The following is a 482,275-nucleotide window of genomic DNA, read 5'->3' on the forward strand; positions in this document are numbered from 1 at the left end:
GTGCTGCACTGTGAAACTAATTTGGTTGCTCATCTCACTCCTCGCTTGCGTAATCAGCTGATATAATCAATTTCACGGGACCACAGATGGATGAAATCTGGTATCGTCCTCCTCACCTCGACCGGCTTCCTCATGCAAATGGCTTTTCAGCGGCTCGGCAGGTATAGTTTGGTTTGGCACTGACTGAGCGTGTTCGGTTACACTCAAAGACGCAAGAAGAACTCTTACTCGTGTTGAAATCAGCCACGACGTGATGTCCTTTCACAAACACTTAACTGTACTCAGACAGATTCATGGTGACACAACAAAGCACTTTTGGCAGGACTGAAATAGTAACCTACTGCTCCACTGACGCTGGTGTGTGTGAGCCTCCCTGCTGGACTAACAACAGCCCAAAATGTCAACCCTTGGCCTCTTTCCCCTCCCCTGCTGACCTCACTGTTATCCCTGATTAATAATAAAGGGTTATAAACACATGCACAGTCTGCTCGCACACATTTGAGATTCTTGAACGCACAGCCTTTCCAACCTGTCACCCAACGACAGACGGAATTATCTGAAGCAGCAGGAAGCAAGTGTGCCAGAGCACAGTTACCTTCCATAGGGGATAATGGCACGGCAACAGGTTGTCACAAGGTAAGTGTGGCTGTGCAAATACAGAAACTCTTAGATGTATACACTCAATGAAAAGGAAAGCCTCTGCAACAGCATGGCAACTGGGCAAGAGGCTTCACAGGAAATGTGTTCTTTGTTTTTCTAAACGTAGATACACAGATGAATAGGATGACAAGAAGGCAAAAAATTTCAGATTAGCTTTTACTGGGAATAAATCTTGAAAATGCAATCTTTCAAGTTATTTCAGCATCCTTCATTCCTCCATCTTGTTTCTTAAACCACACACGCACAGACGGGGAGGTGTGTGTGCGTGTTTGTGTGTTCAACGGCTCTCTGAGGCCTGCGTGAAGAATCATTATCAAGGACGCTCATAAAAAACAGCCAACACACTGCTAATTCTCATCTCCGGATAGAAGCTAGAAATCTTGAAGAGAAGTTTATGATTTTACACATGAACGATTGGTGGCTGTCAATTTGTCATCCATCCACAATTATATAACCCTTCATTTCAATAACAATCGGCTCTTGTAGTGCCAATCAGCTCATAATCCAGTTATGAGGATTAAATTCTTACTGCAGCTTATTTGGATCAGGACTAACAAGAAATTAATTGAAAGGGGCTGACCCTATAGGAATAATGTTCTGCAGTTCAGCTGGCAGAACAGACTGAGAAAAGCTCTGAGTAAGTGACAATACTGGTGATATAATTGGGAACATAACACACACTCAGACTGGCTGTTTGCATTTTTCACGCAGTGTTGTCATCAATAGCTGGAGGGACAGGATTTTCATGTGCCGAAGCTTTGGATCCTAAAAAGTACAGGCGACTAGACCAAAATGCTTAAAATTAAAGCAAATAAAGCACTCTCTCTATCGCTGTCCCTTTCTCTCTCTCTCTCTCTTTCTCTCTCTCTCTCTCTCACACACACACACACACTGTTCATTTTCTTGATGTGCTAATTGCTGGAGGTGTGTTTCTGAAATCCAAAGTAGGACTCTTTTACCTACAGATGCACAAAATTTCACAAGAACCTGAAAAGCTGTAATTAAAGGGTGACACATTTCTGCTCCTCTCCCACTGTGTGTGGGATGGCCTGAAATAGAATTGCAGGGTTTCAACAGGCGAATCACACTCTACACCGCTGCACAGGCACCATCCGGCGACTCGGGGAATGGAAATGGATACTGCCCGCATCCTCGTATTTGTTGGAATTTTAACGAATGATCAGACAGACAGGTGCGATCGGGTACGATGACAAGCAGAGCTCTGAGGAGCGATGGGCTGCCACAGGCGCAGTGACTCTATCTGAAGTTGTGATATATATATATATACATGTAAACACACAAAGTGAATCAGTCTCCAGACCGAGCCTGTGACCTGTGCAAGTGGGGCAGCTGGGCGGGCAACGGCGCATGTTTTCCCTCAACAGCTGCTGGTGATTCATAAACTGAGGCTAATTCCTGTGTGTGATGCCATTTACATCATTTGCCTGAGGGTGTACTCTTTAATATGGGACCGTTATTATTCCACAGCGCCTTGTGTTGCTGGTGGGGTAGAGGGTACATGTGCGCTATATCTGTGCTGCCTTGTATTTGTTTGTCTGTGCATGTGTGTGTGTTAATGTGCCTGTGCGAGTATGTGAGAACGAGAGAGAGCGAGAGAACACGAGAGAAAGAGTCTGTTGCTATGCACTTTTACACATCCTCCCACTGGTCTCTTCACATGAAAAATCATGGCAGAGAGAAGATGAACACACATAGCTGGGCCATTTTCCTGTGATACAACAACATTTTAGCCACAAAAGCACGGAGAGCTTCAGCGGAGCATCAGAGGTCGGCCAGATCCCAGAGCCGTCTTGATGCTGTGAGGGAATAGGGCTCGAACCCCTTTAAATTGCTTGTTGTTTTGCCGGATTGCTCCATTACTACAAAGGATTCCAGGGTCAGAGCAATGAGGAAGTCACTGCTGTGTTTTATTGTTGAGTCAAGGCAGTATGTAATTTTGCGGTTAAACCTAAGGTGGGGAGTAATGTTATATTGGCTATTATGTAAGTTCTGATTTACGTAACGATTTACAAACTAGGTGCATGTATGACTGAAACAATTGTCCTTTCTCCCACTGACTGTAAACAAAGCGATGTGCAAAGTTTCCATGAAGAAAACAAATGTTGTTGCTTCTCAAATAAGCAAGTTTTCTTGGGTTTTTTTTGTTTAAATTAGAGTTCAGATAATTGGTTTGGTTACAATTAAGATAATGCAGTTAGGGCTGGTCACCTTTGTTAAACTTTTATTTTTTATTTTTTTTTATTTTTTTATTATTTTTTTTCTCCTTTTATTTTTTCTCTGCCAATCTCCTCTCCTCAACCCCTTCCCTTTGCAGAGTTTCACTCCTTTGCACCTGTCTCTATTCCTTCTAGAGTTCTTTTTCAGTTTTGGTTTTTGGTAATGTTTTTCTCCCTCAAATGACTGACGCTGTCATTTATTTTGTTGGGAGGGCAGTAAATGTGCCAGAGCTAAATGAAATGGGGCACATTTGGACAGCAGCTTTATTGGCTTTAACAATAAGTTCAGATAAAACGGTGCAACACTGCAGATTAAACACAACTCAGAGAGGAACTTGACATAGGGGTATACTGATTTAATTGTAGTTCCCTTAAAAAAAGCAATTTCATCGTGTTACTTCTTTCCTGTGTAATTACCCAGTGTTATTATACAACCTACAGCTATGCTCATTGGGTTACGACCGGCGCTGACAATTGCACACATATGAAACACCAGTATATGTGCACCCCTAAAGGGATGAATTATATAAGATGAAATATGTTTAAGGCCAAGAAAGAAAACCCTTTTCTTTTTCTGAAACTGGTTGGTTATGATGCTACGGCACTCTATGAATTTCACAATCTCATCGCTCCCTCCAGAAATAATGTTAAAAATCTCAATATATTTCCATAATCTCCCTTTTACTGGCAGCGAACTAGCCGCAATGTTTTTTTTTAAACCGACGCAGAAGGGCTGATGAATGTGTGGATGCTGCCATATGGGAAGGATTTACTTCTCACAGTGCATGTGTAAAGTGCTGTCCATACGAAGAGTCGTCTTTTCATGTTCAGACCAGGGCTTAGTTGTGTGAGTGCTTTGCAACGTTTTGGATCACCTTCCCAGTGCAGCCGTGATTAGTTAAGTATAAGTGGTACAACGGAGAATAAATCACATCTTTTCACACAGCTTTCTAGCAAATAGTTGGTGGTCCACTGAGGTAGTAGTAGATGCATCATTTTTGCTGTAAACAAAAAGCAAGCAACAGAGACCTCTGTGCAGATAGCAATGTGCACTAGCAACATTTGCTCCCCGCTGGACCCGGGTTTTACACAAAGGAAACACAGAACTGAATATATAAATTACCCAAAATCAAAAGATTGGAGAAAGTAGCCAATAGAGGCATGATTCATTTGACACCCTCTGTCATTGCTGTAGCACTTTCCCAAAACCCATGCTTTGTGGAGCGACTCAACAATGGACCTCATGTAATGACTCACGCCAGCAAACAAAAAATGCAAGTTGACTGTGACAGGACAAAAGAAGCACACAACAAGATGAGACAAATTTATTAGCTCTCAGTAGAGCCAGACAAAACCGGGGTGAGATGGTCTAACGGTGCTACAGGTGTTCCCAGTGAAAATGCAAATCTGTTAACCCTCGCATGAATGAAAAACTTGCTGAGAGAAAAAAAAAATATGACTACATATAGACCAGCAGTGGCTACCATTATTTCTGATAGAGCCTTTTTTTTTATTAACTTATGACCTTTAGTCACAAGCGATATGATGCAGCACAATAAGACCAACACCAGCTAGTCTGTGTGGCTAAATGAAGAATAAAAGATGGCTGTGACATTGCTTGAATAATAAAAAAGCAGGCCAATCTTGATCCGTGTACCGAGGCGATCAGTTACCATTAGCCTAAAAGCCATTCAGCTAGCAGCTCAAAGCTGTAGACATTATCACAAAACATAATTAACTAATGAGAAAAACCTGGTGGCCATTAGCCGGGATTCTGCAGCTGAAGGGCAGTGACAAGACGTCGGACTTAAATGGGTTATAGCACCGGGGACAAATATAGTGAGTGCGCGTGTTGGTGTGTGTGAGAGAGAGCAACCGTTGGGCTTACAAAGGGTGAAATAAGAGGAACAATTATGATACCTCATTTTGTGATAAGAGCGGCTTCCCAGACGGAAAGAAAAATAAATATATCAAGCACCTTAATAGAGGGTAGATAACTGAATAAGGTTTGGTGTAAGAAAAGGCAGACAGTGAGATGGAGATTATGCAGGGTAGGATAAAAAGGATAAAAATGATACCAACAGAGGTGAGGAGACAAGGGGTCCAAGGGGAGAAGTCTCCGTTCCTGACTGAACTACAAATGGAGCCCAATCAGCCTCGAAGTTGCCAAGTTTCAGATTTAAGAGCTTTAAATCTGTCAATCTGTCTGGTGAAAGAATGATGTCTAACAGAGTTTGTACTTAGACTACATTAAGATAAGATAAGATAAGATAAGATAACCTTTATTAGTCCCACACGTGGGAAATTTGTTACACTTATCTTGCCACTGATATACTCTTACAGATGTGAAAGCTGACTATTAATGTAACCTTGTAATCTGAGGTGTCAAAATGATAACTACAACTGCAAAGTTATACAAAGTGAGCAACTCACTCTTCTGCTAAAAGATCATTAGAAATCCATAGGTGTGGAGCAAAAGGTAGAAATTAGCAGACTGGTTAAACAAATTCCCTTACAGACACAACGATCCAAGCCAGAAAACAAACAAATTGAAATGCAAAGGTATAATAAAACATCCTGATCTGGTTGAGATTTTTACAGTCTAATTGGCTTTTAACAGTACTGCTCTTGTCCAAAGGCAATAAATCTACTACAACATCTGTTCAGCGAAGCCTATAAAGCGACGCAAAATGGAAAGCTCTGTATGTTGTTGGATTAACAAGTGCCATTAAATCATGTCTGTTAAAAGAGTAAGAGGTACTTAGCTTCTCTAAAGTCATTAATGGATGATTTAGGGCTTGCCTGAGCAACGCTCTGCGGAGACCATGCATGACGCTGCGAGCCCTGAGAATGGGGGAGCATCCTGCTGTTGGAAAAATCATTAGCCGAAACCTCAAATTCAATTACTTCCTCGTTACTGGATCTCCCCTGATGGTGCTCTGGAGGACTTTGCAGCCAAAATAACTCCCGTAACTCCTCCACCTTTGTGATCTCCCCTGCCAGATGAGAGGGCCAGCATTAGCAGCTGCCATCAGGGATCAACACAAGCAGAAGGAGTCAGAGAAACATTTGGGGGCGTTAGCGGGGGACAGCAAGTAAATAAATATAAATGAAGTCCAAAATGATGAGGTACGATTAGTTTTTGACCAAATAACACCAAATAAAGTTTGATTCAAAAATAGAAAGCGCTTGTTTTTTTGTTTTTTTACAGGTACTCTGACATTTACTTCGGTAAAAGTCATCAGTATTCAAAATCCTTCATTTCTCATTATAATGGCCAAATCAGAGATGCAATCATTGTTGTTCCAATATGGAAATACAGTTTCAGAAATTCTATTTAAGTTTTAGTATAGCATTATTGCATCTGTAGACCTGCTAACAAATAACACATTTAATTTAATGTAATTATTATTTTTAGCAAAAGCAAAAATATGCAAAATGCAAGGAAAACCTTAATTTAATCTTAAAAATGTATCATAGCCAAGTAGAAAATATAAATACTCAAATAAGGTAATATTTTAAGTACTTTTAAGTACTTCTACGTATTTTAAGTGAATACCACTTGTCCACTAACTGCATTAAGTTAAAAACCTAAATGAAGGCGTTAATAAAAAGATGGAAAAAGAAAGTGAGCGTGTAGGCTGTGAGCACCTTTCTATACTCTTCTTGGCTTCCAGGAGTCCCAGAGGGAATGGTTGAGCCTGCAGAGAAAGCACTGTTGGGCTGAGACAAGTGGATTAACAGTGATCTTATTTTGCTTGATGAGGGGGTTGATGAGAGGCAGGTGCTGCAGCTTTGGAGCAGATTTGTTGGTCAGAAGTATTTGAGTTTGAGTGGTTTTTACAAAGGGAGGCATAATAGCTAACAACTTTGCCCGCATTATGTTCTCGTGTTGTCAAAGCTGTCCACATTGATGCAGAGCTCATAGTAGGAAACCAAAGATTTTATCTGTGAAGTAATTATCCTGCAGCTTCACAAAAATGAAAGGTGTTTGATTTCAGTATAGTTTTACATTTACCTGCACAACATGATTTGTGGATATCCATTTAGTCTCTAAAAGGGCTTTCCCAATGCCTCTGATGAACCCCTGGGCTGCATAAAACATGTCTATTGGATGGATTGCCACGATATTTGATACAGACATGCCCTGTTCCGCTCAGGATGAATTTTATTCACTTCTAGCAACCATGGGGAAGTCAAAATTTCTTGGCATTATGCATGTGTTAGAATAGGACTGTGAACATGCTAAAAATGCTTTTACCTGACATTAGGATTTATCTCATAGCATCTCTATTAAAAAAAAAAAAACAGAAGTACAGCCTTGCAGAGCTGTGGTGTGACTATTGGGACAGTTTAGCTACCCTAAACTGGCAACTATAATCAAAACTCAGCTACAATATAATCACCTTCTCCTGGTTGAAATTGTCTGAATGAAACTGAATCCTAAACCTCCTGAGAAACCCTCCTTCAGCCAACAGAAGAGAGAAGAGATCACTTTATTGGCCAAACTTCCCAAATCATAGAGTGAAAATGCAAATATAAGAAGAAATATGGTTCACACTGTTTTTATACAATCTAAATCGTATTGGAGTTGAAGGGGGTATAATATGAGTTCATGAGATGAGATTTGAGGAGAGAAATGGGAAAGTGAAAAAGATAAAATAAGAGGAAAAGTCTGAATTTAGATATTTTCTTAAGACGACAGCTAAAATTCATGGAATGGGGAGGTGACATAGAATAGCAAAGGTCTCTGGATTTAGATCGAGGGTGTTTGGGTGATGGGATTTCTGTCTGCTTTTTATGCATTTTTCTCCCTTCTCTGCAACCTGGGTATCAAGTGAGAACTGCCAATCAGTAAAAAAAAATGCCTTTGGGTACTGACAAAGAGCACAGAAGACCTTGGAGCAAGAACCGCATCCTATGCATTTTTTAAAAATCTAGTATGCATTATTTAAAATGAAGTCAAGCAAAAGCAAAAAAAAACTAAGACTGAATTAATATCAAGATCCAAAAATTTAATGAAAATATTTTATATAATTTTATTTATTTCAGATAATTCACTGTTTATATATTAACATTTATTTAATGGTTCAATTTGTGAATGTAGAAATTATGTTTGAAGTTATCTTTCATCTTGCCATTACCAAGTTAGACAGAACTGCCTTAATTCCTAATGGCACAAATTTAACAAGGTGCCGGAAACATTCTTCAAAGATTTTGGTCCATAATTACATGAAAGGATTACACAGTGTTGTTGGCTGCACATTCATGATATGATTCTCCTGATGCACAACATCCCTAGAAAGGTGCTGTACTGGACTGCGATCAGGTGACTGTTCATGTTCAAGAAACCAGACTGAGATGATGTGAGCTTTGTGGCATGGCACATTGTCCTGTTGGAATTAGCCGTAGAAGATCTTAAAGGAATACTCATGAAGGCCGTGGCATTTAAACAATGTTCATTTGACATCAAGGGGGCTAAAGTGTGCCAAGAAAATATCCCTAACACTATTACACCACTTGAACCACTGTAGTGGTTGTAGTTGGAACCACTAATACAATGCAGGATGGGCCCATGCCTTTATGTTGTTTATGCTAAACTGTGAACCCACCATCTGAATTTCACATCATTAATCAAAAGTCATCAGACCAAGAAATAGCTTTGTGGCCTTCTGTTGTCTGATTTTAGTGAGTCTGTGCAAACTCTAGCCTCATTTTCCTGTTATTAGCTGTCAGAAATACAGCAAATTGCTGTAACCGATTTACTACAGCAGAAGACCATAGCAAATAGGCTACGGTCTTCTGCTGCAATAGCCAATTAGCTTTAAGGTTTGATGTGTTGTGCATTCAGAGATGCTCTTCTGCATACCTCGGTTGTAACAAGTGGTTATTGTGAGTTACTGTCTGACCATTCTCCCCTGATTTTTTATATCAAAAAGACATTTTCTCCAAGAAATCTGCTGCTCGTTGGATAATTTCTCTTTTGTCTACATTGAAATTCCTTTAAATCACCTTTATTTCCAATTTTTATGCTCAGTTCAAACTTCAGCATATTTTAAAACATGACTTCAGTGTCATACTGTAAAGCTGCAACGCTGGTCATTTTAAACCACTTCAAGGTCACATTAAATCATTCAACTGTAAATTGTACATTTAGACTGTTATTGATATTTTTTTTACCTTAATTTTAAAGTGTATATTTATTCCTTTTATATTTACCTTAGTCTTCAAGTATATATTTATTTCTTACTCTTCTTATATTTATTGTTGTTTTTTGCACTGAATGGAACTGGAGCCTCATCATCTCATCTCTCTATATACTGTACTGTATATAGCAGAGATGACAATATAGTTTACTTTGACTTTGACTAAATATCTCTGTTATATGGGCCCTGGCTCATCACATCATATCAACATATATTTTTATACTGTTCAACTCAATCAAATTACATTTCTAAGACACTTAAGTCATTTGTTGTGTATATAAGTCATGTTTAGTTCTTCAAATAGTGCTTAAAATAAAGATGTAATTTTGTGGCATTTGCGATATTCACTTTTAAATATCGTAAAATTAATTAACTTTAAGAAACTTTAAGCTAAGCATGAAGTACTTTAAATATCCATGTCGTTTACCATCATAGAGCCATGAGTGCATAGACTTCTCACCCAGGCTGATTGAATATGCTTTCACTGGCATTTTATGACCATTTGAGATATTTTGGATGTTAAAATGTGCTCCATGGGTCCGTGTGTGTTCAAAGGCATTTTCATAAACATAAAAATGCTATTTCAGAAGACCAATGATGATGCCATTAATATGAGTATAGAGTGAGTATTAAACCTCAGGCCACAGCATAACCACAGATGATTCCCCTCGAGTTAACGTTTCTCATATCCATCAGTTAGTCAGGTCAAACTTGCACCACCATCTACAACAGTAACACCGGCGGCAGCATTTACATCATGCTGTCACTCTCCCCGGGCAGTAATCCATACACCTGCACTACGACTGCAGCCTCTGTTTGTCCCTTATTCTCTCTGTAACTATTAATTTCAGGGAAACAGCCTTTCTCTGACTAAGCACAAACTGCGAGTTGTTCTCTTAGTGATCCCTATTGTATGCCAGTCAGCATTTTGCAGGATACACACTGACTGGATGGAAACTGCTGAGATGCAAAGTGGCGCCGCACTGAAGAAACACATAGTGGTGAATCGAGCTTAAACCCCAAGCTGTACAAATCTTTCTGCCTCTCTGTCCTCCTTGTCTGTTCCTTACTTCTTCCATCTTCTTACTTCTTTTCGTCCAGTAAAAGTATGCGGGGGCTGTTTGAACTAGAAGCATCACAAATGGCCAATAGCAAAACAGAAGAGCAGATGGCAGGAAGAGTGGGTCCAGATGGGAAGCTTTGGCCAGATGAGCGAAGCTGGTGCAGGAGCATACTGACACTAAGTGCTAAGGAATCTTTAAAGAACCAGTGAGTCAGGATGTTGGTGTTGAGTAACTAGGGCAAACAGGACCACGATGAAGCTTTGGGAACAATTACAGAAGTTTGGTCTGATCAATTCACAATGGTCTCAGCGCTACAATAAGCTTTAATGAGCAAGTTAATGATTGGTTTATTCAAACCAATTAAAGTGCTGTAATATGAAGCTTGGGAGAACATTAGTCATCAGACAGCAGGCAACCACAGGGAATCATCGAAGGTGCACTTGAAGAGGAGCTTGATTAACGACTAGTTTGAGGGTAAATATTCACCTTTCATTCCACATGGAAATAAAATCACTTTTTTCTCTAAGTCAGACATTATAAGGAACATGATTCACATGATTTCCTTACTGTGTATTCTCCTTTTAGCAGTCAGGTATTGAAACCTACCTTCTATTTTCTTTTTCTAAGATCATCTTTTGGATGTTCTACTACATTTTTATTAAGCTTCTTCTTTGGCTTTATTTGGCTACTCCCTTTAGGGGTCACCGCAGCAAATCATCTATCGCAATCTCACCCTATCCCTAGAATCCTCCTCTGTCACGCCAACCCTCTGTACGTCTTCTTTCTCTACACCCACCCACCCACCCACTTTCTCTGTGGTCTCCCAGCTCCACCTTCAACACCTTTTGTTCGGTATATTCACTATGCCTCCTCTGCATATGCTCATACCATCTCAGCCGTGCCTCTCTAACTTTGTTTCCAAACGGCTCAACCTAAGCTGTCCCTCTGACATACTAATTTCTAACCCTGTTTCCCTTTGTTCACTTCAAATGAAGATCTTAGCATCTTCCTCTCTTGCTGCTATCCTTCTGTCACAGATCAGGTGGGTCAGGTAGGGTGGAGTTGGTCCATGAACTTGCTTCTTTAACTCTTTTGTCTGTTGCTTTGGATGGTTGATCCCAAGTATTTAAACTATTTTCACTTCCTCTACTCCTGCATCTTCAGTGTTATGCCTCTCTTTCACATCCATGTATTCTCTCTTGCTTCTACTGACTTACTCCTTTCTCCAGAGCATACCTCCACTTTCCCCGGCTCTGTTCCACCCATTCCCTAATCTCACTGCAGACCACAATGTTTTCTGTGAACATCAACATCCACTGAGTCTCCTATCTCATCAGGCAGCCTGTCTTTCAAAAAGACAGACCAGGTAAAAAGGTGGTGGGAAACCTATCAAAAAATAAATAAGTCTTGGTAAAAGCTGTATGTAGTAAAAGTAAAGCTACTACAATTAAAAAAGCAACACTCATTTTAGGTTTGACAGCGTTTTAGTAGGTAAAAGTGACATGAAGTGAGCTGCGGTTTGGGGAAGGCCTTGAAGGGGACTGGCGACAGCTCCCAGGCCTGGCAGATCCCCATGTACTAAATAGAAGTGAAGAAGTTGAAGAATGGAGAACAAGGAGGGAGGGAGGGTGGGGCACGTAAACGAGAATGATCAGCTTGCAGAACTGGGGGAACTTATATAGATGACAGCCGAAAGGAGCGTGTTTGGAGGCGTGGTCCTGCTCCTGAAATTACAACACAGAATCTCCAATAATAGTTAACCTACTCATGAAAGCAAAGGAGTATAATCTTCCTACACGGACATATAGACTTACTAGACACTTCATTTGGTAAACGTTCCTCATACAAGTCGAAACCTCTTTTGGCTTCAGAACTGAGTTAATTTTTCTCATCATAGATTTAACGTGATGATGACATGATAGCATCATACAGTTGCACATCCATGATGAGAATCTCCGGTTCAACAACATCCCAAAAGTGCGTTCCTGGATCGAGATCTGGTGACTGTGCGGGTCATTTGAAATCAAGAAACCAGTTTGAGGTGATCTATGCTTTCTAACATGTTTTTTTATCCTGCTGGAAGCAGCCATCAGAAAATGGGCAGTCTGCAGTCATAAAGGATAGATATGGTCAGCATCAATACTTTGGTAAGCTGTGCTATTTAAGTAATCCTTATTTGGACTAATGGGCTCACAATGTGCCAAGAAAATATCTCCCACACCGTTACAACACCACCAGCCTGAACCACTGATACAAAGTAAAATGGATTCTGGTCCTACCATTGAATGTTGCTGCAAAAATTAAGACTCAGGTGTTTTTTATCCATCTGCTGTCCACCAGCATTGGTGAACCCGTGTGAACTGTAGCCTGGGTTTCTTGTTCTTAGCTGACAGGCTGTGTGATCTTCTGTGAGCCAATCTTGTTCAATGTTTGAAGTATTATGCATTGATAGATGCACTTCTGCATACCATAGCGGTGATCCGTTGCCTTCCTATTAGATTCAAGCAGTCTAGCCATTCTCCTCTGACGTCTAGCATCAACAAAACATTTTCACCCAGAGAATTGCAGCTCATTAAAACTCAGAGATGGTCTCAGCAGATCAGCAGTTTTTGAAATCCTTAGCCAGCCTGTCTGGCACCTACAACCATGCCACATTCAAATGTGTTCACAGATGTTCTTCTGTCACTTAAATCACCTTTCTTCCCCATTCTGATGTTTGGTTTGTACTCAAGCAAGTTGTCTTGGCTGTGGTGACTTTAAAAAGCCATGTGACCTTTGAAGTAAAACCAGCTTTTTAAGCTTTGCCTTCAGAAGGCATTCAGGACTCACTTCCTTCTCATGTTCACTCACTGGTTTTGTATGTTGTAGGGAACATTTGAAGCATCACTGTTATGTGTGGTAGTGGGTTCTTGGACTAAGTTGGTCCACATTTTTTGTGGTAATTCACTGTATTCATAAACTTGTCTGTACACAGCAAAAAACACCCCATAATAATCAATTTTACTGTACTTGTGTTTCTTTTCAAGATATTTGAGTTATTTGGTAATAAATATTTCCACGATTGTTTGCTTTTGCTTTTGCAAATCTGTAGCTATGCGCTTGGGGAATCAGGGTGGAGACACACATGATTAAAGTGCCTGGTACCACTGTTTCATCTGTGAACTTCTGCGTGCCCATTTGTTTTCATGTTTATGAGAATAAGGAAGAGCAATATATTCAACAGTGAACTAACAAGGTCCCACCTGAGACCTTTAGTGCCACAAGGTAGCCGAATGAGTCAGTTAGGTCTCAGCACATGGTGTCCTGCTGTATTGTATGTCACACTTTGGTGCCTCAACAGGCTGCTTCTGTGTTGAGTTCTTCTCTTAGATGACAGTGTGCGCTCTTTGTTCTGGCTGTGTCTCGTGACGGCTCTGCAGTGTGCTGTATGAGTCTCGGGCTGCGTCACCACTGACTGTAATAGCTGAACACTGCAGGGTGGAAAAAACACTTTAACCTGCATGAATTTTGTAGCTCTAAAAGAAGAAAATAAAAAACAGAACCCGACCAAATAGTGCTATAAATCACAAATTAATGACTAAATAGATGGCTACACTGTGCTCTTCTTGCATTTTGAAAAGCAAAATAAGATGAACGGCAAATAACTTTTTTTTCCCTCAGTAGCTACATCGTCAGCGATATGCCACAGAAAGGCTGTGACTCGGTAATCAATAATATGCTTGTACAGCGAACATAAAAGCATCAAAAGCTCGATTTTCACGAAGCTTCTCTCCACCATTATCTCCTAAGTGAATACAATTCCCATTTTAATTTAATCAGGCACAGCAGGATGAACTCATGGGGTCCTGCTTGGAATTGACTGCAGTAAAAACACTAGTTTCATTTCCTGTTTGGAAGCCTTTTCCAAAGGGTGGCGTTTTTAAGCTACTGTACAAATTATCACCATGGCAACCAGAGCTATCTGGAAAAATGCAACAAAAATGGTTAAAACCACAACACAAAACAAAAAAAACACTTCTGTTTAATACGCCTGCAATTACAGGAGCTAATCTTTTATTTGGTGTTTGAGTGGGAGGTCAACTGCAATACATGTGTAAATTAAATAAATAAGTAATTCATACCAAAAAATAAAAAGTCTGCAGATCTACCTACTCATGGCAATCCTTCACTCCATCACTCTTATTCTATTTTATCAACCTTATGTAAGAGAAAGGTCATAGAATATCTATTATTTAACGCCTCAGTCATGGTATATTACATTATTAATCACCTCAGTATAGTCTCTAAACACACACAGTGTGACTCTGATTCTGACCCAGGTGCCACATAAAACAGATCTGTTATCTCCCTGGATCACTTAATTAGAAGACCATAAAAAGACAGCCGCTCACTTCATAACCACAAATAATGTCTGCACAAATTTAAAAAACAAACCATTAAAAAAGAAATCTGCCACCACTAGTGATTTGTCAGCGGGCAATCAAGAGGCTTCCTTGTGATCCATTGTTAGAATAAAAACTGAACATGAATGGCAATGCAAGTCTAAATTCTGAACATGTCCTTTGAGGGAAGTGAACAAACAGGCTTTGTGTAGCTGATACAATTGTATAACATCTGACTGAGCCACCTGAACTGTCAGCATATCAGGGCCATAAAAGCAGCACAGAAGCAGAAATGTACTGTGAAAGCGCCGCATGGGGCAAAGCAGCAAGAGCTCTGAGACACCCGCCCACCCTTCCTGAATCAGCCGTTTCTGTGGCGACCAGAGCGGAGAGGGGTGGAGGGAGGCGCATGGTAAAAGTGAAGAGACAATTTCAAACCTGGTGGGAGAAACATGGATGGATGGATGGATGGATGGATGTCGGTACATATATACTGGAGGTTGGGTGAAAAAAGGAGGTGGCACAGTCAATGGGGAGCTTGGGCTGTTTTTTCAACATCACAGCAGTGACAGATTGACAGTTGGAGGCAAACAACAGCAGCAAACACCGAGGGGAATTTTCGCTGTCAATGGCAGCCCAGATCACGGTCATGGCTCAGGGGTTTAAACCATCTAAACACTGACAATGTGTCTCTGTGAAATCTCATTCAGCCATATGCTTTTATTCAAAGGATTGTATTTCTCTGTCCTCTCTTTAAGCAAATCATACAGGCTTGAAGTTGGTCAGATTCAGGCTTAGTTCAAAGACAAACTTCAAAAGAACTAAAGTCCATTCAGCAAGTTCTGCAGTGGAGAAAATAATTCTAGACCAACCTGCTGATTCCCTGCGGTAAACATTCATGAGCTGCCATTACACGTAATTACATCCCAGGATGCAGTACAAGTGACGAGTGTTACACACCAATATGGAGGAGAAGGTGCTAAAGAGGAATCCAGCTTTGCAACACAGTACAAATAATTACGTTTGGGCTCAATCAGGGCAAAACAAATAAAGAAATCAGCACTGATATGATACACTAACACAGACAGGAGAAAAGTGGACATGTGAGCCAAAAAAAAAACCTTATTCCAAATTAACAGCAGACTGTTTGCTGCATATAACGCCACAGAAAAAAGGCATGCATGATCTGGCCCATTAGAGAGATCTTTGATTTGATGTCAGCTCTATTTTTGAAACCAAGCCAGTATGCTGAGAACCTTATTATGTAACAGATTAGATGTTAAAGCGAGAATATTGCTACAGTCTTAGACTACAGCGATCGCATTCTACCAATGCTACAATAATTAGGGATGGATGCAGTCGTTCTCTTGCGCAGTTGAGACGAAAGGCTCACGCTAAGCTCAAGAAAAACAGCGTAAATCTGAAGTGTAAACTCCTGCAGATATTCCCGACAGTTGTTGATAAACTACTGTGTCCACACGGACAAATTGCGGGCTGGAACGGAGGCGCAATCTGCATTCCATCAAATACTGTAGTCCGCCTAAAGCACAGCTTCTGAGATGAAACTGTCTTCATCTTGTGTTGTTGTTGTTTTTTTTTTTGGGGGGGGGGGGGTATCTTGTTTTTTCTCCCCTGTTTCTAAACTACACTGAGAGAGCAGTGGCAGAAACAGTTTCCACTCCACCCACTCTCTCTAGCAGGGACACATGGACACATGGGGAAACAGGGATGAAATCAAATGCATTTACTCCTTCCAGAGGCAACGCTTTCCCCAAGTCCCAGCGGTCTTTCTCACCTGTCAGCGAGAAGGTAAACAAGCCTTCATACAAACTAACGTTTGCGCGAACATATATGTGAAAACACCCCCACCTGTCACATCGACGCGCACAAAACCAAAGGTGGATACACCTCATTTCTTAAGAAGAACTTTTGGCATTTGTGAAATCATTCCTGTATATACTACAATATTCAAATAGTAACATGCATACATTACAGTAAAATAAACACAGACTGGTGGAAATCATAATAATAATAATGATAATCACATGGATACATCCAGTGCAGTCTTTAGTGAGTCGAGTATTTTGTCATGATTCTGTTGACACTCACCTGTTTGTGTAGCTGGTTTCAGAGTCCTGGGGTGCGAGGCAGCTCAGACAGAAGTGCGCAGGGACTCGGCTGAGTTGCTCACACTGGACACATACCAGAAGACTGACTGGCTCTGCTCTGCACTGCACAGCTCACAGCGCTCTGCTCTTCCCTCCGAGTCTCAGAGTCAAACAGCAGATCTGCTTCTGCTGCCTCTCCCTCTTCCTTTCACACGTACTGTAGCAGCAACAGAGGGAAGGCTGGGGGGCTGCAGACTCTCTGATCAACACAAGTCTCCCTCCTCTCTCTCACTCTCTCTTTCTCCCTCCTCTCTCTCACTCTCTCTTTCTCCCTCCTCTCTCTCTCTCTCTCTCTCTCTCTCTCTCTCTTCCGGCTCTATGTCTCTCCTCAAGTATGGCTACAGGCAACCGCGGCTGAAGAGATGAGCAGAAAACACAGTGAGTAAGTGTATAGATGAAGTTGACTCCGTTTGCAAGTATTTATGTTGTGTGCTTTTGTGCGAAACGGCGCGCTGTACAACAGCACTGCACATAAGCGTACACGCAGTGGGAGAAAGCTTTACTCCCACCTCCTGCTCCCCCTTTTCACCACCACCTACCCTCCGCTCCTTTGCCAGCCCCACACCAGCCTGTTGAAATGAGTCATCAGCTATCAGCCAATCACACAGTGGCACACAGCCTCCGATAAGAATAACAGGAGTATTTATGCACTCCTGCTTTAAGAAGATGGAAATGACATGGAGAATTGTCTGGCATACTTTGCTCTCAGTGGGGATGATGACAGAAAATCGCTAAAGTTTATTTATTGATTTTTGTAATAATATATAATAATATATTTGTCCTTGTCATGTTATATATGCGCTAAACATGTGCAGTCCATCACCTCCTTTAGTAGCTTACAAAGAAATACGGCATGAATATAATATACGATTGGAAATATAATAAAAGGGTACAATGATCATAACTGCATCACTTGTGAGATGTGAGTCACTGTGGCATATGATTCATTCAATCAAGGCTGCAGACACATCTGAGTAAAAGAAGGTCTGACCCTGGTAACTTTCCTTGTAAAGTGAGGAAAAAAAGGCTAAAACCAAGCACAAAATTGCCGTTCTACTACTGCTTTGAACAGCCTCTGAACTGATCCAGCAGCCTTGTAAGCAGTGGGAGGAGATATTTTGGGCTTTCAAGGTTCCAGAAGTTAAATTACTGCTCCTGCATAGCCAAGGTTTTGTGACAATCAGTGGGAGAATGGCCTGGATTGACATGAAGTTATTCCGGTTGAATTATCATTCCCAACAAAGAGCTGAGAAGATGAAAAACCAGTTTAGAAGGCCACATACAAAAATCAAAAAACCAAACTCAAGGATAGATTGAGACTATGCCCTTTAAAAAACCCAAACTTTCACATGGAAGTTATTTCCTGTGTGAGTTATGACACTATTGTGACAGAAGCAAGCAGCACGGAAGTAAAGCAGACGTCAACAAAATATGCACCTTTGAACCTTTTTTTTTATCCCCCTACTACTCAAGATTAAAGGTACATCAGGGAGATTTTAATTTTAATTTGTTAAAATCGTGCAGCGCGGCGATTAGCACTGTGGCCTCACAGCAAGAAGGTCCTGAGTTTGACTCCACCATCTGGCCACCATCCACACAGAAAATGCCTTTCTGTGTGGAGTTTGCATGTTCTCCCCGTGTTGTGTGGGTTCTCTCCGGGTTCTCTTGCTTCCTAAAGACACGCAGTTAGTGGGGTTAGGTTAATTGGTCAAAACCGGTCAAAATAAATAAATTGCCAGGCAGAGCTAAGTTGAAATTTACAGTTAATATTTCAAAATTTTGACTTCAGAGTAAGATATCACTTTGGAGTGTGGAGTATTAAGTTAGTAATTACTGCTAGCCTACATAAACTGTGCAGGCCATGCACGGATAAGGGCACATGTTAGTTACTGTGCAGTAAAAGTTCAAATTCACCTACTAGAACTTTACTCACACAAACTGAAGCGCAAATAACTGGACCACATAGCAAGCTATGTTATTTGTGATACAATTCGATTAAAATAAATTCCCCAGCAGCACAATCAAGATGGAGAGATGAAGTTCCCTGACTGGAATTAATGCAGATGAGGCCAAGGAAACACCTAACAGCTGATGTAATAATATGAGGGAAGGGAGAAACCACTGGAGGAAATGCAGTTTTAGGCGCTCCACGACAACCCAAGCAGTTCCTGCTTCGGTCGGTACCTCAAAGTGTTTGTAAGATGGCTCCCTGCTGAAAAATAGTGGCTTGATCTCTTTGGATTGGGGGAAAGTTGTTGGAGTTTTGTTCCTAAGTGAAAGAAAAAGAAAGCGTGAGAATTAAAGGTTGACTGTCATCAGCAATAAAGCAAACCTGAGCCAGAGCAAAAGCTTTTATTTACCTGTCAGACATGTTCCAACCTATGGCTCTACTTTGGGAAGTGACAAAAAAATTGGGTGAAATTAGTTTTGTCTAAGGGTCACCCTTAGAGGAAGTTTAAAGAGCTCGAACACCGAGCTGCTGGAGCTGAAGCGATTTCACAAAATGCATAAAAACACAATTAAAAATTGATTCTCTGCTAATTTGTTTATTATGTGACACAACACTGGTCCATCCCTTGAGTAAGGCATATTTTATTGTGCTTTTAGGTCAGTGTTCAATGTTTAGGTCTCTCTTGCAAATGAGACACTAGGTCTCAATGGAACTACATGTATAAATAAAGGTTAAATGAAAAATAAATAAATAAAAAGCTAGGCTAAGTTCGATTATATTTTTCCTGCTGTTATTGCTCCTTTGCACAGTTGTGTCTAGGAATATAATTATTAACTAAAAAGCCATTGGCACTCAGTTTTCTGAGCTATAAACCTTTCATCGGCCCCCTATATATTATTAATTTCAATCAGCATCTTACTTGCTGAATGCATTTTTTAAGGTTTACACTGAAACTCATATGACAGCAGCACTTATGGCGAACACAAGATTCAATTTGCAGAAAATCTCATATTGGCCTGTAGCATGTGTTCAAATGAAGGTAACTCAATAACCGTCACCAAAATCTGTTTTTAAGACTGTAGATTCACAACTATAATGGTCTATTGGCATGGTCACACATCCAAAACACTTTCTGTAATCTCCAGTCTAGAAAGCAGAAATAATTTAAGCCAAAGGGTCTGATGGTGAGGAAACATAAAGGGTAAGGGGGCTGGTGATTCACATGCTTGTGTTCATTTGTCTGCATGGAATATTGTATTTGTTTTTTAATTGTTATATTGTTATGTGTTGTATTTGTTGTAACGTCTGCTATCCTCTTGGCCAGGTCTCTCTTGGAAAAGAGATTTTAATCTCAATGAGACCTTTACCTGGATAAATAAAGGATAATGTTAGTGACATAAACCGATCATCTAAGAGCAGAACAACAGGAAAATGAGAAGCATGTGAGGAGATCAAATGGAGGTTATTCCATATGACTCAAAGGGAAACCGTGGTGGAGCTGTTCAAGTCATTTCCGCTCCACAAACTTTCTGTCTGAAACTAGACCCTTTGGCTTTGTTCTCCTCAAATTACCATTATCTACACAAAAACCACTGATGCACAGCAAAATTGATCCGTTCCCCACTGTTGACCATTCAGTGCAGTGACGTTTTTCTACCTTTTGGATTCCTGTTTCTACTCCCCATCTCCATTTTATCTGTTCAGAAAATGGGACATCAAAAGTCTGCATATGCTAACTCCAAATCCACTACCTGCATTGAGACACATTTTCTTATATGTTGGTTCACTGGACTATAACACAAAAACTCTGAATCAATAATCAATAATTATAATTCTTTGATTTTAAAATGATTTATCCTTATTAGTGACATTAGTCGGGGTGGGGGGGGGGGGGGGGGGGGGGGATTACTTGATCCCCTGCTGAACTTGTAATTTTGGTCACTTACAAAGAAATGAACAGTCTCTCATTTTTATGGTGGTTTAATTTCCAGTTTCTTCCAGTTTCCAATCTCTCCACCACCATGAGCAAGAAAAAGAGCTGACAAAGGACAAGACTGCATATTTGCACAGGGCTGAAATGGGCTACAAGACCATCAGGAAGTTTGGTGAGTAGGTGACCACTATTGCTGCAATTATTTGAAAATGGGAGAAATATAACATGACCATCAATCCCTTGGATAGCCACCGTACAGAACTTAAGTTTGCCAGTAATCATCGAAATTCAGACAAGGGCTGCATTGGGGCAAGACACATGGACAGTAAATCCACTGACAATCCACCCACGTTCCGACTGGTAGGTGACTCGCTCTACAACACCAGCTTTCTCTTTCATCACATTGGAACAGATGATTTGTACAATTTGAGTTGTCCCATTGATGTCTATGGATGTCTAACCAGTGGCAGAGAATATCCTACTTAGTGTGTGTCAAATGGATGTCTTCTTTTATGAGTTACTTGATCCAAATACTTGGTTCATAACAATAAGGCTGATAACCTAAATTACCAGTAAAAATAAAAAATTAATTCAGAAATTGAGACTTGACTTTTAAAATGGCAAAAATGAGAACAGGCATTAGGAGAGGTTAGGAGAAAGAGGTTTAATTTTGGCCTGTCATTGAGCTAATCACGAAAATACCACTAACTAGCAACAGTTCCTTTACATGTTATTTTTGTCTGTGTGTCAGATTTAGATGATTATAGAGTAATAAGTTCTTGATGGTGTGACAAAATACAAGCCGATCACTTGACCAGTCTTAATACCTTTTCACACATGAATCTGGACATTGCTGTCACAGTCGGCCACATGAGCACGTTTTTACTTTCTCGTGTGTATCACACAGCAGGAGACAGTGAACATCAACCCCATTCTCGCTACCAGAAATACTTCACGGTTAACATTCTTCCACCACAGAGTTTAGACAGAATAAAGGTTGATTGTAAATTTGAAGGATTACCTCTCTATTTTCACATCGGCGCAAAGCGTTGCACTAGGGCATCATGCTGCACTAGAGTTGACTGCACTGGATATCCACATTCTCACTTGCACACCCATACTGCTGTAACAGGGGTTGTATAAAGGACAGCAGCTTTAAAAATGCATCTTACATCTGATAAAACAAGAAAGGACAAAATGTGTTTCTCAGATAAGACTTATTTAAATGTACCTTGGCTTTGGCATTTCTAGTTTAACTCTGAGAGGACAAGTCTGTTATCTTTCATTCCAGGGATGTATCAGAGAGTTGCAGAGAGTGCATAAGAATTAGAAAGAAAATGTTCACATCATGGCCTTATACAAAGCAGGAAACGGGTCTGTGCTTATCCTTACACAATACAGGACCTTGTAAAAGCAGCTGTATCCAACTGAGAGTGATAGATGGCATGACAACCACATAAAAGTGTGCTTGACATTTACATTGGAGACTTGAAAATATCAGCCGAGATGCGAAGACATTACTCATCCAGCTGGATTGCCTGTTATTAATGGAGTAATGTTTCCCAGATCTTTGACACGGAAATTTTTTTTAAGTGAAAGTGCTAGAAAGACGTCATGTAACACCAGATATTTCAATTTCTTCATGAGCAAAAAAAAAATATTATGCAAGAAAGACGCAAATTTTTTTAAATTTTTTTTTTGCAGCTCATGGTGCCATTCTAGTTTAAACCAGGGAGCCTTGGCATCTTTTCCATTAACAACATTATTTACAGTTACATGTTTTGCATCAATTGAGCAACTACAATAGTAAAATCACTGGCATGATATTTTTTCAAATTACTGTTGCCCTTTAAAACCAGTATTATGACCCTAACACAGTGATTTTTCATCATGCTTCTCTCTGCAAGGTGCGAGTCAAAGTAAACAAAGAAACACACACAAAAAAACAATAAAATCAGATTGATAAGAGAATATTCTGACCAGCACTCGCTGGTCAAGATCCTCACACCACATGTGAGATGTTTCTGTCTCTCTCATGCATTAACCCACAGGAGACTCCCTCAGCTCCCTTGAGGACCACTACATCTGATACCAGCATACTGATGTTAAAAGCTCTAAGTCGGGGGAACCTCCATCCTGCCATACTCCATGTCAGTTACTGAGGAATGTCTGCGTAGCTCTGGGGGACTGTGAGTAAGAAACATGGGGGTTTTTATCTCCATCACTGTGTGGTGTCATGGGATGACAAAGCTGTCAGCCTCCAACCCTTAAGCCTTTCTTTTGAAAGAGAGTGTGTGTTAAGATGTGCGTTCAGAAGGATAAAGCGCATACAGCTTGTGTGTCCATATCTGTGCCTATTTCCAGCACAAAATGTGTGGCACATACGCAGTACTCAGTACAGCTAGATGTAGGTGTGATTCAGCTCCACATTGAGAAAATTATTTACACTTTAATAGACTAATGGCCCATTGTGCTGGGTGAGCAGTGTTACTGAGGCAATGAGGTCAATGGAGAAGGGAGATAATGAGAATGACAGTGATGTGTTGCCTCCATTAGAGCCCGTGTCATCCTGCTTGCCCTTTGATTTGATCACACAAAAAGTTCCAGAGCTTGATAAGCGAGACCCTCATCCCTCACTGTCACTGTCAAAAGAAGTCCTAACACACCAACTCTCCCCAACATGGAGGCCTAAACAGAATAAACGGCGGCTAAATAGAAAATAATCATGTTGCTCTGCTTGAATTACAACAAAACTAAATTATTTCTTCCCAGCTGGAAAAACGATATATTTTTGGGTGAGTCCGTTCGCTTTCATCAACCCAGTTTTTCAAATGATAATTGATTACATACAGTAGAGGCATGTAGACCTAACTGTACGTAGGCGGCTTTATTGTTCACGGTGTAGCCTTTGCATTATTTCATATACATTTGGTGTGTTTGCTCTTTTATTTATAGTTATTGTTAAAATTAGAGTTTGGCCAATTATCAAACCATTTGTCAATCACTTCCCCACAAAATAAATTTAAATAAAAATGTCCATCTTTGGCTCTCATTTGGCTCTGTCTTCCTCTACTCCCCGCTCTCACGACAGACCCAAGTTCAACCAAGCCCCATACTCCCCACCATTCTCGTCCATCGGGAAATTTCAATGCAGACAGAAGTAGACAGACACTGTGCAACCCTACCCTTCAGATTTTGTATCAAATTTAGATGCCATATTCTCTCAAATATATGCCAATTCATTTAACCAGTGTGTTATTAATAAAGTTAGATGACATCTAATCCATCAGCAACCTAGATTTCGCAGCTGGTCCAAAAAATAGGAAGTCAAGAATGACAGCCAGCTGTAACTTTTATAATCAGATTGGGTCCAAATACACAAGCTGACATTACTCAGCTGAGACCCGATACAATTCACACTGCTGCTCAAAGGGTGAACAACTTGCCATCCCCTTCCGGAAAAGGCAGGAAAAAAACAAGATACACAAAGACTAGCATGAAAAACATGCATGTCCTCTGGGTGAAGACACATTTAGCTGTAGAGTGAAAGCACATGATGTTTTCATTTGTGTTGGGCTCTGCTTTTTATACTCCAGATGACCTTGTCTATCTGAACAAAACATCACCATTTCCAGGTAGCGCTGTTTTATGCCTAAAAAGTGTGAATATCTACAAGCCGTACGAGGACTGTGATAAGAGTGAGTGTGTCCCAGTGTCCCTTTTCCAATTACCGAGCCTCTTTTTAGCCGTCAAAGGACTGTTTATTTTTCCGGAAATATCAAACTATTTCAATGGAATTTGAAAACATACAACAATAACTCTTTTTATTTTCTATTTTAAACACATGGCTAAAAGGGATTATTTATCCAGTCTAGTAAATATTGTCCATATTATCTTACCATACATTTCGGTCTATGGCATACATGGAATGAGACATTCTATAAATCATACTGTACAATTCAAGATTAAGTAAAAACTATTGAATCAAAGCTATCTGACGTTTCACTTATGGCTACTAAGAACATGAATTTGAGTCAATAAGGGACTTACATTCAGTCATAACTAGGGATGGGTATCAAAAACCGGTTCTTGTTGAGAACCGGTTCCCACTGTTTCAATTCCTTGGAATTGTTTGCCATTTTTGCAAACGATTCCCTTATCAATACCAGTCGCCCCGAATGACGTCACCACGTTGCGGAGCGTCATTTACCTGGCAGGAAACACGGCGCCTAAGCGGCTCAAACGCTCAAAAGTTTGATTATACTTTACGAGAACGGATGACAACAGGGCAACTTGCAATACTTGCAAAGTAGATATTTCATTTAAGGGAGGAAACACTACGAATATGCAAAAGCATTTGCTCACAAAACACACAATAACCTTAAATGTCGTGATTTTAATTCCGCTCCGGACTCGTGAATCTCAACCCAGCAGCAGCGGTAACGTTTGCACGTCCTCTCCCGTTAACACGGCAGGTAAATAATCAACTAACAGTGCATATTATGTTAGCGCAATCTGCCTTATTACAAAACCTGCCATTACTGTGCATTTAGGTGACCATGATGAGACAGACAGAGTCTGGCTGGCGCTCGCCGGCAGTTGTCGCTGCAGTCTGCCGGTAGCGTCTCCTTTCAGGCCAGGATAGACGAATGTCACCGAGCAGAGACTCAGTTTGTGGTAAAAGGCTTGCACCCATTTGCCACAGCAGATGCCCCGATTTTCGGTAAGTGAATGTGTTTAATTGTAGGCAGGGACATTACTGGATATTCTTGTGTAATTGCTACAGAATAATTTATGTTATACTTTGTTATTGCTACAGAAGAATATTTATTTTATTATTTTACATTTACAATTTTTTTTCCCCGGGGACCCTGTGACACCCCATTGAAGAGCCGTAGGCTGTGGATCTCTTAAGATCTCACTGTTGGATATAAGGCCATGTTACTCCTAAATTTCTGTTTTGTTCAAAGAGACGATATAAAACAAAGTTCTAAGCTAATCGACCTTAGTGTTCTCCTTTTTAAAAAAAAGAATCGATTAAAGAATCGAATCGTTAAACAGAATCGAAAATGGAATCGGAATCGTGAAAATCTTATCAATACCCATCCCTAGTCATAACTACTCATGCTTATGACCAAGGAGAGTTTTCAGCAGAGCCACTGATTCTCTGCTGACTCAATGCACAACTTACTGTCACAATACTGGAGTAGGAGGGTTACACAGCAAAGATAATCCACTTTCATGGGCCAGAAAAAGCCTATGGATCACAGGATACAATTCAGACAGAAGATTAAGGTAGAATTGAATGGCTGTTTGTGCTGTAACCTAGCATTCACACTGCATCACTACAAGGAATAACTTGCTGAAATAAGCTTCCTTCTCCTAGCCTGACATCAAAACTCCCTACCTTTCCATTCCTGATCTTTTTATTCTATTCACATCTATCTCCTTCACATATTCCCATGTCCACCTGTTACTTTTAAAGCCACTGACTGATAAACAGCCCTCCCCCAGAGGTACCATGTGTTGTAGTATCATAGAGGGGAAGATGTCAAGCTGCAGACATATTTCTGTGATAATGTTCTTTATCACAACCCCCTGGGTTCTTGTGCTATCATTTTTCCCCTGAAAAAACACAAAGACTCAACCGAAACACAGACACACCCATGCTGTTCAACATACAAATGGATACAGTGCTCTGCAGGCACCCAAACTGGATTCAAATACCGCTAAACAACAGAATGAGGTACAGACGTGAAGTAAAACATATAATACGTCAAGCATGCAGTCTATACTTTACCTTGCTGTGAGTTCATTATCCATAGATTGAAAATGTAAATTCTATGAGACTTTATCCTCTGGTGCTAAAAAAAAAAAAAGCTTATGAAGAGGGCTCTTATTCAAGGATGTTGGAAGTGAAGTAAATGGAGGAATGATAGGCTGATGCTGATTTTCTTTCAAAAACTATCCTTGTTTGAACTATACTCTCCCTCTGTCCTATTTCAAATGAGGCAGTTTAACTGCAGCAATTAGATTTTTCCCATAAATTACAATGAAATTCAACAAAAGCAAACCAAAACAAACACACTAAAGTGCATTGCTGTTGCACTGGTTTATATGTTTGTTTTAGAAATCAGAAACAATTACTTTGCACCTAATAACTTTTACAACCAAACATCATATGGTTTGTGTACATGAATCTCTTTCCATTTAACACAACAGCATGACCTCAGTTGTTTGATTTTGCCACATTCAAGTAAGTAAGTAACTACATAAAACACTTAATGACAGCATGTTGAAAGGATGAGATGGAAGCCACATGGGCACTGTGTGCAGTCTGTTCTGTAATTCCACGTATCTGTTACCATTTTCACAGGATGCCACTATAACAAAAAATGCACAAGAGACTATTAAAAAGGCTCACCAGCCTCCCTCTCTCAACTGTGTCCATAAATGTCGTCTTAAACTGAACAAAGACCCATCTGCAAAGGCTCAACGTTAAACTAATAATTGTAAAAATTTGTCTAAGCATAACTATAAACCTGTATTCAGTTTTCACTCTGGTACCATTTGCTGTTCTGTGAGTGCAATAAAACACCTCTGATTGGTCTCATATGCAGCTTGTGAAGTGCTAACTGTGCTGTGGTTATCACCTCACAACAACAGGGTTCTGGATTTGAAATCAAAGCCTTTCAGTGAGGCGTTTGCATGCTGTCCTTGTGCCAGTCTCCTCTGGGTCATGTATTTCCTCCACCAGACTAAAGACACTCTAACTGCATTGGCACCCTGATAGACTGATGACCTGTCCAGGGTGTAATCTGCCTCTTGCACTATGACAGCTGGGATTAGCTCTGGGTCCCCCCACAACCCTAAATCGAATAAGCAGTTAAGAAAATGGACGGATAGCAACCACAAATCTTTATACATTTTGTACTCCATGAATAATGTGCCTATCACAATTGTTGAAAACAAAAACTTATTTGAATATATTCTCTACACTGCTCTGCCAAAAGGCTGCGGCACATAAAAGTAAAGAGATCAGGGTAATGATTTCTATATGAGAAGTTATGAAACTGTCACCATCTGCATTTCTATTTCTGTATGCTCTCAGGCTTGTCTCCATGACTGTTATAGATTTTCAGTTTCTGAAGGATGTTACTTTAACAAGCAGGTGGGCCAGGTCATCTTAACATTGTTAGATCCAGGGTTGAGAGTAGTCATACGGCAGGGGTAAGCCCAGTGCTACTCCCTGCCAAATCCAGGTATTCTGATCATATCTCTTTGATTACTGCCTACTCTTTTGAGAAAAATAAAAGCGCATCTCCTTCGGCACAAACCTGGTCAGTGCCTCGGTATCACATGGAAATGGGGTCAAAATTCTCAACCAAGAGTTAGGGTGAATTGTTTATCCTTTTTGCTTGCGGTCATTTGTCGTAGTTTGCAACAAGTTGCACACACTTTCCCTGAGTAATTCTTCTTTAGTACAGTTCTCATGCTTCTCCAGATTTGATAATCTTATGGGATGTACTTTGGTCATCAGGGAGCAATATATTTTTTTGGTCTTTGACAAGCTGAAAGACAAAGGGATGACCACAACGCTTGAGGTTTTCTTTCTTGACTCCTTCGTGGCCAAAGAGCTCTATGTTTTTCCCAGCATGCATACTGTAATCTTTCTCCAGGTTGTCCTTAGCATACTCCAATTAACGACTTGACTAAGTCATTCACTAGTGTCTTGGCGGTTGCTCTGGGGTCTTTTCGACTAGTTCGCCCACTAGTTTTATTTCACGAGTCTTTGAATTCTTTTGGTTTTTACCTCTGCCAGGGTTGTTCTACATTGTTTGGTCCTCTTTGAATATCCTGATGATGCTCTTTTCTCCAGTTCTTGACACTTGGAAATGCTCTGATAACTTTTTATATCCTCCTCCTGCTTTGTGAGCATCAAGAATTCTTTTCTGAAATCTAAAATAGTTTTTGGCTTGATTCTTTCTCAAGTAACAGCTCAAACAAATACAAAGATACGTTTTTCAGGGCTGGCAAGTTTTTGTTTTTAGTAAATAATTTTGTTATTGTGTGCAAATAGAAATAATTTATGATTGCAAAGAAGACTAGTAAGTTTAAAAATGCTCTGTTAATAATCCAAATAAAAAAGCACTTGGGAAGGGGGGAGGGAATTATCTGGTGAAATAGTGAAATACTGGCCATTAAAAAAAAGAAGTATATATTAATACATCAGGCATTAGCCAGTAAAAAGGTGGCACCTCTGCCACCTGAGACATCTCTTACAACAGACTGCAAGCTGTCCTTGATGTTGAAGGGTACATATAGACCCACTGAACAGTATTCTGATTCTTTCATAACTGCTTCAGTTCTTTGTCTAATAGATCATAGCATCACACAGCTGCTGCAGAAGATTTGTCACCTGTGACGCAAATCTCCAGTTTACTCAAATCCCAGAGATGCTCTATTTAATTGATATCTGGTAACTGTGGAGGCCATTTCAGTACAGCGAGCTTGTCATGTTCAAGAAATCCGTTTGAGAAGATTTGAGAAGCTTTGCAACATGGTGTATTGTCCTGCTGGAACAGCCATCACAAGTCAGCAACAATACTCAGGTAAGCTCTTATACACTGTTCTGCATACCTTGCTTATAATGAATGATTATTTCGGTTACTGTTACCTTCCTATCAGCTCGAAGCAGTCTGCCAATTCTCCTTTCACCTCTGGCATGAACAGATTACATTTTTTGTTAGACCATTCTCTGTAAACCCTAGAGATGGCTGTGCAGGATAAACCCAGCAAATCAGCAGTTTCTGAAATGCTGAACACCAGCATCTGGCACATTCAAAGTCATGTAAATCACCTTTTCCTCCCCATTTTAATGGACAGTTAGAAATTCAGTGAGCTGTCTTGACTATGTTTACATGCATAAATGAACTGAGTCACTGCCATGACATTGGGTGACTAGATATTTGCCTTAACAAACAGTTGAACATGTGTACCTAAGTGGCCAGTGAGTGCACAATGTTAAGAAAACCTTTTTCTCAGCATCTCACTATTTGCTTTATTTTTGTTGTAGTTATTGTCATCATCATCACTGCAATGCTTTACAGTTTAATTTGAATCCAGATAATTTGAAATGTTTTTCTTTCTTTCTTCCTGGCCACACTTGTGGCCTACACACCTTGCATCTCCCAGTGTAAACTTGAAAAATTTAACAGTCTGACATTTCCCCTACCTACCTAACAACAGTAAACTTTATACAATGGAGTATGAGGGTCGCATTAAGAAAATATATATACATTGTTGATCATTTTGAGAAAATAGTCAAAATTTTGAGAATGAAATTGAAAATTCAAAATACTATTTGGAGACAAAGGTCGAAACGGTATTTCAAGAAAAAAGTCAAAATGTGGAGATTTTTGTTGTTTCAACACAAACTGACACGCCTGCTATTCCCTCTACAGAATGTCCTGTTTAGGTGAGTTAATGAAACAAGCTGATCAGTTTTTTGTGACACAACCTACATCCTCTTTATTGCACGAGGGTGTAACCATCGGCAGCCTTGTATCTGTCCATTACAAGCCATTTCATGTTGTACAAATTGTTGCAAATCACTCTTGACCTCCGATCCTTTTGTCACCCAGCTGAAATCACAAACACTTGCAATGCTTTTATTTAAACCAAACCTCTGCGGAGAGGGAGATCATGCAATGTCACCAGCAGATCTGACGGGGAAAACCTTACATTTATACTCGGTGGCCACACCCCTAATGGTCATTTACAGCATCCAACACAGCTTTCCTAAATGACCATATGTGGATATACGTATGTGTGTCTGCGTGTGACACCAATGCTCAAGCCCCTATCAAACAGGATGTGTGGGGATATGCCGTACCCTCTCTGCACCTCAGGGAGAAGGGTAACAAACTTCCTCTCTCTTTCCTAGCTGTTCCATACATTCCTAGCATCCCCCAACTGTGGCTTCCTATTTCCTTTTATGACAGGCAGACCCCCACTGTCAATAAATTCCTCTCTCTCTACACGATTACACACACACTCAGGCCTATAGCTAAACCAACTTAAAACACACACACACATTCACAAATCCTTTCCTATTCCTCTGATCTACAGCTGGACCCCCTCATCTAAGCAAACTTAAGCACATTTTATTCTAATCATTGTTTTCTTGTGCTCACAAAATACAGTCTTGCAAGTTTGTGTGTTTTTCTGTCTGACCAGATACAGCATTCTGCACCTTTTCTCCATATTTTCAGCCTCCTTATACATTTGCCATTTGTCGAAATTTAGACTTTATTCTCAAAATAATCAAGATTATTTTTTAACGCGGCCCTAATACTCCATCGCACACACTTTCAGCACATATTGATGTGCTAAAACAGAAATTATTTCTGTCCTTGTTTTTAAAACCTAATCTGAACTCCGATGGTACAGCAACTGTGTTTGCCAGGTTGCCTTGAAATAACAACTGTAATCTTCACATTTTGACTTTTTTCTTAAAACCGTATTATGACAAATAATGTCGAAATTGTTTTTCTTAATATGGCTCTAACACTAATATTAAAACAGACTTTACATTGATATCCAGCAGATGGCATCAGGACCAGATCCGGGTAACATAGGCCATTCTAGCCATTCATTTGTCTAAATTAGGCAGTCATGTGGTCATTTGAAACTTACGGTTCCTCTGAGGACGTTTCGGGAATCCACAAACAGCCTTCTCTTCTAACTACATAGATAAAAATGTTTATGAGCAAAATATCAAAATGTTTTTTTTCATAATAGCATGATAACAGTTATATGGAATGATACATTTAGCCTACAATTAACGATGCACTACTAGACGGGGCACGCAGTGACACAAATTAAACAAAATTAAACAAACCCTGAATGGAGACACGTGACCAACAGCGAGGAATGGATGCTTTTATTCAGAAGAGAAACAAAGTGTGAATTATCAGTAAATCAAATCAAATCAAATAAATAAGAAAATGTGGAATAGGAATACTCAGCATTGTTATTATTTCCTTAACTGTTGTCAACAAGTATTGAAGAGCAGGCTGGGAAGCAACGAAGTACAAATACTTCCTTACTGTACTTAGGTAGAATTTTCAGGTATAAGTAGCCAACTTTACCTGGTAATTTACTTTTCTGACTAGTGATGGGATTTCCGGCTCTTTTTAGAGAACCGGCTCTTTCAGCTCGGCTCACTAAAAAGAGTCGTCACTTTCGGTTGTTTTGTTGCTTTAATTAATTTATTATTAACAATAATATAAAATTATGCACAAAAGGAATTACTAATGTAAAAAAAAAAAGAAGTGGTTTTATTTATATATGTTTTTATATAAATATATGCGGTGGCCCCTAGAGACAAAGCACGTACAAACTTCAAAACATGTACAAACTCCAAAACACATTTCTAGCGTTAACTGAACTTCAAAACACAGCTACTAGATCACTTAAATTACACAATTGAAAGCATGTGTGTATTGTTTGTGTATTTATACACAAGCACTCATATATATTCAAATAATTAAAAAAAAAAAAAAGTTAATTTACCTGTTACTACCACACACCAAATCCGGTTGTTGGTACTTGCTGGCTTGAGTAGCCACTAGGTAACAAAGCTCAACACTGCGCCCAGCATCCTGGAGCACTTCTGTTGTATTTTGTACGTGTTTTGAGTTTTTATGTGCTTCTGAGTTTTTACGTATTTTGGAGTTTGTACGTGCTTCGGAGTTTGTACGCGTTTTGGAGTTTTTACATGTTTTGCAGTTTTTACGTGTTTTGTCTCTAGGGGCCACCGTAAATATACTTTTATTTATTCACTCCACATAAAATGTAATAAATAAATCATATAATACAAAAACCAACTATTCACATTTCAATTTTTAACTATTTAAATTTTCAGCTTTTTCCTTTTAAACAAATTTAAAGTGAAACAACACAAAACACTGCAAACCACAACACAATTAAATATAAATTAAAATATGAAAACAAAAAGAACATGCATATTCTCTGTCATTTGGACCTGCATGAATAAACTTTCTGAATCCTTTATCAGCAACTGAAAATAGTTGTGGATGATTACTATACCTTTCTAATGTGATGTTGTTGTCCCTGGTTCTCTTTCCTCTCTTTCCCTCCTGCTCTGTTCCTGTGCTACTGCGAGTGTAACTACCGCCCCTCCCCCCTCTTCCCAGCTCAAAGCACAAGGCTCGCTGCGGAGTGACAGAAAAAAAGTGCGAGAGAGAGAGAGAGAGAGAGAGTGAGAGAAAGAAAAAAAAACATGGCTCCCAATAAGGAGCTGGCTTCTGTCATTCACGTCAAAGATTCGGCTCTAAAAGCCATTTCGTTCACAACCAACACATCACTATTTCTGACAGCTTTTTACTTTTACTCCCTACATTTTAACACAAATATCTGTATTTTCTACTCCTTACATTTTTAAAACAGGCTTGTTCAGCACTACATTTATGCCATTTATACTGTGGAGTTAAAGTGGGCAGGGACAAGTGAAGGTGTCCGTGTATTGTAGTCAGCATCTAGCTAGCGCTACAGAAGAGGAATGAGCATAAAGGGAGTAAACGTTTTGCAACAACATTTCTGTCAGCTCAACAAACATGAGCAAACATTTTTCTCAGAATTCTGAGCAAAACCTGTCTTAATGCATCCATTTCTGCACAGTGTGTTTGGGGTTTTTTGTCATATGTAGATCATAACGTCTTAGGATTCTTGATCTCCAGAAGAAGATTTCTCCATTATGCTTGTATTAGACCAATGTGGTCAATGTTGAAAAGTGCAGCAGGGTTGGCAGAATACATTTGTATGTACTCTGTCAATCTTCATGGCATAAACCTCAATACATATCTGGGACCTTTCTGAGTGGATCTTACACATTTTCTCTTTTCCTGCATGGGTGTGACACGCTGATACTGATTTATGCCAACTTTGATTTTCTTTCTATGGACGATAACTGACAACATATACAAACAAAAATACAGAGGTTCGGCTGGATTAAGGTGATTTTGTTGCTGAATGGTTTTTGCGCTTGTCCCCCCTTGGTTTACTCTAGTGAACTTTAAGTCACTCACACTGAGGTGCATCCATGCTAAAAATGTTACATGTCAATTGCACATGTTACTATAAGTGTGCATGCAATTATTTTCCTGCACCCCTGTACCCACGTTGTGGGTGCATGAAACAGATCAGCTTGTAACCTGAGATGCGTCAGGCTGACTGGCCAAGCACAGAGAAACCAGCCTGGTCAGTTGATGAATTCATCTCTTTTGAAATACCTTAAAAAAACATTTAAAAACTGGTAACTGTTGTTTCTACCAGTACTAGATGTAAGAATTGTACAAATGAATTTATTGGACACAAGATTAAATTGTTATCTCATTTGCCAATATGCCTGTCACAGTCATCAAGATGAAAAATAATTGATAGTCTTTGTAGAATATCATATTAATTAAGGTATATTTCATTTCAAAACTAGAGCTATATTTTTTCCTATGATTGTGGCTTTCACTGAACATTTCTTTTCATGCATATCAGACTCTCTTAATATCAGTTTAGAGAACTTGAAAAACAATTTTAATGGAGCTGAGTAAATGTTTTATTTCATGCTGGTTGACATCAAAAGACTATGCTACTACTGGCACCCAGGAGGCTGCCACCACAGGGAATGGTTTAAGTGGAGTTAAATGCTTTCAGATAAATTTGTAAAACATGCCTGCTCCAGAGACTTCCTCAAGTGTACAGTATAAAGAAGCATAAACATTTAACACAGGAGGATTTGTCATTTGGGGTTACCAAATTGCCAAAATTGCTGTTGAGTACGATTCCATTGAATATGTTAAACATTGTAGAGTGCTGTATAATCTAAATAAAAAGATAAACAGATGAAGGAACACGAGGATTGTTTGATTTATCACAGTGCCTCTGCTATGTTCTGCCAAACACTTTTAACCCACGTGGTCCAGACACAATCAGTTGCTCTTTATTTTGTATTTTGAAAGGGACTCATTGAACATGGAACATAACCCCACCGTTAGTGGCACAAAATCAGGCTGTGTTACTGGCAAGAGCTCCTGTTGTGGGTGTCTGGAATATTAAACTGGGCCGCCTGGTACTCTGTAAGACCATGAGCTCAGCAGACATGAGCACACTGTTTGGCCATGATTTGTTAGAGACTTCAGCAGACAGTGAGGAGCTCTGTCTCCTAGATGAACATAGAGCTTTGGAGCGGTGTTGTGCCAGTCGGTTCAAAGACGAGCAACAAACAAAGCTGAAAGTACGGAGATTAAACTGCATAGCAGCAGAGGGTGAATGACAGCTTTACTTAACCACTCTGTGTGTGAGAGTTCCAGCACTTACGCAACTGTGTACTGTATGATCACGTTAGCATTTTGGTTATTTAGTTCTGTTCCAAGCCTCACACGGATTAGTGATCATATTTTTGGCAACATCATTTAAGAGGAATTATCTAATATGGGCTTTGTCATTAAGTGTGCGAGTAGGAAGAGACAGAAGGAGCCCAATTATGTGTTTATATGTGAAGTTGTGAGGATGAGTGGATGTGCACAGCATATTACTTTATGTCTTGTCTAAAAAATAAGCAGGCTTAAAGGTTTCACTAGTAGTTAAACATAATCATGACGGACACTACAAGATGCTGTGCAGGTTTTATACATGACCTCTTTAATCTTACTCACAAACACACCCACATCGAGGCTCTGCAGGCACGTGGCCATTACCTACATGCATCTTGTTAACTGTCCACAATTTTGGAAGATTTTAGACATCCTGGACATTTGTGTGATAATCATGGTTACAGTGTAGGTTGGAAACCTCTGTTCATGAGGATAAAAATATATACTCCCTGACTGGATAACAATTGTTGATAGAGGTTGCTGGGAAAATGATTGCTAAGCCCTCGTCATTTAGGCCTACAGAACGTGCAGTGACCCCTGAGAACTAGGGACAAATGTTTGTCCCTCAGCTGATTGGCAGAAACCTCCTTGTGATTGCTTTGATTGTTAACATATTGCTGTGGTTTGAATGGAAGTGACAGACTTGCCTACAAACACTGTCCAGCTTATCTATGAGCTGTAATAAAACTGTGAAAAGTCTGACACATACAAATGGAGACCTTTTTCCTACAAAGTGAGAGTTGCACCTTTGCAAATATGTTGGCTGCAGTGCTGAGATACTTCTTTTACTTTGACGATGAACCTTCTTCAATTTTGGTTTGTGCAGCACTTTTTCAACTTGTACTACCGCTCAGCTAGTAGTTAGCAAGTGTTTGAAGACAAACATGAAAAACTGCAGGCAACCAGGCCACTCTGTCAGCAAACAAATCAATCACTAGGATGTTTTTGGTGCAGGACCTTCTTTGGAAGTGATTTCATCCAGTTTCATTACAGTCAGCATCCTCCAGGAACCACTGCCAGCATGTGTTGGTATGGTACACTTTTCTTCATAGCATGGAGGCCTGGATCAATTACATGTAAAAAAAAAAAACAAAACAAAACACTGCCACCATCATGCAAAAGACTTATATTGCATAAAGGTCAGGATCGTACGTATGTATATTGGATGTATATTGGATTGGTGCATCCCAAGCTCATGGTGGACTCAGTATCTGCAAGGTGCAGCAAGGACCTGTGGATCCACAAGCCCAAAACGTCACCCCTCCACCACCGTGCTTCACACTTGACATAAGGTGTTTGTGTCAAACATGGCACTGTGAATTATTAACAAATATTTCTACTTTGATCTTGTATCCAAAGGAACTTGTTCTTGTGCTTTAATCAACTTAGCAAACCTAAGCTATACTGCTATGTTTTTTAATGCATTTCTGGAGCTCATTAGATGGCAGAGTAAAGAGAGAAAGGAAAGCACGGAGCGAGAGTGTGGGGGAAGACGTGCAGCAAAAGATCAGATCAGAATTGAACCTGAGCCACTGGATTCAGCCTTGCGACATATGGTGTTACACCCCGGCCTAGGCAACCGGCGTGCAACGTATGAAAATAGAAATAAGAAAAAAAACACACGAGAAAAAAAACTAAAGCTCTCCACCAAAATCCCAAAACGAAGGTGTCTCAAACGAAAATATTAACAAACCCATTCACAGCTATTTACAACAGACTATTTATTTACAACAAAACACCAAACTATTTACAACACGGGGGGAGATCGCGACCATGACCAACTGACACACAGGGCTTAAATACATAGAAGGAGCAATCAGGGAATGGACCACAGGAGGTGAAGGAAATTGCCTTCCCGGGTTTCCTCCGTGGCGTGAGCGATAAGCAGAGTTCTGTCCTTTCCTTCTAAGATTCCTAATTATTTAAAGTAACACTCAGGTATGCCATTCAGCTGGGTTAGTTACGACGTCGGGAGCAGCTTGGGAGAACAAGGAAACACAGACTGCTTCAGGTTGTCTTCCCAATCGACTCAAAGGTTTATTTGATACACAGCAGTTTATATAGATGAAAAAAAAGGTTCGTGTGTCAGCTTTCCCAGTTCAAACCGGTACAGACCAAATAAGGAAACGTCTTCCTGCCTTGTGAACAAAGAAGTATCCTGTGTGTAGTTTATCAGCTCAGCTACAATTTATGATCATCCCAGCAAAATACACTCCTAGACATAAAATACAGAGTTCTTTCATTAGTGAATTCTGAAACAAACCACCTAGCCTTTAACGAGCCTTTTCCAGGAGATAAAGAAAAAGGGAGGATGGGAGTAAGGAAGTGGTCTCATCTCTGTGGTGTTTTCGACCTTGGGGTACCAGCTTGTGAGTCCTACACATTAATTCTTGGGTCACAGAGAAAGAGAAAAACAACTAGTAGTTGGGCCTTATTGAGTAACAGTTTTCCTGTATAAAACAATATCCTGTAAATGCTACTATGGTATCAAAATACCTAACAGTTCCCCTCTTTTATTATTTTTTTAAAAATAATAACTCAAATAGAAAGGAAAAATCACAAATGTAATAACATAATATAAAAAGCAAATCATAAAATGTAATAGTTCACAACCTAATGTTCAATATACACATCAGGAACATCATTGGTAACATCTGACACATCCTCAGGATCAATTTGTGCTAATTGCAAATACATTGAAGTGGCTGTACTGGTAGCTATACGGGTTATCATTGAACGTACACAGGGTACCACACAACAGACAATAATCATCAAAAACATGCTGCAACGGTTACAAAGGCTACAATTAGTTCCTTCCATCTTCCAAACGTGTCCTGTAGCCACTTATGTAGCCACTGACCGTGACCTGTATTGGCAATTAGTTCTATCTGCAATGCTTCAAGTTTATTCATAGCTTGTGTGAATGAACCGTTAGGAGCGGTATTATTGGGAATGAAAGTACAGCATACATCAACGGTTACTAGACCACAGGTACCGGTCCAATTAACAGGTAAAGCTAATCTAAGGGTATTATTGCACAACCAATAAGCATGTGGGATTGGTCTGGTCAGGCGCGTGACCATGTGTGATTTAACTAACTCCCCCCAGTCAGTGTCATTTAAGACACCCTCTGGGGGAACAATGATCGATTCTCTGCTCGAACTTGAACTGTGTGTGTGTTCCTCCAGATATGATACAACTTCAGCCACAGAGACAGCTAGCCATGTCTCATTACAGCGTGCACCTGGGGAGTCAGAGAAGAATGTATAGTTATCCTTTGTATAATCTATGTGTGTGTCTGGGCCAGTTAACTTTAGTCTGCGCAGACATATCATACTAGTATTAAAATGGAGAGGGATCTGCCCTAAGGGCAGTGAGGGCTTTAACCTATTCTTAGGGCGTTTCATTGGGGCGCAGGTCCCTGCGGTGTCATTAGATAACTTCAATAATTCGCCTAATGGAGTCTCAGGGTTAGTTGGTGTGTGTGTGTGTCTAAGTAGGCAGTCGAGAGGGCTCAGAGTCAACTGTAAAGCGTCTTTAAAGAGAGCATTATTTCCGCTGATTTTCTCTAGTCCCTCAGTGAGGGGGAAACCGGATATGGGGTATCCTACTATTACCTGTTCTGGATTAGCCTTTGAACAGACATAACAGTTACTGTTTCCTAAATCACGAGCGGCTGTTCTGGCATTTTCATACCAGGCGTTAGCTCCTGTTCTAGAGGGTGCATAAGATGGTTTATTAGTGGCGTCTATGTTGCTATTTACTGATTTTAGGGAGCGTGAGGAGTGCATTAAGTAGGTGTCTTGCAAAATGGAGCATGAGGTATAGTCAGCAAAATATGACCTGCAGAAATGTGAACATGGTTGCAGTCTACAATACAAAATAGCAAAGAGAAATCCTAAGGTTAATGCGATAGATATGATTAATAACCTAAATATATAAAAAAGACAGTTCTTCAGTCGTCTCCTGGCCTGGTCCCAGGTTCGAGAGACATTGAATAAGCGTCGTATGATGACAATGGGCATTTCATTCTCTCCATTATCAGGATGAAATGAGTCTAGCTTTATCAGGTTAGACATCATGTGGTACTTTTGGCTTTCTGTTCCTGCTGGATGTTTGAGTACCTTGTTGTTGTTCTTTCAGACGTTGTGTGTTAATCAGTGATTGCGTGTGTGCACTGGATCCGGGCGCTGGCTCGCCGGAGATGTCATCTACCCGTGTGTGTTTATTTGCTCTAGTTCCGGGCGCTGGCTCGCCGGAGATGTCATCTGCTTGATCCGACGCCTGAGATGGTCCGATTGGGCTGGTCTTAACCCTGCTGGCATGAATCCACTGAGGTTGTCCGTCTGTGAGGATGCTGGTTCTTCGTCACTGCCAGTAAAGCCTGGGGGCTGGAAAACGCGGCCTCCCAGAGTGTCCTTGGTTTTAGTGGCTTCTCCAACATGCGTCTCCTTGTCTCCACTGGTGGAACTGTGGAGGGGAAAGGCTGAGAGAGACAAACTTTCTGATAGTTATTATTCAGTTTTTCTATCAGGTTGTGAACATCAGTGGACAATGCAATATACATCACCTTCTACTAGCGGTGCCCCTCTGGAAGCTGACCATGGTCTTGGAAATAGTCTTATTTCAAATGGAAATAATTTGGTTACTGCAGATTGAGTCATTCCAATCTCACAGAGGACTTGAGGAAGTAATTTGACCCAGGTCATTAAAGTTTTAGCACACTTTTGAATTACTTCTAATGTGAATGAAGATCCTCTATCACTGTTAATCTGGTGAGGTATTCCGAATCTGGGTATTATTTCATTGCTCAACTTTTGACAGACTACTTCTGCAGTTTCTTTTGAGGTTGGATAAGCTTCTACCCATTTACTAAATTGATCCACTATTACCAGTAAGTACTTGATGCTTCCTTGCGCTGGCATATGTGTAAAATCAATTTGTAATGTATGAAATGGAAAATCTGGTTGTGGTAAATGCTGATGTTCTGCTTTTGAGCTACCTACATTAGTTCGCGCACATGTTAGACAGGTTGCTAATATGCTTTTTATTGCATGTGATGTTTTCTCAATTACAAATCTTGATTTTATTGCCCCTATTACCCCTCTTTGTCCGACATGACTCACACAGTGAAAATGTCGGGCAAGGACTGGCATCAGGGAATATGGGAGGGCAATCAAACCCTTAAGATTTTGTATAAGCCATCTCCGTCATCTAAGGTACAGTCATTATTCTCCCAATAGGTGTAATCACATGCAGAGGCTTGCTCTTGTATGAATTTTAAATCAACATTTGTTCCTAAATAGTCTGGGAGTTTAAGTGGCAGCTGTAGGGGCACAGATAATACTTCCTGCGGAGGTGGGAGCTGTGATGCAGCTGCAGCCTTGGCTGTCACGTCTGCTAAAGCATTACCTGTTGCTTCGTCTGTGTCAGCTGTACTGTGTCCTTTCGTTTTTTACAACTGCAACGGCCGATGGCAGCTGTATAGCCTGAAAAAGTCTTTGAACAAAATCACAATTTAGCAATTTATTTTCCATCAGCAGATCTAAATCCTCTCTGTCTCCACAATGTGCCAAAGTCATGTACAACGCCAAATGCATAGCGGCTGTGTGCGTAAATTGTCACATGCTTATCCAAATGTAGCTCACAGGCGCGTATTAAAGCCATGAGCTCTGCTTTTTGTGCTGAGTGAAATGGTAATGAGTGAGCCTCTAGTATGATGTCAGGCACTGTTACCACTGAATAGCCACAAAGAAATGAGTTGTCATTCGGCCTTGAACAGGACCCGTCCACATAAACCGTGGCTGAGTCTGAGATAGGTGTTTGCTCTAAATCTGGACGTGGTGCTGTGGATTCCTGTATACGTGTCATGCAGTCATGAACGTCAAGCCTGTCTGAGCCATCCTGTCGGTCAGAAGAACACAGCATAGGATCAATAAATGTGCTGGCGAATTGGGTGTGCTGCTCGCTTTTATGGTGAGATTTGCATATGTTGTGTAGTTATGTTTGCTAGAATGGTCGTGACCTGGTGATTGGTGTGTAGAATAGTGTCATGTGAGAGTGTAAGCTTCTCGCAGTCCCTTATCATGATAGAGCAAGCTGCTACTGCCCTCAGGCAGGCCGGCATTCCTGAACAATTCAGGCAGCACCTTTGAGTGGCGGAGGTCAGCACTCCCTTTAATGCATTGAAAGAGACAGTCATTTCTGTGGATCACAGTATTCGAGGAGGCTTGTCTTTTTTGCAGCATTCACGCAGAATGTGGTCATGAAAAGAACAGTCTGGTATCCACTGTCTGCAATAGTTCACCATGCCCAGGAAGGACAACATGTCCTTCTGTGTAGTGGGACGAGGGACGGAGGTCACAGCTTTGACCCTGTCTGCAGTCATGGAACGTTTTCCGTGAGACAGTGTGAATCCCAAATATTGAACAGAAGTCTGACAGTACTGCATTTTCTTTGCATATGCTTTGTGGCCAGTCTTTTGGAGGTGCTGGAGAAGCATGTGTGTAGCAGTTTGACATAGTTTTTCACTTTCAGCACAGAGGAGGAGGTCATCCACATGTGGATCAGGGTGCGGCCCTGGAGGAGTGAAGCACCATTGAGAAAGCAGCAGAGCTGTCTATCATGCCTTGGGGCAAACGAGTCCAAGTGTACTGCTTATTTCTATGTGTGAATGCAAATAACGGCTGTGTGTCTTCATGAGAAAAAGGAGCGGAGCATAAATCCACCACGGTAAAATGTGTATGCAATGCATGTCAATATGCTGTGAACATCTGAAACGAGAGGTGGCAGAGGAATGTTGACTGCATTAATTTGCCTTAAGTCTTGTATGAAACGCCATACGCCAGGTTTGTTAGGCTTTGGCACAGGATTGACAGGAGTGTGGGCTTTATTGCTCCTGTAGTCAATAAATCTCCTATCATGACATCTAGGGCTGCGGCTTTTTCCGTGGAAAGGGGACATTGCCTGACATATACTTGCTTTTTGTTTTTTAGCTGTGCGTGATAAGGTATGCAGTCAATAAATCCTATATCATTCTCACTTTTTGACCACAATGTCATATTCTGGTATTCAGCTGGCAACGTAAGTGCAGAAATAGTACAGTGGATAGGGTAGGTTAGATCTATGTGACGACATATTTCGTAACCTATGTCTGAGTTATGTAACAAAATCACTGTTTGACCTTCACTTGTGTGAGCAGTTATCATGTTGTTGAACAGTGTGAGAGAAACAAAAGTGTGGCTCCCAGTCATGGGATTACCTGTTAGTGGCGTCTGTACACGTTTTTTTTTGGCACAGTGTGTGACATAGAGTACCGGACAAAAAGGATGTTGAGTTCATTCTCTGCTGAGGGTCCAGCTGACACAGAGGATGTTCCTTCTCCATCATGTCGGTACATAGGGCAGAGAAAACATAAGCTGTTATCAGTGTCAGCAAACATTTCACCCTTTATGTTAAATTAAATACACAAATTCATTTTTGCTCTGGGTGTCTGCGGCTGCTGGAAAACTGAGCTAAATTTGCACCTCTAGCTTGTCCAACAGTGCATAAAGCGTTTTATGAATACTAGGATAGATTCATCAGGCTTCTGTTTACACATAGTTACTGCATTTAAGTCAATTTTGTCTCTGGACATTGTTAGCAGGAATTTCTTTAGATTCTTAAAGAAATCGGCGACTTTGTCATTATTTACCCTCCTTTTGTCCATAGCGGTAACATTTGATGCATCACGTCGCGGCATTCTATCATATATTTTCTACAGGACTTTTTAAGCAGACTACTTTTCTTATCACAAATGATATTCAACATTTCTACTGACCTGTTTTCTGGCGATAATCGTTCGGGATAAGGCTCCGGAAATAAATTAGAATGCATTGAACTTCTTAAGTTGTAAACAAAGTCAGTCACATAAGCACTCCCGCATGTTCTGGATACGTGATCATGGACGTCTTCACCGATTCGCGGACGTAGGTTACACGTAACCGGAAATGGGAGTTATACTGAGCCGTTATTTGAGACTTTATTTTGTATTTTATTAATTTTTGGTTTTACAGGTACTTTAGATTTTTTATCGGACCTGTCTGTGGTCTTTGAATAATTCTGACTCATGTTCAGTGATTTCCAGAGGGGTTTACACGCTAGGAGGATTTATGTTAGTATTTTCGCTGCGGCACAGCTGAGGTCACTTTAAATTTATTGCTAGCAATTTTTTGTTTGTGTGAGCAACTCTCACTTAGCGAGCAACTTCTCGCTTAACGAGCAACTTCTCGTAAAACAACAGGCAACTTCCTGTGTCTTTCTGCTTTTAATTTACTGCTTTTAACCCTTGTATGGTAATCGGGTCTGTGAGACCCGTTTTCAGTTTTCTTTCGTTTTTTTTTTTTTCAACAAAATTAAATTTAATTATTTACTAGCTTTCTGTGAGTGAGCAACTTCTCACTTTTTAACGTACGTTTCAAGATAACAGGCAACTCCCTGTGTCACTCTTTGATGAGCAACTTCTCACTTAACGAGAAGTATTTAAGACAACAGGCAACTTTCTGTGTCACTTTTTCTGAGTGAGCAACTTCTCACTTTTTAACGTACGTTTAATTAAACAATTAATTATTATTATTATTATTTTTTAAACAAAATTAAAATATTCAAGACAACAGGCAACTTCCTGTGTCCACCAACACCACACAAGGGTTAATTTACTTTATTCGGGGACTGAGGAAGTCAGTCAGTGTATCTCTCTGGATCACTAAGTGAAACTTCGTCAGCATATCCCGTTTTTTTATGGATTCGGGGACTGAGGAAGTCAGTCAGTGTATCTCTCTGGATCACTAAGTGAAACTTCGTCAGCATATCCCGTTTTTTTATGGATCGATCACTGAGAGAGGTATAATATGGTCTCTATATAAATATGAAAGACACATATTTACCTTCTGTCAGGATCCCACTTCTGACACCAAAATTGAAGGAAATTGCCTTCCCGGGTTTCCTCCGTGGCGTGAGCGATAAGCAGAGTTCTGTCCTTTCCTTCTAAGATTCCTAATTATTTAAAGTAACACTCAGGTATGCCATTCAGCTGGGTTAGTTACGACGTCGGGAGCAGCTTGGGAGAACAAGGAAACACAGACTGCTTCAGGTTGTCTTCCCAATCGACTCAAAGGTTTATTTGATACACAGCAGTTTATATAGATGAAAAAAAAGGTTCGTGTGTCAGCTTTCCCAGTTCAAACCGGTACAGACCAAATAAGGAAACGTCTTCCTGCCTTGTGAACAAAGAAGTATCCTGTGTGTAGTTTATCAGCTCAGCTACAATTTATGATCATCCCAGCAAAATACACTCCTAGACATAAAATACAGAGTTCTTTCATTAGTGAATTCTGAAACAAACCACCTAGCCTTTAACGAGCCTTTTCCAGGAGATAAAGAAAAAGGGAGGATGGGAGTAAGGAAGTGGTCTCATCTCTGTGGTGTTTTCGACCTTGGGGTACCAGCTTGTGAGTCCTACACATTAATTCTTGGGTCACAGAGAAAGAGAAAAACAACTAGTAGTTGGGCCTTATTGAGTAACAGTTTTCCTGTATAAAACAATATCCTGTAAATGCTACTATGGTATCAAAATACCTAACAGGAGGGAAACACAGCTGGGGCAAATTAGACCTGACGAGACAAGGAAACGTAAACTGAACACACTAAGATAACAACAGACCTTCAAAATAAAACAGGAAACACATGACAGTCACGCAAAAACAAAACACTGACAACACCGAAACGTAACATTTCCCCCCACCCAAAAATCAAACATGTAACCCCAAGTGAAATGTTTGATCAAAAGCGGATGAAGGCTGGTGGAGGCTGGAGCGGTCCCACGGACCCTCCAGCAGACGACGAAGGCTGGAGCGGTCCCTCGGACCCTCCAGCGAAGGCAGATGAAGGCTGACGAAGTTGATGAAGGCTGGAGCGGTCCCACTGACCCTCCAGCGACGACGATGAAGGCTGGAGCGGTCCCACGGACCCTCCAGCAGACGACGAAGGCTGGAGCGGTCCCTCGGACCCTCCAGCGAAGGCGGATGAAGGCCGGAGCGGTCCCTCGGACCCTCCAGCGAAGGCGAATGAAGGCCGGAGCGGTCCCTCGGACCCTCCAGCGAAGGCGAATGAAAGCTGGAGCGGTCCCACCGACCCTCCAGCGAAGGCGAATGAAGGCTGGAGCGGTCCCACGGACCCTCCAGCAGACGACAAAGGCTGGGGCGGTCCTCGGACCCCCCAGCAAAGGCAATCCCGGACGAGCCCCCATATGTTACACCCCGGCCTAGGCAACTGGCGTGCAATGTATGAAAATAGAAATAAGAAAAAAAAACACACGAGAAAAAAACTAAAGCTCTCCACCAAAATCCCAAAACGAAGGTGTCTCAAACGAAAATATTAACAAACCCATTCACAGCTATTTACAACAGACTATTTATTTACAACAAAACACCAAACTATTTACAACACGGGGGGAGATCGCGACCATGACCAACTGACACACAGGGCTTAAATACATAGAAGGAGCAATCAGGGAATGGACCACAGGAGGGAAACACAGCTGGGGCAAATTAGACCTGACGAGACAAGGAAACGTAAACTGAACACACTAAGATAACAACAGACCTTCAAAATAAAACAGGAAACACATGACAGTCACGCAAAAACAAAACACTGACAACACCGAAACGTAACAATGGTAACCTGCTTGTGAGCTAAATTGTTGCCCCTTCCTTTTTTTTCTTTCTCTCTCTCTTTTTTTTGCTCCTGGCAACCTTTTGTGGAAGCTTGTGGAACCTTTTTTTTTTTTTTTAAATCGTACTGTCATGAACTTTAATATTTAAAAAGCTAACTGAGGTCTGAGGAGTCTGAGATGTGAAATTGGGTTTTTTGCGACTTCTCTGAGCCTTGCACTGTCTGACCTTGAGGTGAATTTGCTGGTTAGTCCACTCTGGGGAAGACTGGCACTTATCTATATTATCATTTTTCACCTGTGAATAATCTTTCTCACTGTAGAGTGATGGACTTCAAACTGTTTGGAAACGGCCTCAAAACCCTTCCCAGATTGATAGGATTGCTTCTCTACAAGAATTCTCTCTACAATACTTCTTGATGTCTTTCCTCCTTGGGATTGTATCAACACACAACTGAATGCTCACCAGTGGTCACCAGAGGTGGGAAGAAAGTAAGGTAACAAAGCACAAATACTTTGTTACTGTACGTAAGTAGAATTTTCAGGTATCTGTACTTTACTTAACTTTCTACTTTTACTCCTTACATTTGTAAACAAATATCTGTACTTTCTACTCCTTACATGTTCAAAACTGGCTCTGCTTTATGTTTAATGGTATATTTTATAGTATTTATACTCAGGGGTTAAAGTAGTTCAGGTGCCCTTAAGTTATGTTTGCGGTACTTCAGCATCTAGCTATTGTTAAAAAAGAGGAAGAAGAAAGAAGGGAATGATGTTTTTTTTTAAGTGTCAGATAATTTCAAATGCAACATTTCCATCAGCTTAAATAATTATCAGCAAAACACACAAACTGTTTGTGTGGAGTTTGTAACACTGTGTGTTGTTAGCTACAGGTCTATCTGTTGTATTTCACAGAGAGAGAAAAGAAAGAGAACTTCACACTGAGACTGAGAAAGATATAGCAAGACAGGCAGTACAGGAGAGGAGGATATATTTAAAGGCAAGGACTAAGATAAGATAAGATAAGATAACCTTTATTAGTCCCACACGTGGGAAATTTGTTTTGTCACAGCAGGAAGTGGACAGTGCAAAAGTTATGAGGCAAAAATTAGAATACAATAAGAATAAATACAGTACACAACTGTACAGAATAGAATAAAATAAAATACTATATACAGTAGAATAAAATAAAATAAATATACAATAAGATAAAAATAGAATACAAATACAAATACTATATACAACTGAGTAAAAATACAACGATGACAGAAAGGATTATTGCACTTGGTATTATTGCATATGTATGGATGTGTGTGCTTGATCAGTTAAAGTCTTTATTATGGAGTCTGACAGCAGTGGGGAGGAAAGACCTGCGAAATCTCTCCGTCCCACACCGTGGGTGCCGCAGTCTCCCACTGAAGGAGCTGCTCAGTGCTGTCACAGTCTGCTGCATGGGGTGGGAGATGTTGTCCAACAGGGATGACAGCTTAGCCGCCGTTCTCCTGTCACTCACCACCTCCACTGGGTCCAGAGGGCATCCTAGAACAGAGCTGGCCCTTCGGATCACCCTGTTCAGTCTCTTCCTGTCCCCAGCAGAGATGCTGCCGCCCCAGCAGACTAGGGCTGAACGATATATCGCATTTGCGATAATATCGCGACATGATCAAGTGCAATTTTCTAACCGCAAAGGCTGCGATTATACTGCGATTATATTATACAATTCATGGGCTGCATCCTCCTGAGGCCGCATTTGTAGACCGATTACGTCACAGCGACGCGCCGAAGGCTGTCCAAATTACTACCATATCCCAGAATTCATAGCCAGTTTCCAGCAATGGCGGCCGCTACTAAGTTTTAAAATTACTCATACTAATCTTTCTGGGTCACAAAATAAACTTTTAACATATTTTCAGGCGAGAAAGTAGTTGTGTAAACATCAAATATCTGCTCGGTGTATCAAGATATCCCATATTTGCAAAAGTGCTTCGACGTTTTCAGAGGCGTCTGCTACCCACCAGCTCGACAGCTAGCCGGGAGCTCGAGGGTTACTGATGCGGCCGAGAACGGCACAACTCCCGGCACATCATTTTCAGATCACCGCGGAGTTTCGCTGCTCGGGTTAAACGTAATATATAAGTCACTTAGACAACCTAAAAATGTTATTGTTGGGCTTTTTTCAGTGTTTTGTTTGTTCGTGAGTAAATCGGTTTGGCTGAGATTAAAGTTATTAGATTAGATAAAATAAAACTTTATTAATCCCCCGGGTGGGTTCCTCCTTGGTTTTCACACAGCTGACTAAACGTCAAACAGAAAACTTATTAAACAGAAGTATGAGACAGTCGAGAATTTACACCAGTGTCTGGTTATATTTTAGATAGCAAGAAGCAGACGGCCGAGTTTATTAAACTCCACCGAGACAGCGGTGACGCTAATCAGAAGGCTAGACCGTCCAATTTCACGCCTTTAAACTTTAAAGGCGTGTTTGTGTGTGTGTTTATACAATTGCTATTATGTTTGCACTTTATGTGTAATGTTACTGACTGCAGAGATCAGTAAGATGTGTGTATTTTTTATTTATTAGTTTTATTTATTTAATATTATTTTTTAATTGAATGACTGTCTAGTAGTTCACAGATGTCGAAAAACTGAGTGTGGTAAAGCCACTGATTTTTTTTATGTATATTTCTGCAATCTGCACATTGTACTGACTTTCATTTTAATGTTTACACCAGGGTTCCTTGTCAGCACTTTATGCTCAGATGTTTGTAAGCTAAAAATAAACTATTGTGTATGTTCAAATATACTGTTGTGATTGAAGAAGTTAAATAAAAATGTCAGTCATCAATTCATGCATCACCTCATGTCATCATAACAGAGGTCTGTCTTCCAGGAAAGAACAGTTTAAAATTAATGTAATATAGTATTGGCCATACTATATGATGTATTGCTTGTCTTTGTTTAATAATACAGAAGACAAATACCTTAAAAAATAATCGCTGCTGCTGGCTACTGGATGGCTCTGAGCTCTGGGTAGCTTTATCTTTATCTTTTTTGCCGTCGTTAGCTTCTTTAAAATGTCTGTGTTCAGTTAAGTGAGGTGATTTTAGTGCCTTATAAGTTTGTTACAAACATTTTCGTGATTCCTGTGGAAGCAGTAAGGATGTACTTACTGTATAAAGTCCAGAAAAACATTAAATATGAATCTGATCCCACTTTGTAGTCAGTCAGCAGACGTAAATATGTGAAGCATTCTGTAAGCGCATTTGTCTTTAGAAGGCAGTCAGAGTGTAGTTTGAAATGAAAACTTCATCCATTCTTGTTAGAAATGATCTTCAAAGGCAGGGAGGATATTTTGAGCACATGTGTGTATGTGTCCATGCAGCTGCTTCCTTTTCATGTTTGAAAATGATTATTATGTGGCTAATCCAGGAAATACACGCCCCTTTTCCGCTTATAGTTTTCAATGCAAACTGCATACTGATTGGTTAACGAAATGTAAATGTCTATTATTTGTTCTCCTTCCATTTCATTATTCTTGATTTTACATTTCACTATGTCCTTTGTCAACAAGCACAAGGATTCAATAATTTAGAAACACTTGCATCGAAGAAGAGTGGGCCATTTGTAGTTACAAATGGCTTTATATTTGATGGAACAAAAAGGATGTTCCACTCTGCATTCAGACAGTAGAAAATGCACAGGGTAACAGAACAGCAGACACATTCACTGAGATATGGCATATACATAATGCAGAAGGCACAGAATACCAGAGAATGTATGATTAATAAGAAACCAGAATACGGGGCAGGAGGTTGGGCAGGAGGAGGCGTAAACAGCAGCAGCTGTGTGTAGCAGGTAGAAGCAAACTGCATAACCAGATCCCGGCCAACAGAAAAAAAGCTAGCACAGTGTGATAATCTTCCTGATAACATACGTAAGCCCCCAATTTATATGACTGCGCAACAAACAATGATTATCATCATGTTTGCGTTAGTTCATTAATCATAAAGTCCTGGAGCTGAAAGTGTTCTTTCTTAATTCCTTATTTTGTGAGGACTCAACGACATTCAGTATTAATTATCTGAAATACTGAAGAAGCTTTAGTTTGATAAATGATCTCAGTAATGAGTCTGTTTTATAACTAAAACTGCATTTATCTTAAGTTGAACACAGGGGATAATATGCTATTGAGGAACCTAAAATCATAGTTTAAATATCTATACTGAGGCTGTTTTTTAAGGCTGAGCAGGAATTAGTTTGATCATGTGTTTGAGTTTTGGAGCACTGTTGCTTTTCCTCACCTCCATTAGATCACCATGTGGGCGAAGCCACCTGATGTTTTTTTTTTTTTTTGCTTTCTCACAGTCATTTTCTCTGCAGGCCAAATGCTATGCCAATCATCAGACCCCCCCATGTAATTCAATAAACAGACCTGAGGCCTTCTGGTGCTGCTGCTTCTATGGGGAAGTCTGTCTAACTAGCGCACTTCAATCAACTCTCAGGCTGTAGCCGGAGCTCCTCAAATATAGCTGTCAGAATTTCCAGCCTTTAGAGATCTGCTGGAGTCTTTAGTAACAGCGAGTTAAAACACAAACTCCTCTTGACAAGAAACGCAAGTTTGATCATTTATAGTGTTTCCTCTGGTATTTAGAACAGTGAAATACTTAAAAAATTTCACAGTTACCTAAAGGAAAATACATCCCCAAAACATTAGATCCATAAATCAAGGTACTAGCTACAAGTCATTTTTTGTAGAGGAGTCAACTTCAGTTGCCAAAGAGATGAAGTGCAAAGCTTTTCTAGCCTTTCCCCACAGGGGTCCAATCCATCATCTGCTGATCTGCCTCTGAGTCTCTATTAGTCCCTCCCTCTCATTAGGGAAATAAAAGCCTTAATTGGAAATTGTGTTAATTCTCTGACATGTTTGAAACTGGATCTCCCCTTCTCTTTCTCTAAATTGGAGACACACTTGACAAATTTGGGGAGGCAGCTCCACTGATGCATATCCTGGTTTAAATGTTTTCAGCTTCGCCCACTTTCCCCTGTTCACGTCACATTATGAGCTCAATGATTAATGCCTTCAAAACTCACAAGCATGCTGGTTCACCAAAATTAATCGGCGGCGCATAAAAAGAATTTTGTTTTGAACAAAGAATAATCATGTTGATGACTAGTACAGCATAGGGGCTCATTGCTTTCGTCATGTAGGAAACACTCAGAAATAATAAATATATACTTAAAAAGATGTGGCTCGCAAAGGGCCTAGTTTATGGTTAGTATTGCTGTCAGGATTGGGGATGTTTCATCAGTCTCGAATGTGATCACTTGAAGCAATATTCTTTTTTAAAAAAAATGCTCAGGTGAAACTACAGACTCTAGTTTCTATCATATCACCGCAGCCTGATGAAAAACATGTTTTTATAATGCAGTGAGCAAAGGAGACGGGACCACATTTGAAATGTTGCTGAAATGTTATTCTGTGTTGAGACAGTGGGGACGTAATATTGTCTTTTTATGTTCATCAAGAGGTTATTGAGAACATAACGGTGTATGCGTGTAACAAACAAGAGCAATCCTGAAACAACAGAGGCCATTGAGAATTATATATTTATTTATTTCAAAAAGCCGTTGTAAAGCTCTGTTACAAGTTGTTATTGTCATCATTAATTGATCTTGCTGTCTTTTCAGACACTTATGTGTCTGTGGAATGTATGGCTGGTATAATACCAGATATTTAGCAGTCAGTACTACTGAATTTCTGCTACCTATTACTGGATGCTCTTGCTAACAGTAACAGAAGAATTACACGACTCAACAGAATATCCCAGATACTTTATGTAAACTCTTTTATTAAACATTTAAAATCACTGGCTTGGTGGTGGCAGACTATTTATTTAAAACTGAGTGAAATGTTAGGATGGTTGCCAAGTATCCTCATCAGTGGCGTGCACAGACATTTTGGGGGGCAAGTGCTCCAGGGGGAAAAAAGGGCACTTTTTGCATATGTGGAAAACCTTTTCTTTGTATAATAAAAAAATCGCACAGGTTAAATGCAATTTGACTTTTATTTTCTCCTTTCTCAGCCTCTCTTTCCTAGGCATTATGCTTGCTGAAATTAGTAAATAAATAGACCAAAATGTATGAGAACGAATAAGACTGACTGTGGTCATTACAAGAACAGGGCAGAATGGTCGTTTTCACAGGCAATTGGGAACTGCCTATTTTTCCTTTAGCAAATTAATGTGTTAATGTTGCCAATATGTTACACCAAAAAAAATTAACATGTCTAACCAGTGCTTCTCAAAACTTTTAACACCCCCAACACCGTACCCTTCAAACTACCAATAACAACGTCACTGTTCTGTCACAATCAGGTCACAACACAGTGCGTAAATGTCTGCGAGCATCGCTGAGTCAGTAACAACCAGTTAGGCTAAAGACTGCATCTTTAGACAGTTGGACGGTGTTCTAACTTTCTCACAGGAGACACCTACTAAAGACAGTCAAAGACATTAATTTCAATCTTACCAAAGTAGGACAGTAGTTGACGTTAGTTATGGAAAGGCTAATCCACAAAAACGGAGAAACGTCCATAATTCTATTATTCATAATCATGTCAAGGTTTTAGGTTTTTCTGCAGTTCCATCTCTAAAAAGTGTGATGTCTTCCCGTCACTGACTTCAGTTTGAAAACTTTGTATTTATTCACAGATTTCCGTGAGATCATCCTAAAATTTGTAACGAAAAATGGGCTCAAAAGAGCCCTCTGCCTAACGGCATGTAGCCTTAGCCTATAGCATAACGTGATATTTTCAATAGTGTATGCAAAAAGGTCGGAATTGATGGAGAGTGGGGTTGCCTAAATGGTTTAGGTTACATTTTAAATGTGTCGTTTTTTTGTTTATCCATATGGATGGATGGAGGGGTAAGCTGGCAAAGTTTGTCATGTGCAGTTTCTGACAGGCTACTTCACAACAAAACAATTGCAGGTTGGTCTTAGAGGGCAAACAGAATAATTTCACTCGATTCATGGGTTACCTGACTGGTTGGGAAGGGAAAGAGCTGCCGTGTTGTCCGCCGTGGCTCCCAGTCGCTATAGTCAGCCTACTATGCCTACTCCAAGTAGTCCTGTGTCATGCCGCTGCTACACGCCTCACAACAAATGAACTGCAAGCGTGTTCACGTGACACGGTGACAGTGAAAAAGCGACAGGGTTCGGGTGTCTTTGAAGAAGGGGCACAAATCAAGCCATTATTTTCACACCTTTTTAAATCGCGCAGCTTTAAAAAAAAAAAAAAAATCACGTCTTTCAAAAGGGCACTTTTTTGGACTGAGGGCAAAAGGGCAAGTGCTTCAGCACCACCTCGTCTCTATCTGTGCACGCCAGTGATCCTCATATGTTTTTGTATTATACAGTGTATGTATTATTTATTAATGTAATTTCACTACTCTCTTACTAGCACTACAAAAAGCAACAATTAACATTTTGCTTTAATAATTTGGGTTTCAAAAGGTTTCATGAGAGCTGGTTCTGCTGACATCCTTTGCGGCATTACAATGGTAAAATAAATATGTATGAATGCTTTTCAGGTAAAGCCTTCCTTTCATGTCTGACCTGGACTGGACTGGGTGTCTAAAATACTTGCTTTTGATCAAAAAGTGATTATAATAACACTGAATTGTGGTCAATTTTGTTTAAAAAATTTATTATAAAATCACTGAAACACTGATCTCTTGATTAATTAATCTAATAACTCTTTCAGTTCCATTTATTAGTAGTGTTTGTGTTGCTGCTGGTAATGATATTTGTATTGGCCTCAAAATCCAGTTCTGATGTGGCTACTGTTGCCAGACAAGGTAGGGGAAATTGCATTTAAATGCTGGCACATTTGAGTTGGAAGTGTCACAATTCTGGATATCAATTTTGATATTTGTATTCAGCTGCCAGCTTGGCTTACGCATTAGGGGCGTGTACTTTGGAAAATTTGGACAGAGGAACGTTTTTCATTTGTGTTTGGTTCTGTGATTGCCAATACTGGCTGATTCTGGCGCATTGTTCATGAGTAGTCTGGAATAAGTCCAGCAATCAGGCGTGTTTGATTAAGGTCCCTGTTTGACTACCTGGCGTCATGCGAAGTGCGAACACTAGAAAGATTCACCCATCAACAAAGTGGCCCTTTAACGGTGCACCAAAAGCAAAGGAGGAAAAAATAATAATAACAAAAAACAGCACAAGCAGGAATCAATCCTGACCAGGGCGTTTACCTATAGCTGCCACGGTTTAGTTCACAGCTCTAAATTTTGTGCGGCTGTTTAGCATATGAATGATGAGATATGATAAAAGGAGTTTAGAGAGGGCTGATGAATATGTGTGGTTTTGAAGCGGTTCTTGTGTGATCGTGTGCAGATGAGCGCGTGGGAGGTGTCGTGTGTGTGTGTGTGTGTGTGTGTGTGTGTGTGTCTGGAAGTGTTTGCTGATGAGGGTGACATTTGTGCTCACAGTGAGAGGTTTAACCACAAGCATCTGGGACTCTGAACCCTAAAACGTCAAGCCAGGAGAGGTAAGAACCAAGCTCAGCCTGGTAGTTTAGTCCTTTATCCTCCACATGTATGTGTGTCAAAGTGAAGATGCTGCTCTCCGCACACTCCACACAGGATTTCAGCACTCTGCACATACTCTGTGGATTCATCACCTTAGCAACCGGTCGATTGAAAGATGATGAATCATGCCAAAGACTGCTAATTTCTTTGCAGTTGTCAAACATGAACAATGGGTGGTAAGAAAGAGTCACAGAAACGTCACGGCAGACAGAATGGTGTGTGTGTGTGTGTGTGTGTGTGTGTGTGTGTGTGTGTGTGTGTGTGTGTGTGTGTGTGTAAACTTGAAGAACAATCGAAAGAAACAGAAAGGAAGAGTGGCAAAAAATGAGGCTAATCGGAGGATGGTGATAGAAGTACGAGTTGTGGTGGTGCTTACTGTTTATACTTTTCACTAACCAATAGGCACGTGCAGGATTGATAGCTATACACGAATGTAAATATAGATACAAGCCCCTGACAATTTCAGGTGAGAGCAGATGGTGTTGATGCTGTATGATTTGATTTCCTCCGTGGCTCCAGTGAATGAAGCTGCAACAACACCTCTGACCTCATCCTCTCGATGTTTTATTGAGCCTGGATGCTCTTCCTGACAAATAACAGTCTTTGTTGTCAAGAGGGAGGGTCTGAGAGGTTCATCTGAGAAACATTAGTGCCACACAATAATAGCAGTGATGGTATAAAAGACACCAATTGAACACAGACATGTGTCAGCTGTAATACACTAGGATTCTGGGAATAGCATATTAAAAAGAGGCAGCCCTCAGATACTGCCAGCCTGGTATGCTGCTACTAATTCAGCAACAAGATGCAAATGTGGCTTCAGTTGATTCCTGTAGAATCAATAATAATGCAGTGCATGAACAATTTATGTCGTGCAGTATACTGAAGGCAAACAGCTCCCACTGCTGGTAAAGATGCTGGAGGCTTGTGCTGCGACAGAGACTCGGCTGCTTTTTGTAACGCTTTGAGCTTCAGAGTCTGTTTTCCAGTGGGGTTGGAAATGTGCCACGATGGGTGGTTTACTGACCAAGATGCCGTCACTAAACCACTCACTGCCTAGAAGCAAAAGATGCTCAGACTTCTGGTACGCAAAGTAATCAGCCATGATTTTGACAAATAATTACCTCTTTAGGTTGTTTATCTGCTCTCTTTTCTCCTGCAGAAGATAAATAACATTATTTTATCCCGGCAGAGCGCTCATACATCACTGGTTGCAAATGGTCTTATAACGAATTTGTGGAGCAACCTTGAAAAAATGATCTCATGCAACAACCCTTTGTTTATTTCACTGTTCTGTGTATCGTTTACCACATAGATCTCCATGCCAAAAGAAAATGTAAAAATTAAACACTGATCAGGCAGCAGTCTTGGCAGCATTTACTGATTTTCTCTGTTTTATAAAATGTGTTTATGGTCAAAACTGTTACTCGAATAAAGGAGAAATATTATGTTTTATGCATGTTTTGTTTGTTTTCTGGTGATTTATAGATCTAAAGCAGAATTGCACACGAGAAAACAAAAGTCACTCCTCATTTTGTATCATTTGCTAGGGAAAAATAGACTTATATGGAAAGACAGTACAATTCTAACAAGCTTGACAGCCTGTGATTTTGTGTCCAGTTCTCGTGTAATTTGGCATACCTCAAACCCACTGAGACCATTTCTCATGAGATCTTTGTGAAGGGCCGTCTGCTTCTCTTGGGTGCTGCGTCAGGTCTCTGCTGGATGTTTTTAAAATATCTTAAGGACATGATTTTCAGACACAGTTCATCTGCTGTAAGTAGTTTTACGTCTTTTGTCCTCCATAGATTACTCAAATCTTTAAGGGATGCACTGCACACAGTGCTTTAAATATTCCAAGTTTTTTTCTAATGGATATTTGGGAATAAAATTGTTGGTTAAATTGTTGAATTCAGCTGAAGAAATGGGAATAAATGATGCATTTTTGTGACAGGACCTTTCCCATTTTTATTTAAAGAAAATACTTAATAATACTTTTTAACTGATTCTTGCAGCTCTGCAAGAGATTAATTAGTATTTAAGATGTTTCATCATTACTAAGTCACTAACTCAAAATGAATCTTGACATGCTTGACACCAGCTGATGTTATTTTTGCCGTTACGGGCCTGATGATGTGTAACCCTGTAGTGTGAATGTTTGTGGGAGCTGGAGGTGTGGAATGTGCCATGTCCTGGTCACAGTGTTCCCTCCTCTCTACCGGTCACTCAGCAAGAGAGTTCCTGTGGGCAGAGTGAGAGAGCATCACACTCAGCCCACACATTTGTCCTCCAAAAACCACAGTCATCTTCATAGGCAAAAAAGAAGCGAAACAAATAAGGCTGTGATGCTTTGGGGCATATAGTCAAAGATTTGTAAAAAGTATGTCAGATAAATGCTACTATCAGATGAGACTATAAATGACACTTGAGGGTGGCTCAACACGTCTAAATGCTTCCTTTCTTGAGTTTTAGCCAAGCCTTTTCTCAAAGAAAAAATACATGAGAAATTCATAAATGGACATGTGCAAGAGAACGAACTGGCTTTGTAAGAAATTATTTAGTAAATACTTGCTTACTAAGTAGTTGCGATGATTTTATTTTTCAATGTTGACCTTGACTTCATCCAAGCCATTTCCACTTTACAAATAAGCACAACCCAAGGCAGTAACAGTGCATGCTTCTGTTTCTGGAAGTCATACACTATTTATAAGGAGGCTGATCTTGTGTATTATTCATTAGAGAGGCCCTTGTCTAAGACGTCTGCTGCATAAATTCAAGTTGGATGCTTTTGAATTACCCAATGCTGTCTAGTTGCCCCCTGTCAGTTTAGCAGTTCAGTGAACAAATTGTCCTTTGCCCCTTTTTTTTGTACCTATCAATGTACCCTACAATAATACAACAAATAATGCCAAAAATAACCAAACATTTTAAATTTGGGCCTTTTGCTAATGATTTTCAAGCCAGTTCTTCTTACTTACCTTTGGCATTTTCCCTGTTTCCTTTCTGTAAGAAGCTAGCTGAAAACTTTGGACTACAAAATATGGCTTCTTGACAGGCTGGATAAGAGCCAGAGATTAATAACCAGAGTTGGCAAAAGTACAGACATTCTGTTCTTAAGTAGAAGTACAGGTACTACTGTTAAAAACTACTCCAGTAAAAAGTTCGACTTCAACAACTTCAAAAAGTACCAGCTCTGAAATGCATTCAAAGTAAGAAAGTTAAAGTAGCTCTTTGGAGGACGTTTCTATTTTTGTGCAAAGCTAACTGAACCTTGTGCAATTTTAACACAATGATAAAATAAGATTAGTAGATGGAAATACAAACTTTAGTTTAACTTTTTTATACTAATTATATACGGCTTGAATCTAAAGATTCTGAAAAAAGCTCTATTTTCTGTTGCCTACATTGTGGAGGGTGACTTTTCCTGTAACCAGATGTTTCATAAGTTGTCTTGTCTGATTTTCGTCCTCTACACTGACAGTGCACTGTTTATGCTGTCTTTTTTTTTTACAGTTTTTTCTGATTGCTTAAGCACATTTTTTGTAACCATTGGCTAATTTTGCAAAACTCTTCACACAAATAAGAAAACCTGTCACCCAATAATCAAAACATTGTAGTTCTCTTGCAAAAGCAAACACAGCTAGATTAACTCTTCACACCTTCGTAAAAATGGTGTTTCCGTATCAAACAGTACACACAAGCCATCATCTCCTAAGCACACAATGCGCCAACTGCACACTGATGGTATGAATACAAAACACATCTGGCTTTTGCTTTCTCTGTGCACAAGGTAGGCTATGTCAGTTTGAGCTCATACTTCTGTCATAGATCCATAAGCATAGAGGGATCCAAACTTCAAGTACTGGTGTTTATTCAAACACATCAAAACAAACACAAGTGTTTATTTCCAAGTATAGGATTATTTGCAATCGCCATAATGACTATATGGGTTACTTGGTCTGCAGTGAACATGCTTCCTCTGTCCCAGCATCTGGTCATCTAGCAATTCTGTAAAGTAACAATTTCAGTATTTTTACATCAATGGTATTGGTGTGTTTCTCATTGGCATATGGCAGTGCTACAAATCTTTGTGCGAAGTGACTGTACTAACCGATTCTCATTTCAAGATGTCCTTATGGTACTTGCTACAGTGTAGCGGCTCAGTTTAGGCTGGACCCGTTGGCCAGCTACCCTCAGGGTCATTCCACGGTTGATTACATGGTCCACTATTGTAGCTCTAATGTCATCAGCAATTCTATTTCTTACTCTTCCTACCCTTCCTCTCCCCCCTCCTCGTCTTCCTCTTGCTCCTCCTTGTCCTTGTCGTCCTCTTCATCCTATTTCTTCACCTCCACGTCCTCTTCCTCGGCCTCCTCTACTTCTCACTCTTTCTGCTCCCTCCATTGTACTCCGCACACACAGCTTACCTGTATTATAGTGCTTAGGCTGATTGCAAAGTGAACGAATTATCTAAGAAAGTTTTGACATGTGAAAGTGTGCCAGACAGTTGGCAAATTAGTGTTAATGATAGCCATACATGTGTATACTTTAGGAGTGTGTTGGAAATTTGGTAATTGAGTGTTGTGCAGTGAATTGTGCCTACAGTTTTGCAAAGTGTGTGTTACAAAATTGCAAACTGAGTGCAAAGCAGTTTTTGTGCTTTTAGTTTTGCAAACTCAGTGAGTGGTTTTGCTATAAGTCTGAATAGTTTTAGAGATTGTGCTACAGGAATCACAGTTAGGGTTTAAGCATTCAGAAAAAACTGTAAACGGTATAAAGTTGGTATGAAGGTGGAATTCAGTCAATGAATCTAAGCATATGAATCTGTGCTACACTTGATGTAACCTAACTCTGAGCATTAAACCACACATGAAACCTCCACTAAACTACAGAGTATTTTCATGTAACCTTCAAATAGCAGTTAGTCTACTGCAGTTTGTTTTACAGCATATTTCACAATATGAAAAAACATAGTGTTACATGTACAGGCCCACTATCTAATTTAAAAACACAAGGACTTGCATGTAAACTTTAAATTCCCAGTTTATGAAATCCCACTGAGCATCATAACATTTAAATCTAACCTCTCTTCTCCCTCTCCTCTCCTGTCTTTCTTATTTTTCTCCATCTCTGAATGAAGCTAGCTCTCTTTCTTTTCCTCCCTGTGAAATACAGCATCTGGACCTTTAGCTAGCAACAAACTGTAGACACAAACAGTTTGTGTGTTTGCTGATGTTTGCTGAGCTGATTGAAACATTGCATTTGAAATTACCTGACACTTAAAAAGCGTTACTCCTTTTGCGCTCGCTCTTCTTTTGTAGTGCTAGCTAGATGCTGAAGAACCACAACCGCAACTTATGGACACCTGCAGGAAAACCCCCCAAAACAAAACAACCCTGTCACACTTTTAACCCCTACATTTTGGCACATGTCATCTCTTTTTCTGTGACATTCTCTGGTGATTAATAAACTTTCCTTTCATGTGTTACTGTTTAGGTTTAAATTGGTTTGATATTTAGAGGCCCGCAGTGACGAAATAATAACTCTTCCCAAATGGGTTAAACAGAAAGTAAAAGGCTGTTTTTAAAATGTAAGGAGTAGAAAGTACAGATATTTGTTTAAAAATATAGGGAGTAAGTAAAAAGAAGTCAGAAACAAAACTACTCAAGTAAAGCCCAACTACGGGAGGGCTCAGGGTGATCCAGCTCTAACTATAAGCTTTATCAAAAATGTCATCCCCTGCTTGTCATTCAAAATAAAAACAGGTTTAAGGCTTCACTTTTCAGACCTGGCATCTGTGTCTGTCATTCATGCTGTCTGTGGTGTTGACCTGAAATACAAAATCCCCGTTGGTTTCCTGTTTAATCTATACCAAAGCCATTGCAGTTCAAGATGAAATATGAATAACTTTGAACCTCTACATTGTAACCCTTCCTGCAAATGTCCTCTATCAAAGTATTCTGTGGGCAATATTACAGCAGTCCAGTAAGTAAATACTCATTATACTCATAATGGTTCTTTTGAAAAAAATATCTCTGATGGGAATAATAAAAATAAATATAAGTTATAGAAAAATAATAATATATTTTCATGTATAATTTGAGTGTGAATAGTAACTAAGGTCTTTAGCTTCCAGATACACCAGGCAAACAAAGAAAGATATACATGTACTAGAAAGTGAAAGTTTCCTACTGAGTAAAAGTAATATTATAAGTACATTAACTGAATGGTTAAAGGCAAATTCAAACAAGAGTCAAACTTGGGGAAAAGAATTGTTGTTGGAAGGTTGAACCAGAGGGTTTTGGTTGTTTATCTGGTTCCCCACTGGCCACTAAGAAGTTAGCAGCCGTTCTTTCTGTTGTCCAGAGAGTTAGTCATTACATTATTACATAAAATGTCTGCATGGATATATGTATAAATACACCATAAGGCATGTCAAACAGGAAGCCTGATTTTGGTGACCATACATTTGTGTGCAATTGCATTTTCTTTGACTTCCTGAGGAGGGCAGCAAAACACCTGCATAGTTTAAAACAAGAGACCAGCTCTGCAGCTCTGTCTTGGTCTCCTGCAGGATCTGTGAGCCTTGTCGATAAACTCTAGCTTCTTAGCTCTTCCAACACGAATTCTGTGAAATGTTGGGGAAAAGGTCATGACATTTCTCATGTGTGGCACACAGTACAAAGTGTTACCATGAGTTGAGAGAAAATAGAAGCATTACTTCCTCAGGGGGGGACGATTTGAATACTTTTATTTAACAGAAAGTTGGGAGATTTTGAAGCTTTTTCTTTTAAATCTGATTTGAGTAGTGAAAAAATGTAAATGTATACATTGCTTTTGAATTGCTGCTTTTGGTTGCTCCCTTGTTCACAAGGGATCACCAGTAGGTAGTTCCACTTCCTGATGCCAAAGTCCAAAGTGATTCCCACCTCCTCCAGAGATCAAGTCAGGGGTCTTTTGATTATTAGGCACTAATAGGCCACTATATAACATTTTACAATAACTACTTTAAGTTACTACTGGAAATACTCCATGTGATTTAGGTGATGGAGCTGTCTCTGTAGAGTGTGTAGACACAGGATACTCACTAGCTCAGTTTAGCTGTTTATACAACAATATGTGATTTTTTTTTTTTTTAGTGTTGCAACTACACTTTTTTTACGCAATCATATTTAGATCACGAATATTCATGCCTCAAGTTTGTTTCATTGAGTCATTTCCTGTGGTATTCTCACATTGGCACTAATTGTGCCATCAAAGAGGTGGCAGGTTAAAGATTATTTAAAGTCCGGTACAAATGTGTCATGCATTTCATTCACACAGAACAGTGGGTAATGTGAAAAATTAGGGGCTACAGTGCATGGCAATGGCTTGTGTGGCTTGTTATTGAACAAACAATTCAAAACCAGAAGATGTATTGTTTGTTGTACACAGTGTGTAATGGTCCCTGGTCTTTGACCCAGTTTTGAGTTTGTTATGGTTTTGCAGTTTATTTTATCAGTTTATTCTGTGATTGGTACCGTTTAGTTTTGGGTCCAGCTTTCTAGAAAACGTGCTCTGATTTTTATCTAAGTCACAAGTGTTGAAAACATAATGCGCCCCAATGCTAATGAAGCGCAATCACTTACAATCAATCATTACCACCGTTATGGAACAAGGATTCACGGTACTGGGGAAAAGAGAGTGGATCCATTGGGTTGATCAGCTGGCCAAACTCATTTGGTATCATTGCCTTAAAAAATGTCTTCATATTAAACCTTCTCAACGTTTTGGAGATTCTATTTAATATTATTCCTCATAAACCTGCTTTGTTTAAGCCCACTGCACAGGTCTCATACTGTTACTGGTCATGAACACCATGCTTCCATCCTTTAAAACTGAATTATTGAGCTTAGGAGGTAATTTCCCATGACTAACTCACACTATGGATGTTTGGATGATGTGTTTTATATGGGACAGAACAACACCGTGTTTGTGGTGTAAGATGGATTTGTTTTAAGACACATGCATCATTCAGTAGAAATACTATCAGTTTTCATTTGATCTTGCTTGCCTTGTACGATGATAAATTTCAGCTCATGTTTGTGAACCTCAAACCTGCAAAAATATTTTTGCTTAAACATATATTATACTTGAGTCACTGAATACAGTTTCCACTGTGTCTTTTTGTCATCATCGAATGAAGAATCCACTTTTGTATCCACATAATAATTTCAGTTATCATCCACCAGAGAGCATAGTTTGCTAAGGAAGCAAAAATTCTGCTGACCATCCTTCAAGATTTGAAGATTCAGTTTCTATTTTTTTTTTTTACATTTTCCCTCAAACCATACTAGAATAAATATACTAGACTTGTTTTGAATCTTTGCTTAATTGGATAGATGTCCTTGTTATTTGTGTGTGTGTGTGTTTTGGAAAGATTACACATTTAACTGACTATTATCCACAGTCCTGCCACCCTAAACAGGATAGTAGAGTCTAGAAATAAGTATTTTATTCCAAAGACCAGCTCAGTATGAGAAGATCTGCAATCTTAATAGGCAAGCTCACAAATTTATATTATATAACACATATTTTCTGTTCTTGAATTTTTTTTGTTGAACAAAATAATTTCGTGTTTCTGTGGTAAACGTAATGAAATCACGTACGATCTGCATGAAATTCAACGCAGCTTAGATTCATTGGTGATTCTAAATTACCTAGAAGTGTGAATGTGAGTGCAAATGGTCGACTGTCTCTCTGTTTTAGCCCTGCCATAGACTGGCGACCTGTCCAGGGTGTATGCTGCTTCTCTCACTATGACAGCTGGGATAGGCTCCAATTGGAATACAGTACCAGAATCGCATAAAGCTAAAATAAAGCAATTTAATCACATGGAAATCCTTTTCTTCTTTTTTTAAATTTCCATTCAAGTAGTTTTTTGAGTGTAGTTGTATCTCCCAGGTCCTGTGTCAAGTCTTTGCTGGAGTTCTTCCTTTTTTTAAGGGCATGCTGCTGTAGCTAGTTTTTTAAGCCTGTGTTTTTTCCTCCTCTTGCCCAGTTTCCTGTTTTGTTTTGTTTTTAGGATGCGCTGCATACCATGTCAAGACATCAAGTTTTGGATTAAGAGTAACTAATAGTTCTTTGGGAATCACTTCACAGTGCAAAAATACAATTTTATGCCTCTCTTGTTACCTTTTATGTAGATTGAGACATTGGAAATGGGACATATTCTTGTTCGAGCCTACTTATTTATTGTTTGAATGAATCCTCAGTGTTTTAGAAATAAGCAAACAAAATTAAAAAAGAAAAGATTCCTCTGAAAATGGTCAAATACAAGAATAAACAGAAAATGAGTGTGAAAGCAGCCAATGTCCAAAGAAAAACTTTGAAAGAGCTGCAGAAAGCCTTGAGAACTATTGCCCTGAAGAACTGCTCAACACTTTTGCCCAGTGATTAATTATCTATGGATTATCTATGGGTTCATACATGTTAACTCTAGTTGTAACCAAGTGGATTTTTTTTACACAAAGCACTTTGTCTTTGCCTCATGTGCAAATTATTATTTATATCTTCTGACCAAGACAGCAGATGAAGAAAAAGGCTTTTTAATTTTCTCATAACGTATCCTTATCTCATATATTACTGTTTTCTAAGTTGTGCTTTTCTGTACTATACTGAATGTAGAGCAGAGGCAGTAATGTTGCTGAGTGGTGGACCATCTTAGCTGTTGGTAAAGAGCTCAGCACTTTCCTAATGGGTGTTGTATTAAAGAGATTTGGGGCTTATGGATGTGTTCCTCTCACAAGCCTGTAATGGATTTAATGTTGCGAGGGTCACTCTCACTCAGTAGGATACTGTGGGACTCAGATGTGATACTTTATTTTTCTTTCCTGGTCTTTTTTTTGTTTGCTTTGATTTTGGGTAGCACATGAAAATGAAACTGTATGAACTTTGAAGTTACTATTACTACTTTAGTGTAAGTTTTGGCATCATAGTAATGCTCTATTATTTTCTCTCTCCAGTGTTTAGCAGTTGTTGCAGGAAACTATGTTGGAAAAAGAAAAAACTATGAAATAAAACGAAATCAGCATCCAGTATTTAATAAAGAGTCTAAAATTAAGCATTCTGCAATGCCTATATTTGTCAATATTATTCAGGAATTTACTAGATGATGGAATTGAATTTGTAAATGGATGTGATTAATATAGAGAGATGCTATCCATTAGCAGCCCTATGCAAATTAATATTGAATGAAAGTTTAATATTTTGGCTAAACGTAAGCACCTTAAATTAACACAGTTAAAATAGATTGCTCCTAAAACTCACAGGAAAAGATGTCCATATTAGTGAAAATCCCCTAAAACTTCCAATTTAGAGCTTTATAACTTTGAGCCATGTGGAGGAGACTTGCAGAGATATTAAGAGACATCTGAACTGAACAGTTTCCCTCAGTTGTAGGTTTAAAGCTGACTGTGCACTAAAAGCTTATTTTCTCGCTAGACACGATGTTGTTAACATGCTTCAAAACATACAGTCACTGGATAGAGCCGTGTTAGACGTGAGCAGGTGTAACCTTAATATCTTGATGAGTGGTCATTAATGTTTGCAGTGGTGGCTGGATTAGTTATTAACTGTGGCCTAAATCAGTTTGTGCTGACAGATTGGGAAAGTGATAATCCAAGGTGTGCCTTTAAAAGCCAGACTGTAGCTACCTGGTTCCATTTGTAGCATTTGTACCATCACTCTCCCAAACAGCCAGAAGAAACACCTCTGAAGGGCTGATCGCAACCACAAGCCGCAACCATGAATGGCACAGAGGGACCCTTTTTCTATGTCCCTATGGTAAACACCACTGGTATTGTCCGGAGTCCTTATGAATACCCTCAGCACTACCTTGTCAGCCCAGCAGCTTATGCTGCTCTGGGTGCCTACATGTTCTTTCTCATCCTTGTTGGATTTCCCATCAACTTCCTTACTCTCTATGTCACCATTGAACACAAGAAGCTGCGAACCCCACTAAACTACATCCTTCTGAACCTTGCGGTGGCTGACCTCTTCATGGTGTTTGGAGGATTCACCACAACGGTTTACACCTCTATGCATGGCTACTTCGTCCTAGGTCGCCTTGGCTGCAATCTGGAAGGATTCTTTGCTACCCTCGGTGGTGAGATTGGTCTCTGGTCACTGGTTGTCCTTGCTATTGAAAGGTGGTTAGTCGTCTGCAAGCCTATTAGCAACTTCCGCTTTGGGGAGAACCACGCTATTATGGGCTTGGCCTTCACCTGGGTAGCGGCCCTTGCTTGCGCTGCACCCCCTCTTGTCGGCTGGTCTCGTTACATCCCTGAGGGCATGCAGTGCTCATGTGGAGTCGACTACTACACACGTGCAGAAGGCTTCAACAACGAGTCGTTTGTTATCTACATGTTTATCTGCCACTTCACAATTCCACTGACTGTTGTGTTTTTCTGCTACGGCCGCCTGCTCTGTGCTGTCAAGGAGGCTGCTGCTGCCCAGCAGGAGTCTGAAACCACCCAGAGGGCTGAAAGGGAAGTCACCCGCATGGTTATTATGATGGTTATTTCCTTCCTGGTATGTTGGCTGCCCTATGCCGGAGTGGCCTGGTATATCTTCACACATCAGGGATCTGAATTTGGACCAGTCTTCATGACCCTCCCAGCCTTCTTTGCCAAGGGCGCTGCCATCTACAACCCTATCATTTACATCTGCATGAACAAGCAGTTCCGCCACTGCATGATCACCACCTTGTGCTGCGGGAAAAATCCCTTTGAAGAAGAGGAGGGAGCATCTTCTACTGCCTCCAAGACCGAGGCTTCCTCTGTGTCCTCCAGCTCTGTGTCTCCTGCATAAAAGGGGCGTCAAGCAACGGCTCCGTGATCCGCCATCCAAGACGAAGACTTCTGCTCCCCCAGGGAAACTACTGAAGGCTAATGTCTACAGAAATAATTTCCTTTTTGTATTTTTACAAACGAATTGATTCAACCTAAAGACAGTTGCAGTAAAGGTCAGCCCATTACAGAGTTGTTCCTGTATGTACAGAATATCCAACTTAACAATCGGTGAGATTTTTTTTTCCTGAGAGGAAAAGGAAAAATGCTAATCTTTCACAGTTGGATCCTAAATGATACTGGCTTATTTTTGAATGTAGAGGCATGTAATCAAGGCAACGTAAAATAAAACGCACTTTGCAAATGACACATCCTGTTTATGTTTTACTTACAGTTTGGGTGGCAAAGTTCATATGATTGTAGTATATTTAATCAAATAAATAAATGTGAACGACCTATTCAGAATGCATTTATGTCTTGAGTCAGTTTAGACTTTAGAGCTGTTATTGCAGTTACTACTGCTCATCTACTGTTAAACTTGATGAAACAGTACACAAAAACTTAGTACTTAGTGTTTACAAGTGGCCTCTATAATCTCATTTCAGTCACAGGTCACCTTGGGCTTAGAACTTGGCCTAATAAAGAGATTACAACATTATAAGATCTTATTATCGGTGAGTATGCATGACACCAGACACAACTTTATCTGATAATAGATATTAATCACATTATGTAAAGGTTGACAAAGATTTATTAGATGACCAAATGAGTCTAACCAAGTGACACCTTCATGCAAATTCAATGGAAACATTACAGGTAGTGTGAAAGGACGAATCAATCAAGACTCTATTACACGTAAACCTAATTAGTATTAATAAGGAGTATTGATATTTAATGGTTTATAAAACTCTCTAATGTTTTAATAGCATAATAGTATATTACATAAACAATAGTATTACACACACACACACAGCGTGGTGCTTGTGCAGTGGAACTGCATGAGCACAATATGAGCACAGGTCTTTTTGCATCACAGATACGTTACTGAACAAGGTGAATTGTGATGCTTGTGCTCTTGGTAACTTGTAGTTGGAGTCCAGAGCAAATTTCCTTCCTCTTTGGGGAGAATGAAACATAAAATAAAGTAATATTAGTCATTATTATTATTATTATTATTAATAATAATAAAACTGAATTTACATTTTTAAAGCCAAATTTGAGCTGGCACACTGGACTTCTCTAAGAAATCAGAAATTACTCAAGCATTTAATTACCAACATTCAATCACTAAAAATATTTTTTCTGTTCAGGACTGCAAGTAATTAACTTTTTTTAAAAACATTGTAAATTCATTGATAACAGCAATGATATTTTAGTATTAAAAATAAAATGTAATTTTTTACAGAAACACTTAAAATATTATTTTGGTTATTTACTGTTACTGTTGTTAAGGGTAACTAAACTGTACACTACCTTGTGGTGTAATACATTTGCTAAACTGGTACACTCATTCCTATATGGCAATGAGTAATTATCCGTTTCACAGTTCCAAATTGTCCAAATGTATTAAAACAGCACCCATAACAGCATGTTAGCTCCTTGTATCCATGCTGCCATGTTATGTTTTTGTTTTGTTTTTTTCCAAGTTACCCATTTGAGTTACAAATTAAAACTAAGACATGAAACCTATGACTGTGGACCTGTTGGACAACTACTTGCCTTTTTCCTGCTTTTCTGCACAGTGTCCAGCATTTACGTAAGTAGACAACCTTCAGACACTGACAATCTGTGTAAACTTCAGTTTTTTACCCCTCAGCCATAAAAGGCTCATGTGGTGTTGTTGTTGTCACCCTCCCAGGCAGACAATGTGGACACCCGAGTTTGTTAATGCGATAACTCGAGAACGAAGTGACGTTTGAGATTCAGATTGATACCATCAGTGCCGCTTCTACGTTTGAATCACAGTGATCTTGATCTTAACGCCAGAGGTTAAGTTTTCTGAAAGTCTTGTGAATGGGATAAGTTGAAAAGGAAATCACCTATACTTTTCAAATTTATACTATAGGTGTTTGTACTAGGAGGCTGATGGGTACCACTGGGTACCCCCAGTATTTTTTACACAGATAAAACTGATCAGAAATTACTAGTGTAGTTGATAAAGAAGAATGAACTCTATGAAGCAATATAACTAACGGCCCACATCGATGACTACTATCTTACATGTTTTTTTTTTTGTGTGTGGGAGTCAGTAGACACATTCTCCTCCTCTGAAGAAGGTATTTAAATTTTTTTTAGAGATGTGTGTGATCAACAGATAAGCAGTTTTTAAAACAGTTTGAACTTCAGCAGGTTGTTTTGACCATGTGTGCATTCCTAAACCCATTGAGTTGCTCTCGTGTGTTCACATAAGCGAGCAGTTGTGCAGCTGCACCTAAAGAAGTGGCCAGTGACTGTACAATCACCATTGTTCTTTCTTCCAGTTGCCAGTCTCTACACTTGCACATCAAAACCACGACCAGCTCACCAGCGACGTGATCAAAAAACCTGAACAAACGCAAAAGCTTATCCTGAGATGTGCAGTCAGGCATAAAAAAAGAAATCCTTTTGAATTTGTATGGAAAACTTTATTTGATAATAAAAATAGCATTCACAGACTTCTTTTGATAGCTACATATACATTGTAATCCATCTCAAGGAAAGAAGCTGGATAAGTCCACATCTACTTGTACTTTGACTAATGTTATGTATAGCTTCATGGGTCAAATAAAGCTATGAACAATGTAGTATTTATATATGCATAGTTATATAAAAAAGATTGGCCCATATACATGTACTGCTTTTATCAACACAGAGACAGCATTATGTCTGGAGCACGTTGCAAGAAATAATGCTTGAAGAACACAGACTGCATACAAGTGCTTTATAATACAAAGGCAGGCTAACCATTGAGAGAGATTCAAACCATTAAACAGTTTCTGATTGACCACATACAGTCTTTCATTTTAAAATGTCTTTACATACCTGATCCAGAGTAAATCAACATATTTCCCCACAAATCATCAGGTCCACTTCAGAGATATAAACACAATGTCACATTCCTCACTACTGAGGGTTTTCATAAATTTCTCTTTTGTACAAGAAAAAGGCAACATTTTATTCCTCCACAGGTTCCTTGTAGTTACATTGGAGAAAAAAAAAAAATCTTTACAGACGATGGCCAACACTTCTCAGATTCGCTTCTTTTTTGTTAAATACAGTACCATGGTGACAATGGTGATTAAACAATGCATTTGTTGTGGTTCTCCCCCCTCCTCCCAATATATTTTTAGTTTGTAAATGAAACATAAAACAGAGAATACACACAAAACAACAGTAAAAAGCAGCAGTCAGATTCCAGTGGCATGACAGCATGGCTCAGCATGGCAGATCAGTTGTCCCCTGTACCGGGAATCTCCATGTTACCGACACACGTAACCACATGGGCTCTGCGCCTCTGTACCCAGGAGGTGGTCGGTGCACAAACGTGCTTGTAATAAACATGAGGACAGGGCTTAAAGTTACTGTGGGATTACAGTGCATGTTCCTTTATCAATTATTCTCACTCAGACCCATCAAATAAAGTGATCACACTACATTTTAATTTACACATGCATCTTGCACAGGGATAATTTACATATTTACTTTTTTTGGCATATCTCAAAAATCATATTTCATGGCAGCTTCGGCTGGTATTATGGCATAATGCAGACTTGTGTAAGGTGAAATTACATTTTTCCACAACAGAGAACATTGTTGCCTGTAGCTGAAAGCGAGTCGAGCTCCTTTCCCATCGCATCAGTACACACAGTTTTTTCCTCAATCCTTCTCCAGGGGGAAATCTAATAATAGCACTGCCAATTTTCACATAATTCGTTAGAGTTTTGGAAGCGTGTATTTAGGCAAAAGAGGTTACACTGCCTCAGCATGCATTTCCAAGTCCGTTGTATACTTTTACCTTGGTCCTTAATAAAAGATCGAATGACTCTTACTGGAGATATGTGCCGAATCAAAAATAAATAGTGAGCAAATGCAAAAATGTCATATATTAATTATCTAATTATCATTCTAGTTTCACCATCAAATCTTAACATTTAGATTTTTGCAAAGTCCATTTTCACAGTTCTCGTGAACCACCAGTGTCTTGTGCTATAGTTTTTTTTTTAAGCAATTCAGGAATGGATAAAGACATCTAAAAACAAGTTGAAAACAAGCTTAGTAGTTACCACAATTGGAAGCATGTTTCATACCTCTGAGGGAACAAATATTTAGAGTCAGCAATGCCTACAAAAAAGCAATATCACTGATTTCATATGCAGGCACATACAATACCTTTACTATAGTACAACAACCTTTGTTATGCTCAAAATAACCAAAACAATGACAAAAACAGTGTGAACTGATAGGATTGTACTCCTGCTGTTTTATGAATCTCTGGATGGGATCACAAGTAGTAAAGTTAATCAAATCAAACCATTCGACCAAATAAAGCACGAGAGTTAGTATCCTTAGAAGTCCAATTCCAGTGTATGGTACATAGTTTGCACAGATAGAGAGAGTGGTGAGGGGGATCTCTGCTCTGCTCTAGATGCTGAGGTCTTTCGGGCTTTCTTTGTACAGCCTTCTCTTGGGCTCAGGGAGCTGGTTCGGGCTGCGGCCTACTGCGTTATTGTTGTGGCCGGTGTTGTTGAAGGCAGCGTTACTGTGTGCAGCGTTGTTCTTCATCATGCTGTAGTAGTCTTTTAGTCTTGGTGCGGCTGCATAGTTCAGCTCATCCCGGCTGTAGGTGCTATCAGGGGAAGAGTCCCGCTCAACTCTGTACAGTCTCTCCATTTTCCCGTTTGTCCGATGTCTCTCCTCTCTCCTCTCCGATGAAGAGTCTCGCAGAAGGTTGCCGTTCTTTGTGGCTCTGTCGTATGTGCGGCCCCTAGCTTGAGAAAAGGAATCCCCTTTGTTGTTGGTGCGCTCCGGGGTGGTAAACTCCCTGACTTGCCCAGTCATCTGCGAGTCCTTGAGGAGCCTCCGCTCATTGTACTTCCGATCGGGGGTGACTGCGAGGAACCCTCCATCATCGTAATCCCTCTCAGGTGTACGGTCGCGATGTGCTCGCTCTGCCCTGCGGTCCATCGATTTGGCCCGCCGGTGATCAGGGGACGAGGCGCGCTTTCGGGTCGGTGAGCGGTCGAGGGAGCCGCGGCGCTGCGGACGAAATCTCCCGTCCAGAGTAGAACTGCTATTTGAGAGCTCTCGCTCCCTCAGTTTCTCGGCAGCTGCAGCTTTTTTCCCCGAGTTGTCCTTCCTCAGAGTCTTTAGGAGTTTAGAGATGCCGCTCTCCGACTCAGACTTCTTGACTTTGCGGCCCCGGCTCTTCTTGTTGCCATTGCTACTGCTGTTGCTGTTGTCAGGAGACTGCTGTCTGGGGGAACTTTGACTGTGATTGTTATTCCAGGTGTGATGATGATGGGGTTTAAATTGCCAGCCTTGGTAGTCCATCTGATTTGACCCATCCCTGTCCCTGTTCCTGTCCATGTCTCGGCCACACACAGCCTCCTCCTGGCGTGATGGTTTGTGAAGGTCTGGTGGATAACTGGACTCCAATGAGGTGTGATATCGGCTTTTGGGTGGCAGCGTTCTCACTTCCGGAGTGTTTTGTGCCCCGGGTGCGGAAGGGTGCCCGTCATTGCTGCCGTCTGCAGGAGGGAAGAAAGAACGGGAAATATCTTTTCAACAAGTATCGGAAAGAAACTTAAAAAAAAAAAGAAAAATCAAAAACGTGAAATTAATTGCGATCAGCAGACATGATTTTCCTTGTTGGCTGATTTGAGCTCTTGCATTGACATGATACAAACAAACAAAAAAAATCAAAGCAGATACTGATGGAAATCATGCATACTGGTATACTTCCATTTGCTGCATTTATTCTTAGAATAAATCCGGCTAATGTAAGCTGATGTGTAACACTTTAACACATCTGCACACAAAAAATGCATTGAAGTTATACATGATTTCAATATGGTTTCGCTATAAGGGCTGCAGGTTAAAACACAAGGTGACTTCGGCAACAACAGCAGGTGCAACACATCAGCAAGTGTAGGGCAGGGGGTTATCGATAACACAGCAGGCACCTAGGAAATCATTCAAAATAAAATGATGAGTTTAATGTACATTAATTGGAGGAACAAAGCAAAAAAAACTGTTTGGCTGAAAGTCTGCCAACCCCCCCCCCCCAAAACAGACAGGTTGCAGGTGGCAGCAGCGTGTGATGACGGGTTGAATTAAATTAGTCCCATTAATAAATGTCTGGTCTGAAGCTGGCACATGGGTAGGGATATCATATGCATACAGAAGTTGAATAACATGGGTTAAATGAGGCTGACAAAGCTTGTATACAATGTCAACAGGTCTTCACGCCAACACGCACACACAATGGGATGCAGGGTGGTATGGGCTGAAAGAAGGGGTGAATATAACTGAAAGGAAAACGGTGACAGGGAGAGTGGAGTGGGACAGACTTTTGGCTACAAACCGTTGTCTGATTTTGGCCCATTAGGTAGAAACAGGGCTCTCCCATCTTGTCATTTCTCATTGTACCAACAGCGAGATGAGGAGCCATCATCGCTGGAGAGAGGAGGAAGAGCCCAGCAACGAGAGACAATCAGAGAGAGAAAGGAGGAGGAGCAGAGAGGAGAAAACAAATAAAACAGACAGGAGGCTGTTTTACAGTACATCTTATTAAGAGAGAGGAAGTTATTTTTTGTCAAAGACAAAAGAATATTGACACAAACTCTTTATAAAGCATCAAAAGAAAACAATCTGAGGGTAAAAGAAAGTGTCAGAAAATTAAAATCCCAGTTGAACCAGCAAATAACAGTAAATTGACAATGAGAAAAAGAATCCTACACAGGAAATCTGTGCAATAGCTCTTTAAGATCAAATATATATTTGAAAGATCAGTTTTGTGGTTGTTACATATTAATCACACTTTGAACATGTCTTCCTGTTAAACATTTATCAGTTAGGTTAGCAGTGCAGCTGAAGATCATTTTTAAGGAATATAAAGTTTTTCTGGTGCACTACAAAGATATGAAACTTTAGTCTGCGGTTCAGCAGTGACAGTGATGAGTTTCAGCGCCACACCATAATGCATTACCTACCATATTCAGGTACAGATCCATCTCCCCGTTTGAGGACGAGCCGTGCCCTCCGACCACCATTCTTGATCAGTTCGATGGCACGTGAGTGCTTCATGTTCTTTGTGCTCTCACCATTAATCTCCAAAATCTCATCTCCCACCTGAAAACAGAGAGGCCATGTTACTGTGGCAACTGGCTAAAGGTAGGGTTTCATCGACACTGCAAAAAAGAAATTTAGTACATGAAAATGTATTTTGACAGAGAATCAAAATAAAACAACCCAGATTCTTACCCTTATCTTGCCATTTCTTACAGCAGCCCCGTCCTCTGCTAGTCTTAACACATATAGGTCCATGTTGTACTCCCGGCCGCCTCTCAAGCTAAAGCCAAAACCTTTACTGTCTCGCTCGAGGTCCACAGAGTAGAACTCTGCATCCTAAAAGATAGAAAAGGGTTGACAAAGAGAAAGTCACAGAGACACCAGAGTGACTAAGTTCAAAGAGTCGAAAGGTGATTTCAAACTTAAGGGCTAATCAAGCCCTGTCCCAGAAAAAACTCAAAGTGTCAATGGCAGTGCAATACCTTCAAATGCATGAATAATTAATGATGCATGAGCCTGTGAGCTGGGTACAGATCACTGAGGGAAGGGCACCGCAAGGGCTGGACCCAAAACTTACCTTACTCATGAAAAAGTTAAGAGTTATGGAATCTTCCAGCGCATGGTAGTGTGTGTATGAGGGGGTATCTGTATGTAATAAGGATTATTTGAATATTTGACACAAAAATATTTATGCCATCCACATGTGGTACATATCTCCCCATGTTTACTTGCGCTTTTCTTCCTCCCTCTTCTGGCCTGAAATGGAATATTGCAGCACATGCTGGCATGTTACTGCCATCTATTGATCAGAAAATAGCGTGGTACCACTGCCTGCTTTTTGTAATGCATCACACATGTGTAGGGGCTCTTCTCATTTTCTTTCTCGTGCAACCTTAAAACCACTATCCACTAATTTTACAGTATGACCTACTTTTCAGCTGACAAGTAGTGGAAATACATTAAGGTGACATTCCACAGAGGAGTGGAAGATTCTATTGCGGCCATAATGATCCTTTTATTTCCCTTTGATAATAACTGTAGCATATCTGCATGTTACTGATAGATTGAAGTAAAATGGTGATGACCTTTAACTATGGATGAAAAATCCATTCTTACCTGTGTGATCAGAGATTGTGTGGGAGGAGGAGGTGGAGCTCCTTTTGACTTTGGGTTATTCCTTGGGTTATAAAAAAAAAACAACAACAACAACAACAACAACAACAACCTGTTAATACATGTAATGCATAGATATTGTGCTGTATTTATGGCTTCATCATTCGCCACAACAGTGAAACCACTGTCAGGTGAAGTGAAACATTATCTCATCACAGTGCAATATTCTGCCACCTACATACTGTTACTGCACGCGTGACCCAGTAGATAACTTTCTCTTTACTCAGGGTCTAGGCCCTCTTAAGTCTAATTTTTGCTTCTTTTTTTTCTTTGTTTGCTTTGAATTTCATGATTTGGCTGTTTGGCTGTGCAAATGATTGGCTCTCGTTCACAGTGGGCGATCGTGGCTCAAGAGTTGGGAGTTCGCCTTGTAATCGGAAGGTTGCCGGTTCGAGCCCCGGCTTGGACAGTCCCGGTCGTTGTGTCCTTGGGCAAGACACTTCACCCGTTGCCTACTGGTGGTGGTCAGAGGGCCCGGTGGCGCCAGTGTCCGGCAGCCTCGCCTCTGTCAGTGTGCCCCAGGGTGGCTGTGGCTACAATGTAGCTCGCCATCACCAGTGTGTGAATGTGTGTGTGAATGGGTGGATGACTGGATATGTAAAGCGCTTTGGGGTCCTTAGGGACTAGTAAAGCGCTATATAAATACAGGCCATTTACCATTTACAGTCTGCCTTTTGTCCCGTGTCTCTGGCAACCCGGGCCCGAGTCTGAATCTGTCAGAGGTTTCTTCCTGTTAAAAGGTTGTTTTGTTTTTTCCTTCCCACTGTCTCCAAGTGCTTGCTGTTTGATTGTTGGGGTTTCTCTCTAATATTTTAGAGTCTTTGCCTTAAGGCAACTGTTGTTGTGATTTGGTGCTATATAAATAAATTTAAATTGAATCAGTAATGAGTTGTTTGCAAAAGTCCGCTTATTGACAATGTCATTTTTGCAGTTTAATTGCCACTGTGCAGAAACTATGTCAATCTTTGTGGAAGAACTTCTATTTTTTTTAGCCCCAAATCTACAAGACTCTGGCTTGACTGTGAATCTAAGTAGTTAATGTGAATGTCTCTGTAATCAGAGCTGCAACAGATGGCAACAGATTTTAAATCTTCAATGATTTATCACAGCTAACTGCTGTATTATCACAAAAGGATTGCTTGTAATTGCCAACTTAACTCCTTTTAACTGCAAACCAGTAGCAGAGTGAGACACTGACTTGTCTTAATATTGCTGTCTTTATGCTCCTAAGTCTGAAGACAGCAAGTAGTTGCAGGCCCAGTCTTTCAATCAACCATTTCAAACAAAGTAGGATCACATTTTGCGCATGTTTACATAAACTTTGGACATGCCACAATCTCCATCCGCTTTTCTTTAGTTTAACAGTAACATTCTAATGATGTTTTGGTGACATAAGACAAGTCTGATTGGTGTGCACTCTTTAAAGATGATTTTTATTCGTGGAAATTAAAAAACAAAACAAAAACAAAAAAACCCCCAAAAAAAACCACATCGTCACCTACCGGGAGTCTGCAGACTGAGGTGTGTGTGTGGTGGTGATAGTGGCGATCTTCTCAGCGTTTGTCAGCAGAGAAGCATTGGAAGATTCTGAAAAGAGAAAATACAATAAAGAGATAAACAATAGAAAACAAAGTGACTACTTTTGTTAAATGCATTTGCCTCTAGCTGCGTTTTAAAAAGATACTCTGGAGAACAAAATGTTAGTCTACAAGAGTCCCCTGAACCACCCACAGGCAGTTCTATTCAACCTGATGCTAACTGCCTGTGATGCTGTCATTTGCCATTTACTCATGTACAACACTGGCCCCACTGCACGAAAGAAAAATAGCATTAAAGGAAAAGAAAAAAAGTCAAAGTCAAAGTCAACTTTATTGTCAATTCTGCCACATGTACAGGACATGTATCATTTTGATTTAGTAGTTGTTCCAGGAGGGCAAAAAAAAAATTAATAAGAGCAAGAATGACCGTCTTTTCTTGCTTTTCTGTTGTATCACAAACAGGCAGCACATGTATAAGTTACCCGCACCACTGATAGGAGTACAGCTCTGTCTGCAAGAACATCAGCCTGACTCATTTGTCTTAGACTCCTTACTCACTCATGCCTACTTCCCTCATTACTTAAAGAAATACGACTTCCTTGCAGCCACCTCTCACTTTCTCTGAGGCACAGGGTTTTCTAAAGCCACACTACCAAACTTTGCCTTGTGATTCTTCATGAGTGAGTTGCTGAACATGTGCGCGTGGGAGTTTGTTCCCACCTCTGTCACCTCCCATCTTCATTAAGCTTAATTTTATGTCTCTACGGAGTATGTAGCTGCGTGGCTCTTTGCGATGTCTGCATGAGCTGACCAATGGCTCAGTCTTTAACATGCACTTTGTGTCAGCGCTTGACATATTTTTGCCAAAACGTGGAGCTTTGAGTCACAAACTGCTTGTGCTGCAATATTGTGCAGTTCCGTTTCTTTTTCTAGGCTAAGCTAAAGAGCTTAACACCATCAGGAAGCACTTGATTAAATGTGAGCAGTGTTTTTAATCCGTTAAAAGTGACAACAAATCCAGAAAATAAAATAAACCAGAAACTCGGGGGGGTGGAACGAAACTCGGGAAGTGTTATGGCAATTTCTGGGGGCAACTTCACCTTACTCCTACTCAGTGACTCACTTTCAGGAGACGAGGGTTCACACCCTCGTGAAAAGTGCTCTCGCCTGTGAACAGAGTCAGTGCCCTTTGCTTCCCACCACAACCATGAATAAGTCACATCACAATGCATTATGAAACAGCCATCGTGAGGCCGGAAGCCATTGCACGCCTTACCATCACCGGGGATGATCCTGAGCGAGACTGTGTTCCCGGCTTCCTTGATCAGGTTGACGATGTCAGAGTGCGACTTGTTGGTGATGGAGCAGCCGTTAACGGCCAGTATTCGGTCCCCGACTTTCAGCTTCCCGCAGCGGTCCGCCGGGCTGCCCTCAATGATGCGTCCTATTTTGTGGGGCATGGCCACACAAGCATTTCCAGCTTTTGTGTTAATAAACATGTTTGTTTTGTGTGTACATTTTGCACATCATGATGATTTTTTCGATTGTGTTGATTGGTTGTATCGATTTATAGGTTTGGAAAAAAAAGAAGAGAGAAAGAAAACAGGGAGAAAGAACGAAGAAAGGTTAATTATGCAAATCATTGCGTCCCAGTTCCCCCACAGAAAACCAATAAAGCTGAGGACCTGTTGAAAAATACATATGCACTGTAAAGTATGAGGAGAACAATATAATTTACAGGCTCTTTGGGACAATGCGGGCGATGTGGTAATCAATGCGCAGTGAAGCAGGTGGAGCACCACTCCTGTTAGATATTCAACTAAGTGAGCTTGACCAGCTCCGAAATCAGATGAATTTGGATATGTAGATGTTCAGACTATACTGCAGTTGGAGTTTAGTCAGTGCAAATGCTGCAAGAAATACTTGCAGCAGCAGATTGACAGTTTTCAACACTGCACGCCTCGTTTACACAGAAGCTTTGAACAGACCCAGGGGATCTCCAGCTCTTCTCACCCTCCCTCCATGTTTTTCCCTTTATCTCCGCTGCTCACGACACTTTTCCCTCCAGTATTTTTTGCGGCATCCATATTTATTACATCACCTTAGTTTACCCTTCTTGTGTCTCGATTTAAAAAAATGCAGTTGTATTCTGTCAGTCTATTTAAAAAAGGAAATATGGGACAGGGTGTGTCAAGGATTTAATACCCAATCTGTTAAGCACAACACCAACCCCCAGGTCATGTGGGTAGGAAATGGACTTGTGCAAAGTGATTTATGCATCACTGATGTATGGAAGACAGAATCAGCTGAAATTGCTCTATTTTCTCCACCAGGGCTTTAAAAAAACCCCATCTAGCCTCCTGGAAGAATCCTTGCAGCAATGTCATGCCATGTTTTTATTTTTGTTTGGGCTTTTTTTTAGTAATACACATTCCTCTTTCATATTTCAGCTCGTGTCCCACATGGTTAGAATCCATTAGAGCAGTGAGTGCAGGATGCTACAGCGTGATCCTAGATCAGTGAGTGAAAGTACAAAGTCAATTCATCTCATTCTCCCGAGAGGAATAGTGACAGAGCAGAGAAGGGGGGAGCACAGCGAGGAAGCAGCAAAAACAGGCACCTGAAAAGTAGAAGTAGTCTAGACGTGGTTGTTGACTAGCACCGTCACAGGTGTCATTATAAATAACTCATTAATTCTTGCATCGCATTTTGCAGAGCGACGCCCTCAGCCTGTGGGATCAATGAAATATTCCCCAGGCACTCAGCATGGGTAACGTGTCATCCATTCTTGTGTTATGCCTATGACAGACCACAGTACATCATCATAATGGCTACTACACAGGGGACCTTGCTATGACATTCATGTTTGAAATTCATCACTCAGAGGTTAATACCAAATTTGTTCAAGGACGTCTACAATTCCTCATCAGTGCCTGCCTCACGTTAATACATGTGATTCTGCTCTTTTGCTGCGATACATAAATGGTACGGACAGCTATGGACTGTGCCGAGTATATTTCAATTACATGCTGAATGAATTGGTGAGGGCACCTCCGAGGCATCAATGTGTGATGATGGCGTTTGTGATAAAGCTGCAGCCGGTTCGATCCTGACAGAGTGCACTCGCACACGAAGGGTTCCTTTATCCTTAAGCTTATGATAGTCTGTGACCTCAGTCTGTGGCATTAAGCACCCTCCTGTTAAACACCTCCCCCCTGCTGCGTATAAGCAGGGGAAACTCAGTGATGAAAATATAAAAAAATATGTTAATTCTGCCAGGAGATAGCGTCAATCATTTAACTTTGTAGTGCTTTCATACTTTGTATGGATGTGTTTTGCTGGAGGCAGTTTCATGTACCACCTGTCAGTTTCTTTGGGATGAACTGTTTTGGCTTTAGTTGTAATAAAGAAAACACACACACACACTCTAGAACGTACTAAAGTTTTTTAAAAGTGTTGATGTGTTTTTTTCTTGCCCTCAAAATGCAGTAATTCTGGGTATACACTGTTTTTGTCTCTGAAGCTGGTGATCAGGGGATAATCTATAAACTAAATTGAGCACAAGATGCGGTTCGGTGCTTTTTTTAATTACAGAAGTTTCCATTTATTCCGTCATTTACTCATTATAATCATTTCAGTACATTCTTAATAGTCACTGGCATACACACGTGTGCGTTTGTATATAATCATGACTGGAATTCTGCTTATTTTTGAATTTTTTGCCCATCCTGCTCACAGCCAGAAAGTGAATTAATGACAGAGACATGAGGATAGAAGAAGATGAAAACATCACTTGCACCAATTCAAATTACAAATGCCCGAACAATCAAACTGTTAAATCTGATTAATGTCTAAATTGAACTGTCTGTAGCTTTGAAGACAGAGCCAGGCTATAGTAAACAAAATAATTTCTCTTGTCAGACTGAATTGAAGTTGCTGTCAATCTCAACTAGCTTCAGCTCAGTCTGCCTCACTTACCAAAGGTGGTTCCAGCATCGGGCCTGGAAACTGATGACACGATGACAAAACCGAATCCTTCGTTCTCTCCTCGTTGGATCTCCACATCGTACGGTTGCAGGGAGGCCGGCACTACTGCGCTACCGCTGCCTCCTCCGCCACCACTGCCGATGCCGCTGGTAGATCCACTTCCAGAACTGACAGTGTTGAGTGAGTTCTGGCTCCCCTGGGGGGTCCGCTTGCCCTCTGTTAGACTCGGTGCCTGGGTGCTGCTGTGGTGGGAGGATGCTGGTGATGGAGGGACATCACCTTCCCCTTTTGAAACTTGGGATGAGGGGAGTGAGAATAGACTCTTTAGACTACATTTCAAGCAAGAAGCATGTGATATATTTGCATAAAATACATGTGACTGTGCGTGAGTCATGCATGAATGCACACGCTTAAGTTTTATCTAAAACTTTCCTCACCTCCGTATCCAGGGCTCTTGCGTCTGACAGTGAGATTGACATGACCCTGTTTGGCGGCCTGCTGCATCAGCTGCACCACCAGCTGGTGAGACTTGCCCACTACTGCTGTGCCGTCCACACAGATGAGCTCATCGCCCGACCGCAGGCGACCATCCTCATCTGCTGCCCCGTACTTTACTATATGCCCTATGTAGATCTGCCAAAGGGAAAGCACATTAAATGCATTGCTACAGAGTAATTGCATTAGCTTAGAAAACAAAAGATCATTCAAGACACACCGCACTGAATCCGTGTGATTTATACAGCAGCTTTTCAAAGTTTCCCGTTTCAGTACTTCAAAGTATTTGTGGCTGACACAGGAAAAACCAAAAAGGCCGGTGCAGCCTATTGGGGCGGTGGAGAAACTAGTGTGCTCTAGGCATTGTGTGGGAGAGTACACAGGCCTGCCAGAAACAAGTGCACAAATACCATGCAGCATGTTTGGCACAAACAACAAGTACTAACTCCTGTGGGGCAGACCTGAAACCTGCTGCCATTTTATTTCACTATCTGCCTTCCATTCGTCTTCTCGAAACCTTCTTTAAGACAAATATATGGCACACAACCAGAAGGAATGGTGGATAAGGCCTTTGCTGTTCTTAACAAGCTATCTATACAAATCTCCAGAGAGCAACAGCTCCAGTTAAAGAGAGAGAGTGATGCATTAGGTCTTTCTGCTATTTGGTTTAAAGGCAGACTGAAAGAGGCACAGGAAATGTAAAACACAGCGGAAACTAATGAAGCAAAGAAACTGTTAGGGAACAGAGCATTTAGTAATGGTTGTTGTGGATGGATGTATATGTAAACATAGTATTCACATTCACAAGCAATTATAATAAACTGATGAGACTTAAAGTGAAGGAAGACTTACAGGCTCCCCAGGCTCATTTCCTCCCAATATGCGAAAGCCAAAGCCTGTATCCTTCCGCCAAAGGAAAATGTCCTGCTCCTGGCAATCTGGCACTGAAACACAAGAGAAACAGTGAGGACTCCATGGACATCAACAACCAAACCCAAACCAAAGATTTGCAGGTTCTGCTCAATTTTTCCTGCTAGAATCTATTTAGACTGATCACTGGATCCTTTTTTCTCTGATCAAATGTTCGCTTGATTATGGCAAATCTGCTGATCAATAAGGCATTTGCATTTCTAACAGTGTCAGAATGAGAGCAGGCTGGATCAACAGCTGCTTGCTCCTGCCTCATGCTCATGTTCAGAGCGCAAACTAGGCTGCAAGGTCTCGGGCTGTCACCTCATCACACTTGCAGACCTGAAATCTAGAACTCAACGCAGAGCCCTATTATTAGCTCTCATTTACAGTCAAGTCTTTCTTGCATGCATTAATTCATAGCATCTGCCTCCCATGCACTATTTCTGTACACACACACACACACACACCTCCCCTCACAGTTGCATGCACGGACAGGGCAGACTGTGGAGGACGACACAGGCAATTTGGTGTCAGTCTGTTCAACCCACAGGGCCAGTATGTACAGAAGGCACAGGCCATTTCTTCCTGCTCTGCCTGCTGCCTACACGGCTGCCACGCAAGGCCAGCAGTGAACCCATTCGTTTCAGCTTTCTAGGTCCCTCGATAAATTGCCTGGTGTGAATTAAACTGCAGCTGTTGGACTTGTAATTAACCCTCTGCTGACCCGCAACTACAGAGTAGTGATCAAAGCTCGATGTAACTAACAGTGCAGCTTTGTGACGCTTCATCATGCAACAGGTAACATGAATTCCCAAAAGCTCACCTTTCAGCCACACTGCTCTGCCACTGAAACTGTGCTCTTCTGGTGGACGCATGAATGCACCTACTCAAAAATTCAAGTTGGGTTCACTCTTATGTGGCAGCATGCACATGAATAAACATGGAAACACACAGAATCTGGGCCTCTTTTTCATTCGGCGTCTCCCTCTCTTGTTTCATTGTGTCTCCTCTCCTCCCCCACTCAATGGAAAAAAGGCTAGAGCTCCTTCAGTGGTTATCAAACAGATATACCAATCAGCTACAGCTTAAAGCAGACCTCTCCAGGCCCAGTTAATATTTAATCAGCAGCAGTCCTAGATTCTACAGGCAGCCATGATTGTTAATGCACTGCAATACACAGGATGTGGGCAGCTTGCACATCTGGCTGGGAACAGTCACAAATGTGTGACAAGCTAATGCAACAGACTTGCCAGAGACATCACTCTCTCTATTACAATGCAATCTCTGGCAATACTGAGGTTTATTTCACAGCCCATACAAATCCATCCTCCTCTTAAGTATCACCAGTGGTCCAAGTACAGGAGGCGTGAACGATGTAATTCAGCCAGAACGGGCGAGTGGAGTGCTTCTTTTTGAGGATATCCAACACTCCTCTATTTCTTGCAGACTCTTCCATTAGAAACACATAAGTGGTTTGACACCCTTACAGTGTTACCCAATGAATTATGCAAGAGTGGGCCGTGACTGCAAATGATATTGTGGAATTTTATGTGGAGACTGCCCACTTTCTAGTGTTCCAGTTTTGAATTTTCTGTTTTCCCTTCAGTAAACATGGCACAGCACATAACTGTTTGCCTACTAATAACATAAACACTTTCTTTTATAAACTTTAGGGAAAGACTATGGTAGTTGCACATCATCCTTTGGAAAACCAAACCGAGTGCACTCGCATTTCACATCCCAGAGTCTGGGGATAATATCGTGTGTGTGCGACTGACATGCACAAGCGTCACAGCAGCACTCGTCAGCTGCTTTTGTGCGTTTTCAAGGACACTTCTCTCTTGGAGGCACCTTTTGTCACAGGATCAGCTGTGACTGGTAAGCACACAATTGTTGAGCAAACAAACTAAAGGCATTAATGGACACAAATGCGCAGGTAAATGCATTTGCTGATCTACTTTAAACAATCAGAGCCTTGTCCAGGGCGTTTTTTTGCTTCATATGGGTCAGCGTAGTGGGAATCTTTTCTCCTACCTACCTTTACACAGTAGAGCTTTTTACATACCACTAAACTGACATTGCTTACTTACCTTCAATTAAATAATGTTAAATATCATACCATAGAATTTATAGAATAGAAGCCCGCACACAAAGGAAGGAAAACATAAAAAAAATATGTAGCGAAAAGCCTCAGATCTTTAAGAAGATTATTTTTTCCTTTTCGTTTTCATCTTGAATCTAAGCCATCGCATCTATACTGACAGGCTGGTACTCATTCTTACAGACGGTAAAAAAAGAATAAAGAATAAGTCCTCCTGAATTTTTAAACTCTAAAGTCTGCAAAATTTTCATATTCTTCAATTAAAAATTAAAAAAAAAAAATACTCACGTCGACTCTCATACATGCTCCTGGACTGTGCCCAGATCTTAAAGGGGTCTGGCTTCTTCTGGAGGGTGAGGGTGCCATCTGCGGGATCCTGAGGGGGCAGACCTGGCAGGGGCTGGGTGGGGGCAGCAGGAGTGGGAACCACCGCCTCACTGGGCATGACAGAGGGTGGGTGGCTGGGAGAATCAGTGTGGGTGCTGCGATGACTGCACACACTGTGCTGGGAGCTGCTCTGGCTATCTTTTCTTTCTAGCTGGTGCTGGGTGGACAGAACAGAGAGAGGGAGAGAGAGAGAGAGAGAGATTGAGGTGTGTGTATATAAGCGATGGGGGCGGATATAAACATACATGCAGAAGACGGAGATAGAGGGCAGAGAGACGAGAAGAAAGGAAGAGTAGAAAGTGAGTCAATGTTAAGGGTGACATAGAGGACAAACAAGACGACTTAGAAAAAGAGTTGATGGAGGACAAAAAGAGAGAAAAGTATCCAAGGTCATCTTTTTTAGATGCAGCAGAACATCTCCCACTTTGACAAAAAAAAGAAAAATCTCGCCTTGGTTTCCATGGTTGCGAGACAAAGACAGACAGAAATATGAGGGAATTTTAATGAACAAAGATATTGCCTTTTATAAACCCTGTGATTCTTTGTTCATTGCAGAAGGTTCTCTGCATGAAAACAGAATCAAGGTTGGTCTGAGTTGAAACAGGAATGTGTGCCATCTGCTTTGAAAGCAAACTAAAATCTCAGCTGCAGAGAAAATAACCCACTGAAATTGGTGTACAGAGTCGGTCGTTTTAACGGAATTTTTTTTTTTTTTTTTGTTTACTTCACGGTCATAATCACATGACAAAATAAGATGAAACACAGCCATAGTTAATTCTATCTGTTTAAGCATCAATGAAAATAACACCCATAGCACTGAATGCTTGGTTTGAGATAAAGAGAACTACGTTTTTATGGTCTAATAATGCAGTTCTATACCTCAACCTTTTGTTCTGTTCCTGTAAACAGAAAACGTGCATAGATGTTATCATGTTATTATTTGCTGATGTTCTTTTTTAACAGGTTACAACTTTAAAAATGTTCCTACGGATAAAATTACTAATAATAATTCTAATACTGAAAAAGCACAAATGTGACTACTTAATCACTTTTTCTGATATGAATAACAAAAAAAGAAAAGATATAGAAGTCTCCCAGTCTCTCACTTATCACACTATATGAGATGAAGGGTCAAATTCCAGTAATGCACTGCATTACAGCCATGTGAAATTGACTTCTTGTTTGATCACTGCAGACTTGCTTAATGAGTTGAGACAGCACGGTCTCTCTTGCATATGGAAGTTTACTGTGAGCATCTATTTAGATGCTGAACTGGAGGCAAAGCGGTTGTTCTGGGCTGACATGAAGTCGCATGCAGCGTGACATTTCACTGACATAACACAGAGGGAGGGAAAACTGGCTTTTCCTCAGTGGAAAGCTAATCCAAAGTGACAGTCAGGCTAGGCCACTATTGGTCCCACTCAACCCCCTTACAGTGCCCACCCCCTCCTCCATCCGCCACACCATGTGATCTGAGTAGGTGACACCCACAGCTCTGACGAATGCCATTTTGAAACTAATCCTAATCCCAATATCCAGCAAGCTGAGGTGAGGCTTTTAATGTTGATGAAGAGAAACTGCTGCAAGGGTGCAAGGGTTTCTGCTTCTCAAGTGGGAGGAATTGAACCTGCAACTCAACTTGGTGGCTCTCAGGGGGTAAAACAGGGTGACAGTAATTTGAGACTGTACTGATTTGTTATCAGGCTGATGAGTTGCAAAAACAAAGAAACATTTGCTTTTTGGACTCTTGAATACCTGCACTGGCCCACAAAAGACCCCTCACATTGCCCATCCAGTTTTTCTAGTTTCTTTTCTCTTATAAATAACATCTACAAGACACATTACAATCTATCAAAGTCCCCCATCCAGCTTCCCCAGCTCCCTAATTGTTTGATTCCAGTGCACTTTGGAGACATTGCCCCGTTTTCTCTCCGAGTTAGCCTCAGTGCTCCCTTTTTTATCTGTGGGCCATCACAGGCATTCACTGCTGTGGGCCAATCCATTTTTCTCGTTCTCCTCCTTTTTCTCTATCTTTTCTTCATGCTTCTTTCTCCCATTCTCCCTCGTCTGAGGCTGTGTGCCCTCCCCAACAGCTGGTCAATGTTACACTGCTCTGCCTAGGCTATGCTTAATCAGTCACAGGATGGCAGCATGGCAGGAGCGGAGGGATGTAAGGAGAAAGCGAGACAAAAAAACAGATGACAAAAAAGCAGAAAAAAAAACCCTGAGAGAAGGATGTAGGGAGAGCCAAAGTGTCAGACTGGGAACGAAGTAGAGATATGATGGCAGTAGGAACAATGGGAAGAATTTCTGAAACTGTAAAAGCGGGAGTTAGCTATCATATGTCTGTCTTTTGTTCTTTAAATAGAACTCATTTCACTCAGTGGAAAGCGCAAGGAAATGCACAAACACGAAAGAGTTCATAGTACTCACCACCAGCTTTGGACTCCTCTTGGCTGGCACCACTCCTGCAAAACATCGGCAGAGAGACAGAGAGAGCATTAATGACCTGCGGTGCTCTTGACTTGTCCCCTCTTATTAAAAACTCCCCAGGACAAACGGATGAACCCTTGATTCCTGCTGCAGAGCAGAGCGCAACTGGCCCGGTTCTGTCTCCTCTTCCTCCTCCTCCTCTCTGTTGCGTTCTCTCTGAGCAACACACTGCGCTAGGCTGCTCGCTAATCTAAGTGATCTCCGCCCCCCTACGCTCCACTCCGCGCTCTCACCCGTGCTGCTAGAAGAAGAGCTACTGATCTATCCGCATTAGACAGGCTGACCGCCTGCCGCAGCCTTGTACTGCTGGTACAAGCTACAGGTCCTCATAAGCAGCCACAGTCCTGCCTCCACAGCCTGCACAGCAGCCGTCTCCGGCACGAGAGTAAGGGCTCAGCAGTTTACGAATCATGTCAAAGGAAAGCCCGAGTTTCTGCCTTACTATGCACATCCTCTTTGTAACTACAGAGCCGCTTTCTCTCTTCTCAACTCCACTGTTTAACTCAGTGCTTACAATGAGAAGGTTTCCCTCTCTGCCCTTCTTCTTGTTCCCTCCCCCGTCTCTTCATATGTGCACCATGACTTGTTGTGCCTCTATCCCTCTCTCTCCCTCTCTCTCTCATATATGTGCCAGTTAATACAGTGTTAAGAATCACCAAGACGATCAATCTCATTTGTGCTAATGAAATATTAATACATGGGGCCAGCTGTCAGGAGAGATGTTTCACAGCAGACTAATATACATTCCCACATAATAGCCTTTCCCCACATCCATCACAATCAAACAGTTATTCAGTGGGTATGTTCCTTTACCTCTAAGACCAACCTATCAGCTCAGACTCCACCTGACTGCTTTGACCTACACACAGCTTGTGAATCGCTTTCCAAGAACGCTATTTTCCTGTCTTAAATCACCTTTGCCCGTCTCTTACTACGGCACAGTGCGCCGAGACAAAAATAGACAAATGAATGCATGAACGACGTGAGGCGGGATCGGGACAAGGAGTTGCTGTTGCCACGGCAATCAAGTCCTTCCGTATACAACGATGGCAGTCCGTTTTGTTAAGCATAAGAATTGAGCAGCAGTGCAACATATCTATATTAATTGCAGACCTTTGATCTGTTGCAGACAACTCCTCCATCTATGCTGTCAAGACCAATACAAATATAAAGCAGCTAACGGACCGGCACATGCAGGGATTATTAATGGAAACTTCCAGTGACATGAAAACACGCAACAACATGCAAGCATCCATCTTAGGCTCTTTCTGCTGCATTGGCAAAAAAATCATTAAATGTTAAAACTCTGTTGCTGCAAAGCCCCTCTCTCTACGTGATTCATAATTTATCCCTATTTTCTCTCTCCCTCTCTCTCATATTATAGGGGGGCAGCTACTAGAGCAAGTAGAACATCTCACAACTGCTGACGTGCAGAGGGATGCTTGTTTTTTGGTTTTTTTCTTGAGCGAGAGAGAGCGTCAGAGTGAATGTGTGGGTGTGTCTAGCCCAGGATGGACATACACAACAAGGTCAGATGTCAATAATAATGGTTTCTTTTTACAGCACTGTGGAGCCAGTGTGGAAGGTTAGTGAAGATCCTTAACTTTTAAACAACCTCTGAAAATCTCCAAGCGGGCAACAACGTCACCATAATCAGCATTAAGGGTATAGAAATTGAACTCAACTATGGCCGTACGGTTGATAAATTTGAGCACGCAACTAAAGGGGAATAGAAATTAGAGGAACAAACTCATATTGACCCCTGCTCTAAATTCACCCACCGAAGTGTGTGCCAGCTAGAACGGTAGCTTTGCATCTTCATGCGTGATGCAGTCTTTAAATCTGCTTAACTTAATCTAGCATTGTGATGTTGATGTGTTGTATACATGGAATTCAAAGTTGATTGGATCTGTTCGAATGTAACATTTATGAGCAGCCGAGGCTCAGCGAAATAAGTATGCTGATTGCATGTTTGTGCACACACGCAGCTCACGAGAAGTATTAATAAATACGTAGAGCGATACACGCTATATGTGATGACGGCACACATTCAAGAAGGTGAGCGGTTATTTATGCAGAGAACACACACACACACACACACACACACACAATTTACATTAGGCACCTGTTCCATAATCCTGTTGTATTCCGGTAAAACCATGCTCAATATTCCATAAATAAACGTAGTTCTCTTTAAAAGACTCTGAAATGATGATTAAGAACAAAAGGCCAACTTAAAAGGTAAGCATTTATTAATACTGAGACGATCTTTAGACGGAAAGACTAAAATAGCATCCATTAGCATTCATATGGGAAAGGATGTAAACAATCTAGAAGTGGCTTTGAGTATCAGTGTCTAGAAGGCAGATTCCTCTCCTTTTACAGTAGAGAAGTATGCTTGTGACATCACACAGCATTACAGATAAAGACGTTAATGGCATAATTACTGAACGACTCTCAAGCTGCACACAAGTTTTTTTTACTCACTTGCTTTGGATTCCCAGACAGTTAGCTACTCTATTCTCACACTGGCGTAACTGGGCATCACATGCACGTTGTACTGGGAAGTCGACAGGTTAAAGACTGTTTAGTGTCCAATAGTACTTTTGTATTTTTCAATTTTATATTGTCTATGTATATGCGAGAAAATGTGAAAATGGCTTTTCACATTAGAAAGCTGCAATATTACAACAAACCAGTTGACATTTGTGTTCAGTAGACTGAAAGTATGCATGTGAAAGAAAATCCTCTGTATGATGGAGTAGGTTTGACCTGAGATAAGGTTTGCCCCCCCCCCCCATTGTCATGTAGGTAGAAAGTATGCATGCAGGGGGGAGCGTTCTTTTATCTTGGAGTGACAAGCAGTGAAACAGCTTGAGGGTTTTTTTAAACTGAATCTGCAGCACTGTGAGTGGCCCACTATTTCAATGTGCAACTGATGCTGTGGCCTTGGTGGGTCTATGCAGAGCCCACACAGCGTGAAGAGTGCGAATGGTCCTTCCTCCAGGTTTTCTATATACATGGTCAGAGGGTGTACAGCATGAGACAAATCTGTAAATATTTGTCCCTTCACTACATATAAGAATTGTCCCATTATCCAATGGGGTTCTCTCCATTCATCTACCCTAAATGATATTGCCTTCACTTCCTCTTCATCTCTTATTGCATTTTCCTTCTAATGCCTTTATTTCCTCTCCATTTTTATTTCTCCTTTCTTCCGGGTTTTCATTTTCTCTCGTCTTTCTCTCTGTCTCTCAGGGGACAGGAGCTCTGTGCACGATTGTCATGGCAACAACGATGGGAAGACAAGATGGAGTCATAGTTGGCCTGGCCTCCTTTACATAGAAGAATCATGCAGTTGAGAACACCAGATGTTATCTTTAAAGTTTTCTAAGAAAAAAAAAATTAAAATCTATTAAAATGCTAAAAGGTACATCTTGCAATCCACACTTCCTCATTGCACATTAGTCACATGAGAGTGGATTTATTTGTACAGTGGTTTTAGATCAGGGCAGGTAAAGTGATAAACTAGTAGAAATTAGACTCGATTTTAGAAAAATACCCACCTGGCTCGAGAACACTATCCACAACTATGTTTTGGATTTTTAATATCTTCTGCTATGCAGGAGTTTAACATGTACTTCCTTCACCTGTACAGGGTACTTTTGCACGTCTAATTTTAATTGCACACACATTCTGCCTTCCTCTAGATCTAGACTCTTCAAAGTGTAGCCCGTAAGGCCAATAGTGCAGCAAGAGTGTAGTGAGGAAAGAACATTTTAATCATCCATAGTTCATGTCATGTTACTATCTAGCAGCACAGGTGGTGACTAAAGGAGGGTTTTTACTTCACATCTGTTTTAATCTTCACAGCAAAGTGAACCTTCCCATCTCAGAAATACAGCAGACGTTAAAACACTGCAACAACCACATCCCTAATGTTAAAAAAAACAACAACCCTAAAACCTACAATGTCCAAAATAAACCACCATCCACCTACACCTAAAGTTTTTTTGTTTTACATGAAGCATTTTTATTCTGTGAAGCCATTCAGAATATGAAGGCTCTCTAAAAATCAGTCACCAGAACTTTGAAATCCTCTGCTCAAGATGTTCGATAACTACACATTTGGAGGAGCAGCGATTGCCAATGTGGCTCTGCTCATTTCACTGTTACGTCACTGCAGGGAGCATTACAGTTATTGCAAATGCACACCCAATGTGTTCTGTCACAGAGCTTCTGAACTCACTGTGCACATTATCTCACATTAACCACCACCAAACTGCCCTGACACAGTTCAGAGCAATGCTGCCTCAGAGCGACAGGGACAAACGAGTGTACGACTCCAGAAGATGTTTTCTCACTTTGTTGGGCATATGCGATAATAGAGACAACTCAATCTGACTCTTAGAAAAAAAAAAACAAAAAAAAACAAAAAAAACCCCCTTAAACTACGTTCGGTTTTGTTTTGCACATTTTCTCAACCTATGAAGATCTATTTCTAGTTTTGCCACAGAATATTTTGTATTAAAAGAAAAGCAGACTAAAAATTGCAGCCGGCGTGGGAAACAGAAAAATAGCTGTCATATTTGAATGGAAAACAATCCTGGTGATAAATCACTGTGATGTTCTGACCTTGTGATTTGCGCCTTCTCCTAAAACCGGACTCTGCTGACTGAGTCAGACGACGCAGATTGATGAGTCACAGATGAACCGATTAAACTTCTCTTCTAGCTGAAGTCCACCTTGTTCCTCCTCCTCCTCTCCATCTCAAAAACCAATCCCCTCATATATGCTCCCCTTGCTGAACTTTCAGTGCCGTTCAGCAAATCTCACACTCTCTCCTCTAATCCTCCACCTCCAGTTTCTCAAAACATGATCCCCAGTTCTCATATTTCTCATCCTCTGCTTTTCCTCTTATCTCACTCTTTTTACCTCCTATAACTGTTGTTTGGGAACAATTATGTGCTAGCTACTAGCGATCCTTGAAAGGTCACAGCATAAGTCTTAGAAAACAGAACACAAATCTCGATCAGAACAACAGTTACAACCATAAACTATTTTTCATATTTATTGGTTAATCTGTCACGTACACCTACTCATAATTTACCATAATGGCATTTTAAAATCACCTAATCGACAGTTAACGTGATCTAGTTATCGAACGGACAGCTTTTTGATAAATGCCTTCAAAGTTAATTTTCTTTTGATCAACTAAAGGTGGCTTTTTACACTCTTAAACACGTGCAAGCTATACCTGACAATACTGTACGATATCAACTTGGGCATCTCTCATGCTAGTACTAAGGAAAGACTCCTGCTATACTCTTGTCCAGCTTGGCATGGAGGGCAGAACCAGGACTGGTACTTGTTTGAGGCAGGTGTTTTTACATACAGTTCTGTGCAAAAGTCATCTCTCATTTTTATTTTTTTCATTTTGCTTCCAAATGTATCAGACTTTCTAATTTTTAAAGTGGTCTTGAGCAATAGCTCTCCAGGATTTCCCATCCTTGTACCTGACCATTTTCTGAGGAATTTCCTTTTTTTTGGGTAAGCCACTTAATACTGACCTATGAACTATTAAAATATAAAAAGGCACCTAATTGAGGATACTGGGATAAACCAGTATTCGTGTCAAACAACTTAGCAAAGAACCAATGTTAAATTGTGTCTTTAGGCGCGTTAACCTTTTTGCAAAAACACATCATTTGTTACCAATTTTGTATCTAAAATCAACAAACAATCCTTAAGTTAACAGGTCTGATTTTTTGCACAAGAAATTGAGTTATTCCCAAAGAGATATTAATGCAAAGCTTGGCACATGTCTTTAAAAAAAATTAAATACAATTTGAAAAAACAAACAAACACCTATCTACAGCAGATGAACACAATCAAGTATGTCTCTAAAAAACAGGGAAAAAAATTCAGCAAAGATGTGACTCATCATCTTTGCTGGATTTTTCGGCCCCTCACTTGATCCATCTACTGTTTACTCATCAAAAATGGTCTCGGGCTGTCAAGAAGCTTGACTTCTTTAGGAAGGGAAACTGGCTGAGAAGTGCCAAACTACAAATATCTGGACTGAAAAATCAGTGGCAACAGGTATTAATGGCAGGTTTTTTTCCCCACTTTGGTTCAAATCATTGTCAGTAATGGAAGGTCAGAAGCCATGTGTGACCATGTGTAGCCTTTATAGCCATCTGTAAAACATAAGGCAGATCGAACCATGGTTAGGGACTGGATTTCAGACAGTGGTGTCAGAATCTATGGAACTATGGATGCAGGAAAGTATCATCAGATCAGTGCTATCTATCTAAATGGCAACGGCTTAAGTTTCAAACATGATAATGATCCCAAACACACTGCTAATGCAGGAAAAGCATATCTGGGTAGAAGAAAAAACTGATAATGGAACACTATCAGTCATGGATTGGCCTCCTCAGAACCCAGACCTCATTATTTAAAGATTGTGGGATCATCTTGATAGAGAATGGAACAAAAGGCAGCCAACTAACTTCCTAAGAAGAGCTTTGAGTGTCCTTCAAGAAGCCTAGAGAACTATTCCTGAAGACTACTTGAAAGAAACATGCAAAGGCAGATTTATATAATGTGTGCTCAATAGTCACTTGAACAGCTACTCTGATAGTATCATAAGATGGTCTTTAGTGAAATTTGCATTAAACATACTTCAAAGATGTTGCATTGGTCAGCGCACACTGCATGCTTGCAGATGTAAGTCACATTGTAACAGTTTTGTCCTTCTCTCTGAATTTTGCTCGAGGTCATCTTTTGTCATCAAAGCTCTGAACTGGCAGTCTTTGTTTAGAGGCTTTTACGAGGTTTATCTCACAGTTATCAATGTTATTCTCAGACAGCAGCCCTGCGCTAGACTGGCAGCCTATTCAGGGTGTACCCCACCTTTCACCCTATGACAGCTGGGATAGGTTCCAGGTACCCCGTGACCTTGAACTGGATGTCAGCTGTTAATAAAAGGTATTATGCAGCAGCCTGTGGTTGTGTACTTTGTCCTTCATCACCTGGTCACTCACCTGATCCAACAGTAATGGCAGGTTGATATCAAACATAATGGAGATGATCTACGTTGCTGTCAGTCACCAGTGACTGCCTATGGCCTCCTCCTTCCTTTTGCACCTCTCCCTCTCTGCTCTGTCAGGGGGAAATACTGCTCTGCATCCATATTATTCTCTCTCCCACACTGGTCCATAATGATGCTGACATTTAACACAATACAGTGGTGTTATTCCAGCTGCAGTGCACAAGGTCAGCTCATTAGAGGACATAATTGATGTGGGGTGCAACCTGCCACTAATACAGATCTGGGTCAGCCAACATGAATGACAATTTAACAACAATAAGGACTCAACACAAACGAGGGACCTTGAATGTCATTCAGTAGCCACGTGAATACTCTAAACTCTGTCACGCAAAATGATTTGTTGACATTTCAGCGAGAGAAACGTTTAACTCCGGGTCGTTTCAGGTCAAAAGTGCAACATCTCGGAACAAGATTGGCTAGGGAGCAGATTGAGAAATGAAACGGCCACAATCACGTCAACACAACACCCTCCCCCCCCCCCCCTCAAAAAAAACAACCATTATAGCTGAAGCCAGAATCGAAATTGTTCAACAATGACTTTTCAGGATGCTTTCAGGACCAAAGTAATTTCCAGGGTAATTTGGAAATAAAACACATCAAAACAGAAGATGAGAAGTCACACCAATCGCTCAACATGTCAAATAACTAACATCAGGTAGTAAAAGTGAAGGCCGACTCTGATATACAAGTCCCTGACCTAACGTGCTCCTCCCCCCTCTCATTCATTCATCTCAGCTCTTACCCGTCCTCCCACTCCTTCCCACACTCATCTGCTCGTCCACAGTCATTCTAATTCATCCCATCGTCTCTTTACCTCTTCTCATTTCATCCGCTCTGGTCCGTCCAATTTTCATTCTGCCACCCACTCTCCTCCTCACTTGTCTCTGCTGCTTTTTTCCCCCCCTTATTACTCTTAGTGTGCCAACTGCTCAAGCTGTTGTCTGTTCAGCACTATATTCTTTTGTGTATTGATCTCATAGCCTTTCATGTCAAAACTTGACTACCTGCATCTGTTTCTCCGCCCCTGTTGATATACATTTATAAGACATGTAATACATACCTCTCTGCACCAGCATAGTGACCTCGCTGCCTCTGGGACATTTGCTCAGCAGGTCCACCACCTGGTTGTGACTCATATTTTGGACATTTCTTTTGTTGACCTCCATCAGAATATCTCCCTCCTTTAGGCCACGGCATCGCGGATAGTCCACTATTTGTTTGACCCGCTGACCCCCCCCTGTCAGGCTGTCAGCAATAGTGAAGCCAAAACCTTTGTCTCCCTTCTCCATGTGGATAGTGATGAGCTCGGGCTGGGTGGCTATGGACGAGGCCAAGGTGACCACATCGCTGGTGTAGCCGTGTGAGCCGTTAGACGCCACCTCGGCTGACGGGCTGTGCGGCCGTGGCTCGCGCAAGCCGTTAATGGGTCCGGCCTGGTTGGAAGGTGGGTCAAACGTTTCCTGTCCATTGACGATGATAGGCTCTTTGTCCAATATTGCGACCGAGGTCACCAGGCTAGTGTTGGGGTCATCAGGGTCAAAGGGCAGCGGGTACCCACGACATAAAGACAGATCGACCATGGAGCCGATTGGGATGGATTGGAAGATCTTCACAACCTGAGCATGGGTGTAGCCCAGCACAATGGTGTCATTCACACTGACTATGACATCACCTGCACAAAGAAAGATCACAATATTGGTAATGTTGCCGTTTACAGTTAAAACCCCTACCAGGCCAGATTCACATTACACTGTTAGTGATATCTGGCATTAATCACAGCTGTGTGGCGGTTAGACTCAAAGAATAAAGAGATGCATTCAGAAAACGACAACACAACGTTTTTAAAAAGAAAACAGTGCCCTCTGTGGATGGTGGTCATGTACTGCACCTGTCTCCATCTTGCCATCCAAAGCTGCAGGCCCATCCAGCACTAGACTTTTGATCTGTAGAAACTCATCTGGCTCGTCTCCTCCAACCACAGTAAAACCGAAGCCGCGGCAGCTTTTCTTCAGCTTTGTGTTGATAAAGGTTCCTTTCAGCTCTGCTGGGTTTCTTGTAAAGAAAGGTTTCCCCCCTGCAGAGTGGGGCAGAAAAAAACTCTTGTATCAATCTGCATAACATACATTACAGAACACAAATAACTTTTAGGTGGCATGTTGGGAATTTTGTCCTTCAGATTCAGAAGTCACATGAATTTCTGCAGTTAAATATGTGATGACTATAAAAATGAAAGAAAAGGCACAGTTGTAATTTTTAGTGGAAATGAAAACAAAAATGAATGTTTTTGAAATGACTTTCCTGTTTTCACTCAAACAACACTACTGGTCAAACCACACCCACTTCTCCAGTTGGTATTGAAATTTACACGATGCAGCTTTCATCATTTCTCGGTGTAAAATCATTTTACAACATGTATTCTGAATGAATATGCCCCTAATGTTACTGCAGAATTTTCCCAAAAGTGTTGCATTTATTAGGTTGCTTTGCTTTCACAGCTCTGTTCAGTTCATCCCAAACCAACTTGATGGGTTTTAAAACTGGACACTGTGTTCGTCTGGCATCCTTTGAATCCTACTTTCTTTACTTTATTATTTTCTTTGGTTTGTATTTGTTTGCAATATACAGTATGCCTTTTTGCAGTACTACTTCCCATCTCACAATAATGCATTGATGGTCGAGGTACACATTTTTCTTCAATGCTTTGTATAATAACAGAAGTTGGGAAATTGGCAAGATTTCTTAATCCCCGACAAAGGAGCTGTTTTCTCGGAAACTGACTGTTCTATGAAATGTACCATTTAAGGCTATTAGGTGGACTGCACAGTATTTTGTACAGGATGTAGTTTTGGGACTCTTAAGAACGCATAATGAAAAAAAAAAAAAAGTAGTAAAAGGCTATTTCTCAGCCAAAGCTAAAAATTCCCTAAACAAAGACACGAAATCAGTTCCAGAAAGCTTTCTGGATTGGTTTATGATCATATTTTTTCAGTTTGTTTTTCTGAAGATTGTGTGCAAAGTCCAATTTTGCTCTATTGTAAACTGTATAGAATCCTTCCAAAAATTCCTGGATTCACATCCAGATCCAAATGGACTCCAAAAATTACCTCCTGAGTAACGCCACCCACAAACAGACAAAGAAAAAGCAAGCTGAAACAACTCTTTTGAAAAAACAAAGAGTAATAATATATAAAGTCTATAAACATAATGATTTACGTTTGACTCCTGTAGGGACAGGAGGTAGAGCTGGTGGGACCTGTGGGTCCCTGTAGGTCTCCAGATGGTTTGGTGCGTAGTTTGCCAGTGGAGCTGCTGCAGAGGAGTGCTCCTCTATCCACTCTGCACAGACACATTTGTATCCAAACGTTAATCCACACACGCGCGACACAGAGGTGTATTTACATGCCACACATGCACACAGAAACACTTAACAGCAAAATACACACAAACACGGAGCTGAAAGGAAGTACTATTCATACTTATCTGTACTTCTACTAGTGTTTTTTTGTCGTGTATATCATACTGTTGATCTCAGCAAATGTTATGCAGCAAAATTATATCCGTTGTCGCAAAAGCGTCATATTACAAACACTTTACACAGTCTGAGTGTTAGTACTGTTAAAACAAATGAAAACAATTAATAGAAATGGATGTTGTTACTCTGTTATTCTTTGACTTACATCATGCAAACTGTGAAATGCAGTTATCACATTTTGTGGGTTGTGGAGCGTGTGAAGAGTAATGTTTTCATGCAGTCAGTGGCACTTTTAAAAATATGCTGAGTTACTTATGAGTGAGTCACTTCTGTTCTCCGATGTTCTTATGGACGTACAGGCAGCTTTTAAATCACAGCAGTTGTGTCTGTGTTGCGTTGCCATTAGACTAGACTGTCTGCCACTGTATTGAATTTTTTTGCGTACCTTGAACAGCAGTGACTTAAACTGAGTTGATCATATCTGAGTTTGAATGAATAAATAATAGACAAAGTTTACTTCTGAGATGAAAAAAAAAGAAGAGATACTGGAACCAATTGAATTTGCTCGTGGATTGGCACAGCTAAGAAATAAGAATAGAGCATATGGCTATAAAGGCAGAATACTGTTGCATTAGTATAGCAAGCAGGCCAGTTAATTTGCTGCTAATATACTGCGTTTCAATGCATTTTATTACTGTTAGTGCATCATCGTGAGCCCTTATCCTCATGCATGTATCTTTGCCTCACCTCTTTCAGTCTTTTCACCCTCGACTGCCAACTCAAAGTTTTTGAATCTCTAAAGCAAACATCATTCTTGCCTTTTCATGGTAATGCAGGATAAATGATCAAATACAAAATGGCACTTATGACTATAAATCACATAAATTAAAACCTAAACATCAAAGACAACCCCTGGCTTGGGCCAGTTCTACTTTTGTGAAACGTCCTTATGAGAATCCATTTTTAATCCTTTGGATTTCAGTAACAATAATATATATTTATATTGCCCCCCCCCCCGTTAAAGTCGAATTAATTCAGAGACAAGAAGTCTGGCCAAAGCCCTGGATAGCAGTGGACAAACTATAAGGACATGACACTGACAGACATGAAGAAAGAAAGAAATGGTGCCGTGCCAGGGCAGGAAACGAACCTCGAATATACCGCTCACCTTCTGGAGGCTGCGGCTGTTGCTGCTGCTCAAGGATTTTTCGACGCCGCGCCTCCCCCACCGGGTTCTCATATTGAGTCTTCCTGTTTATATGACTGAGACAGAGGGCGAGAGGGAGAGAGAACAAGATAATAACTTGGAGACTGATTAGTCTCAGATTCACTTAAGCAGAGAAGAGATTTGTAAAAGGGTGTTTCATCTGGAAAAACCCCGTTTGTCTTTGCAAGCTGCCAATAAGGAGATTCACTTACTCTACATAGTACACCCCATACACTGGGTCATCTATCCTCTCCCATCCTGGAGGCAGCTCTGAAATAGAGAAGGTACACAGCATTGAAGACAAAAATTACATTTTAGCAGAGCTCAGTGGGATAGTTTGGTTTGGGTAACACAGTCTTTCAGTCCCACAGTTATAGGAGAAAAACTATTTCACTAGAAAGGACATGCTGCCTTTATCCCAACAATGGATTTTAACATACATGCCAAAAGGGGATGAAATTGTAGTTTTGGTTTTGTCCTGCTGACCACTGAAAAACACTTTTCATCGTCCATGTTAAAACTTCAGCTTTATTACCAGGGGTGCACATAAGTGGTCGCAGGTGCACATTCGCTGTCAAAATAAAAGACACACACCAGATAAGAAGTTGCAACGCGCGTTTGCGTACATAAGATTTTCTGGAGGATGACAGACATTTGTTTCGAACTCTTAAAGATGTCAAAGAAGCAAGCTCCTTTAAGCAGTTACTTTGGTGTTCCTCCACCTCCAAAGAAATGTCAGAAGGAGTCCGAACAGCAAAAGAAGCGCGTATTCTTGGAAAAGTGGTTGCAGAAGGTGAGCTGGCTTCAAACAAATGATGAACGCACAGAGATGTGGTGCAGAATATGCTGTGAAAATCCGCAAACGCGCGTTGCAACTTCTTATCTGGTGCGCGTCTTTTATTTTGACAGCGAATGTGCAGCTGCGGACCACTTATGTGCACCCCTGGTTATTACTTTTTGTAAAACTGTGCTTGGAGCACAAACTCTTCTCTTTTCCCTTTACATCGTAAGGATTTCAATCCATGGGTAATAAAGTATTATTAAATAATAAGCTGGATCTCTCTCCAGCTGCCTGTAACCAATTTTAACATCCTCATTATGGCCAAAACACAATAACTGAGAAAATAACACCAAACAGCTTCAAACAAGACCGCAAAGACATGTGGCTACAAATGTAGTCTGACCATTTAATAAATAACTGAAAAGCATGATGCAGTTATTTTGCTAAGTATTACCATACATTACATCACTACCTCTGTGAACACACCCCTACACATTGTACACAGACCTAACCACATTTCATGACCACGCGCCTATTAAACTGACATGTTCCCATTAAGATGTTGGCATCTCAGATCTCCTATCTCGCTGTATTTGATTTCAGACAAAGACATTACCTCCTTGTGTTCCTGTGGGCTTCTCTGAAGTCCAGTAAACACTTTTATAAGAGTCTAGATTTCACAATCAATAATCACAGACCGTCTGCATCTGAGCAGCCTGGAATAATAAAGGCTCGAAGCCAGACATTCAGAGTCTTGTTTAAGACCGAGCTTGCGTTCCATTGCATGGCTGTTTGTGTTACTTGCAAATGGGATGAGAATCAGCAGCTGAGCAATTTGCCTGCTTGCGAGAAAACTCTGAGTGCATATATGTACCTGTGTCCCCAGTGAAACCTCAGTATAACGGATTACAAATGGTACTAGTGCACTTAGGGCTAATAACTCTTCTTGTTCATGCAGTAAAATATCACGTTTTATTGCATCCGATGCAGATTACATGAGTCAGATCTCCTAAAACAAACAAGAATCTTGGAAAAAAATTCAGGTCCAACAATAGCATACAGTATATTTCACTGTAATGCATGTGATGGATAAATACTGGGATTTCATTACAAGCCTAAAGCCTATAGAGATATATCTAGATAGAAGAGCAAGAAATATAAAACCCAACAGCCAAAAATCGACATGCACTAAGATGCAAGTTATGATGGTACACTGGACGGATTTATTTGCTATCCTTGAACTGACGCCATCTTCACTGCACTATTCTCACGTGGGTGAAATCAGACATTACACAGGCTTTGTAGTTTGGAGCGGGCAGATTAAAGATTGAACATCCATTCTGATGTATTCTTACTAATAGTTCTGCTTGATAATGTTGTGAGATATTCGAGAAAAAAAAACATATTTTTTTCCACAAAATCCAGTAGAATATATTATGGTCATCATCCCTCGCCACCCATGAGATGAAAATATAACTTTGCATTAGAGCAGGGGTGTCCAACTCCAGTCCTCGAGAGCTACTGTCCTGCACTTTTAGATGCATCCTTGTTCCGACACACCTGTATCAAATGAATAGCTTGTTATCAGGCCGTTGCCAAACTTGATGGCATGCTGAAGAGGTAATCCAACCATTTGATTTAGCTGTGCTGGAGCAGGGATGCATCTAAAAGCTGCAGGACAGTAGCTCTTGAGGACTGGAGTTGGACACCCCTGCACTAGAGCATCATGCATGCTTGTTTTTGCTTTTTTTTTTTTTTTTTAAAAACAACTCATTTAAACCCTTGTAGCTACCTTTGCTCTAAACTAAATTAATATATCTTCCTTACAGAATTCAGGGCCTTGCATTTGAAACCGATGCCCAATTAAATTTCCTCTTTGAGATGATCAGTTTTGAATGGCATCTTTGAAATAATATAATTTTAATATAGCAAAACATCCTCCATAAAACCTCCAAAAACCTTACCTAGATCACTCTCCAGGTCTTCTGTATGTATCCCTTCTTCTCCAAGGACAAAGCAGGATGAAACAAAGAAGAGAAAATGAAGAGGAAAAAAAAGGGATGATAGCAGATGGAAGGTGGATCATAGATGCAGGAATCCAAAGCAAATAAGGAATGACGTGACCAGTCAGAGAAAGACAAAGAAAAAGGGAAAACCCTTAGAAAAAGACTGACTTGGGCTATAACAACATCTCAAAATGCCCTGAGAAATCTAGTGAGACTTGGGGTGCCATTCTAGATTTCACCACTTGATGGGGTAATTATGCAATTTGTGTTTGGAGTGAGCTGTAAACAAAGTGTCATTTGGAATTAATCAAATGTTTTTTTCTGTTTATTTGAAAATTATGTCAGGTTTTGATGACAGTAGAGCTAACAACAAGACAAATGTAGCACATTCCAATTTCTAACAAATCTTTCAATCAAAACCAAATGAGTGTACTAAAAACAGCACCAGAAATTAACAACAGCATCACAACAATAAACAAGAGGAGCCTCACTTCTGAGACCCCGAGCATCCCCTGCTGTTCCTGAACCACTACACAGGAGTGTGGATGAACGCTTTGATTTAATAAATGAGGAATAGAAGCTTACCATCATCGTCACACTCTTCCAGCGGTCTGGAGGCTCTGTCTCTACACCGAGGATCCAGCCATGATGTGGTCTTTGTATTGTGGCTGAGAGGAAGCAAACAAGAGAACCGAATAATTCAACACAGGCCGTCAGACTGACACAGCAGGGGGACACGAATGCATCAATGAGAATTAGGAAAAACACGTCAGCAAGTTTACAGCGGACAGAAGGTGTGCTGCAAACACAAATGAAAAGAACAGAGAGGCACAGCAAGGAAATAAACAGTAAGCGACCTGACTTTTCCCTCAATTGTTAAACAAGAACATTCTGTAATTCAGTGATAGCAGAAATGAACATACAAGCTCTGAAAATACACAGCCATGTCCTGGTGTTGTGCCTTTGCCGTGCTGCAGAGAGGACAGAGAGGTGGAGGTAGTCAGGTGATCAGGATGTGATCTCCTTTTGAGATCGGGACATGCAGGGATTAACAGGAAAGCAGTAGCACCCAGGGGGCTGGGCAGGTTGGCTGGGAAGGCCTAAAAACCAAATCAAGTGGGAAGACAAGCAACTGGACGAACAAAAGGGATAATAGTGCAGGTAAAATGCAGAAAACACCGACTACAGCGTGAGCCATGGCCAAAAAAAAAAATGTATAAACAGGCGGCGTCGAGAGTCTGCTGATACATACTCTATGAAGTAAAGTTCCCCGTTCTCAGTATAAGCCATCTCCCAGTTTTCAGGCATTGGTCCCAGCGGGTCTTCTGGAGAGACCTGTGGTTCTGCAAGGGTTTGCTGCCCGCTTTCTGCAGTAGAGGTGGCCGCATTGTTCAGAACACAGGATAGAGCATTGTCACGTGCAGGGTACGGCCGGAGAATGCCGCTGCGGCTCTCATCCTGGTCGTTAGGGTTACCTGTGCACAGCAAAGGAGAGGGAAAGAGACTACGTACTAAGGATCCTGGGTGACGTAACAACAACACAGCACAACAACAGAAAACAAACAAAATAATAATCACATTTCATGCATGCAGGAAAGGAAGAGATTAAAAAAAGCAAACATGCTCAGTCTTTATTCTCTTTAGACCACATCAGGCAACTCTAGCCACACTAAAGTGCTAGCACTTCTCCCTTCTTCTGCTTGGTTCCCGCCCATTTCTAGTGTATTGAAAAGGGTCACAGGAATATGCTAATTTCCTCAGCAACTGTCTCTCAAACTCACTTTGACCCCCACCCGTTTTACCTCTCTGCCCACAGGCCTTTTTCTCCTAAAGCTAGTCAATCCCAACCCCCATTCCCATTCCTTCCCCAGTTTTGGCCAAATATCCTCCACCACTTCCGTGGGCTTTTCAGGGTTGATCAAATGCAAATTCAACACTCTGGCAGCCTAGCAGGGGGACACAGAGAGGGCATAGTTTCACAGGATCAAGTTAAAAAAAAACAAAAAAACAAGACACCATGTCTTGCACTCAAAACAGGATAAACCCCCTCAGAAGAAAGAAAATCGTGAAAAACTTTGGCTCATTCTTTAGTTTTTTTGTTTAGGAATTAGTTTATAACAGCAGCTAATCTCTTGACATATGCTGAGAATCAGCAGGCATAAACATGATTTCAATCAGCCACGGGACAAATATTCAGAATTGGTATGTGAGTAAATGTTAGGGGCAATTTAGTGAGAAAGCTTTAAAAAAAATAGTGTAGTTATTGAAACCAGAGCAAGGTGGTGGCAAGGAGAAAATTCTGAACACTGAGTGCAGTTTGTAATCTAAACCTTCCCCCACTACACCCCTCCTCACAGGCAGATGGCAGTGTTTGGAGGCTCACAGAAAAGGAATCAGCATCACAAAGACATGATGTAACCGCCAGACACCCATCACCGTACAGCAGAGGAGAGGATAATAAACATACACACATTATCTCTTTCCTTCTGTGTTCCTAATCTTGGGCACATACATGTTTACCGAGACACGCTTAAACAAACATCCAGTGGAGAAGAAGCAAAGCACACGCGGGGAATGCTACACATGCGGAAACCAAGGAAAGCTGGATTTCCAAACTTTGGGATCGGCAGCGTTGCCCTCACCTGTAAAACTGTTGTTCATTTCCGTGGCCTGGTCGTCATCGTCGTCGTCAGCAGGCACTACGCGGGCGTTTTGCATGTCATTGTAGGACTTCGTGCGTGTTGGGGTGGACTGATGGGAGCCTGCATCACTGAGAATCACTGTCCCAATGATGGGCTGCCTTGGCGGCTTGGGGGTCCCATAATAGTTACCTAGGCAACAAGGAGGACATTAGTATGCTTGAGAGAGACGCAGAAGGAGGGAGAGCGAGAAACAGAGAAAGGAAGACGGGGATAAAAATGAAAGAGTTGGGGACAGGAAGATAAGCAGGAAGAGCATCTATGAAACCTCCTAATCTTACGCTAGGTGGAAAAGACATAAAGCTGGATCACAATCTGACTAGAAATTGCAGAAATAAGAAGCTGGTTGGAAAGCTAAAAGATTTTAGTTTGGATTTGAGGCTTTAAAGCATAGCGATCAAAACTGTGGACCAGCTCAGCACACAGCTTGTTTTAGCCACTTTTTAGCTCCAAAAAATTGTTTTGGGGAAGTGGGAATCAATATTACATCCTTGAGTATGTTTTTAGTATCGTGTGACAAGCTACTTAGTGTTTGATTGTCAAAGATTAAGCAAAATCTAACACAAACAAAGAAACAGCTTGTTCAATATAACGCTGGTCTGATCACAAGGTCTGGGTTTTGTGGGAAACTGAGTCCTCAAAGTACTCTTCAAGTTAGTATATAATGTATATGCTGTATAGTGTTATGTACACCGCATAATGCCAGTGTGAACTCAATAGCCATACATTCAATCAATTAACTACTCTGCAGTTGAAACTGGCCAGGGGAACCAGTTAGCGCAGCTTTGCATTAGAAAAGAAAAACAACTAAACTAGCTCCGTCCATGGGTTACAAAAAAAAATAAAAATAAATCCCCCACCTACAAGCCTATCTGAGATGTAAAAGAAAAAAAAAAGCAACTGACCGTAAACAAGAACCACTTCCAGCTATTACCAGAAGCAGTGAATTATTGCTTGCCTGCCTGATAAAAATATACTCATTGTCTTTCTTGCAAAACTCAATAAATCAATACAGTATGTTACACCCCGCAGCCAGTTTGATGAGCTTTGACTTAAGACTGGAAGCAGGGAGAAAAGGGTAACCTGCCCTATCCAGAGACAAACTGCAATTCTGAATTTATGCTCAGCTGAGCTACCCATGTGGATTCTATAGCTTTACATTTTCATGCATGTGACCCGTATGACTCTTCTATCTTTAAACTTAAAAGGAAGACAAGAACATTTGGCAGATGGTCAAGCCATCATTTAAATTTGGTTATATCCCCTCCCTTCATTTCAACTCTTCCACTAAAATCAAATTTTAAAAAAGTGGCATTTTCTAAAGTTATTTCTATAGTTATATTTAGAGACATTTGAACATCTCAAACAGATTTTGCTGAGAATCAATCATCCAATCTTCATCTACTAGCATGGATGGCCACAGCCTCCTGTGGATAGGTATTTGACATTGTCTGCGTGAAAGGAAGAAACGTGCCAACACAGAGCAGAGTCGGTGCCAAGCAGATTAATGTCGTAACATTCCCTCCCAACCAAGCCCATGCACACGCACACACAAATCTGTGTGCATAACACACTGCCTTGTGAACAGGCACGCACGCGCCCACAACAACGCACACAAACACACAGGTTTGTGTTAGTATGAGACTTAGCGCTGCACAGCACCGTCCTAATCAGAGTGAGAGGGCCAGATGTGGAGTGACCTGCTGTCTCCTGATGCATCTCCTCCCATCATGCACTGTATAATCAGAATCAACTGAATGCATGCTTTTGTAGCCTGCCTACATGTAGGAAACACTGATGGCTGCTACGCTCATTGTATCTGTGGAGAATGAGGACACCTGCGCAATCATGAGTCACATGAAGTGCCAGTTATGATCATTATCATCATCATCACCCTCCTCCTCCTCACCTTCATATGTTCCTATTTCCAGTAGCGTGCCACTCTCCTCAAGTTCTAGGAACTCCTCCACAGACAGGAAATTGTAATCCACCCCTGGGACCTCTCCGTCTCTAGGGGGGCGGGTTGTACCTAGGGGTAGGAAAAAAAACAAAATAAGCTGCTGAAGTCAACCCTTATCTTTAGGATAGAATGACAGCAAAATAAGACTTTTCCTCCTTGCGCAACATGTTCAATATACTTCTCTCTCTCAACTGAAAAATCTGTCATTAATGTTAGAAATGCAGCCAGCGCTGCAAGATTCATTCAGCTTTTTGAGATGATGAGCAGCCACAGCAAAGTGTTCTGAAATGAAGAGGGTGTGATTGTAATTCAGAGCCATCACTGGCAGCGCAGTGTCTGTTGAGTGGCTGTGAATATTACGTCAGGAAATTAAATCAAGGCTTTGCATCTTGAGCCATCGCTTCGTCTCATGGGAAAGTGCTGCCCGCTAAGATGAAAAAAGGTCACCTTTAGCAATACACTAGTCCTGATAGTGTCATCAATCTCTCAATTTCTTCATGGTGAGTTTGAAATTGTAAAATGGACTGACATAATACTATTAGAGTCGTTTTGCCAAAGGGATCCTAACTAAATTATTATTGATTGTTAAAGCATGCATGCTCACTGCTTGGAAGCTACACTGCATTTTGAGGTGCCGTTCGGTTTAACCGTAGTACAACAAATGCCTTTTAATTTGAGACAAAATAAAGCTGGAGCTTATACCTGAAAGTCAGTATATTCAGAAAGAAATGCTCATTAGAAGTCTGATCATTGTCTTTCTTGCTGGCCCAACTGCCCTGAGCCTGATCTCCTGTTGGAGTTAATGATTAGCGGTTTGCTGTGTTTTGCTTTGTATTGAGAACACTTTATAGGAGGAAGCTGACACCAGACAATGGAGGCAGGGGCCATTGTGTCTTTGACTTTATTGAAGGGAGATGAGATGACGTGCCAGATGGTTGATGGAAGTTGCAACCCATCTGTGATCAGTACAGGAGCATTTACATACACACAGCAGGTACTGCAAAACCCGGCTTAAACAAGAGACTTGAATGTAACACGCAACCCTTGCACCAGTGTGAAGCACTGCAGGCCACATTCAGTTGAACCTCACTGAATTAAGCAGGAGTTCAAACCTGAAAAGAAATCGCTACCTTATAACACAACTGAAGCTATCAGTATAATCCTTCAGAACTGCTTGTTGGATGGTTGAATAGTTTCAGATTAATTAACATTAAAAACAAACTGAATATTCAATCTGATAATGCACTCACTACTAACATTACTACTTACATTTAATCAAGACTGGACATATAATATAGGTGTATGGGCAAAAATACAAATGTTAATCTCTGTCGTCAGGGGATCACTGAATTGCTTTTGAGTTGACGGGTGCAGCAATTGTGCTTCTCACATAGTTTAAAGTCACTGTTCTAGTCGAGCGAGGAGTACAAAAAGACTCTTTCATGTTTATTTTCCTCAGCCCATGCAGTATGCAAGCACGCATCCTATCCCTCAAGGTGCATCCAGCCCACAAACACCCTGTAATAAACAAGTCTTTACCAAGCACTGTTCAGTCCCACACCTGCCCCGCAAAGGAAACGCCGATTCTTTTTTGCTTTCCTTTCTGCCATTTTGAAAATGATACTCGAGATAAATAGATAAGGGAGGAGGAAATTTTATTACACAAGGCTGTCTAAGATTTAAACCATGAGTAAAAATACTCACACGAAGAAAACATGATAAATCATCAGCAGCAATGCACGAGCAAAGTGATGCTTTTTATTCCTCTTAGTGGATCACGATAAGATGAAAGTAACCGTCTCTGGGAGTTTGAGTCATACCACTGGGTGGTCCCATGGTGGAAGATGATGTTTCTGAGGCTCGGTGTGCTCTAATGACACTGTCTGCTGAGCTGGGAATGGAGCTGTTATTCAGGGCTATTCCCCACAGTAGAGAGAGCTCTGATAGGCTGACTAATTCTGATGTGCCCGCAGTATAAAATATTAAAGCTTTTGTTACATCAGCACACCATCATATATAAAACAACATTCTCTTAAAATATTTTTGTCTTTTAAACCCCATGAGTGGAACTGCATCAGTAAAGTAAGGACCACTCTTATTGCTTGCGAGCAATCCATTCCCAAAATGCCATCATATTTGGGTGCATTTAATAAAATCGCAAACATAAATCCCCATGCACCGGATCTCAATCCAAACAAAGTCACCGTGGCTCACTGCTTACTTACACTGTAGTCAATTAAAGCAGAAACTATAAGAAGAATTTTACTGGAAATTTATAGTTTACATTTTTCACACCTAAACTAATTCTGGAATGAAATAAATCAATTAAATAAACAACATCTAACATTTAAAGGATCTTTTTATGACCAGCATCATCACGCTTGGATCTTTTAGTAGCTGAATCACTGGTCAGTGTTATCAGCATTATAAATGAGCAGAATTAACAAGTGGAACGATCTGAGACGGCCGTGTCACAACCAATGTTGCTCCAGGACCATCACTGCAACTGAGGAATCGCAATGATGTGATGTCTTGTTTATAATGGCTCAGGATAAAAAGACTAGTCAAACACTACAGTACGGATGAAAAGCCTCATCCTTAAACTAGTTGAGTACTATCCCAAATTTTGGGATAAATAAAGTACTTATTACCTTAAAAATAATGTAAAAGTGTCATGTAGAACGCAATCATTTATATCATGTAGTAGGTGCACTGTAAAGGAATAGGTGTATGCAGATAAACCTATTTTTTGCAGAGAAGAAGGTTGTCTTTAAATGGTTAAAATAGCTTTTTAACATCAGATTTAACACGTGGTTAACATTGTGAAGAGGGTCCATTTTAATCCAAGCCACGATCTTTTTCTTTTGCAGTAAACGTCTCACACTACTGTATCTTCTTGTTCCCAAGAGTGAGCCCAACTTGATACTCTTGTAGTGGCTGTAGTTGATTTCTCTACACTACTGTGTACTGGACAGTGCACTACAGAGGGCAGCACAGTGGTTAGCACTGTTGCCACACAGCAAGAAGGTCCTGAGTTCAATTCCACCATCAGGCGGGGGTCTTTCTGAGTGGAGTTTGCATGTCTTCCCCGTGCTTGCGTGGGTTCTCCCCGGGTACTTCCTCCCACCGTCCAAAGACATGCAGTTAAGGATAGGTTAATTGATTAATCTAAATTGCCCATAGGTGTGAATCTGTGAGTACGAATGGTTGTCTGTGTCTTTATGTGTTAGCCCTGCGACAGACTGGCGAGCTGTCCAGGGCGTACCCCGCCTCTCGCACTATGACAGCTGGGATAGGCTCCAGCACGCCCTGCGACCCTGGAAAGGATAAGCGGAAGCGAATGGATGGATGGATGGATTATTAATCTAGTGACCAGGGAATGGGAGTCAAGTTAACAATTATCTAATGACACAGCTCCACAGTTATGCCTTACAAACTTACACCAGCTTAAGTTACCAGAAAAACAGTCACTTTGCCATTGTCCTTTAATCCTCTGCTCTGAAATTTATGATGATGATGTATTTTTTTATTATTTCCACAGCCATGTGAAAGTCTGTGTCCCTCTCAGTGAATAATAATCAACAAGAAGCAGTCAGTGCTTTGCATGTTTTAATAAAATAAACAAAGGTCGCATTGTTAACGAATACAGTGATGTTTGTTTTGTCAAAATCCAGCAATGAAAAACCTTACAGTACTGTAGTCTACTGTAAAAGTCATATTACAAAGGAAACATTTTATTAATTCCTAAAGGAAAAATGCCAAACATTTCCTGTTCCTGTAAATCCCGTTTCACTATAAAGGAGCTTTACTTATTAATTTCAGTGCCTAATACCTTGATACATTCAGAGATATCTAAATATGACAGTGAAATCCAGTTGACAGTTGACAAATTAATATTGTGTGTTCGTTTACATCGCCATGTTTCCCCTTTGCTATTCCACAGAACAAATTACTTTGCAAAGCTAAGATTTAAAAACTGAGCGTCTGACAGTCTACTTGATGAGGAGATTTGTGCTCTTAAGAATCACTGATGTCTTTCTAGAAAAGTCTATTCCGCCAGATCCATAAACAAAACTAAAGGCATTTTATCAAGTGTAGGAAATAATCCCTGTTGAATAAACAGCAGCACAGACAGCTTCAATGCTTTCACTGTAGGACAGTAGCAGTGATGTCAGACTCAACTCTGAATTATCAGTGTGGTCAGTGTCTATTTTCTCTGTCCAGTTAAACAATGACAGTGCCATGGTGAGTCCTGACCCCAACTCTGATTAACTAACTCTGTCGGCCATCAATGGACTTTGTTGTTTTACTGTGAGAAAACAGCCTGTACAAGCACGGATGGCAAATAAGAAACAAGCACATTTGGAAACGCCTTCACTTTTAACACTAACCTATACAAGTTGAGCCACTATTTGCTCAGAGAACATATGAAAAAGTGTAAATACTCTGTCTTCACCAAGTCTGGTACAGAGGGTGGACATAAACACTAACCCCTTATAAAAAATAAATAAATCAAGGCAGTACAGCAGCACAATCCAAAGCTTAAAACTAAACAAATGGATGGATGAGCTCTCTCGACAAACATTATAAGCTTCACAAACTCATTGCACTATTGCAAGACTATACAGTGGATTAAATTTTTGACTTCACTACTTTTTCCCGTTATCATCATTATTTGTTAATAGTGATACCATACTGGCAGTGCTTATATACATTTTCTAAGCTTTGCTTTTTGTGCTACATAATTATTGTAATTTGCAGCAATAAGCATTAAAAATGGCTTATGTAAAACCTAAATCTAGCACAATGCGTTTTGTGCTACTCATAAACAACACAGTCGTAGCATTATATAACAGTGACGGGCTGAGACTGTTTTTTAGACAGCTTGTTCCCGATAGAGAGGCTTCATGTCAGGCTACACAGGAGCTCCTTCAACAGTAACTCAAACATACTAATCTCACCCAGACTGAAGCTACCACAGGGACTTGCTGCTGACTGTGTGTTCACTACTGTTTGAACATTTGTCTTAAATCCACTCAATGTTAAAAAATATATATGATGACATAGGGTTGGTTTAGTAAATTGCTAACATTGTTAATTCAGTTTTCTTTACATAGCCAATTCACAATAACATTTAAGTCAAGGTGGTTTCTATTGTAAGGTAAAGATCTTACAATATTAGAAAGAAACTCCATCAATCAGTTCTCACTCTTAGTGTAACACAGGCTGCTATTCAGTAGCGAATATTAACTGACTAACAAAGTAAGGATATGCAACAATATTTTTTTTTCCCTTGCTCAGGTCAGACACACACACACAGACACGGGAGTTTTCTGCTGAACACACATTATTTCCCAGTATATAATATTATTTTGAGCTAATGTTGAGGGTTTTATGGGTTATGAGACTGTAAATACCTTTGGAATTATGATATATAACATATTTGCATTTCCTCTAATGTCAGTTTTTAATTACAACATTTAACAAAGAAAAAAAAACCTTGATATTTCTACTTTTGCAGGCTGGAGCGTGATAAGCAAGGGATTTTTACCCACTTTGAAATTTTTCACAATTCCTTGATTTTTTTTTAAAGAGCAATTCAATGTTAGATTTTTTTTTTTTTAAATAAAACAAAAAGCTTATAATTAATGAGAATATTTTTGATATGTTATTTAGAGCATATATGTATGAAAATCTCCAACATTATGTGTGGCGTTGTCGACTTTTTCAGAACTGTAATGTCTGTAACAGCGCATATCTTGAGTGATGCAACAGCAAATACAAATATTACTTTACCATACTTAATTATTCATAACTTCTGTATATCCCATGCATATGATATTACTGCAGGTACAACGTTAAATTATAGTACAGGCTCGTGGGACGAGTTGAGTAGCATGGTGCAGGCTGCAGTGTCTGTAACAGTAAATGATACACCTCATAGGGCTTATATGCAACACATATGTATAAATGAGATATAATTGGTTAAAACGTATCAAAATGTCTTTTCTATTATCCCCAATTATTGCTGGGTTACTTAATATTCATTCATGTATAAAAACAGAGACATTTTCAAAAACAAAAGAATTTTACATGGGTGAAACGCAACAGTCGTTAATCTTAACCATTCTGTGATTCTTTATTCATCATGAATACTACTTCACAAAATTTTACCGCCTCCTCCCAAAAGGTTTAAATGTCTACCTTGGTCACATATTAGCTGAAGGTGTCTTTGGCTATATCCTAAAGGTACAAAATAGTGAACTGAAGTACTTCAGATTCAGTTCAGCTCACGGGACAAACCCAAGATTTTAGCGGGAATAACAAACCTTTATCTAAAGCTGCACAGTGAGGGCTGAAATAACAATTATTGGAGGCGTATCCTGTGCAAATAAGCTGGGTATGCCTCGTACAACAAACAGGAACTCCATCAATTGTATTCCGTCACAGATCAGCTTTGTGTAATTTCATCTGCGTTTGAGTTCACAACTTCTGCAGCCTCCTAGCCACTGTTAATGACTTCTTTGAGGAGAGTTTTTCTATCAACACATATATGGGTTTAAATATGCAAATCTCAGCATGGTAGTAGATGCGAGAATATTGAGGTGTTTGAAAATAAATCAAGAGCGGGATACAGAGAAGTAGAAATTCATTGTGGATAAAATTTTTAAAAAAACTTCCAGGATGCTTTCCAGATAAGTATTTGCTTGGCTGGCATGTTTGCTCTGCAGTGAGCAGGAAATTGAGAATGTTGTCAATGTACTCAAACCATTGTAATTTTGCATCATCATTGTCTGCGGTTGAGTCATTGTCATTTTAACACCATTGCACTGTGGGGCTCTAGCAAAAATAGTCGTACTTACTTGCTGTGGGCACCCTTTTTTGGTTCTATTGTGCACTCATGGATAAATTTACACATTCAGAATTCAGGCTGCTAAATATAATAGTGCACATTAAATGAAGCAGACTATACATTCAGTAGGAAGTGATTTTGGACAGAGCACTAAGAGACTACTGCCAAGCAAGCAGCTGATGGTTTTAATGGTTTTTATGTTAACCATTATAGTAGATAAGCACAAAAGACAGCCAATGGGAATTAGAAATCAATGTTGCCACTATCTGGTCAAAAACCAAAACAACTAAATCAGCTGGAGATTTGATTTGATGCTGAAGCTGGATAAGAAGTGACAAGATTACCAAGATTCCAGTTCACGCTGATGGAGACTTGTATTTGTCATAAAAATTAATGCAACAGTTGTTGAAATATTTCACTAAAACCAGACATTTCATTATCATATCGGTGTCAAAGTAGTAGACCGTGCTATGCTACCGTGCAGGCCTGACTGCTGCTTTCTAAAGAAGATTCTGCACAAAATACAAAAGATCAGCCAGTTCACCAAGAGTCATGTGATGCAATGTGTTGTGGTTAACAAATCACTGTTTGACTTGCTAGAACAAAACCTTTAAAAAAAAAAAAATAATAAAAGTAAAAAAATCCACCACTAGATGTGGGTGGATTACAGATTGCAGTCAACTGAAGTCTGCTTCGCCATCCCTCCCAGTTCAAGTGCATAATCTTAGCTATGGTGGCCACTGTAGAACAAGCAAGTGGCCGCTATTCATCTGCAGCAACTGTAGGCTGTCAGTCTGCTATTTACCTGATGTATTTACTCTGGAGGAGGCTGTAAAACTTTGAAAAAATTCTAATATAAGCGGATGAGTCAGTAAAGGTAATTTCTGTCTGATGATAGTGATACTGAGGCTTGTTGAGGATACTGTGAACTTTTCTATCTGTTATTTTCCACCGTTAGTCAGTGTTAGTTATTTTACTTTAGTATACACTGAAATAAGGTATAGAGCAGAACATTTAAAGCATTAGGTTTCTGTACTGTTTAAAGTGAGGTTTGGATCTTTTTACATCTTTTTTTACATCATATCCATTAGTGATATGGAATAGAATCAAGAAAAATTTGTACCCATGTCACTCACCTATCCACTTCAGTGCACTTTACATTAGTTTGAAATGAATAATTGTAAATGTCACTCTCAGTTTGGAACTGTTTTTAAGAATCTTAGTATCTCACACATTTTCCTAATTCCTTATTTGTTAAACGTTTTTTGTTGCTGTGAATGGTCTGTGCCTAAAGATCAACTCCTCCACTCTTTTTTTATCTTGGTTTTTCACTTCACGTAAGGTTAATTTGTCTATTTCCCTTGATACTTTTGAAAACGTTTCTGGGTTTTAGTGGGCAGGCAATGGCAAATCACTTCTAGCTGAGGTGTCCACCACAAAAAGTGTATCTTTGCTAGCTCTTTGCAGAGTTTACAAACCAAACACATAACATCCAATCAGTACCTAGCTCTCACTTAATGTCAATCAGCCGCTCCGGTCTGTTCCCAGAGGGAGAGGACGTACAAGGCTGTTATGACAGAGAGCATCTGCCAAATGGTGGAACAGCACAGAAGAGAATGAGAGAGTGAAGGAGGATGAAGGCAGCACAGATACACAGCACACACACACACACACAACAAAAATAATCACCTAATGGCCACGTGACATCTCTTGCAGAACAAACAACTCACACTTTCTCACTCAAACATACAACCACGCCTCTGGTTTTCCTCACATCTCCACTGTCATGTTGTTTTGGTGTTGTGATGTTGAGTGAATTGCATCTCACTCTCTAAGAAGCTGGATGTGTGCATGTTTGAGTGTGTGACACGCAGAGCATTGCTAAAAGGATAAAAGAGTCCAGGCAAGCCTGTCCTCGCCTCTCCCACATCATTAACATTATCTCTGTGACTGTGCCACTGTAGTGCTGCAACACCTTTCTGTGCAATATCAATGAACTGATTAGATGACTGGCAAAAATGAATTGGTCAGTTCGGATAATCAGTTACAGGTCCTTTAACAAGCAAAATCACTTAATGCTCAGTCGTTTCTGCCTTTTTGAAGGGAAAAAAAATGCTTTATTTACATGTTGCTAAATAATATTTAATATGCTGTTATATGATGTATTTTTATTAACACAGCTGTCAGTTTTCCAGAGCCAAAGGTGATTTCTTTAATCCCAAACAATTAATTAACATTCATAAATCGACTGATAGATTTAATTTACAAATACACAAAACGAAAAGTTGCAAACCCACATTTGAGAGACTTAAGCCGGTAGATTGTTTTGACATTTTCACTTGATTAAATAACATTCTTGTATTTCATTAAAAAATAATTTTAAAAGTAATTTAAATAAATTATCTTAGACTTCAGTTTTTTTTTTTTTTTAATTTTGTAGATAAAGCACAACAAATTGTTCAGTAACACAAAAGTGGTCAGTTGCAGCACTTGAGCATTTAGGAAAGAGACCCACTGCTCACTTAACTCGAAGCAATCTAATGCAGTAATGCTGGATTTGTAAAGCAGATTTTTCCAGTTTGCAGAGTGATTAAATTATTGTGCAATAGACTGGATGGTATTGTTATGCGTTTGTGTTTTAATGACCTTCCTAAATAGGAAGTGAAGTACAACCATAAGAGTGTTGCGTGTCTGCCTACGTTTATCACTGCTGCACTTTGATCTAAATTTAGCTCCGATCTGTATAGGACACCAAATTAACAACAAGAACGCACATGCAGTTTTGAGCACCCACACTGACATATGCACAGAAGAAGCTGTTCTCACACATGCGCTGCAGCTATGAACTTTTCTTGACATTACCCAAGAGGGGAGCTTGGGAGAACTCAAATCAGTATGAAATGCAATCAGTAAGGACATTAAACAGTCTTTAGCTCCCTACTACAAAGTCTCTGTGAAGTCTGAGTGTGCTGATCTGTGCTGATGTGAGAATAAAGCAGGTAATACTCCAATGTATTAACAGCTAGAGTTGTCATCCGGTGCCCATTTTCTGCATGCTGAATCCAGTAGTGACAACCTGGCTGAACAAGTTATCACTTGCTATGAGCAGCTGTGAGCTGTATGTGGCCAGTGTCCCAACCTTTTTCAGCTACATAAGACAAAGATAGAGGGCAGAAGTAGCATGTAAATACATATATATAGTGTATTCAGAATATGGACTATAAATATCAAGCTAGCAAAGCCAGCTTCTGTCCTCACTGGCAGTTCATAAAAAGCTCTGGAGCAAGGGACATGTGTCCCTGAAGTGGCCTGTTTGAGTGCATGCTCTGACCCACATCCTCACTCCTAATACTGGGCCACTCACTCACTGCTACTGAACATGCACCATAAACTGCAGGAGCATCTGAGCTGTGCTATGAAATTAATTACAGACCTTGAAGTTGCACACCTTAGAGGAATGTCCTCACCTTAGAGTAGATGCTCTGAGTACTGGAATAGTTATGTTAAATGGACATCCTCGTGGAGATTCATTCACACGTATAGCAACTGTCTTTGTCTCGGAGCGTATGGTGGTTAAGAGGATGTATGCGATGAAGGCTCACAGCTCAGAAAGACTCAAAATTGTTCAAAAGAGAAACCTCTTCTCTCAGCTAGGTGCCACAAATAGAAGGAAATCGTATTATCAGCAACTATTGGAGTGACTGTGCTGGTCTTAGCATCTCTAGGCCTCTTCCTTGACATGTCTTGGCCACAAATATGATGACTGATTTATTTATATTCCATGACTTCAAGGATTACATTGGCCAAGATTATTATATTTAAGCTTTCTCATGAAGTCATACAGAGAATTGCTTTAGAGAACTTTATTTCTACATTTCACATCAACTTCCACTTCCATTTATCTTAAGTTTGACTTGGATATAATTCAGAGTTTACAGTCTCCAGATTTATTTGAACACTTCTGCACGCTGTAAATGAGCTCCCACCCGAGTGATGAGCGGCAAAACATTTAGAGGCCATTTTATCTAGCTTCAGAGAAAAGCAGATTCTAAGGCCATCTGGCTTCTGAATCTTTTACAATGCACAAGGCTTAACTTTCACCGTTTTGGCAGTGAAAAATCCATATTTTTCATCTTATATCGCTCTACATCATCAACACAAATACTGAGCTACCACCAAACCAGTGAGTGTTTGCACAAAGGTCACAGATAAACATAAAAAAGGTTTGACCAGTGTAAACAGTCTTTTTACGTTACACTGTTAAAAAAAAAAGAGAAAAAAAAAGAAGAAGAAACATTTTTTTTGCATGCAATTAAGTTGCACAGCAGCCTTTTCTGCTGGCCTGATGAAAGCTATGAGAGTTTGTGCTGCGGGAGAAGCTGTTGTCTGTGGAGGCTGACTAAATATTTCATTCATGTAGCTGAGTGAATGTTTGTATTGTATAAAAGTGGTTCAGGCCTACCAGGGATATCCACATTTAACATAATGCACTATACATGAGTAAAAGGAATAAAGGGGAGATCTGGTTCTAATGTTGCACTTACAAGCTAAAAATAAGGGGGAAAGGAAGTAGAGAATATCTGAAATGGACATTTTTCAAATATTTGATTTAAATTACATATTATAATTATAGTGTTTTATGGGTAGACTATGTCAGCAGCATGGTAAGGTTCTTGTGACCTGATCATCTTCCTTTGTCCAACCTGAAATATTACAAATATTGGATTTCTGACGATAAAAACTCCAAAATGATGATCTGCGATTTTTCCATTAGCATCACCATCTACTGCATAAAGAAATAAAGTATGTTCAGGTTTTCAATTAACTCACCTCAGTAATTGTTGAATGGATTTCTATGGCAACTCACTAATTAGCAAATATTAGCATGGAAGGCTAGTGTTTTAAATCAGTAGTTAACCTAGCAAGCATGTCTTTGGACTAAGGAAGGAATCAAGAGTATCCATGTGCTCACAGGGAGAACATGCTAACCATGCTAACCATTGGATTTAAACCTAGGACAAAAATCTTTTTTTCAGAGGTGACGAAAACGACTTGATGATGAACACTGTAAACACGATCTTGCTTTCACATTAGCATTTTACTCAAAAAACAGAAACAACCACTTGCATGAACTCTTGCTTATGGTGAATATATATGCCTTGGGAGGGGCAAGTTTGTGAAAGGCTATCCATCTCATGGACTGAAGAAAGACAGTTACTAAGATCTGCCTAATGAGGCCGAAGGATCGCATCATCACTGTGCTATTTTTTCAGACAACCCAGCTGGAGTCCGAACAAACAACTGAAGAAAGCCACTGGGGAGGTAATCACAGCAGCCAACATCAGCTCGAGATGGTTCTGGATGGTCGTAGCTAACCTCGTCAGGTATAGGGGTGAAATCCTGCTTACCCCAAGATACCAGGTGAAGATATGGGTGGGTTCCCAATAAAGAGAATAATCTAGTTGCTTCAGCAATTTGTAGGTATAGCAAATAAAATTTGAGGTTTACTTCACCTGTATTTTATATATGAACACAAATGCGTAGCAAAACAAAACACCAGCACAGTTTATAGATTACTGTAAATCTGCACTAAGTCTAGTAATCAATCAGTAGAAGACCCACCCAAACCCTGAATTTGTAGAATATTTTAGCTGTTTCACCTGAGACTTGGTTTGTGGTACATTACTGAAAGGGCTCCTGTGGGCCATTTGAAGAATTTTTCAAAAGCCGAAAAACAACAACATGTTTATTATTATAACAGTTTAGGATGGGCTGAGGCTGCCAAGCAAAAAAGTGCAGTTTGAAGAGTTTGTCTTCTGCTCATGTGAAGCCATCTGATAAGATTCTGCTTCTCACTGCAAAATCGTTCCTCTTTTGATGTTGTTATTTACATTGGAAGGTGAAATGCAGGATGTCAAGCAAAGTGCGAGAAGCCGACTACGTCCCGTGCTCACGTTGTCCTCTTCTGACCTTTGGGTCAGTATGGTTCAGTTACCTGGGGCCAAGATGACCTCTCTGACTGCAATTACATGACCTCAAACTCTGTTGACTTGCTGAGATCTTTTCTCCCATATATAAAATGTATATATCAGATATCAAAGACAAATGGCCAGTGACAGCGAAATCTTAATGAGTTTGTAAAATGACGCAAAAAAAAAAAAAAACATTCCTTGTGTGCGCACGCCACTGCCACCACAACAACAATCGCATCCGAACGCACACAAACACACAAATCCAGGTGAAAACCGTCCTGAGTATTAACAATAGGCCAACGGCACTTTGGTGACATCTGATACCCTCAATCGCCTTCCTGCTGTTGATGGTCTGAGGAGCTTCCACTCATTGTCTAGCAGACATAGGCAAACTTGTAGACACACACGGGGACACACGCACACCGTTTCAGCCAAACATCTGCTGTTTTTAACCCCTGCTGGTTGTGAGCGTGAGCATAGCAGGAGGGAGAACACAAAAGAACAGGCACTGACCTGAGAGCAAGATTAACCTGATGGCTGGATTTTAGCAAATTAATGTCAGACCATGCTCTGAGTGTTTCAGTAATGAAAACAGCAGCTGGATTATTTATTTAATTAGAGTCATAATAAAATAAAAGAACAAACTTTATATTCTTAAGAAACCCAATCTTATCATACGTGCTCGTAACAGTCCTGTGTACAGCATCTAAACCACAGCGAGAGCATATTTTGGGGCATTGTTTCCAGAATAAACACACATCTTTGTGTTGATGGGCAAGGTGTGTGTTATGAAAACAGAGGCTGAGAGGTGACGTTAGAAGAAATTACATGAACATCTCAGAGCAGACCGAGCAGAGGCGGGGCAGAGAAAGCAAACAGTCGCGCAGGGAGTTAGCATGGAACTGTCTTGGGCCTCTAAGCCAATTACTGGAGCTGCATTGATTGAGGGAGCACTTTAAGGCCTCATCCACACAAGTAGTCCCTTAATACACTGGTCAGATGATGGAAGCTTCTCAACCGCAAACTATGGTTAGGTGGCCATTTGCATCCATTATGGTGTGAGCTGGACAAGTCTTTAGCAAAGATAATAGGACAAATACATCATATTATAGGATATTTTTCTATTTTACGTTTTAGGAACATAATTTGAACATAAAATTAATTAAAGGATCCAGCCTCATTCTGATGCTTGAAGGCTAGAAGTCTGCTGCTGTTGCTGAGTTGGACAGGTTCTGGACCTGTTTTTTGTAGCCCTGATCAGGACCAAGACGATTTTTATGTCCCCAGTACCATGGCTGCGTTCAATCAGCACTTCTATCCCCCATTAAAGGAAATGCTGGCCCATAATGATTGATGAAGGGGAACAGGGAGAGAATCAATGTAGTGGAGGCCCTCAGATTAATGATTAAGCAAATAGCAATCCCACTCCAGATCCTATCAGCTGCTGGGAGCATGCCATGCTGTAGCAGGTTCGGTTAACTACCAGTGTGCTGGGGATGGTTCAGCAAGGTGCTGCAATGCCTCCTCCTGTCTTACACAAGAAAATAGAGGCAAAAAAGGCAAATTTGAAAAACTATCAAAAACAAATGCGTAGAGTATCTGTGTCACCATGTATGTCAGTACTATTTTTGTAGTAAAACTGTGTGAGTGTATGGATGGCTGTCAGCTAATGGGTCTATGAAATGCCAAAAAAACAAAACGCCCTCAGTAATAATGCAAAAGATTCTTCAGTCTCAGCTTCTCAAATTTGAATATTTCACTCTTCTCTGTTTTACACAACTAAATATGTTTGTGTTCTGGACTGTTTGTCAGACAGAATGCTTACTACAGGGCCTGGAGGACTTGGAAATGACATTTGTCATCTCTAGTTTTTAATATTTTATAAGCTAATATTTATTATGAAAATGGTATTAGGAAAATAACTTGGATAGCCCTGCTATTCAACCTGAACAGTTTCCGATTTATACCTTTGCTTATTTGATTTTTGATCAGATGGTAACATTTTAAATAAAATATGAAACCATCTTCACAACCGATGTGTTTTTCCTTACAACTATTAATGTTTAGATGAGGTTGAACATTTAAGACGTCAAAGACCTTAATGCTGCTTTCATGAAATATGGAAAAATCATGCTCTCACAAGAAAGTATTTTACCAGCACAGTGTGTAGCGCTTTTTATTTTATTGGGGCTACAATAGAAAGTTTTCAAACAATACCCGGCCCTTTACTTATGAAGAGGCCAGGTTGTGTATCAAAGAGCCTATTTATTTAATTATTATTAAACATAGAAAAGGTTTCTCGCTGTGATTGTTTCAATAAAGGAATGACGGAGTTGCCCATTAAAGAGAAGGAGGCCAGACACACAATGCTGCTGCTGCCCAGCACAACAGGGCATTCTTTCAGCTCGCGCCACAACAGTCCTCACTGCCGAGTCCAGCCACTGCTCTCCTGCTGCTTCCACAGCTCCCTCCTTTTCAATGTGGGGACGAAGAATAAGGACTGAAAATGAATAGTGGGCAAGCATATAAAATCTGAAGCGTTATTAGCTATAAATCTAATGAAGTTTCTAGTACAAGGTTTTTCGCCTTCTACTAGAAACCGGTGCAGAAATAAAACCCAAAATTGGAAAGGAAGAAAGGAGCTTTCATTTAAAAGGCAAAGCTGAGAGGAGAACAGATTAGCTAGTGCACAAGAAAGGGTGACTCAAAGAAGGGGAGAAATGGAAAGGTGGATGACAGAAAGAAAAAGATGTAGCTGCAGGAGCCAGGGGCAGGGCAAAATGTCCTCCTATGGTAGTGTGTCAACAGATCAGCGTTTAAAGTGAGCCGCTAATCAAACATCAGCTCAGACTGACAATAATGCATGTGTGTGCGATTAAGAGAGCCGCCGTCATCAAAGACGCACAGCACAACACATCACAGCTTATCAATATCACACCACAAATCTGCATAAGCACCGGTTCCCACAGTCTGTTAAAAATCCACCTGCCTGCATTTCTGCCTCTGTGTATCCATCTATTCTCCCCACCCACATCTCTTTCAACGTAATCCCGGAAGACACGGCATCATTCCCAGGAGAAGTAGTAAATGTCACAGATTACCTCTACGCCGCTGCTTCTGTGCCCGTTCCCTCTGGTTATTCCACAGAAATATTCAAAAAGATAAATCCAAGCAGGATGACTTTGACTAGGATGAATTCTGCTTTTCTTGCTCCATCCATGGATCATCCAGCTGTCTGTGAGCAAGTGCTAGCTCCCAGCTTGCAAACTCATTCAGGCAGGCAGCTAGTAGGCAGCTGCCGTTTTTCTTCAAAGCTCCACAAGCAGAGCAAATTAGAGGTCCAGCCCAGCTTAGAGGCTAAGCCAATGTGAGCTATTCACACTCCAGTTCCTGTCTGAGGCCAATGGCTGCAGCCCCACAGCCCCTTGCATACTCCCGCCCACTGCCTGCCTCTCTCTCTCTCTCTCTCTCTCTCTCTCTCTCTCTCTCATCTGCCTTTCTGTTCTACCCTTCTCCAGCTATCTTAGTCATAAATATAGACTCTTGGCATTACCTAACACATGGTCCCTCGTGATATACAGCCAGCTTTGTGCAGGTGCCTTGACTGAGAAAACCTCCCTAAGGTTGAACACTGGGTTAAAGAAGGGAATACAGCACAGAAAGATGAGAGGGGAATACAGTAGAAGAACAATACCACATATATTGCCACATATAGTCTACTAAATGCTTATGTACGGCGTTTGCTGGTTGGATCCGTTTACTATCCTTTGACCAGACTAGTCCGGAGAGGCTTGACTTAATTAGTAACTTTCAGGGATTAAGCTCCTAATGGCTGACCAAAGGAAACCTTTGTAAGCACAGGTCTGTACCTGTGCAGACATGGACTGCTGCCCAGGCATCCTGATCACAAAACCCCAGAGCATCCCTGAGGGAAGAGGACTGCAGCTTTTTGTTCGGATTCACTTGGTCCAACTTCAACATAAGCCCTCATTGTACCACAACTAGAAGTAAAAAAGTAACTTATAATAGCACTGCTGCAGTGAAAAATTAGTGAGAGTTAGAGAAGATCAAAAGCACTCTGATATATGCACACTGAAATGAAACTATAGCAAGCAGATTAGCCTAGTTTAGCTTAATGACTAGGAGCAGGAAGGCTCATTCTAAACAGAGATTATGTCTAACAGTACCATATACTCAGAATAATAAATAAATAAATAAATAAATAAATATTATATATATATATATATATATATATATATATATATATATATATATATATATATATATATATATATATATATATCCATAGGTCCCTCATCCTATTCATACATGGAACGCCATAACCAAGTGGCCGGCATAGTGTACAGGAACATCTGTGCCGAGTATAACCTGGAAGTCCCGAGGTCAAAATGGGAGATGCCCCCAAGGGTGGTGGAGAATGACCGAGCTAAGATCCTGTGGGACTTCCAGATACAGACGGACAAAATGGTGGTGGCTAACCAACCGGACATAGTGGTGGTAGACAAACAGAAGCAGACGGCCGTAGTGATCGATGTAGCGGTTCCGAATGACAGCAATATCAGGAAGAAGGAACACGAGAAGCTGGAGAAATACCAAGGGCTCAGAGAAGAGCTCGAGAGGATGTGGAGGGTGAAGGTAACGGTGGTCCCCGTGGTAATCGGAGCACTAGGTGCGGTGACTCCCAAGCTAGGCGAGTGGCTCCAGCAGATCCCGGGAACAACATCGGAGATCTCTGTCCAGAAGAGCGCAGTCCTGGGAACAGCTAAGATACTGCGCAGGACCCTCAAGCTCCCAGGCCTCTGGTAGAGGACCCGAGCTTGAAGGATAAACCGCCCGCAGGGGCGTGCTGGGTGTTTTTATATATATATATATATACATATATATATATATATATATGATGAATATAATCACATAAATAATATAAATAACTTGTTTATTGTGTACAAAAATCAATGATTTAAAGGATTTCAAGCCAACCTTGAAATGTAATGTTTTTAAAAATAGTTCTAAAAACACAACCAATTTGCCATATAAAACTGTGCTCATCACTTACATGATGGACAAAATGGACAAATGCACTACTCAATTAACCAGTTACGATATAAAAAAGAAAAGCCCTCAAGGACATTATGAGGTTTGGTCCATTTTTAATATGTCATGTAGTTAATGCACCAGTCGGGCAATAATCTGGGTGCAATTTGACAACAACTATGGCTTTATCATGAGTAAGGGAGTGTTGATCCAAACTCTGATACCGTAATCTGAAGATTGATTTTATCTGATTGTAGAGATTTTGAGCCACAGTCATGGTCACTGCTTGCAGGAACTGGCTAGCTAGAATGTAGACTAGCTGGCCACCACAGCAGATCCAAATCATCACGAGGCAGACAGACAGACAGACACAGACTAGTCTTCATGATCACAACAAAGAATCCTTGTTCAGCCAGTTTATTTACACAATTTAGTTCATTGAACTCAAAAAGTTCAAAAGAGGTGTCATTGTCACACACAACACTAACAGCTAACCAGCTAGCTTGACTGCCAGCTAGTCAAAAATATTCTCTAAACACACAAGCTTTTTTTTCCTTCATGTGAGGCAAAGGGCTCTACTTTTGCTGAAGTACGAGTCTAGTCTGAGCATGCAGGGAGTGCAATCACCCCGAGCTAAACTGAGAGAACTACAGTACATGAATACTTCTACAGTTAAAGAACAAGCTAGTGGTTCAATAATCAGGGCCTGATCACCTTAACTTGACCCGAGTGACTGAGACTAGCCTCTCAACGGTTTTCACATCCTTACTTGAGTATTCACACGATCAAAGCATGGCCGTCTTACATGGATGAGCTTGATGAGGAAAGCAGAATGAGGATTTTAAATAACAATAACATTACTGTGAGCCTCACTTTATATTCATGATCACAGTGGTTCTTCAGCAGTATTGATTAAGTTGATGTAAGACCAGGCTCAGAGTACAGTTTGTTCTTACCTCCAAGTGCAGAAATAAAAAGAGAAACAGAGGTTGTGCTTTGACAATGATAATTCTGAATAGTGTGCCATAAGAAAAGGGCCTGAAGGAAATTGTCAGTAACAAAACAACATAGGACCATAGCCTCCAGGGCTGACTTTCACCCACTTGCCAATCACAGTGACAAACAAGGAAGAAGATCTGCAGTTCTTTTGTAGATTTGAAAATTGGTTCTGTTATTTACTCTAATAGTAGGAAATGATAGTCTTTTGTGACTGTATCTGCAAAATGTACTAAAAACAAACACCACATGCATTAAACATAAACCTCACAAAGTCCTTGAACACAGAGGCTGCACCTGTCCTCATGCATCATTACTATGCAAAAACACATATTTGCCCAGCTTCCTCAGTGAGCTTAGAAGCCATCATTTTTCCTTCCTCTGCCTTTTCTAGAGAGAATTGTGTGTTAACGCAGCTGATATTTGGTCACGAAAGAAATATGAACCGTGTGTATGTGAAAAGAAGGCAAACAGAAGCTGGGGCCCACTCATCCGTTACAAGAATGAATGGCCATCATTAGCATGAGGCTCCCCAGCAGCACCCTGCAATGCAGCGACACACACAATGGCGAGTGCCACGCTTCCCCCTGCCGTTCCCCCAGAGAAGCCCTTTTGTTTGAGCAGCATCTGGACCTGACCTCCATGTATTCAAGGCTGATGACCCCCCTCTCCATTCCCTCTCAGCTCCTCATATCTTCTCTTCTCTCCTGTAGTAACCCCTTCTTAAAAACCTGCTCTGCCTCTAGAGCAGCCCCCTCCTCCTTCCTCTCGTATACCTTGTCCGTTCATCACATACAGATGCCCCCCCTCCTTCTTCTAGCTAAAGAGAGCAGCCATCTCTTGCTTCTTGAAGAGAAGGTCTGTGTATTAGTGGGCCTTATACAAAGCCTGCAGGGTGAATTAGAAAACCAAAGAGGAAAAAGCACCAGGGCTACTGGCCATCTGTCCCTCTGGGTTGGACGTGCCTGCTCCAAGTGTGCCTGCCCCCCCTCTTTCCCTCACATAATTCCCACCCCTACCCCCACCTTCCCTGATTCCCTTAGCCTATATACACAGCATCAACCACACACACACTACCATGCATACATCACAGGCTTTGGATTGTGGATGATGGTGAGAGCGAAAAAAAAGAAGGAGCGAATAAGGATAGAATAAGGAGCTGCCACTTGCCTGGATGCAGAGAGAGCCCGGAGCCAACAAATCAACCCGTAATCCCTTTCTTTGTGTGAACGGCAAACAGAGAAATTTGTCTCCCACAATGACTTCCCCAAGATCGGCAGTGGAGTGGAAAACAAGGAAGCGAGGGAGTGAAAGATAGCAAGGAGGGGAGGGAGAAAGAGAGAGAGAGAGCAGGAGATGGTGGGTGAGAGCAGTAGAGGCAGGGACACGGTGGGAGCAGCTAGAATGTGACAGAGAGAGACTGAGGAAGGCAGCAGCCACCGCCGAGCCACAGGAACGCTGACACTCACAGGAGGATTTGATGTGAAGAGAGGAGAACGACAGAGTGAGGGAGCAGAGAGAGAGAGCAACGGAGGGAGGGAGAGATCAGGTGGGGGAGGGAAGATTGGTTCACTCTGTTGCTCAAAACGCTGAGATAACCCTCATCCGCAAGCAGCAGCTGTAGATGTGAGAGAGAAATGAATCCCACGAGAGAGCAACTTGTCTATCAATTGTGACATTTGCTGCACATGATAACAATGGCCATCTGTATCAGCGGGGATATGCGGGAGAAGAGGGTGGGTTGAGGCAGAGGTGCTCTTACTATAAACACACAAACACACACACACAAGCCCAAAAGCAAAAAGAAATACCTCAGATAGTGTCAGCGCTAAAGGCACCTGTTCGAGTCAACCAAGTGGAGTGGGAGCAACACATGTACCCAGGAAAGGGGGAGGAGACACGAGAGACACAGACAAAGGAAGCACAGGGCTGAGAAGTGTGTCCTTTATTTGACTGCTTTTGTTATTCTGCCTTGTCATGCTAAGACTATATTTGCATGTGTGCGTCTGTTTGTGGTAGAGACACTATAAAGGAGGTGGCAGGGATAGTAAGTCACTAAAGAGTGAGCAGACGGAACAGGAAAAGGGAGAAAGGGGGTAAACAATATAAACGTTTCAATGTTATATACACACACACACACACACACACACACACACACACACACACACACACACACAGTGTTGTGCCCCAAAAAGGGCCACAAGACAATATGTCTGTGTGTCTTTGTGTGTCTTTCCAGCTGCTTACTATATAGCAGCGGGATAGTCTTTGGAACAATAGGTTGGGGTTCGAATCCTGGTCAAACCATGCATCCAGTAAGGAGCTCGAGGCTAGAACCCCAACCCTACCTTGGAAGATGATCAAGAGATGCAACTAAAGTCATACTGGTTCAGTTGTTACCCAGCTTAGCAAGGTATTGGAGAACCATCAAATACTGATGAGAGGTGGGCTAGTGGAACAAGTCACGGACAAGGAGTTAATGGAATGCTACTATCCAAGTCGAGCCAAGCCATATCATGTTACAATGCATGTACTATGGATAAGTGGAAGGCAAACATCCACATTGACCTGGTAGCTCAATGCTATAACGTCAGTGTAAGAAAGCTACTATTGAAGCTGAAGATCCAAAGTACAGAACAATATGAACAGTAGTGAGCAGTGTGGACATAATGAGCTGACCCTGATAGACTGGAGTAGTCTAGTTGAGCTACGTAATGCCCACCTAACTGCTGTAGCAGTAGCATCTGCTGAGCTGAGAATGAACGATGTGGCCAAGGTTGTCATGGTCCTGGGTCGAGCGACCCAGTGTTTGAGTTTTATGTATCTTTTGTATTTATTTGTGCCTTAGCTTAGTTCACCTAGTTAATTTCTAGATTGCTGTTTAGTCTTGTTCCTTAGTTGTTTATGTAATCTCCCCCTGTACTAAGTCTCCCTGGTTCATGCGTCATGTCTGCGTGGTTATGTTTAGTTCATGTCATGTCTAATCTCCATGTTTCCTGTTTTACTTTGAAAGTCTGTATTCAATGTCAGTGTTGTATTCATAGTTATGGTTTCCTGTGTCTTCATAGTTTTTTCCTAGTTTTACTTTCCCAGTTTAGTCATAGTTTAGTTTGTCACTGCATTTCTGCCTTGTCTGCACTCCTTGTCACCAGTCACAATAAAGGCTCGCTTTCAGTTAAGTTTACTCCAGTCTACTCTCGTGTGTTCGCACCTGGGTCCACCGCATGGTCTGCCTCCTCAGACCGTGACAAAGGTAGCCACAAAACCAAGGACAAGACTCCCTGAGCTCACTGACAAAGTCCCAACAGACAAGAATGCGTTCAGATGTGAAACCACCTCCAGCCCTACTATCAGAATCACTGAAACCAATGAGCTCATACACAGTACTATCACAGTAGTCCTACAAACACTGGGGTATAAAATCAATGCATGTAGAGAAAGCCACCATCCCCATCTGTGGAGAAGGTGGTTGGAAATAAAAAAAAAAATAGCTGGTTAACAAGGGAGCAGACGTCACAAGAAAAAGGTCCTGGATGGATAATATATACAAAACTATATACATATCTAAGGATACCAGCCAAAAACTACCAGCCAAAGGCTAACAGGTCTGGACACCGTTTCAATATTTTCTTCAAACCAAATAAAGGAATTGAAAGAACATCCAATATAAGCAGCGACTGATTAGTAGTGGAAAATATTTTTGAGTGTAAGTGTCACATTATAGTATTGTTTTAAAATGACAAATTAATGATATGCCCAGTGAACGAGCAGTAGGGGATTTTAATCTATAGTAAATGTGTGAAGATATTGACGTCATGTGTCAAAAATTAGTCTGTAACATACTCTGTAATACTCAAAAAATTCAGATAAATGACAGATGTTTATGTCCCCTCAACAACGTACCCAGACAATTCATGAGATATACCTTACCAGTTCTGGGTTTAACCCCCTTTGCTTTCCAAAGTGCCTTCTTTGTGGTATATAACTTGTTGAATATTCAACAATTTGCTAGAAACATTCCTTAGAGATTTTAGTCCATATTGACATGACAGCATCAAGTAGTTGCTGCAAACATGTTGGCTGCTCACCCATGATGCAAATTTCCTGTGCAAGATATCTGGTGACAGTGGAGGTCATTTGAGTACAGTGAAATCATTTTCATGTTGAAGAAACCAGTTTGATCTGTCTTGAGCTTTGTGACATTTTCTGCTGGAAGCAACCATTAGAAAATTGGCACACTGTGGCCATAAAGGGTTGGACGGGGTCAGTGACAATCGTCATCCAGGATGTGGTGTTTAAACAATGCTCAGCTGGTACTATGGGGCCCAAAATGTGCCAAGAAAATATCCCAAAACCATTACACCACTATCATCAGCCTGAATTTTTAATACAAGGCAGGTTGGATCCATACTTTCATGGTTAAATTCTGATCCTACCAGCTAGATGCAGAAGTAGAAGTAGACTCATACCAAGCAACATTTTCCAATTTTACATTTTCTTCTGCATACAGAAAGTGCAACAAGTGATTGTGCTACTGTTTGTTTTCCATCAGCTTAAAGCAGTCTGGCCATTCTCTTCTGAGGACAATACAAAATACTGTCGCCTTCTGGATATTTTTATGTTTTTCCAGTGTTTCTCTGCAAGCTCTATGGATGGTCCTGTGGGAAAATTCCAGTGGAGCGAAATATTCAGTCAAGCCCATCTGGCACCAACAATCTTTCAGAACTTAAAATCACCTTTCTTCCTCATTCAGATCTTTGCTTTGAACTACAACAGGTCATCTTGACCACGTCAAAATGCATTAGCTTGCTGCCATGTAATTGGCCGATTACATTATATTCAGCAAAGTGCCATGTCAGTATATATTATATTCGACTGCTATTATGACCGTTTCTCATATTTTTATCGGTCGTTTCAACAACCTTGACGCCAAACCAGCAAAACCAATAGCTTGGTTGATCAGTCTGTGTGTTTAGTAGAGGTGGGAATCACCATACATCCCACGATACGATATTATCACAATACTTAACGCACGATACGATATTATTGCAATTTTTAAAAATATTTTGCAATATTCAGATTCTGTACATAAAGGTAAACTTTATCAATATTCATTTTATCTAATATCAAAGTTTCACACTCAGTCTTTCTCTCATTTCAGTCAGTTTTATTGTTGACAAACTTGAACGGTTTGTATTACAGTCTAGTCCAACTTAACTGAATGCAACCATCTGGTACAATTATAGCTATTGTGAACTATGCAATTTATGAAAACTATGCAGCCCCTTCAGCAACTGAAGAATTTGAAAGTAAATTAAAACAAAATATAATTTTACATTAAATAAAAAAGTTTTAAACTTAATTAAAATAAAACATGTCTTAAATTAAAATAAGTAAACTGTCATGTTTATTGCTGCCAAAAAAAGAGTTAAACACATTTGGACAGTGAAGGAATGTCAGGATTCTTGCTCAGAAAAAGGAGCTGAACAACATGCTCTGAAGTCAGAGCATGTTCCATTCCACAAAAACTTTTTTTGTAACAAAATATCGATTTCTGCTGTCCCTGTATCGATACATTATTAGCAAACAAAATATCACGATACTACACAGTATCGATTTTTTTCCCCACCCCTAGTGTTTAGTGCTAATCACATGCTAAATTATTGTTGCAAATCTGGTAGATTACACCAGCTACATATCAGCATTACCAATGTGAACATGTTACTGGCTGTAGTGGCTCCACCAGGCACCCTTCAGTGTTCTTTTTTTTTTATTTATCTTTCACACAAACATAATTAAATAAAAAAATTGGCACATAATCTTGCTTTGATAATACCTTTATTCAAAGCATTTGTTTTCTAATCTGAGTACATAGTGACCAGTTCTGTCTTAGGCTTTTTTATTTATTTGCTAGTAACATTTACCCTAAGTGTTTCCACCATGCTCCAAAAAACTGACCAGCTGGGTTAGAGAGATTTTTATACAATATGAGCAGGAAATGGAAGAGTCCAACAGTGGACTGAAAACAGGGGATATGAAATTGGGAGGGAGACTTGAAAAAATCTATATAGATATATATTAGAAATATGATTATATCTGATATAAGTTAATCTTGATTTGTAAGAAATATTAGTTGACTGATGTTATTTTAAAGTTTTCTAAGTTTGTTCGTTGTTATTGTTTGGCTAAGTGCCCCACCCTTTTCTGTCTAACCTGTGTCTACATTAAATCCGTGTGCCTGAATTGTTAGGTGAAGTTAGATATATAAACCTAATCTCAGCTTGGGTTTTCTTTTGTTGAATTTATTTTGAGTTTTTGGATGTCTTTACACCATTTGGGATTTTGTGGACAGTGTTACAATTTTTCATTTAATTAAAAATGATTAAAAAAAAAATGCTTCTTACATATTTGCCCCATGTGCCTTACTGTTTGGTCCCTGACACTGATATTTAGTCCTGTTAACAGCTAAGTTTAGCTATGTAGAGGTTTGTTCTGTACACATTTGTTAGGAGAGTCTTTAAGGTCAATGACGGATCAGTTAAACACTGTATCACAAGTCATAAAAGCACAATATAAGAGCTCTAAAAACATTGAGAGTCTTTGAGAGAGAGCATACAAGGCACAGTCCTGCCTACATCTCACTCCTCACTGACCTTAGAGACTTAAACCAACCTTCATGATGACAATTCAGTTGCACTGGTACATTTCCTCTCTTGTGGATTTCATCAGTCAGCTATGATAAAAGTGCAGCCTCTTAATAAAAGCGCTCTTGCAAAAATAAAAACCAGTGTGCAATGACCCAAAGATTAATTTCTTGCAGTTAAAGACATCTTAAAAAGTTTTACTACATCTGCCGACAGTTATCTCTAAAAAGGAAGTGATCTTTGTATCTCTATTTGTATCCACAATTTCTTAGGGAAAAAAAGTTAAAAAAAATAGAAACAAATCCTTGCAATCATTTGGGTCTCTCTTACACCACCTTACAGTAGCATTCTTTTGAAAATCTCTTGTTGTTTAGTTTTCGTTTTGATGTTTATGTCAGCACTGTCCTAGCACACAGGGGCCTCTCCATCATACAATGAACTTCGTAAGAGTCCAACATGCTCATCACATAATCGGACAGGAATCTATTTTCAATATATCAGAACATCATAATCCCAGGGAGGGCACCGGGTGAGGCTCAGAGAGGCAGATTTACCAGTCACATGGCTGAGAGTAAGAGAAAGACACCCAGAGATGGGGAGCAAAGAGCGAAAAGGCAAAGAACAAGAGAGTGACCCAGGGAGAGAAAAAAATCCATTAGACTAGAAGCCACATTTTATTAGGAAGCACTGCAATGCAAACACATGCAAACCAACACCAAGTCCCATTTCAGAGAAACAGGAGCGAGTGGTCATGGTGATGCTGATCTCTGTTGTGCCTGTTTAATTAATGTCTGTACATATCATAATCAGATAAAGTTCTCAGGGGGAAACATTAACATACACTTGCAAGCTGAAAACATCTACTGTGCTGCTTTGCTGAAACACTTAAGGCCTCAAGCCTCGTGGCCGACACAATTCAAGCCAAATGCTTTGGAAACACAAACGTGACATGAGTACAGTAGGAAAATGAACTGAGTAAAGCTGGGCTGTGTTACCCAGCCGCACATCCAACTGTTTGTGACGTAAGTGAGCCCAGCTGTGGAGTCTGGCACAGCGCGGAGTGTTTGGCTTGAGCCATGTTTTTTGTATCTTTCACAGTGATGTGAGACAGCTGCAAAAATGGTACTCTGGCGTGGTCAACACAAGTGGCTTTAATGGGCAGTAATGAGAAAAATGACAGCGAGTGTGTTTGAAAAATACATGTTTCCCCTTTCGCTGATTAGAAGCAAAGCTTGTGCGAATTTTAAATGATGACAAGAACATAAAGACTAACAGAATAATTTATATAAAAAAGGAAAGGATTAAATAAAAAAAGATGGTAAACAAGCCATAAAATAAGCCAGTGATGAAGAAATTATGTAAAAAACAAAAACAAAACCCAAACAACAAAAAGTAATACTCACAAGGCACAGCATGACGATACAGGTTGGCTCGGATTGTCTTCTGCAGTTCGTGGTCAGGAGAAGACTTCTGAAACCTCAAGCTCAGATAGTGCTTCAGATCCTTGTTGAGCTTGTGACCTGGAAAACATGGCCAGACAAAAACAGCTCAAATAAATAAACCTAAAAAAAGGACATCTTTTCACCGCTGACATGCTTTCATTCACCCTCAAGTAATGTCATGAAAGGCCACGACATTTCCATTGTTCAAATAGTGACAGAGGACCAGACCTTTCTCAGACAGTAAATAAACAATAACTTGTTACACATACATCTGATTCATAGTGAAGAATACAGTAAATATGTGATAATATTATCACATATTATCACAAGAGAATTAGTGGTGCTTACTATGGGGCTAATGTAAAAAAAGAGTTGGGGCCTTATAAACAGTTTGACTACAGCAGGGAAACACACACATTATGTACTAGGATGGTCCGTTTATTTGGGAAAGGTAGAGACTGAGGGAGGTTTGGGTAATTGTTTATAAGGCTGTCTGATTGGCTGGAATATTCATGCACACTCATCAACCATCCAATCAGGCGTGAGGATGCTGCTGGCTGAGTTTGAACAGAGCTCCGGCGCTCACAATGGGGCCAGATGGTCAGAGCTCGCTCTCACGCCAGGGTCTCATTTAGGACCATTTAATGATCTCCAAATATATCATCCATGTCTGGGAGAGCTGGCACGCAGTTCTTGGGGGAGGTGCCATGGCCTCCTGTCGGGATCAGTTCATAGTAGAGGAGTCTCTCCTTGATCTGTGCTTCCTGATGCCAGGGTCAGTGCCCTTACTGAGGATGTATTGTTTACTTTACAACTGATGGGACTTGGAGGGAATTTAACATTACAGTAACATAAAAAGGGCCAATTGTTCTGTCAACTGGGATCCAGCTGATCCATGAAGTGACTAACTACTGCTGACCTAAGCGATCGGTGTCAGTAGGGTATCTCTAATCTATGAATAAGATCAGTATGATTGTTTCCTGAATTAGTACACCTCCAAGGAGCAGGTCATACAGCACATATTTTTAACCTTCGTTTGACAACGACTAAGCAAAATTTAAAAGATAAAAGTTTGTTCAAGTTAATAGAATGGTTAATGGTTTGAGTTCAAATAAGAACTTCATAATGGTAGAGAGCAGTTAGACCTGGAAATGCCATAGCCGTAGAGTTTCAGTGAAGTACTTTTACTAAAACCCTTTAGTTTCAGTAAAGGCTTTTCAGGGTGGAGAAGTCTAAGCCAGGAAGGAGGCAGGAAGGTTTTCCAGTTTTGGAAAAAATTCTATTCAGAAGTAGGAAAAACATTACAAAAAAAGAGACAAAGCAGAATCATCAGAAGGAAAAAAACCCCCAAAACTACTGGTCATCTATCCTGAGGTTTCGTGTAACGTGACATCATCATCTGCCCCTCGTCACATCCACCCGACCACCCTCTACTTGGACACGACCATAAACACTTGAACACTGAAGTAAAACCAATAATGCAAGGCGCAGAGAATTAACAAAAAACATCTAAATCAAACATGAATAAAGAATGAGATTACAGTTGCAAAACAGTTTGTTTACACACAAATTTGAAGCTCTGTGAAAACAATATTAAAATAGAAGTTGAGAATAAGTTTACAGCTAAGATTCAGAAAGAGTGCTGGGCTAATAATACCACAGTGATTCTGCTCCTGGGTGTTTTCTGCCCTAAAACTGGAGACAGTGGCTAAGATTCTATGTTGTTGTATATTTCAGTTTCTGTGCACACACGTACACACACACACATGCACACACATAGCCCACCGTGTAATTCAGTGCAAGCAAAGCACAGTCAGGTAATTGTTACCTAGCAACCAGCCAGTGCTGACGACCATCATTACGGTCCCTGCTAGGCAAGCAGAAGTCAGATTGTAAGAGGAAAAACAGATACAACAGCATACTCTCTCAGACATGCAGCACACACACACACACACACACACACACACACACATGCACACATCTTTTTGAATCACTGCATCCTTTGCTGTTTTCATGTCTGTAGCGATTTGATTTATACAAACAATGCTTCATCTAAAATAAGATGTGTTACACATACATTAGCGGGCGCCTTTACTGTCTTGTCAGTTTTGCTGGCTCAGATGCTTTCCCTGAGATTAGACCGCTGTCGGGAACAACCCCCCCTCCCACGGGTGTTACAGTTAGCAGAGGGTGGGCCGCCTAGGTGTCATGCTCCATCAATGAGAAAGTCATCAAATATTCAATATTTATGAGGATTATAGGCATGTGGATCACAGATTACCACTGCACCACTGTGGCATGCGTATGTGTGTGTGTGTGTGCATGCACTTTATATGCCATTTATTTATATTCTACCTGAATTTTGAATTACAAATGCTGTTGTGCAAAGCAAATGAGCAAATGGTTTGGTGGTGAAGATGCAGCCTTCTGCAAGTTAAACTGTAAAATTAAAAAATATTTCTACCATACCATACCATACCAACTTTATTTCTAAAGCACTTTAACATAAAACCAGAGTTTCACAAAGTGCTGTACATGTTAATAGCATACGTAAAGAAAATTAAAATGAGATACGATAAAATAAATAGATACAATAAATTGAAACATGTTAAAACAAATTGAGTCAACCCCTCTAATCAATGCCAAAGGCTTCAGCGAATAAATATGTTTTAAGAAGACTTTTAAATTCAGAGAGAGAAGAGGCCTGCCTAACATGCAAGGGCAGATCATTCCACAACTTTGGAGCAGCTACAGCAAAAGCACGATCACCTTTAAGTTTATACTTAGTTTTCGGTACCTTAAGGAGCTGCTGATTGGCGGACCTAAGGGAACGGGCAGGTGTATATGGTTGTAGTAGCTCCGAGAGGTAGGGGGGGGCCAGGCCATTAAGAGATTTAAAAGCAAATAAGAGAATTTTAAAAACAATCCTAAAATGTACAGGTAGCCAGTGGAGTGAAATTAAAATAGGGGTAATGTGCTCAAACTTTTTTGTTCCAGTTAAAAGACGTGCTGCAGCATTTTGCACAACCTGCAGGCGCCTAATGGACGCATCACTAACCCCAAAATAAAGTGCGTTACAATAATCCAGCCTAGAAGTAACAAAGGCATGGATTACTGTCTGAAAATGCTGTTTCGATAAGATAGGCTTTATTTTGGCTAATTCCCTCAAATGAAAAAAGCTAGATCTTACAACAGCTCTGACCTGGCTTTCAAGTTTAAGATTTGCCTCTATTTTAACTCCCAGATTAGTGATGACTGGTTTAACATACTGTGCCAGTGAACCAAGATCTATAATAGTGGCCTCAGAAGCGCCACCAAAAACCATCACTTCTGTTTTCTGTTCATTAAAATGTAAAAAGTTCAAAGCCATCCAAGTCCTTATTTCATCAAGGCATCTGAGCAGCGGGTCTACTGAGAAGCCATTTATCTTTTTAAGTGGGAAATAAATCTGGGAGTCATCGGCGTAGCAGTGGAAAGAAATCCCATGTTTCCTGAAAATAGACCCAAGGGGTAGGAGATATAGAGAGAAAAGAAGCGGGCCTAAAACTGAACCCTGTGGAACCCCACATTGAAGAGAAGCAGTAGAGGATACAAACTCCCCTAGTTTCACAGAGAAAGTTCGCTCTGCCAAATAGGATCTGAGCCACTGCAGTGCGGTACTCCGCATACCCACCAACTGCTCTAAACGGGAAATTAAAATATTATGATCCACTGTATCAAAAGCAGCAGTTAAATCTAACAGCACAATAATAACATAGTCACCTGAGTCATTTGCCAAAAACACATCATTAAAAACTCTTAAAAGGGCAGTTTCAGTACTATGTAAAGCTTTAAAACCAGATTGGAAAACTTCTAAAATACCGTGTTCTTCTAGGAAGGACATTAATTGCTTGTAAACTACCTTTTCAAGAATCTTTGAGATAAAAGGCAGTTTGGAAATAGGTCTGTAATTGGCAATAATATCAGGATCAAGAGCAGGTTTTTTGAGTAGAGGCTGAATCACTGCATGTTTGAGATTGACAGGTACAACACCAGAGGACAGACTACTATTTACAATGGATTGTACAGCTGATGCTATAGTGAGAAAAACCTCTTTGAAAAATCGAGGAGGGAGAGCATCATAAGGGGAACCTGAGGGCTTCATGTGAGCAACCAACTCCTGCAGGCAGAGCATGGAAACTGGCTCGAACCTGTCAAAGACAGCAGAACTAGGGACAGGGGTAGAAGGGTCGGGAACGGACTGGGAAGTCTGTGCTTTGACAGATAGCACTTTATCAATAAAAAAGTGTAGGAAGTTTTCACAAATTTCCTGAGAAGACTCGACAGAAGACTGTGGAGCATGAAGGACCATGTCAATAGTCTTAAATAAGACATGAGGCTTACGACAATTTGCCTGAATAATAGTAGCGAAATGTTTCCTCTTAGCATCTTTTACAGTTTTCTGGTAAGAATTCCAGTAATCTTGTAACATTTGGTATGACACCTGAAGTTGATCCTTCTTCCATTTACGTTCAGCTCTCCTGCACTTTCTTCTGGCAGCCCGGGTGTCTTCATTCAGCCAGGGTTCAGATTTGGCTTTAACTTGCTTAAGCTTAAAGGGGGCCACTGAATCTAAAGCAGTTTGGCAGACAGAATAAAACCACGTACTCAGCTCTTCTGTATCATTGCATATGAAATCAGGAAGGCCGCCGTTCTGATTAAAAACAATAGAGAACTGTCCAGCAGAGGAAGGGTTAAAAATACGACAGCTCCTAGCAGCAACAGGAGGAAGATTAACTTTAGTACAAGGAAGGAAAACCTCAAACAGGACAGGCCTATGGTCTGACCATACAACATCACAAACCTCTAAGTTAGAGACAGGTAAATTGTGAGTTAAAACAAGATCCAACGTGTGCCCATATTTTTGTGTAGGCACAGACACAGGTTGCACAAGATCAAAAGAGTCAATAAGATTTAAAAAGTCCTTTGCCATTGGCTTGTCATCTATAAAGATGTTGAACAAATAAGCACTCCTCTCATGGAAAATTCATGGTTTGATTTGATACATATTAGCCGTGTCACAATTTCTGATATATTTTTATTACAGCAAGAAAAAGGGGCCTTGGATTTTTTTTTTCAATTTCTTACCATGTTCAAGGACTTTAACTAAAACACAATTTTTTTCTTGACCTATTTAAAGCGGTTTTCCAGCAGCATGTGACACAAAGCTTTAAAATGCAACAAAAACAACCAGATGTGGTGTAAAAAGTGGAGATAATATCTCAGCGACGACGGCGCTGCAGTGTTCCACAGATTTTTTGAACAATGGACATGGTGAATTGTTCAATTCACCATGAGCTGAATGGAGATCCCTGTATTGTGTACGCTAAGAGCGCTGTATTGTTACTGGGAATGTACTGGACATTCTCATACAGCTACTGCTAATCCACAACTAATCTCTCCTAAACACAGTCTTTATAATGCTGTTGTTCTTTTTTTGTTTTGTTTTTTAAAAAGGCACATACTACTACTGCACTGAACATATACATTTTTGATTTGATACCTTATAACATGGGAAAATGTTAATATCTGTGATGTAATGTGAAAAATACATTTATAGTGTAAAGTCTACAGAGTCATTGAATTCTGCACAGTAATCTGTCATATCCACTTGCACAAGTTCCACTTTGGTGTTGTTTTGGCTGGTTGTGTACCTCTCAATGATTCATAGATAATACAGAGAGAGATCCTGCAGCAGATTGAACTTTCTGGAAGAAAATTATGTGATTAAAAAAATGTGCAGCTTCCTTGAATCTGTGTTTGGTTTCTTCTCCTCCTGTAATAGTGCTGTTATTGAGGTTTTGTCAAAGTGGTGACACCTATTGTTCAGGAGAATACTGCAGCAAGTACCAACACTCTCAGTACTGATGTAACTGGTACAGAGCTGGTTGTGTTGGTGTTTGTGCATAATGCATCCAGTGTGGTGGGTATGAATGGCCCATAAGGAATGGGTGTCTCTTAATCAGGTTAAGAAAAGAAGATATGTAAGCAAGTAAAAACTGCTCTGGTAAAAGAAGAAGTCTAAAAACAAGAACCAAGGGCTTATGGAAGTGGAAAGTCAGAAATCTCGAGTTGCAATTGGAATTTTCAAATGGAACTTCCCAGTCAGAAAGTTGGAGAAACCCTTCCAACCCTGATTTGTCCACAGATCCAGGATGGCAGCAGTGCTAATAAACAGTAGCAAAACTGTGATGCTTGTACTCTTTACTAGGCCTGGTGTGCATTTTTTAAATCTATACATAAGCCACACACAGAGCAGTGACACAGGCTCCATCCATGAATGTGTTGCAGCTGCTACAGGAAAAAAAAAATAGAGGATCACAAGAAATAGTGCGTTCATCCTCTAAATGTTTGTACCAAAGGACATATTTACTTTGTAGTAGTTAATGACTGACTGACTAACATTGCTATCCTTACAGCAAAACTGCTTGGATAGTTAGGAATTTGAGGCGAGACAATGAATTAGTTAAAAGACAATGGTTAAATGCTTTTCCTCAAAGATCATATTTACAATAGTCACAGTTTTATTATGTAAAATATGAATATTTTCTGATCTTATCTTCTGTAATATAAAGTTATTATGGCATATTATCAAATTAATTACATATTATGATGCCTGTCTTACTTTAATAATGAATATCAGACCTTAGTTTTGGTAAACACGGGCAATATAGTAAGTATAAATGTCTTTCACGAACACATGCAGCCCAAAAAATGCCATACCATTTTGTCAGTGAAAATGACAGAGAATCTGTGTCTAAATGATAAGATAGATCCTTTAAGAAGTTGAAGAAGATATTCTTGATTTTCATAACAATCAAATCACTCCATCAGGGAAAAATCTGAGACACCAGAGACATTGGCGCTTTGAGAGATGGTTCTTGGGAGTTAGGATGTTTGTGAAGCTGGCTGGTAAAAGACTGTGTGTGACAGAGATTGGTGCTTTTCAAGTCTGATGAGGCAGAAGAGAGATGTGTGAATATGTAAGGGCCCCTGTCCTTTTCCAGATTGACAGAGAGCGCTGGAGAGAGATGGATTTAACCCAAATAAGAGTGGATTATACACATCCTCCATGCCTCCAGTCAGCATTACATAACCTTAAATCTAGTTATGCATCCCTGTCTCAATTTGGAAATGGAGGTGGAGGCTGGGGGACGCAGCATGTGCACTTAAACATCTAAAGAGATAGAGATTTACACATTCTCACATTTATTGACTTGACTGCGAAAGCAGAGATAAATACACACAAAATGCATCCACGTCGTGATCATGTGATGTTAATTGGAGAGGCTATCATAAGAGCTTGTCTTTAGAAGAGACATTTGAAGAGGATAAAAAGAAAATCTCATGCATTAAAACATGCTGGCCAGATGACAAGAGCACACAAACATATGGCCGTGACTGGCTAAAACATCAGCAGAAGACTGTGCAAAGCAGCTGCAGACTATAGTACCACAGAGCAGCTGTCGTCACTACGAGTCACTGCTACTGCGTGTCAATCAAGCGTGTGGAAATAAACATGCCATTCAAACCACAGGCTTAGGCATCCAAACACCAGCGGTGTTGTGGAGGTGTTTGTGATTGTTTTTTATGTAAAAGTAGTCAGCAGCTTTTGCCATCAGTTTTTAGGAAATATCCACCATATCAGTGTGTTTGCTGTCTGCCTGTGAAGCTCTGCTCAGCTGCTGATTGGGATTCATCTCCCATCCTAAAGCTCAACACTGCCCTCTGTGTCTCCAATCCTCATAGCCTGCAAGCCTGATTCCAGCAGATCCGTTACCATGGCAACACAGAGCCAACCTGCAAATGACATGAGCCATGTGTGGTCATTAGAGGATGCTGCCCTCCAGTGGTGGATCTCAATTATGTGAGTTCTAATAAGAAAACATAAACAAAAAGAAACAAAAAGATGTGGAGATTTTAGACCAGAGTGCTTTCACTTCATTTGTAACTTTGTAATTTTGCTTTACCACATTTCACAGGAAAATGTAATAAAAAAAAAAATCCTTTAAAAATACTGTACTACTACTGCTGCTTTTACTTAGTGACCTTAGTTTTGCTTCCACCTCTGCCACAAAGGTGTTTGTAGTAGTAAAAAAAGAGTTGGACAGCACATAAAAACTGTCTGCAACCAAGGTCTGACAAATCATGTGTAACGAAAAAAAAAATCAACACAACTGTTTAATCCCAAGATAAAGACCACACAAGCAGGCGTAGTTTCATGCTGGCCATAGCAGAAAGAATCCCTAAATTACAGCTGCTCTCTGGGAGAATGCTGCACAGTTTATACTCTGCAAGTGGTAATTACCATAAGAAAAGTGTGTATTGTATGATAAGATGGTAATAATGGAAACTTTAAACACTTGTTTTCCACTTTATTTACATTAAAGTAGACTCAAAACAAACATAAACATCCCCAAAGATAACTCTGTAACACCAGCAAGCCTCTGGAGAAACCTCCCTTCTCCAGAGGAAGTTGCAGCTGGCACCGATTAGATGTTAAACGGTAGGCAAGTTGCCCTTATGTGTAAAGCAGGACAGTCAATCATGCAGACGGACACACACACACACACACACACACACACACACACACACACACACACACACACACACACACACACACACACACACACTTCTGCCTATTATAAAATGGCACCTGTGGTGATGACAGACGGATTATTGCTTAAGAAAAGGTTTACTTCCAAGCAGAGGGTGTTAGGCAAAGGTGACCGTGTTAAGATATTTGGGTATAAAAATTCCAGGTGCCACCAGTCATTCTTTCAAATTACCTAATATGTTGTCTTTTAAAGAAAGTTTTAATGGCTTTGTTGGCTGGCTGAGCTGCTGAGCATAGTGATTGGAAACAGAGGGAGGCTGGTATGAAACGCAGAGAGCTGCAGAACTGCTAGTGCAAACTTCTGTTGTGTTCAGTCAAAGCCGGCCTAACTGTTTCTAGTCCTAATGGTGCGCTAAGGGCCTGCTGCTGCAGGTTAGCAGTGACAGCACAGAGTAGCACTAACCTTCTCATCTCAGCTATAGTACTAACCAACTGTTTAAACAGTAACTTACAGAAGCTAGCAGACAGTTCATCTAGAGCTCTTCCCCATCATAACACGGTCTACATCAGGATGAGATGAACAAAGAGAAACGTCCTGCAAAACTGCGAAGGCCTCAATAGCTTTTTCGATCACAGCTTAACTGAGAAGGCTCCACTCTGGCTGCGTCCTTCTATCTGTGGCACAAAGTCACGCATGGACCGAAATGCTTTCTGTGAATGTTTCAAGCAATCTCAGGTTGATAACCCTGAGCTTAAACAAAGAAATGGTATTTCCTCCAGGTGACAAATAATATTGTATTTCCTCTGCTGATTCCAAATAATAGCCACAGAGAAGGAACTGGAAATGTTGGTTCTTAAACAGTAAATTCCATTGTTTAAGCAGCTTCCTGTGGGTCTCAGCACATCCCGTCAGTCAACATTAGACTCTCCAGTTACAGATGAGAGCATTTAACTCTACATTATCCAGTAATACAAGGAGGGGCTGTCTGAGAGAGGTTAACATCGGGTGGGATGCAAGAGACAAAACTAATCAAATACTCCTGCTCTCAGTGATGTGCTTCACTTGACTCTCTCGGTGTGATAAAGTAGCTGCAATCTCCAGCTATTACACATCCATTACCCTGCCCAGTTAATGACAGCTGATACAGAAGACTTGATAGTAGTGATATTAAACATGGATCTCACATTTTTGTTCTCATGGGAACTGAATGCATACACACGATTTCTGTCGCTCCTTTATAGCCATATGAACATACAGAGACAGAAAGGAAGTGCTTTTAGGGTCATCTGCACATGTTCACCACTAGCAGCCCTGCAATCAGAGTGCCAGGGATGGAGAGGAAAAAACAACAATCACAGATAGGTCTGCCATACAGCTATGGACTGGTCCTCTGCCATCTCCTCCTATAATTACCTCCATAACCAGCCACACCCAGAACTCCTTTTATGTTACTCCCACTGTAACATCCTGCTTTCAATGGGACCATGGAGAACCCGAGTGTCAGCATCATATTCAGCAAAATAACACCATCTGGGCAGTGACACAATGTTAAAGTGAGAAAACTCAGTCTGTCTTCCTTATATCTGTTTTCATATATATATATTTTGTTGGCCAATTAAAAAGCAAGAGTCACGACTGCACAAAAGTTAAAAGTTACACTAACTTTGCTAACAACAATAAGCAAAAACTGTGTTTGTGTTTTGCTGCATATTTTTTGAATAACACATTTTTTAAATGCAAAAAAAAAGGGGGGGGGGGGGAGGACAGAGCGGCTTGAATGGCAATGAAATCATTGTATTTATTAATCTGACAATTATTTTGTCAAACATGAAAAATGACAAACATTAAAAAATGCCTCTCAGAGGGGACTTGGTGCCTCCACAGTGTAGCGTTTACACATTGTTCAGTTCTGGGAGGAGACACGCAAGGATTGCATCAAGAAGGGCACCCAGCATGAAAATATGCCATAACATGTGGCAGCTCCTCGTGAATAAAGAAGCAGCCGAAAGTATTTATGACTTTTTTTCCCCTTTCTCTGCAAAATTTAAAAAAACATAACAAAAAAACCTTCTTATGAAAAGAACAATCAATCGGTACGGTCATCGCAAACAAACTCAACTCTCCTTAACCAAAGAAACACTGTCGCATAACTTGGTCACCTTACTTTGGTGTGGTATGGCAGGTCGTCACAGTTTAGTTAGCCACTCTTTACATGATTCATTTTCACAACTTGATGCCTTCTAACTGTATGCTGTCCTTCTCTGTAGTTCCTAAATGCTAGATTGGAGCATTTCAGGAAGCCAGTCAGACCCATCTGGGCTAAATGTTTGACACTTCTCCTCTATGCAGTATTATTTTGTATTTGTATTATATGAAAAAGTCATTTTTTAAAAAGTTAGCAGCACATAGTTAATAGTAAGCTTTGTTTTTTGTCAAGGTAGTTTAATATGCAGAACCCAGTCCTGACCCAGTTGTCCTGCGTTGTGCTGCTGAGTCAGAGTCAGCAGAGCATGATAGGAGAATGGGTTTGAAGGAAGAGTCACAGTCAAAGACACGCAAAAACACACAAGCGCACACAGCAAAGCGAACAGAGGCAGTATGTTCCACTCCAGTGCGCTGCATCTGTTCATTGCTAAATATAACCAGAGGAACCCAGGCCTACTCTTCCCTTTGCTCTGTGTTACAGGCTGAGCAGGACAAAGGATGAAGAAAGAATGAAAAAAAAAACATGCACAAGGAGGCGAATCAAAGGTTTATTCAGCTATGAAAACTAAAAGAAAGACTAGAAACCTGAGGTTTGAGACAAGGGTCGATCTTAAATGATGTGGGCACGATCCAAGATAAACAGCCAAAAATATTTTAACACAGACTAAACACGGACAGATTTTCCTGTCAAATACTGGAACACCAAACTCAACACACTCCAGATGGCAGGATCTCTATTCTTATCCCTCGAGTTCATGTGTAATGTGAAGGAAAAACATTTCTTTGTGCCACGTTTCTAAAAAAAAAAAAAAGAAAAGAAAATGCACACAAAGCAACTATTTTAATACACCATTGTATCTGTTTTCCTCCCATGGGCAACATATGTTAAAAAAAAGATGCTTTGGGCCAGTTGAATCCTCCCTGATGCTGATAGAGAGCATCAGGCTACAGCTGTCGGTATGCAAGCGTGCCATCAGTTCTAACTGGCTGCTTCTGTTAAATGTCATTGCCTGCCTGGTCATGACACACACAAAGGGCCCCTCTGTCATTAATGTCCCCTCTTTCACAGGAGCCAATGACCACGGGCAATGAGACAGGGAAGAGATACGTGTCCCACCTCCTCTTTTAATTCCCCCACCTGTCGACTGCTGCAGCAGTCTGGAGCACATCACACCAGAGGGATGAACATTTCATCACCAGCCAGTATATGATGAAACACAATAAAACACAAGACAAGAAATTACCACATTAGGCTTGAATTATGGTTTATATGTATTTAGATGAAGGAGTGGAAAATGGGAAGCTTCTCCGCCCAGTGTAATAACCACTAATTTGTACCTTGAGGGCTGTAATTGAAGGGACTGCTTGTGCTGTTGATCCAGCACACAAACAAACCAGTGAAGTTCGCTCGAAGGGGAGAAGAGGAGACGGGACATCCAAAAAACTCTCTGCTATGTTAAACTAAGTAATAATGAATTTACCATATATGAAGCCCTACTTTTACAAAGATACCCTTCCTAACTTAGGGGTTATCCATCAAATATACAGGGCTCTGTATAGCTGAAAAACATGAGGACCCACAGGGAGATTCATTAAATTATAACCGTCATGTGAATTTCCTCACTTTGTAATGCAATGGCTACCAGGATTTTGTGCTGAGAGGTGGCAGTATCTCAGAAATGCCAGCTGTGCAAGTTTGTCAGAGGATTTAGCTAATATACTGAAAAAACAGTACTCCCAACCAGAAAGTGAGCAGGAATTACAGGATATAAAGTGGGTTCAATAAACCTTCTTGCAGACCGATAAGGGACAACAAAAAAAAGCAAGAATGTTTCACTTACAGATGAACACACAAACACACATAACACACATCAGACTGATACCTGGGGATCAGCAGCTGAGATAAGATTAAAGCCTGAGTCAGATCTAAAGTCCTTAGATCTGAGCAGCCAGTGTGGTTATTATGATGCTGAAAACCTTCACAGGTGCATTTCAGTCCTGGCTATTCAAAGAGAATCATCCTCAACACACAACACAAGCTCTCTTTCCTTAAAAAGAAGACACAAGAAAACAACGGGAAGACAGACGGGACAGTATGAAAGCATTATGTTTAGAGAAAAGAACTCGAAGAGACAATCAGTCAATCAAACGGTGCAGCAGAGCGTGAACAGAAAAAAAATCGGATGATCTGTTGTAGGATGCTGCCTCCCAAACTCATGCACCGCTTCTGGCTTTTGGTGATGCAATGTGATTTATTGGTTGGTTAAATCTAAGCATCCCCATGGGTGACAATTTAACAGATGGTCCAGAGAACAGAAGAGCTTGTCCCGTTTTGTAAGCGCAGTGTAGAAAACATGCAAAAATGGACCGACTTCAACCCAAAAAGATAAAAAAGACTCTTACAAACAAGAGACAAAATAATGAAGACAAAAAAATTGGAAGATTTACCACATGATGCACAAAAAGATGGCATTTTAAGCAACACAAGAACCTACGTCAAGTAAGGTTTTCTCTGCACATAAACCATCGGTGCTGAACTGCTTCAGACTAAAAGTCAATATATGTCTGTGTATAATGGTAGACTGCAGTCCTTCATACATCACTGACCATCAAACCATCAATTCCCCGACCTTCAGACTATAAGAAATCACAGATTCTCCTTCACAGCTGGACAGCACAAAAAAGGCTGGATCAGAGGGCCTTTAAAGACATGAAGAGGCAGTGTTTGCGGGGTTCATCATGCTGCCGTACCAAGCGAGTGGCGATGTGGACCCGTGAGCCTAAAGATGGGAAGTCTTCTGCAATGGAAATTATTAATATAAAACTTAATATTTCAGCTATTTTTAAAGCTATTTGTTGCTTTTTTCAGTCATATAAGAGAGCAAATCAGTTTTGGACTCACATTAAATAAAACAAGATCTTAACAACATGTGAAAGCGATTAAAGTTGACTTAAAAGTAAGAAAGGGGGGGGTCAAAAAACACAATAAAATCATAAGTTTTTCATTTAGAAATTTAACCACATATTACATCAGTCTGTTGAGATCACTACAATGAGATTAAGCACTGCTTCCCAATCACTTCTGCTTCTGTTAAGTTTAACTGCGAATGCTTTAAGTGCTTTAATACGACGTAGTGTTTGATATGATATAATGTGTCAAGTACTTGTGCTATTGAGCTCTCTTTTAATGAGGCTGCTGGTAATGGGTGACTGCATATCAACACTTATAATATCAACCAAAAGTAGGAGCAGTATTCATGAAGGAATCTGTTTTTTTTTAAAATAGGTTTTCAGATGTTTTCAGATTATAGTGAAGAACATTCTTGGGTGTCTTTTGTCATTACTTCCATTGTGGGTGTATTGTAGTCAAGGCTATTGTCACATGAATGTTTAAACCTAATTTGTAATCCCTTCCTTCCCACATACTTTACGTTAATATGACAAGAAGGGCCATGACAATAAGACTGGACCATTTCCAGTGCTTACTCAGGCATATTCAAGTCAGTGGTGTGTTCAAGATATAATACAAGGAAGGATGTGTTTTAATTGTCGCCAAACATAGTTAAGACCTTGTGGCTTTTTAACAGCTTTTCCTGTTGAAAACATGCACGACAAGCTACATATGGATAATGAAGCTGTCATTTTGTGTGGCGTGTGATTGCACTGTGCGGTTATTGCTGACCAGTTTGTTCAGTGTTTCATTTTGAGTGCTGCTTTCATCATTTGCAATGTTTCCAGTTGCATCTTTGATTGTGCAACTCTTTCCTCTTTTCCATGCTTCTCCAAAGACTTTGAGGTTTCTTTTTATAGACAAAAGTTACAACTATTAACTTTGCTTATGTATCTTATGAAACTATGTTCCCAATTAAATCAAAAGATGAAAAAGACTTAAAAGGGAATTAAAGAAAGAACCCTCAGAGTTGAACAACCTGTCTGGTGGAAATCCTCTATGTAAATTGTTACATTTTATATATGTATTCTTATTTCACCATGACAGCTGTGCAAACTTCATCTGCCGCAAAGTCACGCTAGAGACATAGCCTTTGAGTTTGTCGAATTAAAATAAGAAATGTATATATTAACGTGTCAGACATCTTCAACTTACCTAAGAAAGTCTGTTTGTGTTCAGTTTGATAGCAAAGTTATTTTCTGTTTGAATGTCAGGCGACAGCTTTATCTGAGAAAGTCCAGGTTTCATTTTTGTCATAACTGCAGACAGAGAAGGATCTTTAATCACCGAAATCATAACTGTGACACACCCAAGTGCTTCTATTTTTATCGTAGGAATTAAATAAACTCTTCAGTTCAGCTTTGCTATTCTTCACTAAAACTGTTACATGGCATTAAAACAATTGTTAAAGGTAGGGCAAAGCTCGATTTAAACAAAAGTAACTTAAAAATCCATTTTAAATCCACCTGTACGACAAACACTTGATCATTTTTTTAAAAGGGTTGCAAAAAAACATCTGTAATAGCAGAAATAGAAAGGTTGAAACCCTGTATTCATTTAGTCATGCATGCAAACTTTAATAATCAGCACAGAAAATCCTTTGCTTACACCTTACACTACTGAGAGCCACAGTATTATACACTTATTAAACCATACATCTACAGGCCAGTGGACACTCTTTCAAGGATGAGGATGTACACATCCTGGACAGAGAGCAACGAGTGTGAGCAGCGAGTCAGGGAGGCCATTTACGTGAAAAGGGAAAGACCACGTCTGAATCGTGGAGGGGGCTTAAGGGTACATCTTTCGCCATCTTACAATGCTGCGATTGCAGCCATTCCCCAAGTCTCTGTGAATGGTACTCGTGTCCACTGATCAGTGGTCTTTGATCAATGGTCATGAGAATTTCCATGTTAATGATCAAGGAACTGACCTCCCAGCCCATTGTTCATTCAGTGGTGCTAGTTTCATTTATTGTGCAAATGTAATGTTTATAAGATTGGGGAAACCTGCAGTCAGCTGAAGAAGTCACGTGGATGAGTGACGAAATGTTTCCCCCACTGAAAACGCTACGTCTAGATGAACACAATCAACCTTTTGGGATTTAATCATGCAGTATTATATTATATTATACCATATTATATTATATTGTACTTAATTTAAAGACGTGCCAAACTTCTTTTTCTTCCGCCATTCTGCAAATGTACAAGAATTGCTAACTTTAGGACTGAAGAACTAAATGTTCAGTGTATTAAATGTACAATTGGAGGACAGAAATAGATCTTTCTAATCTAGAAAGCTATATGGATTATGCTTTAATTAGTCCTATCCTCTATGCAACCAGCTCAGAACAAAGTATTTCTACTCTCTGTATGCCCAGCTCCCCCATGGGCACACCTCACCCCTGAGCACAGCCAGATGCTGCCAAATTGTGATGAACAGCTGCAGCCCAAGGTCAGTCCTTCCCTTGTACAGGCAGAAGCATGCAAACAGTCCCAGAAGGTGTCATGGATCTGTTTTATCTTAAAAGAACAGCAGGAACCGATATTTAGCTTTTATCATCGTATAATGTCTTCTGCTGAGAGTTTTAAAAATATCCCCCCTCCGTGTCTGCTCCTTATTTTAAAACAGTTATCTGAGGATATTTTGGTCAGACTTGCAGTGATGTTCAACTGATTAAACGGACTAAGCTACCATATATAACCTCACACAGAAGCTCTATATTGAGAACAGAAGTAAACATAAAAGAGTACAACATTATTTTTCTCCTGCAAACTTAATAAGATTCGAGCCAGCTTCAGGTCAGGTTTATAAAGGCAGTGTAACAAAAGAAGAGACACAGAGTGAGTTACACAAGCTGATGTTCAAAGTAAGTTTAGCTGACAATGACAGCTGGTAAAAGTGCTTCCATCAATTAACTCACTTTGACAAGGAGTCTAAATTTACAATACAGTGCTTCAGAACAGCTGTAAGAAAAACAGCACGTGGTCTGATATCTGGACGCATGCGTCAGATTGTAGTAAATTTGTACAATATTCTCCCTCAGTCCTCTCAGGCCAGAGGACTGAGGGAGAATATTGTAGTGATCATGACCCAAAACATGGACCAATGAAACACTGTGCAAACAGAAACAAATAAAGACAGATAAGAAGCAGACTGACTTTGACCACGATGATTGCACATAAAACGTGTCACAAAGCAGAATGTCTGGTTAATATTTTGAAACCAAACAGTAATACCTGGAATTGACTGACCATTAGCAACTCTGAAGCATGGCTATGTCAAGAAAAACACTTGCCTAACTAATGCAGTCGGCCATATGTTTTTCTTTCATTATTTCTCTGTCACTCTTTCGTGAAGCTACCAAAGATGTGTCCCTGCAGCACAAATCAGATTTATTGTTGTGGCCTTCCTTTCCTTCCTACTGTGACTAACTCAGACCACCACAGACGGAACTGTCTTCAAGCATCACAACAGTAATGAGAATATCAGATGGAGGAAGCCAGTTCCTGCAAAGCTTTGATGTAGATAAGGTGTCCTTCCACCCGTTACAAGTCACAAATATATGACTGGGAATAGAGTGGAAAATGTGAACACTGGGACCCACACACAGATGCACAGAGTTCATAAAGGTGTTTGAACCTTCTTCTCCACCTGTTCAAAGCTGTCAGGGCAATGGTCTGACAGGGCAAAAAGTCAGGGAACAAGATCATGGGAAAAGCAGGCTGGGTCTTCTGCACTTCCAAGATCAAAGTCAGCTCTGCTTACTGACTCCAGTCATTGTGTATTAGGTTGGGTTTAGGTGTAACATCGAGAAGAGAAACCTTTCCTTTGAGTTTACACGCCTGTAAGCCACAACACCCGCGTGACTAAAAACAATGATTACACTTCTGTCTTGTGCTCCAGTGTGCGCTGTAAGCTTCAAATAATGATTAAAACTCAACTGTGTAACACAAAGCAGTATTACAGAGAAAATATTTTTTTTTAATTGAGTTTTGCAGCTGACATTTAATTCGAATTAGCAGCCCTAGGAATGTAAAAATAAGCACTACTATGTCCCTACTATGCCAATATGTATATGTATATGCCATGCATATATGCATTATTTTATTGCAATGTTTTGGATTCAGCGTTATCATAGATGAATTTAGCACTAAGGTGCCCTACTTGTGTCAATTTTATTTCTATAGCACATTTAAACGCAACAAATTTGAGAGAAAACCATAGAAACCAGTTGTTTTGTTTATATAAATATGTGTTATTTGAAATGATGCTGTTCAGAAATTATGCAAAAACAACAGCGAATAAGAAAATTCTCCAGAATAAATCCACATGGTGCCAGCGTGCTCACAAAGTCTTTATTTATGATCCAAATAAGGTAATGTCATTAAAAAAAAGATAACGCAATTTTGATTGTCACTTTAAGAGACTGAGGTTAGCACAAATGTTTGCTAAGCCAAACAAAAGCCTGGACTCTGTGTACCAAAGCAGAATTAACAAGCTCAGCTTGCTGATGATGTTCCAGGAAAAGTATTTCATGTCAAAATTACTCACATGTTACCCAGAAATGATATATCATTGTAATAAAAGTTTGTGCACTGGTGTCAATTAACACAAACTTTCTGTTTTAATTTGTTTCAATAAAACAGGTGTTGATTCTGTGATAGAGAAACAGACATTAGAGGGAATTTCCAAATCGGTTTCCAAGGCAAGTTAACCTCTTACAGCATGAACTCACCAACCCTGTAAATCATTACATTTCAACAAGCAGGGCGGCCAGAGGATGAGTTGTAGAACAACAGCTTAATGTGTGTTACATACAGGAACATGTGCCCTTTCAGATTAAATGTGAACATTAAAGCCAGGATATGAGATGATGGTATAACTTGTTTTATATGCTGCAAAAACCTTAAAAGGTTGGGTTAGCCTCTCAAGCACTCACAAGCAATCCGAGTCCCTGGTGACTGACACACTAGAAGTACTGAAAGGATAAGGAGCAGAACAAAAAGCCTCTCCCTCAGTTCACATAATAAAAATAATGGTACATTTGTAGCAGTGTCTTATTTTACAAACAATCAAATGAGCGCTTTACTGAAATATTTTCATCTCAGCATGATGTTCTGCCCAGCTGATATAGAAACCTAGCTGATGACAGAGGAGCTTGAAGAAAATTAGAATGCTTCACACAGTATATGCAATTTGTTTCTTATATAAGGTGTAATTACTGTGCCTGAAAAACCACAACAAAACCAAAGAAACTTGCTAAAAGTAGAACTGTGATTCACGTGTATAAAAAAAGAGCTCTAATCGTACTTGATTCACTCCAGATGTATGATTGAGGAGCGAAGCTTAAATGTCAATTAATATCCAGTGTATGAGACTCTTGCGGTGAACATGCAGATGTGTGCTTGATTGACTGTAGAGGATCGTGTATGAGCGCCACTGCATGTGCAGGGACTGCCTGAAAGGGAAAATCTAGTGGAAAGACCTTAAAACTTCATCAGTGTGTTTATTTCCCTGGATCACCTGCTTTCAAGCAGCCAATCAGAGCAAAGATAGACTACGTCAGTAGCATTGAGAGGAAAAACCTTTCAGTAGTAATGTAAAATAGGTTGTTCTGACTGGCTACTGCACCAGTTTATTAAAACACACAGTACATAAATCTAAGCACCTCCACTGAAACTGAATCCATCCTGCTCACAGCTTCAGAGCCGTTTGCTGAGTTTGCTGAGTCATAGTCACGTTCTTAACTCAATGAAGTGATGCCTAACAAGGGACTATTTCATACACATGTGCAGCACATAGTTTATTTACCAGTTGATCAGCGCTTTTCGCTCTAAATGAGTATTTTCTTGTGATACTATTTAAAATCTAAAAACCTCTTATTTTGCTACTTGTGTCACCAGGCTGAAAAAGTGAATATTTGTGTGCACTATAATGTTTGCAGGCTATGGCAGGACAAATCAAAGACATTCGTGTGCTGAGTATATTCTTCGGACAGCTCTTCTTCACGAAATTCCCAGAAGACGCACAGCCCTACAGGCAAACGTCAAGGAACAAAAGTTTCTGTAGAAACCAAAAACAATAGATTACTTAAAAGAGCGTATCCATATTACCAAATACCTGCACCACTTCCCTGTTTCAACCCAACTGTACTCAGGAAGAAAAAAGCAATATAAATCCAATCTATCTAAACAGGTCTTATAACACCCACTCTATTTATCAGTGATGATTCAAATTGCAAAATGTCCAGTGCAAACAAGGCTTATTTGGCTTTTTTACACATTTAGTGCATCTGGTATCATGTTTAGTGTATATAATACATTGCTTACACCTGAAGGCCTTTCAACCTTACACCGAATCATACTCTGCTTCCATGGAGCTCAAAAAAAATGACTAAGCACTCCAAGATGTTTATGTGTATCATAAAGAATTGCTGACACTGAAAACACTATTTAAATATTGTAGCTGAACACTACATGTTGATGTTTGCAGGTGCTTATTTAGCCACATGACCAAAAAGGGCCCGTATTTGCCATTTAGCTCTGTTTTTTGATGGTTTCACATACTAGTTATTGTGAAATAAGATTTTATATATATTCAGATAGATAATAGCATATGAGAGGTACTCCAGAAAACAGCACAGTAACAAAGGAGAAAAAAGACAGCAACACAGAGAGAAATAAATAACCTCAGCTGAGTTCAAACTCCTATACTGATCAAGTATTACTGGTAATGTGCATGTCTGTATGCAGATGAAGGTGAAATAATGATCTCAAAAAAGATAATGTCAGTTTTAGATTAAGTAAAACTATCAGAAGCACAGGCGTGGCCTCTAAATGGGGACAAACCACAAACATAGAGTCTGCAGTTGGTCCTGAAATATAAACCATTTGAAATTATGAAGAAATATGTCATTTCTAAGTAACAATAATAGATAAACCAATTTAAAAATAGATATTCAAAATTTGATTTATTTTTTCTGATTCCAAATTTACTTGCACATTTACATGTGTTCACCCTGGTGTTATCATTCGTGTTCTTTATTTTATGACTGGGTTTCATTTTTTCTTGTCTCGAAACTACTAAGACATTATATGTAAACATTTCTGCAACAAAAAACATTTTTCCTTTTAGTTTGGGCTGAAATTTGTCTCTCTTTTTTTTTTTTTTTCATAATTGTGACTAAAAAGCCTGTAAAAGATTTGCTTAGAGATCGTGGAGTAACACACTGGTGCAGAGAATTTCCATGTTGAAGCTTCAAGTTCACCATCTTGTTTTCTGAGGTCTGAAAAGACCACATTTTTGAGAAAATGAATTGTTAAGCTATCAGCCAGTGTGCTTGGTTCATGATCTATGGATGTATTGTCTGCTAATCAGTTCTAAGCAGCAAATAAAATAAAATGACCAACACTGGAGACGTTTGCTCTTTGTGCATTTGTCCACACTGCAAACCATTTTTCTTTAAACTTTTTTTGATCAGACGGATAAATTAAATTAAAAATCCTCCAAAAGTTGCCGATTTCTTCTTTGGAGTTAACCAACCTAACATGTGGTACTACATCTGACTCACTTTTTATAGCCAACCTCAATTGGCCATTTAATTTATTTATTTTATTGGCTTCATTTCTCAGTCTTTGAAGTTGCTGTTTGAAGAAACAGGAAAGTGATGAGTATTTTTTTTTTGTTAGACATTTAGCTGAATGCATTTTGCAAATCTACATACAGTAACACACTGCCCGCAATGCTTTTTCTGTGTGCAATGATAAGCAAGAGTAAATCAGTGAGCACTTTTTACACCCAGAAGGCTCTTCATGCTTGTTACAGCTTTGCTGTGGAGGAGTATCTCTTCATGAACCTAATGACATGAATTTACCCTTCTTTATCACCACGGCATTCCTTTCAAGCTGAGGTCATTGGAAACAAATGAAGCACATTTTTTATGATGAGAACTGCACAGTCTGAAAAGCTGTCACTTTATCAACCATACACTTGGATATGTTTTTTTCTACACAGCATTTTCTTATGAAAGCTGGTTGTAGATGTCAAAAAGCTCCTGTTATTCCAAGCACTGAAAATAAATTCAGTGATCACAGAAATCACCGAATGGATCTTCACTCAAATTACACTCAAGGTCATATTTGTCATTTTACAAGCACTTTTCAATTTTCAAAGCATAACCTTCATGCACACTACATAATTGTTGCTAATGATCAGCTGAATAGTATTCCCCTCAAACTTGGAAAGTCATTAACATAACAATTCTTGATGCTGATAAATTTTGCATGCTCAAAATGATCCACGAGAAGAACTTCATAAAATATCAAATGATATGATAACTTCAAATCTCACTTTGTCAAAGACTTTGCATATCACTTGCATCTCGCTAGACGGGGATGATCAGAATCTTATTGGTAATGACCATGGAGCGTGAGCCTGTTGGTTGACCCCCCTGTTGGTGGTTAGTACTGTAGGTACCATGCGAGCTTACCAAGCAGGACTGTCAAAATAACTGATACTCAGACACTAGTTTACATTTTACCACTGAGAAGGTTCACCTTCAAACACAAAAAATTTACTGATATGGTCCTGAGACTTATGAAGTGAAACAACATGGCCATACTTTAATATACTGACAGCAGTTCAGCTTAAAATACATTAAATGATTTTTTAAGAAAATATCTGGTTGATTCATTGATAGTGCGATAAGTATTAGTCCTCATGCCAAAATATAACACTAACATCAGTAAATTGCCTTCTGTAAAGTTAAATATCAAAACACAAGCAAAGAATAAGCAAAGCACGAATTATACATCTGACACTGTATGTCAGGTTTTGTATGGTTTGATATATGCAAAAATAATGTACACCCGACAAGCCACTTTTGCAAGGCTAAAGAGTACAAAGAATGAATGTCTTTGCCTGAGAGAGCATCACATGCACAGCACTGGTTTTTTCTTGTAACCCTTCTGGCCTGCACTCCATCCTAACCTCATTGTTACGACACCTGAGGCAAAGTCTGTGAATTGCACAGCCATTTGTTCAAGCTTGAATGACACAAGCTGCTTATGTGCTCCTTGTATAGTTCCTTCACTGGTGCGCTGCCTTTATTAACATTCATCAAGTAAAACTGCAGCATATAAACCATAAAAAAGCATACAGTATGAGTCACAAGAAAGTACGGCTATATTTACACTTATTTTGAAGACATCCACAGTAACATTTCTTATAATGTCAAAATCTTATTCTGTGCACACACAAAAAGCATAAGTGTGAAAAGACAGGAACACACAAAACATCTTAGAGGCCTCACTGCTGTCTAAAACAGCTGTCTAAAACAGAGCTCTTAAAGAGAAGGCGATTAAGGAAAGGAAAGGAAAAAGCAGAAGGAACAGAGCCCCTGACAAGCCTTTCAAGGATATACTTACATGCAGTCGGTTGCTTTTAATCAAGACTGACAAAGTCTTCGTCCTTAAAAAATGCAAGGAACTTGCATTCTGGAATAAGCCTGTAAGGGAAGAGCTCTGCGTCTGCAAACACTGTCATGATGCCTGTAAGCCTTTTTAACCACACATAAAAGATAGTGTAACCTTTAAATCCCAGTCAGTTTTAAACATAGAATTTAAAGGCAAGCTACAATTAAATCCAGTTTTGCTAAGTATACTTTCTATTTGTTTCCCCATATAATCTATTTATAACAGATGGATGCAGCCATATCACACATTTATTTGTGAATACAGTTTTGAAGCCAGTCTTCATTTTTAGAGCTAGAAGTAATTATTTGGATAAGAGGCGGGTTGATCCATCATAAGCTAATACTAGTGAGGTAAGTTGAATCCATAAACTGTATGGACTGCACAGACACATACATTTGCTTATTAATTAATTATAAATAGAATATTACACTTATTGTACCAGGTAAACCTAGAAACACACTATTGGTCTGTCTATGTGAGGACCATCAACAACACATCAAATGGCACCAACCGCTCTGAAATCATCACATACAAAAGGCAGGACCCATAGGCTTCACGCTGTACTACTTTACTGACATTTATCAGCATGCGCCTCAGTATGAGGTCCAGTAAAGGTCAATGGTTGTCCCTCAACATCTGAAATAGAAATGGCAAAAACAGCAAAAATGCTTTTTTTGGGACCGTCACAATCGGTCAATGTCAGAAAAGCTTGTTGCAAATGGGAGTTTTAATGCAGTGTTTGTTTAACATAGTGAAGACTAAATCTGACAAGGTAGGTTAGGTTTAGATCGGCAAAGGTATAGTCAAAAATGACTAAAGAAAACTGTCCCAGCAAGGAGTCAAATTCTTATCTTCTGTTTGAAGGTCATATGATCGCCTCTCGATGTTGACTTGTAGGTTATTCTTCTTCCCCGTGTTGAAAGGAGGTAACTTAACCGTGGTGAGAAAGGGTTCCTGACTATGCATCAGTTTAAAACTAGTCTGGAGAGAGAATGCGTTGTAACAACACAGTCAAGAGGTCGAGTCCAGTGACTCAACATAGCTGACGTGACATCCAGCAGAACCACGAATCATCCAAAGTGGTCACGCCCATCATCAGGCGACTTTTAACCCTTAGTACAAAAAGTTGTGAATTTTATAGAAACTCACAAACTTATGCACTTGAACAGGGGGTCTATTTCTGTACTATTGTGTGGACCCAAACTAAAGTTTGCATTTGAATAACTGCAATTTTCTTTTGAGCATCAAAAATCTGAGTGGAAGTAACAGAAATCTGACCAAAAAAGAATGAACTATATCAAATAAGTTTTCATCACTGTCTGAGTATATAATGTTATGAATAAATAAAGTGAATGTCCTCAACCATGTGATGTTTGACTGGCTTTTATCATTTGGTTGTGCCCACTTCTGCTGCAATGGTTTGAAAAGCACCCAGCTAGAAAAGTTGTGCCTGAAGCTATTTATCTAGATGTGCACAACTTCTAAAATTTGCATAACGCAACACTGGATTGGCTCATATTTCATTATAAGAACATTTAAATAAAGAACTGAACAACATATATCTTTAATAGTGTTTTATTGCCACTGAAGAAAATATGAAAATGGAAACATTATGTGTTTAGCATATAGAAATGAGTAAACTCAATCAAAGCAGCCAGGTGTGCTCCCAAATGGGAATTATGATTAACTGGTGAGTCTGGTGATACTAAATGTACACACAGGTAGCTGTTAGTGACTGTTTGTAAGGACAGATGCTTACTATCACAATCGTTTAAGGACTACACAGATAATCTTGTTAATAACTATACCACACTGCATCCAAGGACTGAGCAGGGTGATGACAGAAAGCAAGAGAAGGTCTAAAGGACTAACTAAAAAGGTAAAAAACTTAAAATTTTATGTGTAAAAGTCTAGCCAGTGTCATCAGAGTGTTCCATTAAGAGCTCATCTCCACCTCCCAGGAATGCCTGGCATCTAGCAGACTGGCCTGATTCCCCTCTGTCTGGCTAAGGTTCAACACAAGATCTAAGGGGAGTAAGGGCTACTTCAGATCAGACAGCCTGACACCTGGCCCAGACCCTCTCATGATCATAAACCCCCAGACTCTTGGCTGCTGGAGGGCATCGTGGTTCTCTTAAAAGACAAATAATTCAACTGTTGAGAAGACTGTTCACACCCACACAGTTTCATTCACTATCACTCTTGTTAGTCTAGTATTACTAAATGACCTGATATAGAACTGTTGCGCTTTTACAGACACTAAAAGATGTCAGGCTATTATAATTGCCTCTATTTAACCAGGAAGTCCCATTGAGAGCAAATCTCCTTTACAAGGGAGACCTGGCCAAGGTAGCAGCCATTCAAGCTCAAAACACAGTGACAACAAAACCTTTCATCACTGAGCTGGATTCAACCGATGATAACAGAGAAGAGCTGCGTAAGTAGGTCACAGTCATAAGATGTCTCGAAGAACTCCTTCTTTGGACTTTAACCTGAAAGTTATGCCACATCAGAAAACTATTTTATTCGCCTGACCTTTGTAAGTATCACTGTTGTTAAAACATCTGAAGTAACCACAGCCCTCTGGAAGGGCTAAAAAGGAAAGTATGGGCCAATTGCCTCGGAGTGTTTTCCTTTATGGTTTACTTTGTTTTTATTTCGGGTTGAATGAGCTGGAGGTTTTCAGAGGGGAGAGGTGCGGAGCAAACATTCAACATGAGGTGAAAGAGGCAGATGGATACAGTTGTTGTAAATACCAAAGGAGTAAAGTTATTGTGATCTGGCAGAGTTAGCAGCTGTAGCTGTGATACTAGACGCTTTGCAGTTTGGTTACTTTGAAGCCTGTTGTACTTATAAGCCACAATTTACATTTACTGGGCACACCCTCTCTGCCTTATAACCATAAAAAGAATTATCAATCCAAAGATAAAGTTTACAGTTATTTACTGTCAATAGTCATTAGACACATATGATAACTATCTTATTTTCCTTTTTAAAATTTTTTTTTTTACCACTTTGTTCTGGGTAAATAAAGTAAGTAAAAAACAAACTAACTAAAGAAAACCAAAACAAATCACCCTTTTTAAAAATCTTTCTGACCTCTATTGAACAGGTTTTTTAACATGTTATTTGCTGAGTATTCTACAGCTTTTTTTTTAAAGCGTCAGGCATCAAGATCTCACAAGTTTAATATTCCACACTCTCTGCAGGAATGCTCAGGTTTATTTCAGGTGTTTTTTTTGTGCATTCCTCTGAGGGAGCGACACACCTGTGGGCACCGTCTACTTGCACATGCTGATTGTGTTTCCACCTACAGTACCGAGGTGATGTGGTCTCGTGTAATACGACCCACAGCTTTCTGGAATGAAAAGCAGAGAGATCTGATCTGTCTCAACGGCCTGTCATCTGGTCTGGGACAACTTGGATCGCTATCCCTTACCGGTTCTGCATGGGAGCCCAGTGGACTGCCAGGCACAATGAAAGCCTTGTGAGCTACTCGGATAATCAAAGACTATCCCCCTCCTTTAATTAAGAGACAAGGAGAATCTGCTGACTAATGCAAGAAACTAATGACAGATGGGCCAAGATATCCTTTATGTCTATGCGTTGAGTGTTTCCATAGGAGTTAAGAATAATTAGAAAACTATTGGATCACTGTGGATATTAAAAATGTCCCATGATGCAAACATGCTCTGATTATGTGTCAAACAAATGCCAGTTCTGCAAACACAGAGCGGCATTAGTGCTGAGCTCTTGTCCCTGAGGTCGAGACTTCAGTTTCAGAGGTGAAACATTCACTGTGGAGCCACTAATGGACATACAGTACAAAGATGCTACACTGACACTACCCACAGTTATATAACACAGTTAATGATTTCCCCAGAGAGGAGGCACTGCAAGCTTTGTTAAACAGTGAATGTTTGGAAAGAGACGCTCGGAATAAAAATATCACAATAAAATCTGATTTATAAATAGTTTTGGGGGGTGGGGTGGGGGGGGGGGGGGGGGGGTGTTCCGAATATTGCAGCTTCCAAAATAACCTTATCCAATAACAAACAAAGAAACAAGTTCAAGTTTAACTTTGAGGCCTCAGGACTGTCTCACATGTTCTACTCCTTAGAAAATCTAAAATAAATAAACAAATAAAGAGACAAGATTTAGAATTAGTGGCAGCCCTAGAAACAGGAACATTTTAAAGTGTTGGAGTATTATAGGTGGTCTAATCTGTGACGCTCCAAGTCTGACCCAGAGTGGCTTTAGCAATATTAGACAAATGGGGGCAGGATGACTGTCAGGGCAGCTTCATGTCAAATCCAGTGAAGACTCCAGGCTGCTGAGGAGGGATGAGCAGCAGAAGCAGCAGCAGCATCAGCAGCTCTCCTCTGCCCTAATTCACTCACATCCCCATTTTGTTACTGTATATGAGCTTTTTGCACCACAGCTGTACAACAGCCACCACTGGCTTTCATCAGCTGCTTTGTATGTGTACATTAGTCACTATCCCACACACCTGTCATACGCACGCGCGTGCATGCATGTATGCAAACATGCATCACTTTTTTTAAATGGCTGACTTACCTTGGCGCACAGTTTTCAATCTTACGGGACCTTTGCAGCAACTGATCACAGTAAAAATGTCATACAGAGGTAATCCAGACACAGACAGCCCCTCGACTTCCAAGAGCAGTTCTCCTTCGCTAAGTTTGCCGTCCTGATAAACCACAGCATCCTCTTTAACTTGCCCGATGTATGGAAACTCTCCATTCTCAGCTCCGCCGCGCAGCTCTACATTCAGCTCCCCGTACGCGTCCCGGATGACCGCGCACTCGTTTACTTTGGTGATCCAGTGGTTCTTCCTCTGAATGACTTTTGACATGGTGATTCAGGTCCAAACCAAACCCGTTAGATCCGAGGAACGGTGCAAAAATCATCCGATTCACAGCCCTGAAACTGTCCCAGAAAGAAAACTTTAGTGTGTTTGCGTCCAATCTGGAGAATTTTCACTCTTCTCCTGAGCCAAGACATCCTCCTGCCAGTGCATGTAAATATCACAGTGTCTCAAAATCCAGATGGTTGTTGCTTCTGATGTTGTTTCCGCATCTTTCACAACAGCACACGCTCTGATTCCTCGCAGTGGGATCTAATCCGCTCTCAGATTGTCAGCTTTACATTCAAAGACTCTTCTCCTCATTCATCGTTTAATTCTGCCCCCTTCCTTTAACTATTTGGCACTTTTTAAACTTTCTACTAAGAATAAAAATGTTTATGTTCACCTATCCCGTGAGCAGGTTGAGCTTTTCACACAAACCAGCGGCGCCTTTAAGCAGGTATAACACGACAATTCATCTCATTTGCTCCTGGGGCTGGGGATCGACAACTAGTGGAAGGGGGCGCATGCGTCCAGCTGCTACTCCACGAGGAAAAATCCTACCCGGCCCACACCTACCGGGTCCTAAGCTCCTCCCCGCCTGCCGGCCCGCAAACGGATTACAACGATCTCTGCGTCTAATCCCCCGCGAGATCCAGCCTGTTGTCTTTATTCACAAATAAAGGAAACACACAGTGGGGGCCGATTCTCTCTGAACACGAAAGAGCTGCATGTTTATTAGCGCTCTTGGTTCAAAGTCCAAAACCGGAAGTTATGTAACACATCATGAACCATAAACGGGTAAATTCAGTCACACCTTGGCTGTTAACTGGTGTTTCAATGCAGTACAAACTCAAGTTAAAACTGTACTTTACATTCAGTGGTGTCGCCTTAAGTTGTTAAAGAGTTCTGAAACACGAAAGATCCGCGTATAGTTAAATAAAATCGCCGCAGGAAACCACAAACAAACAACAAAAAGATTAATAAACGGTAAGTAAATGCCTTGACTTAAGAAAAAAAACTACTTGAGTATAATGTTATAGAACAATTATAGTTGGCATAGACTGACATTAACGAGTCACAGAAAAGAAAACTGGAAAAATGTATGATCAGCACAATTCAGTAAAACTTTATACATAGTAAAGAATTTAATGTGTTTTAGCATGTAATATTTAATGTGTTAACCAAACATATAAATCACAATCTGTAAAGTTAAACTAGATTATTAGTGGAGAAAACCAAATCCAGTGTTATTCTACATTTTTTACTCTACTAAAAAAATACATACAAAATATATAATTTTCAGCACTTATGATCTCAGAGGTAGATACATGTATTACTTTATGTCCCAGACAGCAAGCAGTTGCTGCTTATTAAGAATGTTACCCTTTTGTTGAGTTGGTGGTATAAACACTGTGGCTTGCAGGAATGTGCGAACCTGTGGAGGATGCTGCTTGGTCACCATTTCCAAGAACAATTCATAACATGCATTTTGGAAGTAAAAACCTAAAGTAGCAGTTTCATGAAAATCCTTGAAACAGATTCACAAGAGAGTACCAGAGCAACTTCCACCATGTTCCTGTCAACTTCAAAGAGAGGAAGTCACTCAAAAGAATCAAAGAGAGTTTGGATCTCGCCACCAAACTCAGGCAGACTTAACTGTCTCACAAGCTTGTTGCCTAATCTTTGCAAGTGAAACAAGATATTTAAGTTAATGAGTCTTTTTTTTTTTATTAACCTCACAAATAATTTTGTCTTTACTGTTGGGGGGAAAGTTTTTTTTTTTCATTTTCTGCTTCCTTTGACCAAACAAAATGTGATTTTTGACATTTAAACAGAGTCCCAGTCAATGGACTGCAGTGTCCACATTCACATTACCTAGAGCAATGCTGTGGTTTCTGCAGTTTGGAAAAAAAGAGGAGGGATTAGGTGAGAAACACATGGCACAGCAAGGGAAAAACAGGCTCTCTGTGTTTCCTGCCTCTTCAGATAAAGTACAGTAACTGGCACTCTACCACTGTGAGGGCAGTGGCCTGGATAGCAGTGCATGAAAGGCAGCTTTCCATCCCATTTCATCTTACTGGTGAGTGCTGGGAGTCTTCATGGTGAGGCAACAGTGACACTTTTTACCTCTCCTGTTTATCTCATAAAGTGTTCGTTTCAAATGACCAGGAAATGGCATCAATCCTTTTCTTTTAAGATCTAAATTTACTTGATTTATAAATGTTTTTACGTGTTTTACTATCATTTCCTCTGTGTGTTGCAAAGTGGGCTCATTTGTGATGGTCACACATCACATGACGTCAGGGCCGGCCCGTGGCATAGGCCGTATAGGCAAATGCTAAGGGCGCCGTCCATCAGGGGGCGCCACGCCAGTGCCATAAATGTTGAAAAAAAAAAAAAGTTGGTACTATTAATTCTAAATACAAAAAATAATCCCACGTTAATTAAAATGCAAAGTAAAGCTTATTTAATAGAAACATTATTTGTTACAACATTACGCCCCCCCCTCCCCGTACGATGCGCCCCCTCCCTTCCCGTATCATGGTTCCTTTTGGACGTCACCACATCAAAAAATCAACACAAGATGTCAAAACGGCCAAAACTGTCAGGTGGCCAGGGAAGAAAAAAGAGAAAAGAAGAGGAGGAGAAACGAGAAAAAGACAGAGGTAGGTAACGTTAGCCTACATGAAATTATTTGTCTGAATGTGATAGTAACCTAAATTTTTAGCATTAAGCTAATGTTACATGATTCGCTAATTGCTAATCAATAAATAGCTAGTTAACTGTTTTAACGTCAGTTAATATTGTGGAGGGGGCTAAATTGTTATGGAAAATAATAATGTAACGTTAGGTAATTACAGTACTCCCACCTTTCCCACCATTCCTCATTTGTGTTCATCTTTTAAGCAGGTGTTTTTTGTTTACATTGTTATTGCCTTCTGGTTAGCTAACGTTTACCCTGCAGGTAATAGTCACTTTTCCACCCCTGTATATATTATAGTTGTAAGCCTAGTTGTTAAAGTGCACATCATTAATGTTAATTAAGCAATATCACATGAGAGGGAATGCTGTTTTTTAATATGAGCACTAGAGATGGCACGATACCACTTTTTTATGTCCGATACCGATACCGATATCATAGATTTGGATATCTGCCGATACCGATATGAATCCGATATAGTGTTTTTTAATCAACAAAACTGTTTTTTAAATATCTTGCTGCATTTTGTATAAGTTCATACTCAAGTTTAAAACAACAACTACACTAAAGCTATTCTGTTATACCTGTATGCAAAAAAAAAATATTTCATAGTTCAGCAATACTGATCAATCTAATAAAGTTAAACCTACACCATCCTCCCTATTCTGGTATTTTAAAGAGTACTTAGCATAAATATTAAGCAACCTAACTAATAGGGTTCCAACTCCCAGCAACAACAAAAATAAATAAATAAAAAATAGGGAACCACCCCTCACGCTCCACCTCATGATGCTTAATCGACGTAATCAACCTTAATGTGATGCAGTGTGAAAAAAAATGCACAGAAATCAATTATTTTTCAAGAAATATTAAATAGATTCAACATCTTTCTTCAACAAAATTGCAGACTGCACAGATGGTACCTTCCCAAAGGAAAAAGTACTATAGCTTACTAGGGTATATATATTAGACTTAATAGTTACTATATACAGTAATTGACTTCTATTCATTTTACATCAAATTAAAACTTTGGGTATCAGATAATTATTTATTAAAAGCTAGACATTTTAAATGAGAATAAGAAAGAAAAGTATGTCTTTGTGCCCCCTTTTCCCTGTTAATGCCCTATCGGCCCCCCTGGCTAAACTTTGCTAGATCCGCCCCTGCACAGTTACCAGCGTCAGCTACGTAGAAAAAGATCCTCGAGTAGAAAGTAATATTAAATAAATTCTAACAACAGCTGATCAAGCTTAAACGTGCTGCTGTTGTTCAGCCGCTGGTTTCCTCTTTCTGGTGCAAAGTGGGCCAAAAACAAAGAAGAGACACGGACTCGCGACAGAAAAGCCGATCAGCTGATCGTTAAGCAGTTTCATGATTGAAGTAGCAGCCGGAGAGGCAGTCGCTTGTTAAGCTTAACGCAGGAATGCTTTACAAACATTCAGAGATGGACTTACACACTTGCTTTACTTCTCTCGGGGATAACTTTGTCGGAGATGAAATGCCGGGTTGCTAGCGAAGCTCCAAATGCTATCCAGACCACCGACAGGTCCCGCATGCCACAGCCGCTCTATCACGTGATGCATACTGCTCCGACGTGCTAACGTTCTGAGGTGAGTTACGGGTGTTGCAAGTTTTGTGAGGTGCTTTCATGATATTTAATGGATCGGATTACATTTTTTTATTTTTCTCCGATATCCGATCCAGTAATTTAGGTCAGTATCGGACCGATACCGATACGTAATATCAGATCGGTCCATCTCTAATGAGCACTGCTGTGATTCGGTCAAAGATAATCATAACATAACATTCTCATATGATATTATACTGTTACTTTGCATTCTGCTATTCAGCATTTCACTGTAATGATGACAATAAATTGAATCTAATCTAATTTGCATAAGAGTTAACATCATACATATATCTCTTTGGTTTTTCATTTATATTATATCATTTCATTTTATTCCTGGAATCATATGTTTTTATTATTAGACTTTAATACTCAGTGGTGTCACATACTCCTCTCTTCAGACGCACTGTTGAAGTTTCTAAATCCCACCCCTGGGCCATCTACCACATCTACCGTTGCTGCCTCCACTTCAGCAGCACAACCCACCAGTGATGCAGCATCAGCAGCACAACCCAGCCATGATGCAGCAGCATCAAGCGGTCTTCCTGTTGCCTTATTTATATTGTATTTTTAATTTATTTTATCCAACTTGTTGACACGTTTTATTGTGTTTATGTATGTAAAATTTATTGTATTTCATATATTCATTTTTTATTTTTTGTATTCATTTATTTATTCATATCTTTTTTTATCTTGTTAATTATTCTGATTGTGAATTTGCTTTCTTTAAGTAAAAAAAAAAAAGGTCAAAGACAAAGCTATTCGGTTTCTTGTGAGTACATACACTACACTGCCGATGTAGGGGGGCGCCACCTAAAATCTTGCCTAGGGCGCCAGATTGGTTAGGGCCGGGCCTGCATGACGTTCTCAAAACAAGTGGGCGTGTGGTGGTGAAGTCAGCATAAATAGCTGCAAGTCATGGTGCATGGCACACATCCCTGGCACTGCTGTATTCTGAGTGGAGAGGTGAACTATTTCCTAGATGAAGAACTTCAGTTACATCACCATCTGAAACCTCCACTGCATATATATGTTTGTGGGCCTTGTCTGGAATGAAACAATGTACTGTACATGGTTCATTTGCTGTTTGATCACTTACAAGGTGAAAGAAAAATCAAAGAAATGCTGATTCAAGTTGCCAGTTTTCAAAAAATAAAATAAAGCTTAATGTTTCAGACACTTTTCATACACCCTCAAACCAGCAATCAAACCACATTTTACTGCATTTGTAAAATTTAAATGCCCTGAACACACACACGCAGATATTTTGAGTTATTTTAACTATTTCAACCTGTTCTGGGGGTAAAGTGGAGATTAGATTTAATGAGAGGTGTCAATAATTCATTTTCACACCAGACAATTTGACAGGCCAAAGATAATCAATTAAAAAAAAAATGTAAAGGGATTTTTTGGGACCATACCATTTTTTGTGTATACCATGATATACATATGACAGTCAAGTAAGTCAAATGGGAAACTCAATAAAATATATTGAGGTAGAATATGAAGTCAGGTGACAATGCCAAACCACTCCTGTCTTCCATGTAATGGCAGCTGTGGACATTAACCTTTTTGTTAAATGAAATATGCCAACATTTCAATTCTGGAGTTTTATTAAGGATATTACAAAACTTTATTTACTCTGTTGATTTTTCCCCACACAATTTATTGTTTATGTTGCAGATAAAGTTACCACATATCGTTCCTCACTCAATAAGTTTGTGACTGCATGTTGCAATATTATGCTGATTTATGTCCAACAAATGCATCTGATCCCCTTTCATAATGTTCTTTAATAAGGAGCATTTCTTGTGTAAAGAAACAAGTTCTTGCTTATGAAGGAGCATTATAGTAAGAAGACTTTTAGATTTACTATCTGTAATATTTTTCCAGTGTGACTGCATCTGCCTCTGTCACTCCAATCCTCTGCGTGTTCTCCTTCACTACATCCATGAACTCCATCTCTGTGCTCTTTCTCTTTTCTTTTTTTTCTTCTGTTCAAGATCCTCTGTCCAGTGTATCTTCTATTCTTCTATCCTCTCAAACTTTGCCTTAAAAATGCAAAACATGAGCTGTTCCTGTTCTATACTCATTTCTAACTCTGTCCATCCTGGTCATTCCAAATGAAACTCTGCCACCTCCAGCTCGTCCTCCTGTCTATTGAACAGTGTCACTGTCTCTCAACCATAAATCACACTGCAGCAGGTCTCACTACCTTCTTGTAAACATTTGCTTTCACTATTGATGCTGTATGCTTCTGTCACAAATCACCCCAGCCACTGTGCCCTGAATGCACTTGCTTCTTCACCTCTCTTGTGCACTATCTGCTATTTGGATGTTTAAGTCCAGGTATTTAAACATGTCCATCTTCACTGCCTCTACTCCTCACATCTTTCCTGTTATACCCACCAACAGAACACGCTAACACTTACACAGTTTACATCTCCAACTGCGTAACTATTTTGCTTTGAATCCTTAGTAGAGGGTAGCTTCAGGTCTCTGAATAACATAATCTGGTTACAAAGTACACAATACATTATTAAAGTCTGACTGATTGCTAACATAACAGGGTGCTTTTGAGGCAAACAGACTTTCAAATTCTGAAGAGGATCAAGTGTGTGCATGTGTGTGTGCATGTGTGCGTGCATGTGTGCGTGCATGTGTGTGTGCATGTGTGCGTGCATGTGTGTGTGTGCATGTGTGTGTGTGTGTGTGCGTGCATGTGTGCGTGCATGTGTGTGTGCATGTGTGCGTGCATGTGTGTGTGTGCATGTGTGTGTGTGTGTGTGCGTGCATGCGTGTGTGTGTGTTTGTGTCTGTATGCATGTGTGTGTGTGTGTGTGTGTGTGTGTGTGTGTGTGTGAGCATACTTTGAATTTGATTAAACTCTATAAAATCTTTGAACCCAAATTAAATAATGTACTTTTTGTAAGGCTTAAATCTGAAATAATGAGCAGTGTTACATAACTTTGCTGGGTTAAAGAATTCCAGCGCTACTGACAGAGAACATTTATCTTTCTTTTTACTGGTGTACTTATTTTATATAATTGTTAGAGACCAAAACATAAAACAAAGGAGAGGTAAGAAACCCTTGACATGTGTGCTTTTTTTTTTTTTTTTTTTTACCAGTTGTACTCGTGAACATTATATGACATGTTAAAAGATGTTAATGTCAAATGAAAGCAAAAGGAAGAAGTATGCATGCCCTAAAGACAGCAATGCATAAAACAAACTCTTCCACACACTCTTGGCAGATAATGGTAAATGGCCTGTATTTATATAGCGCTTTACTAGTCCCTAAGGACCCCAAAGCGCTTTACATATCCAGTCATCCACCCATTCACACACACACATTCACATTCACATTCACACACTGGTGATGGCAAGCTACATTGTAGCCACAGCCACCCTGGGGCGCACTGACAGAGGCGAGGCTGCCGGACACTGGCGCCACCGGGCCCTTTGACCATCACCAGTAGGCAACGGGTGAAGTGTCTTGCCCAAGGACACAACGACCAAGACTGTCCAAGCCGGGGCTCGAACCGGCAACCTTCCGATTACAAGGCGAACTCCCAACTCTTGAGGCACGATCGCCCCTAATAATAATAATTAGATAACTCAACTCACAACATTAAAAATTTGAACAAACAGTTTCTTTTATATGAAAAGAAAGTAAAGTAAATCTCTTTGTTAATGACAAAGGCTTGACTGTGAGTGGTACATAAAGTTCACAATCAATACACAGCTGCTAAATGTTAACCAGCAAGTCAAAGATTGTACAGATTTCTTGTGGCCGCCAGGGCGAAAAATCTATCGTATCAAGGAGAGCGCGGTGTGCTAATACGAGGTGTTTCATTGAACCCCCCCATTGTTCGCTTTGTAAAGAATTCTCTTTCTTTAGGTGATCTGTTCAAAGTGCTTTTATGCATTGCACCATAAACACAAGTCCTTCTGCAAGTACATCCTTATTGTGCGAGTGCATTCTTTTACACATTGAATTAAATGTCATTACTTTGAAACTTTACCAATAAAAATATAATATATGAGAGGTAAAAAACTTTTATAGCCAGAAAACATGAGACAAAAGTTTATCTTTAAGTCTTTGTGCAACTTTGCAGGGGGTTATAGCCTACACCAGGAAAGAGGTGGCATACACTGATCCATCACAGAGACAAAGACAATCATTCACACCTACACCCAAGGTCAACTCAGATTTAGCTCTTAACCCTTTCACACATGTGGACAGCTATTCAAAGGCTGTTTGCTTGTATTTGTCTCAGTGTTGACGGTATACTTGCACATAAACCACTACACTGGACACTGATGTGTCCCTCCATACCCTGCCACCCATTTAATGTTACTATAGATGCATGATGTGTTTCATTGAAATTATTGTTATTTAACCCTGTCACGCATGAATTATGACTACCTCAATCAGGATTTTTTAGTATTTTTAAAAAAGTATTTTATTTTATTCATCTTTTCATGCCTAAAGATGAATAAAATACTCAAGAAAAAAATCCTGATTGAGGTAGTCATAATGCATGAAAGTGTTAAGATAAAAGGCATGTCTTTGGTGTGTGTGGGAGGCAGCATTGTTACGGTTTTTTAAATTTGAGTTTATCGGTTTTATTTGAGTTCACTTAGTTTTCAAAGTGGACTTTCTGCTTTCAATGTAGTTTTTGTTATTATTATGAAATGTGTGGTATGGTAAGCCAAAATTTAATAAGATCAGAACAATTATTACAAAACAAAGACCTTAAATTATGTAGAAATCTCACTCTCAATAAAGAATCGTGGTAGCATAAGCCCTTCACAAGGTACTGCTGTCTAAACACAGATGAGAAAAAATCCCATCGACATAGATTTTACAAGTTGGGAGAGAGAAAGAGAGGAAAAAAATCAAATAGGCAGTGGAACTTTTCAAACATTTATATTTTAATCCTATCAGAATATTTTTTCTGTGTTAATTTTTAATTTTAGTTTAATTTGAGCTAACCTTGGTAGATCGAAATTGACATAGACACTAGCTAAACTGAGCAAGTGAAGGTTTAGGTGTTTAAATATCTACTGAAAAATGCTGAAAAACACTGACATACAGTACACTATGTAATAAAATTTTAGCTGATAGCATGCAGTTATCAATGAGTTGCCATTAAACAGTTTGGTTACTTTGCTTATAAGGTTGTTTTTGGTAAAATAAGCAACAAATCTTGTTTTACTCTTTTACTAACTGTCTTTTGTTGCGTAGTGATCTGGAACTCTTCCTAGGTGTCCAAACAATGACCCTTGGGTTTTCATTTCTCTTTGAAAAGGAGGGCAAAGCTTTTGATGTAGCTCTTGGAGCTGAATCTGGTAAGTGTGGTAGGTGTGTAGTTGTAATTATACTGCAGTTTAAAAATGTAACATTTTCAAATTATAGTAAGCAAGCAGAGTATTAAACCAACACCACAACATCCTTTGTGCTAAAAGTTCATAACAGAATAAGCTCATCTCTTGAAACTTACTTGACATGGTTTGTTTCTCCCAGAGGACAGTGAACTCTTTCAGAATGAAAACTGCTCATTCTGAACCTGTTAACAAAAATCCTTGCAAGCTTCAACATGGTGTTTTCTCTGCTCCATGAGCAAAAAAGGTCACAAAAAGGTCACTGCCGTTATCATCTGCATGTGCGTGACAGTGCAGTGCCATTGAAGTGGAACAGGATTAGTCTTGGAACTTTTTAACAGCAACATCCAGCAATTTGAAACACAGGAAAACTGGTGATTGGTCAAATATTCACTTTTTTCTTTTTAAACAAGGGAAATATCTGTCATGTTAGTTGCAAAACAAAAATCCAACTGATTCAAATCTAGTCTCCAACTGTTTGCTGCGGTTACTAGGCAGTGTTAACTTTTCTTCCCTTGCTTTTTTAAAGTAATAATTTCCTCTATGTAAATATACAGAGTTGTATTCATGTGTGTTATAAAGACACCAATTATAGCTGCTTTACATGTTACTGTGGAGGACAACAGTGTGAAATGTGGGCAAGCTGATGCCTTCTTGTGCATGTGAAAGAGATTAGAGCACAGATGAACAGCTGGTCATTGGACTTTGGTGAGATTTATTTCTGCTGCTCATGAAAAAAATGCCCACATGCCCTGGCTGTGCAATGCACACACTGTGCTTCATTTGTGTTGAGCTATATTGCTCTACATTTATGAGTATCTGAGAGCAAATGCATTTAAAAGCTGTATTTTAATGTTGTGAAAGTATTTTAAACAGACAACCTCTGAAAAAAAACTTGAAGTTTGAGCAAAGTCTTTGCTGAAAAGATGAAGTCTATGGTTATTTGAATTTCAAGGTTATATTTGAGGGGCATACTGTTTGTGAAGTGGGAGATCATGGGAAACAGACTCAGGTATACCTGCAAAAGATCAGAGGACCAGAGGGTTTGTTAAATAATGCAAATACCAATTGAATTCTCACATCACAGATGTCTCAGAGGAGACAAGGTTCAAGGTTCTTCCCTTTTAGAGAAGTTGGAGAAGTACATTCAATGTGTCACAGTTACATTTAAAACAAAAGTCTATATCTTATTTTAACATAGCAAAATTGCATGATCAGAACATAGAACACTGTTATTAAAATGCAATTTTCCTCGAGAAGTCTAAAATGGTTTTCATGTCCTGTCAGAACTCCTGCCTGTTTCACTCACTACAAGGTGGGTGTGGGGCCAGCGATGAAAGATGAAGAACTGAGGGCAGAACAACTTAGAATTTGTGATGAAAATGTTGACCTAACATTAAAAAGGTAGAGCATTACTAGGGTTGTACTATAGAAAGTGAGAGTAGGGCTGGAAAAAGACATGATGGCAAAGCGACATGAATTTTTATGCTGTGGATGTTGTACTTTGGCCATCCAACCCCCTCCCTTACATAAGATGCACGCTTGGCTGCGGGCGTAGAAAACAAGGCCTGTCCCCATGCATTGAGCCTTCCCCTTCACTGGCTCTTAACCATGCAGTACACAACAGCAGCAGACAGTGAGCAATATTGAATTATTCAGGCACAGAGAACATTGCAGCAGCGGAGGGAAGAAGCTCGTGTTGCCTTTAGTCTGGGAAACAGAGCAAAGAGATTTTAAAAAGACAAAGTTGGTTATTTATGCAAATTCTAATCTAGTGCACTGTTTGTTGTGAAATTGTTTATTCTGCACGTGTGGACACCTGTGACACAAGGTAAATGAATGTTGAATGTTAGAAAGCACTTAGGCATAGAAAAAAGCGCATGTATGAAAGTGTGTGTTTATTGGTGAATGAGTATAAAGCATTTTGAGTCCTCAAGCAGAGTAGAAAACCTCTATGTAGGAATCAGTTCAGTCCTTTTGTCCTGTAGCAGGCTATGTCTTCAAGGGTCTTTCATGTCATGAAATACAGTATATACCAGTTTGACTGTAAGGATAAAATGTTAGCTTCCAGGCAAAACAAATGTTTAAATCTAATATTTCCCAATCTCTTCATCTTGTTCCCTAGAAAGTACGGTATGTGGAAAGTAAGTCCACTGTGGAGTGCAGCAGTCAGTGGAAATATTAGATTTAAACTGGAGTTTCTCTCAGCAAAACACGTTATCCTTGTAGGAAAAGAGCAGACATCTGTGTGATCACAGAAAATATCTTTAATTGTAGAATCTGCTGCAGGATAAAAGATTGAAAAGTGAACTTTCAAATGTTGAAAGAAAAACTGTCACGGTTTGCCAAGGCAGGCCGTGTGGATTAATAACGGACCCAAGATGCAGACTGCTTAAGTGGAGGGTGAGCTTTATTTACAACCGGAGAAGTACAACAAAAAGGGGTGGCGAGAAACAGAACGGTAAAAACTCTAAACTGGGAAAACTAAACTAAACACAAAACCAGAGCACGAACGAGGGTACCTTGCAGGGAGAATGACCAGGAAGCCAGAGGAATAAACACAGAATGGCGGAGGGGAAATAATGCAGACGAACCAGCAACTACTAAGACAGAAAACACAACTTAAATACACTCAGAGAACACAGGGAGATTACACACTGGTGGGAAACACAGCTGGGAGTGATTAACATGACGAGACTAGGGAGGCAAACTGAAACACTCACATAAGACGCAGACCTTCACAATAAAACAGGAACTTACACATGAAAGGACACAAACTAAGAAACGCGGACTAGATACAGGAACACACGGGCAGAACAGAGTAAACACTAACCAGAGGAAGAACAGAACCAAAATCACGAAGAGAAAACACAAAACGCTGGGTCAAAAGGACCCAGGATCATGACAAAAACAGAGAATGCAGAAGTCACAAAATATTATAGTAAACACTGAAACTGGACTGATGGATTGACAAAATTATATGAATATTTTGTATTGTTTCTGCCCACATTGGTCTGAAAAAGTATCTTTTAATAATGCAAATGTTAATGCATCAATTTTAATAATGACTTTTTTTTATGTGATTTTAACTGTAGTAACATGTCAAATGCAGGTGTTTTAGCTTGTTTATGCACATAAAACATGACTTCACAAAAATAGCAAATCCACATAAGACAGGCAATCATTTTATTGAATCTAATTCTAACATTTTATAACAACGTCAGATACTGGATAAGTAAATATTGGATTTTTTTTGCTTGACCCACATACAGTTTTCATAGAGCTGTTAACTCTTTTTCCCCACTTTATTCCTTTTTCTATTCTTACCAGCCTCTAAATACTGTAGAGCCATGCTACGTCCATTTGCAGCTTCGGTGTCGTCGCTTATTTTTGTGATTTGCACTTCATGTCAAACAAACAAATGATGGATGCGTAACATGAAGGGGGATTTTTATGTGCACAGAAAGGTTAGATCCTGGTTTATTATTTATTTTATTTTTTCAAAACAACAGCTAAACATTTTACCTTTCTTGGAAAAGTTAATCAGAATCAGAATCAGAATCAGAATGGGTTTATTGCCAGATGTTGAGGTTTACAACATTAGGAATTTGCTGCGGTGCTTCAGTGCAAACAATAAGAATTAAAGTGCTATGTAGAAAGAAAGATATGTGCATGAGATATACATGAGATATATACATGAGAATAAGAATTAAGAGTGCTACGTAGAAAGATATATACATGAGTGCAGGTGGTGATCAGTGCCAGACATGAAATGATGCAGTGACACAGCGTAGGGTCATGTGTTCGTGGCGGGGACAGTCATGTGGTTATTGTTCATGTGTCCAACAGCAGAGGGGAAGAAACTGTTCTTGTGGCGAGAGGTTCTGGTGCGAATGGACCGGAGCCTCCTGCCTGAGGGGAGCAGGTCAAACAGACTGTGTCCAGGGTGAGAAGGGTCAGCTGAGATCCGGGCTGCACGCCGCAGTGTCCTGGAGGTGTACAGGTCCTGCAGAGATGGGAGTCTGCAGCCAATCACCTTCTCAGCAGAGCGCACAACACGCTGCAGTCTCTGTTTGTCCCTGATAGTGGCTCCAGCGTACCACATGGTGATGGAGGAGGTGAGGATGGACTCGATGATTGCAGTGTAGAACTGCATCATCGTCCGTGTTGGCAGGTTGAATTTCTTCAGCTGCCTCAGGAAGTACATCCTCTGCTGGGCTTTCTTGATGACGGAGGTGATGGTGGGCTCCCACTTCAGGTCCTGGGTGATGGTGGTACCCAGGAAGCGGAATGAGTCCACAGAGGTGATGGGGGTGTCAGTCAGGATGATGGGGGGGAGTGGGGCTGTGTGCTTCCTGAAGTCCACAATAATCTCCACTGTCTTCTGGGCATTCAGCACCAGGTTGTTGTGGCTGCACCAGGACACCAGACGTTCAACCTCCCTCCTGTAGGCAGACTCATCCCCGTCAGAGATGAGCCCAATGACGGTGGTGTCATCTGCGAACTTGATTAGCTTGACAGACTGGTGGGTGGAGGTGCAGCAGTTGGTGTACAGGGAGAAGAGCAGAGGAGAAAGAACACAGCCCTGAGGGGAGCCGGTGCTGATGGTCCGGGAGTCCGAGACATTCTTCCCCAGCCTCACGTGCTGCTTCCTGTCCGTCAGGAAGTCAGTGATCCACCGGCAGATGGGATCAGGCACATTCATCTGGGAAAGCTTGCCTCGGAGATGGTCTGGAAGGATGGTGTTGAAGGCAGAGCTGAAGTCCACAAACAGGATCCTGGCGTAGGTTCCTGGGGAGTCCAGATGCTGCAGGATGAAGTGTAGGGCCATGTTGATGGCGTCATCTACAGACCTGTTGGCTCTATATGCAAACTGCAGGGGGTCCAGGAGGGGGGCCGTGAGGGTCTTGAGATGGGAGAGAACTAGGCGCTCAAATGACTTCATGACCACAGATGTCAGAGCCACGGGTCTGTAGTCATTTAGTCCAGTGATCCTAGTTTTTTTTTTTTTTTTTTCAATACATCTGAGTAATCATTAAAATATAGCTATTGGCAAAATCTGATGCAGGATAAAAAAAATATGTATTTTGCACATTACCATAAAAACTGTGTAAGGACCATCAGTGTGTATGTGAGCAAACCATGGAGCTACATACAGCCTGCAAAGGTTACTCAATACAACATGTCAAAGCTGAGCAAATTCAGTAAATAGTGACCCTATTGTAGAAATAATATTTGCTAATAAGGTTGTCATAAAAGAAAACATACAGTTTCTGCTGCAGTCAAAGGAAAAAAACAAACTCCACACTTTTTAAGATCTTTTAAGGCTGTTTATCTGCCAGTGCGTCATTGTGTAATGATAATCTACTTTTATTGTTAACTTCAGCAAGATTCTGAATACAGGCCATGAGGTTTCCAAAGATAAGTTAACTTACATCACTGGCATGCTCACAGACACATTTCCTGCCTCCAGACTAACACGTAACCACATATCCCAGTCTAATGCACTTTATTACCAACCACGAGATTCTCATCCCCCTCAGATCTCATGCTTGACTTAAAAATATTTCACCAAACAAGATAATATGACTTTCTTCCACCTCTACTCACAGATCAAAATAGGCAGCAGACAATCCGACTCAGCTGCTGGCACAGACCACAAATTATGATGTATTTTTCAAGAACAGTGAGCAGTTTAGACCTGATATTCTTTCATAGAAGAATTCCAGTGTTTCACTTTGTCGGCTATTTTTATGGTGGCTAAGCTAATCGGGTATTAACTTGAGGTTGTTCTCCTTTGAAAAGAAAAGCAAGCTCTGGAGTTCTGGAAGGAGGAAGTTAGTGAAGCTGTTTAGGCAAAATCAGATTTACTGTTTGATCAGCTGTGTGACTGCCTGTCTCAAAGGAGTGTGACACAATCTTTGAAAGAGAGGAGGCCATGTTCAGCTCATGGCATACAATGAAGAATCAGTTGGTATGGATGTGTCTTTTTTATGTTAAATAACATTAGCTGTCTAGCTTGCTCTGTTTATGATGTATCTGTTAATCCTCCAAAGAATTTAAGCATAAGCTTTGTTTTAGGTATCGTAATCAAAGTTATGATTAAACAACAGTTTGTCTGATTTAAATAATATGGTAAGCTTCAGAGAAACCATAACATTTCATACTATGTTTTAATTTCCTGTGATTAATTATGTTGTGTGAAATATAAGTTAACAGTATTTTTTACTTTTATGGCACTGATAATCTACGTAATGAGAATAGCATTTTTTAAAGTAAAAGTCTTCCCAGGAGTTAACATCCAAGCAAATTCACTCCAAAGTCAGACTGTGCAGAGAAACTGCAAAAACTCAAGAGCAATAGACACCACAGGTGTTAGTTAGAGTGTTAAATTTAAAGGTTCACTGCAGTACAGTTAGAAAAAGACTGAACAAGCATGTCTTGTTTGGAAGAGGTGCCAGGAGAAAGCCTCTTCTCAATAAAAAGAACATGGCAGCACAGCTTGGATTTGCAAAGTTGCATCTGAATAAACTGCAAAACATCCGGAACAATGTCCCTGGGACAGACAGGACCAAAGTGGAGATATCTGGAAAAACCACACACTGTCATGATTTCTTCTCCCTTCTCCCTGCGTCTCTTTCTCTCTCACTCATTTTTTCTCCATAGCTTCTCTCTCTAGCCCCCTTCCTTTCGCTGCTTCTCTTTTTTTTTACACTGAGGTTGTGGGCTGGCTCTCCTCGATGGACAGCCTACAGGGAGAAGATCCTTTCTTCCTGGGCTCTCACCTTCACACCTGTTCTGTAGTCGTTCATCATGGTATTTAGGACCGGCTTATGCAGGTACTCCCCACCGGATCGTTAGCACCTTTGTGGATGGTAATTGTGTTTCACTGTGTCTTCATCTACAGTAGCCCTTGTGTTATGGACTTTTCAACCCTGTTTTCTTGTCTGTTCCATAGTAACCTGTCTGAAGTCCAAATTACTGCAGAGGTTCCATGAATTCCATGAAAACCCACTCATCAAAATAAAAACATAATAAATAATAAAATATAATACAATTGGAGCACCAGATAGAAATTTGAAAAAAAAGAAAAGAGAGAAAGTACAGAGATGAGCCACAATTTATGGACTGATTATATGAAAATTAATTTAAATCCACTCATCTGAACTTTCCAGTTTGCCTCCTTACCTGTAAGGAAAAATACTTACCTGTAACTCATCTGCATGCCTACCCTTGAATCCCTCTTCATCTTCATGGATTCCCGTCAGCCTGCCAGCTGCTCTTCTGAGTCACCTACTTTCCAACTTAGTCTTTATAGAACTGTAGTCTTTTAAGCCAATATATTCTATAAAATCATAAAAACCAAAAGTTGTTTCTGCATATAAAGAAATGTAATGTGAGCATTCTATAGTGAGTGTTGGTAGGCTGGGTTTATTACATTTGGGCAGAGCTAGGCCCTTGTCTTTGCTCCCAGTCTCTTTGCAAAGCTGAGCTGGCAGCTAGCTCCTAAGCCACCCCTCCCTTCTTTTTATTTTGCTCCCAAGAAGCCAGACTTTCTTCTAATACAATGAAGTGGCCTTGAGCAATAGTTCTCCTGTTTCTCCAGTTTTCTGAAGTTCTTTCAAAGTTTTTATTTGGATATTGGCTGCTTTTTCACTGATTTTCAGTCCAGTCTTTGTGTCTATAAAGTTTCATAAATGAGAGTAGCTACAATAATGGGTACAAAGCATTTGTTCCAACAAAGTGATTCCCTAATAGATAATTAGCTTAGGTTAGCTTAACTTATATCATATATCAGGATGCCGTGCCTAACTTCCATGTATTTTACAGAAAAAGAGACGCTACTTTTATGTAGACTCGCTACTTACAATGTAATTGTTTCTTCTTTTCTCTAAAATATATTAACTTATGCAGTACTAAAAATTATTTACAGAATAAATTTACTTACAGTATTAGTATTTATTTGCTTCCTGTAAAAACCAATGTAATTATATTTAATTAAAGGGAATTATGCCCTCAGTCACGGGCTGTATTAAAGGGAGTTACCAAATAAATTCTTGAACATAGTTGAAGGCATGTCAAAATGAACATATTAGTTTAGCCCAACTGATTGTTAAAAATGGAGCAAAGACTTAAGGCAGTCTGAGAGTGCTTTACTCTGGTCTGATGTCACAGTTTTATCTATCCAGCACTGTGTTTCTGGATGAGTAATGACAGTCACAGTAGCAGCAGAGGAAAAAAACAAAAAACAGGCACACAAGACAGATAACAACAATCAGACTGATACAATAAGAGATTTCCATTGTTCTCCTTCAGAGATGAGTCAGCCCATTATTGTTAACGCCACACAGAGGATGTTTGGTGAGTGCAAGGATATGTGTGCTTGTTGTCCAGGAAGTCACAAAGCTAAGCAATTAGAGGAGGATGTCTTTTTTAAATGAGGATATCCTGTACACACAATCCTGCTGTGATTGCAGTAACCACAACATCTTTCAGCTTGCTATTCTGTAAAAATGTAATGGATTTGACAGATACTGCATTTAATGCTTGTTATTATATTAAGAATTAAAAATGGCACTTATTTAAAAAGAGTGAAAGAGCATAAGAATTGGGGAACTTGTTAAACGTTTGTTTATGAGGTTTGTGCTCTGTCATTTACGATTTTGTTTTGAGTCTTTCAAGATTGTCTTCGTGTGGTCTGTATACTTTTACCTTTACATTTTTTGTATCCATGTTGCCATTTGTGAGTTTGTTTTCTACTTGATTACATGTTACTACTACTGATTGATGTAGAATGTAAGCCATACTATACAACCTATTAGTCAATCAGTGTATTTCCGGTGTGGTGGTTTAATAAAATATGTTTATCTGTTATGCCTCTATTTTACATCAAGCATATGATGTCTAAATGAAAACCTTTTGTATGGTGTTGAATGAGGATTTATTTGTTGAACTAGTTTTAGCATCCAGGCCTGCAGAGGGCCCTAACAATACAAAATGTGACATCATAAAGCATCACCGTGTGAAATCACACGTAGAAGCCAGTGAATTAAACATGTTGGATGAGTAACTTCTCACTAGTAGTAAGAGTTTCATTAGGAGATGTATTAGCAGTAGCTGTAGTGGTAGGAGTAGAGTGGTAGCAGTGGTGAGGAAGTATCTATCTATGCACTCCACTACCACCAATTAACATACGTTGGAGTAATTCAGATGTACAGTATGAGCCAAGCAAGTACCAACCAGAGCTGTTTAACTATAATTAAGGTACTGTGTGACTGCTGTTATTAAATATTCATTGATCCAGGTGGATGGGCACACTGTGTTGAGTCGCAAACGCTGAGCAGCAAAACAAGTGCAGTTGCCATGGTTTCTGGTGTGTTCTCCAGCTGTTTTATCCTAACAGTGCACCTGCTTCCTAATAGAGCTCTCTGGGAATTGCAGTTAATGTTGATAGAGCGCAAAACTTTTTTTTTCCCACAATATCTTTTCATATCTCGTCATCTAACTCCAGTGAGCTTGAAAATAACCTTTTTAGACAAGCCTTCTTTTAATTTATTTAAGTAGTTTTTGGGATTATTTTTCCCATTTACTGATGTACATTGTTAAGTTTGTTATGTTCTTCTCTTTGGGTTTCAGTTGTGATGATTTTCATTTCCTGCTTTACTTTGATAGTCATTTGTCTCTAGTCTCATGTTTAGTTTTGCTTCTTCCCTCCTGTCTTGATTGTCATCACCAGCTGTTTCCAGCTGTTTCCAGCTGTTTCCGCTTCCCTTGTTAGTGGGCACTGTCTTCCTGTGTATATATTGTCCTCTACTTCTCCCTTGTTGTGTTGTACTTTTCCTCTGTGTTTTCCCTGGGCTCCTTGTACTTTGGATGTTATACCTCAGTTTTGTTTTTGTTTTTGTCTTTTGGGTGTTTTGTTTCTTTGTTTGTTTGTTTGTTTGTTTGTTTTACTTTTCCAGACAAATAAATGTCTCACTTGTTGTTTTTTAACCTTGTTTTGCTGTATCTTGCATTCAAGTCCAAGCATTCTGCACTCCACATTTGTTTCTTGGGACAGGCTGCTAGTAATACTAGTTGTTTTTTTTCTAATAAGTCGTCTGTTAACACTGTGCATCCCTTGAGTTATACCATTCTATGCTTAAATTATAAATGTATTATAAATATTTTAGAATGGAAAAGCTTGAATATAAAGAACAGGGATTTTCAGACATCATGTCAATTCTTTTGGAGGTAGCTTGTCCCAGTGCAGCTTAAAGATGAGTCTGGACAGTCTTTATCTTGAAGTGTAAGGATGAAGACACACGTGCATATCCTACAAACAGTCTCACGGAGATTAATAAGTAATGTTTTTCTTCTGAGTTGCATGTGATCAAAGAACAGGAAGAACTCCTGAGAGTTGTCCTAGTGGATTTTTCAGTCAATTGCTGCCCTCTGCTGGTCGGAAATCAAGCAGCAAAAAGGTCTAAAAAAAAAAACCCCTGCTCCTTAGTGAAAATTCAAGCACCAATTCAGGACGATAACTCCAACTATCAATATATAAAATAAAAACAAAATGTGTAAGATCAAATGTAATCATACAACCAAGCTTTTGAGGATGGCTATCAATCTGTTGTACATAAAACATGATTTTACTGCCACCTTTGATCTCAATTTCGACACTTTTTACCTCCTGATGTGAAGACTGCCCCACATATTTTCATACATATTGTCTCCAGATGGAATCACAGACTCATCATTCCTAATTTGAAGTTCATGGATTTCAAATGATGAAAACATAACTGGGTATAAAATCTGTGAAACCAAATTGTTGTTCGCTGCTCTTTTGTAGCTAATTATATGAACTAACTAATTAGAAAAAGTGACATGTCGCATTTATATGCATGCCAGATGGGCAGAATGTTGCATTTTTGTGGCTTTGGCAGTCAGGCTTATTTGTTTGAGTGATAACTTCCTTGAGTCTCGTTTCCTGCTAACAACCACTGCTCTGCTTCTTATCATTCTTATTATGAGAGATAACACAGTCCCTACGCAACCCTGCTATAGCTTCTCGCACGAATTCTGCCTCTGATATGCATCTGTCAGCAGGAACACATTTGAGGTTTGCTCAGTTGCACCTTTTTCAACAGCTTTTATTATACGGTTCTGAGTAGTTCTGCATGACCAAAGTCTAAATTTTGGCTTGAAGTGAAGGCCTACAAGGAAATATTAATGACATACAAAAAACAAATATAAAACTGATATAAATTGTTATGCAGGAGATAATCTTACATTTCCCATGTGCACCAGTGGAGTAGCCTAAGTGAAGAGGTGGGAGGCCATGCAGCAGTGACGCATGGGTCTCCCTAGGCAGTGTGGGAAAGAAACTTATGGGTATCCATTTAACCTAGCAGGTCAAGAGTCAGGTGTCTGTGAGATTGCCAAAGTGCACTATCAAAACCTGCTTGTAAGGCCTAATGGTATTAAAGAATAAACAGGCATGGGCCTCCTAAGTAATATGTGTCTTAAAAATGTAAAAACTGATGGTAATACTTGTCCATATCCTCCTCTTTATTCATTTTTATTTTTTTAAAACAAGCCTCTGGTAAAACTGGTAAATGGATAATAGTTTGGTAATACTTTCACCACAGCAGCTCTATTAGACAATAATAATGTGTTTATGGCTTTTTGCACATGTGCCAAGAAGCCTAAAAAATCAATCATTAAAGCTTTGAACCTGCAATAACTTATTTTATTGGCCACTTGAAACAGTTGTAAACACAACAAGATGCATATAAGCCTGACACACTCCCCTTTCTCTTGCTTCTATTTGCTCTGATTTTGATCTCTATAGCAGCTGAATGCTGCTTTGTGTGGAATTGCTGGTGTCTAAATGTATCTGCATTTGCAGTAAGAGTGAACCAAAGCAGTAATGCTCGGCCGGATGTATAAACGATGGGCTTAAACTCCCCATAAAGCCCCGTAAAGCTGAGGAGATCTGCAGATTCAGCTGAAAAGTCTTTTTATGTTTTTATTATTGTAAATCATCCCTTTGTCACTTGTCATCACTATGAAAAAAAGCATTTATTTAGAAAGTATGCTGGTAATAGTGGCGGTAGAATCTTCCAGTGTTTATTAAGCAAACATAGTGCAATATAACTCTGCTGTAAATCATCTCTGCCTCTATAATCTGTATGAAAACATGGCATCATTCCCTGGAAGATCTGTCAACAGGGAGTATCTCAGCTGCTGACCTCTGGCCTCTGTTACGGTTGTCTGAGCTTGCGCCAGACATGGACCTCCACATATCTCCTGGCTTGACTTGGTGGTCAGCACAGTACCAACTCACCACACAGCTGTGACAGGCAAGATACCATGGGAATCCTCCCTGTGGTAAAACCCAGTAAACACTTGTGGAGCAGGGAAATTATTTTACTGCTATTGGTAAATAATCATCATCATTACCATTGCATTAATAATATAATCTGCAGCATTGATATTGTATTCAGAGGTTTAAACAGTGTGTGTGTCTTTCAGAAAGACTAACTGACTGTTTCACATAGAAGAAATTCAAAGGTGTGTTAAATGCAGACAAGCATCTTGTTTCTTTTATCATTATTCTTATCATTGTTTTTGTTATTTTCAAGAACAAAACCCCATCTAATGTTGACACAGCTGGCTTCCCAAAGGGTCATTCATCACTTGCCAGAAAATTAATATTAATATTATTTAATATTATTTTTTTAGCATTTGCCTTTATTAGATAGTGAGAGAGGAAGACATGCAGCAAAAAGCCACGGGTCAGACTCGAACCCAGGCCACTACTTTTGGGCCACGTGGCATATCAGTACCTGCTCACTCACTGAGTTACACAGGTGCTCAATTTCTCAATTTTGTCTTGACTGTCATGTGTTTTGACAAAAACATCACCTATGACCTATGTAAATGGTTGGTTCAATAAATGTGAACATTTTTCAAAAATGCACTTCTTTAATCCAAAGCGAAAGGGAACCATTTGTAGGTGTTTATGAGGGTTATTACGGATTAGATTTTCTGGTCTGGCCTGCTTCAGATCACACTGGGCCGGCTACCCATGATCAAAAACTAATTTTACACCCCTGATCTAATTAAATGAAATCATCAGCAGGTTAGAGAAATAATGTAAAAGTGCACAGCGAGATCTGGATTTAACGTGACTTTAGTAAACAAGCTAATCTGTCCTGACAACTCAAAGCATCATTTGGTTGCTTCGAATTTTCTCACAGCCCTTCACACAGGGTCTCCAGGTTACCTACGTCACTAATATGCAGACCTCTTCACCCCTGCTTTCTGTCATCAGTGTTTCTTAAGGGGTCAGAGTTCACATCTTTCACTGGGACCTGTTTATCACAGAAGAGGTTGTGTGATCAAGGCAGAGGGGTAGAGTGCAAGGTGGGGGGAGGGAAGAAGGGCTTGTTTTCCAGTGGTCACCTCCAGGAAAGCTCCCAACCAGAGCCAGGCCCATGGGTGAGAGCACTTAAAAGAGGGCATGGTATAAAAAGAGTTGAGGTGCACGACATCGGAGAGAGCGAGAGAGAAGAAGAGCCAGGAAAACCAACTTTTATATACAGAACCGACATCAGTGAAGTCCGAGAAGTCGCCATGGCACTACTGATGAATCAGTGGATATATTTGGTTGCTCTATCACTGACAGTGACCACGAGCCATGCTTTGAGAAGGTAAAAAAAAAAAAAGAATCATTTACATGCCTACCTGATTTGCTTAAAGGATCTAACTTGCTGGATTTCTGCACCAGCATTATAGATAACATTCTGGAGAAACGTAATGACAGTAAACCATAAATTATATAAGGACATGAAAACAAATGTGTTTTATTGATTCATTACAAAAGCTAATGATTTCAGCATTTGGGTTCACATGTGTTTTTGTTCATCTGATTGGCTGGGTGCTGAGAGCAAAGCGGTCTGTACTTTGTTAAAGGTTCATACTGAGATTATCCCCAGACATATGTAATAGATACATAGCACAGAAAATAAACTCCATGTACCTCTTTAACAATCAGAATCAGAATCAGAATCAGAATACTTTATTGATCCCTGGGGGAAATTATTTTTAACATGACCTTAGCTATCGAGTTTGCTCTTTGCATTCATTCAGAATGTTTCCTCTTTCCCGCTCTGGTTCCAGAATTGCCCTGAAAAAGATGCCATCTATCAGAGAGACTCTGCAGGAGCTGGGATTTTCTGTAGAGCAGGTGATGACTGAGCTGGCCCAGAAGAGCATAGCTGACACCAACAACGGAACTGTTCCCACGCCGCTAACCAACTATTTGGATGTGAGAAACCTTAATGTGATCCATTGATTAGAGCTACAGATGATACATGTGATAGAAAATGTAGCACTGAAACCACCTGCGTTTTCTATTTCAGTTCTGAAGATAGATACAGACTTTAACCTCTATGATTAAAGGTTTCATCTCTGCTCTTGGATGAGCATTGAGATGTCTTCACGACAACAGCAGATGAACTTCCTTTTGAATTAGCCTCTTGAAATATTCTCTTTTTATGAGTCAGACTTTCCACGTTTCTCTGTCATTGGCCTTAAAAGTGACATTTAACATGTGGGAAAACCTTTGAAAAACTATTCTTTTTTTTTTCTTTTTTTTTTGTTTTGTTTTTTTGGGGGGTTTTGTGTTTTTTTTTTGCTTTTTTAAAAATTATAAAACACTGGAATGAAAAACTATTCAAACAACAATGACGTGGGACATTTTTCCACTTCCAATAGACGCAGTACTTTGGAGAAATCAGTATTGGCTCTCCGGCCCAGATGTTCAATGTGGTGTTTGACACAGGCTCAGCCAACCTGTGGGTGCCTTCGCAAAGCTGCTCACCGTTCTCCACTGCCTGTTGTAAGTGTACATATTCAAACATTTTTTTCTGAACTTAGTGAACTTAATGAACTGACAATATGCCAACATTAGTTTATGCTCACTGGCCAAATAAAAAAAAAAATAGATGCAATATTTTAGGGAACATTGTTCATTAAAACTTCCCAGGTAAACATTCGCTGTTGGACTTAAATGCTTAAATACTTTCAGTTACTCACAACAGGTATGATGCTTCCAAATCCCGGACTTACATTGAGAATGGAACAGGATTTTCCATCCAGTATGCCTCTGGAAATGTCAGGGGATTCCTGAGCGAGGATGTGGTTGTGGTGAGTTTCAAGTCTGAAACCTACAAATTAAATGGGTTTTGTTTCTTTTTTAAACTTCCTCTTGCACACTACACTTTAAACTTTTGATTAGCAGTGTTTTATTGCTGCAGGTTGGTGGCATCCCAGTAGTGCAAGTGTTTGCTGAAGCCACAGCTCTGTCTGCCATGCCCTTCATCTTTGCCAAGTTTGATGGAGTGCTGGGGATGGGATACCCCAACGCGGCCATTGATGGCATAACCCCAGTGTTCGATCATATCATGTCTCAACACGTCCTCAAAGAAGAAGTTTTCTCCATCTACTACAGCAGGTGGGTATAAGTAAATCAACTGAACTGACATTTTATATGAAAGGCTTTTGCACGAGGAAAAAATAATAATGACAATAATTTAGATGCTGAAGAAAATGTATCAAGCTGTCAATGATATTTATGCTGCAGTGAAAAAATGAACTTGCTGCCAAGTGTTGAATCGATCAATCAGAGAGAAAAACACTATAACTATAAATAATGTCTCGTCAGGACATCTGTTAGATTTTAGGATCACGTTTTTTCAATTTCTGCTTGTTGAGCTGAAAAAGTTAGAATTAGAAGAAAAACCCAAACTTGAAGAAGATCATACGAAATGGATTTGGATCTGTGTGAGACACAAGGGTGTTGTGAGAAAATAGAGAAAAAAATTTATGTGTATTTTCTCATAGTTCTTTGTCATTTATTATACTTGGTTATATCCAGAATAAACCAGTTGAAAAAATATTATGATGTTTTCTTTTACTGTGGGAAGCGCCATACGAAAGAATCAATTTAAGCTAAAAGAACGTCCCATATGAAATGAAATAGTGAAAAGATATAATAAATGTTTTGTGTTTTATATGTGTTGGATGTCTCATGAAACATGCATCAACCCATGTTTTACTCATGAAATTTGCCTCTTGCATTTTTATGTAAGATTTAAGAAGTAGGTATAACTCAAATAAACATATTAAAAATTGAGGTGCCTTCATGATTAAGTTGTAAACGATCTTTATTTACTGTCAGAGGGAATTGGATTTTTTGTTATTATTTACAGAAGTTTGCAAAAATCTTGAGCCACTCCTCATCACTCTACATTTTGCCAGGAAAGTGGTAAATATTTGCAGCGTTTGATTGTAATATAAGACATGTGAAAACCAGTGAGTTTGAAAGTTAATACTGGTATCACCTGTCTTCGTTAAAACAGCCTAAACTCTCTTAGGCAGGATTTTTCTAAGTAGTCTTCAGAAATAGTTCTTCTGGCTTCTTGAAGGATATTTAACGCTCTTTGTAATGGGGCATGGCCTGTGATGCTGTGCAGGTGAGTTCATCTCACCTGCACGGCATCTACAATCACGCCTCGCCGGCATAAAAAGCGGTGCTTGTTGTCGGTAGTTATTGTTGTTATGTACATGTGGCTGGCAGCTGGGAAGCTGCAGCCAGGAAGTGTTAGAACAGCAACCGTGTAATAAGTAATAAAGTAAAGTATGCTGAGAAGCATGGAAATGTCATCAGGTCTGCTGTGGTTTGTTACACTCTTCTTTGGATGTTGGCTACCTTGGCTCCATTTTTGGTCAAAATGTGATTTTTCTGCAATAGCAGTGTGCTTGGGATCAGTGTGATGCTGAAAAATAAAGCCATTGCTAATTAATTTCCAGATGTTAGTGCAGCATACCTCAGTCTTTTCTCTGTGTTCCCCTTCTTGACAGCTGTGCAATGACACCATTTCTGATGAGGTTTCCGGGAACGTTAGATGGATCAGATGAAGGTTCAGATCCATCTGTCAGATCCTGTGACAGGTCCTTGGTGTATTTTTTCTTAACGACATGACTTTCAGATCCTGCTTATCTGCTATAGATGTTTTCTTCTTTATGCTTGTTTTTGTTTATGGTTTTGTTTTGTTTTTTAGGTGTGACACTTTTTCTTCTGTCCTCTACTTGTTCAGTTTTCTCACATTTTTTATGGACACACAACACAATACGCTGAGATATTCCAAGTTTTTGGCTACTAGCTCTTTGAGAATCACCTTGTTGCTGAAAAAAAAAAATACTACTTTATGCCTGTCAGACCATTCTGTCTCTGAAAATTTTCACAGATAATGAAATGGGAACAAACTGTGCTTTTGCAAGACGCTTAATAACACGGCCAAAGCTTTGATTGTGATTTGGGTGTGTTCTTTGTTCTGAGTTGTCGGTTATGTGTGTTCATCCCTTGAGTTAGATGCCATTTGTGTGCTTGAATGATTTATAGGTCAGTGTTAAATGGCTTAAAAAAAAAACAAATAAAAAAGCAACACAAAAAAACATTCACCTGGACTGAAGCACTGGACTGAAAGTGAGTGAGAAAGAAGCACATGTCCAAAGAAAATTTTTGAAAGATCTTCAGAAATCCTGGAACAATATTGCTCAATACCAATTTCAAAAGCTACAAGAAAGTCTGACTCCTTGGAAACAAAATATAAAGAAATGTGGGGTGGCTCAAGTCTTTTGCACAGTACTGTATTTTTAATATGTGATATAGCTCAGCAACCTGTGTGAACCAGCAAAATTACAATTTCTACTGTCAAAGAGAAAATGCACAACTTTAAGGGTATTTTGTTTATCATTTTCAGGGACCCAAAACGCTCCCCAGGCGGAGAGCTTGTCCTCGGTGGAACAGATCCAAATTACTACACTGGAAGTTTTAATTATATTAACACCAGACAGACAGGCAAATGGGAACTTACCATGAAAGGGTATGATCTTTATTTGCTATCATGTAATGTGTTTTCATGAGTACAAAGGTGCAGCCATTCAGAAAGTACATGTGTTTTCATTTCTACCTCCTCTTTCATTCTTTTAGTGTTTCTGTGGGGAGGGAGATGATGTTTTGCGCAGAGGGCTGCACAGCTGTGATCGACACGGGCTCCTCCTACATCACAGGCCCGGCCTCCTCTGTGTCCGTGCTGATGAAAACCATCGGAGCACAGCTGGATGAAAGTGGCGTAAGCTTTTACACACGCAACACAGTTTCCCACAAAAAAGCATGTTTGCAGAAATTCATGAGTTGTCACCAATTATTACTCTGTTGTTCGCCAGTACAAAGTCAACTGTGATACTGTGAAGACGCTACCCAGTGTCACGTTCCTCCTCGGTGGCCAGGAATACTCGCTCACACAGGAGGATTATATATTATGGGTGAGAGTGTTGATGGATGCTGAACTGTATTAACATAGGCATGCATTGTTCAAACGTAAATCAGTTCATTTACCCAAGTACTACAGCCAAGTACAATGTTGTGGTACTTGCACTTTAGTGACGTATTTCTATTTTTTTAAATAAATTTTTGCAGCACTACGTGTATTTTAATTCTGCTGTTGTGAATTGTAATATTAGGCTTATAAAATATGAAAATTAAGGACCACAACAGTAATCCCTTTATGCAGATAATACTTTTGAGTACAATTTTAATAGTAGACATTTACTTCTAGCACTTTGTTTGGTGTGTTATTGTGTTATAATACATCTGTTCTTTGTGGCTCCAGCAATCACAGATCGAAGGGGAAGTCTGCACCGTTACCTTCAGGGGCTTGGATGTGCCGCCTCCTACAGGTCCCATATGGATTTTGGGAGCCAACTTCATTGCACGCTACTACACAGAGTTTGATCGCCGCAATAATCGGATAGGGTTTGCCACAGCAGTCTGACAGGAATTTAAATATTCACCACATTCTTCTGTTTTCTTGTTGTTTTCGTCGCTGTCTCCCGATGTTTTTAATTTTAGTCCGGGTCTTCCCTTGCTTGTTTTTTACGTGAACACATGACCTGAATAAGTCGTATTAAAGAAATTGTAAGGAATGTCATCCTCACATTTCTTGCATGCATGCATGCATTTCTATTCTATATTTGGGAATCAGTTGCACTAAACCCCTTCTGAAATGCATTCACCAACAAATACAATGTTTCTTTCTGTGTGACTTGCTTCTTGTATTTGTCATACAGCCACAACCAAATTATATATATATTGTTCTGACGAAATAATAAAATTGAAGTTTCAACTTGAGTCTAAATTTGCTGCATTTTTTCCTTCTAGGTCTGGCTAATGCATTATATGACCATGTGGAAGTCAAGGCTGAACTTGGAAACAGATTGCTGTAGCAGATTTAATCAACCACACCGCATTCTTCACAGAAATATTTGTCATTGTCGCTTAATAATATAAGGATGCCTATTTTTAGGTGACTATTGGGTATACAATTAAATGTCAGCCATAGAGTATGCGCTAGAAAGTGTAATGTGAAACCTTGCTCTGTTTCATTCCAGTTATGTCGGCAAAGTGGGACTTTCATTTACGCAACTAAAAGTTACAATAGGAGTGAAACCCGGCTGGCGTCATGTCAGTTAGTTTTCAAACTCAAATCATGCTTTTTCAAGTTTTTCAGCAGTGTACGATCCCTGTCTTTGGGAGTTGCCTTTTTCTGCAGCAAAACAAGTTACTCTGCTTCAGCTGTTTTTACCAGAGTAAATCTCATTTATAAAACGCTCTGAATGACAAAACCTTTGGAGAAAAAAACAAAACAAAATGCCGACCTTTAAGGTCGTTCAACGAGTGAATAAAAAAGGAAGGCATTTCTGCTTGCTTAGCAGACAGAGGACACGCAGATTAAAAAAAAAACATAGATAACAATCTAAAAATGTAGATTTGTCATGTTCTCGGGTCAGATCTTTTTGTTCCACTTTCTCTGAACTGGTTAAGGAAGTCCTCTCATACTACAGCAGAGCGACAGTGGAGTTGTCATGCTTCCTCGCCCCTCACATCCATGAATTGTCTGCTTTGGATTTTATCTATTGATAGAGTGCAGAGAGGCGAGGGTTGATACTGGCACTCGATCAAGAGTCAAAAAACTGCAAAAATGTATCTTTTAGTGTGAGTCAACAACTATCTGAGCTGCAAACCTACTTAAACAACCAATGTTTTGTAAGATGCAATCTATGTTAATCCTACCAAATATTTTTCTAACCGTAAACTGTATAAAACTAAAAACTTAAAATTAACATGCAGGCAGCAATGTTGCTCAAAGAGATCCCATGCTATGGCCATTTACTGTTACGCAATGTTTTTTTGAACTTTCAAAATGAAGACAGGTCTTTGGTATTAGTAACATTAATAGTTTTGTCTAATGTGATACAATAAACATTTGAAAAACAGTTTATCACAAATTGAAATGTACACATTAAACTAAAAGACAGTAGTTTATACATCTGTACTTTTAAGCTAATTCAAGCTCTTTTAAGACACATTTTCTTTCAAGAACTAACCAAGTCTCCCTCGCACGACTTTTAAAGCACATTAGTTGGGACATTAGTATTTAGTGCCATCTTATTATCTGCAGAAAAGCAAAACCATGAAATGTTAGACTCCGGTGGTTATGTGCAGAATTTGTAACCAACAGAGCTGGGATAGCTGCTTCCCTTCATCTAGTTGTGTACAATTAACCAATAAGCATTTTCAAAAGGTCAGAGATTCCTGTTATAGCTTAAATTAAGTGATGGGTGATTACCCTTACACACTGGAATTTGTTTAAGACATCATCTTTTCTTTTCAGCAGTGGGAGTTTGTGTTCCAAAAGGGAATATCAGTTCAAAGTGAGCCTTTTAAATTTAAGAAATGTCTGCAGCTGGTGCAGTAATTATTGATGTAATTTTAGAATTGACAATAACCCAACCCACCCTTGAAGTTTCATCCTGGTGTGCATTTAAGAAAAGGAAAAAAATTAAATAAATTACATATGGTATAACCTTCGTAATTCTACTGTTGTATTTTTTCATGCAGGATCCTCCATATTTTATATTTACCATACACCAAACAACTCTCATTAAAAAAAACCTATTGATGTTGACAATATGGATAGTGTTGTGCAATGTCTTGCTCCTTCCCAGCTAATGAAATGTTATTGCTGACCAGACCTGCCCTTTTCAGCCTCCTCCCTAGCAGAATGCAGCCACACTGGAAAAAAAAGATGCTTCTCACGAGCTGGGCAAAGAGGTTAGACGCTATGGCCAAGCTCCCCAGATCTGAGCTACTGCTATGTGCACCAGAACAAGCCAGATGCACTAAGCTCATATCTGCAAGCATCTGCTACCACCTCCCAGTATCTGGACACTACTACCCACAGGACAACACTATAGAGAACCAGCGTCCACGTTCCAACAGGTGAGACTTCCCTTAAGTCTTGGTTTTAGCATTGTGGGTAATCAGTGTTTGGTGTTTACATGGTTAGTCCCAGTTTGCTTAGCAACAAAAGTTTCCCGGTGCTGCAAAAAGCAATGTACCCTTTAACACAAAGTGATTCAAGATAAGCACAAGAGGAAAGTCACTGAAATAGATTAAATAGAATTTTATGAAAATAAATTAACAAAAACATTTGGTGGGTGGAAGAGTGGAAGAGGGAGGCCAAGTGAACATATGGTACAGCTTTTATAGGCTGGAAAGGAGTTCAATCTCTGACATCCGCCCACCACTACAACAAATCAAAAAGTTGTTTCTTCATTACAACTCAAAAAACACACTGCCTGCAGTTGGAAAACAAACCACAGTCTGTTTTGCCAAAATTCCAGCAACCAAAACAAACTGGAGTTAATACATGAGCACTAAACTGAAATAACATACCCAAAGGTTTCTCTAAAACAAGCCTCACTAGCCAACCAAAAAGAAAACCAATGGAAAATCTTGCATAAAAATCTAAACCATGGGACTAACTGAAGTTCTTGAGACCCATTTTTGGTCAGAACTACAGGCCAACCAAAAACTGGCAACCTTCTGGAAATGCTCTCTAGACAGTAGGGTTGCCAGAAAAAGAAAAGATACTCATACAGACCATCAGATTAGACACTCATTTGCAACAGTATCAATACCAGTTGTGCTGTGTTCACCTCCTTTGGTTGAAAATCAAATTATTTTGAAATGTTTTTAGTGGTCTTTAATGGTCTTAAAACTGATGATGATTTACGTCATAAATAATGACACACTGCTATTTCATGTATAAACTGCCTTTATACTTTAAAAGTATCATTACTGGTATAAGCAGTTTGCAGTTTGTAGCATTGCACAGCTCTACTTCACACAGTACTACTTCAGATAGGCAAGTGCAAAGCCCCTCCCCCCACTAGCAGCCAAACACAGGAACAGTAGTGCAACAACACTAGCCAAGAATCTTAAAGAACCCCTGGGTTTTATGAAGAATTTCAAGAGGCCAATAAGGCTTCTTTTTCAACATTGAGCATTAAGCATTTATCATAAACATTAACCTGGCCAGTGCACATTAAAAATAGCCGTTAAACTCTTAGCAATTACCTTATGGCAGTTTTGGCCACATTAGCTGTCTGTTAAGATATCATAAACAAAGCAGCTAGATAACAATAATAAAACTGTAGGAGCTATTAATTTAACAGGATAACATAATTATTTATGTCTAAAAAATTTTTATTAAGCACCAGCATTATGGACAAGTCTTGGGGGTTCAGGCACATCATAAAAACACAACTAACTTATGTTACATTAAGTTAGGAGAAAAGATTAAAAAAAACCCAATGCTAATTAGTTACTGTAGCCCAAGCAAGAAATAATTATTGAGATATTCCACAATCAATTCTTTGTGGCAGAGAGGAAGCATTTAGGAACAATAACAACTCAGCTAAGAAGTGGTTGATCAAGCAAAGTGACAGAGCAGCAGAGACTGCTGAGGTGCACGTTGATTAAAAGTCGCCAGCCCTCTTCTAACTCGGTAACTTCTAAGGCTCAAATGTCCTCTGGCATTAACATCAGCTCAAAAACTGTGTGCTGGGAGCTTCATGGTGAAGCCACTCCAGTAGGTGTAATGTGAAGATACTCTAATCCATGTGGTGTAGTTTTAAAGCATGGACTTTCTTAAAAATTGCAAATGACAGCATGGATGCACTCTTTTTTTACTTTTGTTTGTATTTTTTATTTTATTTTTTGCAGAATAGTAAAGTGACTTGACCCAAATGCCCAACCCATCAAAGTTGTTTGCCTGTCAAGTTCAAATACTCTGTGCCAACAGTGGTGTTGTGTTCCTCTTGAACTCCCAGACTGAATCTGAGAAAGAAACCTACCCTTTCAACTCCATTTGCTAAGCAATGCAATATGGTCCGAATTTGCTGGAAGCATAGAAAGTAAATAGGGCTGTAGTGGTATACATTTGCACATAGCAGTGTTATTCTGTTCTTTTTCTTTTTTTAAATATGCACATCTTAATTTACTCATTTTTCCTCCTGTGATATTGAACATAGCATTAAGTATTGAGGATTTCCTGGAGATTGGTATCACCTTTGAAATTCTAGTATCATGAAAGCCCTACTCTAGAGACAATGCCATATTTTGAAATGAAAAACATCTTGTTTGGCCTCCTGTATATCAGCCACTTCAGCCTACAAAGAGTAGCTCATGTAAAGCATAATGTAGCCATAATCATTCAAAAAACCATACCAAAGAAATCTGGGACTTATACTGCATTCTTCCAAGATCAACCATAACTAAGTCAATAAAGATTAAAGTATCCACCCCCAGCGCCCAACAGTTCTGGGAACTGGCCCAATTTTTCTTTTTTTTCAAACCCTTGACTTAAAATCTGTAGATCGCTCCACAGAGGTCCTGTTTTGTCCCCTTGTACTCGTGCCTTGGCAATGCATGCTGGATCTTTTCCAGTAAGTCAAAACAGCTTCAACCTTCCAGTTGATTTTAATGTTCGGGAAGCAGATTAAATTTGAGTGAGGAAAATATAGCAAGTTGGCTGGTGGTGAGTGAAGACTGTCTGGCCTGCTGTGTTTTAACACACCACAGTTTAGATTATTACAGAAGAGGGCTGACAACATAACCATGGGGTGTGAATTCACAATTGGCAAACTTGATTGGTCTGAGGACAGTGAATGAACCTTTATTGGGTAGCTCAAGCTATCTCAGTTTTAATATTTGTTAATTTGGTAAAAAGGATTTTACTACTTGCCTGCTGAGGCTTTGGTGGACGTTTCTGCTGAGACTCTGGTTGTCTATAAGTGAGTGGCTTCCTCACTTCCAATACATGTACTGTTTTTCCAGAATTTTGCCTCTGGCATATGCTCTCCGTACATAATAATTATAAAACACTAAAACTGAAGCTAACATGATTTAGACTAAACATTTTTAAACAATAAAAATTAAACTGAAACAAGAAAATCTGGAAACTAACTGAAACTAATCTGAAAAGCTGAAAGTCAAAATTTAATAAAAAAAAAAAAAACTATTGAAAAAATACAAAACTATAATAACTCTGGCTAGGGCCACCTCCAAGACGATGGGGAGGGCGTCTCTTAATCTAAATGGTTTCTTTCCAATGCTGATTGAATTGTATAAAGTGACAGTACATTTCTCAGGCTGATAGCAGGAAGAGGAAGGCGTTTATGACATTAGATGTAAGAATGTGAGAAAAATGTAAAATCTTCCCGTGGCATTGAATTTCGAACCACTCTTTTTTCTTCTCCCTTTCTTCCTCGTTTTCCCTTCAAAATAGAGCTCATAAAAGCATTTATGTGAATGTGCTTCTCCCTTGGTTTAGGTTCGGGCTTGGAAAAATGTGACGTTATTTTAAAAAGGAGTTTTGGATTCCTCAAGCATCATGAAACATCACCTGCTTCTGACAACCTCTGCCCCAAATGATCGTCAGAAAAATTCTCCTTGAGTGCTCAGAACATCTTGTTTTTCTTTGCTCGCATTTGCTCAGTTGGGTCCACTCACTCACAGCCTGTATTTCCCGAGGAAAAACTATGATCACTTTTCAACCCGCTTCAAGCATTTCGACAAGAACAGATGTTAGTATGCACCTCAAGCTCACAGAATTTTCTTTGCCCGTTTAGTTTTAATATTTACATGTAATGTTTTAGTCAGATATGTTAAAATACAAAAAAATGAAATTGTTAAGAAACGTCAATTGATCTGTAGTCCCCAAAACATTGGTCTTCAGACTCAGGAATGTGTATCTTGTCCCACATAGTGAGGTGGGAGGTCTTTAAAAGGGCTGTCCATCAGCTGAAACAGTCTCAGTTTGAACTCACACTGTAGAGGGGGAACACATCAAGCAATGCTTTGAAGAACAGCGCCACATGACGAAGTGTCAAATTTACTTAATAACAGATTCCTTTCGGTGGAGTGGAGGTGAATTTTTGAAAAGGATCTCTTTGCTTCAATGTGTCTGACAGAGGAGTCTGGTGTTTTCCATTGTCAAACACGTACCAGATGACCATCCTTGTGTCCACGCTGATTCAGAGCAAAGCTAAGGTAGGTGAGAACATTTCTCTAATCAGAATTTTTTCAAAAACACCGCTACTACACTGAGCGCAATGCTTGCGTTAGTCTCTATATGAAGTTATCTGCTTGATCATGCGTTTGCTGACCTACATAGAGATATCTTGGACACCATGGAGAAAATGAATCATGTGATAGATGACATTTACATCATGTGCTCCTGCATTTGCCAAGTACCAGTCCCATTAATAGTTTTATTTAATATCATTAATTTAATCATTAAGTATTTATGCTGGTTACTATTATTAGTATGGCATGTTAGTCTTTAACGTACCATCCCACTTTACTGTAAAAGTAACTCTGTTATTATTATTCAGCATGTTGCTTTAAATCTACATCAAAGCATCAAACTTAAAACTTTGATGGCACGGAACTTATTTTTCCTCCTGGTCCTGGCAATAATTCTTTCCTGCCATGTGCACTGATTTAGTGCTTTGTAGTCCAGAAAACCAAGTAAGAGTTAAACTCAACAGCTCAAAATTGTATTAGGAACAGAAAACCAAATATAAAAAGATTATTTCTTGTCTCTGCGGCTTTCAAAGAATTGTCTTTTGTGTGTGAATGTGTGCGTGAATGGGTGGATGACTGGATATGTAAAGCGCTTTGGGGTCCTTAGGGACTAGAAAAGCGCTATATAAATACAGGCCATTTACCATTTACCATTTACCTTAATTCATCTCAGAAGTTGACTGGAGACAAATAAATCTTGTTTTATTGTTTCATTCACTTCCCTCTATCTTGACTATTTATTGCAAAAGCTGCATCAAACTTTAGGAGCCAAGTGAGTCAAAGAGGTACCTATGAAATGCCTTTCTGTGTAATCATTTAGCTTTTAGTGTGAAGAACATGTGCTTATCACCATGTTTTAATCCTTAGTGGAAGCATTAATTCCATCTGGAGCCCATTTGACTGTTACTGTTGCCAAAAGGTGCTTGGTAGCAGACATACATCAGCTACAGTTGGATCCTGTGCACATTGTTCTCCCTGCTTAGGCTTCCATGGTAGAGGGCAGTATTTGACCAAAAATTGAGGTTATCCACCCCCACGCCACAGTCCTCCACACTTACTTAAACATCAGTCACTAGTAGTGTTGCAGCAAGGAATCACTATGCATTCCTCTCAAACTCAATCTGAAACCTGATATTTTATCTGAGCTGAGATCCAGATGACGGCGTAGAGCAGTTAAACACAAACACTGTGTTTTCTGGAAAGAAAGTATTGCTGTTACGTTTCGAATGTAGATATTTTGGATGGAAAGAATTACTACTGTTAAATTTTTATAGCTCAATTAGGTGGAAATTCAACTTAGGTTTGCTTTGAACTTATTCTTTTCTTGGAAATAATTTTAGATTAGCACAACTTGGGAGGGGTCACTGAATTGGACTGCTACAGGGTGAGGAGTACATGCATGTTGAAATGTTAAGGAAAGGCTGCCCAGAATGTTGTTGTTCGAGTGTATTATTCAGTTTAGGTTTTTTTTTCACACTGTCTACAAGGACTGTCTGCTTGAGTGGGTTTTTTTAGTCTACAGATAGTACTTCTAATGGGTTTTTGTAGTTCTCATGAATACACTATGTGGTTGTGTTAGTTGCAGGCAAAGTGTCTGTGTATGATAATGTTCCTGAGCTTCCCTCTGACTATGGCTGAGGTCCCTGGCCCATGCAGACACTCCATCACTAGGGAACACCTGCTGACAGTTAGGCAACTGGTAGGTGTTGAAACAACATTAAAGCAATCACCCTGCACGTCCCAGGCTGAGATGTTGCAATTGTTGTTTCCGCAGATGGATAACCAGTTAAGAAGTGGGTGTTCAATAAACTACACATTCATAGAACGGAGGAGTTTGGTGGGTAATATAACCTTATGCAACTGTTTTTCCCCAAACACCTTTGATTTAGGTTTTCCATTAACTGGTTTGTGCTTTTCGTGTTTATTACCTTGTGTTCTGATTTCCAACAGAGCAAATGTTGCTTTGTAAAAGCTGCATTACCCTGGATACTGGAGCTCCTTACGACCCACTTCAAATACATTCGGGGTTCAGTAAATGATGGCTATGTTCAGTCCCTGAGGGCGCTCATCCTCAACATCTATTCTCAGAAATGTGTGCCTTGGATTAATGAAGAGATTGAGGTCAGCGTGAGTTTCCGAATGCTGAACTTGCAGCCTGTTTCTTTTATAATGTCATATGAAGATGACAAATCATATGAATAGTGTGAGCACATGAATCTGCAGTACCTTAAAGACATATGAAATACTTGTTTCTTCGAATCTGCTTCAGGATAAACCAGAGAGTTTTGAAGTGCTCTACAGAGGGTCTCCTTCGGATGCATTACAGAAGGTCTTAGAAGTCTTAATGGTTTACTGGGAGCTGGTAACGACGAGCGATGCACCGGTTGACTGGAGGTGCCAGCATGAATACACAGAAACCTTTGGCTCTACCACAGAGTTATACACAGAGTTATACACAGAGTCAATCACACAACACTTTACAGGTGAGAATCTCAATTTTTTGGGTAGTTTGTGATGAAACACTCAGATGTCTGCGGCAACTGCAGAGATCACAAATCGTGTGTCCTTTCCTACAGACAGTTATGACAGAGATTCTGTGCAGGGCTCTCAGAGAGAACCAGTCAGTGACCTGTACAAGCTGGGTTTCATCATCGCATCTATCTGTGGAGGACTGCTGTTCATTCTTACTCTCTACTGCCTCATCACACACAAGGTATCCGAGCTTCTGTTTTTGTTTTAATTTACAAGATCGCATGTGCCCTTGTCAAGTTAGCCAGGCATTCAAGTCATATTGCAAATGAGTAGACTTTGGCAGTCAGCTCTGTTCTCCGGGGCACTCCTTTTTTGCAGAAGCACCGGCCCTCTCTCACTAATAAATACCGTGTAGGCTGGCACCTACTTTGCAGCAGCACATGCACAAAAATACACAAATGCAAGCATTGCATTTATGGATTTGAGGGTATTTAGTGCAGTCAGCTATAGCTTGAGAAGCTGAATGATTTAGAGTACACTGATTTTTAGCTGGCTGAGGCTTACAATCTATAGTGACTTTATTCACAGACTCTAAGTCATGACTTTAACATAATGCTGGTTTTAACCTTCACTCATTCCTTCAAAATGCAACAAATGCATTTTGGAAAAGGCTGAATAGCTTATTAAAAACTCTCACACACACACAAAGTTTAATAAGAAATCCTATAAAGCAAAGCAATGAAATGGCATGCTAAGAACACTGAAAACAATAATATGCTAATAAGACCTCTAACAGAACAGCGTTTAAGTCAAAAGAGATAAAATACTTTACAGTGAAGGTTTATTGTCTCTCAAGTTACAAAAGCACAAAAGTGTGAAATACATAGGCTTTTCCCCCCCTAAGACTCGACATATTTTTCTGCATTTGGCCCAGAACTATAAATGTTTGGCCACCCATGCTCTATAGCTTTCTTGCAGTCGACATGCGTTTTGTTTTTACATTGATTCTGTGTGGAAATCAAACATGGTCACAAAGCACTCTGCTTCTTACAGGCAGCAGCTGTCAAGAATGTATACTCAAGGGAAAACCGTGAATGGTTTAGCTCTTGAGAAGAGTCTAAAACTGGAATGATAGTTGACAAAGATGTTTTTGCTTAGCGTCATGTGTCATGTTAGACAGACTCAATTTTATTAATCCTTGCAGAGAATTTTACAGTCACATTAGACCTCCACAGTGATAGGATAAAGGCAAACAAATGGTATTAATTTAAGTAACTCTTTCAAGTCCATATGTAATTCTTATCAGTATTTTGATTTGACAATTATTACTAAGAAGCTGATTCAGAATCAGATTGATTAATCCAACTTCAGATTTGATGTTTGATGTCCGATATCAAATCCAACATCAGACAGACACTGAGGTTTTTAGGCAGTGACACTCACCAGTAATTGCTAAACAAATAAGGAATGTGTACCAGAAATTACACTGAATGCTGCAGCTAATGCATTTAAAAGGAAAAAAAAAAGACAAATAGATGAAAAGAGACCAGACAGCATGAGAAAGTGGAACTGACTTCTGACTTCTCTTCCAGGAATTAATGATTTTGCATGGTTGTTTAGCTAATTACATGTGGTGACATGAGTACATGCAGCAGACTATTAGGGATCTTGCATGGCTGGCGGTGAGTGCAGAAACATTGACATTGACAACTGGTAACCTCAGTGAAGTGCTGTATGTGTTGGACAGTTGTGGAACGCTATTTTTAACCAACTAACCGCATTTTGGAGCTTGGACCTTGTTCAGCTTTTTTTTTTCTTTTTTGAACCTCTTTGATACATGGATGCAAAGTTATTTCACCTTGAATTGTAGATTAGTGAATATAAATCACCATGCCTCATTTTAAAGGTGCTTATACTGTTTGTAGTGTAGGCTGTTTAATTACAGTATGCAGCTTTTCTATAATGTTTTACTGGGGAAAAAACTGTCAAGGCAAATAAAGTGAAAATAAAGTCAGATGTTCAAGGATTTTATAGGCTGTCATAGCTTGCTGAGCCACATGGCTTAAACTATAGCTTTGTTGTAAACAGTAATATAAGCATGCTCTGTCCACTTTTTAGAAAGTATGGTAGTTCTGATGTAAAGCTTTGCTTGATTCAAACCTCCAACTGCATAAATAAAGATCCAAACAGGAGACAAACATACAGCTGTTTTTAGCAACCAAAGCTAAACAAAATGTCTCTCAAAAACAGTCTTCCTCAAGTTGATCAAAATCCAATGAAAATATGTTTGACTTCAAAAGATCATTTTGGCTACAATTCTGGTAAATATGATTTGTGACCTACCTTGGGCCACCACTCACCACTTGAGAACTAAGATCTACTGTAGCTTTGCTTTGTCTACAGGGATGAGATAGACAGTAACATAAACATTACATTCCCAAAGCCTTAAACCTAATAAATCGCTGTAAAAAGACTATAAGTTACTCAGCTGAGGAGCATGGAGGCTGCAGTGGCGTTTTTTAATTTATAGCAGTAAGATTGGATTTGAAAATGTAATAGTGGAAGTTTGGAAGGTGGAAAAGATATTGTATCACACATAGAAGCTTTGTGTAGCACTTGTATACTCAAATTTTTCTGCACAGTATCGTTCAACTTTATCAATTTAATGTAAAATACGTGAAAATACAGCTGTTGTATCTTTATGTGTATACAATCCTGTCCTGCATTATTGTTTGGGAGTCTCCTGTAGCCAATTTGCATAGAAAGTTTTTTGTAATAACATTTGCTGATAAATAGCCGTTTTTGCATAAGCCACTTCAATAATATAACCTGGAAGTATACATCTGTTTTCCAGCAATGTGGTGCTAGTAACCTAACAAGGATTTGTTTTACACACTTTTAGAAGCTAATGATAAAAGTATAGAGGGTGTCTCTCTCCAAGTGTTTGTGCTGTTTGCACTGGAGTGGAGACTGACAGGTTACAGCTCTGTCTTCCATTATACTTTTGGGAACCTCAAGTAAGACTGCATTCGGAGAACAATGTGCTCTCTTAGGATAATAGGGTACAAGAAGTTGTTAAGATGTGATGGCGCATGATCAAAGATTTAAATAGCATTTCTGGATTTTAAAAAGGGGTGGCAAGAGGGTTCCTGATTTGAACCCTTAGTCAGCTGTGGCCTTTGTGGCTTTTCCATGTTCTCTTTGTACCTTTGTGTGGGCTTCATCAATAGTTTGGTTTCCACCCACATTGCAATAACTGGTATCTAATAAAGATAAGTTAATATTAGGGAAAAATATCAGCTAGTTTTAAGTAAGAATTTTGGATTAGCTGAAGGCTTGTGAGAGAACTTTGAGGACATTTGATTGATGATTAGAACAACCCAGCCTATAGGTAAAATGTGATGTTTTCAGCTCTATTACTTAGTTTTCTCTAACACAGGATTTTCTTAATTTTTATATGATATAAATGAAAGAAGTGATTTATTTAATGGGTCTGTTTAGACACATTTTTAATCTGGTCTGGCTTTTCTGATTAACCTAACTGGGTAACAATTAGGCAGCAATTGATATGAATGCAGTGTTTTCTAATAGTGTTGCCTAACCCACATAGCGGAAATTGCAATGGCCCAGATCTGGGCCATTCATGTGCTTGAATGACGGCCCTTTGGTGGCCCAGATCTGGTTTGCCAGAGGTGGCCCACACATGGGCCAGCGCAAGGCCAGTTACAGACACACTGCTGGTCCTGTACTGGCCCAGAACAGTTTCAGCTCTGGTCCCAGATGTCAGCCTAATGTGTACCTTAATCAAGCCATGTAACAACAACATGTGCCAGAACATAATAGTGCAAAAGTAAGAAGCCGGAACTCTGTTGAGACAGTGAATGGATTGATTCTTATATAGCGTATTTGTACTTGCTCTATACAAGATGCCACATTCACCCAATCAAACACTTTCTGTAAAGCGAGTGTTTCCTAACTACATTCATACACATTCACATTTTCGACATGCAGACTGGCGAAACCAGGGATCAAACCGCTAACCTTCCGATTAGTAGGGTTACGTCCTGAGCTACAGCCACCTAGTGGTAAGCATGAGTAAACCCTCACTAGGTTTTGGATAAAGTGTACACTCACAAACCTGTCAAAACTGCATTTGAAACGTTGGCTACCATAGCAGTATAGTATTGCAACATTTGGGATTTGGGTCTTCTAACTAAAATAATAAAATAGGAACATAAATAGTGCCATCATTGCCAGACCTGGGCCACATCTGGTTGACATACACCCTGCCATGAGTCACCAGTCAGTCAGAAGTGCCAGGTCTATGACCCTGGGCCACATAAACCAAACCACAATTGGGCCAGATGTGGCATGCCATCACATAAACAGTGCCATCTAACCCAGGCCTGGCCCATAAGTGGATGACATAGCACTTAACATGCCAGAAGTCAGCCAGCAGTGCCACCTTGACACCCGAACCGGGGCAGACATATCTGCTATGTGGGAAGAATCCTGTAGAACTTCACGACTCTCCATTTGTATATACAAACTGTAATCTATCAGACAAATATGATCGCAACCAACACAGCACATTCAGTATCTTCTAGTATTTGTAGGAAAAAGTTTGTTCAACCATATTAAATGATGCACTGAAGTTAGGAAAGAGCCCAGACTTTTCCATTGTCTCAGCCCATCAGAATATCATTAGTAACCTTCGCTAGCATTTTTCCTGTGTTTTATAGACACATATCTTTGGGTTTGCATAAGGAAGAATGTATTTGTATAGTGCTTTACTAGTCCCTAAGGACACCAAAGCACTTTATACAACCAGTCATCCACCCATTCACACACTGGTGATGGCAAGCTACGTTGTAGCCCCAGCCACCCAGGGGCGCAACGAGGCTGCTGGACACTGCCGCCATCGGGCCCTCTTACCACCAACGGGTGAAGTGTCTTGCTGAAGAACACAACGACCGAGACTGTCCAAGCCGGGGCTTGAACCGGCAACCTTCCGATTACAAGGCGAACTCCCAACTCTTGAGCCACGATCGCATTTTATTCAGTGTAAAATGCAGTGCCGCCTGTTGCGGTAACCACATATGAAAAAGGGAGCAGCCAATAGTAGCTTCTTAATCAATGGTGTTGGGTCTAAGGGGACTGAAGTAAATATTTAGGTTATCTCACAGATATATACAGCAATTCATGAAAACATTATTTCTCAAAGTTTAAGGAGGTTTATGCCAAATTATGCCAGCAACACCACAAAAAATGGGCACAATCAGTCACACTAAAAGCAAAGCAGTTCAGTTGTAGACACAAAAAAGTTAGATGAATTCAGTAAAGGAAAGTTCAAAGACAGGTGCTTCAGTGCTTCCTTACTTGCCTTTTTTGCATAGGAGCTTCTGGGCTTTCCTTTACAAAATGAAAGAGCAGAAAAGCTGCCACAATTCAAAGCATTTGGGGCACTAAATGACACCTATCCCAGATGTCATTTGGTTGAGTTAAACCTTGGATCAACCAGTCCAGGACAGAAAAACAGATACAGCCAAGAATCACCTATTAACTGAGCAAGTCTTTGAACTGTGGGAAAAAGCTGGAGTACCTAATAAGGCACAGAGAGAGAATGCACACAGTAGTGTCAACCACTGCACCATGGTGCCACATATAATACCAAGTTTCAGAAAGGGAAGCATGAAATGTGGTATTTAACCATTAGGGAGCAAAATAACATTTTGGCTGTTTTCTTTTTGCTTTGAACAAATATTTGTTGTCTGTTGAAAAGTGGGAGGCTGAACTTCTAATGTTCTTCTAATTACCAAATTTGACTGTCACAGTGGATCACGATGAAATATCTAAAAATATTCCCAGGACAGTCATCTTGGAATGTGCTCCACAACTGGAACAGAACTTCTGGCCATACTTAGAAGGATGCCAAAAAGGAAGTGAGAGCTAATCTTCGCAACTGTTTTGCATACTGACAGGAACCTTGGTGTGTTTCATTACTTGGGGTTGTTAATCAAAAACGTATCTTTTTCTGTTAGTCTTTATTCTCCTCCTTCTAACAAGACCACTTCAAGCAGTGGAACTGATTTTATCTCTTATGACTTGACATTGTAGTTCCCAGAAAAAGCTCTGAACCCTTTGGAATTAGGAGAATTTCTGTGTTGACTACACACAAAAATGTGGTCTGATATTAGTTCATCTTAAAGGTAAACTAATAATGAACAAAGAGTTGTACTTTTCATGTCTTTATTGAACATAATGAGCAATCAAGCACAGTGAAGACTGAAAATACTCTGCTACAAACTGTTGAGCTTCAGTAACTTATATAAACTTCTTTTCTCCGTTACATGGTGCTCAAAGTGGTTTAAAAGACTTAAGACAACAGTGAATACATGTTGTTCTATTTCTCCTAAAAAAAGCTGTTTAAATGTTCCCACATGGAATTGTTCCCTCAATGGACGCAATGCCCTAAGGGAGCAAAGCAGCCCAAAACTACAACGGTGCCTCCACCATGTCTAACATCTGGGAGACATGGTGGAGGCTTTGTTGTGTGCTGTAGTGCCTTTAAAAAAAAAAAAAAAATAGCACTGTGTAAGTCCTATATTTGCTCACATAAGACATTTTTTCTCTTATTGTGAATTGATGAACATCAAGCTTTTCAGACACACTTCTGTAGCCTTACTAAGTGCATCTTCACAATATTTCTTCTAAAGTTCTGTGAAAGGTTCTACAATTGCGGCATGATTCACAATGCAATCCTTCTTGAAAAAAGTAGTGAACCATGAACAAGACTTTGCATGCCTCAAACAACCCACGCATCTCATCTTCTTGAAGAAGTTTTTGAATAAGTCACATTTTACAAGCTGGCAATGTGAGTGATTATGCAGTGTTTTCAATAAAGACAGGTCCAACTGTTTGTATTATGTGTTCAGATATGTTGATGTGTAAAAAATGTGCTTTTTTTTTCCCAATACAGAAAACTTACAACCCTTATGGATCAAGATTACAAACAAACGCAAGGTGAGAATATACAGATTAATTAAGCAAAAAGACTGACGTTGCGTTTTTTTACTGAAATGACGCTAAAGCATGCTTCTGTGGTCTTATTAAAGCACAGACCTGCAGGACATAGAAATTGAGGGACAGTAATGTGAGTATCCTACTGGCCTATAAAGCATTGCTAACAGTTAAGCATCTGGAGCTGTTTAAATGCGTTAAACAAATGCATTGTGTGCAGCAGTATAACTGCACATATGTCTTTATGTATTTTCAGTATTGTTTTCTCTCTCCAGGTAGTCACTGCAGCAGCAGACAGAGCACTTGTGAACCTGAGTTTTTGTGTCAGTATGTGTGTAATGTATCATGCACACCTTTTGGATAAGAAGCTTTGCTTGATCTGAGACCAAAGATGGAACTTATTGTTAATAATGTGGTATGTATATTATGTTTATGCATTTTCTATTGCAGATAACTTTTTAAGTTCACAAAAAAAGTGTTTTTTAAAGCAGTTATGTATGTTGAATTATGTGTTTCTATTTGCTACAAGTTAACATCATGTTTTTAATGTTATTTGCCAAACATTTCCAAGAATTATTTATTATCGTCACTTTATTCAATCACTGTATTGGTAATAAAAGTTAACCATCGATAACCAGCTGAAACTTTATTTAGCTAACCAGCTGTCCAGTTCATAACTGAACACAGTACATTCACATCTAAAGAGCGGGTCATGTTCTCATTAAAGGATTTATAGCCACTTCATAGTGTCCACTGTTGTACATTTTGTGTTGGAATTTTTTTTCTCTTGCAAAAACTTGCAAAGTTTATCAATCTAAAAAGTCTTTACATAGTTGCTCTTTTGTTAAGAGAATTCGATTTTTTATGTGATTGTTTTTTTTAAGTATTTCAAAACTGTACAAACAGTTTCAATATGACTTCTGTACAATAATGTGTTGTTGGTTACGAGACTAGTTAGGAAATTATTACAATAGATGCATATCACTGCTGCAGCTTCAAAGGAAATGTGTTTTATTACATATGGAGGTGACAGATTTTAGTGGGAATAATAACACAATTTATTCATACGCATCATACAATCATTACTGCATGGTAATGACAAATAACTGGTTATAATACTGAGAAAACAGAAAGGCTTTGTGCACGTGGGTTTCTCTAATGCTGTCAGTTGCTTGTATTGACTTGTATTTACTCCATGATGGTCAGGCCAAATGTTTTATTTGTGTTAATAAATACTTTAATGGTTTTCAGAAGAACTGGACAATTCCCCAAAAAGTGAAACATTTGCATGTGGCTTTGAGAGGACCAAATCAGTAAATCATGTCGAAGGATGTGCATATGCATGTGAGCTGGCCTCTGTTTTGTTTTCAATGAATTTTTGAAGAAAACAGAGACGGAAAACACAGCTCTTCGACCCATCGTCTGCAGTAACAACTGCAACCTGCAATACAGCATAATCTATAACACACTTAATTTCACATGCTACCGCTTATCAGAGTGCAAACCACCGTTGCATGGCAGTGATCCATTCTTTATCCCAAGACACTGCACCATTACAAAACAAGTAAAGCATTTCTCTAATTCAATTTAGTGCCTTTCTGCAAGGGATTAAAGGCAGCTGTTGAAGATGAAAAGGCAAGTTGTCTTCAACAATAAATATGTGGGAACTGCTTAAGATCAGTTAGAAGAAGTGGAGATACCTTTTGACAGTCCTCTTTCCCAGCTCATCTGCTTCTTACCTTCAAATTAGAGGAAACCAAATTAACTTGTTGTCAAAAACTCTGACGGGTCACGTGGCCCAATAGGGTCTTGAAAAGTCACTGTGTGAACTGAAGTAAACAATTAGATAACAGTGAGACATAACAGTCACGGCTCATTTGAAGTAGAATACATATTTAATTAGAGACACACTTAACCAGACAATTTCACATGTTAAATGTGAACAGGGAGAAAATCAAAATTGTCCTATGGACTGAATAACCAGAAGACAAAGTGTAAATGCTTTACTCAGTGTGCATCACTGATTATAATTTTAAAATGTTCACAAAAACATATTGATGATAATTACTGCTCCTTTCTACCAGGTGCCACATGATGGAGGCAAAAATCCAATGGCTGGCAGTTTCATATTATATTTTATATTATATTATATTATATTCCTATTATACTTGACCACTATTATTACTAACCATTTTACCAGACAACTGGAACCAATTAATTAGTTGAGCGGATGTAACTCGTTAGACCAGATCTCTTCACTCTTTGTCATCCACGTCTGCCACCCGGATATGTGATTGTAAAACTATGGTATTTCCTTTTGGTTAGTTTTATAATTTCAATAATGCTAACAGCTTTCATAACAGCTTAAACAAACATTATGCAATCATGTTTTAATGAAGAGGAGAGTGAGTAATATAAGGAAAATGCAATGAAGCATAATAGCATGGCATGTGTTACAGATAGAGACATTTCGGAAACCTCTACACATCAATGAAAGCAACATGTCGCAAACAGTAGGCGGCTTCAGCAGGAATGTCTTTGGCACTGATCTCATTAGCATCGAGACGGAGCATCTTCAGCCTGGAGAAGTTTGACATGTCAACAGCACTGCAGAAACTGCTCAGGGAGAACTCTGAAAGAGGAAAGGGGCGAGAAAATAGGTTACTCTCATCTTTTGAGATGTGAAGCAAAAAATGATGTCTTGATGATGTCTGTTCACCACAAGTGTTACCAAACCAAGCTCATTGCTACATATACCTATGCATATTAGTCCGTGCAAACTCCAAAATGTATGACTGTGTCAGAAGGGGCAGATCTTCTCTAAATCTTTCTTTAAATGGAGTCAGTAAAGAGTTATTTTCTGGAGTTTGTCAAAAAAAAAAAAACCTGCATTGTTTTCTGTTGAGAGCTCTAGTGTGAGGATATCTGGTGTTTCGTAAAGTTTCTACCATGACTGAGAGACAGTTCGTGGAAAATTCCTGCTTCAACGGAATAATTTAAATAACTGGTAAACAGTTTGAAAATCTTGCTTTTGCTGTCATCTAGTGGTTGAAATGTTCTCTTTGCTGCATGTGCAGCTCCGATCCCGAACATCACATGCAGGCATTACAGTTTTTTCTGATTGCTTAAGCACACTTTTTGTAACTATTGGCTAATTTTGCAAAACTCTTCACACAAATAAGAAAACCTGTCACCCAATAATCAAAACATTGTAGTTCTCTTGCAAAAGCGAACACAGCTAGATTAACTCTTCACACCTTCGTAAAAATGGTGTTTCCGTATCAAACAGTACACACAAGCCATCATCTCCTAAGCACACAATGCGCCAACTGCACACCGATGGTATGAATACAAAACACATCTGGCGTTTGCCTTCCCTGTGCACAAGGTAGGCTATGTCAGTTTGAGCTCATACTTCTGTCATAGATCCATAAGCATAGAGGGATCCAAACTTCAAGTACTGGTGTTTATTCAAACACATCAAAACAAACACAAGTGTTTATTTCCAAGTATAGGATTATTTGCAATCGCCATAATGACTATATGGGTTACGTGGTCTGCAGTGAACATGCTTCCTCTGCCCCCTCCTCGTCTTCCTCTCCCCCTCCTCGTCTTCCTCTTGCTCCTCCTTGTCCTTGTCGTCCTCTTCATCCTACTTCTTCACCTCCACGTCCTCTTCCTCGGCCTCCTCTACTTCTCACTCTTTCTGCTCCCACCATTGTACTCCGCACACACAGCTTACCTGTATTATAGTGCTTAGGCTGATTGCAAAGTAAGGTAAGGTAAGGTAAGGTAACTTTATTTATACCTAAAGGCAAGGTAAATTTGCTTTACAGAAAAATGACAGCATTTGACATCCCTTTAAAAACACACATACCTAGTAAATATATAAAACTCACTGTGACACATACTTTAATATTTCGAATCAAAAACAGTTCTTATTTAATTCAGTGACAGCAACGGGGACAAAGCTATTTTTATAACGCTTTGTCCTGCATCTCGGAAATAGAAACCTCCGTCCTGAGGGAAGAAGCTGAAATTCACCCCTTAGAGGATGGGAACCATTTTTAAGGATTGATAAAGCCATCCTCTGTACCTGCTTAGAGTACAGGGAGGCTAAACAAGACTGTGGCTCACCTATCAGACGACTGGACCATCTCACTATCTGATTTAGAGAGTTTTTCTCTGTGACAGAGGTCTGACCAAACCATGCCACCAAACAAAAGGATAAAACAGACTCAATAAAAGAACGATAAAACAAAGTTAAAATTTTTTGGTCAATGTGGAAATGAACAAGTTTCCTAAGGCAATAAAGGTGCTGGTGACCCTTTTTACAAACTGATTTGCAATTTTGATCAAAGTTCAGTTTTTCATTGATTATGGTCCCAAGATATTTATATGATTGTACTTGCTCTATTTTCTGACCTTTAATTAAAGTGACTCCGTGCCCATTTTGTTGTTTCCTAAAATCAACAACCATGTCTTTTGTTTTAGATATGTTCAGCTGGACATAAGACTCCTCACACCACTGAACAAAGTCATCAATGACTGGACCGTGGTTAATTTCACCCTCTTTCAGTAAGCTGACAATAACAGAGTCATCTGCATATTTAATAATGACCCTGTTTTCATGTCTGCCCTGACACATGTTTGTATAGAGAGTGAATAATAAGGGCGATAGGACGCAGCTTTGAGGAGAACCTGTGGAGGAGAACACTGGGTCAGACAGAACCCCATTTATTCTCACTCTTTGTGACCTGTCAGTTAGAAAATCTAAAATCCAGCCCACCAGGTTTTTCCTGATTTCAAACTGTTCTAAAAGTCTTTTAATTAAAATATGGGGCTGTATTGTATTAAAAGCCGAAGAAAAATCAATGAAAAGAAGTCTTGCAAAAGTCCCTTTACTCTCTACATGTTTAAGAATTAGATTTAGTAAAGTCAAAAGTGCGTCCTCCACTCCTCTGTTGGGCCTGTATGCAAACTGCATTGGATCCAGCTGACCTTCAGTCTCTTTCATAATCACATTTCTGATGATTTTTTCAAAGACTTTCATGACAACTGAAGTGAGGGCAACAGGCCTGAAGTCGTTTAGAATTTTTGGACGACTAGATTTAGGGACAGGAACCACGACTGCTTCTTTCCAAAGAGAGGGCACATGTTGTGTTTGCAAGGATTTGTTAAAAATAACCTGAAATATAGGACTGAGTTCATCAGCACAAGATTTAATTAGGCGGCCACTAATATTATCAGGACCCTGGCTCTTATTCACATTGACTGTATGAAAGGCCTTTTTAACATCGCTGAGTTCAATGATAAAGTGCTGAGTATCTCTCAGTTTCTGTTTCAGTTCCAAAATATCCTCGCTAAAATCAGAAGAACTAAAACGAGCATAAAACCTGTTTAAAGCATTTGCAAAATCTCTGTCTGAATTAAAACCATCTAAAATGACCTGACTGCTGCTCTGGGGATTTTGAAACCCTGCTATGGTTTTCATACAAGTCCAGGCAGACCCCAAATTTTTTGCAGCAAATTTGCTTTCAAGAAGGTTTTTGTAGCTCTGTTTTGCTTTCAAGATCTCGATTTTCATTTCCTTGGTGGCTGTCTGAAAATCGGTAACAGCCCCCTCTTTAAAGGCCTGTCTCTTTTTCCTTAAACAGGATTTGACACTTTTAGTGACCCATGGCTTATTGTTAGCGTAAATTTTAACGCGCTTACGGGGTATAATCATGTCTTTACAAAATACTGCATAAGAGCTAGTAACATCCACCAAAGCGTCGAGATCATCTCCACAAGACTGAATAAAAACTTCCCAATCTGTACACTTAAAACATTCCTGCAAGGTAAGCACAGATTCTTCTGACCATATGTCAACATCCTTAGTCTTTGTCTTCTCTCGTTTTAAGACAGTTTTATAGATGGGCAGAAGATGCACACAGTTATGGTCAGAAGATCCCAGAGGAGGAAGCGGGAGGGATTTATAAGCATTCTTCACCGATCCGTAACAGAGGTCCAACATTTTATCCCGTCTGGTAGGACAGGATACATATTGATACAGATTGCCCAAAGTTGATTTAAGGGAGACATGGTTAAAGTCCCCCATTATAAAGTTTGGTGCATCAGGAGAAAGCGCCTGCAGCTTCTGCACTACATCTGAAATGATGCTGCAAGTGGAGGCGGGGTGAGCCTTCGGGTGAATGTAAACTACGGTTATAAAAAGTTGTGGAAACTCACGAGGGAGATAAAAAGGGCGCAGTGACACAGATAAAAGTTCAACATCTGGTGTACAAATACATTCTCTAACAGTCACAGTATCTAAAAAAGTTTTCACATGTGAAAGTGTGCCAGACAGTTGGCAAATTAGTGTTAATGATAGCCATACATGTGTATACTTTTGCTAGGAGTGTGTTGGAAATTTGGAAATTGAGTGTTGTGCAGTGAATTGTGCCTACAGTCTTGCAAAGTGTGTGTTACAAAATTGCAAACTGAGTGCAAAGCAGTTTTTGTGCTTTTAGTTTTGCACACTCAGTGAGTGGTTTTGCTATAAGTCTGACTAGTTTTAGAAATTGTGCTACAGGATTCACAGTTAGTGTTTAGGCATTCGGTAAAAACTGTAAATGATTCTTATTTAAAGATTGGGGGAAAAAAATTAAATTTTAGGAAGTTGATAAGCCAAATAAACACATTTGTGGATATATACATACAAGCTGGATGACCTTTTGAATTAAGTTGAGTAATATAGCTAAGAAGCATACAGGATAACTAGCATGAGTCTTTATCAACCAAGCAATGGGAGAGGATTACACCACTGGAGGCATCCTGGAGCATAACAAATTGACTAACAAACCATATTTGGACAAAGCACAGTCCTTTTAAACATTACATCTAAAGTCTTCAAGATTTCTGTATTATCACTCGCTTTATATGCATGAGTGGCATCGTGTGTGTCTCGCTGAGTAAAATCACTAAACTACTGGAGAGCTCCGAGTCTTACATAAAGACAGCCTGCAACATTCAGGAAATCAGTTCTGCACTGAGGGTGTATGTAATCACATTACTCTTCTTTGCTTATTTTTAACCTTTTTGTCTTTCTGTGCCCATAAAATATTTCAAGGCATTATCTAATTTAAAGTAATAGAAGTCCTCATACCTTTAATCTTATTGCCTTGCAAGTAAAGGTTCTCCAGGTTCATGCTGACAACAGGAATCTTTTCCAGTTTATTGAAGGACAGGTCAAGCTCGACCAACGTGCTGATATTGAAGACATTGGAAGGAAGTCCTTTATTAGTCAGCTTGTTATGAGCTAAGCGGACAAACTGCAGTTTGGGATACATGGTGAGAAAATCTGCTGGAATGCTTTCTATATTATTAAATTCCAGGTATAGCTGCTGTACCCTCACAGGGAGGTTGTCAGGGATTTTCCTTAGCTTGTTTTTCCTGATATCCAGCATTGTCAGAGACTTGAACCCCTTGAACACACCTCCAACGTCTTCTATGGCATTTGCTTGGAGATGAAGGGTGGTGAGGTTGGTCATCCCCTTGAATGAGCTGGCAAGGACTTTTGATATCTTGTTGTGCCCAAGTCGCAGGTCTGTGATTGAAGTGGGCAAGTTAGGAGGCACGTGTGTTAGGTCATTGTGATCCAAGAGGAGCCGATCCAAGTTCTTGAGCTTGCTGAAGACGTTCTTGCCGATTTTGTCTGAGCTGAGCTTGTTGTGAAATAACACAATCCAGACCAAGTCGGTAGCGTTGTCAAACACCCCATCCTGGATGCCTGTGATCTGGTTATGCTGCAGGTAGACATATTTTATATGCGAGGGGACATAGGGAACATGCTGAAGGTTGCGGCTATGACAGTACATGGCTGTGGGGTAGACTGAGGGGCAATTACACTCCAGGGGGCAATTTGCATCCTCAGCCTGCAAACCAGCGTGCCATTGTCGCCTGCGCAGGTGGGACAGCCACTGGATCTGGCTGTAGTGTTGGCCAATACCCAAATCCACTATTCCTATTGTGAGGAGCACCAATGTCCACATGATCATTCTGAAAAACCCAGGAAAAACGGGGAGAAATTATGTAGTTGAAAAGGTAATAATAAGTCTTAACAACACTGATCGTTGTGGAAATGATTGGCAACTAACACTGACTTACGCTGCTGTATTAACTTCAGACAGATCTCATTCTTCCTGCTCCACTTTTTAAATGTAAGGTAGGTGCAGTATACCTACCAGTTGGCCGATCTGAGACGATGCTTCCTCCCTTGCTCACGCTGCCCGTGTGTTTCTCAGAATAAGTGGAAAATGTTGTCGGTATAGAGTAAATCCCCTCTCTCTGAGGCTGTAGCCCCTGTGGCCCCAGCCACTCTGTCTCATTAGTGCACATATATTTTCCACTATCTACACATCAACATATCACCTCCAGCTATGCAAATATCAATACCATGTGTGAACTAGTGTGGACATCTGCTTTTTAACAGCCTTGTTTTCCTTTACTGCGTCACGCCTTATCATTAGTACAGCCATGCAGTCTGGCTTGATGTTTACTATTGTGGTGTGGTGGTCATGGAAAAATTGGGGTGGAGGTTATGGTATGGAATTGCACTGTTGCCTTGATAATTAAATTAGCGCCATTATTTCTTGGAAATACTGGAAGAGTTAAGTATAATTTCAAGTACAGTTTTTAAATGGCAGTATGTTTTTGTCTAGTATATACTATGCAGTATGTTTCAACAAAGTATGTCAAACCCTGTCATTTTTTTACTATCTTTGCCTACAAGCACTACTTTTCTCAATTACTGTATTCAAGTGGTGAAGAAAGATAACATGTGTTTTTGCTGGCATCTGCAGACAGAAGTGCATCATTATCAGGCAGCGGATAGATTTCAGAATAGGCCTTTTCATTCATGTCCTCCTCCAAATTGGATGCAGAGTTTCAGGGATTATGTGTGTGTGTGTGTCTTTCCAGTCTTCTTTCTGCGCCTCTCTGAGACAGTGAGAGGCAATGTGCTGATTTAAGATGGAAGTGGTTCAAGACGTAACATACCTTAACCAAACTCTTAGATTTTAGATGAAAGATGAGGGAACCTGAGGATAACAGATGGGAAGCGTTCCAGGAAAGACTTGGAAGATTTTCCCCTTTTTTCTGAAACAACAAGACGCTCTATCCCTAAAGAACTCGTTTTCTAAACTATCAAACTAAGTAGCTACATTTTCTAAGACCCGATGATCAAATATCAAATCAAATCACTTTTTTTTTTTTATTGTCACATCACATGTGCAGGCACACTGGCACAGCACATGCGAGTGAAATTCTTGTGTGCGAGCCCCACAAGCAACAGAGATGTGCAAACACAACAACACAAACGAGCAAAATACAAGAATGGCCAACCTGAAACTAATAAATATATGTACAATATATAATAGTGTATGCATTTCTGGATGTGTATACTAAATATTTTCCTACGTGTGTGTGTGTGTGTGTGTGTGTGTGTGTGTGTGTGTGTGTGTGTGTGTGTGTGTGTGTGTGTGTGTGTATACACATTTTTACAAATTAAATAGTAAAAAAATAAAATAAAATAATAATAATAATAATAATAATAAAATATATAAAATATACAGAGTTGAATATGTGCAAAACAAGTGGCATTTATATACAGTGTGGAGTGCATAATGTTGAAGTTCCAGTAGTGAAGCTGAGGTGTCTATGACGTGTTCAGCAGTCTGATGGCCTGATGGAAAAAGCTGTCTCTCAGTCTGCTGGTACGGGACCGGATGCTGCAGAACCTCCTTCCTGATGGAAGCAGTCTGAACAGTTTATGGCTGGGGTGACTGGAGTCCTTGATGATCCTCCCCGCTTTCCTCAGGCACCGCTTCCTGTAGATGTCTTGGAGGGAGGGAAGCTCACCTCCAATTATCCGTTCAGAGCACCGCACTACTCATCATTCTGCTAAATCAATTAAAAATGGCTATGCTTCATCACAAAGTACCTCCAAAGTAGAAATATTGGTGAAAGAAATTAAAATCTTTCCAGTAGAACCATGTCCGTGTGAAAACTTTGGCCTTGATCAATCATTGTCACATAAAATCCAGATTTCACTTTAATCTTCTTTATACAACCCAGATTTTTAGATAGTATGAGATAAACAGCTTTGTTTTTTCTCTGTGTATCTTTGAGTACAAAACAAAGACAGTTTGACTTAAAACAGGATTTGAATAAAACCGAAGGTATTTTCTTATAATGTGAACGTCGTGTTTAATCCAAAACATCTGACTCAATGTTAACCGTGGCTTACACTCATGAGTACGTCACACCACACAATAAATGTTCAGCAGACCCATTCTCTGCTTCGTGACCTGACAACAACAGGTAAATATGATACTTCTTATTGTAAATGAATTTCAGTACTGAATACAAATAGTAGGAAGTAAGCATGCTAATTTGAAAATTTCTGAATAAGAATTCTTAAAAGAGTTAGAGGAAGAAAGAGTAGGCAAAGACCGCAGAACAGTTTTTAATTTTCATGTATATATGGACACACTAGTTTTTATACTGAGGGCAGTAAACTGTTGGATGTGGGGGAAGTTCATGTCATTAAGTTTAATCCTAACATAAAATGCTATGGTTCTAACATGGGCATGCTACCATTCCAAACAGTTTAGAGATGCAAGCTGGTTAGCGACCATAACAGTGACTTTGCAGCTATTTTGTTAAATCATGACCAGTGGCGCTGTGGTTGGCATTGTTGCCTACAGCAAGATAGTTCTAGGTCTGCCTGGCTGGGGCCTTTTGCACCCACAAACTCCAAACTCCACACATCTCCATAATAATAGTACAAACTCCAAAAATGTGTGTTAGGTTAATTAGTTATTCTAAATTAGCTGCTGGTGTGAATTCCTGCTCATAGTCCCTTTCGTTGAATGAATATCTGCCAGTTCCTCCGATTGAGCTCTATCACAGATATGACATTTGCGTGAAATCACAAAGCTCATCTAGACTTTTCCATCCCTGGATGTGTGGAGCCCGGAAAGCTTGCTAGCAAAGGTTCCACTCTACATCAGTGAAGTTCTGGTATTTCTCTGCAAGTTTAATCTTATAATGGTGATTAAAACAATCCTTAAACTAAGGTTTGCAAAACACAAACTATGAATAGGGCTTTACATCTGACTTTAATAAATAAATACTTTTAAGTGTTATGTCTAATTTAAAAACTCTTTTTTAATCTTTCAGGTCTTTCAGTTTCAATGCATTTACAGTAAAACTCCATTCACAGTGCTTATATAAATTCAAAAAATAAATGTTAAAAATCTGCATTTGGCTTCAAAATATAATTTTTTTTGTGATTTCCCACAAAACTGCAAAAATAAAACAGTAAACTATTCTCTGATAGGGAGTGTATCAAACTGGCTGAAAATTTGAACCTTATTTCTCAATGACATAACAGGGGTAATCAGAGGCAACCAACAGGCATGAAGTGGCCCAGGGGCCATTCAGTGCTGTGTCTAATTTAAGTCCTACCTTCAATATAAAGAAAACAGAAACAGAACATAGCATGGACATCCCTAAGAAAAGCTGGGGCAGAGCAAAGTTATAATTGCTTTGTCGTTTTATTGGCTCCAGTATTAGTTTTACTTTCTTTTTTTTATAATTTTAATGTGAATAATCTTTTTGTAAAGAGCTAAATATAAGAAGTTCTGTATAGATATTAATGTTGTCTGAGGTTAATTGGGTTGGTACATTTGGCCAAATTAATGAGAACTAAAGCACTTTTTCTCTATATTATTTTTGTTAGTGCACAATATTGTTTAAGTTGTCTTTTTAAAAAAAAATTTTTAGTTACCCATGGTTTAATTATTTTACAAGTTGCTTTACTTTAGTTTTTGTTAAATGCAATAACCTGGGGCGCGGGCATGTTTCCCACTGTGTTGCATTTCCTCTTCTTTTAACAACACTCTTAACAACGCTGTTGGGAACTGAGGAGAGCAACTGCTGTAGTTTTAAAAACATTCTTTGCTTGATATGAGATTCAGCTCCTCAAAGGCCTACTATGTTATATTACTCATTTCGTCATGCACTGAGTGTTTTCAGTGAGTGAGAAGTCTGGGTTGCAGGCATGTAAGCTAAGCACCTGGAGTCTTTTACAATGGAGCCATGCTGTTGTAGTACGTGCAGAATCTGGTTTGGCATCGTGTTCCTGAAATAAGCACAATCTTCGTTGAAAAATATGTCAGAATACCATCACAGATGTTTGCTTTTGAACTATCCAATATAACAATCATTCCCTCTCATCTTTACCCTGCATAGTGCTGTGTCCATGATTAAAAAAAAAATACAAAAATTCAAATTTTAATTGGCCAAACCACAGGACCGTTTTCTACTTTGCCTCATTCCATCATAAATGAGCTTGGGCCCAGAGAAGGCGCCAGCATTTCTGGATCTTGTTTATATATATTTTTTTCTTTGCTTGGTACAATTTTAACTTGCATTTGTGGATACTGCCACAAACTATATTTACTGGCAAAGCTTTTCAGAAGTTTATTGTGTCTGTTTTTAATGCAGAGTTCTTTCTCCCGAGGGCCTGTAGATCACGTCCATTCACAACTGGGTTTTGGCCAGGCCATATTTTGTAACTAAGTTAGTTTAAAAAGTAAAGAATTCCTGGAATTCGCTAAGAGAAATGCTATTTTAAAATTGCCTAATTATTGGCCTTTCACAAAGCTGGGAAACCCTCCCATGTTGACATTTGAAATGCTCAAAAACACTTTCTTCTCTGACTTGTTTCAATTAACCTAATTAGTTCCACAAGGTGTGACCTTTGAGTAATGTATTTACTGCACATTAGTGCAGTAAATACATTTACATTATGGGAAAAATCATTCACAAGTGGATACAATTACGAAAAATCATCTTTTGAATTTACTCAGAAGTTTTTTTTGTTTGTTAATATATAATTTGGTAACTGGGTATGTGGTACAATATTAAGTAATACTATTTCATTTTTACATTCCTCACTGTTTACCAAATCTTCACGTATGCCATGCCCCCCCTTCCCAAGAAATTCTTGTTGTTTGTGGTGGCTCAGGATTTATAGCAGGATGTCAACTATTCATTGGGTCAGTGGCAAAATCCCCCAGCTCCTGCATCCCAGTGTCCTTGTGCAAGACACACCTCAAATATCCATCTGGGTTTATGTGTGTGCAAGACTTTAAAATATGTCTGTGGATGCAATTTGCAGTGTAAAAGCGCAGTCGAGTAAAAAAGGACTAAATACATCGCAGACTATTTATGGACCGCGCAGAACACAGAACATCTGGATAGAAAATTTAATTTATGTCACGGCTGCCGAGGCGAGCCGTGTGGAGTTGGAAAAAGGACCCAAGAGCAAGCAGTGTATGAAAAGATTAGTGGAGTTTATTTACAAGGTGTCAGTGGCAGGAACAGAAAACGAATAATGAGACAAACTAACGGAAACCTAAACTGGGAAAACTAAAGAGCAACTAGAAATCCACAGGACACGGGGTGAAAGGCAGAGAGACGCAGACTGACAGAGGATACAAAAACGCAGAGAGACACAGCTGAATGCAGAAAAGCGCAGACTTACATGGAGTAATACAGACAAACCGGCAACAGGCAGGAGAACACACAGGGCTTAAATACACACACCAGTAATCAGGGGATAAGAGACAGGAGGGCAACACAGCTGGGAGAAATCAGAGCTGACGGGACAGGGGAAATGTAACTGAACACACTCACATCAGACATGAACCTTCAGAATAAAACAGGAAATTAACAGACAGAGAACCAGACAGGACACTGAACTTGACAGGCAGACTCATGAGCAGACACAAAAACACCATGGACAGACAGAGGGAACACAGAGAAGTGGGAGCAGGCAGGCAAAGAACAGAAACCTAACAAATGGCAAAATAACAACAGAATACACACTCGGAATGAACAAAAGCATAAGGAAACACAAAACACTGAGTCCTCAGACTCAGGACCATGACAATTTACAAGTTCCCACAGTAGATCAGCTGACACTAGTGACATCACAGGTGGGAGTCTTCTTAGGGTTTAGAGTTAGATAACTAACCTCATTAACTTGATTCACCAATATAATGTCTCTTACCCAATTTCCGGGATTCGTCAATTGAATAAGTGATTTAAAAAAAATTGGTTTGTGCAAGCATGAAAGAGCTGAGTGAAGAGTAAACGAGCCTTCATGCATCACATACATGACATTCTTTCAATCACACAGGAATAAATTGACACCAGATGCAAACCTAGAGATATCAAAGGAGTACAAGAGGAATTTCTCAATGCGCAGTGCACTGTGCAGCTGCACCTGTGAGTGGGCCACTGGAGCAGCCAATAACATATATGTCAATGCAATTACCTTGATTTACTTTACTACAGTTTAAAGCATTAAAAATCAAAATTCAAAAGGAAAGTATTTTTCCCTGCAAATTCTGGTGCTTTTATCCACTTTTGGATATTTTTTTAAGTTCTCTGTTGCGCTAACAACTTTTCGATTTACCAAATTTTTTCAATTGTGTTCTGGCATCAAATTAAAATTGAGAATTTTTACTTCCAATAGTTAAAAATTGTAAATTTAAATAGGCCTTAGTCTCATTATTTGACAGAAATAATGTTTTTATTTACATTTTACAAGACAAAAAAATTTATATAAAATACTACAAGTAAGCTGGAAGCCACTGATTTTAATACACAACATAAAAAAAACCTCAGAGGAAAACAAAGAAATTTCATAGCAAAAAATTGAGTGTATAATAGCGATGTCAAGCATTTCCTACCATATTCCAGCACTATTATCTTTATCTAAAGGTTTACTGTTGTTTTCCTTCATCTACTGCTTCCAATTTCTGCTATGGAGAAAAATAATCTAGAAACTTGAACAGCTTAGTTAGTACCGAATCATTAGCAGTTATTATTTTCCCATAATCAGAGAAAGCGAGCGTGATTAAAGCTATATACTGTACCACCGCTAGGAAACAAAAAAAATCCTTAAAGTAAGAAACTTTTTTTCTGGAACAGCTAATAATTTCATATTTAAAGAACATACAGTAATGTTACATAGTAAAAAGATGAATAATAATAAAGCTTAATGGATTTTTACCACAAAGTTTGATCATTTCAAAGACACAATAATAATGTTGTTACAAAAGAACGAAGGTTTATATTAAACTATCAGACTAAAGACTGATACTATAATTTACCTTCCTTAGAGTTAATGAAAACATTTGTTTCTAATACATGTTATTTAGGTAACGGTTGAAAAAATTATTCAGCCTGGATGCTACATGGTTGTGTATTTAGTTTTTATCCTTATTAGGACTGGTTGAGTCTTAATTCGTTGTAATCTTTCACTTACTTCTTGCTGGAGTATCATCATTCACTTTCAAATGCAACCAGTTAAAATACTACACACCATACATGAATTCAGATTTCATTGTTTGGAAATGATTTTCCTAAATAAAAAGCAATAAATGTACTGGAAAACATCAGCATTAAAGATGTAGTACTAAATATATACACGAGTGCCAACACTTACCTTTACCTTCACCCAGGCATCCTGCTCCTAGAACTAGTTTGAACATGCGTTTGAGGGACCTCCACTGACTCCTGCAGGAAACAAAATATTGAATAACTGTTCTCCAGATCTCAAAGACATCTTTTTAAAGCAGCAGTAACATAAACAGATTCAGGCTTACATTAATCCAGGGATGGTTTATGGACTCATTGATGCTAATTGTCTGGGTCGGCTCAGTTTTCATATGGCTGCAATAAGAAATAATCATCATTCAGTGTCCACATGTGTCTCCAACGTCATGCGCCATGTCTGTTTAAGACACAGAGCAACTGCAAATGTGTGTCAGTTTAAGCTTGTACATATTATCAATCGAGGTGAACATCAATATTGTCATATGAGTATGATCTGCATTGCTTTACTTGTTTTGTTTTTTTTGTTGTTTTTTTAAACTGAGGCTACAGAACGGATCATGTGTTTGCACTGCCCATATGGAAAAGAAATAGTAAAAACGTATATGATTTACTCATGAAAGTGGCCACTTCCTTATTACTTTCACATATTGTTTTAGTAAGCATCCAAAACATACAAGTTTCATTATATAATTTTTCAAGGGATCTTATATCTGTTTTCACTCTTGTATGCTTTTCATACAAGTTTCACACAAGACAGATACAAACTTTATAAGATTTATATATATCTTTTCCATATGGGTGGAAAAAGGAAGAATAAAAAAAAGTAAATCAAGTAAATAATTCACTGAAGTATGAACTACTTGTTTAAATTTCCAGTCTGCCTTCTTCTCATATTGCTCAGGCACATCAGAGTACTCATATTGTTTATTACAGACCCATCTTTGCATTCCTGTGGCAAAAAAGGGAAACGCGTGTCTGTGAGAAGACAGAGAAAAAAAATCCCTCATGACAAGATGGATCTTATTAGAAGCAACCAGAAAGCTGCAATGCAAAGGCACGTTACTCCATAATAGCAACAATAAAATCACTAAAAATACACAAAGTGACACCCAGACACCATATTTCACAGGAAATGTTGTACTCCACTGTACCAAGAAGGTCTGTAGCCAGCACACACAGTTTTAATTGGACTTATTACTTGGCTGGTGCTTGACATTTAATGACTGCAGCAGGAGGTCATTAAAGCAGCATATGAGGGATTTGAAGAAGTTACCAAATGTAATCTCTCATAACCACAGCAAATCCTCTACAGACTGTTAAAGTCTTGAAGCAAAAACAGTTGACTAGAAGTCCGGCTCAAGTTTTGGGGTTTCGTTAAAAAACAAATTCAAAGTGGGGATTATTTACAAGTCATGCTGTGTCAAGAAAATAGAAGCAGCTTGTTTAATGTCCTTTCACAAAACAATGCCTTGCAGCCACAAATATGTGTATAAGTGAGAATATCCTGGCTGTTTTTGCTTACATGTTACTATGACTAATATCAAAAAGTCTAATCTCTGAGGAAGTCATTCGATTGATTGTGACATTTATCAAAACAGAAGTACATGTTCACAGCTGTAATCAGCCCACAGAGATTACTCAGGAGTGCCGACTAGATGCGTCACGGTTGGTAAAAAAATGTTTGATATAAGCCACACATTTGACGCTGAATCTAAATCCATTTGTCCGAATGGAAAGATCCTCCAGCTCTTGTAATCATTTTCAAAATTACATGTACTTTAGTCTTACTCTCAATACGAGGGGTAAAAGATGACGCTGCCTGTAAAACCAAAAACAGCTTGACGAGGACATCTGGTCTTTTGGAGGCCTACAGCAGGTTTTTTTGGTGGTTGAAAGAGGAAGGAACCGCAATCCCGCATCTGGGTGACAGAATTCAGATAATGAGAAATAATTTAAACATACACTGCTCAATTTTTCCTAAACAAGATGCCTTTTATAAAATCATACTTTTGATGTGCTTCCATACAACAGCGGGAAATAAAGAATTGGCACACAAAAAAAAAAAATCATACAAGCATTCGGCGAAAAACTTTTGTTTGTTTGACAGTAAAGCGTCTGCAATCAGTCTTCTTCAGCGACCATTCACTGCATGTAAACGTACGCTGAGGCTACATATGTAAACAATTGAGCGTTCATTAAATGCAGACGTCTGGAAGAGTTTATTTTCATAACCCACTTCTATGTTTTTTGATTATATTACCTAACCTTAACTGAGTCTTTGACATGCACACTATAATAAATTATAATTTAAACAGCACAGCAATTCAATTAATTGTTTTTTTATTTAATAAAAATGATTTAATATTGAAAGTTTTTCTCAACAGAAAAAAAGAAGTGTAGTTAGAGACCATTCATAACAAAGGTCCTTACATATACAGCCCCATTCTGGGCCCTTGCACATCAGTGATTTCACTAAGGACATCAAACAGAGAGAAAATACTGTATTAAATTTCTGTGACAAATTGATCAGACAGTGTTGATGACGATCAGTAGTGAAGAGAGACATGTTTCCAGCTTTCTGTCTCTAGCAGAAGATCCATTGCTGGATCTTCTGCTAATAGCTTCCGTCTAATAGCTCACTAGTATAAAATAGGAGGGGAGCTATCAACAGTTCCCTGGTTATTGCACTGATTTTGTTTTTCACATTTGTTGACTGCAGTAATTACAGTGACTAGCTGGTTGCCCAGAGGTTGAGTACTTTTTTGGTGATTTCACAGATGTCCTGGTGGGACACAGCAATGACGGTCTGGCTCACACTGATCAGTGATCCTCAAATTTACATCTAATTTTTAAATGCAAACAGATTGCCAAGACATTGCAATCAGTCTGCGATGTCGACATCTCGGGCCTCACTGAGAGAAATGAAAGGAACATGGATTATTACAGAAATATTAAAATGAAACATCAGATTCAGGAGACATTAATGAAAAAAACTAATGTAACTCACTTCACGGTGCCCTGTTGAGTTGAAAACCTTTTACACAGTGAGAATTGCAAACTAGACAAAAAAGGATGGTTGTTTTTTAACCACACAAGTGGCTATTACATTACAACCACAGGGAGGACATACAAACTGAACACAGCTAGGCCCCAAACAAGATTCAAAGCCTTGACCTTCTTGCTGTGCGGCAATGGTGCTAACCACAACACAACCATGGTATCTTTGGGGTGATTAAGAAGATTCAGATTTCAGCTATGATGATCTTTTACTTTAGTATCTGTGTGTAAGAATATGCTGCAATTTACTGATATACTTCCTATAATAAAGGTCACCCAGGTCTTGGGTGTTTGCATAGAAGAAGCACCTGAAAGGGGGTTTCCAGTGCACCACCAGCTCTTTGCAACCACCAAAGGTTTTCTCTAGCAACTACTGATTACCAGAGGATTACTGACCGCACTCTAGACCTGTGCAACTGGGAAAAATTAGTCTCAAGTGTGAATGGGATGGCTGTGTACCATGGGCATAAGCTTTAAATTATGCTTCCTTCTGGCAAGTCTTCCTAAGCTAACAGGGAGGGGGCAGAGGATCGTGTTACCTGCTCTTGGGTCCGGGGAAACTAGTGCATTAAGTGATTTTTTTGTACACAGTGCAGAGCTGTGACATAAGAATAATAATAACTAAACATCTCTGAGACGTAATATTAAATGATCCAAGAAATCTACTAGCATCACAATAACAGTATGGCGTGACAACAGGGTATGACATCATATTCTGAAAACAGGAAATGACACATCTGTATCATATGTCAGAATTCTAAATCCTAGCTGAGACACAGCATCCATTAAAATGCTTCATCCAACAGCCCACATCCCTAAGATATTAAAATTATTACTGGAAATTTAAAAAATAAAATAAATTAAAAAGCAGTAAAAGCAGGGCATATTTTTACGTGTTTGTTTTCTCTTTGGCTGGCTGGGTGATGATAAGATTATGGCTGATAATATAAGCAGAGGGACATTTTTCTGGCTGATTCAATCTCAAATCAAACGAATGAAACCGAGCTGTTATCGATTCCACCTGTGTTCTCCGTACTTTTAAAGTAGGGAATTTATAGTCAAAATGTCTATAAATCAAAAACTACAATAGCTGGAAAACATTCCACATTTCCAACACAGTCAGGATCATTAAATGACATCACAACATCAATCTTTTCACGTTCAGCTTTCTTTTAAAACATGAGGTGACCACAGATATTAGGTATTCACCATTCCTATTATATTTTACAAAGCTCTCTTTCTCTTCTTTTTATTACTTTCTGCCCCAAAGTGTGCTGGAAAGTTCAGTATTTATCTCCACTTGTGTGAACAGAGAACATCTGGGTTCAGCACCACATGGACAATTAAATTCATTTTGTAAATTTTCTTTTTGAACACCACCACAGTAGGGCTGCCACGATTAGTCGACTAGTCACGATTACGTCGACTATTAAAATCGTCGATGACTAATTTAATAGTTGACGCGTCGTAAGATCCCAAAAGACGCAGGAATAAGTTGTAGGATTTAAGAGTGTAAAAACGCACTGAAACAGAAGATGGCAGCACTGTATGTACAAGGATGCCAGCTTCCCTTAAACCCTGAAGAAGAAGAAACTGTGTCCCAGAATTCATCAAGACACCACATATTTTCAAAAGCGCTCCGACGTTTTCGGAGATGTCTGATACCCACCGCTAGCTCGATAGCTAGCCGTGGTCAAGGCTCACAAGAGCCGGTGAGAACACCGGACTCCCGGCAAATTGTTTTCAAACCCACCGCCGTCTTCCGCTACTCAGGTTAAACATGATATATAAATATAAGTCACTTAGATAACTTAAAAATGTTATTGTTTGCCTTTTTTTTAGTATTTTATTGGTTCCTGATTAAATCGGTTTGGCTGAGATTAAAGTTAGTTTTTACACAGCTGAATAAACGTCAAGCAGATTAAACTCCATCGAGAACGGATGACAACAGGGCAACTTGCAATACTTGCAAAGTAGATATTTCATTTAAGGGAGGAAACACTACGAATATGCAAAAGCATTTGCTCACAAAACACACGATAACCTTAAATGTCGTGTTTTTAATTCCGCTCCGGACTCGTGAATCTCAACCCAACAGCAGCGGTAACGTTTGCGCGTCCTCTCCCGTTAATGCGGCAGGTAAATAATCAACTAACAGTGCATATTATGTTAGCGCAATCTGCCTTATTACAAAACCTGCCATTACTGTGCGTTTAGTGACCATGATGAGAGAGACAGACAGAGTCTAGCTCAGATGCTGGCAGTTCTCGCTGCAGTCTACCGGTAGCATCTCCTTTCAGGCATGGATAGACGAATGTCACCGAGCAGTGACCAAGTTTGTGGTAAAAGGCTGCCGCAGCAGATGCCCCCGATTTTCGGTAAGTGAATGTGTTTAATTGTAGGAAGGGACATTACTGGATATTCTTGTGTAATTGCCACAGAACAATTTATGTTATACTTTGTTATTGCTACAGAAGAATATTAATTTTATTATTTTACATTTACAATTTTTTTTCCTGGGGACCCTGTGACCAGGGGCGGAGCGGGGGGGTGGCTTACGGGGCTTAAGCCCGGGTTGTTTTGTCAGAAGCCCGGGGTATTTTGGAGTGTAATTTTTTCATAGTTAGATGCCTGGCTGACAACTGTATAAAACAAAAAGTACACACAATATTCGAAGCACATAGTGCACACTGTGGGAATTTACGACTGTGCGTGAATCCCCCCCTGATATTGGTATGATCCAAGCTCAGGCACTAAGCGACTGAGCGAGGGGGCGGGGCAGCTGCTGCCCGTGAGTGCGCTGTTGGAGAGACGGAGCCAGCCATACTAAGGAGAGCTTAAGTTTGACAAGGTACCAAAGCAAATCATTCATACCGTACAAATAATGTAAATATGACGGTGCATCACGAAAGATTGATATGAAACTGATCACTTGACCAATATTATTTTACTTGCTCTTCAAGTGAATCAACAAATGGCGAAATGAAAATCCGAACAAATGCTATTTTTTTTATAGTCTTAGCTTACGTGTGTTTATTTCATATTTTCAGTTCTTACCCTCCCCGACTAAATCGGTTTCAGTTATGTACTGAAACATAAGAATGGACATTCGAGGCTTCTTTCAAAGAAAAAACTCAGGTAAATGTTATTTTATATATTATGCTTTGTATGTTGTTCAGTATATTTCTATGCAAAACAAGAGGGATTTCAGTACACAGCAGGATATTCACATTTGTAACCAGATATTTACACTTTAGGGAGAAAACATAAAACATTTTTACTGTACAACATCAATTTAGAGTAAACTTTTGTTTTAGATAAATGTTGAAATATATTTTGAATTAGTTAAATGTCAGAATAAAGAGAGACAGAGCTGTCTATTTTTATCACTTTCATCAAATTTAGGAGTACATGTACACTAAGTTTATTGTTAAATAATAAGAAACTCCAGACGATTCCATTCTGAGCTGAAGAAGCTTCTGATAGGTTAGTAGAGTCCATGTGAGTAAACTGGTGGCACAGCTGTGGATGCAAATAAGGCAAAACACAGAGCCTGTTTCTGTGACATGGGAACATCAAGAGATGTCAACAAAACACCAGGAAAAGAACTGTGGAGCTCCATAAGTGTGGCTCAATTTTGAATACAATTTGGTGCCATTTGCAATTAAGAAATACAGATAGTTTCTCTCTTTACTCTGAAAGTTAACAAATATGTTTTTATATTAATCTAAAAAATAAACATTTAGTCTGATTTGATGTTACAATTAAAAAGTGTTTTTATCTGAAGAGTTTGTAAATATCTGTATATTTGATGATTGTCAGCACAAAGAGGGAGAGAGAGGAACAGAGAGGGAGGGAGAGAGAGGGAGATGGAGAATGAGGACAGAACAGAGATGAACAAGAGCAGGTGAGACACACATGTTAGTCAAATGGTTGTTTACCAAAAGTATAACTGTATCATAGGTCCTCATGTATCTCGTACCTAGTGTTTCTTTTTAGGTTTGCTATTTTTCAAATTCTATATTTATTAAGTTATGCAGCTTGTTTGCACAACAAGGCCAAAATAATTATATAAACTTTTCTCAATCTAAATATTGTACTTTGGTAAAATTAAAAAAATAAATATAGTGCAGGTCTATGATGATTTTTAGTGCTACTATCATCTAGTTCTGATTCTGGTTCTGTCTTGGTTACTGTTGTAGTCCTGTTTTAATTCCGGATCAGTTCTGGGTCTGGTTGAATTGGGGTTTAGTCCTCGTGTCTTGATACAGCCCTGACTTTGTTCTGCCTCGCTGCTTAATTAAAAAACTAGTTTAAGGTGTCCTGCACATGTGATAAATATTTTTCCCTATATGAAGTCATTCTTTTTTGAACAAAAGTCAAAACAGAGCCTATTAATCTTTCAGTCATTTCTACCCCCCCAAAAAAAAAAAAAAAAAAAAAATCCCACATGCATACTACCCTTTAGGGCTAAGCCCCGGGTGTTTCAAATGTCTGGCTCCGCCTCTGCCTGTGACACCCCATTGAAGAGCCGTAGGCTGTGGATCTCTTAAGATCTCACTGTTGGGTTTGTAAGGCCATGTTACTCCAAAATTTCTACCTTGTTCAAAGAGAAGATATAAAACAAAGTTCTAAGCTAATCGACCTTAGCGTTCTCCTTTTTTTTAAAAAAAGAATTGATAAGAGAATCAAATCGTTAAACAGAATCGAAAATGGAATCGGAATCGTGAAACTCTTATCAATACCCATCCCTAGCCATCAGAGAAAAAACAAAAACTTTAGGTTTGCCCAAATCAACAGTCTTTTGTGCAGAGGCCAGCTCAGCAACACCAAAGAGCCTGGAAAACCATAGAAGACACTTAAACAGGATAATCACAGAAATTATGTCACCTGATCTCAACTCAGTATAGCATGTTTTCAGTTACTTGAGCTAAAACTGAAGACAGAAACACCCACAAACAGACAGGAGCTGAAACTTGCTACAATAAAAGCTTTAACCCTCTCAGGCTCAAATTAAACTTTTTGTTGCTAATGCACAACCAAGTCCTGCAGTTGTACTTCTGAGTAAAAAAAAACCTCATAAAATATGTATGTGGGGTAATCAGGTTGTTAGTTTTTAACTGTTGCAAATCGGCAACGCCTGCCTTGAGAGGATTAAATCACCTTAAATTGTGTTAGTTTTTGTAATTACTTTACTTATCATCTGCTAGTATATGATGGCAAAATTTAAAAAAAAACTCTATAACTGTCCAAATGTCCAAATACTTGTTTACAACAAAACATCATCTTTAGCTCCAATTTAAAAAAAAAAAAAGGTAAAATCTTTGCTACATTTCTGTGCAATTTATTGCTCACGGAAGCATTGCATGTGTCTGGCTGTATGCATCAGGTTTTTGAGGAAAACTATTACACTGATGATGTAGAGGTCTCTAAAGCTCATGTATCTAATATCAAATCGCTTGGTGTTACAAGGTTAAACACTGTTTTAAGATGAGGAAGCACATAAAACATAAGACAACCTAGTGAATAAGATGGGTCAGTGCTCTTCTTTCAAAACAAATCCTTGAACATGATACAACAGAGGCTGGACCTCCTGGATAACAGAACTGAGTCTGAGCCTTTGAGAAAGCAGTGTAGTGAGTATAAGCTCCCAGAAACCAGAAAATCACAAGTTACAAAAATATATAAATCTCTTCTGATGTCAACAGTTGGCCAACTTTTTGAACTCTGGCCTTTCTCACCTCTAACATGAAATGCTACCTGTCATCCTAAGACTACAGATTACAACAGATACTCTGTAGTTAAGTGCCTTATGAGTGACTAATCAGTTCCCGAAGAATGTGGTAAAGGAACACATGGAGGGGATACCGGTGTTATTGAGATCTTACAGAGGTGTTGGTTTTTCTATGGCCACAATGAATAAAACACAGCTGTTGCCTCATTACCCTAGCATCTACTGTTACAACAGATAAGAATAGCAATGCATACAAGATATTATAATCAAAATCTTTTGCTTAACTAGAAGCTTCTCTTTTATTGAACGTCACTGTGGAAAATTTCTAGCACTTTGCCATTTATTTCCATGGTGAACACCTGAGTTTTTACACTATAATGGTCTATTATTGTGGTGGTATACAGCAGCTAAATTTAAAAAATGTTTTAAAAAAAACTGTACTCAGACATTATTCACTTTGATTTACTTACTTTACTGTATCAAGGTTCAAGGTTCCCATATTGCCTTTGATGTGTTTAAAAGTCTAGCGGCTCTAGTTTTTTTTTTAACATCTATAACCCCTAAAATCATCTGAAATCAGCACAAAATTTAATCTGTTCAATTTTAAAACCATAACCTGACAATTTTAGTTTTTGATTTTGTGTGTACTTTTCTATGTGTTGTTAAAAAATGGTTCATTTTATGTTATTCTGCTTTTGAATGACATTTATTTTATCCAGCCTGAAGTATTTTCAACCACACTAACATCCATGAAAAGCGCTACCCAAAACGATTTACTCTGATTTACTCTTACTACTTACTAGCTACTATCAATAAAAACATTTGTAAAAGAAGCCCCGTTATTTGGTCAAAATTAAAGATAATAGAGATTTTTGGACTCTCTAAAAATTGGAGAAAACTAGCTAACTTCTTATCTAAATCTAAGTAAAAACAGCAGACTGTAAAGAACCTTTGGGCACATTTTTGCTGATGAGCTCTGGAAAGAAATTGAGGTAAGATCTAGAATAACAATTGGGATTTATTAAATATATTAATGTCATTTATGTAAATATTAGCAAAGACCCTATATGTTGCTTTAATAATAATAATAATAATGCATTTTATTTGAGGGCACCTTTCAGAAACCCAAGGTCACCTTACAAAAAACAAAATTAATAAAAGGAACAGTAGTCATAACATACACAAAATAAGTTAAACTTACAAAACAGAGCTTGACAACAGATAAAATCAGCATTAAAGCGAATACACCAGTTTAAACAGATGTGTTTTGAGCTGTGTCTTAACCCTCCTGCCATCCTTTAAAAAACTCACACCCATCACCCTAGGGACCATTCTCAGCCACGCCATAAAAAGACCATATATCCATATTTTATTCCACTTTAAATTAGCCAACCTTGTAAAACTACTTCTCCCTGAAATATTCATGTAAAGTTTTAATTATATTTTCGTTGTTTTAACCCTTCAAATCCCAGTGTTATTACATGAGCGCCCTGTGTTATAAGCCCCAAAAACCAAAAAACGAAACTAAATATTTCCACAAAAAAACAGTTGAAGTAATATGTGATTGTCATTATAAGTAGGCCTTTAGATGGACCAAAGATTGGCACCAACATACATTTTGACCTGCCATTATTTTTTTTGCATTTTTTTTGCAATTTAAAAATTAAAACTTCAAGGCCCTGAGTCTTCATTGACATCCAAGAAAAGAAGAAAAAATAAAATCATATGATGATAATTTGGGGTTGAAAAATAGCGTTTATAATGGAAGTCAATGGGCAGAAAATGGTCCCCAGGGTGATGGGTGTGGGGATTTCTGCTGCTCAGCCATTTTAGGCTGATTTAAGGAATTCACACTGGAATATTAACATTGACAGGTAAAAACTATCCTGTGGCAAGTTTGGTTATATTCCACTGAACACAGTGGAAATGGCAGCCATTTAACACATAGCAGTGGCACAAAAAGGTCCCAAGAAGGCAGGAAGGTTAAATACGGAAAGGGAGTCAATATTTCTTAGTGCAGGAGGAAGAGAGTTCCAGAGCTGAGGAGCAGAGCGACTGAAAGCTCTGTTCCCTATAGTAATAAGGTGTGAGGACGGAACAGTAAGATGAATAGCAGATGATGATCTGAGAAGGCGGGAAACAGTGGTGATATGGAGCAGGTCACACAAATATGAAGGAGCAGATTTATGGATACACTTGTATGTAAGAAGTAAGCTTTTAAAATTTATCCTGGCTTCTACGGGCAACCAGTGAAGCTGCTGAAGAACTGGGGTAATATGAGCTCTTGATGGAGTGCAAGTTATGACCCGAGCTGCAGAATTTTGAAGAAGTTGGAGTTTATGAAGGGACCTTTTAGGGAGACCAAATAGGAGGGAATTGCAGTAATCAATACGGGACGTAATAAGACTATGGACAAGGATGGCAGAAGCATGGGGAGTAAGGAAGGGACGGAGTCGGTTAATATTACGTAAGTGGAAGTAAGCGGACCGGGTTATGTAATTAATGTGAGACTGGAATGAAAGAGTATTATCAAGTATGACACCCAAACTCTTAACCTGAGGGGAGGGAAGGGTGGGAGAATTTTCAATGTTAATGGAAAAACCGTGGGATTTGGTTATAATAGATGGTGTACCAACAAGTAAAACTTCAGCTTTATTACTGTTAAGTTTGAGAAAATTGGAGGAGAACCAGGATCTAATCTCAATAAGACAGTTTGAGAGGGAGGTAGGTGGGAGGGATGAATTGGGTTTAGAAGAAATGCAGAGCTGGGTGTCATCGGCATAACAGTGAAAATTGATATTATATTTTCAGAATATATGACCAAGAGTGAGCATGTAAGTAATGAATAAAAGAGGCCCTAATACTGAACCTTGGGGCACACCAGCAGAAACAGGATATGAAGAATGGGATTTAAATTGGATAAACTGAGTGCGGTCTGAGAGATAGGAGGTAAACCAGGTAAGTGGGGTATGATTAATACCAATGGAAGCTAACCGGTTCAGGAGAATATTGTGAGAAATGGTATCAAACGCCGCACTAAGATCAAGAAGGATGAGGATGGATAGGAGACAAGAATAAGCTGCCATCAGAAGGTCAGTGGTAATCCTTAACAGAGCAGTTTCTGTTTTATGATTGGGGCGGAAACCAGATTGAAATTGTTCATAGAGATTATGGTCATTGAGATGTAAATGAAGCTGGGCGGCGACAACTTAAGCCATTCACATGTGTCTGGGTTTCATACATAAATTTTTCTGCACCCTACATACATCTGGAAACCATAAGAGAGGCCCACGTGTCATGTTGCCATATCAACATCTTTGCATTTGTCTGAACTTGACATTATACTCCACTGCAGACAGAGACACAGCCAGCTGGAGACCTGAAAACCGAGTAGTCGTTCCCACTCTACTTCTTTGGAATCTGCGTTGTGGGGCACATGGACAGTTGGTGCTACGAGTGTAACAACTCTGTGATAAGCCCTGGGTCAGACACTGTTTTAGACGCTTACTGCCACATTTTACCGGACCAAGCACACCATCTCACATTCTCTCTGTCTATAAGCATGGAGCAAAGAAGATAAGCCATTAACTACAGGTCCTCACAGACTGACTGGATGAATCACTGTATAGCATCCAACTCACTTATGGAATTCCTCATTCAACAATCCTTACCAATTGAGCACTTTCTGGATGTATTGCACACGGTAGGAGTCCATACGTGGATTCAGTCCTTTACAAAAACACAAACAGTTCTCTTCCTCACTTGCCTAAAAACTGATTATTGCATAGCTGACGTCAACAGCTTCATGAGCATTTTGAATAAAACTACAAGAGACAAGGTCAGGAAGTTCAAGTCATATATCTCCCAGCATGCCCCTCTACCTATCAAAGCTTTCCAGAAAAGGTACCTATTTTAATCAGTGGAGAGTAAAATGCCTGAGTAAATATTTTCAGAGCTAAAATTTACTTTATAAAGGAAATGTATAGTTTTTTTTATTAGTTTCATTGTTTGTTTCAGAAGTATTATTATTATTATTATTATTATTATTATTACACAGCAAAGACAGAATAAAACTGTCTTTCTTTGCAACGACAATAAATTTTTCTCACTAGTTGAAATGCTTAATTGTCGACACTTTTAACAAGTCATTATTTTACATGGAGCACTGTTCATGTGAGTCAACATTAAACAGTTGCTTGGTTTAGCCTACAAGAAGTTTTACAATTACTGCCTATTCTGTCGATGGTAACGGAGATTCGATATACACACACGTTGGACTCCGCAGAAAAAAATATTACCGTACTGACACCTACGTGCTTAGTTTATCATGCGGAACAAAAGTTGCCTGTGCAGTTTCACATCGGTCATAAATATGTGTCGGACCATCCCACCAAACGAGGAGCAGCTGACTACTGAAAAGCATTGTAGAATCCGTTTATGTGTTGTAGATGAGTCGTTTTAGATGCTCTGTGCTGATGTACTGAAAAGGCGTACAATCAGAAGTGGTCATGCTGAATTCTTCTGACTAACGTTTTATGAAAATATGTTTGCCAAACCATTTCGTGTCAAATCCAACACCGCAATCAAAGGATCAGACAGGTGAGTCACTGCTGCTCACATCTTTAGCTGACGCTTGCTTCTTCTACATATTCACATTTATTATATGTGGTGGAGGACTCTAAACATTTTTTTAAACTGTCCAAGTATCAGACGCTGTCCTCCTCATATAACTGGAATAAATCAAAACGGAGTAGTTCTTCTCTTCAGCTTACAGTGAAGCTTCTGGTCAGTGAATGAATAGATTTAAATAGCGGCGATATATCAGTTTTTCCGTATATCTTCGTATTTGAGCTGAAAGCTCATTATTAGCTGGCACTGTCAATATCGATCAATATTTAACAAGGACAAATAATGACCATATTATTTTACTCTTATAATAATAACAATAATAATAACGCTTATTTGTATATCATTTATCACGTTTATCAAAACCAGTGTTACGAGGTGCTTCGCATAGGAACAGAATAAACGGACATACTGGGTGGAAATTATAATTTTTAAAAAAAAATCAATCAAAATGTGCCGGTGTCAAAATGTAAATCCAATACAATGTGATTCCAGTAAAATTAACATTAAAATCAAAAAGTTGAAAGAATAAGGTGAAGCTAATCTATGAATGTAAAAAATATATATATCTAAAATGTATGCTAAATGTTTTTTTAAAGGTTTTCAACGTAAATAAATATTTAGCAGTGATTTTAAAGTAAACACCAGCTGGATTTCCTCAGGCAGGTCATTTCCCTCCCACTGTCAGAAAAAGTCCTGATATTAATAATTGGCACGTGTGGGAGGATCGTCAGCCAATCAGATCGTCTGTCTCTTCAAGACTATAAAAGCAGGCCTGGACGAACTGCTCAGCCTCTCTCTTCCACTCCAACTGTTGATGTTTGTCTCTTAGTTAGGTTATGTTTATATATATATTCTTGGGCTGGGCTTTAAATATACTGTCAGTTCTAAAAGAAATGGGGAGCCTGTGTAGAGGCATTAAGACTCGTGGAATATGTTCAGTTTTCTTGGTTCTTTTAAAAGGTCTACCTGTTGTATTTTGTGATTTAGTGCTTTCTGATACCTGTGTAATTATTATTAAAATAATCCAACCCAGTGGAAATTAAAGTATGAATGATAGTCTGACACTGAATCATTTTTGTAAAGTACTGATCGTATCTTTACAAAATTCCTTAGGTGATAGTAGCAGGACTGGGAAATCTTGTTTATGTTTCTCACAACTGTGATTAGATTTGAATATCACACTCAGGTCTCGGACAGCAGATGTTACATGAATGGATAAAGAACCAAGGAGAGAACTTGATGCTTGGATGCAGCTTTTCTGAACCAATGATGACATTTTTTTATTTCATCAGTTACAGAATTAGACAGTTGAAGAGGTTGGCTAAAACGTGGATTTTTCTCTGACCCAGAGCTGTATGTCATCTCTTTTATAAGATTGCTGTTATGAGATGAATAGTACCTTTGGGACATTTTGGAGTTTGGAGCTCTTGAATCATATTTCCCTCCTGCATGCAGGTTGTAACTTGGGCCCTAGGAAAAACTGAGTTTCTTAATCCTGAGTTGAGGGTACTCTGAGGTTTCTGTTACAGAAAGAATGCTAACATAAACTCTGAATCTGTGTACCTATCATGCTTGCTGTCTGGTTTTCTTCTTCAATGAACTCCTAGTTTCTCTCGGACTCCTTCTGCTGCTCCTGAATCAACTGACAAGCATTTAGATTAATTTCCTCCCTCATGAGGTCCCTATCAAATCATGCAGTGGAGTGATTTAATATGAAGTTTATGTTTTTCCAAACACCAGAATTCAAGGTCAGTCTTTATTTTTTGTACTTAGCGGAGTCCTCAGTCATCAATGTGAGGACAGACGCAGCGATTACACTGCCGATTTATTTCCAGCTCAGAATAAAATCTGTACACTACATCTTTCACAATGACTCTGTGGAGGGTAATGCAGCTGTCACACCATCAGCCAACAATAACTGTTTAAATAAAGCTTTGCACACGTAAACACACAATCATTTATGAGGTTGTAGTCGGAAAAAATGTCTGACACTGTTAAGATCTTGAACTTTATGTGAATATTTGAATAAAGATGAGACAGAGATAACTTTGAGATGATAAAACAGAGCCAAATGTAGTTTAAAGTGGGCTTTTAAAAGCAGGCTGCAGACAGTCTGACTGAATTTCATGTTGAAATAAATCCATATGTTGAAATATAGCCATTAAATTATGTTGAGCAATATTTTAAAAAGTATAATGTTTGAAAGTTCACATTCTGAATCTGTTGGGCTCTCAGACAACACTTCTGATGACGGGACAGGTAAAAAAATAAATAAAGTTCAAATTCTGCACCATGACACATTTTCTAGAGAATTTAGGCTAAAGCAGTTACCTACCTTTTGTATTCAGTTTCTGTTCCCTGCGTTTTCTCAGTGTCACTTTAATCAGAATACTTTATTAATCCCGAAGGAAATTAGGGAAGATATCAAATGTAGATGTCGCAGTCGCATGCATCCCATCCTTATTGAATTAACTTCATCAGACACATCGTAACCATAGCCAGTATAAAAGATTTATATATTTTATGCATGCATTTGATGGCCAATTAGACCAAGCTGGTTAAAATAACTCCCCCATCCCCTTTTCTCTATCATCATGGTGCGCACTGACACTCATCCTCTCCTGATGATGACTTTCATTTACTAATCACACATGATTATCTCAGAGAGAACATGTATCTGAGATAACATTTATTTCCATTTATGAGCCAAGCGAAGAGGACCTTAATCCACTCAGTTTATTGAACTTGGCTCCTAAGTGGCGGTAAATAATAACCCGCTGAAAGGAGCAGATGACTATTTTTTGGCAAGGTGACAAATGAAACTAATGTTTTAGAGGAAAAGTATCGTTTTGACAAGCTATTATAGCTGATAGCTGAAAAAAAACAAATAAATAAAATATAAATTTGGATTCTAAAAAAAAAATCTTTTAACAAATAAATGGATCAATTTCCTTGAGTTGAGCATAAAAATAGTGTGGGTCATGGTGCAGTTAAGCCAAGCATAAACAGGGTAATCTGTTAAGATATTATCAGATAAATTGAAATGGTATATTTTTAAAACATCTGTTCGTGTGTATTTTATCTATTTCTGTGTTGTTGCCTTTAGGAGAAAGCTCAAAGCTGACTTATCCGCGGCCTTTCCTTTGCTGTCTGCTGATGAACTGTCTGAACTGGTCCCCAATAAAGAGGAACTAAATGTTCTCAAGAGTTATGCACACAAGGGAGATGCTGTGACAGTTTATGTTCTTCATAAAAATCCAGTGTTTTTTGAAGTGGATAAAAAACTTTTTCCTACCGGTAATTAAACTGCAATGAACGCACTAATATGGGATACAATGGGATGACTGATCTGCTCTTAAGTAACTTTTTTTTTTTTGTCATATTTATTAGTGTATGTTCTTTGGCGATACCCCGCTCTCCTCCCAGCCTTCAAGACATGGCCTCCTGTTCTTCAGAAATTGACTGGAGGGGCAGGTATGCTTTTTTTTTTGAGGTGGGGGATCAGTGAATCGTGTGCAAATGTTTTGTGCAAAGTTATGAGAGAATATTGTGCTTTTCCAAAGATCTCATGCTCCCAGGTGTGGTGGTGCCTTCATGTGGTCTCCCAGATGTGAAACAGGGAGACAGCTGTGCTGTTACATTAGTGAACAACAGGTATGTTATATTAAACACTTTTGGAAGACCTTTCCTAAAAAGTGTAAGTGTGACTGTGTCCTTCGGGTTGTTCCTAGAGCACCTGTTGCAGTTGGGACAGCTGCTGTGTCCACTGAACAGATGCACTGTTTGGGTATGAAAGGAAGAGGAGTCTGCATTCTTCACACGTACATGGATTATCTCTGGTGAGTCGCTTTCACCTTAAAGCATTGAATTGTTTTGAATTTAAGTTTAGTGGCATTATTGATTAGTGTCGTTTCACTCCATTAAATTGAAGGCTACAGTTGGCAGCTCCTTAGCTTAGCATGAAGACTCTAGCAGGTGGAGAATTTTTGGTGTGTTTTTTCTCAATAACTAGGGCAGTGAATGTTTGAAGTTGCGTGTCTCTCAGTGTTGGCCAAATTGGTGACCTGTGCTGGGTGTATCCTGGCTTGCACCTCTGACAGCTGGGTGTTGGTTCAAACCTGCTTCTCAGGCTTTCTCCAGGTTATTTAGTTTATTGGTGATTCTAAATTTGCCATTGGTTTGACAGATGATGCAAAAAGTGATGCAAAAATGGAAAAAAAAAAAAGTGATGAAAAAAAAAATGAAGCACTTACACAACAAGGACCACCTGTCTTCTTTTCCTTATGAGGATATTCCAAAAACAGTGAAGATGAAACTGATAACATTTGATCATTGTTTGTTAGTGATGCACATTATGTTTTTGCACATCATGTCTGCCCGTCCCACTCTCCTAAACACAGTGGCTTTGAAATTTATCAAGGCTTTTTCGGAAATGAACTCATGACATTTTGGCTATAAAAGGTCCTTTTGACCTCATGTCCATCCCATTCCTGTGACTATATCAGGAACGCTTGGTGAACTTCAGATTTGGCATGAATATTTATTTGGACTCAAACATCAACAAATTAGAGTTTGGTAAATTGGGAAAAAATTCCCGCAAATAAAATGACATTCTGAAATAATGACATTTCACATTTGATTAGATATTGCATTAGTGATGCTTATATTTAGTGCCCATCTATTAGTTTAATTTAATCTTCATTACACACAGTGCACTCACGGGACACTTCATTAGGTACACCTTGCTAGTACTGATTTGAACCCCCTGTTTTGCCTTCAGAACTGCCTCAATTCTTTATAGCAAGGACTCAACCAGGTTGTGGAAACATTCCTCAGAGATTTTGGTCCATATTAATTTGTTGGCAGCACATCCATGATACAAATCTACTGTTCCAGCACATTCCAGAGGTGCTTTATTGGATTGAGATCTGGTGACTGGAGGCCAACTGAGAACAGTAAACTGTTCAAGAGCACAGTTTGAGATGATTTGAGCTTTTTGACATTTATTTTCCTGGCAGCAGACGTAAAAAGGTGGATACCCTGTGGTGATAAATAGGCAGGCATGGTCACCATCAATAGCCAGATAAGCTGTGGCATTTCCATCACCAGCAGCCTGAACCAAGGCAAAAGTTATCCATGCTTTCATGTTGTTTATGCCAAACTCTGACCTTACATTTGAATGTTGCAGCAGAAATGGAGAGTCTCCAGACCAGGTGACACTTTTCCGTCCAATCTGGGCGAGCCCATGTGAATTCAGTTTCCTGTTCTTAGCTGACATGAGTCTCACTTTTTGTGGTCTCCTGCTGCTGTAGCACATCTGCTTCAAGGTTTGACGTGTTGTGCATTTAGAGATGCTCTTCTGCATTATAAGTGATTATTTGATTTGAAGTGTTCTCTTCATCAAAGGAGTCTGGCCTTTCTCCTCTGACCTCTGTAATAAAGAAGGCATTTTGTGTTACTGAATAGCTGAATAACTGTATCCAGTAAAGTGGCTACTCATTAGAACTGTTTAAAATAAAAGTACTGATGCAGGTAAAAAGGACTGTATTTTGTTTGTGGTGAGTTTGTCCGATTTGAGTTTGAACAAGCATTCGTTTAAACTGCAAGTTGATTGGCTGGTGGAGGCAAAAAGTCAAAATGCTCTAATGCCAGTTTCATATCCTTTTCAGGGCTTTTGGAGATAAGTCAGGTCCTCCTTCTTTACCAGATGCAGAAAGTGAAGCACATGGGGAGAACGGTGAGGAATGTGAAATCAGTGACAAAGAGGAGGAGGAAGTTGATAAGTGTGTGGAGGAGCAGCACAGTCCAGAGGAAACGGTCACAGATCAAGCCCAGTCTTGTTTTGAGGAGCTGAGCTTAGTTGAACAGGATGAAGAGAAGGGCGAAAAGAACAATGAGGAGGAGGAGGAGACCCAGGATGAGCAGAAAACACCACAAGGTACCAGATGTACAACAAAAGTCGCCTTGAGGCTTGAGGTGACTTTTGAATAGATGTAATCAAATTCTCTCACATATTTTCCTTGATGTAACAGGATGATGCAAGTGCAAGGATCAGAAGTGTTATTAATAAAAATGAAGTTATAGATTTACCATTAAATTACTTCCCACCAAAGTTGTTCTGAATCTGCTTTTAATAATACTTCGCCAAAACCTCATAAATACTTTAATCCCCAATTTAAATCTGATTGACGTAATGACTACTAAATGGTTGCAGGGCAGGCTCGATGACTTTGTTGGGTTTTTTTTGTGAACATGTGGTTTTGTTATGTTAATTCAGCTGTGGAATACTTTTTTTTTTTTTTTTTTTGCATGCTCAGAGAAAAGTATGTAATACAGGTCATGCCTTGTTTTCACAGAGGTAATGGACGCCATGCTGTTGCAGTGCTTTCTTCATGCCTTAAAGAGCAAGGTGAAGAAGTCAGAGCTCCCCCTACTGACGAGTACATTTCTCCGCAACCATATGTTTTCTTGCTGGTAATGTATAAATCACCTTTGTAGAAGTTTTAAGGGGAAAGAAAAATTATTGCTGAAAACACCTTGTATTTTTCAGCCCAAGTGGAAAGCAACTTGATATCAAGAAGTCGAGCTATAAGAAGGTATCATGTGTCCAGCTTGTGACATTGAACACATTTTAGTATGAAATGCATAACCTCATCAGTATGTGTGTCTTTTCTAACAGCTCTCCAAGTTTCTACAGACAATGGAGCAACGGTATAACATCGTGCGAGTAAAGGAACTCACCAAGGGTGTGGAGAGTATTGTGGAGGTGGACTGGAAGAATCCAGAGTGAGTCGAGGGCTTTTTCAAAATAAAGAAATTCTTCATAGGGATTGAAACTTGCAACCCACCCACATTCAGCAAGGCTAGCTCTGTGTTTGTACTTTGTATTACTGTTGCCTTGTTTTTTTGTAGACTGCGTTCCTTCAGCTTTCCCGAGGACACAGATGTTGAATCGACTCCACTGCCGGATGGAGAGGAAGGAGAAATTCCGTATCATCCTCCAGAGATCACAACTCTATACTCTGTGTCTGCTCGGCTGGAGCCTCTCTTTCTGAATGCAAACAAGAGGTCTGTATATTTTCCTAACCCTGCCTCTTCATACTTCCTCCTGTTCGCATGGGTCGGACAGCAGGGGGACATAGCAGGGAGAGTTGGAGCTTGTGTTTCTTTAAAAGAGACACTGAATCCCAAGCAACTCCGGGAGAGCTGCTGATAATTGGCCTCACCCTCTGACCAACCTGTGAACTGATAGGGCAATATTTGTCTTACACAAGCTGAAGAATTCCTGGTCTTTAGCTGCGTCTGAAATCACACGTTTGATTGCTAATTTATTGCTCCATCTATAGTTTTCAAGTAGTTTTCCCCATAGGGACCCATAAATTCTGGAATGGAAAAATGGTTTCCATTGTAAATTGGGGTTTTTGACAGAAGGCTTTTCATTTGCTTTTTTCCCATCTATGAAAAGCCATGTGTTACTAATAGTACATCATCAGTACTGTAGAGTTTTCTTAGATCAAACGTAGCAAATTGCGCTAAAACAGAAATAGTAGTTTTCTTGGAAGATTCAGTGAACTGCCAGTTGTCATGTTCTTTCTAAGAACTACAAGCAGCCTTTCTGTCATGCAATATATTATTTTCATAATAAAATTAATTTGTTAAACTTTACAATTTCCCTTCAAACTGCTATAAGTTCAAGGATCTTCTCTCACTGAAACAACTCTGAAAATAAAGCCAAACAATAGCAGGTGCAGCATCATTTTTATATGTGTAACATCATTTTTTTAGCATGTTTATCAAATCAACAAATACCAGGACATTGACCCTTTTCTCTTTTTCACTCATCTAAATGATTTTCCTCAGTTCTTTGTTCCTCCATACCGAGGTTTTTGTCAAAGCTGCTGGCTTGTGGCTCTGGATAGCTTTAGCTTTTAGCCACTTTGTCTGTGTTAGGTTCTTTAAAATGTCCGTGCAGCTGGGTGAGGGTGATTGAAGGGTCGCGTTAGGTTTACTTTGTGTCTTCATCACGCTATGGGCCACAGCCTCACACTAATAACATGTGGCTGTAAGATTGTGAGCAACTATTAGCCTGCGACGCCATGTGCATGTTGCACATGTTGCACATGTTGCACATGCATGAAATAGAGAGGCTCATAATCGAACATACATCAGGCTGACCAGCTGGTCACCAGTCCAGGTCAAGAACACAGAAAATTGTCCTGACTCTGCTCCCTAGCTCAGTGGATGGGTGCATCTCTGTAATTGTTGCCCAGCTGCCACATTGTAAAAAAATTGCAACTCATTCAGCCTCTTACCACACATCTGTCTTCTAAAGTGGAGATGGCAAGTTAACACGAATAAAGCAAAACGCATGACAATGCTTTCTAAAAAGAACTGCCCCCTGCTGAATAACTTGGTTTGATCTTCCTCCTAGTGTGCTTTGTATGGTGACCACTCATCGTGGGAATTGTAGGCGTTCCCAGCTTAGGTTTTAATATCCAGGAGCTTCTAGTACGGTGCGTGACCTGTTGTGACAGGTGAAATGTTTATACTGATTCTGAAAAGGGTTATTGTCTGAATTCTTGGAGGGCAGTGTAATTCATATAAAACAATCCCTTGAAATATCCAATGAAATGACTATATACTGAAACAATCTTGGACTGAGATTTTTTTAAATAAATTTAAATTAGCTTCAGAAGCTTCTGTGGAGAACCCACACTATTACTCCAAGGACCGTTTGTTTATATACTAATTAGCCAGAACATTAAAACCACCAGTGTAGGTCTACCAAAACAGCTCAGTTAGCCACAGGCGGTCAGGAGCATTTGTTTGGGTAAAATGCTCAAGTACCTCAAATAATCAACAACCCTGCATCTGTTTTCCTGAGCTTTAAATCTCTTAGCCTTAATTTAAATACTTTGAGTAAAACTGTCTTGGCAGCCGGGGATCGGTCCGCCAGGGCCCTCCGCTCCTGGCTGTCGCCTGGCACACAATGCACCCGACCCCTATGGCGCCTCCTGCGGGTGGTGGGCCCATGTCTCCTCTTCGGGCTGTGCTCGACCTCGGGCACCCTCCCCAGGCTTGGCTCCAGGGCGGGGCCCCGGTAACCCTATCCCGGGCAGGGTAAACTGTTCCCCTGATGTTTTCTTCATAAGGGTCTTCTGAATCGCTCTTTGTCTGGTCCCTCACCCAGGACCAATTTGCCATGGGAGACCCTACCAGGGGGCAAAAGCCCCCAGACAACATAGCCCCTGGGATCCCTGGGACACACAAACCCCTCCACCACGATAAGGTAGCGATTCACGGAGAGGACGAGTTCCTGCCCCAAGTGGAGGAGCTCAAGTATCTCGGGGTCTTAATAATAATAATAATAATAATAATAATGGATTGCATCTATATAGCGCTTTTCAGGATCCTTCAAAGCGCTTTACAATGCCACTATTCATTCACTCTCACATTCATACACTGGTGAAAGCAGCTACAGTTGTAGCCACAGCTGCCCTGGGGCAGACTGACAGAAGCGAGGCTGCCATATCGCACCATCGGCCCCTCTGGCCATCACCAGTAGGCGGTAGGTGAAGTGTATTGCCCAAGGACACAATGACCGAGACTGTCCGAGCCGGGGCTTGAACCAGCAACCTTCCGATTACAAGACGAACACCCAACTCTTGAGCCACGATCGCCCTTGTTCGTCTTGTTCGCGAGTGATGGGAGAAGGGAGCCGGAGATTGACAGACGGGTTGGTGCTGCGGCCGCAGTGATGCGGACGCTGCACCTGTCCGTCGTGGTGAAGAGAGAGCTGAGTGTAAAAGCGAAGCTCTCTATTTACCAGTCGATCTACGTCCCTACCCTCACCTATGGCCACGAACTGTGGGTAGTGACCGAAAGAACGAGATCGCGGATACAAGCGGCAGAAATGAGCTTCCTCCGAAGGGTGGCTGGCCTCTCCCTTAGAGATAGGGTGAGAAGTTCGGCCATCCAGGAGGGGCTCAGAGTAGAGCCGCTGCTCCTCCGCATCGGAAGGAGCCAGCTGAGGTGGTTTGGGCATCTGACAAGGATGCCTCCTGGGGAGAGGGAGGTCTGGGCTTCTCTGCTTAGGCTGCTGCCCCCGCGACCCGGCCCCGGATAAAGCGGATGAAGATGGATGGATGGATGGATGAGTAAAACTGCTGATTCAACTTTAAATCTGCAGTTTTTTTTCTAGCTGTGTTGCTTTATATAGATTAGTCTATTAGGAAATAAACTCATCAAAAGAAAGTAGATATTTTTATTAAAGCTTAGGTAGCCTTTATAAGTTTTTCTCATTTGTATTGATCGGTGATACTAATGTGTGCTTTGTTGCCTCTTTAGGAAAGGAGCTACACTGCATCCTGCTGAAGTAAGAAGTATTGTCACGGAGTATGTGAAGGACAATGAGCTGGTGGATGAAAATAATAAGAAGTAAGAGGCTGTTCAAAACTCTACTGTGATTCAGAGTGGATATTTGAAAAACCACAGACAGAAGAACACAGAACAACTAAACATTGAAAACCTGGAGACCACGCTGCTGAGTTGAACCGGGCATGGTGGTGAACAGCAGACTCACTGACTATTAAATACAGAACTGACCTTAATAACATTATAATGAGCTAAAATGTTTAAATGTGACTCTGAGACTCCAAAAAACATCTCATGTTTCCTTTTCTAATAATTTGTTCCTCATCTGATGTGAAACAAACTAGCAGTGATTTATGGGAGAAAATAAACTATCTGCCACAAAGCTGGCATGGCTTAACAGTGCAGCATGCTCCCTGTTTAGTGCCATCCCTCAAGCCTCACTATTTTTGTCCTCCTTACTAGTTACGTGACCATCAACCCAACTCTGTGTGACTGCTTACTGGAGAAATCAGAGTATCAGGAGGTAGTCTCTCTCAAATGGGATGACCTCTTTAGCAGGTAAAGACAAACTTTTTTTAAAGCGCTGTGTACAACATTGAACATGTTGCTTTTTGAAGTACTGTACACCACCCACACTTAAAAACAGCTGTACTAGAAATAGACAAAAATAGTTTGCATTTCTGTATAGGGCTGTGTGATGTGACCAAATTTCATATCCCGATATAAGACATCTATCCTCCCAACAACCCAACAACGGTATATATCACAAAAATGTTACAATTTCTGTAAATTCCGCGAATGTCAGGCAACTCGATTTGGGTAAAGGGTTGTTTTTTTTTTGTTTTTTTTTTGGGGGGGGGGGGGGTCTTCTTCTTAGCCGGTCGTGTACCTGGAGTCAAGTGTTTTAACCGATGCATGAAACTATACATTTTTAGACATTTTCTTTGTTAGTATTTTAATGTTTGATTCTAAGGTTTATTTTTTTGGCACCTGACAGTAGGGCTGCACGATTAATCGTTAGAAAATCGCGATCTCGATTCATACTTATGTGCGATCTCATTTCCAAATGACAACGATTTAAAGAAAAAAAAAAAAAAAAAAAGACAACGACGATTGTACCGCATTTTGATCCGGGACATAATCTGCATGAAAACAAGCGCTCACTCTTCCTGCTCAACAAATGACAAGGGCGGAGCCTTATACCACGTGATACAGAAGCTGTGCCATGTGATGCTAAAATTAGCAGGGAAAAAACAACGAAGAGCACGTCAGGGATGACGAGAAAGTGACAGGAGAAAATCCGTCCCGGACAACCACCCAAACATCAATAACGGGAACCTTATACAGCGCTTCCCTATACCCGTCGAACTTCCGCAGGCACAAAGAAATTACGGAGGCTATCACTTATCACCTGACCAAAGATATGGCTCCCATCAACACTGTGCAAAATGAGGGATTTAGGAAAATGATCAACACCCTAGACAAACGCTACACAGTGCTGTCCCGCAACTATTTTTCTATTGTAGCACTACCTGCTCTATACACGCAGTGTCGAGCAACGGTGGAGACGGAATTTCAAGCAGTACAACATTTTGCGGCAACAACAAAACGTGAGACATTTGTTGTTTTTATGTTTATTTATTGTTTTTATGTTCAGTCTCAACTGTTACGAAGTTGATGTGCAGTTAATAAGTGCAATAAATATTTATACTGGAAAAGAAAATCGTGAGAGAATCGTGATCTCAATTCTAAGCCAAAAAATCGTGATTCTCATTTTATGCAAAATCGTGCAGCCCTACCTGACAGCACTTTTTTGCTTCTCATCCGTAAACGCTCTGCGTACTCTTTCATGTGATTCAGTTTATTTTGAAAAGTCTCAACAGGATCTTTAGCTTTATTGTGAAAGGTTTATGTGGAAAATAAACAAGCGGACACGGGATGGTTTTACCGTGGTTGTTGCTAACATAAACGCATAAAAACAGTCGCTTGTCCGTCTGTAGTGTGGTTCTATTAAATATAAGAGAAACAAGAAATTCTACAGTGACCATCAAAACGATGAAAAAAATATCGCCATAAAAAGTTTATTCTGTGACATCACGAAACAAACTATAGAACAATTGACTTTTTCATATCGGCATCCGATATATATCGTTATATCGAACAGCCCTATTTCTGTAGTATTCAATAACGGAAACTGCATGTAAATTGTATATAATACATCAGTATTTTAGTAAATTAGACAGATTAACTGGTTAAAGTAGCCAATGCAAATCCACATTTAAATTGCCTCTAATTACTAAAGTGGGCCAACCTTGCCCATCAGAAAGATTAAATAATCGTACTAATGCATCATTTAATCCTGGTCTGATCTGTAAATCTTTAACGCATCACTGCTGCTGACATAGTTTGCAATGCAGTTAAAGTAATTTGGGGGTTGTTTGTTTGTTTGTTTTTTGCTAGGTTATGATTGGCTTAGATCTCAGGTATTTGATTTAAGAAAAGGTTAATTGAATGGATAGGGCAATGTTTTCCTCATTTTAAAGGTGACTTTTTATGTTTTTAAAATTTCAAAACATTAGACGAAAAGGCAAAACCAAAAAAGCAAGATTTTGTTCATCTATCCACATTTGTAGAACTGCTTGAAATAATTAAAGTTATCAAATTTCTCATAAGAGATCAGCAATTGATTCAAATCCACGAAACAATGTTGCCGCAGACCAAAGATTGGACAAGTCACCAGCATCATTAAGAGGGGCGGATTGTGATGGGTGGCTGCCCAGTCTGCTCTCAGTGGGGTTTTTCCTGTCATAGCCTGAAAGGTTTGCACAAATAGTGCATTGTGTGCAGTGAAATTAAAAGAACAACTACTGGGAAGGAGATTGTTGTGGACTTCAGGAGAATGCACACCCAACATGCTCTGACCATTGACGGAGCGTCTGTGGAGAGAGTGAGCAGCACCAAGTTCTTGGGTGTGCACATCACAGAGGATCTCTCCTGGACGTACAACACCACAGCACTGGCCAAGAAATCACAGCAGCGTCTCTTCTTTCTCCGCAAACTAAGAAGAGCAGGAGCTCCAGCCCCCATCATGTACACTTTCTACAGAGGCACCATCGAGAGCATCCTGTCGAGCTGCATCACTGTGTGGTTTGGAGCCTGCAATGCGTCCTGCCATAGAACCCTCCAACGCATAGTGAGAGCTGCAGAGAGGATCATTGGTGTCTCTCTCCCCTCCCTCCAGGACATTTACAACACCCGTCTCACTAAAAAAGCCCTTTGCATAGCGGCTGATCCCACGCACCCAATGCAAAGCTTCTTCAAGCTGCTGCCGTCAGGGAGGAGACTGCGGAGTCTCCAGGCCAGGACCAGCAGACTGAAGGACAGCTTCATCCATCAGGCTGTCAGGAAGCTAAACTCCCTCCCGATTCTGCCCCCCTCTCCCCTCTTCTCCACCACGGTCTCACTGAACTCTGTCTCACACACACACACACACACACACACACACACTCACTCTCTGACGCACTCACTGGCCTGCTCCAGTCACTTTGTGGAGCATTGGACTGCTTAAGCATTGGACCTCATAAGACTTTGTTGTTACACTATCTCTTACCGTACACTACTAAATCCCCATTTGCACTATTTGCCTATTTTGCACCACTATGCCTTCTTACTTGAATATTGTATATTGTATATTGCATAGCTTTTTTTTGTTATACTTAAAATTGTATTGTATTTATTTAAATTTTTACTTTTTAATTATTTTATTTGCATTTTTCTAATCACTAGGGTTTGAGAGTAACGCAATTTCTATTCTGTGTATGTCCTGTACATGTGGCAGAATTGACAAATAAAGTTGACTTGACTTGACTTTTGGAAAGTAAATTCTTCATTGCAATCTTTGCAGATTGTACTTTTATAGTATCCACACTATGTTTTGTTTTGTTTTTTCCATTTTGCTAATGCTAAAAGTTAACCTTGTTTTCCACAGAACACTGGGAAGAATGCAGGAGTGCTATCAAGCTGTGTTTCCAGGGCAACCACCTATAGTAAAGAAAGGCCATATTGAACCCATTGACATTACTGTGGCTTCTCGAGGGTCGAATAAGAAGGTGCCAATTTCTTTCTCCAGTTTGGCTATTTCTGGATGAATTTGTTTGTTTGTACTGATATAGATTAATGACCTTGGTGCTTTTTATGAATTCTTAAGCATATCCCATACACTAAAATATTTAACACTTATCATACAGAGTGTGGTAAAAAGCTTACATGCGCTCATTATGGGCATGAGTTTCATGGTACAGTCATCCACACATGGGAAAAAAAAAAAAAAAAAAAAACAGCAAAAAACAAACATAATACACACTGACAATTAGTATAGTATTAATAATAGTATTTCCAGTCTCTTTTATGAGCTGCCTTCTAAAAAAAAAAAACAGTGACCACGTCCTTAGCAGGCCTTCCTTCTTCCAGTAGTTGTGTGAAAATACTTAGTTAAGCTCTGGTTATATAACCCACCACCCATCATCCCACAGTAGTAATATACCTGTACTTTTTTTGCCACCCCCTCCCCCCCTCCGCGTCCATGTGCGTGTGCACGAGAACGGACTTTTTGCACGTGCATGTGGGTTTGGGGGTCATATGAGTTTACATGTGTTTAATAGCGTATTATTTAATGAAACCATTATGTGTTTTAATTAAACTCTTTTTAAAGGATTGTATAGGTCTCAGAGTTCTGTTATTTAGACATAGATGATTTAATTTAACTACTTTAGGGGTATTTTAACTAGTTAGGAGCATTTTGCTTTTTCTTTAGTGCTATTTAGGAGCAAATAGTTTTCAAACAGAGGGCCGCAAATAACAGCTATCCCTTTAGAAATAAATAGGGTAGTCTTAGAAATAAAGACTACCCTATTTATTTCTTAGAAATAAACAGTGATACTTCTAAAAACCGTGTATTCCCACACAGCATTTAATTTAGCTAGTTTAGGAAGATTTCACTTTTCTAATAGTTTCACAGGCTAATAGTTTTAAAATAGAGCACCACAAACAACATGTATCCCTTTAGAAATAAACTGTGATACTTCTAAAAGTACATATTCACACTAGCGCTGTATCAACCCCAATGTGGCTTTAATGCAACTAGTCTTATAATTATCTACTAGTCTGCAACAGTTAGACTCGATGATTACACATAGATGATTTAACTACTTTAGGGGCATTTCACTTTTCTAAAAGTTTCACAGGCCAATAGTTTTAAATAGTAGAGATGGCACGATACCACTTTTTTATGTCCGATACCGATATCATAAATTTGGTTATCTGCCGATACCGATATGAATCCGATATAGTGTTTTTTAATCAACAAAACTGTTTTTTAAATATCTTGCTGCATTTTGTATAAGTTCATACTCAAGTTTAAAACAACAACTACACTAAAGCTATTCTGTTATACCTGTATGCAAAAAAAATTATTTCATAGTTCAGCAATACTGATCAATCTAATAAACTTAAACCTACACCATCCTCCCTATTCTGGTATTTGAAAGAGTACTTAGCATAAATATTAAGCAACCTAACTAATAGGGTTCCAACTCCCAGCAACAACAAAAATAAATAAATAAAAAATGGGGAACCACCCCTCACGCTCCACCTCATGATGCTTAATCGACGTAATCAACCTTAATTTGATGCAGTGTGAAAAAAATGCACAGAAATCAATTATTTTTCAAGAAATATTAAATAGATTCAACATCTTTCTTCAACAGAATTGCAGACTGCACAGATGGTACCTTCCCAAAGGAAAAAGTACTATAGCTTACTAGGGTATATATATTAGACTTAATAGTTACTATATACAGTAATGGACTTCTATTCATTTTGCATCAAATTAAAACTTTGGGTGTCAGATAATTATTTATTAAAAGCTCGACATTTTAAATGAGAATAAGAAAGAAAAGTATGTCTTTGTGCCCCCTTTTCCCTGTTAATGCCCTATCAGCCCCCCTGGCTAAACTTTGCTAGATCCGCCCCTGCACAGTTACCAGCGTCAGCTACGTAGAAAAAGATCCTGGAGTAGAAATTAATATTAAATACATTCTAACAACAGCTGATCAAGCTTAAACGTGCTTCTGTTGTTCAGCCGCTGGTTTCCTCTTTCTGGTGCAAAGTGGGCCAAAAACAAACCAGAGAGACGGACTTGCGACAGAAAAGCCGATCAGCTGATCGTTAAGCAGTTTCATGATTGAAGTAGCAACAAGAAGAGGCAGTCGCTTGTTAAGCTTAACGCAGGAATGCTTTACAAACATTCAGAGATGGACTTACACACTTGCTTTACTTCTCTCGGGATAACTTTGTCGGAGATGAAATGCCGGGTTGCTAGCGAAGCTCCACATGCTATCCAGACCACCACAGGTCCCGCATGCCACAGCCGCTCTATCACGTGATGCATACTGCTCCGACGTGCTAACGTTCTGAGGTGAGTTACGGCGTGTTGCAAGTTTTGTGAGGTGCTTTCGTGATATTTAATGGATCGGATTACATTTTTTATTTTTCTCCGATATCCGATCCAGTAATTTAGGTCAGTATCGGACCGATACCGATACGTAATATCGGATCGGTCCATCTCTATTAAATAGAGGGGGGTAATGACACCTACTGGGCTAGTCTAACACATGTACATATAAAACGGACTCCTTCACCATTTGGAGCATCAACAGAGCGACTTAAGGAACGCAGACACCTCTAACTAAGGAGTGCAGGATGACATCTGTATCAACCATGACGAGCAGTCAGGACATCGCCCAAGCCACAGCCATACTAGGTACGTCTACAGGCACATGCCCCAGGGGCCCTCATCGCAAAAAGCAGCGCTGTGAAAACGCCGTAGATGGGACTGAATTTAAGCTAGAATATAGAGGCAGTAATGGGTATGTGTATACCGTTAAATATACCAACGGAGCAGTTATACTTCGTGTAGATTGTGGTGAGGGAGTGTTTTGGGGGGAGACAACGCATGTCTACTAGAAACTGGAAAGTCTTTCGCACAGTTGTTTGTGCGGACTTGGACAGTGTGGGATTCCCAGAGATGCTGTATGTTTCCCAGTGGAACAGTCCAACAGGCCCTGAACTTTACAGGGTCGAGGCTGATCACTTCAACCGTAGCCCCGATGACTTTATTTTTCTCAGTGTATGTGATGACAGGGAAAGTCTTATTGCTGTCAGAGGGGTTGAAAACTGGAGGTTAAATCCTTACCCTCTGAGCATAGAAGAGCACGCTACATGGTTTAAGGACATGTTTTTTTTTTTATACAGTGGTGCGACTGGAGACCTATGCTGCGTCTGTTTAGCCAGATTGACGACACCATCAAGAGGGTAGTCTCAACACTGCGTACGAGGGTATTAGAAAACGCCTTGTTTTTGATGATTTTGCGACTTGTCCGAAGACTGGTTTGCCTTCTACCCTGTGCAAACCTAAAATCATAAGGCCGTCTGACAACTAAATAAACAAAATGGTAGGTTTAGTTTGTGTGTGTGCACATCTATGCAACAAAATATAACATCTTTTTATCGTTCTCATTTTTCAGAGGGAGACATGCAAGCATGGGACCTCACAGACTCCCCACCTCCACCAGCATTGCTAATCCAGACCCCACCAACTCCACCCCCCTCTCCACAATTGCTGCCGCAGGACCCTACAGGATCCGGTCTGTGTCAGGAAACCATTATCGACATCAAGCTTGCAACCCACCACTTGCTGATGTTGGCGCTAAATGACTTTCTACAGGATACATGCTACAGATGTCAAACAGCTCATCCCAGTCAGGTGCAACACAGCTGCTTGCACGAATTGTCCGAGTATTTCTTTGACACCTACTATGACGATGTGATGATAAGGCTTATGACAGACCGATTCATCCCTGCCATTCGACTGTTTGTACACGCATACACAGTCGTTGGGACTGGAACACAATTCAGCAGGATTGCAGAACACACTGTTACGTCTCCCCGAGGGCAGGAGGGGATAACACAACTCCGGAAACTCAGTACAGGTGTTATGAAAAGAAGGTTTAATGGCAGCGCTCTCACAAAATAAACAACCCAGACTCAAACAACAAATGTGGGGGAAAAAGGGACAGTTAGGTTGTGCCAAAAAAAAAAAAAAAAAAAAAAAAAAACACCAAAAAGACAAAACCAAAACTTAGCTGAGCTGAGCTACTATCCTAGAAAAGCAACAAACAGGAGAGATAGACCCTAAACCTCAACTTAAAACAAGCTCAAAATTACATGGGTGGCACCAACCTACTTACCTAGTGTTTCTAACACAAAGACTCTACGTGAGTAAGTGTATGGGGTCCCCAAACTTACCTAGTCCACTTTACTCCCACCACAATCATCAAACAAAAGAAAGACAGCAGGAAAACGTCGCACATGTGTCAAACAATTCAAGGAGGGAAGAGAGCCGCGCCCAGCCACAGGTGAGTCTCCTTATCAAGGGTTTCACTCCTGGGTTGTCCAATCAGGGCCTCCCTCTAATTAGTTGGACGTCACACAGATTGACATCAGCCTGCAGTCTGCGACCTAAGGGAATGGCAAACAAAAGGGGAGGGAAAGAAAACATGCAGCCTGCAGACACGTAACACCCCCACCCTTACAAGTCCAAACAAACAGTTTGGATCCTTCAAACAAAAACAAAAACCCTAAACAGACTACAGGGTACGGGATAGTGCATCAGCCAGGACATTTTCTGTCCCCTTTTTATGGCAGATTTGAAGGTTGTACTCTTGAATGATTAAAGACCACCTCATAAGCCGACGATTGTTATTGTACATCCTTGAAAGGAAAACAAGCGGATTGTGGTCTGTAAAGACTTTTATGGGATCCCTGCTTAATCCGAGATAAACCTCAAAATGCTGCAGAGCCAGCAGAACGGCAAGGGTTTCTTGTTCGATGGTGGAATGCCTTCTCTGGGGAAGAGTGAACTTCTTTGAGAAGTAGCACACAGGGTGGTCGAGTCCATCCTGATCTTCCTGTAGAATGACAGCACCTGGACTGAGATCTAGTCACCCCACAAGCAGGAAGAATGTTAGTGTTTTCTTGCTGGCTAACTTTCAAGCCTGGGGGGCTTATCCAGCATCTCAGGGACAGGCATCACTTTTCCACCTGCTAAATCATTCCCTAGGATGAAATCAACCCCTTTTATTGGCAGCGAGGGGAGGACAGCGACCTTACCGACTCCACTGAACACAGAGGAAGTGACATGAACATGGTGCAAAGGCGCAGACACAAAAGTCATTCCAATACCCTGGGCCACAACACTTGACTGACAGGATGACTCAACAGAAAAAGGCAAAATACCCTCCCGAATGATGGACTGTGAACCACCCGTGTCTCGCAGCATTGTTACAGACTGGTCATTACCAGCACCACCCGTCAAAGAAACACATCCCTGTGTGATAAATGGTTTGAAACAAGGGTCTATTTCACTCTGAGATGTTTGGTTTCTGGGAGGCGACATGTTTTTAATCAAACCCACTCCCTTGGGTTGTGGCGGCGTGGTCTTATTTTTTAGTGCAAGGCAATCAGCAATGACATGACCTTTTTTGTGGCAATAGAAGCATTCACGTACCTCAAGAGAGAGAAATGGTTGCTTAGCTCTGGCTTCAGGCTGACCCCGATCAGGCTTCAGTGAGCGTGTGATCAACACTTTATCTGAACGAGGGGGTGATGCAAACACATTTCTGTGAGTCAAAGTGAACTCATCAGCCAGAACGGCAGCTTTTGACAGTGAGGCAACCTTTTGCTCATTTAAAAACATTACAAGCTTCTCTGGTAATAGATTTTTAAAATCTTCCAACAGGACTAACTGACGAAGCGCTTCAAACTCTTTCTTCACCTCACTTGCCGTGCACCACTTGTCAAAAAGAACTGCTTTCTCACGCGCGAACTCTACATATGTGTGACCATCTGACTTCTTGTGATTCCTGAACTTTTGCCGGTAGGCCTCAGGCACAAGCTCATAAGCACGAAGGATGGACTCCTTCAGTACATCATATTTCATGCTGTTTTCGATAGAGAGAGTTGATACAACCTCCTGTGCTTTGCCCATTAGCTTGCATTGCAACAGCACAGCCCACATTTCTTTTGGCCATTCTAATGCTGTTGCAATCCTTTCAAAAGCATTAAAGTAGGAATCGACTTCAGTCTCTCTAAATGTTGGCACCAAAGCAATATTTTTGCGCACATCAAACCTATAGGTGCTGCCAGATGAAGGCAAGGGTTCTGAAGTAACTGGTGAGCTGGGAGAAGACAGGCTTTGTGTAAGTCTCATAGCTTCCACCTCTAGCTGTTTCAACTTTACCTCCTTCTCAGCTTCAATTTCCAGCTGACGTATCCGAAGTTTGAAGTCAAGCTCGGCCTTACGTGTTTGCTCCCTTTCCTGCGCCTCCAGCCGAAGGCGAGCTAGACGCACCTTAAGTCTAGCATGTCCATTTGACCCACTGAAGTCTGGGGACAGAGGATCAAAGCGAGGTAGAGTGGGAGGAACCGTAGGCTCCACCTGGACTTTGGGGGGAGTAGCTATAGCACCATCCTCCGCCTTCAGAGGTACGACACCTTGCCCGACAGAGAGAACGTTACCATCACACACATCAGAACCGGGCAAGATCTTCAACTCAACCAGACGTTGTAAGATAATGCCCTTGATTTCCTTCTTCGCACTATATTTCTTTACTGGAATATCAAAGTGTGCCGCAATACTCAATAAGTCGTCTTTGTGACATAACTCAAACCTCTCAGGACTCTGAGCACGAATAAAATCTTCTAAGTCGAAAGCCATACTTAATTACAAGGCAGTAACACTGTACCAAGCACCAGCACTGTCTATAGCTCTGGGAAATATATCCCGGACGAGCCCCCACTTGTGTTACGTCTCCCCGAGGGCAGGAGGGGATAACACAACAACTCCGGAAACTCAGTACAGGTGTTATGAAAAGAAGGTTTAATGGCAGCGCTCTCACAAAATAAACAACCCAGACTCAAACAACAAATGTGGGGGAAAAAGGGACAGTTAGGTTGTGCCAAAAAAAAAAAAAAAAAAACACCAAAAAGACAAAACCAAAACTTAGCTGAGCTGAGCTACTATCCTAGAAAAGCAACAAACAGGAGAGATAGACCCTAAACCTCAACTTAAAACAAGCTCAAAATTACATGGGTGGCACCAACCTACTTACCTAGTGTTTCTAACACAAAGACTCTACGTGAGTAAGTGTATGGGGTCCCCAAACTTACCTAGTCCACTTTACTCCCACCACAATCATCAAACAAAAGCAAGACAGCAGGAAACCGTCACACATGTGTCAAACAATTCAAGGAGGGAAGAGAGCCGCGCCCAGCCACAGGTGAGTCTCCTTATCAAGGGTTTCACTCCTGGGTTGTCCAATCAGGGCCTCCCTCCTCTAATTAGTTGGACGTCATACAGATTGACATCAGCCTGCAGTCTGCGACCTAAGGGAATGGCAAACAAAAGGGGAGGGAAAGAAAACATGCAGCCTGCAGACACGTAACACACACCATGACTGAACTGAGATCATCACAACATATAGCATGCGCAATTAACGACAACATTGGGCTGCTGTTAGAATCAAGTCGTTATGCCCAGCTTGTTAAACCAGCCATGCTTTGCATGATTGGTAACTACTGGGCTGGGAGACACCTGGTTTAATGTATACTGTTCAGTATTCCTTGTCTGTGTGAATGAAATAAAAAGACGTGTTAACACCAGCATTTTAGTCATTTGTGTCTTGCATACATCATGGAAAACACCTTGTATAAAATTTATCATGATCCGGCCCATCCTGCTGGCTTGGCCAGTTTAAATAAGCTCCATTTAGCTACCGCCAAGGCAACAGGGGTAAAACCCTCATTATCACAGGTCAAACATTATTTAGAACAAGATGACACTTACACACTCCATAAACCAGCTAGGATCCACTTTCCCAGAAACAGAGTATTGGTTAATGGAATCAACAAACAGTTTCAAGCCGATCTGGTTGATATGTCTGAATACATGGCAGATAATGACAGTGTCAGATACCTGCTAACATGTATAGATGTATTCTCAAAATATGCATGGGTTAGATGTCTCACAACCAAGACGGGCCCGGCCATAACAGCCGCATTTGAGGATATACTTACCGAGGGCAGGATCCCCATGAAACTACAAACAGATGAAGGCAAAGAATTTTATAATACACCCTTTAAACAGCTAATGAAGCGATATAACATCAAACATTTCTCAACAGCTAGTGAGGTTAAATCTAGTATTGTTGAAAGATTCAACCGCAGCTTCAAGGGTAGAATGTGGAAGTATTTAACATCCGTCAACTCAAGGAGATATGTACAAGTCATCCCTGAGCTCACACAGGCATGTAACAATGCTTATCACAGGTCTATCCAAATGGCTCTGGCAGAGGTAAATAAGGATAATGAGAAGCTGGTCCTTATAACACCCTGTACAAAACCAAGCCTCAGAAGAAAGTGCATTTTAAATTTAATGTTGGCGACACCGTACGAATATCAAAACTGAGAGGAGTGTTTCGAAAAGGATACGAACAAACCTAAAAAGGATACGAACAAACACAACGACCGAGACTGTCCAAGCCGGGGCTCGAACCGGCAACCTTCCGATTACAAGGCGAACGCCTTGTAATCGGAAATCTAACCACTCGATAGGACCACCCTTTAATTTATTTTTTTTATTCTTTATTTTTTTCTTTAATGTACTATCACGCAGTGAAATGCCCGGTGTGTTCTTTTTAGGCGTGTGTTTTAAAAAACCAGAGTCTTCAGTCAGTGTGTGATCGGTTTTATACAAGGCAATGGTCTTACATACGCCGGTATTAGATATGGCCGATAACGGTATGTTTAAATCTGAAACAGCTTTTAAAAACTCTGTCCAGCCTATAGGTCTGAAACCTTCAGAAGGTGTGTGTGTGTGGTTGTGACTGCTTTAATCAGATCATAAATGTGTGAACCGGGTATCGTGTGTTTATCAACAACAATTTCGCCTTTGTCGTTGTAAGAAACCGTGTTTGGCGAACGGTTCAGAGCTGATAGAATGAGTTCTGCGTTCCTCCTACTCCTTTTAGGCATGTGTGTCAAAACACTCTGCAATAAAATCCTTCACCCCAGCATCGCTATAAACAGGAGGTGTGTCCGCAGGAGGGGTTTGCACATCTGTGTTAAGCTGTTCCAGTAGGGATAAAGACAATACACTCTTTTCACGGTCCCCTTGTCTCACAAGTGTTTGGAATCTTTGGAGAATATTGCCATATTTTTTAGCTTTCTCATATACATCTATGTCTGATTCATGTAACACATGAAGCATCTCCTTGTCCAAGTCATTCTGAGCCTGTTGTCTAATGTTGCCTGTGTACTGTTGCGGTTGTTTCAATAAGTCCAGCTGATGTTGAGGCACCAAAAACATCTTTTGCACATGCTCCATTTTCACCTGTTTGCTATCAGACTGGTTATGAAAGGGATTGCAGCCCCTAATAAGGGTAGTAAAAACCCTCCAGATTGGTTGATTGTCTTTCTCTTTTTCAAAGTGTTTATCTTTTTGTCAGCAATCAGTCTGATTAGAGATTTTTTCTTTTTTAGCTGTTTGTACTGCTGATTGGTCAGTGGAATGTTACCTTGCAATACGTTAAAGGCTATCTCACACAATGCATTGATGAAATCCAAGCCTGCATTGCTAATAATAACTCTGCGTAGAGCCGGTGGAGACTTATATATCAACTCCAACAGAGACAGATTCCTCCGCATGCGTGATGAAATCCTTTCACCTCTTCACTGTTTTTTGTTTTGGGATATAAACAACTGGACGGTCTGACAGTAAATTTGTTCTGAGTCTTAAATAGTCCGGGGTCTTGGCTTTATAGTCTATTAAAAGATACCCATATGTTGTTGATGTGGCATCATTAAACGCTTCTATAAAATAGTATTACCACACTGAAAAAAAAAGTTCTTTCAATTTACTTGATTTTATTGTGTACATCGGTCCCACATAATATGAATAAGTATGACTGACTTAATTTTCCACTTTCCAACAAGTAATAATTACTTGTAAAGCCAAAGTATTTCATTCACATTAGATTACTTAAAAAAATCATGTTCGATGTACATACTGTTTATCTGTTACCAAAATATCAATGTATTACATAATGTTGATATATTTTAAAGTTTAACACCAACGTATTTTTGATTGTCAGTGGTACTTAATGAAATTGTGTAACATAAAGGCATTATAATTATGTTCCTGCAACACAAATTATGGCTTTAAATCCTACTTAATTATTTTAAGTCAACTTCATAAAAATTCAGTCCTTGGTTTCTTGCCTATGTACAATATAATAATGTAAATATAAACTAAATGTTATTGACAAAAAAGGCAAAAAAAAAAATGTGAGTGCTGAAAAGTTCACCTTTATTTTAACAGCAGTGAAAACAGCAAGCATATAAACTTGTTACACAGTTTTAGCGATTGCCTGCAGATATAACTGAAAGAAAGATTTAAAACATTTGTAAATATTTCCCCTCAAAACTGACCTTAGCAGCAATACAAGAAAGCTACAAATAAGTGCTTATTAATGATCCTGTCATCTTACACATATTTGTATTTAATTTCACAATTAAAAGTTTGAAACTAAATTAAGCCTACTTGGAAAAAGAATCAAAAAGCATCCATGAACAAACAGGCTTACACAAATATAACTTTTTTTTGCATTTAACATTTCTACAACTCCTGTTACCTGGAGTTTAAGAGACAGAAACCAGCAAGCTGCTTTGAATGATCAAGTCTGTACATATATAGAACAATTTCAGCTTAAATTGGTCTTCCAAAACTCAAAGAGGCAGCAAGCTGCTATTAAGGATAAGATATATCTTCATACATGTCACATTTTGTATTTAGCTGTACAGAATTTTTTTACTAAATTGAAGCTTAAATGACACCGTCACATAATACCAAACACCTAAAGGAATCTTCCTTTTGAACATATAAGCAGGATGTAAAGGTTGACCCAGAGCACATTGCTAAAAAACCTCTGTAAACATTTCTCGCAATACAATACCACCAAAAGGAAGAAAAGAAAAAAAAAAGTGTCACCTCGAAGTGCAGTCACATGAGAAAAAACAACAACAACAGCAAAAAAAACCCAAACAAACAGTATCAGCAGTATAACATTGCAGTTCTTTGTTTTGTGTTCAGTAAAGAATTACTGAAGTGCAGTCTTTGACCCTTCAGTGAAACAGGCGGTTTTTGAGAGCAAGAACTTTGTTGGAGAGTTTAGCTCCATCCAGTTCCATGAAAACCTTCTGGAAAACCTCAAAGGTGTAGCGGAGGTCAGCAGGGTAGGCAAGGTTTAGTGCATACATGAGTCCAAATAGCATTACCACAGCAAATGCTACATTATCCAAATTCTTCACCACCCTGATGCCTTCAAGGACAACTCCAATGTCTTCTTGTTCATCTGCTGAAGCTTGTTCTTTAAGAAGATAAATTCCAACAGTGGTGTCTTCAATGGCCTCATTGATGGCGTCTTCATCCATGTCCTGTAAAAAATACATAAATAAATAAAATAAAAGTCATGTTACTCAATCCATGGCAAGTGAGCAATATGATGTACTGGTGAAAGTCACCCCCCCAAAAAATAAAATAAAATACCCCAAGTACTTACCACATACTCCCGGATAAGGTTGTCAGGATCTTCACCCATGTAGATACACACTCCCTTAATGACACACTCACGTCCAGCATCAACATCTTCACACTGAAATGAAATTTGTGTGATTAGTATCTTCAGTCAGCCCTTCTCATTGATTTTAGGTTTTAGTACTGTACTTTACATGAATGCTTTCAAAGTAAAGGCACACATACTAATAAAGTTGACTAAGTAGATTAAAACAAAAACAAGCAGATGTAAAAGTAGTACAAGATGACAGCATTTATCATTGGAAAAACATTTACAATTTTTAACCAATTAAAAGTTTTGTCCAAAGGGGGTCATAGTTGTGTTAAGGCTTTATCACTTACATTATCCATTTGTGCCACAACTTTTTTCAGTCTTTGTCCAAGCTGTCCTCCTCTTCTTTTGAACAGCTTCACCAGGTTGTCTAAGTGGAGATCCATCTGAGACAGGAACTTTGATTGAAGGGGGATTGTGGTAATTCTTTTAAACTCAGCATTGATCTGAAAACATCAGCACAAAAGAGTGAGCTTCAAATGTTTAACACCAGGAAGAAGGCCACAATCACCAATGCTGAAGAAATTGGCTGTTAAATGTGCCTAAAGTATTTTAGCTTAACACCTCTTCCAAGAACTCCCGGTGTGAGTCAAACTTTACCTCATGGACATCAAATAGAGCAGGCCATCTTGCCATGAAAGCCTCTACCATTGGTGCATCACGAACAACTTCATGTCTTCTGTAGGCAAAAGTCTTTTCCATCTTGAATTTCACCAACTCTCTGTTGTTCTTCTTCTTTATGTCCAAGAGTAAAGTTTTCCGCATTGCCTCCAGGCTCTCCTCAGTTTCTTCTGGTGGGTATGTTGGGCAAAAGTTAACTTCTGCCCTCTTTGCTTTTTTGACACCAAAGGCTGCACTGCATCTTCCAACAGGTTTGTTCTTTAGAGAGTTTACAGTCACCTCTGGGCAGCCCAGTTTTCGTAGCTGGGTGCGATAGTTTGAGAGTTTATATTTTAAACTGGTCTTCCATCCTCCAAATCCAGTGTTGGAGCCTGTCTCAGTTAGACAGGGATGCTTCTTGATCAGACTCTGAGCTACTTGATCCATTTCTTTATCACTGACATACACTTTATACTTCACAATTTCCTGCACCAAACCTTCAAGGATGGCTGACTTCAACTTGGGATCTGGAATAAGTGCAGTTCCATTCTGATTGTACGCAATTTTTGCCTGCTGAAGTTGTAATTCAGCATCATACGAAAACTTGGGCACATAAAAGACAGCAGGCCAAGAAGATCGTGAGCTTGTTGACTCACTTGATGACAACACATCCGTGTCCACAGATCCACCAGACAGGTACGAAGAATCGTTAACAGAGGAACAGCTGAGGGCTTCGGAGTCCTGGACAGGATCAAGAATGATATAATCCTCATGCTGCATAGTGGTGGGTCTTGACATGTCAATAACTTTAAGAGTCCCTCTGTCTGCCACTTCTGAAACTGAGGTAAGATTAAGGAACTCATTCCCAAACAAGGAATCCATAAACTGAAGTCTGAAATCGCCCTGAAGACCACACTGTCTCTTGACTTCAACAATGAGATCCTCAATTGATTCAGGTGGTCCATTGGAGAGAGTGAGCCTTTGACAGGTTCCATCAGTCAAGATGATCTTTAGGATCACAGGGGGTCCCCATTTCAAGCAGCTATTCTGTAGACGAAAAACAACAACAACAATACATCAGACACCCAGAAAGAATAACTTCAGTTTAGTCTTCATACAGTTACCCATACATATCAGTCAGTTATAAAAGGTCAGATATACAAAAATGGTGGGTATGTCATTTATATTAAAATCTGATAGACTGTACTCAAAAACATTGCTGAAATCACTAGGCAGACACTCACTCACTGGTATGTGTGGTCCTGTGATGAAGATTGCTTCCGAGTCACTGTTGTTGCCCAAAGGTTGTGGGTTTTCTGGTTGTTGTTGTTCTGGGAGTTCGATATCGCGTAAATATTCCAAAAACATCAAGGGGTCTTCATGGGGTTCATAGTGGTAAGGGGTTGTGTGATCACTGTGGAGATAGAAGGGTGTTAGAAACAAATATATATACATGGTGTATCATTTCAAAAACAGGATGTGTTTGGCTCTTTTGATTTATTTTTGCCTATACTCACACATTGTTCTGCGTTATTCCGGATGGCCCCGGTTCTTGACACGCTGCGTACTCTGTCTCAGGCCTGGTGTATTAGAACATTTGTAAATATTTAAAACCTTTCTTCCTTTAAATTGAGTGTCATGTATAGAGACTTGTATACATACCTAGCGTATGGCTTGGTCTTATTGCACCCGCTTCTGTAGGTTTTTCTGGACAACTTATTGACCCTGTGCCCAGGGGATAAGCCCAGTTAATACAAGGTTTAAACAAACACGCATATATTTAAAACATGTGTAACACCGTATTTACCTTGTGTTTTTTAGAGGTGTAGTTTGCCCAATATAGCTTTGTGATCCTGTAGAAACAAAGAGAAATATACATTTAAATGTTACTATGTGAGAAACAGGTAAGATTGCTTCTAAAACAATGAGGCACAGACCGTTTTGTGTGAACTGATGACTGTTTTTAAAAAAGAAGAAACACAGACCTTCTGTAAGTGACACGTGTGGTGCCCCGTTGTGCCAATCTCCTAAAAATCAGGCTTTTGTTTAGAAAAAGAAAACAGTTTGAATATTTTATGATATACTGGGGTATACATTTAAGAATCCATTAATAGTCTTGTTTTACTTACCATATATGTTGTCCATGTTAAAAAGAACGCTGTTAGGTTTGCTGACCGCGCTGATGAACGAAGTGTTATGCTCTCAAGGGCCCGTTGTGAAGTAGTGTGGAAGAATGCAGGGTGTCTGATTAGGGTGTTTTTATATAAGCGGGGCTACTTTCAGTTGACCTATGAGATGTAGAGATAAAAGAGCAGGATGTAAGGAAGAAAGGTGGAAAGTCTTTGGAGACTCTGTTGGACATGGCCTCTGACATGATAGGATAAGATAATGGAATTAACTGTTTGTTTGTTTGTAATTAAAAAATGTGGAAAGTATGGAACTACAGTTGGCCCCTAATGTAGTTAAATCATCTATGTGTAATCATCGAGTCTAACTGTTGCAGACTGGTAGATACTTGATGAGATAAGATAATGGAATTAACTGTTTGTGAAGAAACACCTTTGGGCTGGGATACTCTTGATAAGGGAGCCTCTTTTGTTTGCTTCATGACTTCTTTTGCAGACTGTTGGGAGGCTAACTGCAACCGCCTCTGTCTAACTGTTACAGAGTGTGGCTAGGTGTGAATATACAGGTATATTACTACTTCCCACATTACCACCTTCAACAAATCTCTCCCACTTCCTCCAGTTTTTATGAAATTGGTCCATTTTGAGGTTAAAAAAGTAAGTTTTTCCATTCTATATATGTCCTCCATTATTCCTATCCAATCTTTCTTTGTTGGGGGCTCTTTCTCCAGCCACCTCCTGTTAAGCGCTTTGTCCCTTAAGGAGGCTGCTGATGGGATATCGCCCAAATACACAGTACAGAAATCCAAATTTAATTTGAGACCAGTCACCAAGTAAATTGATTCGACCACTTCACTCCAGTATGGTTGGATTATTGGGCATTTCCAAAATATATGAAAATGATCTGCCATGTTTTCCCCACAGTTTCTCCAGCATTGTCCATCTGTCAGTTTACCTTTTTGTTTGTATTTTATTTTGGGTGTTATAAAAAACCTAATAAACCTAAACCTAAAATTTTACATGTGAATTCCCTCCAATAACCTGAACTAGTAGTTTCCATCTGTGTTCTACATATATTTAACCAACTGTCCTCTGATATGTTGATTTTAGCCTCCGTCTCCCATTTAATTTTAATATAATTGGTTGATTGATCCTGAAGTGATTGTAGGTTCCGATAGAGTTTAGCAATCAATTTATTTTTAATCTGACCTTTATAAGCTTCTTTTATAACGGGGACTAGGCCTTCACTATGTTCTTCTGTAGTTTTTATATTACTATTGAAATAGGACCTGACTTGGAGATATCTGAAAAAATCTTGGTTTTCCAAACCATAGGTGTCTCTTAATTTTTCTAAACTTTGTAATCCTTCTTTTCCTAACAATGAGCAAAATGGGAGCTATAAATCTTTGTGCAAAACTTCCAGTCAATCCAGCTAATAGATATTTCATTCTTAAAAAAAGTGGTATCCCCACACCCCAGCCAAGATCGCTGTCATTGGAGACACATCATGTATATGTTTTTGTTTTTTAATCTAGTAATGAATGATATATTATAGGTGCATCTTACGTTTTGAAAAATAAACTTGTCAGTGCCCTCCATTTATACAGATTGTATATAGTAATGACCTCACTAGTTAACATGAATGATTAAATATTTTAATTAGTTGTTTTATATATGCAACCTGTAGGTGACTTTGATGAAGAACCTGGAAGTGTACGGGTTGGATCCTGCAGTTGTCGCCAGTGTTTTGCAGCATAGAGTTCAGGCCAGCTCTGTCTTGCAGCCTGTCCCCGGAGCCAAGGACAAAGTCTTGGTCCAGATCCAAGGAAACCAGATTCAACAAGTTGGCAAATTGCTGCTGGGTATGGACCTTTAGGGAATTCAGTATTTTATCATAATTCCTTCATCTGCACAAATAAAGTCATTTTGTCTATTATTCTCCTTTCAGATCATTATCAAATTCCTCGGAAATACATTCAAGGATTAGAAAAAGCTCCAAAGGGTGGCAAGAAAAAATAGTATTTCAACAAATTGTACCAGCACTTTGAAGTGTTTAACTGTTTTATTGTGTGTAAACAGAATTACAATAAACTCTTCACTGTCCTTTAAATAAAGCTGATCTGGTGTCAAATGCTAAAGGTGGATGAATGAAGTTCTCATTATTGTTCTGCTGTGGCTCCCAAATGTATTTCAGGTTAAAGTTGATGATGGGGTCGGACAAAACGACCAATATGTTTTTCACTTGAAGGTAATTGGATTCTGATGGCAACAAAGAACATTGAGAGGAAACAATTTCCTTAGCTTTAGACGTACTGAGAAACATCTCTGTCGGCAAATGTGTCCTAACAGCTGACTGTATGCAGTTTTGTCAGCAGGCACACCATTAAAGTGTCATATATTCAGCTGGACTGTACAAAAGGAAACAAAAAACACCTGCTTTAAACTGATTTATTTCTAGTTTATTTGTAATTTAATATCACCCAAACTTAAAAGCACAGCATCAACAGTGATTATTCTTGCCATAGTCAAGGTTTTTGTTTATTAAAGTAATCTGCGCGAGACTCAGTCGCTTTTTTAATCTTGTGCATACAGGCATTGGAATTAAACACACTAATAAAGTAGGTTAAACTAGTTAAACACCTTTATTTAAATCCCTGCTGCTGCTTTCTGGACTAATCGATGGCAGACTAAGAGAGATGTGTTTGATTTTCTTTGTTAGATGAAAAGAGCAACGCTGGATGACTTTGGAGATCTTGATCAAAAGTAACACCATCATTTGAAGCAAAGAATTTTATATTGAATTGTACTAGCTGAGTAGAATCGTAGAGGCTCTTGTGGTTGTGGCTTAACGGGAAAGTACAGCTGTGAATCATCAACATAGCTGTTTCAAGAAATAACCTTGAAGCTGTTAAGCAGGTGGCCAAGGACTTACGTATGCAGGATTGTGCAAATGGGGAATAGGTGCAAGAATAGATAGAAATACTCTACAACATTTAAAGCAAAAACAAAGAATGAAGAATTCTAACACGCTTGACAGTCAATATTTGGTATGACTACCTTTATTCTTAAACACAGTCTGAGCTCTCAAGATTTCTTGTAATTTCTTAGGAAGCCTTCAGGAATATTTCCCCAGGATTCCTGAATAAGATTCAAAGCTTTTCTTTTGATGTTGGCTGCCATTTGTTCCATTCTCAGTCAAGATGATCGCACACTGCTTTAGTAATATTGAGGTCAAGGCTCTGGGGACTGTCACTATCTGTTTTTTCTATCCAGGCATGCTTTTACTGAACTTTCAGTGTGTTTGGGATCATTGTCATACTGAAAAATAAAGCTGTTGCCAATCAGATATACTTCCCCAGATGGTTTTGTATGGTGGATCAAATTCTGACTGTGCTTTTCTGCATTCATAATTCCATTAATTTTGACAAGCTCTCCAACACCACTGACGATGATTTGAATTAAAAATTTACCCCATAAGTCCAGTTGCCACTAATTTTTTCTCCTTCTCCTGTTTAGGCTTTCCTTCCACTTCTCAATTTTTGGTTTTGTTTTCTTTGTACGATGTGCCATGCTGAGAAATGCTTTTAAGTTTTTGGCTAACAATATTATTTTATATCATTATTTTTATGGAATGAACTAAAGAAATGGGAACAAATGATGTGTTTTTATGACAGGCTATTATGAAACAGTAGCTACAGATGCAATTTAAAAAGGGTTTGTCTCTAAGCTCTCTGTTATGTAAAGGCACAACACTGGTTCGTCCCTGCACCTGTGAAGTTAGGTATCTTTTTATGTTTGAATGATTCACAGGTCAAGGTTAAGTGGCTTAACAAAAGAAAAAAAAGTTTATTATGAAAATGATCAGGTAGAAGACCAATTTAGTGAAAGAAAAAAGAAGAATTGAATTTCCAAATAAAAACTTCAAAAAGTTTCAGAACTATTGCTCAAGACCTTTTTAAATGTTTACAAGTCTGGCTTCGGGACACAGAGTCATCCTGTTGGAGGCAGCCATTAGAAGGGGGATACACTGTGGTTATAAACAGATGGACATGCTTATCAACAACGCTCACTGGTAAGTACAAGGATCAGAAGTGTAATTAATAAAAATGAAGTTGTAGATATAGCATTAAATTACTTTCCACCAAAGTTATTCTGAATCTGCTTTTACAGTTTTTTCTGATTGCTTAAGCGCATTTTTTGTAACTATTGGCTAATTTTGCAAAACTCTTCACACAAATAAGAAAACCTGTCACCCAATCATCAAAACATTGTAGTTCTCTTGCAAAAGCAAACACAGCTAGATTAACTCTTCACACCTTCGTAAAAATGGTGTTTCCGTATCAAACAGTACACACAAGCCATCATCTACTAAGCACACAATGCGCCAACTGCACACTGATGGTATGAATACAAAACACATCTGGCTTTTGCTTTCTCTGTGCACAAGGTAGGCTATGTCAGTTTGAGCTCATACTTCTGTCATAGATCCATAAGCATAGAGGGATCCAAACTTCAAGTACTGGTGTTTATTCAAACACATCAAAACAAACACAAGTGTTTATTTCCAAGTATAGGATTATTTGCAATCGCCATAATGACTATATGGGTTACTTGGTCTGCAGTGAACATGCTTCCTCTGCCCCCAGCATCTGGTCATCTAGCAATTCTGTAAAGTAACAATTTCAGTATTTTTACATCAATGGTACTGGTGTGTTTCTCATTGGCATATGGCAGTGCTACAAATCTTTGTGCGAAGTGACTGTACTAACCGATTCTCATTTCAAGATGTCCTTATGGTACTTGCTACAGTGTAGCGGCTCGAGTTAGGCTGGACCCGTTGGCCAGCTACCCTCAGGGTCATTCCACGGTTGATTACATGGTCCACTATTGTAGCTCTGATGTCATCAGCAATTCTATTTCTTACTCTTCCTACCCTTCCTCTCCCCCCTCCTCATCTTCCTCTCCCCCCTCCTCGTCTTCCTCTTGCTCCTCCTTGTCCTTGTCGTCCTCTTCATCCTACTTCTTCACCTCCACGTCCTCTTCCTCGGCCTCCTCTACTTCTCACTCTTTCTGATCCCTCCATTGTACTCCGCACACACAGCTTACCTGTATTATAGTGCTTAGGCTGATTGCAAAGCGAACTAATTATCTAAAAAAGTTTTCACATGTGAAAGTGTGCCAGACAGTTGGCAAATTAGTGTTAATGATAGCCATACATGTGTATACTTTTGCTAGGAGTGTGTTGGAAATTTGGTAATTGAGTGTTGTGCAGTGAATTGTGCCTACAGTTTTGCAAAGTGTGTGTTACAAAATTGCAAACTGAGTGCAAAGCAGTTTTTGTGCTTTTAGTTTTGCAAACTCAGTGAGTGGTTTTGCTATAAGTCTGAATAGTTTTAGAGATTGTGCTACAGGAATCACAGTTAGGGTTTAAGCATTCAGAAAAAACTGTAATAATATCTTGCCAAAACCTCATAAATACCATTATCCCTAATTCAAGTTTAATAGTTGCAATTACCAAGAAATGGTTTCAAGGCAGGCTCGATGTCTTTGCTGGGGTTTTGTGTGACCATATGGGTTTTTTTCTATTAATCCAACTGTGGAATACCTTTTTTTAATGCCAAGAAAAAAACGTAAAAAAATCCAAGTCATGCCCTGATTTCACCTGTCAGAGTCAGAGCTCCCTCTACTGATGAGTCAGTTTCTCCACAACCACATGTTTTCCTGCTGGTACAATACAGTTCACATTAAAATTGATACTGAGGAAAGTCTTGCTATAGAAATGTATGTTTTTGTCCAAATTGTGACATTTAAAACGTTGTAATAAAAAATGTAGAACTCCGTCAGTATGAATGTTGTGTGTGCAGGTGAATGAACTCACTTAGGGTAAGGGTGTGGCGAGCACTGTGGAGGAAATTCTTGATAGAAATTCAAACTTGCAACCCACTCATCTTCACACCGAGTAGCCCTGTGCTTTTCCTTTGTATTACTCTAACATTTCCTGCCCAACAGATGTTCAATTGATTCCTCTGCTGGATTTATATGTATATAATACATATCCAGCAGCGAAGCCAATTCAACATCTGTTGCCTCCCTTGGAGAAGAAGGCTGGAAGCCTGGAATGATGTTAGTCGGTTAAGTGGGGTGCAAAAGGGCATCATGAGAGACAGCTCGAAAAAAGACGAAAAAGAGGTAGAACCAGATGTCTGTATGAGAGTCTAGAAACTGCCAAACAAAAGCTCACGGCTCTGGCCACTGTGCTGAAGAGATATATCAAAAAAGCAGAGGCCAGGGGCGCTTTTAGACCATTTTGGGGGCACTTCACCATTCTGGGGGTGTTCAAAATGAATCAAAGCACCCCCAAAGATTTCATACTTTTTTGACAATATTTGCTGTTTGTGTGACACACTACTAAAGATATAAAAACCTTACAGCACTTGGTTGGAGTAATATTTTAACAACAAAAGTATAGCCCCCCCCCCACCAAAAATGGTCTGTTCCAGCTCGCCGCTCCCCTACTCTAGCGCCCTTTCTGCCAGAGCGATGGTGGCCTAGACGCAGCAGAGCGGAGGTGTGAGTGCCTGGCTTAAAACAGGACATGTTAGCTGCATTTAACCTTCAGTTACTCTTTATATAGTTAGGTAGGAGTCAGACCATGTTTCTTTTTAGCTGAAAAACATTACACCAGGTAACCTGCAGTTTTGAAAACGTGTTTTCCGACAACATTTGAAGCTGGTTATTTTGTCATATGTGCATGTGTGCCGATATGAAACCCAAGGTACTATAGTACCTTGGGTTTCATATCAATAACTCCACTTTTCAGTTATTTATTTGTAAAAAAATGTTTGGAATCATGTATGATTTTCGTTCCACTTCTCACGTGTACACCACTTTGTATTGGTCTTTCACGTGGAATTCCAATAAAACTGATTCATGTTTGTGGCTGTAATGTGACAAAATGTGGGAAAGTTCAAGGGGGCCGAATACTTTTGCAAGCCACTGTAACTGTAAATTCAGAAAAAGGATGATACCAAACAAGGCAAAGTAAATAGTTTTTAAAGGTGAAATATAGAGGAATTAGGGATGGAGGGACTGACAGAGACAGGGAAGAAGTCTCATCGTGACAAGTAAAGTTTATCTTGCCTGGCTGGGCAGCTCTCTGGGTGCTCAGCACCCCCAAAGCTCTGATCCTAGAATCGCCCCTGGCAGAGGCCAAGAGAATAAATGGCCTGTTCTCCAAAGATCCAGCTTCAAAGACAGAATAGAACAAGGGCATACCTACCCAAAGAGGAATACTGGAAGTACATCCAGGAGAAAGAGGTATCACTCAAGACCAACACCAAGCAACAGCACCAGGACATTACATGATCTACGCTTACTGATCACCTTCCTGCACCAGGGACACAAAGTAACAGAATGTAAACATTTCCATCCTGGAAAGATGTAAATGTTTACATTAGGAAAAGAAAAATAGGACAACATTTTTTCTTCCTCAGTTCCCAGGTGATCAGATGTGTAAACAAATCCTAAATTACCTAATATTTTTTTCTTAACATGTGTCCTTGGGCAAGACACTTCACCTACCGCCTACTGGTTTTGGCCAGAGGGGCCGATGGCGCGATATGGCAGCCTCGCTTCTGTCAGTCTGCCCCAGGGCAGCTGTGGCTACAACTGTAGCTTGCCTCCACCAGTGTGTGAATGTGAGAGTGAATGAATAGTGGAATTGTAAAGCTCTTTGAGGGTCTCGAAAAGCGCTATATAAATGCAATCCATTATTATTATTATTATTATTAATCATTCGTACACGAGGGAAGGGGAGAGAGACTATAAGGCGGATAGATATTGAGATTGACATGTGCAAACTGCTTTAACCCATGTTTGAGGGTGCCTGCCTGGAAGTTGCAAAATAACATCTTAGCGATGGTTTGTCCACAGACACGCTGTTGTTAAGGATTTTGCAAAACAATCCAGAGCTTTGCTTATAAGGCTGGGGCAAATATTCCTCCCTGCTGGTTATATCAGGCGCTTTTAAGTCATAAATCTTTTGAACTGAACACTGGAACAGCACATTTTCATGATTCTAAGTCTTCTTTGCTGGTTTTCCCCCTTTTTGTACTTTGTGTGAAACTCTCAAGGAAACAAAAATGAATATGGATACAATAACTTTCAATTAAGTTGGTATTTTTGTGGTGAATTCAAGACCGTAGCTGTATTTCACTTCAGTGAATTTCCCACACCAAAGGAAAATGTATGTTTCCACAGTTTAAAAAAAACAGAAGCTCCTTTCAGAATTTCTGAAAAAAAAAATTCATCAGATTCAATTGGCGTTGGGTTTATTAAGTGATAACTGAAGCTGTGTCCAATTACACAGCCCCAGTTATGTTGAGGTCAGGTCTCTGTGGTGAGATCAGTTTAGCACTGGGAAATTTACTCTACAAGTCATTATCATGCTTGTAATGTTTTCTTTAAGATTCTGCTGTAGTACAGCAATCAAATTGTTCCAATTTGTTGTTTCCCTGTAGACGATCAAGATTTATTCATAGTTTCTTCCACATCCAGGACCCAAGGGGTCTGATTTTCCCCTCAGTATGTGGGGTCATGTCTCTGTCAGGTTTTACAACTTTCTCTTGGCACTCTCCCACTTGTAATAATGGCATACTCTTAATGCCTTTGAGTTCTTTTGTAGTTTGAAACGTGAACATGAATTTTAACATAAACAGTCAGTGAACGTGAGTTTGTAAGAAAAAGTCAATAAATACAGTTTTTTCTGATTGCTTAAGCACATTTTTTGTAACCATTGGCTAATTTTGCAAAACTCTTCACACAAATAAGAAAACCTGTCACCCAATAATCAAAACATTGTAGTTCTCTTGCAAAAGCGAACACAGCTAGATTAACTCTTCACACCTTCGTAAAAATGGTGTTTCCTTTTTTTTTTTTTTTTTTTTTTAAATGACATCAGAAACAGTAGTATGCGACATTACGTGATGGCAGAGCTTCAGTTCATCCTTTGTCATTTTTTTTTTTTTTTTTTTTTTTAAATAAATAGGACAGGGGGAATGAATGAGAGAAAGAGGGGGAGAGAAAGAAAGAAAACCAAAGGGGAGAAGAGACGGTGAGAAGGGGGGGAAGAGAGAGAAAAAAAAAAGAACTCCTGGGTCACCTGTATGGAGAAAAAAAAAAAAAAACAAACAAAAAAAACAAACAGAGAAGACAGCAAACAACAAAGAGCAACATAATAATAGAGAAAACAAAGCACCATCACAATAAACTAGCTAGTCATAGATATCAATATTTACTAAATAATAAACGATATTGTGCAGCACGCAAGATAGACAGCGCACAGTGTGCTTTGAGGCAGCAGCCAAGAAAGCTTTAGTCCGCGTCTGTGAATACCCATGTGTGCATACCTGTGTGGATCAGCATGCTTGCATTCCAAAGGTTTCTCCATGTAATGATCTGCTAGGGAGTGTGGGGGGGCCACAGCCCCGTCCTCCAGGGTGTGAAGTGGGTATGGAGGAGATCAAAACTCCAGACATCCAGAGGCCCCCAGAACACAAGAGACCATGGAAGACCAACAGAGGGGCAGCCGCGCCACTGTCCCAGTAAGAGCTGAGGAGAGTCCCAGATGAGGGCTCGCCCAGCAGCCGCGGAGCAGAAGTCAGGGGGAGTTGCAGTGACGCGCCCGTGAGCTCCGCCGGCCCCCAGCTGTGCCTGAGTGACCGAGCCCCAGGCCGAGAGGCCGGGGGCAACCCACCTCCAAAGGGGCCCGAGCGAGCCCCAGGCCCCAGGCCCCAACAAGCGGCCGCCAAGGAGTGAGCCGGTGTGTACCCGGACGCCCACCCCCAGACACAAAGAACCACCAACACACCGACACCTGAGGGAGTCCGCCACCGGCAGGGGAAGTGGTGGTGGGTGGAGATAGGCCTCCAAACCTTGGAGGGCCTGAGGTGTCCCCAGAGAGGTGGCGTCTGATACCCAACCTGACATATAGACACAGACATACGGGCACACACAGACACAAACATCCATTCCCACCCTCATGCTCTCATATGCACTCACTCCACACTCAACCAACGTGGAGACAGACATAAAGAGACGCTGTACACACAATCACACTCCCCAAGCGTACTCTACAGACCGGGTCTAGGTACCCTTGCCCCTGGAGGGGGGAATTGCACCCAGACCCAGGTGGTGTTACCTTTTTCCCTGCGGTGGGGAGAGGCAGACCACCCCGACTCGCAGCAGCAGGGAGGCCCCACACCCCAGACCGCAGTCGGACGGCCAACTCCTCCTCCTAGCCCTGCTTTCTCTGTGCACAAGGTAGGCTATGTCAGTTTGAGCTCATACTTCTGTCATAGATCCATAAGCATAGAGGGTTCCAAACTTCAAGTACTGGTGTTTATTCAAACACATCAAAACAAACACAAGTGTTTATTTCCAAGTATAGGATTATTTGCAATCGCCATAATGACTATATGGGTTACTTGGTCTGCAGTGAACATGCTTCCTCTGCCCCCAGCATCTGGTCATCTAGCAATTCTGTAAAGTAACAATTTCAGTATTGTTACATCAATGGTATTGGTGTGTTTCTCATTGGCATATGGCAGTGCTACAAATCTTTGTGCAAAGTGACTGTACTAACCGATTCTCATTTCAAGATGTCCTTATGGTACTTGCTACAGTGTAGCGCAGGGGTGCTCACACTTTTTCCGCATGTGAGCTACTTATAAAATGACCAAGTCAACATGATCTACCCACTACAAAAATCCAAAACATATACTTATTTATAAATATATTGAGGATTCTTTATATCTACAATGTATATACATGCATAACCGCAATATCCAATATTTCACAACACAATTAACAATGTAAATTTTTTGTCATTACCTGAGTTTACTCTGATGACTTGCACTGAATTGAATCAGCCAGGGATGCATAGTCCGGACAGTAGCTGCTGACGGCCAGCCTCAAACACACTTCCAAATGTTCATCAGTCATGGTGGAACGGTACTTGGACTTAATGATGTTCATGTGGGAAAATGATGACTCACATAAATAAGTGGAGCCGAATAAAGCAGTCAAAGAGGCAGCACATTTCCTCATGTTGGGGTACTTTACTTCTGTGAGTAAGTTCCAGAACTGTCCATGATCTCTGGACTTCAGCTCAATGTCGGCTTGTAGTGTCAAAATCTCATCTTCCACTCCAGAAGAGTTCAGGTGAAATAGTTTTGCAATTTTTGATGCGAGTGAATCGACATCAGCATCTTCCCGAAAAGGATAGCACATGAAGGTAGCGACTGGCTCGAGCAAAGAAAAGTCTTGAAAGCGTTTGTCAAACTCTGACAGACAATTGTCAATCTGCTCTGTGTAGCGTGCACTGTCAAGTTGCAAACAGGCCATCCCCTGCATCTCCAGCTCTGACGCCAGGTTTTGAAAGTTTATCAAATCATGGCGCTGCAGCTTTAAAGAGAGATGTTGCATCTTTCGTTTGAAAGCATTAACTGAGCTGATCATGTTGATCACTGTTTTGTCTTTTCCTTGCAGCTGTAGATTAAGGTCATTCAACATGTTTGTCAGATCGGTTAAAAATGCCAAGTCTAACAGCCACTGACCGTCATTAAGTTGCATGTATTCTGCTTGTCCAGCTACACGGAAAAACTCCTTAATCTCCGGACAGAGCTCTCGAAATCTTTGCAGGAATTTCCCTCGACTAAGCCACCTCACGTCAGTGTGTAGCAACAACTCAGAGTGGTCGCAGTCAGCCTTCTCCAGATGTGCACGAAATAACCGTCTTTGAAGAGATCTGGCGCGAATAGAACAGGCGATCTTCGTTGCAACATTCATGATCTCCTTCATGTTGAGCATTTTAGCGCATAACGCTTGTTGGTGGATTATGCAATGGTAATTTAGGAAGTCCGGGAAAGCATCGTCCTGCCTGCACTTGGCAATAAATCCATTCAAGCGGCCAACCATTGCGGGTGCTCCATCTGTGGTAATAGACACCAATTTGTACACTGGGAGCTGGGTTTTCTCGATAAAGTTTTTGAACGACTGAAATATGTCCTCTCCTCGCGTCTGTTCTTTCATGGGCAGGACTGTTAATAGCTCTTCTTTTGCAGTGATATCAGTAAACACCATACGAATGAAAATGCACACCTGGGCTGTGTCACTCACGTCCGTAGATTCGTCCAACTGCAGTGAGAAACACTGGCAATCTCCGATGTCCTTCCAAAGTTGCTGGGTTAAATCCTCCGCCATGGCTTCACAGCGCCGTGTAACTGTACTTCTTGACAGCTGGAGAGCTTTGATCGAAGATGTTATTTCTGCCTTATTTTTAAAGTCTCGGAACAATGAGTCAGCTGCTTCAACGAATGCCTCTTTTACCATCTCTCCATCTTGAAAAGACTTCTTGTTTTTAACGATGATGTGACTCACCCGGAACGATGCTTCGGTGGCGGCTTTCGCTTTTGAAGTTTGTTGTGTGAAAAATGACTGCTGTCCGGACAACTGGGATTTTAGTTCCTTCACCTTTTTCTTTCTTAGCTCGCTTTTCGGCGGGAATGTAGTGTCGTATTTTCCGTGAACAGTTCGAAAATGCCGCTCCACATTTCCCTTCTTTGGCATTGCGATGGCAGCCTGGCAGATGAGGCAAACGCACTTCGAAAATGACATCGTGAAAAAAAAAGTCTTCCTCCCATTCCGTATGAAAGTGATACGTTTTTGTCTTCTTACTTGGTCCAGCTCCCTCACTCATTTTTAACCCTTTCTTAGGTTTAGAAAAAACCGAGAGCTAAAAATTTGTAGTTAACTCGCTGGCTAGCTTGTCAGTTTTACTACACTTCGCGCCGCTGTTTGCACATGCGCAGCGACCTAAGCGTCAGAAAAAAATCCGATGTCATCTGACTGGCTTCCCTGTATCAATCAAGTGACGGGATGGATGATAGGCTGGCATCTATTTTTTTAATGCCATGCGATCTACCAATACTACCTTTGCGATCGACTGGTCGATCGCGATCGACGTATTGAGCACCCCTGGTGTAGCGGCTCGAGTTAGGCTGGACCCGTTGGCCAGCTACCCTCAGGGTCATTCCACGGTTGATTACATGGTCCACTATTGTAGCTCTGATGTCATCAGCAATTCTATTTCTTACTCTTCCTACCCTTCCTCTCCCCCCTCCTCATCTTCCTCTCCCCCCTCCTCGTCTTCCTCTTGCTCCTCCTTGTCCTTGTCGTCCTCTTCATCCTACTTCTTCACCTCCACGTCCTCTTCCTCGGCCTCCTCTACTTCTCACTCTTTCTGCTCCCTCCATTGTACTCCGCACACACAGCTTACCTGGATTATAGTGCTTAGGCTGATTGATTTTCTTTGTTAGATGAAAAGAGCAACGCTGGATGACTTTGGAGATCTTGATCAAAAGTAACACCATCATTTGAAGCAAAGAATTTTATATTGAATTGTACTAGCTGAGTAGAATCGTAGAGGCTCTTGTGGTTGTGGCTTAACGGGAAAGTACAGCTGTGAATCATCAACATAGCTGTTTCAAGAAATAACCTTGAAGCTGTTAAGCAGGTGGCCAAGGACTTACGTATGCAGGATTGTGCAAATGGGGAATAGGTGCAAGAATAGATAGAAATACTCTACAACATTTAAAGCAAAAACAAAGAATGAAGAATTCTAACACGCTTGACAGTCAATATTTGGTATGACTACCTTTATTCTTAAACACAGTCTGAGCTCTCAAGATTTCTTGTAATTTCTTAGGAAGCCTTCAGGAATATTTCCCCAGGATTCCTGAATAAGATTCAAAGCTTTTCTTTTGATGTTGGCTGCCATTTGTTCCATTCTCAGTCAAGATGATCGCACACTGCTTTAGTAATATTGAGGTCAAGGCTCTGGGGACTGTCACTATCTGTTTTTTCTATCCAGGCATGCTTTTACTGAACTTTCAGTGTGTTTGGGATCATAAGCATAGAGGGATCCAAACTTCAAGTACTGGTGTTTATTCAAACACATCAAAACAAACACAAGTGTTTATTTCCAAGTATAGGATTATTTGCAATCGCCATAGTGACTATATGGGTTACTTGGTCTGCAGTGAACATGCTTCCTCTGCCCCCAGCATCTGGTCATCTAGCAATTCTGTAAAGTAACAATTTCAGTATTTTTACATCAATGGTATTGGTGTGTTTCTCATTGGCATATGGCAGTGCTACAAATCTTTGTGCAAAGTGACTGTACTAACCGATTCTCATTTCAAGATGTCCTTATGGTACTTGCTACAGTGTAGCGGCTCAGTTTAGGCTGGACCCGTTGGCCAGCTACCCTCAGGGTCATTCCACGGTTGATTACATGGTCCACTATTGTAGCTCTGATGTCATCAGCAATTCTATTTCTTACTCTTCCTACCCTTCCTCTCCCCCCTCCTCATCTTCCTCTCCCCCCTCCTCGTCTTCCTCTTGCTCCTCCTTGTCCTTGTCGTCCTCTTCATCCTACTTCTTCACCTCCACGTCCTCTTCCTCGGCCTCCTCTACTTCTCACTCTTTCTGCTCCCTCCATTGTACTCCGCACACACAGCTTACCTGTATTATAGTGCTTAGGCTGATTGCAAAGTGAACTAATTATCTAAAAAAGTTTTCACATGTGAAAGTGTGCCAGACAGTTGGCAAATTAGTTTTAATGATAGCCATACATGTGTATACTTTTGCTAGGAGTGTGTTGGAAATTTGGTAATTGAGTGTTGTGCAGTGAATTGTGCCTACAGTTGTGCAAAGTGTGTGTTACAAAATTGCAAACTGAGTGCAAAGCAGTTTTTGTGCTTTTAGTTTTGCAAACTCAGTGAGTGGTTTTGCTATAAGTCTGAATAGTTTTAGAGATTGTGCTACAGGAATCACAGTTAGGGTTTAAGCATTCAGAAAAAACTGTAATAACATGTCAAAAAAGTTCATTTTTGTTTTATTGTAGAGAAAGCCTGAAGGTACCACCATGTATTCATAAAAAGTTTGAGAAGATCTGTGAACCAAATCTCCAGCAGAAAAGTGCCCCTTTTCACATCTCACACAGCATGCACAGCTTAAATTATTTATTTCGTTAAAGTTGGACAGATATGAAAAAGTTCTATTATATGTTTACGTTGTGGTTCCATTTTCTGAACAAAATATAACTTTATTAATGCAGTCCAGTGTTTTTTTAACTGAATTTTAACCCAAAATTCTATTTTTGTACATATTCACTGATGGTGGTAGTAGTCCATGATGATCAAAACCTGATATTTCTTTTGCATTTACAGTGTGTGTAAAATTGGTAAATAGTGGACTTGCTCAGGTATGAAGTGGTGGTAAGGGCCCCAAAATTACCTGCCCTGGAGTCTACAACAGAGTTGTTACATCTATACGGTCTGACATCATTAGCCGTGCCTAACTCTGCTGCAGGTCCCAAAGTCAAACGATTACTGCGGCATCACTGAGAGTTAAAAACTGTCTAAATCCCTTCATCTGTAATAAAATGATCAGTGCTGCTGCTCTACCTGGTTTAACAATTAAGTTTAACATCCAGGCATTCACGAAAACCAAATTTATGAAATTTAACAGAGTTAGAAGTTAGCAGGAAGTTAGCTCACTAGTCATAATATACCATGTTCTGACTGAGGGATTTATGAAACAAATTAAGACGTACAGCTCTGCTATCATTTCTGACATACATGAAGACAGGAAAGTAAACAGCAGGGACGTTTGTAGGGTTACTGAAGTTTGGCTAGCTGGTATACAATGATGTGCTACATGATCGCTAGCGACACAGCTATGTTAGCATAATATAAACAGTGAAGCTGGAGGATGAACGCTAACTTTTTTCTACTCTGTAAAAGTTAACATGAGGGTTCCCGATGGTTCGGGACAAATGCAATCGCATGGCAGGATGCTGTAAACGGACTGAACTTCAGCCAGGAGAACAACTGAGATAATCCATCCACAATATGAGGTTAATTATCAATATACTGCTGCATGGGCTGAGCTGTAGTGACATTGTAAGGTTTTAAAAACTGAGCTTTAAAATGATTAGCAGTAATAAAAACCAAGAGAGGCCGACAGTGATCACTGACTGTTTTAGGGGCTTGTTGAGATTAAATAGAACAAGATACAAAGCATTAAAACAAGTAAGAAACACAAAAGCCTTATTAAACGCAGAGTAGTTTGGGCCCGGAAGCAGGATTCATCACATCATCACTTAAAGACTGGATTGTGGCAACCATTAGCTTTGACCTAAAGCATAATATTTTAGGTCAAAACCTAATGACATATTTGCACGCAGTTACACTGCTGTGCATCTATTATTGCAGACTTGTAATTAAAGACCAGAAAGTTTGAAAGAAAACAAACAGATCCGTGTTTCTGCAGCATAATTTAAAATAAAGATTCCAAATGACAGGAGTAACAGTTCAGTAATATTTAAACATCATTTCTTTACACAGAGTGAATTTAAATTAAACGAAACTTTTATGTGACATGTTTGTTTTGTCATTAAAAAAAACCCATAAAAGCTATTCAGCACACCTAAATCATGATGGTTATCTGACTGAACTGATTGCTGGAGCGTGACTCTCCTTGTTTGTTTGCCAGCTTTGATTGTCCAGGTTTGGAAACGCAGGAAATTAATTCATTATTTTAAAGTGCAAGTCAAACAATGGAGCTGTGTGTCAAGATCGTTAATTTGGCAGGAAATCCATATATTTTGTTTAATGGGATGGGTGACATAAAGAGTAAAGCAAAGTAATAAAGAAAATTAAATTGTATTTTATGGAGTCTTAGTTCAGTTAAATGGTTTGTGGCCTTTTGAGAAAAACAAAGTCATTAACTTGTTATGGCTGCCCTAAGAACGCTTGCACCTGTAAAAGCTTTGCTGAGGATAATATCTCCATGATTGTGTTTTCTAATCACACCGAGAATTTTCTTTGACTTTCTGTAGTTTTGTTTTGCAATAGAAGGACGCCTGATAAATACAAGCCGAGAACTCCTGGCGAAACCTGGACTGGGTGCATACATACAGGTACATGTTTGCAGCAGCATTGCTCAGGCAGAGCATGGTCCCAGCATCAGCTGCTATATTTATTTGGTGATTATAATCATTACGATCCAAAGTGTACAACTCAGTTGTGCGAAGGATGATCTGAGTTATAGCGCGCGTGACAGACAGCAGCACAAAACTCATGGATACGGTCACTAAAAGAACCACTGATTTTCTTCTCCGGGAGCGAAGAAGGGGCCTGACTTTGCAAACCCCAGGAGCCAATCCTGCAGGGATGTGAACCCGGCTACTGAGAGAAATCAGTTGTAAGGTCAACCCGTTAACTGTGAGGATGATGAGAAAGGGGAACATGTAGGCTTGCAGTGTTTGAATCCAGACCAGGGCATGAATGAACCGAGTCGGTGCCTCTGGGTTGTAAATACACCTGGTCTGATTATTATCATGGACTGAGATATTAGACCAGTAGTGAGGAATGGCAAAAAGATGACTGAAAACAAACGTGGCTGCTATAGTCCATGCTGCACATCTCTGATTGCAGATTTTAGGTTTGATTTTCCACGTGTGAATGGCAATAAAACGCTCCACTGTAAACAGAACCACAAGCCAAGTAGAGGCATTATAGGCACCGTAATTAAAAATGTCCCTCAGGCTGCACCAAGGCTCATAGCTCCAAAATGGCTCCTGCTGGTGGTACTTCAAAGAAAGCTCGAGAATCACAATGAACATCAGGACAAAGTTGTCTGCCACTGAGATGGCCATCAGATACAAGGCACTGGATCTGGAGAGGGTGCAGTTCCTCTTCCAGATGATTAGAAAGGTGACGATGTTGGCTGAGAAAAGGTTAGTGTCAGTTAAGGTAACTTGTTACTCAGCAGGAAAGTTTCTAAATGGTCTAAAATAGTGAAATATTTTCATATGAAACCAGTTAGCTGCACTATCTTTTGAAATGTACTTACATGGGATGCCCACAGCTGCTAGAGCAGGATAAAAAACTTCTTGCAGTGTCACCATCCAGTGTTTCGTTTGAGAGCCCATGTCCTCTCCCATCACAGATAGTGTCATTAACTGCAGCTACAAACACCCAACTCGCAGTTATTGCCCGGACACCATGTAGTCACTCCCACCTCATCTCACTTTACAAATTGTGGCAGTATATCAACAGCTTGGTGATGTGATGAGTGGTGATTATTCATTTTATGATGGTTTAACAGCAGGTAACAGGCAGGAAAAGCTACAAATCCCAAGTGCATCATCTTTTTAAATCTGGGTTTTGATGAGGAAGAGGAGACAGAGCAAGAAAATAACCTGCTCTTTGGCCATAACAGTTGACCACTTTGATTCAGGCTGAAACCTCTCACCTGCTGTTAGATAGATTGACGATTTTTATTTGTTTTATATGTTTGTTTGTTTGGTTGGGTGGAGTTTTTTTGGTTTGTTTTTTTGTTGTTTTGTTTTTTTTGCTCCTTAACTGAAAAACTTAATGGATTCAGGCTGTTTTTCATAATACCGACTGCCAAGTGAACACACCAAACGCAGCAGCCTTTAACTCACTTATATTACCATGTTTGAACTGATGACATGAAAATGTTAGGGTTATAAAAGACAGTATGTACAGTAGCAAAGTTGGGTCAGCCATTAGTTTGTGGGGGTTTGTTTTGAAGCCTTAAGTCAGTTTGGCCCTCACCTCCTTGTTTTTTGGAGCCAGAAGTGACAAGAAAAACCTGAATAGGAAATTTGCAAAGAAAAGCGTCTGGACTTCTTTAAGTTGCTTGAAGACGTTTCACCTCTCATCCGAGAAGCTTCTTCAGTTCTAAGGTCAAATGGTGGAGAGTCCCAGATATAACCTAGTGGGAGTATCCCCCCACAGAGGGACAAAAGGACCCCCTGATGATCCTCTAATCGCCTGAGCCAAGGTGGAAAACTGGGCGTGGGTCCCAATCAGCCAGAGTTTCGGGTGAGTTCATTGTGAAACCTGGCCCCACCTTATCATGCGAATTCCTGAGGTCAGATGGCCCAGGATGTGAGTGGGCGTTAAGGCGTCTGGGAAGGGATCTCAAAACTGGATTATAGATGGCAGAGAGTTGGTGTCGTAAACCCCCGCCTCTGTTCAAAGATGGTCGCTCACAGTGGACATAGATGGCTTCTTTCACTCCTCTTTCAAACCATCTGTCCTCTCTGTCCAAAATGTGAACATTGGCATCCTCGAAAGAGTGTCCTTTATCCTTAAGATGCAGATGGACTGCTGAGTCTTGTCCTGTGGAGGTGGCTCTTCTGTGTTGTGCCATGCACTTGTGAAGTGGCTGTTTGGTCTCTCCAATGTAGAGGTCTGAGCATTCCTCGCTGCACTGTACAGCATACACCACATTGTTAAGTTTGTGTTTTGGCGTTTTGTCTTTCGGGTGAACCAGTTTCTGTCTGAGCTTGTTGCTGGGTCTGAAATACACTGGGATGTCATGCTTGGAGAAAACTCTCCTGAGTTTCTCTGATACACCGGCTACATAGGTGATGACAATGTTGTTGCGTCTGTCCTTCTTATCCTCCCTCGCTGGTGTCTGGTCTTCTTTTCTGTGCCTCTTTGCTGACTTTAAGAACGCCCATTTAGGATAGCCGCACGTTTTGAGTGCTTCCTTTACATGTGTGTGTTCCTTCTTTTTTCCTTCAGGCTTAGAGGGAACATGTTCACACCTTGCTTTCAAAAACACACACTCCTCATCCTGAACCTACACAACCCAGAGAAGAAAACACACCTGATGTCAGTCAGGAGAAATGGGTTAAGAACTTTTCAGACAGGATTCTCACTGAACCTGAAAAGAGAGTATTAGCCAAAGGACTCAATTTTGCCATTTCTCCACAACAGTTGCCCATAGTGGACCTCATCACAGCCACAGAATCTGCCATACGGATTAATAAATTATCACAGACAGAAGCAGAGCAAATCAGGATGAAAGTCTCAGCCACGCTCTCCAGTGCCAAAGTCCCTCCATCCAACCTCACAATACAGGAAAAGAAGGCCGTCACTTCCCTGAGCAAAGACCACAACATCACTGTTTTACCAGCTGATAAGGGAAAATGCACCATGGTCCTAAACACTACAGATTACCGTACAAAGATCACTACTCTCCTCAGTGACAACAATACCTACGAAGCCCTAAAGCGAGACCCCACAAGCAGCTACAAAAAGAAAGTTATAGCTTGCCTTCAAGACTTTGAAAAGGACAAAATTATTGACCGCCTTACATATCACTGCCTTTACGCAGGGGATGCCATACCCTGCATCTATGGACTTCCTAAGATCCACAAGGAAGCTGTCCCACTCAGACCCATAGTCAGTAGCATAAACTCAGCCACTTACAACATTGCTAAACACCTTGCTACCATCCTTGCGCCTCTCGTGGGGAACACCCCACACCACATCAAGAACTCCACCGACTTCACCGACAAGGTCCAGAAACTTACCCTGGATCCAGATGAAACCATGGTGTCCTTTGATGTAGTCTCTCTCTTCACTTGCATACCCACCACGGAGGCCGTGGAGACTGTCAGAAAACGACTACAAGAAGACAGCTCCTTGGAGGACAGGACCAACTTCACACCCGATCAGATTTGCACACTGTTAGACCTCTGCCTCACCACTACATATTTCAAGTACAACGAAGGCTTTTACAGACAAAAACATGGCTGTGCCATGGGCTCCCCAGTGTCACCTATTGTAGCCAACCTTTACATGGAGGAAGTGGAAAGGAAGGCTCTTGGCTCTTTCAAAGAAAGAGTACCCAGCCACTGGTACAGATATGTGGACGACACCTGGGTCAAAATCAAGACACAAGAAGTGGAATCCTTCACTGCGCACATTAATGCCGTGGATAAAAACATCAAGTTCACCAGGGACACAAAGGACAACTGTTTGCCTTTCCTGGACTGCGCCGTGCACATTGAAGAGAACGGCAAACTCAACATCGAAGTTTACCGGAAGCCCACACACACGGACCAGTACCTCCTCTTTGACTCCCATCACCCTTTGGAACACAAACTTGGAGTAATTAGGACCCTACACCACCGGGCAGAACATGTTCCCTCTAAGCCTGAAGGAAAAAAGAAGGAACACACACATGTAAAGGAAGCACTCAAAACGTGCGGCTATCCTAAATGGGCGTTCTTAAAGTCAGCAAAGAGGCACAGAAAAGAAGACCAGACACCAGCGAGGGAGGATAAGAAGGACAGACGCAACAACATTGTAATCACCTATGTAGCCGGTGTATCAGAGAAACTCAGGAGAGTTTTCTCCAAGCATGACATCCCGGTGTATTTCAGACCCAGCAACACGCTCAGACAGAAACTGGTTCACCCGAAAGACAAAACGCCAAAACACAAGCTTAACAATGTGGTGTATGCTGTACAGTGCAGCGAGGAATGCTCAGACCTCTACATTGGAGAGACCAAACAGCCACTTCACAAGCGCATGGCACAACACAGAAGAGCCACCTCCACAGGACAAGACTCAGCAGTCCATCTGCATCTTAAGGATAAAGGACACTCTTTCGAGGATGCCAATGTTCACATTTTGGACAGAGAGGACAGATGGTTTGAAAGAGGAGTGAAAGAAGCCATCTATGTCCACTGTGAGCGACCATCTTTGAACAGAGGCGGGGGTTTACGACACCAACTCTCTGCCATCTATAATCCAGTTTTGAGATCCCTTCCCAGACGCCTTAACACCCACTCACATCCTGGGCCATCTGACCTCAGGAATTCGCATGATAAGGTGGGGCCAGGTTTCACAATGAACACACCCGAAACTCTGGCTGATTGGGACCCACACCCAGTTACACACCTTGGCTCAGGCGATTAGAGGATCATCAGGGGGTCCTTTTGTCCCTCTGTGGGGGGATACTCCCACTAGGTTATATCTGGGACTCTCCACCATTTGACCTTAGAACTGAAGAAGCTTCTCGGATGAGAGGTGAAACGTCTTCAAGCAACTTAAAGAAGTCCAGATGCTTTTCTTTGCAAGCTCCTTTGACTACGATGACCTGGATGACTGAGAACCTTCACAGACTGAATAGGAAATATCTCTTTGAGGTCTAATATCTACTTACTCCTTGTTATATTTATATAAGCAAAATATATCACCATTATTGCACTTTCAAGCACCACCACAGGGCCTTCACCTTTAGAACAATGTGACTACATTAATCTGTCATGGAGCTGTTACGAAAGCCTCAATGGATGCAAATTCACAATAATGATGTTGTGACCCACTCTGATCCCTTTGTGGGTAGTTTGGATGTCCCGTGTCTGTGTGGGTTGCCTCCAGGCACTCATGCTTCCTCACAAAGTCCAAAGACATTCATGTTACGTTAACTGGGGATTCTAAATTGGCGGTTGGTGAGAATAGACTAGTGAACCTCCCGTGCTATTACAGCTTGGATAGGCTCCAGCCTATCCATCCATGCAGACAGATGGACACACTGAATTTATAATCCTACTTCCCAGATACAAAATTTTGGATGAGCAGACGTCAGATTTTAGGGAACTTTTAGATGTTATCCCAACAGAGCGCTTCTCCACTGCTTCTCCAGTGCTTTCAACACCATCCAACCCGCACTACTGAGAGGGAAGCTGGAGGGAGCCGGAGTAGGCAAACAGCTGACTGCATGGACCATCGACTACCTTACCAACAGACCACAGTATGTGAGGCTCCATGACTGTGTGTCCGAGGTGGTAATCTGCAGCACGAGGGCACCACAGGGCACGGTTCTCTCACCTTTCTTGTTCAGCCTTTACACTTCAGACTTCTGTTATAATTCGGACGATTGCCATATACAGAAGTTCTCAGATGATACAGCCATCATTGGATGCGTATCAGACGGGAATGATCAGGAATACAGGGGGGTCATCAGTGACTTTGTTGGCTGGTGTGAGACCAATGTACTTCAAATCAACGCCAGCAAGACAAAGGAGATGATCATAGACTTAAGGAGGAAGTCACCCCCTACAACACCGGTGAACATCCAAGGGAAAGACATTGAGATAGTGGACTCTTATAAGTACCTGGGTGTTCACCTCAACAATAAACTGGACTGGACTACAAATACAGACATCCTGTATAAGAAGGGCCAGAGTCGACTCCACCTGCTGAGGAGGTCCTTCGGAGTCTGCAGGACTCTGTTAAGGACATTCTATGACACTGTGGTAGCATCTGCCCTTTTCTATGCAGTGGCCTGCTGGGGGAGTGGATGCACGGACAGGGACAGAAGCAGGATTGACAAACTGGTGCGGAGGTCTAGCTCCGTGCTGGGATGTCCCCTGGAGTCTGTGGAGGTGGTTGGTGAGGGGAGGATGTTAGTAAAGCTGACATCCATCATGAACAACCCACATCACCCACTGCATGAGTATGTGAGTGGGCTGAGCAGCTCCTTTAATCAGAGACTGAAACACCCTCACTGCAGGAAGGAGCGCTTTCGCAGATCATTCATCCCAACAGCAGTTAGACTCTAACTCCTCAATCACGATGTCATAAGTCACTGGACACTGTGAACATCCATGGTCACCACTTCATGCATAATGGACCTTCCATGACCTTCCAAGCTATATAGTTTATGTCTTCCATATTTCCAACTATATCCATAATCACATACTGGGTATGCTACCATTGTATATAGTGTATTATCTTACTTTTTTCATTGATTGTACTTATTTGTATTTTTGTATTTCCTTCATATATCTGTACCTGAGCTGAGGTGACGCAAAAATTTCCCCGTTGTGGGATCAATAAAGTCTTATCTTATCTTATCTTATCTTATCTTATCTTACTCAGACTGCAGACTTTACACATCGGACACATAAAACCTGTTGTATTTTACATAAAATCCATGTGATTACTTTTCTTTTTTCTACCGATCACTGCATTTGGAAACAAATGTTACAGTTTCAACTTCTGGATCAAATCATGAAATTCTCCCTGCTGCTGCCTTCTCGTGATAACTGGATGAACCCAGAATATCAGTTTCTTCATTTTTCATGTTTACAAGCACCAGGGGCAGCTCATCATCGCTTGATATAGGCTTCAGTTTTTCACGCTGAGTTTTATGGGGATGAATTCTTCACAAAAATGCAATGAAATCAAATTCGCAAGCTTGTATTGCTTTTTTGCAATGGTGTGTAATGGACTTTACTTGTATGTCCTAGATTTTTTAAAAGTAAAATGGGAGACAGAGCCCTCCTCTACTATGGAACCAGCTCCCAGTTTGGGTTTATGATGCAGACACATTCCTGCATTAAAACATCATTTACAACAGGAACGTGAAGATAACAAATAATGAGTCATTTCAGTGACTCAGAATGACTTTCCTAATAGGTTTACCCTCCTTAAACAGATTCTTTGAGCCTGGATAAGAACATAAGCAGTAAAAATTAATTAAGGCTTGTTCAAAGAGTTTTTTCTGTTTGAAAGTAGTTCACCTGGCAAAGAAAATACATTTCTGACCAAGCTGCCAGATGACTCTTCTTTTTAGCTGAATTTCTACTTTATTGGGTTTACTCAGGCTATTGATGAGACAACATACTTGTGACAAAGCGCACTGAATGAATCCACCATGACTTATCCAATTTGGCTAGAATTCAGTGCATGAACCTGGAACACAGCATTGTTCTCATCATTCAATCCAAGTGATGTAGCCGCTGCTCCAGGACTGAGTCATTCTGAGTCAGATGTCCCATCATCAAACTCGTATATTTGGATGTTTGTGGATTTGAACTGCACCAGCGCTGCAATAACAGGTTGGTATTTGTGAAGTAACCTCCACTGCTACTGTTCTTTAAAGCATTTCCCATATTTCATGTTATTTGGTACTGGAAAGCCTTATGCTTTACACGGTATATGCATAGAAAATATTTAAAATAATCACTACCTTACAAATAATTTGACATTCAGCTACTTGCTATTTTCTTTGTGTGCCCTAAATCTACATCCCTATATGTCAAATGGCATTCTGTTACAGGTGGGTGCATTATGCATTGTTTTACAAACACTGCACGCTCCTTTGAGGAAAAGTGAACTGAGGTTCACAGTCAAACTGCATTTTCTCCAGATGCCTCATCTGTAGAGATGCTGATGAGACTGAAATGAAAATAAAATATGTTTAAATGTTTTGTGACTAATGGAAAAAACATGCAGGAAACATTAATGTGCTGTCTCCATACCAAACTTAAATAAAACACATGCACTGTATTAATCTGTTTTCAACAAGTTCCATCACTTTAATGACTAATATAGTACTAAATTTAAAAACAATTGAATTGTCTGCCTCATCTGATTTCAGGTTCATACACACACGATATTGGCTTCGTTCATTGGTGTAAAAATGCTCAGTGACAGTGGGTTGGGAAGTAAAGCTGTCCACTTAGATAAGAGGATCAACATTAAAATGAAATTTACTTCAATCCAAGAGGAACCTGCTTATTTCACTAGGAGACATCAGACAAATATGGACTCTACAGCCAAGTATTGACTCTATTATTTGTCCCATCAGGCAAATAACACAGCGTGTGCCGTCGCTATACCATAATAAAAAAAGATGCTTGTCACTGTCTGTCAAATTCACTGACACATAATATCCGTTTTTTGTTTGAACATGTGTACACCACATTTAGAGCAATGAAAGTCAGATTCTATGAACCTGTATGCATGCTTGGCCAAAAAGCTGATTCTGATTCTGAAATGGTGCAGCAGGAAGAGTTGGGGCTAATATTAATTATTTTATGATGCATCGTCGTGGGTGGCTTATGAATCTCCTTCTCGGGATTAATAAAGTCTAATCGCAACTTTATTTAAACACCCTACTATCTGCTGTTGATCTGATACAATCTCAAGAAAACAACCATATCTAAATGCAGCAGTGTCAACAGTTATAGAGAAGTAAAAAGTGGAATGAAATAGAAATTTTCTGAAATAGCTCAGTGCTGTACATTTGAAATATATTCTCCGCCACTGAAACCAGCCTAAATAAAGTACAGATGCAAGCCATCGTGACCACAAATTGTCTTATTTGTCTTTTGGGGAGATTTAGCACTTTGTTTTTACACTCTTTACAGATTAAGATAATTAGACATGTTGTTTGGTGAGCTCTAAAGTTGTTGGGCATTCGTCTATTTTCCCTCCTTTCGTGCTTTTTCTTTTGCAGAAGCTTTCCTTCCTTTCTCAGGGCATCACAGCGGAGGCATGTGTCTGACAGAAGATTAAAAAGTACGAAGAACCAGAGAGAAAGAAAAAAAAACACCTCAAAAAAACGTGTGCTGCTCAGACACGATTCCCTGTTGCCATAGAAACCAGGGTTCTGTGATCTGCTCTCTGCAGAGTAAGAAGGCTCATCTGGAGAGGATTTCATGTCTCTGGCTGTTCTGGAGGGTCATCTAATAATTCACACGTACTGTCTTCTTCCCATGCTGCTCACAGCAATCTGGCTCTACTTAGCTCAGCGAGCAGCAGGGGTCCCTGCTCCTCCTCGCAGCCACCCACTGAGGAGATATCTGAGTATACCGACGCTGTGGCAACAGCACTGCACAAAAAATATGACTGTGATTACTGTGTGGTGCCGAGGTTACATAAGGCTTTAAGCCAGTCATTAGGAAAGATGTTTTTAAACATTTGTGAAATCTGTAGTTGGCCCTGGACCTGCTCGTAAATGTTGATGTTTGCCGTGCCGGATTATTTCCGTTTCACCTTTGGTCTGACAGGAAAGCCTGCGGTTAATTCCAAACTCATGGTTAGACCGCAGACCTCCCTTCAGTCCCTAAAATTAATCAACTCTGAAACGAGTTAAATGATGCTGTACTTTTGGATCTTTGTTTTACCAGGCTTTCAGGAGTATTATAGTGTCACTATAAATTAACTATGAAATATTTCTTTTTAAACTTGATTTCCCCTCCCTTCCATTTGATAACAATTTAGATAACAGAGTTGCTGATCACGTAATCCATGTGCAGCAATGCTTCTTGCGTGCTTGCATCAGGTTCAAGCACCACAGCTGCTCCAGTTTACATCTGACAAAATAAGACCAAAAATGGTACGGTGCTGCAACAGAAAATATTGATCTTCTTCAGCATCATGGTTTATTTATATCCACTGAGGGATTTGACTTTCTAATGCAGATCATGAAAATAACCAAAAACCGTACATTGCGGATTAGTTATAATATTAATAATCGTAAATATTACTGCCTATGGTGATGAAATAAGGCTTTGTGGGTATCGGCCCTTTTGGTACGTCATGAAGCAGCACAACAATAAAATACTTCTCAGGAACATTTCTCACAGCATTATGCTAATATCAATTCCAAGAATCCTCCCAGACGAGATGTAATGAGAGCGAAACGGTAAGAACATCAAGTCAGAATCTCAAAGAAAGCAGATAAAAAAAAAACAATTTTTCGGATAGTTGGACAAAAATGCAGGAAGAGAAGCAACTGCTGCAGGTGACAAAGCAAAAGGCAACATTAAGTGTTGGGCGACAACTTTTCATCAGAACAGCTTCAACGGGCCTCAGCATAGACTCTCCAAACGTCTGGAAGTCTATGCTTTTACAAGATAATTCTTCATTTAGTGTTTTTTGTTGAAAAAGTGGAGATTGTTGTCTAATGCACTGGTACAAAATCTCCTAAAGGTATCCAGTTAGGTAGTGATCTGGTGACTGCAAAGGCTGTCACATGTGATTCATTTTATTTTCATACAGGCTCTTTCCTTTGGGGAGGTGACTACCCCTGGCTGTAAGAGTGGCTGGTCCTCGCACATTAAAGACAATGTGTGTGTTATCTTATTTGACACAATTTGGTACATTTTCTAGTTAGTTCTGCCAATTAGATAAACAGTGATCTCTTCTGTTCCATCGTATGCAATCGAATGACCAAATCCGGTCTATAACTGGATTTTCTTTTGGGGTGGCTTAAAACTTTTCGAGAACACCGAAACAAAATCCTTTATGCAGGAAAAACATGCATTCCGGGATCCCTGTAGTTGAAGCATGACTTCCATTGGGAAGGTCACAGGATTCATGTAGACAATCACCTAGATTGACTATATATTGATTTTCACTGACCCATTTCCTTTAGGGGACCAGTGCATCCAAGCCACAGCACCAGTTCTCACTGCTATAGGGATTAAGGGTTCGTATTTTATTAATTTAAATTGAATTAAATTTGTCACCTACACACTTACTGAGGACTTAGCACAATACCCGTGTACACAATAAACCCCTCTAATTACAAAATGTAAAAATTCAAAAGTCAAAGAACTGACAGACACAGTCTATGTCGCCATCTGTTGGTCAGTAGCCAGCACAGCAGGAATGCTTCAGTAAATACCTATAACAGAGCTGCAGGACGGACTGAGTCACACTTTACAGGCCCGAACAGTGTAATAAAATCCAGCCCAGGAAGAAATGCATTGAAATGCTTCCAACAACAATAATCTGATGGATGTGAATCAGAGAAATCACATTTCAGACCACTGGGATATCCACGTTGTGAGGCGTACACTGAAAGGTTTATTGCAGGGCTTTGTTTGCATAACAACTATACTTGAAAATAAATAATGAAACTACATTGAAAGTTTCATTTTACTTGATCTATTTTCATTTTAGATGCTGAAATGAAAACAGTCTGATATGTATTTGTGTTACTTAGCAGTCACCCAGGTCATTGTAAGGAGCAGGGAGGGAAAATAAAGAAAGCTCTTAAAATGTGGTTATCCCAACTGGGCCTTTAATCAAACCAGCAAAGATGCACAGGAAACAAGGTCAGACACCAACTAGGGAGAAACAGAATGACAAACAGAACAACATTGTCATCCATCACGTGGCATGTTTATCAGAGAAAGTCATGGGGACTTTTCTCCAAGCATGACAAAACAAAGCCACACCCTCAGACAAAGACTAGTTCATCCCAAGCGAGGAGTGCTCAGACCTCTACACAGGAGAAACCAAACGGCCGCTCCATAAATACATGTCACAGAAGAGACACCTGGATAGGACAAAACTCAGCTGTACATCCCCATCATAAATCAGGTGATCTCAGTAGGTCACATGATAAAGTGAGGCAAGTTCTCACAATGGTTTCACCTGAAACCTCTGGTGATAATGACCCATGCCTTTTTTTTCTTTGCTCATGTGTTGAGACACATGATTAGTAGTGGCTCAACAGCCCTCTGAAGGTACAACTCTTTAATTCAATTCAATTATTTTATTATTTTAATATTACTTTGCAAAACTTAAAGAAGTCCAGTCACTTTCTTTCCAAGCTCCTTGAACAATCTGATATGTAAGACACTTAACCTCTTAAGCCCCAACGCCCCCGATACAGGGGCAAAAGGCAGGAGATCAGTTAGGCTTGGGGCTGAAGAGGTTAGGTACGCTTTGGTAATATGAGGCTGGAAACACTTGCCGTCTTCCGGTCAGCTCGAAGCAGTCTGACCACTGACCTCTGGCATCAACAAGGCACAGGGAACTACTGCTCACTAGATATTTTCTTTTTTTGACTGTTCACTCGAAACCTTCGAGATGGCTGTCTGAGTAAATCCCAGTAGACCAAAAGTTACTGAAAGGCTGAGACCAGCCCATCTGGCAACAGCAACCATGCCACATGCTGTCATGTGACTGAGTAGATATTTGTGTTAACAGTCAGTTGATATACAACATGTCTGCATGTTTAATATTTATGCAAAGATGGGTCAGATGAATATTTGGGGTTTTTTGGAGCATGAAAATACCATTATACTTCCAGTCAAACTCTTCTTTCAAATATTATTTTAATTGCATTGCTGAAGTTTGTGGGCTTTATAAAGGTATGTAGCACCACTGGAAGAATAAAGGTTGTTGGGCTTTACTACTTAATACGATGGAAGCACAGGACTTCCACAGCTAATTTGTAGAAAATGCCTGTAGAGAGATAAATGCATGCAGATAAATCCCTGTTCATTAATGTTCTGCACGTCACATAACGCCTGCAAAGTTTAGAGTGACCTCAGGAGATGCCTGCCTCCGCTCCTCACTGATCCCTCAGACAATCTGCACAACACGTCACCATTCTGAGAGGATTGCACTGCTAGGATTACACCATTTGGCATTTTTCTGGTTGGGAAAAAAAAGCTTAACCACACTGATTAGAGAAAAAAATGACGAAAGCAGATCAATTCAGGATATTTTGGGGCTGATTATGTTGTTGTGGGATTGATGCTGCTGAATCATAAATAGACGAAAGATTATTTGAGGACAAAGATTTCTTGCAGCAACACACTGTGCAGACCAAATGTTAATGTTATTGCTCTCTATCTGTGGCAGATTTCCAAACAAAAAATAAACATATTTAGTTTATTTGTTCACTGAAATTATTAGCTAAAGACCGATGGGCTAACACCCTGGCAAGGCGTCCATTCTTCCACAAGACGCAAGAATCACTGCTTTTATTTATGGAAGCCCGTTTCCACCACTAAAGGGAAAAAAAGGATCCATAACTCGAAATTTCGAGTTATTTTCTCGAAATTTCGACTTATTAACTCAAAATTTTGAGAAAGGTAACTCGAAATTTCAAGTTAGCGCTGCCAATCAGTAATCTACATGAATGACGTCAGTTCCTTGTTACCCAGAAGCTGAAGTCCTCAGGTACAAATGCTACAGCTAAGCTACCAGTATTAGCTGAAAAAATGATGAAATCCTCGTGTCATTAGCTAAATCACATTGCGTTACTATCGGCAAACGTACTCGCGAAAGCGCCATTTTGTTGCAATCCCGTTTTGAGAGAGCGTTACTCTGCGCCATATGCTTCCGGGTAACAAGAAAGTGACCTCATTCACGTAGATTACTGATTGGCAGAGCTAACTCGAAATTTCGAGTAATTAACTCAAAATTTTGAGAAAAGTAACTCGAAATTTCTAGTTAATAAGTCAAAATTTTGAGTTATGGATACTTGTTTTGTTTTTTTTGTGGCGGAAACAGGCTTTCATACTTATTGCTCAGATTTCACTCAGAGCATTTCTCTGGATTGTAGTGTTCATTTAAAGAATGTTTACATTCCCCCTCTACTCATAAAGAGCCCCATCAGCTTCATTTATGATGTGTTAATGTCTCAAGCTAGTCAACAAACAGGTTATTAACATAAGATTCACAGTACTGATATTTATTTCAGATGTAAAATGATGTGATAGCTTGAAATAAACATACACTTGCATCCTGTTAGGTAGTTATGGTCATAACCATATTGGTTAGGATGATTGATCCTGTTGGTTGACTCCCACATACAGAAAGCATGGCTGTGGGCCTTTCTATGACTATTATCCTAATATCGGAATTTTAATCAGTGCTATGAAACTGCTTTGCTATGCTGATGCTTTTTACATTTTCATTGACGCAATTACTGCTGACCATGCAGTCCTTAGACTCCTGAACTACTTCTACTTGTTCATCTTTCAGTTGATCCTTCTAGAGGTTACAACAGCAGATCTCTAGCATCCTTGTCTGTCATACAAACATCATCATCATCCTTTTTGCATCCACATTGTTGCCCTTTCTGATGAAAGTCAGCAGCAGGAATACACTGGCGTGTAGTCTCATAACTGTCTCATGAAAATATTAGGAGAGCAAAAAAGAGATCCTTACTCATATCCTGAACATCATTTTAATTTATATTTATATGCAAAAAAAAAAAAGGATTTGTTGACCTGTTCCAGATTTACCATGCTAACTTCAGCTGTTTTTTGCCATCCAGCTCTTATTAGCTTTGCCTGTGGAGTGATAAATCATGATTGGATTGTTGCATCATCTACAATATACCAGCGTTACCAAAGAGAAATAGGATACTTTTTCTTCAGTGATATATCATATCATATCAACAATGCCTTCACATTCTTTTCCAGACAGCAGAGATAAAATATAAAAAGCAGAGAGTCTGTGCAGCCAAACATCTGACACCATTCAACTGTAAATCAACCACATAGTAGTTCTGTGTGAATTGTGCAAGTTCCTCTTACAGTGTGCTTCATGATCCTGTGTTGTCGTAAAATTAAAGCAACCGTACTGAGCAAATATTTTTGCAACTTGGAAGTTGTCAGATTTTTCTCTCAAGCTCATTTTCTACAAACATTTCATCCAGAGAGCACAGCAGAGAGAAACTCCTTTTACAAGTCACTTGATACTTGTGTGAAAATGTGAAAGCCATACTGTTCAATAGTGACCCCTCTTTTTTATTAAATCCCTTCAGGCATATTTTCTAGAATCCCATATGCAAGGATCTGAGGTCATCTGGGGGACAAGTCCATGAAAACAAAAAAACATACGGCTTATAGCCATAGGCATGAAGAAAATGAAAAAGGTTTGAAACCAAATGGCTAACTTATGTGGCATCGCAGAGCCTGATTTTAACGAACGTGGGAAACTGCTTGTACTGTGCTACAGCTGCTGCATTAAACAGCAGTGTGTGCCAGCAGCAGCTCTGGACGCACGTGAAATTTGGCCTCCCTTGGAGAGATGGAACATACACAATTACACTATTAGCTTGGCCTTGTGCATAATTCGTCAACTGGGCTTCTTTCTTGCCACTTCATCCCTCAGCCACTGTGAATAAATTCATTTTCAAAATCCCCCTTCATTCATTAAGATTCATTAAAGACTCTCAAGGACAAAGAAAAGGGGATGTTTTGCAGTCCCAGAGAGGCTGTATGTTCAGTAATTGCTCTCCCTTTGTTGAAATTGCGATTAGTACATCATGAAATTGGCAGCATATAATTTGTCATCAGTTACCACCATTAATAGAAAAAACACACAGTGATAAGAAATGAAATGGTCTAGATTATTTCCATATGCAGTCATTAGTGTAGTATCTAATAGTGGCAACAGCAGAAAGCCTTTACTCAGTAAGGAATAACAATAATTTCAAACAAGGGAAAACATGTTCACTTACTATATGGTAAATGGCCAGTATTTGTATAGTGCTTTTACTAGTCCTGCCTAGGGACCCCAAGGCGCTTTACACACCCAGTCATCCACCCATTCACACACTGGTGGAGGCAAGCCACAGTTGTAGCCACAGCTGCCCTGGGGGAGACTGACAGAAGCGAGGCTGCCATATTGCGCCATCGGCTCTTCTGGCCAACACCAGTAGGCGGTAGGTGAAGTGTCTTGCCCAAGGACACAACGACCGAGACTGTCCGAGCCGGGGGTCGAACCGGCAACCTTCCGATTACAAGGCGAACTCCCAACTCTTGACCCACGGTCGCCCCACATTTAGCATTTACTATATGTAGGAGCAGGTTTCTACTGAACTTTGCAGCTTTGATCAAGCCTGCTGCTCTTCCCTTCAAAAAGGTTTTTATACAACTGCCTTATGTGAGGTAAGGGCATAGGTTAGGTTACAATAAGGTAACTGCTTGTTGTGATACAATAGGATCGGACAGAGGGCAGGCATATAAGGAAAATACTGGTCAGGATATGGTTTGACCCCAGAATAACGCCAACCCACAGCTTTACCAGTTTGCTTTACTCTCACCACTCCTGTAGTTTTATTGACCCAGAGCAGGAAGCCAGGTCATATTATTGACGCAGGCCTCTTGAAGCTGTGTGGTGCTTTTAGGGTTAGGGTTAGGGTGATAAATTGTAGGTGATAGCAGGCAGATGGTTTGAAGAAAAGGTCTAAAGATATTTTCCACCTTTGAATGGCTCCAGGTTGCTGACAAATTCAAAACACCTCTGTCATATATCCATCCTACAAACTGCTCCCAGAGCACCATATTAGTCATAAATCTGTAACGTAGGGCCAGTGCAGCTGATAGTACCAAAGGTAGCCTGCAAGCAATGAAGGAATTTTTCTCTCTCTTCATGAGCTGAACATCCTACATCCCTCCAATAAATAAATAAGCTAATTAATAAGCAGTTCTTATCGAATTTCCCAGAGGAACCCACCCGAGGGATTAATAAAGTTCTACCTTATCTTATCTTATCTTATCTTATCTTATCTTATCTTATCTTATCTTATCTTATCTTATCTTATCTTATCTTATCTTATCTTATCTTATCTTATCTTGTGAACGCAGAATGAACATGAACTGTCCCCTAGCTTCTTAATCAAAGCTTGCTTTAAGTGGCACCTATGGCCCATCGTTCAGTCTGTTCTGGCATTGTGCTCCTACCATTTGTGGACCACATTAATTTCCCGTGGTTGTTTGGCTGTTTAATGGTGACCCTACCCTACTGCTGTCTTGCTTTGGCTTATTTAATTGTGTTTTAGCTTGACAAAATATTTTAAGTTGTTCATCACATCTGTGTTTTATATTTTTAACTGAGCTGCCCTCTCTTCATTTATTTATCTGTTTTTTTTTGTGAGTTTTTCTTTTAGAAGGTAGAGGGGCAAAGAGAGGCGAGGCTCTTAAATCTTTAAATCTTTCTGATGCTGTAGTTTTTTGTTTTTTTTTAATTAATTAGCCAAATAAATTATTAACTTTAATCTGCCATGCCTCGCTTCGCCAGTAATGAGCTTGTGTGCATTAATGATTGGTAACTACACTTATTAGGGTGATATTTCCTATGCTGAAATCCCTCAGGTGGTGTTGCTTGTCTCCTTTCTTCCAGTTTTTTTTATGCCAACCCCATCAGGTTCCCCCTCGTTCAGGTGCAAGACGATTTAGATGTCACCTCAGTACTTGGGTGACAGAGTTGACTGAAGCTAACAGTAGTAGGACAGGCCCTGTGCTTGATCAGGGAAAAAGTAAAAGTGGATTTCAACCCAGCTCTCTTTGGCCTTAATCTGCAGGATTAGGGCATCAGAAAGTTCACTACTACAGTGGGCTGAAGTCTGCATGCGTAGAAATGTGTTTGTATGTTTGCGTGAGAGTGTGTGTGCATACTTTCTTTGTAGAAAACATACGTTTAAATTGAATGTGCTTGCATGTTTTTGCACATCAACATAGGTGTGAAACAGTTGGTGAACTCTAGTATCCAGAGCCACATGTGAAGCAGCAGCAGCAGCAGGCAGAGGGACGGGAGGGGAGAGAGCTGCCCGTGGGTTAAGAGCTAAAGCCGCTTGGCCCAGATGAAGATGGCTCTCAGGCTCTCTGCCAGTCAAAGCCTAGCCAACAGCCCACTCTTACTGACAAGTCAGGGGAACGGCGGGACAGGTCACACGCACAATTTGTATATATTTACGGTATATAACAGGAAGTGCAAAGTACGATGCCTCAAGAATGATGCCTGTACTTGAAATGTAATTAAAGATTAAACATTTTATATGAAATATTGTTTAAATTACCTACTGGCTACCAAAAGGTGACAAACCCACAAAAAGTATCCCATGATTTCCATAGAAGCCTTTTTTTGCCTTGGGTTTTACACCCCACAACTTTACTGCTTTGATTCATTTTCACAGCTTTCATCTGATCATTTTCAGCCACAGCAGGCATCCATTTTCAAAGAACCACACGAAAAACACTCTGAACACCAGTTACTCTCACAGGGCCTGGCACCGAACAGCAGACAGGCGCTGTTAATGAATACAGCGACGCATTTAACGGCTAAGAAAAAAACGAATATCATCTCAAACCCCAATGGAGACCAAAACAGAGCTTAAAGAAAAGTAAATATTGGACCTAAACTCTACTTTGTTGCTCAAAGTGTAACTTAATCCAGGATGTTTCACTGCCATCTCTGATTGAAAGTTTTACTGTTTACTGCATTACTGATGGGAGTGGCTTTGTTCTCTCAGTACGCACAGCAGGAGTGACATCATAAAACCACTGGAGATCAGACTGGGCTGTCACAGTTTGAGTGCACCATTTATTTATCCACCTCCCCTTTCTGAAATGCTTTTGCACAAATATGTTATGCAAAGCTATTGCATAAATAGACAGTATAAAACATGTATATACAAAAGACACAAGATATAGCTACTGTGAGCCATTGGGCTTTATACTGCTTCAACCCCTTTGGATTGTAAAGTCCTGTTTTGAATCTTCAAGTTGAGTGTTGTCGTTGTCACCATCCTGGTCCAATTGTCGACTTTTTTCTAAGGAGAAGACTGCATGACATGTCTGACAGACACAGCAATGTCTGGTCAAATTCTCTAAATGCATTCATGAAACGAGCACTGCACCAAATACCTTCTTGCAAGTGCTTTGGCCTCTAGCAGACTGCTTTGGACACCCGTAGCTTGAATGGCCAACTTGTCTGGAGAATGTTCACCTTCAAAGTAAAACTTGCACCTTTTGAAATATGTTTGTTGCAGCAGTGAGGCACAGCTTTTACTCTGAAGGTAAATGTCTCCAGTGTGCAGAACCCTTTTTGAGGTTTTACTACCACAGATTAAATAGCGAGTCTTTTAGACAAGTTGGTGTCTTCTCTGAAAATGTGCCTGCGACAATCTGTTAGTAGCAAAAAGAGATCATAAAGATGGTTTTGCAAAGGATTTCATCTGGCAACAGTCAGCAACCTTCAGCAACGAGTCACCGACTGGGATCCACGTCTTTCCTTAGCGACCAGAAGACCTGTGTGGCTGAGGCCTAAGTGTTTACAGAGCAGAGGGCTTTTTTTCCATAGACTTCTATATGATCATTTATTGCAATCAGCAGTTTCAACTGCTGATGGCTGCAAGTCCAACGCACTTTCATGTTGGTTTCATTTTTTAGACATGAAAGTTTCATCCATCTTTTATCATTTCTGTGTTTATAATCTAATATAACCCCATGTGTTTTAAGCATGCTCTCTCTCATGCTTGCAACATTATTATTCACTCCACCACTTGATTTTTCCAACATTCAAATTTTCTTTTTCTCATCTTTTAGTCATGGTGGAGTTTGATTTTTTTTTTTTTTTTCATTTAAATATCAGATGAGCCAGAGTGAACATGATGTAATGTGTAGCTGTTTTCTGGATACTGTTGTCAGGATCAAGTCTCTCTGAACATCTGCCAAACCTCAGAGATCATCTTACCAGAGTTGAACACACAGTTCACAGTGACATAATGTCAAGAGTACTTTAAAAAAAAAAAAAGCCTTTCTCTCTTCATTTCATCCATTAAATGCCAGTTGTGTTTTTCGCCATGCCAGGCAGGTGGTATGGATTAGTGATGCTCTCTAAATTTCAGTACAGGATATTATACACAGTTCAGATTAGAATATATCATCAATGAAGCCACAGATTTGGATTTTCTTTTTTACTTTTAACCATCAACATCATGCATTTTTTTGTTAGTGTCTTCCTTAATTGCTTCATTTTCACTGTGATTCTTTACATCACTCACTTTATCATTTGTATATTTTCTTGATTAGCTGTCATCCTTTTTTCCTCCTCTGCCACAACCAAGCCGTTCTATTCTTAAATATTTCTGTCTGCGGCCGTGTTATTTTGCATTCCTCAAAAAATTGTCATTTCGCTGAAACATGGAGTGACCACAGCATGATAATAGCAAACTGAAATGTGATTCCTAACCAGAAGGGCCCAGACTTGGTAAAGTTGGAATACATTTAAATATAATTGACATAAATGGTCTATTAGAGGTTAAAACATAAGTAGATAAACCTCTTAAAAAAGGGTGTTTTTATTACTACCCATACATTTCCTTAGACCATTTTCAGCAGAACAAAATATATAGAAAAACTTTTGCAATAGTATATCTTCCACAGTTTTCTAGGAGACAAAAAGTCTTTTGGCACCCTAGGATAGTTCAGCCTGTGTGGAAACAGATTTAAGTTTAGAGATATGCAAGTGCAGCCTGTAGCTCCCATACAAATAATGGGCTACGACCACATAGGTAAATATTTCAAAACGTTGCAAGGGGAACTGTAACAAAAGAGCAACAAACAGACAGTAATGCAATCTTGACTTCTGTCTAAAAAGAACATCAAAAGCAATGCTTAATCTCAGGAGGCAATACTTTGTCATCTGATGTGCATCCTCTCTGTCTCTCAATCCCTCTCCGTCCGTCTCTCTCGTAATGAGATGGATGATGATGACTGTGGGTGAGGGAGAGAAAAGGGAGGGAGGGAGAGAAGGATAATACCTTCTGAATACATGATGAATGTATTCATCAGGCTTAAACTGACTTGGGGGGGGGGGGGGTGAGTGGTGTGCAGAGACAGAGAGAGCATGCATGTGAGTGACACCGAGCACTATCATCAGCTCTACCCTGCGGCCGCTCTCAGTCTCTCTATCCTCTTCCCAAAGAGAGACAGAGGAAGTCACGCAAGTTAAAAGAATACACATACACAGCTTTCCTTTCTCTCGTGCAGCCAGAGGCAGGAGGACAGGAGCTGCGAGACGCACGAGTAAAGCGCAACTTGTCTTTGGCTGCTGCCCACCCAGAGCTTTTTACTCAGCAACAAGCTCAAGAGCGGTGCCGCTCAGTGCGCTCAGCCTGAAGAGGACAGAGGATGCTAAACAATATGACGGACTGCGAGGAGGGAGAGGGGGGACCCAACAGCCAGGGTGAGTGACGAAACCTGCTGCCGAGTGATGAGAAGGGAGTGTGTATGTGTGTGTGAGTGCGTGGACCTCGATGCATCAGTCTCAGCGTGGGTGCTGGAAGGGAACGCGCACATGTCAGTTAATGAAAGTTAGAGAAACAAAATGATGTCAATGCAGAAACGCATAAATCGGAGTCATTTGTTGTATTTGCATGAGACCTTTCAGATAGTAACTGTAATCTGAATAGGACTAAATTAAGTCCAAGTGGAGGTGTCTGAGATCAGTCTGCTACACCTTCACTTTGCTCTGATGCGTTTCACCTCCTGAATTTCATATGTAAACCTTCATCTGCTTAAATAGTTCAGAAATTTGCTTCTTTTTAGCTGATTGGCTGCTGCTTTTCGAAAAAAATAAAAAGGCTGGTTTAGTCAGAAGCTCAGTGATATATGTGACTCAAATGTGGTCCAATTCATCCTGCAACTGTAGATATATACAAAAGGTTCTACAAAAAATAAATGGTCCCAGAAGACTTGAGTGCAGCCAGAAAAAACAGCCTTTCTTTTCCCATCAGGAACATCTTACCCAGGGGGCAATGTCAGCCTTTCATAAGCTTGCAAGTGTATGTCTCTGAGTGTTTAAATGCAGACTGGGTTTTTATTTTAACATTTTCTATTTGCTGAAATGATTCATTTCCTTTTTTTAAAAAAATATGTTACCGGTACAAACACTACAAGAATGCTGACCACTGGTCACAGTTGGTATTTTTCCCCATTTTTGGACATTAATTATTCATGGCAATAATTTTAAGTTGCAGCCTTGGTTGTAACAATTTTTTCCCACTGTGTTTGTGTTCACGTGTGCACCGTCATCAGGGAGCCATCCACCAATTATGTATTAAATTATCTTTTTAATTATGTGAGGGTTTTTTAAATATTTGACAATATGTTAAGACTGTATCTGCGCCATTTGAGTTTCAGTCATTTAGACCTAAATTATCTTAGTGTGTTTTGATTATTTCCTTTAAATATGACACCTGTCATTTATACAGAGCAATATCACTGTGGCTCCTTATTTTGATGAATTCTGTTAATTTAATTTGGTATGGCCCTATTCAGAGTCTTTGTCTTAAATATACTTGTTCTTTTAAAAGTCACATAATGGGTTTTGTTAAACGATTATAGACAACAACCCTGATGTGTAATAGGAAGAAAATAACCCACATGAGGATTTCATTCTGATTTATACATCTGGGCTGATTTGGCACTCCACTCAAGGCCTGTTGCTTCAAAAGATTAGGGGAGAAAATTGGATTACAAGAACAGTTTATTTCTATTCTCTATACACTATGACTGAGTGTAAACTCAGTTTGTTTCTCCATTTTCTAAGAGCTGAGCATCAAGATAATCTCTAAGCCATATTCACTGGCTACATGTTTTATACAAATACTATTATGTGTGTTTTTCGATACCTGGGAAGATATTTATGATGAGATTTGAGATTAATCTTAATTTTTTCCACATAATTAGAGGTGAACACAACAACAAGTGGGGGGAAATGATTTTTTGTTTTCAAATTAAAAAATATATATCATAGCTGTCATATTCTTCATTGGAAAAATAACAAAAAAAACCCCCTTTACATCGAAAACTGCTTCACACAAAAAATGGCTTTAGTCTTCAAAGATCTGTGTACACTGTCCAAAGTTACTTTCATCTGTTTTAATCTGTATTCATTCATCATTCACTGTTTAAAAGCAAAGGCTTATATCAGCATTCCACCCATTCATGCCATATCCACTTATATAAAAACGCAGTTTGACAGTAGAAGGTGAAGGTATATTCCCCAGAGCTGTGAATTGCTTGTTTTTCTCAACTTATTGTAAGACTCATGAATCCATATATATATATATATATATATATATATATATATATATATATATATATATATATATATATACAAATAAGCAAAGCAGATCCTGCCTTTGCTAGAATTTTAACTCCCTGTGCACTAGAGGGACGGTGACCTTTTGCTTTTTAAAGGTCATGATGTGAGCGACACCATCGCACCACAGGGGTAAATAATGAGGTGGCATTCAGGGTGCACACTGGACTTTTATGGAGCCACACTATATACAATAACGACTGTCCAAGCCAGGACATCACCTGGAAGTAAATAAATACCATCTCATTATAGTTGTGGCGAGTTTAAAGTGAGAACAAGTGGATGGATTGATGAGCTCCCTGGAGCCCTCATACTGACCACTGGCAATCAGAATTAATGCGTTCTAATCAATAAGCTCACCAGGGGGGCTGAGGTGAGATGAGGAAGCTATTTTTAGATGAATCGCTCCTGCTGCAGGTTTAAAAATACTTAATTTTCTTATATTGTGCAGAAATATTTGTAGATTTTGAGCTCATTACTGATGAACCCTCTTTTAGCTCTGTCTGTAACAAATGTAAATTACATTCATAACTCAAATTTTCATGTAAATAAATGCCTGTAAATGTGTTCCAAAGTAAATGTAATGAAATTATCTCAATTAAAGGAACTCAATATGGCTCCATTCAGAATTATAGTTATGACAGGTTTATTGTCACTGATGCTTTAACATGTATGTACTCCTTAAATTATAGCTGATAATAAATAAAAGTAGACTGAAAATATTCACTTACGTAACGAGGCAAAACTCACAGAAGGTCTAAGCAAATATAAACAGACATCAACTGTCTCTCAACATTAACCGTAACATGACAGAACGACTATATTATCATCGTGTCGCTTACATATCGTTAAATTCTGTGTGTACTGCAATTGTTATCAAACCAGTCAAATCTTACTGCACCAGCAGGGTTTATAGCTACAGCCACCAAAGTGCTGTTTGCATCATCTGTAGCAGATGGCACAGGAGATAAATGAAGGTCAGAGGTTAGCATCTTACCATGAAACTCATAGACGAAAACTAATATAGATTGTAAACCTTTTAAAAAATAAAGCAAAGCTACGTAAAGCCACCATATTGTATCTTTGGATGGAACACACCAAAACCAGCAACCACAGACATACTGTTTAGTTCAGCTTCTGAGGAATAGATGTGAGTGTTTATTTGGCACTTTTTAGTGTGTGTTATTGCAGCTGAATGCTTTTTGTCTGTCTTTTTGTTTTTAGCTAACTGAAAGCCGTTTAATTGATTTTAAAGTTTTCCATAAAAGCAAGACTGCTAATAATCTCTGCCTCTGTCACCAGAACTGTTGGTTCATATCAGCTCATGGTGACTTCTATGACATCAGAATGACATCAAAATTCATTATTTGAAGGCCCTAACTGCTGTATCTGTAAAAAACAAACAAAAAAAAACATCTGAAATAAATAATCAGGGCAGCATCAAAGTCAGTCGGACTTGTTATGTGTAAGAATGCCAAAAATGCATCTAAATGTTGTTGAAATTGTTGATTTTTTTCCCCACTTTACTTATCTTAGAAATCTTCTTCTTTTCTGCAACACTTAGATGAAGTGCCAACACCCCCAGGGTTGAAACAAGGGTCTCGCAGCCAGCTGGTGGCCCTTATATCAATCACTGCATGTTACTGGCATTTATCACTTCCAACGCGGTCGTTCTGACTAAATTGCTTCTCTGAGCTGCTCCCACTGTCACTCTCTCAGGTGACTGATTACCAGCTGACACAACAAACCACACAAGACACAAATCGGTTGATTGTACTTAAAGGTGTGCGCTCGCATTTTTGCTAAATATGCCAATGTACAGTCAGAGCAAGATATTATAAACTGGCTCTGCATGAGTGGGTTTGTTTGAGAGAGTTCACAGCAGCATAGTTTGAGCACTTGCTGAAACAGTTTTATACCAGAGTGAAACATCAGTCTGATTTCATCCACTGACAGTTAACCCCGGGCACTATCGGCTCTGTGTTCGCTGCAGCTTACATTGCATCAGATTATATTTTCATTCGGCTGAGCCTTTTTTGAATTTCCCCTGTACTCTCAGTGGTCTAGGAGTCTGGCGATCTCAGCAGGGGCACAGGGCTGCCAAGCCATCTCTGACTTATTGTTTGAAACTGTGTATCAGCATGTAAGTGGGCATCTTTCAGAAGGCAGACAAGCACCAAATTGTTATTGTGTTCCTTTGATATGTGTTATATTTGTTCTCCTGCACTAAGATTAATGCAAATCAGTCATGTCTGTAAGTGGTAGTCTTTGTTAACTAGCGATTTTTTATGTTTAGATGGGCATAAGTAATTTTGATCTGCTCCATTAGAGTGAATCTTAGCTACATATCTGCACTACAGTGCACTGATGGACTCAATCTGGTCACCTGGCACATTTGCACTGTTTCTCCCCTCCTTTATAGTGGACACAAGCAGCTATGAAATCGTATACATGGTATTATCTCATAGTGCTGCATTATATAAACCTGACCTCTTAATGCCATATGAAGGATTTTAATGTCGCTGCTTCCCTGAAATTTCACAGCTGCATCCTCAGCTGATTTACATTTTAATAAACAGAAAATAATCTCGGCATTTGGTTTGCCTTGTCAAACTTTGCAGATTAAAGCGGCTGTAATAACAAGGTGGTTACAAATGAAACAACTGAACAGTGAGCAACAGGTAGAAAGGCTATCTCGGGGATTTTCTGACATGCTGTCCTGCTCTGTTCTGTGACTGAGAAGAAGAAACAAAGGAGCACAGAAAAGTCCAAAAATCAGTTCTAGAGGTCTACCCGACCACAGGGCAAGACACAGTCAGGACATGACAACAAGATCTGGTGAGGTAGTAACTAACACAACGGAAGGACCGAAGGACAAGAGGGGAACACAAAAGGAACTAAACAATTAGTGATAATTTCGCAGATAAGTTACATTATTATTATGAATTATATTATTATGGCAATGATACAACATGCATGATTATGAAAAGTGACACATAATGAAAATGTTTGCCCTAGGTACTTTACATTTTGACTATAAAACATGCATAAGTAATTTTTTTCAACTATGCAAAACTATTATGCAACAAAATTGTGTTTTTTTGCAGAATAAATCAGCAATAAGATATAAGGCTGCAATTAAGCCTGAAAATCTCTCTCAATGTCTTCTACATTGTTATTATTACTATTAGAGAACCTTCACAGACATATTATTATTATTATTATTTAAGATTTTCCAATAATATAATTTTTTTATTATGTATTTTGATTTCCTAGAAACATCCCCACTTAAGTGTCCCGTGGCTGGATAGATTCATTTAGTTTTAAGCATTTGGAAAGACAAAGTTCTCTGTTGTCGTAAGAATATTTTCACTATTGTTAGGCCCTTCTGCTCAGTGACACCTACTTTCAACAACCACTGACTCACTGAAGCTTACTGAGACAACGACCTCAGAGGTCAACAGTAGGAGATCCAGAAACAGAGTGCCCGAAATGGAGAAAGCGAAGAGGCAATAGTGACACATCTCTTTTCTAATCCTCCCACTGAGCTACAACAACTTTCCCACCAAGTCATCTTAGATTGGAGATTATGAAATACAGAGTGGTCTAATCCTTTCTTCTCCATCATGTTCCTTCTCACAGCTCGCTCTCAGCAGTCCAGTCACATCACCCTGTCTGTGGAGGAATCTGAGAACATCCTTTACACAAACTCTCTATCACAATATATTATTGTAATGGTTTTGAGACAAAAAAAAACTGCTAGAAGTTAATTACATTTTATATATTCAATAATCTGCTGTTGGGTGGGGTGCCTTACAAATAAGATACTTACACGATACTTTAAAATGTAACAACAAGGGGGCCTTAACAAAGTATGGCATATGTGATGAGATACCAGTGAAAAATGTGTCTTAGAATTGCTACAAACTAGAGGTGCACCGGTTGACCATCACGGGATCTGAATCAGCGGATGATCAGCGTTTTTCACTGTGAGTGAAGACACAAAGTTTGTCAAGTAAACCGCAGGTGGTCCAGCAAGACTAATCAAACACTTAAAACCCGTCGTTGAGCTGAACATGGACATTTTAAAGAAGCTAACACAGGAAAAGTGGACGAAGCTAAAGCTATCAAGAGCTTTTGTCCCTGATACAAGTGAGCAGTCGAAGTGGTTACTAGGAAAATTTTGGAGATGAGTAAAAGAGAGAAGCGATCATTGTTCTGTTATCTGATGAACTTATAACTTTGTTTTGTTATATATACCTGTTGCACCTGCTTTTGTTTGGTAAGGTACAATATGTCAAGTAAAGCTGGGTGGACAGCAGCTCATTTTACGTTTATTACCTGTATTTCTTTCCAGTGGCAAAGAGCTTTCACTATCTTGTATGCATAAAAAAAAGAGTTTGTTGTCCTTGCATCTCTGAAAGAAACCAACTGCACCTTCTGTGTATTTTGAATATGGGGGTAACACTGGTGTTCGTGCATCACTGTGGCATTTCTCTGTCAGCCTACAGGTCACAGTGAGTGTCGTTTGTACATCACCTGGACAACTTGCATATTAGTGCAAGTGTGATAAAAATTAAACTCTATTCTTTTTTGTTTGACTTTGTCCAGAACAAAGTCTAATGGCTGAGATGCTACTTGCAGCTGTAAGATTATTATCCTCATTAACACTTTCCTGTTCTTCTTTAATCTGATTGAATTATTCATCTTTATTATTCGTTCTTGTCACTTATCAACTCCATTTGTTATAAAAAAAAATTATGCAGAAGTGCACTCTGACTCACACATTAGATCTCCTCATTTATCAACACCTGTTTTATGTCTGTGAACAGACATAAAGAAACGGGAGGGAAACAAATAAGACATCCTCCATGTAATATGATAAAATCATCCTCATTAACCTTCATACAAACTGAAGTGTTGTGGATGAATCATTTGATGTTCCCTTGCCGAGAAGAATAAACTAGCTGAGTGTTCAGATGAGTCATCCTTTTCTGGTTCAGCTTTTGATTTTCTTTTTCTGAAACTAGTAAGCTGAGGGCACAGTTAAGCAAAACTTTTCTTTAGAGCCTGTTCCACTGAGGTCATATGTGTGTTTTCCCACCTACCTTTACATCATTTTTTTCACCCTTTGTTTCTCAGCATTCTCATTGTCACGCTTTCAGCTTCTGTGTGTTGATCTGCGAAGAGGAGTGATATGTAACAAATGAGGCACCCAGCTTAGGTGGAAACCTCAGACAGAGCGAGAATCAGAGGGTACATTTTGACAGTACTTTATATAAACATGCATCGTTCTACCTTTCTAATAGACAAAAAATTAATGTGAAACAATAGCAAAGTTAATTTTATTTCTGCTACAGTTGTCATTACTGCCTGCCCTGACAAAGCAACCTAAGGGTAGAAAGACCTGAACTGGGATAAAGAAATAGAAACCAGTTCTTATAAGAATGAAAGCTGTAACTGTTTATTTAAATGTCTCAACTGGTTTAAGACTGTTCAGCAACATGGCTCAGCCCAATAATACCACACTGGTGGGACACAGTCACTTACCACAAAGGATAAAATGACCAGACTTAATGGCCAGAATTAATGAAGCAGTTCTAGCTTCCTAAAACCAAACCAAACTGTTTTCTTGAGAACTATCGGAAAATTTTACTCAAACTTAAAAGTTCCGTCTTTTGCAAAATGCACTTTTTTTTACAGTTTCTCTCAAGAAATACGAGGGGCGATTAATACCACTATCACATCTAAGTGTAAATAAACAACCAGTTAATAGACAGCTATAGGAGGTAGTTGACTAATGGCACAGTGACAGAAAGTAAAACTGGGACACCAACCTCCTTGTGACTGGGAAAAAAAATCAGTGGTTACCACTTTTGATGACAAGGCAATTGCGCAGGTCGTCTGGTGGGATGTAACCTGTTTAAAAATAATGGGAGCCTGACTGCAATCACTTTCAGACAGACTGCCAAAGAAATGCAGACAGATTCCCAACAAGATCACTCTGCATCAGTATAGAGCGATTAATGCAACTCGTCTGCGTGGCATCTCCAACCCTTCTGCTTTCCAGCTGATTTGCTATATCCTTATATAAAAGCCAAACTGCAGAGCACCTATAACTTTTTGCAGTTAAATTGCTGTCTTGCAGGGACAATGTTACTATTTGGTTCTGAAATTCTGTCTCAAATTTGAATCTCTTTGTTTACAGATGGCAAAAGATTTGCAGCAGAGAGCGACAGATTTGCAGTTTTTGCTGATTTATCACAGATAATGGCCATATTATCACAAACAGATTGTATGTAATTGCCAGCTTGACCCCATTTAACTGCAAACTGATAGCAGACTGATAGCAGACTGACTCCGTCCTACTCCAGTTCGATTGCTGTCTTGATGCAACAAAGTCACAGATCTGGGCCCCATCTTCAAAGTAATTGTTTACAAGGCAACAAGATAACAAGCTCCCTGCACACGGTTGTGATATTACACTTAAATTGTTTGCAAAGATGGCAAGTCAGGTTAACAGTGCTGGTGTCTGAATTTGTTCCCTGTTGTACAGAGCATTGATGCCGTTTCCCTCTTTTCCCTCTTTGTGCTACGTTAAGTTAAAATATCACCAAGAAAGCAAATAATTGCATTTCCCCAAATGGCAAACTTGCTTTAATAAACACAGTAATCGTGATCCAACGAGTATATGGCTGGCTAGATAGATTTATACAACATATATAATACAACACTTTAGCATGTAGTGTCTGTATTCCTGTGCACGTTCTCACCATATTCGAATCTCTGGTGGCTTACATAAGTGTCAACAACCACATGAACATGGTGGTCTCATTAGCTGCAGAGTTATACTTGTATGTGTTGGAGGAGGAGATGTGTAAATGGATTTCAAATGCAACGAGATTGGTTTGTTCAACACAAAAAAGTTTTACATCTGGAAATTCTCAAGCTGGTGTGAGTGTTCTGTTTATACCTCCCTTATTTCTGTCAAAGTGTTAAGATCTGTTGACAAGTTGATAGAAGTTTGTGTATTTACATATATGTATCTTAGGACTCTTGCTTCTGAATTTAAAGCCAAGCAAACAATTGAGCTTAATGTAAACACATGAGGGGTTTTATGAGTTCAAGTACTCACTGCATATACAAGCTTACAATAGGCTCAGATGATTATTTTGGTGTCTATGCTGCTTAACAAGCTTTTTGTGATTCATCCATCCATTTATCCATCCATCGTTTTGCCTCATCCATTTGCTGGAACCTATCCCAACGATCATGTGGTGAGAGGTGGTGTAAACCCTGGATAGGTCTCCAATCTGCAGAGCCGACACTTTCGCTTTCACCGAGGCGTCACATTCACGCCTACAGGAATTTTAGAATTGCCAGTTAACCTAACATGCATGTCTTTGAACTGTGGGAGGAAGCCAGTGTACCATGAGGGATCCCACACAGCCATGGGGAGAGCATTCAATCGCTGCACAGAAAGGCTCCAGCCAGCCAGTGCACTCAAACCTTCTAGATGTGAGGCAAAGTTATCAGTTTTGCCAATATTTTATCAAACGAAGTGTAAATGCACAGTTATTACATGCAGTGAAGCATGAGAACCTGTACCAGGCAAAATATAAGTCAAGAGGTGAAATGAAACCAATGCTGTCTGCCCCACAGACTACACTGGAGCCATACTTGCCTTGTATTGGAAATTAAGCATTCATTTTGATGCCTGGCTGCTTTTGAGAAGCCAAATTCATGTACCTTATCATTTCACATGTTTAAATCACACTCTGAAGATCCTCCTGATAGTCCCTGTAATATCTTATTTCACTGACTTCCATTGGAGTAAATTGGCAGCAGTCTTTAATAAAGAAATAATAAAATAAATAAAGCGGAATGTTATATTATATGTGTGTGTGCCAGACAATGTACTACAAATTAAAAGCACTGAGGCAAGACGGCGAATGATCTTGTCTCACTTAGTACATATGAAATGGCATTCGGTGCCCACCCAAGAGAAGACAGGAGAAGAAGGGAAAAGTTCACTGATGTTTAAAATAAAAGTACAGTGGAAGGTTAACCTTTAACTATTATAAATTTTTAATAGAAATAATTTAATTTAATTCTATGTGCAACACAGTGACAGAGGCTCTCGGTGAGGAAACAGAGTTAAATGACACAAATAACTTCATGGAATTAGCTTTAAGTCCTTGGTTATAGCATGCGAGGTGAAAACGATGGAGGAATGTGTGTGTGTCTCATGTAATTGTGAGGCTGCTGTGCAGCTGATTGGTGCAGTTCTCTCACATGCAGAAGTTAATTTCTGCTTTTCTCTTTGGCCTTCAGCAGCTGCTGGATAATCCCCTTGAGCCTGTGTCCTATTAAGCTTTTAAAAGCCGGTATAAACTGTTCATTTTTTAATAACCATGTCACATCAAGGGTACAAATCTGCACCACCCACTGCCTTTCATCTGCACACTGTGGTCAAATTTCATCACAGCTCTGCTTGCTGCTCTGTAAATATAAGCATCTTCGTCTCCAACAACGTCATCTTTCTGATCAGATTATTTCTCATCGGTTAATCATATGTGTGTCAAGTGTAGGCAGAAGGATTATAGAAAACATTCTGACTCCATTTGCCCTCAATGATTATAGATTGGTTGCATTAACATCTGAATGGAGGACAGAATGGAAGCGTGTCTGCAGTGATCAGGGCCCCTCAGGAGGCTGTGTAATTATTTCTTTCTCTTTACCCTGTACAGTGGCGACATCCAGTATAACTTTGATTTAAATTCTCAGGTGATGCTACAGTTTTTTGGTTTTTTCAGTGGTGAGAAGAAGATAAAGTACAGGGAACCAGTGGGCAGAGCACCAGATACCTGGCTGTTCACCACAAGTGTAACACTGAGCCGCTCTACAGGAAAAGACAGAGCATATTTTACTTCCCGATGAAGCTTAGATCATTTAATGTATACAGTAAAATGTTCACACCTGTTGTTAGACTGCTGGTGCAAGTTTCTTTGTAGCTATGGAAGCTTAACACACTGATTTTGAAGGCTGGCTCGCTGCTAGGGACTAACCTGAAGCTCCTACAGTTAGTTACTGAGCAAAAGATGTTGAACAAATCACTTGACATCCTGGACAACACCTCTTACCTCTTTCACAACCTTCTAGTCAACCAGAATGTCATTAGCGGGATTCTTCAACCCTGTAATAAGGACAGAGGAAATCTTTCATACCTCTCCAGTTTTGTTTTGTTTTTGTTTTGTTTTTTTTTTTGTGTCCCATTTGGATCTTTAGCCATCAGAATTGTTGTCTTAAGGCCAAGAAAGATGCCAAGCGGATTTATTTTACCAAGTGGATCATCATGGCCTTGCCATATTGGTCCATTTGATTGACCTTTATTATAACTATGAATTTATTTTATTTTCAGTTGCTACAAACGGGACAGACATGACTGGGGGATAGGACAGGGAGAAAGAATGAAAGAAAGAGAGGGAGAGAAAGAAAACCAAAGGGGAGAAGAGACGGTGAGAAGGGGGGGAAGAAAGAAAAACAAACAAACAAACAAACAAAACACCTGGGTCACCTGTATGGAGAAAAAAAACAGAAGAGAAAGCAAACAACAAAGAGCAACATAATAAAACAAACAGCACCATCACAATAAACTAGCTAGCAGTAGATATCAGTAGATACTAAATAATAAACGATATTGTGCAGCACGCAAGATAGACAGCGCACAATGTGCTTTGAGGCAGCAGCCAAGAAAGCTGTAGTCCGCGTCTGTGAATACCCGTGTGTACACCTGTGTGCATACCTGTGTGGATCAGCATGCTCGCATTCCAAAGGTTTCTCCATGTAACGATCTGCTAGGGAGTGTGGGGGAGCCACAGCCCCGTCCCCAGGGCATGAAGCAGGTATGGAGGAGATCAAAACTCCAGACATCCAGAGGCCCCCAGAACACAAGAGACCAAGGAAGACCAACAGAGGGGCAGCCGCGCCACTGTCCCAGTAAGAGCTGAGGAGAGTCCCAGATGAGGGCTCACTCAGCAGCCACTGAGCAGAAGCCAAGGGGAGTTGCAGTGACGCGCCCGTGAGCTCCGCCGGCAGCCAGCCGTGCCTGAGTGACCGAGCCCCAGGCCGAGAGGCCGGGGGCACCCCACCTCCGAAGTGGCCCGAGCGAGCCCCAGGCTCCAGGCCCCGATAAGCGGCTGCCAAGGAGTGAGCCGGTGTGTACCCGGACGCCCACCCCCAGACACAAAGAACCACCAACGCACCGATACCATACCTCTCCAGTTAACGTAATAACGACTCTCTGTGACCCTCTGTGCTCTGAAAGGATACTTTCCCTCAGTGTGGCAAAGCACAAGCTCATTCTACTTGTTAATTTGCATTCATAAACTATAGACATTTGCCAGCTGCACCCATTTCTTTTGCATAATTTAAAGTTTTAGAATAGTCAACATCTGAGATCTCAGAGTGCACGACTCCTAAATCACTGTTTAATATCAAGATTATTGTGAACATTCCCATACTTCCATAAAGAGTTGTCTTGACTGTCATCTCTGCATGAGACTGAAATATCGTGATAGAATATGGGTAAAACGTGCATGCGCAGTGCCTTTGTTTTCATACGCACATGGCAGAAAAAGCATGGCGACGACGGAGAATTAGAAGGACTGTCGCTACCCGATCCGTACCAGAAACCCGATCGGTACCCCGCATGCGCAAATCTTACGTCACTTCCTCTCTTTGCCAACATTGCGACATTCAATATATTATATATATATTATATATATTATATATTATATATTGACACGGTTAGCGCCCAGTTAGCTCTTAGCATTTCTCAACAGCTCTGCCTCCTTTTCGACTACCGGGACATTTAAACAATGGATAATCCGTATCCGCAACAAATTTTTGCTGTTCTCCTCAACAGAGAGCGTCCCCCGATTGATCAACAGCGCCATAAAATAAGAAGAATGGTGCCTAATGACAGAGTTAATAATACAGACTTTGTAATATGTCACGTGAAGATTCAGCAGCCAGATGAAGTGTTTACTGGCAATTGACAGTGATAGCAGACATCATCATAACTATTCCAACAATCCTCTCCACACAGACAAGCATAAACACACTCGACTATCACTAAATCAAATTCAATACACGTTTGTAATGACGCTAATTCAGTTTACAATAGGGTTCATTCGCTCAGTCACCAGGTGGCAGTATCCTCTTACACTGGGGAGTAAACTGCCATTAAACGAACAGAAGAAGAAGAAAACCCCTGCAGTCAAAGGAGCTTGCAAAGAAAAGCGTCTGGACTTCTTTAAGTTGCTTGAAGACGTTTCACCTCTCATCCGAGAAGCTTCCTCAGTTCCAAGGTCAAATGGTGGAGAGTCCCAGACATAAACCCAGTGGGAGCGACCCCCCACAGAGGGACAAAAGGACCCCCTGACGATCCTCTAATCGCCTGAGCCAAGGTGTGTAACTGGGTGTGGGTCCCAATCAGCCAGAGTTTCGGGTGTGTTCATTGTGAAACCTGGCCCCACCTTATCATGCGAATTCCTGAGGTCAGATGGCCCAGGATGTGAGTGGGCGTTAAGGCGTCTGGGAAGGGATCTCAAAACTGGATTATAGATGGCAGAGAGTTGGTGTCGTAAACCACCGCCTCTGTTCAAAGATGGTCGCTCACAGTGGACATAGATGGCTTCTTTCACTCCTCTTTCAAACCATCTGTCCTCTCTGTCCAAAATGTGAACATTGGCATCCTCGAAAGAGTGTCCTTTATCCTTAAGATGCAGATGGACTGCTGAGTCTTGTCCTGTGGAGGTGGCTCTTCTGTGTTGTGCCATGCGCTTGTGAAGTGGCTGTTTGGTCTCTCCAATGTAGAGGTCTGAGCATTCCTCGCTGCACTGTACAGCATACACCACATTGTTAAGTTTGTGTTTTGGTGTTTTGTCTTTCGGGTGAACCAGTTTGTGTCTGAGCGTGTTGCTGGGTCTGAAATACACTGGGATGTCATGCTTGGAGAAAACTCTCCTGAGTTTCTCTGATACGCCGGCTACATAGGGGATGACAATGTTGTTGCGTCTGTCCTCCCTCACTGGTGTCTGATCTTCTTTTCTGTGCCTCTTTGCTGACTTTAAGAACGCCCATTTAGGATAGCCGCACGTTTTGAGTGCTTCCTTTACATGTGTGTGTTCCTTCTTTTTCCCTTCAGGCTTAGAGGGAACATGTTCTGCCCGGTGGTTTAGGGTCCTGATTACTCCAAGTTTGTGTTCCAAAGGGTGATGGGAGTCAAAGAGGAGGTACTGGTCCGTGTGTGTGGGCTTCCGGTAAACTTCGATGTTGAGTTTGCCGTTCTCTTCAATGTGCACGGCGCAGTCCAGCGCAGTCCGTACCCTGCACATGCGCGGTACGGATCGGGTAGACCCGATTTGTACAGCCCGACTTTGCACATGCGCAGTAAGGATCGGGAGTTCCGATCTGTCACTATCTTTTTATTTTTTTGTTTTTGTCTACATTATATTAAATGTTTCATTATCGGAAACATTTTAAGAGATACTTGTTATTCTTAACATCTTAACAGATACTCTGACCTGTAACTATCGTAAAATGCTTCGACCGGAAGTAGACACCTTTCGCGCATGCGGGGTACCGATTGGGTTTCCGGTACGGATCGGGTAGTGACAAGGACGAAAGCAGATCGTTGAATGAAACAGATGAACCAGAATTGGTTTGTACAAAATGGCGCAACTAAAGTGGTGTGGAACTGGTTTGGCTTTCGCCCGTCAGATACACACCAAGGCACAACAAGAGCGTGCAAGCGGGCCGTCGTTATTACCGAACTGATTTTACATGATACACGGTGCTCAAAAATCTGTCAAATAAGTTTTAGTACAACTTCGGTAAGCTACCAAGCCACAACACTTGATGAATTGTCGGAGCATTATGGCGACCGTAATACGTACTGTGGTTCAATATAATATTACCATATTGTGTGTGTATAACCTCTTTTTAAGTTTTGTGGATATTTTACATGGTTATGCTGAGGATATGTCGGCCAATTTCAACTGGAAATGCCTTTTGGTTGAACTGTCAGCCAGGAATTTGCATTTGCACTGTTAAATTTTTATATATTAATGCACATAAAAAACAGCTGCTTGTTTAACTGAAAATACATTGATGGGGTTTTTTTGCACTAATAAACTTGTGGAGTTGTAAAGTATTTTGTCTCGCATTAATTATATCGGCAGTTATATCGTTATCGCAAATTTTCAAATATATATCGTGATAAATATTTTTGGCCATATTGCCCTGCCCTAGTGTCAAGCTTTAACTTGTAACCATTTTCAAGCTCAAACAAAAATCTTCAGACAGAGCGAGACCAAAAGGATTACTCAGTTGTCAGACTGACTGACTGAGGTCGCTTCTGAAAACAACTGATTCTTCTGAATCACGACTACGTGAACTGCAATCTGCAAATTTGTCCTGTGCCGTGTATCACTGAAATACAACGTGCAATGAAACATTAAAGAACTGAAACTAATTTCTACCAGACTGAATGATTGTAAACGGACTGGCGGTTTTGACCTAACCGCTGTCCACGCGCCTCCGGGTACCTAACAGCCTGCTCCTGCTCTACCTGAGCACCCTATACAATATGCTTTTTTTATGCTTATGGGATTTCTAGCCAACATTCACATTCCAGTGGATGAACTGAAGAGCAATACTTGGTATTAGTACCTTGCTCAATGACAATTGGCATGCAGACTGGAACAACCAAGGATGGAACCATCAACCTTCCACTTAGCAGAGGACCTGCTCTCCTCCTGAGCTACAGCCACTCAATTGTCCACCAATAAAACTGATGTGCACTGACATTTAGGATTAGTGAGGCTCACACTTTGTGCAAGCAGTTGTAGTACCATTAAAGGCTTTGTGAACCACGAGTAAAATCTGAAAATGAATGATATATTCCAAGGGATATTTGATGAAAGGGGCACTGTGATGAAAATGAAATAATGTGATCATCTCTCAGTGAAGAACGCCTGTTACACTATAGGTCAACATCCAATGTAGTAGAGGCTTAATCTTTCTATCCATTTGGAAGTTCCTAAGCCAGTCATAACATAAGAGGCCCTGAGCTCTCCTCCTATTTCGGCAATTCCAAGAACATCTCAGGTGTTAAACATGGCTGTTAATGGATTAGGAAGAAGCAGCTAATCCATCAAAAGAAAATTAATTTCAACAACTCTACTACCGAGTCAGAAATTTGTGTCAGTTACCACCATTTGTTAAAAGCTAGGGTTAGCTGCTTTTCTACAGAGCCCACACCATCACTGAGACACCAAGTACTGGTCTATCATCAGAATAAACATTGCAACTGATTGTATCTATCACCCATTAGGGAGTGTTTGCAATTACTGAAGTATTAGCATTACATGTCATTGACCAAATGACAGTGAATGTATGTCTGAAACATTTAGTGAAATTACGTCTGAGTTCTGCTTCTGCGTTTTACACAACTGAGTCCTCATATGGAAAGTGGAGCTTTGTCCTTTGGGTAGGAGGATTTTTCAAAAGAGGTAAAGAACAGTGTCCTACCTTTGCAGGATTACTGAGCAGACAGATAGTAATCCCCTAGTATGTGCACCCTCGGGCATAAGAGGCATACCTTGAAGTATTAAACAACTTTCTGTTGCTTAACAAATCTGAACCATCTGAACAGCTCTGAGTGAGTACTCAGAGCTGTTCAGCGCTAAATCACCATTGCAGCTAGTTAGCTTGCTAAAGAGCTGAAGTTAGCATCTTAGTGTAGCATGATAGCATGCTGACATTTTCTAAATTGCACAAAAGGCAAGCACACCTGGACTTAGTTTCCAAATATTTAAATTAACCAAAGTAGCTAAAAATTTCATCAGAATGGTATCAGAAAGAAAATTAAGGGATCATCAAAACAGCCAATAGTGCTCCATAAGAAAAGCAATCAAGATGTTTGAAAAGCTACAGAAACCTGTCCTCTGCTTAACCTTTGTGATATGTTCTATTCTGTGAGCATTTCAACAGCTCTCGTAAAATAACAGTGCTTGCAGAACTTAAAAGAAAAAGCTGCAGCATGTGCAAAAATAAAGAAACTTTGTGACAGAAAAACATGCTATAGATCAGTTTTTTAGCAGCCATGCATGACACAGTTGGTCGACGACAGGGGAAGGATTTGGAGGGAAATGTGACTAATCTGAGGACAGTAATATCAAAAGTTTAATTTCTGCGGCTTGCAAATGTATTTTAGTTGACTTTCGGATTTGTCACGCACTACAACGGTGGAAGAAGTTAAGCTGTATATATATGAAAATAGTTTTGGAAAAGAAAAGCAAAGACAAAAAGCAGAGTATCAAAATGAAAAGAAAACAAGCAAATTTAATAGCCCAAAAATGCAGTAAAGGATATTCATCCCATGGTCAGGGCATCCATCCCTTGTGCCCTTGCTGTTTCTGACATGTAGCTTGGAAATATTTTAGAGCTGTTCATTTAAGGACATGATACAGAACAAAGACCAAAGACCGTGACTCAAACGTGACACACTTTTAGTTCTTTAAGGTTTACCAGATGAGGCAAAGAGCAGAATGGCACACAAAGCAGCAGGAAATAGAAAAGTATAAAAAGATTTATGCAAAACACGTCACCCACACATTCTAACACACACAAAGGCCTTAAGTAAAACATTATTAAATAGATTTTTTTTTTCTAAGCCAAGAGCAGAAACAAGCTTTAAATGCAGATTTAAAAATCCTGGTGGATTACAGAATACTCAGGTCGTTGGATTTAACATAAACATAAACCACAACCATAAGTGGAAATAAACAGAATTGCAGCATGAAGCTTAACGTCACAACACCTGGTAACAAAGTCATCTTAATTAGACATCTGCACAGTCTGGGATAGTTCTCCGTGTTTAACCACAGTGGGGTTTTTTTACTGGAGTAGTCCACATTAAAGACGTCCAGAAGGAAGAATGGACTTGAACATGTTGTGTTTAGGCACAGAAAAAGACATATAAAAATTTAACAACTTACAACCAAAATGTTTTCTAATCCAGTGTGACAGGTAACACGTCTTTAGGACAGTGGCCCACTGTGCAAGGGATTATGTGCATTATGTGCTGGCATTTGACTCTTCACTTTGCTTTAACGATTGGTGTATCATACTGTTGCAGCTTGGGGAATCGGAAGAGTCGACTTGATTGTATTGCTTATTTAACTGTGCAGTTGCATGCTTTCACATCAAGTGGTTCTCCATGACTGAAACAGGCCTTAAAATGCCATCAACAGGCATTATGTGAAACATATGACTTGTTATGCAGGAGGTGTGGGATTCTGGAGTAGCGAAAAGCGTGTGCAAAAAACCAAAATTTAAGCGTAAATTTAAGTTTGTTCCAAAGGTCACTTATGTCCTTCTTTGTGACTATCAAGGGGAGGTTTTGTAAAAGATCTGACTGTACCTTCAGAGGCTTATAGCCATGATTATACGGTAATGAAATAACAACTATTAAAAGTCCCGTGCTTAAGGGCTTTTAGTTTGTTTTTTTCATAGTGTTTTTGATGACTATTACTCATTGTTAAATTAATCACAAATATAGGCAGACACAAAGGAATTAACAGCCAACACTGAAGTTCCTCTTAGTGTTACCAAAATTTATAGCCTCTTTGATTTGGTTTTTACAGCCTCCAATTTTAATTCTGTGGTTCATTCTCAGAGCTCAGCGCTGGTTACTTCCAGGCACAGGAAGCTCTTTCCAATGAAAAGGCTGTTAAAAACAGCAACAGACAAAAATACTGCACACCACTTACTCAGCACCATTCATAGACAAAGCAGTTTTTGAATCCAAATATGCAAATGTTTTCCTGCCCATTCATCATACTCCATAAGATGAAGTCTCCACTGCATTGGAAGGTTTTTTTCTAATTATATCCAACTTTATAAAAATGACTAAATGCAAGTTCCAATAAGGATTTTCTGTCATGGGAAACAGTTGCCCCAAATTGTGATTCATTTCTAAATCTAACCTGCTGTGAATAAAAAAATTAATAATATCAGCTGGAATGCATTCATGCATTACATTTCTACTTGCACAAACATGTATCGTACTGACTTGTGATATCACTGTACACTCTAACCCTGTCCATCTGTAGAGAGGTCTCGTGGGATTAACAGGGCACTCATGCTGCTGGCATTTTAGTTGATGTGTTCTTCTAACCTTCTGTGGAAAATACAACGTGCACATGTTGAACAGAAGATGTGTTTTTCATCTCATTATTAATATTGTTTCAGAATGCTAACATAACCGCTGGAGTTAGAAATAACAAAAAAGACCCATAATGATATGACTTTTTAGCGTGTTACTTGTGTAATGAAGTGACTTGTCAGTGTTCCTCTGCTATCACTCGAAGAATGTCTCTCCTGGGACTCGTGGGGCAAAAGCAGGCTCAGCCAATCTCCGCTGCTACAAAATGACACAATATTAACTGGCCTTGAAGCTGCATGACCGGCAGCATAACAACTCCAAGGATCAGACACAAATCATCAAAATCTGTGACTCAGTGGAAAACAAACAGGCCAAGGACTCCAACAAAGAGCTCAGTGGACAAAAGCAGATATTAGAGGGGTGTGTGTGTGTGTGTGTGTGTGTGTGTGTGTGTGTGTGCCAGCCACTTCATTATGTAAACGCTGTAAACACACCGGTTGGAACTCCTTTTGCCTCAAGAACTGATTTAATTCTGGAAGCTGGAAACATGCCTCTAAGATTTTGATCCATATTAAAACATAGACTAAAATCTCTTAGCTAACTAGCATCAGTGATGTGCAGATTTCTCAGCTGCACATCCATCATGCAAATCTCCTCCTTCACCACATCCAAAAGGTGCTCTGTTAGATTAAGATTTGGTGACTGGGGCTGTTTGAGTCCAGTGAAGTCACTGTCGTGTTTGAGATGATTTGAGCTTTGTGACATGATGTATCCTGTTGAAAAGAGTCATCAGAAGACTGTGGTCATAAAGAAATGGTCAGCAACAATACTCAGGTAGGTTGTTGTAACTGTGCTACCAGCATTCTTTCCTGGTCCTGTCATTTCAAGTATTGGAGCAGATATCAAGACTCACTTGGCCAGATAATGTTTTTCCGTTCTTCTGTTTTCCAAATTTGTGAAACAATACACAATGTAGCCTAAGTTTTGATCTGTTTCATGCTTAGATGTTGTTAGTGTTATTAAAGTTATTCGTTGCCTTCCTATCAGCTGAAAACAGCTCAAGCCCACTAAAATCACTCTTCACCCTTCTGATGCCCAGTTTAAACTTCAGTAGGTCATCTTGGCTGCATCTGCATGCCTAAGTGAACCGAGTTGCTGCCATCAGATGTGTTGATTAAATATTTGCATTAACAAGCAGTTGAGCAGGTGTACCGCATTGTCATCCTTTTTTATTATCTCTTCTTCTTTTATTCGCATTTAAAGAATTTAGTAATTTCTTTTCAGGAAGTGGTATGTTGGTACAGTTTGCTTGCAAATTTTCAAGCTTGGGAATTTAAAATTGAGTTTTAAAATTATTTTTATAACATTAAGAAAAACCTATACATGTTGTAAGTCATTTTCCTTCTATTTATAAATTATATTGCTGTTTGGGGTACATATGCACCCAAGCCTGAAGGGAACTTTGCATGATCATTATTATAATTTGATGATTCAATTAAAGTACTTCCCAGATTCAATGTGTTCTGAATTAAAGAAAGGATTGAAGGAATTATTTAAAATTATTAAAAAAGTAACCATGTCTGTTCTTATATTATGGGAAGACATGGAAAACTGGTTTGATACAAAGTGAGATTTCAGAGATGGACTTTGTTTGCTTTTGCTCTTTTGATCCATTACTATTCCTAGCTAAAGTCTACTTCATTGGTAACACTCAGTTTTCCTGAGATCCACTCTAGATAAGAATCACAAATTTTATTATTATTATTATTATTATTAAATATAAAATGCATGTTCTACAACACTTAGGTTGGTCCACATAAAGCTCACATTCTGCACCGAAGTAAAAACAAAAATTATAGTAATGTGATTCAGTTGATTAAACTAAATAAATCCAGATATAAAACCTAAATAATGAATCTTTTAATTTATTCTTGAATATATTTCTGAGCCTCACAGTGTTTGTTTTACAGCCCTGAAAGTGACAACTCAAAGGCAGTGTGGGAAATCCAAATAAAACATTTAAGACCAAAACTTGTTTTGGCGATGTGGCTTGCATGTACAACTCTGCCTAGTGGTTTGGCAGAACATTGGCTGCACATTAAAACATTGAAAACAAATGAATAAATAAGTCCTTGCCAAACTGGGATTTAATCTGCTGCTGTGAATCTTGGCATCGCATCTGTATTTTTTGGAGATTTGGCTGAGATTTGGATATTTTGCTGTGATTGCACATTTCCTATCAGTCGTTTAGCTTTCTTTTTCTCTTCACTGTCTCAAGCCTCTTTGGTCCTGTTTAAAAAAATCACTCCCATCTCTCATGAAGTTGTCAGCCTTTCTCTTTATCTCTCCTGTGCCCTTCTGTCTTAGCTAATTAGCATCAATGCAGGTGGTCACGTTTGTGCTGCCATTAATAAGGAGAAAACACAAAGCAGGTGGTGTCAGCTTAAACTAATCTGACATTTATTGGTCACAGGTGTATAAGTTACAACATACAGTTTGACTAATCAAGGATTTTTACGTGTAGCATCTTTTATGAATTAAGCAAAGCACACCATCAGGGAATGCTCTTGAGAGTAACTAAGCTTTTTTATAAATGAGGATCTGACGCTTTAACCCGAGGCCTCAGTTCAAAACATCACCACGTCAAAACCCACAGTGGTGCTATTAACATGACTTAAGATTCGACTTTGACTGTGCCAGTTGGTTTTTCTGTGTTTCAGGAGATGGGAACCCTAAAGAGAGCAGTCCTTTCATCAACAGCAGTGCAGCCACTAACATGGATAAGAGCCAGCAGTATGATGGCAATAACATGGCTCTGTTTGAGGTGGGCACACTCTTCACTGCCCTGTAATATAGGTTGCTGTCCTTAATTGTTATTATTAAGGAAATGTGACTGTATATGCTTTTAAGTTGAACTTTGCCTATATTTGTACTGCACTGCAGGAAGAGATGGATACCAGTCCCATGGTTTCCTCTCTGCTCAGCACTCTGGCTAACTACTCCAACCTGCCAACGGGCAGCAAAGAGCACGAAGAGGCTGAGAATAATGAGGAGGGGTCACGTCCATCTAAAAAACCTGTCAAGGTACAGTATGTTATATATGTGACCCATTTAACCTCACTCAAAACAACAAAAACAGGTGTAAAAGTGTCAAAATACTATCATATAATATGATTAGAAAATATCATAAAACAGGGAATTCTTTACTATTTATACCTATAATGTCAAACTCCCTACATGTAATTTGAAAATAATTAATATATGTCAAATCAAATGTATCTAATAATTTTATATTAAAAAATCCAAATCCTATAATATAGGACATAATAAAGGATATTTTTATTATGACCACACCTGTTTTTTCAGGTTGTCCAAATTTAAAAATGTAAAAACATAAAAAATTTAAAAATAAAAATGTTTAGAGAATTAAATACAGGCTGGTGAAATCACATGGTAAATGAAATTGGGAGTTCTCATAGTTTAACCATTTTTATTAATGTTTAGCAATGTTTAAATATAAGTGACTATAATTTATTAATTTAAATTATCAGTAAAAGTTCATAATAGAGTCAATATTTTTCTACTTTCTTAAATTTATTCCAAATCTGCTTCAAGTGTTGCGTCACTCAACACCTCATAAAAGAACTGTATTGTTTTGTTGCAGTTTGTACACAGGAAATAAGCTTTAAATTGCATCCAAACCTTTATCATCATTTTATGGAAGATTGGAAAAGAAAGCATCAAAGACAGTTTTTAACACCAGAGATGAAATTTACTACATTAAATTATAATGTAGTAAATTTATGTTTACCTACAAATGTTTAAAGGTACCCATATGGAAAAGAAATAGTAAAAACCTATATGATTTACTCTGACAATTATGGTGTAAGTAAATTTACGGACTGCATAAATCATTTTAGTTAGTGTGTAATTTCATAGCAATTTTGCAAAGACACAAACAGTATTTCCTCATCTTTTAAAAATGCTGCACTTTTTAGAACCATATTACGGAGTCGATTAACCTTGCCTTTTTACATCTTTATCTAATATTCATTATGCTGCAGTTGTTAGTCGATTGTCCTTTTATTGTACTTGCATAAATTTGATAAGGACTGTTCTCCTTACAAGGAAAAATAAATGCCATTAAACTTTGCAGGTCTATGTGACATTACAATGATGTAGCGAAGTCTACGTTCATATTTATTTATTTCACAATCACCGTTTAAACCTAACTTTCAAAAGAAGTATACAGGAAAGGAGTGTCTTCTCTTCCTAAGATCATATGGGCCAAAACGTACACTTACAATATAAGTCAGGGAAACATTGTTTGTTTTTCTTAAAATCACTTATGCAATACTTAAATTTACTTACATTATAATTATTTGTTTCCTGTTTAAACCTGACTTGTTGCCCTCTATTGTGGTGTAAGTTCAAATATTTGTAGGTAGATATAATTACAGGTGTGGGATGAATTATGGAGTGTTACTTTTTTCAAAAGCTGTTTTTCTTACAATAAATGCAATAACAGAATGACTGAACAACAAAGTAATAACTGACTTATTAGCCAGAAAAAAAGGAGTTAGTGCACTTTGTATCATAAAGTTTTTAATTTGTTATTTTGTTTTGTGTATTTTCCAGGCACCTCAGCTGGGCACTCTAATGGGAGTGTACTTGCCGTGTATCCAGAATATTTTTGGGGTAATCCTCTTCCTGCGGATGACATGGATGGTTGGGATTGGAGGCGTCTTTGGCTCGTTTATAATCGTCTTCATGTGTTGTTCTACAGTGAGTAAAACTGCAGGATTTCCTACTGTGGGGGCGCCCTGAGCCTCGCCGATCTGACTGCTGGCTGTTCAGCGTTCAAGATTAATCAGTCAACTAAAGGCACTCAGCCTATCAATCTGGAAAAAGAGTGGTTTTGCAAACATTTACAACTGATCACTGAGATATCACAACTCTAACATCAATGACAGGAAAATACCGAATACCTCCTTACTGTGAATCCAACTGTTGGGAACTATTCATGTGGATATTTGTCACATGCAACCTACCTAAACATTGTGGCAGACCTATAGATGGTATAGAAAAGATGAATGCAGCCACCGCCGGTTGTTATCATACTGTTTGTTTGGAGCCAAGCTAATTAGTAACAGTAACAAACTACAAATAGCAGAATTCAACTCACCAAAAGTTTAGTGCAGTGTCTGTACCAAAGAGAAAGCAATATTAGCCATAAAATAGTTCCACTCAAAAAGCTCTAGAAGGCACTAACACCACAAAAGTTGATGGCTACAACTGAAAAATCACACTAGTCAGATATTTTATATAATAATTCAGTCATTATAAGGAGGGAAACAATGTTTGGAGGCCCAAAACAATGTTTAAATGTTTAAAACAAAGTTTTAAACATTTTTTAATATGTAAGTCTGTGAGAACTGACTGGGACCCAGCCTCAAGTGGCCAATACTGGAACTGCAGATTCTGGTCTTTCAGGCGGAGATTCTGCTACTTGTGCAGACCAAGCAGATGCCATGTCTATGTCCAGGGGGGAGCTAGCAAAATATTAGGCAGGTGGCTTTAATATTGTTTCTGATCAGTGTACAACAGGCTGTGTGAATGTGATTTCCATTGTGCAGCTGCTGAAGGTGACATAGTAAATCCTGATAAACGGCATTCTGCCAGTAAACCCACTAACAGGCTTTCAGCACCATATTTCTCCCTGTATGTGGGCTTAATCAACAAAGGGGCTTAAAATGTATTACATGAAATGTTTTTCAAAAAATTAGAGAAAGAAAAAGGGAAACAAGTCTTTTAAGTAAGGGAAGACACTGACCGTTGGAATCTTACTATAATTAGTTTGTGTCTAAAAATAAGGTTTAACAAACCTAAATAGATAGCTTGTCTGATTTTTGCCAGCACTTTGTTGGAAGTTTCAGGGGCGTTAAAAGGACATGTCTGGATTTCATTGGATTTCACCCACACTGACATCACTAATAGATCATGTCTGGGCTTTATAAGTATAACCTCGGACTACTAGTTGCTGTAGTAGTATGCTGTTAAACTCAAATATTAAAGAGTTAAACTACAGACAAGTACCGTAAAAGTGTATCTAACTACCGTGCTCTGCTGTAACAGACTGTAGCTGAAGTGACAGCATGTGCCTAACCAGTCATTCATGTGAGGAATGGTTCGACATGACCAGATGAGTCAGACTTTTGTGCTGCTGGATGTTTTCTCTACCATCCCCTCATTTCATCAGTGCCTCCCTGTCAGCCTTCCTTAATTTGACTTGCCCACCTGCTGCCTTTCAGAATCCTGTAATCCCCCCCTGTTGTCTGCTGCTGTTTTCAGACCATGCTCACAGCCATCTCCATGAGTGCCATTGCGACAAATGGAGTCGTACCAGGTGAGTGGATATCAGAGGGCATGCATTAGTATGTTTGTGTGCAACAGAGCGGTGCGCTGAGCCCTGTGTGTGTTTGCGACTCACAGCTGGAGGTTCGTATTACATGATCTCTCGCTCTCTGGGGCCCGAGTTTGGCGGTGCTGTCGGAATCTGCTTCTACTTGGGCACCACTTTTGCGGGTGCTATGTACATTCTCGGCTGTATTGAAATTCTGCTGGTAAGTCGATTGAATTTTTAAATGACAGGTTTATATTGCTTTTCATGTTTTTCTTATATGCCTTCAATATAATAACAGGAAAAGCACATCTGGAGATAATAAAGGCTGAATTCCAGTTATGTTAGTTTTGGGGTCCTGTTACTGGTTCGGTCTTGTAGTTAATGTGTTAGTTAAGTGAAAGAGATCCATTATTATTTTTTATAGATGTATTTTGGCCTTTATTATTTTTATGACAGGACATGAGAGCAGACAGGTAAAGCAGGAAAGAGAACAGAGGAAATGACATCCAGGAAATTGTTCAGTGGGAAATCTGGGCCCCTGCAGAAGCGTTTCAGCATATGAGCTGCCCGCTCAACCCACTGAACTCTATCTGTACCCCACATGTTGTTATTTGGTTGTTTACACCTGTGATCTTCCGGCTAAATTGTCTTCAAACATTGGCTGTAAAACAGGAATCATTAGCGTACAGCATGTTCCAATAAATGATAATGAAAGGATAGCAGGCAAGAAGGGGACAGGGGGGGGAAAGCAAGGTTACTCTCCCACTTTAAACTAAATAACTCACATTCACATAGTACAGTAATTTTTAACCCAGTGAACTTTTTTTTAATGTGTTAATTTATTTTATTCTCATTGCTTTAGTGTGTTTTCTTTTCTTTATTTCCATTATTATGAAAATGATACAAATGTGCTTTGGCGAGGTAAATTGCATTATTGAAAAAATAATGCAATTGAGGAGATTTGGTGACATTTTCCTGTTTCTGCATAGTAGCTGACTGACGTTTTGCCAAACTGACAGATGATGTGGTTTCTCAGGAAAAAAAACATAAACCTATAAACACCGACTAGCCTCATGGCAAGGATTTAACAAGATGCTGTGAACATTTCTTTGAGATTTTGGTCCATATTGATATCACAGCATCGCACAGTTGCTGCTGATTTCTTAGCTGCACATCCAGGATCCAAATCCGTTCCACCACATCGCAAAGAGTCCAAACAGTTTGAGATTTAAGTCTTCTGAGATCCTGCTGGACACAGCAATCAGAAAATGGAAACACTATCATCATTTATGATGTGACACGGTCCATTCATTTACTAAAGTGTGTCAAAAAATACTTGCACTATTACAGCACCGCCAGCAGCGGCAGCAGCAGCCTGAACTTTAATACAGGGCAGGTTGGATTGATGTTTGCATGTTGCTTTCATGTTGCCCAATTCTGACCCTAAGATCTCAATGTTGCAGAATAAATCAAGACTCATCAGACCAAGTAGTGTTTTTCCAGTATTGTCCAAGTTTTCAGTTTCCTGTTCTTAGCCGACAGGAGGAGAAGAGACACCTGTTGTGAAGCAGTTCAAAAGTCACTTAAATCACCATATGTCCCCATTCCGATGCTTAGTTTGAGCTTCAGCAGCCCATCTTGGCCATACCTACATGTCTCAATGCACTGAGCTACTGTCATGTGATTGGCTGATAACATATTCGTGTTAATACACAGTCACCAGGTGTACGTAATCAAGTATTTATAACATTATAATGATAATGTTTTGCTTTTTTAGAACTAAAAGGATAAATAATAAAATGTGTTTTTATATATCGCATGACGTTGTTTTTTTATTAACAAAAAAATAATTTGCATAAACATATTTATATGTAGATTCTCTACAATACTTCTGCAAACTTTGTCTTATTCTTCTCACCCACTCTAACCCTGTCTTCCTCCACTAATTTGTCTCTTTCAGATTTATATTGTTCCCCAGGCAGCCATCTTTAAGATTGAGGGCCTGGAGGGCCCCGAGGCAGAAGCAGCATTGCTCAACAACATGCGAGTGTACGGCACTATTGTGCTGAGCTTGATGGCACTGGTGGTGTTTGTGGGGGTCAAATATGTCAATAAGTTGGCACTGGTCTTCCTGGCCTGTGTCATACTTTCTATTCTGTCTGTCTATGCTGGAGTCATCAAGACTGCCATTGACCCCCCTGTGTTTCCGTAAGTGACTCTTTATTCACTGGTACAAATCCATAATGATGTCGAATTATCCTACGTGACAGGTATGCCCTGGGCTGGTTGTCTTTGCAGCGTCTGTCTGCTGGGAAATCGAACTCTTCTTTCTAAAGGATATGATGTCTGCGCAAAGGTCATTGAGATAGACAACGAGACTGTCACCACCAAACTGTGGAGGAGCTTTTGTGATTCGGAGTACCTCAATGCCACTTGTGACGAATACTTCAACAATAACAATGTTACAGAGATACAAGGTATTCCAGGGGTCACTAGTGGCATCCTGGCAGGTACATTTTTCAGTGTAAACCACCTTCTGTTGGGTTCTTGGCCAACCACAGTTCAGTATGTATTAAAGATTAAATTCCTAAACTTGGTCTCTCTTTCTCTCAGAGAACCTGTTTGGTAACTATCTGGAGAAAGGGATGATTCTGGAAAAGCGTGGACTTGTATCCGACGTGGATCCAGACAGTCCCACAACGAGCTCAAACCGCTACGTTCTTGCAGATATCACCAGCTTCTTCACTCTGCTGGTGGGAATTTATTTCCCATCTGTCACAGGTTAGTCCCAGGAAGGCACACTAAAGAGGTCCATTATGCTTTGTTTTTTTGTTTGTTGTTTTGTTTGTTTGTGTGTGTTTTTTTTTATCATAGGTGTCTGGAAAACTCCTCTAACTCGGATCAAATAACTGCATGTAATATGCACCAGACCCTGCAGTTCTCTTAATGCCTGCTCGGAAATGTTAGAAATTGTTTTGGCTTTGTCTAACCACTTTAACCACTTTCCTGCTTAGCAGACAGCAGTTTCTACTTAGACAGTTTACTTTGTTTTCAGGTGTGAGAGATGGTGGTTGCAAATAAATGTTAATGGGGTTTTTTTTTATGCTCGCCGGATGTATAAATGGGAAAATATTTGCTTACAAGTTCTCCGTGCCAGTTTGTTGTTGTTTTTTGGTGACCTGTCAGTCTCGAGTTCACAGTTTGTTTTTGCTGCCCTCCAGTGGCCAAAGAAAACAGCACCTTTAACATGACTGAAGTCAGTAAAGTGCTTAGTATTCCATAAAGGTGGAAGTTAGTAATTACCCTTTATATCCTCTGAAAACCTGAGTCTGATTATTATAATATTATCAAGTCACAACTCTCCCGATTATTTAACCTTCTGCTCAAAGGTATCATGGCTGGCTCCAACCGCTCCGGAGATCTGCGTGACGCTCAGAAGTCAATCCCTATCGGCACCATCGCAGCCATTAGCACCACGTCAACTGTGTGTATCCTTCAGTGAACCAAGGCCGGTTAAAAATAAACATTAATATAACTTTTCACAAGTTATTGTTACCTTTTCTACCTTTTCGGTCGTGTGGTCCTTATCAGCTTTTTTTACCCAGACATGTCCTGTGTGGTGCTGTTTGGTGCTTGTATAGAAGGAGTCGTCCTAAGAGACAAGTAATTCTACTTCTATTAAATTAAATTTTGGACCGTTATACTCCGAAAATGTTTGTAGTTTGAGGTTTGTGCCTTAATATTATTGTAAACTGGGCACATGTGTGACAGCAAAATGTTTGACAGGCCCAATAAAAAGTCAGAAAGGAAGAATGTAGGGAATACAGACCTGCACAGGTTGCTAACAATTTTAACAAATGTGTAGCTTCAGTTTAATAATAGTGCATTTCACTATGTGCAGCAATAAGTGAGTACATTACACTTTACAAAATTAAACATTTAGCACAGCTTCAGACTGCTTGCAGTTGTGTTTATCTGAGGAGTTATTTTCAGTAAAAATCAGAAACACTGAATCACAGCTGAGTGTAAAACGATGCTCTCAGTCATCTGTTAGCAGAACTCAGCTGTTCACTGTTTGTACCTGACTGAGCACAGGTTGGTCGAACATTTGCATTCACTGTGTTAACGCAGGAGCTCTGTCTTCATGTTCCTGCAGGTTTGGCGAAGGGGTCAGTGGCAACCTTGTAATAGGTACGCTGGCATGGCCGTCCCCGTGGGTTATTGTATTTGGCTCCTTCTTCTCCACCTGCGGAGCGGGACTTCAGAGTCTGACAGGAGCTCCCCGTCTCCTCCAGGCCATCTCAAGGGATGGCATCATCCCCTTCCTTAGAGTGAGTACAGAAATCTATCTCTGTCTTAAATACAGACCTCTCAGAGCTTCCAACTGAGCCAGAAATGTTGTGGGGACTTGAAGATATTCTTGTCCCCACTCTAGGCTGTTATAGTTGACTAAAACTAAACAAAAAACTGAAACTAGATGTGAAAAACATTTTAGTTAACTAAAATAAAAAAAATTAAAACTAACTGACACTATTTTGTGAACTTGTGAAAACTGACAACTAGACATATTTATTGAAACCGAAACATATCCTCCATACAACAATAATTTATAACAACTAAAACTAAGACTTAATCTAAAAGAAACTAAACTCAAACTAAAACTGAAGACACAATTATTAATAATTGGTAAATATGACATTATTTATTTGTATGTCACTTGTGTTGTTGCAGATCTTTGGGCACGGTAAAGCCAACGGGGAACCCACGTGGGCGCTTCTACTGACAGCTAGCATCTGTGAGATTGGCATCATCATAGCCTCTCTGGATTCAGTCGCACCAATCCTCTCCATGTATTGCTCACCGATAAACACAACAACTAAAGCAAAGATTCTTTTTTGTGGTTTCTGTTCTTACTGTTTTCTCTCTTTCCCTTCATCTGTTTCTTTAGGTTCTTCTTGATGTGCTACATGTTCGTCAATCTCGCCTGCGCCCTGCAGACGTTGCTGAGGACCCCAAACTGGAGACCCAGATTTAAGTTCTACCACTGGTGAGTTTGTGGGTCAGAGTATGAAAGCTTTCTAAAAACTCTTGCATGTGTTTTATAATCTGAAATTTACATTACATTTACATTTACATGTATTTTAAATACTGGATCATTTGCAGTCATATTTAAGTTTGCAGTCTTTTTCCTCGGTGCTGTTGCTGACACATTGCTGCTTTTCTTTGCATATTGATATTGCCTGTTGATCATTTTAACACTGAAAACACTGGCAGAGATGTGTATCACATAATGTGTTTATACTTGCAGTAGATGTGATTCAAACATGCATAAAATTCTTTAACTATCCCAAAGATATCATAGATATTCATCACATATGGTGCGAGGATTTAAGCTCTGCTTAAAGACAGATTCTGGATTTGATGTAAAGAAACCACCCCTGTGAGAATCTCCATAAAAAGACCTGAAGTTTGTGTGTTTGTCTTCCACGATGAGCTTAAAAATTTCTTGTTTCCATTAATCAGCCAGTTGTGTGAAGCTGGCAGAACTCTGGGTTTGACTAAACATGACGTCCTGTCCCCTGCAGGGCTCTGTCTTTCCTGGGTATGAGCTTGTGCTTATCACTCATGTTCATGTGTTCCTGGTATTATGCAATTGTGGCTATGGGCATCGCCACCTGCATCTACAAATACATTGAGTTCTGTGGGTAAGAAATAATAATTTGTTCAATGATCATTTGAGAAAGGATTCTTTGATAAAAGTCACAGAGTAGTCTATTTTTTATGTATCTGGATGCTGTAGGTATGACCAGAGCTAATAATTTAATGTGCTTTGAGACAGAGCTGAGAAGGAGTGGGGTGATGGGATACGTGGGATCTCGCTCAGCGCTGCTCGCTTTGCTCTGATGAGGCTGGAGGAGGGACCACCACACACAAAGAACTGGAGGTCAGCTCATCTTTAATAGAGCTGGTTGGCTTTTGCCTGTGATTATCACTGACTGATTTTGTTTGTTATTAGGCCTCAGATCCTGGTCCTAGTGAGCATGGACGCTGAGCAAAACATCGAGCAGCCTCGTCTTCTATCTCTGACCAATCAGCTAAAAGCTGGGAAGGGTCTGACTATTGTTGGCACCTGTGTTCAAGGAACCTTCCTTGACAATTACACTGAAGCTCATAAGGCAGATCAGGTCTGTTACTCTTTAACACACACTTAAACTTCTGACACATGCACAGAAGAATCGCCACTTTCTCTAACAGCTGCGCCTGCCCTCTATCTGTGTCCCTGCAGTCGTTGCGTAAGTTGATGGAGACAGAGAAAGTAAAGGGCTTCACTCAGGTCGTCATCTCCTCCAACCTCAGAGATGGAACATCCCACTTGATTCAGGTTGGAGGACTTGGAGGTCTGAAGCACAACACGGTGATGGTCAGCTGGCCCCGTAACTGGAAACAGCCTGAGTGCCACCAGGAATTTAGGAACTTCATTGGTAAGTTATCAAGTGAAATAGAAGCTCTCTTAGTTGTTAATAAACATCAGCATCAAATATTATACCAAATACCAAATCAGGGGCATTGAAAAAGTTTGGTAAAAAAGATAGGTAATCCTTTGCTCTGCCCCCCATCGGGTTACTTTTCTCCTGTTCCTCTGTAGAGGTGGTTAGAGAGACAACTATAGCCAGTATAGCCTTGTTGGTTCCTAAGAATATTTCCAGCTATCCATCCAATGGAGAGCGTTTCACTGAAGGCCACATTGACGTGTGGTGGGTTGTCCACGATGGAGGCATGCTAATGCTTCTGCCTTTCCTCTTGCGCCAGCATAAGGTGAGGAACAAGAAACTGTGGATTCTTTTCACTTAAATGAGCACAAGTTAAGTGTGATAGTAGTGTGTTTGGAAAAAAAAAACACTGTCTTCGAGGCACATTGGTTACGTCGTTATCGTTTTTTTTCTTGCTATAGGTGTGGAGGAAGTGCAAGATGCGTATTTTCACTGTAGCTCAGATGGATGACAACAGCATCCAGATGAAGAAAGACCTCATCACCTTCCTCTATCACCTGCGCATTGACGCCGTAGTGGAAGTGGTTGAGATGGTGAGAGATTTGTCTGGCACATATTCTGTGCTCACAAACAAATCCTGCCAGGAGCGGCCTAAAAGAACAGTTTCTCGGAGGATCCCTTTTTTTGCCGTTATTCCAAAGTAACACATGGATTTCATGTGACGTGTGTTTTTCCTTTACAGCATGACGGTGACATCTCAGCCTATACCTATGAGAAGACACTGATAATGGAGCAGCGATCACAGATCCTCAAACAAATGCATCTGACCAAGAATGAAATGGAGAGAGAGGTAAGCCAGGAATCTTCATACTATCTGTAACCGGAAAAACAAATTTAATTTTAGCTACGTTGACAGCCAAAGCACTGTTTCATTATCACTATGGGCATTAAATATCCGCTCTGGGGAAAGGAACTGCTTCATGATGAGGTATCTGTGTCTGTACATGTTTACACTGATTTGCAGATAGAAAAAAATGAACTCCAGTGGGAATATAGGAATCAGATGATGTTTTTTGTTTGTTTGTTTTTCTCACAGATCCAGAGCATTACAGATTCATCCCGTGGGTCCATACGGCGTAAAAATCCATCTGCCTTGCGGTCACAGCGAAGCGCTGAGGAGGGAGCTGGTGCAGCAGAAAAACTAGAAGAGGAGGTAAAGCTGATCCAGTGTGTAATGTACAGTACTTCTGTCCTCACTTCCTTCAAACACCTGTTGCATTTTATGCCAGGTTTTAGTTTTTCTAGTTGCTGCTCAATTATTCCTTACAGTTCACTGATCAAAAATCCACCTTTTCTGACAAGCGTCTCTTTTCTCTGTATCACCCGCTCATGTGATGGTGTTTGTCTGTCAGCCTGGGGCCGTCTCCAACCCAAAACAGGTACAACTGAGCCACAGCAAGAATGTCTCCACACCAACCAGCCCCACGTCCCCTGCTGCACCTGCAGGTCGTGCTGTCGTCTGGCCCGACAACAAGGGTGCGGAAAAGGAGAAGAGCCTCCTAACAGCGACCTCGGAAGCGGGCAAAGACTTCTTCAACATGAAGCCGTGAGTGATCTGTCAGCTTATTTTAGCTCAGCAATCCTGCACAGGAAACGGGCATCGCACCCAGGATAGTAAGATCAGCCAGAGTTTTAAAAGTGACCGTCTAAACTTGTGCAAACATGCTGAGAAAAACAGCTGTGATCCATCAGGGCATGGATGTGTGGCCTCTGGGATGTCTGGCAGCAGGATGTTGGGCCCTCTGGGTCTTGTTGGTTGTGGTGTGGTGTTTCTGTGCAACAGGCTTGTTCTGGCACATCCTCTGAATGTTTAATAGGATCGAGTTTGGAAGAGTTAACGCCAGTATGAGTCACGTTACCAGTAACTGTAATGTTGTAGCTAATCCAAATGACCCACACAGTCATTTGTAAATATTTGTGCGTATCGACCCATGTCACAGGACTTAAAGCAACACTGTGGCAAACAAAACTTTGAACTTAACAGTGACATGAAAAAGAATTAGTTCTGCAGTTTATTCGTCTTCTGTCACATGATCGTCAATCGTGGTGTGAGAGCATTTCTTTCATTTCATCTAATTCATAATTGCACACCAAATTACTGTCATGTTTTGTGTATTTGTAGTTCAGTTAAATTTAATTTATACAGTGTCAGTTGACAACATCACCATTAGCCTAAGGTGCTTTATATTGTGAGGCATATTCCTTCAGCAATGCTCAGTCACACTAGGGAAAATAGGGGTAATCTTACTGTGAGAGGGTACAATGAAATTGCTATCTTGTTGCCTTTGAAACAGTTGCTTTGAAGAAGAGCACCAGATGTGGCAATCACTCGTAACTTCAGGGCCTCACTGATAAAACGGCAATAAGAATGAGTCAGCCTGCTATCAGTTTGCAGTTGACAGGGTTCAAATTTGGAAATACATGCAATATGTTTTATGGTAATACAACAATGAACTGTGATGTTGGCTACATACACAGAAATTCACATTACTTACATCAGAGTCCAGAAAGCATGTTGTGTTGGAAGCCTACATAAATGTATCCACAAATAGTGGCTATAATCTGCAGTGACATGCACGCAGAAACTTTGCATTTATGCGCCCCAGGGTGGCTGTGGCTACAATGTAGCTTGCCATCACCAGTGTGTGAATGGGTGGATGACTGGATATGTAAAGCGCTTTGGGGTCCTTAGGGACTAGTAAAGCGCTATATAAATACAGGCCATTTACCATTTATTTACCATATAAGAGTATAACCATAATGCAACTAGTTGTGTCGAGTCCCTTATTGCAAAGGGACATATTGTAGATGAGTGGCACTCATCTGCTCATCTCACAGACTCAGACTGACAATCTGTCTGTATTTATAAATGATGTGATATCCCATCCAGTCACCTTGATATTAAAAGTTGCAACAGGTGTTTATAGGTGTTACATGCTCAAAATCACAGTGTATATCCATATTAGGACATTAAAAACTACTACAGTCTTCTGTTCACTTCTAAAGATGCTCAGTCAATATAAAAGATTTAACCACCAATAAATGTAGCCTTCTGTGTGACCATATATTGTTTCCTTCTACACATGCTCCAGGGAATGGGAGAACTTGTAAGTATTTTCATTTTTAGACACCGTGAGTTGAGCTGAGCGATCGATTTAAAAATGAAACCTGCTGTGACCCAATGTTTCCTGCCTCAGGAACCAGACGGACGTGAGGCGTATGCATACAGCAATGAGGCTCAATGAGGTCATCACGAAGAAGTCCAAGGAGGCAAAACTTGTCCTGCTCAACATGCCGGGACCACCAAAGAACCGTGTGGGCGAAGAAAACTGTATCCTACATCTCACATACTGTTCGTCATATGTCTTAGTTCAGTTCACATCATCATTTTACTTAAGGATAAATTATTCATCTTGCAGTTTCAAAGAAAGTGCTTTATAGTAAAAGGAAATTATAATGGGCCGGGCTTTCTGCTTCAGGCTCACTCGTTGACTTTTCTTTAAGCAGAGGGTTGAAAGAGGCACAAACATCGTTACTTAGAACTGTAGAAGGAGAGTAATATTTGGTGCTGTCAGGAGATAAGGTGGAGGAGGTGCAGACTATAGATCAGGAAGGCCAAAGCTCAGAGCAGGACATACCAGCTTTCAATGATCCTAGGTAAGGGCAAAATGACAATGTCTGAAGTCCATTATGGAAAAGAAGTAACGGGTAAGCTACAACTCTGGAAGTAAGGGATTTGCTGCATGGCAGTTTATCCCAGGAAAACTAGGTCCCCTTCCAGTATTCTGAATAAAGTCTTTTCTGCCTATTTCAGCCCTCTGTTTCCTGTGATCTGCGTACAAAGAGAACCATATTTGTTACACTGAAAGCTCTAGGATTACCTCGCTAATCCATTAATCTCATTTCATAGTGCACCCCTCAGGAGACCACAGCTTTTGTCTTAGTGTTTTGCTCTTTGTTTAGGTTTGCTTTCAGTCAGTGTTTGGTTAATGTTTGGTATTAAAACTACTTGTCAAGATTTTTTTAAAGATCGTGGTTTGGATTAAAGGAAAGATTTTGCCCTGCACTATAAGAATTGACGCTTAGGAGCTCAGTCTGTCCAGTCAGTGATGCTGATTGGTACTGATAAAGGGTCTGTTGAGGTCCCAGTATCAAAGGACACTTAGGCATCTCTGACACTCAAGCAACAAAAATTCAGTATATGGTACCCTGGGAATGAGGACATACTGCTTATTTTAATTATTTCTCACTTGAAATAGGAGTCATGCTGCTCGCATCATCGAATCATCATCTTTCTCCCATCTATGTGACCCTTTGACAAGGCATCTGCATGATAAACAAATTATGTTGTAATAAATGAACGAAAGAACGAACGAAAGCATGAATCTTTGGACTCAAACTAGTAGAAATAAATATATTACTGTAAAAATTACAGAAAAAGTTCTGGTAGTTATTGTACAGGCTGTCATAATTATAAAATGGAAAGAAAGCATTTTTCTGTTAGCATGAAGTAAAAGGGTAGTAAAAGGGTAAGTGGGGTAAAACATCAAGTTAACTTGAAGAATTTTGTTTTTGCACAGCATTGGTGAAAATTGTAGTCTGAGTCCATGTAGTCTGAGCATGATGTAAGCTGCTGCACGTTCCTTAAATATGTACGGTAGTCCTTTCACTTCACTAAGATGAAAATGGACCTTTGCGTCACATAAAGTTAGCGAATGACCAGAAGAATATGGAAAGAAAAAAACTCCTTGACTGCGATTGTTTCCCAGACATGGAGTTTCTTGAGGTGCTCACTGAAGGTCTCAATCGGGTCCTCCTGGTGCGTGGAGGTGGACGCGAAGTCATCACCATCTACTCTTGAACTGCCTTCGTGAGCTCACAACAGCACATACATGGACTCTGCCCTCTCCTCCCTTCTCACACATCCATTCTGTCACCTGCCACCACACGTTGTACTCAGAGTTTTCAGGTGAAATACTATGTAGACTCAGCTGAATGAGGTTCCAGGTAACCTGTAGAGTACATAGTACACAGAATCGTGCACTCCAGTGATTAACTTGAGTACATAGTTGTTATCACCCAGGTCATTGTTCTCGACTCATCAGGTCAAGAACAGTTCAACAGTTTTAGAGATTTTAATTACAAACACAAGAGACAACTGTAAGTTTTCCTGATAAAGTAGAAGTTTGCCAAATATTAAAATCAGCTTTGTAGTCTAAGTGCTTTCCATTTGGCTTTATGTCATTGCTTTACCACTTCTATTTATTTTCTGTCATGTAGTATTGATGTTATTTATATATTTATTCACATGACAAGTTGTGTTTTTTCTGTTTTTTTTCTGTTTTTGTTCCTAGTGTGGTTATAAATATTTAAAAAAAACAGTGGGATCAAATTGATTTGTGACAGGTATGGACTCCTAAAATAGTGTGTTATCTGTGTTATCCTTTGTTTTGTGACATTAGAAGCACTAAAATAGATTATTAAATAAATCAACATTTTATACATTTTTATTTCAGTTTTTTTTTCATTGTGTGTTTGAGGGAAAAAAGATTTTTAAAGAAAATGTAAAGATTTTAGAGAAGACATATATTTAAAAAGAGCATCTCTAAATGCACACCACATCAAACCTTGAAGGCAGTAGCAGACCACTCCTGGCAGCTAAGAATAGGACACTGAGGCAACAATTTATACAGGGTCACAAAAATTGGACAATACTTGAAAAAAAATCATGTTCTGATGAATCTCAATTTCTGTTTCAACGTTCAAGTGGTAGAGTCAAAATTTGGCATATTTCTTTTCCAACTATTTATTTATGAGTGACTTATGTATGTATGTATGTATATATATGTATATATTGTACTATTCTTAGTTAGTGTATTGTCTGTCTTGTCTTAATGTTGGTTTAAAATGGAGCACTGTAACAAAAAATAATTTCCCCCAGGGATCAATAAAGTATTCTGATTCTGATTCTGATAAACAACAAGAAGGAATGGTTTCATCCTGCCTTGTCTTAATGGTTCAGGCAGCTGGTGGTGCTGTTATACATTTAGGGCCCTTAATATCATTGAACCCCACAGCCTACCTGAGTATTGTTGCTGACCATGTCCATCCCATTATGATCACAGGGTACCCATCCTCTGATGGCTGCTTCCAACGGGAAGTTTAGATCATCTTAAACTGGATTCTTGAATATGACAGTGAGCTCACTGCATTCAGAATCTCCTCACCATCACCAAATCTCAGAACACATTTGGGATTTGCTGGAGCAGAACATTCAAAATCTTTGAGGAACGTTCCCGGTGCCATGCTACATTTATGCCACAAAGAATTGTTACATTCACAGAAGGCTGTTTGCTAGTATTTACCAGACAACCAAGCCAGCAGACTAACTCTCTGTTGGCTTTAATAATTACCTGACAGAGAGGAGAACAGCATTGATCTTCTTGTATAGATCTCAGCAAGAGACAAAAAATAAGAGCAGCTCCCAAAATATTAAACATATGTTTATCAATTAAATTTGCTATTGTGCTTATGCAGGCCAAATGAAAATGTGAAGGAAATAGCTGTTATATTAAAAAGGCAGAAAATCTAGAGTGACGAATAGAAGATATATTGAAGAATTGGAGAAGGTACATGTTAAACTTTTAGTATGACTTAGGCATTAAATATCCTGACTATCAGAAGATGGGCATTTTGTGTGTGGCCATGTATATAAAATATATTTAAATCTCTTTGAGTATGCTTTAGTCATTTTAATTATTTAATGGCATAGACATGAAGTTTTTGGTAGAGCTTTTGACTTGTTAAACTCAAACAATTTTGTAAAACTTTAGTAAGATAGGGCCATTTCCCCAGAATGTGCATAGTTTATAATGTCAGTATTGAAACAGTGTTTTCAGCAATGATAGTTCTTTTCTCCAAGTATGTATGTAGGCTATACAGTACACAGAGAATTTGATATTAGTTGAGTTTTTCCTCTTGACCTAATGGTTTTGTACAGAAATTTATACACAAAGACATAAAGAAAATTAGCCTAAGGGTTTCAAAAAGTTGTTTTAGTTCTCCTCTGATTTATTGTAAATATGTTATTGATTCTGTAGCACATCCATAAAACCTCGTAATTACTTTCTGTTTGGTTAATATTGATGCAGTATGACACTAATAAAGTCAATTAAAGTTTGAAAGTGATTGCTTAGAGACAGGCCTGTGCAATCTTGTAATCAAAAGTGACAGTGACCACCCAGAAGTTGAGGGTTTTGCAAGTTCAACCTATACGCAGCCACTTGGTCACTACAACTATTTGCAATCAGTCGCTGAAAGTAAAAATTCAATGCAATCACTGGGCATCAAGCAACCAAATGGGTGATGTCCTAGTTTTACTTTAGTGCAACTGATCAGTTACAACTTAACATGCCCAGAGCCAGCACATAATGAAGACCACTCATCTAATTCAGTTTAGTTTCCCTGAGGAATACCATAATAGGAAATTCTTGCTGAGGACTGCATGCTGCACAGCCAGTGATTCTTGCTGATGACAATCCTCTCTGTGTGTAAGAGCAGCAATACATTGTAGCCAGTCTGAGGTTAAGCCTAAACTTCAATAGCTGCATTTTCTCCATGATAACTTTTTCATTTATCTTTGATTTAGCTAGTGGTTGTTTTCACTGTGTTATAGCAGTGCTTTTTGGCTCAACGAAAACTTGGAAGTGAACAGGATCCAGACAGTCCGCCCTTTTATCGGCCTTTAAGATGAAAATCAGCTTGTGATTTGATTATTGGTTGTTGTTGTTGTTGACTGTGTCAAGATGCAGTGCTAAAAATCTAAGGGTGCATATTTCCATTTCCACCATGGATAAAATTGCACTCTATTCCTGCTGACTAAGACTGAACATCAGATATTTTGGAGTAAATATCTAACTATCCAAATTTCAAGGGATGATTAATGCTTAACTTTCCTGACACCTATAATGTTTAACTCCCTAAATAACTTAGCATTTAATAATTACATTTCTGAGAATCTTTGAAACTTAACTTGATTCTCTCTGTCCTCTCTCTGTGCAAAAGCAGCAGTATATTCATTGAAGATATTTTGAGGTGAAACTTAAACTTGATTAGTTTCTCTCCATTATATGGTGGCTGTGTGCATCTTAGTCTAGTGTACACAAGATTTAAAAAAAGAAAGGTTTCAGCTTCAGGGGCTCTGTAGTACAGCCCTCAATGTTTCCAAAACTGAAAAGCGTGAGTGCAAAACTATATAATAACTAGCAAAAACAACAAAAACGGAAATTATTTTTGAGACATATTACGGTTGCAGGGCATTGTGGGTGACTACAGTATGCAGGAATTTAGAGTTACATTTTTAGAAGTTTCATGGATAGAGAGAGTGTGTAGCTGTGTGTGTGTTTGACACCTGTGTTTGTGTGTAGAGCATGTTGAAGTGTGACACAGCGACATGACGGGACATTTGTAATACACATCTGTGATTTTAGTTGTAGGGATAACAACTGTCATGTGTCTCAGTACAGGTTTTATAGATTTATAGGTTTAAGACACTTCGTTTTATCTACCATGTGCACAATCATATCGTGGTTTAAAGAAAAAATTTTGTATGTAAAAACAAAATCAAATGTTGGCACAAGATTAAAGTAATTTTAATAAAACAGTTGAAATATTTGTCATCTTTTCTAGTGCATCTCCTTTTGGCCAGAGTTCTTATAATTTGGGATTTTCTACATAGTTTTTAATCCAATTGCATTTTGACTTTTTTGTTTTTAATTCAGTTCAGTTTCGGTTCATTTTCAGTTTAGTTTTCATTGTTTGAAAATGTTTATTTTCGGTCTTTTTAATTAATAATGAGGAGGGCACATATCAAAGGCAAGATTTAATGTATATCTATAAATTTATGTGGATGCACTCAGACTCCTGGAACAAAAAATTGCAGAACATGAGTCACATCTGGAACATTTTGGCCGTGCACCAGCTGTTGTCCATCAGCTGGATCATGCAAGCAGAATTATCCTTTAATCCTGGAGGGCATGAAAATTTAATTACTTAAAAGAATATTTAATTTACAGAGTGTGACTAGAAGTTAAACATTCTGTGTGTTACACCCGTAACACCGAGACTCACTTTTTTTCAGAAATGGGACTTTCAAATAGATTTTTTTTTTTCATCTGTTACAGGGTACATGAAAGCTGTGGGAAAACAGAGGGTTTTCAACACACAGAAGAAAAGAGAATGCTGACTTTGCATGTCTTAATAACATGAGCAAAGTCCACATAGTGGCATTTCCCGGGGAGGAGAATATTGATGTGTTTCAGTGGGTTTACCAGTGCCTTTGACCTTCCTTATCTAAACAGAGTTAAACCAGGGTGCAAAACAAATGACTGTCACTCGCTCTAAAGAGCTGTCAGCATGAAGAAACAATCGACCAGTCTTCGAGTGCGGTTACCTGTGTTTGTGTTCATCGCAGAGGTGATTATTGTTGCCTTGTATTCAGCATTTGTTACATATGATGAAGAGGCTGATGCCAAATTTCAGACTAATCAGACCAACCCTATGCACAATGCAGTGTACAGGAACTACCCTTTCTTTATAGACATACACTTCATGATATTCGTGGGTTTCGGGTGCCTGCTGGCATTTTTCCGATTCTATGGTTTTGGGGGGATGGTTTTCAACTTCCTCACAGCTACTTTTGCCATCCAGTGGGCCATTCTGGTGCAGGGCTACTTCCAGTTTAGCCATGATGGTAAGATCCACCTCGGAGTGATCAATCTCATAAATGCAGAGTTTGCCTGTGCTGTGGTGCTGATATCGTATGGGGCAGTGCTGGGGAAGACCAGTCCTTTGCAGATACTGGTAATGGCTCTGCTGGAGGTTCCTGTGTTTGCCGTCACAGAATGGGTTGTGCTTAAGTATCTGAAGATCAATGATGCAGGAGGCTCCATTCTCATCCATCTCTTTGCCTGCTATTTTGGCTTGGGTGTCACTTTTGTGCTGTACAGGCCTAGTCTAAATGAAGGCCACGCAAAGGAGAACACAAGTTACCATTCTGACATCCTGTGTCTAATGGGGACCTTGTTCCTCTGGGTGTTCTGGCCCTCCTTTAACTCAGCTTTAGTCCTGAAAGGAGACGATCAGCACAGGGCTATCCTCCACACTTTCATTGGACTAAGTGCCTCTACACTTACAGCCTTTGCACTCTCTGCTATGCTGAATAAAAATGGCAAGCTTACCATGGCTGATATTCAGAACGTGACCCTGGCTGGAGGTGTGACAGTCGGGGCATCTGTGGATATGATGATATCACCTGTAGCTGCATACGCTCTGGGTGTAATAGGGTGTATTGCATGCATGTTGGGCTACAAGTATTTGAGCCCCATCTTGGCACGACGTTTGAGGATCCAAGATCAGTGTGGCATTCACAACTTGCATGGACTAACCGGACTTATATCCTGCACTGCAGGGATATGTGCCATACTGACAGCTAGTGAGGAGGTTTACGGCCCTAGTTTCTATGAGATCTTTGCCCACAGAGCACCAGTGGAAGGGGACCCCAAGCTACAAGAGCTACGGATGGTGATTCCCGGTTTAAAGGCAGGTTTGGGGAGGACTGCCCAAAAACAGGCTCTCTTCCAGGTTGCAGCTATATTCTCCACCATAGGACTGTCAGCGCTGGGAGGCATACTCACAGGCTTTCTCTTGAGGCTGCCATATTTTGCATCTCCGTCTGACGATTTCTGTTTTGATGACAAGCCATTTTTTGAAGTTCCTCCTGACTATGATTCACCAGTCAGACTTAAACACAGCAACACAAATAGTGTAGAAGACTCTACTGTGTGATGCTCAGCAGCCAAGGACTGTCAGTGCATTTAACTGGCATGATACAGGAAATATATATAAATGAGGCTATGTTATTGTTTGAGAGTAAAGAAAATTATTGCAATGATGGAAATATGTGTTATAGTAATTTTTTATTCTTTTTTTATATTAATTTCATTGTAAATGATATTTCACTAGTGATCACAGTGATGATACGGTCCAGCACAGCCTTATATTGATGGTCATTATGTTATTCGTTTCCATGTATGTAAACATTTGAGAAACTGTGTGTTAAAGAGCAAATTAGACATTGTTGTTTTTTCTACAAACCTTTGTAACCTTTGTAATATTACTAATTAATGGTCTACGGGGGAACAAGATAAACAGCTTAGAGCAGCAGTGTCTATATTTATTAACAGAAACTCACCTGGGGGCCAACATTTCTTCTTGCCTTTTTGAAACATAAATATTGTGCTTTTTTCAATAACAGAAGAGTTCTCATTACTGTGATCATGTGTGTTTAAGCCTTGACAAAATAAATCTACTTTTCATTCACATATGGAGAGAAAATAAGAAGATCAAGCTGTCTGGAATAACTAAAACTTCAGTGAAGCTGCTTAATTTCAGTATCTCAGGCTAAATTTAAAAGAGACTCACTATTCTGTGTATTGTCTGAGCGTATAAAACTTTATACATTCATTGGCTGCACTGCATGGTGCTGCCACTATTAGGTACAAATTAAAATAACACTTTATTAATTCTGTTTGTGATGACAGGCCATAAAGAATACATTTTAACAAAGGAGCGAGAGGCTGTATAAGAGCTGACCAAGGGCCGTGATTGGTCACCGGGACGGACTTTTGACATGTTCAGTTTAGAGAACTGAACATAAGCAACAGAATTGGTAGAAAATATTATATATACAGTACTATTCAAACAGGGCCTCTCGGTTCCAGTAGGTGGCAGCAAAGCAGCACCAAACGTTACCGCTGCAGTAAATGCCCATAGCAGAGGAAGAACACGAAGAAGAAGGAAGGAGATCGGCGAGGTACCAGGCCACGACCTGCAACGGGGACTTCCTTAAACGAGGTTATATAACTTCCGAAATTGTGACTTCATCTTGGCTTTGTGTAATCTACAAAGAGAAAGGCGTCGAAGAGGATTCTCTACACCAGAACGTTTTCCGCGATATTTTCACTTTGGCACAACATTTCCTTCAGTTTCACACGGTAACGTCAATGTTTGCTAATGAAGCTCGCTCGCTACCGCGGAAGCGCGGTTAGCTTTTTAGCCGTATTCGAACCTAAGCGTTTCTTTTTGGTTTCCACCATAAATATTATCTGGAATCGTGTAAAATACGTCAAAATGGTGGTTGGTTGATTATAGGTTTGCATATCTACAAGCCTGCTATTATTCATATTATCAAAATGGTCAGCATAGATTCAGTGCGGGCCTTTGAAAGCACGGCCGTGGTGGCTAGTTAGCATTAGCTACGTTTCGGGTAGACGCGTGCGCAACGTTGAGATTTTAGAAAGCTTTGTTGTTCTTCGGGTACAATTAAATATGTTTTTCTTATGTTGTCCGTATCAATCGATCATGTAACGGATTGTATGTTGAGCATGTGATACTAATAAGAAAATCTAGGACTCATCGTTACCACGCTGTGTGTATTTGTAGCGTTTACTCTGGGTATTACAGTTTCTCGTGCGCAAACGGATCACTGAAATGTTTTTCTTCCTTTTTCTTTCTTATTGCAGGATCAATATGGCTGATGACTTTGACGTTGAGGCCATGCTGGAGGCTCCATACAGAAAGGTGGGTTTAAAAGTCGGAGAAGTGAGGCCTGTGTTGCTGTTCGGCCTTTTTATTTTTAGACCTTTTATATTTGCTACTGTGACAAAGTTAACTTGAATGTTGTGTGGTGTGAATGAGTATTTAAGACGCAATACAGAATTATAAATAAATCCACATCTATCTCTCTTTATAGACTTCCCTAATGATATCTCACCTCTACTCCCATGAATTCATCTTTGATTCCACTGTGAACTGTGAAAAAAAGGAAGGTAGTTATTGCGCATATACTGATGTACTGTGGTTCACTTTAGGACTAAAAGAGATTCAACCCAGAACATCCAATCCCTATTCGGTTGCTACAAGGTGAATGCCAATGGTTGATAAGCCCATCTTTACTTGTCCAGCAAAGGAGGCAGTATTCAGATTTACAATCTGTATGTTGTCGCTGTTTATGAATGTGCAGGGTTTTTTCAATAAGAGCCTTTTTAAATGGAAAACTGTTTTGTATTGTTAAAAATCTCCTCCGTGTGTGTGTGTGTGATTTCAACATTATTTTTCTGTTATATAGCATTAACAAGTCTAGTCTTTAGCAAGAATCAGTATATAAAGTTGTGCTAAAGTATAATTTCCTCAGGCAGTTGTATTTGTATGTAGTTGTGTCTGTGTCAATCTGTGAGTGGCGTAATTCCTGAAGTTATAATGCAGCAAAATTCTTGAAAATCCAGCGATTGCATTTTTGTCATAGTTCTACAGCAGAATTATCGGTGACAAGTTATTTTTCTCTCGCTGGTAAATATGAATACTGCCTCTTTGCCTTAGCCAACTGTAATGTGAATCAGCATCTTGATTTTTGCATGCTACAGAACACCACAGATATTGATATATTTCTAGAATAACTGTAAAATAGCTACATCTGCCTTTTATTGTATAAGATGATTTACTTTCAGTAGTTAATAATTCCTTAAGTCAAAAGGTTGTAAGTATTACTGTAAACTGAAGATGATGGTAGTGTAACACGTGGATGAATTAATCTTTATTTATTTGCTTGGGCGTCAATATTACTAAGAAGTGTGAATCCCTGTTTGCTTCAGGGCAAGATGTGTGACAGAGGTGGCATCGAGCTCTTACAGTCCAAGAACGAAAATGGGTGAAGATCTCTGGACTGACACCAACCACACAGGATCTCTTTTAGTGGCCATGGGCCATGCGTGGTCACATGTTTAGGCACAAATAGTGGCATTGGTACGACCTATTAGAAGGGTATTGGTGGAGATGACCTGACTATTGTCAGCTTCCTGAACTGAGCTAATATGTTGGAAACTCTCCCTTATCTTTGCTTTGTTGCATTAACTATTGAGCAGCTTAGTAAAAGAGGGAGGGGGGGGGGAAACAAAGGATGGAGTGGGATGGGAAGCTATTGGGGTGGTGGAAGGACACTGTCCAGACATGACTGTAGGAAGTTTGTATTTTTATTAATTGAATATATTCTGCATTTTCTCTTGTCCCACCCCATCCCCTTTACCTTGACGACATGAAATGTTTCATCTACGTCCTCATGATGTTCTTCTATCGACCTTGCTTAGGATGAGAACAAGTCCTCTCATGCAAATGGACACGATGACCAGAGCAAGAAGTAAGTTTTGGTTATCCATCATGTTACCTAAATAGTGCTTAATCAGACAAAGTTCTGCTTTAAAGTGTGTGTACAACAACAGAACTGTTGTAACACTTTACAGGAAAAGGAGGAGTCGGAGCCGAAGCCCGGGCTCCAAAAAGAAGAGGAGCAGAAGCAAAAGCAAAGACAGAAAGAAGACTAAGAAGAGGAGCAAGAGCCGGGAAAGAAAAAGAAGCCGCAGCAGAGAGCGCCATCGCAGCCGCTCCCGAAGCAAAGATCGAGCTGGGCGGTACAGAGCACGCAGGAGTCCGATGTATGTGACCTTTTACGCTTGCTAGTCAGAAAAATATTACATTAACTTTATTGGGTACTGAAATTGTATGATTTTAGGTCTTTTTAATGTTGTTGTACTTAATTTATTTTTGTAATTTTAAGTTGGTTGCTTGTTTATGTGAAAAGAACATGATCCCCCCCCCCCCCCCCCCCCCAAATGTAAAATAATTCTTATTTGTTTTTTAGTCGCAAACGTTCCAGAAGTCGGAGCCCCTTCAAAAAAGAAAAGAGCCCCATTAGGTAAGATAAAACAGTCACGTGAGTGGTTTTATGTATGCACACATGTCCTGATTTTTCGTAGGCCTTGACTCACCAAACATTTGAAAATTCAAAATACTGTTACACTCAGCTAGAAAGACATGCATAGCATACAAGCAAAGGAGCAGGTAGCACAGTGCTGCAAATGCATCTTCCTTAACGACAGGCTTTGAATAGTCAAAGACGGACTGTTAAAAACACCAAAAAGAACACTCTTATGAGGTCCTTCAGTGACTTACATTGGTATAAGTATTGTCTGTCGGCTCTTCAGTTGCCTACCTTGACAGGCCTAGCAAGCAAAGCTGCCATACCGCTCAAGTTAAACCTTACCTGTCCCTGAGTGTTTGAGTTAAAAGTCCTCCCAGTTCAGCATCAGTTTCCCACATCAGCAGCAATATTAGTGGCCAGAAGTGGTCATCTTTACAGTCTGTCATCTCGAGGGGTACCAGAACAAAAAAAACATGTTCTCCAAATCTTCAAGTTATGGTTTTAGTTTTAGGTTTCTATACTATCACAGCTTTAAAGTTTTAAAATATTTTTAAGCATTTGTTATTGGTTTGTGATTAACATGCACATTTGGTTTTTGTCCTTTTCCTCCTAAGGGCACCAATTGACAATCTAACACCAGAGGAGAGAGATGCCCGCACTGTTTTCTGTATGCAGCTTGCTGCAAGAATCAGAGCTCGGGACCTGGAGGATTTCTTCTCAGCCGTTGGAAAAGTCAGTTGACTTTCAGTTTGTGTAAATTCCAAATGAATGCCATCCAGGAATTTGGCTCTGAAAATGTGACTGTTCTCTCGCTATAGGTTAGAGATGTGAGAATAATCTCTGACAGAAACTCCAGGAGATCGAAGGGGATTGCATACATAGAGTTTGTGGAGTCCTCCTCTGTACCTCTGGCAATTGGATTGACTGGCCAGAGGCTTTTAGGAGTGCCCATCATCGTCCAGGCATCTCAGGTTAGTGTCGTTTCTTTTTGTGGACTTGAATATAGAACAAGTCGATTAGTTCTACTCACTTTGACCAGACATATTAATAGTCAGCTGCCGTGTTGCGAACTCCATACCAAGAACTTTGAGGGGGAAAAAGAAGAAAAAAACCCCCATTTCTATCGATTAAAAAAAAAAAAAAAACAGAAAGTGGAAAATAACTTAAAATATTAACAGAACTTAAGTAATTCAGATTGCATTAAAGCAAATGCTGATTCTGCACTAAGGTCCATTATCATTTTGACATTACTTAATGTAATTACACTAAAATTCTTCAATCATGTCATCTCTATTTCTAATTACAGGCAGAGAAAAATAGAGCAGCAGCTGCTGCCAATAATCTGCAGAAGGGCAGTTCAGGTCCGATGCGCCTGTATGTGGGCTCACTGCACTTCAACATCACTGAAGAAATGCTTCGAGGGATTTTTGAGCCCTTTGGAAAGGTCAGGAGAACTCTGCAAATATTAATTTGTTTTAATCTATTTAAGTGAATGTAGTATAATCATCTGTACGTGTGTTTCTTCTTCATAGATTGAAGGAATCCAGCTTATGATGGACAGCGAGACTGGCCGATCCAAAGGATATGGCTTCATATCGGTAAACAAAGCCTTTTGTATGTCTTTGGTAGCTTTTTGTTTGCTGCTGGGTTCACTTTGTAACCTTTTAACTTTCTGAAGTTTGCAGATGCGGAATGTGCAAAAAAGGCATTGGAGCAGCTGAACGGCTTTGAGCTAGCCGGACGGCCAATGAAGGTGGGGCATGTTACAGAGCGCTCAGACTCTTCAACAGCCAGCTCGTTCCTGGATAATGACGAACTAGAGAGGACTGGTATTGACCTAGGGACTACGGGGCGTCTACAGCTGATGGCTCGACTAGCAGAAGGTTTGTAATGGCACTTGGCAGGCATATCCATACCTGGAAAAATTTCTGGTCGTAATAAAAGAGGAAGGAACAGCTTATTAGCAAAGTAATGAGTCAGACCACAGGCATACATGTAATATGTAACAGTGTCAGGGTCATTTATTATACTGGAATAAGCCAGAATGAGTGGTTAAGTATTTTTACTTTACACTGACCTAAATTTGGTTTTTCAAACACAATTTTTATAAATGTAAATCTCCAAAATAACATTAATCCTACTTACTGTATTAGCATATGGACAGAAAGCAGGGGGCACTAGTAGACCATTTTAGGCGGGAGCTTTAGCCTCCTCATCTTCTTTGCCTTTTTTCTCTACTACCCCAATGTTAAAGTACTGTATAACTACAATTATTTAAACATTATTAAATATATTTTAATGTCCTGCCATGATTCCACATTGTTTGCTTTCCAGAAACGTTAACACTGAGAAGTCCGATTTATTTATTTATTTATTTTAACACGTGAATTATGGTGTGCCATAACTCGCACCATAACTGGAACCAATTTTCACTGCAACGTTCTATGTAACCTGACATGCACCTCCAAGAAATGTAACTACCTGTTAGGTCTGCCCATACCACGATGATTTGAATGGCATGGTGCAGGGATAAAAGGAGTTTCCAGTTACAATATCAGTTAGGATGTAGATTTCCTACAGATGTGTAACTCAAGCTTTAAGCCTGGAAAGAAGGACACAACTTGAGTCACCACATGGCTGTGAAACCTGTTTTTGTTTGTTTTTCCCCCACCAACTACATGTCTTTGGTAGAGGGAAATGACCATGTGAATGAAAGTGATTGTTTCTCTGTCCTCATCAGGCCACACTACATGTCATGCTTCTGCTGCCTTTAAGTGTCTAAAATTAACCCTATGCAAAACAATTTCTTTCTCTCAACAGGGACTGGTCTGAAGATCCCACCTGCTGCTCAGCAGGCTCTACAGATGACTGGCTCCATACCCTTTGGGGGCATTGGCGCTCCAGCAGGTGAGCCTAGATGATGGAAGATATTTAGTATTTGATATGTTTTCTTGCCACAGGTTTAGTGACAACTTTTTTTTTTTTCTTTCTTCCAGCTGTTCCAACCCCAGCTCCAAGCCAAGCTTTGAACCTCCCATCTCAGCCACTGGCCACACACTGCCTTCAGCTGTCCAACCTGTTCAACCCACAAGCGTAAGGACATCCTTCAAATAAGTTCACTTTAAGTTTGTCTTAAGCCTTTGCATCCCTGGACTGAGAGCAAAGCATATTGTCAGATGGCTTGTTCAAGTTTTCACTATCAAAGAAGAATCTGACTGTTTTAAATGAGGCATTTAATGTAATTCATTTGTGTTGGAACCAATTTAGTAGAGGTCTGAGTTTTTAACATCAGTGTCCAGTGATTCTTAAGTCATCAATCCTTTAATTCATAATTTTTCTCTACTCTAAACACTTTCGTGTATTCAAAATACCTCTCTCTTATCCGTAGATCGATTTCTGTTCAAAAGTTTGAGACAGAAAATATACACAAGGCAAGTGCTGAACCGAAAACAAGCCAACAACGAAATAATAAACTGGTCACATGCTTGAGCTCTGCAGTGTGCGAGCTTGACAAGTCTGTGTGGTCTCAGTTCCTCCTGTCAGTGAAGAAATCTCTTTTGAAATGACTTAACAGAAAAGTAATGGGGAAAAATCCAACTGTGCGTTATTTTTCAGGCTAATTCTGAATTTTGTTTCAATCTGAAAACAAAAGATGTGCATTCAGCTGGTTTTAAATTTGTGAAACTCATTAAGTTAAAAATCAAGCTTTTTGAGTCAAGCGGAACATTTTACTGGATTTCTAATATTGCTGATTATTTTTGCAGGGAAAATGATCCCAGCTGGGCAGCTGAAATCCAAGATGATGTGATTGAGGAATGCAACAAACACGGTGGAATCGTTCACATTTATGTCGACAAGAACTCTCCTCAAGTAAGTCGAAGATTAAAACGAGATAGTTTTAACATCACTGAGCTTGTTTTGCAACATTTTTTTTTTGAAATGCACAAGCAGTAAAGTTGATATCTCTCTTGCTCACATAGGGTAATGTGTATGTGAAGTGTCCCTCGATACCAGCAGCCATGGCAACTGTAAATGCACTTCATGGACGCTGGTTTGCAGGTATGCAGCACTGCTGAAGATGGCAGCTATTAACTAGTTTTTAAGCTGCAAATATCTTAGTTCTAATTCAAGTAAAATTTATTTTCTTTTTTTCTTTTTAAATATTCTCGATCAAACTGTAGGTTCTAATGTTTACATTTGTCTTTCTTTCACAGGTAAAATGATAACAGCTGCCTATGTTCCTTTACCAACCTACCACAACCTTTTCCCTGATTCAGTAACAGCAAAGCAGCTTCTAATGCCATCACGCCGATAGTCAGAGACAAGCTTCTGAAGTCTGTAAATACATTTGTTTGCATTCATGAAAATGTCATTGAAACATTTGCATTGAAATTAGTTGGCTGTGTGTAATAAAAGTGGCCTCAAGTTCACGTTCACCATTTTGGGGGAATTTTTTTTCTTTTTGTTTAGTTGCTTTTCAAATTTTTTGTGGGCTTGTGTTGTAAACTACCACTGAGAAGTAATCTGCAGATATCTATTGGTCTACATGTTTTTAAATATTACTGTCATATCTGCTTGTTTAAATTCAGAACTTTTAGATTTCAAATAAAAGTGCAGAGTTAGAAAAAAAAAAAAGTGTTGGGATGATGGGCCTTAAATGCCAAAAGTACATCGACAATAATCCTTTGTAACTTTATACAGCCATAATTTCATTTTTGTATGAAGGCTCCCAATAAACTTGGCAAATTTGATGGTTCATTTTCTTTTTGTTACCATTTTGGGGAGTTTTCAATGCCAGGTTAATGCCTCTGTGATTAAAGTCCTAATTACAGTATTGGACCAATGTTTTTACTCATTCCCTGCTATATACATGTCCCAAAAACCCACACATGGATGAGGGATACGTCTTTAGACAAGGCACTCTACCACCTAAACAAAATTAAACATACCTAGGGAATTCCCTCTTGGATGGGCAATCAGAAAACTGGTCATGTGAATTTGGGTTAATTTAGCAAGTTGATAACCAGTGTGATATTAGCACTATCAAATCTAAATGGAGTGTTTCACAGGTCATATGATGAATCTTCCACAGAAAATGATCCATATGACTGCCACCTACTCTGAGAGACATTATCAGATAATGGTAAAATGATGACTGAAAATCTATAAAGAACAGAAAAATGCAACACTGTTGCAAATAAGACAAATTGTCCCGTCTTCCTTCACCCCCTCCAATGACAGGTAGCTGCCCTGGGGTTTCTTCCTGTTAAGAGGGAGGTTTTTTTTCTTCCCACTGTGGCCAAGTTCCTTCTCATAGGGGGTTGTTTGATTGTTCGGGTTTTCTCCACATAAGTGCAGGGTATTTTTTCAATTATAAAGTGCCTTGAGGTGATTAGTGTCATGAATTGGCACTAAATAAATAAAACTGAATTGCAGAAACTTATTGATCCAGTGATTCATCACACAGCAGTTTCAAGTTTGAGCTCTCTAACTTTAAACTGGATCTATTTAAACATGAAATCTTACTGTCCCACAACCTAATAAAGTAGACGACCTTCAGATCAATTCTCTGAAGATTAAAGTAAAATTGATTTAACAGCTAACCTACAATTCCAATAATGTAAAGAGAATCAACCATAGAAAATTTTTATACATTTTCAAAATTAACAAATGAATACACGCGCATTCCCGTGACAGTTCCTGTATAGTTTGAGCTTCATTCAGTGGTTTTAGTTAGGCACATATAATAATCTGTGAAAATGCGGAAACAGCTGATTTTAAACCGAACCTCTGAACACAACCTACTCCCGACAGTTCCAGTTTTTTTTTTTTTTTACACCGGAGAGTCTGTGCTGTTCAGGTGTTCAAGAGTAAAGGTTAGTCTATGTACAAATTTGTCAGCAACTACACAGTACTTGTTTGCCGATAAAAGAAAAACGAATAAAACAACACAGTTGCGTCTACGATTCAGTACTTACTACTGATTATCAAGGAAACGCAAAGACACTTGACGTAACTGTAAACCTTTAGTCCCTCCTACTCTCCCTGTAGAGGCCCTTCCAGAATCTTCCAGAAATGGTGACGCTATTTTCCGGAGCCTTGATTGGTCAGTAGGCGGTGATTTCATACCTATTACCAAGAGCCCTCGAGTTATATCCATGACTCTGTTGTTACCGTTACCATGGCGCTGTAACCCGGTAAGAAAACATCCCAGTACGTTAAACTCCGGGTTAACGTCAACGTTACCTGGATAGGACAAATGCGGCTTAGTAGAAGGCCTCCAGTGAAATATACAATAGTAATTCTGAACTCTAAATTATGTAAAGCAACGCGAGTAGAATCCCAAAATGAAAACTTTGCACCTAGCAAAACACGTAAACACGTTGGACTTTGACATATTTTGTCCATGTTCGTCATCTGTGTCCTCATGTTTAGCCTGCCGCGGCCGCTGGTTGGTCGAGCCGTTGGCTGGTTGAGCCGTTGGCTCAACAACCAACTTTAAGTCCAGATTCAAAACCTATTTTTATTCCCTGGCTTTTAACTCTGTAGGAAACTGACACCTTATTTATTTTATTGTATGTAATGATTTTATGGTATTTTTAATTTGGTTGTTGTTTTGATCTGTGTTGTTCAGCACTTTGGTCTGCCTGGTGTGTTCGTAAAGTGCTATACAAATAAACGATGATGATGATGAGCCGCAACATTACTCTGGGCCATACATGGCCAGTCAAACCGTAAGTGGGATGGACCACAAAATATTGCCTTCAAGGCACTTTTTATTGTAGTGTAAATAAGTTCAATTTACACAAAATTACAGAAAAAGCCCGTTACTCAGACCTGGTCCCAGAAGTAAAAAAATAAATAAATAAACTTACTTACACCACCAATTTACTACTAAAAAAGACAAAATGTGATGCAAACATTTAGGACTGAAATTTATGTATTCCCCAGCCATATATTTGGCACACCTTGCCCAAGATCAAGATCATATTTAATGATACATAAATACTTATTTTTATTTAGCCTCACCGTAGTTTTGCCATTTGCTTATTTCACTATTGCTGTGTATGTTTGCCAACCTTGTGACACATACCACACCTTTTGCTTTCAATGGTACTTTAAAGAATCCAATGCTTCTTTGGGTATGCTACAACAGGAAAGCTTCCTCTTTCTAGCAACAGATGAGATTTATGATGCAGCACCCACACAGGAAGTCATACTTCCCATTTTCCTATCAAAATATGTAGAAATGAGTAGTGAGTCAAGAATTTCGCACACCACTGTATTTACCAACAGGTTATATGTCATTTGGTGGTATTCTGCACTCTCCCCAGTAGTCTCAGGACCTGTCCACTTCACATCACAAGAGCTTTTTTTTTTCCATCCATAAGTCCATCAAGTCGCGGAATGTTATTGACTTCCTGGGTTCTCTGGTCGTCACTTCTTCTGTGGATGCAGCTTAATTCTTAAGAAATGTTATCTTGTAAGCTGCTCTGCTACTTCTACAGAGCAGGCCGCTTGTGGAGTGTGCAGGACTGTGTTAAAGGCAGGGCAAAGGTGCTCAGTACACTTAAATCCCATTGTAATAATAATAATAATAATACACTCTTTTTTAAAAGGACAAATGACACAACACAGATTTAATGCATATATTGGAAACTTTATCATCTAACAAAAGTATTGCAACAACAAAACAGCTTCATCTTCTGTCTCTTTACATCATTGGTTTAATCTTCATAGAACTTTTTCTTTCCCTTTTCCCCCCAAAGTGTGCTCATTTTATAATTTCCCCTCCTCCAGAGAATTGTTGATATCTGGGGAAAAAAAAAAAAAAAAAAAAAAAAAAATGTGAGCAAGACAATTTATCCTCCAGTTCATTCTCACTAAAACACAGCCAGCCTCTGACATTTCTTTCACAAACTTTACTTGAGAAATTCCGTAAACTGAAGAAGGCGTTCGTATCACTTGGGATCAAGGAATTTAGCATAGGTTTGTATCATCAAACAACACCTACAATTTATGGCAGGTTCATTTCTGAAAAGCAGCATCAACTGATAGATTTATACTGTCACTGAAGAGAAATACTTGCTAGTGTAAACCTGAACGCTGTATGTTGTAAATTACGGCTGCCATGATTAGTCAACTAGTCACGATTACGTCGACTATCAAAATCATCGACGACTAATTTAATAGTCGACGTGTCGTTTAAAGCTTTGTAAGATCCCAAAAGATGCAGAAGTAGTAGGATTTAAGAGTGTAATAACGGACTGAAACAGAAGATGCCAGCTGCCGTTAAACCCAGAAGAAGAAGCAGTGTCCGGTGAAGAAGCAGTGTCTGGTATAGTAGCTGTGTCCAAATTCAGGAACTGCATCCTTCTGCACCCACATTTGTAAGCCGATTACGTTACAGCGACACGATGAAGACTGTCCAAATTTGAAGACTCCGACAAAAGCGCCATTCATTTCCCCAGATTTGAAGGATGGGTCGGGTATATACTTCGTGACCCAACCTATCCCAGAATTCATAGCGTGGCCCTGCTCAGTTTCCAACAATGGCAGAAGCTAGTTAGTTTTAATATTACTCTTATTATTCTTTCTGGGTCACAAAATAAACGTTTAACATATTTTCAGGCGAGAATGTAGCTGTGTAAACTTCAAATATCTGCTCAGTTTATCAAGACACCACATATTTTCAAAAGCGCTCCGACGTTTTTGGAGACGTCTGTTACCCACCAGTTCGATAGCTAGCCGGGGTTCAAGGCTCACTAGAGCCGGTGAGAACACCGGTCTCCCAGCAAATCGTTTTCAAACCCACCGCCGTCTTTCGCTACTCAGGTTAACAATGATATACAAGTCACTTGGATAACTTAAAAATGTTATTGTTTGGATTTTTTCAGTATTTTATTTGTTCCTGAGTAAATCGGTTTGGCTGAGATTAAAGTTAGTTTTTACACAGCTGAATAAACCTCAAGCAGACAACTGATTATCAGAAGTGTGAGATGCTCAAGAATATACTCCAGTGTCCTGTTATATTTTAGATAGCAAGGAGCAGACGGCTGAGATTATTAAACTTCACCGAAACAATCTGCAAATTTCATTAAAATTTAATAAACTTTCATCTTGTCTTTATTTTTAGTTAGCACATACCTTAAACACTTAAGGCTGTAAGCTAATGATAGTTATATAAGAGCAGATGCATGCTGGTGCAATAAGCTGTACGTTTTACATCCAATGGATGCATGATCTGATTAGTCGGCTAATCGTAAAAATAATCGGTGACTATTCGACTATCAAAATAATCGTTTGTGGCAGCCCTATTATAAATATAATGGTGCAGAGAAACAAAAGACGTCGTTGCTGACCTTTAAGGACTCTTCACTGCTTAGGAGAATGTTCCTTCGCCTGGTGAGCCTGCAAGACTGCAATCGCCTCATCCACCTGACCCAAACAGTGGAAAGATTTTTAAAAAAAGGGGAGAAAAAAAACAAAAAAACAAACTGAAACAACAGACCTCTTTCATAAATGGCAGGCAACAGCCAGAGAAGTGTTATACTAGGACAAAGACTGGAAATGCAAAAATATCTTGCTTGGCAGTCTTCTTTATGCGATAAAAATCAATTTACCGTAACTAAGGCTTACCAAGCACCGACCTTCTCTCCAATAAATACATAAAAATCCAAAAAGTGGAGAAAATTACAAATCAGACTCAGACCTATCTAATTTACCCAACTGGGAATGTAGTGACATTCCAGATGACTGAGAAAGCTATCCAGTCTTTAAGTATGACGTCATGAGTCGTGTCTGGGCCCAAACTCCGCTGCAGGTCCCAAAGTCAAATGATCACTGTGGCATCACTAAGAGTTAAAAAACTGTCTAAATTCTTTCGTATGTAATAAAATGATCAGTGTTGCTGCTCTACCAGATGTAACAATTACGTTTAACATCCAGGCATCCATGAAAACAGAATTTATTAAATTTAACAGAGTTAGAAGTTAGCAGGGAGTTAGCTTGCTAGTTTCCGTCTGAATATAATATACCATGTTCTGACTGAGAGACTTCTGAGACTAATTAAAACGTACAGCTCTGCTATCATTTCCGACATAAATGAAGACAGGAAAGTAAACAGCAGTGACGTTTGTAGGGTTACTGAAAATTGGCTAGCTGGTATATAATGATGTGCTACATGATCGCTAGCGACACAGCTATGTTAGCATATTATAAACACTGAAGCTGGAGGATGAACGCTAACTTTTTTCTACTCTGTAAAAGTTAACGTGAGGGTTCCCGATGGTTCGGGACAAATGCAATCACATGGCAGGATGCTGTAAATGGACCAAACTTCAGCCAGGAGAACAACTGAGATAATCCATCCACAATACGACGTTAGTCATTAATATACTGCTGCATGGGCTGAGCTGTAGTTACATTGTAAGCTTTTAAAAACTGAGCTTTAAAATGAATAGCGGTATTAAAAACAGAGAGACAGACAGTGATCACTTACTGTTTTTGGGGGGTTTTGAGATTAAATAGAACAAGATACAAAGCATTAAAACATGTTAAATGCAGGGTAGTTTGGGTCCGGAAGCAGGATTCATCATGTCATCACTTAAAGACCAGATTGGGTCATCCCCCCCCACCCCTAGTAAAATAATTGCTGGACAGCAGTAGCCTCATTGACAGGTTCAAGAAACCAATATGAGATAATCTGAGCTTTGTGACATGACACATTAATCTGCTGGAACCAGCCATCAGAAGATATGTACACTATGGTCACTTAGGTAGGCATTTTTTTAACCAATACTCAGTTGGTTTGTCAAGGATATGTCCCACACACCATTACACCAGCACCAGGAGCCTGAACTGCTGATATAAGGCACAATGGTCAAATTGTTGATACCAAATTCTGATACCTATATGCATCAGGCTGACTGACTGCAATCGACTGATTAGATATTTGTTTAACAACTAAATTGTACCTAATAAAGTGGCCAGAGAATATTCTGAGATCAAACTGGACCACGTGTGGCACATTAACTAAAATAAATCTTTTTCCTATAACATGAGGAAGGATGAAGATGTGGAGGTAAACAGGTGGACCTTGACTTCCCTTTTGCTCAAACTACTTCAAAGGGAATAATGACAGCGATGGGCAAACAGAATTCAAAAGTATTTAAAAAAAAATTTCAGCATGGGGTGTCAAAAAGAAGAAAAGGAAGAAATGCTTCTCCCACTTGAGGTTTAGACGTTAAACCGAAGGTTTACAGATATGACTCCGACATCCTGCCGCCACCAATGTGCAAATGCTGTCACTAGAACAAACCAGCACCACCTATTTTCGAGCTATTTTGGTTTCACTGTTGTACAGGGGAAGGAAGTTGTGGCTTATCATCCATCTTTATATACAGTCTAGAGTGCAGACCAGCTCACAGAAAAACATGAACATTAATGTACCTTAGCGTGCAGGGACTCGGGCGACTCCAGCATATGCAGCAGCTCAGAGTTGTCGATCTCCAGCAACATCCCAGTGATTTTACCAGCCAGGTTTGGATGCAGAGTGTGAATCAGTGGGTACAGTCGCTCCCCTGTGTGTCACAGCAGAGACAATGGAATGAAGACAAATATACACAAGCTGTTTCAATCTGCATAGCAGGAAAAAAAACAAAACAGGCAGAACTGACTGATGACAGACCAAGGAGCTGTTTCTGATCCATTGGTGGGGCTGCAGCCAGCACTGAGGCGGTAAGCAGCTCTGGGCCTTGAATGTGTACTGGTGGCTCCATCACCGGCGCAGCAACAACCTGAAGATATCCAGATGCTAATCGCCTAAATTTTTTTGTCTTAAACATATTATAGCTGTAAACACCACCCACGCAGATACCCACACCCACTCACAGAACAAAACAATCCCACAGATTTCTCTCATTTTCAGCTTGTATATCACTGGTTAATTCATGTCAAAATGAAGTAGAAGAAGGGTTGTTTTCCTTAGCTGCGTTTTACATTTTCCAATGACTATTAATGCCCATTTGTTAAGTGAAGCTAAGCCTATATTCAGCAACAATCTAAAATAAGGTTGTCATTTAACCTCAACCTAAGTAACTAACTACACTGCAAGTCATTGTGCACCCTCAGTGCTCCAACTTACTGTCTGGGTTTCACACATTTTTCTTGATCTTCGCTAAGTATTAAAAATAGAAATGATCACAGTGCAAACACTACCTGTAGTCTAGGCATGGGTGCAGGCACAGTAACAACCTGCTGAGGGTTCCTCACTGCTAACGCATACTTGTACTGGCTGCTTCTGGCCACATTGGCAATGTCAGTGCGCCCTCCTACAGTCTGGGTTCCAATGTCATCTAAAGACACAGTCAGCACCATCCACGTGAATGGGACATTTCAAAAGGAGACTGCTTGTCTGCTGCCATAGATCAGGAGCTCACTTGTCTTTTGTGTTGAGGTTACGATGCGTGGCGCCTGGGTGGAAGCCTGTCTGACTGTAGCGATGGGGCTCGATCCACGTCGGGGGACAGAGCCAGAAACCAGCTGAGTGGTGTAGGGGCCTAAGCATGTAGAGAACAATTATATCATACAGTACTGTGCAAAACTCTTGAGTCACCATTAGCTGCCTTTTGGTCTTTGTTCTGTTTCCTGTCAAGATGATCCCACACTGCTTCAATAATGTTGAGGTCCGGGCTCTGCGGATGCCAATCTGACTGGTATTGTTCCACCATGTGTTTTTCTATCCAGGTATGCTTTTACTGCACTGCCAGTGTGTTCTGGGATCATTGTCAAGCTGAAAAATTAATCCTAGAGGAATTACTCTTCGCTACAACTTTTACAGATCAATACATTTGTGTGTGTGTGTGTGTGTGTGTATATATATATATATATATTTTTTTTTTTTTTTTTTTTTAAACCGCTACACAAGTGTAACAGATATTCCCTCACCCTGTGGTCTTGGTGGCTGTCCTGTCCAGCGAGGGACTGGTCTCACATTGCTGACAGCAGTGTGGTTGTAAAAGGAGCGCGTGGGAGGCTGCAGATATAATGCAAATATTAGCACTGGTGCAACTTCAAAATGTCAGAACGTTGGGAGCTGATGCAAATTTGCCCAGACTTAAACAACCGATAAAGCCCAGACTTTATCAGTTCTTTTTTTTCCCCTAACATTTTGATGACACATTTTGCTGCATTAATAAAATGGCCTATTTTGTTCCCAATGTCACCGTTTAAAGAGCCCTACCTGTGGTAATGTGACATAATATCCAGACTGATGGTATGAGTCGATTAGCGGGCTGGCCATGGTTCTCAAGGTAGCAAGTCTTTGCATGTACTTATTTGTTAGAATTGCTTTACGCTCCTCTCTCCGCTGAGCCAGAGCCACATACAGTGGCTTGGTTGCAACAATTCTCCCATTCATTTCAGTCACTGCTTTTGTTGCCTCCTCAGGGGAAGAGAAACAGACAAAACCAAAGCCTTTGCTTTGGGAGCCATCTGTCATCACCTACAGGAAACAAAACGTTCACAGTCAGAAATCTTTAAGGTTCCTAACACTAAAGCACAAAAGAAAACAAAAGGTAAAACCAGAGACATTATATAAAGAATCTTTAATGGCACTCAATACATCCTGTATGGGGAGGGGACAACAACCCCCCCTCCTCAACAAGACAATTTACAGTTCACATTCAGGAACACCCTTTTCACATATGTCTTTAGGAATATCTACATGTCAACAACTTGATATCACTATAAAAACTTAGGGATCGAACCACCAATTCTCAAGTTAATGAATAACCCGCTTTACCTCCTGAGCCACAGTGCTTTCACGAGATGATCAGAAATGAATTCATGTCAGCAATCTGCATAAATCCATTATTGAAATGTTGTAAAGCACCTTTGTGGAAAATAATAATTTTACAAACATTATTTTGGCACAAAATTTTCTTACTGCTAACCAGTGTTGGTCAAGTTACTTGAAAAAAGTAATTAGTAACTAATTACTTCCCCAAAAAAGTAATCCTGTTACTTTACTGATTACTTATTTTCAAAATTACTTAGTTACTTTTTAAAAACACGATTTACAACCTGAATAGGCAATAAAGCGATAGATCTTTCAGCCCAATTCTACTTTTTCTGCAAAATCCATCATAAAATGTAATCAAATGGAAAAGTCTTTTTAAAACTTGTTTTATTAGTTTTAATCTTTTAACTTTATGCATCAAGCAAACATTAAATTATATGCCACATTCTCTGACTGGAAGAAATTTGTTTAAGATTTAAACCTATTTTCTGCACATTCCAGCACATAAAATAAAATATTTTTTGTGTTTACACTCACTATTTCAAATAAATGCAAGTGAAACACAGCAGAAAATAAATAAAATCAATCCTGCTGCTCTATTTTCACCTGTATAGCAGGCGGATGTTTGCCCTGGTGCAGTTGTGCCGCGGTGGCCAGTGGAAGAATCCGCGAGTTTCTGTGTGAATTTCCCATTCACTGGTAGCACACTCTGTGCTTGTTTGGAAGTTAACGGTTTTTTCGCTGTAAAAAGAAGTTTTCTTCCCACGCAGTGAACAGCGAACACTAATGTTTTTGTCACTTTTTACGGAATCAAACTCAAAGTAAGGTCAGTACTTCCGCGCTTTAAACGCTGCACGCTCATACTCTCTCCCGCACTCCATATATGATCCATTGTTGATCTGCACACAGCTGTTGCCATGAATGTCGCACTCGCTTACGTCATTGTCATGAGACACTCTCACAAAAAAATCAGTTTTAGTAACGCAGCGTGCTTATGGGAAAGTACCAGTAATCTAATTACCTTTTTTGCAATAGTAATCCCTTACTTTACTCGTTACCTGAAAAAGTAATCTGATTACAGTAACACGCCCACCTGTGTTGCTAACACAGAAGAGCATCGCAGCTACTGTGAACACACCACCCAGTTCAAAAATCATTCCCTCGCCATAAAAGCTATTAGATTTTAACAGGAACCTTCCAGAAGGAAAAAAGGTTTGGGCATTCATGGATTTGTGTACAAAGAACTTCATTACTTTAGTGGGACATTATCCTGTCACCTCACCTTTGCACTGGTGATGGTGCCATAAGGAGCAAACTCCTTCCGAAGTCTCTCATCGTCGATGCTGTCGTCCAAGTTCTTCACATACAGATTCACCCCCTGGAATTACAAAGAGTTACGTTCCTGTCTTCTCAAGCTCAACAATGTAAAAACACAAACCTAAAAGATGATCAAAATACCATTTTAGTTTTGAGTAATGTTTTGTTCAGCCTTTCCATCAACAGTAAAATGCCCATACACTCAATGGATCAACGTCACAAGTTAAAGCCTATCTGGCTAAAAACATTTCAAAGGAATTTCCTTCTCACCCATGAAATCCAATCAGCTCTGAAATTCTTTCTTTGTGGGCTAAATGCTGCTAAGCTATTTCATCATGCTTGCAGTTATTCAGTTATGTAGTTAAGCACTCCTTCATATCTAGATTAAACATTCCCATCTGACTTTAAGAGAAAGCACTACCAAAATGGTTAGATTGCTTTAGATTCCATTTTGTTGCTATTACAAACTTGATTATTTATAAAACAATGCCTGTGTTTTCTAGTTGGGATGGCCCAATGGACAGGTCTGCCTCCTATCCGGTTCATGACACACATAAATCAATCTAACAAAAGAGCATTTCTGATTCTAACCATTTGGCAATGTCAGCAAAATAATAAAACACCCAATACTCAATACTGAAAAACAATGGTGGAAAAAACAACATAACTTGAGCCTCATGCTGAACACCCACATATACTGTTTGGATAAATGACAACTTTTCCACTTTCATTTGGAATGATTTTCAAGAAAATGTTTGACTTTACTATGACAACATCAAGACTGTAAATTAATATCAGATAATGTACTATTTAGGAATGCAAGGAGGAGACCGAGTCTGCCCCACAGCTGACTCCTGATGACCCAGACCCAGGTAAGCAAGAGAAAAATGAATGAATGGATTACAAGCACCACTAAGACTTTAAAATATTCAAAAAACATTGCACTATAATCACCTAATAATTAATTCAAAATGATCAACAGTAAGAACCATTAAGTAGTATTCATATTATAGTTTCATGCACAACAGCAGCACCTGATAGCGCTGGATGCGGTCCTGTTTTATTTGGTCAAACTTGCGTTTGAGCTCTCCCTGGCGCTCAAGACGCTTCTGAGCCCGCCCTACATAGAGGATTTTCCCATTGATCTCCTTTCCATTCATTTCATTAACAGCCTGGGAAAAAATAAATAGCATAGGGATCATAAACATACAGTGTTACGTACAGTATAAGCGCAACTGGAAAGTATTCAAAGTGCTTCACTTGTTCAATATTTTGCTATTTCAAAACTGATTCATTTTTCATGAAATTTCGTGAAATTCCTGGCATGATCGCCCGTCAGATCTTTCTACACCTTGACTTAAGTCCACCCCTAGTAAATTCAGTTGACTGGACATGATTTGGAAAGGCACGTGTCAGACCACAAGCCAAGCCGTGAAGTCCAAGGAATTTTCTGTAGACCTCCAAGACAGGCCTGAATGCCGAGCATCATGTCTGGAGAAAACCAAGTACCGCCCTTCACCTGCTATGGGGATGGTTTTCAACAACAGGAACAAGAAGACTAGATGCCAGATCTCTGATGACCACCTGCTTCACAGCACTCTGGACCTTGGACTGGGGTAAAGGTTCATCCTCTAATAGCACCACAACCCTAAGCCTACAGTCAACGTAACTGTGGCTTCAGTATTACTTAGCGACTGTCCTTGACTTGACATCTCTGAAGAGTTCTGAAAATGACTGTGCACTGATGCTCTCCATTGAACATGATGGAGCTTGAATGGTTCTGCAAAGAAAAATGGGAGAAACTACCCCAAAATGGATTGCATTTATATAGCGCTTTTCTAGGCACCCAAAGCGCTTTACAATTACACTATTCATTCACGCTCACATTCACACACTGGTGCAGGCAAACCACAGTTGTAGTCACAGCTGCCCTGGGGCAGACTGACAGAAGCGAGGCTGCCATATCGCGCCATCGGCCCCTCTGGCCAACACCAGTAGGCGGTAGGGTAAAGTGTCTTGCCCAAGGACACAACGACCAGGACAGACAGAGCTGGGGGATCGAACCGGCAACCTTCCGGTTACCACAGTCGTCCACTGAAAAGTTCTTATTGTCCAAAAATAGGTGTGCCAAGACTGCAGCATACTCAGAAAAACCTGAGGCTGCAATTTCTACCTAAGGTGCTTCAACAAAGTAATGAGCAAAGGCTTTTAATATTTATGTACTTTTTATATTTTTTTCTTGTTTTTAATAAATTTGAAAGAACTAAACTTTTTGCAAAACAGGGAATAAGGCTATAAAATGACAAAAATGTGGATCAAGTGAAATGCTGTGAATACATTTCAGAAGCAATGTACCTTTTCAAGAGAAATTCAAAAACTATGATACTCAAAGAATTTAAGGTTACACTTTTCTTTTTTTTACCAACATTATATTTTCCAATTCAAAAAAAGGCCATCCTTTTCTACCTACTTAACTCAAACACTCCTGAACAGGATTCATTCAAGGTGTACAGTGACTGCATTATGATCCATGTGATCTTTTGTTGGGAGAAGTAAGATCTGTGTGCACACAGAAACTTGGTCTACACTACCTTCTGGGCATCTTCATGATGAGCATAGTTTACAAATCCAAATCCTCTTGAACGACCCTTCTCATCCTTCATGACCCGTACACTGAGAGTTCTCCCTGAGACCAAAACCAGACCACGAGATGCAAAGTGATCAAAAATAAACTAAAGGAACAAAAAATAAAATAAAAGCTCACAATATTTTTATCTTACCAAATGCAGAGAAAACTTCCTTTAGTTTCTCATCAGTGAAGTCTTCACCAAAATTCTTGATGTAGACATTGGTGAACTTCATAGCCTTACTGCCAAACTCCACCTCTCTTTCCTTGCGTGACTTAAAGTGGCCAACAAATCTGTAGATGTCATTTAAAATGTTAACCAGAGAGACAGCATTTCGAGGAACAAATAAAAGGAAATTAATTACAGTGTGTTAAATTATCTTTGGCTACAAGACAAATGATTAGGACAGATCAAGAACATCGCAAACAAACAGCTTTGTTCGTTTGTGATGAATACTGTTACCTGCTTAGCCCTAAAATAATTTTATAATACAGATAAAGACAAACCTAGACAGATATCCTACCTATTCACTGACCTAAGAAGATACAACTGACACTTTTCTCCCAGGAAACGGGCCTTTGAGCTGACAATGCCATATCCCAACCGTTTACCCGCCTTTTGACTGAGCAAACAAAAACAAAACAACAACACATGGAAAAATCATCTGCAAAACATGTGGAGTCTTCAGTAGTATTTAACAATTTAAATAGTTAAAATATATTTAAAAATCACCCACAACATTAAAACCATCTGATTAATATTGTGCATGTCACCTTTATGCTGCCAAAACAACTGGCCCATTGGGACATAATCATGAGACCTATCCCTGAGTGTGTCTTCCATGGAAGGAGCCATGTTTGCCACAGATTGTGAGTGCTCAATTGAACTGAGACATAGGAAGTTTGAGGAACGCTGGTGTGTCCTCCGGGCCACTGAGTGCCACTTCAGGTTTTTGGCAGTTTACATGGAGCCTTAGATCAGAATGAATAGGAATGCTCCATATAAAAAGACCTCGATCCAAATAAACAGGCTTAAATCATCTGAAAAATGTTTTTATATATTGCAGTAGTGGTTTAAAGGTAAGAACACCTCCTCCAAATATAAACAAACAAACAAACAAATAAATAAATAAATAAATAAATAAATAAATAAATTCACCAACCATTGCAGGCTACACAAAAACACAAAGAGTTGATGACAGTTAAAGTTTGATCTGTAGCATAGCACACAGAAACAAGTGTCTGGTGTCAATGTGAAATGTCACATCGCTTCGTCTACTGAAAATGACTTGCTTTTTCCCCACCAAGTAATGTGAACACCCACATTTAAAAACGTTAGGAGCAACACATAATTACAGCAACTACTGGGGCCTGTTTTATGAAGGAAATTCAATGTACTCTGGAATTGTAAAACTCGTCTCCAGAGAGCCGTTTGGCCATCAGGCACTGGTTTTGTACATGTTAATCTTTTTTGCTGAACCGAAAGTCACGGAAAAGCCACAAAGGATAGCCACAGAGGATTGTAAATGTGTGAATTAGTCATTGTTTTTACAGATGTCACACAGTTCTGATTAAATCCATTGGCGCGTGTAAATGTCAGATCACATTATATCATGTATAATGTAAAACAGCTCATTTCAGCCTTAAACTGAAATGAGCTCAAAATGAAGAAAAAAAAAAGGAAAATAAAAAAGGGAGCACATAACCGCAGACAATTTGATGTATCAGTGGTTTAATGTTGTGGCTGATCCTTGTACATATTCTGCTCTAATCTTTGCCTGAGCTTATTTTTGTAGGCTACATTTAACCACTGACTGGAAACAACAGTGGTAAACAATTGAGTATTTAGTTCACTCACACTTTCCTATCATTCAGTAGCATCCCATTCATTGTTTCAATGGCCCGGTTTGCAGCTTCTTGAGTCTCAAAATGAACAAATCCATAGCCTTTGGATCCTTTTTCATCACAAACAACCTACAAGACAAACATTATAATCGGTGCAAATTACAAAGCTTTTGAAAAGTGCCCGCTAAATTCATCTGTACTATGTTACAAACACAATGTAAACAATTGCTTTTAACCAAACTGAATGTGAGGAGTAAAATTTGGAAATGGGTTTTAATAACTTAAGTGATATGTGCTGCACTTTGAAATTACACAAGTCCATGATTCTGAAATCTACCATTTCTACCCTCTCAGTGTTTGGAGGAAGACTCTAGTCAGTCACAGTAACCATCAACTTCAGCTGCTTCAGCTCTGAGAGACGGCCCAGGTCACTTACCTTACAGGACAAAATATTTCCAAAGGCTGAGAAGGTGTCATACAGTGCTTTGTTGTCAATAGACTCATCCATGTTCTTGATAAAGATGTTACCCACACCAGATTTCCTGAGTCCTGGGTCGCGTTGAGACCACATTATTCTGATTGGCCGACCTTTGATGACATCGTAGTTCATCGTATCCAGGGCACACTCCGCTAAAACAAAGCAGAAAAATGAAAAGAAATTACTTACAAAAATGTATAATAATATATATTGTATACAGTCCCCTGTCTTGTTAGGTACACCTGTTCAACTGCTCCTTGAGGTAAACATTCAATTAGCCAATCACATGGCAGAAACTCAGTGCAGGGAGGCATGTAGACTTGGGCAAGATGTCCTGCCGAAGTTCAAACTGAGCATCAGAATGTGAAACAAATGTGATTTAAGTAACTGGTGATCTGCTGGAATTTCCCCACACAGTCATCTCTAACCATCCAGTTAGCAACAGCTGGGCGAAAACACCATGTTAACTAGGGGCCTCTCCTGTCAACTAAGAGCAGAAAACTGAGGCTACAAATCACACAGGCTCACCAACACTGGACAACAGAAGACTGCGTGCTCTGATGAGCCTTGACTTCCGCTACGACAGATTGTAATGTCAGAATTCGGAATAAACAACATTAAAATCCATCCTGCCACAAGGAGTGGAGTATGTACCTAATAAAGTGGAGCATATATTCACTATGTTTCCATTGCATGTGTCACTATGGAGAATTAAGCTTATGCTCTAATTTAAGTGGTAAATTCATTCCACTCTGCAGTACTTTAGGTTTAAAATGTGGTTAATAATTTAGTTTACTTAATTTAGTTTATTCAATCATGATATTTTTCCTGACTTCTTTCAGGAAAAGTTATGAAATTTTTGACATTTCTTTGATTTTCCTGCCATTTTATAGACTAACCTCTCATCACAAATACCCCAACTATCATGAATTTGCTGATCGTTTTTAAGGTGTAGTGTCCTTCCTACTTTTAAATTCAGCTCTGAAGACAGTGATCTTTAGAATCACCTCAAAAGTTTGCTCTCATTAGACTGAAACAAGTCTTAACATTTTATAGCATTCACTGAGCAGCAAAAGGTCACAAATCAACCACACTGGTACTGTACCATCAGCAGGTTGCTGGAAGTTTACATAGGCATATCCCAGAGATCTGCGGGTGATGATGTCCCGGCACACACGGATCGACATGATTGGCCCAGCGGGAGAAAACTTCTGGTAAAGCATTGCCTCTGTGACATCAGGGTGCAGGTCTCCAACATACAGAGAAGCAAGAGGATATGCTGGTCCACTGCTGTTCATTTTGGGTAATAGCTGCTTGGAGAAAAACAGTTATGAGTGATTTAGACTTGTTTTTGTTTTGTTTCTTTTCTTGTTATAGTCATTTCTAATGTGCTGCTAAAATTAGATGCACTTCATTGTACTGATCTGCATTGGCAGAAATGTTTTCTTTGTTAATACATCACGTTTGAGAAGTTTTTATTTAGTACTCAAAAGTAGAAGAAATTATGTTAAATGTGTTATGTTATTAAATCAATACCTTTAACTGTGTTTTATCTAATTTCCATGAGATTTAGTGTCAAAGAAATTAATTTTAATGTGTTTTCAATGTCATCTACGTGTGTTCAAACCATTTATTTCAAACAGGGGTGGGAGGAATAACAAAAACAGATCTGCATGATGCAGTTTAACAGTGTCACAAACTACACAGCTTCCAAAATGTCAACACGTGAATCAAAACACGAAAGAATCTGCAGGCCCTGCTCCAGGCCTGACTGAATTAGGTTTGCATTAAGCACGTAAATTGTTAACTCCGTGTCTGAGTGGATAAAGTACTCCAACATAAAAATATTGAAGTGTATCCGAAAGTTAATACAAAGACAACTTCAAGACAGAAAGCTGTGGAATGTGGACAATTTGGAATCTAAAAATTCCTAACATGGTAAACATTTAAGTGATGAAACTTTAACACGTAGCACATGAGTCAAAGCTAAGCGGTAAAATTAGCTGACGCCTGTGTCCTTTGTTTCTGAACTATTCATCAAAGTTAGCTAAGATGAGGAACCGTGTGACTTCGACTAAATAAACTTACATTTCAAGCTACTGCGTCGTACTGGAGATTTCCCGTTAAGCAGCTCGTCGGTACACTTTCCACATGGGCGGGAGCTTGTTTTGATTTAATTAGCGCCGTTGAACACCTGCACCTCCTCTCCGCGCAATAGTTTCAATTAAGCTGTGAGGGGTACAAACATTAAATACACGTCACTCTCCGCGATGCAAAGTAGTTCTCATTAGCATATCAAGCGCTAATCTAATTTAGCTTGCCCTTTGCTTGTAGACAAGAGGGCAATTATAACCCTCACGTACCTTTTTGCTCAATTTCTGAGTTTTTTTTAGGCTTTTGTTTTACGTTTTAATTTTTAAATATACCTGGTGAACAAAAATGAAGACGTAATTTGCCTGTTATCTTAAACGAAACTTTATTTCACTGGATGGTTTTGACACGTTCCTATTTCTTACATGTAGAGTGAAACTAGAATGGTTTTAAGATACATAAACACAAAGCTAGAATTACACCAACCATTGTTTATCTCCATTTCGTCACTGCTTTTCTCGTTTTTTTTAATAGCTAATCTAAATTTTCACAACCACGTGTGTGCACTGGGTAATAAGACTGTTACAGAAGCAAATTTTAGCCATTAAGACTTGTCAGTAAAAACAAAGCAAGTAGATACCTGATATACAGACAGGCTTCGTTCCACATTCACTAACTGCATTTTCATCAAGCATAATAATAAACTGACATGAATTTTTTTTTCCCCCAACAAATTATATCAATTCATTGGAGCACTGCCAGAGTAAACAGACTGTCAGCTATAATGTGGAATGGTGTCTTCAACTACAAGAGTGTGGAATGTAGTGGTGATAACATGGTATTGTGACACTGAGTTTCTTTTCAAAAGTCATGAAATGGCCTTCTAAACACTTTTAAGGAGACCTGATTTTAGATAATCCGTTAACATCAGCTACCTTTAAACAGCAGATTGATGAACCTGGGCGAAGACTAATAAATATTTAACTATTTCCTTTTAATAAATGGTTTAACTCTTTCTCTGTGAGATTTCATCAACAAGCAGATGCTGCTGTCTAAATGGGGGAGAAAAAAGAAAAAGAAAAAAAAAAGCTGCAAGAGAAAGCCAGGCACAAAAACATTTTTTGGAGAAAACAACCGCTTTAAGAGGAATATTTTGCAAGCAGGGTTGATACAGTGTGGTAAGACATTTTCAATTAACATCAATAAAAGGTTACTGTAGGTTTTACATACAGATGATAGTCAATCTTGCAAAATACATGGAACCACATTTACGCACATACAATTTCCATTGTACTGAGGTCAAGCAGCACCTGAACAGTGAGTAAAACTACAATGACAACCCATACCTAGTTCAAAATGAAAAAAAAAGCACTGCCTTTCCAAAAAGCCTAATAATGTGGAATGTCTTAAATTGAACATGACAAATTTAAGGGGTCCCTCAGAGCTTAAACTGAATTTTGTGAACATGATCAAGGAGCATTACACCAAAATGTCAGTGTCACAATACAGCCTGCCTCCTTTCTGTATGAGCCCACAGCAGAATTGCAGTTAGTTGAATACAGGATTGTATGTCTGAGAATTTGAACAAAAAACGTTTTTTGGGAGGGGGGCTTGTGAAGCAAATGGAATGCCTACCATCACAGTGTTTGGTGGAAATCAACTGCCAGTTTAATTACCATACAATAAAACCTGTAAATATCACAAGGAATCACAAATAATAAACGTAACAAAAAGAAAAAAAAAATAATGGGTGGGGGGATGAAAAATGCACAACTAGCAGGGGACCAAGGACTTTGGAAGGACAATTAGATTTCACAATACCCCCCCTCCCCACCACAGACCATACGCACAACCTCTCACATCCACTCACGCTTGCCACACGCAGACTTGCACAAAGCTGACAAAGAACCAAAAAAAAAAAACCAAAAAAAAAACAAAACCAAAAAAAAAAAACAGCAATGTGAACTTGCTAATCAACACATTTTCCACAGAGTGACTGAATCTGCTAACAACTGAAAAAATTACCCTGTCACCTCACAGTGAACTGAGAGGGGTAAACTAGTTGGTCGGAAGCAATTCAGGCTGCTTGTCATACAGAAGTGGGAGGGGCTGATGGAGTGGAGGGGGATGTATATAAGCTGTCTGTGTTTAAGATAAAGAGTGTAGGTGGATTAACAGTGCAATTCCATTAGTTTTCCCCTCCTTCGGTCTCTCCCTCATCTGCCGTGTTTTCTGATGTCCACAGCTGGAAACACAGAGGACAAATGTTAGAGTGCCTTGTGACAGATATGCCCGCATCAATCTGAAACCAAACAGTGTAACTTAAAACTCACAGTCAGGTTGTCCCTTAGTAGTTGCATTATCAGGGTACTGTCTTTGTAGGAATCCTCGTTCAAAGTGTCAAGTTCAGCAATGGCTTCATCAAATGCCTGAAAAAGAGTCATTTGTTGTGATTTACACCATAAGTAATAAATTAAATATGCACCAAAAAATATATATTTTAGGTTTTTTTCTCCCCATCCCCCCCCCCCCCCCCCCCCAATTCATTTGTTAAAAAGCTCCAAGACATTTTAAAGCTATGCATGTAAGCCAGAGTACATACTGTTTTAGCCAGGGTACAGGCCTTGTCCGGGTTGTTTAGGATTTCATAATAGAAGACTGAGAAGTTGAGGGCCAGGCCAAGCCTAATGGGGTGTGTTGGCTGCATCTCACTCTTGCTAATGTCAAAAGCTTCCTGGTACGCCTTCTGGGAATTATCCACTGTAGCTGTGAAAGCATAAGGAAAAAAATAAATAAAACTATAATGAACCAATTTTCAGCAACTTAAAAGCAGAAAAATTAGACTATGAATAATCTCAAACTGTATTGTAACATTCATTAATATGGCAAAATTTTCTTATTCCACATGGTGCCATCTCTGCATTTACTGTAGACCGGCCACAAAATTTTCTGGCCTTTTCAGCTTGTCTTCAAGTATGTCAGGTTCAACTACATAGGTTTCTTATTTGGAGGGTTTTTTTATTGCTAAAAAGTGCAATCAGCTGTTGCTGAAAACAAAGCTGTTGACAGAACAATAATTTAAAAAAAAAAAAAAATCAGATAAAAAGCATCATGATTCTGCTCTTTTAAATCAACACATTTAGGGATTTCAGATTACACATTATTGATTAACTTAAAGTTTCTTTCACCACTCTTCAAAAGGACACTGCAGTAAAACAAAGTTATGATGTAAACTGTGTTTTCACTTACTCTTCTTATTATCCCCAGACGCAACCTCAGACAGGTATCTATAATAGTCGCCTTTCATTTTCAGATAGAACACCTTGCTTTCAGGATTAGATGCTTTGGCAATGAGAAATTTGTCCAGTAGCTCCTGAAAACAGCAGTAAAGGTTTGTTCAGATTCACAATAACACGTACCACTTTCACTAGAATCTAAATTGGGACTGAATAATGAGAAATCCTTACAAGCACATCGTTGCAGATTTCTTGCAGCTCAGCTTCTATCTTCTCCCGGTATTCACGTGCCATCTCCTGTTTTTTGTCATTGCCCTCAGTCTTCTGCTCAATGCTGGAGATAACGCGCCAGGATGAGCGGCGCGCTCCTACAACATTCTTGTAGGCAACAGAGAGAAGGTTGCGCTCCTCATTTGACAGCTCAGAGTCTTGCTCTGTCACTGCCTTCATGGCTGAAGCCATGTCATCATAGCGCTCAGCCTGCTCAGCAAGCTTGGCCTTCTGTACCAGGTCGCTCTTATCCATTTTCTAGACTGGGGAAAACAAGACAATATTAGAAACAGCTACAGTTGCAATTCACCAAAACACAAGAAAGAATGTTTCAGGCACATTAGCCATTCACACCTGTGTGGTGTGTGCGTTATCTTAGTTCACACGAACTTGCTTCACCTTGCCGTGGCACACCTGGTCTTAACAGATGAAAACACTTAATTCAATGACAATTCACAGGGTATGCTTTGTGAACTGGGCTCTTTGGCAAGTGGGTCAACCACACTCATCTCTTGCTATGGTTAGCCGCTAGCCAAGTTATTAGCTAACCCTGCTTCGCCCTTACCGTCCCAACCCAATTTCATATTCACGAGTTGAATCAGAACTCTTCGCATATCTAAATATGTCAAACCGTGTATAATTATTTGCTCTGCTGCCTTTTTGGCTCGCTTGACGTTCTTTCGACCGACACTTGCTGTACCAGCGGAAGCCTTCCCGGGTCATGTTTAATGCCCTCCCACAATGTTGCTAGCAAGGCTAGCGAGGATAGTAGATTTTCTAAATCGCGGCTAAACTGGCTTAACAAATACGACAGTGCATATTAGAAGACTTCATATTTTTCGTTCATATTTATAGCCGCTAAACTATCGTATGCGCGATAACCAAAGTAGGAAAAAACGAATGTAGTAGCTAACAGTTCGCTAACATCGCCGCTAACAGTCACGGCTAGGCCAGCGAAAGCAACCGCGAATTTTTATGTAAAAATACGCGGTTTGGGTGATGGCAGTTAATATTTGTTATTTTAAGTAGTTATTACGAAGGGGAATACTGAACTGCACCGTATTACTTTCGCTTTGATTTCGTTTTAAGTAGCTGTAGCAGGGCCCGCCCTGGCTGCCGAGCCTGTCAGAACAAAGTGTCACGGAATCTCACCGTCCGCTAGCAAGCTAGCAGCTAACGCTAGCTTAGCCTTTCACCAACCGAGCTAGCCGTTATGTTTCGCTTCTCAGTGGGATTCGAACGAACACGATAGAACAGGCTTTCGAACAACGAGCTACCAATGAAAACCTAGTGTTAGCATGCGATATTCATACATTCGAGGTTATTGCACTTACGATTGCGGTGACTTTTAATCCTACTGTTTTTTCTTCTTCTCGCTCGCTCTGTGGACGATTCAGCCTCCGTCCTCCGTCTCACTTAGCGTATCGTTCAGGGCAGTACCACTTCCGCTACACGGGCACTTCTGTTTCCTCTTTTCTCACCGCACATCTGCCTTACGTAATGCAGCCTCTGCTCACACGGTAAAGGCAATCAATGGATCCAAGCGTATTTCTTTATTCAGAATTAATTCAACTGTTTGATACTCTTGCATTACATTGCTACAGTATTGACATATATATGCATTCAGCTTATATATGTATACAAGCTAAATGTATATGTGAAAGTCGCCAACTGGATGATTTTGTGATTTAGTACTCAGCCAAAATAAACATTATCCGCACGAGAGGAGCCCTCTTTACCATTTAAATGGGTTACAAGACTATAGACATGTATGATCAGATAATTGGAGGGTCATGTGGGTTTAAATTAAAACAAAGAAACAAAATAATACTTTCCATATTGATGATCAAAGGTCAAGGTCAGCGTTTTTCTCAAGGGCACTTGAGCAAGTCAAGATTTTAATGAGTGCAGGCGCTTGCTTGAACCTGATAACCAAACTGACGACTGAGGTTAATAGCAGCAGATGTAAATATAAATGTAAATTTTCTATATATGTAAAAAATTATTCATCTTCTACATATTTTTAAAGCAATTGTTTGTGTTAATAAAGTAAATGTCAACACAACAGTATAACCAGTCTTGTTATTTTCACAGCAAAATAGTATTTATTATTCTTAGTTGCACTCCTGTTTCCTCTATTTGCTCACACTCCACCTTCAATGGCTCTGTGTGCACATCTCCACCCTTCTTAAGTCATATAAGATCATTTTTGTCCCAACTCCAGTAGAAACTGAGGTCAGGCTGTGTTGCATAAGTGCACTTAAAATTGCAAGTTTAATAATACTTTTTCTATTAAATCATTATGCAGATAATTACATCTGTAACCTATTTTTTTTCCTAATAACTGATGTTCTACAACTACTGTACTAAGGCCTGTCACTCCATTGCGTATGTCTGTGAAGGTTCTCAGTCATCCAGGTCATCGTAGTCAAAGGAGCTTGCAAAGAAAAGCGTCTGGACTTCTTTAAGTTACTTGAAGACGTTTCACCTCTCATCCGAGAAGCTTCTTCAGTTCTAAGGTCAAATGGTGCAGAGTCCCAGATATAAACCTAGTGGGAGTATCCCCCCACAGAGGGACAAAAGGACCCCCTGATGATCCTCTAATCGCCTGAGCCAAGGTGTGAAACTGGGTGTGGGTCCCAATCAGCCAGAGTTTCGGGTGAGTTCATTGTGAAACCTGGCCCCACCTTATCATGCGAATTCCTGAGATCAGATGGCCCAGGATGTGAGTGGGCGTTAAGGCGTCTGGGAAGGGATCTCAAAACTGGATTATAGATGGCAGAGGGTTGGTGTCGTAAACCACCGCCTCTGTTCAAAGATGGTCGCTCACAGTGGACATAGATGGCTTCTTTCACTCCTCTTTCAAACCATCTGTCCTCTCTGTCCAAAATGTGAACATTGGCATCCTCGAAAGAGTGTCCTTTATCCTTAAGATGCAGATGGACTGCTGAGTCTTGTCCTGTGGAGGTGGCTCTTCTGTGTTGTGCCATGCGCTTGTGAAGTGGCTGTTTGGTCTCTCCAGATGCCCAGACCTCTACATTGGAGAGACCAAACAGCCACTTCACAAGCGCATGGCACAACACAGAAGAGCCACCTCCACAGGACAAGACTCAGTAGTCCATCTGCATCTTAAGGATAAAGGACACTCTTTCGAGGATGCCAATGTCCACATTTTGGACAGAGAGGACAGATGGTTTGAAAGAGGAGTGAAAGAAGCCATCTATGTCCACTGTGAGCGACCATCTTTGAACAGAGGCGGGGGTTTACGACACCAACTCTCTGCCATCTATAATCCAGTTTTGAGATCCCTTCCCAGACGCCTTAACGCCCACTCACATCCTGGGCCATCTGATCTCAGGAATTCGCATGATAAGGTGGGGCCAGGTTTCACAATGAACTCACCCGAAACTCTGGCTGATTGGGACCCACACCCAGTTTCACACCTTGGCTCAGGCGATTAGAGGATCATCAGGGGGTTCTTTTGTCCCTCTGTGGGGGGATACTCCCACTAGGTTTATATCTGGCACTCTGCACCATTTGACCTTAGAACTGAAGAAGCTTCTCGGATGAGAGGTGAAACGTCTTCAAGTAACTTAAAGAAGTTCAGACGCTTTTCTTTGCAAGCTCCTTTGACTCCATTGCGTACTTGTGTGCATGTGTGTGTGTGTCTACAGCAATCTCATTTTACGTGTCAAATTAAAATTTACAAATCTTTGCTCAATGAAAAAAAAGGAATTAATTAATCCCATTTTTTCTAATCATTATGAACTTAGATTTAAACTTAGATTTATTTAAAAAACAAAGAAGTAATGTTTTTTGGGGGGGGGAGATTAGGTTCTGATTTGAAGAACCTGGCTGTTCATGGTTTTAGGAGCAGCTTCTGCAACGGACTGATCTGATGTATGCTTAGAATAATTTGGAGAGTCTGATCTATTGGAAGTTAAGTTAGTAAATGATGGAACAGTAACTATCAAACTATGTGAAAGGTCGAGGCTGTAGTTAAGGCAAGCTGTTGTGATCAAACAATCAATAGAACTGATCGGGACACGTTTTAGTGGACAGGCACAGGACAATAACCTCAACCACAGCAGTTATTCAGAAAGAGAGTCACTTCTGATAAAGAAGCAGTCCAAATGGATGGAAAACAATCCAAGTAAAAAGATACTCAACAGTTTGCTCTCTCTGCTTCACTGCTGGTAAATCAATCAGTTTTTCAAATGTAATACCTTCATCCAGTACCAAGCTGTTCCCCCAGTAACAGCAGTGACACCCACAGAATTTAACTGTTTCATGCATTGGGTTTACTCAATGGTTTTCTTATGATCCAAAGTTTTCATCACTTACATCCCCATCGAGCTTTAAATGCTCATCTGTTGGACAGAAATAAGGCGACACAATCTTAAAGAGTGACCCGGACCAGTCGATGTGACACAAATACAGCGTGTATTGAGTTAAAACTAGTTTCCTTTTCTTACTCAGCAGTATGCTGGCAGCTTAATAAAAGTGGATGGAAAATTTTCCTTCTCAGATGTACCCCAGATCTCAGCCTAGCAGACAGCTCTGTCCTCCTCTCTCCAGCCACTGAGGCACAATGATACCATTAAGGATTTTAATTTTCACATATGTAATGCTCCCATGGATAGTGTCTTCTGCAGCAAAGGGTGAATACATGGAAGCAAGAACACCTGCAGTAAGAAAGCTTTGGGGGGAGGTTCAAAACTATCTTCAAGGACGATATGCACAAAAGTGAGAGCTAACTGAGATGATTTCTTCTTTTTGCAGAAAGCTACGGTACGTGCGTCGGACTATGGCGTCCTGCAAGACACAGATACTGATGGTGGAGTACTTCCAAAAGCAGAAGGTAAGGTTTATTAAAAAAAAAAAAAAGTTTTCCACAACTCTTTCAAAGCTGATTATGCAACACTTGCAAAGGCATTCTTCCACATTTTTGTGAATGGAGCTAAAGCTCATGTTACGTAATAATGGGACTGATCAAGTGTCCTCGGCTAAACTAGGTGCAGTGCATTTTCAAGTGCATACACAACTGTTTCTAGTTTAGTTGCAGCTAATTAAAGGACCTGTGTGTACACCACATTTATTTTTGTTTTGCTGGATCTTTGTTTTCTTTTGTTTTGGGGTTGTTGGTTTTTTTTTTTGGGGGGGGGGGGGGGGGGGGGGTTGTTTTGAGAAGTGTATATAAATGATGCCATATGATGAAAAGATGTGTGATCATTTCAGTTTTGCCAACATGTCTACTGTGCGTTTGTCTGAGTGGATCAGTTTACTGCGAGGACGTGTCCCCTGACATGTCAGCCGTGCCAACCCTGCCAAAAGAAACGGCGTATCTCTATGCTCGCTTCAACAAAATCACAAAAATACACAGGGAAGACTTTGCAGACACAGGTAAAACAATACTAATAATTTTAAAAATCCTTTGAAGTATTCTTCTCCTCTTAAGTTTTTACTTCCATTATTTGCATTTTTCAGCTACTTTAAGAAGAATTGACTTGTCTGGGAATCTCATCTCTGAGATAGAAGACGGATCTTTCTCAAAACTTCCCAATCTTGAGGAGCTCAAACTCGCAGAAAACAGACTGACCAAACTTCCCATGCTGCCATCCAAGCTAGTAACTTTTAATGCCAATTTCAACAGGCTTAAAAACCAGGGTGTAAAGGCAAATGCTTTTAAAGTAAGTTGGCAAGTAAATGCCTAATGTTAAACCCCTGCAGAAATCATCATCGCATGTTAAATAGTGGCCTTGTGTTGTTGCAGAAACTCACGAGACTGGCATACCTTTATCTCGGAGACAATGAACTGACAGCCGTCCCCCATCTTCCAGAGTCTCTTTACGTTGTTCATCTGCATGTAAGTTCATCTGTTATTTATTTTGAAAAAACAAACAAAAAAAAACTGCAGAAGAAATGAAATTTGTTTTCTGTCTGGAAGTTGTAGCCAAGGTTGTGTTCTTGAATTGATCTCCTGCAGAACAACAACATCTCAACAATAACAGATGAGACGTTCTGCAAAGGAAACACAAGCCACTACATTCGGACCAACATGTACGAGGTGAGACTGGATGGGAACCCCCTGAAGCTGTCGGAGCACCCTAACAGCTTCATCTGTCTGCAGTCTCTCCCTATTGGCTGGTACAAGTGAAACACAAAAGAAACTGAGGCAGACTTTGTGAGTCAGTTCTAGAGCCCGACCAATATAGGATTTTTAAAACTGATACCAATAATTGGATATTTAAAAATCTGATATATCTGCCGATATTTTTTTTCCTTTTGGGCAGACAAAACAAAGATTTCCCTGGCATTTCTTATTTCTAGTTATTCATGAGTCCTTACTAATGTGACAAAGTTGTGGATTTACATTCTGCCCGACTCTGCTCAAATCAGCTGGCTGTTGTGTTCATCACATTTCGAACATATGCTGCCAACAGGAAAGTTGGGGTGTGTCCTCTGATGGCCAAGCTATGCAACAACATAATGCCTCTTCTTTACTTGTTAATGAAATGTGTCGCTATGCACGTATTGGCAGATAGCCAATATCGGCTGATAATATCAGCTGGCCGATATATCGGTCGGGCTCTAGTGAGTTCTTGGTAAAGTGAAGGAGAGTGGGATTAAGATGCACAGTTAGTGCACAGAAAAAAATATAAATAATGAAAAATAAAGTTCTTAAGCGACATTTTTATAGTGATACATATATCGCACAGTTGAAAACTTACACAATTAGAAATCTTTTATAACAAAAAGATTTGATCAACAAATGAAACAGTGTGTTTTTTGTTTAAAAGCAATATCCAAAATAAAAACACCTTTAGTCGTTTTTTTAGTTGGTACATGGCGAAGATGGTTTCTCTAGCTGGTGCTATGCAATGTTTGTTTTTTTTTTAAATATGAGGCATTACAACGATGAGATCTCAATATGGTTTCCACAAACAAATAATGCCTTTGTCGTTATTATTTTCATCTTTCTGAAACGGATTCTTCTACCCTGTTGCTTTATACTGCAGTGCTGCAAATGAACACTATACAAATAATAAAACCTGCATGTTGGAAGTCATTGCACCATCAGCTTTTCACTCGTTTCTTTAGCAGCATTCATAATTGCATGGGTGTCCCACACTGTCTTTAGATGACGTGTCAAGTCCTTATTTAATCCAATCATCATCTTTCACTTGGCTGGAGACTGATTGAGAACTATCAATCCATCTGCTATCTTTTGCTGGTACTCTCGTTCTGACTGTTTTCTTCTGTAGACATCATCTGGAAAGAAAACAGATTCAAAAGACTGAAATGTGTCTCCAGTAAAAACTGCACAGAGAAAGCATTCTGGATACTTGACACTGATGTCTAACTGAAAATGTGCCAACTATCAGTTTATGTGTCACGGTAAGAAACACACTGGTTTATGCTACTAAACTGTCAGTGTCAAAGTGAGCATGCACAGCAGATATTTTGGCTTGCTGAAGAAGGAAAGAAAGACACATGTAACCGCATAACATTAGTAATGAGTGCATACCACTCAGGTGGGGCAGTTCCAGGGTTCCGGATATTAAAAAAAATCCCCCCCCCTCAAAAAAAAAAGGAAAAAACACCTTTTTTTTTTTCCACTGCTGGATAATAAAAACAGACATTTTCACTTGCAGAGGCAGGTGGAAAAAGTTGGTGTTTCCTTTTTCCCTCTGCTACTGCAAGTGAAAATGTCTGTTTTTATTATCCAGCAGAATTTCTAAGCAATCTGGGCAATATCTAATATCTATAACAAAATGACTGCCAAGCTGACAAACAGCACAGGGAATAGTTTTTTCTCCTCAGTAGAGAAAAACACTTCTTTTGTCCCCAAATGGCCTCTCAATATCACAGGATAATATGTGCAGGGTGGATTTTTTTTTTTTTTTTTTTAAACACAAGAGGATTTGAGCCCTTTTTGTTCTGACAGCACATCTGGAATAATGAGAAATGGGTTTAGTGAGAGTAAAAACACACTGGAGTCCTTTTTCTTTTCAGTCTTTGAGTGACCCCGCTCACTCTATCTCTAGCATTGTGACAAATGTTCCCTGCTTTCATGCATTCACTGGATGGTCCATTTTCTTCAGCTAGAAAATAGTTCCCCCCATAACTAACTAACCTACGTAACTCTACCTGGACATATTATAAATTAAATGTTAGCAGGAAAAGAAAAAAAAACCAGTTTGCACCATTAGATTATAACATTTTTGCACTCACCCGGACATTTACTGACAACTTCCATGTTTTGTGTATATATCAATAACACAGCAACATGTGCATCAGCATTTTTTTAGTCTTTAACCTGTTTTTCCAACTTGAGTGGGTGTTCGTATAATTAGGTGGAAACTTGTTTTTCCAGTGATTCTGACACCATAGTTCTTTCAAGTGCATTTGTTAGTTAACCACTGTACTCAAGTACTTAACTGGACCACCTACAACATTACCACATTTCAAAGGGACACACAGAGTATTACATGCATTTAATGGATGGTTACTAGTTATTTAAAGATTAATATTTCACAAACAAAGTTATTTATTTTTTTAAAAATAAGTTGTTTATATACTACTGCTTTATAGCAGATAGTGGTTTAAAAAAGCTCCCAGATATAACATTACAACACTGTTTCTACATTAATATCTTATGGTTACAATAATTACTGGAGCCTGTCCCAGTTGTCATAAGGCACGAGGCGGAGTACACCCTGGACAGGTCGCCAATCTGTTGCAGATCTAACACATACAGACAGACAATTGTTAACACCTACAGCTAATGTAGAATCACCATTTAACCTAACACACATGTCTTTGGACTGCGGGAGGAAACTGAGGTACACACAGGGAAAACAATGCAGACACAGAAACTGCACAGAACAAGGCCCCAGGTTAGATTCAAGCACAGTACCTCCTTGCTGCGACAACAGAGCTAACCACATTGCCCTTAAAAGAAAATGAATATTTTCACAATTGCTTAATTTCTTTAGGAGGTCAGCTCAAGCCTCCAAAACATGAGGATTTCTTGATTATATGACTGTAAACATAAAGGTTCCAATCAACCGGCCAACTGGGGCCTTTCAGTGTGGAGTCTGCAGTGTGGTGCCTGTGTGTTTCCTCTGGCAACTCTGACCTCCTCCCACAGTCCAAAGACATTCACATTAGGTTAACTGGTGGTGGTGTTAATGTGAGCCGCTCTGTCTCTGTGTGTGTAAGCCCTGCAAAAGACTGGCAACCTGGATGGATTTGGCCCAGTAGGAATCCCAGTAGAAGATAGGCCCCGCAAATGGCCTAATTTGGTTTGAATAGCCATCTATCCAACAGGGTGACCAAACCCTTTTAAAGTTTGCTTAAAAACACTTGATCTTTAGCGTATTCTGTGTCACACGCATTAAATTGGTGCCATTTGTTCTACGACATAGTTATCTCCAGTAATTTGGGATAATTATTCCATAATAAAACGTGTGTTTGTTTTTCAGCTCTGAAAATGTAATGTTGGCCTCTTCTCCTCCTTCTGAATTCATGAAAGCTCAAAAATGCCTCCCATTGGAAGGACCTGTAACTCACAGTTTTCATACTGTTAACATATAATAACATTGATAAAAAATCATCTGATTCTGATGGGATTACATGGGAACTCTTCTCTGATTAGACTGCTTTTAGACCCGTTTGGAAGGGTCGACAAAAGTGTTGGTACACACCGTAGGTACCTACAACTATCTAGTAACTACTGACTGTAGGCACTCTCAAGTGTGTCAAGATCACTGTAAACTCGAGGTAAACACGTGTATGAAAGCACTGACCACAAGCATTGGAGTAATTTCCCAAACCGGTAGCTAGCATATAACCAAAAGAAGAGCACACTGGCGCCTTTTATTTGTCCTTTAACATTTGCTAGGTCAGCTAACACAGCTAGCCTAACTTATTAAAACTAGCTAACTTATCTATTAAATAGATACTCAACGTGTCGGTTAGACTAGCTGAGTGAACCCATGGCTTACACTTACAGAAAGTCTCTTGTCCTATCCTCACGTTGATCATGATCCACTCCATGATTCCCCCGATACAGAAAAAGATTGGAAGGAACCTGTACGCACCGAGGCGACGTTTCCCCGGGACAATGTTCAGTAAGTCTTTAATGTTTTTACTCCTGTGAAACATCCTGACACACAAACTGTGTCCTAACAAACACTTCCACGGCGCCCCAGAGAAACTCTGAAGGTGAACTGTTAAGAAACAGCGTGGGTAAATACGAGCAGCACGTCCTTAGCAAATGTTATGAGAGCAACGGACGTGCTAAGTTGGGTGCGTTAATTTTCGACACTGGCTTATACAAAACGGGCGGAACACTCAAGGATCTACAGACTAACTGAGAGCAGCTCGAGGATTTGAAGGAAAACCAACGCACCCAAGAAGAGTCGTAACATCCGGGTGGTATCGGTGTATGTCAAGTGGTGATATTCTGCTCCTTTATGCATAACATGACAGAAAAATACACAATGGGTGTAATATCTAACTATATATTATTGTTTCCATTGCTTTTTACGCATTCTCTGAAACTTTTGAAAACGACCTCCGATTCATACCTGAGAATGAAAATGGACTATTTTTTTAAGTTTGATGTTGAATCTGAATAAATACAAGGCAGGAAATGAATCAGTCTTGTATTTGTAACAAAGAAAAGATGCAGTTACACCTGTACAAAATTACATCGCCTTTTTGTACTAAAGCTTTTGGTCTCACAAACATTGAGAATTAATGCCTAAATTCAAATATTCAGCTATCTGTTAATGGCAAAAAGCCCCCAAAACATATCCATCACTATCCAGGCACTGCTACAGTCTCTATTTTCATTCACGTCTTTCACTTTTTTGGATTTGAAATCTATAGCTAAGGGGACTGAGGACGGTGTAGGCAAAATATAATTTAAGAGGTGCAGGCTATGACACACGTTTAGTTAATAAAATATTAAAACCTCTTTTTAAAAAATCTGTGTATAGGCTACACATTTTTACAATTCACGCAATGATAAATTAAAAATATTATTTAAAAAACTGTTCTTTTCTACAAATGTTCATTGACACTCTATCATACCATACACTTACATCATCCCATCTGTGCTTTACCAGATGGGATGATGATTATTATTACTACTATGAAAGTATCACTTGTTATTTATTCTCTTATCACTCATTAACACTCTGTCCTTTTCTGCCTGTTTGCACTAATGCACATACTGATAGTTCTCAACTGTATCTTGTTTTTTTACTGCAAGTCTGCACACATTGTTTCTGTTTCTCTTCCTGTTTCTATCCCTATTGCATTGAGGATGCAAAAGGCACAAGAACTTCCCTCCAGGTTAATGAAGTTCTCATTGTATATTCATAGTAATCTAGTTTTTGGTCAAAACCACAGGGAGCCAGTGGAGAGAAGTAAAAACAACAACAACAGCAACAACAAAATGCCACCTGGTGTAGGCAAAAAATAAAATAAACACAAAACTTAATTTTATGATTATATCTCCTTATATTTTGGACCTGAAAATGTACATCAGACTGGTGAGAAAGACCTAGTTTTTCATGTTTTTAAGGAAATTGTACACTGCAAACCAAAAGAAGTTAGTAGAACTTAAAAGTTGAAGCTTATCACACCTCCAATATTTTGATTACATTTAACTAAAATAAAAGTAAAATGTTTAATAATTAAATTAAAAAATACTTAGCAAATCAACCCAAGTGACAAATAGAGAGGGATGGTTTGGATATGTGCAGAGGTGGGATAGTGGATCTTGAAGATTGAGTTCTAAGGCAGGAGAAAAGAAAGTGGAAAGCAAAAACTTAAGACAACGTGGGCTAATGCTAGAATTCAAAATCTCAGTTTGATGTTCATGATAAAGCTCTTTCATTTGTGAATTTTAAAAATTTCTGCCAAAACTTACCTGTATAGTATTTGGGAAAAAAAATCATCGGTCCAATAAGACTGCTGTCAAGTCTGGCGTAGAATGTGTTGGGCATGCTCTGTTTGAACCCCTTTGAAGGTGGATCACTGAGTGCATTTAAAAAAAAAATACATATAACCAAAAATAAAAATTTATTTGTTAAACCTTGCATAATGTTAGTGCAGGAAGAGCAACTGATGAAAGACAGACATTTTACTTTTACTCCATTGTCTTTCTCAGAATCTAAACCAATCCAGCTGTTATATCACACTAAAGACTAATGTCATTTATGTTTGGGGTCAAATCAACCCCAGAAATCAAACCCTTCCAAAGAGGTCTGCCAATTAAATTAAAATAAATTAAAATAATATAATTTAATTTTACTAAGTAGCAGGTTCTTGTGAAAGACTTACATTACTTAATTTAAGTACTTTGAGTATTTGGTTTTACAATGTACATAAAAAGAATATACAATTAAATCAAGATGGCTTGTTTTGTGAAGAAAATCAGTTTTAAAAAATATTTTTGCAAAACTATTGCACCTAATGTTAAACATATACACGCTTTATTATTCAGATGAATCATTGTGTTTCATAGATGTTCTACTGTATTTCCTCCAAATAACAGCTATAGTGACTTTGTACACGACTGCACGGAGCCTTGATGTTAGAACTGACAAATTACATCAGATCTAAACATCAGAGTTAGAATGAGAAACTATGCAAATTTAATGAAATGAAATACACAGATGGGTTTATTTTGGCTGCAATGGCTGGAAACATTACTGGTGATATGAACAGTAACAGTATGGTGTATTTTAAACCGCGCACAGGACATATGTACAATATACATACACAAAACAGTCAGACACATGCAACAACTACTGGGGGCTTCAGAAATAGTACCATACAAGGGGCTAGACCTAAGAGACTAATTTCAAAATCTACTAGAAACTGACCAAGAAGCTACTGAGCTAAATAAGTTATTATTCATATTATTAGTATTATAAAAAGTATACTCCTGACATCTTACAAAAACATTTAGTGATGTGTCTGGAGTCAATAATAATTTTAAATTAACTTCTACAGTTCTATTTTTTTCTACAAATTGTGGCTTAACTTCGTATGAATGCATTTTTTTTTTTTTTACTATTAAGGTACTCGGCATAGGCAGACTCAAATCATACCTTCTTTATGACCTCATTTCTAAAGACTTTTTTCTTTTTAAAGCCACCGTTATTCCTATAATAATAATTTACCCACACTATTTTAGTATAGGGACGATTCAATGTCCCTATATGTATAAAATCCCATGTTTCTATGGTAGGCCTTGCACTCTAATAAACATGTGTAGGGATAGCACAGGAAAAGTTGTAGCCCCGAACAGGTGAATAAATCCAAATTCACATCTTCTTTGATTTTTGCTTTCTGGATTTTCCTTTTTTAAAATCATGATTTGCGTAATATAAAAGACAAATCCAGCAGTAGTGTCACCTATAACAATTGTGCTACGTAAACTCAGTCTTCAACTTTATGAGCGGGTCTGCAGAAAGTCCAGTGATGCTCCACCGTGTTCTCATTGGCACGCTCACTCATGTGATGCACGCGTGTGTTCCGAATGGTGAAGCCCTGTTTCATTATGTAGTCCATCAGGTGAACCCTTAGGGACACCTCTTGGTGATAGTCACATGGTCCAAAGGTGAATGACACTTGGCAGTCTCTGGTGTCCATCATGTGTTTGTTCCACTTGGTGAAGTTGTTAGAAATACCTTCTAGCAGGGCATGAACCTTAGTAGTTATGGTTAGCTGCGTGATGATAACAGCAACAGGGTTTGAGTACTTTGACAGTTTCCGAGTGCTGGAAAGCTCCACGACCTGCTCAAAGATGTCAGGAGGGTACAGCGGCTTTGGATCGTTGAGGCACTGGATCAAAGGTTCGATCTGGTAGAAGTCCGCCTCTTTCCTCAGGAGGTCCGTCTCTGTGAAGTCCAAAGGAAGGGTAAGCTCAGATGTCCGCAGGAAGTTCAGGATGTACCGGAAAAGTGTTCCATCCCGGTCGATGAAGTAATTCCCTTGGGAATCGCGGGTTGTAGGGAAATCTCCTCGGAACATGGCTCCCAGCATGGAGTCCGGATAGCGCTGCAGCGTGGATAAACTGGTGGTGTATAGGTGGCCTCCCACGTTCAAGGTAACAGGAGTAGTCATCTAAAAGAAAAGAAAAACCTGTCAAGCTCATGCTATTGGAACTATATAAAAAAAAAAATTACAATGAAAAAAATATGGTAAAACATGAGTGGACACAATACAAGTCACTGAATCTAGAGCCCCCCCCCCCCCCAAAAAAAAATAAATCAAAAACCTTTTAAACATCAAAGTTGCACAAAATAGTTTCCCACCACACGAAATTTATTTTAAGTATCTTCATAGTTTTATTTTTGAAATACACCAATTTTTATATACTGCAGGAAAAACGAAAATAAATATTATAATGCAAATTTGCAAAAAAAAACAGCATATGCATCAAAATAAACTATTTCCAGCAGTGCAATATGAGTCCTAAGCATCCCAGAAACGACACAAAGTCATAAAGTCAAACATAACTTTTAAAAACACCAGTATAGGCTCATAAGGCCCTGATGGTAAAAAACTACATTTCCGCAAAATGACATCACTTCCGGTTTCGGGCAGGACATGGAGGACATGGATAGTTCACGCTGATGGACATAGGAAGTGTTACAAATAGCTGATCGGATTGGCAAAGCGCGTTTCTGGAATATTATGTTTTTGTTGCTGCAAGTGCTTTTTAATGCAGTTTTTGCAAAGCTATTGTAACCCACATCAGATTTGTGGGTTGTGCTGCTGCATAAGGTTGGAGGTGTAATTTTCCCTCCCCGCCGCTAGGAGGCGAGTATGCCTTGAGATGACTTTCTGTTAGTCAACATTTCCTGTTGTGGAAGCCGTTACTCACGAGGCAACCGCTACTCACGAGGCAACCGCCAAATTAGCTGAAAGATCCTGGATCTGAGATCTGTGAAATACGGCCGTGGGAAGCTGCGTCAGCTGGACGAGCTATCTCACCACGAGCTCCGGTAAGGGATGCTACATGAATGTTAGCACCATAAAGACATGTAGTTGACTGCTGTTAATATATTTTCTGCTTTAAAAAACAAAACCAGTCGGAGTTGTGATATTTATGTTTAAAGTACTGTAAGATCACTGATGTGCAGATGTTTAATTTTAAGTGCTAAAGTATACATTAGAATGTGCCCAGCTAACCGCTAGTATTAAGCTACTGCTTAGCGATCTCTGTGTTCTAACATTACTGTGATTCATCTGAGTTTGTTAGCTTTCCAAAACGTTGGAGAAGCAGTAATATTGTCATGTAGTGCTTAAATGCACCCTTTCAGTTTTGTTGACTTAGAAGTTAATTCATTTGATGAAGATGCAAAAAGTTCATAAAATGTGATTATAAAATGTGAGGGATCTCATTACTCTGTTGAATGTGTTAATGTTTAAAGAAGTTGATATATTTTTCTGAGAAATAATTCAAGTTGAAATATCTTAAAAAGAAGAACAGTTAAAAGCAAGCTGTTAAAAGGATAAATATGGGAGAGTGAATCTTATAAGTTTATTTATTCCCAAAAGGGTAAATATAAGGTATATTTTCTGTTGCACTAAGACCTTGTGTGATGTAACTCAAGTTATTTTATGATGGTTGAGACATTGTATAACTAAAATAATTTGTTATACTTGAGCAATACTTGACTGAAAGATGAGTGATGGAAAAGGCATAGATAAAATAGTAATGTATGCACTCTGCACTGTGTGCATAGATTGGTTTTTGACCAGGACTGGATCATTTGAGATCTGAACCCTGTGGGTTCAGTGGCGAGCCAATCCCAAGAGAGTGACTGTCGACGGACCCGAGTGCGGTGTGGCCAGCCGTGGGATCCATCTTCAGCGAACCTCAGGACTATTACTACCTTCCTTGATACAGATAAGACTAACACTTTAAAAATCTACCCGGGTAGTGTTAGAACCAATGGACAGAAACACACACACACACACACACAAGGAACTCTAATTTCTCTTTCTAAAGAGAAGTGGACTGAGCAACGGGAGCGGAAGCTCTTTAATTGAAACTCTTTGGAGAATTTCCTTAAAGAGGATGTTGTTTTGATTTTATTTTTGGGCCCTTTAATGTGCGTTTGTGCACTGTAGGAAGCCGGCTTTAGACAGGCAGGGTTTGTAAACTTTACAACTTTCAATACAGTTTCTATTCAAATCACATCTTATCTATCATTGTGTGGTTCCTTCTCTGCTGATCCTTTCAAGGCTCCATAGTCTTACCTAGAACTTTCTGATACTGGTCCAAAGTCGTCGAGACAATAATTTAATGCATATCTCATGTTGTTTAATTGTAATACCTGTTACACTATATGTGGAAGGAAACTTTGACTTAGGACAAGCTGATGGCATAAGATGTAAGTACAACGCCTCCGGTTTCATATGCAAAAAAAAATTATTGCGATAGCTTACGTGGTTGCAGTGCTACCGGGATTTAAAAATAGTTATGCAAAACAGAGCGTGCCTGCTCCGACTGGCTTTAAAGGGTTAATGCAGGATTTGCTTTATTAGACTAAACTAGTTTCAGCTAAAGTGGCAACAGAGCAAGTTTATGTGATTATGTGATCCATTGTCAGACACATGTCAGGTTTCTTAGGTGTCTCTTACCCTATGGCCCCAGTCTCCATTATCCATTTGTAGAAGAATAGCAGCTTGGCCAGAACCAAAATAGAGAGGGAACGAATGAGGATCAGCTCACTTTGATTTCACCTGTGAGAAAACAGTGATATTAACATCAGCTGTAACAAGACTTCATATGCAGAACAAGACGGACACAGTCTTGTTCTAGGTTAAATGAGGTTTTTCAGTACAGACTTAAGCATCTGTGTGCATGCCTTGAGTTATTTGAGTAAGGGTAAGCGTAAATAAACAGACTGTGCAAAAGATTTGAGTGGTGTTATTTTCAATGTGACTTTACCCTCTTACTGTGAAGTCAGCAGCCTGGGATGTTAGTAGATGCTGGGACTCTTGTGATAAGATTTTATTAAATTTGCATTCAGGAACAGGTGGAGCTGAAGCTCTGAACCTTAATCCCAAAGCCAACATGGCATTGAAGTGCTTTGTGTGCTCAGCACAAGTCTGAATTTCTAAGTATGGATTTTATTTAATTTAAAGAAAATAATCTCAAAAGCCACTCTGCATAAACACGAGATGACAGGCTTTTGTTTTAGCCTCCACAGTTACTCGTGATAGTTGTCATAAACCTTACTAATCTGGCTGTTCTTTTGGAAATTCTGACATTATTCTTTTTTACATAGTTCTCCAGCTGTACCCAATCAGGGTCAAGAATAACAGAAAAGGGAATATAAGAATACGCTATAAAAACAGTAATGTCCTTAAACCATCATTAAAGTAACAAGATCAACTGGGGATTAAAGAAATACAAATGACAATAACAATGTTACCAGATGTCACTATACAGTATTTCATTGATATTCACTGAGTGTAGTAAAACAATTTGCACTGCTGCGACAGAGGAGGATGTTAGGGTGCAGCAGGGTGATATGGAGGAAGATGACCTGCTGTGGCAACCTCCAAGGGAGGAGCCAAAAAAGGAAGTGCTTATAAACACACACAAACACGCACACACACACATATATATGTATGTGTGTGTATATGTGTGTGTATATGTATGTATGTATGTATGTATTAGGGGTGCAACGATACACAAAATTCACGGTTCGGTTCGATACTTTGGTGTCACGGTTCGATATTTTTTCGATACAAAAAAAATGTTCATGCCTTTTTAATTTGTCATTTATTAAAATTATAAATATATATTTTAACTCAAAAGTACAGTTTTTAAATTTAACCCTAACCCTTGTGCGTGTTTTTTATTTTGACAGCGAATACGCACCTGCGGACCACTTATGTGCAGCCCTGGTTATTTAGCTCATCATATTGCAGCCACAGAAATTCTTTTGTCCATGAAACCATAAAGCTGCACTTTCTTTTTGCCTTATAGTCTGATTTGTCATAACTTCTCCGATTTGTGGTAAGCTTTTCTTTGGCTGTCACTTCTTCACCCTGACCTGTCTTATTTGGCTCAGCAGAACTAAAATATATATCTGTCTGTGAAGGTTCTCAGTCATCCAGGTCATCGTAGTCAAATATATATCCTGCTGCTTTTACACACGCACTCACATAAGCTCAGCAATTCTCTGCGCGATCAACCTCTCACATGTTTAAGCTGCGGGAGAGTTCACTTGTCATGTTTGCATAGTAAGCTAACGATTGATAAGACGATGTCAGAGGAATTGGTGCACAAATTATCATCACTCACAGATCAGTGCTGTCGCTCTCTATACACAGTTCGCACGATTGCAAAGTGAAAGCAAAAAAACAAGCGCAAATTCAAACGCGATTTCAATATGTCACATATTGACAGTGGCTCATCGATGCCAATGACATAATTACCCAGCTACATTTCCGAAAGAATGCAAAAGCATTGACATATATTTTTCCTTCCTACAAAAGCCCGACGGGCAGGGCAGAGATAGATTTTGGTAGCCCGACTGAAAAAAAATCGCTAGCTCCGGGACGTCGGGCTAGCGATATTGCAAGCCCTGTATCTGATTGAGGAATCACTCATCTTTGGAAAAGAGAGTTTATTACAGAGAAATGTCTCTTTCCAAAATAAAAGCTATACTATCCGCTTCTTCTGGGCTATATTCTCAGCAGCATATTAAACAGCTGTCTAAATGACTCGGCTAAAGTTAGTAGCATGCTTGCTTGTTTTTTTTCTGCTTCCACTTGTCTTTGCACTAGGATGATGTCGGCGTAAATGTGCAGTCATATTCGTTGTGTTCCCACTAGTGCTTTCAGGTTAATCTCGTTGAAATGACCTTAACGCCACAGCACGGCAAATCTCCGTTAACGAGCTACCGCCGATCGCCCCGTGCATGGGGCTAGACGGCCAACACGTTAACGAGCTAACTGCGCTAACACACTAGTTCCCACCCATGTAATTGAGCATTGCATGGCACATCCAACATACTGTTTTACTTTAGTCCATGACTCGCTTACCTTCAGGGTCATACGTCACATGAAAACCAAAATAATTCCAAAGGCCAGATCTGAATGAGGGTGGTCCATGGGGGAGGTCCATGTTGTAAGGGGAGCTTAACTTCTGTCTCGCTAGCTTGCCCTGCGCTCTTCCTTCTGACGATGCTGTCTGTGTTGAGCGCTCAGTGAATCTGCGTTCGACTACTCCGCCTAGGCTGCACTGTCGACCCTAGGCGGAGTAGTCGAACGCAGATTCACTGAGCGCTCAACACAGACAGCATCGTCAGAAGGAAAGTTGATAAAATAAATTACAAATTTTGTATTGTTCGATACATATGCGTACCGAACCGAAAGCACTGTATCGAACGGTTCGATATCGATACGAATATCGTTGCACCCCTAGTATGTATGTATGTATGTGTGCGTGTTAATTTAAAGGAAATTGCCAATTTAAATAATAAAGCACTACTATCCACTTTCCCAACTTGTGTACCACAAGGAGACACTTAGAGTATCTGCATATTTCTGTATACTTAAAGTAATAAAGCAAGTATAAGTAAGCCAATGTTCTAAGTAAGAGAGTAACTAATGTAAATTATACTCGCAGAATTTGGTTTTATGATCTGAGCTTTCATCTATAGGCAAATAACGTACGCGGTACAGTCCTCATTCTTAATTTCCTTTAAGCAACCCTTAGTACTCCCCATCTCATTTGTTATGCTACTATAATGTGGCTGGTTGCAGAGCAGCAAATACAAGGCTTGGTTCTATCAATTGCTGCTTCCCTGTTTAAATATAAACTTAACATTTCACTTTCAAAGCATGAAAGTCGGGACTAAATAGCAGAAACCACAAAAGCACTCAACTTGAAACTTAAACCTGGCGCAGATAAGCACCCTATATAAAACTGCCCACACAGACCTGTTTTACTTACAACATTTAACTAAGGTGTATTGGTTCACTGCATGCTAGTGAAGCCAGCTAACCAATGTTTCTTTAAAATATCCAGTCGACAGTGCCTTTGCAGTATTTGCTGCCAACTGGCTAACAAGCTGCTACAGCAAGCCCCGAAGTGCATTTTTAAGTTCAGTACCGTTACTACATCACAAACCCAGCTCGGATACACAGAGCTGTGTGGCGTGAAACACAATGAAAGCATACAAGTTAACATACAACCCGCTAATCTAGCTAATTGCTAGCTTCTGGTTAGCAAGCTAACGCAGCTAGCATCCCATTAGCTGCTCCTACTGCTAAGGTTAACGCCAGGGTCTTAGTAGGACCGAGCAGTGAGTGACACATGAGCTAAAACCATGCCTTACCTGCTCTCTTTCGTGCGTACTTGTGTGTTTGTTTTTATTCAGCGACAGAAGCCTGTGGTTGGTGTCTAACGGTGCAGCTTGAGAGTCACTGATGTTTACCGCTGGTCGCACTGGGTAACTGTGCTCGGCTCCGGGCTAAACCAAGACTGCGCACACAAGAAGGATCAAGGAAGAGAAGGAGGGAGGTCCTGGTGCAGCTGCAGGCGCCTCTCAGTGAATCACGCTCACACATAAACGCATGGTCGTTTTATTATCGTCATGCAGCTTGTGTTATAACAGAAATGTGATTCATTCACACTGAAGAAATGCAGGAAGCCTTCAATAATTTCTTACTATCTTAATTGTACATTTTTGTGAGGTGTCTGCATCTTCTATACAAAAGCAGGAGCACTTGGAGCATTAGAATAACATGAAACGATGAAAAGTCTTTAGGTCAGGTGGCTTTCTTTGTGCCACTTCTGGCATTTTGCTGCAAGATGATGAACTCCAGAATGAGTCTGGCTGTCCGAGAAGGCCTCTCCATCACCACAGAGTGTCCGCAGTTCTCCAGCAGATCCACTCTGCATTCAGACAAGGTCTCTGCAATCACTGCCGCTCCAGAGACATCCACCACCTGAGCAAATGCAGATGATTACCAGTATGTCTATGACAGGGATGCCAAACTAACTTTGCACTGCTCACTTTGATCTTAAGTGGTGTGGACCAGTGAAACTCTTCTTTTTGTCAGTGTAAAGAAGTTTATCTATGAATTTAATCGAAGAGGAAAAATAGTGGGAAAAAGGAACTTCTCTGTTATTTCATTTTTTTAAATTTGTTACCTATTTACTTTGGTGAAGTATAAATGGCCATGGGGGAAGTCTTTATCAGTAGCCAAAGCTGTAAAACGTATAAAAATGCAATTCAATTTACGACCTTCATATTTCCCAAAGCCGTCCAGTGGGCCAGACTGAAGTCTTTCTCAGCCCAAATCTGGTACCCGAGCTTTATGTTTGATACCCCTGCTCTATAAAGTTTCTCTTTAATAGAAAGCCTGAGCCACCACTTTCAGTGTACAGCACGTGTGCACCTGGAATATGAATCTTCAGATTAGTTTAGACGCAAAACCTGCTGTGTAATCATTTATGTACTTGGAGTCATTGTGTTAGTTTACCTGGTCTTGTTTGCCCCATATCACTTGTAAAGGTGTGGTTATTAGATGCAAGTGGTCCTGTAAGGCGTATCTTGATTTCTCACCTACAATCTCCATAAAAACTAAAGAAAAAGAGAATTTACTGGAATTTTTCCACTAAACTGGAAAATACTGAAATATTTCAATACAAAGTGAACTGACCCTCTTGGTAAAATGTGTTGTGAGGCTCTCGGACATCTACCAGGCCTTGAAGGATCTAATCAGCGAAAAAGTAGCTTTAACAAAAAGTTCACAAAATAAGCCAAGCTTCGAATAACAAAGCAATTCAGTAAGACGATTACTACTCTGTATTTGTTATTTTTATAGTCTACATCATGATTGCAAATTATTAGCGCATAAAACAAAACAAAAAAAATGTATACTTGAAATTAAGGCCTGACCTGCTGAGGAATTTTAAAGCGAACATGGGAGCACAGTTTGAACATATCCTCCATCTCCTCGGGTGTAGTGGGGATCAGCGGGATGTTCAGGGTGTAATTGCTGTGTTCCAGGTCCTGCACATGATTGTCAAACTTGGTCTCACATGGATGTCTTATTCCTGCAGAATAAAATGATGATTTTGGACACAAAGTTAATTTCATGCTCTGTATTAATCGGTTTGCTATTAAAAAGGCACTATTTAATCTCCAGAGAGCCCCCGTCCTCATATGGGGACAATAAATTGTGGCTTTCCTGCACCTTATCCTTTACTCTGTTCAATAATGTGATTTATATTTTGCTAAACAGTGTCTTTATCGTGTCTTGGCATAAAATAAACCCAGTCCCAATCATTTAATGTTGCGCCCTGGGAAAATTAATTGCATAATGGGTCCAATTACAGATCCAGTCTTAGGTGGAATGTAGGGTTTATATTAGTAATTAAATATTATGTCTAGCTGAACATATTTTTTTGTCATGAAAAAAAAAGTAACAAACTAAGCAACCTTCACACTTTCAGAGCCCATATGCTGCAGAATGAGTGCTCACTTGGCCAACCAGTTGAACAGCATTTCTCAGTGGCACTACTGGTTAGCCTGACCCATATCCACCCCCCCACCCCCCCCCCACCCCCACCTTCCCACACACACACACACACACACACACACACACACACACACACACACACGTTCCTCCTTAGGATAAACGGAAAACCACCATAAAAGAAACACTTTGTACATTTTAAATAGTCTCCCTCATGTAAATACACTGACGTTGTCAATATCTTGGTTTTTCATACATTGCATTGTTCATATTCGGCTAACAGTGAAATGTGTTTAATAAATAAACTTACATTACAGTTCATACTCACTTGTGTTGAGTAATTGTGAAAACAGCATTAAGTTAAATCCACATATATCTGGCATGTCAGGATGTGTCTTTATGATGTTGAATTATGTTAATTTTATTAGCCATTTTGTCAAACTTTTAAAATATAGTATGGTATTACACTACCTCTATTTTGAACAAGAAAATGAATAAAACTAACTGTATTTTGTTAACCCACTGATTCTAAAAACTTTGGATTTTCTGTTTCTACATCTTATACATCTTAGGACCCTACTCTATTTCCATTTGATCACAGAGGTGAAGTCCTTAGTTGGAGCTCTTCCTACATCTAACTTCTTTTTCTGTTTTTTTGGTAAGTTCCTTCATTTCTTTCTATCTGTCTATTAAGAAATGTGAGTGCCTGTTTAAAGTTAAAATATTCACTCTTTCCTGCATCCAGCCTCTCTTTGGACAAAGCACAAAGGGCTCATTGATGATGGTTTACACAGGAACACACAAAAGTGTGTTTCCATGACTTCAGAGGACAGTGTACTGACTTTCATTTCCTAAAGAATTACCACAACTCTAAGCACTGATTGCCGAAACAAGTCTTCCCTCTAAAACGTACTCCCTTTTTCTCACCATATTAGAACTGAACCCCACAAAGTGACCTTGACAGCAGACAGATTTCATCACAGCATAGTACGATTGGGCTCACGCATACACAGACACACAAACACACTGACTGACCATCTGGACAGATGAGAGTCATGCTACAGATTTCTGAGGGATAGCAGGCTGCGTAAACCCCGGCTACATTTCCCCCCATGCCGGTTCCAACCAGATGGAACTGTTTCCTGTTTAAGCGGATGGTTTCCACAAACTGAGAAGAACAAAAGACAAAAACAGAGTTTTACTGGAATGATTTAGGCACCTGACAAACACACCAACATATTTTAAAAACTATCTATTGGGTGTACCTGATGGATTCTTTTGACCTGCCCCTGAATGGAATAATCATCTATGTTGGTGCGTGTTGTCCCCTCATGGCCAGGCATGTCCACACACATAATGTGCAGATGTTTTGGCAGATACTGGAGCAGCAGAAGACAAAAAAGAACGCTTAATGTCATTAATATGAGAAATGCATTCAAGCCAAGAAAGGGTGTTTTAAGAAGAATTTCATAAACAGCACAATATGTATTTATGAAATCATTTCTAATTAATGTTTAAATTGAAATAAATTCCAGTCTTTCTCTTGGATCGTGTGACTGATGGAGCATAACTCTACTGGATAGATGTCTGACTAAAAGCATACATTCAGCCTTTCTTTGACAAAAAGTTTGAGTGTTAGCTAGTTTTAAGCTGAGTGTTAGCCCCATGAGCTATTGGGAAGTAAAATGTGATGTCTAGTGTCAGCCAAACCTTGACAACAGTGAGCCATGTGTCTTTGTGAGCAGAGAAGCCATGCAGCATTAAGATCGAAGGTCTCATTCCAGGCTTTCCTCTGTAGGAGTAACAAAAGCGATAACCACCACAATCCGCATAGCCCACCTGCAGGCCCAGAGTCCTCCTCCAGTACCTGAAAACAAGCAGGTACCATATCTGAGCTACAAAGACTTACATGCAAATTCAAATCTGGGCTTTCTTCGCTGAAATGCTTTAAAGGATTAATGATGAGGCAGATTCTTTTTCTTGGATAGTCACAGCAACTAAGACACAAGAAATATCATTAAACAAAGTATGCTAGGTAACCAATGCCACAGTTTTCAACAATGTCATTGATAAATGAATATAATCTTTAGAGCACCTTTCCAAATTAGAAACCACAAAGCGCATGACAAGAAAGGGCAAAGAAAATCCAGGTACACTATACAATATGTACATACACCACTTTGTTAGGCACACTTGTATAACTGCTTATTAACACAAATATCTAATCAGCCATCACAGGGTGAGATGCGAAAGCTCAAACCGTACATCAGAATGGAGCAGAACGGTGATTAAGTGACTTTGAGAGAATGGTCAGAAAGAGAAACTATCCAATGAGCAGCATTTGTCTGGGTGGAAATTTCCTGTTGATGTAAGAGGACAATGGCCAGACAGCTTTGAACTAATAGGAAGGCAAAAAAAAAAAACAACAACCCTAAAATAACCACTTGTTTCAACCAGAGTATCTTTGAACATTCAGCAGGCCAAACCTTGAAGCAAATGGGCTACAACAGCAGAAGATCCCATTGAGTGCCATTTCTGTCAGCTAAGGACAGAAAAATCACACAAGCTCACCAAAACTGGACAATAGAAAATTGCCCACTTTGATGAGTCTCCATTTCTGATGTGACATTCAGAGTGTATGGTCAGAATTTGGCATAAACAAGATGAAAGCATGGATCCATCCTGCCTTGTACTAATAGTTCAGGCTGCTAGTTGTGCAGTGGTGTGGGGAATATTTTCTTGGCACACTTGGTACCAGTTGAGCATTGTTCTAAATATTGCTACCTATTTGAGTATTGTTGCCATGACTATCCCTTTATGGCCACAGTGTACTCATCTTCTTATAGCTTCAATATAATGCACCATGTCACTAAGCTAGAATCAGGCTCCAATTACAATGAGTTCACTATACTCAAATGACTCAGTCCCCACATCCCAGTCCAATAGAGCCCCAGTGAGTGGGGTAATGGAAGCCAGCAAATCTGCTGTAACTATGTGATGCCATCATGTCAATATGGACCAAAATCTTTCAAGGATGTTTCCAGCATCATGTTAAATCTATGCCACAAAGAATCAAGGCAGTTCTAAAGGCAAAAAGGGGGTCCAGCCCAGTACTAGCAAGGTGTACCTAACAAAGTGGCTGTTGAGTGTAAATCATAGATTCAATCAGATAGAAACATCAATAATGTGATTAAACCGCATCCTGGATTAAGTTAGCATTCCAAACCAAACATTCTGACTGACACATAAAAATATATCATAGAATAGTATAAAATATAAATTGAAGCACAGCACAAGAAAGTCATCTACATTACCAGTAATACACTTTAATTAATGCAGAGGGCCAGAGAAGAAAGGAAGCCAGAAAGGCCAGGATGGGAATAGCCAGTGTTCCTCCAGCAATAATACACAGGTTCACCACATCCAGATCAGCTGCCATGGCTCAACTGAAAATAAATGAACACAAACTCACGCATTGTCCTTCTGGGGAGAAATCTGTTAAATAAATTCCACATAATTTCCATATTTAGTTAAGACTATAAATAAAGGGATGTCTTTAGGATGTGCATGTGCACAAAATAACATGATACAAGCTGTAAAATAACTAAAGCGCGCTTCTATAACAAAACACACATGCTAAAAAAAACTGTAAAAACTTACCTTTGAGATGATTTCCCCTCCTTTCTTCTATCTCAGGCGGGAGCATCAAAAGTGATTTTGTTAAATAGGTGCACAGCATGCACACTCTACAGCATTTATTTCTGCTATTTTTATGTGCAGAAAGTATCAGTGGTTAACTAATATTTCTAAAATGAAAAGCGCCTGTTGCAGAGGGCAGTTATTCGTTTCAGATTATGCCTGCTCTGAATAAACTCATTGATTCTCATCGTCGGGGTAAAATAGGCCACTCCATCATTGGGTCGATCATTTAAAGTGAACACAGGCCAAGCTTTGTGCAGACAAGATAAATTGGGGTTCTGAATCAGACTTTAAATACTGAAAAAATAATTTTTTAGTGTGTATGACAGACCTGTCTTACTTCCATCTGGGACGAATCCCAGAAATAAATGTGCACTTTCATAAAAGGTGCCTCGTTTGGTCAGATGCAGTGGCGCTCACTATTTTTTACTGACACGGTTAGTCTGAGAGTGGAGGCTGAGGAAGGCCAGTCCAAACAGCCACATCAAATTACAAGCTGAAGCTTAAGGCTAAAACTAACCACTGGGTGTCATTATAGAGGCAGACTGTTTCCTGCAGTGTGTGGTAAAGTTTCAAGGGTCCTTTGCACAGGGTGTCGTGAGGACCTAACTTTAAGATGTCGTCACTTCCAGTTCAGTGGGGATTGAGGCTTTTAGGGAATTGGATACAGATTTCATTTGCAGATGTGAGCGACAGAATATCACATCTTTGCAGACATGCTGCCCTACTGCATTGATGCTGACTCATCAGACTTCCCCCAGTGCTGTGTACATTTCTATATTTATTTTTCTATATTTATCCAATGCATAGAGATGTGTCAAAAATATATACAGATAAAAACATGAAGCAGAAAAATAAATCATAACCCTAAAAATTAAAACTACATTTTCCAGTTATTTTCAACTAGATTAAATCTGCTCAACTAAACTTTGCAAAGTAACACTGGGTGTGATTCTGATTTAGAATTAATCAGCAGTGTTTTTCTGTTTATCACCTTGTGTGCATCAGTCCAATCAGAGTCTAAAGGTCTGTAAAGCACACAGTACTGACAACTGTTAAATAAACAGCTGATAACTGCTGTTGGGAAAGTGACGTTCAGCTTCTGAGATCTGCTAAAAACGCCCGAGCTGTTCATTATACTGTGATTTTAGTAAACTGGTTTAATCATTGTGGTTATTCACAAACGATGTCAAAATTTAAACTGAACCCAATACAAAACAAGGATTACAGAGTAAAAAGGCTGAAGTTCACAGATGCCACTCTGCTGCATCTCTGGTCCACTACAGATGACCTACATGCAAAGTAGAGCAGAACAAATGGACACGGCAATGCTGCAGAGGGGCTCGCCTTGCATGGGAATGATTCTCATATTTGAGTGTATATAGGATGGAGGGGATGCTCCCAGTCTGCTCGCTTTGACTACATCACGTTAGCCGTCGTATTATGTCCTGAGAGGAATACTTGGTGGAGCAAAGCTGGCAGAACAAAAAAAAAGAAAAGCAATGTAGCGACACAAAAACGTGTCACGATGACACATTCACACAGGTCAGCTGTTTTGCTGGGAACAACGACCTCATTGTGAAATTTTAAATTTGCCAATAGGATCGTGTTGAGAAACACTCGGCCTCATCCTTAAAGAGTAACTGTGAGTGTTTGGGTTGCTTTAAGGGAGTTGCTGCAGTGAGTGTTTGTCTCCCAGCAGAAAGACAACCACACAGGCATGGATCGATTAGTGAAGGAGCTTAAAAGACCAAGAATCCCTTCATTTGAGCTTCAGTTCAGAAGTGATCAGTAACATTTCTTCATGGAAAATAAACAACTACTAGAAATCGTAAAATTATTCATTGGAAGAAAATAACTAATGGGGTTGTCTGACTATTTTAGAAGAGTATCTTTTGCGTACATTTTCTGCTTGTATGGTTTTGTGTCACGCTTCCATGATACAATTCAATAAAGTTGGAGGGGGGAAAAAAAGAAAAAGTCAAAATCAAAGCAGCAGAGACTGCAAGGTCTGTACTCTGATGCTGAGGGTCCATCTGGTCACAATTTCTGGAACAGTTTGTTTGTGGTGGCAACCTTGTTTAACCCTGATGTGCTCCAACTTTGCATTCTAGGATGTGGAGGAATTAAACTCAACAGAATCAATGGTCTCACCTGGACTAGCATCACACCTTCATTTGAGCCTTCTGTGTTTATCATTTCTACGATAGACACATCTAACTAAAGAGCAGAGTGAAGGTTCTCCCGCGGTTTTCTTACATGTACTTTGGCTTACATTTCCCCCTCCCTCTTTCAAAGGAAATGAAACTGATGAGAAATACAACAAGTTCCCCCACTCTGCATCTGATTCATATCAGAGCAAACTGACTATATGTTTGGAAATGCCCTTAGCCGTAAAGGATTAACCCTTTAAATACAGTTTATGACACAACCTGTGTTGCAGCTATGTAGTGTTCAGTTGAAGCAGAGATAATCCTGTTGACATCACCAGGTATATTTTCCCAAAAAGTGGCGAATAAGCTGAAACTCTAATTTAAAAGAAAAAAAAACAAACAAAAACAAAAATGTTTTTCAAAAAAAGAAGTGAAAAAAGTGAAATCTATTAGCTCTGGGAGAATCAGGCATAGTTTGTCCTGTTTTCCAGGATTGTCTAATCCATTTAATCCTATGATCATGACAGCCTATACAATGCAGGACTAGTTATAAATGAGATGACCTATGTACAAGGATTTTTGTCTTAATTCCCACATTGATACCAGCTTTTGCTTTGCTTGTTGAAAAACAGGATGACGTTCAAGCTGATCAGTCTCGTCTGCCACTCTACGCCTCTATGCAAATAGAAGGTAAATTGCAGGCTGATGCCTGTCTACATGTTGACTTTACAACAGCACATGCTTTTCAGGTGATACACACCTTTTACCTAACAAAACATTACTCTCAGCATTAACCATTTTCTTTAAATGTCAATTGCAACACATAGTGTGATAGAAAAGGGAGGGAAAAACAGCAGATATGAGACCAAACTTAACCCTTCCTGGATGACAGGAGCGATATCAATATTCTAAAATGCTACAGAAAAGATATGACCTCCGGCAATTTGTCTACATGAAGACAATGGATGAATGAACGGATGGATGAAGATAATGGTTATTTAGGAGAAACAGAAGCCACCCTCTACTGTCTTCAGAATGAATTCCCTGTTGCATAGATTCAACAAGGTTCTGTAAATATTAGTCAGAGATTATGGTCCATATTTGAGTACAAAATTGAGTACAGTGAACTCATCGCAATGTTCAAGAAACAAGTTTGACATGATCTGAGCTTTGTGACATGGCATGTTACCTTGCTACAGGCAACCATCAGAAGATGGGTACAGTGTGGTAATCAAGTGGTGGCCAACAACAATATTCAGGTAGTTTGTAGTTTAAATAATGAGCTATTACACCACTACCACCAATCTCAACTACTTGTACAAGACACGGTGGATTGATGCTTTCATCTCTGTCCATCCATCCATTCACGTTAGTTATGTCAATTCTGACCTCATGTCTGAATAGACTTCTTCCAATTTTCTTCTGTTCAGTTTTGATGGACCCATGTGAATTGAGAGATTAGAGGATGCTTTAGATGTTAACGGTGCTGGAGCGGTTTAAATCATAAATATACAACAGACTCCAATTTGTAATAACAAACACACACCCATTAGTGCAACTGCAGGAATGATCAGGATGACCTCAAATTTACTGTTTCTTAACAGTAGCATTTCCTCTTTTTCAAAGTTTGATATGGGCAATTGTGGCTCAAGAGTTGGGAGTTTGCCTTGTAATCGGAAGGTTGCTGGTTCGAGCCCTGGCTTGGACAGTGTCGGTCGTTGTGTCCTTGGGCAAGACACTTCACCTGTTGCCTACTTGTGGTGGTCAGAGGGCCCAGTGGCACCAGTGTCCAGCAGCTTCGCCTCTGTCAGTGCGCCCCAGGGTGGCTACAATGTAGCTTGCCATCACCAGTGTGTGGATGACTGGATGTGTAAAGCGCTGTACAAATACAGGCCATTTACCTTTTTTTTTTTTTTTTTTTTTTACCATGTTGTGTATTCAAAGATGTTCTTCTGCATACCTTAGATGTAACAGCTGGTTGCCCTCTTACCCTCTGACTTCAACAAGGCATTTTCTCTGCAGCTCATTTTGTGCCATTCATATGCTTGGTTTGAAATTGAGCGTGTAATCTTAACTATGCCTACTTGCCTAAACACACTGAGCTGCTGCCACATGATTGGCTAATGATATAACTGTGTTAGCGAGCAGGTGAACAGGTGTGCCTAATGAAATGACTCTATGTGTTTAATTATACATTTTAGGTTTCCCCATGCATGCAATCATTTCAGCAACCCTGCCCCTTAAGTTAATTTAGCATTCATGATCATAAAACTGAAATGAAAAGTTAAACAAAACAAACAAACAAAAACAGAAAAAAGCAAAGCAGAAACTAAATACAGATAAGTACAGATAAGTACAACTGCAGTCTAGACAACGGCCACATAAATGAAGAAAATGGATCTAAATGTATGTTTCTGCAATTTTCTTTAATGGTTCTCTGTTGAGAAAAAACAAACAAGATAAACTCCTGCTCAGCTCAATTCTGTCTGAAACGCTATCTATTTTCACATAGATAACAGTTACACCAACTCTTTGCAGTTCCCATCACTAATGCAGTTACCCATCTATGGCTTTCATTACACACTCCATTAGGGGGTGTTATTGTGACAATCTCCATTATTATGACAATTACATAGAAGTGCTACATTTAGAGCTCAAGTGATCCACCTAAAACATTATCATAAATACTAATAATTAGTTGAGTTTGTGGCATATTTATTTATTTTTTACATTCATCCATATTCCCAATCAAAACTGTAAACTTGACTAGACTTCCTGTAAATAACGGACGTACAAACTTACTTTGCACACAAAAATCACATTCTTTTATTAACTTCTCTGCCATCTAAAATAGAGCATCTTAAAAATTAACAGTTAAATATGAGCCCTCCGAGTTAATAGTGCAGATATGATAAGGAGGGCAAGTTCTGACACCTGAAGACAAATATGGATTCCCTTGTGTGTGTGCGTGGGTGGGTGGGTGGGTGCGTGTGTATGCATGAATGAGTCGCCCTCAGGTCCTGAAGAGCACGGCAGCAGTCACAGCTGTCAGAGCCACAGCAACCACAGGCCCCCAGATCATCCACAGTTTCTGGAATAAGTGGCAACACAGAAATAGAAAGTTGAGCAACAGCGAATAAACATGCACCCATTTTGGATCACCAAAGCTTTGACAGAGGGAGCCACTGAGATCAAGGCAGTGCACAAATACAAACAGCGCTTGCAGATAAAGATAAGCATTATCAAACACCAACTGTGAGAAACAGTTGTTAAGCATTAGCCATCCAGGCAGGACAAACAGATGTCAGATGTTGAAGCTGTATGATTAGAGAGGTTAGATTTCTGAAGAATTTTTTTTTTTTCCTGGGGGATTTTCCCCTGAGGAAGGCATTCTCGGGAATGAGGAAAACCTGATTAAATCATGCAATGGTCTAAGAGACACTGATGAGGATGAAAAGATGTAGGCCAACTTGACAGGAGTAATGTGTACCTTGCTACCACAATGCGCCGAAGCACCAATACAGCAAAGCCAGGATAAGGCCGATGACTATGGCTTGAACAGGCAGCAATAGGGATGTCTACAGAAGGGAAGGGATATTATAGTAATCAACTGCAATGGGACATACTTTGGTTGGTTTATTATTAGATCCCTCAGTCAGTTCTCTACGCCTGTAACTAGTATTTATACAAATCTCAGTCACACACGGCTGTCAGTGTGTCATTGTTAGTTCACACATACAGATACAAAGGAGCTGGACCTTTATGGCCTCATAAATCCGTAGTTGTGTGTCCGGTGTGTGTTGTGTTTAGTACAGAGTTGACATCCTACATATCAGTGTTACTATACACGGTCATGTTTATCTCCTGTTGTACAGCATAGTTTGCTGAGTTTTTTTCCCACCTTTTTGTATTTGCTGAAGATTTAAGCTGTCAGGTATGCCTGGCATTTAAGTCCATTATCTGAAATGGAAGTGATACAGTTGCATGGTGCTCTCACCTCAGCTTAGCTACCAAATAGCAGCTGTCTGGCACAGCTTTTTGAATCCATATGTGTGAATGGCCCATAAAAGCAACACTAATAGACACTGGATGACTAGAGGGGAGCATATGTGCTAAAATAAAAAAAGAGATAATATTTGTGAATCTTACAATAAGATTCATCTTTTATATCTGGAGATGCTGCGCAAACAGATGCTGAACAAAAGGGGAACATTGGAAATGAAGCCCATGCCCCCCCCAAAACAGAAACTGCTAAAGAAGTTATTGCCCCTGAAAATAAAAGTGCAGATGATTGTTTCCACACTCAATATATTATTTTTTAAACCTGTTATATATCATTATACACGATGCCATTCATATATTAGGGTAAAATGCCTTCCTGTTTTTGCTGTGCGTTTGATAGATGAGTACTCACCTTTGTCCCTTTTCCTTGCAGTTCCTCCATGTTGGCTCTGCATGCCTCGAGTTCATCTGTAACCAATTGTTTTTCCTGCTCAACCTTCTCGTATTTTTCCTTGAGGTCTGACAGCTCCGTCCTAGCCTCCTCGTACTGCACGAAGCAAATTAAACATTTAATTCAAATATACACTCATCAGTTTAGATTAATTTAAAGTTTTTAGTTTGATGGTATTGTGTAATGCTTTTGAGGAACAGTTTCTGTTGCCATTTACAAGATAAACCAGTCTTTCCTGCAGTGCTTAACTGCTGAATTTTCTATACATGAGCTAATTAGGGTGAGGTGCAGTCCTTATATAAGGGACAACATTATTCCCTCCTTCCCCCCCTCATTCATTCATTGTGTCAAAGATGACCCAACTATGCTTTCTACTACTTAGCACTGCCACTCCTCATTAACTGACAGCAGCCAGTGATCCCCATACAAACCTAGAGTAGGTATTGCCCCTGGACAGCACGCAGCAACCTGTGAACTATCTGGGTGGGATCTTTTTTCGTTGTTGTTGTTTTTTTGGGAAGAAGCATGGACTTTCTTTATAATGTCAGTAAGAGTCATAGATTTATTGACACAAGTGTCTTAAAGGCTTCAGAGAAAGTCATTAAGGCTCCGTGATGGCTTCACCATTCAACTGTGGTGGATGTGACTTTGTTCTGACCTAGATGATGCCAACATCGTCTCAAAATAGAAAGCTCTAAATTCTCAGCAATGATCACTCAGAGACACTTTTAGTCATGGGAGAATGTGAGTTTTCTAAAATAGTGCAGTTGTCCTCATCATCCCATCATGAGGTATTTCTGCGCAATCTTAGATGATGAGAAGAAATACAATAAAGTACCTTGAGTAGACGACTTTGAGAACAGCTGCCCGTCTCATACAGCTGTAAATGTCCTGAATGGCAACAATTTGCAGTACTTCTTTTGTAAATTGGTTGTTAACAGCAAATTTCTTTAAATTATGTTACATGAGATTAAATAAAATGAAAGCATTAAAAGGTTTCTTCAAGACACTTCAGTCTTAGTTTGCTCAAAGTTATTTGAGTTCCACATTGATTTTACTGTCCTGCATTAATAATTTGAGTAAAAACCAGATTCTTGTAACTCTGTTGGATATTGCAACTGCTAATAATGCCAAAAACAAATCAAGTGATTTTAATTTGCTCACTTTAAATCACACAAAACTGAGAAGCGCATCATATCAGAGCACCAATTACAAGTACATGTTCTTGAGTCTTGATTTTTAGTCAAATGGCAGTTTGACCATGAAACCGAAGCAACAACATAAAAAGTTTTGACTAATGTGTTATCATAGCCAGGATGTGTTCATATTTAAACTTAAATCACTGAAAAAATGGGAGAACTGGGAATTTTCCAGAAATTATGACTTTACATTGCCTAAAAAAGTTAAATGTAAATCTAAAATGTAATAAGTAATATTGCTAAAGTTATATTCCACTATCCTGATAATACGTTGTCCTTGTATTTCTAATTCTCCTAGGCTTTGTGGTAACTTGCCATTTATTGTAATAAGAGTGTAATTTGACTTTCTTTCAAAACCTCCCCTTTCCCACAGTGTCCCAAAGTAATTTCATAAATACTGCAACAGCTTGTCAGCATTGGCCCTCTAAAGCAGCACGGTCAGCAGCACACTGGCAGCAGCTACAGTCTTCCAATAGCCTCTAAACTGGATCAGTTCTGCCACAGATATACATTCAGAACCACTACCATTTAGCTAGAAAAACTAAAATGCAAAAATTCAAGTGAAAACTAACAGGACTGAAGTCCAAATCAAATTTGGACAGCATTAATGAGTAAAACATGTGTGTGCTTATAAGGCCTGTCAGTTGCAGGACTGTATTAAAAGCCATCCAGGTCAGAGAGGGTTCACTTTTCACATTTGAGATAGAAGTATTCATCTGCATGACACCCACTAAGATACTGGACACCTAAGGTTGATGTCTCAACTTTTGAGGGGCGTACCTCTCTTTGCAGAGCCTTGCTGCGGCTGTCTGCCTCATCCAGTTGGGTTTGCAGTGTGGTGCTATCCTGCTGGTGCTGGAGCTGCAGGGCTACCTGGCTCTTTTCCATCTCCTGCCAGGTCTGTTCAAGGGATCCAAGGCTATTTTTCAGCTCAGTGTTCTGGGCACGCAAACTACCAGAAGCAAAACAAAACTGAGTTCAATATGTAAAAGATGAGAGAAAAAAATTATGTAGTATCGTGTAAATCAAAACACGTGGGTGCTGATTAAAACAGATGAGACAGAGGGAGCACGAAGGTGGGGGTAAGAGCTCCCAGTAATGTAGATCAGTGCACCGACCTGGCAAGGTCCTTCTCCAGCTGCTGCTGTTTCTGCAGGGCTGCCTCCTTCTCAGTGCGCAGTGCTGCACATTCACTCTGCAGGTTGCTTTTGTCTTTCTGGTGAGTCTTCAGGAGTTCCTCATTCTCAGCCCTGAGGGAAGCACATTCACTCTGCAGACTGCTTTTTTCCTTCTGGTGCTTATTTACGATATCCTGTTTCTCAGATCGAAGAACAGAACATTCTTTGTGAAGGCCATTACACTCCACCTGCATGGACTGAAGTTCACTGGCTGTAAAAAGAAACGAGCAAGGTTTATGTAACAATGCTGTTTTTTAACAGATTGTATGTCCTTGATTTGCCTACAGATAAAGCAAAAACTACCAAAAAACATGTTTTTAATTATACTTTGATTCACCAGTGTACAAGTATGAAGAGAAGTCTGCTTGTTAGAAACAAAATACATAGAGAGCGAGTAGGCCTCATGTCTTGGACAAGGAATGGTAATATTATTTGATTTATTAATACACAGTTCATTTCCATGTAAGAATTATTTTCAGTGCAAATGCTCCATTTCATGCGTTTATAACTACCAGGGGCACCGTGTAGTACCTTGTATTTCTGCAGTTTTCTGCCACTGCTTGCTCTGCTGCTGAAGGTCACGCTGCAGGTTGTCAATCTCACGCTCGTACTTGTTGGCCGTTTGACGCCATTTGTCCAGATCATTGGAGACAGTCGCCAGGTTAGACTGGACGGCAGCAACGTCACGGTCCCGCTCGGCAGCTGCTGCCTCCAGGGCACGTTTCAGCGACTTCACTTCATCACGTGCGCTTTGTAGCTCATCGTGTGAGCTGGAGGAGACGTCTATCTGCTCTCTGAGAACAGCCATCTCATCATGGAGCTGCCGCAGCTGACCTGTCCAAACCGGAGTCAGTGTTTGAATTAGAGACACTGTCAATTTTAAAAAAAGATTAATATTATGCATATGCTTCTAATCCACAAATAGATGTACCTTCAAGAAGTTTTATCTGTTTGGCAGAATCATCAGCTTGTTTTTTCTTCTCCTTTGTCTCTTCCTCCAGGATACCTACACAGCATTTAATTGTACAAGTCATGTCATTTATTTGGTGTTGGGTGCATGCACACATGTGTGAATGCAATAGAAAATGGAGTGGATGGTCCTATTTAACATTGGAGATGTGGCGTGTCACCTTGTAGCTCCATGCATTTATGTTTCTCTGTGTTAGCTAGGTCCTTGGCCTCTCGAAGTTCATCAGTCAAGCGCTGAATGATTTTTTCAGAGTCACCAGAGGAGCCCATCTTTGCCTTGGTCAGATCATCTAATGAAGAAGAAAAAAAATGGGGATCCCAGTTAGAAGAATCATGATCTTAACATGGACAGGCTCCATACATTTGCCATAAAACTACAAAAATAATGAAATGTTTGACAGTTTTACTTTTACTGCAGTCCCAAATATTTAACCAGGACTGACATACTAGATGATTTCCCAAGATATTCAAAATGGGCCTATTACATAAAATAATTGCTAACCCAGAAATAGAAACAAGTGTCTTATCTACACTTTTTTCATTCCAAATTATCCATTACCCCAGTCACATATGAGTCTGTAGCGATTCTACATTACTCATTAATAGTACCTAAACAATGCACAAAGGTAATAGGCTTGCCAGCGTTGTCAAGGGTCTGTTGTGTTTCCTGGAGGTGGAAACAGGCTCCACAAATACTTGTGCTTTGCAAATGCCTAGTGAATATCTCGAGCCCCTAATCTACCACAGCTAGGAAAAGAGATGACCTCATCCCAGAACGAACATTTGGCAGGGGACAGGTCAAGCATGTGCACCATAAATGGAGACGCACCAGAACCTGAACTGCCCTGAAATCCAATATTTATTGTGAAAACTGTGTCTACATCCATCAAACATGGCTACATAATCACACGAAAATCCACATGATTGTAAAAATGTTAGCAGGCGGTATTGATAAGTGTCCCTAAAATGAAGCGGTGTGAAACAAAGGCTGAGAGCTGGTGACACCCTCTGACTCGAGCACATGACCACCCCGCTGTGTGCCAGACAAAGCATGGGGGGACAGTGTGATTGTGTGTTCCTTCATATGCGAGTGAGTGGGCACCCTGTGAGTATGCAATCTGTATTCACTTTCTGTGAAAGATGAATGCCCTACAAAGACAGCACAGGGAATAAAGGGTATTTCAAATGAGGGTGCAACATGTTATCTTTAGCGAGATTAGTTATTACGGCAAAAATGTCTTAGTGTCACAGAATGACACCTGACAGCATAGTAATGGAATTAGTCTGTGTGTAAAAATACCTTGCAGACTAGTTGGGAATATTGAGCATCACACTGCCTCAAGTGACGACAGGAAAGAAAAAAATTGAGGAGAAAGTCTTTTTTTAGCTCCGGTGCTGAAGGCTAGACCCATCGTGGCCCATCTTCGCCTGCTGTCTGTTTCCTTCTCATTGAATGTGACAGCATTCTTTAACTGAATCAGGGGGTTAGCACCACTCGCACGGAAAGTCTACAGTATTCCTTTTAAACTGCTGATCATAAAGGGAGATCATTTTACAGCTAACAAATATTCTTTATGCAGCTGAATCTCAAATATCTTCATCTCTCTGAATTACTGAGGTACACTATTGTTGTGAGGACACTGTTTGCTTTGTGCTCCCTATATATTGTGCAGTGAAGCATTACAAATTCATTCATCATGCAAAATTTATTCAGTCACCAACGTACTTGCACTTTTTCCTATGAATGTCCCCGTCGATTTTCATATTCGCTATATTGCGCCATCATTGCGCTGTCCTTTGCATTCTATTCTTATTAGTCACCCTAAATGTCATAGCTAACACACATCAGTCAGCTGACATGCCCTCTGTGCAAAGAGACTCCATCTTCTAATAAGCTGTTGACACAGGAGACACTAGCCTCTAAAACAAGGCCATCTACAGCACTGTAAGCTCTAAAAGCCATCCAGCTGTCCTTACAGGGCCAGACACTCATTTTAAGTGTGACTCAGGGTTTTCCACCCCCCTTTCCACACTCAGTTAGCGAGATGTGCTGTGTCAGGTAGGAGCCATTAGAGGAGCAAAACAATGCAAAGTCATTCACTTCAAATCAGTGGTGTCTATATTTACCTTTAATCACAGATACGTTATTCAAGGGATCACTCAGCTCTTTCTCATCCATTTTCTTATCTATAACAACATAACAAAAAAACAAAAAAAAAACAAGACATATCACATGCACAGATAAAGAAAGAAAGCTTTAAATGAAATTAATATTGCTTAAAAAGACCCCAAACAGACCTGACAAAATCTTTTGTTCTTTTTCTCACTGTTAGATTTGAGATGTTTTTAATTGTAAACACAAAAATGTTTGAACACACAAATACTACTGGAAGAGACAGGTGCAGAGAGCTGCTAGGGAAGAAGGATTTTAGGAGTATGTTACAGTAAAATAATTAATGAAGGGGTTAAGAATAAAACTTAACAGGAAAATATTACCTTAGATTATCCAGGAGCTGCGGTAATCAGTGTGCTGAGGCTACAGCAGTCCCTGACATGAAGAACTCTTCTCCAACTATGAGGTTTGTTCAGATGCGAAACGGACCAGTCCAAACTTGAGGGGGGTGGACAGTGATGACAGACACTTTGTACCAGACCTTCCTGCTATTGGTGGGCTGAAGCCAGTGAGGGGGAAAAATTAAACAGGGTAAAGTAAACAGTAAAGTAGCTTAAATATGATCCTAATGCTACACTAGAGACGCGTCAGATGGGCGTCCTTAAAAATTTGATCCCCCCCTCTTTTGTGGCTCAGGTCCTCAGCCCCTCCACACTGGGTCATGTATCCAAGTAGGGCATCTCGGAAGCTGCAGCTGCATACTGACACAGAGAGGTTTTGTTCAGGGGGCTGAGCTGCTCTCTGGCTGGTTGGTACTGATGTAAAAACCTACAGGATGGCAGTGAATAGGGACTGCCAGCGTAGGAGTGTGTTTCTTGCATTCACTTCCTCTCTTGTTTTGTCCTGTATTTCACTGGGTTTTCACTTTATACCAATTACTGGCTTTTAGGGTTAGATATACACCGGACTCTAAAGGTGTAATTTTACATGTATAATCTTTAGGGATAATTTATGTATCTTATAGTGATTTCTTACTTTATTGGACTGTGTGTTAGCCTCTTCAGTAGGCTTTAAAATTATGGTGAGAGAGGTAAAAACAATCAAAATAATCCCAAGACAGAAATAGGAGGGGTTACAGTGGGAGGTATAAAAGGGTGAAGGGTGTTTGTTTCCATTTAAACATAAAGTAACACAGACAGGGTACGAAGACCTTATTTGACTAATCTTTCACACATCAGCTCATCTTCTTCTTTGAGGCTGTACAAGCCTTGTTCCAGTAACAACATAATGCAACAGGTTTCCAAGATCAATGCAAGCTTAATGTTTTACTGAGAATTAGTTAGCAAATTCAACACCAACTTAATCCATTTATGCAGGAAAAGGCGAAATATGTTTTTGACTAGGGTAGATTTGTTATCCCTTGGCCATGCTGATAACTAACAGTTGTAGGTCTCATTTTGGTCCTCATCATCTTTCTAACAGCGTCACTTCCCATCTTGAGAAACTAACAAATGACCCAAAAGAATTTGCTAGAAATGTTGTCATCATCTTAGATCAATGTCTCAACTTCAACCAGCATGTCAAACATTAAGTCAAACTAGCAGATCATTACATGGAGAAACCTTTGGAATGCAAGCATGCTGATCCACACAGGTATGCACACATGGGTATTCACAGACGCGGACTAAAGCTTTCTTGGCTGCTGCCTCAAAGCACACTGTGCGCTGTCTATCTTGCGTGCTGCACAATATCGTTTATTATTTAGTAAATATTGATATCTATGACTAGCTAGTTTATTGTGATGGTGCTTTGTTTTCTCTATTATTATGTTGCTCTTTGTTGTTTGCTGTCTCCTCTGTTTGTTTTTTTTTTGTTTGTTTGTTTTTTTCTCCATACAGGTGACCCAGGAGTTCTTTTTTTTTTTTTCTCTCTCTTCCCCCCCCTTCTCACCGTCTCTTCTCCCCTTTGGTTTTCTTTCTTTCTCTCCCCCTCTTTCTCTCATTCATTCCCCCTGTCCTATTTATTAAAAAAAAAAAAAAAAAAATGACAAAGGATGAACTGAAGCTCTGCCATCACGTAATGTCGCATACTGCTGTTTCTGATGTCATTTAGAAAAAAAAAAAAAAAAAAAAGTCAAACATTAAGTTCAGACTTGCGGTGTAAGTTACCTTACCTTACCTTACCTTTATATATATATACATACATACATACATACATAGATACATACATATATACACATACATACATATATATATACATAAATATACACATACATACATATATATATACATAAATACACACACACACACATATATATATACATAAATACACACACACACATATATATACATAAATACACACACACACATATATATATACATAAATACACACACACACATATATATATACATAAACACACACATATATATATACATAAACACACACATATATATATACATAAACACACACATATATATATACATAAACACACATACATATACATAAACACACATACATATACATAAACACACACACACATACATATACATAAACACACACACACATATATATATATATATATATATATATATATATATATATATATATATATATATATGTGTGTGTGTGTATGCATGCACATCTCTCTCTCTAGCTAGGTTATTTAGATAGCATTACAAACGGCTATCATTTATCCCCGTTTACTTAAAATTGAGGCATTAAATGTGGCTAAAAACCCTTTTAACTGCTACAACTTACCAACATAATCACTCCACCATGTAAGAACGTTTAACCACTGTTAGTAAGTTAGTTTTAACCTACTAAGTAAGTTAGTTTTAATGGTTAACCTAGCATTAGCTAATGAATAACGTTTGCCGCTAATTGGAGGCGTAACCGACTCCGTGTTAGCGTCAGCTGCCTTTGACTCCTCCTACAATAGGCACGACGTTACGGCGAGCAGCACGGAACCAGTGGAAGCACTTTTGTGAATAATAATTGAGGTGGGTGTTACCTCGGAGAGTCATAGTTGTTACGTGTCTGTGGAGTTTAGTCATAGGAGTGAACCAGAAGAGATGCTTAGATAACTTAGTTCTGCTATTACAACAGCAGGGAGAGGAAGAAGGAGGGAGGAATGACTGCTAAGTTTTTCTTTAGCTAGCCTGAGCTACTACTACATGTACGGCAGTTTTTTCTCTCAGTTACCTCATTTGCTGCTGCTGATCTGCTGTGTTTTGCTTCTCCCCGATGACTTCCTTTATCTCAGCCTGGATTTGGAGTGAAAGGTTTTGGCTTCCTGAAAATGTCACTTGGGCGGACTTGGAGCATCCACCACCTGGCGTGGAGTACCCCAGACTCTGGAACATGCTGTATGCCTTCCCTCTGGCTGCCGTAGTTTACTTTCTGAGACTGCTGTTTGAAAGGTAAAATAGATTTTTGTGTGTCTGTGTAGCGCTAGTTTGTTCTGCACCGGTATGATTGGGCTTCGAGAACTTTTACTTACAAAGAAAAGATTACACCAAACGGCACCATACAAATGTTGCTACATGAACTTTAATATATGAGTCACTCTCTCTGGAGACTAGCAACTCTCTGTGGACCTACTATGTTAACAAAAATCCTGTCACGTGGCTTTTCTTGTGACAGATAATTATAGATCTCTTTTTTTTAACAAGAATACGTAAGAATGCAAGAATTTTTATTGGCTTCTGTGGCAGTTTTATATTTTACTCTGTTTGCTTTGTTGTGAGGTGATGACACTGCTGATGAGAAACAGAAACAAGTTTTTTTTTTTTTTTTTTGTTTTTTTGGAGGGAGGGGGATGCAGATCATACATTCTTTCTGATTTGCTCACTAGCTCTTTCACTTCCTGTTTTCCTGTTTGAATAAAATGTCTAGCGATGGACACTATTCTGTACCAATATTATGCCAATAAACAGTGGTTCTCTTCAGTAGCTCTGTGATTCTGAGTCACTACTTCCAGTCCTGATCCAGGCAGTCAAAACAGATACGCCTTTCCAACCAAATCACTCCTCATACTGGTTCCTAATCTAGATCTGGTTTATTGCTTTTGCATAACAAAGCTGAAGAGCTGGAGCTGGTATGGTACCTTAATATTAATTATACCTTCAATCTCATTCATAGACTGTATATAAAAGATGAAGGTACACACACTGATGCTACTCGTTGCTTCGTGAAGCATTTTTTGACACTTTAGTTTTAGAGTTTTTGTGCGGTGCACTCCGATGAACTTTGCCCGTTTTTCAAAGCACTCATGCACTGGCGTCACTGTTCAGTCCTGGAAGCTGCAGTTTATGGCCCCAATTACATTTGAGCCAGTTAGAGAAGCCTTACATGAGTCACCCTCCTTGACAAACGGGATTTTCAAACTGAGCAAAAAAAACCTGATTTTCTGGCTAACTACAATCTTTCAAGTAACATTTCCGATGAGAGAATCTGGTTAATTAAAGAATCTGTGCAGGTAAGGACGTCTTTACGTAGGAGGTATATTAAAATGACTCCTCTGGCATACTCTGGAATGAGAGAATTACATTTAAGGGAATGGCATTGCACGTTATGTGATTTTTAAACAAGGTTTTCCTCTGTCCAAACCTCACGACTGCACTAAAAGTCATGTTTTTCAGCTTAGTTTTGGTTCATGGAAACTGTCTGAAATTGAGCATTCAGGGACAGCCCTGTCTACTCTGTCCTGCTATTCATTCAGAGTTTTTTTTTCTTCTTTTTTCCGTGTTGTGAAAACTGTTCTAGATATGTTGGGTGTTTTTAGGCTGATGTGTGATGAATTTAATAAACACCGGTCGAGTCAACCAGATGATCCCGTGACACAAATTAGCATTTTGGTAGGCAGAGTATCATTCCCATACTCTGCGTCCCATACTCTCACATGACGAACTTTGTTTAGGCTAGGTGCAACATTCCTCAGGATCCCTTCATTTCAGCATTTCCTTGTGTCTCCCCCTATAGCTTCTGTTATGCTTCCTTCGTCTTAAACAAATGTATGCAAGGCGTAACTCTGTGGGCAAACTGTGAAAGCTCCACAGCTCATGTAAATGGTGGAATCTCCTAGCAAATGTTGGATAACCCTCTGTTTTGTTTTGCTTTTCTTGGAGACACTAAACAACTCTCTCTAAGTCTCTCCCTGTGTGAATTTCTCTTCTAATACCATACACTTCTGCTTCCCCACCCTCTTCTTTTTGCCCCTCTGTCTGTGTGTATACAGGCTAGTGGCCAAGCCCTGTGCCCACATACTTCAGATTCAGGCGGGAGTGCCTCGGCAAGCTCAGCCCAATGCTATCCTGGAGAGGCTGTATCAGTCCAAAGCGGTACATAAAGCCCGTGTTTGTTCTGTAGTCTATTACACATCCCTGTACACACTGCAGCAGCAACATGATGTTATTGCACTGGAACACACCGCCACAGTCATAATGATATGTTCAGTCAATACCTATTGTCATGTGACAGGCATACCTATTGGTTTTGTGGTTTTACAAGGAGTGGAGAGTTATTTTATGTTTGTCCTCTTTAGAGTCCAGATGAAAGGCAACTGGAAGGACTCTCCAAGCAGCTGGACTGGGATGTACGGAAAATACAGAGATGGTTTCGCGTCCGTCGGAACCAGGACAGGCCCAGCACACAGAAAAAGTTCTGTGAGAGCATGTACGTAGGTTTCTACAGGGGTTTCTGCTTTGTAATGTACAAACAATTGAGGGGATTTAACAGCGCTAGCCCATGCACGTGCATATAAGCTCCTGTCATATAAATTGTTTTGAAATGCTGCGCAGGCATCCACGGTCCCCAGAGAATTAATCCAATGTGCCTGTCAGCATCTGCTTGAGGACTTAGCTTAATACTTTGCAGACAGTAGTTGTTCACAAGAATTTTCTAGATGGGTTGCCATAATATTTAGTGAAAATATCTCTTAAAAATGTATTTTAACCATCTTGGTGATCACTTTTGATACACTCATCAAGTAAAAATGTAAATAGGCCAAGTATTTTGGTTTTGAAACCTTACAGATGCCAGTCTAAGTGCTACTTAGTAAATGTTAAAATGATCACTGGGAGTGTGCTTATGTATGTAAGTGCCTCCGGTGTATGCTAAATTCGTCTTTCTATTCTTCTCTTTCCTTTCAGGTGGCGTTTCACTTTTTACCTGGCGATTTTTATTTATGGCATCAACCATCTGTGGTCGGTAAGTTTAAAATGTACTTTTTTCCCTCTGCAATACTATTACGGTTCACGGAAGCGGTTCTTATCGTTGGCTCGTAATAGGTGAACCTGCAACAGTATAATGCATGTTTTTGTAATCTGTTTCCTTCAGACATCGTGGATGTGGGATACCAGAGAGTGTTGGCAGAACTACCCTTTTCAGGTTAATATTTTTTTCTGCTTACGCATTATATTTGATTACTTTTATTATAAGGAGACTCTGTTTACCACCATAATGTTAACAGGTCAGTTGGTATTGCTACATATTTATCAAAGGTGTGTTTCTTTCACTCTCTCCCAAAGCCACTGAGTCCTGAACAGCACAGCTACTATCTTGTAGAGCTGGCTTTTTATTGGTCTCTGATGTTTTCCCAGTTCATAGACATTAAAAGAAAGGTGAGTCCAACAACAACCGGCCTAACTAACTATTAATTGCCTCAATAAATGCACATTGCCTTTTGTATCAAAGCCCAATCCTTTTTTTTTTTTTTCTTAAAGGAAGCGTGTAGGATTGTATCTTGATTATGTGCTCTGGCTAAAAGGGCAATAAAGTATACATTCAAAAATAAGTAGATCACATGGAAATTGGCTTGTTTTTCATGTGTTTGGGCAGGCCACCATTTGATCTTGTTTTAAACTGTGTCTACAGATGTAAACGCTTGAACACAACCACAAAGAAAATTACAGCCTATTTCAAATCTGCCTGCAACATTTCAGGGAGCTTCATTTTTCTTCCTGACTGTGGGCCGTTCCATAACCCTCTATTTCTTCTTTGTAAACTACCCATTTGATGCATTTGTGTGCTGAGGATCCTTTTGCCCTTTAAAAGGGCACCTTCCAGGTCCACCTCAGCTCGTGGGCATTTCCATTTTCTTTAAGCACAATATGATGCAGAATTTAAAGAGCAATTAATAACTGCAAAGCTGTAGTACTATAATACTTCCAGTGCCACGCTTTAGATTTGGGATGAGCTTCATATGCTAAAAGCTGTTTTTATTCTGTGCCACTTGTAAAGGATTTTCCTTACAGGTGATTGCTTTATGCCAAATGATTTGGAGCTCTTCCTTTGTCAGACTTGAAGGAATCCAGCCTTTGTAGTGAAAACTTTTTAAGAACGCTTTTTAGATCATGGCATGGTAAGACCGCACACTAAAAGTGAATAATTAAAGAACACAAGATTCTAGATGTCAAAGGTTTAAATAAGAGGTTTAAATAAGAGATTCCTCCTGTTACCACCTAAGCAGGTTCTAATCAACAAATCTGGAACATGTGTTCCCACTTTATGGATTTAAAGTGGTAAATGTAGTTGTGTGGCATTGCTAAATTTTGAAATTGGTTGCAGTTGCAGGTTAGGGATAACAGTTATATTAGACAAAGGATATTAAAAATGGAGCTGCCAGGGAATAGAAATAGGGAGCGATCACAGAGAAGGCTTATGAATGTAGAGAAGGAGAGGGTTGGTGTGACAGGCGGTACAAAGGAAAGGGCAAGATGGGAAAGGATGAGAGATGATCCACTGTAGTGACTGACAGAAGAAGAAGAAATAATTGGATTAGGCATGGTGCCTCAAAGCAATATGGTTCTGGGCTTGGACCTTGCTAGCCAGTTAGGGCCTTTATGTGTGGAGTTTGCAGGCACAGAGAACACATGCATGGATTTACAATACTGTACGTACACGATTTCCTTCCACTGTCCAAAGACATGCTTGGTTGTATGAATAGCTGGAGTGTGTTAAATAGATGAATGGTTTATTTAATTTGTTTTTGTTCAAAATAAAGTACAAAAATGAGCTACATCAGTGAGGTTGGTATCAGACAAACACAAATTTGTGACAGTCTAAACAAATGTTTTAAGCCTGATAGGGAGTAGGTGGAAGTTTAACATCTATCGTTATGTAAAAACAAACTAAAAATGACAAACTGAACTTTATAGACTCTGCATATATTCTCATTAGCTACAGATGTGTGCACATAACACTAAAAATGGACAATAGTAATGCCTACATGAGCAGAGTGAGAACTCAACAGAAAAGCTAAACAACTTGAATTACAAGCTAATTCATCCTCAGATTCACATAGTGATTTGCTTTTACACCATCGTGTGAACTCATGTTTCACTTCTGATTCTCTGCACTGTTTAAAAGTGGGCCAAATGTTGGCTTTTTGAACCATCAGTTTCATCAAAACTTCAGGTTCAAATACACATGACTGTTCAAATACATGTAACTCTACGCCCTACGCTGCCATTCCAGTATTTTCACTTTGTATGATAAACTGCATTCTTGCGTCCATAATATCAAGTTAATATGCTATTATTTAATGTGCCAGTAACATGAACGTCTTCTCTACCTCATTACCTTTCTTTTGTTACCTACATTTGTTTTTCTGATGGCAGGATTTCGTGATTATGCTTGTCCACCATCTGGCTACCATACTTCTCATCACTTTCTCCTATGGTAACAACATGATAAGAGCTGGCAGTATGGTCATGTGTGTGCATGATGCATCTGACATCTTCCTCGAGGTAAAGTAAATCTTTTAGATTTTTAGATGTTAGACATGATCCTGGTAAAGAGGGCTCTTGGCTTAACTCAGCAAGGCTGCCCGTGTAGGTATCCAACATGTATGTAAACACAGCTAGGAACACAGAAGCTGTGATGTGAGATACTTGTACTACCAGTTTTACAGAGAAACAACGCATTGACATTACAGTAACAGTGTGACACTGGTGTATATTACAACAGTGGGTTTTATTCTTATCATTCTTATTGTTGTTATTATTATTATTGTTATTGTTATTATTATTAATCCCTAATGTATTATTTATTCCTAAGGCAGCCAAGATGGCAAACTATGCCAAGTACCAGAGGCTATGTGATGGCCTCTTTGTCTTCTTCAGCATAAGCTTTTTCATCTGTCGACTTGTCATCTTTCCCTTCTGGTGAGGAAAAACAAGAGCTTTCTTCCTTATATTTATTGTAAAACTCTTGTTATCTTCTCACCTGTTTATTACTATTTTCTTAACTGTTATATACAGATACATCTGCTAAAAATCTGCATGTTTTTGTTGTAGGATTATTCACAGTGTTCTGGTTGAGAGCTGGGAGATTGCCGGGCCTTATCGGGCCTGGTGGCTGTTGAATGGGTTGCTGCTGGTCCTGCAGTGCCTTCACATTATCTGGTTCTACCTCATCATGGGCATTGCCATCAAAGCCATTTTCAGGGGAAAGGTTAGTTTTGGGATCGGTTGTGGAAATTGATTTTCACATTTAACCAAGGCAGCTGGGTTTCCCTCCCCTCTTGTATCCTGTCACATTTTGTCAATTTCAGTATATGATACTAAGGCTAAACTGTGCTATTGTTTGTAATACAGCCACATTTAATCTAGCACCAAGATCCCTCAGTATCTCAGTTTTTCTATCATGCTAATCAGATAACATTAGCAATGATGTGACCATGGTAAACATTACTCGCTTAACATCAGCTCAAATTCATTAGGGTACTTATAGTCTCACATTGGAGCTAGCATAAGGTTCAGTTTTTAAGCCATGATTCATAACTAGTAGTTAAACTAATACTTCTTTTACAGGTGGCGAAAGACGATCGCAGTGACGTAGAGAGCAGCTCAGAAGAGGAGATTTGTAGCAGTACAGACCCAAGCCGGAACCAAACCCTCAAGGGAAACAGTCGCACCAGTAACCTTAATGGAGAAGCTCATGACCACTGAGTACCAAAGAGGGGATATTTTATTTCAAGTGTGGCCTTCATTCACCAGCGTGCCTGTGAAACCCACCGTGTCACTGTGACCTTCTGAGAAGAACTGTTGCCCACTCAGAAAAATGTGTTTTTCAAACAGAGGGAGGACCTGAACAGAGGAACTCCAGTTTTGGCATACAGACTTTTATAGTGTGAAGTTTACATCTGCTGTTGCTTACAGGAGTGGACAGCAACGTGTGTTTGTGTGTGTGTGTGTGTGTGTTCTTAAAGTTACACTAAACAGCACCAAATGGATGACTGCTCACACGGCTACTGCTGCATATGTACATGTCAATAATTTCTATTTTGAAACTTGGTAAAATGTTTGACTAATGAAAGAAGAAATCACGTCATTTGCCTTACTGAGTTAGGCTTTAGAATACAATTCCAAATGCCAAAGATGTCCTGATTCAAAAAAACCAAAGATTTCGTAATAAAACATTTGCATCAAATCCAGTGGTGATTTTCTTTCATTCTTTATACTGTAATGAGTGTAGAACGAAAACTACTGTCTTGACTGTGAAAACTGTCTTCACACATTGCCTTATTTCATATGATGAAAGCATAACCATAATAATTTAAATATATTTTATTGGAAGAGTAAATGGTAGGAACATTTTGGAACATGATGCACGGCTGCTATCCTCTCCAACCTATTCCAGTTTTGAAGTTCAGCTATTGGAACTGACGGGCTCTCGGACCACTTTGTGTGTCGTGGTCTATCGTCCACCTAAATATCATAAGATGTTTATCTCTGAATTTGCTGATTTTTTGGGATCCGTTCTTTTTAAATATGATTCTGTTATTGTTTCTGGAGATTTTAACATTCATGTCTGCTGTATGAATGACCAATTGGCTAAAGACTTTCTTGTGCTGACTGATTCTTTTAATCTTATTCAGTGGGTGAATGAGCCTACCCATGTTCAAGGCCACACCCTTGATTTGGTTTTTTTCATTCAATGTGGACATTTGCATTAAGGAAATCAGGAATACTGGTCTCTCTGATCATTCCCCGGTCATCTTCGATGTAGACCTGGGTGATACTGGTCAATACCTAAACTCTCCTCTTTATCCTACGCGCACTATTAATGCCAATACTGTGGTCAACTTTATTACGTCTTTTGTTAACTCCCCATTTAGTATGTTGGATTGTTCTTCCCCACACACACTTGAGAACTCTACTAATACTCTTTTTACCACCTGTTCCTCGATTCTTAACATTGTTGCACCCATCAAAATGAAACGCCCTAGAACTTTCTCACAATGCTAGTTAAATGATTCTGTTCGTGCCCTACGACGTATATGTCGGCGTGATGAGAGGAAGTGGAGGAGTGATAGACTTCAGTCTTCTTATGATATTTTACGTATTAGCCGCTCGAAGTTCCAAACTGCTGCCAGAACGGCTAAAGCGGCTTTTCTCTCTAAAATTATTACCACTAATGGTGATAATCCACGAATTCTATTTAAAATTTTTAACTCTGTGGTGAACCCCCGTCCCTCTATGCCACTGCTGTCTTCCCCGGGTCTTTGTGGAAAATTCTCAAACTATTTTTTAGATAAAGTTTTATCCCTTAGATCTACTCTTCCTCTGGTGACTGATTGTATGTCTACTCCTGATTGTTCGGCCACCTTTTATCAATTTGAACCCGTTTCTCTCTCCACTCTGAAGCGTCTAATTGATAAATTGAACAATACTAACTGTGTACATGATGCTCTCCCATCCCGTATTGTTAAGGATTGTTTCAGTGTAATTGGACCCTGTTTATTGTCCATATTGAACTTCTCCTTGCTTTCTGGCTATGTACCTTCAGCTCTCAAGCATGCCATAATCCAACCTGTTCTAAAAAAAAGGAACCTTGAGCTTAGTGATTTTGCCAATTTTAGGCCAATTTCTAAGCTTCCCTTTCTGGCTAAAATACTTGAGAAGGTGGTTCTGCTCCAACTGCAGACCTACCTTGATGAGAATAATATAAATGATAAATTTCAATCGGCCTTCAAACAACATCACAGTACAGAATCAGCATTGCTTCGTGTTTTCAATGATCTCCTACTAATGGCTGACAACGGACGCCCCTCAGTCTTAGTGCTTTTGGATCTATCATCGGCATTTGACATGGTTGACCATAATATCTTATTAGCGAGACTTGAGCACACTGTAGGCATCAAGGGCGCTGCCCTGGATTGGTTTAAATCCTATCTCTCCAATCGGCTCTCTACGGTACATCTGGCTACATCCTCTTCCTCGGCTGTACCTGTTTGCTGTGGTGTCCCCCAGGGATCTGTGCTGGGCCCTACCCTTTTCTCATTATACTTGCTTCCTTTAAGTGCCATCTTTGAGAAATACCATATTGCTTATCACTATTATGCAGATGATATCCAGCTCTATTTTGAGCTAAACGACGATCTTGCTCTGTCTCTGAATAGCCTCCGAGAATGCATGTCCGAGGCCAAGAAGTGGTTGTTGTCGAATTCTCTTATCCTTAATGAGAAGAAAACCGAGATTATGATTTTTGGTAGTAATGCCCTTCGTGCCAAACTCCGGGATGCCTTTGGTTTTCTTAGTTGTTCTCTCTCTGATACTGTCAGGAATCTGGGTGTCTTATTTGACAGCTCCTTTTCACTTGACAAACAAGTGTCTGCTGTTGTCAGATCTAGTTTTTACCAGCTTCGTCTTATCTCTAAGGCTAGGCGCTATATCCCGCATAAAGATCTCGAAAAGCTCATCCACGCCTTTGTAACGTCGAGGCTAGACTATTGTAATTCACTTTATTGTGGTCTCCACTCTTCCCTTTTACAGAGATTACAGACAGTTCAGAATGCTGCAGCTCGCATTCTAACCAAAACCAGCAAGTTTGCCCACATTACTCCTGTCCTTGCCGATCTGCACTGGTTGCCTGTCAAATATCGTATTCAATTTAAAATTTTGTTGTTTACTTTTAAAATTACTAACAACACTGCACCCAGCTACCTTAAGGACCTTTTAAACCCTTATGCTCCTGCTAGGGCTTTAAGGTCATCGTCACAGTTACTGCTGGCTCAGCCCAGATCTCGACTTAAGACTAGAGGTGATCGATCGTTTGCTCTTGTTGCACCTGTGCTGTGGAACAATCTCCCGATTGGCATCCGGGCATCTGATTCTATTCATTATTTTAAATCACAGCTTAAAACATATCTTTTTAAACTTGCCTTCTCCACCTTTTAATTGCTGGTTTGTTTGTTTGTTTGGTTGCTGTGACCTATTGACCTCTTGTATTAATTCCCTCCTATCTTTCTATTGGTGTCTTTTATTATGGTGGTACAGCTTTTATCTTGCTATTACCCATGTGCTGTAGTCATTCTTATTGGTAGCTTTTATCTATGAACATAACTCGTTATTTTTATTTATCCTTTATCAATGTTTGAACCTTTTATTGTTTTATGTAAAGCACTTTGGTATGCCCAAGGCTTTTAAATGTGCTCTATAAATAAAGATTGTTGTTGTTGTTGGGATTCATCGTATAAACATGCGTACGCGTTACAACCTTCCTGTCCTCACTGCTGTAGCAAGCAAAAATCTCCATGAGTAACATTTATAATAATCAACAATAATACTTAGAAAACAAAACTTAAAGTAATTTTTAAGCAATCTGAGTCAAGCTTCTTCAGTATATTATTTTCGTGCACTTCTCCAACATCTCAAAAGGGTCTTCGCTGAAATCATTGTACTTCAGGCTGAAAGAGTTAGAAACAACAGCAGTGGTTAGACACTTAATTTTCTTTCGTGTGCACACTCTGGCTTAAGCGTTATTAACTAAAGTGAATCGCGCTTACTTCATCTCCTGCATCCCGTGGCTGTCCTGCATGACTTGGACAAGTGCTGGGATGGAAGCATCGGTCAGTGAGTTGTTTCTCATTTCCAGCTTCTTCAGTGTCTTACTGGCTCTTATTGCAGTGCACAAGTCTTCAACGCAGGCATTGGTCAGCTGGGTCATTTCAACACTACAAAACAAACAGACCAACATTTAAATGTAGTGGACTATAATGTGGTGATTATGATCACATCATTTTTTTCAACTCACTCCAGCTCTTCCAACAGGCAGCTTGGGTGTGCAACAGCATCCCAGAGATGTTTAACCCCTTGGTCTCCTACTTTATTTAAACCCACGCTCAGGGACTTCAGTTGAGAAGTCCCACTTTTCAGCACTGAGCCCAGTTCCTCAAAGACTGGTCGAGTTAACTCACATCGTGTCAAACTGTAGGGTGGGGCAAAGCACACAATAATGCTGTTATCTGAAATTCACTAAATATTTGAGAAAGGTGTTGCTCTGTCACTAAAAAGTTAATACAAATGAGTCTACCCAAGTTTTTCTAAAGGGCAACCAGGCCGTCTCAGGGCTTGGCAGAGCAACAGCGCCCCCTCCTGGCCTAACTCATTCACTGACAGCTCCAGCTCTGATAGAGTACAGTACTCCGACATTAAGGCCTCCTTCAGATGAGAGCAGCATGCGCCTGTCAGCTGGCACGTATAGAGACTAAAAGAAAAGTTAAAAGGCAGAAAAATATGTAGTGGTGTGATTTTTGTGTTCTTATATTTTACTTTTTTTTTTTTTTTTAATCTACAGATGTAGTTTTATTTAAACAGTCTTACTTGAGGCTCTGTAGTTTACAGAGTGGATGTTGCAGGGATACGCACAAAGCCTCCACTCCGCTGTCATCCATCGTGTTTCGTGCCAGTATCACTTTTTTCAGCTCTGATTGTCCAGAACGCAAAGCTGCAGAAAAAACCTTCATGGACGCTTCAGTCAGATCACATCTGTCAAGCCTTTCAATAAACAATAATTATGTGTGTATGTCAGTGATTTAAATAAAAGCAGACAGGATACAAAAGTTTTAATGAAAACTACACTATTGAAGTACATACTTGAGTTCTTGAAGTTTGCAGTGAGGGCTATGCAGTGCGTCGCACAGTTTTGCAAATCCCTGGTCCTCAATCTTATTGAATGACATTACTAACAAGCATAGCTGAGAGGTGCCTGAGGTCAGCACAGAAACCAGGTCTTCACAGCTTTCCTCTGTCAGATTGCAACTTTGAAGACTAAAACCCAAAGCAGGTAAATCATTCTTCCAATTTTAAAAACAAAGATTGCTTAAAAAAAAAGGGCAATTCTTACCATAATTCTTGTATCTTGCAGTCTCTGAGTCCAGTGCAGAGGATTTTGAACTTTTCGTCACCAAGGCGGGAGTAAGAGAGATCCAGCTCCGTGGTAATTCCTCTGTTGAGAGCTGAAGCGAGATGAGGAACAGCCCCAGTACTCAAAAAGCTTCTTTGCAAGCTGGCGGGTGGACAGCACAGTTTAAAGCAACAATCAATGCACTTTGAACATATGAATCAAATGATGTCAATTTTATCTAAACCTGTCTTACACTATCTTGAGTGATAGACTCATAGCTGGAGCCAGGACTTCTGCCATCTCTTCTGTTAGATTCTTTGTATTGTACAGATTCAACGACTTCGTCCCACCAAGGCATGTAACCACATAACTCCAAGGTACACAGTCTTGAAGGGTCAGGCTGCCATAGCTGAGGCCTATTCGTGCTGAGGAGTTGATGATCTCTTTAACCAAGCTCTCATTTTGAGCTTGATGAAGCAGGCGGAAGCATCTATAGTGCTCGTCTGCATTATATCCCTGCAGTGATTCCTCTGAGCTGCTTTTAAACCACTGCTTGAAATCTTTGACCCGATCAGGGTTGAACTCTCCCAGGAAGTTCTCCAGTGGTCTGCGCTGAGTTGGTTCAGAAAGCCCTGAAAGGAAAACATCTAGAAACTTTGTACCATCTTCGTGCTTCTTCAGCATCTTCTCAGCACTCGTATACGTCATCTTGCCCAAAAAGAAAGACAATGCCAGGATGAACTCCTGGATCAGCTGCGAGTGGAACGAGAGCACACATGTATCAGACTCCATTTCACCATCTATTCGCAGGAAAGTATCAACTGAGGTGAGAAACTGTTGAAAGCCAAAGGAATACATTTGCGCTTTGGTGCAGCTCAAATGCTGCTCAACAGAGCAATGAGAAGCCATCCTGCCGAGGGCCAACACCAGCTCTGTGCCCTCTGCTTGACTCAGCGAGAGCGTCTGGATCAAGCCAACCAGGATATCTACAAACAGCTGAGATAAAGTCTCGGGAAGTTTTCCTCCAGAATCAATAAGAGGCTTGTAAACAGAGCAAACTGTCCAACAAAATCTTGGAGATGTACAGAAATCATAAAAGCCCAGAGACCTCTCCATGTGCATAAGTGCTTTGTTGGCAGCAGCAGCATCTGTAAAGAAGCAGTTTCCGAAAGCTTTTCTTTGGGGCTTCAGAAACCCTAACACTTTCACCTGAGAACCGCTAAGAAACTTCAGATTCGCCGTTGGCCTGGTGGCCAACACAACTGCAGCTCCTTTCAGCAGAGATCTGTGAAGCAGACTGGCCACTAAACAGTCCACTGAAACTGCCTGGGTCGGGTGAGAGCAGAGGGTGAGCACAGAGGGGTCCAGGCTGTACTTACACTCATTCAGACCATCAAAAACAACCAGCACATCCTCGGGCTTCTGCAGAACCAGATGCATGGACTGAGGAGGGAAATAGTGGTGACAGCGTTGGATTAAGGTTTCTAAAGAGAGTGCATCTTCACAAGCATTTAAGTCCTTGAAACGGAAATGGAAGACATATTCAAAGTTCTGTAGATGTACACCCTTTGCCCAGTCCACAACGAGCTTCTCCACAGTAGTGGTTTTACCTGATCCTTCTGAGCCTATCAGGATAACAGTTTTGTTCTCACCACTCAGGGCTGTGTGGATGGCTTGATCCACGGTGGGCAAGTTTTCCTCTCTCACTTCGCCTTCTGCAGAGAGTGGGGATATGTACTTATTGTCGTTTATGACTCTGAAAGGCAGGTCTCCACCAAGGAGCGTAGGAGTGCCCTTTGACTTCAGGATATGAATTAGCACGGAGTCTTTGTCCATTGCGTTAATCTCTGTATGTATAAACCAGAAGACAGAATTAAACAATTTGGTTAAAGCGTGCAAGAACAGGCAACATATCATCCGTGTCCACTAATAATTTCCAGTGTGTTAAACTACTTACCAGCTGTGACAACTCAGCTCACGTGTTTACAGAAAAGTACAATAAACACAACTAGAAATAGTTGCCTTGGATACGGTGCTTTTGGAAAACAAACCAAAACACACGAGCGCAGTGGCTCTTCTGTGGTATACTGGTAGAAAAAAAAAAGGAAAGAAGAAGTCACACCCTAACTAATCCCTCAAGCCAGTCCTCTTACGTTGTTTTGGGTTGTATATACGAGACATTACGGTAAGAGAAACTGAGACGCGATTTCAAAATAAATACATTTTAACAATAATTTTAAATAAATACATTTTTAAATATAACAAATTTACTACTATATTAATTCTTAATTATACAAACATTTAAAAATGAAGATTTCTAAAGACTTGTAAAGCCGTAACAAGTAAACTCGATGTTTCCAAATACTAATTTCTCTTTATGAACCGTACACCCTCACGGTGTAAATCAGTGTCAAGTTAAGAAATTTTATTACTTTCTTTGGAATCACATTCACCGGAAGATTGCTTTTATTTTGAAATTATATCTCGGGTTCTCTTACCGTAATACCCAGTATAAAAAATAACGCAAAATAACAGGAGGGCTGCCATGATCGCAGTTAAATAGCGGTTAGCTGAAAGTAGGAAGAGCGCTGTGGGATTTCAAAATGCATCTGTGTCTTACAGATGGCAGAGCTTGACCAACTCTTCAAAACATTTACCTACTTGTGTTTTTTAGTTTACCGTATGTATTTTGTGCTGCTTAATAGCTAATGTATGTTTACTTTTAAAAAACAAAGGTTTTCCCCTCTTTATTTTTGTTAGCATGCTTTTCAAATTCACATATCAAAACAAAACCTACATATGTTTGGAAAAAAATATATAAATATACAATATAGTATTATGGGTGTTAGAATTACACTGGTGTGTATGGGTGTGTGTGCTTGAGCTTCAGTGCATTAACTGATGGGTGGACAGTCAACTCCAGGATTTTCTGATAGAGAGCAGAATTCAAATTTCCAATTAGCCATCAAGGTCCTGAAGTTCAAGTTTGCTTCATTTTTAGAGGCAGGTAGGTTTGGATAGCTTTCTCTCTTAATACATGATGTGAAGCATAAAAGTGCAACAAAAAACAAAAAACCCCAAACAAAACTAAAGGGCCCAAATTCTTTTTTCCCTGCACTGTATTTTTAGCTGGCTACTCAAACACAGTCCATCCAGCTTGTGGCACTCGAGTCCACTCAAAGCGGTCTGAGACTTATGTGAAATGCACCAGCTGCACTGAGCTGTAGTTAAAAAAAAAACTGTGTTGAAATTAGACTTCCCCTTTGCAATAAGCTCTTTCAGTTGATTGCGTAATAGGTACAAACTTTAACAAACCGACCTGTTGCAACAGTGTCATCCTGTTACAGTAACACAGCTGAAGTGAGCTCCTTAAAACGACTTGGACTATACCTGTGGCAATGACACTGAAAACACCTCAGTTTAGAGATTTAAAGTTGTGACCCAATATCTTTGGGTCCATCTAGTGCATATTAAAAAAAATGTAAAAGCTTTGAAGCTATTTTCTCCTTATGATTTATAAGAGACACATCAGAACAACAGCTGTGCAGCAAGATCTAACAATAAAAAGAATAGTTTTTAATAGTTATTAGGAACATCTATAGAGCAAACTAACAAACGTCTTACAGTTGCTGAGTACAATTTGTAATTTAATGTGACAGAATCACAAGGAAACGAAAAACAGAGACACAGATACACATGGCCTTTTGATACAGTGAGGTTACAGCAGTTTGAAAACAGATTAATTTAAGGGTAGTTTTAAGTAGCAATCGGTCAGTTCAGAGCACTGCTGCGTTTTATTTGCCTTCGGTGTATGTCGTGTCCATGGTCTCCACTGTCTTGATGAGAACAGGACCTGACCTTTGTCTCTGCATGGTAACGGGCACAGCTGTGGAGAAGTCGGAAAAGGGCGTCGCTTAGATCTCTGAGATGAAGGCTATTGTTATGATCTCATCTTTATTTGTAAAATACAGTGCTGTACTTACTTCGGTTGGGTACTGTTTGGACACTGAACACTCTTTCAGTGCCATCAACACAGTCGTTACTGGCAACAGCTGCTGAAAAGAAGACAGAAAAAAGAGAGAAGAGGGTGTCACTCTGATCCCCGAGATGAAGGCCATTAAGATGATCTCATCTTTATTTGTAAAATACAGTACTGTACTTACTTTTGTTGGGCACTGTTTGGATGCTGATAACAGAGTCTTTACCAAGTCTGTCAGGGTGAAAGCAGGAAATACATTATAGGGCATGTACTGGTAAAGTTATTCACACGGTTGTTCAAGTGAAGGTTGCAAAGCCCTTTGTGGCTCTAGAGGGAGCTGTGCAATAAACCTGTCTCATGTTTAAGATCCAGCAAAGAAAGACAAGTGATAAACCAAATTACCCAAAGTAATTGTTTTACCATTTTGTTTTTTTCCTGCCATAAAACTGGAAGACAGACTTCCAATAAACCATAAATCTCATCTATGTGTTACTTGTCAAAGTCTGGTTCTGGTTCTGGATGTGGATTGGGCTTTGCAGATTGGATGTAGATTTGTCTTTCAAACTTGCACCTGAAAGGCCGCTCTGCTCTACGACTGCAGTTACCACCAGTTGTCAAATACCTGTGGGTGTTTGCATTCCACCCCTGGGCTCAGTTCTTTATTGTTTAATGCAACACACCGAGGTGAACTATTTGAATAGTGAGACAAATATGTGGTTGTGAAACTATTAAAAACAACCAAACCAAACAAATAACTTCTTGTTTCTGACTGAGGCTTTTGCTCAAGGTGGTGTTTTTTTGTTTTTCTATACCACACCCAATTTCCATCTAAACTGTCGGATGACAGATGGTATGCACGTACAGTAGCTCATACAACCAAAAATATCAGTAATGATTAATATGTTTTAATCATTTTCTGAATCACTGTAGACAGTTTCCAAGCTGAAACCTTACATCAATGGTCATCCATCCATCCATCCATCCATCCATTCATCCATCCATCCATCCATCCATCCATCCATCCATTCATCCATCCATCCATTTTCTTCCTTAACACATTGTTGCCAGCAACCTCCTAAGTTCTGCTGGCTTACCTTTCTTCCTCTCCCTCCAGGAGTTTCCTGTAGGTGGAGATCTCGATATCCAGGGTCAGCTTGACATTCATGAGGTCTTGGTAGTCTCTGAGCTGCTTGGCCATGTTATGCTTGTCCTGCCTCAGAGCCGCCTCAAGGTCCTTAATGCGGCTTTTTGCATCTATTACAGCCTCTTCCCCTCGCTCTTCCATATCAGATATGCTTACCTCATTGTGGGAATACTGACAAAGAGAAAAGCTTTATTTAAATCTGAGCTTCACAGTGATTCCTGATGATTTTAATAATAATAATGGATTGGATTTATATAGCGCTTTTCAAGGCACCCAAAGCACTTTACAATGCCACTATTCAATCACTCTCACATTCACACACTGGTGGAGGCAGCTACAGTTGTAGCTACAGCTGCCCTGGGGCAGACTGACAGAAGCGAGGCTGCCATATCGCGCCATCGGCCCCTCTGGCCAACACCAGTAGGTGGGAGGGTAAAGTGTCTTGCCCAAGGACACAACGACCAGGACAGAGAGCCCGGGGATCGAACCGGTAACCTTCTGGTTACAGATGCGCTTCCCAACCCCCTGAGCCACGGTCGCCCCGATTTTGTAAAAATTGGGGGTTTTTGTGTGGGTTATGGTAACAGGAAAACCAAACTGCTTTTTCAGAGCAGCTAACAATAACTAAATGTATGCAATTAGCTGTCAGTTCAAGATGAAAAAATGTTTCCTTTGATTTGTTTTCAGTTTCCTTTCTTTTTATGAGAACAGGAGCTAAACCTGTTGTTCCTCTTGATACTTGTTAAAATCCAGTTTAAGATCAAACAGACTATGAGGTAGTCTTAAAGCCCTTCACTCACCTGTTCCTTCATAACATCAATCTCAGTCTGCCGACGAAGAATCATTCGCTTAAGCTCAGCTATTTCGGCCTTAGTGTTTTGCAGCTCGCTGTTATGTTGCTGGACCTGCACTTTCATCTGATCAAACTGGTGTGGAAAAATATCAAACAGCGAGACAAGGATATAAACACAGTAATTATTGGGTTAACAAATGCTGTTTTGACGTTGTAGTAGATTTATGAGCGGTAACTTCTGAGCCCTTTTCATGTCTCTATGCCCATTTTCCTAGTTGGTTTATTACATCAACAGTAATGAGCAAGAATTCATCTTAGACCTTCACCTTGCTCTTGTACCACTTTTCAACTTCTTCACGGCTGTAAGCAGCAATTTCTTCATACTGAGCCTTAACATCAGCTATAATGTGGTCCATGTTCAGGTTGCGGGAGTTGTCCATCTGCACCACCACAGAGGTGTCCTTCACACGCTGCTGCATGTCATACAGCTCCTTATTTAAAACAACACATACAGCGAAAGTTAAGAGGAAAAAATCCAGAATATGACACCTAATTTAATTCACTGATTTAAATTCTGAAAAGGTTTTTAATGTAAGCTTGTTTACCATCTGATACACTTCTTTGAGGAACAAGATTTCATCCTGAATAGCTGTCAACTGGCTTTCCAAATCCACCTTTCTCATAATTTTTTCATCCACATCCTGGAAGCAACAGAATAAATAAACAACTTTTCTTTTCACTGCTATTTTTTTTTTATTACTCACAAATAAAAGTATTAGTGTCATTGCATACTGCACCTTTTTGAGCAGTACAAAATCATTCTCTGAAGTGGCCCTGCAGTTGATCTCTTCCTCATACCTGAAACACCCACAAATATCAAATTACACACAGACAGACACCCCCCCCCCCACACACACACACAGAGTTCTTATCACTGTCCACTTTATTATCATATATCAAAGCTGAGCTCCTGCAGTGGTTTGATTTCTTCCACCAGGATACCTTACTTAGTCTTGTAGTCTTCCACAGTCTCGACCATGGCTGTGCACTCATTTTCAAGCCTCACTTTATCGTGTCTGCAAAGCTCCAGCTGTTTTTCCAGGTTGGAAATGAACGTCTTAATAATGGACTCCGCATCATCAGAGGAGGGGGCGCTTTGCTGATTCAGGAGCTTCCACTTGGTTTCCAGCACTTTGTTCTGCTGCTCCAGCTGTCTGACCTGACACACGAGAAGGGATACGAACAAATTCCAACACAGTCCCACTTTAGGTTTTAAAAGAAGCTTCAAATGCCACCGAGTTAACTTGGAATAATAATAATAATAATAATAATAATACATTTTATTTATGAGTGCCTTTCAAGTCACCCAAGGACACTTTAATGGTTTATAATAAAAAGATTTTAAATGTGACAGTAAAATTTCCTCTTACCTTTTCGATGTAGGATGCAAACTTGTTGTTAAGAGTCTTCAGCTGATTTTTCTCCATGGTGCGTATAGTTTGGACGGTGGGATCAACTTCTAAGTTTAGTGGGGCAAGCAGGCTCCTGTCGATTGTTACTGGTTTGATATCGGTAGCGGTGCTGATTTGGCGGATGGAGTTGGATCCCATGGAACTACTGCTGAATCGCCCTGAAGGTGAGTTCAGCAGGCTCTTCCGCTTGCTCCTCAGACTCATGGTGCTGTTGAGTTTGCACTGCTGGAAAGGATGGGGAGCTCAGCTGGTAGAAGTGGTGGTATAGCTCTGTTGTGCACGTTTTATCTTTTTGGCTGCTTTATAAGGCAGAACTGGGCGTGTTGTGATAGTGAAGTGATTGAATGTGGGTAAACCAGTTTGACACATACCTCGTGCTCTCCCACCTACCCCTCACTTTAAAGATGCAACAGGAAACTATTCCTGCTCCACAGCTTCAGGTGAGTTCCGTAACAAACTAAAAGTCTGCACTCACACAGTCTGAAAACTCAGTAAATCAAGAAGTCATCAAGAAAAATAAAACATTCCCTGTTATGAATAAAGAAAGATTTTATTTAACATAATGAACTGCAGAGCCACAAGTTTTTAATGTAAATTTAAGTCAGTATATGCAGAAAATTCTTTCAGTAGGCAATGTTACTTTTGGAAATGTTCCCAAATATTATAATATGCATTACACACTGGAAACTACATGCACATCAGTGGACCTCGTAAAACCTCCCTTAACTGAAAGAGAAACTCTGAAGTCCTGAAACTCTAGTAGTACGTTTAATAAAAAAAAGTCACAAATTTTCTGGAAAACTGTTATTTTTCTTCTTGAGGTACTAAACTAGTAAATATGATTGTAAGAGAGTAAAGTCAAAAAAGTACAAGGAAAACCTTACCAACTAACTACGCCCTCATAACCTCACACACTCCACTCATTAACAGGAAGCTCCTTACTTGGTTATTATGGACTAAAGTATTTCTTTATTTCTATCTTTGATTGATCTCCACTGCTGCTGCCTCTGTGCTGTGATAAATTTGACACAGTTATGACAGTTATGATTACAAATTATCAACCATGGGGCAGGGTCGGGGGTTCGAATTCACCGAATGGCTACCCTGAGGTACCCCTGAGCAAGGTACCGTCCCTACACACTGCTCCCCGGTGTGGCTGCCCGCTGCTTCACTGAGTGAATGGGTCAAATGTAATTTCCCCACTGGGATCAATAAAGTACACATTATTATCCTATGGAACAAAAGAGGAAAATAGTTTGATTTAAAAATTTACCACACTTAAATTAAATGTGTTTTCACTAATGTTAATAGAAACCAGTTGTACTAAAAAAAAGGAAACCTGTCTGTTCTCTTGTTTGTTTTTCAAACCCTCCCTCTCTCCCTGCGCGTCCAATTATCCAATCATCGCTTTCCTTTAAGCAAACAACTACTGTACAAAGGAAAAATGTTCTCACATAACCAGATTTATAAGGGTTTGTTTGTATGACACTGAATCTGTGCCACCCGCTCAACATTTCATCAGAGCTGAATAAAGTCAAGAGAACAGAGTGAGCGTCATGCGTATACTTAAAATGCTTTTTGCATGACACTGAATATTTCCTTCGGGTCTTCCTTTGACAGAAATGAAGATTGCTTCATTCAATTCATTCATTAGTCTCAGATCAATGCTGGATCTGAGACTAAGGTCTCAGATCCAGCGGTCCTGACAAGCCTGGTTAAGGTAAAACATTTCTCCTTGGCGTTAGCGAGGCAAACCAAAGAATGAAATGGCTGATATGAACTCTTTAAATGAGGACGCCGTGTACAGAGTCAACACATCACAAAACATGTGTAATGCATTTCTTCTTTGGAAATTTGTTGTCAATGTCACTCACTCATGAGTGTTGGGAAACAGTCATTATCAAGTGTGAAAATGAAAACTGGGAAGTAGCCAGGTGCATTATCAGGGTTAGTAAAAAAGAAAATCGCTTCTCATTTCTTCTGCTTTCATTATCATTGATTCAAAACAACCCCAAAACAACAACAAACAAACAAAAACAAAACAATAACACTGTTTGCACTTCTTTTATTAACAAAGCTTATTTGTTGTAGTTTGTGTCTTGATATGACATCATAGTTATTCTGGAGGTGGTGAATGTGACTGGAGATTCTGTTAGAGTGTTAGTGGAAGAGCTGAACGGGTGAATTTACTTAAAAAAAAAAAAAAGATTTTCTGACTAAAGTAAAACTGTCTCTTCCTATAAGTATGCTTACTTTTACTGTTGTCCACATCTCAGGGTCAGCATCACCCATCACTATGCTCAGCAGCTCAGTACCCGTCTGGGAAGGAGCAGATACAAGGAACAGTTCCTGTTTCTGTACAGGCAAGCTCAAATAATCCCACATACTGTAAAGCTGAACAGCTCTATAGAATAATTTTTTTGTCCTGCTGGAAGGGACGATGTGGTCGACCTTATCGATTGCTATCAGTATAAGGATGACCAGGTCGATGATGTGGATGCATTTAAAAGAGAGCCCTATATTCTCTACTTTAAAACTCATAACACAGGTCAATCTTTGCCCCTACTGAAGCTTATGGTACCTGGTTCAGTCAGAACAAGGAGTTAGGTCTGTGTGTGTACATGTTAGTCAGTTGCTGGGACATCAGCAGTATGTACGAGTCATTTTTAACCGTGGATCTGTTTGTTGAATGAGTCTGATGCAGCGTGACATGCTAATTACAGCAGACTGCAGCAGGTTTATCAAGTTTAGTGTCTTGTGTGAGCAGGGAAATATGTTTAACTTACAGTATGTAACTACAGAGGATGTTATTGGAGTCAAGTCAACTGTTTCTGTTGCAGTGCTGAGGGATATAGTTCCGATCCCGATGCATTTTTTGAGTTGTGATACACATAGATAAAGATATATAGAGACAGAGATATCAGGTCAGAGGAATCTCATCTATTGCACAACCTGTAAATTATCACTCAGTGTCCTCATATTTTCTTTAGGGATATTTAAAGTTGTATTAGCCTGAAAAGCTGCGTTTTTGTTTTTTGTTTTCTTAATTTCCTTTAGAATGTAATGATCCTGGGAGACTTCAGGGCAGATGGCTGGTATCTCTCATCCAAGGAAAGGGAGGAGATCCACATTCGCAGTGACAAGAACTCTTACTGGCTGATTGGTGATAACGTGGACACCAGGGCAAAAACAAGTGATCATCACGCTTATGACAGGTTTGTTAGAAAGATTTGTGGCAAGATATACAATTGTGGTCAGAAGTTTATTTGCCCTCGTTGAGGGCATGAATGTCAATGTAATGTTTGGCTTTTATTGATTTATTTGAAGTGTTTTTTTCCAGGATGGAATAATTATACAGCATACATCTTTAATGATTAAAAAAAAAGAAAGAAGAATTGGATGCATACGTTTGAATTTATTTCTTTAGTGGTCACAATCAACTACAACTGGTAGTTTCTCCAAGATTTAAGCTGCACAATCATTGCACCCTGGAAAATGAACAGTTCAAAGAAATTATTGAAAGCCCAGAATTATCATAACATTTATACCCATGATGACTGTATGTAAATGTCTAACCACAACTGCATATGTTGTTATGTGAATTCATGAATTGAATGAATGCACATCTTCCACAGGATAGTTGTGTATGGAGAAGATATGCTGGCAGCCATTGTGCCAAACTCAGCTAAACCATTTAACTTTCACAAAGAGTTTCAAATGACAGAAGAAATGGTGAGCTATCTGATCTATCCCTCTTCTTGATATGCACTTGAATGGCTATTTTTCTTTTCTATTTTTCATTTTATACACAAATCCTTGTGCCCTTAGGGTGAGCGATCACTACCCCGTTGAGGTGGAATTGCTATTCCCTTTTGGGTGAAAAAGAGCAACAACAGATGTGCAGTTGTTGACACCCAGCAAGGATTCAGGAGAGCTGTGACAGGTAAAGAGCAAAACACTAATATACTTTATCTTGTTCCTGATAGATGTGGAAAAAGCTGGGATACAACCCAGCTCAGAAAACTAGATGGAAAATTCACATAAAGGAAGAAAGCAGTGATTTCCAAATGCATTTTAACTTGTATTTCAAGAGTCAAGTCGAGTCAAGAAAGCCTTTATTTGTCACATGCAAGTTCCCCTGCAGCAAAATGGGACCCTCCCTGACCTTACATACACAACACAGACATCACATGGGGAGACAGGTCAGAGACCGGTAGTATTATGGAAAAACACTGAAATGTACACTACAATGGGCAAGACAAGGAGGGGGAAAAAAGAGACCTCTACTCATGCTGGGCTCCTATGGGGGGACAGCATGAGAACAGAAAACAAAAAAAACCTCCTCTGCACAAAGAGCACAGAAATGTCCACATCACAACATCATGAAGCACGTGACAAGCAAGCTGACAAGCTGATACACCAAACTGCTGAGGTCAGCACGCTGATAAAACATGAGAAAAACTGTGAAGTCTCTTAAAACAGTGCTCCTTAATGAAAGAACAGGAAGTGTTTTGGACTGTTCGCTACTTAGGGTGTGTAAAATAATTCAAAGTTTTACCAGTACACTGAAAAGCAATCCGGGATTTTGGAGCAAACTACCAACGTACTCCCTTCATGCAAACTGCGTTTTGCATGAATCACAAAGGCATGGCTGCGTAAAAGGCATGGCGTGTGCACCTGCCTGCCTCCCGTCAACACTTCTATTCAATAGAGAAGGTATGTTTGCAGGAAGAATGAAAACAACTGAATCACTGGCTCTCTTGGTGTTTTTGACCCTTAAATGTCATTTAGCATTGTGAAAAAGAGTGGATATAATAAAGAATAGTGACATATACTCGCCTGACCCAATATTTGCATTGTTGCATGTATCAGAATCAGTCATATCTGTGTGACGAAACATTCTCAGTGCAATACAGGCCAAAGGTAATTTGCAAATTGCAGTTGGAATTTAAAATTACGCCTCTCATTTGTTGTGATTAGATGTTATTCTTCTTTTGATGTTTTAGTGCAGTGTAGCCTCTATGAAGGAATTTGGGAGTGTCATTTTTGAATTCAGTTTTCATTTTTGAACCGAATGTGTCATGAATTCAGTGGTTTCTCACATACATCTGCTTTAAAGATTTTGTAACTACTCTATACATTTGGGGTGATAAAAGGTCATGAAATCTTACATCCAAGTTTAAAAGGATGGGGCTTTGGGACATTTTCACTTTTCTTATTGTATATAAATAACAGCAATAATGAACTGTTTTTACTAACACTTAGAATCTTTTGGTCCAAAGCCCAAGTTCAGCTATGAGTCATAGAGCTTTTGTTTTTTGTTTATTTTACCTAATAAAGCTTAACTTGTATTTACAGACTGGTCTATAGCTGGACCAACTGTGATGTTTGAAATTAATTTGAACTGTCTGAGCAACAATCTTTACCAAAACTGGTGCACATGATCTATAAACTGGGTCTTAGTGTTTCTAAGTTTTGTCACAGCAAATTAAAATTGGAGTTGAGTTAATATCTCAACAACCTTTTGATCTGTGATCAAAAACAAACTGGTTACACGGACCACACACTGTATTACAGAACTGGATTTAGTCTTTTCCAGGTAACCTCAGGGTTAACCCTGGGTTTGTGTGGGTTAGTGTGAAGGCGGTTCACTTGTTATCTCTGTAAATTGCCATAGTAACATAACCTGCTCCAGAGCAGATTATGTTCCAGATTAGAGATCAGCGAGTAGGAAATCAGCGATTTCTGATCCGAAATTGATTCTCTGAAAAAGCATTGCCATTCCTGGAAAATCCCTCAGAAATCTGTGTGTGAACAGTAGGAGCGTTAAAGTTTTGCAGTAGCGTGTAATGTCTTCGTGTTTCCCTGATGATTAGAAAGAAAAGAGGCAACTTTATTCTTAGATATTTTTTTTCTGACTATGAACAATTTTACAGTTTTATTGTTTGATAAGCCTCAGCACACAATCTTAAAACAGATAACCTGATTGTATTTGCTGACTTTCCATTCAATTTGCATAGAGAGTAATTTTGAATGCAGTTTTCATATTTATCTTCAGGATATTTGATTATAATCCTTCAGATTCTCCTGTCTTAAAGATAGGGTTGAGTCTGTTCACTTGCACAGTTAGCCAGCTTTCTTATCAGGCTTTGCAAAGCGCATTTGTCCAATGTTGTTAAAAGTAAACAACTTTACAGTAATTTGCATCTTACTTTTATTAAGAGTGAAAACAGGAAGTGAGAAAGTAACTCAGAACCATCAATCTACCACACACACACACACACACACACACACACACACACACACACTTTTCTGTTAAAGTGTGTTTATTGTGTTTTTTCTCCTCCCAAATAACCAAGCTTAACCAAGTTAAGCTTTTTTTTTCTTTTTAGGATTCTGAATAAATATTGTGACATACAGTACAATACAAAATAAGTAAATATGGGTGTAATGCACGTATTGCCTCTGTCTGTTACTGAACTGCATGACACAGCACTGTGGCCTTGTATGCCTTGGCTTGGCCTAGTTAAGAGCAAGAAAATAGGGCAAGGTTTGTCTCGTAGTTCTTTGGTCAAATAGCGGAATGAAACATCTTCTGACAGCTGCTTAATCCGATGAAAAGAATGTACTTTAACAAGAGCGAAAGGCGCTATTTAATTGCATTTTTACCACTTGTTCAAATCACACATAAACGAACGACGTGACGGCATGACGTGTACCGTTCAAGTTAACGGCGTAAGCTCGGAAATTCAGCTTTTATATATTGAGCACGGGTTGCTACTTGTTCAAGTTATGCCTCTGCGGTTAGAATTATCAGCTCATTGTAAAACTTTTAAAAGATTTCTATTCATGTGGCTCACAAGTAAAAAAAAAAGGATTTAGTAGTGCGGATAAAGAATAGCATATAGCTGCCGTTTTTGCAGTTATTCCCTTACGTTTGTGAAGTGTACGCTGATGTCACGTGACTGCTGGACCTCTTCGACCAAAACACCGAGGACCCCGCACAGCTTGTCAACAAAAAACAACGGTGACAACTTTCTCAGCGTTCACCGAGCAAAACTCTGAAGCTACAGCAAACCATCACTCACCTGTCCGGTAGACAGGCCGTCTCAATGCATTACAGAGGACCGAAAACACCGCGGCGATTATGGATGTGTACGATTTGTTTAGTAGTTGCAGAAAGGGCGACATTTGTAGAGTCAGGTAACCATCAGCTCTGCTGAGCTTATTATGGCTTGTGTGCTCGATGATAACTTATTTTACTTTACTGTGTTTGCCGGTGAGAGTTCTAGCATAGATTGGGCTAGCTTTTTCTACAATGCAGTCTTGCAGTTTAACTTCGGTTTTATGCAAATAAACGCGAGTTAACCACAGAAGGCAGTGTTGCTAACAGGAGCCACGATGAGCCAGTTTGTAACTGTAGCTAATTGTGTAGGTCAGCTCCTCGGTGTCCAGACGTAATGATCGCACTAGGTATCAGTGTCGGATGCTCAACCGGATATCTAGTCTCCTGCTATAGGACAGAGTTACCCCGAGAATTACGAGGAAAGAGCTTGACAGGACAGCAAAACTATGCTTAGCTGATCGAAGGAATCATCAGTGGTTACAATGTATACATAAACCAATTGTTGCAGAGTCCAATAAAGGGGGCGTGTCTGTACAGTCATGTGTTCTAGAAAGTTTTCATGGGATTCATTGCAGTCCTGTGTTTCCATAGGAATTAAGAGGCCAAATAGCAACCAGGCTGGCACTAGTAATTGAGTGCACTTGATAATTTGATGACCAGCAAGTGTGAGGAGCTCTATGAAGATTTTAGAGGTTTTAGCAGTTTGCTGGTCTGGAGCATTCACGTGTGTTAACAGAATGTCCAGCAAATTTATCATAGGTTCAGACTGTGTAGTGCTTACAGAAACAAACATTGCACAATCAATAAGACTTCTAGAGCCATGTACTTTAGACAGATGACCATATTTAGACCATAATGTACAGCAGAAAATCAAAAACAACAAACACCTCATACTAGTTGTCAAGCACTGGGATAAAGGGGTGATGATTTGGATTTGTTTTGCAGCCACAGGACCTGGGCTTCTTGCAACAATGCAATCATCAAGTCGAACATAAAATACTCTGTATACCAAAGTATGCCAGAATCAAATATGAGCCAGCCTAATTATCCAAGCCATCAGAACTGCATGCCTCCAAGTTTTACTTATTAGTACTGTAATAAATGAATGCAAATGATTTTGTAAAAGAATGATGTCATAGTCATGAAAGCGGTTCAATCTCATGCTGAGAAGCTGCTTTTTCAAATTGATTAGAATGAATAAGGGGATTAATTAATCAAACAGAATTCAATAATTCTATAAAATAAAATCATTTGTATATACCCTCCTCATCCTGTGTGACGTATGTATCTGTTTATTTTTATTTAAATCTTGGCGTTTTGTATGGTGAGTCGTGTCTGTGTTTATCGAAGCGCATCACTGTAACCTCTCTGCTCTTTGCCTAGATACCTTGTTGAACAAAGAGATGTTGACCTCAATGTAAAAGATAAATGGGACAGCACTCCATTGTAAGTACAGTATAGGCAGCTGATGTAATTCTCCCATCAACGCCGCATCATAATCATAACTGCTTTTAATATAAACACTTGTGTGCTTCAGGTATTATGCTTGTCTCTGTGGTCACGAGGAGCTGGTCCAGTACCTGTTGGCTAGTGGTAAGTTACAATCAGTTATAATCAAATAACACAGTATTAAACTGATGTGCTGTGCTTTAGAACTGCTCTGACATATTCTGTTGTATCATTCTAGGCTTTGAAATTTTTGATTTCATTTATTCATTTGTTTTTTTTTAGGTGCCAAGTGTGAAGCCAACACGTTTGATGGCGAGAGATGCATGTATGGCTCCCTGAGCGACTCTGTTCGACGCCTGCTCAAAGACTACAAGTGTGTAAGCATCCGCGCCATGCAGCGGGATGATTTCAACTACTTTCTGCACATGTAAGGGTCATGATTTTTATGTTGAAAAGAAACAAGAAAATAAGAGCAATAACAGGATGTTATAGTACGTTTGTCTAATCCAGACATTTCTGGGTTTTTTCTTTAGGTTGCTAGAGCAGGGTCAGTATAGTGACGTCAAATTCCTGGTTCACGGACAAACGTTTCTAGCACACCGATGTGTTCTCAGTGCTCGCTCAGAGTACTTCACGGAAATGTTTGAGACCAAATGGAAAGGGAAGAACTTGATCAACCTCAAGCACCCTTTGGTAAGTCTATATGTTTTCATTAGTGTCCTGTTATATCACCATGTGTAATTCACAATTTTTAGTTATACTGTATGGATAAAGGCTGTTTTGATTTCAGATCAATCCTGCTGCCTTTGGAGCAATTCTACAATATTTCTACACAGGTGGGTGAAAAATATACCAGCTGATCTTCCATGTATCGTACAGGAGAAACCGGTGTTGTTGGGCAGGAAGGAAAGAAGGAAAATGCAAAAGATACAAATAAAATACAAACGAATATAAAATAAGTACGATAATACACTATATACAACGGTAGCATACACAGTATGTGATTATGGCTATGGTTGTGGAAATATGCAGGACATAAATTTAACTATTCTACCACTACTATTCCTATGTAAGTAACAGATATCTATAATTATAGACATGTACACGCACACACACATGTACATACATCTGTATACATATACCTGCACACGTCCATACACATAGAAGGTGCATTATGCATGAAGTGGTGAGTTATCGAATCTGCTTTTGGGATATAAATAAATAATGGTAAAATAATTTGATCTTTAAGAAGAAATTGCACACGCTACTCTTTAATGAAATGTTGTAGAAAGCATGCTTGGATGATAGTTGGATTGTATTTAATGTAATATTTTTATAACATGCAAAAATCTTAGTAAGAAAATGTTGTTTCTTTATCTCTGTTTCAGGACGGATGGATATTGATATAAGTCTTGTGGAGGACAGTAGACGACTGGCTAAACAGTGCAAAATGGCAGATCTCATAGAAGAGCTGGAGAATAAATGCAAACAAGTGTATGAATTTGGTAAGGCAGAACTCTTAATTTATATTTACTTGAGTAATGCACGTACAACTTTAAGCCAGTCTTAAGATACCTCTCATTTCTCTTTTATTGTAATTTTTAAAGAGGTTTTAAGCAATAGTTCTTCAGGCTTTCTTAAAGTCTTTCTCAGTTTTTTTGGGATCATGACAATGAGCCCAAAAAACTCTGCCAGCGTAGTAAAAGCATACCTGGATGATAAAACACAGTGGAGCTCTCCCAGAGCCCGGACCAGAACATTATTAAAGCAGTGTGGGATCATCTTGACAGAGAACTGAACAAAAGGCAGAAGCATCCAAAGAACAGCTTTGTCTTTCAAGAAGCCTGGAGAACTATTCCTGAAGACAAAGAGATTACAAGAAAGCTGCCTAAGAGACTTCATGCTGTTGAAGGTAGTCATACTAAATGTTGACTTTTAAGCTCGTTCCAGCTCTGTTCGCCTTAAATACTGTATTTCCATTGCATGTTTGCACATGCTTCAATAAATCTCTGGACCTATTTCTGCTTTCGTTAGAAAAATATATAAAAAAGGAGTGGCTCAAGATTGCATATTCCTGATGTAATGCAGTTTTTCCACTTAGCCTCAAAATACCAGACCACCTTTTAATCCCATATGTTTTTATCTAGGACCATGTCCACACTAATACGTTTTCATTTGAAAACGCATCTTTTTCTCTCCATTCGGGCCTTTTGTCCACATTGAGACGGCGTTTTCGGTCAAGGAAAACGCAGCATTTTGAAAACGCTCTCCAAAGCGGATACATTTGAAAACGACGTTTTTGCATCGCACTGTGGACAGCGAACCCGAAGCCTTTTCGAAAACGATGACACATTTTAGTCATGTGATGCAATCATGTGACCTATTAAACTAAGATAGCAGATTGTATTATACAGCAGTTGTTTTGTTTGCTCTCAATTTTGACAGCCCTATTAAAGATTATGGGCGATCGTGGCTCAAGAGTTGGCAGTTCGTCTTGTAATCGGAAGGTTGCCGGTTCGAGCCCCGGCTCGGACAGTCTCGGTCGTTGTGTCCTTGGGCAAGACACTTCACCCGTTGCCTACTGGTGGTGGTCAGAGGGCCCGGTGGCGCCAGTGTCCGGCAGCCTCGCCTCTGTCAGTGCGCCCCAGGGCGGCTGTGGCTACAATGTAGCTTGCCATCACCAGTGTGTGAATGTGTGTGTGAATGGGTGGATGACTGAATGTGATGACTGAAAGTGCTATACAAATACAGGCCATTTACCATTAACATCAGTTTGTACATGCTCCAGATAGCTTTTCTTCAGATTCTTTACTTCACTCGCTTTTGCAAATTTGTACCTTTGTGTTATTCGCAGCAACAACTCCACCTCATTGTTAGTCCATTTAAAAAACTCTGTGCTTTTCCTCAACATTTAGCTGGGACGTTTCAAAGAGCTGGAAAGTAAATAAACGGCAGACAGAAATGAGGCAGGGTCGAATCTTCTTGCGTTTCACGCATGCGCAGGACTGGAACGCAAGCGTTTCCAGCCGTTTCAATGTGGACGCGCAACTCTGTGAAAACGACTGATAATGATAGTGTGGATGCGGAGCGTTTTCAGACGAAAGCGCCATTTTCAAATCTATCCGGGCTAGTGTGGACGTAGCCTAGAGCTGTTGTTTTTTTCGCCCACTAATGATGAGTTTTCCATCTTGTCTTGTTTTCTTTCTGTCCTCATATCAAAGTGTCCAATAAACCGGGAATCTGTGTCAAAGTTCTCACCCTCGAGCCTCACAGCTGTCAACTTCAGGATGAGATGGCTCAGTTAGCAGACTGTGCCCTGCCCACTGAATTAAGGGTGAGGACATCATGGCAGTAAAATAAGTATTTTAGCTGAACACCGCATTCATTCCTGTTGATTCTCTTTAGGTTGGATTTGGTGAGCTTCCCTTTAACAGAGTCGACCGCTTCCCTACTTATCCCGACATCTGCTTCAGAGTCGATGGTTACGATTTCTTGTGCCATAAGGTACGGATGAGAAAATCCTCACAGTGTCTTCTCAGTTACAGTGCAGACTCCCACACCACCGCAGCATAAACATGAATGTGAATGACTGAAGTGCAGTTGTGCGTCTCTCTCCAGGCATTTTTCTGTGGACGTAGTGATTATTTTAAAGCCCTCCTGGAGGACCACTTCAGTGAGGGAGAGCAGCTCCAGTCTCAGCCCAGCACCCCAGTGATTACTTTACACAACATCTCACATGAAATCTTTATCCACATCATGTATTACATCTACACAGATGACACTGAGGTTTGTGCACATTTTTTCTTTCTGTGATGTTTGCATCCCTAATAAATCATTCCGCACTTTTTTATTTAGGAAAAAAAGGATCTTTGAAAACAAACATCGATTATAAACACAGACAAACCTGTGTAGCAAAGCTTAATTGTTAAATACCTGAACAATTGTGATCCTGGTGAGGATTTCTCATCATATTGTAAGAGAAGCTTTCCTGTATTGATATGGCAACATCAGAGCCATAGTGGATACAGAGGCTTACGGCGAAAGTGCTTATGAAATAAATATTGTCAAACTAGACAGATTTTTGGGTCGGTGAAACTGAATGTGATGCGTAAAACTGTTGGTTGGCTCTAGTTTTTGACTCCAAAACTAAAAAAAATCTTTATTGAAACCAGAAATGAGTACAATTTTGGTTAAAATAGGGGTAGGTCCTAATTTTTACTTTCATCTTCTTAAATTAAATTTTTGATTAATTTGGCCTGATGTGAACTACAATTCATAAAATCATAATTGCCTCGTGGGCAAAAAAGGATGTTGACAACAGAGCTGCCAATCAGGAGACAAAGATGAAGACCGTGGAGGAGGTAGATGAAGGTTGGTGTGAAATAGAGGCAGATCATCTGCTGTGGTGACCCCTAGAGGGAGCAGCTAAAAGAAGATCTCTAATGTAAAAAAGTCCTATTAGTAGCATTTTTCACATTTTCTTCCAGTATGCTGTTGAAAGACACGTAATTCACAGAACTTGTATCAGTGAAATGCATACAGCATTTGCATTTCCTCTGCTGGTGCCCTCCGTTGTTAAATAATTCACTGTGGTTTTTTTGTGGAGGCATCCATAAACAGACATGCAGCCAAGTAATAAAGCAGATATATTTACATGTTGTAATATCCTAGGCAAAAGAGATCTGGGTTGATTAGTTAGACTTTCTCTGTGTCACAACAGCTCATTTCCACACATCTGGGCCAGTTTTTTTATTATTACATAAAGCTGCTATAAGCTTAGAATTTATGATTAAAATAGGAGACACGGAACTGGGCACTAATTAGCTATTTTAATTGTCATATTTGGAATTAGAGCATTAAAATCCACAAGTGACGGCACATTTTGTCTCAGAAGCAGACAAATTCTGAAAAAATGCTCACCAGTGATCTCACACTGTCATCTTGAAATTTCTTAACTCGTTTGACAACCTCCCCTGTACCTTAATCGTAAGTTTTGACACTTAAATAAGTGTCACTAAAGATATTGATTTATATGTACAAGGCATCCAGAGGGAGGATTGCTGTTTTGAATTCTCGTGATAATAATATTCTCCCTGCTGGTTTCTCTGCATGTCCAGCTAATGACGGAAAACGTGTTTGATGTGCTGTGTGTGGCTGACATGTATCTGCTGCCGGGGCTTAAGCGCCTGTGTGGAAAGACGCTGGCTAAGACGATATGCGAGGAAAACGTTCTGCACATGTGGAAGACGGCCAAGCTCTTCCGTCTCTCTCGGCTAGAAGATCAGTGCACAGAGTTCATGGCCAAGATCATCGAGCGGGTGCGTGGCAGTGATGGTGTCCCATTGTCAGTGGGTCGTAGTTCTTCATTGTATCTGTGCTATTGTTCATGCTCATATTATATTCTAGTCAAACTCACAAATTCAGCTGGGGATCAAATAATTATTTCCCAGATTATAGGTACCTAAATGCATTGAGTTGTTGGAGTTTGATTGGCTAATTAGATGTTTGTGTTAACAACCAGTCGAAAATGCCCAAATGCCAATCATTAATGATGTTTTGATCTCTGAGACCATTTTATAATATTTTTGTTGCTGTTTCAGAACTACAGAGCTTATTTTTCCTTAAAAGTGTGTCAGCATCCCCCGAGTTCTCCATTAGGAAGAATTCACAACTGTCTACCTCTTGCATTCGTCCCATCACAGCTGGTGGAGCAAGCAGAGTTTGCCGAGATGGTCAAGGAGGACGCCGCGTCTTTAGAGAAGCGCCAAGAGACGGACTCGGTCCCCTTGGTGGACGACATCCGCTACCACATCGCCAGCAACGTGCAGACGTACAGTGCAATCGAGGAGGCTAACCAGAAACTGGAAGCCTTGGAGGAGCTGCTGGCGAGGATTAATATTGACTGCTGAGAGGTCTGCAGGTTTGTGATGCAGCTTCAGTGAAAGTTGAGGGCTTTTTTTTTTAATGGTGGATACTTTGCAAGGAGGTAACAAGCACGTCTAGTAAAACAAAAGTGAAAAAAAACACATGCATTTGTATGTTTGCAGTTTTTATTTTATTTTCAGCATATTGCATAGAATATATATTTGAAAAGAGCTGGTTATGTTTGGTGCAGATGTACAGAGAGCTGTTCGTTGTGGCTGTTTAACGTTTCTTTGAGAGACATACCAACTGTGACAAAACATATTTTGCAAAATGGGTTCTGAAGAGATCATGTGTAATATATTTACAACAGACTACAAAATGTCTTTGCACTGCGAACATGTGTGTTTAATTTAGATGGAAGTCGTGTGCAAGAATTTGAATGTTTAAAAAAAATGATAAACAAGTTTACTGAACTTCATTAAATATAATTTTTACGTTTTAAAAAAGGCAGCTGGTTAAATTGATACTTTCACACTCGAGAAATATTGGCAAAAAAAAGTTTATGTTCGCTTTATCCAGAAGATAATTGAATCTTCTTCTGATCCCTTTGTTTGGTGTTACGTAAAATATTGCTTTATGCCATATTTAATGTGCAGACGCACCTAAATATTAACATATTTAGTTGTATTACGCTGCTGTAGTTTGCCTCACTGTTTGAACAGTGACATTTCTCCAGCATGAATACTTACCCCTTCTAACACAGTAATGCACTTTATTTTAACCTAAAATGAGAAATCTGTCGCCTAGTGTGTGTACCAGAAAATAACTGCTCTGAATTTTACCAATAAAACAATATTGCACGCAAGAGTAGTGTTTTCTTCAGTTTCTTCAACACATTGTGATTTTTTTCCCTTTTTTGTGGTCTGGAGATTATCAATAACCAACAGGATGGATTTCAAATTAAATTTGTTGTTTAGTAGGTGAGCAGCAACCACTAAATTTGAGTTCTCTGACCTTTCATCGGCTTCTAAATTTTATCCAGTGCCATTCCTGCCAGCTCCACTCAGCACCGAATAAATCACACAGTTTTAAGCTAATACAGAGAACATTCAAGTGTCATCAATAATATTCCCACCCATCCGTTTTCTTCCATTTATCCAGTACGGGGTCGTGGTGGAGAGCTGGAGCCTATCCCAGCTGTGAAAGGATGGAAGGCGGGGCACAGCTATAGCAGGCCACCAGCTTACAGCAGGGCTAACCATTCACACTCACATTCAGTTTAGAATGACCAGTTAACCTATCAGCATGGATGCCTTTGGACTCTGGGAGGATGCTGCAGCTCACTGAGAGAACCAATGCGGACAGGGCGAGGACATGCAAACTACAGACAGAAATTTGAACCTAGGATCTTCTTGCTATGAGGCAACCACAACACCACTGTGCTGCTGTCATGATTTAGATTTGCTTAGTTAAATCTGGGTGGTGACTTATTTGGCCAAGCAAGTTACATTCGAGTCTATTTCAGCATTGCTTTGCAGGACAGCCTCACAGAGCTGTTGGGGTGAATGTGACCTGATGTATTCTTCTTTTCCTTAGAAAAAAAATAAGACAAAACATTTTTTTACTCTATAATAACATGGGATAGATAGTATTACTGCTAAGAAGAGGTTTGCTGGGTTTTAGATCCAGCCTTAAATAAAAGAGGGAAACACACTCTTTCCTTTCCACTTGTTTCATTCGTTCATTAACAAAAAATATCATTGTACATTTGTTTGATTAGAGGAGCAATTTAAGACACCTAAGGCACCTGGTGATGGCGCCATTTCTCAAGATTACCACTAAACTGGGTCCGTTGCTGTGAGTTTCACCACAGAATTGATGTTTCACCGACCCTTTTATTTGTGGGAAACAAATAATTCCTTCATCGGGGTCTTCAAACTCATGGGAACCTTTTCTTAATGGCACTGTTTTACTGTTTTTCCAAATGGCTTCATTATCACGAGTTCTCAACAGTGCCAAGAAGGGCTGTAAACAACTTAGACATGACTGTGCTAGCTGTGATTTAGATATGTGTGTACGTCAGTTACTGTACTTGTTCTATAGTTTACAATTCACATCCCGGTGGGGGCATTAAGCTTCTTTTCCAAGAACTGAAGACAAAACTCTGCGTCAACTTACTGAAGACGTGTTAGGACACATTAAAGTGCCGTTCACACCAAAGGCTAAGGGGCATCCTTTAGAAAACAAAGCCCTTGGCTTCCAGCCAGTATCTTAAAGGCTTAGTTTGCTGAAAAAGACTAGAATACACAATACAAGCAGATATTAAGCCAGCAGCGCCCTTTGTAAAGGTTTACGTGTTGTTCCTAAGCAACTTGTTCTTAGTCTTGAATGGAAAAATACATTCAGTACAATCCTACAATGTCAAACAATGGATGTGTACTCAGGGCCCAACAAGAATATATATATGTTCAAAGAACTATCCTCACTGTTCAGCACTGGAACTTCACACGTTCACATGTTCATTTATCTCCACAGTCAGCAAACCTCAACAAGCCAGTGCCTGAAAACCGTGAACTCTGATTGAGACTTCCTGGTACTAGCTAAATCTGACTTTTGACTGGAGGGATAAGTGGGTTAAGGTGCTGGGTATCTGCTGACCCAGGTGTAAATAAAAATCTTCAACATTTTGGTTTTTATCAAAATAATTAAACGGCTATTCAGTGAATTGTTCTTTGATGCGGTGAGATTGAAGAACTTTTCTTTCAGAGAAACCAGTAGTGGAAAGTTTTCACTTACTTTTCACTCATTTCATTAAAAAATTAGCCAGCGGACAAGCCCGCAGAGCCCTATGTATGGAGAATGAATCCTAATGACTTTGGCAATCCCCTGATTGTTACTGTAGTTTAACCATGGAGGTTACCTTTGAAGTTTTGAAATCGGGCATTACTTTGGTTGAGGAAGTCACCTTTACGGCCAGTAACAGATGGATAACTCACAGCTCTCTGACTTGGTGCTGATTAGGGTTTCTCAGGGATTACACAACCCTTAGCTTTTTTCAGCTAACTTGAGCCGCACCCAAATGTTGTGGTAAGCGCAGCAGCAAAAACATTCTTTGTAGCCTGTTGAGCAATTTATCAGATTCTCCCTTTGCCCTTTGTCACAGTATCATTTGGAGTAGTTTGCAAATGGACTTTACTATCAGTGGATCTCATTCACACCTAGCATGAATCGGGTTTTCTGATTCAGGAGTCTAATGGTGGTGCACAATATGCACCTCTATGCAGCTCATTAGCAGCACCAGAGGTAAAAAAAATAAATAAAAAATCAAATGTCAATGTGACATTAGGAAGTTTCTCTGTAACATGTTTTGATATGGCATGCATCAAACACTTCTAACTGCAATTTTAATAATAATTTCCATTTCAAATCCACTTCACCGCACTGGAATGCTAGCACATCAAATGGCTACTCCTCCTTTACGGAGCACACTGACCTGTACCAAAACAGTTATTGTTTTTATTGTTTTTTTTTCCATATCCAAGTTATGACTCATATATCTGTCATGTGTCCAGTACAAACCTTTAAAAAAAACCTTGAAGGGAGGATGAGGGGATGAAATCTCTCAGCTCTGTAGTCATGCCACCTTGTGACTCATCGAGACTTCAGTGTGACAACTGGAGCCATCTGGAAAGGCAGAAATCAACGAGGCAAAGGGAGAAATGGCTGCACTTTCTGGCCTTTGCACAACATCAGTACAAGGTATTGGCTAGAGGCGGGTGTTAATCAATCAATAACAAGTTGGTGAGAACCAGGCAGAGTATAGTTATGGTTTAAAGCACATCAGCTTAACCATGCACCAAAAATCTCAAGAGACCACCACATTTTATTTTGGCATTATCTCCCAACTTGGTTTCGCTGTTTCATTATAAAATGCCACTTCAGGTGCTACATGGATGACGTGTACAGAACATGCAGAGTTGTGTCATTCACACCATCTGTCTGCCCGCCTTTCCAACAAGCTCCTCTCGGTGTTCTCCTGCTGCACATGTAGCTAACATGTTTGGATTAATTTATATAGTGGAGCAGATGGAAGAGGTTGCAGGTGGCCGATAAGATGAGCAAATAAGATGTGTGTGTGTAAAGTAGGCCACTCCTTCTTTACTTTATTACTTTATTATTCTCTATTTTATTACTTTTCAGTGGTAAATATAATATGTATTACTCTGTCATATGTATTTGATATGTAGTTACTTTGCAGAAATATATTTCACTTAAGTTTAACAAAAAAACAGCTATAATAAGTCCTTTATTCAAAGTTTGCAAAAGCATAATTGATCTGAACAAATATATACAATATAGTGGGGATTTATACCCACCAGCTACTTTATTAGATATGGCTTTCTAGTTTTGATGTTGGACTGCCTTTTGTTTTCAGAATTGTCTTTTAAGGCTTAGATTCTGCAAGGTGCTGGAAACGTTCCTCAGAGATTCTCGTCCATATTTACATGACAGCACCACACAGTTGGTGCAGATTTGTTGGTCGCACATCCATGATATATACTTTATCACCTGTTCCTCACTGTGATGTTCAAGAAACCAGATTGGGATGATTTGAGCTTTCTGACATCATGCACTATCCTGTTGAAAGTAGCCACCGGAAAATGTGTACATGATTGTCATGAAGGGATGGACAACAAATAAAATCACAAGCTGCTGAATATCGACAGCAGCTGTCACATCGTTCAGCTGTGGTGGAGAACAATCATAAAGTATTAAATTAAATTAAATATATTTGCCTCAAAATAGATGTAGCGTTTGCAGAGATCATTTTGTATGGTTTTGTCAGTCATTTAAACAAGAAAAAAGAAAGGCACAATGAAATAATAAAAGAATAACAGTAAGGGAGAATACAAGAGAAAAGCTGTTTGTTTGTTTTTTGTTCCAGTAAAGGATCTTTTATACCTCTATCTTTACCACGTCTTGTATTTCTGTGATATTTTACATGATTCCATCATTATAACATCAAGTTTAACCATGATGTTAAAGGTATCATCTGTAACCATGTTCTGTGACTGACAGACCTGCACATTTGTGACCTTGTCTCTGAGTATTGACATGTCCTTGCAGGTGTCAGACATAACTCACAGCTGCTGTCACTGCCAATATCCTAATTTGCTATTAGTTGGAGATTACCACCTTAGTGAGAGACAGAGAGGGGGAGAGTGGTAAGCCCATACTTATCCAGTGACTGACCTGAAAGGCTTTGTCTCTTTCATGTCTTTGCTGTAGCTTACATCCCACTTTTATAATTTTCTGGAGAAATAAGCATTTAAAAAGATGCAGGTGCTTCTGACGCACACAATATAAAATTTGCACAATTTTCTTCCTTGCACTGTAGTTACAGTCCTTGTTTGGCAACAGAAAAAGCCTGTGCTTACATATTGTTAGAAAGACTTGGGACTTTCGCCGGCGTAGTGTAGTCCCAGCCAGCCATTGTGTAAGAAATGGCATCATCAGGCCTAAACACACTTAACTGAACGACAGGTTCCCGCCTGGAAGATCTCTTTATTGGATTGCCTTGATATGAGAGGGTTTCAGCAGACACTCATTTCCCCCACATTTCCACTGTTGTGTCAAATTCAAACACCAGGCAATAAGAACTCTTATAAACTTTCATAAAGACCGATTGCAGCTTGAGCTTATCAAATAGGAATTCTGTTTATCTCCGTGCCCTGCGTGGAGGCTCTGCTTAGAAGTGTTACAGTCAGATGCTTACACTTAACATAGCCACGGTAATATGGGATTAAGCCTTACATGCTCCCTTTAAGCATTAGCAGTTTGGGGACAGACAGCGAGCAGTGGTCGTATTAGTCAGCTTTGTCGAAGACAGGGAGCTCTCTGAGAATGCTGAGTAAATATATCCGGCAATCTGCTAATCACAGAAACAAATCTAAACTGCAGTAAAGGTCGTTCTTCGCGGTCGGATCTGTCCGATGTGCTATTGGTCAGATATGTGTTCACTTTATGCTCCATTATTTCTACATTTACTTGTTTGTGTACAGTACAACATCATGTTCATCCTGAGGTGAGTCACAAGGTTGCCAGCAGCTAACACAGCCATCTCTGCAGAGTGATACAGTCTCTGCATGTGAGACGGGATTACACTGTCACCATGTGACTGTTTTGCCCTTAGACAGACCTCTAACGAAAGACGGGCTAAATCCGTCGAGGACAACAACCTTTGGCCCTGAACTCTTCAAATGTAAACACACAGGTGGAATATCTGCGAATATACACTTCGAACCTGACAAACGCGTCGAGTTATGAAGTGTAACCTGCGAAGAGGAGAGGTTCATGCTAGTTCTGCTTTGTTTGGTTAAAACAAAGAGTTTCCACAGATGTATATGAAGCGCTGATGCAACTCAAAAACCTTTTTTTTCATGCAGATGAAAACAGTAAAACAGAGAATGTGCAACATCCTTTTTTCTCTTATAGTTTGCATTTCCTCTTTTTTTGCTTCTAATATTAAAAAAAAGAACAACCATCAAACCCCAATCTCTTAAATTTAGGTTTCAGGTTTGTGTGCCTTTGTTACTTATTCAGCATCAGATTATTATTGATAAACCAGAATTTTCACATCTATTAATTTATTCAGAGTTAAAGTCACTCATCTGTCTGTGCTGCATACACTGGTGTGAGCCTGGATCCCAACATTTATTTTTAGTTTTCAAGCATTTTCCTCGTGACTGCTAAGAGTGACAACAAGCCCAGGGACATCATTCCACATTATGACTGCTATCAAGAGGAGGAACTGCCTGCAACCAGTCTTTATAGTTTAATTGTTTTTAGGTCTGTTCAGCTCTTGGCTCTGAGACACAAGTATAAAAAGCACATAATGGCTAAATGATTTCTAAGGACCTCCAAGTTTAAGGCAATGCACACTGACAAGTAAAAGCAAATGAGCTATAAACACTAAGTTTTTAAACTAGCATGGTAGCTAAAAGTTGAAAGACATTCAAATCAAATATATAATCATTTATAATAATCCGTATAAATGATCAGCTTTTAGGTTTCAAAACGGAAGACTAAGCAGAAATTTAGCTCCTTTCAGCTCAAAGAGAAACACTGACATTAAAATACAAACATTAAAAGAATAAATCTCACTGATTCACTAGGGTTGCAAGTTTTTTTTCTTATAACTTATTTCAACTTTAAAATATATTTTTTTGTCATTCCATGTCTGGGATGTTTACTCTGTAGGCATGCCTCCCATTCTTAAGTTAGAGAAAGCTCCCCCCTCCTCTGTGTGTGTTTGGCTAATTTAGATTCAGGGTTGGTTTTTGTTACAAACAGTGAGCAGCCAAACTTGTGTGTTTTTCACCCCGGTCCCTTTCCGGTTTCCTTGCTATTCTATCCTCAGGCATCAGAAGTCAGTCTGTCCCACTGACAGAGCTTTTGTTCTCTGCAGAGTGAAACCTTCACTGAAACCCAGAGGCACAGGAAGGCTTTAAAGGACGCTTTGCTTTAGGCCACAAGAGAGTCACGAGATGTTGCTTCCAAGGCAAATAATGAAACATGCAAGGAAATGCATGCACAGGGTAAAAATAGGGAACCGAATAATCTGTTTTTCATCTGATTTGATTTGAGAGCATTTTTATTATTATTATTAAATTGCACAATGAATTTCTTGGGTTCATTCCAGGTTAAAAACTAATCATATTTTGGTAAATGAAACCATGAGTCAACTTTCACTTCCTGTTTTTCAAACCCTTTATATAAACTTCATCTAATCCATGTGCTCCGTTAAAAATGTGTTTTGACACTGATGCCATAGATTCACAGATAACCTTCCAGCATACACACTGTGGTTCTGTTCAGTGGGCACCGTCTCAGAGAGACAGTGCATGTGTCCCTACCGTCAATGCATGACATACAAACACGTGGCCGTGCCATCTGTTTGATGCTCCAGATTAAGACAAAACTACAGTGCAGTGAGCTACATGCCAAAGAATTGACCTAACCTTAGCTGCTTCACTTCAGGGATCAGGCCTGAAATATTTCATCAATCATGTTTCAAAGCCCAGAGAAGTGGAGGTATGCACTGGATAGTGGCTAAATTAGACAAAGGATGTTGAAGATTGAGGCATCAGACAAGAAGAAAAGAGGAAATCTCAGTGAAGATTCATGGATGTAGTGAAGGAGGATGTGCAGAGAGTTAGCGTGACAGATAGGGATGCACCTGTTACGGCCGGGATGGCTGGTGTGTTAGTGGAGCGAATCCAAATGCAGACACGGGAGAGAAAAACTGAAGTTTAACAAAAAGTGAGCCGCTTATTTGGCTGAATAGCAAAAACAGAAAAACAAGGGCAAAACTAAACTAAAACCTAAACTAGGATAGAACTAAACTAACTATGCAAACAATTATGCAAGACAACATGAAAACTGAACATGAACCTGAGCAGTAGTGAGGAAAAACACTATGACCAGCTATAACTTGATGCTGAACAGAGGAAGACGGTGGACTTAAATACACAGAAGGGTAATGAGGGAAGTGGAAAAACCTGGGGAAACACAGCTGACACAAATGAACGGGATGCCACAGGGGAAGCCAAACTAAACACACCTAACATGGAAACAAGACTTTCAAAATAAAACAGGAAACATAATGGAACGCAGACATTACAACATAAGCTTGACAATAGAACATGCAGACATGCACACACAGCAGACTGGGGAGACAGAACACAAGCAGAGACGCATGGGAACAGATAAGGGAGCGAAAGCACAGGCATAACTAAATGCTAAACATAGAGGAGAAGACAGACTTACACAGAAGACAGGAAAAGACTCATAAACATGGAGACATGGATGAAACATATACTAGAATAAATCACTCAGCTAAACCCTAACTAAATAACACAACTTAAGATGAATGCAATCTAACATAAGAAAAACAAAAATACAATATTAACTTAAAATGCTGGGTCACAGACCAGGCCCCTGACCGCAGTAAGGAGATGATTATGGCGACCTCTAAAGGGAGCTGCTGAAAGAAGAAGAAGTTATCGGTCAATAGATGGAGGAAAATGGCTGGCTCAATGGATTGGTCTGTAGTTTGTGGCCGTGACATCTGGGACAACTTCAGACAGCCATCCTAGCAGCGATCTTTGAGACTTTGATGCTAGCTGAAAATACTGATAAAGTGTCAGGTGTAGGGATGGGTATCATTTAGGTTTTATCCAATACCGGTGCCAAATCGGTACTTTTGAAACGGTGCCGGTGCTCAAACGGTGCTCAAACCGGTGCTTAAAGAATGGAGAACACAAAATTGGTCCAAAAACCTCTCATGTTCAGCTGGTTTTTTGTAAAAAGACAACAATGTTAGCCTTTTCTGCAGCTATGGGGCATATATGGTATCACTCTTGGCTGGAAGCAGTGCTTAAACAATGGAAAGAACACAAACTTTGTCCAAAAACCTCTCATGTTTAGCTGCTTCCCTCTTTTTCTTTGGTCATTTTAGCCTTTTTGTCCAGGGTGAAGGGAGTATCTGCCATCAAACAAGAAGACAGCTGCATGTAGCTATGATGATGTTTGCTAGTTCACCTTACATGCATTAATGTAATTGTCATGGATCGCTGTGTGGCAGGCAGGAGGAGGACCCAAAATGCAAAACTCACAGACACGGGGATGAACTCAAAAATTACAGCTTTAATGCTGGAGAGGCAGAACGTAGGAAATACGAAACTAAACTGGGAAAACTAAATACAAAGCTCGCCTAGAAACACAGGGAGGAACACACACAACATGAGGGATGATCAGGGGAAGTGGATGCACACGGGGAACACAGGTGACACTGATAATCATAACAAGACACGGCAGGAGTGAACGTAACACTGATGGGAGATGGGCAAAGTAAAACAGGAAGTACACAGAGGTTCAAACAGGAGGGGAGAGAGCACGGGGAGAACGCAGACATAACGGGCTGGGGAAAACATAGAGTAAAACACAAAGAGAGACGAGGGCTCATAAATACACAGAGGGGCACACAGGGGGTGAGAGTCACGAAGGGAAAACACATAAGGAACAACGTAACAGATCAACCCAGGAAGCATGGCCTAAATAAAGAACAAAATACAAAAATACATGAAAACTAAGAATACTGGGCCCACATGGCCCAGGACCATGACAGTAATAACGTGGTTAGCCTACTCAACGTAAATTACACACGAACGACATTAAGCTACTCACGCAGAGAAGAACGGCTGCTGCTGCCATCATCATCCGTCATCATTTCTGCTACACTGGCAGGGGTAGGGGCCAGGACTCTCCTCTTCGGGTTTTTGGGGGATGTTGCTAAATCCGGGTCCGATAACAGCCACCACACCCACAGTGGATGAGCTCGGTGTGAGGTCTCGCAGCAAGCTATCAAATACGGCGCGTTTCTCGGCTTTTAAAAAAAGACCGCTATGCGTCGCCAGGTGTTTCATCGGATTCGAGGTGTTACCTCCTTTGACAGTATCACAGTATCAGCTTAAAGCACTTGTTGCAGGCTGCTGAGTTTGCATATTTTGCTGTGAAGTACAGCCAGACTTTTGACTGCTTCGCCTTGGGCATTTTTGATCTGTAGCTCTGCTCTAAAAGAACGTACGTACCTGGACCCGCCTACTATCCTTGGAAACGTAAAATGATTGGCTAGAAGTGTATCACAGGTCAGGAAAAAAAAAGCACCGAAATGTGCGCTGCTTTTCGGTCTGGTTACTACCGTTTATGTCAGAACCGGTGCCATCATGGCACCGGACACCGGTACCCATCCCTAGTCAGGTGTACTTACAGTGTTACTCATATTAGCTTAGCTTGTTAGCATACTTTGGCGAGCTCAGACAAGGAGGAGACAGAGGTATCGTTTGGTCTTGCTTCCCGTGAGCTAGCCAGGGAGCACAGTCGTTTATTAACATTTGCAGAAGAACACACTGCCGCTAGCTAACTGCTCAGCGCGGCAACAACAACAACAACAACAACACACAGGGCGCCCTCTGACCCAGGAAGGACACACTGTTGCAGCGAGAGAGCGTCACTCGTCACCATGGCAACATACACAAAACATAACTGTACAAACAGAACCCCGAACAGCCCTGACCCGCTACAATATTAACATTTAATTAGTTGCTGGTAATATTGTAATTCAGACAAATTAACTAAAGTAGGACACTGAACATTTTCTAATCTTTAATGTAGTTCTACAAGATAAAAACGTGACAGAAACATCAAATTACTTAATGTAAACATGTTTTTACAGTATATCAAAGTATAGTATAGTAAAAGTATATCAGTAAATAATTAACAGCTCACCCAATTTTAATGACTGAATAACCCACTGAATGGATTTTAGCAGTTGCAATCACACCCATATACATAGGCCAGACATTCAAAATGGGTAAAAATGGCTTCTTTCCAACAGGTGTGGTTGGTTAAGGGTCCTTCGATTGGTCTCATGGCACAATGCCACGGTTTACTTATATACCTACAAGGAGCACAGTCATTGTTAATGACATTAGGCTACTCCTGTGCTTTTGCTTATATCACCTGTTCAAAATGTCTTCATCCTGTGAAAAATCAAATCTAATTTTACACCATTTGACTAGAAAATATGAGCCTTATGGTGGTGCTAGACAACGAGATAGTAGGATATTCATCCCCTGGGAACCACTCTAGGTTTTAATGAGAGGTGAACCACCTTATCAGAAAGCAACAGTTTATTAATTGATTGCCATAACATCAACATTACTAGAAATGATAGATAGCTTCCCGCTGTAATTTTCCACTTGTATGTCAGTATTGGGTAATAATTGATCGATACTGCACATAGTCAATCATTTATAAACCACCAATAAAGCCATTAAGTCATACCGAATTCACTTGCGTAATTCTGGTTTATTTCCTATGGTGCTTTTCACTGTCACGTTAAATTAAATTTAGCCCTATAAATGTTCATCGTCTGCACTTTTGCAAATCCCTGATCAATGCCGCATGATGGTTTATAACGTTTGCCGGTCGTTATCGGTCTGTCAGTCAGAAGCTGTCAAGAGAATCAGGTAAAAGGGCGGATGCAGGGAGACTGCCACTTTAAGAGTTGCATGGAGAAGCTAGTGATTTTCCACTCAAACTGATATTAAACGCACACACGCTCATTGAATCAGCGATCTTGGGGGGAGAAAAAAAGTAGATTACATTGTATGACTCGTCGTTAAACACAGGCTACCAAACAAGGAACAACAGGCTGCTTAGTAAAAGTAAGAGGACGGGTAATCCTATATATTCTTAATATATCATTGAGTGCATGAGGTTAATAGACTATGTTTTAATAGGAGAAAATGTGTGATAGGAGAAACCCTAATTAATCCAAATGTAAGTTGTTGTTTGTTTAATATTTAGTGTTCTGATGCGGAAAGTAAGCTTGCTGATCCTTTTTATTCGCTCATAAAAAGCTGAAAACATTTCCTCTTTTTCTTTCACATGATGCTGTGCGCTTATCCGTTACAGAGAAGCAACACTGTTTCAGCCCTGCCATACAAACGACGTGACTAAATTAGGGCATGTTTTGGTCATATACTGAAAAAAAGGGAGGGAAAGGAGCGAAGTTCTGGTCTTTGAACCCTCTTTTGCCTGTTCATCGTGTCTGATAAGACAGCGTTTCCAGTTTCAGTTTGGTCGTATTTGCTGAGCTGCTGTGGTGCGTTCAGGGGCGGTGCGTTCACAGTGATATGTGATGAGGATGAGGAAAATGTGAAGGTGCACCTTCGCTTTCCTCAGCCACAAATCATTAGCTGAGTGAATGCTGAAGTAGATGTGATGAACTAAGACGTTTACTAGCTTATATATTAGTGACACATACTTAACCTACTTCTTCTGTCTCCGCCTCAGCCAGTGTATGATTGATTGGCGTGTGTCCTTTAGTAACACCAGTCCGCCCTCTCAGCAGATGAAACCTCAGGGGTCGCTGTACCTCTTTTGGCATTGGTGCTGAAAATAAAGTCCCCGAATTGGCCCTTCGGAGGGTGTGAGGTGCTCACAAGGTTTCTTGAAGGCTGACTTAAAAAAGTGTTTTTGTTTGTGAACTTGTGACATGTGTAGTAGTTTCATATATTACTGTGAAACTCCTTGTAAACCTGAAAATAAATTGGGATTCTTCGCTAAATTAGGAGGCGATGCTGTTTGATTTTCTTTGATGGTTAGTGTTTTCCTGGATTACTGCAATTCTTCATTTCAAATACAACAACACAAAACACAAACATTTTAATATATTAGCTGGCTGCTGATACAACACAGAATCCCCTTCAAAATGAAAGGTCTTTAAACTGTACCCCATCCAACTTTGGCAAGGGGACCTTCAGTTACTGTGATCCTCCTTTCTAAACTGCCTTCTGATTAGATACCCATCACAACAGCTTCTGTTTCTTTACTTTTTTTTTTTTTTTAATAAAAGGCTGCTGTGTGGTCAATCTAATGAACATCAAGTCCACTTGTGTCATATATGTGATATGTTTTACATTTTTATTCCTTTATTGCTGATGGTGCAGTGGTGTGGTTGTTAGAACTCCCGTTTCAAAAAGGTCTGGCTTTGAAGCTTCTCACCAGTTGGATCCTTTATGTGTAGCATTTGCATTTTGTCCCTGCACCTGCATAGCTTCCCTCCAGTTCCTCCATATTCCTTCCCACAGTCCAACAGCATGCATATTCGGTTGTTTATTTATGCAAAGAACATTGAATTAAAGCTTAATAACATGTACTATATAAGTGAATTTACATGTGTTGTTCAGACTGCACACAGACCTGATCATCTCAAAGTGAGCATCAGTTTTAAACCCGACACTTTAGCCAAATTGCAGAAGACAAGATGTGAAAGCCTGTAAGAAAAACAAAAACGCAATTCTTAAAGGGAAAAAAGAAGTAGTAGGTGAAAGAACAAAGTATATTCACGATTTGCATTACCCATCCAGTTTGACATTGTTATAGTTAAGTTCATAATTTGTTAGACAGAGACACCATTTTTAGAGTATGGCCTCAGAGGATTTTAAGACGAGCAGTCAATATGTGATTGAAATACAGGCTTGGATGTTTAATTTAGGAGTTAAAATGCATTAACATTTTAGGAATTACACCCATTTTTCATTGCTTAGTCCCATTTTCAGAGGCTAAAGCTAATTGGACAGTTGACTGACAAGCAGTTAAATTTCCAGGTGAGGCGTGTTTCCTTTTTATTTCAGATGAAGCAGACATATCTGAAGCTGATTCAGAGTGTTGAATTTACAAGTATTAACTTGAAGTATTAACCAGAATGATGGGAAGAGAAAAGTATGGAGACGGAGAGAAAGAGCTCATGATAAGAAGTATGCCACATCATCTGTCAAACATGGTGGAGGTAGTGTTATGACATGGGCGTGTATGGTTGTCATTAAAATCAGGTCAAAGTGATTATTGATGATGTAACTGCTGGTGGGAATGGCAGGATGCGTTATGAAGAATCCATGGCTAATTATTAGCCAAATTGTGTGACCTAACTTGGCATAACCCAAATAGTATATAGAGCATGACACTGAGGAACATACTGTATGGATAATGAATCCAAGAGGTGCCAAAGATGTATTTAACCAGCAGCTTGTCACCAGCCGGTTCATGTCCCTCATTTAACTGTGTAAATCCTCCAGTGGAGTTTAAACAGACTTTTCCATGCCAGCCATTGTGAGCCACTGAAGCAATGAACTGCATCCCAATAGACCATTAACAAGCAGAGGAGACACATTACCTTATTTGGCATTGTTATTAGTTGATACTGTACTTGTTTACATTTCCCAGATAAAACGCCACGTGTCATGAAAGGACAGAGGACATCTCGACATGGTCTTAAATTAAATTAGTTTTCACATGAAGATCTCTCTTAAAAGGAAGTGCGGTTGTGGAAGTGAAATTCATTTTTCAGTTCTGTTTAAGTGTCTAAAACAAACAAACAAACAAATAAACAAACAACCTCTCAATGCTTCATTCAGTTGGTCACTTTGTAGCAGATCATAAACCAGTCAAGGACTCTCAGTCGCTTCCTCTGAAATGTCCTCTGTGTCTACAACATGAATAAATAGTATGTGTATGCATTGCTTGTGTGACACACACTCACCCCCCACCACTTGGCAGTTTGTATGTTTGTGGGCAGAGACTTGTAAGTGGAAATTTACAGTCTCCCACGTTGGTACCTGAGTTGTCTGTCAGAGGAAAGCTGTGTCCAATCTCTACTTTGGGTTTAATTGTCTTTAGCCAAGGGGCGGGCTCTGCTGTCAGCTTCACTTCTTCTGACCCTGGCAGCATAAAGACATTCAGTACAGAGGAATGGTGACAGCTGAGAGAGAGGAACACTATACATAGTCGCAGCCATGAAGGAAATGTAAGTTTTTTGTATTGTTTTTCTGAGGGGAGATTTGATTTTACCGGGTACAGCTTGTGTGTGTGAAGTCACAGCTTTGTCAGATTAAATACAGTGTGAAAGAACTGCGAATAGGCTTTGTTGTTGTTGTTGTTGTTGTTGTTGTTTTTGTGATGCAAATTGACATGAAGAAGAAAGGCAGTAATTTTACATTCATCACTGAGGATTCTCAACAAGTCCACTATTTTCGTTCTTAAAGGCTTAGGGATTTTTTTGTGAGCTATATCTGGGGCCAGCCCATAGGACTGTTCGCTTAAATCTATAGCTTCCTAACACGAGGCAGGCAAGTGAAAGCTTACGCTGAGTGGACGAGAGTAAAAGGAGGGGAGTAAAAGGGATAAAGAGAGAGCGAGAGAGAAACAGGATGAGAAACAGAACTGATCCAGTTATGTAAGCAAGCCTGAGAATGGCAAGCAATTCAAGTGAACTTGTCATGCATAACAGGAAGAGAGAAAACTCAGAATAAGATGGCTCACAGTGTGCACCAATTTAGTGAGGAGACATGTGAGAGCTCTCAGAGAATCTTTTCCCCAATGTTGTTGTTGGTTAAAGTCCATTTCCTGAGAGATGAAAGTGTGATTGTAAATTCAATTGCCTCTTTTTTTTTAACTGTCTCTATAAAAAAGTTCTCTTGACTAGGTGTCAAGAGGAACTGAACTTAGATTAGTTAGTTTCTGCACATGCTTTTCATCACCTGATCTTTGTTAAGAGGAAGTATCTGATTTTTCTGTGCCAACTCATTCTCAGTAGCATCAGATTCAATCTCATATCTTATTAATTAATTATGGCTTTGTCATTATGGCTCCTTTGTTCTTTCTAAAACACCCGCTGGCCGGGAACTTAAATTATATTCAGCTTTGCCATGCGTTACACAGTTATTCCTACCCTATTAGGGTTGCTTTTTTCTTTTTGGCTCATGCAGCGCAATAGGATACCTCGACCCGTATTAACAAATCCTTTCTTTCGTGGAAAGATGGTTTACACTGTAAACACTCGAGTTAACTTAGGCTGTTGTAGCTTCTTGAGAGTAGCCAGCACTACGGGAAATGTACAAGGATATCGTCCTCTCTAAATTTGGATCCTGTTGAACTGAGTCGCTACTGATGTGGTAAAAAAAAAAAAAACAGAGATCCTTCAGGTTAACTCGGGTTCATAAAGTCTTTCATTGCATTGTAAAAAAACACTCATCTGAATTACAACAGTGTAATTTAACTGTGGTTTACAGCATGTGTTTAAAACCAAATGATTTTCTTCATCTGTGGGTTATTGCGACAGAGTAAGAAGGACAGTGGGTTTCTTCACTGTGTGATTGCACCAGTGTATTCTGTTGCAATCTGTAGCGCTGATGTTTTGATGTCTCTTGGTAAAATTGTAGAATTTGCATTTTGACTCTTCTTGCCTAAAACGTATTCCATACTGGATCTGCTCTCTTGTCAAAGGCAAATCTGCTCACCAACCATTTCTATAGTCTGAATGACCTCCAGGCATGAGTTGCTCAGATTAGCAAGATTAGCAGCATTGTCGTGTATATTATGCGCTCGCAAAGCAACCTGAAACACAGTCAGGAGATAGCATTATCTCCCTAATGCGTCTCCCGCTCACCTCTCTCCTTTTGTTTGTATCACTGTGTCTTTTTTTTTCTTTGCCTGCAGCATGGCACAAAAAGAGAAGCTTCAATGTCTGAAGGACTTTCACAAGGACACTCTGAAACCTTCACCAGGGAAGAGCCCAGGTACGAGACCTGAGGATGAGGCAGAAGGCAAAGCTCCTCAGAGGGAGAAGTGGGCCAGTAAGCTCGACTTTGTCCTGTCCGTGGCCGGAGGCTTTGTCGGATTAGGAAACGTCTGGCGCTTCCCTTACCTTTGTTATAAAAATGGTGGCGGTACGTAATAGATGCACAACAGATAGAATAAAAAAAAAGATCAAGATTAAGGTCACAAAATATCTGAACTCAATCGTGCTTGAATTCCCTCAGGTGCATTTCTTATCCCTTACTTCATCTTCCTTTTCGGGGGTGGTCTGCCGGTGTTTTTCCTGGAAGTCGCACTGGGCCAGTACACCTCTGAGGGAGGGATCACCTGCTGGGCTAAGCTCTGCCCCATCTTCACTGGTCAGTTCAAACACACAAACACAAACTTCTCACCCACAGAAAGAAGGATAAAACCTCTGCACAAATGTTCCCCACCTTGTTCGTTTAATATTTAACACTGAGTAAAAGCCTCATTTGTCTGAGCGAGGTTTCTGCCCTCATTTTCCTCCTGTGTCAGTCCAGTATTCATCTTTTGGACAGCGTGTTCTGCCGAGTTGTCCTCTTCTCTCTGCCAGTACAATTAGACCAGTCTTACCCCATTAGTCTGCTTTGTGTTGTGAAGGTTACATCACAAAGAATGCAGAAATGCAGAAGCTAAGAATTAAAATTCCTGAATATCGAGGTTTGGAGCTTCGGCTGGAGGATACCCATGTTTATATATTAGGTTTATTTCCCCCTCTTTTTAAAAAAGAAAACATTAAAAACCCAGTTATAGCTCTACTACACATGCACAATGCTCAGTCCTCATGCAGACAAGATCACATGTCCCCAGCTTATTCTAACTCTTGAACATAATGCAAGCTTATATTATTCATACAGAAAGCAAAGAAAAAAAGAACAACACACACACTTACCTAAATTTTTCCTACAAGCAGGAGCACATGTGCCAGCCACCAAACAGCTGGAACTGCTGTGAACTTCCGCTTTGTGCGTGCTTCAGCACAACAACACGAATAGCTTATTTGTTTAGTATCTAGCACATAAATGGTTCTTTGCTGGGTGGGAGAGGACAGCAAGTTTTCTCTCATAGATGTCTGTTCTTAATAAGTGTCGCGTCTCTCCCCCAAAATGCGCCTGCTGAAATCGACTGATGAGTTCTTGGTTGCCATAGAAACAGACTGTGAGGGGGGAAAAGTTGCCTAGCAATGATCAGAGTCTCGTGCAAACCTGCTGCATGAGACTCTGATCATTTTGTTGCCATGGAGCTGCAGCGTGCCTGCTTGTTTTGTTTTGGATTATGAGATATAATCAAAACTGTGAGTACTGCGGGACAGCACTGCCTCAGTTGCTCTTTTGTCACCTGATTTCTTTACTTGAGCTCTTGCCGGACCGCTTATATGCATCCCTTTACATTTGAATGACAGCTGTAGACAAGCACTGACGCACCACACCCGTGGCAGCTGCTTTGACACTCTTACTCATGTTCACACGTGGGACATCACGCAAGAGGAAACTGCATGGCTCCCAGATCTCCAGCAGCTGTCAACGGTCCCTGTTATCCAAAGAATGCCGAAGCTGATGTCTGCCCACCTGCTGTTATAGAGAAAGTCCCCAGTTTGCTGTGGAATTGACCAATCACAGCTCTCTGTGCTGTTCAGCATACCTTAATGTGTTTTTATCGCACAGGGAATATGCGACTTTACTCATGTGGACCGCGTGCGTCGTCTATCAGTTTGCATTTGGAATGTAGGAAGGGGGAGGTGGGAGTGAAAGAGATGATAAGTTTAAAAATACTCCAAAGCAATGGAAGAGTACCGGGGTGTTTGTGTCCAGGTTCCCAGCAAAGTCATCTAAAAATAACTTAAAAACACTAAGGACATTATAACAGTAGATAGTCAAGTGAAGCCTGGGCTGTGTTCCTCTGTGTTCGAGTTCGAATAAAGTCTTCTTGTTCACCTTTGACCACACTCCGTGTCGCTGCTGTAACTTCACAATATTTTCATGTTCTTTTAAAGTGGCAATTATCGATATTTTGAAATAAACAGAGGCTCACATGACTAATTTCCCATCAGCTTGTTTTGATGAACACGCATGGAATTTTAACCCATCTCTGCAGTAAATTATGTGTGCCGTTTTGTATACTTTGCATTGTTTTAATTTCCTGTTTTGGTTCACTCTGACTGAGCTCTCACAATAGGCAGTAATAAAAACAAAAAACCGATAGGGTAGGTGAGCAGCTGAACAAAAAAGGAGAACTGAATCACGTGTTTTGTCAATGTTGTGTTCACAGCAATTTTTCTGCCCACAAGTGGTCACAAATCTGTTACTGCAGCTTTAAACGAAGCCGACACAAAGCCTGATTCGAATGTTAAAAGAAAGTTTTACCTTAAAATTCAAATCTGCCCGCCCTCTTATTGTGTCTCCAGGTATTGGCTATGCCTCTATCGTGATCGTGTCTCTACTAAACATCTACTACATTGTGATCTTGGCCTGGGGACTCTACTACCTGTTTCAGTGCTTTCAGCCCGAGCTCCCCTGGGCAAAATGCAAGCAGCCTTGGAACACAGAGCACTGTGTAGAGGACACAGTGCGCAAGAACAAGACCCTTTGGCTGGCAGCCAATGCTACCAACTTTACCTCCCCCGTCACCGAGTTCTGGGAGTGAGTGGCACACACACACACACACACACACACACACACACACACACACACACACACACACACACACACACACACACACACACACACCCACATATCCACTCTTCAGCAGAGGTGGGACCAAGTCATTGTTTTGCAAGTCTCAAGTAAGTCTCAAGTCTTTATCCTCAAGTCTCAAGTCAAGTCTCAAGTAATGTCAGGCAAGTCAGAGTCGAGTCTCAAGTCACTGGTGTAAAAGTCCGAGTCAAGTCACAAGTCTGAAACTTTGAATTTCAAGTCCTTTCGAGTCTTTAAAAAAAAAAAACGAAAAAATAATGTTGCAGTTATGCTAAATGTAAATGTTAGACCATGTAATTTTTTAATCTGTGTTTTTCTCAACACATGACAAAATAGTGAACTTAGAAAATATACACAAATTGTGAAATTGCACCTCTTTAAAATGCAGCTCAATTAAACCTAGCTCCAAGAATAATTTTCACCGACAGTTCTGAGATAAGCTGCATGTTATTCTTGGATGCGGTTGTAGGACCAGCTTTAAAATCGCATGACAAAAATATCATACATATTAAAAAAAACTGAATCACCAACGTAGCCTGGAAAACATTTGCTAGTTAGATGAAGTCAGCTATCTCATCTTAGCATATTTATATGCATATTTATAATCATACGGTTCTTGGAGTGAGTGCACACACTCATGAAGTTTAGTAACTTCAGGTCACTGCAACAAGCCCAGGTACAGTTTACCGACGGATGGGTGCAGGACCTTGAAATGCACCGTGTAGAACGAAAGACCATCGTACGTATCATAAGTTTACCAGTCTCACAAATCGTCGTCATAAATACACATTCGTTAACCGTTTATTAATAGGACCTTTGAGCTCAACGGTAATTAATTAGTAGTGGAAATAATTTCTGGTACCCATCACAGAAATGTAGCAGTGACAATAATATTGTATGCTGTAATCGTACTGGACAATTAGTGATACAAAAAACCTGTTTTATCCTGTGAATAAAAGTATGTGTTTTTGTCAATGTACCATAATAACAGAAGCGAAACGCAATATTGTGTCAGGACAATTCACTATTTATGCACAATAAATAAAGGAGCATAGCGCGACAATTTCTGTTCAGCGCCAGACTTGCTTGTAACCTATATCACCAATTATGTTATGAAAATGACGTATTAAGTACTAAAAGACACTGACCTTCGTGTAAATGCTTGGAGCAGACTAACCTGTGAGCTGGAGTGTTCTGGGACGTTATATTTGATCTTTGAATGGCTGCAATCCAGACCATCCGTCGCGTCTTTGTTACTTTGGAAACATGGCTCGAACAATTTCTCTTCAACGACGTAATCCGATAACAACCGATCTCTTTACCCGTCGGCTTCCCGTGGCTGTCATGCGACCGGCTATTGCAGTTAATAATACAACAGCTTCTTGACATTTTTGTGTTTCTTTTTATCGCTGTGTGACTGATTTCAATTGAAAGCCTGCGTGCGCTAGTACCGCTTGCCACGAGTTCCCAGAATCCTTTGCGGTTCTACCCGTGAATGACGTCACATTTTCAATCTCTATATAATATGCATGTTAAATTTTATATTTGGGGTAAAATATCAAGTCTTTTCAAGTAAACCGGTTCAAGTCCAATTCAAGTCCCAAGTCATTGGTGTAAAAGTCCAAGTCAAGTCACAAGTCTTAGAACATTTTTTCAAGTCAAGTCTAAAGTCATAAAATTAATGACTCGAGTCTGACTCGAGTCCAAGTCATGTGACTCGAGTCCACACCTCTGCTCTTCAGTATACCAAAGTAACAGTGCTTCTTTATCTTGCTTGTGTAAATGTGTTTGAACAGCAACATTCTTGCAAGGGGAGTGTTTACTTTTAGAAAGCACTAGTTCTCCACTAGTTTAATATAAACTTGGTTTGCACTGCATTATGCTAGTTCATCCTCAAAGTTAGACCGTAACTGTGAAATTAAATTGAAGAAAAGTTTGGTTTTTTTTTCATGCACATTTGCTTTGTAATGTGTTTGGATCTAATCGCAATTTGTGAATTGTTAGTTAGGCACTTACATACGTTTTCTCTGCAGACGCAACGTCCTAAGCATCTCCACTGGAATTGAAGACATAGGGCCCCTGAAGTGGGACTTAGCACTGTGTCTCCTGGCAGTGTGGGTCATCTGCTTTTTCTGCATCTGGAAGGGAGTCAAGTCCACAGGGAAAGTGAGTGTGACTCATCAACACACCCTGTACTTTTTGGGTTGCTTGGATGCAGTTTTTTAGTTTTTCCCTAACAAGTCAGTGACAAAACACTGCTGCTCAGAGAAAGCCCACATGCTTGGAAACAAGGTTAATAAAGATGATTAAGAGACACAGACCTCCACGTTGTCCTGGAAGTCAGTCCTTGGCTAGACACACTGTCTGCTGTAAACACTTGACTGGCGCTCCTTAGTCCTGTCTTTGTTTCTGTTAGCAGACCCGAAAATGGGTTAGAGGCAAAAGGCTTTGAAAGTCTTTGAAAATGGATAACTCTATTAGGAACTGGAGGTGTGCGTATTTCCCTATTTTTGTGACAAATTTGTCTTAAAATGATTTAACCTTTAATCAGCTAACAATTCAGGATTTATTGTATGCAGATTGCACGAATGCCACGTTATACTGTGTCATGCATGACTTTTCTTATAGAAGAAGTGTATCTAGGCCCTCCACTCAGCTATTCGTTGGGGGAAATTGTTATCACCCAATAAGAACAATGTTTCCTTTGAGCTGGAGCTGGACAAATATGAGTGGAAATGAAACTTAAAAAATGAAGAAGCGTTTATCGCACTATATCTCAACAGTGATGAGTCATAACCATGTAAATGTTGTTCATTGTTTTTAGCTAATAAATCCTTTGTCCGGTCTAGGTGGTGTATATAACAGCAACTTTCCCATTTGTCATGCTGATTGTACTGCTGGTGCGTGGGGTGACGCTTCCTGGAGCCAGAGAAGGGATCAAATTTTACCTTTACCCTAACGTAACCCGCCTACAAGATCCAGAGGTAAGAATGAAAACCTTTTTTATTTGATCTGTTAAAGCTTCCTACAATAGTCTCTGGGCCATATAAAATTATATAAAGGAAGCCGTTCACACATAAAGATCCCAAACAGCACCTGCATAGCTCACAAATCAAGAGAATATAACTTTAGTCCATTAAACCAAAAGATTAAACAAGGCAGCAATGAAGCAGTTTAATAGGATACAGTTGCAATAGCAAGTGAATATGCTTACATTACAGGCATGACTCTGACCATATATTTTTAAAAAGACGAAGTGATCTCTGGATTTTGCTGGTGGATTTTATTACCTTTGGAAAGAGTCAGAGGCCGTCTGTTTCCTTTTGTTCCCAGACTTTTTGCTAAACTAAGATATTCCACTGCTGCTGTTTATGGCTTTACTGCACCTTCACATCATGCACATGCTCCTTCTCCAAGTCAAACAACATGGTCACGATTTTTAGCTTTCGAGCAATTTTCAGTTCATTGTTTGAATTTTACTGGTCACAGCTTTCTGTGTTTTGGATATAATAGAACAAGATGATAGGATGATGATGATGGAGTACTTAACCTTATTTTTACTACCCCTAAGCATGTATCAGTGATTGTAGAGTTAAGGCAATCTTTTGAAATCTTGAAAAATCAGCAATCACATCCTACTTCTCAGGTGTGGATTGATGCAGGAACCCAGATTTTCTTCTCCTATGCCATTTGCCTGGGCGCCATGACGTCACTGGGGAGCTACAACAAGTACAAATACAACTGCTACAGGTGAGCTGTGTTTCCACTAGGGCGAGTGGGAGTCTAGTAGTGACAGCAACTCGGTTGCGTGAAAAGAAAATGGGAACTTCGGTTCCACCTGTGTTCATTAACAACCTCCATGACATATGTGTGACATAGGGACTGTTTGCTGCTGGGAGGCCTCAACAGCGGTACCAGTTTTGTGTCTGGCTTCGCAATATTTTCCGTCCTGGGCTTCATGGCACAAGAACAAGGGGTGGACATTGCCGATGTGGCAGAGTCAGGTACGAGGGTCCAAGGTGATGGCAGCAGTGATGGTGGGTGCTGCTGCCCGGAAAAAAAAGAAAAGAAAAGAAAAAAAAAAGACAATTGGAAAAATTGAAAATTGAATTCAATTTAAAAGAAGTAGCTTATGTAAGTCTCGAAATCTAGCAACGTAGAGGTATCGGCAACTGCGCACTCCTTGAACAAAAGCCTCAAAGAAACAGGTTTATTTCTACAAAGTGTGATCCACGTTTTCTAAGGACAGATTTCATGGCATTGGTGAGATGCTGTGTGTTTTAGCTACACAATGAACTGCGGCGTTAAAGAGCTCCTGCACTGTGCCGTCATCATTACTACAGCTGTTCAGTGGCACCAGTCTGTCCCACAGTCATCCTCCTCATGCCATTCAGTAACTTTATCTTTTGGACCATTGCTAAGAAGACTGGCCCTTTACTGTATGTATGTAACTGTATGTTGTAAGCCCAGTTCTGCTAACAAGCTGTGGATCTCCTGAGATGGACGCCACTGGTTCTGGATCTGTCTTCCTCTATTTCTTATGTTGACTTTGAAGGGGAGGTGTCTTCTTTAAGCATGCTTTCTCTGCTCAGTTTAAGTTAGAAGTTTTGCTATCTGGAATATAATAAAGTAATCAAATGAACACTAATTCTATGCTGCTTCCATCATATATGGAAACCAAAATATATCTATATATCTATATGTATATGTTTTTTCAAATATTTTGACCTACATTTTTCTCAGCTGTTCAATTGATGGAGTCTCTTTCTGATGCTCTTATAATATCTCACTGAACTGGTTCATTGCTTTGCTAAAATCCATGTCTGCTTTGTTTAAATTAAGTTTATTATCACTGCACACCTTGATGCAGTGATAATAAACCAGCATGTCACAGATACTGAGTGCTTATCGAAATGCATCCTGATAAACTCATGTTCAGAATGAATGAGCTGTAAATATTCTGTCAGGCAGCTGTGATTTGTACAGTAAGAAAGGCAATATACACTGAGTAACAGTCGGCAGTTATGTAATATGTTACGTGTGAAGTATGTATACTTACATTGTATACATAAGTATGTATTTTTGTTGATTTTTGTTGCTTGTGCTACAGAGGATAAATTAGATTAAAAACCAATCTAAAGATGGTTTTAATATATGGCCAGCAAAAAAAAAGGAACCATTTCACACAGTTAGAGCTATTCCATGTCTTGTTGGCCATAACGCAGTATTTCCTTTGCTCTTTGCTACTTTATTTTACCATTCCCTCACACTGTATCGGCCAAGCCAAAATTAGATAGAAATGTTAATTCTGTCCTCTCTCCCTTCTCCCCATCCCCTCTCTGTTCTCCTTCCAGGTCCCGGCTTGGCCTTCATTGCCTACCCTAAAGCTGTATCCATGATGCCACTGCCAACCCTGTGGGCCATTCTCTTCTTCATCATGCTGCTGCTTCTGGGCCTTGACAGCCAGGTCAGTGTTTTTGCTGTAGTGTAAAGCTATCCTCAGAACAGTTGTTTGGTCTTGTGCCCGTTAATTTGAGACGGACACCTCCAAGAGTCTGTGAGATCATTGACCGAATACGTAAAACACATTTAGTGTCTCTCCTTTCTGTTTCTAACCTCTCTAAGTTATCAGATGACTGACAGACAAGAAACCGGTTTAAACAAAGGCATTTTACTACCACATTTGATTCCTTAAGGATCACAGTTCCTTTGTGGAAGTTGGTGGATGTCCAAACATTTAGTTAATAAAAGTAAGGATAATAGTTTGTACGCAAGCAGCCTAGCTTTCATACGAGGCAGAGCTCTGATTAAGACAAGATAATCTAAGTAGACAAAACACAAGTGTACTCCCAAGGGATTCTCCAGCTATATCACATTTCCTGCCTTCAAGTGTAATTCTACTCTTGTGCTAACTGAGTCCTGCACATGGCAAGCTCCTCATCTCAGTCAGCTGCAAGATCAGGCCAGCACTCTAAATTTGAGTACATGTAAAAGCTCATGCAAGTGCTGCTATTTCCATGAGAGAACTAATGCCAGTGTGTGTGGGTGCATTTATTTGGCCGTAAATTATATGCACATTTGTACTCCTGAATGCTATATATTGTTAACCTCGCTCACACATACATGCCACAGTTGTGTAAGGGTTTTTTTCTTTGTTATTGTGCAACAAAGGAGCGTGTTCTCTGTGAGGAAATTTATAGTTTTCTTGAAACATATTGTTGCTTATGAGGCAATGAGGAGACACAGGGGAGCGAGAGTGTTACACAGACAAGCAGACAGAGACAGTGATTCACTGTTTTGTTGCTCTTGTGTCTTGGTAGCAACAAGCCAGTGTTGCAGAGAGGAGCCTTGTTTAAATTCTCATTACTGCCCAACAAAGACGGCCCTCATTCTCTAATCACTCGTTTGTGGAGGCAAAACAAGAGCTGCGCACACGCAGAAAGATATGCACATTTTAAAATGTTTTTTTCTTTTTTAAATTCTCTGAGAACTTTTTTTGCTTTTGTCCCCACAGTTTGTTGAAGTGGAAGGTCAGATCACCTCTATTGTGGATCTGTATCCAGCCGTCCTGAGGAAAGGTTATCGGCGAGAGATCTTCATAGCTGTGATGTGTTTCATGAGCTATCTCCTGGGACTCGCCATGGTGACAAAAGTAAGTCCATCAGCAGTCACTAGCGCACATACTTCTGATGGCTGTCCTGTTAAGATAAGGAAAAGGAACAGATGAACAACAGCGATAACCCCGCACATTTTCTACATGCCTCTCTGCTGCTGTATTGTCATAGCCAAATATGGCTTCCTAGCACACTACCACACACACATCCGGTATGTCAGAATGGAACAATTTGGAATGCTGTTTTCCATTCAGCATTTAACCGTGCTTCAATGACGTCTTAGCACCTGTTGAACTCTACGGGTAGGGTGCCAGGATTCTTGTGTCCTGCTTTCAGCACCCTCGCCCACCCTTATTTAATACCCCCTTCTATCTCTGTGGGGTCCGTTTTTTCACCACACACACACATGTACACACAGATAATTAATGCAGCTTTCCGTCTCCTCTTTTTCCAGGGTGGCATGTATGTGTTCCAGCTCTTTGACTACTATGCAGCCAGTGGTGTGTGCCTTTTGTGGGTTGCGTTCTTTGAATGCATTGCTGTAGCCTGGGTTTATGGTAAGTGGAAGTGACTCTAGATGTGATAGGTTTCTGTTGTGTCCATCAAAAAGTTTCGTAAAAGAGGTCTTAATGATCTCTGGGGTGTAAAACAAAGGTGGCCTTGTGAGGTTTTCAGACGTCAGGAGTAAATAACTTTAACTGTGGGCTTGCTTTGAGGTTGAGGGGAGGTGAGGATGGAGTTAGTCCCCTGCTAGATTGTCATTGGCCACTGAGAGTTGCCTCCCACCAGATTGTACCCTACCAATATTAACAAAGCGACATTTAGCCAGAAGAGAAAAACCTTAAATGGAATGGAAGTAAAGCTGCACCTTCCCTGCTAATGCCCATGTGCTTTAATGGCACCCCTTTTATTGGTGGAGGCTCTGTGGTCCAGAAAAGTAGTTCCCGGACAACATTTAATTTGTGAAGCTGGGGGCTTTTGTGCTGAACTGATGCTGTTATAGTAGTTATTTGTCTATTCATCAGCAAAAAAGAGGAAAAGAGTAAAAACAGAATAAACAGAATTAATATTCACATCAACAGCTAATGTCTTGCACAAACCAGTGGACTACAGCACAGTTGCACTAAACACACAGCAATCTATAGCCAGCCAGTAAAGACCATTAATGGTCTTTTAAGATGTAAAAGACAGAGCTAAGATTATTGATACTAGATAGCCATGACCCAGTGAAACTCCACTGCAGTCCAAGGTCATTCTATCATTGGAAACAACAACACGTGTAGATTATAGAGTCGCTGGTATCTAATGTGCACTATTCACCATTTTAGCAAACTTTGCAGAAACAAATAGACTCGGCTTATTGTTTATTCTGTTTTGTGTTGAACAGGAGTCGATAACTTCTATGATGCAGTTGAAGATATGATTGGCTACAGACCAAACCCGTGGATGAAATGGAGCTGGTCCATAATCACTCCTGTCCTCTGCATGGTGAGAGATCAGTGGCACTTCACTGTGTTGGAGGAACTGGCGTGACAAATGTTGATTGCTGAAGGTCACATGTAAGGGGCGCAGCTTGTGCTAAATGCAGTGTGCGTGTGCGTGTGTGTGTGTGTGTGTGTGTGTGTGTGTGTGTGTGTGTGTGTGTGTGTGTTTGCTCCCTGTAGGGCTGTTTTGTCTTCTCACTGGTGAAGTACAAGCCATTGACCTATAACAAGGTGTATGAGTACCCTGACTGGGCCATCGGTCTGGGCTGGATTTTGGCTCTGTCCTCCATGATCTGCATCCCAATGGTGATGGTCATCAAGATCTTGCAGTCTGAGGGACCTCTGATTGAGGTGAGCTTTTAACGGGAGCTTTCCTGCAGAGATTTAAATGAGGGAAATCAATCCAAAGTCAAGAGGAAACAGACTTCCCGGCTCTTTGCAAAAGCAGAAAAGTCCAGTCAGCAATTTGCATGTATTTTTGGTTCATTTGTTTCAGCATTTTACTTAAAAAGAAAGTACACAATAATTAATAATCACATAAACTGCCCTTAATCAACCGCCCTTGTTTATTTTCTTGATAACTGTCATTTCAAGCCCTAAACCACCCCAGTTTCTGACGATCATAATGTCTCATCTTCTTCCCTTTAGAGGATCAAAGCAGTGGCAGCCCCAGCGAAGTCAGGCGTGAGCTCCCGCCCGAAAGAATACAACTTGAAGGGCAGTGAGCTGACACAGCCCCTGGACCCAAATGGGAACAATGGCTTAATCAAGCCCACCCACACCATTGTAGAAACAATGATGTGAGCGCTCTCTGTGAGAGGAATACGATTGATGTGCTTTCTGTGGTATCATATTTGCTAACTTTAGTAGGTTTACGTTGTCCGGTATATTCACGTTAGAGATAGTCTGGTTTGATTTCTATGAAGAGGGTTTTATTATTGTATTTTATTTTTCTTGTGATTTTTTTTTTCATTTTTTACAATATTGATATTGTTGTTGTTACAGTTGTTGTTGCTGTAGTTGGCACTGATCTCAGTTTGGGCAGTATTTCGAGATAAAACATTTTAAATGTTTACTACCTTTCTGTTGATTCCGGAAAGATGAGGAATTTGCTTTTTTTTTTGCCAGTGCTATAGAAGAAAAGAGTAAATTCTCACTTTTCATGTTGTTAAATAAACTAAATGAGTAATTAACTGCAAAAAAAGGTGGAAGGTGTCACGTGATTGTGACGGTCTTGTTGTACTGACTTCTAATTTTTATGTCATTTTATGCCACAATGAAATGAATGTACCTCCGCTTGTGGCGGAAGCCAGTCACCTACATCTCTCAGAGAACATATCCATGACATTTTAAGCAGCAATATGCAGTGTATAGAGTAATCTCTTGCTTGACAACTTTTAAGTTACAAGTTGGTCTTGGCCAAATACTGTGAGAAATGCCTTTTTAAGACGATCCATCCTGAAAGCAGTTGAGATAAAATAAGAGAAAACGACAGGTAGGAAATTAAAAAAAAAGGGGGGGAAACAAGGGAAGTGGCATTTTTAGAGTATTTGTACACTGCCTGTGTGACTACTATAGTCAGTACCAGTGCATTTATTGAAACCTCTCTTTGCACTTTATATGTTGTTTCACCTTTATTGTAGTGTGTTTTTATTGTTGCAGAGTATCGCAGCTACATTTGCAACATGTTTCAGGAGAAATATTTTTAGCTTCTAACTTTTTGAAATTGTAAACTTTGATATGAGGTATGTAGTTGTCTCTTGACAGATGACAGAATAGAAAGTAGAAACTTGCCATCAGATATTCAGATTTCTCATTGTTAGTGGGATCTGTGGGAACATCACTCAGAAGCGTTAGTTTTTACTAAACCGCCTGACAGCTCTCTCCGTTGTGCTTTCAGTAGCAGGTGCGCTCTGCAGAACGACCACTGGAGTCTGGCTTTTAATTCAATTGTATTTGAGAGACTATTTGTAGAATTTTAATTGTTTGTAAATCACATATGCCTTTTTGTATCAATTTTATACTGCACATCATCTGAACACCATCACTGATTCATTATTTTAATCAAAGCTCACCAATGTGTTTCGCTACATGTCAGTTATCGTGAGCCCGGATTTGCACATTCAGGGTGCAATATTCAGTGAAGCGGTGGCGTAGTCTAATCATACGTAATGCATAACAAAGAAACAACTTGCAATAGTTCAGTACAACTTCTTGAGGATTGTTTTCCTGAAGCATGTGTAGGAGCCGCCACACCACCGTACCCTGCTGCTTTCTCCTTTTAAAAAATTGCAATGTGGAAATTTAAATGTACCAAAGTATTTTTGTCTCACAGTTTTTCCCTTTGAGATGCACATTGCATCATTTCTATATAGATTAAATAAACATATTTTTCTTTGGATTTGTGTGTATTTGATATTTCTGAAGCTATGAGAGTTTCTTTGTGTTTATGCCTACTTACTTCTATCATTAGATCTCACAGTTTATGCTTTATATACACACTTTATTAGGTGTTCGCCCAACCATTCATTTTCTTCCACTTATCCAATCCAGGAGTGACACTGAGCTACGTATCATTTGTAGCTCTTAACTTTCAGAACGGGGACAATTTGGGTTGTTGCACCAATGTTTTTGACCTGTGTGCAGAAAATAAGCTCATGGGACTGCCTCCCACTTTAACCATTTTCTGTTCCGAGGTTTGCTCCTTGCCCAAATCATAATACATAGTGATTCCATTCCTAAAATAGCCATCTATATTTATTTAGACGCCCTCTGGTGAAGGCCACCAATGTCACCCTGACTCCCCTCTCCCTGCGATGGCTCATTGACCTCTGTTCTAAAGTTTTTTCAGGATGTCTGTCCCTCCATTAATCTACTGTTCACTGGTAGTAGCAGGTGGGAACAGCTCTGACATCGCACACACAAATGCAGGGCTGACTTATTTGGGCAGGTCTCTGGTGTGTCATCATTCAAACCCTTGGAGCACTGATTCTCTAAAGAAGTGTCTGAGTGCAGGAGGAAGCAGGGGTGTAAAAGGATTCCAGGGAACTGGGAGAGCCCTTTGTGAAATCATGTTTGCAGATCGATTTAAGTCAAGAGTGAAGTGCAAGGCTCATTTTTCACATTGAATTTAATCACCTTAAGCAATAGGATGTTTACTCGCTTAGAAAAAGGCATAGCATGAGGGCGCCAGTATAAATCACTGAGTTGAAGAGGCAACCCATATGCCAAAAGACTACTGTAGGGGCCCAGGCCCAGGCCTCCCTGTATATTGATTTCATCTTCTTCTTTTCTTTCCCTCTTTTTCTGTTCACTCTTCTTTTAAATTTCAACAGAACAGTAAAAACAAATCTTTTTTATTTGCTGCATATTTTTTTTAGCACTTAATCTTAGTAACATATTTATATGAACTGTAAAAAATATCCTTAATAAAAGTATTAATTTTGCTCACTTAATTGCAAAAAGTCAAAAAGATTCTTACTCCAGCGGTTGCTGAGTATTTGCACGTTTATTGGCTCATAGTCAAATTCTCCATAAATGGAAATGACTAGAATTCATTTTACATTTTCAGGTTTGGCCCAGTGCTTAACACTATTGCCTCACAGCAAGGGGGGTCCTGGGTTTGAACCCGGCTAGCAGTGTGAAGCCTGCACGGTTCCCTTCGTGTTCCACGGCTTCCTCCCACAGTCCTAAGATATGCTTGTTAGATTAATTGGCAATTCAACAATTGGTGTAGCCGTGACCGTCACAGGATAGCCCTGCAATGGGCTGGCGAACTGTCCAGGGTGTATCCTGGACATTTGCCTTGGGAAATGGGATAGACTCCAGTCCTACTGTGACCTTGATTGGATAAGCAGGAGAAAATAGATGAATGTGCAACCGACATGTGATACTTGTCAATCACAGGTGGTTTGTATACTCCAGATAATCCTCTCTTCTTAAACAGTATGTTTGAGATTTAAAAAAGAAAAAAAAAAGTGATATAATCAAACATTGGATTTCTATAGGACTTCTCTTGAGGTCTCTGATTTGACGTCTTTCGTATTGCTCAAGAATTGTCCACCATCTTGGAAGTGATGCAACCACTGGATGCTCGGGAAACGTGTATTCCCTGACTGGCTGGTAGTGGTTCCTGGAAGTTGGTGGCTCTTGTTGGATGAAATTGGTTGAAAAGAAGGTACTTCACCAAAAATCCTCCAGTTGCTAACCAATTGGCAACTGTGGCAAAGGTTTTAATGTTTACCTGCAAATACTTGCTAACTAGCCTAGGGGTCGTAACTGCAAATGGAACTTCGCCTTTTGAAACATGTTGGCTGAATAACGGAGGCACAGTGCAAACTTTTCAGGCAAACCGGCTCCATTTGTGGTTTGCTTTACAATTTTCAGTTTTCACAGAACTGAAAATTGTAACCATAACAATACTCAGTAATACACATCAGTAAGTTAACATTACATAGTGGTCACATGTCTGCAAACCCTCAATAGGATGAGAACTCTTTTTGCTATTAGCCCCTAGTAGCCATTAAAAAGAATGCAA

At 39.9% G+C, this 482,275-nt stretch overlaps 26 protein-coding genes and 2 long non-coding RNA genes across 72 annotated transcripts in view; 14 read left to right on the forward strand and 14 right to left on the reverse strand.

Annotated features, from left to right (window-relative positions):
• Positions 1-32,864, reverse strand: part of LOC309697803 (prickle-like protein 2) — a 52,100-nt gene extending 19,236 nt beyond the window's left edge. The window contains exons 1-4 of one of the 14 annotated variants that reach the window (XM_082519970.1): positions 32,716-32,864; positions 19,078-19,104; positions 18,902-18,986; positions 16,659-17,071 (exon numbers count right to left, since the gene is read on the reverse strand). The gene's annotated coding sequence lies outside the window, so the exon portion shown is untranslated. The other 13 variants (XM_082519965.1, XM_082519966.1, XM_082519964.1 and 10 more) reach the window with 13 other exon arrangements.
• A 4,032-nt stretch (positions 32,865-36,896) lies between these two features.
• On the forward strand, positions 36,897-43,967 carry LOC309696936. The gene is made up of 2 exons (XR_014273705.1): positions 36,897-43,586; positions 43,709-43,967. It is a non-coding gene; the product is annotated as an uncharacterized lncRNA (long non-coding RNA).
• Positions 43,968-65,056: 21,089 nt separating this feature from the next.
• Positions 65,057-66,557, forward strand: LOC309696747 (rhodopsin). Its single transcript, XM_082518117.1, has one exon. The coding sequence runs from the start codon at positions 65,148-65,150 to the stop codon at positions 66,210-66,212; it is 1,065 nt and encodes a 354-aa protein (XP_082374243.1). The 5' UTR covers positions 65,057-65,147; the 3' UTR covers positions 66,213-66,557.
• Positions 66,558-68,792: 2,235 nt separating this feature from the next.
• On the reverse strand, positions 68,793-161,556 carry LOC309696737 (membrane-associated guanylate kinase, WW and PDZ domain-containing protein 1-like). Of its 6 annotated transcripts, XM_082518100.1 has the most exons (24): positions 160,553-161,556; positions 132,708-132,824; positions 105,737-105,856; positions 103,771-103,959; positions 102,381-102,648; positions 101,714-101,796; positions 101,087-101,125; positions 98,554-98,611; positions 98,285-98,397; positions 96,876-96,998; positions 95,551-95,736; positions 94,723-95,334; positions 86,486-86,520; positions 83,954-84,209; positions 81,505-81,596; positions 80,595-80,790; positions 80,149-80,451; positions 77,447-77,650; positions 76,135-76,219; positions 74,576-74,636; positions 73,652-73,795; positions 73,381-73,519; positions 72,753-72,844; positions 71,756-71,916 (listed from the first exon to the last, which is right to left on the reverse strand). In XM_082518100.1, the coding sequence occupies exons 1-24, from the start codon at positions 160,848-160,850 to the stop codon at positions 71,860-71,862; spliced, it is 3,870 nt and encodes a 1,289-aa protein (XP_082374226.1). In that variant the 5' UTR covers positions 160,851-161,556; the 3' UTR covers positions 71,756-71,859. The 6 variants fall into 6 exon arrangements, with proteins under 6 accessions (XP_082374222.1, XP_082374223.1, XP_082374225.1 ...); XM_082518096.1 differs by lacking the exon at positions 72,753-72,844 and having other exon boundaries at positions 68,793-71,916; positions 101,087-101,122; positions 160,553-161,547; XM_082518097.1 differs by lacking the exon at positions 72,753-72,844 and having other exon boundaries at positions 68,793-71,916; positions 98,303-98,397; positions 160,553-161,547.
• Positions 161,557-163,365: 1,809 nt separating this feature from the next.
• On the forward strand, positions 163,366-189,740 carry ren (renin). Its single transcript, XM_082518112.1, has 9 exons — positions 163,366-163,510; positions 184,727-184,874; positions 185,324-185,447; positions 185,637-185,755; positions 185,866-186,062; positions 188,374-188,496; positions 188,604-188,745; positions 188,840-188,938; positions 189,286-189,740. Exons 1-9 carry the CDS (start codon positions 163,386-163,388, stop codon positions 189,445-189,447), a joined length of 1,239 nt encoding a protein of 412 aa, XP_082374238.1. The 5' UTR covers positions 163,366-163,385; the 3' UTR covers positions 189,448-189,740.
• Positions 189,741-195,848: 6,108 nt separating this feature from the next.
• On the forward strand, positions 195,849-206,342 carry csf1b (colony stimulating factor 1b (macrophage)). Of its 4 annotated transcripts, none has more exons than XM_082518120.1 (9): positions 195,849-196,070; positions 197,686-197,805; positions 197,881-197,943; positions 198,057-198,227; positions 198,376-198,589; positions 198,683-198,819; positions 205,558-205,601; positions 205,694-205,731; positions 205,874-206,342. In XM_082518120.1, the coding sequence occupies exons 1-8, from the start codon at positions 196,029-196,031 to the stop codon at positions 205,728-205,730; spliced, it is 828 nt and encodes a 275-aa protein (XP_082374246.1). In that variant the 5' UTR covers positions 195,849-196,028; the 3' UTR covers position 205,731; positions 205,874-206,342. The 4 variants fall into 4 exon arrangements, with proteins under 4 accessions (XP_082374246.1, XP_082374247.1, XP_082374248.1 ...); XM_082518121.1 differs by having other exon boundaries at positions 205,878-206,342; XM_082518122.1 differs by having other exon boundaries at positions 205,699-205,731.
• A 605-nt stretch (positions 206,343-206,947) lies between these two features.
• fmodb (fibromodulin b) lies at positions 206,948-213,819 on the reverse strand. The gene is made up of 3 exons (XM_082518119.1): positions 213,747-213,819; positions 212,746-213,638; positions 206,948-208,230 (listed from the first exon to the last, which is right to left on the reverse strand). Exons 2-3 carry the CDS (start codon positions 213,635-213,637, stop codon positions 208,079-208,081), a joined length of 1,044 nt encoding a protein of 347 aa, XP_082374245.1. The 5' UTR covers position 213,638; positions 213,747-213,819; the 3' UTR covers positions 206,948-208,078.
• A 12,835-nt stretch (positions 213,820-226,654) lies between these two features.
• LOC309698000 lies at positions 226,655-228,614 on the forward strand. The gene is made up of 3 exons (XR_014273980.1): positions 226,655-226,962; positions 227,162-227,249; positions 227,934-228,614. It is a non-coding gene; the product is annotated as an uncharacterized lncRNA (long non-coding RNA).
• A 5,575-nt stretch (positions 228,615-234,189) lies between these two features.
• On the forward strand, positions 234,190-265,512 carry eif2d (eukaryotic translation initiation factor 2D). 2 transcript variants are annotated; one of them, XM_082518104.1, is made up of 15 exons: positions 234,190-234,444; positions 237,581-237,771; positions 237,865-237,948; positions 238,038-238,128; positions 238,206-238,313; positions 240,144-240,412; positions 240,831-240,948; positions 241,025-241,070; positions 241,154-241,260; positions 241,387-241,542; positions 244,822-244,911; positions 245,311-245,406; positions 248,837-248,957; positions 265,062-265,236; positions 265,323-265,512. In XM_082518104.1, the coding sequence occupies exons 1-15, from the start codon at positions 234,389-234,391 to the stop codon at positions 265,391-265,393; spliced, it is 1,779 nt and encodes a 592-aa protein (XP_082374230.1). In that variant the 5' UTR covers positions 234,190-234,388; the 3' UTR covers positions 265,394-265,512. The 2 variants fall into 2 exon arrangements, with proteins under 2 accessions (XP_082374230.1, XP_082374231.1); XM_082518105.1 differs by lacking the exons at positions 265,062-265,236; positions 265,323-265,512 and adding an exon at positions 252,432-253,044.
• Positions 259,268-308,920, reverse strand: LOC309696742 (uncharacterized protein). 5 transcript variants are annotated; one of them, XM_082518109.1, is made up of 6 exons: positions 263,056-265,049; positions 262,911-262,973; positions 261,249-262,828; positions 260,939-261,094; positions 260,583-260,675; positions 259,268-260,457 (listed from the first exon to the last, which is right to left on the reverse strand). In XM_082518109.1, exons 3-6 carry the CDS (start codon positions 262,128-262,130, stop codon positions 260,146-260,148), a joined length of 1,443 nt encoding a protein of 480 aa, XP_082374235.1. In that variant the 5' UTR covers positions 262,131-262,828; positions 262,911-262,973; positions 263,056-265,049; the 3' UTR covers positions 259,268-260,145. The 5 variants fall into 5 exon arrangements, with proteins under 5 accessions (XP_082374235.1, XP_082374236.1, XP_082374232.1 ...); XM_082518110.1 differs by having other exon boundaries at positions 261,249-262,662; positions 262,766-262,828; positions 262,911-265,049; XM_082518106.1 differs by adding an exon at positions 308,880-308,920 and having other exon boundaries at positions 261,249-263,536.
• LOC309697721 (general transcription factor II-I repeat domain-containing protein 2-like) lies at positions 274,271-276,049 on the reverse strand (the record flags this gene model as incomplete). Its single annotated transcript, XM_082519837.1, has 1 exon — positions 274,271-276,049. The coding sequence occupies one exon, from the start codon at positions 276,047-276,049 to the stop codon at positions 274,271-274,273; it is 1,779 nt and encodes a 592-aa protein (XP_082375963.1).
• On the reverse strand, positions 280,302-281,508 carry LOC309697722 (putative G-protein coupled receptor 139; the record flags this gene model as incomplete). The annotated part of the gene is made up of 2 exons (XM_082519838.1): positions 281,354-281,508; positions 280,302-281,227 (listed from the first exon to the last, which is right to left on the reverse strand). Exons 1-2 carry the CDS (start codon positions 281,430-281,432, stop codon positions 280,302-280,304), a joined length of 1,005 nt encoding a protein of 334 aa, XP_082375964.1. The 5' UTR covers positions 281,433-281,508.
• On the forward strand, positions 301,515-342,594 carry slc12a5b (solute carrier family 12 member 5b). The gene is made up of 26 exons (XM_082518103.1): positions 301,515-301,851; positions 323,728-323,831; positions 323,951-324,091; positions 325,646-325,792; positions 327,359-327,413; positions 327,500-327,630; positions 329,371-329,618; positions 329,709-329,920; positions 330,024-330,191; positions 330,800-330,898; positions 331,016-331,073; positions 331,567-331,741; positions 332,142-332,260; positions 332,359-332,457; positions 332,996-333,115; positions 333,250-333,354; positions 333,427-333,595; positions 333,697-333,892; positions 334,057-334,226; positions 334,363-334,494; positions 334,644-334,751; positions 334,998-335,114; positions 335,314-335,507; positions 337,054-337,068; positions 337,159-337,292; positions 338,731-342,594. Exons 1-26 carry the CDS (start codon positions 301,797-301,799, stop codon positions 338,820-338,822), a joined length of 3,363 nt encoding a protein of 1,120 aa, XP_082374229.1. The 5' UTR covers positions 301,515-301,796; the 3' UTR covers positions 338,823-342,594.
• Positions 342,595-343,343: 749 nt separating this feature from the next.
• Positions 343,344-344,806, forward strand: LOC309697723 (ammonium transporter Rh type B-like; the record flags this gene model as incomplete). The annotated part of the gene is made up of 1 exon (XM_082519839.1): positions 343,344-344,806. Exon 1 carries the CDS (start codon positions 343,376-343,378, stop codon positions 344,804-344,806), a length of 1,431 nt encoding a protein of 476 aa, XP_082375965.1. The 5' UTR covers positions 343,344-343,375.
• Positions 344,807-345,766: 960 nt separating this feature from the next.
• LOC309696858 (RNA-binding protein 39-like) lies at positions 345,767-353,524 on the forward strand. Of its 2 annotated transcripts, XM_082518324.1 has the most exons (16): positions 345,767-345,874; positions 346,543-346,600; positions 346,891-346,942; positions 348,163-348,212; positions 348,316-348,507; positions 348,714-348,767; positions 349,388-349,505; positions 349,592-349,744; positions 350,080-350,217; positions 350,306-350,371; positions 350,452-350,656; positions 351,594-351,680; positions 351,770-351,866; positions 352,538-352,643; positions 352,754-352,832; positions 352,988-353,524. In XM_082518324.1, the coding sequence occupies exons 1-16, from the start codon at positions 345,784-345,786 to the stop codon at positions 353,086-353,088; spliced, it is 1,647 nt and encodes a 548-aa protein (XP_082374450.1). In that variant the 5' UTR covers positions 345,767-345,783; the 3' UTR covers positions 353,089-353,524. The 2 variants fall into 2 exon arrangements, with proteins under 2 accessions (XP_082374450.1, XP_082374451.1); XM_082518325.1 differs by lacking the exon at positions 346,891-346,942 and having other exon boundaries at positions 345,801-346,014.
• A 2,881-nt stretch (positions 353,525-356,405) lies between these two features.
• pabpc1l (poly(A) binding protein, cytoplasmic 1-like) lies at positions 356,406-371,163 on the reverse strand. 6 transcript variants are annotated; one of them, XM_082518321.1, is made up of 17 exons: positions 370,929-371,163; positions 369,946-370,150; positions 368,895-368,992; positions 368,376-368,491; positions 367,042-367,140; positions 366,672-366,811; positions 366,483-366,577; positions 364,926-365,063; positions 363,857-363,952; positions 362,017-362,277; positions 361,722-361,809; positions 361,214-361,333; positions 360,993-361,129; positions 360,463-360,571; positions 360,225-360,355; positions 358,136-358,211; positions 356,406-356,587 (listed from the first exon to the last, which is right to left on the reverse strand). In XM_082518321.1, the coding sequence occupies exons 2-16, from the start codon at positions 370,136-370,138 to the stop codon at positions 358,149-358,151; spliced, it is 1,884 nt and encodes a 627-aa protein (XP_082374447.1). In that variant the 5' UTR covers positions 370,139-370,150; positions 370,929-371,163; the 3' UTR covers positions 356,406-356,587; positions 358,136-358,148. The 6 variants fall into 6 exon arrangements, with proteins under 6 accessions (XP_082374447.1, XP_082374445.1, XP_082374449.1 ...); XM_082518319.1 differs by having other exon boundaries at positions 368,799-368,992; positions 369,946-370,153; positions 370,929-371,157; XM_082518318.1 differs by having other exon boundaries at positions 356,407-356,587; positions 368,799-368,992; positions 370,929-371,148.
• Positions 371,164-371,299: 136 nt separating this feature from the next.
• On the reverse strand, positions 371,300-375,896 carry LOC309696859 (14-3-3 protein beta/alpha-like). 4 transcript variants are annotated; one of them, XM_082518327.1, is made up of 7 exons: positions 375,772-375,896; positions 374,792-374,856; positions 374,399-374,700; positions 374,181-374,304; positions 373,534-373,697; positions 373,265-373,360; positions 371,300-373,176 (listed from the first exon to the last, which is right to left on the reverse strand). In XM_082518327.1, the coding sequence occupies exons 3-7, from the start codon at positions 374,690-374,692 to the stop codon at positions 373,120-373,122; spliced, it is 735 nt and encodes a 244-aa protein (XP_082374453.1). In that variant the 5' UTR covers positions 374,693-374,700; positions 374,792-374,856; positions 375,772-375,896; the 3' UTR covers positions 371,300-373,119. The 4 variants fall into 4 exon arrangements, with proteins under 4 accessions (XP_082374453.1, XP_082374454.1, XP_082374452.1 ...); XM_082518328.1 differs by having other exon boundaries at positions 374,792-374,851; positions 375,772-375,889; XM_082518326.1 differs by lacking the exon at positions 374,792-374,856.
• A 2,967-nt stretch (positions 375,897-378,863) lies between these two features.
• ognb (osteoglycin, paralog b) lies at positions 378,864-381,506 on the forward strand. The gene is made up of 6 exons (XM_082518769.1): positions 378,864-379,127; positions 379,220-379,298; positions 379,676-379,840; positions 379,925-380,127; positions 380,211-380,303; positions 380,424-381,506. The coding sequence occupies exons 1-6, from the start codon at positions 379,029-379,031 to the stop codon at positions 380,592-380,594; spliced, it is 810 nt and encodes a 269-aa protein (XP_082374895.1). The 5' UTR covers positions 378,864-379,028; the 3' UTR covers positions 380,595-381,506.
• Positions 381,214-384,757, reverse strand: uqcc5 (ubiquinol-cytochrome c reductase complex assembly factor 5). The gene is made up of 2 exons (XM_082518770.1): positions 384,454-384,757; positions 381,214-381,709 (listed from the first exon to the last, which is right to left on the reverse strand). Exons 1-2 carry the CDS (start codon positions 384,605-384,607, stop codon positions 381,618-381,620), a joined length of 246 nt encoding a protein of 81 aa, XP_082374896.1. The 5' UTR covers positions 384,608-384,757; the 3' UTR covers positions 381,214-381,617.
• A 1,762-nt stretch (positions 384,758-386,519) lies between these two features.
• Positions 386,520-395,010, reverse strand: kctd6b (potassium channel tetramerization domain containing 6b). Of its 2 annotated transcripts, XM_082518882.1 has the most exons (3): positions 394,834-395,007; positions 391,118-391,219; positions 386,520-388,588 (listed from the first exon to the last, which is right to left on the reverse strand). In XM_082518882.1, exons 2-3 carry the CDS (start codon positions 391,142-391,144, stop codon positions 387,902-387,904), a joined length of 714 nt encoding a protein of 237 aa, XP_082375008.1. In that variant the 5' UTR covers positions 391,145-391,219; positions 394,834-395,007; the 3' UTR covers positions 386,520-387,901. The 2 variants fall into 2 exon arrangements, with proteins under 2 accessions (XP_082375008.1, XP_082375009.1); XM_082518883.1 differs by lacking the exon at positions 391,118-391,219 and having other exon boundaries at positions 394,834-395,010.
• Positions 395,011-395,155: 145 nt separating this feature from the next.
• Positions 395,156-400,835, reverse strand: abhd6b (abhydrolase domain containing 6, acylglycerol lipase b). The gene is made up of 9 exons (XM_082518881.1): positions 400,643-400,835; positions 400,297-400,428; positions 398,693-398,849; positions 398,248-398,361; positions 398,018-398,150; positions 396,403-396,560; positions 396,164-396,218; positions 395,984-396,084; positions 395,156-395,446 (listed from the first exon to the last, which is right to left on the reverse strand). The coding sequence occupies exons 2-9, from the start codon at positions 400,419-400,421 to the stop codon at positions 395,267-395,269; spliced, it is 1,023 nt and encodes a 340-aa protein (XP_082375007.1). The 5' UTR covers positions 400,422-400,428; positions 400,643-400,835; the 3' UTR covers positions 395,156-395,266.
• A 4,406-nt stretch (positions 400,836-405,241) lies between these two features.
• On the reverse strand, positions 405,242-416,013 carry slmapb (sarcolemma associated protein b). 5 transcript variants are annotated; one of them, XM_082517485.1, is made up of 11 exons: positions 415,948-416,013; positions 413,130-413,305; positions 412,761-412,820; positions 410,795-410,923; positions 410,596-410,670; positions 410,196-410,498; positions 409,605-409,875; positions 409,267-409,438; positions 407,249-407,383; positions 406,325-406,412; positions 405,816-405,925 (listed from the first exon to the last, which is right to left on the reverse strand). In XM_082517485.1, exons 3-10 carry the CDS (start codon positions 412,810-412,812, stop codon positions 406,329-406,331), a joined length of 1,221 nt encoding a protein of 406 aa, XP_082373611.1. In that variant the 5' UTR covers positions 412,813-412,820; positions 413,130-413,305; positions 415,948-416,013; the 3' UTR covers positions 405,816-405,925; positions 406,325-406,328. The 5 variants fall into 5 exon arrangements, with proteins under 5 accessions (XP_082373612.1, XP_082373611.1, XP_082373609.1 ...); XM_082517483.1 differs by lacking the exon at positions 415,948-416,013 and adding an exon at positions 415,757-415,841; XM_082517484.1 differs by lacking the exon at positions 415,948-416,013 and adding an exon at positions 415,504-415,626.
• Positions 415,681-423,177, forward strand: LOC309696305 (ceramide synthase 5-like; the record flags this gene model as incomplete). Of its 2 annotated transcripts, XM_082517489.1 has the most annotated exons (11): positions 415,681-415,745; positions 416,009-416,165; positions 417,983-418,085; positions 418,289-418,419; positions 418,896-418,953; positions 419,083-419,133; positions 419,274-419,366; positions 421,365-421,493; positions 421,804-421,910; positions 422,043-422,199; positions 422,559-423,177. In XM_082517489.1, 10 exons carry the CDS (start codon positions 416,107-416,109, stop codon positions 422,694-422,696), a joined length of 1,026 nt encoding a protein of 341 aa, XP_082373615.1. In that variant the 3' UTR covers positions 422,697-423,177. The 2 variants fall into 2 exon arrangements, with proteins under 2 accessions (XP_082373615.1, XP_082373614.1); XM_082517488.1 differs by lacking the exon at positions 415,681-415,745 and having other exon boundaries at positions 415,990-416,165.
• Positions 423,178-430,315, reverse strand: LOC309696301 (NACHT, LRR and PYD domains-containing protein 12). The gene is made up of 9 exons (XM_082517480.1): positions 429,833-430,315; positions 428,129-429,722; positions 427,876-428,037; positions 427,626-427,799; positions 427,353-427,526; positions 427,063-427,236; positions 426,784-426,957; positions 426,536-426,703; positions 423,178-426,436 (listed from the first exon to the last, which is right to left on the reverse strand). The coding sequence occupies exons 2-9, from the start codon at positions 429,709-429,711 to the stop codon at positions 426,367-426,369; spliced, it is 2,679 nt and encodes an 892-aa protein (XP_082373606.1). The 5' UTR covers positions 429,712-429,722; positions 429,833-430,315; the 3' UTR covers positions 423,178-426,366.
• Positions 430,316-431,430: 1,115 nt separating this feature from the next.
• LOC309697663 (keratin, type II cytoskeletal 8) lies at positions 431,431-435,738 on the reverse strand. 2 transcript variants are annotated; one of them, XM_082519758.1, is made up of 10 exons: positions 435,222-435,738; positions 434,799-435,010; positions 434,589-434,649; positions 434,397-434,492; positions 434,118-434,282; positions 433,799-433,924; positions 432,949-433,169; positions 432,039-432,085; positions 431,859-431,927; positions 431,431-431,761 (listed from the first exon to the last, which is right to left on the reverse strand). In XM_082519758.1, exons 1-10 carry the CDS (start codon positions 435,465-435,467, stop codon positions 431,670-431,672), a joined length of 1,335 nt encoding a protein of 444 aa, XP_082375884.1. In that variant the 5' UTR covers positions 435,468-435,738; the 3' UTR covers positions 431,431-431,669. The 2 variants fall into 2 exon arrangements, with proteins under 2 accessions (XP_082375884.1, XP_082375883.1); XM_082519757.1 differs by having other exon boundaries at positions 431,859-431,930.
• A 1,628-nt stretch (positions 435,739-437,366) lies between these two features.
• Positions 437,367-439,515, forward strand: LOC309697724 (deoxyribonuclease gamma-like; the record flags this gene model as incomplete). Its single annotated transcript, XM_082519840.1, has 6 exons — positions 437,367-437,443; positions 437,540-437,651; positions 437,685-437,840; positions 438,321-438,478; positions 438,899-438,995; positions 439,092-439,515. Coding segments are annotated over 6 exons (624 nt in total), but the record flags the coding sequence as incomplete, so codon positions are not given.
• Positions 439,516-441,950: 2,435 nt separating this feature from the next.
• abtb1 (ankyrin repeat and BTB (POZ) domain containing 1) lies at positions 441,951-450,568 on the forward strand. Of its 2 annotated transcripts, none has more exons than XM_082517482.1 (12): positions 441,951-442,466; positions 443,773-443,835; positions 443,927-443,982; positions 444,121-444,265; positions 444,372-444,531; positions 444,629-444,674; positions 445,227-445,343; positions 447,060-447,172; positions 447,244-447,342; positions 447,457-447,624; positions 449,022-449,156; positions 449,541-450,568. In XM_082517482.1, the coding sequence occupies exons 1-12, from the start codon at positions 442,411-442,413 to the stop codon at positions 449,745-449,747; spliced, it is 1,365 nt and encodes a 454-aa protein (XP_082373608.1). In that variant the 5' UTR covers positions 441,951-442,410; the 3' UTR covers positions 449,748-450,568. The 2 variants fall into 2 exon arrangements, with proteins under 2 accessions (XP_082373608.1, XP_082373607.1); XM_082517481.1 differs by having other exon boundaries at positions 441,954-442,466; positions 448,956-449,156.
• An 11,298-nt stretch (positions 450,569-461,866) lies between these two features.
• LOC309696937 (sodium- and chloride-dependent taurine transporter-like) lies at positions 461,867-480,139 on the forward strand. 2 transcript variants are annotated; one of them, XM_082518476.1, is made up of 14 exons: positions 461,867-461,993; positions 466,828-467,057; positions 467,151-467,285; positions 469,352-469,586; positions 471,674-471,806; positions 472,490-472,624; positions 473,287-473,390; positions 473,520-473,644; positions 474,995-475,107; positions 476,155-476,292; positions 476,709-476,811; positions 477,642-477,742; positions 477,919-478,089; positions 478,387-480,139. In XM_082518476.1, exons 2-14 carry the CDS (start codon positions 466,829-466,831, stop codon positions 478,540-478,542), a joined length of 1,878 nt encoding a protein of 625 aa, XP_082374602.1. In that variant the 5' UTR covers positions 461,867-461,993; position 466,828; the 3' UTR covers positions 478,543-480,139. The 2 variants fall into 2 exon arrangements, with proteins under 2 accessions (XP_082374602.1, XP_082374601.1); XM_082518475.1 differs by lacking the exon at positions 461,867-461,993 and adding an exon at positions 465,009-465,136.
• Positions 480,140-482,275: the final 2,136 nt, after the last annotated feature.

This window comes from Aulonocara stuartgranti (assembly GCF_965226115.1).
Source record: "Aulonocara stuartgranti genome assembly, chromosome: 20".
NCBI lineage: Eukaryota > Metazoa > Chordata > Actinopteri > Cichliformes > Cichlidae > Aulonocara > Aulonocara stuartgranti.

Coding starts and splice junctions, on each gene's coding strand:
- ren (XM_082518112.1), top strand. CDS start 163,386: ATGGTTCCTTTTGGACGTCACCACATCAAAAAATCAACACAAGATGTC. Junction 185,756..185,865: donor TGAGCGAGGATGTGGTTGTG/GTGAGTTTCAAG, acceptor TTATTGCTGCAG/GTTGGTGGCATCCCAGTAGT. Junction 188,497..188,603: donor TGGGAACTTACCATGAAAGG/GTATGATCTTTA, acceptor TCATTCTTTTAG/TGTTTCTGTGGGGAGGGAGA.
- abhd6b (XM_082518881.1), bottom strand. CDS start 400,421: ATGGCAGCTGATCTGGATGTGGTGAACCTGTGTATTATTGCTGGAGGA. Junction 396,561..398,017: donor GACTCTCATCTGTCCAGATG/GTCAGTCAGTGT, acceptor TTTATTCTGCAG/GAATAAGACATCCATGTGAG. Junction 396,085..396,163: donor CAACACATTTTACCAAGAGG/GTCAGTTCACTT, acceptor CTTTTTCTTTAG/TTTTTATGGAGATTGTAGGT.
- eif2d (XM_082518104.1), top strand. CDS start 234,389: ATGTTTGCCAAACCATTTCGTGTCAAATCCAACACCGCAATCAAAGGA. Junction 241,543..244,821: donor TTTCTGAATGCAAACAAGAG/GTCTGTATATTT, acceptor TTGCCTCTTTAG/GAAAGGAGCTACACTGCATC. Junction 265,237..265,322: donor AGTTGGCAAATTGCTGCTGG/GTATGGACCTTT, acceptor TTCTCCTTTCAG/ATCATTATCAAATTCCTCGG.
- kctd6b (XM_082518882.1), bottom strand. CDS start 391,144: ATGGATAATGGAGACTGGGGCCATAGG. Junction 388,589..391,117: donor ATGGAGACTGGGGCCATAGG/GTAAGAGACACC, acceptor CTTTTCTTTTAG/ATGACTACTCCTGTTACCTT.
- slc12a5b (XM_082518103.1), top strand. CDS start 301,797: ATGCTAAACAATATGACGGACTGCGAGGAGGGAGAGGGGGGACCCAAC. Junction 327,631..329,370: donor GCTGTATTGAAATTCTGCTG/GTAAGTCGATTG, acceptor TGTCTCTTTCAG/ATTTATATTGTTCCCCAGGC. Junction 331,074..331,566: donor GGAGTCGTCCTAAGAGACAA/GTAATTCTACTT, acceptor ATGTTCCTGCAG/GTTTGGCGAAGGGGTCAGTG.
- LOC309697663 (XM_082519757.1), bottom strand. CDS start 435,467: ATGAGTCTGAGGAGCAAGCGGAAGAGCCTGCTGAACTCACCTTCAGGG. Junction 435,011..435,221: donor TTGCATCCTACATCGAAAAG/GTAAGAGGAAAT, acceptor CTCGTGTGTCAG/GTCAGACAGCTGGAGCAGCA. Junction 434,493..434,588: donor ATTTTGTACTGCTCAAAAAG/GTGCAGTATGCA, acceptor TGTTGCTTCCAG/GATGTGGATGAAAAAATTAT.
- LOC309696742 (XM_082518106.1), bottom strand. CDS start 262,130: ATGGATTCCTTGTTTGGGAATGAGTTCCTTAATCTTACCTCAGTTTCA. Junction 260,676..260,938: donor TTGTGGCACAAATGGATAAT/GTAAGTGATAAA, acceptor ATTTCATTTCAG/TGTGAAGATGTTGATGCTGG. Junction 260,458..260,582: donor ACCTTATCCGGGAGTATGTG/GTAAGTACTTGG, acceptor TATTTTTTACAG/GACATGGATGAAGACGCCAT.
- abtb1 (XM_082517481.1), top strand. CDS start 442,411: ATGGATGTGTACGATTTGTTTAGTAGTTGCAGAAAGGGCGACATTTGT. Junction 447,343..447,456: donor ACGATTTCTTGTGCCATAAG/GTACGGATGAGA, acceptor GTCTCTCTCCAG/GCATTTTTCTGTGGACGTAG. Junction 449,157..449,540: donor TGGCCAAGATCATCGAGCGG/GTGCGTGGCAGT, acceptor GTCCCATCACAG/CTGGTGGAGCAAGCAGAGTT.
- slmapb (XM_082517485.1), bottom strand. CDS start 412,812: ATGGATGAGAAAGAGCTGAGTGATCCCTTGAATAACGTATCTGTGATT. Junction 409,876..410,195: donor GAAAACTGCAGAAATACAAG/GTACTACACGGT, acceptor TTCTTTTTACAG/CCAGTGAACTTCAGTCCATG. Junction 406,413..407,248: donor TGCAAGGAAAAGGGACAAAG/GTGAGTACTCAT, acceptor TCCCTTCTGTAG/ACATCCCTATTGCTGCCTGT.
- pabpc1l (XM_082518319.1), bottom strand. CDS start 370,138: ATGAACAGCAGTGGACCAGCATATCCTCTTGCTTCTCTGTATGTTGGA. Junction 367,141..368,375: donor CTACTGAATGATAGGAAAGT/GTGAGTGAACTA, acceptor TTGTTTGCTCAG/TCAAAAGGCGGGTAAACGGT. Junction 358,212..360,224: donor CCGAGTCCCTGCACGCTAAG/GTACATTAATGT, acceptor TGTTTGGGTCAG/GTGGATGAGGCGATTGCAGT.
- uqcc5 (XM_082518770.1), bottom strand. CDS start 384,607: ATGTTTCACAGGAGTAAAAACATTAAAGACTTACTGAACATTGTCCCG. Junction 381,710..384,453: donor GATAGGACAAGAGACTTTCT/GTAAGTGTAAGC, acceptor TTTTCTTTCCAG/ATGATGTCTACAGAAGAAAA.
- fmodb (XM_082518119.1), bottom strand. CDS start 213,637: ATGATCATGTGGACATTGGTGCTCCTCACAATAGGAATAGTGGATTTG. Junction 208,231..212,745: donor GCAAGGCAATAAGATTAAAG/GTATGAGGACTT, acceptor TTCCTCTTTCAG/AGTTCTCCCTGAGCAGTTTC.
- LOC309696747 (XM_082518117.1), top strand. CDS start 65,148: ATGAATGGCACAGAGGGACCCTTTTTCTATGTCCCTATGGTAAACACC.
- LOC309696858 (XM_082518324.1), top strand. CDS start 345,784: ATGCCCATAGCAGAGGAAGAACACGAAGAAGAAGGAAGGAGATCGGCG. Junction 348,768..349,387: donor AAAGAAAAGAGCCCCATTAG/GTAAGATAAAAC, acceptor TTTCCTCCTAAG/GGCACCAATTGACAATCTAA. Junction 349,745..350,079: donor TCATCGTCCAGGCATCTCAG/GTTAGTGTCGTT, acceptor TTCTAATTACAG/GCAGAGAAAAATAGAGCAGC.
- LOC309696301 (XM_082517480.1), bottom strand. CDS start 429,711: ATGGACAAAGACTCCGTGCTAATTCATATCCTGAAGTCAAAGGGCACT. Junction 427,800..427,875: donor TGCAAGATACAAGAATTATG/GTAAGAATTGCC, acceptor TTTGGGTTTTAG/TCTTCAAAGTTGCAATCTGA. Junction 426,958..427,062: donor TGCCCTTTAGAAAAACTTGG/GTAGACTCATTT, acceptor CCCACCCTACAG/TTTGACACGATGTGAGTTAA.
- LOC309696937 (XM_082518475.1), top strand. Junction 472,625..473,286: donor CCCGCCTACAAGATCCAGAG/GTAAGAATGAAA, acceptor CCTACTTCTCAG/GTGTGGATTGATGCAGGAAC. Junction 473,391..473,519: donor TACAAATACAACTGCTACAG/GTGAGCTGTGTT, acceptor TGTGTGACATAG/GGACTGTTTGCTGCTGGGAG.
- ognb (XM_082518769.1), top strand. CDS start 379,029: ATGATACCATTAAGGATTTTAATTTTCACATATGTAATGCTCCCATGG. Junction 379,299..379,675: donor AGTACTTCCAAAAGCAGAAG/GTAAGGTTTATT, acceptor TGATCATTTCAG/TTTTGCCAACATGTCTACTG. Junction 380,304..380,423: donor TTTACGTTGTTCATCTGCAT/GTAAGTTCATCT, acceptor GATCTCCTGCAG/AACAACAACATCTCAACAAT.
- csf1b (XM_082518120.1), top strand. CDS start 196,029: ATGACCATCCTTGTGTCCACGCTGATTCAGAGCAAAGCTAAG. Junction 197,806..197,880: donor TGCTGACAGTTAGGCAACTG/GTAGGTGTTGAA, acceptor TTGTTTCCGCAG/ATGGATAACCAGTTAAGAAG. Junction 197,944..198,056: donor TCATAGAACGGAGGAGTTTG/GTGGGTAATATA, acceptor GATTTCCAACAG/AGCAAATGTTGCTTTGTAAA.
- LOC309696737 (XM_082518096.1), bottom strand. CDS start 160,850: ATGTCAAAAGTCATTCAGAGGAAGAACCACTGGATCACCAAAGTAAAC. Junction 105,857..132,707: donor GTATCGTCATGCTGTGCCTT/GTGAGTATTACT, acceptor TCCTACCCCTAG/GTACAACCCGCCCCCCTAGA. Junction 73,520..73,651: donor TAAGAAATGGCAAGATAAGG/GTAAGAATCTGG, acceptor CTCTGTTTTCAG/GTGGGAGATGAGATTTTGGA.
- LOC309696859 (XM_082518326.1), bottom strand. CDS start 374,692: ATGGATAAGAGCGACCTGGTACAGAAGGCCAAGCTTGCTGAGCAGGCT. Junction 373,698..374,180: donor GTCTGGGGATAATAAGAAGA/GTAAGTGAAAAC, acceptor ATGCTTTCACAG/CTACAGTGGATAATTCCCAG. Junction 373,361..373,533: donor CCTGTACCCTGGCTAAAACA/GTATGTACTCTG, acceptor ACTCTTTTTCAG/GCATTTGATGAAGCCATTGC.